Source organism: Cydia amplana, chromosome 13, assembly GCF_948474715.1.
Source record: "Cydia amplana chromosome 13, ilCydAmpl1.1, whole genome shotgun sequence".
NCBI classification, from domain to species: Eukaryota; Metazoa; Arthropoda; class Insecta; order Lepidoptera; family Tortricidae; genus Cydia; species Cydia amplana.
The window spans coordinates 10,731,316-11,308,031 of NC_086081.1; the positions used below are offsets into that span (position 1 = coordinate 10,731,316).

Consider the following 576,716-nt stretch of genomic DNA (forward strand, 5'->3'; position numbering starts at 1 on the left):
AACTAACTGCAACTACTAAATTAAACTAACGTATTACAATTACTTAGAGATGTACATATAAATAAGGTCTCTTAACATTTTACATCATTACAATTATTATTCTGGCTAATGAAAGATAAACCTGCAAAAATGCGGTAACTCAGTAGGTACTTACTTAATATTTTTTCCGGACTTGTACACTTACTGTACGTTTTGCTTACATTGCTATGTAAATTGTAAGGAAAATATGAAATTGCCGCGTTTTTGCAGGTTTATCCGACTGTGGAGTAGAGCCTTTGTGTTTTGTTAGAGTCTGGCTACTGAAATATTACACAAACGTTTGGCGGGAAATTCAAAAAATCTTGGGCTGGTCACACTTTGTGTAGTAGGAAATTATAGTTTTGATACTATAAAACATTTTAGATTTTCTGTGCACACGTAAGGTACCTAAGAATATAAGTAAGTTAAATATACGTTGACGTGCACTCAAAGTCAGCTCACATAATTTCTACCATTATGTAAAGTACAGTCAACGATAAACACATATGTTAACACTTTCTCACCATAGCCATAGGTATACCATTGTGACAATTGTGACATGGCGAAAAATGAAATGTAGTGTAAATAAGACCTAGCTCGATGATACCGCAATATTAATCCATCACCAAAAAATTACATAAGTAGGTGAGGGTGGGGAGGGTCGATCCCTAGGGGACACTTGGTAAACTTCATTTTTAATCAAACCAAACGAGATACATTTTTTTGCACTGGTAACACTCATTCATTCGTTCCTAACTTCACGTTCTGTCATGGCACTGTATCGGAAAAGTCAGTGGTTCAAAAATGGCGGACGGTGAAAGATTTTCTGCGTACTATATTAAATTTTCGGTAAGCTTTAACTGGATTTATTTTATAATATGAGATGGAAATGATGTTAGTGAGTGTGCTTATTTTATTTGTTGTTTATTGAAGTGATGATTAACTTGGATTACATTGATATACGCGAACACACGTTTCGAGTACGGCACGTTTTATAATCTTACTATGTATGGGGAGACTTTGTCTTTTTCTTCAGGGGAGATATGTTTCCGGGATCATGTCACCCCCAAAGCGATCAAGTATATACATTGTAATAAATTTGCTTACAAAATGATTCATAGAGCTATCATAAATATTTTCTTTTCTTTAGTAAATCATTCCGCAAAAGTACGTCCAGAGAAACACTGATTTAAACTTTCAAGGTTTTTGACTGATTATTGTTTATTAAAACGGGATTTAATGGCGTATAATTCAGTTTTTAATTATACAACCGACTCCGAACTCCGAAAACGGAATTATCCCCGTGGCCTTTGAAAAGACTAACTAAAGTTGACATCAACATTTTACGAACTACCCGCACTTGGTCTTGTTTATCAAGTTAAACGTTTTACACACAGGGGATGTTACTCGGTCGACAAACAACACTTATAACGATATTTGGTTTTCAACCGGCGATATTTGTTTTTATGGATGAAATGCTATTTCAATGGCTTTCCGACCTTATGTACTATAGAACCGACGGTCCATAGAAAGGATTTTAGGATTATGTAGCTCAAAACCGTCCTCGAAACGTGAGCAGTAAATTTCTAAACTTATTTATTATAGTAAACAATAACGACCAGAGATGGGTAAAAAAATTAAAATTGCTGTAGGTATCTGACGCTAAAAATACCTTCATAATAACTTTAAAAAATTTAGCTTGTTACAAGAAATTTTATGTTAATAACTTAGATTTTTGTTTTTTTTTTACTTTTTTTTTGGTTCAAAAATTGATTCCCTATTTTATGTTGTTTTATGGATAATACGATTACATTATTTTTTAAAAGTATAAGATTATGGATTAATATGTGTTAGATATCTTCATATATTAATTTTCTGTAGATAAAGTGAATAAATTAATGTAGATACTACCCTCGAAATATGACATTGCCGCTTAAAATCTTTTTACCAAGTGTCCCCAAATCTGGAAGACTTGATCCCTTCGGCTTAGACATCTGATTACCGGAAATACAACTTCAAAGCATGGAAGATGCAATATATATATGTTTGCTGTGTATTTTACAAATTATAGATGCATTGCTAATAGCGATCCTAGTTATATAATCACTGAGAATCTGGTATGGGGAGACATGGTAAAAATCTGTTTACCATGTGTCCCAAGAACCAGGGTCACTTGATCCCCCTAGGATCAAGGCTCCCGACCAGGGGTAAACAAGTCTCCCTTACATAGGGGACACATGGTAAAAGTCAACAGTATGGGTTTTCATTAAATAATGGTCTAATTTATTGCACAAATCTGTTCTAATTCAAACTATTAATGAAGAGATAAATTCTGAATCGTATGGTCTATAAAGTTTTTCAATACTACAAATAGTTAAGAAAATGTATGCTAAAAACAAAAGGGGTGATCAACCCTCCCCAGTTTCCCCTACTATACTTGGTCAAGCAGATCTTGTTAGTAGAAAGAGGCGGCAAATTTGAAAAATGTAGGCGCGAAGCGATATAGTCCCATAGAAAATTTGAGTTTCGCGCCTTTTTTTACTGACAAGATTTGCTTGATCATCTATATGCCAAATTTGCTTAAATGCTAAGTATCAAAATATTTATAAAGCACCAACCTCCTAATTTGTTTACATTTGTTTAGGAATTGTAAACATTGCAGTTTTTCGTTATACAACGCTACACGTCGACTTCGCACATTGTCGTAATTATTTAATAATCGCACATTGTCGTAATAATAGTTGGCGGACCTCACTCAGTATTGACATTATTAATATTATTTAAAATAAACCCCTTATAAACCGCAATTTAAATCACAGACCTAGAATCCGCTCGCGCTTGACAGACAGCTTAAGTGTGCGAAAGGGAAGCCATCACGTATATGAACATCCCATGAGTGCGAAAGAGTCGGACTACCAATGAGAAAACGTAACCACTTTTGAGTTTGACGACGGCCGCTGACGGCCAAGAGCGTATCACGGTAATTTTCAAATTGAAAAATATACACGGATTAGGACGAAAAGTATTAAATAAAGTAATTCAGTGAAGACGGTGTCTTGTAGTGTGCTGGGTTGCAGTGTCACAGGGCCAAATAATCCCAGCAAATACTCATTTCAGAGGATTTATGATATTCCGAGCGAAATTTTCATAACGCTATTTTGTCAAATTAGCAGCGTAAAAAGTGTAAGAAGCCGGTTTATACAGTTCATTATAAGTTTTTCTTCCTTTGTGTGCTAATATTTTATCATATTAGGCTATAATTTAAAATATTTTGTGTAAAAACATAATCTGTTACTTTACGCTAGGGCTTGACAAAATGTTCATATGACGGTATCGATAACTTGTCGGTATATCAATAGCTATGTAATTATTTCTTCACAAGACATCATTAAGATATTAGCTTTTATAACCGACTTGAAATAATAACGAATGTTATACCTTTTTGAAGCTGCTCATGTTTAGCAATAAATTTAAACTTCACTTTCCAACACAGTAAGAGCTACATTAAGATAAATCTGCAAGGATTTTGATAGCACACGCAGTGCAAGTGTTATTTATACGTCTTAATGTCGTAGAATTTTTACGTTTAAAATAACACATTTGAAAAAGTAGTCGATAAAGCAATCAAACATCGACAGATTATTAATATGTTGTAACTTGACATCACTATTTTTGATCTATAGACAATTTACGCACACACTTGCATTTCATTTTTGGTCACACTTTTGAAGATTGACAGTTGTTCTTGTTCATTTAATTCTATGATTTAAATGAATGACATAAATTGACAACTGGAAAGCGCGGGAAACGTGAAACGTGGTGGTTGTGTGTTTTGGTTTCTCGTTCATTTAATTCAATTTATTATAAGATTAAGATCAGTGAATTGGTAATTTGTATATATTTTAGATAGTATTTCATGTAAATATTGTTGTTTTCTGTATATATTGTAACATTCACTCATATTAGGTAAGTCTTTTGTAATTATTTACAATGGGGGAGGATGATCCTCCCGACCCTGGAGGGGAAAACCTCCAGGTTGCTATTAATGTTGAAATTGAATCCAGCATGGACACAGATACATCTGTTGTAAGTAATACGAATGATTTGAAAAGAAAAGTATATAGAAACAAGAGGTGCAAAGAGTGTAAAAAAAAGAGAAAGTGTAATGATGTTGGGGAATATGTTTGCGAGTGTGAAATTGTACAGAAGACCCAACCTCGTTCTATTACAAATCCTGACACAAACACAAATAAAGTAGTTTCTGATATTCAAACACCAAAAGTTGGCAGAAATTTATTTTCATCATCTGATGTTGCACCGTTTACGGTGCATGTTCAATTAAAACATACTGAGCCTAACTCGTCCCTGCACCCGGTGTCTTTTGGTAGGTTCTTAGTAAAAAACGGCTTCAAAAATATAATAAATGGTAGTGTGAAACGTATTGGTAGGACTCGAATTTCTATGGCTTTTGCAAATCATATTGATGCTAATTTGTTTGTGACCAATCCTCAACTTGACAAAGAAAATTTATTAGCATACATACCGTCGTTTACAGTAACGCGCATGGGCTTAGTTCGTGGTATTCCATCGCAGTGGTCCGAGGAGGAAATAGTGTCTAACATTTCCGTGCCCATTGGGTGCGGAAAAGTTCTTAAAGTTCGGCGCTTGAACCATAGAGTTACAGTTAATGGTTCCGTTTCGTGGCAACCCTCTGAAACAGTTGTCCTAACTTTTGATGGTCAAGTTTTACCAAAACGGGTATTTTCTTGCTACAATTCGCTGCCTGTTGAACTGTATATCTTTCCCACAATCCAGTGCTTCAACTGCACTAAGTTTGGTCATACGAAAACTAATTGCAGATCCAGACCCAAGTGCTTTAAGTGTGGTCAATTGCATGCCGGTCATACCTGTTCAGTGGAGGAAGAAGATGCCATTTGCTGCCTTTGCAATGGTTTTCATTTCGCCACGAACAGGGCTTGCCCGGAGCATAAGAGACAGAAGGATATTAAAGTAACTATGGCTAACAATTGTATTTCGTATGGTGAAGCTGTTAAATTACATCCAGCTGTTTCAAAATCATTTGCTGACGTCCTTCTGACACAATCACCTCCACAGTCTCAGTCAAATTTACACCGCAGTGTCCATATTCCAGCCCCAGGTACAACAATGCAGTCACATAGTTATAAAAAGACAACATTTTTGAAACCACGTACAGTAAAAAAACACATAATAGGGTATGATGTAGCAGCTCATAATGCTTTAGTTAAAGAATGTATCATTCCATCTCCTCAAAATGGCTGTGCACTACAGCAGGAGTCTCAAAAAGATAATGTATCAGTAGCTGAGGAAATCCAAGCATTAATTAAGCATTTATCTCAGCCTAATGTAAGAATACCGTCCCACGTTGCCCCCATGCTTGAAGAACTTGTATTAACTATTAAAAATAATGGCCAAAATTATGCAGTGGAACTGCAGAAGTATAATAAATAAAAAACAAGATTTAATTCATTTATTAAATAAATTTCAACCGTTTGTTTTTGCCCTTTCTGAGACATGGCTCAAGCCTGGAGCTCTTCTTAGAGCTACGGGATATTCATGTCTCAGAGAGGACCGTCCTGGCGGATGGGGCGGAGTAGCTCTACTCGTCAGAAATTCCATATCATTTTCACCGTTTCATCTTCCATCTCATAGCGATAATTTTTCAATTGTTGCTGCCATTGTAAATAACATCTGTATCATTTCTGTATATATTCCACATCCATCATCATCCATTTTTGTTGAGCTTGAACAAATAATTTCTTCTCTTCCTCGGCCCGTTTTAATTTTAGGAGATTTTAACTCACATCACCAGGTTTGGGGTAGTTCATTGTCTAATTATAATGGAGATCGTCTCATACAAATCTTAGACGAACACAATCTTTGTGTTTTAAACAATGGATCTCCAACCCGCCGAACAGCTCCAACAGAGTCAATTAGCGCTATTGATTTGTCAATTTGTTCAGTCGATCTGGCGTCTTCTCTCACTTGGCACACTCTGGAGTCGACATATGGGAGTGACCACTACCCTATCATTATTACATTTCCATCTTCTATTCCACCATCTCCAAAACCGAGCCCTAGGCTTAAGTATAATTTAAGTAATGTTGATTGGAAACTTTTCAAAACCCGTGTAGAGGAGAAATTGTTATGTTTACCAACCATAGACGATAGTAATGTAGTTAGTTGCTCAGTTGCTTTAGCCCAGACAATGATTGAAGCAGCTGATGAAATTTTCCCAGTAAAAAACAGTGCATCTGGTAAAATTCCTTCTCCGCCTTGGTGGGATGATGATTGCTCTCAAGCAATCAGAAACCGCAAGGAAGCTGAAAGAAAATATTGTAATTTTATGACAAATGAAAATTTTGAGATGTACATGCAAGTTGCTCGTGAGACTAAAAAATTGTTACGAAAGAAAAAGTTCGAAGGCTGGAAGCGATTTTGTTTGTCTCTAAGTCCTAGCGTAAAACCATCCATAGTATGGAATAATATTAAACGATTTAGACATGCTTTCAATGAGTCCCCTAGACAGATCCTTCCTCCTAACCTTGCTACACAGTTTATGGACAGATTAGCACCTGCATCCGTGCCCGAAGAATATGTATTTCACACTGCTGCCTTTTCATTTGACTCTTGCTGTTATAATACTTTAAATGAGCCTTTTAAAATTGAGGAGTTAAAAGCTGTATTAAGTGGTTTAAAAGATACTTCACCTGGGGAAGATGGAGTCCCTTATTCCTTTTTAGCAAAAGCCAGTGATGGTATTCTTTCTTATTATCTAAATATAATAAATTCTGTTATCCAGTCTGGTAAAATCCCTGATTCTTGGAGATCTCAAATAGTTATTCCTATTTTAAAGCCCTTCAAACCAGTGTCAGATGTTTCTTCATATCGTCCGATTGCCCTTTCCTCAGTATTTGTTAAAGTAGCAGAACATTTAGTTAAAAACAGATTAGAATATTTTGTAGAAAAAAATCAATTACTTTCTCATAGTCAATTTGGATTCCGAAAAGGTAGGTCTACTTATGATAGCTTGGGTATTTTAATTTCAGATATTCGATTGGCATTTTCTAGAAACGAGTCTGTTGTAGCTGCTTTTCTAGACATAAAAGCCGCTTATGATAATGTCTTAGTCTCAGTGTTACAAGCAAAACTTCACAAATTAGCTATACCAATAATGTTAAGCAATTTCATAATAAACCTTTTATCAGAAAGGTCAATTAGCCTTCTCATAGACGACTACAATAAGATTTCCCGTTTAGTGTGGAGAGGGCTTCCACAAGGATCTGTATTAAGTCCCTTGTTATATAATATCTACACATTTGATTTAGAGTCATCCTTAAATAACACTGTTACAGTCTTGCAATATGCTGATGATTTATTATTATATTCCCCAAACCTTTCTATTGAACAGGCCAGTAGATCCGTCACGTGTTCTTTGGGCTTATTGAAGTTATGGTTAGATTCAAATGGTCTGGAACTCTCAGTGCCTAAAAGTGTTGTAGTTTTGTTTACTAGAAAAATGTTTCCTCCTCCAATCAATGTGCAATTTAATAACAGCTCCATTTCCATTAAAGATAAAACCAAGTTCCTGGGTGTTATTTTAGATAATAAATTAACGGGTCTTCCACATTGTGATTACATAGTTTCTAAATGTGAAAAAAATATTAATGTCCTCAGGTGCGTTTCAGGAGTTTGGTGGGGTTCACATCCTTTTTGCATGAAACTAATGTACAATGCCTTGATTAGAAGTATTCTAGACTATGGGACATTTTTGTTAGAGCCAGGATCTGTAGCTGGCTTTCAAAAACTAGATCGTATTCAATCCAAAGCATTGAGATTGATTTGTGGTGCCATGAATTCGAGTCCTATCAATGCTGTTATATATTGACATGTGTGGGTAGATAAGAAGATCTGCGGGTACCCCCAGTTCGGTTCTAGCCAGCAAGCCAGCACACGTACGTAACATTCTGGCGACGGGATTTAATTCGGAAATAGGCTAAAAGTGCATTAAACATAGTGTTTGAATGTTTAAAAGTGTTATTTAGTGTGGTGAATAAAATGGCGGTAAAATTTTGTGAATTTCATATGGACAAAGACAATTGGAAAAATTACGTGAATAGGTTCGACTATTGTTTGCTCGCGAATAGTATTCAGACGGATGAGTTAAAAAAGGCGAATTTCTTTGCAGTTTGTGGTCGTGATTTATATGATCTCGTTGAGTCGTTAATTTCACCGAAAAAGATCACAGACATAACCTATACAACGGTAAAAACCACGTTAGACGATCATTTTAATCCAAAACAAAATGAGATAGTGCAATCGTATAAGTTTCATATGAGGTGTCAATCGAGCAGTGAAAATATAAAAGAGTACGTGGCTAGTTTGCGTAAATTGGCTATAGAGTGCAATTTTACCGATTTGGATCGTACGTTGCGCGACCGGTTAGTATGTGGCATTCGTGATAAAGATATACAAAAGCAACTGTTGCAACAGACAACGTTAACTTTTGATCAAGCGGTAAAATTAGCGTTAACGGCTGAAACGGCGGACGCCGGAGTGATAGTCATGGCGACGCCAGCGACGGCAGCGACCTCTAGCGTGGCGCCTACTAGTACAGGCGGTGACGAGCCAATGGAGGTTAATAAAATTAAAGCTAAACCGTTGGAACCGAGCAAGGATTGTTGGCGGTGTGGCAAAAAGCACGGAAATTTCTGTAGGTTCAGATATAGTAGGTGCTATGTGTGTAAAAGAATGGGACATATTGCAGAGGTATGTTCGGAGACACGAGACAAAAGTAAGTCAAAGGAATCGAGTCGGGTTAATGGATTGTATGAGGATGTCTCGTGTAATTGGGTGTCGAACAAAGTGGCTCCATTCTATGCAAATGTAGAATTAAATGGTCGACTAGTCAATTTGGAAGTCGATTCTGGAGCGGCATTTACCATGTTGAGAGAAAGTACAGCGAGGAAAATTTGGAATGGAAACTTACCAAGGTTAGATGACTCAAGAGTTAGGTTAACAACCTGGACGGAAAATCAGGTGGAGTTGTTAGGAGAAGCCACAGTTGATGTAAGGTTTAAGAACATACATACAAAATTAAACTTGCTGATAGCGAAAGGCAATGGGCCTGATTTGATGGGCCGTGATTGGTTTCCAGAGTTAAAGATTGATATTCATGGAATTTATAACGTGAAATTGGAGGACGGAGGTATAGATACTTTACTGGAAAAATATAAAGAAGTTTTTCAGTCTGGTTTAGGAAAGTACACCGGCCCGGTAGTAACCATACCTTTGAAACCTGATGCGAAACCAAAATTTTTGAAGTGTAGGCCTGTGGCGTTTGCAATTAAAGAGAGAGTTTTACAAGAGATTGATAGATTAGTTGCAGAAGATGTTTTGGAACCGGTGAGTCATTCTGAGTTTGCCAGTCCTATAGTACCTATCATTAAGAAGAATGGGAAAGTCAGACTTTGTGGGGATTACAGGGCCACTGTGAATACGGCTACTGAGACTGATACTTACCCTCTGCCTACGTTAAATGAAGCTTTTGCGGTTTTGCAAGGAGGAATTATTTTCAGTAAGATAGATTTAGAGCAGGCTTACACCCAGGTGGTAGTCGATGAACCGACTTCAAAACTACTTACTTTAAATACTCCTAAAGGATTGTTTCGGTGCAAAAGATTAGCTTTTGGGGTTAAAGCCTGTCCTGGAATTTTTCAGCGCATGATGAGCAACTTATTGGCAGGCGTGTCAGGAGCAGCAGTACTGTTGGATGATATTGTGGTCACTGGACGCACAATACAAGAACACAGTGACAGACTTCAACGCATCTTGCAGGTCCTAAAGGAAGCTGGGTTAAGAGTCAACAAGGAGAAGTGCAAGTTTGGGAAGGCAAGTGTGGAGTTTCTGGGACATGTGATTGATGCCAATGGCCTACATCCTTGTGGAGACAAGATCAAGGCTATAATGGAGACGTCAGCACCAAAAAATGTAAAGGAGTTGCAGGCTTTTCTTGGATTGCTGAATTTTTATGACAGATTTATAGCACAGAAAGCAACGGTAGCTGAACCACTGTACAAGTTGTTATTGAAAGGAGCCAAATGGGTATGGTCACCAAATTGCCAACAAGCTTTTAGTCTCTTGAAAAGAATGTTGACTACAGGGAATACATTAGTACATTATGATTTAAAGAAACCGGTGGTTATCACATGTGATGCTTCGCAGTACGGTCTGGGTGCAGTTCTGGAACACAGGATGGAGGATGGTTCTTTGAGACCAATCATGTTTGCTTCCAGGACTATGAGCTCTCATGAACGAAATTATTCGCAGATTGATAAAGAGGCTGCTGCAATTATTTTTGCAGTACAGAAATTTTACTCATATATTTTTGGCCGTAAGATAGTCATTCAGACAGACCATAAACCACTTTTGGGTATATTTGACCCAAAAAAGCCAATACCTAATGTGATATCACCCAGGATGTTAAGATGGGCTTTATTGTTAAACTCGTACGATTACGAGTTACAATATGTTGAAGGGAAAAAAATTGGGAATGCTGATGCCCTAAGTAGATGGCCCGGTCCTGAAAGCAGTGGAAAAGAAGAAGAGCTGCAAGAGGTGAATGTTTTGTTGCTCAATGAGACACCAGTGGAGTTACAGATGACGGCTAAGGAGGTGGCTAAATTGAGTAAAACCGATGGTATATTAGCAAAGGTGATGTTCTGGATTAGGAATGGTTGGCCAAGTACAGTAGAAGAGAAATATAGAGATTATTATGTAAGAAGGGATGAATTAACAGAATACAATGACTGTATATTGTGGGGAGGTAGAGTAATTGTGCCTCAGAAGCTACGTGAAGGCGTTCTTCAAGAGCTCCATAACAATCATGATGGTATAGTTATCACCAAAGCAATGGCAAGGAGTTATTTCTGGTGGCCTGGTCTCGACAGAGATATAGAGAGCTTGATAAATAATTGCCAAACTTGTAAGGAAGTAAGGAATATGCCAGCCAAAGTGACGCACAGATGGATTACCCCACCAAAGGCTTGGTCTAGGCTGCATATTGATTTTGCAGGGCCTTTCATGGGCAAAGTTTTCTTAATATTAATTGACGCTTACTCAAAATGGCCGGAGGTCAAAATAGTTAGTGACCAAAGTTCAAGTATGGTAATTAATAAGCTAGAGGAGATATTTGCTGAACAAGGGCTGCCAGACACCATAGTGAGCGATAACGGGAAAGCGTTTACGTCAGAAGAGATATGTCAATATTTTAAACAGAATGGTATTAGACATATACTGGTACCTCCATATCATCCTGCGTCTAATGGACAGGCAGAAAGAACGGTCCAGACAATAAAATTGAAGTTAAAAAAGATGTCACATCTCCCATGGTCAACCAGACTGCAAAAGATATTGTATGGGTTGCGGACAACACCCAGTTCTGTCACCGGTAAAACACCCGCGGAACTCCTTAACAATAGACGTTTCCGAACTAAATTTGATAGGCTACACCCTCTTTCGATTCAAGAAAAGGAGACAGAAGATATCCAGGAAAATGAAACAAAACGTGTGAGAGAATTTAGAGTGGGAGAGACAGTCTGTTTCAGGAACTATAGAGCTGGGCCGAGATGGTTAGAAGGGACAATAGTCAAAAGGATTGGAGTGTTAAGATATAAAATTAAACAAGGAAATAAATTATTTATTAGACATGTCAACCAAATGCTTGGTTTTACTAGAAGTGGCACAGAAGAAGAACCACAAGCGGAAATCAAGGCAAGTAATAGTAAAGAAGTTCAACAAGGGGAAGAAGAAAGAGAAGATGAGGGTTTTGGCACATTAAGAATCCCTCCACCAAGTCAGTGGGCAGAGATGATTGGTGTTAAAGGTCCAGAAGAGTGTGTAGTACTGGATTCGGATGATACAGTGCCTAGAAATGAACTGAACAGTAATAAACGACCCCGGTCAAGTGAAAGCCCACCGTCCAGCAGACCATCCTTGAAAAAGATAGCTCTTCAAGGATATGGTAGTACAGACATTGATTCTGATAGTGGAGATGATGAACATTAGAGTGCAGATAGCCAATAGTTAGGTAGTTACTAAATAATAACAAAGACTATGAAAGCATGTTAGGGTATTAGTGAACAATATAGTTTAAGTGTATAAACAGTGTAGTGCAAAACTGACTTTAAATATTGAATTCGAAATATAGTGAAGTGTCATCTATCCAGAGGGAAAGGCATGTTATATATTGACATGTGTGGGTAGATAAGAAGATCTGCGGGTACCCCCAGTTCGGTTCTAGCCAGCAAGCCAGCACACGTACGTAACAAATGCTATGCAAGTTGAGTGTGCTGAGCCTCCTCTTCATTTACGACGCCAATATCTTTGTGATAGGTTTATTTTCCGTTGTTCCCAATTCTCTAATCACCAACTTTGGACTATCTTGTCTAACCTCCTGCTTCAAATAACTACTTCTAACTATTGGAAACACAAGAGTCCTCCTTGCTTTATCAAAAGTTTTCAAAAACTTAAATCTATATCAGCTTCCACTGTTAGTTCTTCGACACTTCCCATTTTCCAATATGAATATGATTCTCTGACTCTTGTTCCACCGGTTCTCCTCGATATTGGTGTCTCCAAGAATGATGTTGAACAAAATCAACAATTCCTGGGATTCATTGGAACAGATGGCCTGGGTGCCGATCATATATACACAGACGCTTCTAAGATGTCAGACAATGGTTGTGTTGGCATTGGTGTTCTCCACACCCAATCTAATATTTATCAAAAAATAAAGTTGCCACCGGAATCCTCTGTGTACAGTGGTGAGTGCTTTGGAATCCTGAAAGCAATAGAGTTCATCATTATAATGCATCTCAAAAAAACAATTATTTTCTCAGATTCCCTAAGTTCACTTCAGGCAATATCTAAATTTCCTTTCAAATCTAAATCTAATAACCCAATTATTTACCAAATCCGTAGCCTACTGTTAAAATGTCACCGCAAAGGTTATTCGGTTTCCATTGCCTGGGTCCCTGGGCACAGAGGGATTAAGGGTAATGAAAGGGTGGATGACATAGCTCGAGATGCCATCAGTTGTGGGGATATGTTTCCGTTTAAGAATGTTGCTGAAAATCTGTTGGCACTGCCTAAATTATACCTACGAAAGGATTGGACGAAATTATGGACATCTGGTGCGGGTGCCGCTGCGTTACATTATCGGAGCATTCAAACATCAATTCCTGCCAAACCTTGGTTTGCTAAAATCTCTTTGCCAAAACCTGCAACTAGTATGTTAATTCGAATGAGATTGGGTCACGTATGTACACCGGAACACCTGAAACTACTAAATCGCGTGACCAGTTCTGCGTGTACTTGTGGAGCTGATCCCGCTGATCTTAATCATATATTCTTTGCATGTACTTGTACTCTATATGACCGTTCTATATTATTACGACAGCTGTCAGATTTGAAAGTTCCGTTTCCCACATCTATTACAACACTCCTGTATATTAATGATTCCTCTCCAGATATATTTAAAATATTATATTCATTCCTTTCACATCATAATATAAAACTATAATTTATTACACGTTACCTTTCCCTGATCCTTTTCCAAAATTCCGACTTACCCGTTATAATATCCTTTAATTCCGTTTCCCCGTTTTACTCGTCTGGCTGAATGCGCCAGGAGCGCGATGCCATATAAAGAAAAAAAAAAAAAAAAAAAAAAATTGACAACTGACTTTTAGACTTCTAGCTAGTCTGAGCGGAAAGAGAAGAGTCGTGGAATGTATGGGACCCAATCATGAAGTTATATTTTTTAAACTGGAGCGAGTTGTCACTTTTTTTGCCATACTAATTTGAACCTTATCACCGAGACAGAAAGTTGTTCGTACCAGACTAGAGAAAACGGTCCACTTGAGATAGAAAAACCCGAGCCCTGTGTCTCACTCGCACATGTTGCCAATGTTAAAAAGATACCATTATGGTAGAAATTATATCAATAAACTACTGAATTTAATTACCTTCTTATACAATTTTAGTGCTATATTCAGACTACAGTTCTGATATCTTTTAAGTAATTTGTAAATAATTATGATGCCAATATTATTAACTGATTAAACCAAGCGCATACACAGCAAAAAAAAAACTAAATTTTAGTATGGTAGAAGTTGTAGTAACTTTAAATATGAATTGGTATCCCCAACTTGATGACATTTCTTCAAAACACGTGAATGCGAAATTTCTTAAAAATTGTGAAGAAATGTTGTGTAAGTTGTGTTAAAGGTTGTTGGAGTGAAATAAATAAATAAATAAATAAATAAATAAATATTATAGGACATTATTACACAAATTGACTAAGCCCCACGGTAAGCTCAAGAAAGCTTGTGTTGTGGGTACTCAGACAACGATATATATAATATACAAATACTTAAATACATAGAAAACAACCATGACTCAGGAACAAATATCTGTGCTCATCACACAAATAAATGCCCTTACTGGGATTCGAACCCAGGACCGCGGCTTCACAGGCAGGGTCACTACCCACTAGGCCAGACCGGTCGTCAAAATAATTGCTAATTGTGGAATATTGTTTCACAAGAAAGCCACAATTATTACATTTTACTATAAAAATACAAGACAACATTGTCAAACTCATTAGGGTGACTATGATGTCGGCACGTTTTGAATCGGTCTCACAGAATTCTTATTAGTTATTATTAACGTAGGTAATGTAAAAGTAAGTTTAACATAATAGGTACCTTATGTCTTTATTTCGGCATGTTTAATTTAAGATTTGTTGTAGAATAATTGAAGGGATGTTTACAAAAACAACATAACTGCTTAGACCGGTTGACACTTTTTTAAGAACATTGTTAATCGTTTCAGGTGTCAACCAGTGTAGTCAGGTATGTTGTTTTTGTAAACATCCCTTCAATTGCCAAAATTTAAAACCAAAGTGCTTAACTCCTTAAACATTACAGACTCTCATTTATACATAATATTTTGTTAGGTGTGTTAAACTGTTTATATATGACATCGACTCTTTATAGGTAGGACACATTTCCGTCAATAGAAAAAAGGCACCAACTTTAAAAAAACGTCATATTTGCTAAACAGATCTTCAATGACGCTTATACTTAAAAAAAACTGAAGTGGACAAAAGGGAAGCCTACCTTTATGAACATACCATGAGTGATTACGAAAGAGGCCGACTACAAATGAAAAAAAAACCTGACCACTTAAAATTTCACTTTATTTAGAAAATGACACACCCTACTGATATATTCCATGTTATCCTAATATCCCACATACAGATGTCTTATGGTCACCCTAATTAGAACGAGATGCAGGGCTCTAGTTTGACTTCTCATGTGGACACACTTTTTGGTCAATGTACTCGATCCAGTTTATTAACTCTAAATCCGTGGACCCAATACATTCCACGAATCTTCTCTTTCCGATCAGACTCTATCTCTCAACAATTTTTGGCTAGCCAGACTCTAGAGAGTGGCGCTGCTCTACTTGTCTCTTTTCTTAATACGTCAAACAAAAGTGACGCAGCAACGCATTGAAAAAACAAACCACGGAGTGAGTATTGTAATGATATTTTATAATCCTAGATTTTTATCAATATAATGTTATTTAATCTCTGTTCTTAATAAATATATGATATTTTATATAATGTATTTTGTATATTATAATATAAAAGATTATTCCACTTTCGCACTTTTTTGCATTTCCAGGGTTTAAAAAAATGCGAAAAACCAAGGCCCCAACATTCTCGGTTCTCAGTACAAAATTTATCCGTCAAGCCGTAGCCATTTTGGTGGTGGGCAAGCTGTGTATGTGTGCGTTAAAATGTGTATGTGTGAGTTTATTGCACGTTTTTAGGGACGTGGATTTGTCGATTTTAATCATGTTATATATCGATACTCTCTACACAGTGGAACGGAATAGCGATTAATTGAAGCTTCGATATATTCACTAAAGATAAACAACCTGGAAATGCTAATGGATAATGAATACTTTATAATATTATAATAAACTCTATTATTTCGAAAAACTATATTTGGTTTTAATGTAACTTTTACGAGGGCTGTTTGATAAGTACCCGTTTATGAAAAAAATTATCAGTTGTTTTTGTTTATATGCATTTATTTTTCTTCATAGTCTCCTTTTAACTCTATACACTTGTTCCACCTATATTCAAGCTTCAATAAACCATCCAAAAAGTATGATTTCGGAAAGTCATTAAAATAGGCCTCTGTGGCGGCAATGACTTCGTCATTTGATCCAAATCGCTTACCACCGAGCCATTTTTTCAGGTTGGGAAACAAAAATAAATCGCATGGGGTCAAATCTGGAGAATACGGGGGGTGAGGCAATAGGGCGTAGCGTAATTGTGTTAATTTAGCCATCACAACTCTAGACGAATGAGCTGGTGCGTTGTCGTGATGAAACAGTACTTTTTTATTTTTTAAATGGGGTCGTTTGTCCTTCAACACAGCGTCAAATTCATCTAATAAATTGGCATAGTACTGCCCTGTTATCGTTTTCCCCTTTTCTAAGAACTCAATATGTATAATACCCTGCGAATCCCAAAAAACGGTCGCCATGACCTTTCCAGCCGATGGAACGATTTTTGCTATCTTTCGCGCAGGTTCACCCGGTAAAATTCACTGCTTCGACTGCCCTTTCATTTCCGGAGGGTAGTGGTGACCCACGTTTCGTTTACGGTCACGAAACGACGCAGAAACTCCTTCGGGTTACGTTTGAACACGGCCAAACACTGCTCCGAAGTAGTCAGTCGGTTCCGTTTTTGCTCCTCCGTGAGTAAACGCGGCACCCACCTCGCCGATACTGTCTTCATACCCAATTTATCTTCTAATATGCTTTGTACCCGCTCGATTGGAACATTTACAGCATCAACGATTTCTCAAAGTTCAATTCGGCGGTCGGCTAAAACGATATTTTCAATTTTCTTAACCATATCGTCTGTAGTCACCTCAATTGGGCGGCCTGGGCGATCCTCATCAAAGACGGTTGTTCTCCCCCGCTTAAACTCGTTAAACCAGTATCTGACGGTTGTCATAGAAGGAGCACATTCATGGTAAACCGCATGCATTCTTACTTTTATTTCATCACATGTTTTTCCTTCCAAAAACAAGAATCTAATTACAGACCGATACTGCTCTTTCTCCATTTTTAACAATTTTAAGTTCACGCTTTCACTAAATCGCTGTCAAATGAGAAAAAAAACAAAAGAATGCTGTTTTTTTTAAAATTTTCCCACCTCTGAAAAATGGCTTAAAACGATTGTATACATATTTTCGGCCCGTGATATTAATACATTTGGAAAACGGGTACTTATCAAACAGCCCTCGTATATATGTGGCGTTCCATGCCTCCTTTAGACAATAATTCAAATAATTATAACAGGGTCATAATTAAGAGAAAATTATAAAGAACTTCTAAATTAATGATTACACGGATAAATTCTATATCTGGTTTAATTTATCGCCCGTATTGTTGTATTTACACACTGTATATAGAGTTATGTTATAATGGTTATCTGTTCATTTTAGGTAGTTTTAAATCCTTTCAAGTAAAATTTAAATTGTAAAAAGGCCGTATAGTTTATCGATATGACTTTATCGTCGTAGCCACATGCCTTTGGTTCCTCATTGTAGATCGTACATAAAATGTGTCTGTGTGCGTGAGGCTACGGTGACAGATGACTTAGGCTTCATCTTTAAAAATAATACATCTATGCGAAAAACAGACTTGTGACATTTATTATGCACTAGCGGCGGTTTTACCGGTAGTTTGAATAGTTTCTGTACAAAAATATTTTTAAAAAGTATACAATTTTTTAGGGATGACAACACTGTCTTTTGCAATGTGTGAAGGGCTCAACTAGGATTTGTTATAAATTTCAGATATTTTCAATAAATATTTTCGTATTTTTTATTTAAATTTGAATACTTTTCTTTATAAAATTGTATTCAAATATATTAAACAGTCTTGGTACTGTCAGTTCGTCTATATTATTGGAGTGATATATACTATACCTACCAAGATGTCGGTGATACTCTTCTGTAATTTTGGCAAGAAAAATATATTTGTATAATCACTGCAGCCTTTCGGAACTTATTTGAAGCTATAAATCGTGTGAATGTGTAAATATCGTAGAATACGTCAATATGAATCAACTCGCTGACGATAACGTGCAGAACGTCAAGAGTAGTCTAATAGCGACGAGCACGAAAAACAAAAATAAAACCGCCAAAGATAACTCACCTTCTAAAACGACTGACGAGGTAAGAATAGTGAACGAAGAGAATTTAAGTGCGGCGTTAGCTAGTACTTTACATGTTAACAACATAAATAGCAACCTAACAAATGGTACAAGTGATCACTCGAAAGAGGACAAGTCAGTCGACAAGGCCAGTGCGGTCGAAGACGTGAGAGATGTAAATAGTATACAATCAATCGACGCTAGCAATGGGGACAGCAGGGAGCCGTGTGGATCGGACGTAGCCAGAAACGCCTTGGGAGCGACCGTGGGGAACCTTGAAAACACGTTCCACCAGCAAGGTCAATCGCCGCAAGGAGACATCGACATCATATCATACGAGTCCGAACTACAAATGCCTGAAATCATGAGAGTCATACAAAAGGATTTATCTGAACCCTACTCAATCTACACTTATAGATATTTTATACATAACTGGCCTAAGCTGTGTTTCTTAGCCACACATGATGGAAAATGTATTGGTGCCATTGTATGTAAGCTAGACATGCATCGGAATGTGGTGAAAAGAGGATACATTGCTATGTTAGCCGTGGATGAAAAATACAGGAATAAGAAAATTGGTTCGAGACTGGTACGAAAAGCAATACAGGTATGGTAATAATTCTGATTGGATTCCCATTGTAGTTCTTAGATTCCCATTGCAAATCTATGTTCAATCAAATTTGTTATGTATGGTATGGTTGGCTAGTTTTGTTACATAAATCAATTGGATCAATGCCATTTACTGTAAATTTGACCTTATGTTACAAATATTTACTGAACTATTTTCTTTACAATAATAAGAAGCCAATTCTTGCATGAGAATTGTGTCTATCAATCCAAGGTTAGGTCAGATGAACCTGAAATTTTAATAGTTTTGATATTACACAATATTGTATTTTATATTACATAATTTCAAAGATTCCGCAAGACTTATTTATGAACTTTTAATACAAGTTAATTCATACTTATAGTTTATTGTATGTGCGCTGGTGGCCTAGCGGTAAGAGTGTGACTTGCAATCCGGAGGTGGCGGGTTCGAACCCCAGCTCGTACCAATGAGTTTTTTGGTACTTATGTTATGTACGAAATATCATTTGATATTTGCCAGTCGCTTTTCAGTGAAGGAAATCATCGTGAGGAAACAGGACTAATCCCAATACGGGGTGGGTAGTTAATTTATGTTCTATCCCTTTCTTATAAATACATATTACCAATAAATAGCTAATAGAGGCTTGTAGCGCATTTATGAACAATGCCATAGGTGTAAAACTCGTTACAATAAAAATGAATTCCTTTCTAACTAACAAATACTTTCATTTTTATTTCAGGCAATGATTAATGATAATGCGGATGAAGTAGTGTTAGAAACGGAAATTACCAACAAACCTGCCCTCATGCTATACGAGAATTTGGGGTTTGTGCGTGACAAGCGTTTATTTAGATATTACCTCAACGGTGTGGACGCATTGCGGTTGAAGCTATGGTTAAGGTGAAAATTGTAGGTAACCAATGGGATGTACTCAATGTTGTGTTTATAATTCTGGAGGCTGCACCTCGGGCATAGCTATGATAAAGTGAAACCCTGCTGCTATAAATGGTAATCTGATTATATGTAATCTGCTATTGAGTCTGCCTGTGGATTTAGCCAAATGTATAGTTTGTTTCAATAATTTTATCATCTTGTGATAAGTTTATAATTTACGAGTAAAAATTGTTAATGAAATGTTTTATCTGTCTTCTTTTATATCTTGCATATAAAGGTTTAAAATGAATGGTTAAATGTCCAAGCTAAAATACACAACTTTGAAGAATTATGGTTAATTGGTATTTATTCATGTTCCCTTACTAAACCTATTCAATATTTTATGTACTCAAAGAAACATTATTGGGGTTGTAACAAACAGATAAATGAATCCATATTTAGTTATTTAATTTCTTTATTTGCCACTTCAGAAAGTAAATGTAGCAGTACTAGTAGAAGCTCCATCATAAATGAAAGTGTTATTAACTGGTTTGTATTGTTTTGTTATAATCTTGATAGCCTCCTGGGCTACACAGCCTCCTATAAAAGCAGACACACTGTGTATTTCTGCTCCACCATAGCGACACATTTCATGGACATGGTCATCTTTGGGAAACGGAGAACATGATACATCTGTAAGCAGTTTTGATACACATGTTTTTAAACTTGCAATATCACCTTCAGGCTCCCACTCTCCTGGAGCTCTGCAGTGCTCCGAGCGAAAAATCTCTGCAGCCCTCAGTAGAATATAGTTCACCATCATTACGTCAGGCTCTTCTAAATGCCTGGCTATGTATGAAGATACAGAGGCACTCATCTGATATTCATTGGCAATGTTTGAGCCTGCAATAAGGTGCAAGTTACGTGAATGCCTGCAGAACAGTTTTACATCAGCTTCACTGATGCATTCACAATGTAATTGATTGACAATTTGTTGTACCTTTCTGTACACAGTCTCTGCTTCAAAAGCAGCTTGTGTTCTATATATATTTTGCAGTTTGACATAATGTTCAGTAGAAGCGGTCATATCAGGTAGCACACCTTTCAGAGGGAGCTTGCCTTTTCCTTCAGCCTCAATAAAAGCCCTGAGGGCAGAGCACATTATCCAAAAAGGTGAACTCTCTTTTGTCAAGTTGGTAGCATTACTGCAATACAATAGCTCTTGAATGTTGACTGGTAAGAATGTAGGATGCAAAGCAGTGTTGATAGCTCTAAGAGCCTCTTCAAAGTTCTCTTCCCTTATTGGAATTTCATTTTCATCCTTTCTGATAAACCCCATAACCACTTCCTTGACTTCATTCTTTTCCTTGCGACTCATAGGCCATCTATTGTCATTCTGTTCTTTTTGCCATTTCATCACAGCTTTATTGAGAATAACTATCCATGGAATGTGGCCATGGTCTTTTAAGTCCAGGGCTTCAATATCTATGCTATCCAAGTACTCGGAGAGTGCAGGGAAAGGAATGTCCAGGCGAAGGTCAGGCTGCTCGTTGTCCGGGTGAGTCTCAATGATGGCATGTTCTTTTGTTTGAATCCTAAATGAGCCTAGGAAGCCTACTGACCGCGCCAAAATAAAAGGGACGTTAATATCCCATAAATGCTGTGATAATTCTTTAATAGTTTTCTCTTCCAGAGCAGTAGCAACCACTACAGTAAAAGACTTGAAGAAGTCTGGGTTTGCTTGCATTAATTGATGAGTTGATTCCTGGACTGCGTGGCCTTGAACAGCGGGATTCAATTCTAAGATAAGACGTAATGTTTCAGATCCTCTATTTAAGCCTTTGCTTGAGGTTTCTAAGAAAAAGTTACTTCCAATGTCCTCTTCACTCACAGTAGAATCGTCGACTATAGTAACTGCGCCCACGCCGGGAAGGACTATAGACTTCAAGACTTCAGTACCTAAGGCAGTAGCATTGATCAGGCAAATATGTCCTTTTTCGAGAGCCGCTTGTCCGTGGTCTCCCCACAAACGAAGTTGCCGGTCATATTGTTTGTTCTTTTCGCTTTGTTCAGGAGATTTCGGTGATGGAGATGCCATTTTTTCTCCAGAGACAATACTGAAAATATAAAATGCACTTCTACCTAAAATATCTTTGTAGGTTTTTAGCGTTATCCGAGTAAATTTTATTTACCTTCAACTCGCAAGTCACAAATTCGCTCGCTTCGCATTCGCAAATCGTTGTCAAAATTATCTGTCAAAGTCAAAAAGACCCGGAATGCATAAAGGTAGCTGTTCACTATGAAGCAAGCTTATTATAGCCGTTTAGACTCGCGCAAGCCACGAGACGCAAGTGTTACACTCGGTTTAGACTCTCGCGCGAGTCACGAGACGAGCCGCGAGCCGTGCCACGAGACGCGAGTCCACCGTTTACACTCGCGTTCGGCTTGTTATTCGGTTATAAACCTTATGCCGTGCCGTTAGTGTTTAAATTATATTAGCTCGACGAGCTTGCGAGCCACGAGACGAGCCGCGAGCCCACCGCTTACACTCTCGTCTCGTGGCTCGGCTCGCGGCTCGTCTCGTGGCTCGCGCGAGAGTCTAAATTGACTATAAGCGGTGGACTCGCGTCACGTGTCGCGGCTCGCGGCTTGTCTCGTGGCTCGGGCGAGAGTCTAAACGACTATAAGTTTCTGACGTCGTTCTTTCAGCGTTTAAAACTACGGCTTAAATAGATTATAGATCTGGGGGGGTCTACCGATAACATAACAGTCGAAATTACTATATCTCTATTTTTGTCACTTTAATATGCTACTACTTTAGAGCGACAGAGATGTAAGAAAACGATCTTTGACTTTCCATGTTTGCGGGTAGCTTCCTCTGTATATTGCGTGAAGGTTTGGAAGGTATGGTGAAGGTGATCCCGAGAGAGAGTGAGAGGAAAAGTAAAAAGTGGAATGGAATAGTGCATCACTGGCAGCGTTGCCAGATGGTCACAAAAGTCACATTTTTCGTGACTTTTCGCCTTCTCGTGTGACACGTGCGTGACTTATGATTTTGAGGCAATTTTTGTGACTTTTTAAGCTAGTCGATCTTTGGACAAGTTTAGTTTTGCAATTCGAATTATTTAGCAATGCTCCCAAGTTTACTATTTGACACTTGCACTTGCCTTCACGTTACATCGACAATCATGTTTATTATCATAGTCATGGCAAAATGAGACTCGTTACCTTGACGTGACGGTGTTATATAGTTTGATAGTAGTAGTTTTTTTTTAGTGTAATGATTTATTTCTTTTTATTTGTATCTATACTACTCATTGTACTGCATCAGTTATTTTGAGATTTTTGAGCGCTCTAAAACCATTAATTTTGTCCGGGGGTAAATTACTTACGTATATAATTTTTTATTTTCTTTTGATTAAAGTATAGTCCAGACGAGACAATTTTTCGTCAATCTGATGAAATTTTCCTATCGAATCAGGCCGTGCGCCAATTTGATTCCCCGATCAAATCAGCAGGTGCGGACACAATAATGGCAATTTTCTAAGTTAGTATCTATGGAACGCAAATTGGTGATTAAATTGTTTACGTGTGGACGCTAGATGAGATTGGCACCAAATATTTTCCTGATGAAATCGGCCGATTTGCCCAGCTCGTCTGGGCTCTACTTAAAGATTCGCAGACCGGGAAATCGACTCCACACTCGCGTTCGCGCTTCCACACCGCAATTCACGCACTCTGGAGGGGGCTTACACAGTAAACTTTTTAAACTTTTCTTTCGCACTGACTGACTGTGACTCGTATCCATGAAGTTATATTTTTTAAACTGGAGCGAGTTGTCACTTTTTTTGCCATACTAATTTGAACCTTATCACCGAGACAGAAAGTTGTTCGTACCAGACTAGAGAAAACGGTCCACTTGAGATAGAAAAACCCGAGCCCTGTGTCTCACTCGCACATGTTGCCAATGTTAAAAAGATACCATTATGGTAGAAATTATATCAATAAACTACTGAATTTAATTACCTTCTTATACAATTTTAGTGCTATATTCAGACTACAGTTCTGATATCTTTTAAGTAATTTGTAAATAATTATGATGCCAATATTATTAACTGATTAAACCAAGCGCATACACAGCAAAAAAAAACTAAATTTTAGTATGGTAGAAGTTGTAGTAACTTTAAATATGAATTGGTATCCCCAACTTGATGACATTTCTTCAAAACACGTGAATGCGAAATTTCTTAAAAATTGTGAAGAAATGTTGTGTAAGTTGTGTTAAAGGTTGTTGGAGTGAAATAAATAAATAAATAAATAAATAAATAAATATTATAGGACATTATTACACAAATTGACTAAGCCCCACGGTAAGCTCAAGAAAGCTTGTGTTGTGGGTACTCAGACAACGATATATATAATATACAAATACTTAAATACATAGAAAACAACCATGACTCAGGAACAAATATCTGTGCTCATCACACAAATAAATGCCCTTACTGGGATTCGAACCCAGGACCGCGGCTTCACAGGCAGGGTCACTACCCACTAGGCCAGACCGGTCGTCAAAATAATTGCTAATTGTGGAATATTGTTTCACAAGAAAGCCACAATTATTACATTTTACTATAAAAATACAAGACAACATTGTCAAACTTATTAGGGTGACTATGATGTCGGCACGTTTTGAATCGGTCTCACAGAATTCTTATTAGTTATTATTAACGTAGGTAATGTAAAAGTAAGTTTAACATAATAGGTACCTTATGTCTTTATTTCGGCATGTTTAATTTAAGATTTGTTGTAGAATAATTGAAGGGATGTTTACAAAAACAACATAACTGCTTAGACCGGTTGACACTTTTTTAAGAACATTGTTAATCGTTTCAGGTGTCAACCAGTGTAGTCAGGTATGTTGTTTTTGTAAACATCCCTTCAATTGCCAAAATTTAAAACCAAAGTGCTTAACTCCTTAAACATTACAGACTCTCATTTATACATAATATTTTGTTAGGTGTGTTAAACTGTTTATATATGACATCGACTCTTTATAGGTAGGACACATTTCCGTCAATAGAAAAAAGGCACCAACTTTAAAAAAACGTCATATTTGCTAAACAGATCTTCAATGACGCTTATACTTAAAAAAAACTGAAGTGGACAAAAGGGAAGCCTACCTTTATGAACATACCATGAGTGATTACGAAAGAGGCCGACTACAAATGAAAAAAAAACCTGACCACTTAAAATTTCACTTTATTTAGAAAATGACACACCCTACTGATATATTCCATGTTATCCTAATATCCCACATACAGATGTCTTATGGTCACCCTAATTAGAACGAGATGCAGGGCTCTAGTTTGACTTCTCATGTGGACACACTTTTTGGTCAATGTACTCGATCCAGTTTATTAACTCTAAATCCGTGCTCGTATCTTCTTAGTATACTTGGTCAACCGGATCTTGACAGTAGAAAAAGGCGGCAAATTTGAAAAATGTAGGCGCGAAGGGATATCGTCCCATAGAAAATTTGAATTTCGCGCCTTTGTTTAACTGACAAGATTTGGTTGACCAGGTATAGTTTGTGGACTCATGTGCTAGATTAAGGCGTGTCCAGACGAAGACAATTGATCAAATCAGGACGTGCGGAGGCAAACACCAATTTGACCAGTTTCATCAATTTTAATTTTATGGTGATATTTGACAGCTGTAAATTAAAAAAATGCCCCTAACTGCGAAAACTAGCGTCACAAATTAGTATTCTTGCGTCTGTACCCCATTGTATTCGTAGTATCGGTCATAAATCATAATCGGCGAGCCAAATTGGCGTCTGTGTCCGCAGGTCCTGATTTGATCGGACAATTTAATCAGTTTGGCGAAAAATTGTCCTCGTCTGGACAGGCCTATACTATAGTATGTCAAGCCATTTCAGTAAGTAGAAAAAAGCGGCAAATTTAAAAAAAGTAGGCGCGAAGGGTCTATCTTCCCATAGAAAAATTTAATTTCGAGCGTTTTTCTACTGACAAAGTTATTTGACTGACTTAACTTATTACTTATCGTATTTTTTTTTCGTTTTCAACAAGAAAAAAATCAAGAAATAAAAAAAGGAACTTACAATTCATGAAATCGATCACAAATAGCATTAAGTATAAAGAAAAATCATATAGCTGGTCAACCAAATCTTGTCAGTAAAAAAAGGCGCGAAATTCAAATTTTCTATGGGACGTTATCCCTTCGCGCCTACATTTTTCATATTTGCCGCCTTTTTCTACTGTCAAGATCAGCTATATTTTCTGAATTTCTTCTAACAAAATCGATTTACCAACCCATACTATAAAAATGTGACTTAGGCAGCAAAAACGTGACTTTTAGGGAAACGAAACGTAACTTATGACTCCAGAGCCCTGGCAACACTGATCACTGGAGCAAAGTCAGCGATGGCTTAAAGGTCTCGTAACCAGGCCATAAAATCCAAAAAAAAAAAAAAACAAAGTCAGCGACTCGACTCGAATGTCGATATTTTTCATGAAAACATAATAATTCGTGCAGTGAAGACATGATAAAGAATTATATCCGGACGAATGTGTACAGAAATGAATTTACAAACGCTATTTCAGGATTTTAATCCTAGGTAAACAATATTTTGGTAATTTTAGATAATCCACTGTGACTTAGTGTTAATTGTTTATTATAATGTTTTCGTTTCAGCAAATTCGTGGTGCACAGTTGCTTACTAGTTTTTACGGCGTTGTTGGCTTTAAAACTTGATGGCGCTATAACATGGTCGTATTGGGCCGTATTTACCCCGATATGGGTTTGGAAATTCCTCGTAGTGCTTGGTGCAACAGTTGGCACCTACGTTTGGTGGCAGTACCCTCACTTCAGGTATTTATTTCAAGCACAATATGAATTTTTAGCTCAAGCTTAAGGCTTTAGTTCCACTTAATGTATGAAAATAGTATAGCAATAACAATATTTTATAAAACCACTGTTTTTGATATATATTCCCTTGCTTTAATATTTCAATAACAAATATTCTAGGTTAGAGGGAGAGGCGTACATTCACTACAAAGCCATGCTGATCAGTCTTGCCATCCACCTGATCCTGCTCATGTTTGAACTGCTTGTCTGTGATCAGCTCTCGGTGAAACGCCATGTGTGGATACTAGTCTTCATACCCTTAATTTTTATAAGCATAGTATCCATTGCCATTTGTATATGGTCTGTACGACATGACCGGAGTTATGAGGTTTGTATATTTAAAATTTATTATTATATATTTTTTTTATTATTTAGACTTTTAAAATGGCTACACAGTAAAATTTTAAAATAAGGCAGTTGAAAAAGGAAAATGTAATGTAATTTGCACTGGGCTGAAATTTGTAATTAAATTAACTAAGTTTTGGTTGCTTCTACTACAGTGAGGAAGACACTTTTTATGTTGCTTGAAAAGAAAGTATCTGTAAAACTAGCAATGACACCAATAACATCACAAGATTCAAAAGGTGGCAGATCTTGGAACTAGACCAGAGAGAATAACCACCCCCTCTCTTCACATAAAAGGAATGGTGGTTAATGGACCACCACCTTGAAAAAAGAAATGTATAGATACATACAATCTGATTATGGCTATGAAAGCCGGTGGCAGATGAAAGTAACATAAAAAAAAAAACTAGCAAGGTCTTCAACGACCTGTTTTGTCTATTTCTCAACCATTTCCTCACAAAATGTGACATTGAAAAGGTACCACATTGTTGGTTGTCGATAAGGTTGATTTCAAATTGAAGCTACATGGAAATAGTGCCTTATTGACAACCAACAATAAGTACCCTCTTGGTTGAAAATGGCACAAATATTAAAGTTTGCAGTGCTTCATTTATCTCTTACCTTTTCCTCATAATTTATCTGTTAAATTTTGCTTTTTGTTAGTTTCATAAAATATTCAACATAAATGATCTTAAAATTTCAGTTGGAGTTGTTTTGCGCCGTGAATATCCTGCAGTTTATCTTCCTGGCACTGAAATTGGACGAGTTCATCAACTGGTCCTGGGAAGTTGTGTTTGTGCCGCTCTGGATTCTGATGTGTCTGAGCCTTGTTGGTGAGTGTACGTTTATTTTTACTTTATTTGCATAAAACAACGGCAATTAAATATAATTTACGAAATCAAACTCAAAAAGCAAGGCTAATACTTAGACTTCAAACTATTATAAAATCAACATTTAAATTTGTTATATTGCATTGCTATGCCAAGAGTAACGCTACTACTACAATGAAACGCCAAATCATAAACACTACACAGACTAGTGACAGACTGTAGAGGGGTAGAGCATAGTGCTCAGGGTCGTCTTAAACTATGCTGGGGCCCCTGGGCACACTTATGTGCAAATTCTTAAATTTGGGGCCCTTTTGGAAAGTAAAGAAAGCTAATTAAACTAACATTTTTCTACTATGATCTATTTATTATGGGTAATCAAATCTACTGTTACAGTTTGTTTCACATACATCATTATAATTTTGGACAGGCCGTCTTAGCGTAACACGGCAGATACACACCGCCAGTCAGCATAAGCAGGGTCGCCATGTGACGATGGGTGTTAAGGGAAGCAAACTACTTGCATTGAAGTGCGAGTATAATCAGACATATTATTATGATGCCTGTTTATAAACTGTGTTGATGATGATGATCCCAGAATGACAGATCAAATTGAGGCAATCAAGGTGCGGTGAGGTGAAAGAGATCGCATTTTAGCTTTTAGCGATAAGACCGCATGTTGTCTACTATAGAATCTATAGGTTAATTTATGTGTTTAGTTTGGTGTAGTTTTTCTTCTGTTGTTATATTTGTATTGTATTGCAGGGGTGCTGTACAGCATCATTTTCGCGGGCATGCTGCTGCGCACGGCGGAGGCTAACGTGCAGCAACGCCGCAGCAGCTTCCACGCCGCGCTCGCGTACACATTCACTGTTATACCCATCCTGGTGTTCCTGGTATGTCTACTAATCGGGTCTCTATTGTTTCCCAAATAGTTTTAAGCCATAATGTATTGTTTGCCCGAATTTTCGTTAGTCATAATTCATTTAATTCAGAAACGCGTCAATTTCAGGATTGCCATAAAACAAACCTAACCTAACCTATCTATAGGATAACCTAGCGAAAATCCTGAAATGTTAACGGTTTCAGTTTTATGACTAATGATAATATGAAAAACAATACATTATGACTTAAAACTTTATGGGAAACAACGGGACCCCCTACTAATCATGTACTTTTGTTTTAGGTGTGTTTCCATTTTGTCCCCACCTTCGTCGCGTGGAGCAGGGACAGATAGAGTCTGTGCGGAAAGAGAAGATTCGTAGATTGTATTGGACCCCATACATTTCACGACTCTTCTCTTTCCGCACAGACTCTTTAATTTATTATTATTATTATTTCATTTTAGACAGGCAGCTGATGCTGGTGCGTCTAAATCATAGTTCACTTAGCACGATTTCACTGTTTTGATAGTTTGTCGAGTCTATTTTTAAATTGATTCACACTTGTAGAGTTCACAACTTCAGAGGGTAATTTGTTCCAAGCATTTACTATACGATTTGCAATAAAGTTTTTCCCGATATTTGTTTTATGCTTTGTTGTTACTATCGGTTCCAATCGGTTCTTGCCTCGTTGGCATGGAGCAGGACTGATGGGAATAGATTTATTTCCACCAGTGACCCGTATTCCCACTTGTCCCTGGCAGATACAAATAAACCTTATATTATATTATATATTCAAAATAATAGTAATTCATATGGAATTACTATTATTTTCTCCGCAGTGCTAATAGATGGACGTACCGGACAGGTGGTCTATTTCTCGATTTCACTCAAAGCTGCTTAGCTTTAACAAATGATTGATAATAGATCAATGACCTTTCGTTGTTTTATGATAGGGTTCTTATGGCCTCGTTCGGTCATGCCCATGAGATCAGATTGATGGTATCATAAAATTGTATTGAAAACGGGGAAGTGGGTTGAATTTAACATAAAAAATACTATGGTATTTGGTTGCAAATAAATATCTCTATATCTAGCCTAAGACAGTTCTTCTAAGACAGTTGGAGCTAGTTAGCAAACATATAAAGTAATTATTTTATGAAATTTCCTGTTCAGCAAGAGTTGTTATCCAATTAGTTAAAAACTTGTAGAACTTATAGCTAACGTTTTCAAATGTTGTCGTTTCACAGGTGCTGCTGACTAACAAGTTGGATGACGGTATGCAGTTGTCGTACACGGTAGTCGCTAGCCCGCTCTTCGTGGGTTTCGCTACGCTGATCGTTATGTCATTTAGCTCGAAGGGTGGTAATAAATGTAAGTCTCCATTATGTATACCTTATGGCTCCTCTACACGATGGGCCAACGCCGGCCACTCCAAGGGACGCATTTATGCATTAGAGGGAGCAAGTGATATTGCTATCTCATTCTACCGCATGGCTGGTCCCTTGGAGTGGCCGGCGTTGGCCCATCGTGTAGAGGAGCCATTAGGCTTAATCACAGACAAGACATCCTCCAGACTGAGCATAGTAGTAGCAGTAGCGCTACCCCCTCTGCCACAAATATACAGTAGTTTTACTCCATTTTCGAGTCAAAGTGTCTTTGTGTGACGTCCGTGTCTTTGAACGGACCAATCACGGCACGGGACTCGCTCACCTCGTCCCCCGCACCCCAGTATTTTGGCAGCATCGGTTTCATGAAATAATTGCTCTAAACCTTAATACACTGTAACAAGACTCAATATCTAAGCGCTAAGTCATGCAACTATAAAACTGGAGGCCATTGGTTCACACCCTGCTTAATAGCAATAGGTTTCTTCGAACTCACGTATGAAATTATTTCCTATTTTATTTACCAGCAGCGGAAAAGATCGGAAGGAAACCCGAGTTCCTGAGTATTCCCCACTAGGCCTAGTTTACAGCATGGATTAGATTAGAAGTTCAGAAGGCAATCGCCGTCGTAAACACTAATAGTGCCTGTACCAACTCTTGCGATTAGGTTGTCAAGTGCACTTTATGACCACGAATGCCCCGGGAATGGGAATGAGAGAAGGAAGACACAAAATCTTTTTTAATTTTGGCGACCACGTGTTTTTAAGTTTAAATTTGCGGTTGAATAAAGTTAGTTTTAATTTATTAGGTATCGAGATTTCTTAAGAATTGTTTTTTCATGGCATTTATCTTCTACATGTATTGTTCTTTTTCCAGGGTGGTTCGGCATCAGGAAAGACTTTTGCCAGTTCCTGCTATCAGTGTTCCCGCTCCTCCAAGAGTACGCCAACATCGCCTACAACAACAACGTGACCCGGGGCTCCAACATAGTCCCCACCGAGCCCCCGGTCACACAGGAACCTTACCGGGACGAAGACACTAAGAAAGTCAAAGAAAATAAAAATCATAAGAATCAAAAGAAGAATGAAGCGATGAAACCTGTAGTGCCTGTGACTAGTATAGATATGCCTGATTGACGCTTTCAATTTTATTAGTGAAGTGAAGTGAAGTGGACATTTGTTGTCTCCCGTTTGGGCTACGGTGTTGCTGTTCAGTTTTCATGGTGCAGAGAAGTAATGTAAGTCTTCTTTTTAAATATATTTTTCATTTTTAGTAATACCACAAAGACAAATCAATTGGGAATTCTTTTGGCGTAATAATTTTAAGAATCGACTGAATATGTATGTTTAGGCAATTTTAACTATTCGGGGCATTCAAGAAGTATTGAAATAGAATCTATGTGTTCCTGTTTCTAAGGGACTATATAAAAATTTAAAAAATCTTAAGAGAACTGAATGAAGACACTTCATCTTAAGTGTTGTACTATAACCAATTTTTAACGTATTGTTAAGTTTGATGTTAATTTAACTTTAAACTTTGTTGTAGGGTATAGTTTAACAAAATGTTCTTTTTTATGTAAAACCTTTACCTTAAATATCAGGACTTGAAGGTCAATCTCTGGTTATTTTGCTGTTACACTGCCACAAATATCATTATAAAGTGATATTTCTATTGCAATATTGTTTATTTCAAAAAGCGCTTACAAGTTTGTGGCCTATACGCGTGTCTCTTATTTCCTGCACATTATTTAAAAATAACTAGCTATCTGTATTCACAGATACTATTATAATATTTCAGTGAGTGAGTGCACCAGAGATCTTAGAGCAGAGAGGTAGTCTACAAATTATATAATATTGTGTGTTATGTAATCGTCACGCACACATATCTAAAACGATAATAACGCTCTGGAAACAATTGTGCGTCCTAATTGTTAATTAAAAATAATAATAAATAACTTGATAAAAACATTGTTGTAGAAATAGTTATAGATGGGAGTAGGATTGTGACTAATTCAATGTTAAAGATAAGTTTAGTTGAAAATGTTGTTGTAGTTATTTAATGGGGCTATGGACAATGTATAATTCGTATCGTCATGACAGTATCTCCTTACCACTAATACCTTAAACACTAATATAAGTTATAGAACGTATTTCAGAATTGATGCTATTTCAGGATATTGTATAGTAAAAACGAATGCTGGTAGTTCTAACTGCCGTTTACCGTTAGGTAAGGGGTCACATTCACTCATACATACATACATACTATTATTTTATACAGCTATATTTACGTACTATAACAATACCACTCATATAAAATATGTGAGCATACCTACCTATTGTTATTTTTAATAAAAATTCGCCCTTAGACGATTATCAATAACGTTCATAAAGTATTGGTGCATATAGGTACCTATTATGACAATGAACCAAACTATAGTTTGGTATCACTACATAGTATAAAACAAAGTCGCCTCCCGCTGTCTGTCTGTCTGTATGTTTAGATCTTTAAAACTACGCAACGGATTTTGATGCGGTTTTTTTTAATAGATAGAGTGATTAAATAGGAAGGTTTATGTATAATTTGTTAACCCGTGCGAAGCCGGGGCGGGTCGCTAGTAACATATAATTTTCAATCACCTCATTCATTCGTGCCTCAATATTGTTGTGACTATATACTTTTACCTCTGTTATCGAATTACTAGTTCTTATTTTAAATAACTAAAGCTAGCTGCTTAATGTGAATTGCTAATTTGTATATTTTAATGTACATAGTTTTCTTTGTTATGCGAAACTCAATAATTCTTATATAAATTATATTCCTTTTACAATTAACACTAAACAGCCTTCAACTTGCGACATGGCGTGACTAAACGCTTATGAAATGTAACATTTTTGAACTGTCTAATGAGAAATATTTATGAACTTTTATAATCAAAATACAGTCAAAGAAAGCATATGTTACCTAAGTTTTGGCTCTCAGCGATATCTCAAATATTTGCGATAATTGCGATGTCACTAATAAAGAAAAAAACTTCTTGAACCTTGCCTCTGCCCCTATGCCGTGACAAGAGGCTATTCGTGACACCGACGCGCCCTAAATGACACCATAAAAACGTCTCGTCTGATTTATGCTTTGGCTGCACGACCCCTTTCTCTCGGTACCTTAGTTGATTATAGAACGCACCAATTTTTCCCCTAAAAAAGGAAACTGGTAGTGAGTTTTTAACTTACACATATCGTAAATCTTAATGTTATATTCTATTAATTAACAAAATACTTGATAGTTTTGAATTAGTGAACTTTTAAACAACTTGCGTTGGGTTGGGTTGCGACGCTATTTTTTAGGAAATTAGGATGAAAGGTTTAGGGTATAGGTAAAGGGTATGTAACCCTTTCATCCTAATTTCCTAAGTAGTTAGTAGGGTAGTAGTTTTAGGAGCAATTTTCGAAAAACAATATCTAAGCGTAAAATACCTATATTTTTATTGGCACCTAAAGCACTGGTCGTTAGCAGCTAGTTTTTGCAGAATTTCCTTCATTATTTGAAATAAGTTAGAATGAACTTGGTATTAAATTTGACAATTTTAGTCAAGTGCACGTCCAAATCTACAACAGGTCAAAGATCCATTTTTATTAAGAAGGTGATAAATATACAACTACTTGTAAGCCCAATCTTAATTATTATAACCTACACTGTATACCTGCCGTTAAATTTAAATATCGATGTTCAAATGACAATATTAGTTATTATGTTTTACTTACTTATAGATAATGTACGTTTAATTATATATTATTTTCTGTGATATACTTCTTCCTTCAAAACTAGATTTGTTCAAGATTTTAAGATTATTTTGTTACTGTCATACAATCAACTATTTTATGTTCATGAGGGTTATAAATAAAATTGTACATGAAATTGTAGTATTTTTATTACGATTGGTTCTCGTAAATCAAAGTTATGGATGTCTGAAGCAAAGGAGATTACGTAAAACTCGATTTGGAAGCTACCTTGTGTGGCGAACCTTGAGTTCTCTTATCTTCGTAGAGAGTTATAGTGCAGCGCGTACATGGGTTAAAATATGAGCAGTTTGCATATTCGATATTACCTAAGGTAATGTTTTTATATTTCGCAAGAGTAAAAATACATTTGAGATTTACGACAAAAAATCTCGGGTTATTCTCACTAGTTACCACCAAATTGTTACCAGTGGTAACTACTGGGAATTTTTTCCCCACCTTTTACCACTGGTAACTACTGGGAAAAATTATTCCCAGTAGTTACCACCAAGTTGGTTTAGTTTTATTTTGTTAAGAGTTAAATACTAATAAAAACAGTATAAAATAGTATAGTATAAATATAGAGTGATTTAATAAACAATTATGAGTCGATTAGTGTTTTAGTAAACTGCCTTAAACGTGACCATGAATGTTGAAACAGTTTAACCGGTACTAGTACAAAAACTATAAAATATGTACAATGCCTCAAGGGCCTATTTTAGATTTAAGCTAGTTTTTAATTTCTTTTAGTAATACACTGTATATATCTTGTTTGTAAAAAAAAAAAATATGTAAGATAAATTTAATAATCCATTTAGATTATTTTTCAAGTGATTTTATTAGGTAATTCAAAATCACTATATATTTATACTATACTATTTTTATACTGTTTTTATTAGTATTTAACTCTAACAAAATTTTGGTGGTAACTACTGGGAATAAAAATTCCCAGTAGATACCACTAAACCGAGTTGGTGGTAACTACTGGGAATAATTTTTCCCAGTAGTTACCAGTGGTAAAAGGTGGGAAAAATATTCCCAGTAGTTACCACTGGTATCAACTTGGTGGTAACTAGTGGGAATAACCCAAAATCTCTAACGCCTAGTGAGTATTACTTTTGTTCTCTAGGCACCCACAAATCAAAAATTGCCAAGATAAATGCAATTCTGATTTTTCAGAATAAAGATTCAAAGCACAGTGGATAGTAATATATAAAAGGCCAAAACCCTTAATAAAGAAGATGAAAAACTAAGTAGCCAAAATAAAACTCGGTTAAACATATAAAACATCACTAAGTTTCACACTGAAAGCATTTATTTTCAGTGTTCTCTAGTATACACTCAGCTTTTCAAACTTAATTGCAATCCTCTAAGAGTCTAAGCATAACCCAAGGTCGGTGTTACAATGTCGAACAACAATTTGAAAGTTGTCCTACAAGGGCTTAAGCGCTACGTCCACGGAGGATGGCACCGACGTCTCCGACCATCGATTAAGTTTCCAACCCCTGCAGTAAACAGTTCCCCAAATGCTCTTCACGAGGCAACATGCTACGGAAGAAATACCATTTGTTTACCAAATTAAAAACTGCTGTTAAAATGAAATAACATAAAAAAACATATACAAGCTATATCTATTTCAAAATGGCAATAACGCCGGCCAATGTCAATAAGAAATGGATAAGCGAAGAGACAAGTGAAGAGGAAGAATTGTTTCACCACTGCAGAGAAATGGAGACGGTGTGTTACGCCATGACAAAAGTGATTATAGGTGCGGACAACAAATGGAAGGGTCCCAAAGGCAGCAGCATTCCGCATTCGCTGTCCAATAGGAGTTATATTACCGGGCTGGTTAATATACAGGCAAGTACACGTACTAAGTAATTGAATGCATTGTTTGGTTTAATACACAGGCGAGTACTAATTGAGTTCATTGCATTTGCTTGATAATTTTGGAAATGGCAAATCTCTATTATTAAAGTTTTCGTGTACCACCCCGCCTATGTATAATATATTCTTATTATAATGGCTTATTGTGGATATTAAACTTTCGTGAGACATATTTTCAAACTGTTTATACGACAACGGTTTCACTCACTTGAATTTTGAGTCGCTAAGGCTTATTGTGCATTGAGCGCTGTGTTTTAAAAATCGACTTTATTATGTTGATGTTAAGGTCGGATATGAAATGGGTCAAATCAGTCTGTTAAATTACTAACTAGAAGTTAACACATTCACGTAATGTTCCTTCATCTCTAATCACGTAAAGAGTAACTTATAGGTATTAATCTGTTTACCTATTTATTCCAGGTACTAGACCAAATTATAGAATACCTCTCAAAAATAGTAAAATCATTCTACAAGCTAAATCCCAAACTTGCTCGTATGAAGAAAGAGAACCCCCTTCTACTAAGCAAGCATGACCACGTGTTCGACAAATTGTGCAGTGTGAGGTTCATAATGATGCAGGCGATGCATGGGCTCATCGTCACTATACTGAGTACTTGCTTGCATAGAGATGACTCGAGGAAGATGATCGAGTCTAGTTTGTGGTACGTTTCTTACTTAAGTAAATTTTTTGTTCCGAGAAATTTTTGGTTATTAGTCCTTAAAACTACATATTTTAAGTAGTAAGCTCCGTAAACGTATTTTTGAATAAGATGTCGCTTCCTTGTGGCCTGTCAGGCTACCGACTTCCAAGTAGAAATTTCTATGCGAAAAAAGCTTCTCCGTTCAGTTTTAAGTTTTTTAAACATTTTACATGTAATTTTAATTTTTAACACGCATAAACGTATGCGAACGATGCTATTGCTGATGCTGCTTAAGATTTTCTGGCTATGGATGAGTTCTTGGTGGCTCAGATGGCAGAGCGCTGGAGTATCGCTCCAGAGGCCGTGAGTTCAAGTCTCACCCAAGACAGTAATTATTCCACTTTAAAATTTTACATGTATTTTAATAGTAGTTTATGCAACAGTGATATAATAAGGGTTCTTAAAATTCAAGGGTCGAAGTTACAAAACGAGACGTAGTCGAGTTTTGTAAAAAAAGACCCGAGAATTTTAAGAACCAATTATGAGCTGTTGCATACATTACTTTTTCTATGACAGCTGCAGCAAAAAAAAAAAAAAAAAGAGTTATTATTAAAAAAAAAGAGTTATTATTTAAAAAAAATTGAGTTATTATTTAAAAAAAAGAGTTATTATTGTAAATGAAAACATACCTCTTTCAATCAAGATGATCGGAACTTGTATCTTTAAAAAAAATAAAGCAGTTGTATTATACTCATAAGATGACTGCTAGCAGTCATCTTATGAGCCTATAGACAAATCATTCAAATGACATTGCTTTAGATATCACTGTCAGTCATTTAATTGACACATTTAAGTGCTGGAGTAGAAAAATGTATGTTTAAGTAGTGTTTGACAACATTTTTAGCCATTGCAAGTTGTAGCAACGACGCCTTTCATAGTTCTTAAAAATGTAAAGCTTACAGTTTAGTAAAATTAAAACTAATTGGTTATGTTGCAGCTTAGTTTCTATATACAACCAAATGATAGGTCTGAGCTACAAAAAGTTCTCATCAAGATTCAGCATCTGCAGCAACACGTACCCGAACACAATAAGTGAAACCAAGGCCATTACGCTCACCAAAATTGTACAAGTAAGTTTGCAATCAATCTGAATACGAGTATATCTACAAAGAGATGGTGTTTCCAGCTTTCCATATAGCAAAGTTCACCCTAATTGAAACTTGCAATTCTTCAGTATTTTTGCCACCCAAATCAGCATTGTGGTTCAGCATTCTGAAGTTGATGATTTCTACTACTACCTACCTACTCTTAAGAGCCCATCAATGCGTCCAAAGTTAAAACGGCCGTTTTTGTTTTGAGTTCATAGATTGACGAATCCAGCAACATAGAAACTAATTTGATGTATTCAAAAGGTACTTTAATACAAGATACAGTACGTAGCGGCCCCCTTTTTTTAAATATCTTTCGTTAAATTGAAATAATCACGATTATTTAGCAGTGGCGCTAGTGTGCACGTTGATGGGCTCTTAAAATTTGACGACCTCGTCCCTACGTTGTACATGGTAATCTAGATAGAGTGAATTAGTAGGTCAAAATACCCGTAGACGTCTTGGAGGATACAACTAAACGGAGTAGCCATTAACAGGCTTTCCCCTCTGTCGAAAATAGGCGGCCAACGGTCATACACAATGTATGGACTGACGTTTATCTGACATGGCTATTTTTATGTTACGCATACATTTGACGTTCCCCTCCCCCGCAAAAATCGGCAGACTGTTTTGTACAGAAAATTACAGACATGGCGTCTCCGTTTGATTATATCCTCCAAGGTAGACGTAGACCACTTATTCGGCTTTCGAATTATTTTGAGCCTTTTTCTAACATTATCTGAAAATTATTATGAATTATGTTATAGGTACTGGCTAAAAGCCGTGTAGAGATCGATTGTCACCGGCTGATCAACTGTCTGGTCAAGATGTACAAGCCAGAAGTCGACTCCGACAATGACTCTGGCGCCAGCACCGCAGAGAGCTTGGAGATATATCAGTAAGGATTATACCAAAATGTACCTTATACCTTACACATAAGATCTAAGCAATGTTTAAATATACTACTTATCAAAGAAAGAATAGATGAAGGAAGTAGAATGTTAACATCTTATGTTATCATCCTCTTTTAATCCCAATTTAATGGACTCGTCTATATAATAGCAAAGATATTAGGAACCGTGCGCGTTGGAGGATCTGCCATCTTGAGGCCTGATTTGGAAACATAAACATGTACATTGCCAAAGCAACTACTGCCATCTACCTTTCTCGTACGTTTTCTTGTGCATAGTAGGTTCTGCCATCTTGTGGGCTACATCGGAAGCATGAACTTCACATTTACGCCTCGCGCCAAAAATCTGACGGCTCCTATAGTTCATGCACGCTCCCTCAAAATGCAATCGTTAGCAGAAAAGTATGCAAGTGGTTAACCAGCAAGACTCCCACCGAGTGGGCCGATTAGATATATATCCTATGCCAGCATTAACCGTCTTTCAGCTTATATGATACTGATAATGTATTACCTCCGTGAGGCAATCCCAATCTGTAGCATCACTCAAGGAGAGGCTTAAAAAATTGTGGCTTTCCGATACATAAGTAGTTCGGTTTTCCTCGATTAGTACTTCTTTAGTTTCCTTTACTTTTCTGGTTCGATCTCATATCTATTTGTTTTATGATATATATTGAGTATTTATTTATTTATTTAATTTAGGTTATATTTATATATGTACGCTTTATTTTTATTTATTTAAGTATTTCTATTTATGTTTATGTATATTATTTGTAACAATGTGTATTCAAAACTTGCATTTCATTAACTTTAGTGATTGTACACTATTGTTTTGTTTGTCATTCATCGTTACTTCTGTTTTGTTTTATTCGTTTCCTCAAAGGTTAACTGGAAGAGATCCCATACAGGGATAAGTTCGCCTTTGTTGTATTTAATTTACTCTGTAACTATGTTTCTCGTGTTTTTATTTCTATGTGCAATAAAGTATATACATACATACATACATACATACCTTTTGTATGGCACAATTTTCCCCTGTCGCTTTCAGTACCCTAACAAAACACATCACCCCACCAACATCGTCCATGTCTCGAGAGCTGACCGTAGACAAACGGCGTGAGTCCTTCATAGAGCACAAGAAATCCAAAATGAAGCAAGCCCAGAGCCTCATAGAACTTAAGAAGGAGCAGAACAAGATGATCACGGAGGTTCTGTCTCAGAACTCGGACTGTGAGATAGCGTATACGTCGTTGTTAACTAACCAGTGTGTTTTGGAGAATATTTTTAATTCTGATGGTGAGAAATTGTTTTTACTTAATACCTCTCGGTCTTCGGGTTGGATGCAGATCCGAACTCCGCCCCGCTGTGTGAGCGAGACAGCATTTGTGTAAGTATATAGCGATGTCCCGCTCGCATACTGGGGTGCGGATCCGCATCAGTGTGATACCGTAAAAGTATAAAACTTTGCACTTTAACATAACTTTGCCCACCGCTCCACAGTTCAGTAAAAGCGAAATAACTTGAAAGTTAAAAGTAGTTACAGATGTCAGATACACTTTCTGAAGAAAGGTAAAGTTTTATACTTTTACGGGAACCGAGTAATATGTATTTATAACCAACCGAGTATAAAAAAAAATAGTCTTTCTTTGCAATAAATGCCCTTACCCACCGGAATTTGAACACGGGACCATCGGCTTCAGGCAGGGTCACGATAGTTCGTTTTTTTAGCATTAGAAAAAAGGTAAACAATCTTGACGTGTCTTTTAATTGAAAAACATGTTTTAAAAATAAGTTACGGTAAATATGTAACAATTATGAATCTAATACGGTCATTTATATTCTTCTGCTTTCATAAGTATAAGTTACTGATTTTTAAAAAGCGTTTTTAATTAAAAGACATGTCAAGATCGCTTACCTTCTTTCTAATGCTAAAAAAACGAACTATACCCACTAGGCCAGACAGGTCGTCATTATCTAGGTACCTACATGGATTTGTATCTCATATGACCTAACATCCTAACATTTTTTGTAATGTTTTCAGAAAATGTAAATAGCATTCTACAGAGTGAAGAAATGTACATAGAAATCCTCTTAGACACGGTTGCAAATATGGCCCCCACATTACTAGGAAATAATGGAGTTAAGAAATTCAAGTCAGGTACTTACAATACTTATGAGCGTTCGCGTCAAGTCGCCATCAGATAGGTACCTCACGGTCAAGATATTTACCCAAAAATATCTGCATTTTAACACATTCAGTGCCGAAAGCCCGACTATCGGGTATTTTATGATTTCGTTCCCAGGCCGGACGACCCGATAGTCGGGAACGTGGTACTACAGCTTTATATGACGAAATTTTTGTGGCCTGGCGCGGATGTTTTGTTTGGCTGGGTGGCAATGAATGTGTAAAAGTCTTGAAAAATAGAGTCCACGTTTATGTACCTTGGCCGCTCGGCTATATTTGATGGTGACTACACTCGACTTCTAGAATCTAGAAATAATCATTCAGTTGCCAGCACAACTAACTATTCGTTAATCTTATTGCATGGATATAACGGCCAATTAAGAGTGTTGCTGTTAATAACTTACTTTCTGCCAAGTAAATAATTTTAGAACCTTGTCGTTTTATAAAAAAAAACTCTGCTTTAAACGATGGGTATTCTTTGGAGTTTTTTACGAAGTAGGTAATCTAATCATCTACTTAATTATTGTAATGACATAATTATTATGTTACAGTTGTTTTCCAGCAGTTTCGTGTAAATCACATTACATGCCTGTTGAAGCTTTGTCACATAACATTGTAATTGTATTATATCACGCTATAGCCTAGAACTATAAATATCACAGCATATTTTCTAGTCTCCTAGCGCAGGCTCTGACCAAGTTATGACTCTTTGTAAATAGGGAGTATTACTGCAATATTTTGCCCGCCAGAGTGCAGCACTAGCACCTTTAGTAAACCATAGAGTAACTTATACTGTACCTTAAACTGTTTTTTTTGACAAGTTTTCACAAACAATCAAATATGACATTGATACAAAGGGCCTCCCGGGAAACGCGAAATCGAAACTCGGCTAACTGCCTGTTTATCGCTCGAATATGCAAGAGTGATAAGGTTAGATAAAAAAATATCGACTCTCTCGTTTGCGGAAGACCCTTAGATTGTGACTTATTGTGGGAGTGGTGCCCCCTACGCAGAGTTTCGCGTAATATTCCCTATTGTACAGAGTTCTATTTAAGTTCGCGAGATTTGATACCCACTCGGTCACTAAATAGTGTACATATGGTTGCAGGTACTCTTAGAACAATGTTTGCGGTTCATTTCAGGTCGCGTACAAGCAAGTAAAAAATCAGCAAAGAAGGTGACAGAGTATTACCAAAATATTTTATGGGCCGATGTCGGTAGCTGTCTAGAACACATTGTATTGTGGTGGTCATCATTCCCCTTAGCTACAAGGTAACATAATAGACCTTCGATTTTATATTGTATCGTGATACAATTTTGATTACTATAATGTAGGTATATACTTCTTACAGATCCCCAAACACAAGTCAAAATCTACGTGAATGGCTTTTCGCTACATTTAAATCTAGTAGTAAGTATGGCATTTAAGTTAACATATACAACACTCCACCAACATCAAATTTGAGAGACCTTTTTGTAGATAGGGGCCTGTGCTCAGCAAGTAGGGCCACAGAATAAATAATAGTACTAAGTACAGAAGACTCACTCTCTAACAAAACGCGTCTGATACGATCAGCACAGATATGGCCGCTAGGTGGCGACAGCGCCACGCGCGGCTTATGGCTTTCCCCAAAATTGGGGCCGAACGGATGTACTTTTAGCTACCTGTAGCAAAGCGACGAAATCGCGGAGTGAGACACGCCTGGTAGGGCGTATATATCTATAACGGTTGCAAAACTTATAATTTTCAGATACTCCCGAGTTAGTATTGGCTGCGTTAAGGATTCTTGCTGACGCATTAGGCTGCCATGTAACCTCTACTTCGTGGGACAAACATTTTAGGTAAATTATGTTTTATTCGGATTAAATGTCCGTGACTGTATTACCTACCTAGTCATACTAAACACGTATCTTTACATTTCAGCGCCACCTTAACGACAGATTTGACTGTAACATCTCTAAAACAATACCCTGATCTCTCCATCAATGTAACAGAAGTAAGTATTATAATAATAGGAAATAAATGTATTATTTTATTGCCTGCCTCGTTACTACTACGGATTCGCTCACCCTCGGCTGTCTATAAAATTTTCGTCGCCGTCTCAGTAGACGAATCAGTATTCCCGAACTCTACTGTGGTACTGCTGATGAATTATTAACTTACACAATTTTGACCAGGTCACTTATCCCTCCCTAATAAGGGCTCAGTTAGACGGCGCGCGAACTTGTATACGATTTTAGTTACATTGCGGACCATTGAGGTTACATCAATTCAGCCGACCGATCAAATGACGCAATGTAATGATCTCGCACCGTCTAAATCAACCATAACGCATGCCAAGTACCTTCCATGCTCGCTAGACTGTACCACTTGAGCAGTGGTAAAACATGTACAGTTGAGTGATATAACATAGAAATATAATATCAATTCAGGTCACAGCATCAGGAGCCAAATTCGCTCTTATGCTACAAGATCTTGTCATATTGAATAACCAGTGCGAAGTGACGTGGGATTACATACTGGGCGCGCCGTTGGAAGACCTGCCGCTTGTGGAGCAAATACCCATTTTGCATAGACTTGGTAAGTGATATTGTATACATAACCTATTACCTGAACTTTACCTAATAAATACATAATAGCAGAGAAGTTTAACGCCTTCCAAACCGGATCTCATAGGTTCGAAAGAGTATTTTGAAGTATATAAATTCGATTTGATATTTTATAAGTTTCCCTTCCGTCAAGGCAACCATATAGTAACAAAACCTACATATGTATGCTGTGAAATGACAAGTTTATCCAGTAGAGTTTTATTTTCTTATACTTATAGGCTTATACTTGTAGGTGTAGACTGTATATAAATATACAATATAACCTATTTCATTGTGTTTAGATCACTCTATCCACACATACCGACTGTGGTGTCTCGCGGAAACGCGTCGCCTCGCCAACCAATGGCAAATGGACGACTTCTTCAGAATAACCCAGAAGGACATGCAGGTGTGCATGGAACAGCTGGTTAATCTACGGTTTGCAGATCATACCGCTACTATAGAGTCAGGTGAGCCACTTGTATTGGCAACCATCTCGAGATAAACAACTTATTCCGATAACTATTAAAATCTTTCCTTATAAAAAGGGCGTACTACATAAAACAGAAAGTCAATCCACGATTCGCTGGTCATCTGGTAAGACACATAACGGGTTGCCTACCATTATTACATTGACGATTTAAAAACAAATAATTCCAGAAATCATTTCTAAAAACCATGTTTTATTACAGGTAAAATCGGCGTGCACGAAAACGTTTGTGCAAAAATGAGAGAAAAACTGGTTTCTGAAGTAAAAGTCAACACACAGAAATTAAAGGTCAGGATTGTGACATTTTCAGATAATGTATCGTATTATCAACTCTTGCAATGCTCTTTCTTTTTTTCCTTTAAACGTTGCGCTTAATACGGCTGCCGAGTTGGTTGTAATTTCAGCAGGTATCTATTTGCTAGTGTGTTTAACATACATTTAACTCTTAATCCAGGAAGCAACTGAGGAAATCACTTCAGTGTTAGCATCAGTTTGTGCGACTACAAGCTTGGCGCATCTCACGATGATCTTCCCAAGCAACGCAGAGTGGCGACGCGTGTCGCACCCACCTACTGCTGAGCGCTCCATCTACGTTCACGAATTATTAGGTAACATATCCACATATCATCGTAGGTGTTATATTTTGCTACTTTTCAACCCATTTAACATCCAAAATTACCAGCTGGCATTTTTTCTGTAGATCTGCACCAACAAATCGGCCGACTTTAGATGGAGTTTCTTCTAGCGCTCTCTACCTGTCTATTAACCGATATTACTTACAATATCTGGGTGACCGAGCTTCGCTCGGAAAACATATAAAAACTCGAAAATGCGCGTTTTCCCAGAGATAAGACCTAGATCGATTTTTCGCCCCCAAAAACCCCCATAATATAGTAAATTTCATCGAAATCGTTAGAGCCGTTTCCGTGATCCCCGAAATATATATATATATATATAAATAAATAAATAAACAAGAATTGCTCGTTTAAAGGTATTAGATAACAGTATCAAAACAAGCCTGTGAATTATGTAGTATAGGTATATGTAGGTAGCTTGGCGGACTAAAGCCGAAAGGCGTCTTGTCTCGCACTCTACACCCCGTAACTATACTCAAACCGGATTCTAAAATGGTTAAAAAAATACGGAATCCCTTTTTTCGTTTCAGATAAAATGATGTTACCGGTGGTCAAGGCGACGGAAGACATTACGACATTGAACATGATTCTACGAATCATGGGCGAGTCGTGGCTTCATCACATTTACATGGCCAAAGTCAAGTTTAGGTAATATACCAACATAATTTTTATTTTTACATATTTTATTTTCAAAGGATCACGAGTATATTATAAGTATACTGACAGGTAGGTATTTCTTCATAAAAATATCTGACACTATCTTCGTTATAGAGCTATCTAATACTTAACCTCTTGGACGCCAATGACCGATATATCCGCACCGTAGGTTCAACGCCAAAGACGGATTAATCGGTCACATAACAGAGCAACATAGACCTACGTGCATATGCATAAAGTTCAATTTCAGTTTTGACACTTTGGTGACGTGGCGTCAGCGTGACAGCTTTTGTGTTTGACACGGCGTCGAAAAGGTTAAATAACATTTCATATATTTTGTTATCTGTCTAACTTTGTTATTGTACTTTTTCAGCAAAGACGCGGCATCGCAACTTTTGGCGGATTTCAACGAAGTCCGCAACTGGTTGACGGAGTGCAAACACCTCACCGCCGCGGCCAGGAAACAGATGTTGCAGAATGAAGTGTTGAGGTATACTCGTTTTCAGCAACACAACTTAAAAATCAGCACTGGGTATCTTAATGCGAGAGAACAAGGAAATAAATGTATGAGAATAAATGAAAAATAAGTTTAAAATAGTAAATTACTGTCGACTGTACTAAAATAAGGACGCTAAGCACAAGGAATTTGGTACATTGACCCGCCGATTGATCTCTATCGCACGCGCGTAATTATATTATATTGGTGTCCCGTCCATGATACCGTAATTTGTATGAACTTGCACAGTTTCAAAACGGTACGGCTATTAGGTATATGTAGGTTAAAATCAACTTGCAAGATTTTGTTACAAGATAAGTTAATATAGACCTTACTGTCTTGTCAATAAAGTCGTATATATAAGTGGTTATAATTGTAATCGCTGTAGGAGGTGCGAAGGCGTGGGTCGCCTGTTGCTACACGCGCCCGGAGACCTCATTTCCATGCAAGACTCCACCATGCAGTCCGCGAGACGACGGAAAGACGGTTAGCTTATGTACCATTCATTCACAGGCACAGACAAGACATCCTCCAGACTGAGCATAGTAGCGCTGCCACAAATATACGGTAGTTTTACTCCATCTTCGAGTCAAAGTGTCTTTATAGTCAATAGTCAAAATATACTTTATTCATGTAGGCCTAGCAACAAGCACTTATGAATCGTAACATACTTATAAATTATCTTAAGCTAATTATCAGAGCAATTTATTGATGTTATTATTCCATAAGAATATTGGATTATTATACAAATCAAATTAAACACAAATTAAATTAAATTAAGAATTTCACAAAAGGATCGTCAAACATGAAAAAAAAATTGTATAAAAAATACTAGTCTAGGATGTTTCTAGAATAAAATCTAAATGTCAAATAAATAAATAAAAAACACAAAAGATGTATGTACATCGGAATATCAATTTCAATTTTAATTTCTTTGTGTGACGTCCGTGTCTTTGAACGGACCAATCACGGCACGGGACTCGCTCACCTCGTCCCCCGCACCCCAGGATTTTTGGCAGCATCGGTTTCATGAAATAATTGCTCTGAACTCCGTCTAGAGGATTCCTAGTTTAATGTCAAAGGTAATATTGACATCAAACAGTCGGTGTCGTGGATTGATAGGAATTTGAACCTTCTACAAAGTAGTTAGGTTTCATATTTAATTGATAGCGCCGCGTCTCAATTGTTGCTCTCATTTAAATATGAAATCTAACTACTATGTAGAAGATTAAATTTCATGTGATGATTTGATTAGACAACGTCACAGAATAAATAATAGTACTAGGTATAGAAGACTCACCCTCTAACAAGTCTAACAAAACGCGTCTGTTACGATCATGACAGATATGGCCGCTAGGTGGCGACAGCGCCACGCGCGGCTTATGGCTAACCACCAAAATTGGTGTGGAACGGATGTACTTTTAGCTACCTGTAGCAAAGCGACGAAATCGCGGAGTGAGACACGCCTGACGACGTGCACAAGACTGATGAGAATTTTACCTACATACATACATACTTTACTTAATTTCTTTGCGTTATTTTTGAGCAAGTCAATGTCAAACGTCTAGCATTCTAGAGTTAAATTTTAACGTGAACTTTTTTTAAGTTGAAGTCAAAAATGTCAAGATCTGTGCGAGAGGATTTGTTTGGCTTGAGAAGTACGAGTAGACTACCGTTTTTCTTACAACTTTTTTTCTTCAGATAACGAAGCCCCAGAGCAGCTGATGCCAGCGGAGATGTACGTGCCGAACCAGAAGCAGTGGCTCACGTTGCGCGCCAACAGGCTCAAAGGCTCGCTCGCCTTTACTTTGTGCTGTGTTGTCTTATCATAAACTATATATGTTAATGTACTAAAACTCAATACAATAATTCCCGCCACTTTGTTCTTTCATTATCAGACTAAAAAATACTTCCTCTCGAGTCCCATGGACGCGATATCGAGTCTGCAATGAGATTTAACCTTTTGGACGCCAATGACCGATATATCCGTACCGTAGGACCTACGGTGCGGATATATCCCACATTGGCTTCCAAAAGGTTAGGACGTTGTTTGGCTGCCAAATTTTAAGCACAAAAAATAAATAAATACCTAACGAACTTTTTGCTCGAAACCAACACACCCGTCACAACTCTATTCCATAGATCCTAACCACCAAACCCACCGACCACCATAACCACCGACGTTGTATTAAAAGAAAAAAAAGCGGCCAAGTGCGAGTCGGACTCGCCCATGAAGGGTTCCGTATTTAGGCGATTTATGACGTATTAAAAAAAAACTACTTACTAGATCTCGTTCAAACCAATTTTCGGTGGAAGTTTACATGGTAATGTACATCATATATTTTTTTTAGTTTTATCATTCTCTTATTTTAGAAGTTACAGGGGGGGGGGGGACACACATTTTACCACTTTGGAAGTGTCTCTCGCGCAAACTATTCAGTTTAGAAAAAAATGATATTAGAAACCTCAATATCATTTTTGAAGACCTATCCATAGATACCCCACACGTATGGGTTTGATGAAAAAAAAATTTTTGAGTTTCAGTTCGAAGTATGGGGAACCCCAAAAATTTATTGTTTTTTTTCTATTTTTGTGTGAAAATCTTAATGCGGTTCACAGAATACATCTACTTACCAAGTTTCAACAGTATAGTTCTTATAGTTTCGGAGAAAAGTGGCTGTGACATACGGACGGACAGACAGACGGACAGACAGACAGACAGACAGACAGACATGACGAATCTATAAGGGTTCCGTTTTTTGCCATTTGGCTACGGAACCCTAAAAATCAGGAAATAAACTTGCCTATTAAAAAGACTAGGGTTGTTTCAATATATTTTATTTCAATTTACACATTTAGCTTTTGCAATCACTTACAATATAATTATTGGAAACGATTTAGCAATCTTATGATTCATAAATTACCGACAGATTTTATGTCAATATCGAAAATGATGATTTAAATTATATTGTACATTATATGAACCGTGTTGGTAGTCAATTAATTGCATCTAGAAAATGACGTCAAACTTAAACAAACATATTTCCTTATTAAATAAACATAATACCTTATAACCTATAGTTTACAATCAGCTAAAAAAATATTTAAGCAACAATTCTTCAAGGACTATCAAATGATTATACAATAATTAGCTTCCTTTCTCAGTCTTTACCATGGTCACACACAACGTGACACAACCATAAAAAAGATTCTCCGACAAAATTAGCGGTTCAAAATAAAGGACCCCTTACATGGTACGATTTTGGCCTAAAAATCATGATATCGCGATACTTGCCAGGCGATTTTAGTGCAAAGCTGTTGACGCATGTACTAAAAAAAACTCGCCTATAAATTATACATTATGGATCCATTCAATCATCGAAGACGAGGCGATTTATGGCCTTTCGTGGTGCAATATCGTGCGTATTCATTATTATATTTTACGAAAATCGTATTCTCAAAGTGAAAAACTCGTACCATGTAATAATCCTATCTAGGTTAAGCTTTGGATTCCTCCGAAAACGGTGCCGTCATATTACGGCCGCTATATAGCGTTGACTGACGTCACTAGAACGTTGTCTATGTAAACAAGATGGCGCGGTTTCCTAGACGGCGTTACGTTACGTTGATTGTCAACGTAACGTAAGATGACGGCCGTCATGACGGAGTCGATAGTTTCGTGAACGTTTTATTAGATAGCGGTGACGCCATTTTGAATAAATGACACGAGATTTGAATAAATGATTCCGTACTACGATTATTTTCCTCTTCTGATGATATTTCATCCTCCAAGTAAATTATAGATGATCAAGCAAATCTTGTCAGTAGGAAAAGGCGCGAAATTCAAATTTTCTATGGGACGTTATCCCATCGCGCCTATATTTTTCAAATTTGCCGCTTTGACCTTGGTGGATGACGGTGTGTTATGACGCCGTGGTACTTTACACATGTCGCCACCGTAAAGACGGCCGTCTTTTGCGGCCGCTATATGACGGCACCGTTTTCAGAGGAATCCAAAGCTTTACCAACGACCCTTTAGGGCAAATATATTTTCCTACTTAACATAAAACATTCACTCTTCATCCGAGTCCGATTGCCGACACTTCTCTTTCAGCTTGTCATATTCATTCCTCCTTATCAAATCCTCTTTAATTTTCTCCATATCACTAACTAAGCTACTAACTTGCACGTTCTCCAACTGACTTGAACGTTCTTGACTGATCGATTCAGCGTCGCTATCGAGCCCGGAGTCATCGTCTGACTTCGGCTCGCTCTTTTCCTCGTCCTCGGAAAGAGAGAGAGCGCTGCTGTCTTCAGATTCGGATTCGGATGGCTTGTCGAGTCTGTAGGCTTTCGGTACGCGATCCTCGAGTCGTTTACGCTTGTGGGACGCGGCACCCTCTTGGGGGCTGTCCGATCTCTTCTTACGTTTCATGCTTTTCGCTATAACTCTCTTCTGATGATCCAGTTGAGGAAAGAGCTCTGAAATTAAACGATTATTATGTAATACCATTGATATTGTGTTTATCTCTGGACTTGAATTCACAGGGGTCTGCCTGTAGTCTAAACAGTGAAATAACTTCATTCCATACGACTGCGCGTACGCTTTTGTAAATTAAATTATAGTAAAATAAACATTGTGGACAGAGCACAAGTCCTTTCTCAATCCAATACTCTAGATGGCAGAAGTAGAGATGACAGAAGAAATAACTCGAAACCAAGATAAATTCCTAATCAAGCCAATCCAGCGAAATACGTTGAATAGGACAGGATTCGAGCTTAGACAACACTTAACAAAGATTTGCGACGGTCTCCATCAAAATGGTACCACTTTTTCTGGTGCGTCTTATAAGAAACCGAAGTGTTACCTTTTGACTGAGAAGACACATTAAATTTAATATGAAGCCTTGCCTATCAACCATTTTGTTAAAGCCGAGACCTGAGAAGTAATTTCAGATGAAAAATTATTGCAAAATATTTTTTTCGGTCATTTAAAACGTTTGATTCTCTCCGCTGCACTTTTTGGCAAGTAAATAAGAAACCATAAGCAAAAATTTTAAAAAACTTGTTCTTCTCTTCTAATCTCTGTTTTATATAAAGACAAAAATTTTATACCAGATACTAAAATAGTAATAAAAATCTGGTTATTTACTAAAATTACCGTTCGTTTGCCTAATTTTGTTGTACTAATATACTAAATATTTGGCATATCAACAAATGTGTGGTGGGTGGTTTGAAAATGTGATGTCTACCCCAAACATTTTCATACACTTTTCGTTGGGTAGTTGCACAAATCTCTGTTTTGACATTTTTCTGCGACATCAGTTAGCCGCGACCATGACCAGTGAAACCTGTGTCGAAACGTCGGTAAATAAAGGTAACTGAATAAATTTCGCGTTAGAGTGTCTATAAATGTGAGTTAATATCAACAAAGCTTACATAATGTCAGAAACACAGGGGAATGAAGCGTTTGTAACCAACAAAAAACAAATAAACCTAATCTCAAAACTTACCATGGGCCTGCGCAAGCGCTTGCTCAGCCGCGTTCATCTCAGCTTCCTGTATGGAGTGTCCGCGCGCCGCCGCCAAGCGGGCGCCGCGGAAATACACGCCCACTGTGTATACGCGCGTGTTGGTCGGCCCGAGGCACTCGATCACCCTGTAACACGAACCAGATAATAATCAAACATTGCAGTATGAAGCGTTGAAGACGATACTATGTGTGTATCAGGATGGCGGGTGTACATCAACAAATGGAGCTGCGGTATACGTCAGGAGTTAGTGCTAGCAATGTGCCAAATGTGCGCCAAAATTGGAGCAATGTGCTCTTTAAACTCCAGAGATATTTAAGAAATAGATGACGCCCGCCATCCTGACGTCAGGTTGGCGGGTGCATTTCCAAATCCAGCCAACGGCTGCCTACTCAAGGGTGAAAGTACTGCCTAAGGTTAGTGCTCGCAATGTGCTTCCACATGTATGAAGCACAATCAAATTCAGAGAGCGGTTAAAGAGAAATATGGAATTGAATAAAAATATATATAGACGCCTGCTCATTTTAAATAGCAATATTACATCTTCATTGCAGGCAGTTCATCAGGCGCACACAAAACATGCAGGCGCTTTACACAAAAAGTTTTTTATTATATTTTTCCAATAGACGTGTTACTTATTGAACTTGTGAGAAACACGCAAAAAACTCGTTTAGGTACCGTAAAAACGAACACTCGGTAAAATATTTATATTACTCTACGACCAACTATTACGTACACACTACACACATTAAGTGTTACTATTGCTTGAAGCTACAACATTTTCTACAAATGCGTCTACGTTAACCCATTCCAAGCCAGCGACTCTGCGTATGTGGGTATTAGTCGAGTGTGCTCAGAGCATAAAAAGGTCAATAGCGCTGGCGGTACACCGCGAAAATCAGTAAAATCCTGCAAATGGTGTTAAAGGTATGAAAATCGGTACGATTGATCTTTAGGACATTTGAAACAACCATCACCATCGCCAAATCAGGTAACATTGCTAGTACATCTTCAGAGTGAGTCTTCTACTACAAGACAAACAGTAAGCCTGTCTGAAGTAGTCTGAACAAGCAAATGCGAATGCCACAACACCATCCCATAATCCTATACCATCGCCATTTTCAGGTTTATCATTCAGCTTCAGTGCTCCTTCCCCTGCATTTTTTACATATTTTCTGTGACTACTGACCTTTCGAAAACTTCTGCTCAATTTTGACAATTCCGGTAAATCGCTACATTTCCAATACAGTGTGAGAGGTTTTGATTGGACTGGCTTCTTTTTAGTCACAATTATAGTTTTAGTTTTTTTGATCGAGTAGCTACTGCAAGGGAAGGAATACTGAAACTGCAGAGTAGGATTAAAGATGATAAACCTGAAAATGGCGATGGTGTAGGATATAGGATTATGGGATGATGTTGGAGCATTTGCTTGTTCAGAGCGGCTTACTGTTTGTCTCGTAGTTGGAGACTCACTCTGAATGTACTAGCAATGTTATCTGATTTGGCGATGGTGGTGGTGGCATGCTGGTCATGGCTAGCAGTGGTCGCTGGGCTGAGGTCGATATCTGTTGTTTCATGATCGCTGTTTGATAACAGGTGTAGGTGCTCTAGAGAAGATGGTAAAGATGAAGGCAACTGCTGCTGTTTATTTCTGATCTGACCCAGGGGTCAGGAACAAGAGCAACCAGATTGCGAGCTCTATTTTGTTGATGTAGCCTTATCTGTAATATTTGTGGCACTTGAGTAATATAGTCAAATACTTTTAATAAATAGAATATCGTAATTTGTCCTAAAATCCTAATAATTTCTTAGTAAGACAGTAAATATTCTGCAACCTCAACCTGGCAGTGTTCCTTTAAAGATACATTTAAAAAAGCATGTTGTTAGTAGAGAAGCTGGCGGTGTGCATTTGTAGATACATACAATAAAACGAGTTCATGCTATCTATAACAATAATGCAATGACTAATAAAAATACGTAATTGTATAGAATATATATTCCGTTTTTATGTAACAATCATAAATAGACCGAAATCTAAAAGGAAAACACTAAAAAGTACCACTTTTCCCATACGATGCGTAGACGCAGCTTTGCGGCCTGCCATTTTGCGTGCTACACTGAAAATCAGTGATGCACGCGACATAAAACAATTTTTTACCAATTAAGTATGGTAGTGCCTTTAAACCAATATTTATGCGGAAATAAAAATACGCGGGGAAATATGTATGGGAGCCCTCAAGACACCAGAAGGGATTTTAAGTGGACTGTATGTTAGGAAATTAAATAAGAAAGTACTTGTTTGACGCCTAGATTTAAGGATTAGGAGAAATGCCTGCGCTGCGCACGTACCTGGTGATCTCGTTGTAGGATTCTTCAGCTGGCCAGCACTTCATAAAACCTTTCCCAAACTTCAGCGTCAGTACACCTGTGTCACTTTCACTCCGTTTTTAACAGTTTTTGCTAATTGCACATTACATTTTGATTTATTTCAATAAGAAGATGCGTTTAGGTCTGCATCGATTCAGGAACTGATTCGCCAAGATGGCGTCTCATAGAACTGCCGTGAAGCGAGACGGCAATACGGCTTTGTGCGCGTTGGCAAAGGATAGGTAGCTTGGAAGGGTATAGAACGTTTCACAAGTACCTGCATTTAATATATTAGGAAAATACTACCTTAAATAAAAATATCAAATTTGAAACTCAACAAAGTATATTATTAAGTCGAAAAATATGCGTCAAAAATTAGTATGAAGCTGTTAACTTTTTGCGTAGATTTTTAAAAAGTGTATCGTGCATAAGAATGCACAGTGTCAAGTTTAGGGTACGAAAGGGCTTTCTGAGCCAATTCTAAAAATATATCACATCATTACATTTCAGTAATTTTTATTTAATTATAATAAAAATAATTTTCAAAACATACCAAGTTTGGGCTTCTCCAGATACAATACCGTTCAATATTTTTTGTAAAATATACCTCAAATTATAGCTAATAGCTAAGATATATTTTTAGAATTGGCTCAGAAAGCCCTTTCGTTTAATACCACACACGATAGGTTTCTAAACATTTTTTTTAAATTCCATACAAAAAAAAGATGACTTCATAACTTCTCTCGTTTTTTTTTTATTTGTTGTTGCTTCGGGTCAAATTGTTTCAAATGTCCTAAAGATCAATCGTACCGTTTTTCATACCTTTAACACCATTTGCAGCGTTTTTTGGTGAACCGCCAGCGCTACAACTACGGCGTTGCGTGAACAAGAGATTTCCTTTGGCAGAATTGGTCCTTAGGACCCAAGGATGGATTTAAAAAGTGGAGCCACCCAGATTTTTGGTGTAAAATTTTAGGGGGAGGGGGGGCTCAAAATGTATCTAGTTATCTATATTATTTAAGCTACTAGGTTTATGATATCATATTTCTACCATTCCGTAGTAAAAACACATAAAATATGAAGAATTTTTATTTAAATTCCTCTTGACGTTTAAACCGCTGAACCAATTTACTTAGTTGAAATTTGGTATAGACATGACTTGAGTCCCAGGGAAGAACAAAGATACTTTTAATCTCAAAAATAATCCCTTAAGGGTGTGAAAAGGGAGGTGGAAATTTGTATGGGGATTCAATAACCGCTGAACCGATTTAGATAAAATTTGGTATAGAGATAGTTTGAGTCTCGTGGAAAAGAATAGAATAGTTTTTATCCCGAAAAAATCCCTTAAAATGGAAGGTAAGGTGTAGGGTTGTATGGGGAATCAATAAACGCTGAACCGATTTGGATGAAATATATGTCTACAACTTTGATTTAGTTGAAAATGATACTAAACTTGACTTAGAACCTAAACTTATTAACCTCAGACGTCGCAGACGCTTAAAACCCCCCCACCCCCCACCTGCATCAAAAATCTGGGTGGCTCCTCTTAAATCCATCATTGGGTCCTAAGGACCAATCCTGCCAAAGGAAATCTCTTGTTCACGCAACGCCGTAGTTGACCTTTTTATGCTTTGAGCACACTTGACTAATACCTACATACGCAGAGTCGCTGGCCTTGAATGGGTTAACGTAGACACATTTGTAGAAAATGTTGTAGCTTCAAGCAATAGTAATACTTAATGTGTGTAATAGTTGGTCGTAGAGTAATATAAATATTCTACAGAGTGTTCGTTTTCACGGTACCAAAACGAGTTTTTTGCGTGTTTCTCGCAAGTTCAATAAGTAACAAGTCTATTAAAAATAATAAACAAAAAAATCGACTTAAGACGCGTCTAGTATCCAGTATCATGTTATTAATCACTTTTTGTGTAAAGCGCCTGCATGATTTGTGTGCGCCTGAACTGCCTGCAATGAAGATGTAATATTGCTATTTAAAATGAGCAGGCGTCTATATATATTTTTATTCAATTCCATATTTCTCTTTAACCGCTCTCTGAATTTGATTGTGCTTCATACATGTGGAAGCACATTGCGAGCACTAACCTTAGGCAGTACTTTCACCCTTGAGTAGGCAGCCGTTGGCTGGATCTGGAAATGCACCCGCCAACCTGACGTCAGGATGGCGGGCGTCATCTATTTCTTAAATATCTCTGGAGTTTAAAGAGCACATTGCTCCAATTTTGGCGCACATTTGGCACATTGCTAGCACTAACTCCTGACGTATACCGCAGCTCCATTTGTTGATGTACACCCGCCATCCTGATACACACGATACTATAGATGGTCAAGCAAATCTTGTCAGTAGAAAAAGGAAAATTCAAATTTTCTATGGGGCGATATCCCTTCGCGCCTACATTTTTCAAATTTGCCGCCTTTTTCTACTGACAAGATCTGATTGACCATCTATAAATTAGAGCGCCTACTACCGCCTAGAACTCTGAGGTGGTCTGTGCAAGAAACGCATCAGACATTGAGTCGTCTGTTTTTATGAGAGGTTTCATATTTTTCTTAAATCACCGATCGAGAAGAAAAACAATCGTCAAGTATTTCTCTGTATCCCCTTCAGCTAGCTAATCAACTTCAGAATGCTGCCATATAGTTCGTTTTATTTAGCATTAGAAAGAAGGTAAGCATCTTGACGTGTCTTTTTATTAAAAAATGTTGAAAAACGCTTTAGTTTATATTACTTATGAAAGTAAAAGAATGTAAAAGATCGTATATCATTTATAATTCTAACATATTTGCTGCGACTTATTTTTCGATGGTGATTTTAACAAAACGACATGTCAAGATAGCTTACCTTCTTTCTAATGCTAAAAAATCGAACTATAGTGAAAGTTTGAAGTTTGCACTACACATTCACGTCGCAGAATATTTCTCAATTCTCAAGGTTAAACCACCTGTAAAATGACAGATAGCTTACCTTCTTTCTAATGCTAAAAAATCGAACTATAGTGAAAGTTTGAAGTTTGCACTACACATTCACGTCGCAGAATGTTTCTCAATTCTCAAGGTTAAACCACCTGTAAAATTACAATAGAGTAATAATTACTTGTATAGTGGTATATCTGGTTCGCCACCCTCCATGGACCGCAGCGTGAGGCAGCACTGCTGCAGTTTGCTTTTGGGGTCGTTCCAGTCCTGGTTAAGGATGAACTCCTGCAGGCGAGGAAACAGGCAGGCGTTGCAGAACGCCTGGCAGTAGTCGAGGTTCTGGGGAATTTAGATGTTATAGCCTGACCAGTAATATACTTGGTCAACCAGATCTTGACAGTAGAAAAAGGCGGCAAATTTGAAAAATGTAGGCGCGAAGGGATATCGTCCCATAGAAAATTTGAATTTCGCGCCTTTTTTTACTGACACGATTTGGTTGACCAGCTATATATGATAATTGTCAAGAGGGCGCTGTTATTCTCATGTATAGGGTGACAATTCAGTGTAGTATGAAAAAATTAGTTCCAGTGAAATTCCGCAACATGGCGCACCCTCAATAGATCCTGGTTCACCTATAATACTAGCGACCCACAGACAAGACATCCTCTAGACTGAGCATAGTAACGCTACCCCCTCTGTCACTATATACGGTAGTTTTACTCCATCTTCGAGTCAAAGTGTCAGAATCCCGTGCCGTGATTGGTCCGTGTCTTTGAACGGACCAATCACGGCACGGGATTCGCTCACCTCGTCCCCCGCACCCCCGTATTTTAGGCAGCATCGGTTTCATTAAATAATTGCTTTAAACTCCGTCTAGAGGATTCCTAGTCTATGTAGCGACCCGCCCCGGCTTCGCACGGGTTAACAAATGATACATAAAGCTTCCTCTTGAATCACTCTATCTATTTAAAAAAACCGGCCAAGTGCGAGTCGGACTCGCGCACGGAGGGTTCCGCACCATCATCAAAAAATAGAGCAAAAAAAAAACAAGCAAAAAAACGGTCACCCATCCAAGTACTGACCCCGCTCGGCGTTGCTTAACTTCGGTCAAAAATCACGTTTGTTGTATGGGAGCCCCACTTAAATCTTTATTTTATTGTTTTTAGTATTTGTTGTTATAGCGGCAACAGAAATACATCTGTGAAAATTTCAACTGTCTAGCTATCGCGGTTCGTGAGATACAGCCTGGTGACAGACGGACGGACGGACGGACAGCGAAGTCTTAGTAATAGGGTCCCGTTTTTTACCCTTTGGGTACGGAACCCTAAAAACCGCAACAAAATCCGTTGCGTAGTTTTAAAGATCTAAGCATACATAGGGATCTGTCTCAGCGGGAAGCGACTTTGATACTATGTAGTGATGCGCAAGGGTTGTTATCAAGTCTTGTAAGGGTAACCTATCGATGTTCTGAAATATTTGTATCGTTTTCCTGAATTTCACTTGTCAGAATGCATTACTATGAACCATTAACAGTGTAGAAGCCGTCAGGTTAGGTTATATTTGTGTACCTTCTGATAATACGTATTACGGATTAAAAGTAGACAGGCATTCTTCGCTCTAAAGTAAAGAGCGATCTCCCTGAGAACCAATTGGGTTGCGAAAAATTGTCCCATAATCTAGACACGCGGTAGCGTGTCAAGCCAAGGTCAATATTTATTATAAGTAATTACTTACTTTATCAATATACAGTGCCCCGAGGAAAGCCTCAAGAAGATCAGCCTTGTGCTTCTTAGTTGTGGGCTTGGCTTTCGGGTTGTTATAGATGGCGTATTCTGACATGTTGAGGTCATCGCATACCATCGCTTGTGTGCGGTTGTTTACTAGCGACGAACGCAGCAACTGAAAGAAAAAAAAATAGTTAGTATTCACTTTTATAAAGAGAAATAACGATCTGACCAGGCTTGCATGCAGATGTTCGTGAAGGTACCGCTCGGCCGATCGCAGTCGACTATTTTAGAGACATTCTTTCACCAGGGCGCCGAGGTTTTCTCGAAGGAGGTTGGAGTTCTTCAAATAAATAGTTTACCTACATATCTTTAACACATTCCCAGGCCGGACGACCCGATAGTCGGGATCGTGGTACTACAGCTTTATATGACGAAATTTTTGTGGACTGGCGCGGATGTCTTGTTTGGGTGGGTGGCAATGAATGTCTTAAATTAAAAGGTCGGCAACGTGCATATGGCAGTCCTGAAGTTGCAAGCGTCCATAAGCGGGCTTACACTTGTGTGACAACACCGACATGGTGTAAAAAAAAATCGATTTGGAACTTTGGTGGAGGAGGGAGGGAGAAAGAGAAGTGTGCACTCACAGACAAGTGGCCCTCGTGGTGGTCGGGGAAGTGCCGGTAGAGCCGGTCGGACACGACCAGCTGCAGCACGGTGTCGCCCAGGAACTCGAGCCGCTGGTTGGAGCCGAGCGTGAGGTGGGTGAAGCCGACGGAGCGGTCGGTGAAGGCGCGAGCTAGGAGACGAGGAGGGAAGTGTGCACTCACAGACAAGTGGCCCTCGTGGTGGTCGGGGAAGTGCCGGTAGAGCCGGTCGGACACGACCAGCTGCAGCACGGTGTCGCCCAGGAACTCGAGCCGCTGGTTGGAGCCGAGCGTGAGGTGGGTGAAGCCGACGGAGCGGTCGGTGAAGGCGCGAGCTAGGAGACGAGGAGGGAAGTGTGCACTCACAGACAAGTGGCCCTCGTGGTGGTCGGGGAAGTGCCGGTAGAGCCGGTCGGACACGACCAGCTGCAGCACGGTGTCGCCCAGGAACTCGAGCCGCTGGTTGGAGCCGAGCGTGAGGTGGGTGAAGCCGACGGAGCGGTCGGTGAAGGCGCGAGCTAGGAGACGAGGAGGGAAGTGTGCACTCACAGACAAGTGGCCCTCGTGGTGGTCGGGGAAGTGCCGGTAGAGCCGGTCGGACACGACCAGCTGCAGCACGGTGTCGCCCAGGAACTCGAGCCGCTGGTTGGAGCCGAGCGTGAGGTGGGTGAAGCCGACGGAGCGGTCGGTGAAGGCGCGAGCTAGGAGACGAGGAGGGAAGTGTGCACTCACAGACAAGTGGCCCTCGTGGTGGTCGGGGAAGTGCCGGTAGAGCCGGTCGGACACGACCAGCTGCAGCACGGTGTCGCCCAGGAACTCGAGCCGCTGGTTGGAGCCGAGCGTGAGGTGGGTGAAGCCGACGGAGCGGTCGGTGAAGGCGCGAGCTAGGAGACGAGGAGGGAAGTGTGCACTCACAGACAAGTGGCCCTCGTGGTGGTCGGGGAAGTGCCGGTAGAGCCGGTCGGACACGACCAGCTGCAGCACGGTGTCGCCCAGGAACTCGAGCCGCTGGTTGGAGCCGAGCGTGAGGTGGGTGAAGCCGACGGAGCGGTCGGTGAAGGCGCGAGCTAGGAGACGAGGAGGGAAGTGTGCACTCACAGACAAGTGGCCCTCGTGGTGGTCGGGGAAGTGCCGGTAGAGCCGGTCGGACACGACCAGCTGCAGCACGGTGTCGCCCAGGAACTCGAGCCGCTGGTTGGAGCCGAGCGTGAGGTGGGTGAAGCCGACGGAGCGGTCGGTGAAGGCGCGAGCTAGGAGACGAGGAGGGAAGTGTGCACTCACAGACAAGTGGCCCTCGTGGTGGTCGGGGAAGTGCCGGTAGAGCCGGTCGGACACGACCAGCTGCAGCACGGTGTCGCCCAGGAACTCGAGCCGCTGGTTGGAGCCGAGCGTGAGGTGGGTGAAGCCGACGGAGCGGTCGGTGAAGGCGCGAGCTAGGAGACGAGGAGGGAAGTGCGCACTCACAGACAAGTGGCCCTCGTGGTGGTCGGGGAAGTGCCGGTAGAGCCGGTCGGACACGACCAGCTGCAGCACGGTGTCGCCCAGGAACTCGAGCCGCTGGTTGGAGCCGAGCGTGAGGTGGGTGAAGCCGACGGAGCGGTCGGTGAAGGCGCGAGCTAGGAGACGAGGAGGGAAGTGTGCACTCACAGACAAGTGGCCCTCGTGGTGGTCGGGGAAGTGCCGGTAGAGCCGGTCGGACACGACCAGCTGCAGCACGGTGTCGCCCAGGAACTCGAGCCGCTGGTTGGAGCCGAGCGTGAGGTGGGTGAAGCCGACGGAGCGGTCGGTGAAGGCGCGAGCTAGGAGACGAGGAGGGAAGTGTGCACTCACAGACAAGTGGCCCTCGTGGTGGTCGGGGAAGTGCCCGTAGAGCCGGTCGGACACGACCAGCTGCAGCACGGTGTCGCCCAGGAACTCGAGCCGCTGGTTGGAGCCGAGCGTGAGGTGGGTGAAGCCGACGGAGCGGTCGGTGAAGGCGCGAGCTAGGAGACGAGGAGGGAAGTGTGCACTCACAGACAAGTGGCCCTCGTGGTGGTCGGGGAAGTGCCGGTAGAGCCGGTCGGACACGACCAGCTGCAGCACGGTGTCGCCCAGGAACTCGAGCCGCTGGTTGGAGCCGAGCGTGAGGTGGGTGAAGCCGACGGAGCGGTCGGTGAAGGCGCGAGCTAGGAGACGAGGAGGGAAGTGTGCACTCACAGACAAGTGGCCCTCGTGGTGGTCGGGGAAGTGCCGGTAGAGCCGGTCGGACACGACCAGCTGCAGCACGGTGTCGCCCAGGAACTCGAGCCGCTGGTTGGAGCCGAGCGTGAGGTGGGTGAAGCCGACGGAGCGGTCGGTGAAGGCGCGAGCTAGGAGACGAGGAGGGAAGTGTGCACTCACAGACAAGTGGCCCTCGTGGTGGTCGGGGAAGTGCCGGTAGAGCCGGTCGGACACGACCAGCTGCAGCACGGTGTCGCCCAGGAACTCGAGCCGCTGGTTGGAGCCGAGCGTGAGGTGGGTGAAGCCGACGGAGCGGTCGGTGAAGGCGCGAGCTAGGAGACGAGGAGGGAAGTGTGCACTCACAGACAAGTGGCCCTCGTGGTGGTCGGGGAAGTGCCGGTAGAGCCGGTCGGACACGACCAGCTGCAGCACGGTGTCGCCCAGGAACTCGAGCCGCTGGTTGGAGCCGAGCGTGAGGTGGGTGAAGCCGACGGAGCGGTCGGTGAAGGCGCGAGCTAGGTGACGAGGAGGGAAGTGTGCACTCACAGACAAGTGGCCCTCGTGGTGGTCGGGGAAGTGCCGGTAGAGCCGGTCGGACACGACCAGCTGCAGCACGGTGTCGCCCAGGAACTCGAGCCGCTGGTTGGAGCCGAGCGTGAGGTGGGTGAAGCCGACGGAGCGGTCGGTGAAGGCGCGAGCTAGGAGACGAGGAGGGAAGTGTGCACTCACAGACAAGTGGCCCTCGTGGTGGTCGGGGAAGTGCCGGTAGAGCCGGTCGGACACGACCAGCTGCAGCACGGTGTCGCCCAGGAACTCGAGCCGCTGGTTGGAGCCGAGCGTGAGGTGGGTGAAGCCGACGGAGCGGTCGGTGAAGGCGCGAGCTAGGAGACGAGGAGGGAAGTGTGCACTCACAGACAAGTGGCCCTCGTGGTGGTCGGGGAAGTGCCGGTAGAGCCGGTCGGACACGACCAGCTGCAGCACGGTGTCGCCCAGGAACTCGAGCCGCTGGTTGGAGCCGAGCGTGAGGTGGGTGAAGCCGACGGAGCGGTCGGTGAAGGCGCGAGCTAGGAGACGAGGAGGGAAGTGTGCACTCACAGACAAGTGGCCCTCGTGGTGGTCGGGGAAGTGCCGGTAGAGCCGGTCGGACACGACCAGCTGCAGCACGGTGTCGCCCAGGAACTCGAGCCGCTGGTTGGAGCCGAGCGTGAGGTGGGTGAAGCCGACGGAGCGGTCGGTGAATGCGCGAGCTAGGAGACGGACGTGCTTGAACTGGACACCTGCATTACACAAAAAAAATTAATCATAAAAAGGTATATGTTACAACAATAAAAAAATATTACAAAGAAAAATCATTGTCTTTGAAACTAATACAATGTGTGACATACACTCGCCACCGCACTCTGCCACCGAGCGGCTTTTTACTGTCAGTCGTAAGGCCCAGATATTAAGGGCGGCCGTCTATATGATGGGTGCTGAGCTGAGAAAGGGGTGGCTAGTACTTACGGGTCTGGGGCCTAACTAGGGCGCCAAGACTCCTAATCCACCACTGGTGTTAAGTAAATCGTTTGCGGATCTGTAAGTGGAGACTGTAGCTCATCGCTACCCTTCTTTTGTCTTTAAAATATATGCCACCCTAGATCATGTTCACGTAATGAACCATAAGAAACTAAATGATTCGCTCTCAGCATACTTTGAAACAGCCTTGTAATCTTACCTATGGAGTCCTCGAACTGTGTGAGCTTCTGCAGGAACTTGAAGTCCCTGATGTACTTGCGGTCGCCGAGCGGCTCTTGCTCCTGCAGCGGGTGCGCGCGTTCCTTATTCCACACTTCTAGTAACTCTGAGTCGTTGTACCACAGCGCTAGAGAGAACACGCGGTCTGCGACCTGATATGGAGATACATATTAATAGCGTTATTCATAAACGGCTGCTATCTTAATCAGTTGATGATCGTCGTTTGTCCCTATCTGGCGTTATGCCATAGAGAGGGACAAACGACGGTCATCAGCTGATTAACTTAGCAGACGTTTATGAATAACGCCGTAAACCGTTATCAAAATAATTTCTAATAATATTTGGATCGGGTGAACGCGAACTAATTTAATTAAAAAACCGGCCAAGTGCGAGTCGGACTCGCGCACGGAGGGTTCCGCACCATCAACAAAAAATAAGTAGAGCAAAACAAAACAAGCAAAAAAAACGGTCACCCATCCAAGTACTGACCCCGCCCGATGTTGCTTAACTTCGGTCAAAAATCACGTTTGTTGTATGGGAGCCCCACTTAAATCTTTATTTTATTCTGTTTTTAGTATTTGTTGTTATAGCGGCAACAGAAATACATCATCTGTGAAAATTTCAACTGTCTAGCTATCACGGTTCGTGAGATACAGCCTGGTGACAGACGGACGGACGGACAGCGGAGTCTTAGTAATAGGGTCCCGTTTTTATCCTTTGGGTACGGAACCCTAAAAACGTACGTTATATCTTCCGCCAGTATTTCCTCAAATTATACCTTATGCGAGTACGAATAAAGTCTAAAATCCTAAATAGTACTATTTCTAACCTGTAGCGCTCCGTCTAAGAAGAGCGCGCCCATGAGCGCCTCGAAACAGTTGGCCATCGCGTGCCGCATCACCACGTCGCGGCACAGGTCCGAGCCGTGCGCGTACAACATGAACTGCTCCAACTCGATATTCTGAACAAAAACACATTATAATGACGAATATGAAACGACGAATATGACGATAATGAATTACATGAACGAAACAATTACGAAATACGAAAGAATAGGGAGTATTACTGCAATGTTCTGCCGCCAGAGCGCAGCTCTAGCGCTCTTCGTAAATCATAGAGTAACTTATACATACTGTGCCTTAAACTGTTTTATGACAAGTTTTCACAGACAATCAAATATGACATTGATACATGATACATCAAGGCGGTTTGTTTACAAAGGACATACCGGGTAATGCGAAATCGAAACTCAGCTATCTGCCTTTTTTATTTATTGGTCGAATATGCAAGAGTGATAGAGACGTTAGATAACAAAATTTCGACTTTCTCGTTTGCGGTAGACCCTTAGATTGTGACGGATTGTGGAAGTGGCGCCCCCTACGCAGAGTTTCGCGTAATATTCCCTATTTAGCGCGATATCGTTTAAATGATTTCTTTCCTTAGCCAACTTGGGAAACACAACTGCACTATAGAAGCTCGATAAGTTGCCAGACCGCCTTGTGCCAAGCCAGGATACATTCTGAACAGATGCATTCGCCTACGTAGTCCCGTCACTCGTTCTCATGTTTAAATCTGATACGGAAAGAACAAAACTATCTTACCTTAGCTAACTTAGCCAAGTGCTGATACTGCACTATAGAAGCTCGATACGTAGCCAGACCGCCCTCTGCTAAGCCAGGGAACATCCGGAACAAGTGTATAGACGATAGAAACTCCACGATGGCATCGCCAAGAAACCCCCTCGCTCGTTCACGTGTTTAAATCAGGTAAGGTCAGAACAAAACTACCTTACCTTAGCTAACAGCCAAGTGCTGATTCTGCACTATAGAAGCTCGATACGTAGCCAGACCGCCCTCTACTAAGCCAGGGAACATTCTGAACAGATGTATAGACGACAGGAACTCCACGACGGCCTCGCCAAGAAGCCCCCTCGCTCGTTCACGTGTTTAAATCAGGTAAGGAAAGAACAAAACTACCTTACCTTAGCTAACTTAGCCAAGTGCTGATTCTGCACTATAGAAGCTCGATACGTAGCCAGACCGCCCTCTGCTAAGCCAGGGAACATCCGGAACAAGTGTATAGACGATAGAAACTCCACGATGGCATCGCCAAGAAGCCCCCTCGCTCGTTCTTGTGTTTAAATCAGGTAAGGAAAGAACAAAACTACCTTACCTTAGCTAACAGCCAAGTGCTGATTCTGCACTATAGAAGCTCGATACGTAGCCAGACCGCCCTCTACTAAGCCAGGGAACATTCTGAATAGATGTATGGACGATAGGAACTCCACGACGGCATCGCCAAGAAACCCCCTCGCTCGTTCACGTGTTTAAATCAGGTAAGGTCAGAACAAAACTACCTTACCTTAGCTAACTTAGCCAAGTGCTGATTCTGCACTATAGAAGCTCGATACGTAGCCAGACCGCCCTCTACTAAGCCAGGGAACATTCTGAATAGATGTATGGACGATAGGAACTCCACGACGGCATCGCCAAGAAACCCCCTCGCTCGTTCACGTGTTTAAATCAGGTAAGGTCAGAACAAAACTACCTTACCTTAGCTAACTTCGCCAAGTGCTGATTCTGCACTATAGAAGCTCGATACGTAGCCAGACCGCCCTCTGCTAAGCCAGGGAACATTCTGAACAGATGTATAGACGATAGGAACTCCACGACGGCATCGCCAAGAAGCCCCCTCGCTCGTTCACGTGTTTAAATCAGGTAAGGTCAGAACAAAACTACCTTACCTTAGCTAACTTCGCCAAGTGCTGATTCTGCACTATCGAAGCTCGATACGTAGCCAGACCGCCCTCTGCTAAGCCAGGGAACATTCTGAATAGATGTATCGACGATAGGAACTCCACGACTGCATCGCCTAAGAACTCTAGTCGCTCGTTGTGTTTTATTTCCGACTCTGTCTCGCTGTGTCTGCCGAAACGGGACATTATGTTGATGAGGGTTACGATACCTGGAAAAGGTAACAAAATTGAATCAATTGAGTTTCTAAAGATGACATTCGCACGTGTAGCGTGTGCTGTGCACATTTAGTAGATCTCGACGCACCAGAAAAGCTAATGTCAATGTCAAGGACTACAAAACTTGACGTAAATAACTTCACGATTGTTTTCTGTGAATTCAGGTTAGAATACCGTAAGGCAAATGCACAGTTATGACGCTAGCCCTAAGGGCCACTCCACACTAGCGTCTCCCGAGCGTTGGCGTCTAGTCAACTCTATGGTTGCTGCTCGACGCAATGCGTCGCGACGTTATTTTCCATAGCGCTGACTAGACGCCGACGCTCAAAAGCCGCTAGTGTAGGGTGGCACTAAGGCATGAGAGAACTTTTAATAATGAATGGCTTAACCTGAAAATAAACAGCTTTGCGATCTTTAACTTCATGATCATGGTCACAGATACACTTATTATAATTATTATAATAATAACAATTATACTGGATCAACCAAATCTTGTCAGTAGTAAAAGGCGGCAAATTTGAAAAATCGCGGGTTAGCAATACTGTGTTCGAATAATTAAAAAATCGCGTGTCATCTGTGGAATGTGGATCGTGAATGACAGCCATCATCTTATTGTTTACATTCTGAATCGTTTCTATTTCAAGAGAAATTTCTGCTGTCACCATTAAATACCAAGATTATGCATGACCTCAAGCAAAGCTAAGGTGCCTACAATGTCATAGTTAAGGTTTTAAGTAACAAAAAAAGGTCGAACCTTTTTTTGCTTGATTAAAGCATGAAACTTGGCACAGTTGTTCCTTATATCAAAATAAGCCGATTAAGATCGGTAGCCCGAGGGACCCCCCGCTTAAGCCCGAGAGGGGGGGGGGGGTCAAGTAGCGCCCCGCCCGGCTTCATTCTAAAAATTCGAACAGGCCCCGTTTAGCTAATAGGTCATATTTGGTATCAATTTCGGATAAATAAATAACGTAGAATTCATTTCTGGTATAAAAAATTGCAATTTGTTGAAAAAAAAATTAAAAAAACACAAAAAATCTAATTTTTCAAGTGTAATTTTTGTTTTTTATTTATTGTCAAAATTAAACTGCTTGGTTTTTCTACATACAAAAAATATGACAATAAAGCCTATTTAATGCAGATTTTAAAAACATAACTTTTACTAACCTTTATGAAAAAGAAATTGCATTAAAAAAACATATATCGTCCCGCGCCGGTGAATATCTTGTTACCGACATAGGCATCGATATAGACAACATCCGAAGTACACACTCTGGAGACCGACTAAATGTGTTGTTTATTATTGTAGATCATATATTAAAGATAGAAAGGCGTACATAATATTTGATTAGAAAAAAAATGTGTCGTTCAGTGAAAAAAGGGACGTTGGAAAAATTTATCATAGAGCCTCTCTTTTGTATAGAAGCATAGTTAATTCCAACTACTCCATGGACTCCATGGTCCCTGTTCTCAATGAATAAGAAGTAAACTGTAAGTATTATTTAATCTACTTACTTATTACATTATAGAATAATTTGCCAGTAACTGGCCGCTTTAATAACTAGCCGCTCTAAACTAAAAATGAATTCTATTCACCTATAAACAGAATTCATTTTAGTATAAGGTTCCAAAAACTGGCCAGCTTTCAATAACTGGCCACTGGCTAGCCTAAAATGATTTTTTGGTTTTGGGTGGCCAGTTACTAAAAGTGGCCAGTTACTGGCGAATTACCCTACCACACTTTAATTTTGCGTCTTGTGTCGTAATACAGTTCCTTCCCCAGACACATAAATGCGTACATTTCATCATTCATGTAGTTGCATCGCGTTTTTTATTCCGGTTTGCATTTACTTCTGGTCAGTTCCAACCATATTCTGACCAAAGCAGGTGTCAGACCAGTGTCGAACCCGTCGTCTGCTTCTTGCTTCCATTCCCAAGAAGTCTGACGGACTGAGCAAGTTTGACGACGAACTAACGTCTGAACTGAACCTAAACATCAACCCCTCGGTACACTGCGCGTAATAGGGCATTTATATGGCTCCCTTTTGTTAGAAGTAGGTATACATTATGGAATTTAATAATAAAATAACTTAGCAGTGACTTAATCTCATAGAACAGGTATACAACTCTTCATTTCAATATCCCGGTGTAACTTGCCTTCTTCAATATTGCACTTATTACCGATCATATAATAACATTTTAGTATTTTAGGGGAATGCTTTTAGCCACTGCTATTGCTCCATCTTGTAAGGGCTTGAATCCTTGTAGTGGTTTGGTTGAACTCTGAACAGATTCCATGCTTCGAATTCACTTTTTCTCCCCTTTCCACTGAATGCTCGAAACAGGGCTAAGACTTCCGCTCTTTTAGGGTAAATAAAAGATAGTTTACTTAGCTTATAGAATAGATAATTTTATTAGCTTAAAATATAATTCCCTGACCTGGATGCAATGGTGTGTCATGTGATATAATTGTGTTTTCCACTGTGTCAACGTGAGCCCACAATTCCTGTAGTTGGGGAAATATTCGTACGCATGAATCTAGTCTAGCTGCTATGACTACGTTCGTGTCTATACTGTGCGTATCAATACCTTGCAATGACTGTTTTACAGCATCTGCAACTAGGGCCATCATATTAAATGAATCGGACTTTTCATGGTTCTTGGACTATTCGGAATCTCACGAGGAACATTACTTGTGACATGTTTCTCAACACAATTTCGCGATGGCATAAATAAGGACTTTTAACTCTTCGAAGTTTTGTCAACACAGTGTCTCAAAATGATTTACCTAGTGGTAAAGAAATGAGTTTCACTAAAAGATCAGTGGTTATAAGTGAAGCTTACCGTCATGGTAAATTAAACTCTAATTTATTTCTATCGGGCCCTGAAAAACCAGGAGTCGTACTCGTATTCCAAGCATTCTCTCGATCGACCTTGTAATACTGTAAGCTCAATAAGACTTGTGATGTGGGTACTACGTGATATATATCATATATATTTGATACATACACTCAAAACATCCATAGGTAATTCAGGAACAAGTATTCACGATAAACAGACAAATAAATGCCTTCTAGAATTTGAACCCGGGTTCCCCATTTAATATAAGGTGTATAAAAGTGAGATCTAAGCATGGACCCTTTTTAGCCTGGCCGATACAAGGATTCAAGCTCCTACAGGATGGAGCAATAGCAGTAAATAAATAGCATTCGCCAAAACTTTATTATACCTTTATATGATGATAGGTGAAATAACCTTGTAAAGCAAAGTAAAGTGATACTTACAGATAAAGCCGTTGCTAAATAATTAAAAAATGCCCGAAATAATTCTTTACATGAATCGACTACTGAAATAGAAGCAGCCTTATCAGGATAGGATTATATGTTTGGGGTCAGACTTTAGTTCCTCTTTAAACTTGCTCCTAGTCCGTCTCCTTGGGAATGAAAGCAAGGAGCAGACGACTGTTTCCAAACTGTTCTGACTACCCTGCTGTGGCCAGAATATGGTTGAAACTGACATATATACGTGAATGACGAAATGTACCCATTCATGTGTCGGGGGAAGGAACTGTATTAATACACAAGACGCAAAATTTAAGTGTGGTATAATGTAATAAGCAAGTATATTAAAGAATACTTACAGTTTACTTCTTATTAATTGAGAACAGGGACCATGGAGTCCATGGAGTGGTTGGCATTAACTAACTACGAGTATGCTTCTATACAAACACGAGGCTGGCTGTGATAATTTTTTTAAGGTCCCTTTTTCACTGAACGACACATTAAAAAAAATTGTACGCTTTTCTATCTTTATAATAGAATCTACAACAATAAACAATACATTTAATCGGTCTCCAGAGTGTGCACTTCGGATGTTGTTTATATCAATGCCGATGTCGGTAAAAAGATATTCACCGGCGCGAGACGATATAAGTTTTTTTTATGCAATTTCCTTTTAATAAAGGTTAGTAAAAGTTATGTTTTTAAAATCTGCATTAAATAGGCTTTATTGTCATATTTTTTGTATGTAGAAAAACTAAGCAGTTTAATTTTGACAATAAATAAAAAACAAAAATTACACTTAAAAAATTAGATATTTTGTGTTTTTTTAATTTTTTTTTCAACAAATTGCAATTTTTTATACCAGAAATGAATTCTACGTTATTTATTTATCCGAAATTGATACCAAATATGACCTATTAGCTAAACGGGGCCTGTTAGAATTTTTAGAATGAAGCCGGGCGGGGCGCTACTTGACCCCCCCCCCCCTCTCGGGCTTAAGCGGGGGGTCCCTCGGGCTACCGATCTTAATCGGCTTATTTTGATATAAGGAACAACTGTGCCAAGTTTCATGCTTTAATCAAGCAAAAAAAGGTCATTTCACTTAACACCCTCACTATCATGCTTGTTGACGGTAAACATTACTAAAACTTGAGGTTATGATAATTCACTCGAACTGACGTATGAAGGGCGGAAAAATAAACACGTTTTGGTTCGATGTACATTGCTGCTTTTCTTAGCGCAATTCTGCTCTTTGAGTGTTACATGGTGTTACCCTACTTTAATTTGCAGTACATTGCTACTGACAAGATTTGCTTGACGCCCTATAGATTCATTATTCAACACCCACCATTGTTCCTAGTATCCTCCGATCCCCATACTCCGGCTGCCTTATACCACAGTTAATAAGGCTGTTTTTCGCATGATCAGGATTGGTCCCGAAGTTTTTCCTATGCAACAGATGGGTGAATTCCTATTGCCTATGCCATAAGGGTCATTATACAACTCACCCTTCTTCCTAGTATAATGTATCTTCCGATCCCCATACTCCGGCTGCCTTATACCACAGTTAATAAGGCTGTTTTTCGCATGATCAGGATTGGTCCCGAAGTTTTTCCTATGCAACAGATGGGTGAATTCCTATTGCCTATGCCATAAGGGTCATTATACAACTCACCCTTCTTCCTAGTATAATGTATCTTCCGATCCCCATACTCCGGCTGCCTTATACCACAGTTAATAAGGCTGTTTTTCGCATGATCAGGATTGGTCCCGAAGTTTTTCCTATGCAACAGATGGGTGAATTCCTACTGCCTATGTCATAAGGGTCATTATACAACTCACCCTTCTTCCTAGTATAATGTATCCTCCGATCCCCATACTCAGGCTGCCGTATACCGCAGTTATTAGTGAGACTATTCCTCGCATGATCAGGATTGGTCCCGAAGTTTTTTCTATGCAATAGATGGGTATATTCCTATTGCCTATGTCATAAGGGTCATTATACAACTCACCCTTCTTCCTAGTATAATGTATCCTCCGATCCCCATACTCAGGCTGCCGTATACCACAGTTAGTGAGACTATTCCTCGCATGATCAGGATTGGTCCCGAAATTTTTTCTATGCAACAGATGGGTGTATTCCTAATGCCTATGTCATAAGGGTCATTATATAACTCACCCTTCTTCCTAGTATAATGTATCCTCCGATCCCCATACTCAGGCTGCCGTATACCACAGTTAGTGAGACTATTCCTCGCATGATCAGGATTGGTCCCAAAGTTTTCCCTATACGATGGATGGGTTAGTGCCGTTTGGAGCAATGCTCGTTGTTTGAACACGTAACCCATTTTCTCTTCGAGACTGTCTAACGATTTGTGGAAACGGAGATGGCGAACTAATACTGGGATCAGCATGGCGTGCTGAAAATGAAAAAATAAATTTAAAAACGCGACTTTATATAACCTCTGACTGGAGGCAATCATAGACAACAAAATAACCTGGCGGCCTAGCCAAGGTGACAATCGCTTAAGCTTCGCCATCGAATCGCTTTGTGTCTCTCTATCACTCTTTCATATTAGTGTGACAGTGACAGTTGCGTTTCGTTCACTACGGAGCGTTAGCGGTTGGTATGTTGTCTATGGGGTCTACCGAAAAGTCGAGTGTGTAATGTAATTTTCTAAGATTTATTCAAGGTCGAAAACATTTTTCTTCAATACTTAAAAAGGACCTTTTACAGTTACGCCACGTCTGTCTTTCTGTCCGGCCGCGGCTTAGAGCTCAATTACGATTAATTTTATATAAATGTATTTGCATGCATTGTACTATGTTTTATCTGCAAATAAACGATTGATTGATTAGAGCTAGAAACCACATTCGGGACCAAACCACTGGATTGAGCTCCATAATCCCAAAGTCCTCTCAACGGAACGTCTTTACTACAGCAGGAAAGTACGTGAAGCAATTGAAATCAGAAAACATCAAAATTTCAATAAGAATGAGGGACAGGGGATTTCGTTGTCGTGGAATCCAGTGATTAGCAAATGTAAGGGTGAAAAAACATCCCATCTCATACCATCGGATGTCGTGAGTATTATATTGTGTGTAGGCAAAGTGACAACCCTAGCGTACACGTGAAGATCAAGTGTGGGTAGGTCGCAAAACCCGCGCAGCAAGAAGATTTTGATACAATTCCTCGCCAGTCTGCCTGTGACCACGAAAGTAACGTCACGTTCGAAACGTATCAGGCCATAAATAAACGTAAGTCTTACGCGATTAAGTCCCGTGGTATACGTAGTTATAAAAGTATGAGTGAGAATCGTGTTAGTTTAAATCAATATAGAGCTAGAAAGTTGTAATTAGGATAATATGTCATGCCGATCAGTTGGTTAGGCAAAATCATCATCTTCCCAGCGTTTCTTTTAACCTTATACAATCAAAGAATCGTTGAGTAGTACATTAAGTACATACTATTTAACTATTCTGGTAATATATAATTCAGTCTTATAATGGTACCTGCACTATATCACACATAAGGCCTGTAGTGTGAAAGCCCTCGGAAGATATAGCGACAGTGACATCTCTCTTCATTTTACTCTGAGTCCTCATTTCCTGGAGCTTGGCCTCCTTGGCGGCGAGTTTTTGGCGCTCCTTGAACGACGGCTTGGCCATGTTGGCGATCAGGTGCCGGTATTTGACGTAGTAACGCCAAGCTTTTTGATATCTGAAACAATGCAGGTGGTTGGAATAGGTAAATTTGAAAATATCGGACAAAATTATAACAACGCCATTTAGCGCCACTTGCACCATACACCATCCCACTGACCCGGGGTTAAGCGGTTAAACCGTTAACCCAGTGTCAAATTGTACTGGTAACCATGGTAACTCGCGGTTTAATCGGTTAACCCTGGGTTAGTGCAAGCGGAGCTAAGTGAGTTAAAACCTCTAAGAACTTCGGATATATAGCTGGTCAACCAAATCTTGACAGTAAAAAAAGGCGCTAAATTCAAATTTTCTATGGCACTATATCCCTTCGCGCCTACATTTTTCAAATTTGCCGCCTTTTTCTACTGTCAAGATCTGGTTGACCAAGTATATATCTTTACCGAGCATGGAAATGACATTTTTAGGGTTCCCTACCCAAAGGGTAAAAACGGGACCCTATTACTAAGATTCCGCTGTCTGTCACCAGGCTGTAACTCATGAACCGTGATAGCTAGGCAGTTGAAACTTTCACAGGTGTATTTCTGTTGCCGCTATAACAACAAATTACTAAAAACAAAAGAAAATAAATATTTAAGTGGGGCTCCCATGCAACAAACGTGATTTTTTGCCGTTTTTTGCGTAATGGTACGAAACCCTTCGTGCGCAAGTCCGACTCGCCCTTGGCTGTTTTTTTTGTTTCTAACACCTAATGTAACATGTTATGACAAAGGATAAGCCGTTCGGGGCTAGCTTCAAGTCTACGGACTATACCTGTATGTATATTTTGATCTAAACTACAACTTACTCCGGGTTGCCAGCGTAGCTGAGCTGCGGCGGTCGTATGCCGAAGTGCACGATCTCGGGGAAGAAGGTCTTGGACTTGGTGTCCTTGGCGCCGACCGGCGGACTGCGATCTAGATGGTCAACTCGCACCGAGCACGGTTTCTTGCCCGGGTACGTCACATTCCTGTGTAATGATACTTTTATCTAAACTACAACTTACTCCGGGTTGCCAGCGTAGCTGAGCTGCGGCGGTCGTATGCCGAAGTGCACGATCTCCGGGAAGAAAGTCTTGGAGTTGGTGTCCTTGGCGCCGACCGGCGGACTGTGATCTAGTTGGTCCACTCGCACCGAGCATGGCTTTTTGCCCGGGTACGTCACATTCCTGTGTAATGATACTTTTATCTAAACTACAACTTACTCCGGGTTGCCAGCGTAGCTGAGCTGCGGCGGTCGTATGCCGAAGTGCACGATCTCGGGGAAAAGGGTATTGGACTTGGTGTCCTTGGCGCCGACCGGCGGACTGCGATCTAGTTGGTCAACTCGCACCGAGCACGGTTTCTTGCCCGGGTACGTCACATTCCTGTGTAATGATACTTTTATCTAAACTACAATTTACTCCGGGTTGCCAGCGTAGCTGAGCTGCGGCGGTCGTATGCCGAAGTGCACGATCTCCGGGAAGAAAGTCTTGGAGTTGGTGTCCTTGGCGCCGACCGGCGGACTGCGATCTAGTTGGTCAACTCGCACCGAGCACGGTTTCTTGCCCGGGTACGTCACTATCATTCCTGTGTACCAGAAATAGGGTTTCAAATAGAAAAAAAACCAAATGTTTTTTTTTTCAAATTTATGAAAAAAAACCTGGCACCATGGGTTTTATCTAAATTAGGTTTTTTTTCAGATGAACAAAAATATGCCACAATAACGGTTTTTCGTGATTTATTTATATAAGTAACTTAAAACTAAGTACATTAAAGTAAGTATGTCAGTACAGTATCCGGAATCCCTGAATTCCCCGATGCGGCGACGAGAGGCGTTGGTGTTGCCAACAGTAAATTACGATAACTACCACTACAGATTTCATTTATGTTGTTATTAATCAAAGTTGTTAAATTAAATTGGTTTAATGGTTAACATAAAGTCTAAAACAAGTAAAACAACCGTATACAAGTATTAACTGCCTTGCAAATTTTCAGTTTTCATAGTTTTGAAAAAAAGAAACGTACTCCAGAAAAAAACGGTTTTTTTTTCAAGTAAAAAAAAACCGTTTTTTTACAACCCTAACCAGAAGACATAATTACAATTTAAACAAAATAAGGAGTTTCTAAGTTAGGATAGTTTGATCCGCTCGTCGTTAATGGTGACCGTGGCGTGGCATTTCTCATTTTGATAACAAAGCCGAGTCAACCCACATCCCAAATCTTGCTTTTTATTTAACCCATTTGCAATTTTAATTCGATCAAATGCTTTTAGTAAAAAATTAGATTTACTTTTCAGCTATAAATTAAGACGATTTTTTTTTGGTGGAATCATTGACGTATATCTCAGCACAGGCCTTACGGGCACTAAAAAATGGCACTAGTTCAGCGGTGTCACTTACGAATCGAGCCAATCGTGCAGTCTAATGCAACTAGTTGCGAACAATCGCGCGCGTGATGCGAACGTATCAAGCAATCGCGTTGTAGCGGTGTCACACCGCTGTACTGGCCCCATTCATGCCACAATCTTATTGCACGTAAGGCCCGTCCTGAGATATACGTCAATGGGTGGAATCAAAACAATATTCATAGGTAAATAATTTTAGTAAACTGTTAAATTCACTGACCTTTAATTCTATCCACGAACTTTTGCCACGTGTAATGATCCATGCTGTGGTAATTCTCCAAATTGTGTGGGGGAATCAGTAGCCCGCTTTGGTCTAGCAGATACTTTAGCACCTCGCACATTGACAACACCTGAAATGATTCAACAATTTTAACAGTATGACAGTAACAGATTAATGTTAAGATGTTTATTGACACAATAAAACAAACTGAAATAGATGTCATATATTAAAGCAAAAGTGACGAAGAAAAAGTGGTGAAGGCCGGATTCGAACTGGCGTCTTTAGCAATCCGGGCTAACGCCTTGAACCCCTTGGCCACCCCGCCACGGTGGAACCCGTCCCAATTTAAACACAACACAATAGGGTATTTGACTACTAGTAGTTTTTTAGATCTGTAAAACGATTTGCTAATATGGAATGTTTGAAACATTAAGCGGCAATTACACTGCGTCGTTCACCTAATGCGGTCGCCGAATTCATTTTAAACTACTTAGGCCAACAAACGTCGTCTTCACATTAGTCTGTCCGCCTACTACGGCGACCGCATGACTCTTGAATGGATTCGTTCAACGAACGTCGTCTTTACACTAGTCTGTCCGCCTAATGCGGTGGCCTAATGCGGTGCACGTCTGACGTTTGTTATTTGTGACAACTTCAAATATAAGTGGCCAATGCCAACGATATAATGAGTACATTTGCATAGAGGTTTTACTTTATCAAATGATCTGCGGTCGCCGCTGTCGGTGACCTAATAAGGCGGACAGATGTCGTATTTACACTGCTTCGGTCACCTTATAAGCGTTGGCAGCTGTCGATCGCCGAATGCGACCGACTAACGTGTTCTTTACAATTTTGCGTTCGCCGCATGCAGCATGCGGCGAACGACGAAGTGTAATTGCCGCTTTACCTACACAATGACGTCACGGTCAACTCGCCTACTTTTTATATTTCTATCAACGTGTGTTTAAAAATAACTGCTATATATGTTTTTGTAATAATTATCTGGTGCTTTATTTCATGCATGGTCGTAAATAATTTATTTTAAATACCCTATTGTCGCGATACGCATGGTAGAAATGTTGTAGAAATGTGAATAGTAAAGATAGTTGTAAGTGTGGAAAAAAATAAATAAAAAAAATAAAAATAAAAATGGTATACCTCGCATCCACCCTCAGGCAGGAACCGTACGAATCTCGGCATGAAATGGAATTGCGAGCACGAGTTCTCAGTCCCTTTGCCCAGGTCCAAGTCCACCAGCTCGAGCAGTTCCATGAACAGGAAGTCCTCTGAAACCCGTATATTCATGTCACCACACCATAGATAATATAATAATTATATATTGTGGCAAAACAGTATGTGGTCAGTATAAACGCGAACTCTTTAATAATTCCGCCCTAAGTATTTCTTTCAAATTTGACGATTTATTTTTCAAATTTGCCGCATTTTTCTAGTGACAATAATCAATTCATTCATTATATAATTTACACGATTGTCCAAAAAAGGAGATTAATTTCACTTGCATTCGATACTGAACCTTATAGCCTTGCACGTCGCTAACCGCACCTCGTACTATAGAGCAAATTCCTTGAAGTTTATTATTGCATAAACTCACCAAACAAATCCAGCTCCCTCATAGTAAAGTTTTGCGATATTGAAACTTATAATCTTGCAGGTGGGTAGCTTCGTCACCTTATATTATAGAACAAAGGCATAAATTCCTCAAGGGCTATTATCGTATAAACTCACCAAACAAATCCAGCTCCCTCACAGAAAAGTTCTGCGGCGCGGGTTCTTCCACATACAATATCGTGTACTCGATATTGAACCTTATAACCTTGCAGGTGGGCAGCTTCGTCACTTTATATTATATAACAAAGACACAAATTCCTCAAAGGCTATTATCGTATAAACTCACCAAACAAATCCAGCTCCCTCACAGTAAAGTTTTGCGGCGCGGGTTCCTCGACATACAATATCGTGTACTCGATATTGAACCTTACAACCTTGCAGGTGGGCAGCTTCGTCACCTCGTATTATAGAACAAAGACATAAATTCCTCAAGGGCTATTATAGTATAAACTCACCAAACAAATCCAGCTCCCTCACAGTAAAGTTCTGCGGCGCGGGTTCCTCGACATACAATATCGTGTACTCGATATTGAACCTTATAATCTTGCAGGTGGGCAGCTTCATCACCTCATATTATAGAACAAAGACAAATTCCTCAAGGGCTATAATCGTATAAACTCACCAAACAAATCCAGCTCCCTCACAGTAAAGTTCTGCGGCGCGGGTTCCTCCACATACAATATCGTGTACTCGATATTGAACCTTATAACCTTGCAGGTGGGCAGCTTCGCCAGCTTGTAGTGCGAGAACATGGAGAACCCGGAGAAGAGGAACTCGTGCTCGTCGTGGCCGATGATGGTGGGGGCCTTGATGAGGAAGTTGGTCGGCGGGGACACGGTTATTCTGTTATCAGAAAAATACATTTTTAGAAATTCACACACTGTTTTTCATAAAAAGTACAGGTTTTTGAAACAACCTCATACCTAGAGCTACAAGCGCCAATATACGGGGTTTGTTTCACACAAACGTTGAAAATTCAGACCTTAATATTTCACGAATGGTGGTACATTTCAGGAGTTTTATTTTATTTAATACGCACTCTGGAGTTGAAAGAGTTGATAGGCAATGGTAGTTACAGATCCATATAGAATTATAGACTATAGAACATGGACGCCAACATCGCCAACCAACAAAACAGAAGAGGTTGCTATGCTCGTTTGCAGTTGTGAACTCTAATACTATAGCAATAGAGTTGAGATTCGCCTGTAATGGTACAGCTTGTCCAGGTTGCTATGGTCCGGCCCACATTTGGGTAAGCTTCTCTCTTCGTGCCGCATACGGTGTTGTAATGTAAGACTTATAGTTACAACAGTAGAGTCGAGACTTGCCTGTAATGGTACAGCTTGTACAGGTTGCTATGGTCCGGACTACATTTGGGTAAGCTGCACTCTTCGCCGCATACGGTGTTGTAATGTGAGATTTATAGTTACAGCAATAGAGTCGAGACTCGCCTGTAATGGTACAGCTTGTCCAGGTTGCTATGGTCCGGCCTACATTTGGGTAAGCTGCACTCTTCGCCGCATACGGTGTTGTAATGTGAGACTTATAGTTACAGCAACAGAGTCGATACTCGCCTGTAATGGTACAGCTTGTCCAGGTTGCTATGGTCCGGACTACATTTGGGTAAGCTGCACTCTTCCCCGCATACGGTGTTGTAATGTGAGACTTATAGTTACAGCAGTAGGGTCGAGACTCGCCTGTAATGGTACAGCTTGTCCAGGTTGCTATGGTCCGGACTACATTTGGGTAAGCTGCACTCTTCGCCGCATACGGTGTTGTAATGTGAGACTTATAGTTACAGCAGTAGAGTCGAGACTCGCCTGTAATGGTACAGCTTGTCCAGGTTGCTATGGTCCGGCCTACATTTGGGTAAGCTGCACTCTTCCCCGCATACGGTGTTGTAATGTGAGACTTATAGTTACAGCAGTAGAGTCGAGACTCGCCTGTAATGGTACAGCTTGTCCAGGTTGCAATGGTCCGGTCCACATTTGGGTAAGCTTCTCTCTTCGTGCCGCATACGGTGTTGTAATGTGAGACTTATAGTTACAGCAATAGAGTCGAGACTCGCCTGTAATGGTACAGCTTGTCCAGGTTGCTATGGTCCGGACTACATTTGGGTAAGCTGCACTCTTCGCCGCATACGGTGTTGTAATGTGAGACTTATAGTTACAGCAACAGAGTCGAGACTCGCCTGTAATGGTACAGCTTGTCCAGGTTGCTATGGTCCGGACTACATTTGGGTAAGCTGCACTCTTCCCCGCATACGGTGTTGTAATGTGAGACTTATAGTTACAGCAGTAGGGTCGAGACTCGCCTGTAATGGTACAGCTTGTCCAGGTTGCTATGGTCCGGCCTACATTTGGGTAAGCTGCACTCTTCCCCGCATACGGTGTTGTAATGTGAGACTTATAGTTACAGCAGTAGAGTCGAGACTCGCCTGTAATGGTACAGCTTGTCCAGGTTGCTATGGTCCGGCCTACATTTCGGGAAGCTCCGCTCGCCCGCATACACTCCGTGCCGCATGCCGTGGCGACGGGCGCGGGCGCTGCAGCGGCAGAGCGGGCCGCCGTTCATCTCGCCGGTATTGTTGAACCTAAAATGTGCTTTATTGTGAATATTATAGAGTTCAACGTGCTTTGTTTAATGTGGGTGTCTTACTTTGTTCGTTGTTTAAATTAACCTGCGCACATTAATGTTGTACAGGAATAGGTAATTAAGGTTTTCTAGAGCATTTGATTTTTCGCTTTTTGACATACGAGTAGAGAGAATACTCGATTTATTAAATGTTAGATACCTACCTAGTACCTACATACTTTTAAAGTTTTTAATTTCGATTGAAATTCCAAAACTTAACAGGGACCATCATTAATTCCATCTGTGTGACAAAACCACTTTAAAAATACCTAAAATAAAGATTAAAAAAAAAACACCACTGTGTTTGGACAGTTTTTATGTAAAAAACTTCGCTAGCAGGCTATTAATAAACTAGAAAATTAAATTAAGAAATAATAATGACAACAAATATGAAATGATGAATGAATCTTTATTTCAAGCAACTAGTAGTAGCCCATACATAAATATGTACCTTAAAACTAGCATACGAGTAATATTATTAGGTAATAATATGTTATGTGATGTGATTTGTTATTTCTGTTCTTTCTGTGTATGTTGTATCTTGTACCTACCTTGTGTTATATTTTTCTTGTAATGAAATATTTTGTAAGCGTTTCTCGGCGCATAGGTGTTTTTACTGTAATGCCGTGTAAACATAATTGTATTAAATAAATAAATAAATTATAAAATACGGAACGCTTAAAATACCATATAACAACACACCACACCACAACAACAACAACAACATACACACACCACAACCACAACACACCACACAACAACAACACACAACAACACACCACAACATACCACATTTCCGGGTGTAGCCTCCTCGGATGGCTCTGTTTCCTCTGCAGCTCCACCATGATCCGGTCCGTATAGCCCTGCAGCCCGTCTTCGTCCAAACTATCTTCACTCTCTGATGATGATGACGATGAACTCTTTTCATCCACTACATGGAAAGATTATAATTAAAGGATTTTTAAATAAAAAAGAAAGTGACTATGCCTCCAGTGGTGACGGGGTAGCCCAGGGCGATAGCTGCGTAAGCTGTAGACGCCTCTTTTCCTTTAGTATTAAGATCAAGATGGTTCATAAATATTAAAAAAATATGTACGTAAAACACCAGAATACCCTATGACGAGTCACTGACAGTGTCAACACCGACATATACGCCAACGTTTACGTAATTTACTTTCAATACGTACTCGCACTAATATGTCAGTACGAGCGAGATGCACAGAAAGTAATTTACGTTCACGCTAGCGTTTATGTCAGTGCCAAACTAGTGGTAGCCACACAATGTTTAAATACTCACATCTATGCTTGCACATTTTAGCTTTTGGCGCTTTCAGGGGAGGCAGCTCATCCACCTCGGGTCTAGCTTTCCTGCCCCTTTCAACCACCTTGGTGAAGAAAGCATCACATATCTTCTCTAGTTTCGGTGTCTGCTTCACACCACCTTCAGTTGGTATATAGTACAGTTCTGCTGGGGAGCTCCTGTACCACATTTTTGGGGTCTGAAATAGTATCAATGATTATAAAATGTATGATATAAACGGGAGGATGGTAATCAAAATCAAAACAAGTCAATATCATAGTTTATAACTTTTTGGGCATTTAATTTTTTTGGTGACCTAGCGGTAAGAACATGCGACTTGCAATCCGGAGGTCGCGGGTTCAAACCCTGGCTCGTACCAATGAGTTTTTCGGAACTTATGTACGAAATATCATTTGATATTTACCAGTCGCTTTTCGCTGAAGGAAAACATCGTGAGGAAACCGGACCAGGGATGTTGCGAATATCCGCATCCGCATCCGCAACCGCGGAACTTCCGCATTATTTTCAACATCCGCATCTGCATCCGCATCCGCATAAAATCGATGCGGATTTAATGCGGATGCGGATGTGAAACAGGTCGGTACAGGAAAGTCTTAGCATCGGCGTAAGTGCTAGACTACTAGGTAATTTAGTCATTAGCCAAAAAAACGTATTAGAAATTAGCAGTCAAGCGTGAGTGGGACTTAATGTACGGAACCCTTGGAACGCGAGTCCGACTCGCACTTGGCCGGTTTTTTGAAATAAAAATTACTAAAATGTAATATTTGACGTTTTTTATGTACCTATCTTGACATCCGCATCCGCATCCGCATCCGCGGATGTGAGCCTTTAAAAATCCGCATCCGCATCCGCATCCGCGGATGTCAAAAAATCGGCATCCGCAACATCCCTGAACCGGACTAATCCCAATAAGGGCCTAGTTTACCCTCTGGGTTGGAAGGTCAGATGGCAGTCGCTTTCGTAAAAACTAGTGCCCACGCCAATTACTGGGATTAGTTGCCAAGCGGACCCCAGGCTCCCATGAGCTGTGGCAAAAATGCCGGGACAACGCGAGGAAGAAGAAGAGTTGTTAAAAAAAAAATAGTTGACTATGGATACTTATGATATCACATGTTCGTTATTCATACAAACTTCATAATGGAGGTAGATAGAGAACCGAGACATTGGAAAGAAGCCTACATTGCCTCTACAGATAATCTGAAACTGGCCTTATTACAAGCCCAAATCATAATAGTCCTACATACAGAAATCCCACCTTTTACAAAAATCAATATTTCAGCAAATCAAATTGTCCCTCTCTAAGGGCTCATTTAGACGGCGCGCGAACTTGTATACGATTTTAGTTACATACATTGCGGACGTCAATTCAGCCGACCGATCAAATGACGCAATGTAAAGCCCCGTCTCCATATCGCGCGGCAAGCTATCGAACATTGGCTCGCGTGGCAGCCGCGCGAGCCAATGTTCGATAGCTTGCCACGCGATATGGAGGCGGGGCTTAATAAAACTCGCTTGCGAGTTCTCCCACCGTCTAAATGACCCCTAACGCATGAGATGCATGATACATTCCTTTTTGCTTAGACTGCGCTATAACAACTGCTCGGCACAGCCTTGATCAGTCAAGCATGCTTGGGTGAACCACCACAGCTTCAAAACCTTAAAAAAAAAATAGACTAAAATGCATTGAAGGTACCTCTTCCTCCTCCTGTTTTTCTTTGGACCATTTCTCAATTTTCTCAATTAGGTCTTCTGAGGTTTGACAGTAATTTTTCCTGAAAAATACAATAAACATAACATAATGAACATAAGCTACTATTATTGAAGCTAACTACTTAAGAGTTTTGTGAAAAAAGTAATTAAGGGTGGTATTCCACCTGTCCAATTTCTTTGTCCAATTTGGTCTGCATAGATTGCTTAAGGGGAAAATATAATTAAATGAAAATTCAAAGCTTACCTGTATTCTTCTAGAATCTTCTCTCTGTCAGTTAGTGGTTTCTTTGGCAAAGCCTCATGCCGGGACCTCGGGGACACATCCCTAGCATGGCTCCGGTATCGTGAATCTCTACTGGGCGACCTGAGACTATGTCTATTGGGCGAACGATGACTGTATCTACTAGGCGACCTATGGCTGTGTCTGCTGGGTGATCTATGACTGTATCTGCTAGGCGACCTATGGCCTGGTCTACTGGGTGACCTATGGCTGTGTCTACTGGGAGACCTGTGGCTGTGCCTGCTGGGTGAGTGGCCACCATGTCTGCTAGGTGACCGGTGGCTGTGTCTAGAAGGTGATCTCCTACTGTGACTGCTTTCCCGGTGATGGGATGGACTGTGCCGCCGTTCATGCTCATACCTCATCCTTTCTCTTTCATATTTTTCTCTATAATATCTTTCTTTTTCCAATCCTCTGTCTCTGTGACTACTTTCTCTATATCTGCTGCTCTCTCTATGTCTGTCTCTTTCCCTGTAGTCATCTCTGTCTCTGTGGCTATGTCTTGAAGGGCTCTGGCTGTGCCTGCTTTGACTGTAGCTCAAGCTACTATGAGTAGGACTTGATTTGCTATGGCTTCCTTCTCTATAATCTCTTTCTCTATCATGACTTTCGTCTCTATGTCTTGAAGGTGAATCATATATTGATCTTGATGATGAATGGCTTTTGGAGTCATAATAAGCCCTGTCACTAACTTTGGATGTTGTGGGAGTGTCTTGTTTTACTGACTTGGATTCATTTGGGTTGACCAATTTATCTTTTAGTGTTGGTGGTGGATTGGAAAAGTCTGGAGAGTGGAATGCAGCCCCTGTAGGCGGTGGAAATGGTGGTGGCACTGCAGGAGGAGGAAACGCCGTCACCGATGGCGGTGGTACGTTTAGTGGAGGTAAGTTAGTGATTGGTAATGGTGGAGGCTTGTCCAATGGGGGTAAAGGAGGCCTAGAATACGGTGGCGGGTGTTGGTAGAGCTGTGGCGGGGGCATAGACAGCTGCCCCAGAGGCGGCACTGACGGTGGAGGCACAGAAAGTGGAGGCGCCGTCGGTGGAGGCACGGATAGCGGGGGGCCCGTCGGTGGTGGCATTGACAGCGGAGGCGCCACTGGGGGAGGTGCCGACGGTGGAGGCACAGACAGTGGAGGCGCCGACGGTGGAGGCATGGACATCGGAGGCACCGCCGGCGGAGGCATGTTCAACCGCGGCGGCGGCACACTATAATTCACGGGGGGTATAGGCATTTTTATAACTTAATACACATCTTTAAACTTAGAGGATAGATAGCTTTGGAATTACAATTCCTTTAGAGCTTAGTGATTTAATATTTTTTACATTCGCTGCATTTATTTTGATTTAGACATTTTTGCTGTCGAACCAAAGTGTGACAGCTGTGACACTGACATTCAGAACAAAATGTTGCCATGCTAAGAGGTCGTAAACCTCGCTAGCATACGCATTAGGACGGTCAGCCGCGCGGTTTACTGGTACATACCCCTGCAGTTATAGTTTGGCAAGTCATTCATCAAATTTAAAAAATACTGGTTTGAAGGTTTGGCTTACCATATAAATTATACAGTAAAATGAAATTGATGTGTGTAGCACAGTAATAAGGTAAGGATGAAATAATAAACACGTCATTATTAACAAAAAATATATAATTTAACTCTAGTATCAATAAATTAAATCATGACAAATATCTTTAATTTTTGCACTACCAAGACATTCACCATCTTTGTAGAGAACACCAAATTGGCCCTCTGTAAGCGCACGTAACTTGTTGTCGAGTAAAATCGTCAAACCCTCTGAGTTCTTCACAACTCTGCAGCTAACCAATGGTTTAGTGTGCTGAAACCTAAAGTAACATTTCAGAACATTGTTATTTGATAATTCTGTAGGCTCTTTATGTATCCAATGTGGTAATCCAGTTATGCATAAATGATTCCAAAGTGCTGGGTGCTTAGTTCCTGGGACCTAAAAAAGTAGAAGATTGACATTTAACCTGTCCTCTCCCACAGGCTCAAATCTGGGACCAAAAGAAAGCGACATATGTACATTATTAAAGCAACTTTCATTGAGTCAATGCTCGTGGGACAGGACAGGTTAATTTTAAGTAATTACTACTGAGTTCATGAATATATTTGTATTATTTACTATATTTTTTTTAGTACAGCGAAATAATGGTACTGAACAGCCTTAATTGTATAGATATAAAACACTTACAACATAGATGTTATTCGTTTTTAAATCCTTTTTAAATATGAAATAGGCATCTTTCCAATTGGCAAGGCAGCATCTTTGTCCAACAGTCCATTTGTGAAGGCCCCCATGTTCACCCACTGTTTGGCCTGTGTCTATGTCTACGAAGAGGCCATCCCTTTTCTGAATATACTGAAAATTAAGTAGTTGTATTAGTCACCATTATAAAAACATAATTATGTTACAAGCCTTTAAGAAATATATTTATAATCATTTTTTATTATTATTTCAAAGACAATTTAAATAACAGAAGCTTTAATTTGTAGACAAACTTATACTGAGACTGTCCGTTAGAGTAACACAAAACACGTAACGTAAAAAAAAGTTCAATTGATGAACTTGAGTCCATACTTGAGCGAAAAACAGATTTTATATATAAGTTACAATCCCTGATTTAAATGAAAAAACAATATGCAGACTCACTTCTTCAATAAAATCCTGAAATCTTCTTTTCCCAATGAAACATATTCCTGTACTGTCCTTCTTATTGGCCACATTCAGCAGTCCCTCTGCTTTGGCTATTTTTCTTACTTCAGTCTTTAGTAAAGGTGCTAATGGAAACATGCATTTCCGTAATGAAAACTGCTTTACTTGTGACAGAAAAAAAGTTTGATCTTTAAACTTGTCTGCTGGTTGTAATAATCTGACACCTAGAAACAGAACAGAGATAAAATAAAAATACTTTGTAAAATGATATAGGCACCAATTGGTACCTATCCAAAATTATACCATAATTAAATATGGAGTAAAATATACCTTCATTTTCATTATATTGTTCTAAGAATGGTCCGAAAGAAGTATTCGCGTAGTGACCAGTAGCAATAGCATCAACTCCTAAATTTTTCCTGCAATGTTCAAAAAAGCTGTCAAATTTAATATATCTGTTGCATAGAATATCAGGGTTAGGAGTCAGTCCCGTCTCATACTCCTTTAGCAATACAGTGAACACTTCGTTCCAATACTCCTTAATGAAATACACTCTATGCAACGGAATATCTAGCTTACGGCATACAAAGGTCGCATCTTCAAAATCTCTTTCATCTGAGCAAAACCCAGCTTCGTAATTGTTGTCCCAGTTACGCATAAACACTCCTTCGATTTGGAAACCTGAACAAAGAGAAACATTCGTGTTTTAATTGTAAATTATGGCCACTGCCGAAATCCGACCTAACCCAACACTTTGTATTTATTTGTAGTCTTACCTGCCCGTTTAAGGAGTAATGCAGCCACTGCGCTGTCTACGCCACCAGACATTCCTATTGCTACTTTTCGGAACATATTTGTAATCTTAGACACGAATTATAGTTTTTCATTTCGAGATTAAATTTTTATAACCTCTAAGTTACCACTACATATGATTCTGACGTTTGTCTACTTTGTCTGACAAATGTTGTCAACTTGGTACAAAACATATTGCATATCGGAAGCACCAACATTACAGCAATCTACCATCTATGACAGCAATGCATGGACGGTCGTTTGCTATAATATAATCTGTGGTAGATGATGAAGTTCGTTTGAGCACTTGATAAAACCGCTTTATAATATTTTGTTTTTATAAATACTGGCAGCACTTCTGATGAACAAGCTAAAATGATTTGACACTTTCAACTACTTCAGATAGGTTATTGTCAAGCGGTTTGAGGATTTTTAGAATTCGATACATTTTCTTATAATTTACTTATTAAAATGTCGAACATTAATTTACAATGTTTAATGGGCATACAGTGCAATGATTTCGTTATGATAGCCGCCGATCAATCGAATAGTCACAGTATTATGGTCATGAAAGATGGTGAGTTTGCGGTTTTAGTTGTCTTGTTTTTACTATAAAACCTTATGCATAAAATTACTGTAAACGTGTAATGTTTCTTTTAGATGAAGACAAGATTCACAGAATATCCGATAAGTTAGTTATGGGCGTAATCGGCGATTCTGGAGACACCACTCAGTTCGCCGAATACATCGCGAAGAACATCCAACTGTATAAGATGCGCAATGGCTACGAGCTTGGGCCCACCGCCGCCGCCAACTTCACTCGCCGTAATCTGGCAGAGTACCTCAGAAGCAGGGTAAATTATAGTTCATTTATAAATGAAGGAATATAAACATTTTGCCCTTAGCCGCAATTGCGGCCAATATTAAAAGGTGTTTTTTTATTTAAATAAATATGTATAATTTTTACCAGTGAAAATAATATAATGTCTTACTATTTCAGACCCCATACTTTGTGAATCTGCTGATGGGAGGTTATGACAAGGAGAATGGTCCGGAGCTCTACTTCATGGATTACCTGGCATCCAGTGTGAAGGTGCCTTTTGCTGCTCACGGCTATGGTGGCTTCCTCAGTGTCAGCATTATGGACCGCTACCACAAACCAGGTAAACTAATTTTAAAAATATCTGTTTTTATTTTAAAACACCACATTGAATTCAGCACAAATTAACATGGAAGAGTTAATAGGGCTTAATGAACCTAAATAAATTCTTTAACTTATGAGCAGCCTCTTTGAAGTAAAGTTGTACCTATTACTTAAATAGAAAAATGTAAGGTAGACTTTTTACTTATGTGTGTTTCATTATTTTACCTCTTCTTACAGTTGTAAGAGCTTATAACTTTATAAGCATTTATACTATGTAGTGATGTGGCATTATGAATTAATTTCAAAAATCTGTTTCAGATGCAACTGAACAAGAAGCTTATGATATCCTGAAGAAGTGTGTTGCAGAGGTCCACAAGCGGTTGTTCGTGAGCCTGCCCAACTTCCAGGTGACCGTGGTCAACAGAGATGGCATCAAGACCCTACCCACTATCAATGCTGCCTCTATGAAGTAATTTTATGTATTCTAAGAATAAAGGTCTTTTTCTCAATTATTTGTTTCCCTTATCCTTGTGTGGTTGATCAGGAAAATTGGTAATATAACATTTTGAGGGTCTACCAGACTACCACAGATGTATCAGAACCACACAACATTACAGAAAACATATTTATGTTGTGTTGTATTGGCAGGTTTCTGCAACTCAACAAATGGCACCTATATTTGTGTGAAATATGTGATATTTTAGGATCTTTTTCTATAATGTTACAAGATAACTCCTGTTATTAAATATGCCATTGATGTTGCTGCAAAACATAGGGAAACAGCATAATTGCTTTCATCATAAGTATCATTCTAAGAAAGTAAAATATTATTTATTAAACTTGTGACAGTTAGCTTATGTATGAGAATGTGTGAAAATTGTGAGGGGTTTTTACTTCCAATACCACTGTTATACGACAATAATATGTGGTATCAAAGAAGTTGGCACCAAGAGTAGAAGCAAATTTATCAAGCCTAAATTAAGGAACAATATTAAAAGTAACTATCATAATTCAAATGAAATTGTAATATGCAGGGTTCTTAGTAATTTATTGATAATATTATAATTACAAATATGTATAACAATAGGAATAATATTCTGTTCTCATGTTTTACTCCTTTCTGGGCTAGAGGGGGGCGGGTTGTCCTGATTCTCTGATTGCGAGTTGTTGGGGTCTTCACCTCCATTGTCACCTTCATTGTCCGATTGGTCTGTAACCAAAGTATTATTTTAGTGTGTTCATTCATTAAAAAAAAAGAATAATGAGCGAGGGCAAACTAAAGCGAAAACAAAAGGTATAAATAAACCACCTGGTTTACGTTGCAAAGCATTGGATTTGTATTTTAGTGCAAAGCATTCTTGGGCTTATGTTAGTCACAGTTAGTAGTCAGTTATTTCCCAGTATTTTGCGCTATATTAAATTCATTTGAATATTTAGGTGGTCTTCAGATCTTAACTAGCTTAGGACCTGAAAACTTTGGATAATTGGTGAATAATATAAATCAAAAAGAAACAGCAGTAGCTACCTTTTTTCTCAGCAGGCATATCTTCAGTCCTGTTAGCCACCTGGAAATGGTACTCCAGCTCATCAAAGTCGAAGACCTGGTCCGTCGGCAGCAGACATGCAAGATATGATGGGAATGTTGGCTTGCATGCTATTACTGGAAACAGAGAAATAGCATAAACTATAAACTGCAATAGATAACATATGGAGGAGTATGGAGTCAGAGGAGTCACAGAGTCAGAGGAAACCGCGAACAAGATGGGAGGATAACTCAATCGTGAGATGAACTGAATCGCTGTGAAGCGGGCCCGAAATGGAGAAGAATGGCCCACAACAGACCCCAATGGAAAGAGCTAGAGGAGGCCTTTGCCAAACGGCACACTGAGCTTAGGCCCACTTGCACCATCCCACTAACCCGGGGTTAAAAGGTTAAACCGTACCAAGTGTCAAATTGTACTGGTAACCATGGTAACTCCAAGTTTAACCGGTTAACCCCGGGTTAGTGGAATGGTGCAAGTGGGCCTTAGAGACATACTCTAACTCATAACAAAAGGGCTTAATAGATAGATAACATACACTACAGAAAATAATAACTCCACCGGTGGCCGAGGTGAAAGTTTAAAGGCAATTTTTAAAAGTAAATGTGTGACTTACATGGAAACACTGTATTATCCTCAGTGTTGAAGAGATTGTGTGTTTCACTAGTTTTTGCCAGGAACTTGGTGAGTGCCTTCTCAATGTCCCGCTTCTGACTCGCTGCTTTTTCTCTGATAGCTTCATATTCAGTCACCGGTTGTTTGTGAGTCTGAAATTACAAAATCTGTTAGTAACAAAACAAATCTTAACAATTTTGTATGTCTTATATAGGTACCTAATTTTTTTAGCATTAGAAAAATACTATGCAATCTAAATAAAAAGTAACAGCAAATATGAAACAATTATAAAGCGGTATCTTTCGTATCATTTAATTGTAAGTCGATTAAACGATCGGCCCAACATGTACGAGATATCTGCAAAACTGTTGATCTCATAGCGCTACAGGAAACTTGGCTATTACAACATGATTTAAATTTCATACATGAAATTCATGACGACTTCGGTTGCTATGCCATTTCCTCTGTAGACTCCTCAGCCGGTGTACTTCATGGGAGGCCGTACGGCGGGCTCGCGCTAATGTGGAGGAAATCGGTTTTCAAAAACGTGTGCGTAGTGGACTGTGGTAGTGACAGAATCATTGCGGTGCGTGTTCAAATCGAGGATAACGCGTTTCTGGCCTTTAGTGTTTACATGCCGTATGACAGTAACAAAATTGAGGACCTAATGAATTTCACGAACTGTCTGGGAATAATTAGTGCGGTTATTAATGACAGTGAAGTGGAGAACGCGTTTATCTTAGGTGATTATAATGCACACCCGAACTCACGGTTTGGTCAAGAACTCGACAATTTTTGTAGGGATGAACAATGGGAATGGGCTGACTTTAAATTCTTAGGTGGTCAACCCGATACATACACGTACTTGTGCGAGGCGAGTGGCGCGCGCCGGTGGCTCGACCACTGCGTGACTACCTCTGCGGCGTGCGAACTGATTAAGTGTGTGCGTGTGGACAACGACGTATGCTGGTCGGATCACTTTCCCCTATATATTGTACTTGACATGACTGTTATGATCACAAAACTTAACCAATACCCTTCTAACGATCTAAGTAAAATACTTTGGAACAACAAGAGCAAAGAGCAGTCATATAAGTATGCGGAAACTTGTTATTATCAATTTAAAAATTTAATTTCTCCTGGTCATTGTATTGCCTGTGATATTAGCATAAGTAATAATTTAAATAATTATAAGTTAATATTAGATGGTAGATATAATGAGATAGTGAGGACTTTACAGAATGCAGCCGTTCGTACCTGCCACCGCCGTTCTCAAACCGGTTCAACAAGGAGAAGTCAGGTAGCCGGGTGGAATCATCATGTCAGGGAATCTCATGAGACTGCTAAAATGCATTATAAATGTTGGGCGGTAGCTGGCAACCCTAGTTCCGGCGTTTATTACGAAAATATGCGAAACAGCCGTAAAGTGTTTAAAAATAAATTAAAATGGTGCCAGAAGAATGAGGAACAAATAAAAATGAATATTTTAACTTTAAATCGCGCGAATAATAATTTCTCAAAATTTTGGAAAGCGACAAAGGCTTTTAATAGTAAACAAGGGTTGCCAGCGTCAGTCAACAATGTTAGTGAACCCAATCTGATAGCGGATATGTTCGCCTCTCATTTCAAGGTTATGCCCTTGAACGTGGAGGGTGTGCCCCCGTCGGGGCTTTCGGGCCCGGTGATCCCGCACGACAATAAGCTCGTCTTTACAATGAGAGATATTGCCAATGTCGTAAAAAATATGAAGCGTGGGAAGTCCCCGGGGCACGATGGACTTAGCGTGGAGCACATCTTCTACGGTAGTGACGAGCTATATCGTGTCCTAGCAGATTTTTTCAATGCATGCCTAGCCCATTGTTATCTTCCTCCTGACATGATGAAAACAATAGTTGTCCCTATTGTTAAGAATAAAACCGGCGACCTGTCTAGTCTTAACAATTACAGGCCTATCTCTTTGGCTACGATAATCGGCAAAGTGCTCGAGAAGCTGTTGCAGCCCGAATTGACCAGGAATCTGAAAATTGATCAGGCGCAGTTTGGTTTTCGCCCAGGACTTTCAACGGATTCTGCAATATTAGGTCTGAAGTACACAGTGAATCACTATGTCAAAAGGGAGACGTCAGTGTACGCGTGCTTTTTAGATCTCAGCCGCGCTTTTGACTCAGTCAACTATGATTTGCTGTGGAAAAAGCTTTTTACGTCTGGAACACCTCCCGAGGTTGTAGGTCTGTTGAGGTTCTGGTACGAGAACCAAACTAACAATGTAAAATGGGGTGACACACTGTCTAACGACTACAGGCTAGACTGTGGAGTGCGCCAAGGTGGGTTGACATCTCCGGACCTATTCAATCTATATGTCAACGACCTTATCGGGGAGCTGAGAGGCTCTAACGTCGGTTGCCATATTGGTAACGTATGTGTTAACAATCTGAGCTACGCAGATGATATGGTGCTTCTCAGCCCCTCGATAAACGGTCTTGTAAAGCTGCTTAAGATCTGCGAACACTATGCCAGTACGCATGGCCTAAAATATAACGTGCTTAAGACGGAAATGCTCGTTTTTAGGTCAGGGAAGGGTCCGGAGGTGATACCTACGGTGTGTATGAGTGGTGCGCCAATTCGGGTTGTAACGAGCTTCAAGTACTTGGGACATATCCTGAACGAGTACTTGAAAGATGACGCCGATATGGAGAGGGAGCGCAGGGCTCTCGCGGTTCGGTGCAACATGTTGGCTCGACGCTTTGCGCGTTGCTCGAGTGAGGTAAAGGTGACCCTGTTCAAAGCCTTTTGCCAATGTTTTTATACTTGTCAGCTTTGGAATAGGTACACCAGGCACTCCTTCAACGCGCTAAGGGTACAGTACAACAACGCCTTTCGTATTTTGTTGAAATTTCCGCGTTTCTGCAGTGCGAAGGGTATGTTTGCCGACGCGAGAGTCCCTGACTTCTTCGCCATTCTGAGAGCCAGGTCGGCTGCCTTCCGAGCGAGACTGCTAGCCTCTGACAATGAAATTCTGTCACTGGTAGCTAAAGACTACAGTGACGAATTTAACAAACATTGGCGAAAACTGCACCGGTCTGAGAACGGCCATCTTTAGTGCAAAAGTTTGTAAATGTTTTATTTCATTGTTTTAGGTCGTAAGTTTTACTATTTTTTACTGTATTTTATATTTACTTTTACCTTTTATTATATTGTATTGTATTTATTTTTTTGGGTTTCTTGCCTGCCAAATAAAGAATTATTATTATTATTATTATTATTTATGTTTTTATTTTGTTTTTCTCTCCTAAGTGGAGGTGATTTTACTTCCATAACCGCGGGCTTTTGGCCAAACGAGAATGGAATTTTTTGGATCCTACTGATCTAAAGATAGGAATTTACGTACTAATCTACAAGTGTTCATGATAACTGCTTTTTGTAGGAGTATGTATGTGAGTGGGTGTGCTTCAAGAGTTTTTAGGCTAGTGTGCAGAGTGCGGGGAATTACACCTGTCGACGAAATTACAATCGGAACAGTTTTAACTGTGCTTACTTTCCATTGGTTTTTGATTTCTATGGTCAAATCGGTATATTTGCTAATTTTCTCGGTATGAGTGGATACAAGGTTGTGAGTATTGGGTACGGCTATGTCAATAAGATATACGGTTTTTGCAGCTTTGTCGTGTAATGTAATATCCGGTCTATTGTAATGAACTGTTTTGTCGGTTATAATAGTTCTGTCCCAGTACAGTTTGTATTCAGTCGATTCTAATACTGTTTGCGGGGTATATTTGTAATAAGGTGTCCTGGTCTTTATGAGTTGGTACTTAACTGCGAGATATTGATGGATGATAGCTGCTACTTGGTCGTGTCGGTGTTTGTAGTCGGTTTGTGTGATGGAACGGCATGCTCCGGTTATGTGCTGGATGGTCTCTGAGGCGGCGTGGCAGCGCCGGCATGAATCTGTAGATAGATTTTGGTCTCGGATAATGTGTTTTCTATAGTTCCTGGTATCTATGATTTGGTCCTGAATGGCTATCATAAACCCTTCAGTCTCGGGAAATAGCTCACCTCTTTTAAGCCACATGTTAGACGCCAGCTTGTCGTGGTTAGGGTTTATAAGATCAAGTCGATGCCTACCGTGTAGTGATTTTTGTATCCATGCTTGAAGGTATTGCTGCGGCTCGGCTATTTCTTCATTTTTTTGTTTTGTGTAGTCTTTCAGGTTCAGTGGGGTAAATTTGTGATCTATATTTACAATTGTCTGGTGTAGTTGAGAACGTGGCGACTGGTCGTGGAAAAATTTTCTAAGGGAACTTACCTGCTTATTGTGGAGGTTCTTAATATCTATCAAACCCCTTCCGCCTTCCGCTTTTGGTAGAATCAATCTCTGGATACAGCTTCGTGGATGATGTTTACGATACTTGGTCATTAATGTATTAATAGTTCTTTGAAGATTGCTGAGATCTGTCTGTGACCACTGTATTATACCAAACGAATAAGTGAGTATTGGAATTGCATATGCGTTTATTGCCTTGATAGTGTTGCGCGAGTTGAGATGGGTATTAAGAATTTTGTGAAGCCTGTCTGAAAATTTCTGTCTGAGTGTTGATTTAATTACTTTATGATGGATTTGCTTTGACTGTTGATAACCAAGATACTTGTAACCAGCTTCTTCGTGTACGGGATCTATTCGTTCTCCACTGTTAAGCGTGTAACTGTTGTGCTCTATTTTACCGGCTCTAATCGACTGGATTTTGCATTTGTCGATGCCAAATTCCATGCGTATACTAGATGAAAAAGTCTGTGTTATGTCTGCGAGATTATGAATGTCAGTCAAATTATTACTGTAGAGCTTGATATCGTCCATGTACATTAAATGCGATAGTATATGCGAGGTATTGTTATATTTTAGTTTAAATCCAGACATACTGTTATTAAGTAAATTTGAGAGTGGATTAAGTGCTAGACAAAACCATAGTGGACTAAGAGCGTCTCCCTGGAAGATACCTCTGCGTATATTAATTGGTTCCGTTACAATATGGTTGGTATTAGTGTTGGAGATTTTGAGAACGGTTGACCAGTGCAACATTGTAGCTTTTAGGAAACTGATGATTGTGTGATGTATTTTATAATGTTTTAGGATATAGATAAGCCAGGTATGCGGGACTGAGTCGAACGCCTTTTTATAATCGATGTACATGGTATAAATGTCCTTTTTATTTTTAAGTGCATGTTTGGAAATAACAGCGTCTATAGTAAGTTGTTCTTTGCAGCCCTGACTATTCGGTCGACATCCTTTCTGCTGCTCTGCTAATATATTGTGTGTATTTATGTGCCTGTATATAAGCTTACTGAGACAAGACGTCATGATTTTATAGATATTCTGCAAACAGGTTATGGGTCTATATTTAGCAGGGTTTTTTCTGTCGGTGATATCTTTAACTAACATATGTGTTGTGCCTTGAGTAATATAATGTGGTAAGGTTTCAGGTGAGTGAATGAATTCGTTAATGTGCTTAAGTAAAATTGGGTGGAAATATGTAAACTTTTTTAGCCAGTAGTTGTGAATATTGTCGGAGCCAGTGGCTTTCCAGTTATGAGTTTTATTTATGACTGATTGTAGGAGATCGAGGCTGATGTGTTCAAAGGCCATGTCAGGTACGTGATTCAGCAGTTCTTTGTCAGCCTCAATCCATTCGGCACTTTGGTGCTCTACTGGTTTGGACCATATGTCAGACCAAAACCGGTGCAGGTGTTCCGCAGTTGGGAGTTCAGAGTCTTCGGTGGAGTTTTGTCCCGGTTCGCTTGTACGATTGTGAGAATTTTGTAAAGTCCTGTAAAATACCTTTTCATTATTCGCAAACTGTTTGTTTTGTGTTTTTCGGAGAGTAGTAAGTTTATATCTTCGTAGTCTGCTAGTGAGTGCGCTAAGTTTTTGTTTTAGGGTGTCAAGAAAATGGGTAAGCTGTGTATTTTCATCTTCGTGTCGGGAGTGAATCTTATACTGTCTTTTGATTAAGTTTATATGTCTCGTCAGTCTAGGGCTATTGTTGCCATTAATGAATTCTGTAAGTCTACCTATTTTAGCTCTTAAATCTGTAATTCTGTCTTGTAGTCTTTTCTGCCAGTTTGGGGGTTGGTTATTGTATTGGGGAAAGTATTGAGAGTCCCTAATCTTAGAGCCGTTTTGAGTGGCTGCTGCAACGGCAGCGCAATAAAGAGTTGTTTCGGTGTTTTCAAAGTTCGAGTCTTGGGGTAAATATTTTGGGAGTATGATATTGTTTATATAATGAACAATAGCTGCAAGTTTTTTAGACGGTTTCTGTTTAGGTATGCTAGGTCTGCTGGTGGGTTCAGAGCTGTCAAACCGTTCCTTAGCGGCTAAGAAGTTTGTTTCAATCTCCTTTTGTATTGTTGAAGGGAGATAATTTGTTAGTGTTTCATTTTCAAATGTATTTACAGTACTAGCATGGATATCAGGACTATTAACAAAATCGTTGTTATCAGTAGCAGGTACGTCGTCGTATGGGTCAGTCTGTTGGGGTTCAGTCATATCTCTAGTGTGGAATATGTTGTCATCTAAGTTTAGTTCACGCGAAACTTCATCTCTAATTTCCTGAAGTCGATGTTCAGTCACATACTTATTACCAATTATAACTCGACGCTGATCTGCTATTCTCTGTTCCGAGACATGAGATAGTTGGGGGTGTTTAGCAATGACTGTTTGATGTAATGGTTTCCTATATGCAGTTGTGTTGGTCTCTAAACGTGTTATTCTGTAATACTCTTTTATTATTGATTCGTTAATCTCGTTTGTCCAGCTCATACGTTGATTATTGTTTTGTGGGACTATTTGTGATGAATGGGAGGGAGGTGTTTCTTTCAAGTCGTTTTCTGCTAGTTTTCTAATTTCTGCAATATCTGATTCGGACAAGAGTTTATTTCCTACTATTGCCCTTCGTTGGTCTCCTAATCGTTGTCTACTTACATTAAACGTCGGGAATTGTTTGCTAAATTCTTCGTGTAACTGTGGTAGGTATTTTCTAGTTTCGGTTTCTAGTGAAGTGATTCTAAAGTATGCGCGCAAGATGAAAATGTTCATATCGCGAGACCACCTCTTACGCACATTTCGACGAGCCGTGGCGGGTGCAGGTTGGTTGGCAGTACTTGCCTCCTGCACAACGTCCTCGGTCGTAAAGATAGAGTTAGATGGCGACGTACACCCCGACGTACTCTCGAGTTCTTGATTATTCATGTAGGAGGCTGGAGACGATGGTAGTGAAGAAAATAAAGAAACTGACGACGAAGGAATTGAGGGACACAACGAAGTTGGCGAAGAAACACGAGGTGGATGAATTTCGGCTGTAATACATTCTTCGATGGAAGCCCGCCTGCTCAGCTCCTCATCGCCGCTGGTTCGCATGCTGTGGCACCCAGCAGCGGCTCCAGGTGCGCCCCGACGATCGCCCTCGGGAAGCGGTCCGCCTGCGGCTGTAACAGATTGTTCGATGGGAGCCCGCCTGCTCAACTCCGCATCGCCGTTGGATCGCATGCTGTGGCATCCAGCAACGGCTCCAGATGCGCCCCGACGTTCACCCTCGGGCAGCGGCCCTAGACGTAAACTTCTCGAACGTAACTGCATGATTCCTACATAGAAGATAGAAGAACAAGGAAAAGGAGGGAAAAGAAGAAAGGATAGAAAAGTTGGGATCTTAGTTTGGGATGGGTAGACATAGTTGATCATGTCACTGATTTTGTATCTCCCGAATTGGGGTACGATCTAGGTGTTTTGATCTCGCATTTTAAGTATCACCAACCCTTAAGCCCGCCCACCACGGCAAGGTGATCCCTTTGGGGGGTTATTATTATTATTATTATACCTCTATATTGTGTAGTCTTTTCTAATGCTAAAAAAAAAAAACGAGGTAGAGCAATATTTACTTTAACAATAAACACTCCTTATTGCAATTTTTATGTATACTTATTAAAATCTATTATTATTAATATCTTTGTAGCATTCTCTGCATTCTGATAAATATGCTAATAAGAAGCTGGGTTTCTTCAGGTGACCTCCTCGTTCTTTTATTTTTGTAAAATTTGCAAGAATGATTCTGTACATGGCGAGAAGAAGAAGTTGATAACTCGCGGGAAAAAATGGAAGAAATTTGAACCTTATGCAATTTCATTTTAAGTTCTTTCTTCAATAAAATATCTCGAGTTATCAACTTCTTCCTGCCGTGTACCGAATTTATGTATGTGGTTTGAATCTTACAGGTGTTCTGATATAAGCATGGGGATCAGGCAGAGGTGGCAGATGGAACGGTATGTGTGGCGCAGGCTTGGCCTTGGAGCCAGCAGATAGCATGGCTGGTGTCCGCGGGGCTGGTGCTTGTTGCGGGGGCTGGATCACATGCCGGTTAGGTCTGGCTGCATATTGCTCTAAGCCTTTAAGGCTAATACCTGAAAAGTAACAGATTTTTTAAATATCTATGATGAAAAACATTATTTAATAAATCTTACAGCTATCTTAACAGTTTCCTGATTAAACTCCGAACATTATTCCTCATTTTTTAGAAAGAAGGGTTTGACTTAAGGTATTTTGACTACAGATTGGTAATAATTAATATTAGACGTTATTTACCCATGTTGATGAGTGCCATGAAAACATCTCCAAGAACTGGTTCAACTCGTCCTGACAGCTCACAATATCCTTTTGCCGAGTTTCCCACCTCAGTAAAAACTGAAACATTGACATTGTGGATGTATGTTATTTTTCTTGAGAGATTGTTGTGTAGAATATTTAAGAAATGTATTACATTTTACTTACAACATTGTAACATCTCCGTAAGGGTCTCTAGCGACATTTTATCAGCTGCATCGAAGCCTGATTCTAGAAGTACTGTGGATACTGCTATGTTAAGTATTCTCCTCCGTGCATCGGAATTGCTTTCCACTTTTTCAGTGGGTTCCGCCATTATGGCAATGCGTGAAGTCAAAGACTAAGACAGGGTCTTATTTCTGTGTTAAACTAATAAGACAAACAACTAAAAATTTGTTAAATTAATCAAGTTTAAACAGAAACAAGTGAACATAAACACCAATAAAATATTTGCCCGAAGTAAAGTTGACGTTTCATTCTGGGTTACCAGTGTAGAATTTGTCACTATTGTCCATTCATTGTCCATCAATTGGATCAAATAGGATTCGTAATTTTCATCGACTTGATGTTTAAGACATCGTTAAATACGTAGGAATATTCAAAACAAAAATTAACAATAGGTCGTGACATTTGACATGAGTTTTGGACTGACGTAAATCAAGTGACGTAAGCGATCTCGCTTGTTCTGTGATTTTGTGTGAATTATGTGGAATTAATGACTACATTATCTAAAATTCAATATTTGCTATGCTCACGTAGAGAAAGTGATTTGATATTATATTTGAACGGCAACCAAATATAGTTTTTGTGATGTAAGGAGCTACCTCTCTTTTTTTTATTAAGATTTCATCATTTGGATTGTCGATTAATTAAGGTTTTAATAAGTTATTTGCCTTACTATATTGTTGTCTTCATTGTTCATTACAGCACGCCATTTGACTCGTGATCAAGGTTAGCAGCTCCCGTCAAAATGGTGAAAGTGTACGGACTTCTAGTTCTGTACAAAGGAGTAAACAGTGCGACAATTTTAAAAGATGCCTACGACTTATCAAGTTTTAGCTACTTCCAAAAAGGGTCAGTACAAGAGTTCATGTCGTTTGTTAGTAAAACTATGGCGGAGAGGACACAGCCAGCTTCAAGACAGTCAGTAAAGGAAGGAGAGTATATGCTGCAAGTGTATGTGAGAGCGGACAACTTAGCAGGCGTACTTATTTCGGACCATGAATACCCCAGCAGAGTTGCGCACACATTGATTACCAAAATATTGGATGAGTTCACAGCAAGAGTACCCGCTAACACTTGGCCAACAGCCAACAACACAACTGTAGACTTCCCTGTGTTGCCACAATATTTAGTCAAGTACCAGAACCCCAGAGAAGCTGATGCTCTTACAAAAATCCAGGAGGATTTAGATGAGACAAAGATCATATTACATGACACAATAAAGGCAGTGCTAGAGAGAGGTGAAAAACTAGATGACCTAGTGGCCAAGTCTGACAGTTTGTCTTACCACAGTAAAGCATTCTACAAGACTGCCCGAAAGACCAATAGTTGCTGTAACTTTTGAAGAACTTTGTGTCATTTGAATGGCCATAGTTGTTTTAGAGCAAAGTATTAATGTTATACCATACATAGACATTATTAATGTAATAAATGTGTATTGTGTGTGATGTGATGTTATAGGCTTTTGCTTAAAACTGGGAAACTCATAATATTCTGCTATTGTTTTACTTGACTATGATTATTTTGGGGTTTTTTAGACGCACTTTGTGTAATCAAATGTATTATTTGACCTGCTAATGCTATAGGTAACCAATGTTAGTAGAATGATTATTCCAATGTATTTAAGGTAATAAGGTCAGATAAACAGCTTTGTTCAAATCATATTGCTAGTTTAGCTGCAATGCTAAGCAATACTGATGATGTCAAAGTAAGTAAATGAATGTGAAAAGTAAGTGAATGTGCACAAGTTTTGTTAGAACTCAATTAATTTGTCCTTTCTAGACTTTTATATTTAGTTTTGTAATTCTCTTTGAACATCACAGACATTTACTGTATAGCAGTTGTCTCGTCTACAATTTTAACAAGGCCTAATTAGTGGTTAAAATATGTATGGATAACAATGTATCTTACTTAACATGTTGAATGGCACACCTATAAGTATGCATACTAAAATTGACATAATTATGTGCCTACTATACCATATTGTATCAAGATGGATTAAAGTTTGTTCAACACTGGGTTTTCACAGTATCTTATGATTTCATAAGTTCAAACCTGTCACCTTATTTATAGTGTGATGTGTGACTCATGTTTTTGTTATTACAAGTAGCTTAAACAGATATTTATGTGTGGAATCATCAGAATTATGTAATCGCTTGTTGGAATTATAACACAAACATGTTATATTCTTTGAATATTTTGTCTATGAAATTAAGGAATATCTAAATAGGTATTTATCTCACTTATTTTTAATTCTGTAATGTATGTTTTATTTACATTCCTTTTTCTACATTACACTAATACTACTTAATAGATAGACTATTGGTCAATAATAGTTCCAACCTGTTTTTTGCCCACCAAAATGTTTATAAACCTCTGGGGTTAGTTGTAACTTCATATACTTATCTAAAATTATTGCAATGTTGTCTAAAAATAGTTTTATTGCATTGTTTAAATTTGGAACGTTGACATTATTTGAGATAATAAATGAATAATAATTGTCAATACAATTTTAGCTTAATGTCTGGACAGTAAGATCTATATTTGAATTATTAGTACCTATGTAAACCAATGAGAAGAAATGCACAATAAATTATTTTTTGATTATGGCTTACAAACGCCCAAGTGAGCCCTAGATGTATAGATGGTCAAGCAAATCTTGTCAGTAGAAAAAGGCGCGAAATTCTAATTTTCTATATGACGATATCCCTTCGCGCCTACATTTTTCAAATTTGCCGCCTTTTTCTACTGACAAGATCTGCTTGACCATCTATAAATATGTATAGTGAATGTCATACCATACCTAATAAACTTTGACAATAGACTACTTCTCATTAGTCTACATACTTGTATTAGATTTAAAAAAATCATCTTTGATGGTATGATTGTTTTTTTTTTGTTACTGACAATAAAGCTGCAATCTAGATTGCGGAAGTTTTAAAGAATGTTTATGGTTATAAAATATTTACTACCCTCATTGCCAATAATTGTGAAGTTAAGCCTTACACATATTAAAATCATAAAATATTAATAATACCGAGAAAGTAACCACATTGGCCGAAAGTCCTACCTAGACTGTTAGAAATGCAGAATGTATGTATATGTCACCGTAAAATTGTAAACACTCGTCATATTATAATCTCGCTAGTTACATTATAAACTGACGGTAGGGAGATTATAATCTAACCTAACCTAACCTACGTTAGATTATAAACTAACGGGTTCACAATCTTACGGTGTCATATATAGGAAAAGTAGACACCATTTTTTGTATAATATGAAATTGGCTAAGTTCTAAAGGTCTTGAACAAATTCGTGGAGGAACAGTATTTTCATATTTGTAAGTTGTATATTTATAATCGTATTAGTGTAATGAAATTACTGGAACACTGGCTTTTGAACAGAATTAGCGAGGAATCAAAAGATGTTTATTAATCACCATAAAAAGTGGTTTACAAAAAGAATACCTAGTAGATTATACGTGTGATGATTATTTTAACGGTAGTTTGAAGACTTAATATTTTTCCCAGTGGTAACAGATAAAAAAAAAAAAACAATTCCAGCGATTACCACTGCTAACAAGTTCGTAATAACTGCTAGGTATACCCAAACCCTATCTAATTAACCTATCTTTCGGACTTCCTTTTTAATAAGTTTATACACATAGGTACCTACTTAATTGTTTTGAAAACATCTCTTCAATTGATAAAGTGCAGTTGGAACGTATTGGAATGTTTTGCATTTTTATCGTAGCTTCGGTGGTATTTCTCTGTGGTTGGTAGTAAGTAATGTACCCTTAGGTACGAGGCATACTTAAGCTACCTACTCATTGTCATGCCTTATCATTTAATTATCAATATAAAGAAAACTGCAAGTGATAATTTGTACATCCTATTGTAAGGATAAGGTATGCAAATGGTAATTTAATTCAATGTTAAAATTATATCGTTGTAGATGAAATATAAGATGGTTTTGACATAGCGAGGCAAAGCAAAGCAATACCGTTTTTTTATTGCAATCCGTATACAATTTCCCACTCTGCCTCGCAACATTCCAGTAGAAAGAAACAAACGGTTAACCTCTGCGTTAAATTATAAAGTAAAAAAATATAAGGTCCAGGAGACTACTTATCTACAAAACCTCTGTGGCATTTTGACTTTCGCGGTAGCCTCCAGGTCCCGAGTAAAGCAATAAATATGTATACACGTAGGTATAATGAAATATGAAAAATGTATTTTTCTTAGACACCAGTTGAATGCTGGAAAAGCAGACGTCCTTTGAGGAGAATAGCAGGCACCTACATTTATAACTCGAATAGCAAATATACCGCTGTTCGTATGTATTATTCTAGACGTTGTTCAATAAATAATCGATATTTACTGTTATGAGTGTCTTAATTATTCATAGTGAGATCCCTACAATCGCTTTGGAAATTCCTACAACAGCTCACTCTCGAAACTCAGCAGCAGACATGCTGAGTTTCGAGAGTGAGCTGTTGTAGGAATTTAGTAGTAGGTATGGGCAGGGCCGGATTAAGCATGTCGGGGCCCCTAGGCAGTGCAATGCTCGGGGCCCCCTTACAGTCAATTCTACATACATAATGTTCAGTTGTTCAGTACAAGGATGTAAGTTTGCGATTTTAATTTCAACCTTCAGGTGTCAGTTGAGCCGATCCGAACATGCTGAGCGATGTCTTTTTCGCTCTTATTGCGTGGACATAAAGCTTTTTTCTATCAGTTTTTGCCGATTCCTTTTTGCGTCAAGTGTGGGGAGAGCCCTTTTTTTTCTCAATAGGAACCTAGTTAAATATTTTGCCAGGCTGAACAGCGATTGTCCGACCATAAGACCATACGCCGAGCCACATGATTAAAATTAACCTAATAATATAGACTTTCCATGTTTATTTAACACATTTTTTAGTGTCATTTGAAACTTCATTCACCAGTCAAGCTAGCATGTAGGTACAGAGTCAACCTGAAAAGCAGCAAAAAACGCGAGCGCAGCGAGCGCGAATTTTTTTGTGAAATAATTGTGAAAGCGTGTTAATAAGGCCGGGCCGGGCCTAAAAATCTGAAGTTCCCCAGTGAGGCGTGCTTTCATGTGAGGTCAAAGCCGTGTTTCAAGATAAGCTCAGCTCAGCTAGAGCACAGACGCCAACCAATGTCCATTGTATTAAAAAGCGAGGCCGCAGGCCGAGCTTGGCGCATCAGCGAGGCCAAAGGCTAAACTAGCTAAGCTAAGAAGAGGAAATTTGGAAGACAAACCAAAAATTGAGGTAAAAAGTGAGGCTGAAGGTCGAGGCTCAGCAATCTCCACATTACTGACTTTCCATTGATGAGGTTTTAGGCCCTCGAGAGCCTGAAATTCGAGCTCGACATTACAGACTTTAAAAGCTATAAAATAACATAATTTAGGTTCATAATCATCTAATGTTTCTGTGTCTGAGAAACTGATATTGGGCATTAGGTATGAGTAGATACCATAAAAATTTTATTTATGAATTTTGGCTATTTGGAACAAATATTTTTTTTACGAGCGCGGGGCCGCCGGGGCCCTCTAGCCGAGGCGGGGCCCATAGGCAATTGCCTACTCTGCCTTAGGGTTAATCCAGCCCTGGGTATGGGTAAGAGAGGTATGTATGGGCACAGAATAAATAATAGTACTAGGTACAGAAGACTCACTCTCTAACAAAACGCGTCTGTTACGATCAGGACAGATATGGCCGCTAGGTGGCGACAGCGCCACGCGCGGCTTATGGCTAGCCACAAAAATTGGTGTGAAACGGATGTACTTTTAGCTACCTGTTGCAAAGCGACGAAATCGCGGAGTGAGCCACGCCTGGTATGGGCACTGTAAATGTCATCTCGCAATGTGTGGTAGAGCCTAGCTTCGAGCAACACCGGCTTCCGGCCTTCCGACATGTCGAAAGGGAGGAGCGCAAGCGATATCGTACCGTACAAATCATTCTGCCATTTTTTGCGGAGGGAAACTTGCACACAGTCGCACTTCTCACTCCCTACATAAACTACATTACATACAAAATTTAATCTGTAATGACGGCACAAATACATTTGTTTGTCAGAAAAGTAATAATAGGTACTATCCGCGGGTATAGTCCTATCAATAAAATCATCACCCTTATTTTATTACCTAGGAAATAGGGCTCCATAAAGCAAAGCAAGTTCGTGGCACTTACCTACATAACAAATAACTATTATAGTTAGGTATTAGGAAGTATTTGGAATTCATGTCCTAGTTCACTGTTGGACCTCTCGCATTTGAGCTATCAAATTCTCGACCACTGTCAGCCCTAGGTAATTTCCTTAAAAATACAAGATATATTTTATGCACAATGCGAAGATAAGAATAAAACACAGGTTGAAATAAAAATACATATATTAATTACATCAATATTAAATTACAGCCAACATAACTATGTAGATTACAATAATAAAAATATACCTATATAATTTTCATTGAAACAAATAAATTAAATAATAAAAACAAGGTATTTTTTTCTTATTAGTAAAACTAATTCTAAAAAAAATCATTGACTATGCAACTCTGATACGGGTAACAAATGGTCTACAAGCAAGGGAGAGTTCTCACTTATAGTAGTTAATTATTATGGAATTTACTTATTTAGTCTAATTAATTAATAATGAGAAGACAATAACGTTATCAGAGTCTGCATACGAAAACTGGGAACAATTTTGTTTCATTTCAAGATTCCTATCTCCCATTAATTCCATTAAACTGAGCAATTTCTTTCGGATTTGGACTTTAAGGCTTCGTCACACAGGCGCGTTGTCCGGGCGCGGCGTGAGCGGGGCGTGAGCATTTTATATGTAAAAGCGGCGCGCCCCGCTCACGCGCCGCCCGAAAAACGCGCCTGTGTGACGAAGACTTTATTGTGAAGTATGTAATCCCAGTTTTATGGAAAAAATGGACGAAGTCCGATATCTGTTCTCAGTTGGCACCTTACGCGCTATAATCTAGCTACGGGCTTCAGTAAAACTACATCACTTAGGTTCAATCAATACGTACAGTATAGAAGAATGGCATACTTTCTTATAGTCGTTATGGTAACAAGGACATGGCGGTTAAACGATTTTGAATCTTATGTGTACGCAAGGAAGGCGTCTTTTAACACATTCAGTGCCGGCGTGAGCTACGCGCTATGAGCGTAGCCTTTAATACGGGAAAGCCCGTATGTAGCGAAAAGCGCCTACAAACAGAGAACCCGCCTAGCGGGTCGCTGGCAGGGAATGTGCTGTTTTAAGACAATGATATTTATCTACAGATGGATGGAATACCAATTTTTTCATAGTTACATTCCATTGCGTATTATCTCTCTTTTAAACAGACTTTAGCAAATTAGAGTCAATGTTTTTTCTTGTAGTTACCGCCATGCCCAAGACATTGGTATAATGTCACGCCAAAAGAAATGTTCAGTGGGGAAGTGGCAGCCTCTGTTAACATTCTTGTAACCTAAGTAGAGGAGATTGGTATTATATTACTGAACAATTATGTTTGCAGCTAATTTTTTGGCATGAAGCAATGAAAAAAAGAAAAATAGACATAGAACTAATGCTTTGGAATAGACCGGCGGTGATGATGTTATGTAACAATTATCATCTTAATTCGAATTATATTCTCCGCCGGTGGAATAATAAATTTTGCGAGGAATAACAAAGGCGTATTTACAAAAACAACATCAACTTAAACGTCAAGGATAGTGGTGTGGCCCTCGAAAGTTGTACCATGAAAAACGGGAAATTTACCTTTTTGTATGCTGTTTTTTTATGGTGTAACTTTAGGTGGCCAGACTCAGCGAAGGAAGTAAGTACCTACAGAAGTTGCAAACGTATAAATGCCCTTTGACGAACTTCCACGCGGGAGTTATAACGTTAAATATACTTTTTTTTTACTTTATGTACTGCGCTACTTAAAAATTATGTCTCTAATGATAAAGAGATTTCACTATTACAGTCGCATATATATCTCTTTTCCACTCAGCGACCGATACACTAACGCTCTAACATTACATTTAAAATATGTTACAATGTTCCCATTTGTTATTTTCATTTTTATGTTTATTACTCGATGAAAAATTGCTCGAAACGAAATTGTAACATTTTTGAATTTCGATTCAATTGACGGCGTGAGACACTCGCCTCGCTCAGTCTTCGTAAAGAAATGGGAGAACCGAAGGTACAGAGAGCCAAAATGCAGTATATAAATCAATTCCTTCCAAGGCAGAGTACTCCACATATATATTTAATAGAAATATCTACTCAATACATGTATATGTTCAAAACTACGACTGATATATTGTATACATAGGTGAAGATACATTCACGCACTCGCTATACTTCGCACACTGAGGGAACAATCGTTCCATTCTTTAGTTTAGGACCTTGTAAATTCCAAAAAAACAGTCCAAAATAGACCTTACGACAAGGCGTTAAGATTCATAATAATGTTATCCGACGCTGTGTCAGCTAAAAATAATCATCAGTGTGCGATGTATGCGTCACAGAGAGTGATCACTACAAGCTTCATTTGTCAGCAATTGATTGTATTACATTAAAAAATCATGATTTTAATTCACATAATAATTCAATAATTCACATTTTAATTCACATAATAATAACATACAATGATTCAAACTCTATCACACAATATTTTTTTCATTAGATAGCTTCATCAAAAATGGTACATATGGTAATGATTTGAACGTGAAGGAACGTAAACAGAAAACTGGGAGATCCTCGGCCGATGGCGGACCAGGCCTTGCACTGATTAAAAATAATATGCTTAACTAAAAGTAATAATTTAATAAAGACTCCACATTGACAACAATGTAACAATAAGGTAATTAAAAGTAATTATAAATGCCTTTTACATCCAGCCTAATCGAAACTTATCGTTAGCCGTAATCCAATCATCTACGAGAAAATAGATTAAATTTTACACTCAAGTTCCTACAGAAATTATACATAAATAGGACGCAGCGCACTCTAAGCAAATTAAAGAAAATACGTCGCTATCACTACACAATTAAACCGTCCGTCACTTACAACCTACTTACACATTATAAAAGGCATCACTTGATACTTCAACGAAACGAAATCAACATAAGTAGCGATACGCCAAATCACGTCACGTAGCAACACAGGGGAACGGCGTATATCGAATAATCATACAAAAATGGCGATACTATTTGCACCGGGAACGTTTTGTACTAGTATTAGGGTCTACTCGGGAGTCCTAAATTAACTTTGGTGTTTTCACGTCGGGTCGGTTACTTGTTGGGGACCTGTATCTTCTTGGAACGGAAGTCGTAGATCTTGCGGCAGAACAGCACGAGCTCGGGGGAGACGGTTGGCGGCAGCTTGGAGTCGTTTGTGGCCACGGCCGGCGTGATGTCCGCCGCCGGCATGGGCGGCACGATAGATGGCGCCACCGTCACGCCCTCCTCGAGGGCTTTTAGCCGCTTCCTGTATCTGAAATTAATAAATGGGACGACGTTAGTTAACCTAGCTAAGTTATACAGGCTGTATCTATTGTGATTGAATAGGAAGGACCGTCTCAATAGGCACCTGAATTAAAATAGCGTACCTAATGTAAAGTGCACCACTTTATTGTGTTTTGCGTCTTTTAGTGTGAAAATCCGATTTTAAAATAGGTACCTAAAGCCCCGTCTCCATATTGCGCGGCAAGCCATCGAATATTGGCTCGCGAGGCAGCCGCGCGCAATCGATACCGGGCTGGCTCGCGAGCCAACTCGATCATTCGCTCGCTCGAACGCGGCTCGCGACGAACCATTCATTGTCGGTGTTTCGGCGCGCGGCAAAGGAATGTTCGCGCGCAGTTGGGACGGATGTGTACATATTTCAGTTGGCTCGCGAGCGCGGCAGCCAACGGCGGCAGCAGACATGGATAATGAAAAGTGTCGTACTTTAATTAAATTATACGGAACTAAACGGTTTCTAGGGAATAGTAAATGTAGTGATTATCGCAACAGATCATTAAGAAGTGATGCATGGAATTAATGCTTTTAAAAGTTCGTAATCTTTTGATGTCATTTTTGTGAAATTTTGTAATGTAACATCAACTTCATATCTCATGTCTTCCATAAGTCTCACACCACCATGTAGTATTCTATTCATAAACATCTTTTTCGTCCACCATCGAACTTTCCGTTTAGGTTTCTTGTGAATAATATGATAAATAATTATAAAAGCGGCTGCTGCACGACGACGTACGTCCATGGTTCCCGAGTACAAACTGGTCGATCGTCGGATTCGTCGGATCGCCTGCCGCGCTATAGTTCAAGATGGCGCCGAACTTGGCTCGCGAGCCAAAATACAGGTTTGCCGCGGTCGAACATTGCTCGCGCGGCCGCCGCGCGATATCGAGACGCGGCTTCTGAAAACCGGCGCAAACCAAAGCGCCCTAAGTCGCGTTACGTCGTAGATGCTTATTCTCCGTTTAGACTTTGCCCAAAGAAACACTTTTGACAACGACTTCGACAGCGGTAGGAGCATCAGTTAAGCGTTTTCACCATTGAGTGTAAACCTGACTCACCGGCAGTACTCGTTGAAGGTGAGCACGTAGCACTTGTCCTCGATGCACGCGACAGAGTTGGCGTCGCGGTGCCGGGACGCGAACACCTCGTCCGGCGCGTCGTCCGGCTGCCGGCCGCCGTGCGTGTGCTCCGGCCGGTAGTACCACACGAGGGACACCATCATTTGAGTGTAAACCTCACTCACCGGCAGTACTCGTTGAAGGTGAGCACGTAGCACTTGTCCTCGATGCACGCGACGGAGTTGGCGTCGCGGTGCCGGGACGCGAACACCTCGTCCAGCGCGTCGTCCGGCTGCCGGCCGCCGTGCGTGTGCTCCGGCCGGTAGTACCACACGAGGGACACCATCATTTGAGTGTAAACCTCACTCACCGGCAGTACTCGTTGAAGGTGAGCACGTAGCACTTGTCCTCGATGCACGCGACGGAGTTGGCGTCGCGGTGCCGGGACGCGAACACCTCGTCCAGCGCGTCGTCCGGCTGCCGGCCGCCGTGCGTGTGCTCCGGCCGGTAGTACCACACGAGAGACACCATCATTTCACCTGCCAAACATACCAAATTAACCTGTCGAATCCCACGATATGACGTCACCATAAGCGTTCTGGCTCATATATGAGCCGTGGGAGCTGACAGATAATAATCAAGTGGAAGATAACATTTAGGGCCATTTGCACCAACTACATTTGACAGACTGATCAACGTCAGCCGGCGCGCCCCGGCGCTTTACTATGAACCTTTCCATGCATAAAAATTTAGCGAACTCTTTAACGATACGAACAGTTTGGTGCAAGTTGCAACCGACGCCTAATCTTTTGCAGGAAGCGAAGCGAAGAATTACTACAAAATACTTTTTTATTGTAGACCTCGAGGAAAGAAAACGGGGCATCACACGGGGCTAGTTCTAAGAGCAATTCATCTAAAGAACGCCTTTTCGTGCCTTCGTCGGGTCGTTGTTGATGTGGGGTAATTGTGAATGTATGTTGATGAAGTTCAAAATTTAAGATAAGACGAGAACTTAAGAGCGTACAATGTGATCAGAAGAAAGTTATTATCATACCTCGCAACCGAGCTAGCAAATCTGTAGCAGTTGTACGTCAGGGTTATCACTACTACGCATAAACTAAAGTACAAAAAATATTTTTTCTTTGTTTTCAAACACACCAATATTTTCAAGCAATGAAAATTCCATGTTAATATTTGAAAGAAATGCAAAAAACCGTAATTTTATAAATAAAATAACAGATACATTGAAACGCATCTAATATTGACATTGACCCGTTAATTTATATTATTTGACAGTAAATTAAACCGGGTTATATTGGAACTATCAGAAGAGGGTCAACAAGGTTCTCGATCAATTTTATTAATCTTACATACAATAAAGTTAAAGCAAAATGGTTCATCATAATCGCCAACCCTGACACAAAACTGTCATATGCTACGGTTTTGCTAGCTCCGTTGCGGGGTATGGTTATTATATTCTCGCCATTACTCATCAGAGTTAATTTTTCTTAGTGTAATTTTTCTAAACGATAATGAGAAGTGACTTTTGGTAACATCTGTTACACATTTTTAACCCCCGACGCAAAAAGAGAGGGGTGTTATAAGTTTAACGTGTCTGTCTATGTATCTGTCTGTGGTATCGTAGCTCCCAAACGGATGAACCAATTTTCGTTTAGTTTTTTTTTGTGATTACTACTGTAGATATTATCATCCCGAGTGTTCTTAGCCATGTTTCATGAAAATCTGTTCAGCTGTTTGAAGATCATCAGCTCTTATAATCTTATAGTCAGTTTTTTAAATTTTAAATTTTGGGTAGGTTAGTTTGTTTTCGTTTGGCGTATATCTCGATTGTTCGAGTGTCATCTTGGCTAGGTGCCCCGGGTTAGGTAATGGCGTCCACTGTCGGTGGAGCCGGCTGTGCTGTAGGGTTTTCCCGAGGGTCTACGATATCGGGTTCTTCAAAAAAGGAGTGTAGAGGTTTTTAAAAAAAGGTCGGCAACGCGCATGCAACACCTCTGGAGTTGCAGGCGTCCATAGGCTACGGTGACTGCTTACCATCAGGCGGCCCGTATGCTTGTTTGCCACCTATGTGGTATTAAAAAAAAATAAGGTACTGACCGTCGTCGGGGTTCTCCCACAGGCGGGCGACGCGCGCCACGAAGGGCTGCGCGCGCGCGGAGGAGGCGCGGAGCAGCACGCAGTCGCCGCGCGCCACGCGGTCGCCGCTCGCGTGCGTCATGCGCGACCAGCAGCGCGCCGTGCGGTCCAGGCGGCTGTCGTTCTGTGTAAACCAAAGGGACCGACAGGTAACGTCCAATCAAAGGTATGTTTGAAGATCAAGTTCCCATCGGGCATTGAATTGGATCCCGATCTCAAATTTTTGAAACGGCCTTACTTAACGATTTTTAGGGTTCCGTAGCCAAATGGCAAAAAACGAAACCCTTATGGATTCGTCATGTCTGTCTGTCTGTCTGTCCGTCCGTATGTCATAGCCAGTTTTTTCCGAAACTAAGGACTATATACTGTTGAAACTTGGTTCACAGAATACATCTACTTGAAGTAGATGTATTCTGTGAACCGCATTAAGATTATATAAAACTATAAAATTAAAAAAGAAATATATGATGTACCATGCAAACTTCCACCGAAAATTGGTTTGAACGAGATCTAGTAAGTAGTTTTTTTAATATGTCATAAATTACGGAACCCTTCATGGGCGAGTCCGACTCGCACTCAGCCGCTTTTTTAACTGCCCAGCAACATAGACGGCTAAAAATGGTTAAGGTAAATCTCCACGGCTCCATCACTCATAACTCATCTGTTACCGAGTAACTACAAAAAATCCCCCGTCGGGCTCCCTACTATATGGAGTTACAGATAATTAGCACCTCAAAAAAAGTATACAACGCAAGGCAACTCACATTGAGGTAGACTTTAGAGATGTGATCCTCGCCGTCCCACGTCCAGCCGTTGCTCCAGCGCGGCGGCGCGCGCGGCTCGGGCGCCCGCTCGGGCGGCGGCGGCGCGGCGCGGCGGCGGCGGGCGCCGGCGCCGGCCAGCGAGCGCCGCCGCCGCGGCCGCCGCGCGCGCCCCGCGCTCGGCGTCGGCGACGCGCACGCGTCCTCCACCAGCAGCGCCGCCTCGTCCGTCTTGATCACGGGCTTCTTCGCGAACAGTTTCACCTGGAACCAGAGAAAATATGATCATGCTGAACTATGGCTGGTTTTAGTGTCACGCGGACCGTCCGTGCGGATCGCTCCGCAGCGGACCAATATGTATTAAGTTCAGGGAGCGTTTTAGAGCACATGCGATCGCACTAGATTGGGCCACTTGCACCATTTCACTAACCCGGGGTTAACCAGTTAAACCTGGAGTTACCATGGTTACCAGTACAATTTGACATTGGGTTAACGGTTTAACCGCTTAACCCCGGGTTAGTGGGATGGTGCAAGTGGCCCTAACTGGCTAGCTGTCTTTACACTATGCTAAATTAGTGCGCTAACTCAGCTAGCGCTCTGCAAATTGTATAATGTAATACCCTCTTAAAGCTGATGACGGATCCGCGCGGACGACCGTCCGCGTGAACAACTTTCTCATACAATTTGACGGTGCGGAGCGATCCGCACGGACGGTCCGCGTGACACTAAAACCAGCCTATTACAAGAGTGATTTGTAGATAGATAGATAAAAACTTTATTCGTTTCCACAACATACATGGTACATAGATGAAAGAAGACATGCAGCTACTGTATGTACCTACTCTATGTCAATAGACTGCAAATATAATAACGCCTCCATTCGTTTAAGATTTGTAAATTTTTACATACATTTTATCAAATATAATTCGTCGTTCATCCCTCACACAGTCCTTCAACTTCTTACTCAGTTTACCTAAATAATTAGTTGAGTCCCAACACTCCCAACAGAAAACAGAAGGTAAAAAGGCTTACCTTTTCTCCCACAGCCTTGTCGACGAGCTTGCACCGCTTCACCGGCTTCGGAACCTCCTTGGCCTCTTCCTTGTCGGTTTCCTTCTCGGCCTCCTTCGGAGCATCCTCTTTAACGGCCTCAGGCTTCTTTGCCGCTTTCTTCACTTCGGGAACTTTATTACTAACACTGACACTATCGTCCTTGACGGACTCACTTTTGTCTTTAACGGCCTCACTTTTGTCCTTCCCGGCCTCTGTTAGAACTGCTTCGCCAGAGACCACGGTACTATTCTTTTCGGTTTCACACTTTGTTGGCACTTTAGCGTCCTCCTCGTAATCCTGTTTCTCGGTGGGTTTTAATACTGATTTTAAATTGTGCGTTATTTTAGAATCGATTTTCTCTATTTTACACGCTTTCTTGGTTACTTTTTTCTCTATCACGGGCGATCCCGTGGACCTAACGCCATTGACGGTACCATTGGTATCCACAATATTATTATTGATATTTAATGTCTTTTTTGTTTGCGCGATATTTTCGTTCGGTGAAAAGAATAGTTCAGCGGGATTGATCTCCTTATCGGAGCCGTATCCTTTCGCGTCCAACCTATCAATACTATTTTTCCTCAACAAATTATCGAGCAGCACGGCACTTTTAGTTTTGGGTTTCATGACGACGGTATCTTCTGGAAGCGCAGCCACGTTCTTAAGTCGCGGGTCGTCGCTGACGGCGGAGTGCTCCACGACCGCTTTCTTTGCCTCTGGTTCCTCCGCGGACTTATCCGACTTCCTCTTCAGAGATTTCCTCTCCGCCGCGGGCGTTTTGGGTGTCCGCCTCGGCTTCTGGGTCTTCCTCTTAGGCTCTCTCGTGACGGTCTCGACGCGCGCCTCGGCCTGTTCACTCGAGACCTTTCTGCGCTTCTGGAGTTTCACATGTTCGCCAATGCCGTTTGTCCGGCAAGGATCTTCTAGTTCCGCGTCTTTCATTTCAATTTCCAGCTTCGGTCTGGAGTATCTCCGCTTGACCGTCTCAGGCGCATCGGGTGCCGCGGCTGCCTCTATCAAGGCCATATTGTGTTCTCGGAGGGCGAGCCCCTCCGCCTTACGCGGCGGGGAATAAGTCGGGCCCTCGTTTTCCTTCTTAACATCGACTAGAGGCGTCGTTCGTTCATCGGAAGAGGATAGATCGATAGGAACACAGAGAGGAGGGGAGATAGCGAGCACGTCGTCGTCGGCGTCGCTGTGTGACGCGGGCGGCGGTTGGAGGAGTAAGCCGGTGTCGTCGCCGGCGAGGGAGCGGCGAGCCATGGCTTTGCCGAGCCGCGCGCGTCGCGGCGCCGACGGGGGCGGCTGCGGTGCGCACGCGCCGGCCGAGCCTCGCGCGGGGGACGGCGGGCCGGGCTCGGGGCCGGGCAGCTCCCGCGGGAGACGCAGCGCGTCGCGCACGTCAAACTCCCGCTTGGGCGAGGCGCCGCCCATGGCCGGTACGGGACACGGGTGCGGAGCGTCCGCTGCTGCCGGCGGCTCCGGTTCTAACGGCGGATCCTGCAACGGATAATAGAAATAATAAAATTCTTGGTCATAAATAGGAAGCCAAATTCGATCTGAGAAAAGATTCGATGTAGCTAACCGTCTAACCAGCGGTAGACTTACCTTTCCGCTGCCGTGGGTGTCAGACACGGCGTCCAGCGCGCACGCCCGCACCTTCGCTCGGAAGGCGCCCCCGGGCGGCGCGAGGGCAGGTGGGACGTCTGCCGGGCCGCCACCGGTTGGGGCTTTACCAGTAGCGGGCCCAATAAGGACGTTTTTTGGACACGCGTTGATTGGGCACGGGCATCCGCGGTATTCTGAAAAACAGTGTTACAATGAGTAATGTAAGGTACTCCTTCCAGGGCTTCCGGCAGAGAGAAGTAAAAACAGTGAGCCATTGTAGTTAGAATAATATAATAATATAATCTACATGTTACTTGCATGAGTTCAGACATGTCCGGACTTTGATAAGGATGGCACATGAATCACTGGTCAAGTGCTAGTGACTCATCCTCTGAATTGCAATCTGATAGTGTAACAATTTATCGCCGATCAGCGATGATGGCAATTTGCCATTTCTAGCGCTCTCAATGCCCAGGATATCCAGGATTCTTAATGCCAGGATGGCGCTACTGCCAACGCGCACGCATTAGCTCTGTAAACTTTGCTATTTTAAAATGCAAAATAAACAAATTCAGTGCCGGAAAATAGCTAAGTCTATTGAGAAACTTCCAAATCTTATGTAACAATGTTATAACTTTGAGTTTATACACAAAGTGCAAAACTACGAATTGAAAAAATGTAACAAATGTTGTGCAAAAATCTGTGTAAAAGTAAACATTAACTGCAGTGTACAAAAAACATAAGGAAACAACTTTTGGAAGTGAAAAAAGTGTAGTGTACTGTACTAACTAGTTTACGGCAAGTAATCAAAGAAAATTATTATTATTATTAATCAAAGAAATAGGTAACTAAAACTCGGATTCAGTGTTAGTGTGTGCTCTTTTTAGGGTTCCGTAGCCAAATGGCAAAAAACGGAACCCTTATAGATTCGTCATGTCTGTCTGTCTGTCTGTCTGTCTGTCCGTCTGTCCGTCTGTCTGTCCGTCCGTATGTCACAGCCACTTTTCTCCGAAACTATAAGAACTATACTGTTGAAACTTGGTAAGTAGATGTATTCTGTGAACCGCATTAAGATTTTCACACAAAAATAGAAAAAAAACAATAAATTTTTGGGGTTCCCCATACTTCGAACTGAAACTCAAAAATTTTTTTTTCATCAAACCCATACGTGTGGGGTATCTATGGATAGGTCTTCAAAAATGATATTGAGGTTTCTAATATCATTTTTTTCTAAACTGAATAGTTTGCGCGAGAGACACTTCCAAAGTGGTAAAATGTGTGTCCCCCCCCCTGTAACTTCTAAAATAAGAGAATGATAAAACTAAAAAAAATATATGATGTAGATTACCATGTAAACTTCCACCGAAAATTGGTTTGAACGAGATCTAGTAAGGAATTTTTTTTTATACGTCATAAATCGCCTAAATACGGAACCCTTCATGGGCGAGTCCGACTCGCACTTGGCCGCTTTTTTTATATTGAGGTTGAACTCTAAAACTTGATTTGTTCAAACCGCTAACGGGTGTGTTTGCTAATAAAACTGGACTAATATAGATCCCATTTACTCTTAGGACATCATACTTACCGATCAACAGTGTATACGAAAGAACACGTTTAAATCATCGGATCTGTAGCTAGGTCCATCCAGTCAGCGGGTAATATGTCCAGCAGGCCTATTGCCATTCTACCGGCCTATATTGACGAAGATCGCAGGAAACCGTCCAACGTTCGTTGAAGCGATACTTTTTCTAAATGTGGACGTCCTTCAGGTGAAATTATTAGACTTACGGATCCGAATCATCACACTATATTGGTACAGTAAAGCCTGTGAGTAAAGCTAAATGCTAAGTACTGACCGACATATGGTATCCTCTGTGGTGAGTGCTGATAGCACGGCGGCTGGCCGTAGTATTGTGGCGGAGGATACGAATCGCCGGCGACTCCCACCATCTGAAACACAAAAAACATGTTGTTTACAGTACAAAGACTGTTATTATTAGTAAAAAGTATTAGGTGGTAAACTACACTAAAAACACAATTAAAAATGTATCCTATTGGTAGGAGTCTGTGGAATCTTAACTAATTGCAGATCAGGCCGCGTAGCTAACATGCCAATCGCTCGAAAGTCGAAACGCAACTGTCACTGTCGCACTAATATGGAAGAGTGATAGAGAGACACAAAGCGTTTCGTTATCGAAGCGATAGCGATTATCACCTTGGCTAGGCCGGCTGAACAGATTGTTTAAAAAAAGGTGACTAGTTCTCGCTCGTTTCACTACGCTTTACATATTTAGTTTCTTTTTTGTCTTCCTTCGACTAAACAGGATTAAGACGAAACAGGAGCTGAGATTTAAATATTTTAGGTAAATATACCCGTCTCGCTAACGAAAGCGGCTCCTAAAACTAGTACGATAAGGACAAGGCGAAAAATCCTGCGTAAAAATCTCAAAAATCGAGGTTTCGTACTCGACTGTTTCCTCCTCCAAAACTTAACCAATCGTAACCAAATCTGGAAATCTAAATGATTATGAAATTATCTGTGTCGGACCGTTTTGCTTTTTTGGCTAATTGATATCAGTTTTGAATACCACGCCTCTCATTGCGGCATAGTCAATTAGGCCAATTTGGCCATTTTTGAAGGGCTCTAGCGCCTTAAAATACAAAAATATCAAAAAAATCAAAACGGTCCGACACAGGTATCGACAATATTAATCTGTGTTGAAAAAATCATTGCTCTAGCTTCAAAACCCACGGAGGAAACAGTCGAGTACGTTTGTATGGAGAAATGACCACTCCTGTTGGCTCTTAAAGAACCCAAAAATAGTCGCATCGATGGAAATTGCTTCAATCGTGCTTCAAGCAGACTTGTACTATCTACGTCTGAATGACAAGCACGCTTGATCGTCTACTTCGTCTAGGGACCACTTTACGCGTGGTTCAGTATATGTGGCATTATCTATGAAAAGGGACCTTATTGTCGATGGCGCTTACGCCGCACAGCGTCGCGCTGCATTGTATTTATATCGGAGCATCGTTAATAATGGCGTAACCGCCATCGACATTAAGGTACCCTTTTCATAGATAACGTCACATATGCTGCGTGCCGCGTGTCCATTCCATTGGGAGCTGAAGGTACCTATTAGCTTAGGGGATTTTAAAAGACATGTCGGATTCTTCTGTTTCACAAATCGATTGATTTGAAACAACCTATTGAAACCTGAATTACAAACTCTCTTAAAAATAAGCACTTAAACTTTTGAAGGATTATCTTATCGGTCTGTTGGTACACTTACCGATGCGTCGGGCTGCGGTGGCGGCAGATGGTAGCGCCCCGGCGGCCTATAGTACTGATAGCAGAGGTCAGCAGATGGGTAGTAAGGTCCATACTGTTGGAGTACCTGTAAAGATAAACTGAAATTAATCTCACATTTAAACAAGGTTACTTATTTTCTCTATTGATATGCTCAGTCAACAAAAATGAGGTTGACTCTACAGTAGGGCTTCCAAATACCGGACTTCTCACAATACCGGTATTAATACCGAAACTGTCTTCTTCAATACCGGGATCCCGGGATCCCGGTATTGGATATGAATAGCTTAAAAATATATAGTTTTATTAAAAAGGGGAATTAGAAAGGCTCACTGGAATACCAGATATTTCCTAAAAGCTATTACAACAATAAACAATCAATGCCGCCATCTGCAATAATTTTATTTCACACTCCAGGTTGGCAATAAATTTATCCAATTTGTTGACTTCACCTCACCAGTCACATTTGTAGTCCAAAGTCCAACTTAACCAACCAGACAACATTTTTTCAAAGGGTCTAGCAGGCTAAGCGAACAAGAAGTGCCCCCAACGACGGATTTTGTCGATATTTCTGGTAGTGTACTGTTAGGTCCTAAGGACCCTCCATGCTTAACATCAGACCTCGATTCTCTTTTGTTTGCGAGTTATTCAGGATAACGTAAAATAATTAGGGTATCATTGAAAGTGTCATATTTTATAAACGATTCAAGTTACATGAACCAAACAAAATTATATTTGATAACAATAAAAAAAACTACAAAATGCATATTTTTTACCAGAATCCTGTCCTTAAACTTCATTGCAAAAAATAAAAATATTTTTTTCCTTCCAATTTTTTTTTTACTTTTCGCGGAGGTACACCTCCAAAAAAATATGCATGAGTAGCCACTAATTCCCACTACATACACATATAAAAATATTTGCACAAATGTTCGTGCTTCATGTCAAAAAAACGATTCTCCGATAAGTAGTCACTGGCATTATATGTACAGATAGAAGTACCAGTGCAGTTTGAAGATTAGTGTGTGACAGATCACCGAACAATTATTTGTCCAGGTTACGTACCGATACTGCATTTACCTGCGTCGCATTGTGACGTCAATGGAAAGCTTGCCTGAATAAGCACTGTGTTACTATTACGATAGGTTCACACGTGACAGACGTCACAGTGGAGCTTATATTGTGTATGCGGTGTGTGTGACGTCACCGCAGTTATGACGTATGACATGAACTTACGACCGCTAATAAATTTCAAGGTCTCAGCTGCATTGCAACGTTACAGTGACCTTTTCAATGGCGTTTTAGTAATGCCTTTTTGCCAATGTTGTAGTTGTAGTTTTCATAACGAGTTTTAAATAACTCCCCGCCGAGGTGTTATCAAGGTATGTTCTGTTCTGTTCAGTATGTTATGCTTGGAAAATAATTCCACAGGGTGGCAGAACCTTTTGTTATCCGCAACTATTGTACAGGTTTTTTAACAATTATGTAATTAGGTACAATAGTCGGATTCGATGGTTGTACTCATGTTACATGTATTAATTAAGCCAGTTATTTCATTCGTGTAATATAAAAGTTCTTACTAATAAAACGACTGGGCACAAGTACGACAAACCGACACTTTAAAGGCATTTAACTTATCAGAGATTATCCTCAGAGCGTGTCTACACAGAATAGATAACGATGCCGCTTTGATCGGCGCGGCTTGTACGACGTACGACGCGTGTAAAGCTTTAATGGTGATGTTTTAAACAAATATATTATACAGAAGCCAAACTAACACATCTACACACAATTATATAAATGTTTGTGGTGTGTTTAAAAAAAAAACATAATTGGTTCCTACAATTGCAATGTTGTTTACGTCTGTTAACTGATATCGTCCAGTTTTTCATTTTGGTAGTTTTGGTACTTCTGGAATATTTCAATACATAAATGAAATCGAAGCTTGTTCGAGATGCTCTACTGTCTGTCCCCTCCATAGCCGTGTGGTGCATACTGCATTGCATTGCAATCAAGTTGGCACCGATGCGCAGGGCTCTCATCAAGTCAAAAAGATCGTTTAGTGCTGTAACTACGAGCTTCAATCTTCATACCAAACAAAAGGTGGCAATCGCTAGGCTTATTAGTTATTTTTTCTACTCCAGCACTTAAATGTGTCAATTAAATGACTGACAGTGATATCTAAAGCAATGTCATTTGAATGATTTGTCTATAGGCTCATAAGATGACTGCTAGCAGTCATCTTATGAGTATAATACAACTGCTTTATTTTTTTTAAAGATACAAGTTCCGATCATCTTGATTGAAAGAGGTATGTTTTCATTTACAATAATAACTCTTTTTTTTTAAATAATAACTCAATTTTTTTTAAATAATAACTCTTTTTTTTTAATAATAACTATTTTTTTTTTTTTTTTTCTGCAGCTGTCATAGAAAAAGTAATGTATGCAACAGCTCATAATAAGGGTTCTTAAAATTCTCGGGTCTTTTTTTACAAAACTCGACTACGTCTCGTTTTGTAACTTCGACCCTTGAATTTTAAGAACCCTTATTATATCACTGTTGCATAAACTACTATAAATGTTCCAAGGCAGTACTGATTGTTTTAATCTCTTTTAACTTACCGGTGGGTGCGGGGCGTGGTAATGCGGCGGGGGGTGGTACCGCGCGAGCGCGCGCTCTGTGTCGCCAGCAGCTTCCTTGATCAGCGGTCCGGCCGGCTGGTAATATCCTGAAGACAAATAGATAAACCCTTTAATTACATGAACAACGTAAGAGAAATCTACATAACTAAACCACTTAATCATTCTACTTAGCTCTATAAGACTCTCTCTTTCTAACAAACATGATGGGTAGGGACAAACGATTCTCAACGGCTTGTTAGATTTGACACATATTTATGGTAGGTAATGCCGTAAATCTTTATGATAATTGTATTGAGATATTTAAAAGAGCGTTCCGCCTAACTCTCCCTTCCCTGGGTTTCGGCACAATGGGAATAGGTAGGTATACAAGTAGGGATAAAATAATAAAATGCAATAAGATATTTGAAAGTATAGGTGCGAACTGATAGTATGACTAGTTCGTCTCGTACATGCATTCATGGCGCATTGGCTAGATCTGGACACACCATAAATTTTTTTTTAAGAGAGTGTCATTTATCATATATGTATTATGTGCCTATATAATTTAAGAGATCGTGTCATTTATCATATATGTATTATGTACCTATATAGTTTAAACACTTTAAAACAGTCCGAAAACACTTTATAATGACTTTGACACTGATAAACTGCTCCCGTCGTAGTTATTGGGTAATCATACGATAAAGGTCAAGTACATACTACATACATAAAGGCAGCGTCAGTCGACCGGATGCGATTAAATCCATTTTAAAATGTCCAAGGAACATTCGATATTAAACCAAAACTGTTCGACCAAGCACATTTCATTTTGTAGAATGATAATGTAATTTTCGTGATAGTTTTTGCTGCCATGTGCCTTCAACATGTATGTTTGTTTTCCACTGATATTTAAGCCTCAATAAGATTTATTTTTCGGAAGACTATTCTGAAGACGACTCAGGCAAAATCGGAAAATATCAGAAAACTATACTGTGTCAAAGGACTGTCTTATTTCAAACATAGACAGAGAGAATCTATTTATCTTTGTCTTACACTAGTATTGGCACCCAAAAGAAAAGGATGAGTATAGTTTTTTTTTTTGTTTCTATTTACTGGCAAATTGGTTTGACCAACTATATTTAAAAGGATTCTGAAATGTATGCAAACTTTAGTTCTATAACTTTGGTTCAATGACGCAAGTAAAGTGTACATTATATGCAAGTAACGCATTTAAACTTAAACTTGGCTATTTTCGTTTTGACTGTGTGCTTTAAAAACTTTAGCATCTTCCTTGAAAATTCTAACAAAGAACGTTCTCGTTTCAAACTTTCCTTCTGTTGGATGCGGTTAGCAATTCTTGTGTTTTTATAATAAACCTAGTTTCAGAGATCGGATAACGGTATTATTTGTATGGGAACGAAAACGGTATTTATTCGTTCTTTGCTAATTATTTCATTTCTAATTGGGCAATCTAATAATACGAATTTGTTACCTAAAAACACAACTGAGTTCTACATTTCGAGTATAAAATAATTCGAAAAAAAAAGGTTATTTCGAAGTTTTTGCAAAAAACCGGTTCCGATCACTCCCTAGTTTTATGTCGCTTCTTATGCACAGATCAATACAACGGTATTCGAACTTAATAACTTGATTGTACCTTTTTCTCATTTTGCTTGTATTGGTGCGATGCGAGTCAACTCTCTTCTTCCTCGCGTTATCCCGGCATTTTGCCACGGCTCATGGGAGCCTGGGGTCCGCTTGACAACTAATCCCATGATTTGACGTAGGCACTACAGACTTTTTACGAAAGCGACTGCCATCTGGCTTCCAACCCAGAGGGGAGACTAGGCCTTATTGGGATTAGTCTGGTTTCCTCACGATGTTTTCCTTCACCGAAAAGCAACTGGTAAATATCAAATGATATTTCGTACATAAAGTTCCGAAAAACTCATTGGTACGAACCGGGGTTTGAACCCGTGACCTCCGGATTGAAAGTCGCACGCTCTTACCGCTAGGCCACCAGCGCTTCCAAGCCGCCGGCAGCGATGTCAACGTGAGATTAAATTAAAGATTCTTTTGTATTGTATTCCCGTGTATCGTGAATCATTTTTACTTTGGCACGAGGAGGCCAAATTTTTATTAACGACAACGTGACATTACTACAGCAGTACAGATGTATGTGAAATCCCGTATGCCATAGTCTTTCTGACTTAAAGCGCCAGTATCAGCAAAAGCTATTCGAAAAGTCATGTATCCAACAGATATTATAAAACTAGTCGGAAGGTTTTATCAGTAGATCGATTTCAGTAGGCACCAGTGGCGGCGCGTCAAACATATCCATATGCAAGCCAATAACAATGTTAATTTGGCTTACATATTTCCTTAACAACTCTGCTCAAGCGACCAAAAACAGGCAAGCCGGTGGGAAGTGGAAATCGGCTTTTATGGACGCGCCACCACTGCTAGGCACTGAATTGAGTTGGGGAAGAAGTTGTGTTTGTCTATAGCCGTGTCTGAGTCAAAACCTCAGTCCCTTTGATTGTAAGTAGTACCGTCACGCCGACAACTGTTGCGCGGATGCGGTGGTTGGCGATACGGTGCCGTGTTCAGTAATAGTCCGCACTAGATAAAAGTTTGCGGTCAGAACCACTTCCGTTCGAAACGAGCTGTTTTCGGTTATTTGACCCGGTTTTTATACGAGTATTGTTACCAACCTAACATTTTCAACTATAACAGTGTGGATACGATACTGGCAAAGAGTTGATTGTAAATAAGAGAGGTAGTCTTAAGAAAAAATGGTGGCCCTGGTTTGACAGTCAAACCAGACGGCGCTGTTTTGTGGGTTAGTGAATTGTTAAACGTCAACTTTTGACAACCAGAGTTGCTCCATAACGTAGCTGTAGGTACAACATCTTCTACATCACCTGTCAAATTCGAGGCCGAATAACCGAATTCGTTTTAAAAAATTTATACAATCAAAGGAGCTTTGGTAATACAGCGTTACTGACACAATATTTAAGCCGGACTTGTTATACACAATTTCGTACACCATTAGATTAGAATACCTACTAGTAATATCTTCTTTGTTTATTATGCATCAGATAGTACGAAGGCAATCAGTAACCATTCATGCATAATGTTAATAGTTATTATTATTCAAATGCAACTAATGTAACAATACAATAAAGTTTATTGTATTGTCATAGACGCTCAATTAAAATACGTACATAATTGATACTAAGTTAAAACGAGTATGTATATATGTGCTCGTGTATGTCTTACACTTAATTGATAATAACAAACATTAATTTTATTAATTGATAATACATATTACTTCAGCGCGAACGCTTCTAAATCCCGGCTTGTAACAATAAGTTTTTCGGAACTTATGCACGATAATGATGGGTACAGTGAGCTGCGAAATTGCATGGAGAAATTATGAATGAATTCATTGATAAAGTCGCCATGCACTTTTGCGGCTGATTGTACCTATATCATTTGATACTGACTATTTGCTTTTCGGTGTAGGAAAACATGAGAAAAGCGGGCTAATCCCAATAAGGCCTAGTTTCCCCATGGCCGTGGCTAAAAGTCGGGACAACGTTAGGAAGATGACAACATATTACTTCAGCGCAGCGAACAAGTTTAATGTAAAATTTTGAAAAAAGGGGCAAATTCCAAGAATGTGATATATTGATACCTATTATTAATCGTCAAAAATCATCTTAATATTAAATATATTCTGGACGTACAAAATAAGTAAAGTAGGTAAGTATTACAACGTTATTTGTACTTTATTATAGGTACAGTACTGAGAAAGAGGAGCCGGCACTCTTGACTCCCACGTCCTGTTTGTTATATAGCTCGTTAGGATTTTTCCTCAGGCTCTATATTTCTCACTACTAACCGTAATTGTTTGTTAAAATGGTTTATTTGTTTCTAAAGTTCAGCTTCTGTAAATATAATGTATTTACGCGTTTTTACGCAGCAAGAAAAAAATATTCAAGCCTCATTTTGTAGTAGGAGTTATTTCATGTAAGACTGGTAAAAGGTCACATTTCTCTTAATAATGTTATCTTAATTTAGATTATGAAAAACATTATGCATAAAAAGCATACCTAATAAAAAGGTACATTTTTTTAAATCTTTTATCACGCAATAAATGAGAATGTAGGGGAGCCCAAGCACATCAACCTCCAAGGGTCCTTAAGTAAGGTAGAATAACTTTAAAACAACACAAAGTAGGACTTCTTATCGTAATCACGACACTCGGGCCTCGGCACAAAGTTCCAACGAAAAAAATTCATCATAATATGGTCACAGGAGCTGGTGACTAAAACGTGTTTAGGTTACTAGAATTAGAATGTAAACTACAAGATTTATAACAATATCAAAGACAACAATTTACATTCCAATCACACATCCGTGCGCCATAAATAACAAATTCGCAATCATTTATTCGTTATTTATCATTTGCATATTAATAAGGTATATCGATTGCGAACAATATACGGTGTATCGTGAAATACCATCTTAATCTCGGGTTTAAATTGTTTAAAGGGCATCGGTAATTGGTTGCCGGTCCCACGTTTTAACTGACAATTATTTTATCCGTTTCCCTTCCTTGAATTTAACTTGATATATAATAAATCTAGCTGCCCGCTTCATAACTCTTGAGCTCCTGTACAGATTTTGTGAGATGTTTAACGATAAAAAGTGATATATTATGGCTACAATAGACGTGATATATTATCATTGGTTGTGAAAGCTTGAGTGAGTTTAATTCTCAGGCGAATCAGAGTAACGTGACTTTGAGATCAAATTAAAGACCACATTAGTCTCACTAGTTCCTGTTCGCCTGGTAAGTGATGTGATGGAATAAATATTCAGCAGCTAAAATAATATATTTTTTCTACTCCAGCACTTAAATGTGTCAATTAAATGACTGACAGTGATATCTAAAGCAATGTCATTTGAATGCTTTGTCTATAGGCTCATAAGATGACTGCTAGCAGTCATCTTATGAGTATAATACAACTGCTTTATTTTTTTTAAAGATACAAGTTCCGATCATCTTGATTGAAAGAGGTATGTTTTCATTTACAATAATAACTCTTTTTTTTTTAATAATAACTTTTTTTTTTTAAATAATAACTCAATTTTTTTTAAATAATAACTCTTTTTTTTTAATAATAACTTTTTTTTAATAATAACTTTTTTTAATAATAACTTTTTTTTTTTTTTTTTTTTTTTTTTTTTTTTTTTTTTTTTTTTTTGCTGCAGCTGTCATAGAAAAAGTAATGTATGCAACAGCTCATAATTGGTTCTTAAAATTCTCGGGTCTTTTTTTACAAAACTCGACTACGTCTCGTTTTGTAACTTCGACCCTTGAATTTTAAGAACCCTTATTATATCACTGTTGCATAAACTACTATAGTATGTTTATGGACCGTATCTTTTACATACCTATTACTTCTATGTTTATCTTTTACATCATTTAAATCAATCATGATAAAGAACATACACTTATTTAATAATTCACTATATTAAAATGATCTTCGCGTCTGGATGTGATAAGTGATAACAATCCACAAGGTAAGCTATAAAATACGCGATATGTAAGAAGAAGAGAGATAGATAGCTTATGCCGAGATGAGCATGATAGACAGTGGTAGCTTATAATCGCAGGTGCATTGATATTCAAAATGATTTCAATGATACAAATCGACTCACAAGCTGTTTCTTCAATTCTAATCAAAACATGAACTGTAATTTGATTTCATTAAGGTTGCTTTTACAAGGATCTTAACATACGAGCTTGATAAAGAAAACAGGTTAAATAAGGGCCGTTAAAAGCGTTCGTTGTTCGAATTTTAAGGGCACTTCATTAATTAAACACTCACGAAATTATCGTGAATGTTGCCCTAATAATTTATGAAGTTACGCTTCGGCCAGTTACTTGTTCACACGAATGTCGCATAACTTTGGTCAATTTACTGTCGTGTAGCTTGGTTTTTCGTGACAGCATATTGTAATCATAAATCCAGTTCTTCGCTTGCTTTTAAATCATTCTAAATTGTGTCATCATATGATGGTTTCCTAAATAATAAAAATCTATTATGACCAATTTCTAAGGAATTATTTGTGTTTTCGCAAATTTAAAATGTCATTCATGTACTCCTATCTGGGAAATAAAAACATAGAATATTAACCCTTTAATGCATAGTGTTGCCAAATGTCTACAAAGCATTAGACAGCTCACAGATTAATGGTTAAACAAATTCTATTTGTTCCTGTATATTATTTCAATAGTAAAACTAATAAACTTTCCGAATTATTACATAAATTTACGCAGTATTTTAATTTATAAAAAATACATTTGTTTTTTTTTTTATACCACATAGGTGGCAAACAAGCATACGGGCCGCCTGATGGTAAGCAGTCACCGTAGCCTATGGACGCCTGCAACTCCAGAGGTGTTACATGCGCGTTGCCGACCTTTTTTTAAAAACCTGTACACTCCTTTTTTGAAGAACCCCATATCGTAGACCCTCGGGAAAACCTCGGAAGGGAGCTCATTCCACAGCCGGAGCGTCCGCGGGAGGAAATTCCTCTTAAACCGCACAGTACGCGACCATTTAGGTTCTAGGGTGTGTGGATGAACACCCTGCCGATGGCGAGCGGTGCGGTGATAGAAAGCTGCCGTTGGCATCATGTCAAACAATTCTTCAGAGCACAGCCCATTGTACAAGCGGTAGAACACACATAAGGAGGCAAGGTCTCTCCTCAGACTTAAAGGTTCAATACCGCTTGTGAGTTTGGGATCATCGACGATTCGTACAGCGCGCCTTTGGATTGAGTCGAAGGGTCCAAGCTGGACCCTTCTTTGGCTGGTTGTTTATAGACGAAATGTCGGAAAACTTAGAAAAACCTGGAAGTTGATGATTTTTAGTATGTGATTTTGGGCAGATTTTTCGGGGTTTGTAATTATTTTATATTTACAAACTTTATCATAGGTATATCACAAATAGTGTACCTTTCTAATGGTAGTAAAAAATTTCATATATCTATTACTGAAAATTACATATTTACATAAATATGATTTAGCCAATTCAACTTCTAACACTGATTTCGCAGTGAAAATCGAAGTTATATTTTTTTTTACTATTTCTCCTAGAATCGGCAAACAATTATGTGATACATATATTAATTTCGGGCCAAAAAAAAGTCATGCATTTAAGGGTTAAAACAATGTTCAAACAAAAGAGCAAACATAAATAACTTACATCCAATAGCGTTTTTCAGGTGACTTTCCTCGCAAAGACAAATGAAGGCTTCGAAATTCGAATCTAGTGATCATTGAAACAGTTGAAACTTTAGACTAGGCCGAGGCCAAGCTTTTTAACAAAGACAGGTAAATAACAAGACTGTTTGTCTACACTGTTTTGTTTAAAATATTGTGTATAAAGATTAAAGAATCCATATATATATATAAAGGTATTACGTTACGTATAGTATACGTTAACGTGTCGTAGTGAATATTGTGCACCTATAGGTAAAACAATGATGAAAAATGTCACTACGTACGGAAACTTTTTAATCGTTCTAAGATGCTGAAGATATCCTCTGATCTTGTTGGCCAGCTGGCTGTCTGGTTATATTGAGCAGATACTATAAGTCTATCATTCAGTTCTCTTCGATTTTGGTAGCAAAATAATAAAAAAAATCTCAATTTGCGTTGCAAACCGTGGCCTAAAGAAGCGGGCGGTTCGCCTTGAGTTGCAGCTGCCTACTGAGGGGGCTATTTCAGAACCGCTTTTTGCACTTATTTATTTATTTACCGGTTCCATTGTAACCGTGGACAGTACAACTTACAAGTGGGAGATTCTGACTGAACGGAATGACTGTTGTAAAAACTTTAAAACTGGCCATTGGTGTAAGTAATAATTATTATCACTTTTAATAAAAATTAAGGTCCGTAAAAATCACGTGAGCAGAGAATGGATTTTGATTTTAAAAAGTAAATCAATTATTGGACAATCAGCGATTGAAATGCTGTGAGATTCAACCAAGTCGTTATCGTCTCCCTTCTATTTGCCCTTGCCACAGCTAAAGGAAGCCTGGGCTCGGTATTAGACGGTAGAACGAATTGCTGCTGAAGCAATTTACCTATATCAAGTGATATTTCGTACATGTTTCAAGAAACTCTTTGATACCAGCCGGTGTTGAACTCACGATCTCCATTTTGGATTCACGCCTTTCCGATAAGCTGCCATCGCTTTTTAACCAAATAAATAAAACTGAGAATCAACCAAGTACCTATTAAAAGTTTTATTCGTGCAAGTGACGAACTGCCCGCGCTGGTGTTCGTTGTTTTCTGTCTGCGATCTTTTAATCTCGCAGTGCTGGCGCGATGACCTCGCCATATTAAATTTTCGGCAGCAAAATGCTTTATTACTGAATGAGTGTGCAATATTGTTTGTGAATCGTTAAACAATTTTATTTCAGTCTGTTTCATCAGGAGCCTATTTGCCTCTGGTTTTGGTAATATGATTTAGATTATGTAAGAATGACGGAGTTGCGGTGATTTGTCGAATATAGCTATTGAATTATATCGGAAAAATGAAGTGGACTAGCGATAAAAAGTTATTGGCACACGTGTCATCCTCCACAATGTCCAGCCAACACTAATTTGGGTTTAGTGGCTAGCGTGGATCTTTAAGTAAAACGTTCCTATGAATAATTCCCTGGCCAACACATTATAGACAATAATGGTGTTTTTACTGCGTTTCAGACATAAACCTGTAACTATTTTACGTTTGCGTTTTGACGGGCAATATGTAAACAGCGGCCGAGGGCCATTTTTTTTTGGGTCGTTCTCTAGAAAAAGAGCCTTATTGCACCTTGCAATAAGACCCTTTTCCCCAGCTTATTACAAGATGCACACGGGTCCTATTTCAGGAGCACATGCTACTACGAAGTTAGTTTTATTTTAATTAAAAATCCAAAGTAATCATATGAAAAGTGTGTGCTACTAAGGTAAGTGTATACCTTAATTATGTGTATATTAACATACTTTTACTTATTAATGTTATTAAAACGTACGCTGTGTTGCTATTAATAACGCATTAACAGCCGTCGTTTCACAGTTCGTAACGTATTTACATACATACCAAACCTAAATTGTACATATTAACACTGTGGTATGTTGATTGACTTTGGCATTTATATTTTTTCGAGTAATAAAGTAAGACGGTTGAAAAAGCCCCTTACACTTAACCGTTGTAGTTGGCCGTATTTGGAGACGTCCAGTGCACTAGTTATCTCACATTAAGCTCTATAAGGATACTGGACGACAATAGACACAGAAAATATTTAATGATATTAACTGTAGGTATGTGAAACCACATAGGTACATTATTATACAATTTGCTTTAGTAGAGTCTGTGCGGAAAGAGAAGAGCCGTGTATTGTATTGGGCCCCATACATTACACGACTCTCGAGTATTGGGCCCCATACTTTACGCACAGACTCTATAAACGTTTCCTCTTCAGGTGGGTATTACATATTAGGTAGGTAACTAACGGGCTAAAGATTAATCCTCTTACTTCAAAAGAAGTGACTCTTCTTTGTGATATGAGATACTTATGTAAATATGTAGTATCTACTTGACCTACTTCCAACTCCTAACTTTTCGGAGTTTTAGAACTTCGATTCTAATCGGTTATTTCTAGCTATAAGTTGAAGTATTTACTGCTAGTTATGTTTCTAGTCTAGTGCCCACTATCCCGGTCTAACCATGGGAAGTCACAAGTCCAATGCTAGATTAATATTCAGCATGCGTTAGAAAAAGCAAACAGACGCAATAAACCGCATAATTGTTCAGCAAACATGCTGACCTACCGATCTAAAGCGTCAATACCACTACAAAATTAACACTAACATACTCTTTTTTGGATCTAGGACATCGGCCTATTATTATAATCGGGTACAGAGCGTTTGTCTTAAGCAGTCCAATATAGCGAGACCTAGAGACTATAACAACGACGCTTAATCAAAAAGTGCACTTTACACTGGTTTTTCGCAGCGATTGGCTCGACAAGAAGTCTATTACCCAGTTGTTAAAAAGAAAAAAGACGCATAACTGCAAAATTGGTCGTGAACATAAGTCCTCTCGCATTACTCGATAAGTAGAGCTAACCGTTCAATTAGCGACACCGAGATCGCAATTAGGCCCGCCGCAAAAAGCGCTCCATCTAGCGGGGGTAATTTAACCGATCCGTTTTAAGAATATTAATAAAACGCTAATGAAAGTCCGATGTCGCCGACGAGTTTTTTTTAAATTAACAGGCGCTGGCAAAAACAGGATCGCCTCGGCTATCGGAATCGAGCCGTAACTCGATGTCTAAGCTATTTAAGTGATCCGTGGCGGGAATATTGATTTATGGTATTCCAATAAGTTCCTAATGTGGCCCTGTGAAAACTGATCTGTATTTTTATTAGCTCTCGAGGCTAATCTGATCTTATCTCGTAAAATTTTCGTGGCAAAATAATTGAGTCTAAGGAAAGACATACTATTATTTTAGACAGGTTATGTTTAAAAAAATAAATAATCCTGATGTCTTTATTAAAAGGATTTTCGACGAAGTAGTCGGAGTTTTAAATAGGATAATGTTCTGAGATCCGTAGCCGTAAGCATAACATGTAAAAACAGAAAAGCTCAGGTTTCTACTGAATCATTCACAATTCCGTATCATACGTGGAAACATACAGATGTTCCTGCATCTCATTTACTCATGCTCCAAGTACCGATGCTTGTTTGTCACCAACGACTTGGTATTTAACTAGGTATGCATGCATGTAATTCTTCTCGATCTCGATTTAAGGTTAAATTATACCAATGAGAAATAAATTATAATCTACAATTATTATAAGGTTGAGTTACTAAACTAAACGTTTGGTTTCAAAGTTGAAACAATCGTTCTTTAAATTAGTTTTCTACAAAACGATCATTAATTAATTAAAATGACGTTTTATTTTGAAGGCAAACGCAATGTTTATTGATGCCTGTCCTCGATCTTCAATCGAAATACCTATCAGTTTGACAGTTGAATATCGGCCTGTTTCGAAACTAAATAATGCATGATTAACGCATAAAAAGGTCCCAATTATAAACACTAGGCCCGTATAATTTGAGCTTTAAGCAAGTTCTGATAAAGTTGGTTTTACCTTAAAATCCTTTACGCAGTTAGGACATATTTTTATTTTCGGTAGCTGTTTTCGGTAACCACCGCGGTTCGCCTGCCTTAGGCGCACTTTTTATTGCAGAACATTTATGGGCATGGTAGATCAGGCCATTGATATAGCCTACATTATTATCATACCAACGTTATAAATAAAATAAATTAATTGGTCGATTGCGAATTTTATTGCAGGTATGACAGGCAATTAATTATGTCAATACGTTACAGCGACATTTATATTATATCTAATAAAAGGTACTTACGGTAACATAATCGGTAGCCCAAATAAAAGCAGAGGCTTAAACGGGCAATTCATGAAGAAATTCGTTAATTTAAAATTGTTACACAGAAATCAGAAAACATTTAGGTAAATGTAGAATATAATAAACATAAAAAACCCCTAGATATTTTGTGTGTAGTGGGGAATCTTGTGATGTATGGGCAAAGCTTTATACAAAACCAAGTGATTTCATGGAGTGTATTGACTTGAAGCGCAAAACACCCACCATTAATGGTCTACGTAGCACAAGTGTTGAAAGTAGGCAAGTAAGCAACGATTTTGCAAAACCACTTATTCACTGTATAGGTACAGGTTCCAGAGAGGCACATGGCTAGGATTCGCTATTAAAAGTTAAATTGGAGAAAATTTAAATATAATATAATATTATGAAAAAATGAGATGGTTTCCTAATATCTCTGTCGCAGTCGGATCGTATAATCCGCCGTATTACATTACTAATACGGCTAATCGTCGAACCGCCGCATTTCAAAACGCCCCTGTTTTTGAAAACGGCTAGCCGTAATGTAATACGGCGGATTATACGATCTGACTACGACATCTCTTTCGTTACGCATATCTTCTTTATTCACGTCAATTAGATATGCTAATCGACATCTTCGTAGTACGTGGACGTGGGTCCTCAACTCAACTCTTCAGTTTCGATAATCTTCCAAGTTCACTATTTAGTCTATCACGTTTTTTTCAAAAATCAGATTAAACTAAACGGAGTAAGGTTTAGATTAAGATAACATTATTAAACTGAAAAGGAGATTGTGTAAATTACTCTCCGAGCCACATTGTGGTAGGCGGCTTTTGTTGGTAGTAATTGTTTTTTTTTGTAACGGTGTCCGAGTGTTCCCACGGGCTTTCGAGCGAGACCGTAAACCTTTCTGCCTAATAATTATTACATAGCATGTTAAATTTGTAAAGTCGGTAGAATTGCTTTGTTCCCTTGTATGCGCAAGGTTTATTTTATTGTTTTCGTGTCTTATATTCGAGAGCTTGAAACGCACTTGTTATTTTGCCAATTTAGTAAATTCATTTGTCATAAAAAAACGATTATATAACATAGATACAACATTTCTTGGTCCTGTTTATGTCTCTTAGTTTATGTTTATATGCCTGTTTATGTAGCTCCTAACCTAATTGTAGATAATCACTGGAAAGACGGAAGCTCAAATGACCAAAGTTTTAGTCTGAACAAACACGCAATTGAGTAAAACCTGAACTTAATTCGCTGACTCAGCGACCCGAAGTGGATCTTAGCCTCCAACACTAGATTTAGCCATTCGTTCCTATATATCCTGTGCGATCAGACGCCATTCAGCCGCTTGGATGTCGCACAGGTATTTCTGAAGCTTTCGCTATATGAAGGCGCGTACTAAATAACAAAACTAATCCAATGGAAACGAAAGGCCATAAAATAATTTTCACGAGTAAACATCATTGAATAATGACGCAAAGTATAGATTCGGTATTTTTCATTCGGGGTAGCGGCGGTCGGTGACCTGCGGGGCAACGGCCACGGCATGATTCTATTAGTGCGAATATTTTACTATCAAAACAGGATATCTTAGAAAAGTTTACTTCAGAGCAGTACCAGAGTTTTATGAGATCTTTAGGCAGTTTGTGGGTGACGAAATTGCGGAAAATTTAGGAAGTTGATTGAATGTCAATGGCGAAAATAACGCGTATTGTTCCGCCCTTTCATTTCAACGATAACCTTTTGCCAGTCCTTAAACATTCGTTAATGTCTGAAAATTGATGAATACCTAATCACTGAAAACGTAGACTACGATGATCTATGTACATATAAGGTAAATCTATCTTCACAAGTGGCTATGAAAGGCAGTGGCCATCGCGGGCTGAAAGGGAAGTTTACCACATTCGTGTCAACCAACGTAAATAGGTATCTATCTGGAACACTTACTGGAACATTATTTTTTTTTATGTGATAACTAATGATAACATAGGGCCTAACAGGAAAATCAAACATCATGTTTCACAGAATCGATTTAAGCTCGTTTCGCGGTTACGATCAACAATATTGACAAAGCTCTTTCCTAGAAGAATAATATTGTTATGGAGTTTGTCAAGCGTTCGTTACATTTAATTTATTGATGTGTTAAGTAAATAGAAGCGGTATTGCTTTGCTCTGATTGTTGTAACATTTTATGTTTATTTTACGCATATGTGACGTTCATAATAATTATATTTTAGGTGTACCTAGTGATAAATATGTACACTGGTGGACTATGACTTGATAAATCTTCGCTGGGTAGATATCGAATCTAAAATTTCATAAATCGAATTCATGCGATACTTACCGAAGTAACACATGCATGCATGTATGTTATGTTATGCATGGTAACTTTAGATTTAACTTAACCTAAGAATATATATACAGTTTGCTCTGTACTCTGTAGGTATAACGCATAAAGTACATACTTATAAACATAATCGAGAGCGCACTATTCGCCAACAAACTGTCTACAGTTTGGCGAAACTTTTGTATACCTAGACATAAGTATTTTTTGAAATAAATAAATAAATAATAATAATAATAAGCAATATCAAAAAAATCCAAAATATAACAGAAATAACACATGACACAAATAACAGATTATTCATTACTATAGACCGGACTGTACCGTACCTTCCTACAGTCAGCTACGATTACTTTTTCCTTAAAAACTCCACAAAGGATAAAAAGCAATAGTAGATTACAAAAGCCGTGCAGGTTAAGAAAACAAAGTCCTAAGACAATTAGGTCACAGCCTGTTTTCTCGGGAACAACGAAAAATGTTCTCTATTTATCCCACATAAGGTCTTTTGGATTCACACGCCAGCGGTAATCAAGGCAAAGGGCGGTACGCTGTTATTCCGGATAGTTACGAAGCTTTTGCCTCGGAAGAACCAATTTTTGTTGATTTACCTATGTACGTCCTAAGTGAGCATTGAAAGCGACGGGTCACGATCAGGTACATACATTTTGCCAACAGTTTTACGCGACCAAGTGACAAAAGACCTGTCATTGTACAAGCAAAGAGTTTAATTTCAGTACCATTTTCGTACCTTGTCACAGTGACTATCAATATAAAAGTCGCTAGGGACCTCATACTCGTATTATTGTCACTGTGACAAGGTACGGAATGGTACTGAAATTAAATTCCTTGACCACGCGTTTGTAATAAAGATGCTAAGGCACCGTTCGGAGTCCGCTGCATTGCAGTCGGCAGTAATGTCGCGCTGCAATACTGCAGCAGTAATGCTTTAGTGCTACGCAAGTGTCTGCCAGTGCCAACAGTGCCAACCTACATAACATATTAACTATACAATACACCACACGTATAGGTGTACATTAATTAACTAGGTATATGTGACGATAACTATGAAAAGAGACCTTATTGTCGATGGCGCTTACGCCATTATTAACGATACTCCGATATAAATACAATGGCGCGCGTCGCTGTGCGGCGTAAGCGCCATAGACAATAAGGTCCCTTTTCATAGATAATGCCCCATAAACCATAAAACAGATCAGCAGATCACACCAACCCTGTTTCCCAAGGCTACGAGCGATCGCGACTCCTGAAAGGGCAGAGTTCAACGGGAGCCTATTCTCAAGCCGTAACGCCGCGGGTCACTGACCCAAGGTTAGTTAGACACGGCGATTCGCGTTCGTGTCGTTTTTATCTCGGCTTTTTGTCGAGAGCGCGTGCGTTACCCCCTGTACAGTACATTCAGGTGTATTGTATTATAGACATTATAGTATTTATAGTCGATGTCGAATGTCGAAGATCTGTTTGACACGTTTGCTTGTAAGAAATCTGGTTTGTCAAAATTAGTTACTGCCTCTAGCTATGTGATTCTCGCTCGTGTTGTTTTTTATGAACATCATTTTTCGCGAGCGCGCACGGTATTCTTTAGGTATAGGTATCTAGGTTGAGTATACTTTTATATTCTTAGTTAGTTCCTTAATCGTCAGTTCTTTGACTTTCTTCTCGCTAAGAAGAGCATAGGTATACTTTACGATCAATATTTGATTCGTTTGAAGGCGATTGCTAATTTTACTAGTTGGCATATAGCTATCAGTATGCACGTTTAGATCTGTGATTATTAAACACATAACTTGCTTTAAGTACGTATAATATATAATGTTAATTTTAAATTAAAATAATAAAGTGATCAGATGAGTAGTATTAGGGTAACATTCCATTTCTGACCGCAGCTGCACTACTGGTACTGAACGCGTCGCTGTTACTGTCAATTTCCATAGTAAAATGAACAGTAGTGCAGCTGCGGTTGGAAATGGACTGTCACCTTTATGCAAAATTACAAAGCTTCAAGCATTTGTAATTTTCAACCTATTCAACCTATTATGTACTATACAAGGAAAATATTAATAAAAATCGTTATGAAACAGGACGTTTTAGAATTCATTCCGTTTTCCTTGTGCGATTAGATCATTCATGCCTAACATCGCGTAAATGTCGACACTCTTTCGCTACAAATATAACTAAATGAGACGACATAAATTATCGAAAGCCACTAAAATCTGAGATTTGGGAATCGCCACCTCCAGGGATACCGTAATATTACTTTGGGTAGTTTAAAATTGAGCTTTACACCAATGAATTAACGTTAAATTTGCAAGTGCACAGCCGTGTGAGATACGCCTACCTTTGAAAGCGTTGACTCGCTAGCTATGTCTAATTCCAAAACATCGTAAGCACATTGGACCGATAGGTGATATGTGACTTTATTGTATTGGAAAACTGTATAGCTCTTGCATCTCACGAATGCGATAATCCTAACACTTATCACAATGACTATAAAGTCTAATTTCGTTGAATCCAACTGTAAGAAGTATAACATGCTTACACGTGCAACGCTAGCCACTCACGCGTTGCCGCGCTCCAGAGGCGGCATTAGTTTGGACTGAAGCGCTGAAATTATGATAAGGTGATTAAGAGGGTTTCTATTATTTCTGGTTCCAAACTGAATGTGTCTAGGATTGTGTGAGTTTGCTCATTAAAATGTTGTCTCTATTTGAGTTGGCTGATTGAAATTTTGTGGTTTGAGAGTTTTGAACTGTCTGTTACTGTAAGTATCTACTACGTTTCATTCATTTGTTAATGGTAATTATCTAAATATTATGTTAATATATTATGAAGTAAGTACACTAAATTGGTAATTGAAAGGAAAGTGGGATACTTGCGATGGTTTCTGAAGATTCATGTGAATTGGAAATAATAAGTAAAAATAGCTAAAACACAGAACCGTTAATCTAGTCTCAACCGACGAGTTACATTACAGTTTCTTTATTCTCTTGATCACAATATTAATTTGACAAAAAAATAACGACTTCCCACACTAAAACCGTGTAAAATGATTTTAAAAGCAAGAAAACAAAAGCTGAAACCCCGTTGAATATCCCAAATCCCTAATCTAGCGTTCCTTAATAGGGAACACTGAAAGCGAACATGGAAAAAGTAAAACTAAACATAAAAGCTCACTGAAATACAAGCCGAATATAAACACGCCGCACAAATTCATTGTTTCGGCACAAGAGCTTCCGCGAAAAACGTGAAAAAGCGGAAAAAGCGGAAAAACAAGGTGGCGCGGAGCGACGGCCAAGCACAAGCAATTCAAGCAAAACCTTGCTTTTTGCAAAGTTTGTTTAGCGCCCGTGGTCGCTAAGCGAGGTTTCACTAACCACAAAGCAGGTGAACTATGAAATCGGTTTATGTTGTTAACTATGCATAGTGAAACAAAATGAACAATCTAGACAATGCGGATGACATTTATTAAACAGTATTGCAATGTGATGAAGATTTCTCAGCTGTGGAAAGAATTTAAAAAGAGCTTATCGTTGGCTAAAAGTTCTAAATCTATTTTTAATTTTATAGTTAATAGGCACAAACGCTGTTTATTCAAAAATGGATGTAAGTAGTACCTGTTTTACGCTCTTAGCCGACATTACCTGCTAAAGAAATACTTTTTAGGGTTCCGTACCCAAAGGGTAAAAACGGGACCCTATTACTAAGACTCCGCTGTCCGTCCGTCCGTCCGTCTATCACCAGGCTGTATCTCACGAACCGTGATAGCTAGACAGTTGAAATTTTCACAGATGATGTATTTCTGTTGCCGCTATAATAAAAAATACTAAAAACAGAATAAAATAAAGATTTAAGTGGGCCTCCCATACAACAAACGTGATTTTTGACCGAAGTTAAGCAACATCGGGCGGGGTCAGTACTTGGATGGGTGACTGTTTTTTTGCTTGTTTTCTCTATTTTTTGTTGATGGTGCGGAACCCTCCGTGCGCGAGTCCGACTCGCACTTGGCCGGTTTTTTTAATTGCTTTAGAAATTAAATCAACAAGTTGAGTCTTATTTGGCTAAAAATAATGATGTGTTTAATTTTAGTCTAATCCATTATTCCTTTGTTCAAGTGGGTAGGTATAGGTATTAACTACTCCAAGTGGTACCTAAGTATTTTATCATTAACTAGCGACCCGCCCAGGCTTCGCACGGGTTAACAAATCCCTTAATTCACTCTATCTATTTAAAAAAAACCGCATCAAAATCCGTTGCGTAGTTTTAAAGATCTGAGCATACATACAGACAGACAGACAGACAGCGGGAAGCGACTTTGTTTTATACTATGTAGTGATAGTGAAGTAGCCGAACCAATTGCCACCAAATAGACGATCACGTGGTAAACAGAGGTAGGTACACACAAAGACATTTCGCGCTCACATTAACACAATTAGAATAGACCTATTCCTATTTATACCCGTACTATTCGTAGTTCAGCCATAGGTGCGGGTTAAAATAGACGATGCATAAATAAAACACAAATCGGATCTCACCCTCCGACCTTGAGCGTGCGCCCCTCGTTGGGGTATTCTGATTGCACAGTTTGGTTGTTTTGATATTGTACGAATAAGTGCAAGCGGGACGTCTAATGGCGCAGTGCATTTCACAGTTAAAAAGTTACAATTACAAATGTGGAGTGCAGTGATATATCAGTATCACTTTCTACTTTAGTAATATGTGACGTTATCTATGAAAAGGGACCTTATTGTCGATGGCGGTTACGCCATTATCAACGTTCCTCCGATATAAATACAATGCCGCGCGACGCTGTGCGGCGTAAGCGCCATCGACAATAAGGTCCCTTTTCATAGATAATGCCCCATATTATTACAAAAAATAATACTAATTCTGAAATATACATGAATGAATATATAACTAGAGGCACAATGCACCCTATAGAGCATCTAAGAGATAAAAAAAATCGAAGCATAATAACATCGTTCGCAGACGTTTCTGCTTGTTAAAATTTAAAACACCTAAGAGATACCTTTTCAAACGATTTAATATGTTTTTTTTTCGCGTATCAAAACGTTTTATATAGTCTAAAATGAGAATACCTCTCTCGGTATAGCTGCATAGGGGTATGGAGTAGTAATTGAAGGATATTGCAGCCGCGTCAGCCGATACGTGTTTTATTATGTTTGATTAAAACGCTCGTTTCGCTTTGAGCGGAATCTCATTTATTAGTTGAAAAAATATTGGTTTTTACTAGAACCTGTAATTGGCATGAGTTTTTTTAATCTATCGATGTAAGAATTTGCAGTTACGTCGTTATTTGTTTCCTAGTGCAGGCAAGGGAGCTGAAACCTCTTTTTCTGAAATACATATTTGTCGTTAAATCCTAAAAAACAATAGGAATGAAAACGGGATGCACATTAATTTTTTAACGTGCGTCAATTAGGGCGTTCGTAAACACGTATTATGTACCTGTGATTGTTATAAAGAACACCGCAGATTTATTAAAAACGACAGCATAATTTGTCTCTTGGTTTGTCATAAAAAAGAGGCAGCTGAACCTAAACTAAAAAGATTAGACAGATTAATGGCACCGATTCGTAACGGCCATGTCGAAAACATAAAAATAATCCAAAACATAATATCACAAAGTCGTTTTTAAACATTAGATATGACGAGATAAGGCTATTTAAATCAGAACGCTCGTTATTTAGTGAGTCATCGTTATACTAAAGTAGGTAGTGATACTAGAGATAAACAATGTGCGGATTGGCCGCATAAAACTAATACTGGCGAGAAATGGTTACAGCGAATGAGATGAATAGGCGACGTGAAAAGGAGAATTAGGCCAACGTTCTGTGATCAGAAATGTAAAGGTTTGCTCACCGTAGGTCCGGACATTTTTCCTGCGCGACTGTATAGCGACTTATTTGATTTATATGTTATATATTTATGAATTTTTACTGATATGTTTTTACAAATTCGTCTATTTCATTATATTCCACTTTCCATTCAAAGAATAGATTAGCTAGGAGGTATTCCTCATAGGTTTAGATATAACTAATTGAAATGTAACCTATACAATAAGTAGTGTTTGGAACTCTTCTAGGTAGGTAGGTAGTCAATTTGTGTAATAATGTCCTATAATATTTATTTATTTATTTATTATTTACTTTTTCGATCATCCGAGTGGATTGGATGTTGTATCCCGATTGTATCGTTGTTTAGTTTAATCGCTGTTAAAATGTATGTAACCGGTCTTATAATCTTGTTCGGAGTAAGTAGTATTTAATATGTTGGTCACAGTTTGTTCTTACCTAAACCGGCCCCAAATGCCATGATAAATATATCAGAACTGCGACTATAGCGCAAAGATTTTAGCGGTTTAAGCGACGCAGATACTTGAATGTCTTTATTCGCGAGAATCGCTTGGGATCTTTGAGCACTTTTCCGGAGCTCAAATTATTTACACACCAAATGTCATCCGAAACATTTATTCTGAAGTATATGAATAGGTAACATAGACCCAGATATTATATATTTAGTATAGGTAGCAGTTATAATCTTAAAATATTGGTATTGATTAAGTTAATAAATTAGTGTGGCAATTCCCTAATTTCCATACACCTGTACCTACGAAAATACCAATAACCTAGTTGTAACATATAGGTACCTACGTGTCCTAGAAACTAATAGGTACCTATGTAAAATAGAATTTCCGACCCGAAAGCATTGATCAACACAACAAACTCCTACCTACAGGCACCTAATACATAATTATAAACAGATTTTACCATACTTTACAACGTGTAAAATTATTTGACGTTCGCTATCGGGATTGTCCTACAGACTACGGACGGTATCTTCCGACTAATATAATGTCTAAAACACTTATTAAAAATCTTTGTATTAACCATTATGATCTCCTTGTCAGTCAAGCGGCTTTGAAGTATTACAGTCTCAAAGTTCACCCCACTATATGTATAAGACATAATACGCCACGAAATTGATATAACTACATCATTTTCCGTAGGTATAGTAAGTTGCACAACTGCAGAAACGTGCATTCATTTCGGAACGAATGTGAGATTTTCGAGATATTTCGTTATAAACATTCCCAGAGATCGAGTTATTTTGAGCCATGATAACGTACTTTAATTCTAGGAATGGCTTAGGACGCTGAACGCAAAGAGCCGTTATATTAGGAAATAGCGTATATATTACAATAGATCAGCGATCGAGATCGCATGTATTATGTAGCGCATAATTCGGTTATCACAAAGCGCGTATCTCCGTAGCCTGGAAAAGACTTACGACTTCGATTTGTATTCCACTGACAATGCGTATGTTACGATGTACTTCTGGGTAACATATGTTGGTGTGGCTTAGAAGGAACACTGTTGTCATTTACAAGGCATTTAGTTAAAAAAATATTACGTCAACTTATATCTTTACTGTATTCATGTACCAAATGCGAGTTTTAAACTTTTTTAAACTGATTGTCACGTCGTTCAAGCACTTATATATTTATTTTTTTATTTATTTATTAGGTTCGCTAACAAGTTACAGGCAAACACGGCATGCTTGTAACAGATGTTGCTTACATATGTTTTTTTATCCTAAGTACTAAACTAGTAGGTACTAAATATAAATCAATGTTGCTGAAATTAGGTAGTAGAATACAGAAAATAAGCTTAGTAACTAATGACCTTGATACTACTTTCCATAGTCTAAATTAATATAAGTTTACAATTTTTGAGTTAGGTTCTCTAGGAAGCAAATGATGGATTCTAAATAATTACATGAGAAAAGTTACACTTAATATGGAATTTACGGTTTTGTCTTGAGTCTATGTAGATATGTTTTGAACTGATTTAGTGTCATCTTTAATATGTCAAGTCTTATATTCTGTTTATATAATAGGTTATGCTCTCTACAAATTCTAGGTATTAAACTATGAGAACCAACATTTGTTCTATAAGTTCTACATAAGAAAGGCCGAAAATTAGCCAGTCGAGAATGCTGTCGCGGAACAGTCCAATATATTTGCTGCAAAAGCTGTGGGCAGTCTAGCGTTCCCGAGACAATTTTGTGTAGTAGCGTTTGGTCAGAAATCCAACGGCGGTCCTCGAGAGAAATCATTTTAAAAAACTTTAATCGTTTACGGTATGAGTTTAGTGAGCGCAGTTTCCCCTGATGAACAGTGAGGAAAAATAAGAATCTCTTTTGTATACGTTCGATTCGTTCTACATGATATTTATAAAACGGATTCCATATATTAGAGCAGTAATCTAACAGACTGCGAACTAGGGCTGAAAAAACAATCTTTAAAGCCGAGATATTTTTGAATTTCTTGCAATTTCTCCAGATAAAGCCGAGCAGTTGGTTAGCCTTTTTTATTATATTATCAAGGTGTGAGTTAAATGATAATTCCTTGTCGAGAGTCACCCCGAGATCTCTTATAAGGGAAACTTCTTCCAAGGGTACATTGTCTATGGCATAGGATGTTTTTAAAGGCAACCGCTTTTTCGTAAATGTTATGTGCTTGCATTTTCCTATATTCAGCGGTAGTTTGTTGTTATTGGACCAATTGGATATACGAGATAAGTCCTCCTGTAGCTGTTGTGAGTCAGATGAGTTGTGGATGATTTTACTTATCTTTAAGTCGTCCGCGAAAAATGAAAACGTAGAATGATGAATTTCTTCAGCAAGATCATTTAGAAAAATTAAAAATAATGTAGGACCTAAGTGCGACCCCTGTGGTACACCGGATGAAGCCTTAAAACTAACAGATTCATGTCCACATATTAGAACTTTCTGAGATCGGGATATCTAACGTATCCTGTAAATCGCAGACATATTCAAGTCATTCAGGAGTCTTAAGCAAGTAGACGCGTAATAAATGGTGAGTACAATAAAATCGCCTGTTTTCCTGTACAATAAACTGCACCATTTTTTAACTTTAATGAAAAGGGTCGTAAAGATTCAATTTGCAGCAATAGTTTTCTATATTTCGAAAACATTTATGCCTTAGCTTAGCGCTTAGAATTTCAGTTAGCTACTAATCGCGATTACTAGGAACGAGCGCACATTCGATATAAAATGTTTTATAAATAAATAGTGGCTAGTGGCTAAAGAGCCGACACAGAGTCGCGACTTGCCGCGGCGGCGGCGGCCCGCCCATCGCCCTACTAACCATAACCACTCTAACCAGACGCGACTGGTCACTTGTCTGGCTCTGGATACGCACTAATAAATTGCTATGTCGCTCCACAAAAACTATGCCAATTTGATGTACCTAGTGTATGTAGGTAACGTCGATCTTGTTAGTTTCTAGATTTCTGATACTATGCGCTACGGTGAAGTTTGGTATTACTTTTAGGTACAAAGATATACATAGTAGATCGGGAATGTATCGCGTAATAATGATAAAGGCTAGACGAAAATAATACATATACAGTGAAACTTGGTTAAGTGGGACCCGGATAAGTGAGAAAACTCTATAACTGAGACACATGCTGCGGTCCCGACACTTTACCACTGAATTACCTCTGTTAGTGAGAAAACAGAGACCTCTGTATCTGAGATTAGTCCTGTCGATTTTTTCGTCAAAATTACCTCTATAACTGAGACAGTGAGTGTTTTTGACCTCTTTTACTGAGACTATGTTTTAAAGACTTTTTGCTAACTTGTTTTTCTTGAATTTTATATTGTATTAACCTCTGTTACTGAGATGCTGTCAACTTCGAACCTCTTTAACTAAGACCTATGTAGGACGCAAATAAATTTCCGTTTCGTTCTTAGTCTACCCGCAAATTTCGGACTTCGGCTTATTGTGCATAATGAGATGAGTCTCGAGTTAGTTTAGTTGAGCTATCATACGGGTGTTTACATATTTGAGATATGCCGAAACGAAGGCTTAAGTCTTTATCCAATACGTGAAAAACAAAAGTTCATATCCATTTTTGAAAGTGGAAAGACACGCGATGAAGTCTGTGTGGAATTGAATGTGCCAAAATCGACTGTATATCGAATAATTAAAAATAAAGACAAAATTCAGTCTCAATTTTCGGACGGACAAGGAAAACTAAAACGTATACGTATATCAGAATATCCTGAACATGAAAAGTGCCTGTTAACATGGATCAAGCAACTTCGTGACAAAAATATTTCGATAAGTGGGCCAATGATTAAAGAGAAGGCACAAGATTTTTCGCAAAGGATCGGCATTGATAATTTTTGTGGCAGTAATGGTTGGTTGGACGGGTTTAAAAAAGAAATTTTTTTGAGTGATTCATTTGTGTGTACAAAATACGAACTTGATTATTTTTGTTGATTATTACCTATATATGTATCTAAAGATTACAACTGTATGTTTAATGTTTACAAACAAGGTTGTTTTATTTAATAATCTCACCTCTGTAACTGAACTAACCTGTATTCTGACCTCTATTACTGAAACCCTTTTTAAGTGAGACAAATATTTTTATCAGCCTCGATATCTGAGAAAACTGTGTAAGTGGGAAACCTGTTTAAGTGAGACTAATTCGCAGGTCCCTTGAGATCTCAGTTATCCAGGTTTCACTGTATTTATACATCTCCTTTTGCCGACACTTCACAAAAAGAATTCAACGATTTACATTAAGATTTAAACTAGTTTTCCCTATATGTTTACTCGTATTGGAATTTTTTACTGGAAACGAGTCTTTTGTAATATAATAATTAAATACCTACAATAAGACTTGTATTATACGAGTTAATTAGTTATTTCAAGGTGCAAATTTAACACAATTTCACATTTACTGCCTTTGTTACGTATCCATACAAATGTATTAATGGAATTTAAATTTAACGATCACACGGGCAATGCGTGTTCGTAACAATACCCGCCATGAATACATTTGGAAATAATTAATTAAACTATCCGACATTCAGGCAGACTGACCCAAAACGACATTCAGACATTCAGATGTGTCTGAGTACATTACAAATAATTTATAAAAATTTCAGTACAAAAATATTTATTGTACGGTCAGCCAAGAAAGTGGCCTACCACTTTTCGACTCTATCAATCAGATGATAGAGTCAAAAAGTGGTAGACCACTTTCTTGGCTGACTGTACTTACACATATTGTATGTAAAATATAAAAGCCACGAAGCCGTTTAAGCAACCTTCGAAACTAAATACAAACATAACATTAGCTAAGTACCTAATTCGTAATTTTATGCAGTCATTTGGACTCCCCATTGTTTGACAATCAAAATGTTAAAATCGTTGATACCAAGGCCACCGCGGCTTTAAAATACACCTGTACAAAACAAACATAGCGAATATGAATGCCAAATTATTTCACCAAGCGGCCTTGAGGGGAAAATTAAAGATTATTTGGGGCATTATCTATGAAAAGGGACTTTATTGTCGATGGCGCTTACGCCGCACAGTGTCGAGCGGCATTGTATATGTCACCGTAAAATTGTAAACACTCGTCATATCATAATCTCGCTAGTTACATTATAAACTGATGGTAGGGAGATTATAATCTAACCTAACCTAACCTACGTTAGATTATAAACTAACGGGATCACAATCTTATTACGGTGTCATATATATCGGAGCATCGTTAACAATGGCGTAAGCGCCATCGACTATAAGGTCCCTTTTCGTTATTTTTTCCTTATGCGCGTAAGTAAAATTTATTATCTTATCAACAATGATATTACTAGTTTATACTGCCTACTGATTTGTAACAATGCAGATGTTTCAATTTTGAGACGTGTTTTAAATTAACATCAAAAGTTTTTAGTTTAATAAAATGTATTCCAGTCAGTTCTTTAATTCTTATCTTATGTAAGTCCTAATCATCTAAGGTAAGGGACGAGTATATCTATTCATTTACACTGCCATCTATAAATAATATACCGCCAACCTTGCTAGAAATTAGTAAATCAACTTCATGTCCGAAAAACCAACATGCCGGGTGAGTGTTTCCCATTTAATTTATTCCATCAGCTATTAACACAATAATATTTGTTTCGGTTTAACAAACATTCGGAGCCATTACCGTGTGTAGCCCGTTAATCCCGTTATGTTAAAGGGACATTAACGAATGTTACACCTACTGTTACAGATAAAATATTGGATAAAATCTAATCTGTTTACCTACAGGGGGCAGGCGTGGCTCACTCCGCGATTTCGTCGCTTTGCTACAGGTAGCTAAAAGTACATCCGTTCCACACCAATTTTGGTGGCAAGCTATAGCCGCGCGTGACGCTGTCGCAACCTAGCGGCCATATCTGTGCTGATCGTAACAGACGCGTTTTGTTAGAGAGTGAGTCTTCTGTGCCTATGTAGCACTATTATTTATTCTGTGGTAGGGGTACGAATACTGGGAAAAATTTCCTAAGTACCTAGGTAGTTGCTTTTCCTTCTCTTAAAACCGCAATAATAGTCAATTATAATCAAGCCGAATACCGGATGTAGAAGTATCAATTTATTCAATGCCTACCGTGTCCAAACCAGCAACACACCCGTGTTCCCATGGTGTACAAATATGGCAGTGAAAGTAAATGTGTATTATTTCAGACGATTATTGCTATAGTGATAGTGAAAGATTATTGGAGTTGGACATTCGATGGCGGTTGACGCGGGGGCGTCGTTCCACTTGTAGATTGGTGTTAGCGGGCCGGTGGGGAGGCGAGCTGTCAAAATGGAACCCACCCAACCCGAGCCCCATTTCATTCATGTTGTTTACCCCTGTATAGTTAGGAAATATTCACAATTTTTCGCATTTTTTTTTTCATTTTATGCGTTCATTTTGTTTTCAATAAACAGCGAGATATAATGTTTGATTGTTTGTGTCGATATATTTTACTCTTTTGCTGAACTACTGCGAAATGAATGTTTTAATCACTTAAAATATTATCATCACAAAGGAAGTTTTTTATAGTAACAAAACTGAAACTTGGCCGAAAAGTTATAAGCGGTTTTGACACTGTTGACATTCTTATAGAATCATTTTCCTTCCACGCCTTTAACTTATAAATTACGACATTTCGCTATAGAGGGATAAAGAAAATGTGTAGATAAAATACCAACATTCAACCATTAAATATTTATAGAAGCTTACAGCAAGTTTCACAAAATTCCGTTTTCCTTCTCAACAGATTATGCCATAAACATGTTATTTTCATGTACCGCATAAGATTTGGAGCCTTTCATTTGTGTTGGCACGCTACGTCCACAAAATCTTGTCACGCACGAGAAAAATAAGTCTGCTCCAGAAAATGTACTTGCCTAATGCGGTGCTCCACAAAAGATGTACTATCATCGATGTACATATCTCGGGACTGACCTGACGGGCAATAAGAATGGAGCATGAATGGGGGCAGTACAGCGGTGTGACACCGCTACAACGCGATTGATTGATGAGTTCGCATCACGCGCGCGATTGGTCGCAACTAGTTGCGTTAGACTGCACGATTGGCTCGAAATGCTCGGATTCGTGAGTGACACCGCTGGAATAGTATCATTTTAGTGCCCGTTAGATGCGTTAGATGTGTAATTGAAGGTTTTAAGCATATTATTATGACTAAAACAAATACCACCGTTTATTTCATTGCTTCGGCTGAACAGTCCTCGATATGTTAGGTATATTACAATGCTGCCGCGATAACGAAAAGAACTTCATAAAAATAACATCTGTCTTGCGTACTTACGAATGATATGAGGAACGAATGAGTGAATATGTTCGTAGCATAGTTTTTCTCGCTGGCCGTTTAACCTCGAATATCTTTTAATGGAGCTGCAGCCTAAAATCCGGGAGACGGGCGCCGGCCGGGATATGGGTAGTGCAATAACAAGATGGTCCTACGCCTACGCTCTCCAGTAGGGCTAAGATGGCCGGCTCTTTATCATTTATCACCATGGCTGTCACGTTCTAACAAATATGTAAGTGCGAAAGTGACGCATGGCATGACAGGTGATAAAAATGCGACCATGATTGGTCGGGGCTCGTATGACCTTTATGGCCCTATTCGAATGCTTATAAGATGTTTCAGCGATACGATACTGATCTGTCAGTGTCAAGCTGGAAACAAATTATCGGACGCGGCTGACGGACGCGGCTGGACGCGGCTCACAGCCGCGACTTATAGGTATCTAGATAATGAATATACCTACACTGAACTGTGCAAACTTTCGGAGGTAAGCCGTGGACGTAACCTTGTGCTGACCTTGAGCCTTCGGACATCCGACAGAAATCTGGCGCGCTGGATGTTCCTGACTGTGCACACTTTTATGTCGCGCGCGTCAGCCGCGTCCGTCAGCCGCGTCCGATAATTTCTTTCCAGCTTCAAAAGTGTCATTTATTCCACATCAAAACTTCACGTTGACACTGACAGAACAGTATCGTATCGCTGTGATATCATATAGGCATTGTTCGAATCGGGCCGTTACGCGGCACGTTCCATCCAATGATTTATAACTCAAGATAGGTTATAGGCGTTCCAAAATTGAAGCGCTGAACTTGTGACAAATTGGACAAGTTTCCTTTAATCGCGGCTGGACAAGCGAGGGATGTGCACGTGCTAACGAGCTCCCGCACACCGAAAGAGAAAGGGTCAACCTTATGTTTAACAACGAGTGTGACAAAGATGGATGGAAAGAGAAAATTTATCAAAAATAACTGATTTCTTCATATTAGGCACAGAAATAAATATGGAAGTATTTTTTGTGCTCCTCAAGTATGAGTATAACCTTATATAATATCATTGGTTCCATCCCCATTCGCGCGGGCGGTCGGTGGCAGCCAAAGTTAGCGCTATTAGATAAAGGAAGAGGTCAGTTGCTTTGTATGGTATGGTCCAGGGAATGTAAGCGCTTAATGCATAATCTGTTGAGAACAAAAGCGGTGTGAAATCTTTCCGCATGCCAATTGCATTTTCGTAATTTAACATTTCTTAAGCCTTTATATGTTAAAAGTTGTAATACGTAGGTAAGTACATCAACTTAATCAGATGTTTTCAGATGTGTTGTGTTTGCTTTTCGTAAATGTAAGATAATTTTGCCCAGTCTAGCATTTATTATTCCATTCTGAAATAATTTACCGAATCAAAATAACATTTTCTCATATCATCTGAACGAATAAAATTTAGAGATCCTCTTTGCAAACTGGAAAATCAAAAGCGATACATCAAAAACAAGACGGAGACTATAAAACGATAATAAATTCCGCGCTCGCGCAGAAGTGCCAAATCCCTGACGACGCGCGCATTTTAAACAACGCCCGGTTATTGATAGTTCGCTACGTGTCGTGTATTCGACATTTGGTTAAACGCGCCACGGCACAAAATAAATAATAGTACTATGTACAGAAGACTCACTCTCTAACAAAACGCGTCTGTTACGATCAGCACAGATATGGCCGCTAGGTGGCGACAGCGCCACGCGCGACTTATGGCTTTCCCCAAAATTGGGGCCGAACGGATGTACTTTTAGCTACCTGTAGCAAAGCGACGCAATGGCGGAGTGAGACACGCCTGGCAAAGCTCAGAACGGTAGAAGAGTGCGCCGTAAAAATGGAATTATTGAAATTGTTGTAATGTTCGTTTATCTAGGGAGAGATCAAGAAATTGAAGTGAATATTAGTAAATCCAAAGGGTTTCATGACAGGCTCAAGCGCCAAGGTTCACGAAACTACTGTTTTCAAGAAAGCTAAAGGAAAATAATATATCTTCGCGTACAATTTTTTAGTTAAGCATTATGAATATTCTCTTTAACTATTAATTACACTAAAGTTCATGTGTAACGCAGGCTAATATTTGTCTACAGAAATCAAGAATTCGAGATTGAATTCGGAGCCGCAGCTGTGTAAACGGTGACGTCACTAGTCACCGATTGAGGCGTTTTTCGAGTCACAACTTGGAATTGGAATGTCAGCACCGAATGTACCAACGAAAATATTGATTTGGACCTTATACGTTTACAATAAGGTTTATGTACTGTCATTTAACAGACGATCACCGAATGTAGGAGGCATTTATGAAGCAGGCGAACATGAACAATAAAACATGGCGTTTGTGAAGTTTACTACCTACCGCGGCGGTTAACACGATGTAAACGCGGCGCCCCTTTCCTTTATAAATTATTAATATTTATTGGTCTAATGTTTAGGGTGCTTGAGCTTTGTTTATATACAATGTCATAGGTACATTATAATCTTAAAACGCTTTTAACGTAGGTACCTGTGTAATATTTTGAATTAGCTAGAGTTACACGCATTTTTTTCAATAAGGATGATTTATCAATGAGCGTCAAAGTAATTAAAACTATCTTTTACACATTTTTACGACATCATTATTCGAATAACATTTAACAACTGTCAATTTACTCCCGGTAATTAATAAAGATACAACTGCACATACTCGTAAACTACAGAATATGGATTTAGCGCAGCGTCACATTCATAAGGTTTTCATTGAGTCTCTATTGTTTTCCATAAAGTGTTAAGTCATAACGTATTGTTTGTCCGCATTTTCGTTAGTCATAATTTGGTTTTTCTCAGAAACGCGTAACTTTTCAGGATTGGCATAAAACAAACCTCACCTAACTATAGGACAACCTTACGAAAAAATGAAAGTTAAAGGTTTCAGAGGGCCTACCGCGAACCACGTTCGACGTGTTGCCTTTTTGTCGCACTTGTAAATTCGTACGTAAGTGTGACAGGGAGGCAACATGTCGAATGTGGTTCGCGGTAGGCCCTCAGAATTATGACTAAAGATAATCTGACAATCATTACATTATGACTTTGAATCATTATGTCAAACAAAGGGATCCGGTTTTTGTCGCGTTTTAATAGGTTTCCGTGGGAAAGGGCATGCACTAATTCCTTCGCGGTTGATCGATGGAACGCTTGGAGGTTACCATCAAGTAGGGCTAATACACGAAGTAGATGGAATTGAATATCGATTGCCTTTTGCACTCACGTTGATTATTTGCTTTACTGTTCTTAACTCAGGTAATTTAGGCTAGGGGCTAATAATCTTTTTCTTGGCAAAATTATAAAAAAAGTGAGCCTCTACTGCAAAAAGAGTAAGAATAAGCATTGAAAAACATTAAAAAAGATGGAATAAAATTATGTATCTTGCCAAGATACAATGCCCAAAAAGGAGAGGGTTAAGTGATCTTTGACCACGCATTGCTATTTTCTTTGTTTGCTATTTGGACAGTTTAAAGTCGGGCTCCAAGGGGCGCTTATTAGGGGGGCTCTTGAGGTCTCATATTTACTCATTCGCATAGGTGGTGATGTGCAATTTGCGTGGCAGAGGAACAAAAAGCGGTTGGTAATAGAGAGTATTACTGCAATGTTTTGCCGCCAGAGCGCAGACTTGCGCCTTTAGTAAACCATAGAGTAACTTATACATACTGTACCTTAAACTGTTTTTGACAAGTTTTCACAGACAATCAAATAAGACATTGATACATCAAGCCGGTTTGTTTACAAAGGGCCTACCGGGAAACGCGAAATCGAAACTCGGCCTCTTTATCGCTCGAATATGCAAGAGTGATAGAGAGGTTAGATAACAAAATTGGGCTTTTTCTAAAATAAATATCGAAAACCTGATTGTTTCAAATCTGGACATTCTTGGGCTCATTCTACTCAGAATCGACAGCACTCTCCATCCTTCCATTAAAAAAAGATGTCCCAAAATTTCCATTCCATTACGTCACGTTTTATTATGAGAAAATATTTCACTTGTATGGACGTGACGTAGTGGAATGTACAATTTTCATACAAATTTTTGGGACATTTTTTTTATCATCAGGATTGAATATGCTAGAGTTGAAAGAACCCAAAAATACCAGGATCCGTGAGAATCGGGTTTTCAATATTAATTTTAGAAAACGCCCAATTTCGACTCTCTCGTTTGCGGTAGACCCTTAGATTGTGACTTATTGTGGGAGTGGCGCCCCCTACGCAGAGTTTCGCGTAATATTCGCTATTGAGTTCGACGTGGCACTTTACAAAATGTGTACTATTTGACATCTGTCATACCTAACTATTACAACCGCCAATAAGCAGTAATAATTGAAGGGATGTTTACAAAAACAATATAACTGCTTAGAGCGGTTGACACTTTTTTAAGAACATTGTTAATCGTTTCAGGTGTCAACCAGTGTAGTGAGTTATGTTGTTTTTGTAAACATCCCTTCAATTATAGGTACGTAAGCACAGACTATGTATATTACAAATGGAACAAGAGCCATGTACCGTCATTGGGGAAGTCGTTCACAGCAATCTCATTAAAGTTTCCATTTCAGAATATTTTGGACCGAACTACATACTCGTTGAATAAATGTCAATGAAGCGCAATACTGGACATGGGTATTGTTAATTATGTATGTGGCGGTACATTTAATAAGCACAACTACTGTGACCTAAAAACAGACTTCCGATTTACATAAAGATAAGCAATAAATGGATATTGGGTAACTCTACTCGTACTTTTAAATTAATGTATTCTTTAGGTGCTTTGTTTTTTATTTGTTGTTGCAATTAAAAAATAAAGTTATTGATAAAAAAAACTAAAAGTCATAATGCCACAAGCTTTATACAATGATGCCTAAAAGCATAGATAAATTTGGGCTTTTTCTAAAATAAATATCGAAAACCCGATTCTTTCAAATCTGGACATTCTTGGGCTCATTCTACTCAGAATCGACAGCACTCTCCATCCTACCATTAAAAAAAGATGTCCCAAAATGTCCATTCCATTACGTCACGTTTTTAGTATCAGAAAATTTTTCACTTGTATGTAACGTGACGTAGTGGAATGTACAATTTTCATACAAAATTTTGGGACAACTTTTTTTATCACCAGGATTGAATATGCTAGTGATTCTGAGTTGAAAGAACCCAAAAACACCAGGATCTGGGAGAATCGGGTTTTCAATATTTATTTTAGAAAACGCCCAAATACAGTAAGCTTAGAGTGCACATTCACACATAAATTATGATATGACCTCGAGTGCTACGTTTTTTGATTTGTAGTCCTAAACGAAGCAAAAAGGCCTTCAAGTTTTCTAAAAGCTACATTTAAATACTTAATTACTTATAACACAGTTCAGGGCCGCTTGGAAAAAGAGAATTGTGAAAGAAGCCTATTTGAAGGTTAAAGAAGAAAAACGTCTGGGATCTTAAAATACGTCAAATACAGACCGTTACGAAACCGGTTTTTCTGTTAAAGAAATCTGCAAGTAAGTTTTACTTTATGCTCGTGATTATGTTCATTTAAAACTTATTAGGTAAGTACCTACGTAATACAAACATTACGTAATTATTTGCCACAAATAAAATAGGCTTATTATAGTTCCAATCTTTCTTTACACACTATTAATAAAATATACACTACATGTTTGTTTACAACTTAAAATGTTATGAAAAATACTTACTGATTTTCACGTAATATATTTGCACCAGCAATAGAAGAAATTGTATGGAAAATATAAAAAAACTACTCACTTGCCAACTGTTTTTTCCACATGTTTGTTTATATACACAGAACAATACTATCACGTAGTATCGGATCCTGCCAGGACCGAAGACATAATAGGAATAAGATAAGACTCAAGATCGAAATACTAGGACGAAAAGCCTAAGCCATTGCCCAGCAATACAAGAAATTCTATGGAAATCTATAAAAAAACTACTCACTTGCAAACTGTTTTTTCCACATGTTTGTTTATATACACAGAACAATACTATCAGGTATATAAGTATCGGATCCTGCCAGGACCGAAGACAGAATAGAAATAAAAATCATGAAGCAGTAAGTGCGCATATCATCATATCACAATGATAAACCCGAGGTCAGCTTGGTTTTCGCGAGGTCTGCGCGCGACCTTCGCAAAAATTAGCGCCATTTACATATTGTAAAACTTATTTACATTATCTTGAGCGCGGATATTGATAAGATGGTTTGAGATAACGCTGCTGAGATCACTCCTAATGTAGCGTGGACATAGACAAATGTGTAGACGTCGCATGGTACTGAACGTTTTTTATATATTTTTTTGCATTCGAACGAACGGTCGCAAAGCTTAAGCTAAAATCTGAGGGCCTGTCGCCAACGTTGAGAAATCGGAAAACGTTATCTGGCTCTAAAGCTCTAGCAAATTCGATCGATAGAGAGGCAGATAAAGAAATGTTGAATTTCGCTTTTTGCGGTAGGTTCTTGAATTTGTGGACACTTCACTGACAAGAGTGTTACCTAAATTATGAGAAGTTTACAACTTCAGAAGAATAAAGACTTGAATTCGACCTAAAGTGTGTGAAATGTGTTTGGTAGAACATCATCTTAGGTGCTCAGATGCATATTATGAGTTGTTTACTTAGATAAATGTCTGTAGAAACACGCAATCAGGAAGCGAATAAGTTTAATAGTCACATAAAATTTTACCTTGCAACACCGAATGTTTAAGTTTCATCAGTCGAGTTTTCAGATTTGGTGATAAGCTCGCTGTGACGCAGCTTCGTTTTATTATCGATATAGCCGATGCAATAAAAATTGTAATAGACTTTTTATACTGGCAGTCGAGTAATAAAATCGAACGATTACTCTTACGCCCAGATTCTAACCTAAACAGAGGTGTTATTCAATAAATTCGAAACTAAACAGAAGGGTTCGTGGTTGGCGATGGCGAGTATACTCTACATATTTTAACTGTGATATAGGTACTTACAGTGAAAAATTTTATACACGGTCACGAAGACCTGTACATTGCTCTTATAAAAACTCCTTCGTCTAATTATATCGACCATCAATCGAGAAAGTGTCGCGACACAAATAGAACCGCGTTGCGGCGAGTGGTTAAGGAGCCTAGTACTTAGGGCATACTGATAATTCCTGGAACTGGCCACTTAGAAAACGAAAATTAAAAAAACAATTATAGGGTTTGAAAAAGGAACTCTCTGGCAGTATATTACTTTTTAATTTGTGAGACTGTCATTTGTTTTTTCATCGTGACGTTGGGTTGAAATTCGTGTGTCGTTGTTGCAATGAAGTTAAGTCGTGAAAATTTTCGAAGCATGATTTTTTACGATTTTTGATGTGGTTTAACTCAGCAAGAAAGTTGTCAAAGACTTCAATTAGCATTTGGCGATGAAGCCCCATCTCGTAGCTCTGTTTATTCGTGGTTTAGTGAGTTTAGACGAGGACGTGACCATCTCCATGACGATGAACGTGAGGGCCGGCCGGCGACAGCGGTTACCGATTGTAATATTGATACTGTACGACAACTAATTGAAACTGACAAAAAAATTACCTGTCAGCAAATTCGTACTACCTTAGGCATCGGAATGAGTCAGGTTCAAAAGATACTGCATTTGCATCTTAAGGTTCGGAAACTTTGTACGCGATGGATACCGCACGATTTGACGGAAGACCAGAAAGGACTGCGTGTAGAGTGGTGCCGTAAAATGATAAAAAAAATTGACGGCGGACAATCATATCGGCTGTATATAATATCGTGACAGGTGACGAAACCTGGGTTTACTGTTTTGAACCAGAAGGGAAAAGTCAATCGGCGGAGTGGGTCTTTCCTTTTGAAGACTTGCCGACGAAAGTTAAAAAAGTCGAAGCACTGGTAAGAAAATGGTTGCTTCTTTTTTCGGAAAATCAGGGCATTACACCACTATACCGCTTGAACACCAAAAGACAGTAACTGCAGATTGGTATGTAAACACGTGCTTGCCCAGAGTGTTTGACAAAGTTCGTGAAAAGCGTCCCCGTAGCAAAATAGTCCTCCACCACGACAACGCGTCGGCACATTCCGCCAAGGTAACGAATGCGTATTTGAAGGCCTCAAATGTGGAATTAATGACTCATCCGCCATATAGCCCCAATCTCGCACCATGTGATTTTTTTTTATTTCCAAAAATTTAAGATAAACTCAGAGGTTTACGATTTACAAGCCCGGAACTGGCAGTGAATGCTTTCCACGAAGCCATCGAAGAGGTCCCTAAGGAAGACTGGACCCACTGCTTTTCACAATGGTTCCAGCGAATGCAAAAGTGTGTAAATAGTGAGGGTATATACTTCGAAAAACAATAAATATGTCATAAGGATAATAAGTCGTTTCATTTATCAGAATCCAGAAACTTTCAGTATGACCCACGTATTCCTCTACGACCTTGGCCGTTTATTGTGATCGTCGTTCGATCAACACTAACTGAGAATAAGCTGATTATTCATTTGACAAATATTATTGGCATTTTATTAGTAACCCACCAAGCCTAAACACCCTGTTCTACACTCTTGTATATATGTATGTACATATATTTATTTTTACTCTGTTCGTTAATACATTATAGGCCCTCACATTTCATAGCTACATGTATTACGTGTGAAACTGATGCCAGCGCGGCGCGGCCCAGACGCCTGTTAATGTTATTAATGCACATGCGGGTGAGACGGGCCGACATTCGCATTATAGCTTATTAATTATTTGATGAAACCAAATGACAAACAGCCCGCTTTAGGGCACTTTTAGGGAGGCAAGCGGCGCGTGATTCCTGGGGTGCCTTTCATTCCAAGCGCGAGCGAAAATTTGCATCGGACTACCATCCAACCTTGGTCTCCTATCAAGCATTCTTGTTACCGATCTTCTAGGTCACGGTTCACTATTTTATGACACGAGCAGTCGGCTTTTGTCGGTAAAAGATGGGAATACGAACGCCATATAAACGAGTTGAACAGCCCGGTCTTAAGTGACGAAATTTAATCGACGACCTATTAGGAAGCGGGGATTATTGGGATTGATGGACTGGTAAATGAATACCGGGCCAGACGGATTGAGGTGTGGGGAAACATGGTGATTGGTAGTTGAGTTGTTCAGACGTGTGACATTCAAACATTTCAAACCGGAGGTCTTTAGTTTGATTTCTGACCTACGTACCCACGTGTTCGGAGTAACATAATACATATTTCTAAACAACAGCTATTTGGTAAAGGATACACTTTTCGCTGAACAAAAAGATAGTGTGGGAACCGGACTAATATACTTGGTCAACCAGATCTTGACAGTAGAAAAAGGCGGCAAATTTGAAAATGTAGGCGCGAAGGCATATCGTCCCATAGAAAATTTGAATTTCGCTCCTTTTTTTACTGACAAGATTTGGTTGACCAGCTATATCAACAAAGTCTAGCTTTCCGTCTTAGTTGGAAGTTCACGTACCTAACAGTTCCTTTCTGAAATGGTGGCTACGCTAATTTTTCGTTCAAATAGAGAAGACTCCTTTAAATGGTAACCCGAACAAGCTTATATTAAAGGGCACAAAGTAAATCCTATCCTTGCTAGGAAAAAGTCAGGTTAATTTGTGTCATAAATAGGAAGTGGAACGGTCGGTAAATTAATACTTCGCCAGACAGATCGAGATGTGTGGAAACATGACACTCATTGCCACTGAAGGCCGCGAGTCCACTGCGCTTGCAACGTGAAAGGATATCATTGATTGTTTAATCACAATGTAGACTACGATTACTTTACAAAATTACATATTTAATTTTAAATGCGATTACGATAAGATATGTGTAGCTCTCGATGACCTTGGCAATTAAGCCCATCGCTCTTCTAATTTTAATGTTTTAATACTTTTAGCCGAAAGAGCTTTATCATTCGAAATAATTAACGATGAGATTTCGTAGAAAAGGTATTCACCGATATCGACGGTAGGTCGGCTACCATACGACCTAACGTAAAAAAAAGTTTTGTCACAAATACGCGCCTTAATGGCATTAGTTAATAAAGGTAAATATTCCGTGAGCCTACACCTACTTTATCCGTTAGAAAAATATCTACTGGACTTTGTAATTTACGATCCAGTTTTAAAAATAAACAGTCGTCTAGACGTACATTTTTGTTTGGCGGTACGACGGCATGATTCGCTCAAATGAATTTCGAATCTAGAGTAGAGGCACCTTTATCAAATGTATACAAACTCCTGGCTCTAGCTACTACTAAGTCACGAGAAATTGGTTACAGGTTGGATTAAATTAAATATTAGGTTGAAATTTTACGTTGATAATATGTATTGTATTATAATTATGGGATTGACAGTTGGGAGCGTGTCCCGGGGCAAGCGATGAAAGTAGGGTAACCAGGTAGAAATTATGTTTTGTTTTAGCACCTATCAAAAATGTATTCATGTCTTGTTTATAATGTAAATAAAAATTCTGGTAAAAATACTAGATTTAAAAAATCACACATGAAAGTAAACTCAACAACAATTTTAGAATGTTATAGAAATGCATTCTAAAGTGGTTTAAATAAACATTCGTCAATCCAGCATATAATCATGTAACTTTGAAGCTAACGTACGTTCCCTTCAAATTAATGTCTATTTTATTCAAACAACGGCTTTGTAGCCTAGTTTATTCCACAGTCAATACAAGTTACGACCGTATCTTGTAGAATAAAGGTTAAAATGTTATGTTATTAATAATATACTATGGGAAACATTCGCGGCGGCGGCGGCAGGCAGTTTTTAGGGCTGTCGGTTTAAATTTTAAAATATCAATATATCAGCAAAAATGGTTGCTGGCTCACGTACCTACCACGGGATAAAATAAACGAATATAAATAATATTTTCACGCATTTTAGCCAAATAAGTTACTTAGGTATATGGGAATGTTTTTAGAATCATTTCACCAGACGATTTAGCCATAGTAGATTGGCGGTAGTTTGGACATAGCAACATGGAAGAATCTCGCTGATTCCTGACAATTTGGTAACCCTACAGGAGTATGCGGGCTCCGAGCCGGGCCGACCCGCTGACCCACTCTCCCACCAGAGTTTTCATTATAATCGCATACCGAGGACGGGCGAGACTATATCACAAACGGACCAGTATATTAGCGTTCTTCGAGATCGTATATTTGTTACGTATCTCAAGATTAAAATATACTGGTTTTGTGGGTTCCGGATTAGCCCGCGCTCACGCTAGTAAGTTTGAATGCACGGTCCTTGATTACCGCAGAGAGGATTCAATTGGACAAATACTGAAAACACGGTTAATAAGATTATACTCGTATTCATGCCGAGAAATGAATGTCAAATGCGCTTCGCTTGCACTCAATTTATATTTATATTAAATTCGTAATGTTAAGCTCAAAATGAAGGGTCTCTTATACATTACCTACTTATAAATACAATAAAATAATAGTTACCTACAAAAAAAACTATGGTTCTACACTGATTTATACTGTGTTTGTAAACTGCGTCCTGTAGGGCTAAGATGGCCAACTTTATATCATTTTTTACCATGGCATGACAGGTGATAAAAATGCGACCATGATAGGTGGTCTGGATCCGATAGGTTAATTAATCAAATATGTAGTCCAGCCCTTGCGTTGTCATCTCTTTTGGATCCCCTCTTAAGCCTTATCTCAATTCACAGGAATATTGTGCATACATAATAGGTGCATAAGATAAGTTCATAATAGAATGAAGCTTACCGTAAGGTGAATAAGGCATGGCGTCGCACAAATTGCACGGGCAGAGCGGCTTACCTGAAAAAGACAAATATTCGTTGAGACACATTTATTTAAAGTTAACTATATTGTAAAAATTGTACAACAATGTACATATGGCAGATATGACAGTTAAAATATGCTCTTTACAACTGTACTGTATTACATTTTATTTAGTTGCTTTTATTTGTATAAAATAATTTGTTTAGGCGAAAACTCTTTAATAATTAAAGTTACCACAGCTTTCATACGACTGGCATTTGTAAAACATTGTAATTAAAACCAAAGACTAGTAAATATTTACCAGCGGGCTCAGCACGGTTCCATTTTTATCGACTAGCATAGTGATAGTCACTTTCGCACTTACATACGCAGGTGATAAACGATAAAAATGCGACCGTGCTACTAGGGCTGAGCTCTGCTAAATATATTGATTTCACATCCCTAACACTAAAATGAGAAAATGTCATTCGGTTGCCCCAATTGGTACAAGTACAAAGTCAGAATTGAATTGAAATTTATAACGACTTGTAACGAATTTAGTACTAAATAACCGTAGAAAAAGGATAACCGTGAAAATTAGAAGATAATAAACCGTGATTTACCATATAACCATAACAATACAGTCGTAAAAATAAAATCGCAGTCGGTTAATGCAAAACGTAGTACTCGTATAGGGCTATTGGTGGGCGCTGTTATTTACGTGACGAAGCCACTGTTACCTTTTAACACCGCTTGGTAGAAAGTGACAAACGCTGTCATTATCACGCCATAACGTGGATAACTGATGCGACCATCATATCCGCACTGCATGAGTTATGATGTCAGTAACACAATTGCGGCCGCGACCGATGACAATACAATAAATAATTCAGAACTGTCAAAGGACCTTTATTTTCGGTAAATAAAAAGTATGTATCACAACATTCACAAAGTTACGCTATTGTGCCTGTTGCCACAACTGTTGCAGAGCTTCGTAATATTAATAAAACTATGAAACACATTACGCTACTTCATTGTTACTTGCTTTTTAATTTTATGGGTTTTATGATCGCGAGGCGCGTTGTAAAATGTTGTTGGCAATTAGCTCTTTGGCAAATTGTTCTTTTTTGTTTACAAATGCATATAATTTTAATTCACTGTAGATATAATCTTTATTGGGGTTCGTAGGTGGCGTATAATTTTATATTATCTCCCTTGTACGCTCGTCGTCTGTAGTTAAAAATGTACATCTTTTGTCCTTGTAACAATGTGATAGGTAAGATACCTATTAAGGAATACGATTGTAGTCGTCATTTCATTACAATGTGTTGTTAAGTAAAAAAACTTGAAATGGAAAAATATTTACACCGTTTTCTACCACAATAATAATAGGTACCTATACAACTTAATAGACACCCGCACGCTAGATGGGCAGACGAAATAACGGCAATAGCAGGCAGAGGTTGGCTTCACAAAGCCAAAGACAGAAACAAGTGGCATACCTTGGAGGAGGCTTTTACCCAAATGGTGTCCATTCAAAAATGAATCTAGATTTAAATTTTAATCATTTCTAATTATTTTGTTAAATTAATTCATCCCAATTATGTTAAATTAATTACTTAGTAAATGTATGTACACAATCATTATAAATTGAAAATTAAGCTAAATTGAATGTTACGTAATTATCTATATCATATTGCAATGTATTTATTTTTCACATGGACAAATAAAGCTTTATTATTATTATTATACAACTTACTAAATCATGCTCGTTTCTTAGCGTAGTTTCTTCAGAAAATTATTTCCCAGTTAAACAAGGATTTAAAGTAGTACTTAACCTTTAGTAGGTATACAAATTATAATGAAACCTAAGCTGGCAATGTGCCGGTGTTTATTATACCTAATTACGACAAGCATAATAAACAAGTGTTAAAAGCTCACATTTATAAAACGGTATAAAACGTAGGAAATAAAGCAGCGGCCGCAGTGCGGGCGGGAAGAATGTTGATTCTTGCGCGTTTTGTTAAAAGAAAGTTGGTACACTTCGGTTTATTTATTAAATTTAATTATTTATCCTTTTATTTTGTTCTGTCTACAGTAGCAGTTCTACTAATGTCGCGTCCGTATCTTGCTGCCAAGTCTCATCGCTCGAATACGCAAAAACGATAGAGAGGCAGATTTATAAAGACATATAGGTACTTATGTATTGTATTTCGTGGTAGAGCCTCTGAATCATAGAAGGTAGAATCCTATAGAAGTGGTATACGCGTGCCTCCGTGAGGGACAAAACATACGCAATGCGACACTATGATTGGTCGAATTTATTTGTTACCCACCATAATCCATACTAATTTACGGTGGGGAATAAAAAAAAAGTGAGACTGTGACAAGGACAAACAATATTTAATAGCGCTTTCGCTGCTAATCCTACTGAAAGATACATAAGACTATCCCGTTCGGTCATTTCCCCTCACTCCTCATGCCCGATCCAGTTAAAATACTAGATTCATGCTCTGAATATGACCTAAAACGGAACAGCGCAATACCACCCCACCTGTGATGTTACCTATTCTACGCGCTAATATAATATATATATACTGCCTAAAACAGAGCAGCAGAGCAGAGAGGGGAGAGCCACTCGGAACCTCGCACGGACGCACCTCACCAGCACCTGCTTATCCGACCGACGATTTTCTGCGAAAATCGAAGCCGGAACGCGCCCGGCCTTGCCGGAGGGGAAGCCCAGCTGCGCCCAGAACCCATCCACCGAAGGTCGCCCTGCCCAGCAGGACCGACTGACGGTGACGCGTCGCGCAGGTCCCGCACCATGAACGAGAAGCCTCCGAAGTCCCCCCCCGTCCCTTCGGGGCGGGTGGGTAGACAAGAAAACGGATTCTACAATCCACCCGCAGCCACAACAGTGAAACTCGCGACCCACCCGGTCCCCTCGGATAGGGTGGGTAGTTCGCAACGCGAGTTTTACCAAGTACCCGACGTCACCAAGACCCCGGAATCCACCTACGGCCCCTCAGAGCCGTGGCAACCTGACTTCGATGGCCTCATCGAAGCCCTCGGACGCCCCTACGCACCACCCCCATGGGTAGCCCCAGACCGGCTTTCTCCTCGCGGGCAACTTGATCGTGTTTGTATCAAGGCTGCCAGCTTGGCGCAAGTCGGTCACATACCTCCACGCCCGGAAGTATGGTCATCAGCCTTCCCCAGGCTGTTGGGGCACGCCCCTGGGGCAGAGGAGCAGTCCCAGGAAGAAGCCCAACCGCAGCGCCACCAGGACGAGCACCCCGTCACTCCGCAACCTTCGGCAGTTGAGGAGAAACCGGAGTGCAGTACGCCCGACAAACAGGACCAGGAAGGATCCTGCAACACCACCCCGCCACCGACGGACCCGCGACCCCGCGCCAGCCCCGGAGCCGCCCCGCAGCCCCAACAAGGCCCCTCAAAAGGCCCCACCAGCCAAGACGCCGCACGTACAGAGGCCCCCAAGCCGGGAGCCACTGTACCTGCCCCCCCGGCCCCCGGGCCGGCATCTACACCCGCAGCCCCTGACATCAACCACGCAACCGCCGCAGCCCCGCAGCTGCGCCTAATAAAAACGCCTGAGCACGCCGAACGCTCGGGCCCCCGCCGCCTACTGGGCATCGCGCCGCTCCATGCGCGCCCCCCGGATAACCGCCGGCAGCGCCAGCGCCCACAGGGCACAGGAGCAAGCCGAAAAAGGAGGAGACACCACCAACCGGGCACCGCGCCGCTCCACGCACGCCCTCCGGACAGCCGCCGACAGAGGGAGACAGCCCACAGCAGCAACGTGGCCCCACAGCCACAAAGCCACTGAGAGGCTACATAGATGAGAGAAAATGCCATGACAGGCCAGTCGGCTAGTTATGGCCGTGAAGCCACCGCCCTAGAAAAGGGCACTGAAAAGACCCGCCCGTAGTTACGGGCGGCGATTTGAAACCGCCAAAAATCCCCATAAGGGATGGGAAGGCATCTCATACCTCCCTTCGGGAGGTATGAAAGAAGCAGACGAGCAGCAGAGCAGAGGAAGATATTTTTTTTTCTTGTTGTGGAATCATGTTTTTTTTTAATCCTTGCCACCAGCCACTTGCCTATGGCCAGGCCTTACGAAGCCGGCGAAGCAGAATGAAGTCATCCACGTAGACGAAGCAAACGAGTCAAACAAAGAAGCGCAGCGACCTTAACGGTTACGCTTCATACCCATGGAGAGCGAGTGAGGTTCACAAATTGTCGAAATGAGGGGAAAAGGGGGACTAGGCCGAGTATGCACCTGTATGACAAAAACAAAAGGTGCTCGCTCTGCACGGATATTAGGATGGTCCCGCTTTTATCGACACTATCCTCGTACTTGTTAGGGCACTGTTAGGGTAACAGTGCCCTATTAATGACGATAGTTTATAACATCTATTTTTTGTAATACTTATATTAATAATTGTTATTTATAAATGAATCCAAACTTTAGGTTATTTAGTTTTTAAGTTAATGTTGTGTGCCCTTACAGGGTGTCATGGTCTGACTTGTATTTTATTGTATAACATCTGGATTTACTTATGTACATGACTTTACAACAAAATAAATGAAATGAATGAAATGAAATGAACATTCCATTTCTGACCGCAGCTGCACTACTGGTACTGAACGCGTCGCTGTTACTGTCAATTTCCATAGTAAAATGAACAGTAGTGCAGCTGCGGTTGGAAATGGACTGTCACCTTTAGTCGCAGCGGCTTTTTGGCGGTGGGTTGGTGAAAAGTAAGATTATATCTATTGGTGATGTGGTGGTGAAGGTGGAAAGTAATATTAATCATTATTTAGTTAGGTATATACAGTGTGTAAGTCCAATACGGGCAATAAATTAAACTAGATATAAGAATTTACCCGTCTAATCATTAATTAAGAAGTTTTTTAAAGTTACACTTAATATGACTCCGTAATGAATTTTTTTCACATGTACCAAGCAGCAATGTACTGCAAACTTTAAGAAACAGAAGATAATAATAAATAAATAAATAATAAATAAATAAATAAATACTATAGGACATTTTTACACAAATTGTACTAAGCCCCACAGTAAGCTCAAGAAGGCTTGTGTTGTGGGTACTCAGACAACGATAGATATAATATACAAATACTTAAATACATAGAAAACAACCATGACTCAGGAACAAATATCTGTGCTCATCACACAAATAAATGCCCTTACTGGGATTCGAACCCAGGACCGCGGCTTCACAGGCAGGGTCACTACCCACTAGGCCAGACCGGTCGGTAGGTCGTCAGATGACATGACATTACGAAATACGAGCTTTTTATTGTAACTGCTAACAAACGTTGACAGTTACTTTAAAAAGCTCGTATCCCGTAACGTGTGGTGTATTACATTGCGGGCCGAATTATTTTGTATGGTTAAAATTTTCATTGCATTTCTAAGTAAAATGTATCTCAATATACTTTTTAGGTCCTATGCTAACCACCGTTTAAATATTCGCCCGTATTGGATTTACACACTGTATAGGTAACTAGAGACCCGCCCCGGCTTTGCACGGGTTAACAAATTATACATAAACCTTCATCTTGAATCACTCTACCTATAAAAAACCGCAGCAAAATCCGTTGCGTACCTAGTTTTAAAGATCTAAGCATACATAGGGACAGACGGCGGGAAGTGACTTTGTTTTATACTATGTAGTGATACTGCTTATTGTTTACCTTTAAACTTTTCTTTATTTTATGTTTTGGAAAAAATTTGGAAATCTTGCATGTAGGTAGAGGCAGCATGTACATGCGTACCTTCTAAACAAACAAGTTTGTTTTGAAGTTTTCAAGCAAATGCCTTAAGAGTTATATAAGAGTATACTGAACTAACGTGAACTAACGATGAACTAACGATATTGATATGCCATTTGCGGGCGCTCGATATGGGGCGGTCAACTTCACGTGAAGCTGACCGCCCCACAAAATTGAAAAAAAAAATACTTAGAATCGGATCCTAACGATTTAATATACTGAACTAACGATTATCTATCGATTCTAATTGATAAAAACCATAAAATCGATTTTTGGGCGGTAGCGTGAAGATGACCTCCCCACTTTTGTTTTAAAAAAAAATCGGTGTTGTAGTCGGATCCTAACGATTTAATATACTGAACTAACGTGAACTAACGATGAACTAACGACTACATATCGATTCCAATTGATAGGAACCATAAATACGGTTTTAGAGTGGAAGACGGTGCTGGCGCTATCCCCTACTTTAAAAAATTCGCACACAAGTTATGCGTCGGATCCTAACGATTTGATATACTGAACTAACGTGAACTAACGATGAACTAACGATATTGATATGCCATTTGCGGGCGCTCGATATGGGGCGGTCAACTTCACGTGAAGCTGACCGCCCCACAAAATTGAAAAAAAAAAATACTTAGAATCGGATCCTAACGATTTAATATACTGAACTAACGTGAACTAACGATTATCTATCGATTCTAATTGATAAAAACCATAAAATCGATTTTGGGGCGGTTGCGTGAAGTTGACCTCCCCACTTTTGTTTTAAAAAAAAATCGATGTTGTAGTCGGATCCTAACGATTTAATATACTGAACTAACGTGAACTAACGATGAACTAACGATATAGATATGCCATTTGCGGGCGCTCGATGTGGGGCGGTCAACTTCACGAACATAGAGTTCTGAACTAACCTAATCTAGAAGGTACCTATATTAGGTACACTGCCGAAGGAACTTCTTAACTTTATTAGGTACATTATAGCTTACTTCTGACCTAAAATGGGGTAGCACGAGTAAACTAACAAAATCACTTGACCTTTAGCGCACAATTTAGTGCTTTCCTAGTATTTTTCCAGCAACTCCGAGTTTATTAAAACCCACTCGTGACCTTTAGCTTTTGTCAGAGACAAGTACATGACAGACTGGAAGTCTCCATATACAGGGTGAATCCTAAGACGTGAACAGAAATATGTGTTTCTTACTGTTTAACTTTAGCTTAAACATGTGGACGTGACAAGATGCAAAAATATGTAAACGGTGTTTGTTTTGTTTTAAATTTACTGAGTCTCATGGTCACCCTAATTGCTACGTTAAACTGTCCATAGACCCATAGCATGTTACTAAGATTAATCGTTTAACCTTTTTGTATTTGCTGGTAAGAACGTTGAAAAAAGATTAAATTGACAATGACACAATCAAAAGTCATAATAAGTCAACATTACGCTACGAATTTAAACTGATAAAATAAAAATTAATATCAATTTGCGTTTAAAATGCCGGCTGCATATCTAGGTTACACTTTTATTGAACGTTTCGATATGGTAAGACCGCGTTCGAACGAATGTACATCAGAGCAAACACGAGAAGGATTTCGAGAACGTTACCCCCGAATCACCATCACGGAACTCCAGCTCATTTTCAACGTGACTTCCGTAATTACTTGGATTATGAACGCTGAACGCTGGATATGCCGAAATGGACCCATACACCACCGCGTAGTCTTGACTTAACTTTTGACGAAGAAAAGTAAAGGCCGACAAATTCGAACTAAGGAGAGTATAGGGTGACCATAAGGTTGGTGTTTTTGCTATTAAAAATTATTATCAATAAAGTTTAATTGTTTGCTTCTAGAGTTAATGCATTGAATTTGCCTTAAAATACTGTGATAGAAACAATATTTCTGTTTACGACTTAGGTTTCACCCTGTATGTTCAATCGCCGCTTCCATTAAAAGTCATTCAAGAATCAAAAACGTTCCGGAAAATGGGAGAGTTAACGATTTGGGTTAATTTTAAAGGCTTCATGATACGGCTTTTAAGAAGTAAAATATTTAACTTATGCCTATTGGCAAGGTGCGAAGTCGGTGGAGGGGGAAGTGGCGCTGATCGTCACAAACACAGGTAATCTTATGGAATGTCCGACATTAGTACTAGCGGCAGCCGCTTGAACTAATTTTACTCCATAAGATTTAACGTAGAAAGTCCGACAAAATGAGGGCAGCACCAGTCGTGCACCTAGCGAATAAGGGTCCAATAAGAAAATTACCTTAGCTTTGAAGTCATACTAAATAATTATGTTTTTGCCCTCGGTCAATTACAAAACTAAAACATCGTTTTTGTGACAAAAAGTAACGTTTATACTTATCAGTTATACTTAAAATATCAATGGCAATTCTGAGCTACATAATAAGTAAACCTTTACTCATTATCATTAAGGTGAGAGTTAAATAACGAATCCTGTAAATAAAATCGTTAATTTATATTCAAAACTAACCCACCAGGCGTTACTTCATAAGAAGTCCCAGTTCCATAAATATATTTCTACAATCATACGTACGGGAGCGGCCGGTGCATTTATTTACGTTTCAAATGAGGGGAGGAAAACAACCGGTTGGAAAGCGTGCTGTAGTATCAAACTTTATGGCGCTTATGACATTTAGTTTAAAATAGTAGTAGGACGGGAGGAAAGTAGACGATTGAAGAACGTCTTATGTAGTATGGAATGTTAGGGCGCTTAAGACATTTAGTTTGAAGTAGTAGGATGGAACTAAAGGGCCGCGCTCCACTGGTTATTGTTTTACTTAACTTTTTATAGCTATCAACCGACGCCCTTGGAGGGCCTGTATTACGACACAACGTTCCTGTGCTTACGTATTTACGTTTAATAGTGCTTCAGGAATTACGTTAGTAATTTTGTTTTTTTTTGGGAATGTTTGTGTACAATAAACTGCAAAATTGCTATGAAAGGAAATATAAAGGGTGTAGACTCAATTTTCTGAGTAGAGTGTTAGTGTGTGTGAGTGTTGACATAGGTACCCTAAGTAATCTCACATCTCGCGCGTCCTTTGACCCTAGCTAATTATGAATACTTACCACTAAACCATGGTATTTCACACATCAGTTTATCGTAATTATAAACACTATAATTACCAGTACCAGTGTCAGTAAAATAATGCACAAAAACAAATTTCGGTTACCAATTTCACACGTTAAAATATATTTAAACTTTAAAAGTCAGTTAAAAAGCGTATAAAGTCATAAAACTAAATCTCAAAAACCATTTACGGTTTACTATAGATTCCATCAACGAAAGAATCGGACATGACAAAGTTCATTGATGTTGAGATAACAATACGGAACATTCTCGTCTGGTACTTCCCAGTTATAGAATTTTCTTTTCATACAATTTTGAACCCTATTGCCTTGATAGTTTTAAAGGACATAATGTGATGTACGTACATAATGTGACATAATGGAACGCGTCGGGCGTTCCATTCTTGGTTAGGATCCCGTTTAGAAAGAACCAGACGGCGGTAGTAAGTTCGAGAAGTGCGTACGTGCTAGCGCGCCCGACCGCAGCGGCGGCCTTAGTTTGGACTCACTGCGGCGCAGTAGATTCGCTTTGTTACTTGATAGAGTGTATTTGTACGCTTGCTTCTGGGCAGAGTGATATTAAATGCTTGTGATAAAAATGTCAAATTCCCGACCCCCAGCTTGCTCCTTACAGGAGTGCTTATTGTTATTACCCTGTAACTTCCCGCTTCCGTGACAAAAAGTATCTTATTTCCAGCTGTAGGAAGTTATCAAGTTTCCAGGCTCTAGGTAGGTAATGAATGATAGGTGTGTGCTGTGTTTCATCCAAGTCCGTTAATCCGTTTTTCTGTGAGGATGAAACTTACTTATGTTCATTCGTAATACAAATTTCGCATTTATAATAAATCAATATTATGATTTAATATTAGTGTAGGGTATAGGTATCTAAGTTATGCATGCATTAGCAATATCCCTCAACTCAAAAGTTGAGCCATTTCACACTCCCTAAACTGATTCACCGCTCCCCCTCGCGACGCGAGATTTCATGACTCATCAGGAGAGCCCGTGACGTCACTCACTAGCTCACTAGTGGACAAAGAGATGTATTATATTATATACCTTGTTGTTGTTACAATCAGCCATTGAGGTCGTGTAGCGCCGACACTTTACTTTGTATACAGTCTACAATCACTTCCTAGGAACTATTAGGAATGTTTACATTGTGTTTTGTTAGAGCTGAACTTTTTAATAAGCAGAATGTACAATTTACCTACATACCTACTGTGTAACATGCAAAAATATGGTATAGCACAGCGCACTGTATCAAATATTTTATAGCACATTGCATGTACATATATGTATGTGTATAGGCACTCAACATAATTATAATTATTCTGTATTACATGGGGTTGGACTCCTGTGGTTTAATATAAGGTCTAAAAATCGTCTGCAATAGACGCAAAGGCCAATGATGATATAGGCATGTCAAATAATTAGGTAAGACATACCTACATATATTAGAAGATTATCTTGTATTAGGTATGACATAAAACAAACAATTCTTAACGGTAAGTAATGGCTCTTTACATAATATTATATTACAGACATTAATTTAAGAAAGTAGGTTAATTATTTACAATAGTAGCCAAACCGAATGCTCATATCTGAATGTATTGTTAGGCATAAAGAAGCCCAGTTCAGGGCTGAATAAATCTAGACTCAGACAATAAGGATCCGGATTCAATAACGGATCTGCGCGAGGCCGACTAATGCGCAGCATAAAATTGGTATAAAACTGCGTAAACCTAATTTATAAGCGTTGTTAAATAATATGTATATTAACATAAAGTTTAATTATGTTCTTATTCTATAAAAATACGGTTCGATTTGACCATGTAAATATTTTGAAGCTAAATATAGTTTTTAATTTATTAAACGCTAGTTGAATTTTTTTAATCATCTTGGCTTCTGTCTATCAAAATCTTTTTTATAACTTTCTGAAGAGATTCAATATTTTTTGTTGTCCGTCCGTAGGTACATTACTTACATAATTGGAAGAAAAAATAAGTATCATGATGTAAAAGAAAAGACTTAAAAATAAATGTAAATGAAACCCTAAAATATAAATTGTAAATACAATCTAAAACATACTTACCTCCTCATCTCATATCATACTTACTTACATATCTAATATCTACCTCCGTACATCGTACACCTTCATTTAGATATAGTCGATTAAAGGTGTTTTTAAACACGTGTCTTGTATATGATTTTCTCGATGATAGTGTACCTACACTTTTATGGCACTCGAACAAGAATGTAATACCTACAATTGTACCCAAGTGTATTGTTACTGGACATATAGGTTTAGTACCTACCTTAGCGAGACGATGACGCAAATCGCGAGATTTGTCACCACTTCATATGTCAGTGCTTTTTGTGTTTTTCATAGTTTTTCACTCCTTATATAAATAATTATTTATTTTATCAGCATGATATAATTGTAACTCTACTTACTTAATTGAAATATTTTCTGGAAATACAAACAGGTGGAAAGTAAATCAAGCAGACGTTATCTAAAGGGCAAGCTAAACCTGTTTGAGCAACATAAAAGTATCATGCAATATAAAAATTATTGTGCAATAAAACATGTAGGTACGTTTTACTTTAGGCGGTACAACTTTTCCGTGCAACGCGGTCGAGTATCTACGAATAGTTCATTGCTAATTACTACGTTGCATTTATGTGCTTCTACCTGACTACTGGTAGTGGTAACATTTCTAGTTCGATGCAGAGACGCGTGTGTGTAACTGTAAAGCAACCATAAACAAACCATACACCGACGTTAGAATCTTGTCTAGATATTTAGTTGACATTCAGTGTTAGGCTTAGGTAAAAAAGCTAGCTAGGTTAGATTGTAAACAGGCAGTTTGTGCACGATACTCACCGACCGCGCGTTCGTGAAGCGTATTCAAGGGATAGTCACCTAGTTTGAGCAGATAGGCTGACAGCAACACGGCATCATGCCTCGGCTCAGGCCGCTCCCTGTGAGCCTGTGGTGGCCGCATCAAGCTCGAAATAGAAAAATCCGTCGGCCGTGCGGGCGCTACCCAACCACTCACACTGCACAATTTACACTCCTCCTTCATGTTAACACTAATAAATATCCGTATATACTATCCGTTTTTTTTGTACTCGGTTTGTACTGGGCACTAGTAAATCACATATAAAAATATCCACTCACATCACAAGTTATCACAGCGGTGTTCGGCGTCAGCCTGAAAAGTAAGTTGGGTGTCAAAACAATCGAAAGTTCTACGACTTTCGACTGTTCAAAAACGGGCGTGTTTAGAAACGTAATTCAATTTGACTTTAGCTTAAAAGTATCATCGCAGAGTGTAGGAGCGTAAAATCATAAAACGGTGCATGATTGTGATAAGTATGATTTTAATACAACTGATATAGCATAGCTCCTCCTAGCCCATTTTTAAACTTGCCCATACCTATAGCCAATTTCTGCAGCAAATGTGCGACCACATCAACTGCAAGTCAGCGCCCCTCCATCATAGTTAATTATATCGCATGGCCGCTTCTGGCCTTTGGCGCTTAGTGTCCAGATAATTAATTGCTTAATTAGATATAAGATTTACACCATAATGCGGTTATTGCATTAACTGCCTCAAACGTCAGTTAACTCAATGTATCCACTGCTAATTTTAGACATAGCCCTATGGTTTATGGCAATTACACTTTATTAGGTAATTTAGGTATACCACTATAGCTAGATCTACATCTAGATAAGTAAAAAGATTCAAAATGCATGTAGGCCTAACAACAAGCATTTATAAATAATCAAATAAATCTTAAGCTAATTATCAGATAATAAAACGCAATTGCGACGCAATCGGTATAATTTTTCACGTTTCTAAATGCGCCTTTACCTCTCACATGTAATCGCCGGTATCTCAATAAAACACTCACGTGCGAATACATTATCTCATTATTATCTTTTCGCGAATCTCTAGGACGGCTATTGATCAATTTGGTACTTAACACGTTTCGACCTATTGCGCTAAAAGGTCGGCAAAATCATAAATTAATATTGCGATAGCTTTCACAATACTTTGTAAGCCATATAGAAGAAACCCTTTGGAGTGGAGTTTTGCTTTAAGCATAGCTTATGCGAAATGTGCCACTTTGTCGGTACAGCAAGTATTGCTATTTCTATCGGTACTATAATGAGCAGAGGAAAAAGGTCTCTTTGAGTTGAATTTCCACTCAAAGTACTACTTTTTATTAACATGAAGTGTAACAACTGTAGTTGAAATCTTCGTCAATAGACTTGTTGACAGCCGACAAAGTAGTATAGGTGAGGCCCGAGATGCACTTGTCCCTACTTACGTTGGTAAAACTTACAAGTGTATCTTGGGCCTATAAGGTAGTACACTAAGTTCAGAATCGGCTTAGAGTTATAATATTATGGTACTATCGGAATAATAATTATAAGCGTTGATACCTAATCTTATGTTTACTTTTGCAATATTCGGATTCGGATTAGTTTGTAACTTTATGTCATATTTAAATATATTCGAACTCAAAACTTGAAACAATCCCATATTTCCAATTAGCCAAAGGGCTTCCAAACAGCCCACCGTATATTTTGGCTAAGAACGCCTTATATTGCGAATTCAAACGTTTAAGTTTAAACAAAGGTCTCATAGAGCGTGTGTTGAGATAGCCGACAATTATGCATGTGGCCGCACGGTGCGGTGTCAGCGCATTGCGGGTACGGGTCAGGGGGCATTGCTGTGCGATTCGGGTTCTTAGCGATGCGCTATTGTTTTATTTGGTGCCTGTTCTTTTCTAACGCGAACTTACAGGCCTATGCAAGTTTGTCTGCCTACAAATTTAGCTGCGACTCTTCTTTATACGGATCGTTATCCTTGTACGTTTTGTCTTGTAACGCAATGCGTTGTATCGGTACCAATTCTTCATATAAGATTAGTTATTCTGTGATATAAGTGTCCATCTAGAAACCAAGTCATCGAAATTGCGTAGAAGACCCACTGTCAAAGATAAGAATTGAAAATAATACACTGAATATGAAAATATTTATATAAATACCCTATTGTTTAAAATTATTTGCAAGAACTACGGCTTTGTGGCTATAAATATATTAGCAGTAAAACGGTCTTATAAGTTTAACATAAATCTTTGCTATCATACAAAACAAGTACCTAACAATACATCGATGTGAATGACGTCAAAACAAGCAAGTAGGTACATCGGTGCCGGTGTAGGTACCTACTACCTACCAATAGCGGCTTCGTTTCAAATTGACAATATTATTTTACAAAAGGTGGATTAATTTTGACTGGAAATAATTATATGCAATGGTCTCGGTCTCAGAGCATATAATACTTCCTTCCTATATCTGTGGTCTCGGTAGATTATCTAGAATTCTAGATTTTATTTTATAACTAAGCTAATTTTACGCATTAAATATTTGTGCGCTGTATTATGGTAAAATAACGAATGATACCTCATGAAAACGTTGTATACCACCGGTTTGTACAATAACCTGCAATTAATAATAGGTATGTTACTCTTCAAATAAGATCATGTCAGATATTTGTGCGGCCTTCGTTGTTCAACATAAAATTGCAGGTGACTTGTACCCTAATAAATATTTCGGTTGATTGATAGAATTTCAGTTCACTGAAGTGAGTTTCATTTAAAAAAAAACACGTTATCTGCATTTTGCGTTGAGGAAAAATCAGCTTCATTTGATCCCGGCTGCGCGGCATGCACGTGACAGTGTTTACCCGCGCTCAAGGCCGCCATATTGCGCCGTTGTTACCGAACAATCGTTAGGTAAATAAATATATAAAAAAATGTTGATACTGATGATAGTGTCCAGAAAATACTTGATGATAAGCCGTCACTACACGTGAAGACGGAGCGCATCTTTGAATGTCGCTCTTAAATTTAAATAGTGAATCGTGATCGTGCGGTTGTTCATCGGCGCTGAACGCGACGTTTGAACCATGTTTCAACAGGTCACAGGATTTTTATACACATATGTTTTGGGATATTTCGTCTGTCTACACAGAGAGCGATATATATTTTGGTATCGTTGTCGTCGTTAGCTATACTCTAAGTCCTCTAAGATATTTGTCTGTATCTTACGGCAGCGGTTCTCAATCTTTTTTTTTGACGGAACCCTTTTGGAAAGCGAAATACTTGATGGAACCCTACAATAAAACAATAGTTTTTAGAAGTGTATTTTTTTATTAAATAAGCATAATTCAAAATTCTTGCGGAACCCCTGCAGGGGTGTCGCGGAACCCTAGGGTTCCGCGGAACACACTTTGAGAATGGCTGTCTTACGGTATATTAATATATAATCGCTCCGTCTGTGACGGGCTTTAACGAAACAATACGAACCATAAAAACTATTGATAGTTTCCAGAAAACACTCAATGATAATCGGTAGGTATCGCCGTTTGATCCCAGCTGCGACTGCATACATGTGACTTGTTTACCCGCGCTCAAGGCCGCCATCCGCCATACTGCGACGAGCACGTTACCGAACAATGCCAGGAGCGAACGATAATACTATAAAAAAAACTGCTGTTCGCTTCCAGAAAACTATTAAGCGATAATCGTGTGTGTGAAGACTTCGTGATTAGTCCTGGAGAATAAGATTTATTTTTTCTAGAAAATACTTACGCAATAATGAAGTGAGAACCAATAATATAATAATATCTTCTTAATCTTACTTGAGAAAAATATATTATCAGCGTGCGTTCAAAAACGAAGTGCGAATCTTTAAGTGATAAGGCATAGATTATGATTATTTACTGATTAGTTAAGGTATTACTGAGAATTTCAACCTACATAGTTTGTTTGAAACGAATGCCCATTTGTAATGGAAATTGTATAACATTAACAATGATTTTATTTCATTGCTAAAGTTATTTATTACGGAATAAGGTTGACCATAAGATTTCACCGCTGACTGTTTAATTCAGTGAGTACTGAACGTATCGAATATTTAAATAGCTTTCTTCCCTCAATAAAAAACCTAACTCGCTTTGAAAAAGTTCGTCGTTATAATGAAAGGTTATGTAAAAGGGCCCGATGACGTAATGAATCCCTTTCTCCTTAAAATACGTTACGTCTTCGATGATAAAAAAGCGGCCAAGTGCGAGTCGGACTCGCCCATGAAGGGTTCCGTATTTAGGCGATTTATGACGTATAAAAAAAAACTACTTACTAGATCTCGTTCAAACCAATTTTCGGTGGAAGTTTACATGGTAATGTACATCATATATTTTTTTTAGTTTTATCATTCTCTTATTTTAGAAGTTACAGGGGGGGGGACACACATTTTACCACTTTGGAAGTGTCTCTCGCGCAAACTATTCAGTTTAGAAAAAAATGATATTAGAAACCTCAATATCATTTTTGAAGACCTATCCATAGATACCCCACACGTATGGGTTTAATGAAAAAAAAAATTTTGAGTTTCAGTTCGAAGTATGGGGAACCCCAAAAATTTATTGTTTTTTTCTATTTTTGTGTGAAAATCTTAATGCGGTTCACAGAATACATCTACTTACCAAGTTTCAACAGTATAGTTCTTATAGTTTCGGAGAAAAGTGGCTGTGACATACGGACGGACAGACAGACGGACAGACGGACAGACAGACAGACAGACATGACGAATCTATAAGGGTTCCGTTTTTTGCCATTTGGCTACGGAACCCTAAAAATGGTTGTTTAATAATAGGTCGGCGTAGGCAGCACGTGCGCCCGCGACGGCAGCTGTCGTGACAGCTGGTGAGGACGGAAGACCCTCCCCCCGCGCCCTGATTAACCCCTCTTACCTGCGCTACCTGACGCGAAACCGGGGCACAGGCCGACATTACGAGGGGTGTTCAAAATATTCTCGGTATGAGAATGAAAACAAACAAGTACGAAAAGATTGATATTTTAATTTTTCAATATACTCCCCCCCTATGTTCATACACTTAAAAGATCGATCAATTATTTTTTTTAATCCTGCATAAAAATATTTTTTATCTTTGGTGTAAAAATGCTCCTCCACTGCCGCCTTCAACGCTTCATCATCGGAAAATTTATTTCCACGCAGATCCTTTTTAAGATTGGGGAACAAAAAGAAGTCGCTGGGGGCTAAGTCCGGACTATACGGTGGGTGAGTAACAGTTTCAAACCCACATTCAACAATAGCTGCCTTGGCAATATGAGCAGTATGGACGGGGGCGTTGTCATGCAGAAGCATAACACCTTTGGTTAACTTTCCTCGCCTCTTTTCTTTGATTGCATCCTTTAATTGACGTAGAATGTTAGCGTAGTACTGTCCTGTGATATTTACACCTTTTTCTTTATAATCGATCAGTAATACTCCTTCACAATCCCAAAATATCGTGGCCATGACCTTGCCAGCTGAAGGGATGACCTTGAACTTCTTGGGATGAGCTGAACCCTTAATGTGCCACTGCATGGACTCCTGTTTACTCTCTGGGTCATAATGATGAACCCAGGTTTCATCTCCAGTAACTATTCTTTGCAGCACCTCATCAGGATTTTCACCGCACAGGTCAATAAAATCGGAACAACAAGCTACACGCATGTCTTTTTGAAGCCGAGTCAGCATTCGCGGAACCCATCTTGCACTTACTTTTGACATATTAAGATGGTCATGGATAATATCATGTACGGTACCAATAGAGAGATTGGTTACTTGTGCTATAGATTTTACCTTCACTCGACCATCTTCCAATATAAGTTTTTCCACTTTATCAATATTTTCTTGTGAAGTAGCTACTACAGGCCGGCCAGGTCTAGGGTCGTCTTCAACACTCTCCCTTCCACGTTTAAACTAGCTTGACCACTTTTGAATGGTAGATAAAGAAGGAGCAGACTCACGGTAAACACAATCCATTTCCTCTTTTATGGTTTTTTGATTTTTACCCTGTTTTGTCAAGAATTTTATCACGCATCGATGTTCTAATTTAGTTAACATTGTCAATTCCCACATGATGTTCATGTTTGTTCAGCAATTGCAGAAAAACAAAAGAACATCTCGCTTCGAATTATACTTTTTTTTAATGTCAATGAATAAACCTTAGCGGCCAGTAACGAAAGAAATTTTAGAAGAGGTTGTAAGATATCAATACCGAGAATATTTTGAACGCCCCTCGTATAATGCCTCATTATTTGATTCTCTACCCCAGCTAATATTGGTAACACTGCTGGGAGGCAATTGACAGATACTCCCACAGCAGAATCGGGAATAGCGAGAGTTTTTGTACCCCCGCGGAAAAGCCTACCTATTTCAATTTTAGCAATGGTAATAGTGGAAAAAGAAGCATCCCTTCACATATTCTCCATGTTCATTGAGCCTAAATGTAACGAGGCATAATAAAATAAAGATAAGCTACGCTACGCCTCCCCTTCCCAATTTGCCTTCAAGTGGCACGCTCAATAATCAAATCTCATTTGTGAACATGATTATTTTAAGCATGCTCGTATGTCATTTCGCACGATTATCTGAGCTTAAACCTCTTACATCCGAACCATTCACATAAACATCACCTCTTTAATTACTCAAACAGTTAATTGCTGTAATTACAGGTCATGATAGTAAATTAAGACGTAACATAATGTAATACGTTTAAACGATAAATTATAAGGATACTTATTAAGCGCTTTAAAGTTCATTTGAATGTTATCACTTATTAGCGTTAAATTATTGGCTGGATTGTCAACAGTGAATACTTTATCACTATTCGGAAGTTCGGCTCGTAACGGGCGGGTATAGCGAAAACGCGGCAAATATTTTGGCAATGTTTTCTGGCGTATACCCAGTTGCAGCGAGTGCATAATGCTGTTGAAATAAATATCAAGTACAGTTTGAATACAGTAAGTTAAGAGCGTAGTCGGGTTTGCTCTTATAAAATATTTGATCTGGTTAGACGTAAATGCACAATGACTTTTCAGCGCTCTTGGCAAGCGTATGCGGTAAACTACTTCAATGGTCATGAATTTGAAATGAATTCAGTTTAATAACTCGCCTTTAGAATGTTCGAATGAGCATTAAATACAGTTTTGAAATCATAAACGGTTAAACTGATAATGAATCGTTTGTAAGGGCTGGTCCCTCCGATGCACTTGGCAAGCCGAGCTGGCGTCGGCCCAATTTGTGCCAGCTCCGTCCCGACTAGACTAACATCGACCTAATAGATAATATTATGATGGATTGTTGGTACTTCTAATAGAAATTTAACATGTTCGTGGCCACGCGAGATGTTAAAGTTGTTGATTTAGCATATCGGATCTTCTTATCAGTGAATTGTAAGCTAATTTAGCTTATAGAGAACAAGAGTTGTCGGGTGAAAATAGTCTTATCGCGGATTAGTTATCAATATCGATTACCATATCGTGACACAGCTATATCAATGGCTCGATAGGTTTTATTTAATCACGTTCCATTTCTCGTTCAGCTTAGATTCCAATTTGAGATTTATTCGGGCACCCAAAGCAAATTTGCAGCGGAAAATGCTTGGGGACAAGTGCAAATGTCATGTAGGTGTGTGTGAAACCACGCCCCTGCACAATGATAGTCGCTAGGTATTTAGAATTCACGACGTTAAAATGTTGTTTGCGGGACGCTGCAACGTCTGATAAACATTGGTCGAGCGAGGCACTATTGACATTTCATTTTCAGACCGTACAGTGCTCTTAGATACTCTGAGAGCTTTTGTGGCTGTCTTTAAAGCACTTCATAAAGTCCTTTATTAAGTATTTGCTGAGTATACAATTTTGCTTGCATAAAATGTCGCAATTCGGCGCAAACGTTGACGATAAGAGAGCTTTATTTTGAATCGATTAACTTTTAATAGCAATTATGTTGAAACATCACGCACTTATTACATATTACAAATTTGTCGATGCCGCCTAAGTAATCCGAGCAACGAAAGCACACGGAGGTTTCGCAAGAACTAACAGCTTACATAACTGCTTGCGCAAACCACTTAGGTGAGCTCGCTTGTAAGTTAGCTTTAAGTTCGTGCGAATAACAAATCAATGGTTTATACCTACACGTTTACTTACTCTTATTTAAGGTGGATCCCCTGGGTTGATTTTCATACAGATGTTTTTGCAGCTTTTTTAATAAATTTTGCCATAACGTTTTCTTCTCAAAAGAAAATATTTTAGGATGTTAATCTTGCATTATTAGTGATAAAATACAAAAATAGGTACTAGCTACACATTGTCATATTATCATTTTATCAACCTCGCAACAATGAAATCGTCAAATATGATAACTTGACGCGACAACTTTTGTATGAAAATTGACCTCAGCATCCCCCTTAAAGTCGACAGTCGACGTATTAGAAAGTCAAGATTATGGTAGTAAATTACTAGGCAATAGAATAAATGGTGGACGAACAAAGCGATCGTGCCGACTGCCGACCTACATGTGTCGTTATGAAAAAAGCTCGGCTGTTGGGCGAGTAACGGGCCCGGCTAATTCGTGCTGATGATGAGCGCGCCATATTTACAACGAACGGAACTGTTCTGTTCTCTGTCGAGCTATTTTATTGGTTTATGTGATGTTTGTTATTCGTGAGCGAATGAGCAAATATATCCGTTATGGCAATGGATACCTACTGGTATGAAATTAGAAGATGGTGTAAGTAATTACATCGAACTAAAGATTTAAAAGTCAATAAGAAAGCAATTCATTAATAAAGTTGGTAGGTATGCACTTTTGCAGCTCGCTGTACATTAAGTTAAGGCTATTTTGTATGTATTGATTGTTCATATTTTAATGTATATTTATTAAAAAAAATGTGTATCAAACTACTCAAATTTGTACCTATTTAAATAGCAAACTTTCCTTTTCGCATGTACCTACAACGTAAGACAACTCCGAGGTCAAAGAGAAACGTAATTGTTCGATGAAAAAGTTATCTGAAAGTTCTAAGGTCTGGTTGAATAGTGCGCAGCTAGCAAGCTAATTTAATAAAAGAGCAAAAGCCTAAAAGTTAATAAAATAATAGATATTGTGAGATTTAGCATTAGAGCAGGTAATATCACCTATAGAGGGCCGCAGGGCGGAGAAAGTATGCCTTTCACTCGCACAAGGCTCAGCGTCTAATTTCAACAATCATACGTAAACCGTACTCCATTGTTGCTCTATTAGTCGACAGAACAGCTTCAAATGAAACAATGTTGCTTTCAGGGTAATCAGTAGAGCATGACGTGCAGAAGCAAATAGGTTAAGGTCAAGTGAGGTAAATGCAACTATGGGGTTATTGCGTCTCTCCGTTCTTTCTCGAATACGAATGGTCGAAACGCCCTCTACTATGCAACGTTTCATGCCTGAGGTACTTGGAAATGAAACGTTGCATAGTAGAGGGCGTTTCGACCAATCGTATTCGAGAAAGAACGAAGAGACGCAATAACCCCATAGTTGCATTTACCTCACTTGACCTTATGTATGATTTTCCTGGTCGTGGTCGTTTAGTTTTCGACGACTCGACGGATTATCAAATATATATTTCATTTTTAATTTACTACTTTTTGCGAAATCTTCATCTTCCTCGCGTTGTCCCGGCATTTTGCCACGGCTCATGGGAGCCTGGGGTCCGCTTGGAAACTAATCCCAGTAATTGGCGTTGGCACTAGTTTTTACGATAGCGACTGCCATCTGACCTTCCAACCCAGAGGGTAAACTAGGGCCGTAATTGGAATTAGTCCGGTTTCCTTCACCGAAAAGCGACTGGTAAATATCAAATGATATTTCGTATATAGTTCCGAAAAACTCATTGGTTCGAGCCGGGGATCGAACTCGCGACCTCCGGATTGCAAGTCGCACGCTCTTACCGCTAGGCCACCAGCGGTTCCTTTTTGCGAAATATCATTGTTATATGTAGACAGATATATTGCTTAGACGCCTTAGACATAAGGATTGAAATCAGTCCAAATTTGTGCAGGAATGTAGGTATATATTCAAATTTCGTCAAGTGGACGTAAACTAGAGCTGGACGAAAACTAGCGCAATGACCCTATAAGTTTATATGAAAGGATATTCGTTAACGTTAAAACTAAATGCTTAACAAAAAAATAATTAAAGGTATATTTTGTAATTGAAATACAGTATTTTAAACACTGTAATTTGTATTTTGTATTTCAAATACCCGTCACCAAAGTAGTTTGTATTTTGTATTTCAAATACTTTTAAAAATGTATTTTGTAATTTGTATTTCAAATACGTGGAAGCCAGTATTTTGCCCAACCCTGTCTATGTTTTTATACTCCAAATACAAAACTGACAGTTCCATTGTCTCAATTGGTCCGACCGATCTGTCATTTTGTACAAAATTGGGAAAAGAGCAGCAGAGCGATTGATATCTGGGTCCCAGTCCACGGGCGCAGCATGGTTCCATTTTTATCGCATGTCACTATGCCCGTCACTTTTGCACTTACGTACTTGTTAGAACGTGACAGGCATGGTGACAAGCGATGAAAATGCTACCGCCGCAGTGCTCATCTTGGACACGACCAGGAAAATCATACATACTTATACTTACCATCATACATACTTATGTATGATTTTCCTGGTCGTGTCCAAGATGAGCACTGCGGCGGTAGCATTTTCATCGCTTGTCACCATGCCTGTCACGTTCTAACAAGTACGTAAGTGCAAAAGTGACGGGCATAGTGACATGCGATAAAAATGGAACCATGCTGCGCCCGTGGACTGGGACCCAGATATCAATCGCTCTGCTGCTCTTTTCCCAATTTTGTACAAAATGACAGATCGGTCGGACCAATTGAGACAATGGAACTGTCAGTTTTGTATTTGGAGTATAAAAACATAGACAGGGTTGGGCAAAATACTGGCTTCCACGTATTTGAAATACAAATTACAAAATACATTTTTAAAAGTATTTGAAATACAAAATACAAACTACTTTGGTGACGGGTATTTGAAATACAAAATACAAATTACAGTGTTTAAAATACTGTATTTCAATTACAAAATATACCTTTAATTATTTTTTTGTTAAGCATTTAGTTTTAACGTTAACGAATATCCTTTCATATAAACTTATAGGGTCATTGCGCTAGTTTTCGTCCAGCTCTAGTTTACGTCCACTTGACGAAATTTGAATATATACCTACATTCCTGCACAAATTTGAACTGATTTCAATCCTTATGTCTAAGGCGTCTAAGCAATATATCTGTCTACATATAACAATGATATTTCGCAAAAAGGAACCGCTGGTGGCCTAGCGGTAAGAGCGTGCGACTTGCAATCCGGAGGTCGCGAGTTCGATCCCCGGCTCGAACCAATGAGTTTTTCGGAACTATATACGAAATATCATTTGATATTTACCAGTCGCTTTTCGGTGAAGGAAACCGGACTAATTCCAATTACGGCCCTAGTTTACCCTCTGGGTTGGAAGGTCAGATGGCAGTCGCTATCGTAAAAACTAGTGCCAACGCCAATTACTGGGATTAGTTTCCAAGCGGACCCCAGGCTCCCATGAGCCGTGGCAAAATGCCGGGACAACGCGAGGAAGATGAAGATTTCGCAAAAAGTAGTAAATTAAAAATGAAATATATATTTGATAATCCGTCAAGTCGTCGAAAACTAGTGCATGGACGGAAACTACTGCAATGACCCTATCCCCTAGATTTAAACGAAAAGTTTCACGCAGAAGTTGACCTAATATAGATCCAGTATCCAGCCAATGAAAATTGTATCTCGGCTGGATCGGAGGTTCGCGGTCGGCTCACAGCTTGTGCGAGAGATTAGACATTTTAGGATTATAGAATTTAATAAAATGTATTTATAGAAATGTATTTTGAAGCTTGAAGTATTTAAAATACAAAATACTAAATACATGTGAGTGCAGTATTTGAAATACCAAATACAAAATACTTTTGAGGTAGTATTTAAAATACAAATACAAAATACTAATTTGTATTTCAAATACGTATTTCAAATACATGTAATTGAAATACTGCCCAACCCTGAACATAGATATGATGTTCTAACCCAGCTGTAAAACTAGGCTAGACCTTGTTGGAATTGGAATAATCTCTGAATATGCTCTCCTACCATAAATTGCAAATCTGATAAAAAGGAACCATATTCAAGTATAAAGTAGGCGTGCTGCGTAGACTTTTATGTATAAAGTAATCGGCTAGTAGATCTAATCAGACAAGCCTGACGCATAGCTAATATCATAAATATAAGCCAAAGCAATCAACATTACTCTGGTAATTAATGCAACACTTTGTTATTCAACATTGGTATTATGGATTGGTAATTATGCAAATTCAAATGATAAAGTGATAACCTAAGAAGTAATGTCTAATAGGTACCTATATAAAATAGAGTTTTCTCCAAAATGTGTACTATATAAATGCGTTCCCTCGCCTGTATGTAACTTTAGCTCCCGCGCATTTTTTGAAATGTTTTGCATATCTGGCGACCGAAGTCGGTTTGCATGCCTCGTATACTAAACGGCCTCATTTACGCCCGCTTTTTAGGGTTCCGTAGCCAAATGGCAAAAAACGGAACCCTTATAGATTCGTCATGTCTGTCTGTCTGTCCGTCTGTCTGTCCGTCCGTATGTCACAGCCACTTTTCTCCGAAACTATAAGAACTATACTGTTGAAACTTGGTAAGTAGATGTATTCTGTGAACCGCATTAAGATTTTCACACAAAAATAGAAAAAAAACAATTAATTTTTGGGGTTCCCCATACTTCGAACTGAAACTCAATTTTTTTTTTTTCATCAAACCCATACGTGTGGGGTATCTATGGATAGGTCTTCAAAAATGATATTGAGGTTCCTAATATCATTTTTTTCTAAACTGAATAGTTTGCGCGAGAGACACTTCCAAAGTGGTAAAATGTGTGTCCCCCCCCCCCCTAACTTCTAAAATAAGAGAATGATAAAACTAAAAAAAATATATGATGTACATTACCATGTAAACTTCCACCGAAAATTGGTTTGAACGAGATCTAGCAAGTAGTTTTTTTTTAATACGTCATAAATCGCCTAAATACGGAACCCTTCATGGGCGAGTCCGACTCGCACTTGGCCGCTTTTTATGTCTCTTTTGGGCGGCAATCCTTTATTTCCCAGGCCTTATAATAATGTACCTCCTATAAGACTTGTTGCTTTAGTTAAAGCGAGCTACGTAGACGATTAGCTGGCAAGTTGGAATTGGGCGCGTGGCAAAGTTAAGACAAAGGTGCAGTGGCGTAGCTAGAGGATATGGCGCCCGGGGCAGGCACCAAATTTGCGCCCCCCCCCCCCCCCCCAAACGAAATGAACTAACGAAAGAGTTACTTTTTACTCTTGGAGGATACAACTAAACGGAGTAGCCATTAACAGGCTTTCCCCTCTGTCGAAAATAGGCGGCCAACGGTCATACACAATGTATGGACTGACGTTTATCTGACATGGCTATTTTTACGTTACGCATACATTTGACGTTCCCCTCCCCCGCAAAAATCGGCAGACTGTTTTGTACAGAAAATTACAGACATGGCGTCTCCGTTTGATTATATCCTCCAAGTTTTTACTTATTAAAGTTTACTTTTGATTTAGACAAATAAGTGTTTTTTTAGTCCATCGGTGGCTAACAAGCTTACGACTCACCTGATGGTAAGCGGTCACCTCATCCTATGGACGTCTACACTCCAGGGGCGTTACATACGCGTTGCCGACCATTTTAAAACTTATACACTTCTTTTTTGGAGATCTCCTTAGACTTGAAGATTCAATATCGCTTGTAAGTTTGGGATCGTAGACTATTCATAGCGCACCTTTGGCCTGATTTGAAGGGACCAAGGTGGCATCTAGGTGCTCCTGCCCAAAGGTGACAGCAGTACTCATTATATGGGATCTGTCCATGGTCGTACGCAGCATTTTTTAAGGGGTGGTTTTAAGGGGGACGTTGTAACAGGGTACGGTTGAAACAGAGATTCTTAGCTTATGGTCAGAGACCTTGCCCCACCGTGGGTACGCCTGTCTGTCTGTCTGTCCGTCTGCCCCAGAGTAAAGTATCGCCTCCCTTTATTGAGCACACAGAGTTTTTCGATACGAGCGCAGCCTACCCAGCAAGGTGGCTAGGAAATTATTGGACGTCACCGATGGAGATGTCAACACCGAGGCTCCCAATACTCCCTGACATGGGAAGGGTTGTGCCACTTGTGCCTTGAAAATGAGGTTTTCTTAGCGGTAAACGCGCAAAATTGCGCCTTGGTGGGATTGAATTGGACTAAATTCTCCCGATCCCACACCGAAACTCTGGATAGAATGCTCTCAATACCTGACACAGGTTTTTCACGGCATTCTAGTATCACAGAACGAGCGATGTTGGCACGGCATGTGTTATACAATACAGGTTGGTCCAAACCTTGCCGTCCAAAATTTTTTTTGAGATTCCTCACGCTGTGGGCTATCAGAATATTATGTATGTTAGCCGACTTTTCGTAGTTTTCGAATTATGATTTTTATTTTTATTACTTTTAACTTTTGTTGAGAAATTCCGGGGTGAAGCAATTATTTATTTAAAAAAACTATTGAACTTTTTTGAATATTTCTTTTTGTAACATAATCCTTTACAAATGGCGCAGTTGCTAAAAAAAATCAGCATCCTCAATTCCTCACTTGGCTAAGTTGGGAAAAAAAGACAAACTTTTACGTTCAAGCATGTCAAGCTTAGATGTTGCCCTTACCTAAATAAATAAAAAATACAAGCGATTTCAAGGACTTTTGGTTATTCTAGAAACTGCTAGACCCTACGTTTTTTAAAAGGTCAAAAAAGTGATACCTACTTAATAGTCATAATTTGTTAAGAGTCGCCGGTCAAAGGAACTGAGGTGGAAACCTTCCAAATTAGTAATTCATTACAAAAATCCTGTTTTGTTATTTCTACTATTATTTTATGGGGTCACTTCCCCATCGCTATTTCATGTTATCAGTGCAAATACCACGAACAATTATTAGAAGGCATAAAAGCAACGCAAAGCTTCACCCCGGAATTTCTTAACAAAAGTTAAAAGTTAAACTGGAAAACTACGAAAAATCGGCTAACATACATGGGGTAGGTATATTCTGATAACCAACGACTAGGATTCTAAAAAAATTTTTTGGACGTCAAGGTTTGGACCATCATGTATACAGGGTGGCTAAAAAATTGCCAGGGAGGTTTTGGGATTATACTGAGCAATTTTTACTATGAGACCAACCCCTAAGTAGCGAAAAAAAAATTTGACTGTTTCCTACATTTTGGCTGGTCCATTTTCTATGGGAGGTCTTTTGCCCATTTTGGCGCCCCCCCTTGGACGGCGCCCGGGGCACGTGCCCCCCCCAGCCCCCCCCTAGTTACGCCACTGCAAAGGTGAAGTTAGGCTGCAGGCTGCAAGAGACCGCACACGGGGTTGATGAATAACAATATGTACCGTACGCGCCAAGAGAGAACAAAAGACGACCTCACCGATTAAAGTTTGCGATAGAATAATAAGAGAATATCAACTAGTTATGCTTCCTTCTCCAATGTGTATTGGACGATTTGGATCAGTCTTAGTGCCAGTTGCACCATCCTCACTTGACAGACTGATCAACGTCACCCAACGCGCCGCGGCGCTTTACTATGAAACTTCCTATACAATAAAATTTTGCGAACTCTTTAACGATGACAAACAGTTTGGTACAACCGACCCTTAGACAAAGGCGCCAAATGTAAAATAATTATGTTGGCGCGAATGGTCTAATTTGTACAGATTTTGAATAATGCGCCTTTTTCTACTGAGAAATTGGTTTGCCAGACCATAAACATATTTACGTTTACGAAATATAAATGTTAGCTTTCCTGCAATCCTAGTCGGGAGCTGAAGTAGTGGGCCATGCCTTTTGTCCGCAACTGGGGCGCCTCGATGGCATTAATTGATAGCATTGACGGCGCGGAGTCCGAGAGGATTTGCCTAGAAGCTTCCGTCTTCAATAAGTATTGGACGAAATTGACGATTTGTGTGTTTAAATCTACCTCTATTATATGGCAAACCCATTTTGTCAGTAGACTTTTTCTACTAAAACACCTAGCCCAATCATATTTACCTATATTCTAGTCGGGAGCTGAAGTAGGCCATGCCTTTCTGAAGTAGTGCCATGCCTTTTGCGGCTTTTGGCTAGGAGCTTCGTTCTCAAATGGTTGCCGTTTCTGAATACGCCCTTAGACTGCAGTTAACTAAAAACTGCATTGATGTCATTAGTCAAAATCTAATTTACCTACGTAGAAAATCACAAGTATCCTTTTGTCAGGTTTTGCAGACGTTGCTGAACAAACAATTAGGGCTTGCAAATATTCGAAACTTTCAGATATTCGAATATTCGACTTTTTCTGACGACGTATTCGAATATTCGAATAATTATTCGAATATTATAAAAAATAAGAAAAGGAACGAGAAATCGGTTTATTATCGTTTTATTCAAAAGCTTTTTTCACATATTGCTAAAACTAAGGATATTTGGCAGAAATCCACTTAATTGACTAGATTTTATCATCCTACTATTTATAAGATGCCCACATTTATAAAAACAAGTAAAACGCCAAAATTAAACGTATTTAATATTTCTAGATAAAACTTATTATAAATGCGTCGTTGCGTGAAATAATATAACTTTAACCATCCAAACACCTAGGTATGTAAGATATTTTTTTTAGTAGGTAATTATTTTCCGATTTAAATTAACTTGTAATCACTCAGAGGCCTGTAAAAAGGCCTTTAATTTCATTGTATTTTGAATCTTTATTGACTTTATTTGTTTTGGCAAGTTATTATTCTTAATGGTCGGCTAATTATATAATATTGGAATATTTAAGGGAAAAAGTTAGTTGAGTACTGGGTGGATTATTCGTCAGCTAAAGGTGCATGGTTAGATTACCAAGTTGGGCAGGTTTGGTATGATTAATTTTGAGAATTGCGATAAATTGCAAGGTTTAGACTTCAAAAATTCGCTTAACGTACGCTTGTACTGAATAAACAGAATGACCCTTTAACTTAAAACTTACGCACCGTAAAAATAACATACTTTTTGATTTCGTTTTCTTTTAAATTGAGTTAGGTTTCACTGTATTCACGAAGTCTATCGAGAGGAATACAGTAAAAATATTATATCCTTCGTATTTGGGTACCTACCGTTCCTCATTCACTGTAAATACCCGTAAACACACAGAAACTGTAACTACAGCGGATGACATAGATTTTTTTATAGTAATAAAAAATATTCGAATATTCGAAACCTGAGCGGCCGAATATTCGAATATCAAAACAGGTCGAATATTCGACAAATTCGAATATTCGAATTGCAAGCCCTACAAACAATAACAAAAAATATATAGGTATTTACTTAAAAGAAATCAGAATGGTCTAATAATATAATTTGTACCTATATTTTTTTAGCCTTTACCATAACAATTATTTTAAAGGTATCTATGACCTATTTTGCGTTGATCGTTAATTCAATTTTATATTTTTAATGTTTACCTATACTATATATGAAGACTCCATTATAGGTAGACCTGTATCGCGTGAAAAATAGGCATTCACTTCACAGTATCCATGAAGCATGACTAGCCGCTGCGGACTTTAGGTCGATCGTAAACTACGAGCTCCATGTTTATCGCAGCGAATCTACTTCAGTTATCTCATAATTAAGGCTACTACTGACCAAATAAATATTTAAACGTCTGACGTTACGCGAATATGGTAATACGACACCCGTAGGTCTCGATTTACGTCATCTGACAATCCCAGTTTGCGATCGCATAGAAAGCCGGCCGGCAGTAGCTGGGTATGTAGATTCGGTAGCTCCTGCTCGGTCATCGCACGGAACCCGTTTCGCACAATACCACAATTTCTTTGCGCTGATCAGCGCGGACACCACACCGGTATACGTGACACTATGACATTTATTTACATGTATAGAGAGTTCTGCACACAATCCACACGTGTTACAGATGGCACAACACGACACTGAGCGCGGCTGAATTCAGGTTATGTCGCGAACGGAAGCGCTGTACGGTTAGTGCGTCGTGTTTACAGTTGGCGCGGCGCTTTGTGCGAGCGTGCGAGACGTCCGTTCGCTACGCGGTTGACAGTCGACTGGCGAAGCGGCACGGAACGAAAGCTGCGTCGTAACCGGCGGGGGTCGGGCACAGGGAGGGGTGCACCTGCGGGACGCTGTAGGGATGCCATTTGTTTGTCTCAAAATACCACGTACTTATTGACAATCGAAGTGGTTTAATTTGTGGAGGGAGAGCACTAAAACTAGCTTTTATGACCATTTATAACATTATTAAACGGTACTTACTAACTATACAGCTTATTCAACACGGTTCTTTTAATCTTTTTGGCAAACGATCGTCTGAAAGGGCAAACATTGGAAATTAAGTTTGCGGAATTCGCACTTTATTATTTTTATGTTTTATTTTGTGTAATCATAATCAATTGAATAACAATGCCCATGGCAAATTGGAAATGAATAAAGGTACCTAAGTACCTATACAAACAAAGGCTAATATGTATGTAGGTATTGGATTGATTATTTATTTATTTATTTAAACTTTATTGCACAAATTTACACAAAAAGAGTACAAATGGCGGACTTAACGCCTTGAGGCATTAAGGATTTATGTACTTGAATTGAATCAAAAACTCTACTTAACACTTGACTTGAGGTATACATAGTTACAAAAAATAATACAATACCTGCTATTTAAATACATGCTAAAACAAAGCTATTTATTATTAATTAACTTACTATTATGCATAACGGGCTTAAAGGCCTTTTTTTATATACTGTACCTAATTATTAAAAATAAACAAACCTGCTATAGTTATTTTCGATACAAGTGCGAAAAAGAGGAAATTCGAAACGAGTGGCGATAAATTAAAACACGACCGAAGGGAGTGTTTTAAATCGACACGAGTTGCGAATTACCTATTCGCACGTGTATCGAACAACGTTTTACAGTACATATGGCACTTTAAAGTTTCGACATATGCACGAAAAGTGCTATTTTACGCATTAGTGCGGAAAAGTAGCCCCATATGTACTGTAAAATACTTATCTCGCATGGCAACCCTTGCATCGGCGTCTTCGGCTACGCAATAAACGCTCAATAAACTTTCTCATTAGGTGCGCCTAACCGTGCGACCGTACAACACTTATTGGGACCCTATAGGGATTCCTAGGGATGTACTTCATAAAATTTTACAGTTGAGAGTCAAATGTGCGAGTGCATTGCACTGAAATTTAAATTAATTTGATATATAATATACTTACTTTACCAATCTGACTGTGCCTCCAGAAGCGATAGGCGCGTTCTGAAACTTTTTAGGGTTCCGTACCTCAAAAGGAAAAAATCGGAACCCTAATAGGATCACTCATGCGTCTGTCTGTCTGTCCGTCCGTCTGTCACAGCCTATTTAAGTTGAAACTTGGCACACGTATGTAAGTTTATGACCCAAAGATGGACGTGTAATGTAAACAAATGAATTTTAAATATGGAGGCCATTTTTGGGGGGTAAATGAGAAAATTAAAAAATAAAGTTTTTCAAACTATATCGTGTTACATATCAAATGAAAGAGCTCACTGTAAGAATCTCAAATATTTTTTTAAATAATTTTAGGGCTAATAGTTTCGCAGTTATTCAAGAAAATAGGCAAAAAATGACCATTCCCCCCCTTATCTCCGAAACTACTGGGTCTAAAATTTTGAAAAAAGTACACAAAATAGTTCTTTACCTATAGATGACAGGAAAACCTATCAGAAATGTGCAGTCAAGCGTGAGTCGAACTTAATGTACGGAACCCTTGAAACGCGAGTCCGACTCGCACTTGGCCGGTTTTTGAATGGTAGGACTGCAACATTTTAGTAGTTTAAAACACTGAAAACAGGACAGCGAAAAGTGTGAAAACGCACGGCAACACTAAAATAGCTTCAGTGACAGTGACAGAAGCTCGCCGTTCTCGTATCTTGCCTGTTTAAACTTGGCCGTATTCGAAATTTCGAACTATGTTTCTAATGGCTCCTCCACACGATGGGCAAGCGCCGGCCACTCCAAGGGACGCATTTATGCGTTAGAGGGAGCAAGTGATATTGCTATCTCATTCTGCCGTATGGCTGCGTCCCTTGGAGTGGCCGGCGCTGGCCCATCGTGTAGAGGAGAGGAGCCATAAGACCTCTGCATCAGTGTCAAAAGTGAAATTTCTTCAATCAAAAACGTAGGATCTTGTAGTAAAGTGGATTATAATTTACTTTACAGCTTTATAAGTCAAAAGAATAAGAATTAAGAGCTTTGATATGAAATATCACACCATAAAAATATCTACGGTTGTTTTATTTTTCGCATGTAGAAACGGCTCCCGCGGGGTGAAAATGAAATGAGAATTGTGATTTCTATTTATGATTAATATTTTGTATCGCTATATAGCATGTTCATAGTTCATCGGGTTCATCCCTAGTTGAACAACGACGCACTGACATGTAGTGCGAGCTTTAAGCTCCCCGTGTGCGTACGCGCCGGTCGATTTATTTTTAATTGCGCGTTTAGTCCCACGCTAGTTGGAAACCGTGTCAACCCTTTATGTATTTAGTAAGGCTTGTAAATCGTGGTATAAAGTAGGGTCTTGTTAGGATTGTTACCTACTTGTTGCTTTAAAACACGACAGAGGTAGAATAGTATATAAGAGCTGTGGTAAAAATAGTAAACATAATATTTCTAAGTAAATTCATGTTACCTTTGAAAAATACATAAGTATACATATAAAATATGACGTTCAAATGTTAATATAACTCTTGCAATCTACAATACAAACTGAAAAATGTTAGTGCTCCTTTTCATACAAACCAAATCAAATGTTTCAAGGGCGAAAATTGGTATCTTAAGTATCTTTTATTAAATGACGTTAAACAATTGTACCTACGAAATAAATTATTCAGAGAAGGTATATTGCCAGGCATGTCTCACTCCGCGATTTCGTCGCTTTGCTACAGGTAGCTAAAAGTACATCCGTTCGGCCCCAATTTTGGGGAAAGCCATAAGCCGCGCGTGGCGCTGTCGCCACCTAGCGACCATATCTGTGCTGATCGTAACAGACGTGTTTTGTTAGAGAGTGAGTCTTCTGTACTTAGTACTATTATTTATTCTGTTATATTGTGTACACCACATTACGCCATATTTCAACATCTAAGTAAATAAAACCATAATCTGAAATCATCCCATTGCACAATAAGGCGCAATTCTCATTAAATCGTAATTTGTAAATTAGGTAGGTAATAAAATATTATGTTGTTTTAGCTTTACTCTTGTGGATTTCATTCGACAACTAAGGTGAGTTCGACTAAGATCGGACACCGGGTAAGATCGTATGATTCAAATTTCTGCCTGTTGCGGGGCTTTTTTTTAATGCTGGCAAGGTGATGCAATGCCCGGGACAAAACAGCGCATTGCATCACCTTGCCAGCATTAAAAAAAAGCCCCGCAACAGGCAGAAATTTGAATCATACGATCTTACCCGGTGTCCGATCTTAGTCGAACTCACTAGTGATCGATGGGTTTTGAGATTTATTTATTTATTTAATCTTTATTGCACAAAAGAAAAACCTTATAGTACAAAAGGCGGACTTAATGCCATAAGGCATTCTCTACCATTGCATTGATTAAACAAGGATATAAATAAATCTTAAGAAATATTGAATTTGCCTGTGGGATTAACACTCTTTACTTTAGGTAGGTATCTATAGGTAGATATATATGTATAGCGGTAGGTCTCGAGCCTCGCGAGTGATTAAGTATATAAGTTATCATAATAACCTCTATTACGACTGTAATGTATGACTATACATAACAAAACACATTATGTAAAATAGGTTGGTAAAGTACCTATACATTTGTATATGAATATTATCATATATGATATCGGAAACGGGGTAATTTCTCAAAGCTTGACAGTAGGTACACTGGTAACATTATAAAGTAACTTCTCAAAGAAGTGGGCTTCTATAGGAACAACCTCTAGCCGCCCTTAGGCCTATAATAAGACCTTCCATTCATTGACAAATCAAAACTGCATTTGTCTTGGCAAGGGCCGCTATAGGACAAAACAAATGAACGTCAAAACAAACCAATTAGAATCAGTGACAGACAAATAGCGACCTAAACAAATTGGTGATAGAAAAACATCCATCCTTATCTAATATGCAACTATTTTCCTAAGCATGAACTTGTGACCTTTAAGTGAGCGATTGTGACTCGATTTCCAGTCGAATCAGGGGTCATTACGACCACTTACCGAGTTGATTACTCAGGATAACCAGTATAAGTGCTCTAACGACTAAGCATAGATCTGGAGCTCACGTTTATCTGGTTAGCTTGAGAACTTAACACCCGTAGCCAATGGGAAGCCAGTGCTCGTTACATTACCCGAGAGGCTTGATAAATTGGCTAAAGGAGAAACGAGAGTAGTTACAGTTTTACTCGGTCTAGCTTCTAAGATATCTAGTCTTGAACTAAAACTAACTAGAAACGAAAACGTTCATAATACGCCTCGCATTTTAAGAGGTGAAAGAAACGATGATGATTGAATGGAAATATACACGCAAGCAAAAAAAAATCATATTAATCAATCTATAAAAATATGCTTGTCGTAGAAGTGGCACTTAAATTACAATATAAAAACAAATAACTGTAAATTTTCTTTTAATTAAAAGCTCATTTCGAGCGCGTTTTTCATTAAAGCTTTCGTAAGTTTCATGCGATTTGTTATTCGCGCATCTGTGCCGCTGCGGTCGCGGTAATGTCGAACACAAAACTACGACTTTGTAAAGTTGTAACTACGAAAAGGTTAAACAAACTTTAATAATATTTTTGCATTGAAATGAATTAAACTAAACATAACTGTAGTTTTTGATCATTTTTAAAGGTAAGTACTTAAGTACAGGTTCTTTGAATAAAAAATCTACGTACTTATAACGGCTATTCTGAAAGATTTCTTTAGTTGTGCGTAATTACACACTAAGTATGCAGTGTACGGCAATCGTCCCATCTATTTCTATGGAATATGTTAGAATAAGAGCGAGTTCAGAATGTTCTGAAAATGGCCGTATAATGTCGGCGCGGCGCTTCTAAATAATTTGTCCTTGAGTGTTCAACGTTTTATCTCTTTATCAATCTACCTCTAGCGTCGGAACCGGGGTCCCGTTGTTTCCCATAAAGTTTTAAGTCATAATGTATTGTTTGTCATATTATCATTAGTCATAAAACTGAAACCGTTAACATTTCAGGATTTTCGTTAGTATCCTATAGATAGGTTAGGTTAGGTTTGTTTTATGGCAGTCCTGAAAAGTGACGCGTTTCTGAACTAAATGAATTTATGATTAACAAAAACGCGGGCAAACAATACATTATGTCTTAAAACTATTTGGGAAACAATTGAGACCCGTCGAAACCGGTAGATGAGGACAGCACCGGGACAATTGTTGCAGAGGGCCAGGAGGAAGCGAGGGGGCGTAATAATGGACGTCTTTCAGATAAGATGATAAAGATTACCTATACCTAAAAGGCTAAAACGCAAAGGACAAAACAAAAGTTTTTAAGATAAAATGTCTACGAGTTATCTTTTTGTCAATCACGCAAAGATATTATGCCATAATTTCGTAGATTTTCATTTAAATTCTGAAGCATTACTAAGAATACTAAGAGATGGACCTGAAGTAGCGCCGCGCCCAAAAGTTCGCATGCGTGTCTGAAAAGGTCACAACCTTGGTAACCTTGGAGTTGTCTCGTAGTTAGAAGCAATGTCATGCGAAATAGCCGAGGTTATGCACAAAGGCCTGTGTTACGTCATTTTAAAATTTTGCATTTGACAAGGTTTTACGTACATTGCCTATATTTACATAGGTTACGTACATTTACCAGGTACATTTAATACATTAATGTATAAGCAAGCGGCAGCCGGAGCCGATTTTCCACTTATTACGATTCAGTTTTAATTGCCTAAATGATCAAGACTTTTAGGACATAGGATACAGCCGAAAAGGTCCCCACAAGGTGTGCCAATAATCTGGATAATATCGCAGGTATCCGCGCCTCGATCAATCGAAAAATGTATTCTTTTCTTCAGACGATTAGAAACAATCGATTTATTTCATATAGTATTTATTTTAATGGCAGCCAGATAGGATAATCGACTCAGTAGTTCACTTTCGATTCGCGTTCCCATCTCTAACGATGGGTCGTGGTTGTAAAGTTCCTACGCCCAGTACAGAGGGCCTACCGCGAACCACGTTCGTCGTGTTGCCTCTCTGGCGCACTTGTGAATTCGTACTTAAGTGTGACAGGGTGTTAACACGTCGTCCGTCCGACGTACGTCCACTACGTGGGCGTATTTCGGCAGATTTTATGATCGTAAATATTTTAATTGCGTTAAGATAGAAATTCAAACGATATGAAATCATTCGTCTCCAGATAATTATAGTGTCCGCCATTTTAAATAGTTAGTACCTATTAGGAAACAGTGGCGTTGATGGAAACGGTCGTAAAACATCACGCTGTGCTACACGTGGGCCATCGCGTATCGCGTCACGTGGTGCGGTGCATACAGATCTCACCCACTAGTTGGAGCATTTAACGCAGCTCGTGATCAACTCGTGGCTGCGGCTTACAAAAGGCGTCTGTGAAAGTCACGTTTTCATTTGTATTCCAAGGAGCACAACATATAAATGGAAGAATTAATGCTTAAATTAATGCTAAACATAATTAATACAATTATCAACAAAAATCGAATTCGAGGGATTAACGGATAACGCTAATAAGCAGGGAAGTGCAGCTCGCCGCGGCGCGGGTAGTAGTAACAGGGTAGGGTAGGGTAGTCACTTTACTCCAGGACTTCAGAATCAAAACATCTTACTGCTAAATATGTGATTATTTTTACGTATATTTACGCGTCAACATAACTACTTACTCTACTTAGCATACAATAGCTCAGATCCTTGCAATTTCACTATCGCTTATATTTATAGCAGTTATTAATCACCTACTGAGACACCATTTTATTTACAAAAAATATGAAAATCCTGAAATTAAATAAACTGAATTCACTGTCGTATTATTTCTATGAAAGAATAAACAAACACTGAAAATTATCTAGTTGAAAAGCATACATATGTACATATATATAACCTATGAAAATTCTCCAGCCTTAACTGCTAACTGGAAGCACTTTGTTAACTTTAACGCGCCGTTAATTTTTTATAGTGCCGGGTCAGGGAGCGACCTCGACTCATTACCATGTGACCCGGTAAACCACGTCTTTTGTCCTACTCCCTCGAACCAAGTTAGCCAATGGAGCGACAAGGGTAGAGCACACGTATCATGTATGGTTTAACAAGGTTCTCCCAGTTCGAGGAAGTAAAATGTAAAGCTAATTGCATTTGTATTTTATCGTTTTCAGTTTGAGGGTAGTTTTCTGGGAATTCTTATCGGTTTAATTATCGTGACTGGAAATAGTCGGCTTGTTTAGATCTAGCATAAAGGATGACTCACGCTAGACCGGGTCGTGGCCGGACCGGGGCGGGCCGGAGCGTGCCGACACAGGGGCTCTCAGGAGCGCCACCGTCACCGGGCCGTTCCGGGGCCCCAGTGATGACGTAATGCTTTCCATAGAAAACGAAGCTCCGGAAGCTCCGGCCCGGCCACGGCCCGGTCTAGCGTGAGTCATTCTTTAAGGTGGTATTCGGATTACGACGGCGGCAATGTTACGTGCTACGCGGGCGATGTCACTGTCAATTTCCTTGATAAAATGAGTGACGGAATCAATATTCTAATAGCGGCAGTAATCTGGAAATTTAAAGTTACATCGTCCGCATCAACGTTGCAGCAGTAAAGGTGACGTTCCGATGTCGACGGCATGGCAGCTGCATTATATGAATGTTACAAGTTTAATTCGAATACATTTTTGTTACATTATTTATACAAATAACAATAACAATATTTTTATTGACAAAAAAAAAGTTTAACAGGTATGTTACAGTGAACCCTGCACTAGGCATGGCCTGTATCGCGGGGGTCATGATCATCACGAGTTACCAGTCTTGGAGGATACAACTAAACGGAGTAGCCATTAACAGGCTTTCCCCTCTGTCGAAAATAGGCGGCCAACGGTCATACACAATGTATGGACTGACGTTTATCTGACATGGCTATTTTTACGTTACGCATACATTTGACGTTCCCCTCCCCCGCAAAAATCGGCAGACTGTTTTGTACAGAAAATTACAGACATGGCGTCTCCGTTTGATTATATCCTCCAAGTTACCAGTAATAAAAATTATAATTATACTAAACATAAGAATAGAAATTATTTAGGAAAGAAAGAGGAGTGTGTACTTGTATGCGTGTAAGCTTGTTGTGAGGAGGGAGTGAAAAGTGTGTGAATGAAATCTAAGAATGTAATGAGTGTAAAAGTTTGTTAGATTTAAGTGTGTTCGAGCGTAAATAAAATATGAATTATGAACGTACGAGTATAGTAGCACGGAGCCTTCTAAAAATAGCCTCACGGACACTGTAAGCAGTCTTCGCTTGAAAGTCCTTCAACTATGTCCCAGATCTGTTGCGGTCGAATTTAATGATGTAGATACGATACACGTACAGAAAACTGTGAGGTGCTTTCATGTTGTAGAATAATAAGAACTTATATTATATTTGACATATATTTATAGCGTAAGGCTCGCTTAAAGGTACTGTTCGGATATATACTTCACCAGCATTACTGCTGCAGTATTGCAGAGCGCAATTACTGCCGATTACATTATAAATAATGGTTTATAACGTAGTTGCCTATATAATTATATTTGATTTTATTTAAATAAATAATGGGACAAATGTCATGTCTTACCATTACCGCTTATAACTGCTAACTAGAACGTTCGGGAACTTACACAAGCAAAAACCTGAAAAACAAAAATGTATTGTATGTATGATGACGCTTCCTGAAAATAACCCCGTGGTTATTTAATTGTGCCCGTGACATAAGGCGTTTGAAAGTCCTTCAATTAACTTTGTCCCACATCGTTTGAAAGTCCTTCAACCTTGTCCCACATCGTTTGAAAGTCCTTCAACTTTATCCCACATCGTTTCAAAGGCCTTCGACTTTGTTCCACATCGTTTGAAAGTCCTTCAACTTTGTTCCACATTCGCGGAGGATAGAACGGTCTATACAAACGATATACCTGATATGTACTTCAATAGCCAAAACATCACTACTGTAAATTACTTAATTGGAAAATTGTTAGTCACACATAGAAAGTGCAATCTACATATTACGCTTTTCTAATCGAATTGAAAAGAGGGTTCTTAATTTGTCGGGTACTTTGTTTTTTTATGGAATTTTGGTGGGTTTTATTTACACAAGCAAAATTATAATTGATACTCATTGTCAACACGTCAGAATCTGATGAGATCTTGGATTATTCTAGGGTGTTCTTGGAATATATACCGCACATCTATAGAACCTAAATCTGCGATAACTGAAGAACACTGTAATGTACACCATCCTAATATTAGAAAATAAACAAAGAATCATTTTATTAAATTTCAAATCCGACGTCTGATGTGATGGCAAACGTATTGAACTGTTGACCCAGTTTGGCCATCCTCCAACACACAGATCACTCACTGTTAGATGTAGCGAAGCGAACAAGGTCACCACGCATTAATCAACCCGTACTGATAGAGCTCACCCGCTCATGTCAGTTACACGTCAGTCCACGTGTTTCGAGTTTTAAGGTAGGTAAGTAAGCATATTACGGGGGTATTTATTGATCGGGACGTGAAAACAGGATTAGCGCAGGATTGATGAAATGGCGAGAGGTCAAGGGAACCATTTGCGACGCCCGGATACCTCTTCAATTGAATTGGATAAACATTATTCGATGTAAACAATAGATGTTAATATTAAACTTTATCGACATCAGTATTTTAAGTGCCTATGTGAGGTGACAACAAGTCTACGCATGTGAATTAGTTCACGGGAGGCAGTCTACAGTGATTCACCAGCATTACGTTGGCTATGCAACTTCAATCGGGCTGAATAAGTTACATTATTTATTGCACTTCACATTCACACCTACGAGTGTGACGTACTCGTAGAAGTAGTTCTATATTAGGTTTAAGTAGAGACTACTGAATGATTAAGACTGCTAAATAAAAAGGCGTGTCTGGTCAAATGTGTTAACAAGTTCTAGTGAGCTATTAGAAAAAGTGTTTTTTTTTAATTTATTGGTTTTATTTAACAGAATGTTTACGCTTTAATACGATGTCCCTTTATTTACATTAATATTAAAATCACTAGCCGAACAGAAGCCTATAAAAAGGTCTTCCGTTTCGCTATAGGTATTTTGTTTCACAAATAAGCATTTTTATGCATAAGTTCTGGTTCGTAGGCGGCTAGAGGTTTAGAGTAAGAAGTTATTGAGTCTATTAATAAGTATGCCAATGGGTAGAGACGGAGTCTTTGCTAATTCTTTATAATGCGAAATCCATGGGAGGTAATCTTCATTGATTCTCCAGCATTACCGCTGACTATGCAACTTCTCAAGATATTTGCTCGGATATTCCCAGTTCTCACGTCTGGCAATCGGGCTGAATAAGTTACAGTCTTTATTGCACTTCTAACACGAGTCACACCTACGAGTAGCTTAATATTACGTTTAGGCACAGACTAGTGAATAACTAAGACTGCTAATCTAATTAAACTGGCGCGTCTAATCATTGTTAGGTATGTCACCGGCCATTTTTACCACGATCTGAGATTGCATTATGCTGTGATACGAGTATGTCCTGGTAGTGAGCTATCCTAGACAGTTAGTATTACCTATATGGTGAAACAGAGGCTCAGGTTTCAAGAGCTTTACTTGAACGAAGGTACACTACGTCTCTTTTACATTTACACCTCTTGAAATCCAAAATAAAGAATTGAATAAAAACATCTGTCTGCAGGCATAATTTGTCTAATATCTTCCTATAAGCAGAGGTAGAGCTATAAACGCCATATTGTGACGGTATTACAAAGTTGCGTAATGAACAGTGATCGGAATAGGTAGTGCCATTTCACGGGACTTCGGTTCGTAAGCTTAGTATGGATATACCTTTTCACCCCGGGTTTTCATATTACCTACTTCAATAGGGATGATGACACATGTTGAATTTTATAACAAAATCTAGTAAAATAAATAGCAAATGAGAAATTTATCATAATAATGTGGATATTAAAATAAAATACGGAAATGTTACAAAAATACAGGACCTGAAAGTTTCAAAATTTAAGTTTTTTTTAACTTCCTAAAACGATAAAAGTAAGGGTACCATAGTACCATTCGATTCCTTACATTTTATCCAAAAAAATATTGTATAGCAACTATATACGTAAACGCAATATTTCACGAACAACAACGCAATTTTCTTGTTTTGTCTATACTTCAAGATGGGATCTCAATGACCTTGACGTCACATTCACTTATCCTTTTGTGAGGGGCGTTTCGCAAGTGAAGTGCGATTGTCGGACTTTGACTATAATTTCTGACTTTTGTGTTACTTTAATGCAATGGGTCCCATATAGACATTTGATCCTAAAAACAAACCCGATCGATTGATACCATAAATGAAATTTAGTCATGTAGCCTATTAAAGACATGCGAAGAAATATTTTCGTGAAAAAATAAGAGTCTTGGAATCCCGAGTCTTATCCATGTTAAGTACAATGTTTGAGGTCATTGACCCCAAATGGCACTACCTATTCCGATCATTGGTAATGAATTAGTTGGAATTACCAATCCTTATTATGTAATCGTCTCTGGTTGAAGTGACACACGTGTCAGCTTATGGCTTCATACGAACGGGAATCGTAGTCTAGTTCTAAAATTAGAATCATTGAAACTGGAGATAGATAATTAATGTTAATATAAATTCTGTGAACCTATTCGAATGAAGAGATATTGAATTCTATTCTTATAAATTCTACGAACCGATTTTGAAATCAGAACACCCATGATAACGACTTATAGAGAATCAGGAGGCGGTTTCTATATCCTCCTGAGACCCAGAAGCATTTGTTTTGTTTTTGAATTTGGAACCCTTACTTACTCAATGAAAGTTCAAAATGTTTCTGGAATATGTACAAAAGATTGTACGCAGGGTCTTAGGAGGCTATTTTAGGAAAAGCCGGGTAATAAGTATCTCCAAGTACCTATTGGAAATGCGACTGACGCTACGGTTTAATATTAAACTATGTTTTTTATCAAGCAGACTATACGTCTGCGAGCGATAATACATTTTTTTTTATAATAAAGGAAAAATGGAAAATACAACTCTTCGGGTAAGACTCGAACTTGCAACCATTCGGAACACACCGGTATGATCGGTCTTAACTCTTAACCAACTGAGCTACTGAAGCTTACCAGAAGCTTGCGAATCTTTCCATTCCTTTGTTTTGCATGCCATTTACGCGGTCTAATATTGTTAAAGCCGGTTGTATAATTATACCAACCACCAGTAACTGCAGTTATATTTTGTAATATAAAATGTCACTACATTGGTGGATATTTCCGGAAAACCCGAGTAATATCCTCACTTCAACGTTTGCTAAAGGAAAAACAAATAACAATAAAAGTTATTTTAGTACATAATACTTACCACTATAGTTACGCTTCTCAGTTGAATAATCCCCCATGAATACGGCAACAAATATTATGCTTGTTTATTTTTTTTACTATTCTTACCTGAAACAATAAAGGCAAAAGATACATTAGAACATTGATTAACGAATACCGTTGTTTTTATTTAAAAATAAAATATTTGTTATGATCGGCAGATACTTTTAGGTGTGTGGTGTCACAATCACAATATTATATCGTGATATGTATCATGTAGCTCATATTAAACTTGGGCGTTTTTACCCAAACACTGATTTAAAATATCACGATTTTCACTTAAACTTACTTTAACTTTTAAATTAGCTCCGACGTTTCGAGAACGGCTTTATCCGTGTAGCCTCGGAAAATAGACAAATGTGTTTATCCTGTTCCATAAACAATAATAACGAAACCTAATCACCAAAATGTACCCCTAAAACAATATTTTCAAGAGTTCTGGGCTGCTCACTTTTAGTGATTCGTGAAAAAACCGATAATTATTGCATCACCGGTTATATGGGGCATTATCTATGAAAAGGGACCTTGCCGCGCGGCATTGTAATTATATCAGAGCATCGTTAATAATGGCGTAAGCGCCATCGACAATAAGGTCCTTTTTCATGGATAACGTCACATATCCAGTGTTGTTGTCAGTAAATAAAACTATATACCTACATATTAATAAACAACTAGTTCGCTGGCTCAGCCTTGCCTGCCCAACTATGTAAATATAATAAATAATTATAAGACTTAGCATTAAGCACTGTATGTACCTGACGTGTAAAATTATATTTTTATCAATAAAGAATTGAAATTGAAATTGAATTGTTATTTGAGAGCGCGCCCGGGTTTTACCCCGTACACAAATTACACAAACAACCATTTCTATTGGTCATTTCCGCAAACGATTCCAAGAAATCTTAATTCATTCAATTGGATTAATTTAACGTTCACACTTAAATACTGTGACAATTTTGTTTAGAAAATTGGAAGCTTGGGATTTGTAAACTAAATTAAATAATGTATTTCAACGGGTGGTTAGGTTAGGTTAGTGCGATTGGTGCGATTGGTTGGTTGGTTTATCGACGTAATCTGTTTTTTTTTATTAGAATGACAGTTGGACTGTGGTTGGACTGAATGGTAGTAAATTGGCCAGGTGAACTTTAAAATAATATAGTCATGGGATATAAACTCAGTTAAATACCTATCTGGATATAAATTATTGCATAAATTATAAAAGTTTATTTAACGTGTAAATAACGTGTAACGTTCCGTTAATAAAAACGGAATTATCTTATAGTGCCGAGGAAATCCATCAGCTTTTTGCCGGTGACGCGACGCATCGCGCGTGGAATGTCTCGCCCTAGGCCATAAGAGATGCCACTTAATGTGTTCATTATCTACGATCTAGGAGGGGCGGAGTCGTCAGACGAGATAATTTGAGGGATGATGGGGCTTTATTGATTTTAATTGACTCTAAGTGTATAACGAGGGACGTAAAATTAAAGGTCGATTTTTACATCAAATTGACTATCGGTAGACCGCTTGAATGTTAATTGTTTGTTAACTGTTAGATTTGTATTCTGCATTGCTTTAGGTAAGTTCAGAAATTAAAGTAAATAATAAGTAGGTAAGCTCGTAGGTAAATTCAGAATGTTGAGAAGGGTTCTATAGGTTAAGTACTGACCCTGGGTAACATAATTTGAAACTATTCTCAATATAATTATATACACTCGGCAAGAACCCATAAGCATATCAAAATGACAATAATCGGTAGGTAAATGGTTTTAATTTCAACTGGATACCTCCACGCGTTCCCATCACGGCAATTAGATTGCTTGCGAATGATTCAGTTTATAGTCTGACACAGTTCATACCAGATTACATTGCTAACTGTACGTACAGACAATGCTAATTAGGATTAATCGTCATTTCCAATCGTTATTACCACAAATAACAGGGCGCACGGCGGCAGTCGCAGACGCATATAATTTAACGGCATTATAAATCGACGCGTTTGCTTCATTAACATTTTGCGTTCCCTTTACGGTTTCCCTTTATCCGAGTGAAACCGCGCGAAACGAACTCCTTTTTGTCTGAGAAAAAGAACAAAAACACAAAAGTTCCAGCCAGCTGCGCGTGAGCATCCTGTCAACGTCACTACACCTTTTTGCATTCATTGATCACGGCGACATACTTCCATCCTTTCCGCTCCTCGTTTAATTTCCCGCGCGCGAAAGAGATGACAGTAAAAAGTAGCTGTTTCTTTAATATCCATAATAGTGGTTAAGTGCAGCAGTCTTCCGCAAAGCGCCGTGTTCTTTGATAATGCGTTTTGTAGTAAGGACGCGCTTGTTTATTTATTTTTTAGTTGTATGAGCGGGCTCTTAGGGCGCCCGGTTGTCGATAAATTGTCATTGTTGTGACACAATAAGTTAACGCTTGGGTTTCCCAAACGGTTATCTTACGACTTAATACGGAGAAACACCCTGAATACACTGCCATATTCTACGCGTGAATGTGCAATTAGCTTCACATCATTTGTTGCAAAAGAATAAGCATTCACAACAGATTTTAAATAGTAAAACAGGCAACGAACGCATGGCTTACCATGTTGCGCTGTTTTATCATGACTACATTTTTCATAAAGCTTTTCAGAATTATGTCAAATTATGACCATTTTATTGAAAATCATACAAGAATAATTTTTAAGAAAAAAAAACCGACTTCTATGCGGCCCGGTGAAAGATTATTGTAGATGGTGCGCTATGTAGAAAAGGAAGCATTTCGTTTCTGTAAGGCTCGCAGTTCTAACCTAACCTAACCCACTTTTGTTCGGTTCTGTGAGGATAGCAGTTCAAACCTAACCTAACCCACTTAACGGCGCATGCGGTGCGGTGTACGGGGGTTTGAGCGGGAGGAGTTTGGCCTCATCATACTTTATACCTACATTTTATGGTAGGTAATCATAGTGGTTTATTTAGTTTAGGTATCATAGTGGTTTTCCGGGTCAAGGTCCGGGTCTGTGTCCGAGTCCGGGTCCGAGTCCGGGTCTAGTCCAGGTCCGAGTCCGAGTCCAGGTCCGGGTCCGGGTCCGAACCGGATCCGGGTACGAGTCCGGATCTGGATCCGAGTCCGGGTCCCAGTCCAAGTCAAAGTCGAAATTCGAAATCACCAAACATGTACTATGCGTCGTTGAAGAGTTCTGTTCTGATCATCATCAGCAGTTCCAGTTCATCAAATGCGACAGTTTTTAATGTTAATGTTTTATTTTGTGATGAAAATACAGAAAATTCTATACGTGTGCCTTTAAGATTTGAGGAGTTCCCTCGATTTCTCATGGATCCCATGTTCAGAACTTGAGCTTGACATAAATATGGCTTAAAAACCTAACTTGCTTAACAAACATAACGAAAAGAAAAAATCGCCAAACGAGAGCTATGCGTCGTTAAAGAGTTTCGTTCTGGTCATCATCAGCAGTTACACTTCCTCAAATGTTACTTTTTAAATGTATATGCTTGATTTGTTGATTAAAACACAACAATCACTATATGTATGCCTTTAAGATTTGAGGAGTTCCCTCGATACCTTATGGATCTCATCATCAGAACTCGAGCTTAACAGAAATGTGGCTTAAAAACTAAACTTGCTTAACAAACATAACGAAGAGGACAAATCGCCAAACGTGAACTATGGGTCGTTGAAGAGTTCTGTTCTGATATCATCAGCAGTTCTACTTCATCAAATGCGACAGTTTTTAATAAAAATGCTTGATTTTCTGATGAAAATACAAAAATCTCTATACGCACACCTTTAAGATTTGAGGAGTTCCCTCGATTCCTTATGGATCTCATCATCAGAACTCGAGCTTGACAGAAATGTGGCTTAAAAACTAAACTTGCTTAACAAACATAACGAAGAGGACAAATCGCCAAACGTGAACTATGGGTCGTTGAAGAGTTCTGTTCTGATATCATCAGCAGTTCTACTTCATCAAATGCGACAGTTTTTAATAAAAATGCTTGATTTTCTGATGAAAATACAAAAATCTCTATACGCACACCTTTAAGATTTGAGGAGTTCCCTCGATTCCTCATGGATCCCATCATCAGAACTCGAGCTTGACAAAAATGTGACTTAAAAACTTAACTTGCTTAACAAACATAACGAAGAGGACAAATCGCCAAACGTGAACTATGCGTCGTTGAAGAGTTCTGTTCTGATCATCATCAGCAGTTCCACTTCATCAAATGTCACGTTTCTGAATGTATATGCTTGATTTGTTGATAAAAACACAAAAATCACTATATGTATGCCTTTAAGATTTGAGGAGTTCCCTCGATTCCTCATGGATCCCATCATCAGAACTGGGTTTTGACAAAAACGGGACCAATCTGTATGCATATACATACAATCAAAAAAAGAATTTTCAAAATCGGTCCAGTAATGACGGAGATATATAGTAACAAACATAAAAAAAAAAAAAAAATAATAAAAAAAAACAACCGAATTGATAACCTCCTTCTTTGAGATTTGGAAGTCGGTTAAAAATATGAAATTCAGTAAGGAACGATAAACTCCAAGTAGTTATGACTCAAATTGTACATATTGTATATCTCCCCAAGATTCCACTCAAAACGTACTTGGAAGCGATTCCTTACGGAGATAAGTTTGCGTCGATGTCTGAATTTTCACACGTATTGAATAAATAAATGAAGAAGTTGTAAATTAAGATTATGATAATACAGTTAAGGACCGACCACACCGGAACTTACACACACGGGAACACGGTGTGTCAATGTCTTGTCGAAATTTCATTATCTGCCTCTTTATCGCTCTTGCATATTCAAGCGATAGAGAGGCAAATAAAGAAATTTACATTTTTGTTTTTCACGGTAGGCCCTCTGACACGCCGCTGATTCTTTATTAGATTGTTTAAAAATCACGAAACTTATCCAGTCTTATTTCAGTTTATCTTAACGCCGAGCAAAGTGGGTCGTCTCCATATCCACTCCAACTATCAACAGTAGTCGGCTAGAGTGATATAATTATACAGATAGATAGTGTGAAGCGGTTAAGGTCAGTCGTTATCAGTTGTCATTCCAATCGCCCGTGCGAGTTGATCTCAGGCAAGCCAGTATAAGAAGAATCTGGTAAAATAAGTAGTATAATTGGATATCCAAATCGATTAGCTATGAACGGAGTGCGTGCGGGAAAATAAGAGCTACAATCGCGCTCGACGGCGAAAAATTGAACTTTCGTGGGCTCATCCGAGGTATTTGACATTTGTCAACTATGTAGGGCTGTAGGTAACTATGTCTCCCATTAGGCTTCAAGTGGGTACCCCAGTTGCGCAAATCTTCCACCCCAAATTAGATCACATTTAGAAATAAAGACTTCAGGATGCAGCGAAAATGGAAAGAATATTGTCGCTTGCCATAAGGACGGTCTGACTGGTTCTTCGTATACAGATACAAGCAAATTTCGTCCTTTAGGTAAGCGACCACGTGGTATCTTTTGCTTGAAAATATCTATGTATGTAAATAAAATGTGAACATTGATTTATGGACATGTGTCTGAAACAAAGTTTTTCAATTTTCAACATCTGGACCTGCAGTCGCGTAGCCAATCAGAATACAAGCACGAGCGAGACGTATGGCCGGAGGAATCCGATGGACCGATTCCGGAACGGAGATATATCCGGAAACATAACAGCCTTGTTCCGAGATCAAGTGGCTATAACGTATAGCGATTAGGTTTCCGGTTATATTATAATAAATGATTAAACATAGGTCATAAAGATTTATGTTATTGCTTCACCTTATCCTAGATTGGTACCTAATTACATATCTTTGCTTCGGTCCAGAGGTTGTTAAGCTTTTTTAAAGAGCCACGGATTTTAATTTTAATATGCATAAATGTTATATTTCATTGTAAACTGAAAAAAATACAAAAGTTCTTCAAGCGTAAGTCGTGAACCAGGTTTTCATCGATTTTTGTCAAGTTTTGAATCGTATCTCCTACTTTTACACTACAGATAGAATTATAAGACAAACGGCTATCAGTTATGCGCTTATCAACATGAATTTTACTTTCGCACTGTTTTATTTGCAATTTTTTTGGCCAATGCACGACTCCACTTTGTAAAGAGATAAAATCAGAAACACAGAACTCCTAATGTATTTTTTATCTCACAAAACAAATTAATTGGCACCTGTACCGTTATCATCGTGCTGTATTTTTTCGCGAAAATATTCTTGTATTCATTTAACTGATGCTGATCAGGAATTATTGTTCCATTAATATAATTTTTACGAAACACCTTCAGTGCTTTTGGGTTAACCTTTTATTAATATAAATGAACGATAAAAAAGATTTTTAAATTATGTTAAATCTTGATATTCGCTTTAAGTCATTTTATTAATTTAATCTAAATATGTTCAAATATAGTGTGTCAAAGGACTGTCTCGTTTCAAACATAGGCAGAGAGAATCATACTATCTTTGTCTTACACTAGTACTAGCACCCAAAAGAAAAGGATGAGTATAGTTTTTTTTGTTCCTATTTACTGACAAATTGGATTGACCAACTATATCTGATATTTTCTAATGTATCTTTAATGATCAGGGGCCCGTTTCTCAAAAGCTTGTAACTTGTAATACAAGCGGATGTCACCTTTTGACAGCTTTTGTTAGAAAGGGACTTCCACTTGTATTACAATTAATTAAGTTAATGAAATACAATTAATTAAGTTACAAGCTTTTGAGAAACGGGCCCCATTAAATTATTTCTTTTAGTAAGTGACATATGTAATTGTTTTATCTTTTTGGATTAAGTATATAGTAGTACTCGTACTCGTAGTCGCTATAGAACGCAATTAACGTTAAATACATACCTACATTAATGAAGCTAGAGAGTTCTTTAAAGTAATAACTGGAGTACCTATTAAATAATTATAAGCCAAGCTTTAATTGTTTTGCTTATTTAAGTAAAACAATTAAAGGGCTTCCGAATAAGTATAAAGTGAAATAAAATTGGAGAACATCTTTTATGGTCTAAGAGCTAGCCACGTAAATAGGTATGCAATTTATAGAGCAACCAAACCCCTCTAGTTATTATGCCATACTATCATTATTAATTAATCCGGGCGCCTGGCAGCTGTCTAGCGGTAGGTGCGGGAGTGGTTGGGCAAGAAAGGGGTTGTCAAATCAATCGAAGGTGTGCAATTTATAGAGCTCTGATTTTGGTGTGATATAATAGCTTATTATGTATTTAATTCAAATATAAAAATGCCAGGCGTTTTAATTGGGGGAAAAGTAGTGCCAGGTGACTTACAAGATTTCGCGAAATAGTACCAAAATAGGTTTGCAATGTATAGAGCAACGAAATCTTTCTAGTTAGTGTGCCATACTATCATTATTAATGAATCCGGGCGCCTGGCAGCTGTTTAGCGGTGGGTGCGGGAGTGAATGGGCAACAAAGTGGTTGTAAAATCAATTGAAGGTGTGCAATTTATAGAGCTCCGATTTTGGTGTGATATAATAGCTTATTATATATTTAATACAAATATAAAAATGCCAGGCGTTTTAATTGGGGGAAAAGTAGTGCCAGGTGACTTACAAGATTTCGCGAAAAAGTACCAAAATAGGTTTCCATATATAGAGCAACGAAATCTTTCTAGTTAGTGTGCCATACTATCATTATTAATTAATCCGGGCGCCTGGCAGCTGTTTAGCGGTGGGTGTGGGAGTGGATGGGCAAGAAAGTGGTTGTAAAATCAATTGAAGGTGTGCAATTTATAGAGCTCTGATTTTGGTGTGCAATAATAGCTAATTATGTATTTAATTCAAGTACAAAAATAAAAGTAGTGCCAGGTGACTTACAAGATTTCGCGAAAAAGTACCAAAATAGGTTTGCATATATAGAGCAACGAAATATTTCTAGTTAGTGTGCCATACTATCATTATTTATTAATCGGGGCGCCTGGCAGCTATTTAGCGGTGGGTGTGGGAGTGGATGGGCAACAAAGGGGTTGCAAAATCAATTGAAGGTGTGCAATTTATAGAGCTCTGATTTTGGTGTGATATTATAGCTTATTATGTATTAAATTCAAATATAAAAATGCCAGGCGTTTTAATCGGGGGAAAAGTAGTGCCAGGTGACTTACAAGGTGCGGTAAAAAGTGCCAAAGTTGTCTCATTTATAGAGGTCTGGGCCTTTACCTTTTCATTAGAGTGGACCTTCAAAATCGTGTGTGCAAAAATACAGGCGCAAATATTCCCGCACCCACCGCTAGACAGCTGCCAGGCGCCCGGATTAATTAATAATGATAGTATGGCACACTAACTAGAAAGATTTCGTTGCTTTATATATTGCAAACCTATTTTGGTACTTTTTCGCGAAATCTTGTAAGTCACCTGGCACTACTTTTCCCCCAATTAAAACGCCTGGCATTTTTATATTTGAATTGAATACATAATAAGCTATTATATCACACCAAAATCAGAGCTCTATAAATTGCACACCTTCGATTGATTTTACAACCCCTTTGTTGCCCAACCACTCCCGCACCCACCGCTAGACAGCTGCCAGGCGCCCGGATTAATTAATAATGATAGTATGGCATAATAACTAGAGGGGTTTCGTTGCTCTATAAATTGCATACCTATTTACGTGGCTAGCTCTCCGGCTATTACCTACGCTTAAAGGAATTGTACGAAAAAGGTACCAAGCCGGAGGTTTTTTGATACTTACGTACCTATCGTAAATTGTTTTTACACGAAATCAATCCCGAATCGTGTCGACAGGTGTGAGTGTGACCCAGTAGTGGTTGTAAGGAAATAAACCTTCATTCGGCGACGCGAGACGTCCAGTAACTATAGCTCCTTGTCGAGCGATTTCGCAGTTAACGGTCCATACTGCGACCGTTAAACTGGTTCCGTACAACGACATTAATATGTATGCATTTCTGTACTTTATTCCCCGGAGATAAGGTTCTAAAGTGCATAGATATGTCGCTGAATGTGCATATCGCAGTATAAAACCATTTGTACCGAGATACCGCCAGTGACTATTCGGCTTCCTGCTTTGGATCTTATTTGTCATCGTTATCTTGTTATTACGAGCTTTTATTTTGATTGCAGTGTTCAGGTGAAAGGAAACTGTTTGTTGACACTGAAAATTCAACTAAAGCTTTTAAAAATGTTGCAAGTTATAGCTGTAAGTTATTTGCATTCCTCTTTAGATTCCTCGGCTTTTGTTGGTAACAATTAAATGGAAATTTTGAAATGAAATGCATTTAAATTGTTAAATATGTTATATGTAACGGCGTGAGATGCTTTTGTTCCCATTTACTACCTACACCCCCGCACTCCCCGCAGCACGCCTCCGATGAAAAACTATGTGAGAGGACACGTACGAAAGAAGACAAGGAAGTACTATTTTGGTACAAGAAATGAAAGAGATCTTAATCCAGATCAATTTATGTTTCTGTGAATCTAATATTAAAGTAAGATTATGGATTGCAAACCACTTAAATGTATTCACTGAAAGCAGTGGCGGATTTGCAGTCTTTGCCGCCCTAGGCTCAGACCCTGTAGCCGCCCCTTTCTCAGTATCAGCACCCATCATACTGACTGCATTTAGGTCAGGCAACGAAAAGGTATAGAGGGAAATGCTTGGACACATTTTTTACTAAGTAACTTTGTTTGGACTCGTTAGGAGGTGAAAATATCAAAAGTCGCCGGCCGTAGCCCTTGAGCGGGGGTGGGGGGGTTTGATTTAAAGGTCCCATTTTTCGGTTTTTTGCTTATAATATCTTAGAAACTATGCGTCCTTGTGACATGATCATTATACAAAATGAAAGCTGATTAAATTTGCTACAAGTTTTATACAGTCGAGTTTTTCGATAGGTATCTTGTTTAGTTTTTGAGAAAGCCGCTCTTGAATGTCTATAATTTTGCATTAAATTTCCATCAATAATATTCACAGTGCTCACGAGGAAAGGAACCCGAAAGATTTTAACAGTGTAGCAGATCTGCGAGATTGACTCCACACTCGCGTTCGCGGCTTCGTGCACGAGTGTGGAGGGCCCTATACAAGCCCCCCTTCAGACTATTGCGCGTGAATCGCGGCTCGACTTCGCGGAGCGAATATATCGCGACGTTGACGTATGACTCCACACTCGCAAAGTTCTCGGTGATTTCGCAGTTTAGTTCGCGCCAAGATGGCTGAAAAGCATCAGCTGATCGACTTAACTGTAATTTATCTACGGCAATGATTGCTGATGCTTATGATATCGAAAAGTTTTTCGAAAAGTTTAGTACATATGTACTAAATAAAACTTGTAGCAAATTTAATCAGCTTTCATTTTGTACAATGATCAGTCATTAGCAGGGGTCGGACAAAAAGTGCCGATGACGTAAAAATGACGTAATCTTGCACACAGGATGATGTTTGAGTTTGTATTTAAACTTCCGTGTGACATGTAGTAACAAAGTAGTATTAATGAAGTAACAAAATAATCGTAAATAAATCCATGGAATTAATAATACAGGTGGTAGGGTGATGTAGTGAATAAAATAAATTTCTTCGTTGGTATATCTTGATTACAGCAAGAGCAGTATACGTGTTTGTCACGTACCTCCAAAAACGGAAAATTGCCACAATATTCGAGTACAGATGACATTTTAGAGCGTTTTCTTATACATTAGTAAATATACATTTTAGCTAAATATAATCGTGAAGATACAATAGCTAAACAATAACGAAGTCAATTTATTGTTCATCTGATTGACAATGTGTCAGTCAAAAACGTACTTACACATTTCAAGTGGCGATATCGTTTAATAAAGAGGTTGATAAATGATAAGTGATAATTGTTTATGAAAATCAAAAATACTATTTGAAATCATCCTATAAGTGGTTTGACGTCATCCGCACTTTTTGTCCGACCCCTGGTCATTAGAACGCATAGTTTCCGAGATAAGTATAAGCGAAAAACCGAAAAATGGGACCTTCAAATCTCCCTCTTTCCCCGGCTCATTAGCTACGGCCGGGGACTTTTGATATGTTCACCTCCTAAGTAGTTCAAACAAAGTTACGAAGTCAAAAATTGTGTTCCAAGCATTTCTCTCTATACCTTTTTTTGAGAATTCGTTGCCTATATATGAATAATTTTGTGTTATTTCTTGTTATCATCAGCGATTTTTTGCCACAATTTGCCGCCCCTAATATCTCGCCGCCCTAGGCTCGAGCCTACTGTGCCTTATGGGAAATCCGCCACTGACTGAAAGCTAGAGCAGGAAAGGATCTTTATACATGTCGTGACATATAAAACAGATCTTAGAATTCATCATTTCATGGTGTCGCAGTCAGTTCACGAAATGTTCGGTTGGCCACATCATGACAAAGCCAAACCCAACTAACCATATCATGAAGTGAACAATTCTAAATAAAATGGTATTTCATGAAATTACCAAATTCTATGATCATCTCCTACTATTTTAAGAGTATGGCAGGTATTAGGGCTCATTTAGACGGTGCGAGAACTCGCATGCGAGTTTCATTACATTGCGTCATTTAATCGGTCGGCTGAATTGTTGTAACCTCAATGGTCCGCAATGTAACTAAAATCGTATACGAGTTTGCGCGCCGTCTAAATGAGCCTGATAGGCTAAAAGTAAGAAATTCTAAAAGTAGGAAACTTGTCATTAGGATCAATTTAGACGGACCATCTGGTCGGGTAGTGTGCGTGACTCAGCCATAGCCAGGGAGGGACGGAGGGATGTTTTTGTTCCTCATTGTGGCGCACAAAGAGGCAACAATCGGGCATTCACTCACTATGGCGTATGCTAGGGTTGGCACGTTGATATTTAAAAAATCTTAACCATAAAGGATCACCAAAGTCTAGTTTTTTGAGTCATGCTGTATGCTGCATTTGAGTGTATGCTGTGATATCATATTATTTTATTCAGACGAATTTATTTGGCTATTGGGACCGTGCACGATGGCAGCGCCGCCTATTAGCGTTCGCAACGTGGTCGGCGCTGTCAAATAACGAGCGCAACAAAATAAAGATTATTTCTTAAAATTATTTACTATAATGTACTTAACAATGTGCGGAATCTATTCCTATTTCATGTTAAATACACTTGGGTTTTGCTTTAGTGAAAACAGTAAGAATTATCTGTGTATTTTATATTATTCGGTCAATTTTCTTCAATCTTCTTCTTCAATTCAATGAAAAAATGTATGTTTCGTTATGTTTTGATGACTTACTTAGTGATCCTCATCCTGGGAATACGTACGATGCTTGCAATTATAAAAACTTTGACCTTTTTCACTGGTTTTAATCAACATAGTTTGTGTTAAAAATTTATGTTCACCCGCTTTAGGCACAATGTCTGTTGTGACACTTGTGACAGACGACAGATAACCCTACGTGCCAAAAGTGTGCTTTTGACGGGCTTTCTATAACTAATATTACATTCACTTAATGTTGGTACACTGTATTACCCATACTATTTTATTAACATACAAGAAAAACTCTGTGTGTCAATAGACTAGATAAAATGTTTAGCCATTACGTTGTTAAGCCTGGAATAGTACTATATGATATAAAAGGCTAATATCTAGCTCGGCGTTGAAAATATATAAAATTTAATATTACTGTTTCGTCCAGTATTATTGCAGTTTACCACACAATAGCTATCGTGACCCATTTTTATCGTAAGTGTGATTATAAAGCTAAAATAACTGAGAAGTATGGGAATTGACAGAAACAAAGTTACCAAACTTGTCAGTATTGGCCACATCAAGCGCTGCGATCGTTTCGGCTTCCCCTACCAGAGGGCCTACCGCGAACCACGTTCGACGTGTTACCTCCCTGTCACACTTACGTACGAATTTACAAGTGCGACAGAGAGGTAACACGTCGAACGTGGTTCGCGGTAGGCCCTCAGGTGCTTTGCACGGAGCGAATATTATTGGAACGTTATTCCTACAATCGACGTTATAGTACAGTGTGACATAGTGCGTTGTTACGATTATATCTATCTAATACCTTTAAACGAGCAATTCTTGTATATATATTTATTTATCTCGGAAACGGCTCTAACGATTTCAATGAATTTGTTATATGGGGATTTTTGGGGGCGAAAAATCGATCTAGCTAGGTGTCATGATCAGGCAATAGAATGAATGTTAGTTAGGCTGATTCGACAATTATGTTGACTACGAAATGATAGTTTTACAAGGTACCTACGTTGCATTATGCAACTTTTAACAATTACAGGACGCGATTTTTTATTATAGGCATTTAGCATCCATTTGGGCTTTGATAAAAAAACAATCTTTAGATTGCATATAAAGACTAGGTATTACTTTTTAATATCGTCGCTGCAGCCCTACGCTCTCCATAGCTGCCAGTAAAGCACACAGACAGTTACAAAGCCGAGCCGGATATCCTAACGCTGCGACCACTGAAGTTAAAAAATACGCTCCATCGTGCAATTATTAAAATTGAAACGATTCCGTCGAGGAGTTTGCAAAGGTCTAAGTAAGTCATGATTTCAAACATTACTTTATATATAGGTACTTACCTACAACGTAGGTACCTACATGTATACAGTGAAATCGTACTAGTCATCCATTTACATTTTATGATGTTTAGGCACTGATCTCCATTACATGTCTAATCATGGTTAGGTATAAGCGAAAATAAAAATGTGCTGGTTAAATTTATACCTATAGGTAATAGGTAATTTAACTAGTTTACTAGGTATATAATATATATAATTAGAATTGTATTATACTATAAGGTTTAGTATTTTGCTTAAGAGTTGCGTATTTACTACTTATAAATCTTATAATATATACCTGCAATAATAATAATATTATGTCGGCTTGACATACATAGTTACAACTTTAATTTTGACGGACCTTTCCAACCTCTTAGGTTGCATAATCGCTCAATTGCAATAACAACCTTGCCCCGCGTAGGATAAAGTTCAAATTGCGTAACAAGACTTGAAAGAGATATCGGTTTAAAAACAAAAACAATGGACCTGATACGGTCACTACTCAACTCACTACTCACTACATAGGCGTTTTTATACTAGTAGGTAAATGGAGAATTATCTATGAAAAGGGACCTTATTGTCGATGGCGCTTACGCCGCTCAGCATCGCGCGGCATTGTATTTATATCGGAGCATCGTTAATAATGACGTAACCGCCATCGACAATAAGGTCCCTTTTCATAGATAACGTCACAAATTACCTAAAAAAATTCATTCTACATTTTACTAGCACAGCCCCTATTTTTCCTTCAACTCAAATTGTGTTGATTGAAGACTACACACGCACAGGTCGTAAATTCTGACGCTACAAGTGCTATAACTAATACAATAAAATGGGCAATATAACCCTCTCATACTAGATTGATGGGCGCTGGTGATTCTGTCCCAAAGTTGACGGCTCCGAACCACGTAACAAAAACTGCCAAATTCAGGACCCAGCTCTTATCCGTCTTAAAAAGGGGGCATAAACTATTATTGGTAACGCTCAGATTCCCTAGTAGTTTCAGGGCCCACTCAAAATTCGCTCGGGAGGACCCATCTTAGTCATCAATGTCATCATCCATGCGTCGCCCATAGTTTGGGAAATACTGATCTAGTGGGAGAGTGGTGTGTTCAGAAACTGTGCTTATAATTAATTTAATTCTGACAGATGTTAGCTCAAGTCAATACACGAGCAAGTTTGTACCTAATTAATATTTTATAGTAACATTAAACATCAGATTAAACCGAATTAAGATAACCGAGCTCAAATTACTAATTTGTGTCATAAAACGCTTGGTATTTTGTTGTAAACAAAACAGGTATTTCCCCGAAAGCAACTTTAGAGGTATTTTGCGGTGCGTTCCAATAAAATCTTCAATTTTAACCCGGCTAAGATTATAATTACTCAATTCAACAATTCTTGACGAAATGTCTATTTATCTGTTGGGCTTTGGGATTTAGATTCGATGGTTAGGTACATTTTGTTTATGTTATGAAACAGAAAATATGAATAAGTAAATGTGTGTAACGTAGATATATTATAACTTTGAATGCAGACAAACATATGCAACACCTGCGTATAATTATGTTTTTTCTAGCATCTAGCACAGTGGTTCCTAACCTGGGGGTAATTACCCCCGTGGGGGTAAAACTGGTATTTTACGGGGGTAATAAGCTAACCTAATTTAACAATACAACAAACGTACACGTTTTATTTTTTATTACCATTGGGAGGAGGGGTAAAATCCGGTTCCCTAGTTAGTCATAGGGGTGACCGGACTGAAAAGGTTAGGAACCACTGATCTAGCAATTCTAGCATCAGCATCGCATCGATGGTAAGTAGTGCATGTAGCATCAGTATAACGCACGCACGTGCTACTTACCTGCAAAAAAGGGTCTTAATTATTCTATTTGGCACCTGAGCGCGGGCTAGTCCAACGCTCAAAAAACCAGTGTAGGTGCGTTCTCCGATAACGCGCCTTTGTTACGCATCTCGATAACACATTTTAGACTGGTTCTGTAGCGTTCGACTCGCCGGCACTCAGTAACCGAAGTACTGACCACACACATCGTACTTAACAAAATATTTATCCATTAGTTCATTTTGAATGTTATTGCAATTTCCATAGGAGTTGTAATTCAATTACCTGGGTAAAGTGAACGAGCGATTTTTTATGCAGGTGGTTATGGCACGTGGCACGAGCGGTTTTACTTAACAATAGATAATAGGATTCTGGATGAGATTGGCTCAGGACCGGTATAAGTGGCGTACTCGAAGAGAGGCCTATGCTCAGCAGTGGGCGATAAAAGGCTGATATTATGATGATGATATGATGAATAGGATTAGCCGTCGGGCTCTATTAGAAAGCTACAAACTATTATTGCCGAGATTTGTCGGTGAATGCGATGTTAAGCGATGCCACGGGCATCATACAACTAATTAAGATTGGATACTCTCGCCGATCAAGGTATGATTCCCTTTATTATTAGGTCTTTTGTTAAAGAAGCAATTAAATATTAATTGTAACCTAATTATCGTTTGTTATTTTATTCTTTTTGACATCTTACATCCCATTCCGTGTCGTTGTTTTTTATTTATACAACGAATGCTTAACACTAAAGGCGTAACAAGCATATTTTATTCAAGGGCCACACGAACGTAATTCCTCTGATAAGTAAACATACTCGTACATATATCATACTTATCCATATTAGGAGAACACACTATCTTGTGGAAATGCATAAAAAGTTCATATACATAAAAGTAAAAATATGTACATATATGTCGCAGTCGGATCGTATAATCCGCCGTATTACATTACGGCTAGCCGTTATCAAAAACAGGGGCGTTTTGAAATGCGGCGGTTCGACGATTAGCCGGATTGAATGCGGCTGAATGAAAATCCGCCGGAATGTATTCGTCGCCATACGTTCTTCAACACGGCTAGCCGTAATGTAATACGGCGAGTCATTAGCCGCCGCTTTGACAGTTTTTAGTTCCCATTTTTAACACCCGTGGCGCTGCCTAATATAACAACAAACTATGAAAAACGCTGGGGTGTCCATCAAATCTGGAGTTCGTCGGACTGTTTCTTTTCAAAAAACATTTCCTTCGCAACTTAACTAGAGGCGGGGCTCCTATTTCTGAGCGGTTTGCCCTTCGGGCATCTGAAGCTACCTAACGAACCTAACCTACCTACCTATTGATTTAGTGAGACGTCCGTGAAAACATTACACTTTGGGAAAAAAAGCGTAGGTAGGTAAGTAGGTTAGGTTCGTTAGGTAGCTTCAGATGCCCGAAGGGCAAAACGCCCAGAAATAGGAGCCCCGCAAAGCGGGGCTCCGTCTATTTAAGTTGTGAAGGAAATGTTTTGGAAAAGAAACACATGTAGTGCGGTGGGAACATGGTAAAAATAAATTAAATTGCAAACATTGTCAAACTCCGGTTACGTTAGTTACGTTACGTTACGTTAGGCGACCGAAAGAACTGGTCACTCTACAATCTAAATAGTAGATACGATGCGGTTAAACGTAGGCCGCCTTATTGAAGAACGTATCGCAATGACAATCCGGCTAATCGTCGAACCGCCGCATTTTAAAACGCCCCTGTTTTTGAAAACGGCTAGCCGTAATGTAATACGGTGGATTATACGATCCGACTACGACATATATAAGTAGATTAAGAAGCCACTTGCCATTCCTAGTGGAAAAGTTCGCGAAACACTGAGCACCCATGAGTATAAAATTTACTTGATTATTACCTAAGTAGGTATATATTCTTACCTGAAACAGACAGAAAATATAAATTAAAATTGTATTCTGTTAAAGAAAAGAACTGAAACCATTTATATTATTGATACACTTAAAAATGCAAATAATAGGGTTTTCCTATGATTTGATTAGGTACTAAACAGGTTAACAGTGTAACACTGTGGTCAGATTTTATTGACACTGAACGCGATTAAGCTTATTTTAAGATAGTGTCTAGATAGTACAGTCGCCATCAGATATATCTGAGCGCCCGAGGCGCTCACTAATATCTAAACACGCCTCTATTGTTAAGGCGTTAGAGTGCGAGGTCAGATATTTTTGAGCAACTTGGCCGCTCCGATATATCTGATGGCGATTCCGATTATATATGAAATGTACTCCTGTATTTTCCTCAATACATTAACGTATATGTCGGAGCGAGACACCAGAAGGACATAGTGCAGCGTTACAGTTCATAGTTAGACGCCTGTATAAAGTCGATTAGCAATGTTTGGCAACGTATTATTTGCTTGTAACGAAATAATAAAGTTGCGTAGAGAGTATAACGCCATCTATTGGCGTATTGTTCAACTAAAATGATAGGTAGAAGGCTTTGGAACGTCAAGAGGTGTATCTTGAGTGAACGTAGGCACGAGTGGGCATTTTTGTAGTTATGTTGGTAGACTGGTCAGGCAGGTTTGCCAACTTGATTTGGAGGCGGGAGCGGTTGGCTCCGCCGCTGGGGTTTGGCTTCCTTCCTCTTGATCGGACCGCGCTAGAGATCGGACGTTAGCCAAGCTCGTGCCTAATTCACTACGTTCCTGAAGGCTTATACCTGAAGGATTATTCTGAAACCTTATAGATTCTCACGTTCTTTAACCGTTTATCTTAGTGTTTTATTCCAAGTGTTATTTTGATTTCTTATGTGCCATTAGAAGCTTACTTTTGTAAAATAAAGAAACTATGTGTTGTTTTGAAAAGATGTGTCCCGCCGAGTTTGTTGCCGGGTTAAATCTTCTCGGGTCAGAGGTGTAGGGTTGGAGCCGGTGTAGTTTGACTTAAATAAAGATTTGAACGATTTCATTTTATCTTTTTATTTTAATTGGATCCGATTCCATCGTAAGATCGTTTAGTTATTTTGATTATTTAGTACTGAAATATAGTAGGCACTAGTATGGTTAACTAGTCCGAATGTTTATTTCATGCGTTGGTAGCATACCTACTATTTTGGCTGTGAAGTAATACATCGAGGTACCATGCCCACCCGCTATCAATAGCCCCACACATTTAGCCCCCCTCTCCCTCTTCGACATATATGTATTTAGAATATGTCACAATACTGACAATAGGTACGTACACGAACGCTGTGGTCACTAAACACTAAGTGAAGTTAAGTATTTAGGTACCTGAGCCCGTACCATGAGTTACTGACAGTGTCAAAACTGACATATACGCTATCGAGAACGTAATTTACTTTCTATACATCTCGCTCGCACTAATATGCGAGTACGAGCGAGATGTATAGATAGTAAATTACGTTCTCGATAGCGTTTATGTCAGTGCCAAACTGATGATGGTAGCCGTACTACTCGTACTACACTACCAACGTTACATATACTGAGCGCCTACTAATTTACTGATTTGAAAACTTCAAACTTAATACAAGTACCCGTAATTCCGGAAATTTTCGTGGTTTTTCCTCCCAACTTCGTAATTAGCTGGTTAGGCTGCTTAGTACTTGACAGAGGTGCACATTCAAAATAGTTATACGAAAAACACTTTAGGCACAGCGGCCGTGACTTTTATAGGAGCAAATTCCAATTTTTATAATGTGATCTTGCTTTGTAATTGATTTGATATTACCAGTGCATTTCCCCGTATTTATAATATATACCTATTGTTATATTAATGTGCCGGCGAAAAAATTCCAAAATTCCGCCACATTAAAGAGTTTCTCAAGCTTTAGATACATAAACAAAACTATTGCTCCAAGGCGTTTCGTTAATTAAATACCTAATTAGGACCTCTAAATGGAAAGATTAATTATAGCAGTGTTCCTTGACAACAACATTGCGACAACACTAGAATAATATTATTATTATTATATGGAATTGTTTGGAAAAGCAAGTATGTACTTTTCTTTTCTCTGAACACTATAATTTCGTTATAAATCCAAAATAAGAGGATGTTTTAAGTTTTGTTTGTTGAAAAATAATACCAAGTGCCTTGATTACAAGTATAATTAGTGACAAGTTACGAGTTCGCTGTTTGCGTCTCTTTCCAACAATGATATTTGTAACTTATAGCTTTATAAAATGGAACGCAGGTTTCCTAAATAAAGTTTTTATCTTTTTCTATTATATTTCATGAAAGTCTTAACCAAGTTATATAAGTTAAGTTATATTATATTTGGCCACTCGAAAAGACTAAGTGATCACATAAATGAAACGGAGCAGTATTCAATAATTTCATACCTACGGCTTCGAATGAATTACGTCCAGTAAAGAAATGATGATGATAGATTTGCTTACATTACAACCGTTAGTATTGCCGTAGCCTTCACGCCAGTTAGACAGCCAATTTACACCTCAATTCACCTAGGTACATCTAGGGTTACATTGATGTGAGGTAATAAATAGTTCTAAGAAATATGGTAATAAAATATGATTATTCAATTAGCCCAGCGGGCTCAGCACGGTTCCATTTTTATCCACTATCACTAAGCCCGTCACTTTCGCACTTACATACTTGTTAGAACGTGACAGGCATGGTGATAAATGATAAAACTGCGACCGTGCTACTAGGGCTGGTGTCTTTTCGCCAGCCTTTAAATGTGGTAGAGATTTTCGATTCGAAATTGTACTACCTATTCATAAAATTATGAATAGTATTAAATATAATATACACCCACATACCTAGTACTATAAAACTAATTTTCTGTGATCTTGAGACGGTACAACTACAATATTTTATAAAATCTGTAAAAATAAACTAGTACTCGCCCAGAAAACAGTACGGAAAAGCGCTAAGCAGTCACCTGTACAAAAATATTTATTGTATTTTCGAAGCGCCTTAGATGCCGGAACACCGGGATACCTGTCGCGGCAACCCGGCCGAATGCGATCGGACCGAGATTCCTAGATAACACGCCTTGCAAATGTACTCCTTATCTGAGCCGTGTAATAACCAACGACGCGGTACCAGCGTTCCTGGGAAATTCCTTAATTTGACGGCTCTGTATTCTACAAGAGCGTCGTAAAAACATTTTGTTTCGATGTGGGTTAACAGATTTATCAGGTCTCATTTTCAGTGCTCGGAAATACGAGGCTAATTTTCTTAGGCGGGAGATTATTTGGTAACAAAATAACGTATAATGGAGCTATAAAAGAAACACTAGGCAAACATTTTACTGCGAAAAATGAATATGGCGGAATGGGTACTCATTTGTTACCTCTCGTAACTAATGCCCTAATATTTTCTATAGTACCTAATATAATATATCTAGTAGTTTTATTTCTTTGTATTTCATTTTCCTGTACCTAATTGTTACATTAAATATCAATAATTAACATCTTCATCTCCCCTGCATGAAATAATTTTTTAAAACATATTACACCTATGTACCTACTCTAAATGCATGACGCGTAGAACTTTTATATACATATTACATAACAATATTTTTATTAAAAAATCGCAAACACATGGTTGCACAAATTTAAACTTACCTACTTATACTGTAAGGTTCGAAAAAGAATGAAACATTGTTAAATTAGGCTCTTCTTATACTACGTACCTGTATTGTTGTTGTGTCTTGCCATTTTCATCATAATATTATATAAAATGAGGTCTTGCACACACACATTCGGAACCACCCTTGTCACTCACAATTAACGAAACTAACACTCAACCGTCACTTGTTTTCCATAAAGTGCAAATTTGAAACGAATAAATTTCACAAAACTTTGTTCACGGAAGACTTATTTATTTAGTTTATCGAAGCGCGAGTGTTTTGTTTTGTTGTATACTCCCGTCGCCTCTAGCGCAGCGGGCTCAGCACGGATCCATTTTTATCCACTATCACTAAGCCCGTCACTTTCGCACTTACATACTTGTTAGAACGTGACAGGCATGGTGATAAATGATAAAAAGGCGACCGTGCTACTAGGGCTGGAATCAGGATCTTAACTGACAAAATGATTCACGCATAATGAAAAAAAAAAAAACATTTTTGTACCATGTCGTCTCTTTCTGGCTTGACGTAGATATGATACGTATTTGTAAAGTGTACCTACTGTCGAGATAAAGTCCGCATTACTTCCGAGAATTTTACTGGATTCGTCGGCATTCATTATAAATTCAGCCAGTGTAGGTAGGTACCTACTTACGAGTAAGTATACTTGCGAATAACCTAATTAGCAAACAACAAAAACTACATTTTTAGTTGTTTGCTAATTTATTTCTTTTTGGTTTACTTTTACTTTAAAGCTAAATATTTAGTGTTTGCACTCTTTTCATACAGCTAAATCTAACCATGTATAATGATTAAAGGTCGCTCCGCTCGCTTAGTTTTTAATTAGGAGGAAAACTGACATTTTATCACGCCAGATGGCGCATTGCAAAACCATGCTTTGCTTTACTATAATGACAGTTATTATGACATTTATTTCAAGACCGGGAATCGGGATACGTGGAAAGGGAGGAGGGAGGCATTTGCCCAGCAGTGGGACACTCTAGGCTCATATAAAATATAGGTAAATAGATTATTTACCTATATTTTTACTGTATTTTTACTATTTTTACTATTTACCTTTATTAGGTAAATAATTTATTTACCTATATTTTATATGAGCCTAGAGTGTCCCACTGCTGGGCAAATGCCTCCCTCCTCCCTTTCCACGTGTCCCGATTCCCGGTCTTGACCCGTCTCCCTCCAGTTCCTGTCAAATATGACATATACCTATCTACATTTTATCGAAGAAATTATAAACATTCTATTTTTCTCAAAAATACCTCAATGTTGTGCGACAAATTGTGGAAACATAAGAGCTCACTGATTTTCCAAGAACCCGATATCCAGAAATCGGTAGGAAAAAGCTTTGCGGATTAAATGTCTCTTCGATTACAAAGGCTGCATTTAAAAGAAAAAATGTATTTCGGATAGAGTAAATACACAGATGAGCAAAGTTTTAATGAAGTAGTATTTTTATTAGATTTAGCATTTTATTTTTATTTTTATTAGAAATAGGTAAGCATTTGACCACAATCTCACCTGATGGTAAGTGCCGATGTAGTCTAGGACGGAACATGCTTACCTAAAAGATGTCTATTCACTCTCGATTTAAAAAGATACAAGTTATAATGGATAATAGATTTGCAGGAAGTGAACATAATTTAAAGCTTGGCTTGGCCACACATGATGTACTCCATACGCATTATAACTCTGATAGTTAGTCTCATAGGGCGGACAGGCATGTGAACTGTCCTCTTGTACCTACATCCTACATCCAAGAACCTATACCTACGCGAAAGTTTTGTTTTCGATCAAACACTTACAATCTAATCTCTCGAAGCTTTGCTTGAAGTTCACAGTACAGTAGGTAATAAATGATTACATTTTACGTTAACAAGCAAGGATAACAAATACATGACACAAATGTAAATAAAGCGACATCTGCCCGTCGTTATCCTTTAAATTTCTTCAATCCAAAACCGGCAAGTAGAGTGATGGCTCGATCAGTTCACCGTCTGTTCATTGATATTAATATTAAGTGATATGAGGCTCTGTCTTCGAAACATTTTACATATCCAAATTTTTATTTTTAACTTATATTATACAATATTCCAAATTATAAAACAAAACAGGAGGCTATAATAATATTCTGTGTGTTTAGTAGGAATGAGCAAAGCCATCCTCGCTTACATTACTTACAGTTACGCTTACACGCATTATCTTGTTAGCGGCAACAATGGGCAATTTACCGCAGCGTGGCGCATCTAGTGATTCATACGCTCTATATGGATCGCTTCGTCGCGCGTTTGTATAATTATGTCACCGTAAAATTGTAAACACTCGTCAGTTTATAATCTTGCTAGTTAACTGACTGATTTTGACGACCGGTCTGGCCTAGTGGGTAGTGACCCTGCCTGTGAAGCCGCGGTCCTGGGTTCGAATCCCAGTAAGGGCATTTATTTGTGTGATGAGCACAGATATTTGTTCCTGAGTCATGGTTGTTTTCTATGTATTTAAGTATTTGTATATTATATACATATATCGTTGTCTGAGTACCTACAGCACAAGCTTTCTTGAGCTTACCGTGGGGCTTAGTCAATTTGTGTAAAAATGTCCTATAATATTTATTTATTTAAACTAACGGTAGGGAAATTACTAACTAACCTAATGTAAATTAACGGGTTCACAATCTTACGGTGTCATACCTAAGTATGTCATAGGCCTATTCGAAGTTTAAAATCTCGACTTGATTTGCTAGTGATATTCGACATGTCAACTTCGTATTGTGTAAATAGTTGAAATGTATCCATAATTTAGCCGTAATTTACTACGCGTTGACAAAGCTCAACTTATTCTGGTTTCAATAATGTTATACTTAGAGGTTTATAAAATTACAATCTAAAATTAAAAACTAAACTGAAAAATAAACTGAGTACTTATAATAAAATTAAAAACTAAACTAATTTCAATTAAATTTAGGTTTATTAGATTATTTTGTACGTGCAAATATTGTACATCTAAAGGAATAGGTATAAAGATTGCTGCTTACTTTTATTACCTACTTAACTTTAAATTGCAGGCTTCAACCAAAAGAAAACACCCAAATTTTGCTGGGAAACTCCAGCAAGATACTTTTATTTGTGCAGTTACCTCCACAAAGGTACTGCATGTTTACATTTTTGAAATAGGAAGGTAAAATTATCCGAGGCAGTAACGTTTATAATAATTTAGACTACTGATGTGCCCACGTTTACGAAATTGTGAAATTTTCACATTGAAAGATGTCCTTGTCAATTTTTTGTATTATGGGGGTTGAAATTTCAAAGTCATTTTAGAAACGAAACGTGTCTGATACAGGAAATTTTCATAAGCAAGTTTCCTTAATTTCCTACGAAAATTCCTGAAATATCCTAGATCTTTTTTAACTTTTTGAAAATTTCCATAAGTTGCACACTGTAATTTAAACTATTTAAGCGAATCCAGATACATAACTAGTGGTGAGTCAAGATGTAGATGCAAGACAAGTTTTGACCTAAATATTTCCTGTTATGCGTCATTTTAGATCTTATTCTTACTGATACCTACAAAGGAAACCTAAATCGATTCTAGAGTTGTGTAGTTAAATCATGTAAGCCATAAATAGTAGATTAGTCAGAGAAGCCAAGAAGCTTGATCATCTCATATAGGTCCTTCGCCGAGTTATTTGGGCAAACATATCTTTCATAAGTTAGCTGACATAAGTATTAAGTAGATAGGTAAGTAGTTTATAATTATACATATTTATATAACATATTATTATCAAAAACTGTTTTTATCAATAGGCTTACAATAAAATTTACCAAAGCCATGTGGTAAAATCCTAAATCCCTTAAGAACATGTTTAGTATAAGCAACATACATGTATTGAAAACTAAACATTCCACACGGCCCGCCGTAACCCCGCATCCCATCAAATGTGTCAGCCGTGATCTATCGGTCATAAAATCCTCTTGCGTCATACAACGAGACTACCTCAAGGACTATTACTACATATTTTAGAGCTGCCTGTCGCATCATACAACTGTTTTTGTATTAAAAAAAAAGTCAGACATAACATTTACTTGTCTGTGTCTGTACCGCGCTGTCAGCGGGTTGAATTTTGTGTTTCTAATTTCTATTATATATGTCGCAGTCGGATTGTATAATCCGCCGTATTACATTACGGCTAGCCGTTTTACAAAACAGGGGCGTTTTGAAATGCGGCGGTTTGACGATTAGCCGGATTGAATGCGGCTGAATGAAAATCCGCCGGAATGTATTCGGCGCCATACGTTCTTCAACACGGCTAGCTGTAATGTAATACAGCGAGTCATTAGCCGCCGCTTTGACAGTTTTTAGTTCCCATTTTTAACACTCGTGGCGCTGCCTGACATAACAACAACAAACTATGAAAAATGCTGGGGTGTCCATCAAATCTGGAGTTCGTCGGACTGTTTCTTTTCAAAAAACATTTCCTTCGCAACTTAACTAGACGGAGCCCCGCGAACGGGGCTCCTATTTCTGAGCGGTTTGCCCTTCGGGCATCTGAAGCTACCTAACAAACCTAACCTACCTACCTATTGATTTAGTGAGACGTCCGTGAAAACATTACACTTTGGGGAAAAAAGCGTAGGTAGGTAAGTAGGTTAGGTTCGTTAGGTAGCTTCAGATGCCCGAAGGGCAAACCGCCCAGAAATAGGAGCCCCGCTTGCGGGGCTCCGTCTATTTAAGTTGTGAAGGAAATGTTTTGGAAAAGAAACACATGTAGTGTGGTGGGACAATGGTAAAAATAAATTAAATTGCAAACATTGACAAACTCCGGTTACGTAGGCGACCGAAAGAACTGGTCACTCTACAATCTAAATAGTAGATACGATGCGGCTAAACGTAGGCCGCCTTATTGAAGAACGTATCGCAATGACAATCCGGCTAATCGTCGAACCGCCGCATTTCAAAACGCCCCTGTTTTGTAAAACTGCTAGCCGTAATGTAATACGGCGGATTATACGATCTGACTACGACATATATATTGCACCTACGACAAAAGTGACTGAGGTAAAGAGAACCAAGTAATTTTTTGGCCTTTCTGTTGTTATGTGAATGGTCCGACACACACATGGCCGGGTTTTTATTTGCGTTGGTATACGTATTTATATTATTATTACTTCTTAAAACTCCTCTCTCGGAATTAGCCTTTAATATTTAGAGCGTCCATAATTTAAATATTAAAGTACTAACAATAAAAACATAATAAAGCACCGACATAAACGTTTTCGTTATTTTCCACGTAAAAAAAATATTTAGGTAAATGTATGTTTAATTTTCAGAAACGGATCCTTGATGTTGAAGTTTCCCGGATAACAAGTCAGAACTCTTTCTCTTTTTTATTTTATTAAATGACTTGTGAACTGAGTTTTAAGCGATGAAACGTTAGTAGATTGGTTTACTCTAGTTTGTAAAGGATTCTTTGAGACGCTTATCAAGTAGATTTCTACTGCAGCGAAATTAAAAACAAACTTTGTTGAACGTAGTACGCTACTGCATATTCATACCGCTTAGGAACTTAGTAATACCTAGAAACTAGGGAAGACTGGGGTGGATCAAACTGCTTTTGAAATAATCGCTTGTAATTCTCGATCCAACGCTAATAAGCTAGAAGGTAGATATTATTGATATTTAATAGATACGCACCAAAGACTTTATCAATTTTGCTTTTATCAATTTCGAATGCTACTATGGTCAAGCAATGGTTAATTGTATAAGACGTTTCGAAGTGAATAATTAAACCCCAAAGTATTAATTGAAGAGTTGTGATACTATGAATAATGGATAAAAGGAATGACAATATACTCCTATTCATGACATATATATACTGATAGTGTCTGATCCACATTTTAAGTGCGTATAGGAAGAGATACGCAAAAATCTCACCTGAATTATATAGTTGCTATGCGGTCGCGTTTGCCGCCCCTGCATTGGCTTAAGTAGGTAACACAGCCATTAAAAACTTCTCTCACACACTGTTTGCATATACGAGTAGTCTGTAATATACTCGAAGGCCATTCATAATGAGTGACAAAACCATAAATGTATGAAGCTATCATGATTCAAGCGTCTACAGTCTACCTACAGTAAAGTTGATTGTCAAGATATGAATGCAAAGGTAAGTATTTAGAAAAGAATTTAACTTTGTTTCAATACACACCAGCCTCCCGTAATTAAATGTGTCAATTCAAACCATCGTCATATTTGCAAGACTATAGAGTATGTAATATGCTTGGAAGGCCATTGATCGTGAGTAACAAAACCAAATATGTGTGAAGCGATCGTGATTAGACAGTCTACACTTGTACAGTTGTCAAGATATAGATATGTTTAAAAGTAAGTAGGCAAGTAACTTTATTTCAATCGGTCCCAACCTCCCCTATTTAATTAAATTGGTCAATTCAAACCACCGTGATACTCATAACTCGTTTAAGATACAATCGTGGTCAAATAAAAATCTATAACCCTTTGTCTACTGTTTACATTCAAATGAAACTTGACAAAGAAATAGAGTAATAAAAAGCCTCTGTGTATCCGACGTGGGGTCCCACTGGAGCACAAAGGTATTTTAATTGGAACGCAGAGTGGCCTCCGTTGAAGGAAATAAGGTCTGTTTTTCAAACCACCCGGTACGCGGGAAGCGAACGGCGCAGACAAATGGACGGATAAATAACCAATTTATAAGGATTTTGTAACGAGTGGACTGGAAAAAGTGACAGTTCTTGACTAGAATTGGAAGCAGCCTTTTGAAGCTACTTACTTGTTGTTACGTTGAGAAGTCTTAATCGATTTTTATTAGTAACGAATTGGCTGGAGATTTTTTTTGAAGTAAGTAGGTATGAGCTGACCACTATAGCTATTAACCAAAGGACTGCATTTTGTACCAATGCCAACTATTTTATATTTAGTTACAGAGATATAACTAAACTACTACTACTTGAATAAACTATCTTTTATCTTTATCTTATCTTATCTTAAATATAAACAATTGGTGCAGACTGCAGAAAAAAAAAACATTAAATGAATTTAAAAAGCTGGTTTTTAGTGCAAACTATACGTTCACGTTATCTTTTATCCTAGTAATTTGACATGTTGTTCTCTTGAAAGGCCATAATACTTAGGAAACGTAATTTCTCCTCATACAAATACAGAATTAAGTAGGTACATACAATATTTCAATATTTCCTTAACTTTGCGACTAGAAATTAATTTTATGTTAGTTTATTTATTGTTTTATATGTGTTTATAATAGTAAAATGAATAAATAAACCTTATTTCATTATTATCTCGGTGAGGTTCTAAACGGTTTTATACTCTTAAAGAATATTCGGTCTTCAAAAAGTTAGTCGGGGAAAACCCTCGTCTTAGTCAAGTGTCCAATTTATAATCTAAGTTCAGTTAATTTGCTAAATATTAGCATGATTTATTGCGAACTTCATCGCCTAAATAAATATACCTTAAGATGTATGTATGTGATGTAACTTTTCTATTATATAAATACTGTATTTACTAGTAATTTTCTAACCCCCGACGCAAAAAAAGGGGTGTACTCATAATATGTTTGACAGCCGTGTGTGTGTGTATGAGCGTGCGTGCGTGCATACTTGCGTGTGTGTGTGCACACGTTGAAACACCATAAACTTAGAAGCAATAAACACAACCCAATCCGCGTCAATTTCTAGGGTGGCCTACAATCTTTCAAATAATACTTACAATCGTGAGCTTTTCTACAAGAAATTCGCCAAAACAAACATAAAGTACGATGATTAGATAACGTCTGCACAGCATGTTCGTGGTGTAAAACGAGTAGTAAATTTTAGCAAGGTGTTTTGAAGGAGAGAAAGCAAAAGTACGTCGGTGCGAGCGTGCCTTATCGCCAAGTCGGCTGCCTTTTCCCTTGTGGATGTGTATTGTACGGTATTCGGCTGTGTAGGCAAAGATAAAGGATAAATATGACTAATTAATTTTAATATATGCCTTAGTGTCGCGATGCGTTCATCGCTTACGCGTTATCGGGTCAGTTATAACAATAGATTTTCAATTGAAGAAAATTTTACTTCCTCGATAACTGTAGGATAAAATTAGCAAGCTTTTGCAATTTCACTTCTTTGTTACACCACAAAGTTTGCAACTGTTTAAACAAATGAGAAACGACTCCACTGTCCTCAAAAGCGCAAAACGAAAGTCTCGCCCCAGTTGTGGACATGATTGATTCCAATGGGTTTCTATACACACACGTGGGAATCTTACGCAAGTGCCAGGTGACCCCGGGTCGCGAGTGACGTGACAAACAAGCATCCGTCGCCTTCGAGTGAATGGCGATGCGTACCGTGTGCATTGAGGTTGACTACTATTGTTCCATTTATTATGTGTATCGTGTTTTAACAGGATACCTACCTACTACTTATTGTAGATACTGTAGTGGTGTTCCGTAGGTACTTAAGTTGAGTAATGTTACAATGAGGGTGAAACTAAACATAAGCTTTCAGTCACTTTATAAAGTTAGGATAGTTGGAGGAAAAGTTAGGTACTTATCCAAATATTGTAGGTATGAATATTTTAATAGACACCTAAATAAGTTAGGTTCCATAAGAAAGTTTAGGTACTTACCGTAACTTACCTCAAGGTATAAGTAGGATTAGTTTGTTAGTGTTCAGATCTGTTAAATATGGAAATAATAGTTTCTACACAGACGAAGTAGTAATTGAAGCGTATAAACAAATTAGGTAAATATATACTCAGCACCTACGTACTAATTCACAAGTTTTCTCTAATTAAGTAAAATAAAGTTGAAACTGTATTTCTCATTCGAGGCGAGCACTAAATGTATATTTCCCCACGCTTCGTGCTACGCCCTATTATCCTTTTAGCGCATTAACCTATTCCCGAGTTAAAAGAATCAACATTTTGCTGGAAAACTGGCTGTTGATGTTTCAGTGGTGTTTTTATACTCGTTGTAAACGAGAAAATGGTCAAAGCGAGCGAGTGATTTTTGCATTTGCTATTTGTGTTCTGCAAACAATTTTTTCGTAACTCTCTATGTACCTACCTACTTATAGGTACAATTACTGCACCATTTGATTTAAATTTCCGTGTTAAATATTGAGGTCGGAAGGCACGGAGAATATTTACAAATCAGCAAATTGCGCCAAAAAGTGAAAAGGTACGACATTTTTACACTCAATTTTACTATATATATTGTATTTTCATTCTGTAATTCTGTCTTGAAGCAATAAGTGGCGGTCGTGGGTTCAAATACTGGCTTGCATCCATGAAATTTGGGAAATTATGTAGCTTTGTAAAAAGGGAAATATATTGAATATAATTCAATGGTCCTTTCGTGAAAGCAGACCAGAAGGAGCGGAAAATCTTCTGATGATAAAACGAAGGAGCTCTTGGTATTTACTTCCAAGAATCATACCAGTTTCATTTGTTAATAAATTGTTAGGTACCTACTTTGAATAAATTATGCGATTGCAAACATTAGATTCGAGACCAAGTTTTCCATAAAAACAGATAAAAGAACTCGTGCAGCGTCGTTGTAAAAGATCCGGTACCTAGCGTAGTACGGAACCCCGAGATTCCGGAGAGAAGTGCTGGAATGCATTAGGGAAAGTTAGAAAAATTGAATTGAGCTTCTCGCTCCATTCCGAATGTGACTTTGGTTAATCTTAGTTTATCTGAAACTAATCGAGGTAAAACTAACTTTCATGAAGTTTGACTGTGACTACTTTGGACCTATTTATACGCTTACAGAGCTAAAGTTATTTTATATCAAAGAACCGTTTCATTTCTGAATCAATTGTAAATCAGTTGCCATATTGTAGGCCTTCTACATTTTTTGACGATTTTAGTGTCATTTTCTATGCGTTACAGTCGTTACACTATCTAATAAAATAGAGCTTTAAATTGCTAAAATTATAGCTCAAAAACTTAAGAAGTTCCAGTATAATATGCGCGAAGGGATATCGTCCCATAGAAAATTTGAATTTCGCGCCTTTTTTTACTGACAAGATTTGGTTGACCAGCTTTATTTTAGTATATATATTTATAACGAAAAAAGATTCGACAACAAAATAAAAAAAATCAGCCGGTATGCGGTATGAAACTGAATTGTGATTGGATACTTTTTGTAACATAGCTGAGCTTGTAGTTGACTGGTAGACTGCTAAGCAGAGGCTTTAGTTAAATGAAAAGCCAGTGGTCGCGGGCGTCGGGCTCGGCCGCTGCATTTGTCCCAATTCGAATGTAGCTTCGTTTCAAAATAAACTATTCGTTTTTACGTTTCGGAGAAGGACATTTTTAAGCGGGAGGGTGATAATTCTAGAGTCCGTCTAACTTTGCACCGATTTGAATATAAAATAGCGAGGGAGTGTCATTAGGTATAATCCTCATATTTTTATAGAAATTTGGCATTAATCATGACATGGCCACACCTTGTCATTGCAAATGGCCGACTTGGTCGGACTAATAAACGCTTACGTTAGCGTTTGCATCATGAAGATAGCTCGAAACGTGTTTAGTTTTATTAACAATATCAAATAATTAATCCGTTATATCCAACTAGCGACTAATATTAAATCAAGATCGTATAAAAGTTGGAATGCGCCTTCTGGAACTAAAGCTAAAGCTTTTGTCAAATGAAAGCCAGATGGTCACGGGCATCGGATGTCGGTCGCTACATTTTGAATCCTACCTAGGTACTTTGTTTTTAAAAATAAAACATTGCTGTTTACGTTTTAATGGGGGATTTATTACATGTGTGACGTGTTTAAGTAGGATAGCTAACCGTTCCTTTTCTATTTTATGCGACAATAAATGACTTTTTAACTCCAAATACCTCAATTGTCAGGAATTCCGAATTCGTCACACCGTGGTCACACTGAAACGTTCTTGATGATATTACCTGCAAAAAGGAAAATTACACGGTGACGGTGAGTAACAATTCTATAGTAGTAAAAATAGTTCGTATTTGACCTTTATTTAAATTGATCAACATAAAATCAACGACAACTTTGTAGATCTTACGTACATATTTACAAATTGTAAGTTTTGCGGCGTATTTTTTCTCACAAAACTGACACCTAAAATTTGTATTGTAAACTGGGGAAACTTTATTTCTAGTCCTTGTGGTTCTGAGTCGAAGTAGCCCAAAAGCTGTTTGCCTTTTTCTGCAAATGCACTGTTATCCTTTTTTTACCGATATATACTTCAGTAATCCTATAAATCGAGAGTTACATATTTGTATCCAAGTACAAGTAAAGTAAAGCGTTCCTACTTCTTTTTTGCTAGTTCAAAAAAGCTAACGATTCCAACAATTAATCGCTGCGGACATGATAGCTAACTAGATACGTTTTTTTTTATGAAAATGACCTTTAATGAATGGGTAAAAAAACTATTATAGTCGTATAAGGAACTTGTTCATGTAGCTTATGATCGGGAGTTAGCAAATAGATACACCGTATCTATTTTGTATTGAAGTCGAGCAACAAATTAGCGCGTATCAACTATCAACTTGCTGTAGTGCTTTGCTTCTTTTATTTGCCAGCCATCGTTTCGTGTTCATTTGATTCACGATAGTTGATGGGGGTTTCGTACGAGACTTTTTGCAGCTCAGCACGGCTAGCACATGATGGGCGCGACAGTCGACAGGCGAGAAAATGCCGCGACATAGAGCTCTCTCGCGAATCGGTAGCATAAGAGCCGCGCGACAACCCGCTGTCTCGCGGACAAATGTCAAAGCGACATAATTTTGTCGTTTGACAGTTCCACGCGGGATACTCTCGAAAATCTTAGCACGAGTGTACTATGGGAGACAAAATGTCCCGCGTTTGAACGTCAAAATGAGAGAAATTGTCTTCGAGGCTAGAGGGTCGCGACTAGGGTTTGCTCCCGGTACTGAGTTTGGCGACAAGCGCATTTGGTCGAAGTTTTGTTGACTTTTGTTCTAAAAGAAAGATAATTTTCCATATTTTATATTTATTTCATACTACAACACTTTTTTGTTTAAGTATAATTTGAATCTTGAGTTTCATGATCATGCCATTAATATCAAAATTATTATATTTTTTCACAATGACTTGTTTGTTCTCTTAAGTTAAACGAAAATCCGACAGAAAAAAATTTAAGCCTAAGATTGTACGATCACGACCACATCAACAAAGCAAACCTTTGGTGCCGAATTGACTGGGGGATAATTAATAGAAACATAAATAATTGATACAAAAATATTACATTGCTAATCCGGGAAACAATTACGTGCTATCAATCAGTGCTAACCCGTTATATTTACACGCGTATTTTTACATGCAATTATTGTTGACAACCTGTATTATGTCGCTCCTTAGGTGTTTCCATTCATTGTGGGATATAAACAACACAATCCCGACCTGAATATTGCGATCAACCTCACTTATAATAAGTAAATGCAAAAGTAAATCTGTACCTATGTACAGTCAGCAGCAATAGTTGCTAAGCGGGCGAGGTGTTCAAAATGATCTTGACGCGACTTTATTGTTAAGAGAATAAGAGCGCGTCAAGGTAATTTTGAACACCTCGCCCGCTTAGCAACTATTGCTGCTGACTATATGTTACCTCTTGACGCTTAATCCGCCGAACCGATTTAGACGAAATTTTGTGAAAAAACATTCCACAAAGAATGCAAATAATGAATCTGGCAGCTCAACTCAAACTCCACCTCACAGAAGACCACAGCCGTAATACTTACTTTGTAGTGTACGAGTTGGTACTAGCCTAATCCTTAAGTTACGATTCCCACCGACCGGCTGGAGTTGGGCCGCGCCGGAATGCTTTTTCAGTGTACCTATCTACATAATGTGTGGCAGAAGCGATAGAATCCGTCCGGAGCCATCCGATCCGCAAGCAGCCGACCGGCTTTGGGCATACAAATGTGAAATGCGCTCCGACTCCGACGAATCGTACTTAAATCTGAGTACCTATCTCAAAAAGGTCAAAGTAAATAAAATCATTTAAAGTTTTTGGTAGTATTTATTTAAAAGTCACATTATTTGAGAAGTGTTATCAACACTCGACTGTCCTTGCACGGAGTAGGTTCCCAACTTGAGCCCTTCTATGTCCTCCGTGATGGCAGGAGGGCTGCGGTTAGCAGCAGCATGCTTAGGTGTAGAGAATACCTCCGTGTTTGATGATAGGCTTGTGCATGATTGTCATTCAATCTATCTTCGAAGCCAGCAATGCAGCGGCTAGCCAGCCATAAGGGAGATATGTCGGGGATTAATTAGCATAAGATATTTAGTCTGTAAATAAGATTTAAAAGGAATGTAATTTTTTTGCAAAAGACAACGGAAAAGAGCTTTATGAAGATTGAATTGTGTACGTAAGTACTTACAACTTGACTTCTTCGTAAAGATGGTATTTTGTTAGCCAAAACTTTTAACAAAACGCCAATTATTCGTAAGGAGTTGTATTTTAATGATTAGGTAGGTAATCTTTAGATAATTATAATAATATATTCCAACTTGTAACGACAAAGCGAATCAAATTTTGATTGACAGTATTGACACTGACATTTTCGACTTAAAAATAATATTTGCTATTTCTTATTCTTCATACTGCGAGAAAGAGACAAAGTTATCGTGACTAGGGACGCTCCGTTTCTAAGGCTGACTATTCATTACTTATCCGATTATTATTTTACCGATTCAGTGTTGCCACGAATGAAAAGTTTGTTCCATGTATAAATGGCCACATTGGCTAAGTCGCGCGCGGGATGGCTCTCTCTCGTGGAACTCTTTTCTCGATGTGCGAACTCATGCTGCCAAAATCGAGGAATTGACAGATAGAGATAGAAATTTGTGACGGGCGACTGCCGTCTCTCGCGGCGCGAGCTATCCCGCGGGTAATCATGTGCTAGCCGTGCTGACGTCATCAATTCTTATACCTATATATAAATCAACATACACAGGTATATACTTACGTATGACTGTATGTATGTCTGTTGATACTCGAATTAGCAACTTAAAAACGTACCTAGGTATAATGGTCATTATTTCCGACACAACTTCCTAGTTCTTTTGATTCAAATAAGATTATCTTAGATTATTAAGACAATTAAAATCTGTGTTAATTCCTACATTCAATCATTAATTAAATTCAATGTACGCAGAATATTTAAAAAGCTACGCAGAAAATGAGACGAGACATTTATTGCCAACAGATTACGAACGCTTCGGCAAATCTCATTTGAAGTACCGCTTTTCGTTTATGTTTTTCTTTGAACTTCTAATACGTTTAATCAGATCTCCGCCAATCCGGCGAAAAGTCGGATTGATAAGGTCGAATTTAATCTATCAACCCTCTTGAAATAAACACAATGTTTGTGTTAATTAGAAAGTTTCGTGAATCGTTTGAAAGTTCGCTACTTTGTGGTCGCGAACCCGGGATTCAACGAGTTTTCTAAACAACATAGTGGACCATTAACTCTCGTTGTCGTAGCTATAGGAAACTGGGAGGTATTAGGTTTAAACTGAATTTGTTTAAACTGAATTTGTTTAAACTTATAGTAGATACGATCACGATTATCACGATTGTCTTTGTTTATGTTACTGTACATTTATTGTAAACTACGAGTTTGGTGAGGTGTACAATAAGGAGTATTGTATTGTATTATTAATACAATTTCCCGCGTAATATGCCATTTTAGACTAATCCGGACCTGCTACATGTAGTCATATTTTTTTTCTGTTTATACGCTTTTCCTCTGAAGATGCGTTTTTCATGATCCTTTCAGAATCTTCTATAGCGGGTTTTACTCTACCTACATTAGTTAGTTGTAATTAGGTTTAAGATCAACTAGTTTTCGCATGGACGTTCTGATTTTTCGTATGAGTCTAACAGTTGTTTACCTATTACCATCTTGTCCTATATGTAGGTACATAAGTAATAAAATATCAGGCAGTATTGTCGGTCTGTAGCTAAATACACTGACTTTATTTCAAACTCACATAGTTTCGCCCTCCGTTTTGTCGCTTTAACATTCCCGTCTATCCATGTCCATAGTTGTTTATAGTCGTAGCCACGTAGCCATGAGTGTTCAATTGCAGGCAGGCTCGACCGGTTGAAAATAAAAGAGCCGCGAACAAACATACAGACATCAGGTGAAATGAGCGCGTTCCTTTGCCGGCGCAATCGCAACGCGCGGGTGCTTTTTAATTTAGCCTTCTCTTTATTATTAAAAGCTACAACTTTTACTGCTTGCTTTTGAACAATAATAGATATTTTCTTACGTAAGGCCAAGAAATTAAACAGAGTAGTATCGTGAATATTGTAAATGAGCCGTTCATTTTAGAAACAGTCGGGTGAAATTTCGTTTGAATCTCTTTCAATTACTGCTGCTATTTTTGCAACTGAATATTAATAGATACAAAGTACGTTATGCTTTGTTGCTTAGTTTTCACGATCAATTGTGTATGTAGTACTTTTTCCATGCCACGGGCATTATCACCGTTTTTACAGGAATAAAAATACATAATGTCATTGAAAGAGTGTAAAAAAAGTGCTTGTATTTATTCTTTGTTTGTTTTCATGTAGTAGTACTTACCAATTTTTTTATAAGATTTCCTACCTCTCCTACCTCTACCACCTCCTCCTCCCTCTACCTCTACATCTACCTCTGACATCGTAAAAGTGCCACGAAAACCTTATTTGATTTTGTGACTGATTTCTACCGTCGTTGGTTTACACAGTGCGCACGCGCCATGTTTAGAGTTTAGTTACCGCATCAAACCGGATGCACCAGAACATAATACTGCGTTGGCGGAAGCCGATTAGTCCTCTTATCAAAACTATTTGTCACAATTACTCAAATCCGTGTATCGTCGTCACTGACACCGTTACTATCCGAATTATAAATTGTATCGGGTACCTACTTTGTTATCGAACTTATGTAACGTATGTCTAATATTGCCATTGATAGATATAAAGAAAGGAAGCATTGTTTCAGATAAAATTACATTAATAATAAAATGTATGCAAGTAAGGTACTATAAAATGTTGCGACGTTAGAATGAAAAACAATACTTAGTGTTAAAATGGTTTCCGACGTTGCATTTTCAATAGCTTGATTCTTTTATCAGCGAATCTGTATTTGCTATAAGAGTGTTGCAAAAAAGAATAACCATTACCTACATAGATTCAACGACATGCAAAACATATTACCTATTTCTAACAAGTGTCATTAATAACAGCTTGCAGAAATAACACTCGTAAGCCATCTTAATAAACCTTCTTTTATGCAGAACGTGAACCGACTCTGAAAATAAATATAACTTTCAACGCGGCTTCAACGGCACTTTCTTAAGATACCAGTCATGGAGATGTAGTTGATTAGAGTAGACAGATAAATTGTCTTACCTACGGAACATTCGCTTGAGGCAACATCTTAATATTCAACCTCTTAACTCACTAAAGCGCGCAATGTAAAAGACACCTTGGGTCATATATAACAGAGTTCACTTTCTAAACCAAGAAATTGCAAGAGATACGTGGTAATGAGATATACGAGATGATCTGAACACTTTCTCTGCGAGGGCGTGTATATTGTTGCAAGGCGGAGTGACAGGCGGTGCTATTGTTCTTGACAGAAGGATACGGTTCTGTGTACACTATATAATCAAAAGCCATACAAATACCTATTTTGATACTTGGCCTATTAATCTATTAAACGCTTACAATGGCCAACAAACAAGTAGGGCGACGGCAAACAGATACGTATCTAACATACTTATATTCAAGGCACAGTTTAATTATAGAACTACCGCTGAATTAAGATGATAGAGATCCCAAAGAAGTTATAATGGCCGATATGCTGAGTTTGTGCTTTCCTGTGTGATCGGTAAGTTGAAACGTATTTTTTACCTATCACATGGCATTTGACATTTGGATTCAAAGCATATGGTTCTCATAGTTCTCATTGTAGCCCCGATTTTTAGGAATGTCTCGAAATTTTAATCGGTTTTAACGCGAACCTAACCTTGATCTTAATCTGGCTATAATTATTCTTCGACAAACACTGAGAAACACCCTCTTGCGACTAAGCACTTTTAATTTTGAAAAATAAAATCCAAATGCTTTGTCGAATGCTTCGGCCATCCGAAACCACAACAAATCGAGAATAAGTAAACAACACTGAAATCGGGATGTAGAAGGAATTAGGGAATAATTTATCGTCCAATTAGCAAAGCTCCCAGGGAAAAGGAATCGAGTCTTTACAGGACCGATAATTGCTTATTTAGGGCCTCGCGGTGGGACGTGAGGCGTTTAAAGGCTGTACTGTTTATTCCGAAATCATAGTAGCAATCTTAGTTCAGAAAATGTATTTGATTGAGCTCACATAATTGCTAGGTTAAGTAATTAGTTCAACAGGGTTGCCATTGCCAGATATCAGGATTATTCCAGTATCAATCTGGAATTTCGAACGATCAAGCCCAACTGGAATATGGAATGTTATTATTTTTTATTTTACGTTGTCTATTTGGTAAATATTCGATTTGCAATTTCAAAAAAGAAAAGAACAACCAAGATCCCAGCCTGTCACATAAAATAAGTCAAACTATACTTACAATAAATTTACTATATTTTTGACGTTGTATACATGTCGTAGTCAGATTGTATAATCCGCCGTATTACATTACGGCTAGCCGTTTTACAAAACAGGGGCGTTTTGAAATGCGGCGGTTCGACGATTAGCCGGATTGTCATTAAGATACGTTCTTCAATAAGGCGGCCTACGTTTAGCCGCATCGTATCTAGTATTTAGATTGTAGAGTGACCAGTTCTTTCGGTCGTCTACGTAACCGGAGTTTGACAATGTTTGCAATTTAATTTATTTTTACCATGGTTCCACCGCACTACATGTGTTTCTTTTCCAAAACATTTCCTTCACAACTTAAATAGACGGAGCCCCGCAAGCGGGGCTCCTATTTCTGGGCGGTTTGCCCTTCGGGCATCTGAAGCTACCTAACGAGCCTAACCTACTTACCTACCTACGCTTTTTTCCCCAAAGTGTATTGTTTTCACGGACATCTCACTAAATCAATAGGTAGGTAGGTTAGGTTCGTTAGGTAGCTTCAGATGCCCGAAGGGCAAACCGCTCAGAAATAGGAGCCCCGCGAGGCGGGGCTCCGTCTAGTTAAGTTGCGAAGGAAATGTTTTTTGAAAAGAAACAGTCCGACGAACTCCAGATTTGATGGACACCCCAGCGTTTTTCATAGTTTGTTGTTGTTATGTCAGGCAGCGCCACGAGTGTTAAAAATGGGAACTAAAAACTGTCAAAGCGGCGGCTAATGACTCGCTGTATTACATTACGGCTAGCCGTGTTGAAGAACGTATGGTGCCGAATACATTCCGGCGGATTGCCATTCAGCCGCATTCAATCCGGCTAATCGTCGAACCGCCGCATTTCAAAACGCCCCTGTTTTGTAAAACGGCTAGCCGTAATGTAATACGGCGGATTATACGATCCGACTGCGACATACATACCTCATTTTAGTCATAATCGATAGCGGAGAGCAAACAAATCTCACTATCGACAGCATAATAGCCACAATACTAGACAGCTGTGGGCAGATAACTTATCTTATCATGAGCTTAACACAAAGGCTCGGCAGACCTTGCATGCTATACATAGATTACCCCACGCAGACTTCCCATGATAAATGGTCACCTATTGCCCGCGTAGGACTACTTTACACCTTAATTTTAATTCTAGTTTAAAAATGAGATAATTGTGTACGTTGACATCCATTTTAATTGAACTTTATTTACCTATATTAAGTTTAATTACGTAAATGTTATAATTAAATACATGACGTTCCTAATTGGGAGAGACAATTTTTTTTATTACATGGACGATCTTGATGGGAACAGATAAGCCTATCTTTTTATTCTCCTCGCGATCATAAATGTAAATTTTAATATTTTTAAATGACATGTACTCAGTAAAGGTCTTCAATTAACGCTCGTGTTAGTATTAGTAAGCCATATAAACTTATTGTCTAAGACTGTGCTTCATCTAGGGGTAGGTGATCTATGCAATATAATGACCATTATATTTATGTTGATTATGTGCATTTTTAACATACCCGTTAATAATATTGAGTGAAAGAGATAAAGATAATAAGGATTATAAATCAAGGAAGGGATCTTTTTAACCCTCGATTAGGGCTTCCAATACCGGGATCCCGGGATCCCCTCTTTTTATACGCCTTTTTCAATACCGGTATTTTTAAAGATAATACCGGGATTCCGGTATTTTAAAAAACCGGCCAAGTGCGAGTTGGACTCGCGCACGGAGGGTTCCGCACCATCAACAAAAAATAGAGCAAAACAAGCAAAAAAACGGTCACCCATCCAAGTACTGACCCCGCCCGACGTTGCTTAACTTCGGTCAAAAATCACGTTTGTTGTATGGGAGCCCCACTTAAATCTTTATTTTATACTGTTTTTAATTCCCTTTTTAATTCCCCTTTTTAATAAAACTATATTTTTTAAGCGATTCATCGGTATCCCGGTATTGATGACGAAAGTTTCGGTATTAATACCGGTATTGTGAGAAGTCCGGTATTTGGAAGCCCTACCCTCGATGCAAGGGAGTGTTATAATTGGATAACTTTAAGTTACATTGATAACTTTGTGACATTTAAGTATTGTGTCGTGTAACTTGTGTATCTGCGAGTGTGCCGTATCACAGCTCCCAAAAAGTGAGCCTTTTTTAACTCGGTTTTCTTTTACTTTAAGGTGACTTGAAAAGAGATTAATTTCACGTGTTTGGAGAATAGCCGTAGTATATAAGTAGTTGTTTTTGTTTGAGTATTTACAATAATAGTTCAATACAATAATCTAACTAGTCAACTCTATCATAGGCCAGCTGTCTTATTGCCCTAATGACAACGATGGCGGTTTAGTTATAACATATGTGACATCCACACTTATGTCCAACAGAATTATTGTCAGGGCATATTCTTGGTAATTTATTAGCAATTATTGCCTGAATGCGAGTCCTTTAAGCCAAACAATACTCATTATACTAGCCTTCGCCTGCGACTTATCTGTGTAGGACCCGTTAAGAACTTTCGAGCTTATTTTCATCTAATAACCAATAAACAAACAACTTATTCGTGAGTTGATCCAACTATTATAGGTACCAGGTCATTGACCTAAAGTTCATACTGAGCTTCCCGAAGTTTTAGTCGAAATCATACTTAGTTATTCAGCATAATAAAGCAAAGTTGCAAACACACAGACATGAAATCGATACGTGGAATTAATGATAGAGTCGTGCGATGCGAAGGTTTAGTAAAGTAGGTAGGTAATTAAAACCGTACTGATACCGAGATTTAGAAAGAGTCGACTGACAGTAGCGGGCGTATATTTGATCAAATGATCGCGTCATGTTACCAATTTTATCGTTTTTATGATTTAAAATAACTTACTTTTATTTTCATGTTTTTACAACATTCGTATAATTTATCTATTTAGAAAAAAAAACCAGAATTATAAAATATAATTATATTCAAAACAGCTATCAATTTACTCTTAACAATTACTTCCTGGATATCACTGTAACAACTGGGTGTAACAATTTAAATTTAAATGTAACACAGCTAAACAGTGGAATGAACTGTCGCCTGCGGTATTTCCGGACCGATACGACCTTCAAACCTTCAAGAAAAGAGCGTACTCCCATCTTAAAGGCCAGCAACACACTTACAATGCCTCTGGTGTTGCGGGTGTCCATGGGCGGCGGTAATCGCTTACCATCAGGTGATCCGTCTGCTCGTTTGCCTCCTATATCATTAAAAAAAAATACACTTGCCTGCTAAAAAGAAGTAAGAAGCTACGTTACACTTATTTCAGATTAAATATCAAATTATACGATACCTGTAGACAAAACAACTTAACCTAAAGAAAGCCGTGGTGGTTGCTTTGGTTACGATGAGAGATATTTCCATCGCACAAATAAATATTCGAACCCAGATTCTGATCCGGTGCCGAGCTGTTAAATGTGCGACAGCCATAATCTTGTTCGATGTCAGAAATTGCGTGAAAAGATCGTCAGAAAAAAACTGTACTTATGTTATTTATAAAACAAAGACCCACAAATGTGTCACCACTGGGGCTGCATTTCATTTCTCACATCAATTCCGCCGTCTGACGGGTTGTTAGCTGTTTACGCAGACTGACTCATACAGACTCTGCATTAGGAGTTTTGGCCGAGGGCAGGCGTGTTTCACTCCGCGATTTCGTCGCTTTGCTACAGGTACATCCGTTCGGCCCCAATTTTGGGGAAAGCCATAAACCGCGCGTGGCGCTGTCGCCACCTAGCGGCCATATCTGTGCTGACCGTAACAGACGCGTTTTGTTAGAGAGTGAGTCTTCTGTAATTAGTACTATTATTTATTCTGTGCCGAGGGGTGTCAAGCTCCGGCGCAGTAGTTCCGCGTCCGGCTAACTAGCACTGCGGGATGGGATAATGTATCGTAGCCATAACGTGTTTTGTAGTTTTAAGACATATATATGTATTTTTTATAATATGTATGAAAGTTTTAAGGTAAGTATTTATTTATAAGCCACTAGTTGCCTGAAGTGATTTTTTTTCACTTCATTTCATTATGATGTTGACGAAGATTCGTTTTATACTTTGTGAACTACGTGCCGCGATCCGCATCACTCAATAGTACATACCCTATTTACAACAGTCCATGTAGACTGATGCATGAATTCAAGTTTTTTACACAAGTACAGGGGCCTATGATGGTGGTGCTTTTGTCGTCTGTCATCGTGGCTGGCACTTTATAACGTAACGTATATAACACGATACTATGCGATAAAAGCACAACCATCATATTCCTCCGTCGTAAACATGGAGCATTCTGTACGGTTACCATCAGTTTGTCACTAACATAAACGCCGTCGAGAACGTAATTTACTTTCTATACATCCCGTTTGCACGAATATGCGAGTGCGAGCGAGATGTATAGAAAGTAAATTACGTTCTCGACGGCGTTTATGTCAGTGACAAACTGATGGTAACCGTACTGGTCGCATTCTCATACAAAATTATTATGGTAGCGTCAGCGTCAACTTGGTGAGACTATTGCCAGCACAACTTAAAATCACATATTTGAAAATTATGAATTGACTTTGATTTCATAGGTTAATATGGATTGATTTATATTAAAATACTTATGACGTTAAGGCTATCAGTTAAAAGCTTCATGTAGATTACTTAAAAAAATCCACTGAAGTGAGTATTTTGTCTATTTGCAAGTGATCTTGAACTGTTTATGAATCAGTCTTTGTCCTGGCAACCATTTGTCATTGACTCGTTATCGGCAATAGTTTGCTGAAACGACCGATACCGGCGGAACCATAAACATTATTATGCATTTTTTCCCTTTATTTCTTGGTTATAATTATTAGATTCCTAAGGTTATTTTGGGTTAGTGTCACTATGACTGAATTTTTTTTGCAATAAATCATTCTGTTTCAGTGAAAGTTCAGGTTTTTAGAATCACTATTTATTTATTATTTAAAAAAAAAGCGGCCAAGTGCGAGTCGGACTCGCCCATGAAGGGTTCCGTATTTAGGCGATTTATGACGTATAAAAAAAAACTACTTACTAGATCTCGTTCAAACCAATTTTCGGTGAAAGTTTACATGGTAATGTACATCATATATTTTTTTTTGTTTTATCATTCTCTTATTTTAGAAGTTACAAGGGGGGGGGGGACACACATTTTACCACTTTGGAAGTGTCTCTCGCGCAAACTATTCAGTTTAGAAAAAAATGATATTAGAAACCTCAATATCATTTTTGAAGACCTATCCATAGATACCCCACACGTATGGGTTTGATGAAAAAAAATTTTTTGAGTTTCAGTTCGAAGTATGGGGAACCCCAAAAATTTATTGTTTTTTTTCTATTTTTGTGTGAAAATCTTAATGCGGTTCACAGAATACATCTACTTACCAAGTTTCAACAGTATAGTTCTTATAGTTTCGGAGAAAAGTGGCTGTGACATACGGACGGACAGACAGACGGACAGACAGACAGACAGACAGACATGACGAATCTATAAGTGTTCCGTTTTTTGCCATTTGGCTACGGAACCCTAAAAATGTGTATTTTTCACCCAAAAGGTACTTATTGTCGGTTGTCAATAAGGCGCTATTTCCATATTAGCTTTTGTCTTTTAGTTTTTGGATTTTTTCAAAATGGCGGAGGCATACATTTATACAGTTTTAAGTTAAGCTCGCGAGTTGTACAGCCCACAGAGCCACTAATAATAGTGTGGATGATGGTCATAATAGGCTACATGACTAATTTTCATTTATTTATGGTATCAATCGATCGGGTTTGTTTTTAGGATCAAATGTCTATATGGGACCCATTGCATTAAAGTAACACAAAAGTCAGAAATTGTAGTCAAAGGCCGACAGTCGCACTTCACTCGCGAAACACCCTATACAAAACGACCAAGGGCCGTGACGTCATCGCCCATCTTGTAGTACTAGTATGGACAAAACAAGAAAATTGCGTTTTTGTCGGTGAAATATTGCGTTTATGTATATAGTTGCTATACAATATTTTTTTGGGTGAAATGTAAGGAATCGAATGGTACCCTTACTTTTATCGTTTTTGGAAGTTAAAAAAAAAAAAATTTTGAAACTTTCAGATCCTGTATTTTTGTAATTTTTCAATATTTTAGTTTAATATCCACATTATTGTGATAAATTGCTCGTTTGCTATCTATTTTACTAGATTTTGTTATAAAATTCAACATGTGTCATCATCCCTATTGTCATAAGCTATAAATATAAGAAGAAAGATGGTAAGTACACTTGGTCATCACACCTGTCATGCTGTCACCGCGAAGCCGCCTGAATGAGTAATCATCGCCATCGCAAATTATCGTTTCAACACTTTAAACGAAACAATAGCCGCTTTGTTCAATCAATTAATTATCATTAACCACTACTATTTGTGATACTATTAATTACGAGTTTAGTTAACTAAATGAAAGGGAAACTTGTAAGCTTGTAACAATTAACAACAATGCCAACCAGAATTAATACATTACCATTACCTATGTATCTTGATTTATATAATTATTTAATATGTAATTGCTTATATCATTAACCAAAATATTAACCTTATTTTCTTAAGAGCTACGAATTTGTATGATTCCATGTACATATGTATATTTTTTAAATCAAATTTCTATTACACCTTATGTGCGTAATTGCATGAACCCTACAGTAATTTAAATTGTATTTTTTTCCTTATTTTCTCGTAATGCATGTTAATTATAAGATGTAATTTTTTTTAAGATGTGTCCCGCCGAGTTTGTTGCCGGTCCCATATTGGGATACCCTCCTCCAATTGAGGGGGGATTTAAATCTTCTCGGGGCAGGGGTGTACGGTTGGAGCCGGTGTAACTTTATTTGACGTTCATAAGCGCATTGTAATTATGCCTACTTGAATAAACTATCTTTTATCTTTATCTTATCTTATCTTATTGGTTTGTAGCACAAAAACACCTAAGCTTGTTTGAAATGCAGTGATGAAATAAACTTCACATAATATTTGTTTTCAAGTTAGCAAAATAAGTAGCAAAATAAAATAAAGAATTGATATTTAATTAAATGTACCCACTGCCCACATATAGGTCTTATCTTAATCGACGACCTAGACAACGTAAATGCGGTGACAACTCCATATCGGAGACAAGTATACAGTAGACACCCAATTGCCAATACTAAAGTAGCTGCGTCTTCATCTTTGTCATATATGGCAGTGGCACCGTTTAATAGCGAAGTCTCATGCTGATGATTTACATGCTATTTTGAGTTTAACTTAATACTGTAGCGCAACTGACGCCATCTTGTAAATAGCACGAGAAACTGATTAAAGTTGATGCAACTTATGGTTTAATTTTTACGGTTAAAAAAGTTTATTAGGTTAAACATATACAGTTTGAAAACATTTGATTTGGATCCATCTTTTAAGTAAAAATATACCGATATCAGGAATATCCGCCTTCCTTATGTACAAAATATTCATTAAACCTAAAGCTACCTATTAAAAGGCGGTATCGTAATTTAGCGGTCTTCACATCACTACAATAACCTCTGCGACAGCACTATGACGTCTGTCATCTAGAAGATCGGTTTTTGCGCCTAAACGGCGTCGCGTATTACCTGTTGTAGGTAGTTCAATAACAAGTATATCTACCCGTTATTATTTTAATAAACCAGTTGTCATCTGAGCTCGGTGTTTGATTTACTACATGGTGGCAGCGGTGAAAAAATAAATAGGTTTTGTACAGTTATCGGTGGCTATTAGTGAAAATATTAAAAGTTATTGTGTTGGTGTTAAAGTGTGATTAAAATGGAACACGCGAGACCGCCTCCCGAGCTCAACACCGACGGGAGCCCCGTCAGCCGGGCTGACGCGTGGCAAAGTTGGAAGATACAATTCAATTTATTTCTTAAGGCATCCGGAGTGGTTAAAGAAGACGCTGCGACTCAGGCTAGTTTACTTATCAACTTAATTGGACCCGAGGGGTTCAATGCATATCAAACATTCGAGTTCGACAAAGAGACGGATCGCGACGATATAAAAATCCTTCAAACAAAGTTCGATGGATATTTTGGTCTGAAACCGAACATAACTTTAGCGAGATACAAGTTTTTTACTCGCAGCCAAGAAGATGGAGAAACTATAAGCCAATACGTAACCGCACTTAGGTTATTAACAAAAAACTGTGCATTTTCCTCATTAGAACAGGATTTGATTCGCGACCGTATCGTCTGCGGCATAAGGAGCACTATCGTGAGAGACCGGCTGCTTCGTACGGACGATTTGACACTCGATAAGGCGATAAAAATTTGCCAAGCGGATGAGGTGTCGAGTGACGGTTCCCGGAGTCTGGACGCGTTCAAAATAAGCGCGGGTCCCTCGCAAGTGGACGCCGTGCAGCTCCGTGGCGGCAGGGCCGGCCGCGGGGCCCGCGGCGGCGCCGGCGGGCGCTGGAGGCCGAGTCGCGGCGCCCGGGGCGCCCGGCCCGGGGGCGGCGGCGCGGCGTCGCCGGCCCACCAGCGCGCGCCGTGTCCGGGGTGCGGCCAGACCTGTGACCCCGGCAAATGTCCGGCTAATGGAGTGCAGTGTTTTATGTGTCAGGGCTATGGGCATTTTGCGCGAATGTGTGTGAGTAAATCGGTAAATAATAAAAAGGTGTACGACATTGCGGTTTGTGACGACGAATCGGGTGATGAGTGCGAGTCGTTTTTTGTACCGGTGATTGCTAATGTTTCGTCGGTGAGCTCGTCGGCGAAGGACTGGTATGAGACACTAAGAAGTGAGTATGGCGAGGAAAATTTTAAACTTGACAGTGGTGCCGATATAAATATGATATCTTATCAAAGATATTTGCGATTAGGCTGTGACTTAAAAAATATTGTATATGAGCCGAGCACGAGATTGTTTTCTTATTCCCGCGATGTTATTCCTATTAAAGGTATTGCTATGATGGATTGGTATTATAAAAACCGAGTGTATAAATTAAAATTTGCAATAGCTGATGACGAGCATGCTGAAAGCGTACTGGGGCGTGACAGTTGTACCGAGCTAGGGTTAATTAGACGTATCCATTCTGTAGACGTATCTAAATACAGCAATTTATTTGAAGGGCTAGGATGTCTTCCAGGGCGATACCACATAGTGGTGGATGAGACTATTCAGCCGGTTATTAGTGCGACACGGAAAGTACCGATAGGTTTACATGATAAATTGCGGCAAGAGCTGGATAGAATGGTACAGTTAGGAGTTATACGTAAAGTGAGTCATCCCACGCGATGGGTAAATGCGTTAGTTATCGTGGCTAAGAAAAATGGGTCACTTCGTATCTGCCTTGATCCCCGCCCGCTCAACTGCGCCGTGCAACGTGCTCACTTCCAATTGCCGACTATTAACGAAATAGCTGCTAAACTTCACGGTGCCCGGTACTTTTCAGTTTTAGATGCCAGTTCGGGGTTTTGGGCTGTACAGTTGGATGAAGAGAGCGCGGACTTATGCACGTTTGGCACGCCATTTGGCAGATACCAGTACCTTCGTTTGCCATATGGAATAAATTGTGCTTCGGAAGTATTTCATGCTAAGATTAAACAGCTGTTAGAAAATTTAGATGGGGTTGACTCGTTTATTGACGATATTATTTGTTGGGGCCGCACGAAGGAAGAACATGACGAAAGGCTTAATAAATTATTAAAAAGAGCAACGGAAATAAATTTAAAATTTAATAAGGATAAGTGTAAGTTACGTGTAGAGGAAGTAACGTACTTAGGCCACGTATTCAATAAAAACGGTATGAGACCCGATCCCGAGAAGATTAGGGCCATAAAAGATATGCCTGCGCCTCAGGATAAAAAATCACTTGAACGTTTTTTAGGAGCAATTAATTTTTTGTCTAAATTTATCCCCAATTATTCGGAACATACTTTTCCATTAACCAGATTGCTTAAAAAAGAATCCGTATGGTGTTGGGACTCCGTGCACGACGCGGCGTTTGTTAAATTAAAAGATTTAGTGTGTAATGCACCGGTGTTGACGCTGTTCGACGCGTCGCAGCCCGTGGTGGTGTCTGTAGACGCGAGCTCGGTGGCGCTGGGCGCCACGGTCCTCCAGGGCGGGCGGCCGGTCGAGTACGCGTCGCGCACGCTCACCGACACACAAAGGAGGTATGCGCAAATAGAAAAAGAGATGCTTGCTATTGTGTTCGCGTGTGAGAAGTACCATCAGTACATTTATGGTCAAAAGAATGTTGTTGTAGAAACTGACCATAAACCACTAGAAAGTATTTTTAAGAAAACATTAGACACTATCCCAGTACGCTTACAGCGAATGTTGTTACGTTTGCAGGGGTACGACTTAAAAGTTAGCTATAAACCTGGTAAATATATGTATATACCCGATACCTTATCGCGCGCGCCTCTTCCAGATTTATATGATGACTCAATAAGTAGATGTGTTGTCTACCAAGTGAATCAATTACTAGACAGCATACAGATGTCACAATCTAAACTTAAACTCATAAGGGATGAAACTGAAAAAGATGAGACTTTGTGTCAGTTAAAAGAGTATATAAATAAGGGTTGGCCACAGAACAAACGTGATGTTATTGAAAAATTAAAATGCTATTGGTCATATAAAGACGAGTTACAAATAATTACAGATATTATTTTTAAAAACAAGCTTGTTCTCATCCCTGCCGCGTTAAGAGAACAAATGCTAAAAATCATTCATGACGGTCATCAGGGCATTGACCGCTGCAAGAGCCGCGCGCGAGAGGTATTGTTCTGGCCGGGCATCACGCGCGACATTGAGTTGTATGTGCGGCGCTGTGAGGCCTGCCAGGAGTGTCAGAATGCTCCCGCTAGGGAACCTATGTTACCAGTACCTATTCCAGAATTGCCGTGGTGTAAAGTAGGAATGGATATATTTGAGTATAGAAAGCAATACTTTCTAATTATGGTTGATTATTTCTCGGGCTACATTGAGGTGGCTCAGTTGAAAAACATGACATCGTTATCTGTAATTGCTGTTATGAAAGAGAATTTTGCTAGATATGGGATACCGCAAACAATAATCACAGATAACGCTACTACATTTACAAGTCGTGATTTTAATCGTTTCAAAGGTCAATGGGGATTTGAGCACATAACATCTTCACCCCACTACGCTCAATCCAACGGGAAGAGCGAAAGAGCCGTTCAAAGTATAAAAAAGATTCTAACAAAATCAATAAATAGTGGTACAGATTTTTATCTAGATTTGTTAAGTTACAGAAACACGCCGCGTGGAAACATAGGTTCTCCCGCGCAATTGTTAATGGGTCGAAGGTTAAATTGCAGGCTGCCCGTTCATCATAGTTTGTTAGAACCGGTAAATATGAACCTGCGGTGTCATAAGGCACTAATTAAGCAACAAAATAAAACAAAAACAAACTATGACAAACGTTGTAGGCATCTTGCAAAATTGAATGTAGGCGATGACGTAATAATAATGGACCACACTAGTGTGACTAATAAAATGAGAGGGAAAATTGTAAAAACATGTAGTACTCCTCGGTCATACTTAATAAAAAATCGGAGAGGTATGGAATACCGTCGTAATCGCAGACATTTAATTAAGTGCGAGCCGGTTGGGCCACCGCCACCACCGACCACGCAGCCGCCGGGACAGGGTTCGAGTCCGCTCGATGTAAAGTGTGCACCTGCGGTCGAGCAGGCTCCGAACCCGTGTACCAGCGCTACTACCTAGGCTACTCAGCCAAACGAGCCTACACTGACTCGTAACAGAGCTCGTAAAATGGGTATTGATATCAATAGTTTGTTTTAGGTATACCAATTTACTTGTACTCATTTAAATAGCTTAAATAAGTATATAGTCATAGGTATTATCTACGCTTCTTTTATTTATTCTCTCTTCTCTTTTGTTTTTTTTTTTTTTCTTTTCTCTTTTGAAACAGAGAGGAGAGGAATGAGTGTGTTGTTCTACTTAAGTTTAGTTATATATACATAAGTTTAGTTTGCATGCTTATTATTTTTAAGGGAAAGATGTTGTAGGTAGTTCAATAACAAGTATATCTACCCGTTATTATTTTAATAAACCAGTTGTCATCTGAGCTCGGTGTTTGATTTACTAAGTCCCTAACTCTCATATATTGTGATTCTCTAATAAATATTGTTATAAATGGTGCTCTGGTGTTTTTACCCTTACAGCTTCAGAAGTGCGATAGTGGATTCCCGCCTACTACGATATAATTTGTCGAAATTGACATTACGAAATTTACCGCGCGTAGTCCTTCCTTGTTTCATTGTTCTGATCGTTAATCTGATTGTAATGAGTAAATGCACCAACACCACTCATCAGTTAGGGACTTAAATATACAAAGTCCAAGATTGGTGTCAAAATCATACCTACAAGAATAGCCTACAAAACTAACCTGTGCCGGCTATTGGCTGGCGTATCGTACCTTTGCCGTGTGTTTTGTGTGTTTTGTGTTTGATTTCAGATACCTATTTCAGTTTATGTACACCAATGATCATGACTGTCAAAAATAAAACATATTGACAGTGCAATAAAGCTGCTGGCATGTATGTATTACAATATTCACAGCAAAAGATTACAAGACATAAGCTGACAGATACCATTAGGTACAATTGAATTTTGATATTGGTATGAATAAAATAAATCCTTGGGATTACAGAGTAACTCAGGTAAAAGTTAACTCAGGTAAGAAGTCTGTTGATCCAACACCTAACAGTGCTCCGGGACCATAGTGGTAAATATTCACTGCCTCACTTATATGTTGTGTTATTTTTGTAATCTATGTGCTTTCAGATACATAACATAATGTGATTAAGTATGTCTACATGACATGTTAACAAAATGCTATGAACATTTTCTAAAGTCTGTGTCGTGGTGAAATTTACATTTAAGTAAAAAGCATATAAAACAAGTTTGGTAATGTAGCCTTGATTGATGCTATATGTATGGTGGTAATATGCTTTCATGATTAACAATGAGTGCTATTTAATACTTTATCCTTTATGACAAATTAAAATAGATTTCATGGTTTCAAAAACACTGGAATACTGGTTACAATGACAATGAGGAGAAATTACTTGTTGTTTCATATGTGTGTGTGTGTGTGTGTGATATTACACATGCTTATTGCAACTGAAATAATGCTTTGTTGGTATGTTTTTGGTTTGTGTAATTTCCAGAAATTTGACAGCAATGATTCTTGAATTGAACAACCATACCGTTGAACGCACTAGAGTGACTATCGGGTCAGGCCTCTATAATGAACCCAAATGGACATGGGTAATATTTCAAAGTTAATTGGTTATGGATGCCAGGTATATTAGTCCTAGTGCTCATAATTCATATATGGAGAAAATATGTTGATAAGTGGCTAATCTCCGATGTCATGGAAAATGAGGTATTTATTTAGAAATAAAATGTTTGTTCATGTTGTACATGTATACTAACGGTCAGTATGTGTTACATTGACTGTGTGTGGTTGGTAAAATGTGCTTTGTGAATAAGCGAAAGGCGGACCGTTGCATGTGAGCTTAGATTATCCTTAATAGGCTAATTTTGTTACTGGTATATCTGCAGTGCAGGCCTTAAGCGGCGGACCATTGCATGTGATATAAGACTATCCTTAAGAGGATGGTTGTTTACTGGTATTTGCAGTGTAGGCTTTAAGAGGCGGACCATTGCATGTCATATAAGACTTTCCTTAAGAGGATGGTTGTTACTGGTATTTGCAGTGTAGGCCTTAAGAGGTGGACCATTGCATGTGATATAAGACTATCCTTAAGAGGATGGTTGTTACTGGTATTTGCTGCAATGCAGGCCTTAAAAGGCGGACCGTTGCATGTGAGCTTAGATTATCCTTAATAGGCTAATTTTGTTACTGGTATTTGCAGTGTAGGCCTTAAGAGGTGGACTATTGCATGTGATATAAGACTATCCTTAAGAGGATGGTTGTTACGGGTATTTGCTGCAATGCAGGCCTTAAAAGGCGGACCGTTGCATGTGAGCTTAGATTATCCTTAATAGGCTAATTTTGTTACTGGTATATCTGCAGTGCAGGCCTTAAGAGGCGGACCATTGCATGTGATACAAGACTATCTTTAACAGGCTAGTTTGTTCCTGGTATCTGCAGTGCAGGCTTTAAGAGGCGGACCATTGCATGTGATATGATATTATCCTTAAGAGGACCATTATTTCTACTACCGATGAATGTTTTATCTATATCGTATCGTACTATTTGTTGTTGACCTTGAGAGGTTGGCTTGAGACCTTGTTTACAAAAGGATATTTTAATGACCTTAAGACTGATGATCTCAAGGTTACCTTGAAAGGGTTGCTTGCACTTATACCTTCTAGGGATCGCTGGCGAAGTACCGGATCCAGTAGAGTTGGAGGGAGTGCCTGTTCGAAATACCCAGTTGGAGCGAGTGCGTGCACCGGGCTCCGTGACAACCTTATCGTGAAGGGCCGACTTCTACGGTCGTTGCGCCTACAAGGGCAGTGGTGTCCTAGCCTAGGCAGCTCCGCACATGCATGAGACGTGTCCCATGTTAGCCTCTCACGAGTTGTACGCATTTTTGTGCGTGCATGCGAGGGAGTCTTACATCCTACAACGGAGAAGCCAATTGTGAGTTTGTTCCAAGTCTTTGCTTTTAAAACGACACAAATAGTCATTGTTACGTTAAGCGGTCAGTATGAACGCACCGCTCAATGGAAGGTTTGGGCTAGCTGCATGGGTATACATGCTAGAAATTTATCAAAATCTAATAAATCCTTGAAAGTTATATGACGTTATTCACAAGAAAATAATTTATGTTAGATGGTGTTACAAAAAAGGGGGTGGTTTATCTACCTGCCGCTAGATGTCACGCTCATCGCAATATTTTATTATTTTGCATAATTAATTGGTATTTATATCCTCTTGGTGTCATATGCACGTGAATTAAGCCTTTTGTGTATTTCAAGCAAGTGCTGAGCAGACTTGCATATCCTAACACCTCTCATACCACGGATTATTTGGTACCTAGCCTGGTCATGCTTTCTTACATTTGGTTCAGTCGGCTTAAGCCCTTACTCCAATTCGACTGAAATAGAACTAAATATCTTGGTGTAAGTTGACAATAACGAAATAGACCGTTTCAACGGAACTCGAGTCGAATTACTCAAAAGGACCAAGGCTTGTATATCGGCTGAGCGTAAAAGGTGCTTGTTCAATTCGCAGAATATTGAACTGGTGGAGGCTACATCCACCTGGTGAAGACCCAGCTTGCTGCGACTGCGTTGGCTGTGGCAGACTTCAGTGGCTGCACTGATGACAGTGACCTGCGGGGCGCTGGTCGGGTCAGGCGATGGCCGAGCTAAAAGGCGGTATCGTAATTTAGCGGTCTTCACATCACTACAATAACCTCTGCGACAGCACTATGACGTCTGTCATCTAGAAGATCGGTTTTTGCGCCTAAACGGCGTCGCGTATTACCTAAGTCCCTAACTCTCATATATTGTGATTCTCTAATAAATATTGTTATAAATGGTGCTCTGGTGTTTTTACCCTTACACTATTCAAATTAAACATAGACATAGCATAGACATATCCCATCAAAAACATTACATGTAAAAAGGTGCAAGTCTCGCAACGCTTTTCCTACAAAAAAGTTTTGAGATGTAATGTGAAACCAAGTCGGTTATTTTAATCAGTGCCAGGGGGTGTTGAAACCGTATAAATAAGATATCTTTAATTTGTAATACGTATAATGACTTTAATATGGATGGCGCGCTTTAATATGGAGACTGCCAGTCTAAATTATTTACCCATCTCTATGTATACTTACAAATTCTTAGCATTACGCCCACTAAACTTTCTCAATGTCTATATGATCGGGCAAAATTATTATGTGCCTAGATTTCGCTATGATCATTACCATACAATGATAGTCGACACCAGTAGGATTTGCAAACACATATATAATTCGTATTAACATTGAGGCCACTGTTCGTCTTAGTGTTGAGTCGCTCACTCGCGAGGCACCTCTTTTTTACCGCTCATTATGTTAAATTGTCGCAGTACTTCACACCGCAAAAATGTCTTACTTCACTCCTCCATTCATTTAACTCATTTACTCGCGCGCATCACATACACCTCTTGCCACACAAATCATTCACACACTTCAAATTTCAAAAAACTCTCATCCTTTCAAATTCACTCGCGGGCCTCATAGCTTACACGCCCTTCACAACCAACTCTCGCACGAGGCGCGAGCCGCTAGGTGCTCGCCGGCTCACTGACACTCAAATTAAGAAACGAGTAACCGTCCACACGGTCAACTGCCGAACTACAAACCTTATTGCAATGGCAAAAGGTCCACCGAGAAATGCGTTGAGTTTGTACCATTCACCGCGTCACTGTGACATTGACATGAACACTTCAAATTCTTCAAAAATCCTTTCAAAATGAAACACAATGAATTAGAAATACCAAAAGAGGGAGTGAGACAGACACTTCAATATCACTACCGAAAATACGTTAAAAATTAAACACGAAAGACAACAAGCGTAAGTGCTAATAAGTGCTGCACGCTTTCATACATCTTACGCCTTTTTAATCCTAACTCACTTGTCAAAATGGCCGAATGGCGCGGGAAATCTAAGTCATCAGAACGAAGTTCGACGTGTTGCTTCTCTGTCGCACTTGTAAATTCGTACGTAAGTGTGACAGGGCGGCAAAACGTCGAACGTGGTTCGCCTCTGACTGAGCATGTGACGTGAGCATTTACGAAGCATGCTTAGAAACAGTAGAGGATTACTGAACAAAATATTATTTAAATTATTGCAATATAATACGGTGAATACGGTCGGTGGTTTACACAAAATGTGACAATTTACGTCAGTATAGTAATTAAATAGTAAGTATAATTTACTAAGTGTAATAAACATGTACTTTACGTAATGATTTGAATTTGTATTACTTTTTGTTACCGTTCTTCGTAAACAACGTTGAAATAAGTGGTATCCAGACACGACAATTTTTCGCCAATCTGATGAAATTCTCCGATCGAATCAGCAGGTGCGGACACATAAATGCCAATTTTCATAGACTGTTTTATAGTAATTATCTATGGAATGCAAATTTCCTGTTATTCTATTTCTTCACTCGACAATTTCAACAATCAACATGATAAAAGTAAGACTGAATTCGCAAGAAATAGTGCGAAATGAAACGCAATTCATAGGCAGCTGACACTGACAGTAGTGACAGTGACGGAACAAAGAAAAGTATGAGTTTGGAGTTATGGCGCGAATGTTAATGTGCTTTTATTTAGTATCACATTACTGTTAAATGATCTGAAGTGGTAAGTTAGTTATTTTTATCTATAATGATATCTAATTAGAAGAAAATATGGAATTTGTTCTCCTTACTTTGGTAAAAAACAGTCGTGTAGTTTTAAGGCTACTATTCTTATTGAAATATATTATTATTCAACTGTAAATAATATCAAGTAGCAAGGATTGAAATTGAATTGAACAATCCATAAAACAGCTAAATTAGAACAAGTTTCATAAAAGCATCAAAGTTTCTATGTAGGATGTGGGTCACTAGGTCCTTGGTTTGATTCTTAGTTCTTAAATTGATCTGTCTTCTGTTGTTCAAGTTCTTTTCTTCACCTCGAGAATTGCATTCAAATTAAATATTTATGTGTAAAGGATAATAGGAGTATAATTATATTATATAGTTTGGCCCAGGACTGTCTCATACCAAACAGAGAGAATCATATATATCATACTGTCTATAACTCTATCTTTTCTAGTACTAGCACCCAAAAGAATGGGATGAGTATAACTTTCCTGGTTCTTACTGACTGACAAGTTGTGTTTGACTAAAAATTCGGTTTAACTAGTTTTTGTTGCCGATAACTCCGATAAGCTCTGAACTTATCGGAGAAAATAGCCGATGCTGATGCTGAAAATATGAAAATATGCCAGTACCTCACCTCATTTGAAGTAAGACATTGTAACACCTCATTTTTGAAAAAGAGGTACTCATACAAACTCATTTTAAATTGATGTCCTGCCCATCACTAGTTCGTCTACTGAAGAAGGTCAACGGAGAGTTATACCAGTTTTTTTGAAGTGAAAACTTCTTTAGCGGCGCTGTGCACTTTTTGAGGAGGGGAAAAAATGTTAAACTCGAGACAGCGTAAGACGATCACGTGACCGTAAGATTTAGATGGCCACTCATTTAGATGGCATTTAAATCAATAAAGAAAAACTCAATGACATTACATGAAAAACTGTTACATGTAATGTCATTGAGTTTTTCTTTATTGATTTAAATACGATCTAGTGAGTTTCGCTCTAACTGGTATTAATATAACTCGAGTACTAACAGTGATGTGCTTAGGGGTTTCAAGTAATTAACGCTAACGCTAGATGGCGTTAACCTCAATTATACATAGTGCATTTTGCACTAGTCATTGAGTTTTTACTTCTGCCGGCACTCCCTGAGTGCAACCCGTTGTTTTTTTTTAATAGTCGTAGGTCTTAAGGCCCTTGCCTCTGAGGTCTTTTATGACTTGACGGAAGGGCATCCATCGGTCCGAAGCGAATGGTCCTGGGCTAATCCCGGTAAAGCATGTAATTATGCGATGTGCGTGGATAACTTGATTCATGTTATGTTTTTATATCGGCATAATATAAGTATGTATTTATATTTAAGCACTGCCGATGCAGTAGGAAATTTTATTAGTAATAGCGTAGAAAATAATGCCCAAAACCAGCACTAAGCAATCACTTTTAACACCAATTACGTTTAACTTAATATAGGGACCGTGTTTTCACAACACAAGGCGGATGCTCGCAGAAATCATCATGGTAGGCCATTGACTTTACATTACGTCAATATACGATAAATGTTACATCATCATTACTAGACATAAACCTATCTACACAACGATTACGTTTAGTTTGGTTATAATCCTTTTTGATTTAGTAAACACTATACTAGGCATTTATGCAAATGACTTTAGTAGTAGTATAAGCATGGGCAATTACGCCACTGTCTTCCAAGCTGAGACATTCGCTATAATTGCCTGTGTGCATGAGAATATAGTTAGGCAAACCCAAGGGAAGAATATCTATATACTCAGCGACAGTCAGGCAGCACTCAAAGCGCTTGAATCGCACAGAGTGGACTCTAGACTGGTATATAATGGCGTCCAAGCTCTTAACCAGCTTGGAAGGCAAAACAGAGTGCAACTGGTATGGATCCCAGGGCACGAGGGATTCATAGGCAATGAAAATGCAGATGAACTTGCCAGAACCGGATCTGAAAGCAACCTTATAGGTCCGGAACCATTCGTGGGGCTCTCACAGGGAACCATCACAACGGCTATTAAAGACCATGCCAAGACCAAACATCAGGAAGAATGGAACAGTCTGACGGGTCTAAAGCATGCAAAGCTCTTCATGCAAGGAGTAGACTCCGGCTGGAGCAAAAAGCTTTGGAAACTTACAAAAGACAACTCCAAATCATAACCGGGGTGTTCACTGGCCATTACGGGGTCAAAGGAATTCTGGCCAAGATGGGACACTCTGACAACACCGATTGTCGTATGTGTGGCGAAGAGGAAGAGACAGTGAAACACTTAATGTGTGAATGTCACGCCCTAGCCAGACAAAGAATGAAGGACTTTGGAGCAGGATATCTGGAACCAAAGGACTTTAAAACGCTACCCATGAGCTCCATCATCCGACACATGGATATGGTGGGAAAAGCTCTTGAGTAGCTGACGGATCTTCTCCAGGGGGTAATTGCACAAAAGATCCCTATGGGTCGAAGTGTATCCATAAGGGCCCCCGAAAATAATAAGATAAGATAAACACTATACTGTACTTCGACCACATAAAAGTTGGTAAAATACCTCCACTCCTATCCCCCTTACTTACTTTTACTTACTAGGTACCTAGGCTTACTAGGTACTTTTGTAGGTACAACTTTCAATGTATACCCTGTCTCAGTCCCATAGGGATTAAATTGTATTGGATTTAGTTAAAATCTGTTACGCAATTTCTGCGTGTTTAAGTAACAACTATCCAGTCATTTAAATATCAAAACAAGAATCATATATCTTTAATATTAAATCAATCCTTAATACCACGTCTTAAAACATTTTTATTTCTGTCTTATGGGGCAATTATAATGTGTCGAATGTCGCTTACGCTACTCGTGTTGTAGGTATATACTTATATTCGATGACCGCATTTCATGCACCCTTATGCATTGCTCGAAAGCTGACAAAAATATGAGGCAACATATAAACTAAACACATAAATAAACTCGTAGGCAATAAGTTGCTTATCCAGCTTAGCTGGGTAAGTTAAATTTGATCACACGTTATAATCAGTTGTAGAGGCAATGAGGACCCAAGTTATGCTAGCCGAGCTCAGGCTGGGGGCCAAATAACTTCCACGACAACTTTAGCTTAAACTTATCCAAGTGATTTGGCAGACTCTAACGGAACTCTTTTGGGCGAAAATACTACAATACATATTATGCAGTAAGCGCTCATGATTGTGATTTGTTTAAAATTGGTAAAAAGCTTACCTAATTGTTTCGGTTTGCAGAAAAATAGTATGCACAACGCGAACTGACGCGGACGCGACGGATTTTACCTACTTAAGTATTTAGTACCGCGCGCTTGCAGAGGGCCTACCGCGAACCACGTTCGACGTGTTGCCTTTCTGTCGCACTTGTAAATTTGTACGTAAGTGAGACAGGGAGGCAACACGTCGAACGCGGTTCGCGGTAGGCCCTCAGGCTCCTTGTACCCGCGACAGCTAGCGGACGCCCTAAGGCGCACTTGCACCATCCTACTAACCCGGGGTTAAGCGGTTAAACCGTAAACCTAGTGTCAAATTATACTGTTAACCATGGTGACTCCATGTTTAACCAGTTAACCCTGGGTTAGTGGAATGGTGCAAGTGGGCCTAAGCGTTCTGAACCTAAGTATGTACTAAATAAAGTGGGCGTTATTAATTTTCTTAACTATTTTTGTTTTGACGCATGTACATAGTTTCAATCTTTGATCGAGCCTTGAAATATCGAAACTAAAAACTTAATGTTACAACAGACTCAAGGAAAAGTAAAGCTTTACAAAATGCCTGCAATAGGAGAAAAGCGAGGCAGGTATCCAATAAACTGCTATTAGGTAAATATATTAACTAGCACTACAATAAGGCTAACTGCAAAGTTTCACCGATGCAGTTGGGGAAGTTATTCTCAGTACGGGAGTTTAAGCGAAGCATAACTATTGATGGTTGAATAATATTAATGTATTTAGTACACATGTACAAAATGGACTGTGTATTTATTTTCTCAATATTAATTAACCTGTTTAGTGTGTAATACGTAGACGGTGTTAATTTTATTTGTTAGTGTTGATTACTGAATTATATACACTTAGAACGTATAATTCGCCTCGATATCGGCATTTGTCTCTGTTTAACAGACTTAACTCTGTTTAACTTATTTAATTTATGTATCTTCTGATATATGTCTGTTGGTTGATGGTTCGAACTACGATGCCCATAATCTGCTAATTTTATATGCACGTGAGTTGCTTAGTTACCTACATTTAAGTTTCTTGAAATGTATCTTCCCGTAGTTTCATATTTTCTCCCAACTTTTAAATAAAGAATCAAGACGATACCTATACGTTAGCAAACAGTATCAAACTCTAAGTAACATGTCTCTATACTTTCTGGCAATACGCTCGTATTATCTCAGGTGTAATTAATGGTTACACGCGGCTTGTTTTAATTACACCACTAGCACGTCCGATTTCGACGCATCAAAATGCATGCAGCCTCAAAATTTCATGCCCTAATTACGTTAAATCGTTTGCCGATACTGAAAACGCGTTCAAATCTCGAAAACCAATTCATACGTTAAGATATTGCCGTCCTTTACTAACGTTGGCAACGCAGCAGCGACAAAACGTGTCGACGGTTGAAATTGTGATCATATCCAAATGGATAGGACGCGATGTGCTGACGTGTTCAGTTGAGATTAACTCTGAAATAGCGCCGGATTGCGCTCGAAATTCTAAAACAGATTACCTACATATCCGGCAAGCAAATAAATTATTGCCATAGCAAACATGGGAAGCTCGACGCTTATTCCCATCAGAACACCTGTGATATTGGTTATCCCTGGAACTTTTACTGAATCCGTGACGCGTGATCGCCATTTGGTCATCCGATTTATTTCAGCGAGCTATAACAATGTGAACGGTTTTTGAACGCGCTTGTTTTCATTTGCGGTTTTTCCGTTATTTCATTCAATTCGCCGTATTTTTTTTTTGATATTGCATTTGTCGAATTAGATTGATACCTACTGCAAAATCGTTGTATAATGGATCTGTAAATGGATAAAAGTATAAAACAAAGCTCTTCACTACGTCTTGTATTTGTACATATACGCCAGTATAGGTATAGGTTTCATATTAGTTTCTTTGGATATTAAAACTTCAAGCTCGAATGATAAAGAACATCAATAAGGCGTATAATTAGTTACCGTACAACAACCGAAGATCACAGAAAGCTCTACGATAGCGTAACCGTTTACATTTGCTATTAATTGACACGTGACGCGGCTCATTCCATCTATAGCAATTATGCTCATAATTATATGATATTAAAGTCTACATTTGCTATGTATCTAAGGCGGGGGCATAAGATGCTATCGGTCAATAGAACAAGATCGGTTGTTCTCACGCTCTATTTGTAGATTTCAAAGCTCGGTTGTCGTCAAACAAGGCTCCAGTGAGCATTAGACGTTTTGATATAGCTACTCCCATGGTTGGTCGCTAAAGAAGAAAAGTATTATGGCAATAGTTTCTTTTGCGACTTTAAGCCTTTATTCTGTTGAAGGTAGGTTGGTCCGAAACGATCGGTCGTTGCTTATGCCCGTTTACGTAAACTTCGCAGAATTTGTGCGGACCAATCTGGTTAGCAACGTTTCCATATTTTAGTTTAAAGTAGATTTTAAACATATAAGGCGGTTTGCCCCATCCTAACCTCTCTTTAATTTAGATTTGGCAGGTAATATATCCGGGTGTACTAGCTATAGATTATTGAAAATTTAAACGAAGTATTAATCTACTAGTTTTAAAGGTACAATTTAAGATCAATGATAACGGCTCCTAATATAGTTTTTATTTATTTAAAGTATTTGTATACTTACTGTAATACTTCCTATTATCTTAGGCAAATCTCTTCATTAACAGTTTTGAATGATTCACGGTTCATATCGTGGGCGATATAAGTATAGTAAAACTCTTCATTACCTAACATATTGCATTACAAGTGTAAATTGTACAAATGACGTGCTAAAGCCAAAGTAAATACCCGCCGTACACGGTGTTCGAGCTACAATACCTACTCCAAGTACTCCATGTTACCGTTTAATTGCCTCTGTTTATACGGCCGTATTACGCTGTATGCATAACTAATTGAGATTATTATAAAGATATTAACTGCCGGTGAACACTGAAGTTGCCCTTCACTAAACATATTGAGATTGGAGAATATTAAGTAGGAATATCTGGAATAAAGCCTCAGATCGAAGTTTAATTATAAGAAAGATGTCCACTTATCTATTCTGCTGAGTATGCTAGGCATATTTTTGAATACGATAGTATCCTTTCCTCGGTATAATGTGCTAAATTCATCAATTGTGCGTGCTTGCGCGCCGTTCGCTAGATATCATCCGTACAAAAGTAGCGATTTCTATTGAAGCCATGGAATGTGTTTAACAAACCTTAAATAAATACATAAATGTTTATTTCAAATAAGAAAAAACAGAATATGTACCTTAGATAAAAAAATGTGTAAAATATTGCAAATACTTGTAAAAACATTTAAAAAACAAATCTTTCAACGTTATCGAGTTTTTAATTTGTAAAATTGCGGCCAGCAAGAAATTATTTTTGCCGGTTCGTTGGTTCCCAGCAGTTATAGCACTCGCATGTCGACTTAAAGTTTTTATAGCTTATTTACAAGGGTTATATCAGCGCTTTAATTAGCATCGAATATATTATGTTTACACTCACTCGCATTTGTTTTTAAAATTTACAGCAACGAATACAAAATAAAGAAATTATTTTCTAGAAGTTAACTGTACATTTTATGGTCCATAGAATGACCCTTTAAAGGACATTATTATTAGCTAGCTAGATAGCTACATAAATATGTATATGCAGTAGTTTATTACGCAGGTCAGGAAAATCCATTAAGAGGATATTATACCTACTTGAATGCTTAAATATAAAATTAAAATTATAGTTTGTATACAGTATGTATACAGTATGTATGTATGTATGTATTTGTTTGTATAAGTGCATCTAAGACTTATACGTAGTTTTGTATACGTTCTTACAATTATCTGCAATAACTATGCTCAAACGGTGCCTTACGTTATTTTGTATCCATATTTTCATATTCCCAGATTTCCCGGCCCCCTTTGTTCCGCTGCATGCGAAGGGAGGGAAACAAATGAACCAGCTTTCGCATCCGTAAATATTACTGTGATTTAGGAAGTGCAGTTAGATTGTTGGACTGCCGGAAGGAATGACATTTACATTTTAACTTGATATATACATTTGTATGTATTTGCTAACGTTTGAGAGCTATAATTAAAAAAAAAGCTTTTTATTAAAAAAATAAGTTTCATCAATTATACTTATTCGCATTTGCTACGAGTATTTTAATCAAAAACCATACCTACATGTCCAATTTGTCCATACCCAATTGTAAAACATGTTAGGTATGTAAAATTAAACTCTGAAATTCTGTGGGGATTTATATGGTGGGGATAAAAGTACGTAGGTAAGTTGTTTATATTTAATTAGATTAAACATTGCATCTTTAGGTTCATTAGGATTCTGGGTGACTTTGTAACAATATTTTAAGAAGTAACTTAGGTTATTCATTTTTTTTATTCTGGTTTTCACAAGTAACCTACTCGTAAAATCAAACATTTACCCAGGCACTTGGCAGTAACAAAATAAAGGGAGCATAATCACGCAACCGGGCATAAGATGAAAAGCATATCATTACCCTGACCGGATGTCGTCCATTCCGGCCGCGGCCGACGTCTGCCAACCCTAGCGTGTAGGGATGTGCCGTGCCGAGATATTCCTCGGTCGGGATATTCCCGGTAAAGAACCCAGCAAGTAAAATTTACTACTGAAATACATAGAGGTCAAATACTACTTAAAGAAAAAAGTGACCGAAGCCCTTAAGTTGCTGAGGTCAGAAACTGGAGGGCTTGGTCATTGTTTCTTTCTGTAATGTGATTTCTAAAAAAGCACAAAACAAACCATTTAATAAAAATAACTTGGTTAGATCTATAGTAGTAATAAATAATAAATAAATAAATAAATATTAATGGACATTTTTACACAAATTGACTAAGCCCCACGGTAAGCTCAAGAAGGCTTGTGTTGTGGATGCTCAGGCAACGATAGATATAATATACAAATACTTAAATACATAGAAAACAACCATGACTCAGGAACAAATATCTGTGCTCATCACACAAATAAATGCCCTTACTGGGAGTAATATGTGCCTAAATACTTCAAATAAATGTATCATGCACTTACACGTATATTGAAGGAACAAGCCGAAATGTTTGCTTATTACGATAATATTTAATGAAAGTTAACTTTTTTCTGGAAATTTTCCTTGAGACATTGCCTTTTTCAAACCGCGACGTTGGAAAAACAAGCGTGCTCCCCGCTTAGTGCAGTGCAGTGCGTCCAACTGTAGTGTGGTTGTAAGTACACCAGTATTGCTGACACAGTTACTATATGGCAACTTTACAAATTCAGTTTGTTTTCAGCGTAGCTGTACGTTTAGCACGGTGTTTACGAAGTTTCTTTCAAAGACTTGTCGCAATGTCAGTAACGGATTCATTTCGAGTTAAATTCAATGTTTCCTTGATTAAGGATCATTCCGGTAAAGAGGGATATATATTCCTGAGTACATGAGAAAATTACCAGCAATATGCACCCGGGGAATCGACCGTACCACCTCACTAAAGTAGCAGAGCTCGTTCAGGAACAGAGTTACGTGAAAAGTGATTTCCTTCATAGTCGGGTTGGCGTCTAATGGCGCGGCTAAAGAATTGTCGTCCGTATTTCCACTACTTCCTTCTGCAACCTCATATCTTAACATAACGTTCCTGAAATCTGAACTTTATTTTCTGAACGGAACGCTCCATTTTCCGATCGCATAATTTTGTAATATGCGCTTGAGGAAATGAACAGTCGATTTCGTACTGCTTGTATCGAGTTCACGTTCGCTCTCTCCAAATAAATTACCGTTCAGATTGACCTAGAAAGCTACGTTGATGTTTGTCGAGAATCATAGACCAGTTTTATTTGTTTTTTATTGTTCCGTCTCGGATCCGGTAGAAATGGAAAACTAAGAGGCCTACAGGGCGACTCGTAGCTTTATAAGTTATATAATAACGGCAGTGCAGCGTGCAGCAAACTAGACCTATAATTAAATCTGTCTGCTTAATTGAATGGTAGTGAAGATATCCTGGTCTATTACGTCACATATTTACCCATCGAATAAGTAGAATTTGTTTCATACGATTGACGCGACCCAGACACAGATTGCCGCGAAAGAAATGACGCGCAAAAAACTCTAAACTACAAACAGACAACCCGTTTGGCCCTTATCGCCGTCTGTTAAGCATAAGCAATTGGCAATTTTAACCCCGTTGCACTTTAACTAAACCTCTTTTAGATAAAGTACCTAGTTGAAAAATGTTTTACGCGCGTTCTATAACATTTTTTCACCGAGGGCGGAAAATGCCCTCTTTTTCGGCACTTCATAAGCCCACGCAGGAATGAAGGTTGGTAATTGAGGGTAACAAATTGCCTGGGACGAAAATTAATTTGCAGATAAAACATAGTACAATGCATGCAAATATGTACATTTATATAAAACATTAGGTACACCACCGGCCGGCCGGGTGGCATTACCGACTTTAAAATTAAAGATTTTTTCTCCTAACACCCCTGTACTTACATATTTATTTAAGACGAAATGGAGTGATTTTTTCGCTAATGGACCTCTTATTATAATAGAAAAATCGATAAAAGTCAAACAAAAGGAATATTAGCTAGCTATGGGTAATGTTTCTACAATAAATTGTGTAACACTATTTTACGTAATGTCAATACCCAGGAAGGAAAATGGGGTCTACGTTTGTATGGCTAAGCGGTCCTTCACTATCGTCCTAAACGTATAAATACTTTATTATCCTAAATATGAAAGGTAACCTACTAGTGTTGTTTCAACAAATTTAACACTTTATTATTATTGAGTTAGGTGTTATTTTTAGATAACCGAAAATAAACTGCGTAGTTTAGTTTATTCCCACAACCGCTTTGATATTTTGATTCAAGGAAAATATTTGCCTGTTACTATTATTAGGTTTATGAATAACGTTGTTGATATTAAGGGCGAGGAACAGGAAATAAAAAGGCATTTTAGTAACCTGATTACGAGTATGTTGTAAATACGTCAATATAATAATACATTCCATTCATACATTTTACATGTACTTATATCAAAATTAATTTATTAATTGTTTTAGAAATTAAGCGATAAAAATGAGGAGACCAAGGAAATTATAAATATAAATATGTCTAATAAATTGCTGACTTGATGTTGTCAACAACATTTTAATTACTTAACTTATTTTCCTTTTTACTTAAGTATATTTTTTACTGAAACTCGTATTGTGCGTATTTTTGTATACTTCAGTAAATTATTGAAAAGGATGTCAAAAAAAAACTATTAATTTTAACGAAGCGGCGCGTGAAGGAAGCATTCATCACTTTAACGATTAATAAATTGTCTTTAATAAACAATTATTTAAATTGATCGGTCAATAAACACGCCATGAATAATGTATAGAATACGAGTATAAGTCGCCCGCCTCGTTGAGTTAATATTTAATATACGAGTAAGTAATACAAACATTACACAACACGTGTCGTATCGCTTTCATAAGGTAAATAATGCCGATACCGTCTACGTATCACACGAGTGTCGGCGGGTGACACACAAAATAAACTTATATGATTTATAGCTTATTATTATTTAAATAAGTAATATTTTATACGAGTATTGTCTTCGGTTACAGCGATTCATAAGATAAAACGGATTAAATCGCGTACAATGAATTTAAAATAATCCTGAAGTTTCGATTTTTCGAACCCTTGACAACACTCGTGGTCAACGGGAAGTTATATTTTTGGAAAGCGTCAACTTTCGGCCCGTTGCGCTAAACGAAGTTCCGCTTTCCGACCCGTCGGCCAGAAAAATAGTATAGTACAGTACACCTCGGCCAGTAAATAAGAAAATTAAATTAAATTTGATTTGTATAATAATCCAATATTATTGTGGAATAATAACATCAATAAATTGCTCTGATAATTAGCTTAAGATAATATATAAGGGCCACTTGGACCATCCTACTAATCCGGGGTTAACCGGTTAACCTTGAGTTACCATGGTTACCAGTACAATTTGACACTGGGTTAACGGTTCAACCGCTTAACCCCGGGTTAGTAAGATGGTGCAAGTGCCCCTAAATATGTTACGATTCATAAGTGCTTGTTGCTAGGCCTACATGAATAAAGTATATTTTGACTTGACTTGAAAAACCTCAGATCACACATTACATGTGTTCTCTGACATTTCTTACTTTACTGCCTATATAAGCTACATATTTATTACATAATATTTGTACTATTGCTTATTAATAATTATTTTTTTCGTGTGGTAGTCCTTATTACCTGTATGCCGAACTTGCAGGTTTTCTTGCCAAATGGTTTTAAACTTACCTGAAACAAGAAAACATACATATAAATAAATAAAAATGTTATTTATTACTTAATTAAGTTCAAGTTCAAAAAGTGAAATAATGTTGAGACTGTCTTGAATATGAAAACTTTACACAAGTGTAAAGTTTTACAAATAAAACGAACATGAGTACCTACTTATTAATAAGTCCGAATATTATATATTTCCGTAAAATAAATAAACATATGAATTTGCATAATAAAATACCAAATAACATACGCAAATATCGTATACAATCAAAAAGGCTCCAGGTTTTCATCCCCGATGATATGGGGCATTATCTATGAAAAGGGACCTTATTGTCGATGGCGCTTACGCCGCACAGCGTCATGCGGCATTGTATTTATATGGGAGCATCGTTAATAATGGCGTAAGCACCATCGACAATAAGGTCCCTTTTCATAGAAAACGTTACATGTATGTACATAACGGCGGACAATAAACAAAGGGATGACGTCATCATTACGTCATCGTTTCGAGAGAAGCAGGCCAAGTACATATTCCCATTGATAGAAGATTTCAGTTCTCGAGCGGACCAGTGTAATATGACCTCACACTTAGTGTAATCGAGGAGCACGTTCATACTAACTGAACCCTCATTTCATTCAAATTCTGTAAGCTATTGAAATTAATTGGAAGGCAAAAAAAACAACGGGTTGCACTCAGGGAGTGCCGGCAGAAGTGAAAACTCAATCACTATTGCAAAATGTCTGCAGCACCATGTATAATTGAGGTTAACGCCATCTAGCATTATTTTGTCGTATTACTTGAAACCCGCTGATGATGTGCTTAGACATCACTGTTAGTACTCGAGTTATATTAATACCAGTTAGAGGGAAATTCACTAGATGGCATTTAAATCAATAAAGAAAAACTCAATGACATTGAAGTAACAGTTTTTCGATCAGGTCACGTGTCCGTCTTACGAAGCGTCTTACGTCTTACGCTCTCGCGAGTTTAACATTTTTTCCCCATCACAAAAAGTGCACAGCGACGCTAAAGAAGTTTTCACTAGAGATGCCCCGAATAGTGGTTTTGGCCGAATACCGAATAATCGGCCCCTCGCTCGGCCGAATACCGAATATTCGGCATGACATGCCAACATTTTGAGTCACAATTATTATGAAAACTGATCGCTAACAAAGCTCAACGTTAGATGACGTTAGCTGAGATATATTTTTTCTCAAAAATGGACGGCAAAGTCGACGTTGCCGGTTAAAAAATAGGTCGCGAAGTGCGTAGTTTATGGTCATTCAAAAAATTAAAAAGTTAAAAACATTGCAGTCTCGATTTCGGGACTGCATTATTTAACGAGTTCCAAACTTTTTAAAACTTTAAATGGCCATATCAAATGAAGGCATAGGTCCATTAAACAGCCAAACAGATGATCAGCACTTATTATTATAATGTTGGTACCGCGACTATTTAGGTGTCTCAAATACGTTAGCATATTTTCAGCAGAAAAATAAACTCTTTTTTTCAAGGCGTCAAGCAAATCTTTTTAATGGTTTTACTTTTTTCTGTGAAAATTAGAACGTTGCTTCTGTAAAATATTTCTATTTCTTGCACCATTTTTGAGAAAAGCACTATATATGACTCGGCTGGAAGGCTACTTGCTGGCTTCGGATTCAATTAAACGGACTCCCAAGGTCGTCCGTTTAAAACGAATCCTCAGCCTGCAAGTAGCTACTTCCGAACTTCGACAATAATGTTAGTCCTATTGTTGAACAGCATTAATGAATAGAGTCAAACAAAACAGACTCATGATAAAAATAAAATGTTTTTTAATCAACAAATGCATTGCAATGCATCGTATTTAACAACTTTTCAAGAACATTCTAAATATACCTACATAGTTTTTGGTTATTTTTATTGTGCAATTTTTCTTTTTAAGTAGGTGCAACAGATATTTTGTATTCGGCAGAATAGTAGGCAACATTCGGCCGAATACCGAATATTCGGCAAAGTGGCCGAATAGGCCGAATACCGAATAGTTGCCGAATATTCGTGGCATCTCTAGTTTTCACTTCAAAAATTCTAACGGAATACGTTCGAAACTGATAGAGCTACATTTGATTTTCACACATTTGGTAGTCGCCGTCGACGCTGCCTGTGACAGGCAGCCTGTATCAGCGAATTCGCCGGGAGCATTTTTTCGGGGTTCACAGGTAAGAATATTATTTCCAATGCTTAGCTAACAAAAGATTGGTTGGCTTGTGAACCAATTTAAGAATGACCTCTGATTTCGCACGGCAATTAAGGGTCTTTGATTGCATCAAACCGGTCTGTAAATTACAGGCGGCATTCTATCCGAGTAACTGATTACAGGTGTAATAGCTATGTACCTATATGAAACAAAATAACGCCAAACAATATTACGAGTACTAATGTTTCGATGAATCGTTGTCGATGAAATAATATTCGATGAAAAGTTTGTCGACAAAACAAGGGTACACCCCTCGTAAGACTCAGTGTGGTACCGCCGAACCGGCTAATTCTGGCTTGCGGATTGCTACACCGAGTAAGGCGCTGTACGTATCGCGCTTGCATTACACCGCCACGGCTGCTGCAGTGGTGGAGTATGTACACCAGAAGACCGGTTACACGCTGAGGGTGTTGCGGCTTCGATCGCGCCACTACGTGCACACTTCAACTCTTTTGTTATGCGCGTGCCGCGACTGCTGCAGGGGACCATCGAGTGCGCCGACTTCTGGCCGAAGGGTGTCGTATTTCGGAGGTTCCGGGGCAAACTGCCGAATCCGACACAGGAGCAGCCGATGCAACGGAGCCACGCCGTTTTATCGACTAAATAACTAGTGTTTAGTTTCAAATTTATGAAATACATATGTATGTTAGTCTGTAAGGTATTTGTAATTGCCTTGTCTGTAAGGGCCTTGTTGCCTGAATTAAATTTCTAAATAAATAAATAAATAAATATTAACGAAATTTGCTGAATAAATTTACTTATCTGTACCTATTATAAAATAAATAAATCTATTTATGTTTAGGAAACCACCTACCTTTTATAGACATGTCAGGACTCGAACCCACGACTCCGACTTCAATTTGGACGACTATACAGTGGTATTAAGCGAGTGCGCTTATACAGCTTGCATAAACCAAACTAAAGTTGCATATACTACTTGTATACACTATCGCTGGAGCCCGGAGGGCGGGCGGGCATGACGTCCGCCCGCCCACCGCTGCATCGGAATCGAATTGAGTTTTAATATGTATCTTCATTTATATACACGGTGTATGTAAGCGTTCTTGGTAATTTCATTTCCTTATACAAGTTTATGATGCTATTGAGGAAATTGATTTGGGTTTGCGAACGAGTTTCATGAAAAGTTATTGTCTGTTTTGTATTTATATAGATAACACGCAGTAATCAGTTGAGGTTTAGGCCTTAATCTGAGTAAGTACGACTCTAAGGTTTCCATCGCATTAGTAACAAGCGGTATTATTTTAGACAAAATAGTAAAGTAGGTATTTAGTGCTTACCTATGTGTTCAAAACAAGGATTTTTTAACTTATTAAACCAACTTAAACTATCCTAAAATATCTGTAGCCATCCAAACGAGCGGTTAAAGCATAAACCCTTAATGTGTAAATGCCGCGTGGGTTGTGAAAACTTTCAAATTGTCACGTCAGCACGGTGTTACGTGGTGTTACGCCTACATATTATGGCTCCTCTACACGATGGGCCAACGCCGGCCACTCCAAGGGACGCAGCCATGCGGTAGAATGAGATAGCAATATCACTTGCTCCCTCTAACGCCGTCCATTGGAGTGGCCGGCGTTGGCCCATCGTGTAGAGGAGCCATTAATGAGATAAAAAATTACGCCAACGCCGATTAAGCGTCCGTTTTATAACGTTTTTAAAAACGTGTTTTAAGGGTTGTTCATTTGTATCACTTCACGGGAAAAGTCACAATTTTAAATTTATTTGCTAAATAAAAATATTTGCAAGCAAAGGATTCCATTGAAAGTGTACCGTACCTATTAAAATATCTATGTCGTAGTCAGATCGTATAATCCGCCGTATTACATTACGGCTAGCCGTTTTACAAAACAGGGGCGTTTTGAAATGCGGCGGTTCGACGATTAGCCGGATTGTCATTGCGATACGTTCTTCAATAAGGCGGCCTACGTTTAGCCGCATCGTATCTACTATTTAGATTGTAGAGTGACCAGTTCTTTCGGTCGTCTACGTAACCGGAGTTTGACAATGTTTGCAATTTAATTTATTTTTACCATGGTCCCACCGCAGTGACATGTGTTTCTTTTCCAAAACGTTTCCTTCACAACTTGAATAGACGGAGCCCCGCAAGCGGGGCTCCTATTTCTGGGCGGTTTGCCCTTCGGGCATCTGAAGCTACCTAACGAACCTAACCTACTTACCCACCTACGCTTTTTTCCCCAAAGTGTAATGTTTTCACGGACTTCTCACTAAATCAATAGGTAGGTAGGTTAGGTTCGTTAAGTAGCTTCAGATGCCCGAAGAGCAAACCGCTCAGAAATAGGAGCCCCGCGAAGCGGGGCTCCGTCTAGTTAAGTTGCGAAGGAAATGTTTTTTAAAAAGAAACAGTCCGACGAACTCGAGACTTGATGGACACCCCAGAGTTTGTTGTTGTTATGTCAGGCAGCGCCACGAGTGTTAAAAATGGGAACTAAAAACTGTCAAAGCGGCGGCTAATGACTCGCTGTATTACATTACGGCTAGCCGTGTTGAAGAACGTATGGCGCCGAATACATTCCGGCGAATTTTCATTCAGCCGCATTCAATCCGGCTAATCGTCGAACCGCCGCATTTCAAAACGCCCCTGTTCTGTAAAACGGCTAGCCGTAATGTAATACGGCGGATTATACAATCCGACTGCGACATCTATACCGCGTTTCATGCAAGAAGTTATCGATTTTGTGGTTTATTTTAATTATGATAATAATAATATTGCATATATTAAATTAAACATGCTTTAATTTGATAGTGGGTTTTATCCAGTGTAGTTAAAACTTACACTGGATAAAACCCATGGCAAGGCGATAAAAATGTACCTATACCTACATAATACGTAAGAGGAAAGAGGAAGTACTTACTTCGAAAACTAATAGAAATCTTATTCATTTATGGACACTTACCTATTCACTTTTGCAGAGTGCATTAGGTATATAGGTGTGTAAGCAGAATGCGGGTTAACGGGATCTCGAACACCGCAGTTTTGTCTATTTGTCTCTATTTTAAAATGCATAAAAATGAACAATTACTTACTGTTCCCTTTGCACCATTTTTACGTCTCTGTTTAGCCTCATGGTTGACTGGTAGAGAATGCCGTTAGGCATCCTACGTCCGCAATTTGTAGGTACATTTATTGTAGGTACTTATTTTGTGCAATAATATTTAAAAAAAAATTACAAATTATCGCAGACGTATTTTTTTTAAATCTCCGTCTAACCTTATCCGCCGCACGTTTCAGTTCACTCGAACAAAGAATTCGTACATTTCCCCTGTGCCCTCGTTGCACGTTTGCTTTTACTTAACATCCTAGTTGAACGTCCAACAATCGGCAATTAATCATGATAACCATTCCCTTTCACTACGCTATTGTTTTCATAACTTGATGTGAAATAGTTTATCGGCTCGCGCTCGTTGACATTTCACGACGATGGGCGTTTGTTACGTTAGTTATATAATGTTATGTATATCTGAGACTAATGAATGGAAAAAACTGTCAGTTGATATAAATTCAGCACACTCGACGAGACACGTACTATTAGTTGGGTGGAATAACTTTTTTGTTTGTCCTTGCTATTGTATATGAAGTCGCTTGGGTCGCTAGTTAACTAAAAGTGACATAAGTACTATACATTTTTTGATAGTCGGTTCACTCAATAATATCGGCTAATTTACCTAATATGCATGCTACTTAGGAAATGTTACGATTTTATGGGTGAAGGGACAGAATACAAAACAATACAAAAACGGATCAATCAACAGTAACAAAATGAAACAACAAGCAACGCGACATTACATTGTGTTTGGTAGTCTTTATTATTTATTTGTGTCTGGTTAAATATAATAAGATTCGCAGTATTTTTATCATAAATTATTCGGCAGCTTATATTAAGGTAAACTGAGTAAAGACCTATTTTGTTCAGTTATTCCTTTTATGTGAGTAGTTTAGCGTGTGTGATGAAATTTTTTGTTAGCCGGGACTTACTTATACGAAAATTGGCGTTGATTTATTATTAGATTTGGTTGAATCGGATAACCAATTTCAACAATTCTAGACTAACCAATTGCTATTTTTAGAGATATCTTTCTTCGTCTCCACGTGACAGGCATGCCAATTTTTTTTTAAGTACATAAAATGATGTTAAATAAGTATTCTAAAATATTGAACTATCCTTTATAAGAAGCTCCTACCACCCAAAACTATCATCCTATTGCGTGAAGAGCACACATGGAAACAGTAAAAGATTATCTAATGACTAATACGTTTCCTCGAGCTAAAAAGCTTTTACTTGGCGCGTGTTAAGTGGCTTCTTCTGTTGATGTATTCGATTCGATTACGTAAATACAGGCGATCTATTTAACGTCTATCGATACTTAATGTTAATTAGCACTTGAATGATGTTGTTTTATAATAATCAGTAGTCTACTCATGTATTACAGGCGACAGATGCATAGGTTAGAGGCATGCTATTGTATACTACCTTTTTTCTCGATGTCGCTTCGAGAAAAGTCAAACGAAGGAGCAATAGCTATGGTTAATATACATCAAATTGTGTAAAAGTATTTTTTATTTGCCTCTCTGGATAATGTCAATATCCAGAGAGGAAAATGGAAATCAGCGGCGGACCGTATGTCTTTGCAATAAGATTTACGGACTGCGTGTTAACAGTATGGACGATGGTCGATCAGTGGCTTGTATTTCGCATCAGGCTCACGCCTGCAGGGGTTTTTCACTGCCCGACAAAACACATCGATCATAGCTGCTGCAAATGCTAACAAGAGACAGTCAAATGTTTCTTTGCTTATATAATACCCATTGTTATTGTTATACTCGACTTTTAGGATTTAAGATCTTCTCACATGACTGGCAATGAGAAGACAAAGTCTGATAACTGTCTTAAGTTTTAAGTAGCTAAAGAAGTGGAAAAGTTACTTTCTTAATCGATTGCTTAGACAAGAAACTTACGGTCTAAAAGACTTACAACTTCAATCTATGTATTTAATTTTGTAGCTACTTTTGGGTTACAATTTACTTTAACCGAAAGTTTTGTTACCTAATATTTTCCATAATGTCCATATCCAGAGAGGAAAGAGATAATATGATCGCCTAGTAGACTAATATGCTCGCACATCACATAACGCACTCAATAACTGCATTAGATTTATATTTGGTCTTCGTAAATACGATCATGTCTCCTTTTACCGCCGGCAGCTCAACTGGCTTTCCATCCGTCGTCGTAGGTCCTTCCGGATCCTTTGTGTCCTATTTTCGATCCTGTTTGAGCCTTGTGCTCCAGGATATCTCAAAAGTAAATTCGTGTTCGACACTCCGCGCCCAGGATGTGAGCTGCGTACCTCCCGCATTCTCAAACTGGCCATACCTTCTCACCGTACTGGTTTCATGACTCATTCTTTCGCCGTCCAGGCTAGCCGTCTTTGGAATTCACTCCCTCTAAATATTAGACAAGCTACTAGTAAGTTTTCTTTCAAGCGGATGTTACGTAAGCATTTGCTAAAGCAAGAGTTCGAATAATATCCATCATTATTATATTTATAGTATGTATTTTATAAATATGTGGTAGTTTATATATATTTTATTTATTTATGTAATTTATAAGTATAGTTTGCTTTTTTTAACTCACTCAATATATTTTCTCTCTCTGCACCAATTGAAGGCATCTCTGTTTGGCCCTATGGTTGACTGGTAGAGAATGCCATTTGGCATTAAGTCCGCCATTTGTACATTGTTGTATATATTTTGTGCAATAAAGTTTAAATAAATAAATAAATAAATAACGTATACAATATATGTATAGTGTAAATTTATAAAAAAACTGTCTTTATCTATACATTTTCCAAACCTATCCAGCAGTGTAGTTGCTCTGCTTTTCTTCATGGTCGAGCCTTATGTAACCATAAGGGTAACATTCCATTTCTGACCGCAGCTGCACTACTGGTACTGAACGCGTCGCTGTTACTGTCAATTTCCATAGTAAAATGAACAGTAGTGCAGCTGAAGTTGGAAATGGACTGTCACCTTATTTCTATTATAAAATAAACAAGCCTATTAGTGGCAGTCACTTCATTATCGGTTCACAAATGCTCGCTGGTATTTCCCACCAGTCGATAGTCGATGTGCAAAACAGCAGCTGGGGTTTCAATCGCGGTTTGACCTTTGCTATTATGCGGTTTTCCTATCGACCTTTAACTTTTCATAGGACACAATAAGATATTATAAGGAAAAAATGCCACCCTATAACATAATTTCTCCTTTTTTTTCTAAGCAGATTTTTTTAGAGCTTGAATTAAGGATTTCTGTGGTCCGTTAAAAGGTCAAATATTAAAAGTACAATATTTCAAGCTAACAAGAGCATCATTCAAAATATTTGAAGTATATTTAAACTTCGGTTGATATTTGTTTCAGAATGGGCTGTTTCTCAAAAGCGAAACATTCAAATAACAAAAACAGAAATTCAAACGACATAAGAATTTCGATAAATGAGTAATTTCATCCAAATGAAATTTACTTAGATGAAAGTCGAAATCTGCACTTTCTCGGTTTCACGATTCAAATTGTAAGACTCAATTACATGACAACAAAGCAAAATCTTATAACACAAAGGCAGAAACTCCCCACAAAACTCCTTTTCTCCCGCACACGAGCATAAAGAGTGGAACTATTCAAGCCAATACGATCGCCTGCAAACTAAATACCATTCCAAATAGCATGTATCTGCAACGAAACATTTCAATTTCCTGGGAAGTTATCGGCTCGCGTAGCTTTTATTTTGGTTTGCAATTCCAACTTTAAGTACTTACTGTATGTCTTAGGTATGTAACTTATACATGCTTTGATACTTTATGCATTTTATACTTTATTTGACCAGTAGATACAAATACACTTGACTCGGTAAGGACAATGACAATGTTACACAGTTGGAAAACGACAGACCATCAGGCTTATGACCAGAGTAGCCAAATGGCCTCACCTTCTGGTATTTTACTCCTACGTAAAGTACCGAAAACAATTGTATAGGTACACTATATTTAAAGCAAATAGATAAAATTTCTTGTAAATAATTTTGTCTGTTTAAATTCTAAAGTAAATTTTAGTCTTGGCTAATGAATCCTAATTACCTTACTAATGAAGACGTTTAGCAATGTCAACTTTATCATTAAATAATTAAAAATGAATAATAAGGCCAGATATTGACGGACTCTAATAGCAAAGTACGAGTATGATAAAAAAACCCTTAATCGATTTTTCTAAATACCTAAATACTTTAGGCATTGAGTCAGATTCATTGATCGGTTAACCTAATTGGTAAGAAAATACATGAAAAAAAAACAACGGTTTGCACTCAGGGAGTGCCGGCAGAAGTGAAAACTCTATGACTAGTCCAAAATGCACTATGTAATGTATAATTGAGGTTAACGCCATCTAGCGTTAGCGTTAATTACTTGAAACACCTAAGCACATCACTGTTAGTACTCGAGTTATATTAATACCAGTTAGAGGGAAACTCACTAGATGGCATTTAAATCAATAAAGAAAAACTCAATGACATTGAAGTAACAGTTTTTCGATCAGGTCACGTGTCCGTCTTACGTCTTACGGTCACGTGACACCTGTTACGAGTTTAACATTTTTTCCCCATCACAAAAAGTGCACAGCGGCGCTAACGAAGTTTTCACTTCAAAAAACTAAATAGATTTAGCTTAATTGGAAAACTGGCGATGCACGCTACGCAAATGTGTAAATTTCCTCTCAAATTGCGCTTTGTACTACGCAGCAGTCTGGTAGGTACCTACGTCGAAATGTTTGCACTCGGGCGGCTAGAGGTCACTCTAACCTGTCTGACCTTTAGCTATCTTTTTCTCGCATTAAAGAGGAGTTAGCTTTCATTGACGATACTAAAGTAGGCTAGCGTGTATTAGATCAGCGGTGGAGTAAGCGGGAAAGCAGCAAAAGTTGCGAAGATTGAACGAATTCGAATAGTTGCATTTTCAGTGTCTAGTAAAGTTAAGACTTATAGATATTTTACGTGCACTACTGCACGTAAGACAGATAAGACTGCTATTGCTGCTGCTATATTACAGGGGGTGGAACTTTCTTGTGATTCGACCAGTTAATTCTTTTGAAGGCCGTTCCAATTTGTTTCTGTCTGTTGGTGTAGAGCGTTTCTTCAAGTCTATGAGATAATGTTTTGATCTGATATCGGATGGGTCCATCGCGCTAGAGTAATTCATCAAGGTCATACATTTATACGTTACGTAGTCAAAGAAGCGAAAATGTATTAATAACATTACGACCTTTTTAAAACTTTAATTTGAAGGCAAATTCTTAAGACATAGGTACCTACTTTGTAAACTTTGGTAAGTACCTAACATAAACTAAAGTTTTGATAGACATGTTTAATTAGAGTTGTGATGACAGGTAACATGTTTTTATTTACCCTTGAATGTATTTACCATCATGTTTTAAATCTATATCTTATTTAAAACAATTTAAGTAAAATTGCGTTGTACGCATATTGAAAAAAATATTTTACGCATTTGTTTAAATTGCCTATCAATTATTACAATGCGACAAACATGACACGAAAGATAATTCCGAAGCTAACCTCTACAATCCGTAATATTTCGTGTTTAGTAGTTTAACAAATTTATGAGTGGGCGTCTAAGACGATATAAATAGACGGTGAATCAACATCAAGCTCCGATAAACGCGCATCAGACACAAGGGCTTTGGCATTATCTTGTAAACTTTCGACGTTTTGCAGAGTATTGTGAACTTTTTCTTTGTGACTTATTGCCAGATGTGACAACGCATTAATGATAGGCATCAAGGTGGCATTAGGATATCAACTGCAGCTGCATTACTGCCGAGGCTTTGACGCAGGCGCTGTCACTGTTAATTGCTTAGATAAAATGAGTGACGAAACGACTAATTGATAATAAATGGAAACTTATTTTAAATTCATTGAATAATTTTACGGTTTAGACTCACGCGAGTGATTTAAAACAAATGAGTCAGCACGGCTAGCACATGATGGGCGCGACAGTCGACAGGCGAGAAAATGCCGCGACATAGAGCTCTCTCGCGAATCGGTAGCATAAGAGCCGCGCGACAACCCGCTGTCTCGCGGACAAATGTCAAAGCGACATAATTTTGTCGTTTGACAGTTCCACGCGGGATACTCTCGAAAATCGTAGCACGAGTGTACTATGGGAGACAAAATGTCCCGCGTTTGAACGTCAAAATGAGAGAAATTGTCTTCGAGGCTAGAGGGTCGCGACAAGCGCATTTGGTCGAAGTTTTGTTGACTTTTGTTCTAAAAGAAAGATAATTTTCCATATTTTATATTTATTTCATACTACAACACTTTTTTGTTTAAGTATAATTTGAATCTTGAGTTTCATGATCATGCCATTAATATCAAAATGATTATATTTTTTCACAATGACTTGTTTGTTCTCTTAAGTTAAACGGAAATCCGATAGAAAAAAATCTAAGCCTAAGATTGTACGATCACGACCTCATCAACAAAGCAAACCGTTGGTGGCGAATTGACTGGGGGATAATTAATAGAAACATAAATAATTGATACAAAAATATTACATTGCTAATCCGCGAAACAATTACGTGCTATCAATCAGTGCTAACTCGTTATATTTACTTACACGCGTATTTTTACATGCAATTATTGTTGACAACCTATATTATGTCGCTCCTTAGGTGTTTCCATTCATTGTGGGATATAAACAACACAATCCCGACCTGAATATTGCATCAACCTTATTTCTAATAAGTAAATGAAAAAGTGAATCTGTACCTATGTACAGTCAGCAGCAATAGTTGCTAAGCGGGCGAGGTGTTCAAAATGATCTTGACGCGACTTTATTGTTAAGAGAATAAGAGCGCGTCAAGGTAATTTTGAACACCTCGCCCGCTTAGCAACTATTGCTGCTGACTATATGTTACCTCTTGACGCTTAATCCGCCGAAACATCATTCCACAAAGTATGCAAATAATGAATCTGGCAGCTCAACTCAACCTCCACCTCACAGAAGACCACAGCCGTAATACTTACTTTGTAGTGTACGAGTTGGTACTAGCCTAATCCTTAAGTTACGATTCCCACCGACCGGCTGGAGTTGGGCCGCGCCGGAGTGCTTTTTCAGTGTACCTATTTACATAATGTGTGGCAGAAGCGATAGAATCCGTCCGGAGCCATCCGATCCGCAAGCAGCCGACCGGCTTTGGGCATACAAATGTGAAATGCGCTCCGACTCCGACGAATCGTACTTAAATCTGAGTACCTATCTCAAAAAGGTCAAAGTAAATAAAATCATTTAAAGTTTTTGGTAGTATTTATTTAAAAGTCACATTATTTGAGAAGTGTTGTCAACACTCGACTGTCCTTGCACGGAGTAGGTTCCCAACTTGAGCCCTTCTATGTCCTCCGTGATGGCAGGAGGGCTGCGGTTAGCAGCAGCATGCTTAGGTGTAGAGAATACCTCCGTGTTTGATGATAGGCTTGTGCATGATTGTCATTCAATCTATCTTCGAAGCCAGCAATGCAGTGGCTAGCCAGCCATAACGGAGATATGTCGGGGATTAGCATAAGATATTTAGTCTGTAAATAAGATTTAAAAGGAATGTATTTTTTTTGCAAAAGACAACGGAAAAGAGCTTTATGAAGATTGAATTGTGTACTACTTACAACTTGACTTCTTCGTAAAGATGGTATTTTGTTAGCCAAAACTTTTAACAAAACGCCAATTATTCGTAAGGAGTTGTATTTTAATGAATAGGTAGGTAATCTTTAGATAATAATAATAATATATTCCAACTTGTAACGACAAAGCGAATCAAATTTTGATTGACATTATTGACACTGACATTTTCGACTTAAAAATAATATTTGCTATTTCTTACTCTTCATACTGCGAGAAAGAGACAAAGTTATCGTGACTAGGGACGCTCCGTTTCTAAGGCTGACTATTCATTATTTATCCGATTATTATTTTACCGATTCAGTGTTGCCACGAATGAAAAGTTTGTTCCATGTATAAATGGCCACATTGGCTAAGTCGCGCGCGGGATGGCTCTCTCTCGTGGAACTCTTTTCTCGATGTGCGAACTCATGCTGCCAAAATCGAGGAATTGACAGATAGAGATAGAAATTTGTGACGGGCGACTGCCGTCTCTCGCGGCGCGAGCTATCCCGCGGGTAATCATGTGCTAGCCGTGCTGAACCGTAAAATTATTCAATGTTAGTATGTCTCACAACAGTTTAAGATTATTTTAAATTCATTATTACTGCTAGCGGTTGCGGCGTTCAGTCAAAATTCTACCGTAAATCAGCTTTTGTCACACTAAGAAAAACAAAACTACGAAACAAATACCGCCCTAAATGCATTAACAAAGATAATATTTTATTAAGAGTAGGTAATCGGAGAAATCAGGGTTCTCTAAGTGTGAGCTGGCTTGTATTGTATAACGCAACCGGTTAATCGGTTGTCAATAAAAATAAAGATGAATTCTAATTTTATCTTTATACCTACCAATCGCGCTTTATTTACAACCGACCTAAAGGGTCGATTTTGTCTAAAATATCACAAATGTGTAATTCATTTATCGGCAACAAATGAGAAGTCGACAATGTAAACAATAAGCAAAGGGTAACGCAACAAGTCGCGAGCGCGATCGCTACCTCTTCCGCTCTTTATGAGCTTGCGGCCTCATAAACCCTCCCTCTTACGTGATTCCTTAACCCTGATTATAATACATTGTTCCTTGTTTGTGGAATAAACTTGCAACCGACCAACATTTCAACATGACCTATGAAGGTCAAACCTGCCCAAAAACATTGCACAACCATGTTTACTAAACCCACGTCATCACTTACTACGTCATAAGGCATACAAACAAATACAATAAGTATTGTACCATGGGCGTAGGCGAGCGCGTCCGCTGCGCTCTGCTGCGGGTAAAGCTGGTCGGTCAGCGGTGGCAGATCGGCGATCATGTTGTGGGTGCTGGATGTAGTTGTACTGCACCCTGCGACTCGACGCGGCGCCGAGCGGTGCGCAGTTGCGACTGGCGCGATAATCGCAGCGGAGGGATGGGGAGGCCGGACGCATGCGCCCAGAAAACGCGGGAAGGATTTTCTAGAAGCGACTTCCGCACACATATTATGCGAGCTCTTTAGGCGTTAGGCGTCTCCCAGCCGTTCTAGACTTCGTGCGTTCTAAGTCTGTGGGACTTTGCAATATTGAGAAAGTTGACGCGCAATAATAACCTACTGCGTAGCGTAGTTAAGATTTACGTTATTACGTTGTAAACTGTAGGTGGATGGTTTTATACGATAATTTGTCAGAATTATGTTATCCCGGGGTGCAATTCCATACTGGTTTTTAGAGTTTGTAAAATTGTAAATATTTTTCTTTTTATGTTAAGAGGATAGTGGATGACCAATTTCTCCATACAAACGTTGTTCCTATTTTCCTCCCTGGTTATTGACATTATGGATAATATTTTACACAATTTATTAAGTACTATATATTTTAAAATTATAATACACTAGTATACCTAGGTATGTAAAGAAACTCAATTTTTGTTGTTAGAAATTAATTAAAAATCCGGTAACACAAAAGGTCTTTAAAATGAATGCTTTATAGTGTATTGACTATTATACTAAATATTCTGATACACGATATTGCGTTAATTTAATAGCTCAATTATAAACGCTAAACACACATTCAGAATGTTTATAAGCTGTGGCCAATATTCGGCGCGTTCGCGGCCACAATTAACTGTTGATTATCATGTCAATGATACTATTTATTAGACTTCGCATTAAATAAACATTTCAATTAACAAACAGATTTAATTTGATCCTAATTATACGTACATTTCTGCATTAAATATTTTTAGCGAGAACTCTATTCATCATTGAAATTCCAATTAAGTTTATGGCCTTTTAAAGCGCAAACGTCATTATGAAGATGGCAACTATAACTGCCGTATTCGAACTTCAAGATATTCACAAGAGACGACACGTACTAGATCCATTCTAGATACGTTATAGTTTAGATTTCAACTAGTTCTCTTTTGCAGCCCAATTCGGGCAACCAATGTCACTTTTACGTTAGATAGAGTTAGATATCTATTAGATATGAATTGGATCTCTAAGTCATATCTAGTGGAAATCGTTCAAGAGTATCTCCAGAATCGTGGACATGTCAAAATTGACAGGTTAGATCCTAAAAATATATCTTGGTGATGTCTAAAAGATAATTATCTTATAGATATCTATTTCAAAATCCGAATCGGGCCCTAAATGGAATGCCCAATGCCTAACTAGTCACGTCACGACCTGCCATTTTTAAGAAGAAGAGCCGTATAAGTCCTGTTCAGGTCGGAAAGTCGTGTAGGTACTTACATATATTCCTTCAGACGGAACTGTTAAAATTATCAACTAATGTCAAAAAATTAAGTGATCATCTTCAAGACAATGGCGGTCGATCGAACCCCTTTCCGTTGCTCCATAACTTTTATACATCCCCGTCCCGGATAAAGGTCACATCAGCGACCCTAGCTTCTCACCTTCTATAAACAACGACAGACTGTCAGCAAATCTCAGCCTTACGATCTTAAAGAATTACTGATAAGAACTGAATTAAGAGTCAACTCGACCCGAGGGCTGTCTGTAGGGATCCCTAGGCGATAAGGATTTCGGCAACTTCCTCCATCTATCTGCAGCTTAGCTCCGAGTCTCAGTATTACCATTTACCAAGTTTTTTTATATGTAGGAAAGGAATACATGTCGCAAACGAGGCCCGTTTTATGATAGCTCGTAACTCTTAGAACACGGAAGTCTCTGTAAAAAAGGAGTTAAAAGAGGCTCCCATGTACAATTACAGGCTTTCATAAAGCTCGCATTAGGTCATAAAACGGCTAATGCTGACTACTTACGTACAAATTAGTTCCTCTGGCTAGATGTACAAAACTTTGTTGAAAATTATATATTGAAAACTTCTAAGAGTATACCTATAAGGGTCATAAAGTAGGATATCTTTTTTCAACTAGCGGGATTCTGTCGATGCCAGCAGTTCGATATACACCAACGAGTACAACGTCAGCACCTCCGACCTACGCTCTAAACGAATTACACCCAGATAACATCTGAATTAAGGCTCAACTCGAGGGCTGTTTTTATCCCTATGATGGCTCGGCTCTTATAGGTCGTTTTGAATGACCAAGATCACTGATATGGCCCTAATATAAATGTAGTGGCTCTTTCACGAGCACTCAACGGCCCGGCTTCGGAGATAATTTGACGTGTGATAAAATCGCTAGGTCCTTGGTTTGTGCGCAATGTGTTTATAAAACAGTGGTGTTAAACGTTGATGTGAAATTGCGAAAGGTATGGAAAATATGAAAATGTTTAAAGTGACATGATATGATATATTTCTAGTTAACTACCAAACGTAGTCTGGAAAAGATGGCTAATTATAGATATTTACACGTGTTTAGTGTACTGTACCCGCGTACAGTCTCGTCTTTCTTTCTTTATTAGTTATTGTTGTTATACCTATGTATTTGAGGTATGCAATATTAGGTATATAGTGGGTATGGTAATTAGTAAAGCGTCATTCTATGGAACTTGCTAACTATGTAAACAAAAGTAACTAGTAAATTGACATTCAGAGACAATTTTAATATGGCTGTTTGTTTACATAGATAGCAAGTTCCATAGAATGACGACACTTTAATGTAAATATCTGGGTGACCGAGCTTCGCTCGGAAAACATAAAAAACTCGAAAATGCGCGTTTTCCCAGAGATAAGACCTATAGCTAGATCGATTTTTCGCCCCCAAAAACCCCCATATAGCAAATTTCATCGAAATCGTTAGAGCCGTTTCCGAGATCCCCGAAATATATATATTATATATATAAATAAATAAACAAGAATTGCTCGTTTAAAGGTATTAGATAACCTTAACTATATCATCTAGCCGCCCAGACGTCAAACCTTGCCAATAAAAATTCAATTCTGATTTGTCAAAATAAAGATTCAAATTAGAATGGAACGGGAGACCTTTTTATAGGTCTCTAGAGGCGGCTAGAGGATAAAATACACGTTTCGGTCGCATCAATGAAATTTTAAAAATAAAATTTGTTCTAATTAATTACTATAGCGTTCGATGATCAAAGGAAATAATCCGTCAAAAGTGACAGTCACTGGAATGCTAGAATAAACCTGTCATTAGAATATTTACCTAATATTCATACACATTTAAAATTTTCATGTATTCTCAGTTCTGACCATTAAACATTGATTCTATGAGATTGATGCTACGATTTCTAGCATTTAAGATGAGTTAAAGTATAATTACGCTTTTGTGAGAGCTTTTGCTAAAAGCAGATTCCAAACTTTGCTTTTGCATAAATAGTAAAGGATGACTCACGTTAGACCAGGCCGTAACCGGGCCGGAGCTTCCAGCGCTTACTTTTCTATGACAGATGATCACGTGACGCTTACCATAGAAAACGAAGCTCCGGAAGCTCCGGCCCGGACACGGCCCGGTCTAACGTGAGTCATCTTTAATGCGTACAAGATATGCAATGTATTAATTAACCGTAACATCAATTTTTAGATAGTAGCTTATCGATAATGCAATGATAAAATCTCTGATTGTGCAATTTCCTGCCTATTAGCGCTACAATACCTCTAGAACCAGAAGCCTCAATATTCAGGTTAACATCATCGGCCCAATTCAAGCAAATTTGGCCAATCGGGTCTAATCACAGCTGCCCTGACATTTACGCGACAGCAGTCATGATTCAATTGGCACTGAATAGACTGCGGCACTACATAGTCCTAATCATTACTTTACTTGTGTTCCATGATAGAGAAATAAAGCCTAGAGTGATCAGCTAGACCCCGGATTCTTGTCGCGATCACGTGACAAAAGGGTGATTTGGGGAGTAAATGGAATGGTAGAACAAGATAATACTTAAATTATAAGATAACATAAAAAAGTACGTCATATTTTTTTGGTATACAATTATTTCGTCCCACTGTTCCATTCAGGAAATGGTATATATAATATGTGTATATATTAGAATTAACTATTATCAATGATAATAGTTATCTTATAATTTAAGTATTATCTTGTTCTACCATTCCATTTACTCCCCAAATCACCCTTTTGTCACGTGATCGCGACAAGAATCCGGGGTCTCTGATCACTGTGATCAGTGATCATTCCATAATTTATTTATCGTATGGCGGTTACACAATGGTTAAAAAATATATATTACAGAAAGTCTATAATTAAAAATTTAGATAAAAACCAATTTACATAAATAATAAGTTTAAGTGTAAGGCCTGAGTGGACGCTCGAAGCGGAGCGTTCGGCGGGGCGTGCAGCGTGGCGTCGTCGGGCTCACAAGTGATTTGAGCAGCGTGCACTAAGGCCGCTCCTATACGCTTGCATTTGTTTAACATGCACGCCGCACGCCCCGCCCCGCTGCACGCCCAACACGAGCGTCCACTCAGGCCTTACACTAAGCGAGCTTTGCAAAAGAAATTAATATTAATAAGGTTTAAGCTTAATTAAGTTCTAAGCAAGGTAAAAAGTTCTTAATACATAGTACGTTTTATACCTATATAATATTTTTGTTATTGTTAAGTATAGGTAAGGGCTGCCAATGTTGCCATGTATAGAGTGAGCACTCCAAGTTTACGTATTTCTTTATAATTCCGTAAATAAACCACTCCGAGGGAAAATTCATTTATGTATATTAAACGTAATAAAGACTCGTTTTTAGTTCCTCTCGAACAAACATTTAAGAAAATCCAGTAACTACGAGCAGTTCTGTAATGTCGGACCAAGAAAAGTCTGCAGCGGATTTGATAGCCCACGCAGTGCAAGTGCCATTTATATGTCATAATTTCATAGAAGTTTGACGTTTAAAATAACAAGTGCACTGCGTGGGCTATCAAATCCGCTGCAGACTTTTATTGGTCCGACTCTAGGTATTTTATCAATGACTGAGTGATAAATTTTTTAAAGGTTTCATTCCAATTGCGACGACATTGCTGTCGGCTGCCTTAATGCGGTAAATATCAGTTGCCCCAGATACATACATCTAGGAAATCGACATTGACATGACAAAGTAATTTTTTTATTGACATTTGGGCTGATATAATGATAATGATTACTAGATTCACTAAGTAATCACTAACCTACCTCAACAAACCTTCCTCGATGTTTAAATTCAAAACGGCATGCGATTTAAACTGTTTTCATAACAAATAATTATGAACCACTGTCAATGAAATACTCTGCAACACAATGCTTTATAAACCATTGTGGAGTTAAAGCGATATTTTAAGCAGTGACCCAACGAAGTGGGACGAGGCTTTATCGTCTATGCTGCAATATAATATTAAGGGACGGACCGGAACTTGGATTTTTGTCAATATCCTGTATGTCCTCGTAACGCCGAAAGGCATATCAAGGTCTTCTATATGTTATCAGAAATTAATCTTTTTGATATTGTAACTGAATCCATATAAACGGCACAAGAACAATGTTAATAAATAATAAGTTACAATATATGTTACCTTAATATACATTTAAACGTATATTAAAAGAAAATTTACATGGTCATCATCATCATATCAGTCCATTATCGCCCACTGCTTCTCTAGTAAAGTCTACAGAAAATATATTTGTTTATTTATTAATGATTTTTAGGGTTCCCTACCCAAAGTGTAAAAAACGGGACCCTATTACTAAGACTTCGCTGTCCGTCCGTCCGTCCGTCCGTCTGTCACCAGGCTGTATCTCATGAACCGCGATAGCTAGACAGTTGAAATTTTCACAAATGATGTATCTCTGTTGCCGCTATAACAAAAAATACTAAAAATAAAATAAATATTTAAGGGGGGCTCCCATACAATGAACACGATTTTTTTGCTCTATTTTTTGTTGATGGTGCGGAACCCTCCGTGCGCGAGTCCGACTCGCACTTGGCCGGTTTTTTTTATTGAAGTCAATTGTACTTTGTTGTTTGTCCTTAATTTGTTAAAGACCACTTAAATACCGACAGGATTAAGTTGAGAAATGGATATTAATTTCCCAGAGGCTAAAGTTAGTGGGTCTGTTTGTTTGTTGCCACGGAGATAGTAATCCCTGCTTGGGAAACTCAGTTATTTCAAGTAGTGAAACGGGGACTACAACAATTTGTAGAAACGGGGCCAATGATATCGCAGTAAATTATTTTGTGTAAGTAATTAATTGAAGAAGTTAAATCTGAACATCTACCTTCTTGACCAGTCTTGGGTTATTATGATGTAGCTTTTGATTCTTATGGTAGGTTTTGTATATGATGAACAGTTAATCCCCAATCAAGCTTTTTTGAGGTTCATTTATTTACATTCTAACTTTTGTTTTAATGGGTATTTTTTAATGCTTCCTAAGAGTTACATGAACATACACAAAGGATACTTACCTATAGCTGTAAAAACTTTTAGCAACGAAAACGAATACCAGACTTACGGCCATATTCGAACTTTAAAATATGTCAAATACTAGAGATTGAAACGATATGGAATGGATATGTCAGTGTCAAACAAGTGTCAAAAGTGACGTTTCTTCAAACAAACGCGTCACTTTTGACACTTGTTTGACACTGACATATCCAACGCATATGGTTTCAATCACTAGTATTTGACGTATCTTAAAGTTCGAATATGGCTGATAGGGCCGTATTCCGATTTTGAACTAGATATCTATTAGATATCCATTAGACATCATCAATATATGTCAGTGTTAAACAAGTGTCAAAATTGACGTTTTTATTTGAAGAAACGTCACTTTTGACACTTGTTTGACACTGACATATCCTGGTGATGTCTAATAATATTATTTGACGTATCTTAAAGTTGGAATACGGCTGATAGATACATAGATATGTTTAATTTTAGGTACCTATTGGTAATTTAAGCATGTCGTTTTAAAATGAGAACGTAACTTCAATTGTATGATAGCGGCTTTTTGGTGTCGGGTTCATGTGACTCTTAATTTTTCTCTCAGTCATTTGTTATTAGAAGTAACCGTTTACAATACTAACGTCACCCGCTACGCGCGGAGAAAATCTCACTTCCTGGCCAAGGCAAGACGTAAAACTTTAGACAAACCACGGGCACCTGCGATCTGCAGCATTCACGAATTCACCTCCCTAGGTATGTAATGTACTATAACATTCTACACGTATGTAATACAAAACAAAATTTGAACTCCATAATTCGCTTTAAACGCACACATGATAAATGTACGCAATGCAAAACAGCCAGAGTTCTAACAAATTACTTACTAAATGCAAACGGGTGCGGCCGGCGATAAAATCTGCCTTACCTGTAAAGAACAAACATATGTAACCATTTAACAAAATCTTAGCGGAGGTAACGAACTATGGTGGAGAATTTACATAAAAGCAAATGTTTGTACAAAACAACGGACTGTATATTCTCTATGGTTGCGCGAGTGCGCGCGAGTCTAGGTACCTACTCATCATCAGGCGCCAGTACACAGTGCCAGGAGTCAGGTAATAACTAGTAATATACGGCGCGATTCGGGAAATGAATTAGAGATTTACTAGATATGAAATAGTAAAGATATGTGACGTTCCACGACAAAAAGTACCTTATGGCGGCTGGCGCTTACGCTATTATTAACGCCGCTCCAATATTCAGCTGGGGCAATGGTACCTTTTGTAGTGGAACGTCACATATCTTTACTATTTCATATCTAGTGATTATCTAAATCATTTCCCGAATCCCGCCGATAGTCGTTCAACCTGCACGGCTAGCACATGATGGGCGCGACAGTCGACAGGCGAGAAAATGCCGCGACATAGAGCTCTCTCGCGAATCGGTAGCATAAGCGCTGCGCGACAACCCGCTGTCTCGCGGACAAATGTCAAAGCGACTTAATTTTGTCGTTTGACAGTTCCACGCGGGATACTCTCGAAAATCGTAGCACGAGTGTACTATGGGAGACAAAATGTCCCGCGTTTGAACGTCAAAATGAGAGAAATTGTCTTCGAGGCTAGAGGGTCGCGACAAGTGCATTTGGTCGAAGTTTTGTTGACTTTTGTTCTAAAAGAAAGATAGTTTTCCATATTTTATATTTATTTCATACCTACTACAACACTTTTTTGTTTAAGTATAATTTGAATCTTGAGTTTCATGATCATGCCATTAATATCAAAATGATTATATTTTTTCACAATGACTTGTTTGTTCTCTTAAGTTAAACGAAAATCCGACAGAAAAAAATCTAAGCCTAAGATTGTACGATCACGACCTCATCAACAAAGCAAACCTTTGGTGGCGAATTGACTGGGGGATAATTAATAGAAACATAAATAAATGATACAAAAATATTACATTGCTAATCCGCGAAACAATTACGTGCTATCAATCAGTGCTAACCCGTTATATTTACTTACACTCGTATTTTTACATGCAATTATTGTTGACAACCTATATTATGTCGCTCCTTAGGTGTTTCTATTCATTGTGGGATATAAATAAACAAAACAATCCCGACCTGAATATTGCGATCAACCTTACTTATAATAATTAAATGCAAAAGTAAATCTGTACCTATGTACAGTCAGCAGCAATAGTTGCTAAGCGGGCGAGGTGTTCAAAATGATCTTGACGCGACTTTATTGTTAAGAGAATAAGAGCGCGTCAAGGTAATTTTGAACACCTCGCCCGCTTAGCAACTATTGCTGCTGACTATATGTTACCTCTTGACGCTTAATCCGCCGAACCGATTTAGACGAAATTTTGTGAAACATCATTCCACAAAGAATGCAAATAATGAATCTGGCAACTCAACTCAACCTCCACCTCACAGAAGACCACAGCCGTAATACTTACTTTGTAGTGTACGAGTTGGTACTAGCCTAATCCTTAAGTTACGATTCCCACCGACCGGCTGGAGTTGGGCCGCGCCGGAGTGCTTTTTCAGTGTACCTATTTACATAATGTGTGGCAGAAGCGATAGAATCCGTCCAGAGCCATCCGATCCGCAAGCAGCCGACCGGCTTTGGGCATACAAATGTGAAATGCGCTCTGAATCCGACGAATCGTACTTAAATCTGAGTACCTATCTCAAAAAAGTCAAAGTAAATAAAATCATTTAAAGTTTTTGGTAATATTTATTTAAAAGTCACATTATTTGAGAAGTGTTATCAACACTCGACTGTCCTTGCACGGAGTAGGTTCCCAACTTGAGCCCTTCTATGTCCTCCGTGATGGCAGGAGGGCTGCGGTTAGCAGCAGCATGCTTAGGTGTAGAGAATACCTCCGTGTTTGATGATAGGCTTGTGCATGATTGTCATTCAATCTATCTTCGAAGCCAGCAATGCAGCGGCTAGCCAGCCATAAGGGAGATATGTCGGGGATTAGCATAAGATATTTAGTCTGTAAATAAGATTTAAAAGGAATGTAATTTTTTTGCAAAAGACAACGGAAAAGAGCTTTATGAAGATTGAATTGTGTACGTACTTACAACTTGACTTCTTCGTAAAGATGGTATTTTGTTAGCCAAAACTTTTAACAAAACGCCAATTATTCGTAAGGAGTTGTATTTTAATGATTAGGTAGGTAATCTTTAGATAATTATAATAATATATTTCAACTTGTAACGACAAAGCGAATCAAATTTTGATTGACAGTATTGACACTGACATTTTCGAATTAAAAATAATATTTGCTATTTCTTATTCTTCATACTGCGAGAAAGAGACCAAGTTATCGTGACTAGGGACGCTCCGTTTCTAAGGCTGACTATTCATTACTTATCCGATTATTATTTTACCGATTCAGTGTTGCCACGAATGAAAAGTTTGTTCCATGTATAAATGGCCACATTGGCTAAGTCGCGCGCGGGATGGCTCTCTCTCGTGGAACTCTTTTCTCGATGTGCGAACTCATGCTGCCAAAATCGAGGAATTGACAGATAGAGATAGAAATTTGTGACGGGCGACTGCCGTCTCTCGCGGCGCGAGCTATCCCGCGGGTAATCATGTGCTAGCCGTGGCCCTTACGGCTAACTCTTTGTTTGTCTACCTATTGTAAGTAAAACCGCACGTGCTTACTATTTGAAAAAAATGGTTCGTTATAACTACATACACTCATGTGTAATGTGACTTCTAAATCCGTAAAAGTAACTTTCAGATTGAGACTGCAGACTATCTTTTATTTATTTATTATTTATAAACAGTGACTGACATTTCCTGCAGCAATGCAGCTACGCTCTGAAACATTGATTTGTCTAAATCGTATTGTATTGTATTTATTTATTGCAATTCACATGTACATTACAGGTTTTCCAAGTACTTAAGAGTATAGGTAGGTACACAAATGACACATGAAACCCTGATGGGCGCAGCAATCAGGTAGATATGTAAACAATACTAGTCGTTTCGAGCATAATTTTATCAATTGCAGGGTGGTTGAATAGTAAATATTCTAGAATTATACAAATAAGTAGGTATGTAAATTTTTCTTTCGCACCGAGACCGTGGTACACAACAAGTACGATTATGTAAAATGGATCAGCTATATTTACTCGCAAGTAGGTATTTAGAAGTTAGACCAGCGTACCTAATATTTATTTGCTGTTTACTCATTTTCATTAAAATACTCCTGTAAGCTGTAATGACATTTTTTGATTAAGTATTGTTTTAAAGTTTTATTAAATATTTTTTCCAATTCGATGTCTTTTATTTCGTTAGGTAAATTGTTATAAATTTTTATGGCCATATTTTGTGGGCTTGTGCTATGTAGTTTCAGATTTGAGTTTGTTGTCTGTATAAGGTTATTTTTATATCTCGATTCGTATCGTCTAGGTTGGTCAGCAATTTTTTTAAATAGAGCGGGGTATTTACGTACAAATTTGCAAATTTCAAAAATATAAATTGAAGTTAAGGTTAAGAGTTTAAATTTTATGAAGTAGGGTTGGCAACTGTCAGGGCAATAGATATTTGCTAATATTCTTACGCATGTTTTTTGGAGAATAAACAACTCGTTTGCATCTGTGCTATTCCCCCATAGGATGATAGAATATTTTAACCATGAATAGGCGTACGCGTAGTAAGCTGCAAGGGCAGATTTTAGGTCAGTGGTTTTTTTTAGTTCTCTTAATGCATAGGTGAATTTAGACATTTTATTTGCAATCTTTTTTACGTGCGCTTTCCAATTTATATTGGAGTCGATATCCAAGCCAAGAAGTGTAAAGCTATCAACGCATTCTAGTTTTATGTTATTGTATGAGAAGTCTATTTGTAACGGGGTTTTTTGGTAGGGCCTAAATTGCATTAACTTAGTTTTTGAAAAATTTATTTCTAAGTTATGATCGTTCATCCAGTGAGTTATATTTGTCAATATGTTTTTTAGATTTTCGTTAAGATTTTGGTCATTTAGGCATGATGTGAGCACGGAAATATCGTCAGCGAATAGTACGCAATTTTGATTTATTATTTTTGGGAGGTCGTTTATATAAATCAAAAATAGCAAACATCCGACGACACTTCCTTGAGGGATGGAATTCTGTACGTGTTGCACATCAGATTTGACGTAATTTATACTACCGGTTTTGTAATCGATACTTTGTAGTTCTACGTATTGTATTCGATTTTCTAGATAAGAGGTAAACCATTTATGGGTTATTCCTCTCACGCCGATCCCGTATAATTTTTGTAGAAGTATTCGATATTGAACTTTGTCATAGGCTTTGGACATGTCTAATAGAATTCCAATGGCATAATGTTTACTATTAAGTGTATCTAGTACTTTCTGCATATATGTATAGACGGCTAAGGTGGTCGAACGGTTTTTCCGGAATCCATTTTGGTTGTCATCGAAAATCAGATATTTTTCACAAAAAGAATAAAGGCGCTTGCAGATGGCTCTTTCGAATATCTTTGATGATGTTGGGAGTAGTGAAATGGGTCGATAGTTACTGGGGTTAGTTCGGTCTCCTTTCTTTTTGTATATAGGTTTTATTAGGGCGGTCTTTAAAAGGTCCGGGAATGTCCCCTCAGCGAACGATTGGTTAATGAGCATATAGTAAGGGATAGTAAGTTCGTCGGCACATTTTTTTATCAAAGCAGGTGATAGTTCGTCGATTCCAAAGCTATGTTTATTTTTTAGAGATTTTATTATGTAATTTACTTCTTTTAACTCCACCGGGCGCAGATACATGGTATTGGTGGTTGAGTTGAGCACAGGACGGCCGCGCGGAGGGGCCGTGCCTGTATCCCCGCCAGCCGTCCCCATCCCCACCGATATGTAATAACTGTTCAAAGCATTTGCAACCTGTTTCGAATCCGACGTAAGTTTATTACGGATCGACAACTCGATATTATGATTGTATCTTTTTTCATTTTTGTTTGTGCGTTCTCTAATAATTCGCCACATAGATTTCGTTACGTTTTCTGATTGTTTTATTTCATTTATATATTGATGTTTTTTAGACTTGGCAACTACTATTTTTAATATTTTTTCGTAGTCTTTATAATGTTTTGTAAGTATAGGATTTTTGGTGTATGTTGCGAGAATCCGGAGTAGCCTTTTATTTTTACACGATATTTTGATGCCTTTTGTGAGCCATTTTTTTCGCGGTTTGTTTGATATTTTAACTTTTTTTATTGGTATACAGCTGTCTAAAATACGTTTTAATGTTTCATTAAACATGTTATAGTTATAATTAAGAGTTTGTTTTTTTAATATAATTTTTTCCCAGTCAATTTTTTGAAGTGCTAATTTAAATGATCTTATATTCTCTGTATTATATAGCCTTTTGTTTATCGTCCATGTGGTGTAATAATTTTGTGGTTCTAGTATACATATACTAGTTGCTTTGTGGTCCGAGAATCCTAAATTTTGTACATTTGTTTTTACATTTTCTGTCGAAAAATTCGTAAAAATGAGGTCTAGGCAGGTTGAACTAGTCTGGGTTATACGAGTAGGTTCACTTATTTGTTGTGAAAAGTTATATTGTAGCATTAAGTTATTGAGTGTTGTCGAGTGTTTGTTATTTTCTAGTATGTTTACATTAAAGTCGCCCCCGATAATGATTTTTTGTTTATTATATTTTTTTACTAAAAGTTCTAAAAGCAGTTTTATTTGTCTATAAAATATATCGGTCTCTCTGGTGTTCCAGTAAATTACTATTATTATTACATTTAACTTATATAATTCTACTGCAGCTATTTCTATCACATATTCAATTGACATGTCCATAATATCCGTTCGTTGCATGTATTCCAATTCTTCCCGTAACAATATGCAAACGCCGCCGCCTGCGTAGTTAGTACGGCTGTATGATGCCGCGAGGACGTACTTATCTATATGCACTAATTCCAATTTTTTTTGTGTCAACCATGTTTCTGATACGCCTATTGCATGATATTGGTTACGATTTGTTTCCAGGTAGGCTTCAAGGTCCGGTAGCTTATTAAAAATGCTTTGCATATTCTGGAAGAGTATTTTTAGTGTGTTATCTTTATTAACGAAAATTAGACGGCCTTGTTACGTTTGCATAGGACTGTGAGTGTGTAGTGCTTGTGTTAACGTCGCTTTCCGTGGTATTATCTCTGGTGTTATTGCAGTCTTGTTCCTTATAGTGTAGGGTAGGGTTCATCTGTGAGTTAGTGATCTTTCCGTTGATGATAAGTTTGTTGTTGCGTATGACGGCATGATTGCCGTTTTGCCTTGCTAGCCGAAGATTTTCTTGTAACAATTTCCTTTCTTTTAGTATCGATTCATCACATATGTACTCAGCGATTGATAGGCCTGTGCCTTTAAAGAACCTGGAGTTTTCTAAAATATACTTTTTCATTTTTTTACTTAGAAATTCGACGACAAGGGGCCTCTTTATACCTCTTAAATTTTTCCCTAGGCGAGTGTGGTCCTCTATGTAGCCAGTGAGATTAATGTTTAGAATATCTTGAAATAAGTAGATAAGGCGATCGTGCAAGTCGTAACTGTTTTCTCCTTGGTATTCTGTGAGACCATAGAGGACAATTTTTTTACTATTGTCTTCTGCTTGCTTTGTTTTTGTGTTGTTTATTTGTTTGTGTAGTTCATGTAATTCCGTTTTTAGTTTGATATTTTCATTCTGTAGGTGTTCAATTTTGTTGTAAATTTCTGAGACGTCAGATTTAATTTGTTTTTGATCCGAGGTTAGTTCTTCTATGTTTTTTGTTAGGTTTTTATTTAGATCAGTTATTGCTTTTTTTATTTCACATTGGATAGTGTTTCTGAACTCTATGATAATATCCTCTTTATTTTGCCTTAGCTTTTGGTCTACATAGTAGTGCACTGAAGCTCTCAAAAGTGAGGGAGTTATTTGGTATGTTTTGTGTCTGTACTATGTTTTCTGGTGTGCGAGGTGATTTGTGGAGCCTATTGTTTTCTTCGCTTAAGGTTGAAGAATTATGGAAGTCTATTGACATATTTGTTTCTTCCAATTGTACTGAGGCCAGTTTTCGCACTGGTGTATTATCATGTCTTATACGGCGGGTCACGTTTTGGCATGACGGGCATAGCCAGGACTGGTCTAGTTCGTGTTTATGGGCTTTGTAGAATTCTGAGGTCATGCCTAGGCAACCATAGTGGTAGTGTCCTGTGCAGGTAGTACAACTTACTCGCTCGCTGTGGCATTTAATAGCCTCGTCACAACCCAGGCAATTCATTTTCGTCGATTTCAGTTGGTATATTCCTTATGAAAGTTTGAGTGTAGAAGTCTGTCTCGAATCCGAATGTCTTAGCAAGTATTTGGTTTCCTAATAAACAGTAAGTAAATATGTGCATTTATACAATGATTTAAAAAGAGTACGAGTCGTCGAAAAGCGCATTTATACTGGTCTACTAGAGACACCGTCTTGCTCATGCTCGGTGAGCGTTTGGAATGCACTTCTGATAGCTATCATGAAATGGAACCGGGTTTCGAAATAAAGGATACAGCAGTTCACTAATAGGGATAATGACACATGTTGAATTTTATAACAAAATCTAGTAAAAAAGATAGCAAATGAGCAATTTATCACAATAATGTGGATATTAAACAAATATAGGAAATAATACAAAATTACAGCACCTGAAAGTTTCAAAATTTAAGTTTTTCTTTAACTTCCAAAAACGAAATAAGTAAGGATACCATTCGATTCCTTACATTTTATCCAAAAAAGATTGTACAGCAACTATATACATAAACGCAATATTTCACCGACAAAAATGCAATTTTCTTGTTTTTTTCCATACTTCAAGATGGGATCTCAGTGACCTTGACGTCACGTTCACATATCAATTTGTTAGGAGCGTCTCGCGAGTGAAGTACGACTCGTCGTCGGACTTTGACTATCATTTCTGACTATTAAAGCAATATTTAATGCAATGGGTCCCATATAGACATTTGATCCTAAAAACAATCCTGATCGATTGATAACCATAAATGAAACTTTGTCATCTAGCCTATTGTGTTAGGTGCTGACAGTCGCCATCCGAACATCAAAGTTCAAGTTGTCGCATCAGGTCGTTTCTTAGTTTTGAGTCTATTTAGGACTATGTTTTGCATCCGAAATGTTGTACATTCGGATGTCAAGTCATAATTTTCATTATAACTCATTACTTTACATTTGCCAAAAAAACATCGTTATATTCATCATATGAGCAATGACTATCATATAGTGTTGGTAGGAACTCCAGTCTCAGAGTCTCAATTTGAAGAACTCGACTCGTTTTTACGAGATACAGCGTTTAAAAACCTTCCAACTGTTTTAAGCCCTGAGTTGAGTTAATGAGCTTCCGAAAAAAAGATATCATTAACAATTTTGTAGGTTTTATTTAAATGACAATAAAGAAAGGAGGCGTTATTGCATGATTTTTGTACCTAACCCATGTAAATACAATTTTTTTAATTTTTTTTTATAAATATAATATGAGTTCTTTGAAGAGGACTCAGGTCTATACAATAGAATCGGGTCTCTAACAAGTTGAAAAGAACTCGAATTCTGACTGAATTAAATATTATTAGGGTCTGAAAAATCGATCCGAGTTTTAGCCAACACTATCGTTAATGTCAATAGCAAATAAGTGAAGCTACAGACTCACTAGTCCGGAAATAAAAGTATTTATTCGGAATTTTTTTTTTTTTTTTTTTAATTTATTTCAAATTATTTATATGAAACCATATAAATTAAATATCGGAAATGAATTTAGCATCCTTGAGTTACACGAAAATGATACCAGACTTGACCTAATAGCAAAACTTTATTTTTCACAAATTTCGGGGGGCACCCCCCCTGAAGTCAAAATTTTGCATCAAAAATTCGATTGGCTCCCCTTCCTAAATCAATCTGTGAGTCAAAAGGAGCAACTCTGCAAAAGGAAATTCCATCATCATCATTTGCCGTATAATTAAGTCTGCGCCAGGGACTACTCAAGTACTCATGTCACTAACTATCAAAGTTGCTCTAGTTAGGAAGGTATTTGTGACATGATAATGTACCACGCGACTCATAGTCATGTTAATTAGATAGCCATAACTATAACTATAGTTAAGTAGACACATGTTTGTCCATTCAATACACCTATTTGTCTGTAAAATACTAGGTTTATGTGATAAACATTGATCGGAAACACATGAAATGTAGATACAATAATAATGACAGAAAGTTACTGTGAAAAATAATCTTAAACGTATTTTTTATGTAATAGGAGGCAAACGTGCAGACGAATCGCCTGATGGTAAGCTATTACCGTCGCCCATGGACACCCGCAACTCCAGAGGAATTGTAAGTGCGTGCGTAAACGCGTTCTTAACAATAAAATTGGCTCTGGGTACCTTTTTACCACATCATATTGCATACATATCACACAGACATATTATCAATTAGCGTTGATGGTCCAGCCAAATAAAAACTTGTAAAAAAAGTACGTACGTTTTAGTTATAAGCTAAGCTTGCAGTATATATACATATTGAAATGAGAATATATGTTAATCATTACCTTCTCGCTTTCGGCAACCGTTAATAAAGAGCGAAATGTTGTAAAATTCCGTATTTTTCGCCTCTCGTCGCCGTGTTGTTCAAACTTCGTAGTCGGGCTTGTTCCAAAATAATTAAATTTAGGTACTTGAAGCCTTTTCGCCTTGATTAAATTAGAATTAATGATTACGACGAAAGAGTTGCGAATGTTCTCAATTTTGTGAACATTTTTTTTTGATCATTAAGCTTTTATTTGGAAAATACGTTTATTAGGAGTTAGATAATTCCGTATCGCCATATTCTGAGTATTTTAGAAGCAGACTTATCGCGAGTAAATTTTGTGGATCGAATTCTATTACCTATAGAGTTAGTTTTAAGTAAGTTTGTCTTAACTGACAAAATCCGGTAAAAGTGGTAAAACACTCAAATAGGTACTACAGATGACAACATCATTCGTTAAAAAAAAATCAGTTACCTACTCGTACATATTATTGTACTTAGTAGTACAACATACATATTACTTATTTAATAACATCCGTTTTACTCATTCATTAGTATGCAGCATCTGTCTTCATTTCACGGCTAGATCCTTAAAAGTGCTACATTTTTATCCTTATGTTACGTAAATAAGAGAAGTAGCGACTAAAAGTTTATGTGGCTGTTTCTTAACATTGTGAATGCAATGTTTTCAGAATAACATTGTCTACATTGCGGTGATACTGCAAAGTAAATAGCCCTGTTTTAAATAGCTAATTGGGCCTTCCTTACTCGGCAGCGGGTAAAACATCTATTATGTCCCAGACGAAAGTCATTAGGCAGCCCGTTCCGTAAATGACTGTGGTCGCAAAAAGAGAACTAAGTATTTTTCCGGCTCTCAGCAATATGAAACAGATTAGAAATCTAGAGGCCAATTCGAACGAACACTTTGGTTACTTTGATATCACAATGATACTCTTTATTGCACACCTCAATAGAAGAAGACAATACAAATAAAACAGAAATACAAACAGAGGTAAACAACAGGCGGTCTTATTGATTTTTTGACTCATGATTCAGAAGTTTTAGGTATAGATTTATAAGGCACAGATGGAGTGTTCGTACATACCATGTGAAGCCATTTCAAGTGCGACGTCTCGTCGCACTCGTGTCACCGTATTCGAACCGCCCTGGCAGTTCTCAAGGTCAAATTGGTTAGTGTACACCTCCCGTTTAAAAATCAAAAACACAGGAAAGATGATTGTTTGTGCAGTGAATGGGTGTCACAACGCATCATATCATAAAAACAAACAGACTGACATTACATTTCACGCGTAAGTATCGAGTTTAATGTGATATTTTTACGTAATCGTAAATACAAAAATCCTAAGTTTTTTCAGCCGCCATTTCTTATAAATGTTGCCAGTGTAGTGATTTTTATTACCTGAAAATGAGACATGACGTTTACATTCTAAAATAAATACGCTTAATTGTTTAATGTGATATTTTTACGTAATCGTAAATACAAAAATCCTAAGTTTTTCAGCCGCCATTTCTTATAAATGTTGCCAGTGTAGTGATTTTTATTTCCTGAAAATGAGACATGACGTTTACATTCTAAAATAAATACGCTTAATTGAAGTTCCTTGTATAATTGCATAAAAATTATATATTTTTAAGTATTTCATTATTTTATTTCAATTTATGTATTATTTATATTATTTTATGAATATTTTAAATAAAAAATAGTCAAAATGTATCCGTTTTTTTATTGAAAACTTATTTCACAAAGTACAGAAATGCAAAAAATCCTTAAAAGGAACATAAAAAGCTTTTGCTACAAAATCAAATCTACACACATACAAATTATTAATAACCAAGTGTTAAGGATGTGGTTAAAATACCCCACTTTGAGAGAAATATCTATATACTGGCAACACGTTTTTGTGTATATGTGTGTGTTGCTGAGCGTAAACCACGAGCCTCGCACGCACACATCGATCGAGTTTCGGCTTCACTTTTGACAGGTCAGCCTTATGGGGACTATTATTATCATGCCGCGATCAGAAAGGGATTAGAAATAACAGATTTCCATACACTTACGTCAAAATCAATATGGATTGACAGCTATCTCAATCCCTTTCTAATCGCGATTCAGTAATATGTCTATGCGTTATTCGTTTAAGGTTTTAGGCACTTTAAACCGATTAGAAATCTAGTGATCCACATTAAATTTGTAGGGGCGCCGTGAACCTGGGTTTCCAATTCCGTTCGCGTCAAACTTCGTAACAGTCCGCATAACTTCTTAACGGACTTCCAATTCGGTAAAAACTTTTTAACTATGTGTCCCAACTACCTTTCACGTTAATTCAAGTTTTCATCCCCATAAAATCTTCAGTTGATATTCTATTGTTAAACTTCCTTTAACCTTTTAACCGCCAGCAATTTTTGATCGAGCGTGCTCGTGTCGCCACCGACAGTAATTGTACCACGCAGAGTAAGGTTGGCATAGTTACGGGAGTTATAAATGTGCTGTAAAAACCAAATCAGATCTTTGTCTTATTTATCAGACTGTGGCGAAATGAGCTGGATATGTAATATCTTATATATATCAGACTCTGGCGGTTAAAGGGTTAAATTAAAATGAGCTTTATCCGTTTATGTCGTTTTGGCGTTATAAAAAAGTCGACTGGATTTAACTTAATCACGTATTTTTCTCTCATGAAAAGCCGTTATTGTTTTCCAATAAATATATGTATCGCTGGAATTCGGTGAGCCATACCGAATTGTTTATGTTCTTAACAGATTTATATTCTTACGTGTGAATACAATATGGGGATATAAAGTTGATCATTTCGGTTATAAAGGACAATTTTGTGGCATTCAAACCGGTTTATTATTTCACAAAAAATCCTCATACGGAAATTGTCAATTTATGAACCTAGTCGGGTCATTAAATATTTATTACTTAATCTACTTCTTCATATACAGGCCGATATATTTCAACGATATTTTTCGCTACTTGTGATTTCATGATGTCAGCCGAAAAACCTTATCTATCCTCATCGAATGGCTTGACCATATATCTTCCATCCATCTTTTAGACTATATTTGCATTTGGGCATTTCTCAGGAGGGCCATTTTTACGTGTCCGGGGCAAAAAGTTATTGAATTTACTGTTTAATAAATCTGAATTAATTCAGGCATGATCTTCAGCATATATTCTGTCTGGAACACTATCAAACTAATTATTTGTTATTTATATAATACATGAAAAAAATATCCAAATGCGAAAAATGATGTTCGGTGGGCGTGTCCCGCGCCCAGATTTTTTGAAACAAAAAATTATTACTCAAGATGGGGAATTATATCGAAGTTATTATCGGTATTCACGCATAAGGTATTAGTTAACTGATGATATTCTATAAATCAAAATAATGTGTTAGCTCAACACATTGAATAAAACCAAATTTACGATGTGTCCCGGGCTACTGACTGATTTCGGTGTAATTTACAAACACATGGTACACTTACAAAGTTGTAGACCAGGAACTCAGTGGCTCAAACAAAGTATGCTTTAGTTGTGCCTTAACCGTTGAATAAAGTAGAGGTGCAGTCACAGTATACTAAGGTAGTTTTTTAAATGTTTCTCTGTCATTCGGTGGGTTTGGTTCTATGTTTTTTTGAGATCGGTGGTGCAATTTTCTCCCACAGTTTTAGTGTCTTTATCGTTACGCAAGTGATTAAGAAATCCTCGAAAGTACGTAAACCCATCATTATTACATCTCCTCTGTATCATTCATACTATTTCTGTAATTGCTAAAAAGTGATTAATTTTGACATCACTGGTGTTGATTTCCTTGGTTTCAGTGGATTTTTTGACCACCGATATCAAGAAAGTGATCACCGAATTCAAACCCTGCTTTGTAAACTAGTTTGTTGTACTTTATTTTCCAACTTATCACACCTAAAAAGTACAAGATATGTTTTATAAACGTAAAACTATGTACTTAAATTAAATCATAGTATAGGTAAACAAAATCACTAGTTTACAATGAGTAGTTTTTTTTTCACAAGACGTATCGTATGTTGAAAATCGTAGACCCAATGTCTCTTTCTCTCTATCCGCTGTTGTCTTAATTTCTCTTCAAACCAATGGAGTATATTATGTGAATTTGTCCTCTGTATCACTTGTGGCCCTCCTACACCACGATACCTTGAACTTGAGCCAATTTAAATAAATGTAGTTAATTAGATCCCACTTCGTTTAAAATAACTTGTGTAGTTACATACTATGCAAGGTGCACCCACAAAACAAGGGATTAAAAATAAAGTCGCCTTCGAATGTCGAGATCGCTTCAAAGGCACTGAACGTAGGTAGGTACTGATCAATATTTCTAAAGCATAGCCATGAACACAAATTCAACATAGCCAATGTTTTAACAATCTTCAATGTCTGATGTATTTATGTCTAAATATCGGAGTTACAATTTAGCTCAAGTGTTTGACGGTGCAGGAGATCATAATGAATAGGTGATTAGATCTTTAAGCATTAGTCAACAACTTTAAATAGTTTTAAATTGAGGGAATACACGCTTTAAAACTCTGTCATTCAAAAATACTACATATTTTTAAGTCTAGCAAAATATTTGTTTTCCGTATTGTTTACATTGTTTTATAAGTGCATTAAAAATTTTTGAGCATTGAACACCACTCAAAAGTATCTTGTTTATCGGGTGTAGGTAACATAAGTTTCTTTTTGATGAGTGTGCCGTTGGATTGTGTGAAACAAACATTTTCTTTTTCATGGCACTTAAGTATGTGCGAATTTGTGGTCGACATGTCTAAAACTCGTTTCGGGACCATACGTACTTCGCCCTATTGTATGAGGTTAGTCAATTAGTGTGGGATATCTTCTAGAGATGTTGTTTCATAAGCCGCAACTTGGTTATTTTAAAATCTCGAGTAAACAAAGGTACTATCTATTAAATTTATGTAAGCTATGCGATATCATTAGCCTCGCTACATTTTTTTTATACCACATAGGTGGCAAACAAGCATACGGGCCGCCTGATGGTAAGCAGTCACCGTAGCCTATGGACGCCTGCATCTCCAGAGGTGTTACATGCGCGTTGCCGACCTTTTTTTAAAAACCTGTACACTCCTTTTTTGAAGAACCCCATACATCACTTATCATCAAATAATAATGAAAAATATGAATAGATTATAATATAATTTAGATATAATATTGAAGTGTGATTTCTGTGTAAGCGTTTTTGAATTCGGTGAGGCAAATTGATTTCAGTGCCTGCACATGATTTCGGTGTTTTTTAAATCTCAAACATCAAAAAAACTATAAGGTTCTAATGGAGGCCTCCACTACCAATATTTTTTATATTAAGGCTAGATTTTAGGAAATGAAGTCGTGTATCAAATAAGTAAAAAATAAAATTCGGCACCGAAGTCAGGCACCGAACGTCATCTCTGAGAATCGCCCATTTAATAATGACGGGTGTTTTTAATATTCCATTCTATAGACATAGAACACATAGACATTCTATAAACGAACAGACGTTCGTTTACCTTCTAACTATATGATAAATAAATCTATACGCTAAAACCGCCTTAAACATTTATTTTTCCTTCGAAAACCCATCGTTTAGCTATCATTGGCCCGCAATCAATACAAATTTACCCAAACGGTTCCGCGGCTTAGCCATTGTTCTTGGCAAGTTATAAGTCGGGATCAGAGGCCAGGAAGCGTCCCATATCGATTATGTTTGCTCAGGGAGCAGCCAACTTAAACCATATTTCAAACGAGATATCGATGCTGTTTCAGCATGTTCGACGCTCGGTAGTGTTTTATGGGTTTTATAATAAGGGCGATGGTGAAATGTCCATTGTCATGCGGGTATGAGTAGGGAAATTAGCACAGGAGCTTAAGGTTACACAAAGACTTTCGGCAATCGTTCACTCTCGTATCCTTCGCTGCTTCGGTCATGTTACGCGCAGGGAAGACGACGCCATGGAAAGGCTTGTTGTTCAGGCCAGAGTGGGTGGCACAAGACCCAGATTGCGGCCCTCAATGCGATGGACCGACCAAGTTTTAAAGCTCTCACCGGGTCACCTTTAAATCTGTGCGTGCGGAATGCAGGAAATAGAGAAGCATGGCGGGAAATAACGAAAAAAGCCCTACAACGACCCCAATGACCACGACTGCTCTGACAAGAGTATCCGACTGAGAAGAAGAAGACATATAAATGTACTGGACAAAGGATTTCTATCGCCATCTGAATCTTAAGACCCCGCGGTAGTACTAATCTAAAATTCCATTAATATGTTTATCTATTTCTACACCTAGGTGCCTCACTTGCGCACTAAAATAAATGAATTTAATAAATTAATATTGAGCGTCGAAATTGCCGAAATGTAAACAATAATTTGAATAAATAGAACCGTATTTTCCCAGAGCCTCTTTGCGATATTTATTGAACATGAAATGCCAAACAATTCAGCTAATGGGGCACGTAAATACGAATGCGACCGACAGACGGCCAATTACAAAATCATTAATAAACACCCAAAAATATGAGGTGGCGAAATAATGAAGCCGCCGTGGCCACGCAAATTGGTGGCCAGATTCCACTGCACAAAGAGCATGGGTGAATGGGACACTTAATAGGAGAACCAGTTTATAGGGGACCCGATTAATTGCGATTGTCAATGTAACGTGTTCAAGTTAATCAGAATATGGATGATAATTTCATATTAAAAAATGTGTACGATTATGTCAGTTTCTTTCAGATCCGATTAGTTTCAATTTTGAAATTCTAGAAGATACGAGTAAACAATTAACTATTGTATATTTATGGAAATCGATTTAATTTTTATTAAATCTTCAATAATGTAGCGGCAAATATGTTATTTATAAATAATGCGTAATTTTCACTCACTAAATAATGAAAAACTTGACAATTAAAATTGATCTTACCACTAAGCGGTAATAACTTTTACAGTACATATGGGGCTACTTTTCCGCACTAGTGCGTAAAATAGCACTTTTCGTGCGTATGTCGAAACTTTAAAGTGCCATATGTACTGTAAAACGTTGTTCGATACACGTGCGAATAGGTAATTCGCAACTCGTGTCGATTTAAAACACTCCCTTCGGTCGTGTTTTAATTTATCGCCACTCGTTTCGAATTTCCTCTTTTTCGCACTTGTATCGAAAATAACTATTTTTGGTGGTTTGCTGACGAAGTAACTAACATAATATTTCGTAAAATAACATAACCAAAGCGTTTGGAGCAACACAACTGGCCATCTGGGACGATTTATTCATACATTTGTAGCAGTTTTTCAGGCACGCGTGCCCGATGTCGATTCCCGACGACTTTCGGTTATTTGTGTCTTTTATTTTGTTTGACAACAAAATGTAGACTACAGATGGCGAGCGAGTGACGTGCGTAAATGAGTGGGATGTGGTGATAAACCAAGAAATTTCAATACGTCTGCCGCATGCCTCTCTGCAACTAACTGTAACGTCATATGAGCATGTTGGAAATGGTTTTTCAGTTATATATCGACCGGCATCTCGACTTGGGTAAAATGTAGATTGTAGACATCATTTATTTAATCTTTGTCGATTTGTTTCCAACAATAATAACCAGGAATATTTGGACCCTTTATGATTATTACAATAATTAGTTGTATAAGTAACAAAGGGTTTAAAATTTGCACCATAATGCGATAATACCTGGGTAAATATTCAGCCATTGAAATATAATAGTCATGTTTACAGTCCGTCACAAACATTAGGCAGAAAACAAAAAGCAATGGCCTAATATTTTATTTAAATACCAACATTATCATATTTTTAAAACATAGGTGTCAGTTTGTTTTGACAAAACACCTTCTGACATTATTTTCTTTTATCTTTTCAGCAGTGACTTATTGAATTATTTTCAGGCCTCAAGGGGCTCTCGGCTATCTTATTAATTTTCTCTCTTGTCCGTCTATCTATTCGCCATTCACAGTCCCGGCGAATGCAATTTATCACCTATCGAAGAAAATTTATTGGTTTGTTTCTTCTAAGATTGCCGTGTCGGCAGAATACAGGTAAAATATTGTTTGTAAAATATAAATTGACTTACGACTAAGTAAATATACGTCTCACAGTAGTGGTAATATAGGTAAAATATGGATGATATAAAATATGCCAATATTTAACACCGGTTGCACTTGTATACAAATAATATGTACAATGCAAATAGACATAACAACTAATTTATGGATGGAAGATGCGCTAGGTATTTTGCGGAAGTCTAGTAAATATGTATTAAAATAATATTATTCTAAATATTTACAGGGCAAAACAGCATTAGCAGTATTACAGCATTTTGATATAAAAACGTAAACGGAACCCTACCTAAAAAAAATACCGATATTTTTCACTCATATAAGTGGCTTTAAAAATATCGTGTAACACTAAATGTCGTCGTAAATGATAGAGGGCCTCTCCGTCACCGACAAGTCATAAAAACGTATTTCATGTCTGTAGCGACGCGACTCTTAGACGATAAGGTGGTATTGGTATTTCTGAGTATTGGGGGTTTTAAGAAATGATAATGACAAATGACATTTCTTCAAAAGTAGTAGGTAATTAAATGCAGTTCATTCATGTCCAATGCTGCCCTCCTAAGGTAAAATGCCGTATTTTCATATAATGTTCTTTGAAAATACGACCTTTTACCTTAGGAGGGCAGAATGTTAGCTAACGGTAGTTCAAACTTCTTTACAAATGTATTTTTATGTAGGTAGACACTGTAGACATGACTACTAGACAAAGATATATAAGTATGTAATATGTAAATATAAACCAAAATTATGACTGTAATTATGTATTAGTAGATATGATGCAAATTGTTGTAAAAAATCAAAATTATCAGGAATAAACAGCTTTTTAACTGAAGCCAAAGTGCTAGTTAAGTTACTAAATGAAATACAATAAAATAGGTAGGTACCTACATCAAAGAAAAAAAATATGTTTATTTTCCTTAATGCACAAAAAATAAAACTTATAAGTAGGTCCTTTGCATAAACTTACGCTTTTGTCCTGTCAAAAATTGCATCAGATAAAATGGACTGTTTTATTATCTTGATGTACAATCTACATACTTTTTTCTACTCCAGCACTTAAATGTGTCAATTAAATGACTGACAGTGATATCTAAAGCAATGTCATTTGAATGATTTGTCTATAGGCTCATAAGATGACTGCTTTTAAAGATTCAACTTCCGATCATCTTGATTGAAAGAGGTGTTTTCATTTACAATAATTTTTTTATGGCTGTGTGCATAATAATTCATACAAAGTAACCCATTTTCTTAGTCTCAACTGTTTTGTGTCGGGTGCAGCTGTCATAGAAAAAGTAATGTATGCAACAGCTCATAATTGGTTCTTAAAATTTTCGGGTCTTTTTTTACAAAACTCGACTACGTCTCGTTTTGTAACTTCGACCCTTGAATTTTAAGAACCCTTATTATATCACTGTTGCATAAACTACTATTATTTCATAGAGTATAAAGGTTAGGTTTAGGTAAGCAGTATTAAAGCTCCCAGTTAGCTGATGAATTATTCAAGTAATGTTGAGTTTCCTTTTCGTGACAAAAGCTTCTTTCGACACTTATCTTAAAGCTCATTATTTAATTAATTCATCAACATTTTTTCTTTTATCCGACTAAAACTTTACTAACATTATAATCTTGATGAATCTTTAGACAAAACACAGGATTAATAAAACAATAAATTAATTAAAATAAGACAAAACACAGGATTAAATAGACAAAACAATAAATAAATTAAAATTAAAGCTAAAGCTATTTTAAAACCGAGGATTGATTAAATGGTAACGTAAAGAAGTGTTAATCCGAAAAAAAAAAAATTAAAATAAATAATCGGATTTCTAGAAGTTGTTCGTTTGAGATTCGATCGGACGCAAGATGATCAATCGCGATTGTCAATCTTACATGATTGATTGATTGTCAAACGCGATTGACTGTTTATAATCTCGAATCGTAATATTGTGATTGACGGCGATTGACCGAAATTTTCGTAATTTCACCTACTAATCGTTTTTTCCTACACATTATTTAGCAGCATTGAAGAAGAAGATTAACCATACTGGAGCAGTCGTACTTTAATTGGAATGTATCTAAATATCTATGTGAATCAACATTTTTACAGCGTTATATTACGGCAAAACTTATTACCACTTAAATTAAATAGCTACAATGTTGATTTAGTATCTTCAATATTTTTATAAACAACATAGCATACACATAAAACGTAAGAAAACTCTGTTTTTACTTGCAAAATGGCTGCAGGTGTGTACTCATTGAGTCTCAAATCAATTTCCATTACAGACAACGTTGCCGATTTATGGTAATAAGTTTCTGTTTTACGACTTTTCTTAAGATTCTCATAGCTTTGCGAGTATTTTATTCAGGCAAACCAGTATAAGGGGGAAGAGTGGACGACCGCTTTTCCATCCAAACGTAATCCCCATTTACCTATATGGATATTAAAACAAAAAACAACATTTTTTTACACAATTTAATCTACGGCCACAGCTATGGATTTTGCTTGACGTTTTTCGATCTTTTAATTATTAAAGATAAGATAAAGATAAGATAAGATAAAAGATAGTTTATTCAAGTAGGCATAATTACAATGCGCTTATGAACGTCAAATAAAGCTAGGTAGACCGGCTCCAACCCTACACCTCTGCCCCGAGAAGATTTAAATCCCCCCTCAATTGGAGGAGGGTATCCCATTATGGGACCGGCAACAAACTCGGCGGGACACATCTTTTCAAAAATAATTACATCTTATAATTAACATGCATTACAAGAAAATAAGGAAAAAAAAATACAATTTAAATTACTATAGAATTCATGCAATTATACACATAAGGTGTAATAGAAATTTGATTTAGAAAATATACATATGGTAGAGTCCGGTTAGTACGACTTCGCATATAACAACCAACCGCTTATAGCGACGTAAGTGTAGGCACTTGTTTGGTTTTAGTATGAGCTACTATGAAAGTACAACCGTTTATTACGACTCCGCTTTTAACGACCGACCGCTTGTCAAGTCCGGTTACAACGACGAGCGACGTAGTTTTTACAAATAAATTGTTGGTAAGAAGCTTACTCCGTCCCGCGCACCCAACTCCCCTCCCCCTTTTCTATGCCTATACGCAGCAAGATGAAATAGTCATGTGACTTTTCGTAATCTTGCAAACTAAATAAAACCCAATTCCCATTATTCAATTGAGCTTAAACTTCACATACATAATTATGTAAGTTGGGTGAGAATGCAATATTTTGGTACCTTCGAGCTGATCTGTTGATGGACACAGGAGATGGCCATCGGAACTGTGTGATAATGATAAAACAACGCATCCTAATTGAGTTTGGGTTTGTAAGAAATCATACTTTTATACTTTTGTAAGAATTGTCTCAATTGAGTATAAATAAGTTGCTTGTTGAAACGAAAGTAAACAGTCCGCGATAAAAACAGTTTGACAAATTACTTATTTATTTTTTGATTGTCGATGTACGATTGTCATCTTGATTAGATCCCTAAGAATTACGACTTTTTATTTTACGGGATTTGAGTAATTTGCGGATGATGAGTGAGTACGCGTACCTACAAAAGTGGCTTCTTCTAAACACACAAGTCTCTGGATTTAAGACAAAGTGTTGTAATACTAACGTAAATAAATATTTTAATTGTAATGTTTTTTTTTCTTTGATTGTCGTATAAGTATTAATAAATACAAACTGGTGTATTTATTTTGATTAAAAAATAAATTTAAATTGGCAGTTCGTTTAATACAACGTCCGGTTAGTACGACGTAATATCAGCGGTCCCTTGGGCGTCGTTATAACCGGACTCTACTGTACATGGAATCATACAAATTCGTAGCTCTTTCAGAAAACATATCAAATTCTTGCAAAAGCAAAATTATTACAGAAGTTAGGAGTTTCCAAAACTTTGTATGATTTTTTTCGCTCCTTACACTTATTATAATTATTTAAAAAAGTTCAGAGAGAAACATGGGGACCATGTAAACTATGTTTGTATGGATCAATATACTCTTAAATGTGAAAGAAATTCTCCCTTACACACAGTGCGAAAATAAAATAAATCCATCCTACAATTGTATCGCTAATGTCTAATATCTTGAAGGCGCCAATCGACGTAAATTGGATAGCGTAAGTACATTCGTTTGAGTGGCAATTATTAGACATGATTGGATTTCACGAAATGTTTCTCCTTTTTGGTTTAGTTCTTTGAAAGTTCTATTATTAACTTTTACCAGAACAAGATTCAGTAATAATATTAGAATATTAGAACATAATGAAAGTTTTTTAACAGATAATATTGAATACTGGCCAGAGGAAACACCAATTCGGGAGTCCTGGAAATCAAGGGGAGAGGCAAATATTGAATAGGAAAAAGTTAAAACTTCCATTATTTATTTATTTAAAGTTTATTGCAGAAAATATAAAAAAATATCCAAATGGAGGAGTTCATTATTGGGCCTTATTTAATATCACTCCGTTCATATTTTTTACTTATTTTGTTTATAATAATCATGGATAATAGTTTCATTAGCAGATTTTTTGTATTAAAATAAAATCACAAATACCTATACGAGTATTGCAATACTTGAAAGCTGAGTGGAATATGCTATCAATATTTCTAGTCTATCCGGTACGCAATTGTTCGCTTGTCCCTATATTAAACAGAATTTATAAACTGTATTTTGTTCATGGAATATGAAGTCTTAATATTTAATCCAGCCTTGATATAAAAGCCAGGTCTTAAATATTAATAAAATAATACGCTCATTAACTACAAGTAAAGAAATATATCATTTAAGCAAAGGAAAACCCGAAGCAAAAATTACGAGTCACGAAAAGCCTCAAATTAAATTCCAAATTACTAAACGAATAACATCAACAAGCTCATTTCACAGAGAAGGGCGGAGAGTTCCAGATAATGCTCACTAACTATGTAAGAAGAGACCGAAAAAAGCATTTCATTTTCTCATTCAAAGTGACGAGACGAAAACAAGGAAGGAAAAATAAATAATGGAGTCCAATTAGGTAAGAAAAGAGGGAGCCGATGGCATACAGAGACTGAAAGAGACAATTGCGGACAATAGTGGTTTAATAATGTGAGGGTTGAGGCCGTGTCGTGAGTGATGTGTCGGTTGGTCGGCATATTAATTGCGATTGGTAATTATAATTAGATTTGAACAAGTAATTATTGTATTGGAAAAACGAAATCTATCAATAACGGAAAAACGGAATATATCGAAAAAAAAACTATCAACGAATCACCGTTGATTATACGTCTTAAAAGGAAAATGGAGTAGAACCAGAGTAATACGTAGGTAAGTACCTAAGGAAGCACGTACGTAGTAAGGAAGTATAAGTGTAAGGCCTGAGTGGACGCTCGAGTTGGGCGTGCAGCGGGGCGGGGCGTGCGGCGTGCATGTTAAACAAATGCAAGCGTATAGGAGCGGCCTTAGTGCACGCCGCTCAAATTACTCTTGACGCCGACGCCACGCTGCACGCCCCGCCGAACGCTCCGCTTCGAGCGTCCACTCAGGCCTTACACTAAGTAGTAATTGGTTATATTAAGAACAAACCCACTTATGACATTTAACTGAAATTTGAAAATTTGGAGCGAAAATGTTGATTAATGCTCAGTGAAGTTTCCGTAGCTGCTACTACAAAGGACACTAGCCGCCTTTTATATAAGCAGAGCCTCCTGGTTTCTTGTTGTGTGGCTGACTACGGAATCCTAAAAGGATAATAATCCCGGAAATGCGCCGCAGTTATGGGGATCGCGGTCGGGGGCCTGTGGGATACTAAATGCGTTTGTACTGAGTGATTGGTGGTCACGTTTTGTTTATTCTGTAATTATCTTTGTTTATTGATAGTTTTTGATGAACAAATTAATCCTTTAACGGACCAGATTTAAATACTTCTTCATTTCAAGCCTCATTGCCACTTTATGTCCTAAACATTCTGCTTAAGGTAAAAAGACAAAAAGAGGAGGAGGAGGAAATTTTTCCCTTACAATATCCTCATTGTGCCCTATTTATATTATAGGACACAATAAGGTATTACGACACGACGTTATAATCATTAACCCTTGCGTTTATTACTGCAATTTTCTATATTTTAAAAGATAAATCAACCCTCCCCCTATAGGCAATTCTCCCCGTGTCTACTTGTATGTCAACTGTAAATAAAAGGTCAAAGTAATATAATTAATTTAATTAACAATAGGAATGTTTAACAAGTATGACTTAACTTCCATATTCCTGTTCTCCAGCTCAGTTAATATTATATTATTTCAGTTTTTCTGTAGTTATCATTAACATCGGAATGGCAAAGCTTTTAAGTTTAGTCGATATCGTGTATAAAAACACTTTGTTTAATAAACATCATTATCGAATTATTTTAAAATCATTGAATAATTATTTCAATTGAATATGGTTAAACTTTCCCGCAAAATGGGCAATTCTTTCGGGCTTCCCCTACTCTCTGTTTTTCCTAAGGTTGAAAACTTTGACCAGTAGAGAATGCTATTTGGCATTAAGTCCGCCATTTGTACCTACATTGTTGTATTTTTTCTGCAATAAAGTTGAAATAAACAAATAGTGGATTTATATATTGTATTTTTTGAAAAGGTCAAACAATTTTTTTTATCAACAAAGAATCAAAGTAAATAAAAATCTATACCTACCCAAAGTTTTTCGCTTATCAATTTTGAATATTTCTCCATGAATATTAATTGTATCCATAGCGGTTGTTTGCGTGTGTATTTTATTCGTGTTTGTTCCATTCCAAATACGAGTATGTGGGTTTGTTTGTAGCGGTTCGTGTTTCTGCACGAACTAAACTGACCGTTTAATAATTCAAATGGAAATTGGAGAGATCTATTGCAATTATTTTAACTTCGTCACGTTTTTTATGTTCAAATTAACTATTTTACAATCTAAATACAAAGCTATCCTGAAATAAAAGTTACCTAAGGGCTTGTTTAGACGGCGCGCGAACTCGTATTACGATTTTAGTTACATTGCGGATCATTGAGGTTACATAAATTCAGCCGAACGATCAAATGACGCATTGTAATCAGACTCGAGTTCTCGCACCGTCTAAATGAGCCGTAAATCTCAAATAATGGTGGGTTTTCAATTAACTTTTTTGCCCTAAATGAGCTAAGTTAAATTGTGATGATATTCCGGTTGTTTAGTAGAGGTCCGATATTCAGCGGGCTCAGCACGGTTCCATTTTTATCGACTATCACTATGCCCGTCACTTTCGCACTTGCATACTTGTTAGAACGTGACAGGCATGGTAATAAACGATAAAAATGCGACCGTGCTATAGTACGGCTCTTCTGAGGTGAACTTTTCGCTTCGAACCTTAATCTTTCAAACAAAGGCCATTGCCTCTATTATCGCGAAACCGCTTGCTCCCGACTTAGCACGTGCCAGTACAACATTCATATTGAAAAACAACCGGTATCGTCATAGTATTAAGGTTCAAATTTAATGTCACTGATATTCTAGATATTACGTTTTGGTAGTGTAGGACGATAAACCGCCCCGAAGCGATACGGCGCTCATATTATTTTGATACTTAGTGTGGTGTTAAAAATGAAACGTGGTTATTTATTATATTGTTTTATTTAAATTATTAGCTTGCGGTGGTAAATGTAATAATTTACAAAGGTGCAGCTGCAAGCATTGTTATTTTTTCTTATCTTTAAAATAACGATACTGTGAAATTAGCACCTCTGATGTGATGCCGACGCATAGTGACAACAAATATACAACGCTTTGTCATAAATAACCGTGTTTCATTTTTAACACCACACTAAGTATCAAAATAATATGAGTGCCGTATCGCTTCGGGGCGGTCTTATACTAGGGCAGACATTATTGCTACAGGTCTATTATGTTTGTTAAGCAAATAAAAAACATAAATTCTTAAAATGGTTTCACAGAATCATTATCTGTGGAAGATTATTCCCAAATATTTATTTATTTATCTATTTATTATAATATTTAATTTTAATCATTATATTTATACCTATGGGACCTGACAACACCAGGGATCGGAAGCGGTTTTTTGCAAAAACTTAGAAATAACCATATTTTTCGAATTATTTTATACTCGAAATGTAGGACTCAATTGTGTTTTTAGGTTACGACTTCATATTATTAGATTGCCCAATTAGAAATGAAGTAATTAGCAAAGATCGAAAAATACCATTTCCGTTCCCATACAAAAGATACCGGTATCCGATCCCTGCCTGACACTAATAAAGTTTAAGCGCTTCTAGTACAAAGACATCAGTGGAGTATCCATTTCGAGCCAACAAATTTTGTTTACGCTGTCCGGGACGGCCGCTTTAATTTGTAGTGCGGATTATATCGAGTTGCAAACACTTCATCAATTGCATTCCAAATGCAACACCATTTCCACATTAGGGTGCCTATTTTACTAGCCCAGAACTGGTTAAGGGATAAGTTCGCTTTAGTATCAATGTGTTGTATTTATTTATGTTTACTGTGTAGAGTCAGCTGTAGTATGTAGTTGACCACCCTGCATTAGACTGTTTGTGGCGTGGCGATGGAGGTTATATCTTTTTAGTACACCTACTTATTATTACATTTAAGGTTTAACTGCTATCTACCTATACTAATGTTATAACTGTTATTAAGAGACGTGAAAATAAACTGTAAGTAATTGAATAATAGAGTCGCGGCAGGCAGGAAAACTAAATGCTGTTAATACTAGCTATTTTCATCTATAAGCTTCTCAAACCAACAACGGTATTTGTTGCGCTTAAAAATCGGTCCGCGAAACAATATAATTTGAATAATGTGTAGTAAAATTGTAAATAGTTACCCATTTCCAACCGATCTAAAATATTCGATTCCGCCCTTAAGCGAAAAGTGTATTTTTTCATTTTATCGTTTCATTTTAAATCATTTTAGTTTCGGTTGAATCACCAATATTATTTATTTAATTCAGATTTGATACTAATTTTATTACAAAGTGGAACTACTGGAATAACTCAAAAGCGCTCCTTGCACAGCCGGCTCTGTCAGGGGTCTCCATTACTGGCCGACAAATTTTGTTTACGCTCTCGAAATGGCCGGTCTAATTTGTCGCGAGTGGGATTATATCGTGCTGCAAACGGACACTTTATCATTTGTTGCAGCATGCAGCTTTATAGGCGGGATTATGCAGAGAAGCAGCTTCTTTTAATACGGTTTAAACAGGTCTTGGATATCGATCTCATGAATTTTTCTAGCATGAAGGAAGAAAAGATTTATAGTGCGAAATTAAATTAAATGGAATGGAACGAATATAAATAAATCCATACTAAATTGTTGCCATGTTTAAGCATTTTACGTCAAAAATGTGATAGTCACGTTAGGAAGTGGCGCCCTCAATAATTTTCTACAATTTCTTGTCGGACTATAAGTAATTGATCGTTGTAAGCGGATTACTTATTGCAGATTCGATCTAATATTTTTTTCTTCAATTACGGCTCAGTTGAAAGTTGAAATACATAGATAAATTCGCGATAGAATTTGGAAGAATGTCGCTAATTATGTCGTCATCATAGTTCAACTGGAAAAATCTCCCGATTTTAAAAAGCCCAACACCAAAAAAGTAAAATTCGCCTTGTCATATTGCATAACGTATTTAGGTAGTACATATATTTGGAGCTGTATCCATCTTATATTTTTTCCGTAACGAGCCTATTCATCAAGTTAATTTACAATTCTATTGTCTTTGCATTCTTAATGAACTTTTGAGTTCCTTCAATTACATTGTGTTGTGTAAGTATAATATAAGTTATACTTACTTATTACAGGAACACGTTATTTTACGAGCAAATGTACGCACATTTTCTTTGAGTAATTACGGCATAAATTATCCGTTTAGCGAAACAAAACAACTCATTCACAAAGTTGAACACAACACTCTGAATAAGCCTCTACATCTAATAAGTAATAACCTAATACAGCAAAAATGGAGACGCAACAAAATCATTTACCACATTGGCAATAAAGAGAAAACAAAGCTTTTCTATTAGGGTCTAATCTGGAGAACGGGCCGAATGGGGCCCCAGCCATAATTCCGTCCAATAATCCTTTACGATGAAGAGTTGAATAAGCGTCTGGCGCGTTATGGCATATTCTGAACGTCGTTTCCTTAATAATTTGTCTCCGACGAAAGCCTACGGCGTTACCGCGGGTTTTCGTCCGGAAATAGATCTCATATTATGGAATGTTATACAGGGTCATTTTTGGACCGTTAGCCATATTGTGCGAGGTGATTAGGTATATAGGCTATACAGAACGACTTTTTCTATGGGACCAACTCCGAAATCACAAAATTTTTTTGGCCGTTTCATACTTTTTGGGATTTTGGGGTTGGTCCCATAGAAAAAGTTGTTCAGTATGACCTTATGGCGTTCCACAAGGCAGTGTACTTGGGCCTACGCTGTTCTTGATTTACATTAATGATCTGACTAACATGCTTGTAAAAGATGGACACGTGTTTTCATATGCAGATGATACGGTTTTGGTGTTTAAAGGAAACTCTTGGGATAAAGTCTACAATAACGCTGAAACTGGCCTTAACAAAGTATCAAATTGGCTTAAATGTAATCTTCTAACTCTAAACACATCAAAAACAACCTATACCTGCTTTACGAAAACCATAATTTCTCAACCATCTAATAGCTACACTCTAAAAATACACACGTGTGATCTTACTAATATGCCCGATTGTAATTGCACGCAAATAGAAAAAGTTAGCTCTACTAAATACCTTGGCATTATAATTGACCAACGCCTATCATGGTACTCACATATTGAATACGTAAATAATAGAATTAGGAAACTGAACTGGATTTTTAAAACTCTAAGACATGTAGCTTCTAGACCTTTACTCAACCAACTATATACTGCTCTAGCCCAATCTATAATGTGCTACTGTATTGCTGTTTGGGGAGGGGCAGCAAAAACAAAATTCCTTGAAGTGGAGAGAGGACAGAGAAGCATAATTAAAGTCATGTATTTTAAACCTTATAGATACCCTACAAATGAGCTTTACAAAATTTCCGAATTACTTTCAATAAGAAAGCTGTTCGTCTTGCAATCAATTTTAAAATTACATAAGACCTTACCGTACAACCCTAATCTCATAACTACAGGGAGACGTAAACAAAATATTGCACCGATACCTCCTACCAAATCACGATTTGCCAAGATACAGTTCAATAAGATTTCAGCTCACCTGTATAACAAAATTAATAAAAAAGTAGATATCTATCCTCTGCTGCTATTTAAATGTAAAAAAGTTGTGACAGAATGGTTAAAATCACAAAGCTATGATGAAATTGAGACTCTCTTATTATAATACAAACTATTTACCCACACACCAAATATAGAATAGACGTACATGTACTCACACTCTTTCTCTCTCTCTCTCTCTCTCTCTCTCACACACACACACACACACACACATATTTTAGGAAATTTGTATTAGATTAAAATTTATTCCAATCAAATCAAAACAAATAAAATTGTATTAGTAAAAGCTAAGTAATTAGTTAATATTCCCAATATTAAGTTTATATTATTTTCTTCTTAGACAACAATATTGTTGTTACTTATATTAAATTTGTAAATTAAGTTCTAAGCCTTAGATAATATGGAAGAGCGGTGTCTTCTGTTACAAGTATTTTATACTTACTAGAAGACTCCAACCTTTACAACTGTACCCTCTTTGTTAACAAATAAACATTTTTTCATTTTTCATTTTCATTTTTTCATGACCTACCTAATCACCTCGCACAATATGGCTAACGGTCCAAAAATGACCCTGTATAAATTAATTATAAAATCATTAGGTAAGCAAACATGAAAATACTACGGCTATGGTTACACCACATAAAGTAAATGACTTTCTTTAATGATGCTTTTTCTTGGACACACGTTTTTGAAAGTCATTCTACTACTACCATCAGTAAGTCACCAGAATATTACTTAAATATATTTTTTGCACATATGAATGTAAAATTATCCGTGGTAATAGTAATTGATATTGATATTTATTCAGGGGTAATTTTACAGCATTACAACATGCGCTGTAAAATTAAATATGTTGTAGTAAAGCTAAAGTAATAAAATTATATGGTTAATATGACAACAATTAAGCTATAGTGATAATGACTATGTTGATTCACACAAACGTAAAAAAATCTATAGGCACTTCTATATGTATGTACCGAATGTACGTGCTTTTTCAACCATAAAGATTTTCGTTAAATTCTCAATGTTTTGAAATAGGCTGTCATTCTGTCAATCATTCAGTGATGGAGAAGCTGCCTTTGTAAACAAACGAAAAGATTTCTGTTTCCGAGACACGGCCCCGCTCCCGCTACCCGAACCGGGTCAATGCCGAGTAGCATTGTCAACCACAATGCGTAAATCAATATTCTGTTATCTGCGTAAATATATGTTAATGCTTATCTGTTAAATAATAAGATTTAATTATTTTCCTGTTGATCGGTTCCGCAAAAACCATTTTTAATCATTTCAAAAGGGCTTCATTCCAAATTTGTATATGTATTTACAAAACTGTCGGATTCAGTTTTAAACTATTGGTTATCCTGTATTATATTTAATATGCTTCCTAAAATAATAAATAAATATCTTTAAACGAAAATTCTTGTTTATTTATTTATTTATTTATTTTATCACGGAAACGGCTCTAACGATTTAGATGAAATTTGCTATATCTGTTCTCAGGGGCGAAAAATCGATCTAGCTAGGTCTTATCTCTGGGAAATCGTAAATTTTTGAGTTTTTATATGTTTTCCGAGCAAAGCTGGGTCCTCCAGATATTATTAGTAAATTAAAAATATTGGTGGTGGTGGGGTATTGTTAATTTTTTTTTAAAGAAACAAGGAACCAGAAAAAAAACCATTACGCCCTGTAAAATAATTCATAAGGGTTTTGTTTACATCGCTTTGTGTAAATCGAGAAACACTGTTAGGAGAACGAGGAGAGAAAAGGGCTGCGCCCCCTCCAGGGGGGTAGGGGGGTTCCGTACCGGGTCAAGGGTCACTGGATCCACGCCACCTAGATATACATACAGATAACGATAATGGCCCATTTCAACCTTATTACCTCCCGATATTAGATCAATTATTGCAGAGACATATGTTGTTCGCGGAATACAATTATTCAATTTCATTGCAAGGCAGTGTAGTTATTCCGTCGTAATTGTTTAGCGATGAAGGATGAAAATTAGTAAGAAATTATGTGGTTAGGTTATTGTGACCATAGTAATAAGACTAATATGTCTATGGTATATAGGTACCTAATATGATTCTGTAATAAGTACATATAGCTTGAATGAATGTATATATCTATGTATGATAATGTTGAGCATCTTAATTAATTTATATATTTAATATGAATAAAAATTCTACGTTATCAATACCTACCCAATTTGATGAATATAAACAAAAATTTATTCTTGGAATAAACTTTGTTCTTTTGATCGAATTACAATCACTGAGTAAGTATGGAAATTAGACGAATATTTATTCTTTTGATTTCTTTATTTCAATCGTTTATTTCAAAAGTAGGTTACGACCGAGACCTCTTTATTTGATTAACATCACATTTAGAAATAACAGTAACGCCGCTTGAAACAAATATCACTGACAACAACATTTATATATTATGCGTCAATCATTTCATAAAGGCGTGAGTAATACGAAGTTTAAACGGTCATGGATATAAAGCAACCAACACACGTGATAAAGTAAAATTGTGGTTGCCGTGCACGGTGCTTGATATCAAATATTTATTGGAGTGCGCGGAAAGCCGCTCTTGGCTCGAAGCGTATAATAAAACGCTACTCTGCAACAAAATAACACGTTTAGTGGGAAACAAACCGATAATAATTTACGCTTAGTATTATCCAATTCACAAAGCGATTTCGGGATTAAATATCGACTAAGATAATTGTCCCAATTATTGGCCCCTAATTCCAATAATTTGTCTTTCTATTGCTATAAATTAAGATTAAATGTGCCACTTAAAGGAAAAGTGTCTGACAATAAGACATTTATTTTATTTTTAAAGCTAATCTGCAGGTTATTTGCACAAATGTAGAAACATTTGCTTTATCAAAAGGAACAGCTTAGCCAAATAATAGCTGTAATAAAAAGAAAGAAGACACTGCTATTCCTCGAGCGTTAAACACGGAATTATCTACCATTCGGAATGTAGGTCACTCCCGAGCAAGAATCAAGGCCGAAGAGCAACTCAATAGCGACGAATAACTACTCAACTCAGCAAATAAAATTACCTTTGTTGTTTGTTTACTCAAATACCTGCGGATAGAACCAATAAGATAAAGGAAATCCTCTGAGGAAATCGATACCTTTCTAAACAATGCTCTTGATGACATTCCATAATTTACATCAGTGAATAAAATTGTATTCAGTTACAAGAATCGGATCGGAATAACTTTCATGATCCGTTCAGATCAGTTCAGCCCGAATACATTTTGCAAGAAAAGATTTTACACATAATATCGAAAAATGTTGCCAGCTTTTCAGTCTACCTGTTGTCAGCCGTTTAAAGGATAATCCAAGTCACTGTCTGACTCAAAACGGTATTATAAGTGAAAACTGTATTTTTCGAGGAATTTTATATGCTTCGTGTAGGGCCATTTCGTTTTACCAATAATTTTAGAGGGAAAATTTGCTTGCCAAGTATATGTTAGCTCGTACAAAGTAAATAACTGTACCTAACGTTGTGGATAATTTAACGTTTACCGTTTAACGTTTTTAACGTTTTAGACAAAGCGCTATCTTATCAAAATAAATATAACATCAATTGAAAAAAAGACTGTATTAAAAAAAAAAATAATAATAATGTGAGCCTATATAACGTCCCACTGCTGGGCACAGGCCTCATCTCATGCGCGAGAGGGATTGGGCTATGGTCCCCACGCTAGCCCAATGCGGATTGGGGACTTCACATACACCTTTGAATTTCTTCGCAGATGTATGCAGGTTTCCTCACGATGTTTTCCTTCACCGAAAAGCTTGCGGTTAATATCAAATGATATTTCGTACATAAGTTCCGAAAAACTCATTGGTACGAGCCAGGATTTGAACCCGCGACCTCCAGATTGAAAGTCGGACGTCATATCCATTCGGCCACCACCGCTTCAAAAAAAATATATTAAAAATATATTTATGTAGTTCTATAAAATAAGTCTGTCTTACTGTCTGTTACCAAACCGCCGGAAATAGTCACAGTATAGATGGATATAGGATATTAGGTGTTTATCACGGAAATCATAATTTAATTTAGACGATGTCGTGACCAGAAGGGACGGGTTGTATGCTTGTTTACCATGTGGAGGACGGTATATTAAAAATACTACCCTGAAAAAAAGAATGTGTTAATAAGCCCTGTACGTACCTAATTACGCGCTAATGTGATTCCGGTCACGCGGCACAACACAGCCTTTACAATAAGCCTCTTCTGGATAGTCTCGCTACCTATTCCCCCCACGTCTGCGGTTCCTCTTATTTTCACGCAAATTGCTAATAGCATATCGGTTTGTATTGTATTGTAGTACGGGCGATTTTCCGCAACTCGACGTCCTGCGCCTATTTTGCGTGATACATATCGGTTTTCTACCTTAAATATTGATAGTCGTCTTGTTTTTGAAGTAAAGCGTAAATAATCAATATATTTTAATACTGCCCGAGTATATGGTTGCAATCAAGAGTTTTATGGATAGAATGGAAAACGCGACACCGTAAGCATTAAGTAGGCGCTTTCATATCAAGAGGTAGGTACGACCTACACTAACGGCACTAACATAACACTTCATAGCTACAGACGGTGTAAGAGCGTTATTGTGGAATCAACTGAGGTAGACAGTTGGGCTCCAGAATTAAATCACAATGGTGACATAATTTCATTGTTTACTCTGTCCTTAGGTAGTAACTCACTGAAATTACCCTTTAAATAGGTACTCTATTTGCTTTTAAATCATGTAGGTACCCAATGGATACACATATCTACTACATCTAGTATGTTAATATCGAAAAACAAAAGCCTGTCATAGGACGCCTCGCATTACCCTCTTGAGAAAACAGCACACACTTTTACAAACTTCGCAAAAATATAGATAGCGAAACTCTCAACTAGTCTAAAGAACTTTAAAAATTTAACTAACTCCACAGTCTCAGTCTAAAGTTCCACTTATTTCCAAGATCTTATGTTACAAGCAGCTAATTCAGCGTTCGCCCGGGAACAAGAATTGCAGTAAAGTCTCAGTTTTAGCGTTTCCGAGTGAAAACAGGTCTGAACTTGTTTTCAGGACCTCACGGGGCGGTTTTATTGCAAATGAGAGCTCTGCAAGGGGGTGTGGTTTAGGAGATAGTGATTTAAGTATTGTCGTGTGGGATTTGAAACCATTTGCAACTACGGAGGATCAAAAGCTTTAAGCCCAAGTTTTAAGACCGAATTATTATATGTACTTACCTAATATATTAGCGTTATTATTTGCAATAGTTAGGTATTGTAAATTGTTATAAAACATTTGTTAAAATTACAAAAATGGTTTATTTATTTATTTATTTTATTTAAACTTTATTGCACAAAATATATACAACAATGTACAAATGGCGGACTTAATGCCAAATGGCATTCTCTACCAGTCAACCATAAAGGTAAGTAAGATTATCATTAGACGGTAGAGTAGTTATATTTAAGTGTTTATAGACATATCGCTGGAATGAATGAAAACTCTTTATAAACCTAAATAAAAAAAAATAAAGGACAAAGATAGAACGACATGGAATCACTAAAACTTCATAGCTAATTCCTGTGTTATTTCTCCAATAAGTAATTAATGGATTTGGTAGATGCAAAAAGAATAGGTACTACAAATGCATGGTAACTGCCGTACACCTATTTTTTGTTTCTTTTTTTGTTTTAAGGAGTACCAACAGCTACAAAAACATTATACAGATTTAGGTAACAATACAAAGCCAATTACAGGTACTCACAGATAGAAATGGAATAAACAATATATCAAACTTTGCGCGCAATTTCACACAATGCTATAACGTTTTATATATTTCAAAAAAAAAAAAACCAAAAGAACAATAATAATTGTATACAACTCAAAACTTATCATTACCAAGGATATAGAACTGCTAACAACACTGACAGTAAAATAAAGGGTACGTAAATACTTAAGCACTCGGACAAATCGCAAACCTATTACTTGTGAAAACAAAACAATCGGGATCAAAGTGTTTGTAATGTTTCTAAAAATGTTTAACGAGAATGGGAATAATGTAAAAAAAGCAAGTAAATAGGAAATAAAACAGAGTAAACAGCAGCTTTGATTGCAAAGTCTGTTAGTCTGGCTACCCATTTCACGCTGCTGTGCAAAGGATTAAAGCAAATTAAAAGTTTATTGCGGGTTCATCCCGATTTTCAGCATTAAGTAAGACACGCTTGCCATTTGGACTAAGTTTAGTGTTAACCACATAATACAGCCATATTCGAACTTTAAGATACGTCACTTATTAGATATCGAAACTATATGGATCGGATATGTCAGTGTCAAACAAGTGTCAAAAATGACGTTCTTCAAACAAAAACGTCACTTTTGGCACTTGTTTGACAATGACATATCCGATCCATATCGTTTAGGTATCTAATATTTGACATATCTTAAAGTTCGAATATGGCTATCGTCGGTGTTATGTTCACATTTTTTTTTTTAAAATCTAATATCTCTTGGGTTATCTAATTATAATTAAAACAATTTGTTATTGCACCATACAGTGCACTCATAATCAGATTTGGGCAAAATTTATTCGAAAGACGTATAACGAATAAGAATAACAAAATTCATCGCGAATGACTAATAAAATTGTCGGATGATTATTCTTATTTGAATAAATTATTCGCGAATAAATCATCCGCGAATAATTCAATCACGAATAAACCATTCGTGAATAAAAAACATGTAAATTATTGTTTATTCAAATAATTATTCCGATAAAAAATTATTCGAATAATGCCCATCTCTGCTCGTAACACAGCCGGCGCCATGACAACAGACGAGTGTTGCCAGCGCATCTGTTCATTTATTTGGACACCACAGGACTATGGACTAGGTTACGCCAAAATCTTTTCAACTGACTGTCCTAAGTAATTTACTTACATATTACTTATATGTATATTGTTGGATAATCCACTTTATTCAGTAAACGAGTATATGACTTTGACATTTGAAATTGTAAATTGAATCGTGTAAATTTGACATGTTCTCATTTATTGATATTCAACGTAATGTATACCTAGGATTTATTGTATTTAGAACATGACGATCATTAAGAGATACTCGTACTTAGTTATTCCCGTATTTTGTTTTGACATGTATTGATAAAATTGTTGACGGAAGATTGATTATTTTTAAGACATTTTTAATTTGTATCTAATAAATAATATCATGTTAATGTTAATGACGATCATAATATAAATTCATGTACATTAGTTTAGCATAATTTATAATGTAATTTCATATTATGAGAATAAATATCTAAATCTAAATCTATACACACATCACGAGCCCATAATACTTATATTATACTCAAACGATTTCCGTAAAATGGCGTGTCCGCCTCGTGACTAACGCGGGAAACAACCATAAACATTGCTCAAGTAGGTAAACAATGAAAAAAAAAATGTCTACCTATTACTTAAAAAAAGTAATGGCAACACATGGCCGTTTTGTCCATATTTACATGCTAAGACTCTTCAAAGTCATGCACCTTGATCTCTCTCAGTTAAGCAACATGTTGTTCTTCTATTTCATGTTGCTACGCTTGCCGTGTTTAGTCACAGAATAAGTAATAGTATTATCATACAGAACGGACACGCACCGCCCCGCCCCGATTCGGATTACCTCGCCCGCGACAGGCCGCGACATGAATGTGTGCGTAAGTCGCTCTACTGAGAGCATGTCAGGATTCCGTCAGAAACTAAATGACGCGTGTACAGACGTGCCGCGCCCACATATAAACGCAAATCATTTTTGATGCATGGCGTGTCCGCCCTGTGGTTTAGTTTAGAAACAAATGAAGAGAAGTAAGGCAATCGCAATATTCGCAATACCTTACGCGCCAAAGAACGATTACATCAAGCTTGTTACAAAATCTTGTAAATAAAAATAATGAGAATGTTATATTCATTCAATTAATTTGCAAGGCCGAAGTGATCCCATGCATAAGTGTTCCGTGAACAAAGTTTTGTGCGGAATACTAAAAACCGCATAAGGCTCAGCTCAGGCTATTTGCAATCGCAGCATTAAGCTGAATGCGAATCCCATACGACTTACCTACTACTAAACTAATAGATGTTTTTACCTGCACTTCTTTAGTTAAAAACTTTTTCACGTGGGCATTGACAAAAGACCCAAAGCTGTAGGCTACGCGCATTTAAAACTAGTTAGCCGATTAATCTTTTATGAAATAGTCACAAGTTCAGTTCAAGTTTAGTTTTATACTGCCAAAATACGACCTAGATCGTTGTGAAGTTCTTTAGTTTTGTATTCCAAATACAGCGCGGCCAAAGTCTACGAATAGTTTACGCTATTCTACGCTATAAGCTTCTGGGAGGTAGTCGTATAATTGCGAATAAAATTGAATGGACTTATGTTTATCTGCTTCTCAACTACAATGGTCAACTGCGCGTAAGTTAAAGGGCGTATATTTGTTTGATATTCAAGGCGCTTAGGCTCTTCTTCAGCTGTGATCAAACATTGCCGTCAACTCTGTAAGTAATTAATTCTTTTGCCGGCCCGTTTGAATAAATCACTCCGCATAATAATGTGCCAGTTACTTGTTCAGTTTTAATTCACTTACATAATTTAATAAAATGGGATTGTAGGATAGTGGGGAAGTTGAATGAAGATGTTTTACAGTGTTTAACTTGCCACTGTCTAACGAGTTTTGAAAATTAATTTCACTCCAAGCCTCCGCTTTATTAAATTCACAGGTCGCTCTTCAGCTTTTTCCTGTTAATAAGACAATTCTGGTTTTTATTGCTATTATAACAACATAATTTTGAGGCATTGGATATCTTTCGTGTTGTACAAAGTAGTAATAGTAGCTAGTAAAACACTGTATTGTTCAAAAAAGCTAAACAAAGCAGGAAAAAACCCATCGTTAGTTCAAAGGCGAACATATCCATATAAGGGATTTCTTCCAGTTAACCTTACGGGGTCTCTCTATTTTGCGTGGATGTAATTTGGGCCCGATTCGGATTTTGAACTAGACATCACCAAGATATGTTAGTGTGAAACAAGTGTCAAAAGTGACGTTTTTGTTTGAAGAAACGTCACTTTTGACACTTGTTTGACACTGATATATATTGGTGATGTCTAATAGATATCTAATATTTGACGTATCTTAACGTTCGAATATGGCTGTAGGTATGTACTTGGATGGTTTTCCCTTCTTTAGTTGTGTATGAAAACTGACCTGGTTCGTGATGAGCAGCCGGCGAGGGCGCGGAGAACGCGCTGCAACCCGCAGCTCGGCGCGCCAGCCCTCCAAGCTCCGTCACTGTAAATAAACATACTTTAGGGCCTGGCCACGACATTGCGCGACTTGCGACAGCGGCAGCGACAACCATAGATGGGAACGAAAGATCCGATCGCTGTGTCTCGCTCCAACCTATGGTTGTCGCCTTAGCCGAAGCCAGTCGCTCAATGTCGTGGCCGAGCCGTTAGGAGAGGGCGTATAAAAGGGACAAAAGATATGGCTCGCCGCGCGAAACTTGCGACGAAATAAATGGCTGAAAATGTACTTGTTTCAAATATAAAACCACATGCACTATCAGCATTACAGGAATCTAACTAAGGCGTTAACTTTACTAATACACAATAGCAATTAATTGAGAACGATTCTCGTAGTATGAATTAAACGTACAATTATTAAGCCAAAGACAATAAATTACAATTACAATAAATTACAAATTTTACACCTCGTAATTGAATCTGTACGGATATGATGGTCGTTCTTGTCTACGTGACAGCGTGATAAAACGGTGTCCGTCACTTTCTATCCCACGGTGTTAAACAGTGACAGTTATTTTATCACGTGGATAAAGATGGATAAAGCTATCCATAATAGGCTGGCAGGAGTATAATAAAATTATAGAATGGCGCAATTGTGGATTAAACTCAGGCTTTACCAGACAAACAGCTAAAATCAAGAGTATTTTCCTTACATCCTTCTTAACATAATCACAGAAAAAATCTCGCTCTTTAAAAACTCCGTCAAGTAATACAAAGGAGAAACGTGGAAATTATATTTTAAATGTATCTTGGATTTATCAAGATTTGTGAAATGTGTTGAAAGACAGTAGCTTTAACATTTTCCTGCCTCAATATAAATATAATGGTAATACTACTAAATAAATAATGGTATTACTAGAAATTAGAGCGACTAGGCGTTTTGTGTGTAAAAATTATACTTCTATATACATTGGGATTGACATTGTAGTAGCGTTACTGCTGCTGCATTGCTTCAAGAAACGTCAAATTTAATAGGTACATATTAAAGTCTTGATAAAAAAAAATAGGGACGATCGTATATTTCTTTGATTTTCAATCGTAGGAAAAAAACCATTTGCTTTTGATTGCTGAAACTAAAAGCAATCGCTGCTTTGTCGATGAATTTATCAATTACGAGAAAAACGCTAATGGACGGAATAGCGCCTATGACGGAATTAGCCATATTGACCTTAATGGTTTCCCTGAGTTGGATTCACCCGCCTCAGGTATGAAATAGGAATACAGGGCAAGCTGAGAAACGTTGAACGAGTTTTCCCAGCAAGATAACAAATAGGCCACGGCCGCTTAGTCACTAATAAACGGCTATTACTGAAATGGGATTCCGCTAAGCTATGAAAATTAAATGCTCTGCTCTCAAATTCAAATTATCCTGAGATGAAAATTAAATAAACCGGAGCGGCCTGTAAATTTAAACCGAGAGAAGTTTTCTGTACCTATATTTTACTAAATTTCCCCGGTGGCCAAGCGGATTGTACACAAATCTATTTTATAGGTAGCATTTTGCCATTTGAACACACGTTAACGCCGCCAAAATGTACGCCGAAATAATTATAGTGGCCAATAAAATGTTGTACATGATTCAACCCAAAACCGAGCAAAATAATCTGCTTTCTTTTAATATTTGCTTAAAGCATGGCTGTATTTTCCTTCAAATATACCCACCGGTTCGTTTAACAAAGAGAGAATGACTTTCATTTGCCAGAAAATATTTTTCTTTAAGCGTTCAGACGTAATAAGAGTACGAGCGTTTTATATTATTTTTCTCTAAATTTCTTACACATAGTGAGCCCCAAAAATCAGTATAATAATATAACTACCTAATGTTAAAACAACTAAGTTACCAATTTTGTCGTTTATTTGAACCAAAAACGCTGGCTTGAAGTTTTAGTAAGTCCTGCTTCATAATATCAATGTCATTTAAATATATAATTAGAATTATTATATATTTGTCGAAATATTTATTTATAAGTTCCTATTTAATTTAAAAAAATACAATCGGTAGTTATCTTTGCATTTTTGACCTAATATATGTTATGTTATAGGAACACGTTTTGGCACACAATCCTATGGTCAAAGCTTGTTAGTTTACCGGGCACACGGTATATAAACCTAAAGTCAAATGGCTCCTCTACACGATGGGCCAACGCCGGCCACTCCAAGGGACGCAGCCATACGGTAGAATGAGATAGCAATATCACTTGCTCCCTCTAACGCATAAATGCGTCCCTTGGAGTGGCCGGCGTTGGCCTATCGTGTAGAGGAGCCAAAACGCCGGATACGTTGGCGCTGAGCCAGCGTGTCGATGCAGGATCTTGCCCCAAAGTGGCACTTCCACGTGGAAATTATAACCGCCATTAACATAATCTCATCTTACGCGCATCGGATAATGTATGCGTTTAGCGTGCGTGTGATAAACAATGTAATCTTGACGCCGCAATTGTAAATAATACGATTAATGAGCGTGTACCGATGTTGTTTTTTGAAATAATCTAAATGGTTATTAGATAAATACAAGAGCATTCTCTTGCAAGTAGGTACATGACCTAGAAATACTTGTAGTTATGTTTTAATAGTACAAAGAAGTTTTAAAAGTACGCTATTCCCAAAACTATTTATATTAAGATTCCAAAAATGAAACGTAAACAAAAGGTTGGATGTGAATTTAATTACCTCTTTAACATAAATTATTTAAAAAGTCTGTATAATATCATAATATGTTTTCTTTTATTATATTTACCGTTTTGCAAATAAGAGATATTTGCGTGCACTGTTATTTACACCAAATAGCAATATTGATATTACTAACAATATTATCTATTATCTACTATTAAAATAAATACTATATACGTTTGTTACGGCAACCTGCATAAAAACTATAACATTACCGTAGTAGATTAGTATTTCCAGTTCTTCTCCGCAGCAAAACCGGCAATGCAGTAAGATGTATTTTTATAGCCACAAGTCATGAGCGAAGGTGACGTCTGCCCGGCGTATTCCTTTGTCTCTCGGTTATAATTATACACTGTTTGTCAAGTACACGATGTATTGTATTAAATAGTGTTCAAAGCAATACGTCCACTGCAATCGATTTAGGGCCCGATTCGGATTTTGTAATAGACATCTATTAGATATCTTTTAGACATCGCCAAGATACGATAACGATATGTTTAAGATCTAACCTGTCAAATTTGACATTTCCGCGATTCTGGAGATACTTTTGAAAGATTTCCACAAGATATTACTTAGAGATCTAATTCACATATATAGATATCTAACACGATCTATAGTAAAAGTGACATTGGTTGCCCGAATTGCGCTGCAAAAGAGAACTAGTGGAAATCTAAACTATAACGTATCTAGAATGGATCTAGTACGTGTCGTCTCTTGTGAATATCTTGAAGTTCGAATACGGCAGTTAGTTCCGTCTTTACGTAAGTGCACGTGTAATAAAACCAGTAATGTGTTCGAGTAAATACGTAGTCTTTATGTTTTAGAATCATTGTTGAGCGTACGTTAAGGTTGTAAAATTAAATGTTAAGGTTGTTTTTATTTAATTTGTTATACTTATGTCTTAAACGGTCATCGGTTTCAACATAAAACGGAAGATTCGAGGTAGATTAAAGGTAATTTCCACTTTAAATTTTACTTTCACCTAAACGAATGTGAGAAGTGTATAGGGATGATGACACATGTTGAATTTTATAACAAAATCTAGTAAAATAGATAGCAAACGAGCAATTAATCACAATAATGTGGATATTAAAATAAAATATTGAAAAATTACAAAAATACAGGACCTGAAAGTCTCAAAATTAAAGTTTTTTTAACTTCCAAAAACGATAAAAGTAAGGGTACCATTCGATTCCTTACATTTCATCCAAAAAAATATTGTATAGCAACTATATACATAAACGCAATATTTCACCGACAAAAATGCAATTTTCTTGTTTTGTCCATACTACAAGATGGGCGATGACGTCACGGCCCTTGGACGTTTTGTATAGGGCGTTTGGCGAGTGAAGTGCGACTGTCGGCCTTTGACTACAATTTCTGACTTTTGTGTTACTTTAATGCAATGGGTCCCATATAGACATTTGATCCTAAAAACAAACCCGATCGATTAATACCATAAAAAAAATTAGTCATGTAGCCTATTAGCTGCCTTACTTACCTGTTACAGAATCGGTTTATTTTCAGTAATTTTTTCAATCACACAACAAGTTCGGCTATTAGTTATCAGTTTCAGTGTAGGTAGCCAATTCCCGCCTATCATGGCTGCAGTCACATTCGCACATACATACTTCTTAGAACGTGACAAGTATAGTGACAAATGATAAAGAGCCGGCCATCTTAGCCCTTCTGGACTTGAATAGATTATAGAACAAATCGAGGGAGTGTTTATAAAATTCATCATATATATTATGTTCATAGAAATTGACATTAATGATGGCATTGCCATACTTTGTCATTGCAAATGCCGTGCAGCTTGGTCTGACTCTAGTTGCATCGCTCCGCTGTCAGACGTGTCAGCTAATTGAATACTAAAATATTAATTTAACTAGCTCCCCATACATAGATTAGATTAGATTAGATGATTTATTTCATGAAAGACAATTACATAATAAGTTTGCATTGATCTCAAAAATATAAGAATTTCTATCATGATCGTCAAAATAAAATGAAAATAATAAATAACAATACTAATGAAATAAAATTATAGCTCCATTAAGGATTGTCAACACAATTAGAATAAGAGTAAGTAGGTAAATACTTACAAATCCAAAATATAAATTTACAATGTCAAAAGTCAAAACTTACGAGAATACAAGAACAGAAAAAATAAAAAAAATAATAAATAAATAATAAATAAATAATGAATAATAACAAGCTCGTCATATTATTATGTCCATGTCCGGTATTAGAATACCCATTCAGATAAGTTGATATAATGTCGTTAAGCACGCCCGCCCCTGTAAGTTGCACCCCGAGACGGAATGGCACGGTTCCAAGTGCTGCCCGACGTTATTAAATAGCCGCCCCTTATCTAAGCAACCGTCCAACCAGATTCCAAATCAGCGTTATCGGCCTTGTTTGATATTCCATCCTGTTTGCTATTACATGATTTTATCCAATTAATATCAAATCCTACTACTTATTACTGCGAAATTAACTATATCTGTTACCTCTTCACGCTTAAACCGCTGAATTGATATAAAGTTGGTCAAACCAATTTGTCAGTAAATAGGAACAAAATATAACTATACTCATCCTTTTCTTTTGGGTGCTAGTACTAGTGTAAGACAAACATAGTATGATTCTCTCTGTATATGTTTGAAATGAGACAGTCCTTTGACACACTATAGATGAAAGCATGGAGATAGTTTGAGCCCGGGGGAAGGGCATAGGGTAAGTAGTTTTTATCAGGCATTTTTTTTTAAAATTAAAAATGGGCTTACTCATGGCCACAGACTAGCCGAGGCGAAGACGTGGCCTACGATGGAGCGAGTCTGCCCAGAGGGTGCCTGTTCACCCTTGATTTGATCATAAATTCCACGCAGACGAAGACGCAGGCAGCAGCTAGTTCTATTTGACATTTAAAAAGTTTTGAACACCTATTAAATCATAATTTAAGCTGGACTACCGCGAATTCATTTTGTTAATCTTTATTTCCGATGCTTCGACGCAGCAGGTAGCACTGGTCTTGTTCACTGATAACTGATGTCACAGCAAACAAAGATTTGTGCAACTACCTGAAAAAAAGTCTATTGACGTGTTTGTTTTAGTGTTTTTATGTCTACCCCCAACTTTTCCATAAATTATTCGACAAGTGTAACCTACTACGTCGAAACGTTGTCAACAAATAACAAGTTCAAGTCGGACTCGCGTTCCAAGGGTTCCGTACATTAATTGTACGGAACCCTTGGATTGAATTGAATTAAGTCCGACTCACGCTTGACTGCATTTCTAATAGGTTTTCCTGTCATCTATAGGTAAAGAACTATTTTGTGTATTTTTTTCAAAAATGTAGACCCAGTAGTTTCAGAGATAAGGGGGGGGGGGGGTGGGTAAGTGGTCATTTTTTGCCTATTTTCTTGAATAACTGCTAAACTATTAATCCTAAAATTATAAAAAATATATACTTGAAATTCTTACAATGAGCTCTTTCATTTGATATGTAACATGATATAGTTTGAAAAACTTTATTTTTTAATTTTCTCATTTACCCCCAAAAATGGCCTATGGTTAAATTCATTTATTTACGTTACACGTCCATCTTTGGGTCACAAACTTACATATGTGTGCCAAATTTCAACTTATTTGGTCCTGTAGTTTCGGAGAAAATAGGCTGTGACAGACGGACGGACAGACAGACGCACGAGTGATCCTATTAGGGTTCCGTTTTTTTTCTTTTGAGGTACGGAACCCTAAAGACAAAAAAAATAGCGATAGACTCGCTAAAATTTATGATTTAATAATATCAAATCTTACTAATTTTTTATTGTAAGATTGAACAAGGAAGATTTCCGGTGGTTTTCAAAGTTGTGAACTGAAAACGGTGAGGTAAATTGGATAACTTTGTTAAAATGAAACTCCCGCGAAAGAGCATTGTGTTGTAAATTTGAACCTTTCTATTAAGTTTGGGTGGGATCTAATCTACGGCTTATTGAAAATTCACAAATTCACAGTCATTCCCAACTAATTATCCAAGCTTAATTCAGTTGATTAATCGTCTTCATTGTACCTTTATCGTAAGTTAATTTATGTAATTACAATTGCCTTATGTAAACAATATCCGAGTTTACATTATTAGGGATACGCGTGAAATGAGCAGTGTTTGGTTAACTTGGTTAGGGTGATTTTTAATTAAAATTTGTAAGGAATAGTGTCTCAATTTACAAACAATAAACAATTTAGATAAAATCATTACCTAATTCAGGAAAATGTGTCGATGAAAAATGTTGAAGCAAGAAACTTTTTTTATTGGTGTAAAATAGGTAGACTCCTGTTAGACTGTAACCAAGAGAATCCTTTCCACTTAATTTTTGATAAGACTGTTTCATTTATTAGCTAGAGTTTTTATAGAGATACAAACTCTAAGAGTAGCGCAGGAGCAGAGGCTCATGGCGATGTGTATCTGATACGATCAGAGTTTGAAATAGAGTTGTCCGGTAGCTTGGACAAATGGCTGGAGCGATCCATCATCGCGCCGCCGCCGTTGCATCACTCCGTTAATAGGTCAATGTTTCGACAGAGCGGCCTCGACTTTATCACAGTACACTAAGAACAGTAGTGAATCTAAGGCCGCTCGGCAAGTTATTTACCTACTCTTGCGTGCCAACGCAAGCTTAGGGTTGTCACTTTTATTTTTAGTTAAACATGATTTGCGTATTATGAGTAGCACTAGGTTTCTATTTATATAATATAATGAAATGTTCTATCAATTCATAAATGAGGTATAAATTAAGGCCGGTAAGAGCAGGCAAATGCGAGCGAAATCGAATGCGCGCGATCACAGTCGCGGTACGGCCCACACTGCCGCCACCGTATTCCCCAGTGTTGCCAGAGCGCTTCCAGCTTATGTACAGTCGTACGTCAAAAAAGGTACGATTTTGATAAAAAAGGTACGGTTTTTTTATTAGTAAAATTTTCTTACAGAAACAATATTTCTATGTGGGTGGGGGGTATGGTGGGTGGATGAGTATAGTTTTCCTGATTGTTACTGACTGACAAATTGGTTTGACCAACTATAAGTGTAGTGTACACGTCATAGTTAACCAATTTTGTTTGCATTGATATAGGTACATGACAAATAAAATTTGTCAAGCCATTTCCGTCAGTTGAAAAAAGCGGCAAATCTAAAAAAAATGGTGCGAAGGGTTATGATCCAATAGAACACTTAAATTTCGCGCCATTTTATACTGACTAAGTTGTTTGACCGGCTATAAATGGCTGGCTGAATTTTGACTACCTGAGTTTTGTAATCTGGATAATAATGCCAAATAAAACTAAATACACTCAGATGACTATAGCTGGTCAAGCAAATCTTGTCAGTAAAAAAAGGCGCGCAATTCAAATTTTCTATGAGACGATATCCATTCGCGCCTACATTTTTCAAATTTGCCGCCTTTTTCTACTGACAAGATCTGCTTGACCAAGTATAAGTAACTTTCTACTGGATATGCAAATGTACATAAGTATATAAATTAAAAAGAAATGCATTTGAATAAGATTGGTAAGATAAACAAGTTGGCAGATAAGTAACAATAATTATGTAACTTCCCTTTTTAATAATAAAAGTAGGATTTAGGTACCTGACAGCCCGAGAACAAATTCTTTATCATTTTTTTAACTTCTTTTAGCTTTTTTATTATTCCTCGAGCAACTGCATTAGAAGCAATCACAAAGCAATATGAATAATATTACACATAAATTATTTAATGTAGTTTTATGGATAATTGCCAATAACCTATCAGGGTGCCATGTCATCTTTTTCCATTGTAACATCTATTCTATTGTACCATGGTTTGCAATAAACGATATTACTATTACTATTAGCAAAGCACAGGTAAGAAAGACACAACTGCCGACTGCAACTAAAGAAACGTGTATTTTATATAGTACATGGTACTTTTTTATGGTGGCTATTGTTGTCAGATTAGATATTTTGCCCTGAACAAACCATCCTGAACCAATATAACGAAAAAAAAAGTTGATAAACAATTGTACATCAAAAGGTACGGTTTTAGTACGATGTACGCTGCGTACAAAAAAGGTACGCAAGGTCAAAAAATAGTACGTAAAACCGTACTAAAAGGTACGATCTGGCAACACTGGTATTCCCCCGTATATTATGCGAATGTGTGCGTGGCAGCGCGTGCGTACACGGCGCCCGGCGCGCACGCACACATTCAAGCCGGCAGCGGCACATTTCTATGAAGATTCACTACTGTTCTTGTACTGTGACTTTATGCTGCGTTCACACATCTGCGCTCGCCTTCGTTTCCGATCATTTTATACGACGATCTATTCTCCATACAAACGTAGTCCTCATTTTCCTCCCTGGATATTGACATTATGGAAAATGTTTTTACAGAATTTTATATATTATCGTTATATTTTCTGCATGACAGTTTGATTTTTTTGTCTTTTTTCATTATTACAAAAGTTAGGAGCGAAAAACAGATTTTTTATAATTTAATTATGGTTTTTCTATAAAGGTTACGGAACCTTAACTCCTGTACCGTACCTTAGTACCGAGGTGAATGGCAATGATAGCCAAATACATAAACACTCATAATTTTGTAAACAGTTCGCGCGCGACTCGCGCGGATGTGTAAACGCGATATCACTTTTCTAGCTATCTAAAGTCTATTTTTTTATTCGGTAGACTGAAATGACAGTTAATAGTATGAAATGACATTTCATGTTCATACTATTAACTGTCATTTCAGTCTACGGAATAAAAAAATAGACTTTATTTACAAAACAATCTGTATCAACTATTAGCGTTATTCATAAACGCCTGTCAAGTCTAACAAGCCTTTGTAGTCGTTTGTCTTTATTTGTCATTTTGAGATTTGTGTTCATTAAAAAGGTTATACCGTCAGTTAATAAACTGATTTGACATGAAATTTATGCGGTAATGTTCGGTAGCGTCCACCTGTTTGCCGCATTGATTAAAAATTTCAAAAGGCAACCTTGTCAAAACTATTACCCGACAAGATCCGTGGTAATATCAGAATTGTTGATACATGTATACCTACAATACTTTACAAAGCTGTAGACAAGGTTACAATGATTAGAGACGTGCGAATTGAACAGCGTCCGTAGCCGGCAGTTAAACAGCCAAGAGTTTTTATTTTAACACAAGCATTTGTGTTAAGAGCTCATAGGAAATATCTCACTCAGAAGTTACCGATAAAAACAGAGTTAAGAATTCTGTTTAAGTAAAACTTTGAAAGGAATGTTTAGCGGACTTATTAATTCTCGACGTAATGTTACGTTGAATGAATAGAGAGCTTTCATTCAAAAATTGATGAATAAAGCGACTTTCAGTAACGTAACGAAATGAATGGCTGTTGGTAGGTATTAGGTATCTGATAAAATAAGAAGTAGAATCATTATCGACAGCCGATTCTATTACTCTCTGTCTCTCTTTTTATACACCATTGGGTACAATCCCTAGTCACTCTCATCCAGCTGTTTCCTTCCGATCATCTTAGCCATTCTTATCCCTAGTTCGAGAATGTTTCTAAGTCTACTTGAGTAAATATGTATCTTAAATAAATCTATATCAGAGCGTTTTTGTCCAACTCTTTTTTAAATCGATATTTTGATGATATTTTCGCCGTCTGTTAGACGTCCCTGGCTATTACCAAGCCACCCGATATAACATTAAATGCATACACATCGTCAAAAATATGTCCAAAGGAATTGGGCAATTGAAAGTATTGAAACGCGATATTTACTCAAATACGACTCGCCTATTGCCACTTCGGCTTGGAAATCCGATGGGTTACGTCTATGAATAAGAGCTTAGTACCTACATCAAGTTGAATGAATTTGAATGAAGGGTAAATAAATAGAATGTTTTGAATGTTACCTGGATGCGGATGAGTGTGGACGTGCTCGGCCGGAGGCTGCATGGACGACAGGGCTGAGAGGGGCGTGTAGCGGGACCCATCTTCACGGGAACAGCCCTCCTGGAATATCATACAGGATAAGAAAAATGTCATACATCAACATCACAAAACGGACTTATGTATATATTTTTTAAACAATGTGGGCAAAAAAATGGGACTTTTATTCGACCGATAATATAATAGCACAGAAAGTACATATGGAACTTAAATTCAACCATCCATGGTAATTGTTTGTATCTGGGGGCAAAATTAAAGATATCTTATTGATACGGTTTTAACACCCCCTGGCACTGATTAAAATAACCGACTTGGTTTCACATTACACCTCAAAACTGTTTTGTATTAAAAGCGTTGCGAGACTTGCATGAGACCTTTTTACATGTAATGTTTTTGATGGGATCTTTTGTTTTACGAGAAGCTAGTCAGAGTCATGCGATATACCTACTTAGTTTATGTAAACATACCTACGTTGATGCATACAAATTCGTAGGAACGAAGTAGCATTCGCTTAAAAAGCGTTTTTAAATTAGGTACACGAAATAGTAAAAAGGCTTTACACAAACAGTTTGGAAAACAGCGCTGTCAATAGAATAGTTATGCTGAGTTCTTCCTTCCCAGGCATGTTATATGCCTCAAGAATTTTCTCATCGTCCCGCCGCAAACGGAAGTACGAGTAAAACGTAAATCGTTGTGTAATGTGGCAGTTAAGACGGAACGCTGTATTTTGCCCCGAGCCGCTAAAAGCGTCAATGTTAAGACTGTTAAGCAGCTATTTTCCACAACTTCATCCGCTCGGCAATTTGTTCGGTGGTCCCGTCAAGCACTTTTCGTTAATCCAGTATGTTCAAGACAAGTCTGAACATAGCTTATAAAATATTGTATGTTTAACTTTAGCACAGAATAAATAATAGTACTAAGTACAGAAGACTCACTCTCTAACAAAACGCGTCTGTTACGATGCACAGATAGGGCCGCTAGGTGGCGACAGCGCCACGCGGCTTATGGCTTTCCCCAAAATTGGGGCCGAACGGATGTACTTTTAGCTATAGTTTGTAGCTTTCTAATAGAGCCCGATGGGTAATCCTATTGTCTATTGTTAAGTAAAACCACTCGTGCCACGTGCCACAACCACCTGCATAAAAAATCGCTCGTTCACTTTACCCAGGTGATTGAATTACAACTCCTATGGAAATTGCAATAAGATTCAAAATGAACTAATGGATAAATATTTTGTTACGATGTGTGCGGTCAGACTTCGGTTACTGAGTGCCGGCGAGTCGAACGCTACAGAACCAGTTTAAAATGTGTCATCGAGATGCGTAACAAAGGCGCGTTATCGGAGAGCGCACCTACACTGGTTTTTTGAGCGTTGGACTAGCCCGCGCTCAGGTGCCAAGTAGAATAATGAAGACCTTTTTTTGCAGGTAAGTAGCACGTGCGGTTTTACTGAACAATAGACAATAGGAGAAGCCTTCGGGCTCTACTAGAAAGCTACAAACTATACCTGTAGCAAAGCAACGAAATCGCGGAGTGAGACACGCCTGACTTTAGTGTTAATAGGTATTTGTTGCTTGCAACATTTTAGAATAAGTTTGTCTATGGCGCCCTGTCAGCGCTCTCTTCATTCTGTGCACAGACTTGTCATTTTCGCGCTCGCGCTTGACAGACAGCTGAAGTGTGCGAAAGGGAAGCCATCACGTATATGAACATCGCATGAGTGCGAAAGAGTCAGACTACAAATGAGAAAACGTGACCATTTTTGAGTTTGACGACGGCCGCGGACGGCCAAGAGCGTATCGCCGTAATTTTCAATTTGAAAAATATACACAAATTCGGAAGAAAACTATTTGATAAAGTAATACAATGAAGATAGTGTCTTGTAGTGTACCGGATTTCAGTGTCACGGGGCCAAATAAACCTAGCAAATACTTATTTCAGAGGAATAATGATATTCCGAGCGAAATTTTGTTAACGATATTTTGTCAAATTAACAGCATAAAAAGTGTAAGAATACAGTTGATTATAAGTTTTTCTTCCTTTGTGTGCTAATATTTTATCATATTACTCAATAATTTAAAATATTTTGTGTAAAAACATAAACTGTTACTTTACGCTAGGGCTTGACAAAATGTTCAGATGACAGTATCGATAACTTGTCGGTATATTAATAGCTATGTAATCATTTCTTCACAAGACATAATTAAGATATTAACCTTTATAACCGACTTCAAATAATAACGATTGTTATACCTTTTTGAAGGTGCAGATGTTTAGCAGTAAATTTAAACTTCACTTTCCAACACAGTAAGAGTTAGACCAGCCATTCTCAAAGTGTGTTCCGCGGAACCCTAGGGTTCCGCGACACCCCTGCAGGGGTTCCGCAAGAATTTAGAATAATAAAATAAGCATAATTATTGTGCTTATTAATAAAAAAATACACTTCTAAAAACTATTGTTATATTGTAGGGTTCCATCAAGTATTTCGCTTTCCAAAAGGGTTCCGTCAAAAAAAAAGATTGAGAACCGCTGAGTTAGACTAAGATAAGGCTGTAACGATTTTGATAGCACACGCAGTGCATGTGTTATTTTATACATCATAATGTCGTAGAATTTTAACGTTTAAAATAACACATTTGAAAAAGTAGTCGATAAAGCAATCAAACACCGACAGATTATTAATATGTTGTAACATGACATCACTATTTTTGATCTCACATAGACAATTTACGCACACACTTGCATTTCATGTTTGGTCGCACTTTTGAAGATTGACAGTTGTTCTTGTCTATTCTAATTCTATGATTCTGTGCCATAACTGATGTAGTAGCTTTTATAATCAACTTTTATTGAAAGCTAATTTTAAAAGTTACTACATCAGATATGGCACAGAATGAAGAGAGCGCTGACAGGGCGCCATTAGACAAACTTATCCTAAAATGTTGCAAGCAACAAATACCTATTAACACTAAAGTTAAACATACAATATTTTATAAGCTATGTTCAGACTTGTCCTGAACACAGTAAATAGTACTATAAATTACAATTAAATCTAATAATTTTGATTAATGTTTGCTTTCATTTGTCTAACTTTTAATCTTTAACGGTAACTTGTTGCGTTGTAAAGAAAAAAAACACGCGTTAGGTCGTATAAAAGTACTATCAGTAGTACTAGTAGTAAAGATTAATTAAAACGCTTGGATTGAAAATTAATTGCATAACGGCAGTTAACTAAGAAGCTAAATTTATCAGTGAGGATCCTTGACGCTCTTGAGTGTTTAACATTACGTTAATAAGGTTTAACGCGTCGAACGATATAATCTGCGTCGAGGGTAGAAATACGGTTGCTCCTTTCACGCGTAAATTTCACTTCAATTGATTACGTCTTTCCACTCGAAATTCATCGTTTACAGGATACACAAAAGGTTTACTTTCCCGCGTACACTGGGTGCGTAAGCGATGACGGATATGGTGTATAGGGATGAGGTCCCGAGGCGTGTTAACATAGAACTTATTTCATTACCGGGTATTAATGAGAGCCGAGGCGCCCGCGGGCGAGCTATCCTTATTTACATGCTCCGATTTCCTGACTTTTAGCCGATAGTTGATCTTTATTTGCATTCTGATGGCAAGCCAAGACCAACTATACAAGCGGGTTGGAAGTTTGGTGAAAGTTTTAACTACATATTTCGCTTACCTTGTCGCAATTTGCAGTTGCCGTTGTCTGGGTGTGACTGGTTGAGGATATACGATATTGCATCCCAGAAACGGTACAGAAGCCTTCGTGATGGTGTGTCGAATAAACTCCGGTGATTGTGACGTCAGTATCTTGGTTCACAATCACTTCGACCTTTTGCTTCCTATCCTTTGTTGTTATATCATCTTTTTCCTTTTTAGTTTCTTCGTTTTTTGCTTCCGGCTTAACGCCGGAACTTACCCCGTTTTTTGGCTTCTGAGAAAAAGACTCATCGCTACAAGAATCCGACGTTGTGTCGTCCTTGCTAGATTTAGGTGATCGTTTTTCGTAACTGGCTGCCAGTATAGCGGTTGCATTTAGACTCGCCATTCTTTTTTGTACAACCATATCTTTTAGATCCATCACGACTTCGTTTCGGTTTCGTTTCTTTTTTACAGGCACTCCAGCAGTTTTCTTCATTTTGGCCGGAGGTTTATCTGTATCAGATTTGCTTGGTGAAGCTTTAGGAGTGGATTTCTTCTTGTCAACATTGACAGTTTTCTTTTTAGATTCCAATTCACTGTCTTCGCTTGAAGAGGTTGACGATTTGGGATCCCAATATTTTCCAGCGCTTCTTATTCCAGGCACTCCCCGTAAAGATCGTTGGACTGGTGGATTATCATCGGAGCTCTCTGAACTATCTTCCTTTTTATTGTCTTTCTTACTGTCGTAATCAGATTCAGATGTGGTCTCTCCCTGATTCATCTCTTTTGGTTTCGTTTCTTTCTTTTTGCTTGTTGTGGCTTTAGATGTACTAGGTAGCACAGGCCTGTCAATTGTTTTCATAAGACCTAACTCCATATGTGTTCTGCTTTCATTTTCGTAGAGACAGTGTACTTTAGCAATGGCGTTAAGTGAAGCCATTCTGTGCTTTTTAGGCCCCGACCACATAGATAATAGTTTTAGTCTCCTTTTACTTGGTTTTTCGCCTCCATGTAAAATGGAGTCATCTTTTAGATCAATGAGAGAATCTTTCGAAAGTTCTTTTAATTCCTTGGAAGTATTTTTCTTAGCCCCGTCAGTGATGCGTTTATATTTCTTAGCTTTAGTTTTCTTGCTTTTAGGTGAATCCGAACCAGAGGAGTCTTTTGAGTCATGATCATCGTTTGATTCGCTGTGACTTTCATCCGATGATGTATAATGGAATGATTTTGTGTTAAGAGCAAATTTAGATGTATCTATATCTTCATCTGATAGGCTACTTTTCTTATTTGACTTTTTCACTTTAGAAGTTGTTTTCTTAGTTGGTGGGGATGTTTTAGGAGCTTTTTCTTTGTCACTCTTATTAGTTACAGGCTCCTGATCAAGAAATTTAATTGGACTGAATGGTTTTCCTGTGATACTGGATTTACGTGCCACCATTTTGTAAGACTTACTGACTATTGGTTTTTCCTCTATTTCTTTGTCTATACTATCAACTGTAGATACAGTTAAGCTTGAGGTTGCATCAATTTGAACAGAATTTAGCTCTTCAGTACCTTTCTTGGCCTTCAACTGTTTGACAACTTCTTCGATAGGGCGATGGGGCGAGTACTTCTTTTTCTCTAATTCTTTTTTATCAATAATAGTTCCTTTTACTCTAGCAATCGGACGAACTCGACCTACGTTCTTATTTACAGGACTTCGGAAGCCTGACAATATACTTTTCGGGGAATCAACTTTTTCGGTAAATGTATAGACATCAATTTCGGGACCTGGCGTCACCAAAGTATTTAAGACGCTCTTTTCCTTAGTGTTATCGTCTGTCTTTGTTTCGCACTTCATTGACAAAAATCTTTCAGAAACGCTAAGGCTGCCTTTAGAGTTTTTAAAGCATTTGACATCAATATCAACCGTTCGTGGCGGTCGACTGGAAGTGAAAAATTTAGGGGGCCTTTCGACTTCAATTTTAGGTGATGTTTCAGTCGAATTCAACGCAGAGGGTTTCGGAAAAGTACTCGCTAAGCCACTATTATTGAAACATTCTTTATCCTCAGGTTTTTCATCGTAGGGGTTATCAACCTCATTTTTAGAATCGGAAATAATCTCCTGACTGTTTTCCCCATATTCCTTACTTTTAGTTTCTTGAGATATCATTTCGTGCTTTTTATCATCCTTATCTGAACTTTCGAGTTTAGTTGCAGGTGGAGTTTTCTTTTTTTGTATTCCACTAGATTTCTTTAAAAGCACTTTTGCTTTAGCAACTTTCGATGTTAGCTTTTTGGGTAAAGTAGAATTAATTTTGTACTTAATATTATCATTGTCATCCCCCTGTGTTGTCGTTATCAATTTTGATTTTGGTGGGGATTTGGATTTTTTAGGACATTTTTTTGCCAAAATTTTCTTTATAGTAGCTGTCCCTTTTGGCGACTCCTTTTTATCCTTGGAATCCTTTTTTGTCTTTTTAGTGGGCGAATCACTACGCGATGAAGTAGCTTTTGATGTTCCCGCTTTTGCTGAATCAGAGCTATCACTTTTATCTGAATTAGAAGATTCATCCTCATCTTTCTGGTGGATAGCATCTTGTAATGTCTTTTTAGCGTTTCTCGAAATGGTTTTATTCGCCAAATTTTTTCCCTTTTTGGGTATCACGAGTTTTTTCTTGACTTGTTTAGTATTGGATCGTGCCTTGAAAGCTGTTTTGCTCACAACCCCCTTCTTCAAAGTTTTTGATGCCTGTGACCGCATTTTCCGATGGGGTCAGATAATTTTTGTCGTCATTGACGGCCCGATGATGAAGTTCACATCCTAGAACAAAAGAAAACCCAGATAAGTAAAATATAAATATTTAACAGTTAAATTACATATGAAGATTCAATTTGATGGTATTATTCCACACCCGCTGAGCTGGAGAAATATATTCTATTAACTGAGCGTCTATCAAAGGCTGCAATCGTCATTAGGGTAAAAAAACCTTTTGTTGTCGATTTTGCCCCACGACAGATGTTTGGAGGTATCAAAGGTGTTCTTAAACCCGTAGTTACAGTTACGCAAGCGTGAATAGCAATTCTGTTACAATGCCGCCGTATCCGCATAAAAAAAGGCAAGGATAATTTTTATATTAAGACAAAGATGAGAGGTAAAGGTACTTTGAATTAAAACGTAATAACATTTGGTTATATATAAGTATTTACATGTTTAATTTAAAGTCAATTTTATTGCAATAACAAAAGTAACGGATACGTTCTACCTTCAAAGAGATGTGGACGAGACTAAAAACTTTCTAGTAAGTACAACTAAAGTTTTTAAGCTAAAGAAAGACACCTGATGAGATGACTGAATTGGCTAATCGTAACATATATACGCACTGATGCAATAAATAACGCTAACAAGCGCACGCCACAAAAAAGATAAATGGGCTACGACCGAAATAATTCTTCTAAAAACAAACATCTGCCGATAAACATGTGCGCTCGATCATATCAAAATGTTCACCACACACGAACAACCGTTTTTGTGTGTCCGACAGACGGATTACACACTGAAATAAGACAAGGGTGTATCTGCCATTGAAATCTTAACAACCTTACACCCTTGTAGTCGGTGCGGCAGAATTATACCTGCCACGCGCTATAGTCATTAGCTGCAAAAAAATGTATCTTATCATCTGCCATGTGCTTACAAATTTAGGACCATTAGACACAAGTTAGGTGCTTTAGTCACGCCTAAACATGCATTTCTGCATCTGATATGTTTGTACATAAATTTGAGTGAATTTCGTGGTCTTAAAAACTGGATTTAATGCCTTTTTTTAGCTGTTCTTAATAACTATTACAAAGCCATGGAAATCGCCGCGAGCGCGGACTTCTGCCCGAATATAAATGATAATTGATTTCTAATAGTTTATGTACTTCAAATAATACTATAATTGTAACAGGACTGTGTTTTTTACTTATTAGTAAAATAACATGCAGAATTGAACAATGTATTTTTTACCACATACGAGTGAGTACACGTTGCTCTTTCTCATCATAATGGCCTTATGTTTGCTACCGTAACTGGTTACATGGACCAAGCAATAAAACGTCAAACCTCATTGTTTACGCAACAGTATTAATAAGATGAAGATGTCTAGAAGGAAATAAAAAGGAAGACCATAAAAAAGCAATACCCAGTTTGGATACCAACGCAGCGCAGGTCCGCAAGCGATGCCCGAACTATTCCAATAAAAGTTTTAAACGCTTCCCCGGCCTTTTCACGGATGTTTAATATTTGTTCATGTAATACAAACAAATACAAATTATGACAGAGTTTGTAACCCACCTTGAAATAGCTGCAGTACTCCCACGGGGATAATTAGATAATTATAATCACCCCCCGGTTCGGAACAAATGGACTGTCACAAGTGGTTCCTAAGTTAGACCATAGATAGACCAATTAAGTTAAGTCCCCGTGTACTTGTACCTACAAGTATCGGTACAAATTAAATTCGAGTTTTCAAAATCTAATAAAAGATAGCTCCAAATTAGAAAGCGCAAAACTTGCCCTTGGAAAATAGAGAGACGCGACGTATCCAGTGACGTTACAAAATATAGGTATGATGAAATTGATGACTCCATCACCTTCACTGAGCTGAAAGCCCACAAAGATTCTTGTTTTTCCGTACATATCATTGCATGACTTTGACTACTGTAAACCAATTTAATTTATAACTAGTCTTTTGAGTACCTAGTTAAACATTCATTTACCTACTGTTCGATGTACTCCTCAATTAAGCTCTTCTGATGAACAATGAAGGAACTTCAGGATAGTACTAATCTTCTTTTATTTTCTTAACAACTAGATATACATGTAATCGTTTAGGTTTTTTGGAAAATCTATACAAGATATGTGCAGCCGCTTCGGCTGTACGGTGCAGTCTGAATGTAGATACGCGGAACGGGGAGCCGTGACGTATGTGTGTGACGTCATGTGTCGTCAACTGGTCTTCGGCCGAGTAGGTACTTATGTTGCGCCAACACCTACTACAAACATTTACGATACCATCGTGCAGCTTTATTGCACGTTCCATTCAACTTAACTCGGCAATTGCTTAACTTACTACTACTACTAGGTAGTACTACTAATATTATTTTAACCATTGCAATCCTATTGAATTTCAAAGTCCGTTTGTATTAATAGATTCATTAGGCATGTAGCAAGTTTATACCGGTAGCAGTTGTTTGCTCAAAATATGAACATTGCATCGGACTGCGCTGCGCTCAAATTCGGCCGCACTTTAATTAAATGCAACTGATTTAATTGTGCTCAAGCGAAAATGAATTCAAAGTTATACGTCGAAAATAACACTTGACGACGATAATTGTCCCAGCTGCTGTATCGTAAATAAAAGAGGAAACACTATAAATTATTTAATGAAAGGTTAAATGAAAGAAGATTAAAGCGAGCGCTTTATTGCAAAAAACTGAAGCAACTAACGTGATACTTTCAGTTTCGAGATTAAAATTTAGCGAGGCGCCAACTTAACGATTAAAAATACGAGTAGTTGCCTCGGCAAAAAGTTGGAGAATAATGAGCAATCCTAAGTAATGAAACGATGAGACCGGCTTTTGCAGAGTTAATCTAATAAAGGAGTAAGCAAGCGGTGGTATTGTTTGTGGGACCTTTATTGCGGGCTGGAGTGAACTGCCGGTGCCGTGCCGCCGAGCTTCTGTTGATTGTTTAGTTTTTTGCTACAAAGTTAAGTAGGTAGTAGGTAGTAGATAGTTGAGAATAATGAGGATAATTGACTAGGCACTAAAGAGGTCTAATAAAAATCATTATTTTATGTATTGTGGGAGTTTCTTATAAGAATGATTATCTAATAAGTTTATTTGTATAAATATGTCAACAATAGAAATTAACAAATACGTTACGGAAGGCACTTTGCAAAAATATAAATGGAACAGTAAGAGAAAACGAATGTAATAAGATAGTTACGCACATGACGTGTCAGTCCAATAGAAAAATTAAAATAGCAAATCATTAAAGTTTCATCGCTGCGTTTTCTAACGCATTATAATAACGAAGTGTGTATTGTTTTAAAAATCACGAGGACGGTATTCGAGAGAAAATACTTATAAACGGTGATGAAACTTTAATTATTTGCTATTTAAAATTTTCTATTTATTTAACTTACATTCACGGCTCAAACTTACCTGAGAATTAGAGAACCTAAGCAGCTACAAATTCGCTGCATAAGTTAGTAAACCTCGAAGAAAACTTCGAATATTTCGTCCAAAATATTTCGGGTTCAAAAACGGAGCATCAAATCCGACCCGATAGCCCTTTAATAGTGTGCGAGATGATTTACAATGTCATCAGCATACTGAAGCGCTCAGAATACATTTTCGCGCCTTCGCGGAGATCGCGGCGGGGCGCGGCGCCGGGGGCGGGGGCTATCGATCCGCCGAGCCGGAGCCTCAGACCTCAGATTCACTTTTACGCCACTTGCGCGTCAATTACGGTAATTCTGATAAGAACTGCCAAGTGCCGGTGCACTAATGTAGCTAAAATAAATATTATGGCGTTTTATCGATCTGAGGCGTGTTTGCTAATAGTAGTTTATGCAACAGTGATATAATAAGGGTTCTTAAAATTCAAGGGTCGAAGTTACAAAACGAGACGTAGTCGAGTTTTGTAAAAAAAGACCCGAGAATTTTAAGAACCAATTATGAGCTGTTGCATACATTACTTTTTCTATGACAGCTGCAGCAAAAAAAAAAAAAAGAGTTATTATTAAAAAAAAGAGTTATTATTAAAAAAAAGAGTTATTATTTAAAAAAAATTGAGTTATTATTTAAAAAAAAAAAGAGTTATTATTGTAAATGAAAACATACCTCTTTCAATCAAGATGATCGGAACTTGTATCTTTAAAAAAAATAAAGCAGTTGTATTATACTCATAAGATGACTGCTAGCAGTCATCTTATGAGCCTATAGACAAATCATTCAAATGACATTGCTTTAGATATCACTGTCAGTCATTGAATTGACACATTTCAGTGCTGGAGTAGAAAAAAGTATTTTATCGGTTATGTTTTGTTTTATTGGCGTCTGTACGCAGTTTCTCTTTGTCATTATTATGTTTGTTATTTCTTGTTTCGCAAGTCTTTCATTGTTTTAGCATATCGTTAGTTGATCTACCCAAAAAACTACATGTACGCATGTATGTATGATTTGATTGCTCATAGGTACTTATGTTTTAATGGCACTACCTATAAATTGTACAATCTCAATATATATTTAAAGATAACTTTGCCTCTATCGTTCGAATATGCAAGAGCGATAGAGAGGCAGATAGCAAAATTTCGATGTTCGCGGTTGACCTTCAGCACAGACAAGAGTCCTCTAGAGTCTAGACTGAGCATAGTAGCGCTACCCCCTCTGCCACAAATATACATTACGGTACCTAGTTTTACTCCATCTTCGAGTCAAAGTGTCTTTGTGTGACGTCCGTGTCTTTGAACGGACTAATCACGGCACGGGACTCGCTCACCTCGTCCCCCGCACCCTATATTTTTGGCAGCATCGGTTTCATGAAATAATTGCTCTAAACTCCGTCTAGAGGATTCCTAGTCTATGGCCTTCAGGCACCGTGGCTACGGTCTAAGATCAAGTTGCACTGGTCCAAACCAATGGAAAACTACTCTCAGGGCTAGATTATATTGACCCTGCACTTTATGATCACGGCTCGAGAATATAATGGTATAATTTCGCGAAATATTCCGGAACTTTGCCCCTGGTTGGCTGGTGGAAAAACTGGAAAAGACCAGTTTTGTTAGTTGGATTTAATGATATGCCCGTCAAAAACATCAAAACCTTAAAATAATATCTTGATCATTAAAAAAAATATACAGGGTGCTTCCTGTAACAGGAGCAATAAATTAAACTAAAGGCTGTACTCCTCAAACTGACCAACATTTGTTCAGCAACTTTTAAAAATTATGAATCCTTTAGACTTCCACTTTTTCATACAAAATAAATATTGCCTTCAATGTACGCTGACATCAGTGTGTTTGGTTTGACGTTGCTTGTCACGCTTTAAACAAAAAAATTTGCAATACATTGCGTCTTAGAATAAACCTTAAAGTGTAATAAAAATCAAAACATGAGTTATTTTCAAAAGTTGCTGAACAAATGTTGGTCAGTTTGAGGAGCCTACAGTTTAATTTATTGCTCCTGTTACAGGAAGCACCCTGTATAAAGAAGAAAATTAGTGAGCCCTTGTTGTTCGAATTGAATGTTTAACTACCGCATGTATTATTGTTACTAAGTACTGAATAATAAAGAAAGTATATAACGAGTTTAGATTTTTGTTTGCTTTTAAAAAGGATTGTGATGATATGCATCACTCGTATTTTACTTTTGCAAAAACAAAAAGAGAATTCTGTCTCCATTGTTATCCACCTGACAACGAGAAAAGCTTTCACGTGAAAAGTCATTAAGCTATGAAGATAAGGTTCAATTTCGCCTGTATCTGCTACTATAGTGCTAATTGGATGAGAATTAGCCCGCTCCCGCTGGTACGGCTAACTGACTTAACGTCCAGAAGATTCGCATCCGGATAATCTAATGTTAAATAAAATAATCATTTATTTACAAACAAGATATATACAGTGGTATTAATAAAATAAATTAAAAACTGGCCAAGTACGAGTCGGGCTTGCGCACGGAGGGTTCCGCACCATCAACAAAAAATAGAGCAAAACAAGCATAAAAACCCACCCATCTAAGTACTGAACCCCGCCCGACGTTGCTTAACTTCGGTCAAAAATCACGTTTGTTGTAAGGGAGCCCCACTTAAATCTTTATTTTATTCTGTTTTTAGTATTTGTTGTTATAGCGGCAACCGAAATACATCATCTGTGAAAATTTCAACTGTCTAGCTATCACGGCTCGTGTGAGACACAGCCTGGTGACAGACGGACGGACGGACGGACAGCGGAGTCTTAGTAATAGGGTCCCGTTTTTACCCTTTGGGTACGGAACCCTAAAAACTAGCTTAAATCTAAAATAGGCCCTTGAGACATTGTACCAAGGATGCTGGCGACATTTCCTCGCTGTATCGCAATGCTGATACGTTGTGCGAGGTAGCCGCCAGCTCTTCGGTCACCAGTTAATGTTAAATTGTATATGGGATTTTTTCTGGTACATGTAATGTACGCAATGCCTATCGAGCATGGGTTGGGTAAAGGTAATTATTTATGAGTGTAGTTCACACTGAATCAAATATTTATCAGTGGCCGCTTTTGTTTACAGAATTGTTCTCAATTACCTACATCCTCAATAGGTACCTATGTAGTAAATTCCACTAACGCAGAAGTTACTTACATGTGCTTTTTCGTTGATATTATTTATTTACGTCGTGTGTAGGTCACTGTTAGCGATATATGTACAAGTACATTATATGTCCGTCAGGTCTGACTGACCAGACGCAGCTATAGGTACCTTATATTATAAGGTATAAGGCTTATACCCGCGATGCATTGCCACAGACGCAGCTATAGGTACCTTCTATTATAAGGTATAAGATAAGATAAGGTATAAGGCTTATACCCGCAATGCATTGTCAGGTGTGTCCGCCAGACGAGACGGTCTCATTACTCTCATTTGTGCATATCCTTATAATGGCCAACACAACGTTAAAAGAGGCCGGTATAAATCCCTCCGGTCTGTCTTTTATGTAAATTAATTAATTCGTTGGTAATGTTACAGTTTATATTTTCCATCGATAATTTACCTAAGTATCTGTCTTAATCCGTTATTACTGCCTGACGTGTGTTGATGAGTCCGTATCCGTACCGGCTATTATTAATATCAATGGCATTATTGAAGGTGTAGTAGTTGTTTGTAATGATTGTTTTTATTTTAGAAGATATATTGGCGCTATTTTTTAAAATTAATAGCAGAGTTGTCCACCTTGCCCGCACTAACTCGAATTTTCTGAAGATTTATAGGTATAGGAGTTTTTTCCTTCACAATGGATGTAAAAAATGTTGAGCAAAATTAAATTATCATCGACTTGAAACGTTGAAAGATGTAGATAATATACGAAATATAATGCGTTTGTCCGGAACAGCTCATGGAATGCCCCTGAAGAGAAAAATTGCAACTACTTAGCGGTATTATTTGTTTACAAACGCCAATATTATGCTTAAGTGTCCGACTGTTGATCCGGTATCACGGACTGACGTGTATTAATGAATCCGCGCCGCCGATTATAAATATCGGTGTAACGGCGATAAAATATTATATCGGCGATTTGACGCCGATAACGGTGATTGGTGAGAATGGTTCAACGTCGTGTTTGTCAACGACACCGGATGGTTGAGCTTTTTAATCCGGAGGTAATTATATTGAGTTTATAGGTATTCGCGGGCTTGGTTTCCGCAACTCGACGTCATATTATTGCGCCTATTTTGCGTGATGGGTTGGCGGCCTATTCCTGCCAACCCAGCTCTACCAGGAAGCCTAGCAGACCCTTGACGTTGCCGACGACTTCTGGGAGCGACCCCGGTGAGCCGAGGTGTTGTGCCCGGTATTCTGCCACCCCTGGGCATTCGAGAATGACGTGGGCGGCTGTCTCCTCTGCCTCCATGCACGCCCTGCAGAGGGGGCTATCTGTAACACGTAGGGTTAGTAGGTGTTTGTTAAATGAGGCGTGGCCGGTTATGGCCCCAGCTATAAGCCGGAGCTGTGGTCTCTTCAGCTGTCGCAGCCTCCGTGACAGATTGGGGTTGAGTGTCGGGAGGGCTTCCTTCGCCTGCCTGCAGGTGCCTAGGTTAGACCAGTATTGTTGGTGTTTTACCTTGGTGTTATGACGCAGCATGTTCCGGAGCCAGGCAAATGGCAGAGGTATAATTGGCTCAGGTCCTGCCACCTTCAGTTCCGAGCCACCTCTCGCCAGGATGTCGGCTGCATCGTTACCTCGTGAGTTGCTGTGTCCTTTGATCCACTGCAGAGTTACGCCATTGGTGGTACATACCTCTGACAGAGCTTTGTGGCATTCGTAAATTAGCCCTGAAGTGAGAGTATAACTTTGTAGAGCTTGCAGTACTGATCGACTATCAGAGAGTATGCGGATGGGGTAGTCCAATACTTCCCTTGAGACGATTGCGTGTGCTGCCATTATGATGCCCATACATTCCGCCTGGAAGACTGTGTTATGGGCACCAAGTGGTGTTGAGATGTGTATGTTTAGGTCCTCTGAGAAAACCCCAGCGCCAGTGCCTGACCTTGTCTTTGATCCGTCCGTGAAGATTCTCAGCTCCCTTGGGTTGAGTCCTTCATGGGGTTCTTCATGTAATTGTATTTTGTATTTCTTGTCGAAGACGAACTGCTTGGGTATCCTGTCAGTCACCGCTTCTATGAGCGGTTCCTTACCTATGGCCTCGTAGAGGATTTCGGTGTGTGGCACCCTAGGCGGTCTCCAGAGATTAGATTTTTTAAGACGTACCGCCGCAGCTAGCGCTTCCTGTTGTATAAAGAGGTGCAGGCCCAGTAAGGCTTCCAGGGCCGCGGTTGGTGTTGTCCTCATGCAGCCCGTTGTCGCCATACAGGCCAGCCTCTGGAGTCGTTGTAGTTTAGCCTCAACTGTGGATAGTTTGGTGCGTGGCCACCATACTATCGCTCCGTAGCTTATTATTGGTCTTATAACTGCCTGGTAAAGCCATAGAGTTAGCCTGGGAGTTAATCCCCAGGTTCTACCCACCATTCTACGACATTGCCAGAACGCGACTGTAGCTTTTTCAATTTTGCCATTTAAGTGATTACTCCAATTTAGCTTGTTGTCAAGTATTACCCCTAAATACTTTACCTCTGCAGATAGTTGGAGTTCTGTATTGAACAGTTTGGGAAGGCGGTAGTTTCCCAAATTGCGTTTGTTGGTGAACATTACCAGCTCCGTCTTGTGGGGATTGACTGTGAGTTCGTTGTTGATGCACCAGCGCTCCACGATGGCTAGTGCAGAGCGAGTAACGTCGCATACCGTACCTGTGTGGTTGCCGCTCGTTAGTATCACTATATCGTCAGCATAGCCGATTGTGTAGTAGTGATTGTTGTTTAGTGCCGTGATTAGGTCGTTCACTACTAGGTTCCATAGAAGTGGCGATAGAACGCCCCCTTGGGGGCATCCCTTTGCCACTGATGCCTGCTGTGTCTCGCCTGTCCCAAGTTTTATGACCCTCTGGCTCAACATGTTGTTTATCCACTGGGTCATAACTGTATTCGCTCCATGTCTTACCAGTGCTGCTGCAATGCTGCTGAACCTAGTCCTGTCGAAGGCCTCTTCTATATCTATAAAGGTTCCTAAGCACATGGACCTGCTTTTAATCGCCACCTCAATTTTGCTTACCACTGCATGTAGTGCCGATTCTGTAGACTTGCCAGGGCTGTAGGCATGTTGGTTGGGATGTAGGGGCACGTTACTCAGCACCCTCTCCCTCAGATACCTGTCGCACAACCTCTCCAAGGTTTTAAGCATGAAGGAGGTCAGGCTGATGGGCCTGAAGGATTTGGGATCCGAGTAGTCGCTTTTACCTGGTTTCGGTATGAAGATGACTTTGACCTCTCTCCACCGCTTTGGCACGTACCTGTGAGCCAGACAGGCGCGCAGAACGGTGGTCAGCTTCAGAGTGAGATGCCTACCGCCCCATTTTAGAAGCGCAGGGAAGATCCCATCCATTCCTGGAGATTTGAAGGAGTCAAAGCTGTTTATGGCCCATTGCGTGCGCTGTGGGCTTATATTGAGTTTAAAGTGTTATGTGAATTGAAAAAAATCTTAAATACCTATGAATTAAATTATGTAAGACAGTTTTTTAGTTTTGAATTATTTGCAGGCGCTACTTAATTATTTATTAAGATTCCGAAGCAAAATACAGAATAGGTACTTTTAAGTTTAATAATATACCCCCGTTATTTTATTAGTTTATACCTAATTATACCTCCGTAAATTTGACCGCTCCACAAATTAGTTCCTTCGCTCCACATAGGTATAAAAAAAAATAAAAAAAAAATTTGTTTATTTCAGACCATGGGATCCATATTTTTGTTTATTTTTGGTATACGTGTATCTCCGAGGCAGGCAAATATGCTTCGATCTTAAGTCACAAATAGCACGAGATACCATCAATATTTAAACGTCGGTAAATAAAGGTAATTGAATAAATTTCGCATTAGACCCGTCTATAAATGTGAGTTAATAATTTATAGTTAGTTACATATTACTTACATTTTATTTCATGTATATACATTTAAGAAGAAGAAGAAGAAATACATTTATTTTAACGCCACAACATAGTACATGAAAAAAAGAAAACCATGCAGACATTTCGAAAACTAAAGTCACATCTAAGGCGAACAACAACCTACAACATGCATTAACATACATCTCAATTCACACATCGTGTGAATGAATGAAGGTCTAATAACTGTATTCAATTTATAACACATCAAAATATGAGCTAACTTACTTTCAAATTTGCCGTAAATTTGTTATTTGCAATCAAGAACTCAGCGGGTAGTAGCGTAATCAGCATCAAGCATCAATCAGATTCCAAGGGCTTCATTCTTAAATAAGAATTTGCAACACGCTCTGAAACTTTACTAATAATTTGGGAAATAGGTACCTAGTTCATAATATTATGGAATTTATGCACAAATGAATAATTGATACCTGAATGAATAACATTTTTATTTATTATTTATTTATTACGCGTCATAAGTCAAAATATCTGGGAGACCGAGCTTTGCTCGGAAAACGTATAAAAACTCAAAAATGAGCGTTTTCTTAGAGATAAGAATAGCTAGATCGATTTTTCACCCCCGAAAACCTCCATAGGTATAGCAAATTTCATCGAAATCGTTAGAGCCGTTTCCGAGATCCCCGAAATGTGTATAAATAAATAAATAAATAAACAATAATTGCTCATTTAAAGATTAAGTTTACTTTACTGGAAATGTGACTTAATATTGTATTGATATCTACGTATTGAATTTTATTTTCTGAATACGTTCTCTGTATTGAATAAAGAAATCAAGTGTCAAAATTACAAGACGCAGGCGCACCTCAGGCATTTCATGACGGTTTATTATACGCCCGCTCATTTTCACTTTGATCGCGGGACTCGTCTCTTGGCAATCTTTCTCCTTTGTTGGCAGCGCTAAGAACCCACTAGATATGAATAAAAGTTCTCAAAGGATCACCTTTGAAGGAAACGGTAGCTAGTTATAGGTAGGTATACAAGGTATTGGTTTATAAGGGGGAATAATAATCATTTATTTACAAACAAGATATATACAGTGTATGACTAAAAGAAATTAAAAACTAGCTTAAATCTAAAATAGACCGTTTTTTTTCGGCCGTTTATAAGGTAATAATAATAAAAATAATGTCATTCTTTTTGTCACGTGTATTGACAAGGTCAACGCGATTTAGAATTTATTATATAATACTTATCTTTTTCTTTAATATTTTAAATGGGTGTGAAATATAATTCATTATATTTTCTTCAAAATAAAAGTCGCTAGAAATGAAGTTAAATATTTCCAAGAAAAGATTTATAAAGGTGCCAAATAGGACTTACAAATTGCCCTAAATTTACACTAAATAACGGCAAAAATATTAATTATTCAGCCCAAAATATGTCGATATATACCTAGAACTTGTAGATTGCTACAAATAGCCTACACGAAACAGCACTCTCAATCTGAAATTTAATCGACACCGAAATTTTACGGTTAAAAATATGCCGGTTCATTAAATTTACCCAATATACATACGGTCGAAAAATCCGCAAAAATAAAAATCTGTAGATGGAGTGCTCTGTAATTTTAACCTTAATAAAACCTTATATTTACTTATCGAATTTGTTGTAATAAATGAGCCTTATTCTTTATAAAACAAAGTCGAATTTACAAAATGGCAGGATGATATGAATTTTATACCGCCCGTGGGCAGAGGACGCGCCGTGAATGTCAAGCAGGCTCACATAAGCCGCTATTATTGTGTGTGACACAAATTTGGAAGACGACAATTGGCTTATTTATTATTGGAAACCATATTTACTGAATCCTGCTCTACGCTCCGTGAATAATTCCACGATCCGTTTGTTTTTGGTTATATTTGTCATTTTGGAAATACGTAATTTGTCATGTGATAGGTACTTAACTTGCCATCGGAATGTTTATGCGTTTTTACGGCGCTTTGCGGTTTTTAATAAAACAGAGTGGAGTTTTGTTCTTGATAACACTAATATTAAGCATGGTATTAAAATAATAACCAATAAACTATATGGTTACCTACAGTACTTAAGCCTATTTACATTAACATTATTTACGTCAACGAATAATTACCTATCAGTCACTGTGTTAGCTTACATTAAAAAAAAACAGCAAAGTTCTCGTTGGGCGATGTTTGTTTTGTTTTGTTTGATAAGTGGAACAGTTGGACGACAGTCGAGTCTCTCAAGTAATTGTACTTTACGAATTCACGAGACTTCTGGACGCTTTCAGCGGTTATGTGAGGCGGAAACGAAACAACGGAAGTTAAGTTAAGAAAGTGTATCTGGGGGCACGGTAGTGCCCCCGCCAAGACGAGCAAAGCGAAGCGCAAGGGCACTACCTACCTTTTCTCGAAGCGCTTCGTCGTTTTTTTGAACCCTCATAACTTGGGTTTGAATTATATCAGATAAACAAAACTCTCGGAATATGATGTCAATAGTAAACTTATTAAGCATAAAAATTTTCAATTGCATAGCTCTTATACTTTAGATTTTATTCATGTCTAAAAAACCCCGATTTCGTCACTGACTCACTCACTCACTGTTGATCATCAAAACCTCTAGGGTACTTCCTGAAGTCCTAGGAAGCTGAAATTTGGTATGTAAGATAGTTTTAGTCCACAAACAACAAAAAAATTCAAAAATTTGAAATTTTTAGCCCCTAAGGGGGTGAAAAGGAGGGTGGAATTATGTATGGGAAATCAATAACCGCTGAACCGATTTAGTTGAAATTTGGTATGTAGATAGTTATTGTTATGGGGAAGGATATAGAATAAGTTTTCTACCCCAAAATCACCCCGTAAGGGTGAAAAGGGGTGAAAAAAGGCATTAGGGGAAAAAGGGGGTTGAAGTTTGTATGGGGAATCCAGTAAAAAGCAGATTGTATAAAAGATGCCCCCAGGTACGTATTTCAGGATTTTTAGTAGTAAATCACCCGCAACCCTTTAAATTAGGAGATGGAAGATTGTCATAAGCAACTTACAAAAAGATGTGAAATCCCACCAAAAACATTTTCATGTAAAATGTTGCCAAGACGAAACCATAAGGCTCGCACTGACAAAAAGTTATCAGATCTCTTGTAGAGCCAAGCTTCTAACTCTACAAGCCCTAACTTCACAGACTCTACACCTTAGTCAAAATATGTGGCTTGGCCGTTTCGTTACCACAAGAACTATTTTATAATAAAAAATAATGAATAGTGAATACATTTTTCACCTCACGCCCATGGGACGAAACGGTCAAGCCACATATTTTGACTAAGGTGTAGAGTCTGTGAAGTTAGGGCTTGTAGAGTTGGAAGCTTGGCTCTACAAGAGATCTGATAACTTTTTGTCAGTGCGAGCCTTATGGTTTCGTCTTGGCAACATTTTACATGAAAATGTTTTTGGTGGGATACCTATTTTTATATTTAATTGTGTATCTTTCCATTAAATTACTGTCCTTTTAGAATATTAGTTAACAGTTTTCAGATATTATAAGTTTCTTCTATGGCAAGTATATTGACGAGCAGAGTCGGGTGAGGAGTTAGTGGAAGTCAAACACCTTATGTGTGCTAGTATAAGAACATTCTGAACGTTTATTCTCTAAATGCCTATTGTTTTATACACGTTAGGTTGCGCTGACACAAGCAATATGCGTTTATGTCGCAGTAAACCAAAGCGTTACTGCTAAACACGGAAAGTGGACATTTGCCACATTACACCTCCCCCGAAAGTTCCTCTCATCGCCGGGGTGGCAGAAGAAAAAATTTAAACGCATGTTACTTGTTTACAATTTTTTCTGAAATTTAATAAAAAAAATATGTTAATAAATTGTATAGGTAGGTATAATAAAACAGTCTTTATTCAGCTTGGTCATTATGTGTCGTATTAATGTCGTAGTCCTTGTAAAAAAATATCGTTATCTTTTAATAAGAAAATATTATCTTCACTTAAAATCTCTCAAACGTTAAATATATTAATTTACTTCCTTTTCTCATAAAATATGAATCTCCTTCTTTAAAAACATTTACCTACTCTTCATCTTTAAAACATTTACTATTCAACTTTAAAACATTTAAAAACATTTGGTATTCAACTTTAAAATATTCACTCTCGCTGTTTATAGTTACGGTATCTCCCATAATTCTGATAATAAAATAAACTAATGCCGTATTAAATGTTAAGCCTTTCACGGACACCTATAAGGTCGACTATGATCAAGGACATAACTGGGTTGCGCCTCTGTGCGCACCCTTCACCTATCAATGCTATCCATAGCAATTCTTCAATAAACACCTAGGGCATGGTCACCCTTTATCAACTCTATAAAATGGCATATCAGGCCAGGCTGTATGGCTCTGCCTGTACCTAGAGACACAAATACATTAAGACAATAAGTCTCCTACAACTTTCACGGAGGATATGTATATCACACTATGATCAAGTACGAAGGACTAGTGCTCTCTAGCTATGAGGTCACATTTTATAAATAAATGTGCCTAAACTCGTTAAAACTTTCAAACTTGTACCGTACTGTAAGCTTTCTATAAAATAAACATTATTATTTAACTTCCAAAATTAAAAAAAAAATTATGTAATAAATCAAACTTTCGCTGTATATCAGGTGATCAGTCCGACACGTAGCTAAAGTATCAATCATTACTAAGAAACAATAAAATAATTTTATTGAATTGAGTTGTTAATTATTTAATCGTTATGCGATGTATCAAATTTCATTCATCGCTTATTAAAATATTCTAACTCGCGGCAAAGTCTCGCGGCCTAGTTAAGTTTTCTGTCGACGTGCGCACAACGCGTGGCACGCGCTGCAAATTGCAACATACATGATTGAGGACACTATTCGACACTTTTATATTTAATATTATATTATGACTTCTTATGAAAAAATTTTATGCTCGAAACGAAATTGAGTTTAGCGACAACCTTTAATAATTATGAACGATTTAAATATGACTGCTACTGAATTGGAAAAAAATGCTGGCTTTTAGAGAAAATTAATTAAAATCATAAATTACATGTAGGATTTACATCCTATTGCTGCGTGGCTGGCCGTCCTCGGCTTCGTCTTCGTCCGGTCCGGTGCGAGTTCGCGTACGGCATTCTTGCTGCTGCTGGCGTGGCCTGGCGAGCTGGCATTTCCATGTGGCACTCGCTTGACGCTTCATATGGCTGGCTGGCTCTGCTTCCGATGATTATGATGGTGGGCCGGGATAACCCTGGACTCCTCTTGAAATGGGCCGGGATAACCCTGGACACCTCTTGATTTGCGAGCCGGGATAACCCTGGACAACGCTCTTCTTTCTTCCTTCTTCGTCTCTTCTTAATTTCTTTTCTTAACGCGGTTTCCGCTTTTTGATGTTGGTTGGTTCTTCTCAGGTTGTTTCTTGATTCTTGATAAGCTGGTTGGTTCTGACTGCGTGGATTGGTGTTGAAAAAGTGGTTCTTCTTTTTTTTCCTTTCTTGCTTGATTTTTCCTTCTTTCTTTAGTGTTAGTTCCTTGTTGGTTCACTGGTCTGGATCGCCATCAGATATTATAGGTTTCTGATTTTGGTAAGTATATTGACGAGCAGAGTCGGGTGAGGAGTTAGTGGTAGTCAAACACCTTATGTGTGCTAGTATAAGAACATTCTGAACGTTTATTCTCTAAATGCCTATTGTTTTATACACGTTAGGTTGCGCTGACACAAGCAATATGCGTTTATGTCGCAGTAAACCAAAGCGTTACTGCTAAACACGGAAAGTGGACATTTGCCACATTACAGTTTATTATTCTATATTGCTTGATTTATCAACGTACATATAAGTATGTAGTCCTAATTTAAGTTCACCTTTAAAAAAATGTAAGGTATTGGACCCTGGCCAAAGGATTATAGTTCGTTTTTATTAGCATAAGAAAAAAGGTAAACAATCTTGATGTGTCTTTTAATTGAAAAACATGTTTTAAAAATAAATCACGGCTAATATGTAACAATTATGAATTTAATACGATAATTTATATTCTTCTGCTTTCATAAGCATAATTATACTTATGAAAGTTAGAAACTTAAGTTACTGATTTTTAAAAAGCGTTTTTCAATTAATTGATGTAATTTTTTTTTAAAGATGTGTCCCGCCGAGTTTGTTGCCGGTCCCATATTGGGATACCGTCCTCCAATTGAGGGGGGATTTAAATCTTCTCGGGGCAGAGGTGTAGGGTTGGAGCCGGTCTACCTAGCTTTATTTGACGTTCATAAGCGCAATGTAATTATGCCTACTTGAATAAACTATCTTTTATCTTATCTTTATCTAAAAGACATGTCAAGATCGCTTACCTTCTTTCTAATGCTATAACATACATACATTCTTAGTAGGTGTATTAGCATTATTTCCAAATGCAATGTTTCATGCGCATTATCTGCTTAGTGACAGTAAATAAACGCAGAAAAGATAGATTCCAAGCACCGCATGATATGCGCCCTACAAATGCCTTCATCTAAATTAGGTACTTTCCCAGTCCTTGATCACATAATTCATTTTGACGAAATATGAGCTTTAGTAAAAACACAATAGGGTCGTATTTCGTATAATATACTAGAATAAGATACGAGGTTGAAAACAACACTCGGTATTCCCCTTACCGCAAAATCTGACAAGGGTCATCAGTTTTCCATTCCCAGTGTCCCAGCTCAAATGCTAGACAAATACTTAGGGGGTTAAACAAATTAGGATTTACATATCGATACTGCGCTTTATCATGAGTTTAAAAGCTGTGAACATAAGATAAAAGGAATGATGAAAAAGAGTTACTCGATAAGAATTTACTTCGTGGCACTATTCTTTATTTGTTATCACTGTTTTCATTGTTAAGTAAGCTGTTTTTATTTGTCATCTAATACCTAATTCATTCTTATTTATTTAGACGACGCAATACCTATTGGGTAGGGATATTTTTGAGTTAGTTCGTTTTGAGAAAATAAAAACGTTTGCTTAAAACTATTAAGACAATAGTAGTATAAATACAATTGATTATTATTAAAAAACTGATAGGTACTCATTAAAATGTCGATATATTATTATTTTGCAACGGTAAACATATAATTTATATTAGCATCACGTTCTATTTATCCTATCCTCAGATAATTAACGGCTTGGCAATATCAATTATCAGTTTAAATGCTAATACAGGGATATTTATTTAACCGCACATGTTCGCTTGTTATTAGCTCTGAACTTAACGTTTTATGGAGCAGTGTACCTACATACATGTGTGCGTACTGCGTATACGCATACAAACCAGGCGAAACGCTAACAAGTAAGGTAAATGTATCTAACCAGCCAGTTTTCAGCAACGCCTGGTTTCCATGAAATAAAAACTGGATTTATTTTTATAAAGTGTTGATTTTATTTCACAATTCTTACCTCGAATTAGATTTTATGTAAAAACCAGCCCAAAAATAAAATTCGCTTCACCGTACTACCCAATTTATCCGGAAACGGCGCCGATGGACATTTAACTCCTTACTAAGTCACTCGCGTCCATATAGGGGTGCGATGTGCGATCGGTTATACGACAGTAATGACGTCATATCCGGCCTATGTCCCCTAAACGTCATGTCAACCGGCCGTTGGCGGCGACAATACGATGCGATATTGTTTTTGTTGTGGGCTTAATCAATCGACGGCCGGCAATAGACATGATAGGGTATTTATGGCGGTTACGAGTGGTGAAAATACTTGCAGCAAAAAATAAATGCCATGTAAGCCAGGAACGAGTTGGGCGTTGTGGGTTTTTATTCTTTTTTACGATGATGTTACACGCATGTAAGTTACGTAACTACATAATTGATTTCAACTATCCATTAACAAATTAAGCGATAGGTATGTTATGTTTAATAATTTTAGCTACAACCGGCGGCGGCGTATATACACGAATAGAACCTTCAATGGGCAATCCTACGAGTGTCGGCCCAATTCGAACAATGCTTCTAGAGATCACTGTAGTACGATACCGATCTGTCAGTATTAAACGTCAGTACGTTTTTGGTTGAAGAAATGTCACTTTTGACACTGACAGATCGTTATCGTACAGCAGTGATTAGAAGCATTGTTCGAATACGGCCGTAAGACAGTTTAATGCTTATTATGAAACTGTTGGGTAGCATTGGATATCAGTGGCATAGATAAGTTTCAATGACTTACTTTAATCCGTTTAATTTGAGATCATTCATTTCATTTATACCATTTATAAACCAGTAAATTTACATGTTTAGTTACCACAAAACTTTCTTTAAAGCAACGAATACTTTCACAATAATTAAACAATTCCTTAATGGGCAACGAAAGTGCTTAGCTCTATCCGGCGTTCGCTTTCTACCGCTTCCCGCCATTGATCGCGTCTCGCATTTGTCAGTGTAAGTGGCCCTTTGGAGTGTGGTCACATAGTACAGGTAGGGACATTAGTTTGGGGAGCTAAGTAAGCAGGAAAAACACATTGGTTTTCGTGCTAGTTGCAGAGGATATAGGCTAAACGACTATTTATGCGAGGCTTATGTTCTTTCAGTGTTTGTACCTATTTTGCACTTAGTTAAACTATATTTTACATACAATAAGAAATATTAACGGTGAAAATAACATTTAATATAAAGTTTTGTTTTATTCTAAATATTATATGCATGTTAGATTAGTTCAATATCAATAGGTAAGTACGTTCCGAACAAGGAAAAAGCGAAAATTTAAAGTTAACAAGTATACCTAACTCACGAACGTATAAGTCGATATTTAACCGAAATGATATAAAAAGAATAAAACGTAAAAGAAAAAACAGACACGTATATTAATAATGCGTTCGATTTAGCGGCTCAGCGTCCGAGCGCATAATCTTATCAAGTTACTCGCGCCGTCTTAGTGCGGCGAATAATGTAACGTTTGATACAAAAGCAAATTTCCTCTCCAAATCACAATTCGCAGGCCCGTTTGATTCGTCGCAACGGTTAAAGATTAGGGGACAAAGCCAGTGTAGGAGGAAATTCCGATTTCCGCCAATTGTTAAGGTCTTTTCGAAAATGGAATCACTTGTAAGGTTCGCCGAAACAGAATCACTTTTGCGGCGCTCAAGACCCGATATCCCTTGATGTGACTACAGTCAGCGATTTCGTGCCGATTGTGCCCCGTTTTAGTTACAATATGAGCCAATCTGTAGGCGGTGAAGTTGCTCTATATTCATAGGGGTTACGGTAACATGATGTCTTTGTCTTTAGTCAAATTCAGAGGGTACGGGAGTACCCTCGGTTACACGGTTGTATTGGATTGAATCTTGTATTTTGACCAATCGACAACTCGGCGCGCCACGCGGACCCGTACCGTATATTTTTACAAATAGGTCTACAGAAGTAAGTAGTGGTTTTTTTATGTATATGTAATTGTAGTCGCTGCGGAAAGCAACACGATGCATGATAATGGCTCATAATTTGTTTCAAGTGGATGTACGCGTCTACAAAAGACATTAATGCTCCTGTGTAGTGGTACATTGTCACGTGTCGCTGAAGTTCGACAACGGCACACAACGGCCTCAAACATTTAGGTAATATCGAATAATTGATCGAATATAACCCGGATACAAAGGCGGTGCTATATAACTTTTTCTTTTCTGTGCCGTAGTTTCCAAAGCGAAACTTTGTGTTGTTCGTTATTGGGTAAATATTAGTACAGAAATAATAATTAACCTTCTTATCGAAGCCTAACAAAGTTTCATACCTAACTATAATTTGATGTAATTGTAAACAGTCAATTATTCGGCTTAGTTAATTGTTTGTGAGTAGTTAGATATGATAGGTCTTTATTGTGCAATAGGCATAATCAGGCACCAGGAAATTGTGGCGCTTACAAATTAGTACTTTACTTCGACTTTAGTGTATACACAAATAAGATCATCTCTAACACATTTACGATGTCTAAGTAGGTATTTATCTAAATTTAATATTACAATTTGTAAGTAGGTATATAAAGTGCAATTGCTTGACTTATCGGGGAGCACTTCCTTGCCCCAGATTATACAAAATAATTAATACGTGGGTACCAAGATGAAACGTTACTTCAAGTATTACTTTCCTTAAAGAATCCTACATATTGGCGCGACAAAGCTCACAAAGTCTTGAACGCTTTTTAAGTAAAACGACAAGTACTTACAGCTGACGAACTCGCGGAAGATGCTGCATTATAAATTGCACGTTCAGTTGGCAGAATGTCAAAATGGCGGAACAATTACGTTGAGTCCATAAGGCTTACACGTCGGCACGACACATTTCATGTCGGTTCCACGTCGAGATGACAAGATGGCTCGTCATTTTATAGGGCTGTCTCATTCTGTCACGTGCTTCAAGTCAAAAGTTTGAAACAAAAGGTTGGGGGCGCGGGTTTTTATCCAAAGGAAATGATCAGGCGCTTTGGGACTGTGTCAGCACAAAAAGGCTGAATAAATGAGACCAAGATGTCAAATAAACTGTCAGCTATCACGTATGTATTTTAGGGTCTGTGCAGAAAGAGAAGAGTCGTAGAATGTATGGGCTCCCCTACATTTCATCATTCATTACATTTCATTGTTTTTCGTTTAGATTTACTTAGTTATTAATAATGTAATGTTGTGTGTTTTATTGTATGTTTTACTTGTAATATGTTTTTGTGTATATTAAACGACAAACAAATATACTATATATCGAGAATTTGACGTTTCAAAAAACTTAATGTTTCAACACATTGAGAACAGCCCGTTTCTCCAAAGCTTATAAGTCTTATAACTTTTAATACAAGCGGTATGTCACTTTTTGACAGCTTTGTTAGGAAGGGACTTCCACTTGTATTACAACTTACAAGCTTTTGAGAAACTGGCCCCAGAAGTGGTTATTATTTCGATGTTAAAATATTTTATTGCGCTAGTGAACTATTTCATATGCAACAAGTTTTCATTTAGATCTCGCCTATGAAAGGCAAAATTAATATACCAGATATTAGGCGCTAAAAGTGAGACATCGCACGGCGTGCCGGATTGAACCGAAGTGGGCAGATTGCACACGCGTTTGTAGTTCCGAATTCAGTGACAGATTGCATCAAAAGCATATTTCTTTTCCAATTTTTGACGGGATTTTTCCAATTCCGGATAAAAGTGGACGACTGGCAGGTGCCACACTAAATGGACAGCGAAGAGTATGAAGCGATTTAAAAGAGCAGTAATATACAGTTTATCCCACTGTCAACCAAATGCCGGTTAGTATTTTGGACAATATTATTTTTAGGAATGAAAACTTGTATTTCATGCTCTTAATATCTTCTTCTACTGATATAACACAAACCCTCTAAGGTATGTTTAACATTTTTCTGTTATCATTTTCTCTGAGGTTTTTAATAGTAGTTTATGTGTCTGTTACGTAATGAAAGGCGTTACCTACACTCTAACTGTTTTATCTACACATACAATAATAAGGCCTATAAGATGTGTTCAGGGACCGCATGTTACCATGGCATTGCGGCATCAGGCGAAAGTAGGTGGTTGATACGGAATAATTTTTGCATCCCAAGGTTCCTGAAAAAGTGTTTAGTACCTAAATAAGACTGTAATTTTTATTAACGTTATTTTTTTAACAGAAACGATTATTATTGGTTTTTGATTGTTCACCCCAAATACGTCTCCTCCCACTTTCTTCTAGTCATATTCCTGTTGCGGAATTATTTAGAAATACATGTTTAATTCGCTTGTGGTATGACGTTGCATAGGTACTCTTCGCAGTTCAACTTTGCATAAGCGTGTTAAGAATATAATCGGTAATTGTGGCCATTATTAAGATTTTAAGCAACCAAGCGATAATATTTCGAATAATTTCTAGGATTCATTTACACGTAGGTCCAATGTATCGTGACGATAAATTCATAACAGCCAATCGCCAAAGCACAGATTGTTTGAGCGTAATTTGAACCTTATTAGCACCTAAACAGGATTAACATTCCTTCTAAATTTTTATTGCACTAAAGACCTTTTCACTTTGAGATTTCTAGGGAATCCCAGTCAGTGTATAGTGTATGCACACTCCAGGCGCGCTGTTCAAACTGCATATCAAACTCAAGTGAATATAATACTGAGACCCCCACACTAGCGTCTCCCGAGCGTCGGCGTCTAGTCAACTCTATGGCTAATCAACGCAACGTTGGCGCAACGACACCATTGTGATATCTTTGTGTTCTTCACGAAGTGTGATATCTTTCAGTTATAGTGGTTACTCTCCAAGTTCAATACACGAGGAGCCAAGAAGCGTCACTTTCGTCACTCAAATCCATATTAGTATCAGAACAAGAAATCAGAATCAGGCTCCTGCGCCATGTAGGCGATTGCAACAACGTAACGCATGGCCTTCGGTCACCGCATTTCGAATCACACCGCGACCGCGTCTATTCGACCTGGTGCAAATTATTCCACCCATTCAATCAATACTCACCGGCCATCCTAGCCAATTATTCGAAATGTCAGCTCATATAGCCAGTAGTCACATAATGTCATGCAATGTCGACGAGTTAATTACATTTTATCAAATATACTTGTCGGAGCGAGACACCAGAAAGACGTATTGCAGCATTACAGTTCATAGTTAGACGCCTGTATAAAGTCGATTAGCAATGTTTGGCGACGTATTATTTGCTTGTAACGAAATAATAAAGTTGCGTAGTGAATAACGCCACCATCTATTGGCGTATTGTTGAACTAAGCCGACAGGTAGAAAGCTTTGGAACGTCAAGAAGTGTATCTTGAATGAACAACTGGCACGAACTGGCATTTTTGTCGTTATGTTGGTAGACTGGTCAGGCAGGTTTACCAACTTGAATTGGAGGCGGGAGCAGTTGGCTCCGCCGCTGGAACTGGCTTCCTTCTTCTTGATCGGACCGCGCTAGAGATCGGACGTTAGCCAAGCTCGTGCTATGGTTAACGAATCTGAATGTTTATTTCATGCGTTGGTAGCATACCTACTATTTTGGCTGTGAAGTAATACATCGAGGTACCATGCCCACCACCCGCTATCAATACCCCACACATTTAGCCCTCTCCCTCTTCGACATACTTATGTACAACGAGAAGTTAACATTTGCAAAAACCACAACATTTAGACTTTGCTTCCTTAATTATAACTAAGCGCTGGTGTAGCGGTAAGAGCGTGCGTCTTTTAATTCGGAGGTCGCGGATCAAATCCCGTCTCGTATTAATGAGTTTTTCGCATGTACCCACAATATATCATTTTATATTTTACCAGTCGCTTTTTGTGAAGGAAAACATCGTGAGGAAACCGGACTAATCCCAATAAGGCCTAGTTTCCCTTCTGGATTAGAAGGTCAGATGCTGGCAGATGCTTTCATTAAAGGCTTCGTCACACAGCGGGGCGTGAGCGTTTTATATGTAAAAGCGGCGGGCCCCGCTCACGCGCCGCCCGGAAAACGCGCCCGTGCTAAAACTAGTACCTATGTACGCCTATTCCTGGGATTAGTTGCCAAGCGTAAACCAGGCTCCCATGAGCCGTAACGAAACGCCTGGACAAACGCGAGGAAGATGATGATGTTTCCTTAAATATATAACTGTGTTGCTTGTCTATGCATTGAAATTAAAAGATAGTTCATAAAGTGTGTTTAAACCAAATGAGAGAACGTCTCGTTTTATTTTATTAAAATATGTACTTTAAAGAGCATTCAAGCGCAACCGTGAAACTTTATAAAAATAAAAATAAGTTAAGTTATTCTTATCGCCATGGGTAACTAACTTATTGGCCATGTAAACAATGGGTACAAAAGTATACATTTTGTATACCGTATATGGATTTTTTTTGTTCCCAGTCCACAATTCATTAATATAACTAATAGCAATTTTATAAAGAACACATTAATAAAATCTCAGAGCGGCGAAAAGTAAACAACAAAACACATTTTGGGTAAGCTGTTAAGCGCTGAATAAACTTTACAGCTTCGCAAATTATTCAAAGCCTTTAAAAATAAAATTATAATTAACCACAAGGCTAGTTCCTGTTTAACTGGCAACCGCGATACAATTTACATAAAGATGTTAACAATAAAAAACAAAAAGGGGTGTCATCCCAGTCGCTTGCCGAGATAGGGCGCGTGAAATCGGGCAAACGATCTATTCAATTTCAATTAGAGAAATAAAATTGTGCAATATTGCTATTCTTTCTTCGACTCACTATGTTGGTGCATATTAAAAGGAAATTATATAATATCATCTTTATTAGAGAATTATATTTATTTACTCTAACAATATTCGAAAAAGTTCACTAGTAAATATGATAGTAGCCTCATAGAGAAAAACAAATAGGTAGGTACTTTCTTCGCAGATTTCAATATTTGTTTAGGTTCCACCCAAAGGGCACTTGTAGGAAATAATGAAATCCGTGTTCCAATATCCTAAAGCGGAAATCTACCACAAATGTATTCTACGATATTGGTAATATTGGTATGGCATCAGCGGCAGGCAGAAAAGATAACAGCGGGACGGTTTAGAATTTTGTTCTTTTTATGCATACCTACTGAGTCATAAAATCACTTTTTAATGCAAAATCGAGTAATCGGTATAACAATCTCACACAACTCGGATAAAATCTGTGTTCTATCGGCGTTTCTTTATGCGTTTTTAATCAGTGTGGTTCTGTAAACATAAATTGAATTAATGGAGTGTCTACTATATTTAATTCAATTCTTGTAAATTAAATTGTTACCAACTTCCTAGTGCGTTAAAAACTACTTCCATAATATACTGAATATACAGTGTGTGGCCTATAACGCGGGCGAAAAATTAAAACGTAGATTCTACTCCTCAAACTAGACAATGTTTGTTCATCGACTTTCAAAAATAACTTGTGGTTTGTATTTTAAAACACTTTAAAATTTAATCGAACACGCAATGTATTACGAAATTGATTATGCCTGTACGGTGACAAGACTGACGGGCAATGTCAATTAGACGGGATTTAAAGTACATTGAAAATATTATTTAGTTTGTTTGAAAAGGGGACAATTTTAAGACTACATAATTTCAAAACGTTGTTGAATAAAAGTTTTATTGTTTGAGGAGTAGAATCTACGTTTTAATTATTCGCCTGCGTTATGATAGGCCACACACTGTAGATGACGATTAACTATGTTATCGTGGAACCAATCTGATGATGCAATCGGAAGATTGCGAAAGGAATTCCATGACCAAAAATCGCAACCATATTTTTAGGGTTCCGTACCCAAAGAGTAAAAAACAGGACCCTATTACTAAGACTTCGCTGTCCGTCCGTCCGTCCGTCCGTCTGTCACCAGGCAGTATCTCATGAACCGCGATAGCTAGTCAGTTGAAATTTTCACAAATGATGTATCTCTGTTGCCGCTATAACAACAAATACTAAAAATAAAATAAAATAAATATTTAAGGGGGTTCCCATACAACAAACACGATTTTTTTGCTCTATTTTTTGTTGATGGTGCGGAACCCTCCGTGCGCGAGTCCGACTCGCACTTGGCCGGTTTTTTTTTTACACATTAGAGGTCACATCCAGACAAAATAAAAGTGTAGGTCTAGGTATATCAAAAAATTGTTTCGGCAGTTGGTAATTTCTTTAACATTGTTTTGTCTTTCCATGTCCTTTTGCGAAAGCTAAGATGTGTACTTCCTCGGCTTACTTAGGTCTTTCGAGCAAGTTGCTAATCTGATGTGGCCGCACTTAGTTTGTAATCTGAGTAATAAAGTATTAGGCGTAACTTATTACTAACTTTATAGCGCCGATGTGGATCTTGGTAAAGTTTTTTTAGCTTTGGCGACTTTAAAAAATATATTAATTTTTAATAATGAGACTATACGAGTACGTGTAGTCTGAGCATGAGCTCTGTGCATTTTTAAGTTGAGGAAGTGGGTAAATGTTAGCCGGTTCTTTAAAAAAAAACGAATTCTGTGCCGAAATATGTACTGATCAGGAAATATACCTATTTCATTTCAATAAGTACAAATACATCAATAATACATCATACTTAATCAACCGATATCGTTGGTTTGTACATTGCAAATATCGTAATACAACCTTGTCATAAAATGTAATGTTCACGGAACAAGCAATGAATGTCAGCGTAAATCTACCGCGTGCGGCGACAAGGTTCCAAAGCAGTCCACAAATCAAATTGGCTCCTCGCGTCAACACGTCTAAAAGCCATTCGATACCTGTTAAACAAGTGTAATTAATTCCAGATTAATTTGTCATCTCATCGACGTACTCACATTGATGACGGTGAAGCCAAAGTGGTATCATTTTACGTTCATATTCATTGTAATTGTTGGTATAAGGATGTGTTTTTAATAGTTGCCATAACAATAGCTTTTTCCTCAATCGTAACGGGAAAGGACGATAGGAAATGACGTCCTTAAAGTCCTTATCTTCATAGTAACAGAACTGAGCAACATCGTGTTTCGGGCGGTTGCAAAAGATTTGGCGGCCTAGCCAAGTTAACAATCATTTGCAGAAAACGAATGAAACGCTGAGTAAGATTAACATAAATAATGTATGTAAATGATATTTCGTTTCGTTTTCTGCAAACGATCGTCATCTTGGCTAGGTCCCCTGGCGATTTGATGCAACATTGCCGGTCTAGGCTAGCAAAGTGCGTGTTACTTGACACGTTACGCTTCATGTATAATTGAGTATGAGTATATAATGTAGGTCCTTTTTCTGAGATCGTTTGTTTATACGTTTGTCATCGCCATCTTGTTATGTAAATATTGAATATGTGAATGTCGACAATATTGCGCTGGTGCAATGTGCACAATTGATGTCAATGAATTATGTAATTAAATAAAACTGACATTTGCAATACCCGCTAATTTCATTAATAATTTCCAGCATAGACTATTCAACACAGTCTCGTTAGCTTTGAATAAATGTCATATACTAAGAAAAAGTGACATGACATTTATTCAAAGTTTATAATTTATAGTAGTGTGTCTACTTGAAATAAAAACAAATTAAAATATTTTCTGAAAATAATTTAATTTGTTCTAATACAGTCTCGTTAGGTTTGTTAAAATTTGTAACATCGAAGTACCTAATGATATTCCTATTTATCACACTAAGTGCCAGTTGCACCAACCGCACTTGACAGACTGATTAACGCCACCCGGCGCGCCGCGGCGGTTTACTATGAAACTTTCCATACAATAAAATTTAGCGAACTCTTTAACGATGACAAACCGTTTGGTGCAACCGACCCTAAGGGGCACTTGCATCATTCACTCTTCTTCATCTTCTTTTTAGCCCTTTTCAATCTTTAAGATGTAGGCCTCCTTATTGCCATTCTGTTCTATTTTGTGCTCTTTGTACCCATTTTGATCCAGCCGTTCTTTTGATGTCGTCATACCAACGCATTTTTGGTTTTCCTGCTGGGCGTGACTCTCCCCACGGTCTCCACTCTACCAGCCTCTTACACCACGAGCCGTCTTTACGGGCCACATGTCCAGCCCACTCCCACTTCAGTTTCGCCATTCGTCTGGTCATATCAGTGACTTTGCTATGTTCCCGAAGCCACTTGTTTGTTTTCCTGTCCCTAAGTGAGATTCCTACCATTCTTCTTTCTATCGCTCTTTGGGTTACTTGTAATCTAACCCGCCCGCACCATTCACTAACCCGGGGTTAATCGGTTAAACCTAGAGTTACCATGGTTACCAGTACAATTTGACACTGGGGTACCTAACGGGTAGTGCAAGTGGGCCTGATAAACCCATTCGTAAGAATCGTAAGTATGTACCATGTAAGCGCTTTGGTTGTTATTTACTGTACCTAAGCTCATATGTGAAATAATTAACGACATTGGAATTTAAATTTTTGAAATAATAATACTTTTATAAAATCGCTCCTGACATTTAGATACTGTAAATTCACGATATTTACGTAAATCCGGTGTGAAAAAATTAAATTACTATATCCTTGCAGCCAGATAATGTACTTTTACTTTAATGCCTACGCATTTCACAGCATTTACGGTATCTCTGAAAATTGAGCGAAACTCTCATCAGATGACACAGTTTGAGGAAAATTAAATACTGCAGTTTAATAAATACGAATATGAATATTTTATGCGACCGCAGCAATCAATGGCGGAGTTCACTTGTGGAAAAATATGAGAATGTAAGCATAACATATTTGATTGAATGATCACTTTGGAAAAGGATAATCAAATATTTCGGTGACGGTATAATGGATCGGTTTAGACATGATTTATTTAATTATTTTTATTACACAGTAAAACATCATGTAAATATATTTTTATATTATGTAAATATATTTATATATTTTTATATTATAGTAATTTTAATTTTATATGGACTTATTGTCTGAAATAAAGTGATTTTATTTTATTTTTTATTTATTTAAATTAATTCTAGTATCACAGTAAATAGGTAGGTATAATTAGCAAAAAGCTTTGTCTACAGATTGCAACTTGCTACTCGTACTGCTACCAAACCACATTATCGGAATATGTAAAATTATGTGCAATCTTTGTGAATCACGCAGAAATGAAAACAGGTGATTTATATCCGTCTCATTCTAACTGGAATGAGTCAAGAATGCGCTTGCGTTGTTCATTCACAATTTTCACAAAATAGTAGCTATGCGTAGGTCATAGAGGTGCGTACTACCACAGAATAAGTAATAGTATTATCATACAGCACCAGTGAACGCATATAAACCATGGAAGTATTCTGTCCGCTCAATTATGACCCAACGTAAAGTATTCGATTGTAGGCGGTGCTTACAGACTGTTCGATTGGCAACTTCAGTGCGGCCGAGATGACAGTCAGTGACGGATGGCTAAATTGGTTTATAAAAACTACGTTTTTTTGTAATTAAAAATGTCTTCATGTATCGTGAAGTCGTGCAGAAGTTGTTTTAGTTCATATCAAGGACAGTGGAATCACTTTTCACTTGTAGTAAACAGATAACTTCAGTAAAATTTGGAATAAACATGACGACATTTTTTCAATACTACCGTGCTAAGCTAAAACGTAACAACTGCATACGACTTTCGTAACAACATACGACTTTTTAAATTGCGAGGATAATAGGGATGGTTTTATGCCAAATGAAGTAGACTATTTTATCCCACCAAAAACATTTTCATGTAAAATGTTGCCAAGACGAAACCATAAGGCTCGCACTGACAAAAAGTTATCAGATCTCTTGTAGAGCCAAGCTTCTAACTCTACAAGCCCTAACTTCACAAACTCTACACCTTAGTCAAAATATGTGGCTTGGCCGTTTCGCTACTGTCACATGGACGTAAGGTGAAAAATGTATTCATTATTCATTATTTTTTATAATACAATAGTTCTTGGAGTAACCAAACGGCCAAGCCACATATATTTTGACTAAGATGTAGAGTTTGTGAAGTTAGGGCTTGTAGAGTTAGAAGCTTGGCTCTACAAGAGATCTGATAACTTTTTGTCAGTGCGAGCCTTATGGTTTCGTCTTGGCAACATTTTACATGAAAATGTTTTTGGTGGGATTTCACTTCTTTTTGTAAGTTGCTTCCATCCCCTAATTTAAAGGGTTGCGCATGTGATTTAAATACCTACTATTAAAAAACCTGAAATACGTACCTGGTGGCATCTTTTATACAATCTGCTTTTTACTGATTCCCCATACAAACTTCAACCCTCTTTTTCCCCTAACGCCTTTTTCCACCCCCTTTTCACCCTTACGGGACGATTTTGGGGTTGAAAACTATTCTATGCCATTTCCCATTACAAAAACTATCTACATACCAAATTTCAACTAAATCGGTTCAGCGGTTATTGATTTCCCATACAAAAGTCCACCCCCCTTTTCCCCCCCTTAGGGGCAAAAAATTTCAAGTTTTTGAATTTTTTTGTTGTTTGTGTACTAATACTATCTTACATACCAAATTTCAGCGTTCTAGGACTTCAGGAAGTACCCTAGAGGTTTTGATGATCAACAGTGAGTGAGTGAGTCAGTGACGAAATCGGGGTTTTTTAGATATGAATAAAATCTAAAGTATAAGAGCTATGCAATTGAAATTTTTTATGTTTAATAAGTCCACTATTGACATCATATCCCGAGAATTTTGTTTATCTGGTATAATCCAAACCCAAGTTATGAGGGTTAAAAAAAACGACGAAGCGCTTCGAGAAAAGGTAGGTAGTGCCCTTGCGCTTCGCTTTGCTCGTATGGCGGGGGCACTACCGTGCCCCCAGATTAACTTATGATTGGTTTAGGTATTTTCTATATACAGTAGAATCCGCTTATAATGACATTGAAGGGAAGTAACAAACATGTCATACTAAGCGGATGTCATATAAAGCATAGTTGATAAACTTTTTATTTTATTTTTTCCAAATTAATCTCAAACTATTTTGTGAGAGATGAGTTTTATTAACCTTATACCAATTATCAACTTTCACCGAGAGTCAAAACTAAAACAATTTAAACGCCACAGACGTCCTCGCAGGGAAAGATGTGGGGCCGGCCACGAAAACCAGCGAATTTGTCAGTATAACCGGACATAATTCCATAAAAATAGTATTTATAGGTCGAAGTTATCTTATCCGACTTTGTCACAAAGAATTTCATATGAAAACCAAACTTCGCACAGTAATTGGGTCATAGTAAGCGGTTGGTCAGTATAAACGTAGTCATAATAAACGGATTCCACTGTAATTATAAAAGTAGTAATAAATTCCTTCTTACAGATTTGTATTTTCCTTTTTTATTTCATGAGATGGAACTATAAAAAAACTACCTAGTTATTTCAAATTAATAATCAAATTTGGTATTGTCATTTTACATTACTTTCAATCCAGATTCCCACAAGATGCTATTCGCAGAGAACTATGGAAAAAAGCTGTCCAATTAGAGAGACATGAAATTGAGTGGATGCCTGGCAAGATATATAATGTTCTATTCATGATATAAACCGTGAGATAATCATACCCGGTCTCCTATATGTAGATACATTTTTTTCTATCACGCTTTCACTGAATTAATTTAACAAATACACACATTATCTCAAAATGTTGATCATTTTAATCCACCCTCTACTGTCACATATATGTAGGTTCTCTCTCAAGCCATTTCCGTCAGTAGAAAAGAGCGGCGAATTTAGAAAATGTAAGCGCGTGAACGGTTATGGTCCCATACAAAATTGTAATTATGCGCCTTTTTCTACTGACAAACTTGCTTGACCGGCTATATACATATAAAATATTTCCATTGGAACTGAAAGTGGGGATTTATTGTGACTCCGCCTATTCAAATGTTTTTGACCCGATTCGTGTACCTACCCATGTAAATTTTGCAGGCTGTATAGCTTGTCCGATTTCTAAGATCAAGTTCGCCATACATTTACTATGGCGTACTTGATCGTAGAAAAACGGACAGACTATACCAGTACGGCTACCATCAGTTTGGCACTGACAAACGCCGTCGAGAACGTAATTTACTTTCTATACATCTCGCTCGTACTCGCATATTAGTGCAAACGAGATGTATAGAAAGTAAATTACGTTCTCGATAGCGTAAATGTCAGTTTTGACACTGTCAGTGACTCATGGTACGGGCTCTGAACGTGACTTCGCACTGCCATACAGATTGATAATAAAATATACAAAATACTTATTATAGCGGAATACATTTATACCTACAACAATGAATATTTAATTATGTTGAGTTAGTCTGTCATTTAATTTCATAACAACATTTTAACTAGTTATCTTTTAATCTGCATTAAATTATTATACGTGAATTATTTGACTGGTTCTTCAATGTATGGCATAAACCTATCCCTGTCCAAGTCATATTCTAATCAAATATGAACCGCGAACTCTCAGCGGCCAGTACGTACAGCAAGAAGGTTATTAGCGGATTAATGTCGCTGATTGGTAGTTATTGACATTATATGCATTTCATCTACACTTAGCTGTGTACGTTAGTGTAATTGAGACAGGCTCTGTAAACGTATCGTCTTATTTCAATGTAGGCGTAATTGTGTATGTGTGCTAATTTGGCCCGAGAATTTGAACGGTAATGTTCCCAAAGGCGGTTTCCAGTTATATGCTTTCACTGTACAGAACGGACACGCACCGCCCCGCCCCGATTCGGATTACCTCGCCCGCGACAGGCCGCGACATGAATGTGTGCGTAAGTCGCTCTACTGAGAGCATGTCAGGATTCCGTCAGAAACTCAATGACGCGTGTACAGACGTGCCGCGCACACATATAAACGCATATCATTTTTGATGTATGGCGTGTCCGCCCTGTGGTACTACATATATTGCTGCTGCGACAATATTATATCAATAAGAAATATCAATGAGTACTTTTAAGGTCGTGGCAGCCCAGTTTGAATCAACATTTTATCAATGTATTTAACAAAATCAGCACGCGTCGCGTTAAGTTCTCACATTTTTGAAAATAATAGACCGCGCCTCATTGAGAAAATAGGCCTATTTTAAATCTGATTAGAACTTTCCTTGCTACAAGGTTTGTTTAAAAAACGGCACATAATTTATCAATTGAGCAGCTATAGGTGGCTCTAAAGCCCCAAGCCCAACGATGGCCCAAACCAATCTCGACTACAAATTGTTCCGCGCTAATATATTCGTACAGAACAAGTTAACACAATCCGATTCCGTAAGCCCTGACAAGGACGCTCGCCTACTGACCCATTTCCTTGTACACCGGCCGCAAATTGCCCTTCCGTACACCGCCACTGTCCCACAACGGATTTAGGGAATAAATTGTAGACCGATGCTTACGCGAATATTTGTCGGATGAAATGAATTCGGAAATGCAGCAGCAAATGCATCTTTCTCACTAGAGTGCATTCATATGTGTATAATACTGGAAATAACAAAAAGTAAAACAGAGTTTTTTTTACCGTGAAAAACTCTCTCTTGCATAATTAAAACGATAGAGACTGCCTCTCAAGAAATTTCGATTTTCATCTTTTGCAGTAGGCCCATAGAGTAAGGCTATATTCCAATATTATTTATAGTAACAGTTTAACCATGAATCAGTTGTTGATAGACATGGTTCCTTATACTCAAAACCTTAATGACATGATGATATTTTATGTTCGGTACTTGATGCACATTTCTGCAGACTGAAAGGCAAAACTTTTCTTTTACATTTACGCTTCATAACGAGGGTTCAACCTCGCGAGATGTTCCGCGTCGCCGCTGTTGCCAATAAGCTACACGTAAATGCTGTTATTTTGTAACGGTTATAAATAGGTATAACTGATTATATAGAGTATAAATAGACAATATGTACCGATAACAATCAAGTTGTAGTCAGTTACAGAATGGGTTCACTCATCGTGTTAAACTCGTTGCCAGTGGGAGTTAATTAGTGTAATGCGAGCGCCTTCCAATAACATTAGCGCGTTATCAAACCGTAATTTAAATTTTATCTAGACTAACCAAATAACTAAACGACGGCCTTGATTGGGTACGAAAAACTTGACCATGCAGATAATTGTTTTGACTGATAATGACAATATAATCTTATCTTTATCGATTCTATGCTGTTTGTTGAATAATTTAAGTACCGCACTCTTTTTGTACCGACTACTGATATATGTATACGAGGGGCGAATAAATATTTTCCGTGTTCCATTAGTATCAATTTGGTCACAGGTTAGTAAAAATATCATGAAGTTAAAGAGTGTTTAAAGAAAAATAGTAAAAAACCGACGGGAATCGACGATATTACACACGAAATGTAAATGTGTCGTACACGCAAGGGTTCTCAGCTATAACAAACATCAATTAATAAGACACTCTTAACCTCTTTACTGAAAACTTCTAAACAAAAGCCAGTATCTAGTGACCGCAAATCCGACATCTATTAAAAATCCAGTTTGTAAAACCATTTCCCAAACAGAGTGCCCTTTGCAGCCGTTATGTGGGACTGTCGAGTATTTATTTAACAACTACATCGGAAAGCCCCGGTGTCAATCCAAACGTTCCTCGACTCAAGAACAAGTATAAGAGCGCTCTCTGATTACTAACAGTTGCTATGTATTTGGAGACCACGTTACGCTGGTTACCCAACCAATGAGAATATACGGTTTTGCGCCGTCCGACAGCTATCGCAGTGAGCTTGCAATCGGGAAATCGGAAAATATTTTTAAACCAGGAATTGGCTGTGAGTTTCCGAGAGGTGTGATTTGTTGTTTATGGTTTGTTGGACCATTGGAGTTTGTCGTTTCCGGTGATATGACTACATATGTTTTGTAAAAAATATTCGCGCGGTCATCTCCTTAACACATTTTTGTATACATTCGTGGTAAATGAAATCGAAACCAACTAAACAATTTCCCGAATCAAATTCCAATAAGAAATTCATATTACAATGACCTATTATCACAACTTGTAATATTTTAATTTCTATGAAATTATACCTTTCAGCCTGCGTTAAGTGATCTAAAAACATTTTCTAGTTAGGTACAATAATAAAGTAGAGTTTATTACGACGACTCTCGTGATGGTCACCGGGCAGTTTTTATGTCAATTGGCTCAGGTCATTAAATGAGAATAAAAACATAAAATTAGCCTAGCTTGTGTCACCTTCCCGGAAGCATTAATCATTGCAAGCATTAATCATCGACGATATTGTGAACCGTGCTTATAAAAATCTGGGTTTCGTGTTACGCGTCTGTGGTGACTTTGAAGATGTCGGATGCATCAAAGTAGTATACTATGCCTATGTCCGTAGCGTCCTTGAATACGCTAGCTGCGTTTGGTCTCCCCAGTATATTATCCATAAAGAAAAAATAGAAAAAATTCAGCGCTCCTTCTTGCGCCACCTGGGCTTCCGTATCAGACAATGGGATTCCGATTACGAGTCCAGATGTATTCGTCACCGCTTACTAAGTATCCAGGACAGAAGAGTTTTATTAGACATTTCTGTATTGTACGATATACTCTCGGGGCGCATTGACAGTTCTCCTTTGCTATCGGAGATCAAATTATCAGTGCCGTCAATCAGAACGCGGAATGCAGAGCGTTGCCTGTTTAGTCTACCCAGAACTCATACCAATTATGCTCAAAATTCGTCTATCAATCGTATCCTTAAACTATATAATAAACAATTTAGTAGCATCGACTTGTTCGACTGCACAAAATCAACCTTAAAAAATCGTGTTCGATCACTGTTACTGAAATCAAAAAGAGCGACAACTTGAATAAATATAACTAGGTAAGTAAATCATACACCTCATTCGTCTCACATCATACACACTATCACAGACACATACACACATACACAAACACAATCACAGAAAGTAAACACACACACACACACACACACACACGTTACGCAAGCCCACACCTTCTTTGTATATTTTTTTTTTTCTCTCCCTTCATTTTTCCTAAAGATGTTTATATTATTGCCACTTGTTATTGCATGTTAGCTGTATTATTGTGGACATCTGTTACTGGCTTTGTTTTCTGTTAATTGTGCTATGTATCATGTACTTTTTGTATTGCTGTTGATGCCCCAAATAAATAAAATAAAAAAAAAAAAAAAAAAAAAATTGAGTCACATAACTCACGTACAAGGACCTCCTACTGAGCACCCTTCTTATAACGATTATGATGTCAAAACACGGCAAAGTATCGGTTTCCTTGCTGTGGGGAAATTAATGTTTTCCCTAGTAAACTTCATTTAGTCGGCGGCGGTAAACGGCTCATAATTTTAAAATTACTCTTATTAATTAAGTATGCGAGCTGACTTTATGTAGGAACTGTAAAATTGTAGGCTAACATTTATGTCGCGTTCTTTACTTTATTTTCGTGGCTGAATATTTGATACGCTTGTTTGGTTTCAATAAAAGTAATTTAATTATGAATTACTTTATTACAGTTAGGTAGATTAGAAAGTTTGTGATGGAAATCCAATCAATAATATTCATCATATAGACAAGTTAGAAATATTTTTCAATACGGAATCATATTCCAATCAGAAATTTGGAAAAAAAACTCGCATACAGATCAAATGTGGCTTTAGCTTTAGAGGTTGTGCAATGAAACAATATTTGTAAGGACGTAGAACTTGAATTAGTTTAAAGATTTTTGAACCTGTTGTTTCTAGGAACACCTTGTTGCTTTTAATTCTGAGTTTGGAAGTAGGTAAGAGTTCAAGCAACCAACATGTAACGAACTAACTGCAACGCAAGTCAGACAAAACTAAGTTAGGCTCGGTAACAGATAAAATTGTAAACCTCTTGATTTAATTAAACGACACAAGCAACATACCCGTAGTAACACGAGCAACAGGTGGCAGAGTACGGACAAACTCCTCTATCTTGAGTTACATCAACTCAGAGTTAGCGAGAGATACGCGCTAACTGCCTCCGAGTAGTTTACAACTACGCTTTATACCAGTAGACTAGACTGTAGATGTCTAGATAATTCTTGGGTAAACATTGGGGTAACTTCGACAATAGGTTAATTTTTAAATTCGCTTATATCAATAATCTAGGTATGTAGAAGCACTTCATTATTTGGCAACACTGCTACAGCAAAGCTTACCGAGGCATCTTGCTTATCGTTGCTACAGTAGAAAGTGCATCTAGTTTAGGATGATGTTACCCCAAAGCACCTTAAATATTTTATTTAACTCATACATACAAACATGTAACAAAGAGATGAATAAAAGAAAAAAACATGTCGGGACATATTTTACGACACAGCGACTTCAAAAATACTATTATGGGTAGAAAAATATAAGCAAGTGGAAAATGAAGAAAGTTACGAAAAACTTACATTGACTTGACTGAACTTTTATAGAGATCCATGGAAATTGATGCCCCGACAAGAGACCACCTTTTAAAAAAGCGGCCAAGTGCGAGTCGGACTCGCCCATGAAGGGTTCCTTATTTAGGCGATTTATGACGTATTAAAAAAAACTACTTGCTAGATCTCGTTCAAACCAATTTTCGGTGGAAGTTTACATGGTAATGTACATCATATATTTTTTTTAGTTTTATCATTCTCTTATTTTAGAAGTTAGGGGGGGGGGGGGGGGGGACACACATTTTACCACTTTGGAAGTGTCTCTCGCGCAAACTATTCAGTTTAGAAAAAAATGATATTAGAAACCTCAATATCATTTTTGAAGACCTATCCATAGATACCCCACACGTATGGGTTCGATGAAAAAAAAAATTTTGAGTTTCAGTTCGAAGTATGGGGAACCCCAAAAATTTATTGTTTTTTTTCTATTTTTGTGTGAAAATCTTAATGCGGTTCACAGAATACATCTACTTACCAAGTTTCAACAGTATAGTTCTTATAGTTTCGGAGAAAAGTGGCTGTGACATACGGACGGACAGACAGACGGACAGACAGACGGACAGATAGACGGACAGACAGACATGACGAATCTATAAGGGTTCCGTTTTTTGCCATTTGGCTACGGAACCCTAAAAAAACAGAGGGGCTACCGTGAAAACCGAATTTCATTTGCGGGCATTTTTCTCTGTCACTCTAATTACGCCTTCATTTGAGTAAAAGAGAAAGATTCAGAAAATCATGAGTTTCTCCGAGGAGCCACAGTTATTGTACGCGAGCTCTTGTAAAAAACTTGCAATAGGTATTTACATAAAAGCTTCTCCGGAAACCTTATACTTGGATCTAACAAAAGAAGATTGTATACTGAAAGTCGGGAAATTTTGCCTTTGATACTGTTAAACTTTAAAAAATAAGCTTAGTGCTCGGAATAGGCAGAATAGGAGTTTCTTTCTATGGTCGGAGGTCAAGCTCCTTTAAGGATAACTCCACCGGCGTAGTTTACTAGTAATTGTTATAGTAGGGCGTTTTTTTTTTGTTTTCCTCTACACTTTTTTTCAAATTTGGGATTTTTTATGTTATTTCTACTCAGAATCACGAGCTCTTTCTATCCTAATAGGAGAAAAAAAGTGTCCCAAAATTTCCAATTTACATTTTTCGATCTTTCCATTCCGCGACCGCCATACAAAGTCTATGAAAAATGGTGACGTAATGGAAATAAAAACCTTATGACACTTTTTTTCTCCTATTAGGAATAGGTAGAAATAACATAAAAAATCCCAAATTTGAAAAAAAGTGTAGGGGACAACAAAAAAAAACGCCCAATAGTTATCATGATATCATTAAGGTCAAGAAGAATACATTTAGATTACTACGGTTATACTTTCTACATAATTCGTATAACCTCCTGAGGTTTCAAAATTTGCCAGCTTAAATTTAATAGTCAAATTGACAAAGAGTCAAAAGTTAATTGGGGCCAGTTAAATAGCCAATGCGGCTATTAGCCGTCACGTAGGCGCCACTATCTCGCACATAACCAATACTTAAGACGAAACAGGAGCTGAGATTTAAATATTTTAGGTAAATATACCCGTCTCGCTAACGGAAGCGGCTCCTAAAACTAGTGCGATAAGGACAAGGCGAAAAATCCTGCGTAAAAATCTCAAAAATCGAATGATTATGAAATTATCTGTGTCGGACCGTTTTGCTTTTTTGGCTAATTGATATCAGTTTTGAATACCACGCCTCTCATTGCGGCATAGTCTAAGGCCATTTTTGAAGGGCTCTAGCGCCTTAAAAAACAAAAATATCAAAAAAAGTAAAACGATCCGAAACAGATATTGACAATATTAATCTGTGTTGAAAAAAATCATTGCTCTAGCTTCAAAACCCACGGAGGAAACAGTCGAGTACGTTTGTATGGAGAAATGACCACTCCTGTTGGCTCTTAACATTTGCCGCCTCGGCATCTCACAGAAACATCTCCGCGACAATAAAGATCCACTAATGTATGCAAATGGTTTTATTATTGAATTGGAATGGAATTCATCCTTGATGTGGTGGTCGGCAAGGGCGGGGTATTTATAGAGTCGCGCCACGTGGTCGAAGCTAATTAGATACTTCGTGTTACTAACAGTTTCTCAATGGAAACAATGTAGATGTCAATTTGAACATGTAGAATAACGTTAAAGCAAAACCGCCACCCTCGGAAAAAATGGGCTAAACTTTTTTACGCGAGGTCACTGGCGGCCCAAACACCAATGATATGTAGTTAAAAACTATTACTAATTTTACGTGTGTTGATAATATAAAATAGAATCATTATATTTACATAAAACATAATATTAGTTTATTCATCTCAGAAGCAATAAAGGGATAAATACGAGTATATGGGTACAACTAAGGTACAATACAATTATTTACAAGTAAACACGAAACATATAGCTTGGTCAATTAATCAATGTTTTTACCGTTAATTACTTACTGTTATTAAAGTACAATATGTATGTATCTCAATTACAAAATGAATTAGATACGAACAAAACAAAGAATAAGCAATAATGTTGGATAGGGACAGACACAAATAGAAAACGATTTTATCATGTCGGTTTAATTATATACGCTTGTACTAACAGTAGTACAATATTTATTAATCAATAAGATGTTAATCATAACAATATGTCATGTCATGCCGTTTTAACTAAAGAGTGTATTGTGTATTCAACTTTCAATTCTCTTTGCATCACGCGCGTTCCATAGCGACTCACTCACTGTTACATAATATAACAATATACGCTATGTCCTTTGAGGAAAGTGTTTAAAAAGGACGTATGTCACACAAGAAAAAAATATTAAGATAAGATAAGATAAAAGATAGTTTATTAGTGCTTTTAATCCCACAAAAATGGAGCTTCTGCACGTCTAATTCATATATGCCCATTTATCGCAAAAAACAAACGTTCTAAAGTATGATTCAATATTTTAATTAATTATTTTAAAAAATTGTAGATACCTAAAGATTGTACGTAAAATGTTTAGTACCAACCCCATGAAATCGGCTTGTAAAAATAAGATATTTCTGTAAACATTTTAACGAGCGGGAAGCCACAGACACTCAAGCACGCGCCTCAAACTTGTGAACACAGCTTTCATACTTTTCGTCGCTAAAAATAGGTTTTGTAAAATTAACCAAAATTCTACAAAAACAGCTTATTTTCTTCGTCTAAACGATCACTCAAGAATTCAACCTCTCAGTTTCAGAGGAAAAATGTTATCCAGTAATTTACGCCTAATCGCTCGTCGTCGCAAAAACAGGGCTCTCGTCATCTGCCGATGTTTCCGCGTCCCGCCAGCGACACTTAATTAATAGGTAACAAGTCGAGATCTTCAGTCACGGCCACAGTAATTTACTTATATTTAGAAATCCATGATCTAATCTCGGACGCAACAACTGCAGAACCCTAGAAATTCAGGATATCTATGTTCTTGGGGTGTGTATGATGTTTGATGTGTATCGTCACTTTTGTTTTTGCGAGCGGGAGTACTTTTACTAGTATTCTTCATCGAAGATGGACTAAGTGTGTACATACACTAAAGTAAGTATGCTAAGCGCGAAGAATTCGTACATTGACCCACTAAGATAGAAAATAGTATAATATATCCTTAAAACTTTTTATTAGACAACAAAGATACCATAATCTTTATTTGATGCAAAGCAACCTATAAACTGCTGAATCACGACGTGCCTTTAGAAAGGCAAGGCAGTAGGCAAGTATAATAATATTTCTGGGCAACCCCTTGGTAATGGAAATATAGGGCAAGTTTCTATGGTATACCTATCACAACATAATTAAGTACTTAAACAAGAGCACTTTCACTTCAAACCTAAAACTTGACTCGTTAAATTACTAGAGGTTTGTTTGTCAATATAGTTAATGTCTAGTGGCTTTGTAATTAGCTCCCTTTTACGACATTTTCCAGCATTCTCGTCTCATTCGGACAGGAAAGTCCCTAAGTACAGTTTTCGCGACTTTTGATTGGGGACCCCGGGGACAGATATCGGAGTTTTACAATGAAATTAAGGAAATCCGTTTCGTTTTATACGATGTTCAAATACAAAACGACTTTATTATTGCTAATGGACTGATCTGCGGTAAACGTGTTGTGCGGTTGTTAATGGGTTTATTTTCAACAAAACATAAGCGGAAATATCATTATTAGGTGTGCTATAAAACAATCGAATTGATACAAAACATCTGCCCGAAGTGACCCGTTTTCATTGCTTTGATGGTGAACATTAATCAAAATTCATGTAATTAAGCAAACAAGTCGGCAATGGATTTACATGAAACATGGTTACATACAGACAATGTAGGTAATCTTACCGTGTACTATATTCCACACGGTATATTTAATTATTTTTTGGGGCCATGCCTCCCTCGTATTTACTAAACTACCTTACTCACTCTCACTCGTCTACGATATAAGTTAATACTCAATACCTACTTAATGGGCTAAAAAGTAAACATACAAATAAGGGCCAGCACAAATTACTTAACTAAGTAAGACAGAAAATAAGTTGAAGTAAGTAATAAAACACTTTTTACCTACTCATTCTTCAACACTTTTTGCGTAGAAACATATTATTACATAGTATTTTACAACTTACAAGTCAATAAAATGTGACAAAGGGGAACTAAGGAATATATTACATCAGGAAGTGGCAGTAAAAACTGTTATGAATTCATATATGTTCCTATGGAAGCTCTTTATATTCCAGTAGGAGTCGGTCAATCGATCTCGCCACGTGCTAGGGGTAAGTGGCAATAAATTTGCCCAGTTAATGTTAGACAAGAGTAACGATTCTGGCGAGCCAGTGTGACAAACTAGCGCTTGAGAGATTTACTCTCACGCTCGGAAATGGTAGTCTGTTTTATCAAAAGATTGGCTGCTGGGAAAAATTGTCGTTTAGCCGGCCGTTCACAATTTACACACCTTTTGAACGTATGTGTTATTGTATTTTTTTATCTTACATTTTACATTATAATTAGGTTTTTTTTTTCAGGTAATATTCGGACTGGTTTGGCGGAAAGCTTGAGAAATAATATTTACGCCGATCAAAAATATTAATTAGCAGTATGAGGAGGTTTCAGAAATTGTAAATGCTACTGGAACATTAAACAAACCAAGGTGATTTTTCAAATTATTCTAACGCAATTATATTTATGTTCAATTGGGGTCTATTAATGTCTTAACAACTTATCATATCCGCTGTATACTCGTATTTAGTTTAATATCACCTGTGTCACTTATTTTCATTTTAACTTAACTCAGATATACCTAAAAATAGATCCAAGGTTACATTTTCTTGACCTTATTATCACGTATAAATTCAGTTCGTCCTTAATTCGACCGACTCTATACAACACAATGTAGCAGACAAAGTAAATTATCTATCTTCAGATAGGTCTAACTCTGAAGGACAGGTCGAATGCTTTGTTGAATATCTAGATAGATCTTCTGCCTGAAATTGGTTCTATTTATCAGATAACCTCTATAGAGTCTAAGAGTAATATTTCCACACAATAATACATCGTCGACTCGTCGTATATTAATGTCATGGGTTGATAAAAGGTTCGGTCATGGGTAAAGTGGTATTCGCACTAATACCCTTCGGATTGATTGCCTTAATAATAGTGCCCTGTACGGATATGATGGTCGTTCTTGTCTACGTGACAGCGTGATAAAACGGTGTCCGTCACTTTCTTTCCCACGGTGTTAAACAGTGACAGTTATTTTATCACGTGGATAAAGATGGATAAAGCTATCCATAATAGGCTGGCTGTAGATGTATAATACTGGTTCGAATCCTGGCTTAATGTAAAGCTTGTTTGGAAATCTTTGATCCTATAATCTGTTAGCGGCATTTCGAACGTAGCCCTAACTGACAGCGCAGCTAGCTGTCATCGGGGCATTCTGTCAAGATGGCTTCCCGCGAAAACCATGGAAGCGTCGGTCGAAGGCATTGTCGTGTATCCAGTTAAAAATAAATCCTTTAATCAAGACCTAGTGCGTTTTGCTGTTATTAGTTCAGAAGTGGGATTTTAAATATTCATGCTCACATAATATTTCGGTCAAATAAGTTGATTCTCGTACGAAATCGTAGTGATGGAAGTAGCATCATTACGCTGAAAAAAGACGCGTACCTATTTTGGTAAAATGCACTAAGTTTTGGGTCGCAAAGTGTTTAAATTCCACAAATGCCTATTTAATAAATGTGTGAATTGTTAGAAGTCATATAAATGAGGAAAGTGCGTAAGTACAATATTATCGACTGCCGGTAAGTTATGCACTCGAGACGAGTCAACAAGACTCGATCAGGACTGCCAGTGGTAAATGAAACATTATTGGTATTTGTAAACTATTTGGAAATGGTTTTTGCCATTCCTGATGCAGGTATGTTGAATTGCTACACCAACTGAACGTTTTGTGTGAGTAAAAGTGAGTAAAGTGCGTAATACCACTTTATAACCTAACACGTAAAATGATATTGGAATTTGGTCTTTAATGTTTGGACATTAAGTACAGTAAATGAATACATAACACGAATGTGCATTGTATATCATTTGGTATGGTGTTGACTGCCTTGGTGTGTTATTTGTATAGAACTTATACTTTTATTATTACATGAATGCATGCACGACATGCATTGTTATTTTAATACCATACTAGGCTTAGTGTGGCTGTGGTGTGCTTGTGTTTAATTTGCAGAACAGAAATGATCACTCCAACTCCAAGGAATGTGGGTATTTAATGATACAACAAGTATGAAGTTAATGTGGAACGGAATATAGTCTGTTTGCTACGGCAGCGGCAGGCCCATATGAAACAAAGTGAACATCTCTAACACCGGTTACCGGTATACCTTTGGATGCAATAAACAATATGACTGACATCCCTTTCCAACATGATGTTGGCCTACTACACAATACAGCAAAGTGGTTTGTCGATGATAGCAAAACAGGTAATAAAATACCTACTGTGAATCAAATTGAGAAGTGTAAGTATATTTGAATATGTTGTAGTGAATGTTTACCTAAAACCTGCAAAGTGTACTATTGGATTGTTTGAGATTAGGCACATAGTCTAGTTTGTGCTGTTGAGAAAGTATATCATTGATGAAAATTGTATTACATGACATTCATTTCAAGTCAAGTTCCGGGTCTTGGCGGTTTCAAACCTGAAATGTACTTGGTATCGTGAAGAAATGCTGAAGTCAATATTAATTATGATGAAGACAAGCAATCATTTGTATTGAATTAATTTTAATAGTCAATGAGGTAATGTAAGTGCAATATTGCTAAAGCTGACCTGGCTTCACCGGGGTAATATCAGCTGAGTGATCAACTTTATTCTCCTAACAATTTGTTTAAAGCAAAGAGTTTGGTAGTTACTGGACACAGTGATGTTGCTGTTGTACCAACTGGTACCTTTACCCTAGATTGTATGTTGAACTGTAATTGTGTCATGATCCATGATGATGATGATGATGAAGGGAATAGTGTACAGTAAGTAAAGTCTTAAATTGTGTTCATGTGATTTTAAATGTAGTCAATGTGTGTCTATGTGTGCTAACAGTATTGTCACAGATATTAATTATGATGGAATGTTGACCTGTGCAACTAATACAAGTGTGATGCTAATATTTCTTATAGCTGGTTGGTTCACACAAGACAAATTAACTGCTAACTGATCTAAAATGAGTTTTACAAGCCGAAAAGAATAATGAGATGTAGAAGGGTTTTATTGATAGGTATACAATAATTGCAACGGGGTATGTAAAGTTGTGGAGATGAAATATTTTCTAAGTATTATTGTTGTGTAGTGTGTGTGCTTACATTATGTTCACAAATAGTAAATGTGATGGAATATTGACCTGCACAACTAATACAAGTGTGATGCAAATATTTCTTATAGTTGGTTGGTTTACACAAGAGGAAGTAAGGACAAAATTGACCACTATCTGGTCAAGTGTTGTTAACACATCTCAAATGACTTTTACTAGCAGCGAGGAATGATGATGTGCATAAGGGTTTTATTCATGCACAGTTTTAGTACAGTATGGTGATTTACTGTATCAGAGTATTATTTTTGTGTATGTGTGTGTGTTCTTACATTATGTTCACAGATAGTATTTGTGATGGAAAATTGGCCTATACACTAACACAAGCATGGTGTTGGCTGGTGGGTGTTGTGTACAGTTCACACAAGATAATCTAAGGACAAAGTTGGCAACTGCACTTGACTTTGTAAACACATTTCAAATAAGTTTGACTAATAGAAAATAATGGTGAGATGTATGACCTAAGGGTTTTAGTCATGTACAATTAAATCAGGTGAGTGCTCATTAGCCTGATTTTGACAAATGATTTACGAATCATGGTGGTTGTAAAGTTTAATGTTTACCGGATTGATGAGTAAGGGAGGATAATGTTCATAATTTATGGAAGTAATTAATGGTGCTAATAAAACTGCAATGTTTTACATCATGGGTGGTACCACACACCTACTAAAATGAAAAAAATACTATCTGCTATTTGTATTTTTCACAAGTAAATATCAAAATTGTGTGTGTGTTTATTGAGTGTTCTAGCCCTGAGATTATGTGGTTAGAGTAATCCTGAGTTTATGATTGAAATGTTAGTCCAGTAGAACAATTTGTATGCAAAATTAAACTGAGTAAAATAATTGAATTGAAGTATGAATAAATGCTTTCGTACTTTGGAAATTGTTGGTTACTTGGTTGAGTGGTATGAAACAACAAAGCTGCATAAAACTACTGGTGCTACACGATTGCATGAACCAATTACTGCCTTTAGTATGTTTCCAGAAGAACATATGCAAGTATGTCATGTGTTTGGCGAGTTCCTGCCAGCGAGCGGGTGCGATGCGGCATGATGTTAAGTGAGGCTACTCGGTGGCCTGAGCGCGAACACATGATTGCGGTTGGCAATGGGATGAGCTGAACAGTAAGCCGTCTACACGTGAAACTCGCAAGAGGATGAAGTAGTAGTCACGACGCCGTTGGGCGGTGATGCCTGTAGTCACGACGCTCCTTGCGGTGACGTATGTTTTCACACGCTATTGGGCGGTGATGCCTGTAGTCACGACGCTCCTTGCGGTGACGTATGTTTTCACTCGCCGTTGGGCGGTGATGTTTAGTCACGACGCTCCTTGCGGTGACGTATGTTTTCACACGCCTTTGGGCGGTGATGCCTGTAGTCACGACGCTTCTTGCGGTGACGTATGTTTTCACACGCCGTTGGGCGGTGATGCCTGTAGTCACGACGTTCCTTGCGGTGACGTATGTTTTCACACGCCGTTGGGCGGTGATGCCTGTAGTCACAATGCTCCTTGCGGTGACGTATGTTTTCACTCGCCGTTGGGCGGTGATGCCTGTAGTCACAATGCTCCTTGCGGTGACGTATGTTTTCACTCGCCGTTGGGCGGTGATGTCTAGTCAAGACGCTCCTTGCGGTGACGTATGTTTTCACTCGCTGTTGGGCGGTGATGCCTGTTGTCACGACGCGCCTTGCGGTGACGTATGTTTTCACGACGCCTGTGTGCGGTGATGCCTGTTGTCACGACGCTCCTTGCGGTGACGTATGTTTTCACGACGCCTATGTGCGGTGGTGTCTGTTTTCACGACGCCTATGTGCGGTGATGTCTGTTTTCACGACGCCTATGGGCGGTGATGTCTCCAGTCAAGACGCCTATGTGCGGAACCTGTGTCTATGGTTGCTGCGCATTCGGGCGGAGGTGTTCGGTGTCTACACTGTCTACTCTGCGTGCAAGTCTTGAGCAACGTGGATAACGGTGCTTTTCGCACTCGTTGACGAAGTGACCAGGGAATGCTGCAATTGTGTGGTGATGATGTCTGGGAACTCCCTCATGCCTGTGGCTTGGCTTGAGATAAACATCGAGGAATGGTAACAAAGTCGATGTTGGTAAGGCAAAATATAATATAAAGTATAAGTAAAGTTAGATGACCCATAATCATGTTTGAGTAATAATTAGCAAGGCTAATGACTTAATTTGAGTTGTGATTATTACAAAATTGATATTAGTAGAAAATCAGATCACTGGGTTGTTTATGTGCAATGTTTAAATGTCTTGCAGCCTGCTAAGAAGGTGCAAATGTCGAAATTGTAATACCTAATAGTTTACCGTTTAGGTTGAACTACAAACGACATGGTTTGTTTTTGAAGGCTAGTGTTCCTTGTTGTAAAACGGAACGTTTTAAGCACTAATACGTATTACAGAATTGGAGAGGCTGCGATATCAGGTTTTTATCATGTGCTGCATTGGAGGCGGCCATGAACGATGGACCTGTGCGCTTGTTGTTGGGCCGGTGCTCGGCGAGCCGAGCGAGCGCAACGTCTCCTGTGCTGGTCCTGCGTGGAGCACGCATCATCTACAACACTGACGTCATATGTGAGCCCGTTCCTTATTTTCGTTAATATAGCAGTGTGGTGCATACTGCATACCTATTCTGTTTTGTGGTCCGTTGATCACGCAAGTCATGCATCATTTCAGAAGCATCTAAATTTAATGATATGATAAATTCGTTTGACTATAAATAGTCCCCTAATATATGACATTTATTATTCAAAGTCTTGAATTTGAATAAGGGAAGTTTCTAAAAGCATGTAAACAAAGCATGTAAAGTGAATTGTGGAAGTCTGTTTTTATTATGATAAAGTAGACATCTAGAGTTTATCTCACGTGAACATTAATTTATTTGGTCACCTATTAGAGTCTCTTGGACAAAACAAAGTTCGCGTGGAAAGTTGGTGGAAAGACTTTTGAAACTAGAACGTAATGTACGAGCTACGCTTTCAAATTGATTTGATCGGTTCACAGAGTTGGCGAACTAGTGCGCTAACTACCGCTGATGAGCTGAGCTGCGAAGAGTGTCGTGGTGAAGTTCAGCAAGGCACAGGTGGAAGGAACCTTCGTGGGCGAAGGTTATGGTCAGGAGGCCGAATCTGTTAGCGGCATTTCGAACGTAGCCCTAACTGACAGCGCAGCTAGCTGTCATCGGGGCATTCTGTCAAGATGGCTTCCCGCGAAAACCATGGAAGCGTCGGTCGAAGGCATTGTCGTGTATCCAGTTAAAAATAAATCCTTTAATCAAGACCTAGTGCGTTTTGCTGTTATTACTTCAAAATCGGCCTCGTAGTTTAAAAAAAAGCAAAAAAGCCTTAGTGTTGCGAACGCAACCTTTATATTTGTATAAAATCTCAATACCTATATTCCTAATGCAGTAGATAAACGCGGCCGTCGGGCTCGGCTAGTATTCGGAAGCTTTTTCTTAAGCACCAATAGGAGCGCTCCACATACTTTGTATCGCGGCCAATTAGAGACACCTTAATTAAAACCACCTTTTGTACTGAGCAAATATTGCAAATCACTCTCTCATCAGCCTCCATACAATAACTACACCACTTCTACATTTAACCGTTTTGGCAAGAACCCTTTGTAACCAGTATCTTTGGAAGATTACATCAGTTTACTTTAAATCGAAGCTTTTTATTTGAGTCGCACAGATCCTGACCTGCACGGCGGCTACACTTAGCCTATACAGGATGGTCCAAACCTTGACGTCCAAAAATTTTTTTTAGATTCCTCACGTTGTGGGCTATCAGAATATACCCCATGTCACCGATGCCGATGTTAGCCGATTTTTCGTAGTTTTCGAGTTATGATTTTTTTAACTTTTAACTTTTGTTATGAAATTCCGGGGTTCCCATACAGGGTGGCTAAAAAATAACTGCATTCCCATTGCCATTGGTTTTGGGATTATACTGAGCAAATTTTACTATGGGAACAACCCCGAAATCGCGAAAAAAAATTTACCCTTCCATAGAAAATGGACCACAGCCAAATTGTATGAAAGCCAAATTTTTTTTTTCGCGATTTCGGGGTTGGTCCCATAGTAAAATTTGCTCAGTATAATCTTAAAACCTCCCTGGCAACGGGAATGCAGTTATTTTTTAGCCCCCCTGTATGGGAACCCCGGAATTTCGTAACAGAAGTTAAAAGTTAAAAAAAATCGTAACTCGAAAACTACGAAAAATCGGCTAACATACATGGGGTATATTCTGATAGCCCACGACGTGAGGAATCTAAAAAAAATTTTTGGACGTCAAGGTTTGGACCACCCTGTATAGTTAGTATATGTATTACCTAAGCTTTGTATTTAACAACGACACAATATAATATGAGTAGCAGAGCTCAACTGAAATGAATAAAGCCACAAACCGTACAAAGCCGAAAGACACGCAGCAAATGCCAAGATAATAATGTTCTTTCTGTATTAAATCGCAATGAAGCGAACAACGGGAAACGTGGGCACATATAAAACTCCAGCCCCACTTAATGAGAAGTTAACTCGGAAACTTACTAGAAACCCTCGACACGTTTTATTCATGGCCGTAAAGCATTTTAAGTTAAATTTGCAAGGTTCTTGTAAATTTATGAGGTGTCATTGAGCAAGTTTAGTCGTTGATCAAACTTTTGCCGTTTAGTAGTCTGGTGTTTCAATTGGCATGTCATCACTAAGTTTTATGACTAAATATTTAAAATAATTACCTAACTACTTAAGTCTTATGTTTGGTTTACCTTTTTATAGGCACATGTCTGTTTAAGTCCTGAAAATTTTCATTCGTTTTTTATGAGTTGAGGGCGCGTGAAAAAATAGAATTGTATTGTAAACCAATAAAAATTTAGCCATAATTGCCATAAAATGTTATAAACATATGTAGTTATTATTGCAAGCCTTACTAAACTAATAAAAACAACAATTAAAACATCTGCAAGCAGTCTTATCGCCTAAAGCAATCTCTTACGGACAGGCCCCATATCCGCTGTGTAAACCGATTAGTGCCTAGGGCAAATCATGCGAATCGCCAAGCCGCGAAGCCCCACTAGTGATCAATTGCTGTTAAACATAATCATACCGGCACCGTTGTGGTAAAGTGCATCAAACTAATCAACTGTGCCTAACTTACCTTTTGTTCTAACTGATACGATACGATATATACTACGCGACAGCGATGCTATTGTTTTATTTTATGCTATCGCGGTTACACACTCAACTTGGTCGTATAACATATAAATCGTATTGGCCATGTGCGATGTGCGTGAGAGAAAATAAAATACAAGCGATGAAAACGCAAAGCCAGGGACAAGGAAATTGATAGTGACATCGCGCAAGTCAACGCTGCAGCAGAAACGTCGCAATCCGAATGTCGCCTTTAGACACCCGCTTTTTACTACACTGTTTAGTGTTTACTATACTGAAGTCAAGACCTTACATAAATCATAATTATACTCCCCATACCTATTCATAATTTAAGGCGCTTAGCACACTGGATACGAAACTTAAACACAAATCTAAAAACATTCTGCATGACAGCTACTCCATATAAAAAACAATCTTAGGGACCATCATTCGACGCAAGAGGTAAAATGACCAAATTTCCTTAGAAAAATTTCTGATGTCTGGTAACCCTAGTTCATCTAGTTGGGACAATCGAACAGACAACCGAGGCAAGCCTCGCACGCAGCTACCGTAATCTGCCGGACTAACTCTCGAAGGTGACTCTAACTGAGCATCGGCATTTACCAGAGTCTGCATTCATCTACCACTTCCATGCATCAACTCAGTGTAATATTTGGTTCAATTACGTTAAATCATACTTCCCAATCTAGTTACACTAGACAATAACGGTACCAAGAAATAAAAGAATGTCAATAGATTGTATCGCGTAATTCGCGTATATTCCATTAACATTTAAAATAGGTACATCCCGATCTGGTGTTGCAGGTGACGTTTGCCTCCTATATCATTCGATTTATCCATTTACATAATTTTATTTCATGAGTAACTGTCAATATAATAACGGCAGATTTTTTTGACATAATCTCCATACTAAGTTTTAAATAACGTACCTATTAACTATACTAAAATACGTTAACCCTTAAAACGTTTATGTCCCTTTTTTAGTACAGGTACAAAATGCGGCACCAAGTTTAAACACTATGTGTGGGCTAGAAAAGGAAGTACGTTGAAGAAAGTGCAAGAATTGTACTTTTTTTTCTAGCTTATGGCAATATCAGGCAACATTCGGTTTATGCGCAAGCGGCAATTGAAATATGAAATTTGCTGAATTTGCGACGGAGTGTGTTCCTGACGTCATAGAATATAAAGTAACAAGCTAAAGTGCTTTCTTTGTCTTGATATTGTTACTAGGTGAATTAAACATTGTTATTACATATAAAGTTCATTAAATCATAGATTAATTATAAGTCAAAAATTGTGAAATAAATCTTGTCCCATTTTTGTGACATTGTCGATAGTACTGGTCACCAAGTACCATGCATGCACGTCCTAAAAAACGGACCGTGCCGCCTTGTGCGCAGACACGATTGTGACAGAAAACGGACATTGCCATACTTAGGTTATATACTTTTTTAAATTTATTGTCATTTTATAGGCTGGCGTTGCGTTGGGATTGTGTGATACATAAGTATATGGATACATTTTATTGTATTTTAGTTTCAGGTGGTTCCACCATCTGACTCAGAGGAGTGAGATAATAAAAAAACGACGATGACGAAATTTTACTACTAGAGACAGCTTGTACGTACCTTGCCCCAATCCGACTCTCTTTCAGCCAAGTTACTTTCTCCGGAGATGTCAGATATGATGGACAAATATATATCGGTTCATTTACGAAGACGCGTACTATTATTCTTATTGCCATGCTATTAAAGTTTAGTGCACCACAACGTGAATCTGTACTTATAGATGATTTCGAAGTCAAAGGTCCTTGTGTGAAAAACGTTGTTAATAATATAATGACTCGACCTGAACACGACCTGTCCTCTAGTACTCCATCTACAAAACTTAATTCCATGTCAGCAAACGCATAATTCGCTTCAGTATCCAAATGATTGGCACGTCTGGAAATGTGCTACGGTTAAAACCTATTTCAAGTCGATGAAGAAGATGTTACAATTCCTGAGGCCTGTAAAATCTAATCCCTACAAAATTCAGGACAGTAAATGCCTAAATTTGAAGAGTTATATGTGGGGAAGACGTAGTAAAGGATGGGAAGGAGACGAAAGCATTTCTACTTGGGTACAGGAACATATATGTCAAGGACCGCCAACCAAAGTCTGCAGTCTGGGAGAATGACATGCATAAGCCTCTGATTCTTGCCAAGGAGGAGCGATATAATCCCAGAATGTTTCGAGATGCCATTGAGACTGAAAAACATCTAAACTTTAACAGGAACGACAGCTTTTCTCTACCACCAGCTTAGGTTCCAGATAGTCCGTGTGATAAGGAAACAAGCAAGACATAGAACTGTGAGATCATAGTGTTAAATGATGTGGTCATTTTAGTACAGCAATGTTACTTAAAATAATTGTAATGTGTAACTAGTTTTATGAACCTGTTTTGCATGTATAAGTAGCCTTGAAATTTATAGTTTTGGTTTAATATTTCGGTATGTGGGTCATTCTATACATTAACACTGGAAGTAAATATAGTATTATTATGTTTCACATAAGTTTTTCTATTTGATATTGTAATTAAACGTTTTTTCAAAACATTTACTAGTGTGTTAGTTAAAGAATTTACAATTTTCTTGCCCTGTAATACTTTATTCATTTTAATTTTCTGAAACTGTATGACAGCGTTGTCCGTTTTTTAGGACAACCTTGGGAGCAATCAATCTATAAGGTTCATGGCAATGTCCGTTTTAACGGACGTCCTAAAAACCTTACTTTCAGAATTTTTTTTTTTTTTTTTCGTAAATTATAGTACTTTTTAACTCATTACTATCCCTAAAAACATTCCATGAGATAGGTGGACACATTATTTCATGTCTTGCCGTGTTAAGGGTTAAATTAAAACTCATGGTATTTAGAGACAAGACACTAAACATTGAGGAGAAGGAATAAGAGTTCCAACGTCATCCACATTTAAAAAAAGCGGCCAAGTGCGAGTCGGACTCGCCCATGAAGGGTTCCGTATTTAGGCGATTTATGACGTATTAAAAAAAAACTACTTGCTAGATCTCGTTCAAACCAATTTTCGGTGGAAGTTTACATGGTAATGTACATCATATATTTTTTTTAGTTTTATCATTCTCTTATTTTAGAAGTTAGGGGGGGGGGGGGGGGGGACACACATTTTACCACTTTGGAAGTGTCTCTCGCGCAAACTGTTCAGTTTAGAAAAAAATGATATTAGGAACCTCAATATCATTTTTGAAGACCTATCCATAGATACCCCACACGTATGGGTTTGATGAAAAAAAAAATTTTGAGTTTCAGTTCGAAGTATGGGGAACCCCAAAAATTAATTGTTTTTTTTCTATTCTTGTGTGAAAATCTTAATGCGGTTCACAGAATACATCTACTTACCAAGTTTCAACAGTATAGTTCTTATAGTTTCGGAGAAAAGTGGCTGTGACATACGGACGGACAGACAGACGGACAGACAGACGGACAGACAGACGGACAGACAGACATGACGAATCTATAAGGGTTCCGTTTTTTGCCATTTGGCTACGGATTTAGGGTTCCGTAGCCAAATGGCAAAAAACGGAACCCTTATAGATTCGTCATGTCTGTCTGTCTGTCCGTCTGTCCGTCTGTCTGTCCGTCCGTATGTCACAGCCACTTTTCTCCGAAACTATAAGAACTATACTGTTGAAACTTGGTAAGTAGATGTATTCTGTGAACCGCATTAAGATTTTCACACAAAAATAGAAAAAAAACAAAAAATTTTTGGGGTTCCCCATACTTCGAACTGAAACTCAAAAATTTTTTTTTCATCAAACCCATACGTGTGGGGTATCTATGGATAGGTCTTCAAAAATGATATTGAGGTTTCTAATATCATTTTTTTCTAAACTGAATAGTTTGCGCGAGAGACACTTCCAAAGTGGTAAAATGTGTGTCCCCCCCCCCCCCTGTAACTTCTAAAATAAGAGAATGATAAAACTAAAAAAAATATATGATGTACATTACCATGTAAACTTCCACCGAAAATTGGTTTGAACGAGATCTAGTAAGTAGTTTTTTTTTTATACGTCATAAATCGCCTAAATACGGAACCCTTCATGGGCGAGTCCGACTCGTACTTGGCCGCTTTTTTTTATGAAATAACATAATTTAAATAAATTCCGCCTTAAGGATGCTAAAGAACAAATTTTCCAAGTTAAGCCCTTTAATGGAACACAGTAAGGAATTAGCGGAAAGATGGAAACTCCGTCAGTGGAAATGAATGCAAATGTTATGAAGCGACGTGTGAGCAACGGGCTCATTCCAACCGCTTGCCGAGAGCGGACGAGTTGAACTTAAATATGTTATCAAGATTACAAAAGTACGTCGACAAACGTTAAACGATTTGTATCGAGATGACAGATACTACGAAAAGTCAGGTAACTATTTCGATTATTGGCGTTTTCTACAATGATTGTCATCTTAAACCCCTCGTTACTTATAGCAGTGGCAAAACTTCCATAGAATTAGATTATGGATTGTTTTCTATTGGGCTCAAATTACCCACATCTTTTAAATACAAAATAAAGCAAATCTACAGCCCCCTAAACGCTTATAAGACATGATTTTGGCGCCGCCACTTTCTGAAAAAAAATGTTTCAGTCTTCGTGACTTCAATCGCTTGCTGTTTCATTAAACCCCTATAATAGGAGTCGCGAGATGCCGCGAGCCTTAGTAGACAGAAATGCAATACCTATAGGCTACAAACAGCGTAGTGGTTACAAGAAACAGGTTAGAAAACAGTGTATTAAGTAAGTAAGTGTTATCGTCTCATTACTTCTCTCATTTACCTACCCCAAGTTATCTTACTTTTGGCGAGATCCACGCCAGAAGTCATATCAAAACAAGCTCAAAGTTAAGGTCAATAAGTAATGTTCAAATGCCTCTTATTGTTACGGATCAGTTCACCATTAATTGGTTCACACAGGCCCTAGACTTGCGCGCGTTCGCGCACCCAATGAGAATTCTCGGCCATTCCCCGCCGGTTATTACGCACTTCCCTTGCGTTATAGGCTGATTATGCAAGTGCATTTATTTACAAGCCACGAATACCTAACATGCGCATTTATTATTGATTTCAATTTCAAACCTTCACGTTTGTCACGCGTTCCTTAACCAGACAGAATTTCACACTAACTTAACTGCACATCTAGAAATTGTTTAGTTGCTTTGCTTCGCTTTAGTGAACCTATGTTCCAAAGTATTATCGATAAACTATCCATACGCACAAGTTCCACGGGATAGTTTATAATAATATATAATTTATAATATATAATTTATCTATTTTGACTAAACCACAACAGCGCCATCTAGTGAGTTAAACATACCTCGAAACGATCACTGATGGTTATTGAGCGTTTTCCAAAGAAAATGTACCTACATTTCATTCATGTCTTCAAAATATTGACTTTTTGGGCTCATTTTACTCAGAATCATTTCTACATTCAAGCCTCATACATGAAAAAATGTGTCCCAAAATTTTGTATGAAAAAATATTTTTCCCGTGCGTCACGTTCATACAAATAAAAAAATTATTCATACATAAATGTGACGATCTGGAAAGGAAATCATTGGACATATTTTTTCATGTATGAGGCGTGAATGTACAAATGATTCTGAGTAAAATGAGCCCAAGAAGTCAATATTTCGAAGACATGAATGAAATGTATTTTTTTTTTTAAAAACGCTCTATTACGATTTTTTTACAAAAAATCGCAACAAACACGATGTATTTGGAGACACCTACTCGTAATTCCTCATTCTCAACTAACTCAGAAACACATAAACAACCATAAATGCACCTCCGCAAATCAGTGTAAAATTGGATGATGTTCCCGGCTATTTTATCTCATAATTCATTAGAATTATTTTTATAATTGATCTTAAGAAGTGTACTTAGGCTTTTGGCGCCCAATGAACAGGAAAATAAGCAGAGACAAGCGAAAAAATTGCTCGCCCTCGCCTTTTCCTATCTTTAATATTCAAACATCTTACTCCAGACTTTTCCCTTTCAGTGACTTAAATAATAATAAGATCAAGGTTTTAGTTGAAGTTAGCCGGTTTCGGATAAAAATATATAAATTATCTTGTTTGTACCGTAATGTCGTCCATCTTTATAATACTTAAGAGATATATTATACATAGATAAGTATTGAGAGCAATATATACCAGTGATAGGAAATACCTAGATATATAAGTAGGTATAATGGGATATTGATAAAGATTCCCGATCTAGAACGCGAAAGAGTTGACTAAACAAATTGACATCGTTTTCGTACGGGCAATGTAGGACGTGTTCAGTCGCCATCAGATATATCGGAGCGGTCTAGGCGCTCACAAGTATCTGAACACGCCTCTATTGTCAAGGCGTTAGAGTGCGTGTTCAGATATTGTGAACACCTTTGCCGCTCCGATATACATTACATATCTGATGGCGACTGTTTATAGCGTTCTGAAAACTGCAAAACAACCATGCAAAAATAGGCTATTTCCTGGTAAATGGAATTCTTAAGAACATTCACAAAAATTTCGGTAGCTTTTTGCGACATTTTGCGGAAGTTAGAGCGTTACAAATCGGCGTAAGAAAGGCTATTGTAATTTTAATTTGATCACGATTTTACATTACTCGCAGAACATCTCGCTCGCACCAATATGCAAGTACGACCGAGATGCGCTACGAATGATGTCAAAATGAGATAAATTTGAGAAGTTCGAATAGAACTAGGCTCGAATTCGTTTCGGACGTGTTATGACAATCGTGTATTGTGCGGCATACTAAGTGAACAGCAGACCACCTACGTAGCAAACTTAATGAAAGTTCTTACTGGTGCGCCATACTGGATAACCCAAAAACAATTATGAAGCAATTTATTTTGAGATAGGTATGTACATACTTTCATAATTTAATTTTGACAGATGAAACTCCCTTATTAATTTCAATATCAAACCATTTTTAAGTAAGTGCTACCAATGATACGAACGCAGCTCTCAACATACAGTTGAATTGTTGGTACCTTCTTCACATTTCAACGCAAATTATACTGATCTCAGTCTTGGAGATTCCTTTCATAAAACTTATATTTTATTTATAGATAAATAAAATATTGTATCGAATACGACGAATGCAACCTGTGATACTCGGTTTATATTCAAACGATAAACAATGTAACTGGGTGGGATATTCATATGAAAGATTTATTCCTATTGCTACATTTTTTTCTTGGTTTCCAAACAAACCGTGTATCAGAATTTGTTCTTTGTTTTTTGGATCATGTAATATTTGCAGTAGTAAGTAGTTACTTGATACTTTCTTAGGTAAGTGTTTCTTTGCAAATATAGCACAATAGATAAGTATAAGGAATATATTAGGCACTTAGTAAGGTGCTCTTCCATCTTGGCCTTTTGATGAAGATAAAATTCGTTTCGACGACTTTCGGTTTGTTTTTGACACCGAATCTTTTCTATAGTTTCGCCGCGTGAACGTGATTAGTAAGCACAAGTAGTCAATTTCGGTTTTATTGTCTGTGCTTTCGCATATATAAATAATCTATTATTTTATTACCTTAGGATGTGCCGTCGGGCACTTCTTAACTTTAATCGTTATTTATGTTTATTACGTACTATTAGGCTGTAATTTAAATTTAATTATTTAAGCAATTAATTAATCCGTAATTAATGTTTTAACCACTTTTAAACCTAAAGTTGCGTGACTAATTATTTAAATTAGGGTAGTCTAGAATGAGATAGCAATATCACCTGCTAATGCGTCCCTTGAAGTGGCCGGCGCTGGCCCATCGTGTAGAGGAGCCATTATATTTACACACGCTGATCGTTCAGTGTGGCATCTCGCGACACATTAGGTTAATTTAAAAGCGATTGTAATTTAGTAGCCACATAAATCACCTGCGTATGCATGAAAGTGACCAGGCGTTATTGCAACTCAACTGATAAATTATGTATCAAAACACGTGACAACATTGTAATATTTAAGTAGGTAAGTACAATATGTATGGATATTGGCATAATTTCGTACCTACCTAAAAAAAGCCACCGAAATGTGCTTGTGTTATTTTTGTAACTAACGAATATCATACAATACCTACACAACGATGTGTAGGTATTGTATGATAAAGAAACATGATTAAGTACCTAATTTATTATTATTTATTATTATTAAATCTGTTTATTTCAAATAATAATAGAATTACAATTTCTAAAACCTAGTTACAATCTTTAATATTTAAGATTTTATTAACTAGGTAGAGCGGGGACTTATTCCCTAGTCTTAAGTTCTAATAATATTTATTATAATTATGTATTTATATATGTTTATGTGTATATGTATTATATCTATGTGCTTACTTATTTATTAATTATTCTTGTACTATGGAATTCAGTTCTTTTTTTATTATATATTTAATCTTATTAGGTTTATTACTTATATCTAGTAATACTCTATTAGGAAAGTTGTTTAGAATAGTAGGTAAGTATGCATTCCAGACTCTATTGCCATATTCATTATTTGTTTTAGGGACTTTAAACTGAGGTTCATTGGGTAATCGCCGGAGGTTGGCCGGTCTATTGTATCTATCCAGCTTTCCTAATAAGTCTTTGTATTCAAGAATCATAGCCAGTTTTACTTTATTAAATATGCTAAGTACTCTACAATATTGAAATAGTTTATCATAGTTATTCTTATATTTTTGCTTTATTTTTAATGGAACTATGGTTTTTAGTATTCTTATTTGTATATTATAAATTCTGTGTAGGTATGTGTTGTATGTTCGTCCGTAGCTAGATATTCCGTAGTTAATTACCGAATCTGCTAGGGCCATATATAGCAAGCGGAGTGTGTTGTATGGCATTTTGTGTTTGAGTATGCTTAAATTGCTAAGTATTGCCCTAAGTTTATTACACACTTAATGAATTATTTGTTTAAGTTATCTAAGTGAACTTAAAGTTATGAGTTTGAGTATGAGTTGGCTGGTCTTATGTCAGCGAGTTAAGAACTATGGAACATATTTTTGAGTAAGTTGTGCTGGGAGAAAAATCTCCACAACAGCCGAGTCGGGTATGCTACTGGATATCGGGCCGACTGTATAAAAAAAAACACCCATATTTTTACACCTGACTGTACTATGCACGGTATGTTAATAAATTAAAAAAAAAACAGGAAATCTCACTACAATGGACGGGGAAAAATAGGTCAATATTTAATTTATTCAATGATCTAACACTTTCAGCGTGACTTTACAAAGTTACGACCTTGTTCTCAAAACTGACGGAAAAAACTATAACATTCCTTTACGTTTTTCTGACTACTTTTTTTTCAGTGTACTTGTCTAGGGCAATGCGCAACGTTATGAAAGCTAGCAAAGACTCTATCTGTAATAATTATTCGGATTGCTTCGGACATACCAAATCGCGTAAAAATCAATCACATTGCGTCGTTCCGTCGCTCAATTAGGACCACAGATTAAGAAATAATTTTCAACTAGGTACCTACTTATGGAAACATTTCTGAACTGTCTTCTTCGGTGCATACATGTGCATGGCATAAAGATTTAGTAGGCTATTTTTAACCGATTATGAGACGGCCTCGATGTTGTGAGCTTGATATTCTCCTACAGTTTTTAAATGTATGAAGCTCACAGCAAAGCGTCAGCGTAACTATTTCACTACAGCGTACTGAATAAAAAAGGCAGTTTAAATTTTAATTACATATTGGTAATATAATGCATTAGATAGGTATCCTTATATCGATAGTCGAATCCAATGGACTGCGTCGACTGCATCCCACCTGATAAAAATATAGCAATAAGCGTACCTTCCGTTTCCACATACATACTTTGAATTAAAAGGTAATGTTGGCTCATATGGATGTCTTCAATTAACGTAGATTCACTTCAAAATCCTTTATTGTAACAGTTTACTACTGTATGCATAGTAGGTATTTATATTACAGTCCATCAGATGATTTCTAGTGGAAAACTGTCTTTGTCGTGTCAACAGACCTTTCAACACAATGAGTAACCCACAGCCAGTGTCCATTGAAACTACGTATAAAATGGAAGATAGATAGCTCTCAGCTTGACAAGGGTTTGTGTTGGAAATTGTCTGTGTAGTCTATGCCGTACATTAGGTGTCAAATATTTTGTATCTGTGATCTTTCTCTTTCTCGCTGCCCTCAGCTCATGCAGCCGTAAGATTGTGTCGTCCCATTTATTTTAATTATTTTACTTTTACAACTTATACAAATCTTTATTTTATCTCAATGTTTCTAATGATATAAAACTAGATATAGTGCTGTGTTAATTTGGTGTATTAATACAGACTGATATCATAACTTCGCGTTATTCTTTTACCGTGATCTCGGCTAGTCCTTCGCCTGCTTCCCTGTGCCCGTGTTCCTTATATATCTCTAACAGGTTCAGGGCCTAGGTACAAAAGCTGCAGAAAAGCTAAAAGGCGTTGAGATATTCCCAGATTACCCGAGTTACGGCAATGGCGCAACCAGGGACAACCACGTGCCACATAACCTCCATGTCCAGCCTAGAAAAACTGAAAGGCTTGGAAAATTGGATTAATTGGAAGTTCGCTGTGAGAATGGTGCTTACCCTTGACGGTTTATGGGGCTGCGTCGAAGGCACAGACGCGGACACTACCAAGGATGGACGGGCTTTAGCGAAAATTTGCCTGTCATGCGAACCACACCTCTACCAAATCGTGCGGAATGCGACGACCGCTAAGGACGCTTGGAAAGCGTTGTCCGATACATTTGAAGACAAAGGACTGTACAGGCGAGTACTTTTATTACGTAAACTACATCGAATTGAATATGGTCACTTTGCGGGCATGTCGGAATACATTGAAGGTGTCCTTAAGCTCGTCACGCAACTAGCTGATATTGGAAAGGTTATCGAAGATGCAGAGACGGCTGAAATTCTGCTCTCAGGCTTACCGGAGGAGTTCAACATACTAGTGTCCAGCCTTGAAGCGGCTAACCTCAGCGGCACCTTATCAAGTGAGGTGGTCCGAACCAGACTACTTCAAGAAGATCACAGGCGAAGCCAATGTAACACTACAGACAACTTAGCCCTTATGGCTAACAGGAAGAAGAGGACCAACAATAACTTATGTACTTATTGTCAGAGAAAAGGCCACTCCGCAAACCGCTGCTTTAAGAAGAAGCGAGAAGAAGCAAAGAAAACTGGACAGGAACACACTATGTTTGCTTCAGCTTACTCGGCAACACATTCCAAGGAATATGTGCTCGACAGCGGGGCATCGGCTCACATGGCTGGTGACTTATCTCTACTTCATGATGTCAAGGACAAGAAATGTGTGATCACAGTAGCCAATGGACATCAATTAAATAGTGAAGTTGTTGGTAAGACTCTTATATCACCTGAATTGACTCTAAATAATGTGTTATATGTACCTAATTTAGCGAAAAATTTAATGTCTGTTAGTGAAATTACAAAAAATGGTTATGTTGTAGTGTTCTCTAATAATTATTGCAATATCTATAGCTCTTGTCAAATCACAGGCAATAAGGTTTTAACTATTAATAAGCAAGATGGGCTCTATAAGTTGAAAGTGGATGAGCAAACTCGACCTGACCCCCAATTAGGCAACTCTATGTCCCTGCATGGGCAAGGATCCATGAGTGCCAATGCTGCTGACGCTGCTGTGCCTTACTCTATTATGCATAAGCGTCTTGGTCATTTGAACCAGCAAGGTATGTCGGTATTAGGTGGAGGGAATAAGTGTAGTGTCGTATTTCAGGCTGAAGACGACAGTCATGCACAGTGCATCGCCTGCCTTACCGGGAAGATGTGTGAAACATCGTTTCCGCGGTCAAGTGCGGGGCGTGCTGCTAACCTTCTGGACCTGGTGCATAGTGACATCGCCGGACCGGTTCATGTACCCAGCTGGGGCGGAGCTCGGTATTTGCTGACATTCACCGACGACAAGTCAAGACGTACCTTTGGATATCTTCTGAAGAACAAGTCTGAGGTGAGTTCTCATTTTGTTAATTTTAAAACTTTAGTTGAAAATCAAACTGGATTGCGTATTAAAGTATTACGTACTGACCAGGGTACTGAATATTGCAATAAAACTTTGTCCGATTACCTTAAAAAGGCAGGAATAATTCACCAAACTACTTGTCCTTATTCTCCTTCTCAAAATGGTGTCAGTGAGAGAGCGAATCGTACGATTTTTGAAAAAGCTCGAGCTATGTTACAGGATTCTCAGTTACCTGATCGCTACTGGGGCGAGGCTGTTATGACGGCCATTTATTTAAAAAATAGGTCGCCTACCAGTGCATTATCAGGTGGAATTCCTGAATGCGAATGGACTGGATCTGATAGGTTAGATCTTAGTCATCTACGCGTGTTTGGCTGTGTAGCATACTCTCATGTGCCTAATCAGAAGAGACGTAAGCTGGATGCTAAAGCAAAACAGCATATTTTTGTAGGATATGGTGAAACATGCAAGGGATATCGCTTAATAGATCCAGTTAATCCTAAAAGGGTTATTTATTCTAGAAGTGTTGTGTTCCTTGAGGACAAATTTATAGGAAACAATCTATTACATGCAAATGCTGAGGCGAAGAGAGCAAATTTTATTATTTTTGATAATTTTATTAATGATAATTTTAAAAATGATAATAGAGGGAATAATACTTGCTGCAATAATATTTTAAACAATAACTGTGATATTAGTATAGGTAATAATGATTGTGATAATAATCTTAACCCTCCAAACAGCCATGATAATCATGTAAATTATAATTCACCTAATCAGGACTCTGTAACTGTTTCAGAGGAGGCGGCAAGCACACCAGTGCAATCACCTCTGTCTGAGCTGTATCGCACAACTGAAGACGCCACTGAGGATAGCGGCGAGGCTGTGGTGCTGTCTAGCCCCGTCACCTCACCACTGCAACCCTCTGCATCTTCAGATTACGAGCCGATGTTGGCGGTAGCAGAAGAGTCTGCTGTTCCGACCAACTCTCGCCCAGTGCGGAGTACTCGAGGTATATTTCCTGAAAGGTATAATGATTTCCATATTGATTCTCTGATGGCTACAGCAAGTTCATCGCAAGAGCCACTTACTTTCCGCGACGCCATGAATTCAGATGAAAAAGACGAGTGGTATGGTGCCATGGAGGTTGAGTTGGGCTCGATGGTCAAAAATGATGTGTGGGAGTTGGTAGACCGTCCAAAGAATGTTAACGTTGTGAAAAACAAATGGGTTTTTAAGAAAAAATACGACTCCACAGGTAATTTAAATAGGTATAAAGCAAGACTTGTTGCATGTGGGTATAGTCAAAAAGAAGGAATAGATTACTCTGATACTTATTCGCCTGTGGTTAGGCATTCAACACTAAGAATTTTATTTGCAATTGCAAATCAGTTGGATCTGTGTATGGACCATATTGACGTCACCACAGCTTTTCTAAATGGTGATTTAGCTGAAAAAATCTACATGGAGCAGCCAACTGGTTTCCAATCTAATAATAAAGTATGTTTGCTTAAAAAATGTATATATGGCTTGAAACAAGCTAGCCGGATGTGGAACATTAAAATACACACATTGCTTGCTAAAAACGGATTCATGCAAAGCAAATGCGAGCCATGCGTGTATGTTAAGAAAAATAAGACTGAGTACATAATTATAGCCTTATTTGTAGATGATTTTTATGTTTTTCACAATAATTGTATCGAAACAGTTACATCATTGCTAAAACAGCACTTTGAAATACGCCATCTTGGTACTTTAAAAAATTGTTTAGGCATGAATGTTACTAAGTACAATAATGTAACTGTTCTAGATCAGCATGATTATATTAAGAGGCTGCTTGAGCGCTACAACATGTCTGAGTGTAAACCAGTGTCAACTCCATTACCTGTAAATTATAAATTAGAAAAGTCCAACAAACATTTAGATGACAATGTTTATCAGTATAGGCAACTATTAGGCTCGCTTATGTTTTTGTCCGTCTGTACTCGCCCAGACATTTCATACGCGTGTAGCCAATTAAGTCAATTTAGTACATGTTTTGATGAAAGCCATTGGCGGATTGCAAAGCGGGTATTAAGGTACTTAGCCGGTACTATCAATTATGGCCTTTATTTCGAAAAAGATAAGAACTTTGAAATAAACGCTTTTGCAGACGCTGATTGGGCTAATGACATAACTGACCGCAAGTCTTATACTGGATTTGTAGTTAAACTTGGTAACTGTGTCATCAACTGGGAAGCCAGAAAACAGCGATGTGTCGCTCTTTCTAGTACAGAAAGTGAGTTTCTTTGTATTTCTGATGTTTGCAAGGACATATGTTTTATCAAGAATTTCTTGTCGGAAATTATTGATAAACAATTTAATGTCAATGTATTCAACGACAATCAAAGTGCGCAGAAATTGTTGTTAGTCAAGGAGTATTCCCATAGAAAAACTAAACATATAGACTTGCGGTACCATTTTGTTAAAGATTTAATACATGAAGGCAATATTAGTGTTAAATACTTGTGTACTGATGAAATGATAGCCGATGTGCTTACAAAACCAGTGTGTGTGCAAAAGCACTTAAAATTTGTAAAAGGTCTGAAACTAAAATGCATAACTGAAAACTTGCATCCATAGCCGTTGCTACTTGTTATGTTTTAGAGTCACCGTATTAGTTAGTTTCTATTTCATGTTGTTCAGTATACTTGTTAAATATTCTATCATGTTGTAAGATTATCCAATGTACAGCATAAGGAGGCGTGTTGGAAATTGTCTGTGTAGTCTATGCCGTACATTAGGTGTCAAATATTTTGTATCTGTGATCTTTCTCTTTCTCGCTGCCCTCAGCTCATGCAGCCGTAAGATTGTGTCGTCCCATTTATTTTAATTATTTTACTTTTACAACTTATACAAATCTTTATTTTATCTCAATGTTTCTAATGATATAAAACTAGATATAGTGCTGTGTTAATTTGGTGTATTAATACAGACTGATATCATAACTTCGCGTTATTCTTTTACCGTGATCTCGGCTAGTCCTTCGCCTGCTTCCCTGTGCCCGTGTTCCTTATATATCTCTAACAGTTTGTGATCTTTGGTTGTGTGTTCGTGTCTCGTCACGTAAACACCAACATTTCGACTTTTTGTATCTAGCATCGACATATAATACACGGCTATTTTGGAAGTTGGAGAATAATCGAAGGCTCATAAGACACACGAGTGATTTTTTGTAAGGCATTACTCGTGAGTGACATGAGAGAGAAGAACGAATTATGACGCAGATGTAAAGACAGAACGCTAGCGTAAAATAATCTACATAGAACAGCTCACCTACCAACAAGTACAATTTTGATTTAAATTTTTGTTACGGTTTTGATCTTGTTTTGATACGACCTTTATTACGACGCTCACGCTGATTGGTGCACACAAAATTCAATGAAACTCGTACGTGAGATTTGCACCAATCAAGAAGATCGTCAAGCTCGTATCAAAACCATTAAGGTAAACGTACTAGTGCTCGACATTCTAATGCCCAATAGATGACACTCTGCTGTCACCTCTATTGACAATGACTTAAGTTTCAAGATGACATGTACTGCGTCGAGCACCAGTAGGTACGTTTATCTTACCAATTGTTAAATTAGATTCAGCCTCAGTATCACGTATGCTTTTTTTTTAAGGAGCTTCGCTTCTTACTCTTTTCTCAATACTTGCCCGCGATGCAGTTTAAAAACGCGATCTACACATGGCCAATATGCCAATCTAATATCAAGGGAATTCTATAGCCAATCAATCAAAATGCCAAACACTTAAGATCACTGCAATGCGGCAGGTGACCGGTGAACCGGCAAACTTGGGCCCGCATTTCTTCTTGCATTGCAAACGTTGGTTCTGTTTAGTGTCGGCGGCAAACCGCCGGTCAGAATTTCCGGTTTCAAGCTCATTTAGCTTTTCTTTGTCACTGCGTTGTTGTTAGTCTATTGTTCTAAGAAGTTTTATGGAAAAATGAGGAGGAAATCAGGCGCTTCACTTGCCAATATTTGTATTGTATACTGTATAAGTTACCCCATTTAACTAAAAACTATAAGGTACATTGGTACCACAACAAGAACTAAATATAACACATGATAATTGCTTTCTATCCACTGATTCCAATTGTTACGTTAGAAGTCTAGCTTCACTTACTAAAAAAGAATAAAAGAAAAAAAGAATTACCTTAAAGAATTTACTTTTTTAGGGTTCCGTACCCAAAGGGTAAAAACGGGACCCTATTACTAAGACTCCGCTGTCCGTCCGTCCGTCCGTCCGTCCGTCCGTCTGTCACCAGGCTGTATCTCACGAACCGTGATAGCTAGACAGTTGAAATTTTCACAGTTGATGTATTTCTGTTGCCGCTATAACAACAAATACTAAAAACAGAATAAAATAAAGATTTAAGTGGGGCTCCCATACAACAAACGTGATTTTTGACCGAAGTTAAGCAACGTCGGGCGGGGTCAGTACTTGGATGGGTGACCGTTTTTTTCCTTGTTTTGCTCTATTTTTTGTTGATGGTGCGGAACCCTCCGTGCGCGAGTCCGACTCGCACTTAGCCGGTTTTTTTTTCAGAAACCCGTCTCGATTTTATGTAATAATAATAATCTTAGCTTTAAGTAATGTTTTAAGCTGCTTCCTCATTGCTAATTAAGTTAAAAGACATTCATATCTCAATTTGTATTTAAGTAATGAATTTTCGCAAAGCCTTTACGTGAACACGAAGTTTTATACACGCTCTTAAGATTTAAAAAGCTACTTATTTCAAAGTCTGAAATATATGTGCATTTCGTGCACGTAGATATTTCTTAATATTTTAACAGATCACGAAGTCGTTTTATATGAAGTCAAAGAAGACTAATTGCTGCCTATATAAACTGAAACAGAAATAACGTTGATAAGAGGCATAATCATATATTTCACTACACTACAAATTACAAGTATGTACGTCTATACGTACCTACACTACTCCGCCCTTTGTTAAGTAAATTTTCATACATATACCTACCACAAATCAATGTCAAATTTAATATGAATATTTACAACGTTATTTTATCGATACTATTTGTTCCCCACAGGTTTCATTTTCGGATATTAACGCCCTTATAGCTTGACTGTTTCCGAAGCCAATTTTGTGCAAACAATTTACGAGGCCGATTCACGCATATTGAGCTCGGTGACGAATTAATGAAACAGGCATGTAATTGTTATGATCCCGCATAGTGAACGTAAACAATAGCGTGCGACGTCATGTGTCGGTTTACTTTTGTCATTAGACTTTCGTTCGCTAAATCTGCTTTACCGACTTTACCGTTCGGCCTTGTTCTGCCGAGCGCTGTCAAATGTATACGTTAAGCTCGCGTTTTTCATGCACTTTGCAATGGGTATAGCATTAAAACATTTAAAACGTTAAGACAAGAAAACTGCCACCGCAATACTTTACTTATAGACTTGAACATTTTTAATAATCGCTCGTTAGCACGATTGTTGGTAACAACATTAACTTAGATTTTATGATTTGATATTTCAGGATTTAAAAAAAGTTAAAACCTTTAATTCTATAAAAAAAGCATAAAAATAATTAAACCGTTAAACGCCTGAGAACTGACTGTTCTATTTACAAAATATATGTCTGAAGAGAAAGAAAACCTATTAATTTCCGAAATGACTGCGGGTGCGGAAGTTTATAAGATAAGGAAACGTGATCAATAACTATTATGTTCCGCTACTCAATCTCTAAATAGTTTCAAAGAGAGCGTGGCAAAGCTCCAGTCATCCCGTTCACTGATAAGCGTAATCTGTTAATACCATCGGGTTCTAAATCGATTATTATGAGGCAGGTTGTGAAGCACGCAACGCAATCAACAGCGGGCTTAGTGTAAGGCCTGAGTGGACGCTCGAAGCGGAGCGTTCGGCGGGGCGTGCAGCGTGGCGTCGGGCTCACAAGTAATTTGAGCAGCGTGCACTAAGGCCGCTCCTATACGCTTGCATTCGTTTAACATGCACGCCGCACGCCTCGCCCCGCTGCACGCCCAACTCGAGCGTCCACTCAGGCCTTACACTTACACTTACGGGTGTCGGGTAACAGGCGCTGTCGAGAGGCTAGCCGATACCTATTCAAGATAATATTTCTGAGGCTGCGTTTGTTTATTAAGTACTTAAACTGTACCGGTCAGTTATTGATATGTTATTTTATGGGTGTGTTAATACTTTCTAAAATATTTTTATAATATCTGGCATACGGCGAGTAACATTCTCTACAACTCTACGTGGTTATTTTACCACGCGATACTTTTAACTGGGTCAAAAACTTTATTAGTAAGTTTAGTGTGAGTTAAGGTTTTGCGACTTTCTTGTGGACATCAGAAAATAAATTAGACATATGTACATATTTCTTAAAACCTATACGGTGAAAGCCGTTAAGTACTAATAGTAGAATATACCCAAATCGTTAACTTTCATAATTTCCCCGCCCGTTTTCCGAACTTTTTTGACTAACTCTTTGAACCGATTTGTTATCCAGTGCCTTTTTAGTGAACTACATACCTAAATAATACAAAATTGTCTTAAGAAACGATCATCATGGACATTGATTAAGCGCTGACATAACGACTTAACTTAATAACGATATTACACTATCTCAAAAAATAATGAAAGATCCCTTATTATTATTACCACAATTATTACCACCCAGATCGGCCGTCGTATTAATTTTAATAACCGGGCGTTTTTTTTTGTTGTCCCCTACACTTTTTTTTTCAAATTTGGTATTTTTTATGTTATTTCTACTCAGAATCACGAGCTTTTTCTATCCTAATAGGAGAAAAAAAGTGTCCTAAGGTTTTTATTTTCATTACGTCACCATTTTTCATAGACTTTGTATTATATATGGCGGTCGCGGAATGGAAAGATCGAAAAATGTATGGAAATTTTGGGACACTTTTTTTCTCCTATTAGGATAGACAGAGCTCATGATTCTGAGTAGAAATAACAGAAAAAATCCCAAATTTGAAAAAAAAAAGTGTAGGGGACAACAAAAAAAAACGCCCACCTGCCATAGATAGAGGTAGAGGTACATATTTGAATTAAAATCGGAATATACATCGTCTCTATTTATTTCGGTTACCACTCTGACATACCTAATGTATTTGTTAGATAGGCAAATGGCAATTTTAGTTTATAGAAGCATGAATTAAGGGGGATGTATATTAAAATATCATATGCTTATAACAATATCGCTGAACAAATGATATTGACATGCCATTTGCGGGCAAAGCAAATTATGTGAGGCGGTTAATAACTCGTCGAGGGTGTCATTTATCGTGTGGAGGAATATAATTGGTTTATAAAGTCATAATTCACCCTCGTAAATACAGAAAAACGATCATATGTGGATATTTCTTGTTAAATAACTGTTGGAAATGATTAATTCGTTCGTACGCTTGGAATTGAAGTTATTATATTCTGTACTACTATGACTTAAACACCTAATTTAGATATTTTGACTGACGGAGTTAATTTAAGCGCGACTTAAACTAATTGACAACCTAGGCTACTTTTAGTTTTTATCCTAAACATCTTCCCCTAAGGGAGTAAAAGGAGGAAGTTAGGAGAATGACTTGTAAATATACCTACTCTAATCTAATACTATATTCTTTATGGGTACCTACACTACATATGACTGCGCTTTCTTTAACAAAGTTAATCTATAGCTACTGCAATAATCAAACCTATGCGCCATGTTCAACGATAGTTCAATCTAATATTTAGGCCAATTTGAACGTACACTAACATCAAAATATTTGAATCATGTTATTTAGTTATCTTACATTTCGCTCGCACTTGTCTGTAAATATACCAATATATTATATATACAATAGACAAGCGCGGGCGAGACACACGAGACATACCATTTTGATGTCAGTATACGTCCGAATTGGCCTATAAGTAGGAAAGGAATTTGAAGTGGAGCATATCACCGAACGGTGGCGATTTCGTCGATACCGCCACGAATACCGATCCCGTCGTTGCCGACGGATACCGTCGTTGAGGGGTTCATATCGCCATCGAATCGCTGTCTCTATCACTCTTCCATATTAGTGTGACAGTGACAGTAGCGTCAGCGATTGGCATGTTGTCTACGGGGGCCTGAAACTCGCGACACCTTTGCTTTTGATCTGCAGACGTGAAGTGGGCGGAGTAAAATGCTTTGATACGGCAATCCCTGCACAAGATGCTTTGCCGGTAACTTGTTTAATTAAATAAGATACTCTAGATATATTATGTACCTACTGTCTTTTTGTCTATTCATAGTTTAAACTCACTTTCTCCCACATGTTAGTTTGGTTTTGTTTATTTTCATTGTGTTTTCCCTGGTTGCCCTGAAAACCAGCGCCATGGCTATCTTAGACATCGGCATATGCTGAGTGGCATCCATTTTGGTGATAAAATATATTAGAATAAGATGTATTATAGGTTAAGTTTTATGTTTTACACCAAATAAAGTTTTTCTATTTCTATTCTATTTTCTAGAATATTACTTTATAATGTAAATTTGTAAAGTGTTACAGTGTTTTCTTGAGCTTTGTACGCAGTCGTTATAAAAATATCGTATTATTTAATTACATTGCAGAATTCAAATAAGTAGTACAGCAGCGGTATTAACGCCACTAAATTAAATGTCATCTAAAAAAATTTAGTACTGAGTACAAACCTCGGGTGTACTCTATAGAGCAGATAAAATCGGTCTCGAAAAAATTGCAAACGGATGACGCTACATTCGGTCATCTAAAAACGTTTAAAATCCTTACTTTAAAATAGTAAAATATTTCTATAGACCTGGATATGAACCGTGATTGGGCTTTTTCTAAAATAAATATCGAAAACCCGATTCTTTCAAATCTGGACATTCTTGGGCTCATTCTACTCAGAATCGACAGCACTCTCCATCCTACCATTAAAAAAAGATGTCCCAAAATGTCCATTCCATTACGTCACGTTTTTAGTATGAGAAAAATTTTCACTTGTATGTAACGTGACGTAGTGGAATGTACAATTTTCATACAAAATTTTGGGACAATTTTTTTTATCATCAGGATTGAATATGCTAGTGATTCTGAGTTGAAAGGACCCAAAAACACCAGGATCTGGGAGAATCGGGTTTTCAATATTTATTTTAGAAAACGCCCGATTACCTTTAGTAAAATATATGTCGAATTTTCAACAGTGATACGAGGTAAATTCGGATTTCAGAGTATCGGATAACACACACGAGCCACTTTGTCTCAAAGCTAGTCACACCCGCAAACAATTCTCTTTGTAAATGCACGGACTATTTTCATGGGAAATTCATTTCACTGGCAGGACTTTTCAAATAAAAATAGATACACATCGCGGGTACACCGACACTCGTTGTAAGCTTAAATAAAAGCTTCACGAAGGATTTGTCACCGATATGTATACGAGTTCCGATTCCGAATGCATATAGGTATGTTCTCGTTTAGTCAGAGAATTTTCTGAGGTTGTCCCATTTGTACAAAAATAATGTTTTAGATAAATAAAAAAAAACAATTATTTAAGAGTAAGTAATACTAATGTAAACTACATTAGTATTAGATTTAGATCTATATGGTTATGTTTTACAATAACAAAATTTCGATAATAATAATAACATCCTAACATTTTACCCGCTACGTCTCTTCGCGTTCTACCAAGGTTCACAATGACCTTGTTTGAAACCAGGGATGTTGCGAACATCCGCATCCGCATCCGCAACCGCGGAACTTCCGCATTATTTTCAACATCCGCATCTGCATCCGCATCCGCATAAAAAGATGCGGAGCTTATGCGGATGCGGATGTCGAACAAGTGGGTACAGACAGGAACGTCTTAGCGGCGGCGTAAGTGCTAGGTAATTTTGTCATTAATACCTATAACGAAATCGTCTAGATCCAGAAAAGTCGGCCAAGTCACTGTTTATTAAATATAACGCACCTATATCCTTGCTCAAATACTAAACGATTCGTTTTTTTTTACCAAAAAAATACTACAAATGTAATATTTGACGTTTTCTAAGTACCTAATCTTGACATCCGCATCCGCGGATGTGAGCCTTAAAATATCCGAATCCGCGTCCGCGGATGTCAAAAAATATGCATCCGCAACATCCCTGTTTGAAACTACAGAAATCTAAATCGTACAATCATAAAAATAGCATAGTTTTCATCCTAATTTTTATTTAACTCCAATTTTATACCTAAAACGAGTTCATGAATATAAATCCGCCGGAATATGTATTAGAACGTGGATTTGACCCAATTCCGCCGCTCGTAAAACCCCGCCGCTCTTACAAAAGTTTAATCGCTCGTCTTTGCCTATCAACGAATACTGTGTCCTGCCTGAAATATAATCGGGTAAAATTATTCATGTACCTCGTTATAGTCGTCATTTGCATAATGAAGTTTAGAAGCTACAATAACATTGTACTTATAGGGGGCATTCGCAGTTTTGCACAGGGGTTTCAGTCGTTAGTATATGCGGACAAAATTATTTTGTTATGATTTTTCTTGTCAAGTAATTTATAACATAAAAAACGGTTCTATGGACAGGTAAATAAAGAAATAACTATGCATGGACTTTCTATTTACTGATATATTACTTACCTGAATAAGTTATTTAATTAATAAGATATTTAATGTTTTGCAGCACAAACTAAAAGGATTTTTAATACTTTTTAAGTCAAGTATTAGTTTACCCGATATTTATTTCTGTAGGCAAAAATTAACTACAATTAGCAGCGTAAATAATAGGTAAGATAACTTTACAGAAGCATACCATAATAATTTACCTTAAGTAATTGTCGCCGACACGACAGTTTACTCTATCCTAATTATCTCCGGGTTACTCAATTAACCCAATCACAATGCCGTGATACAGTCAAAACGGAACACGATCGCTAAGCGCAACTTACTATAATTATTAAATTTCCAGGGTGTCCATTAATCAAGTCACATTCAATCAAAGTTAAACACAGGGTTCGCGGGAAATTGGTGGGAGTAAAGAAGATGGGTCGCCACGTGCGTCGCGGGCGGGCCCGCCGACTGACTGCGCCGAAAGATGCGCAGTTACCCCAATATGCCCTCTTATTACCATGTATCCCACCTCTTAGACAAAGGACCTTCGATCAATTAGGGCTAAAGCGGCAGAACCTGAACGCGCGGCAATTTAAACAACAAGCAACCTCGACTGAACATTGCGATCTATGCTCATGCCTCAACATCGAGCATATGACGCGGCAAAAGAAGAAAAACGCGCAATACGAGGCAGAAAGGGACGCAAATATACAGATTAGTGGGACGTTCGAATGGGACGGCTTCAAACATTTTGTAAGCTGATAACCAGCAAACTGGGAGCGAGGGGAACCATATTCTCGCACCGCTCCGCATGAATGTAATGAATTAAGTTTCAATGGTACAAGAAAGACTTTGTGCGTGCGTGTGAATGACTTTAATCATTAAAGCTCGGCATGGCAGTGTTATTGTAGAAATTAATTTATTAAATTACGCCATGTGAAAATAAAAATAAGCGCTAACCATTTACTACTACCATTCTTATTAGACTAATTGTTACTGTTACTGTTAACATTGCTGATTTTATGTCGATAATCTTTGAAATAAAATAAAACAACGTGGTCGCACACAAAAGATTAATAAAAAAAAACTCGACGAGTGATAAAATAATTTCAAGGCCTAATCAGCATCAATCACTACACTTAATAAGGAAACACAACTTAAAACGCACACGTGATCCGTTTGCTTAAAGAAAAACATAAACCATATTGATTAAAGGATACCTATATCCTTGCACTAAAATACATGCGCTACGATATACAAAGAGGCCAGTTTAACACAAAGCGTCTCATATCACGGCCTAAAACGAGTAGCCGAATGCTCGTAACCAACTGTGGGCCGTGACATATATATACAAACACAGACATAATTAACGTGCAATTTTTACCTATACATCCATGAAAATGAAATCCATCATTGGATCCTTGCAACTCCACTGCCGCTGCACACACACACACCGAAATCACGCACACTACCGCGAAGTCCCTCCTCACGCGAAGGGAAAATCTTCACACACGGACGGCACAGATAAACATGTCAACTGCTAGACATTGTTACCCTAAAGTCCTTTCACGTTTTTCACCACAAATACACCATTAAGCACAAATAATAACACAAACCGCATAAATGAACACAGAAACACTAGATTATTTCGCAATATCACCCGCGTCGAGTCAAGAAGACGTCGCTTTCATCGAAAATACGCGTAAGTATTGTAGTGTCGATTCGGCGACTGTTCTCCCCGCCCTGTGCCAGACTCGAATGGCGCCGCCATATTGAATCTCACTTCACGAACGCACAGTGGAGCATCTAGCGGCACCACTCTGAACAAAATTGTCAATGACCTTACAATACGTAGAGTTCAATTTATAAAATATCTTCAACAACACAACTAACTTTAATTAAGTGCTTATAAACCAAATTATATTACAAATAAGATTGAAGTTTTCAGTCACTGTTTTGTAAAATGATGTATTTTAACAAGTTACTGGCACCGTATTATAATTGCGCTGTTGAACTCGCGTCGTAATACTACCATACGCCGTTAGATAGCGCTGAAATCAAACCATGGCAGCTTGTGTAAATGTATGCTTAACTTTAACTACGTATACATTACAAACTTTGTGTTTATATACAGCGCTTACGTACTAATAACACGTTCAATGCCACGAAGCTTTACGCTACTTTATCTAATTACCAAGGGTAATTTACGGTTTTCATGAACATGTATTGTCCGGTAAGTACCAAATTAATAGAAGCAATAACAATTAAGCATGGGCAGCATGGCACTTAAATACTTACATAAATTTATGAATTATTTTATCTACTCAGGTTCAAAAGAAGTAAAATGTTTGTTAGATATCCGGTACTTTAATGTTTTGTTACATAATATTTAGGTATTTAATTTCATTACTGTGAGCAGTAACAGCAGTAGGTACCATATATTATTAAAAATATCTGGGTGACCGAGCTTTGCTCGGAAAACATATCACATCTCAAAAATTAGCGTTTTCCCAGAGATAACATCTAACTAGATCGATTTTTCGCCCCCTAAAACCCCCATATACCAAATTTCATCGAAATCGTTAGAGCCGTTTCCGAGATCCCCGAAATATATATATATATAAATAAATAAATATGCAACAATTGCTCGTTTAAAAGTATATAATATCTGGGAGACCGAGCTTTGCTCGGAAAACATACCTAATTATAAAAACTCAAAAATGCGCGTTTTTCCAGATATAAAACCTAGCTAGATCGATTTTTCGCGCCCGAAAATCGCCATATAGCAAATTTCATCGAAATCGTTAGAGCCGTTCCCGAGATCCTCGAAATATATATACATATAAATAAATAAATATACAAGAATTGCTCGTTCAAAGGTATTAGATTATTACAGTTCAAAGGTATTCGATACATTATAGATAATTATTAATGTATGCATAAAATAAATGAAATGAAATGTCTTATAGAAATAAAAATAAATATGTCATCCTTTTAACAGCTTTAATGGCCTCAGATAAAACATAATTATTTAAGTCTAAGACAAAGGTAAATTATTTAATAAAAACTGCGATATTGGTTCAATTTCTGTTACTACTAGGTACACCATCTATCTAGGCAATAGATTTTTTAGTTGTCTATTTATTTATCTGAACCTTATTGATTTGTACAATATTTAAAATAAAGTACAAATTACGGACTTAAGGCCTAATGACATTCTCTGCCAGCCAACCATCAGTCCAAACAGAAACAGATGCGGGCATTAAAAAAAAAGGTAACAAAAACAAACAAAATAGCGTTAAATGTTACTTACATTACAAACCACACACATTCATGTTAATAATATTATGAACATTCATGCTTAAGTAACATTCGGACATCTTAAAAAAATCGAACTATGTACATATATATACGAGTATGTACATATATAATAATAATAATAATATATTTTATTAGTCAAGCAACATGGCTCAAAAGGCTGTGAAACATAAAAATTAAAATTACAACTAAAATTAAAAATTAAAAATACAGAATAGATTACAATCTGTCAGCTCCCACGGCTCATATATGAGCCAGAACGCTTATGGTGACGTCATATCGTGGGATTCGACAGGTTAAGATATTACCTACTAAAATATAATTAATTGATTTAAGGGAAACATGTCATAAAAATAAAATAATAACAGTTAAGATATAATTAAACAATGATTTAATTAATAATAATTAAAGTAAAGTAAATAATGTCACGAAGTATAATCACATGTCTCCTAATAAATCAACCAACAATACTTATTATTTATCCCATTTATACTTATTATATATCAGCTTGTGTAGAGTTGTCGTCAAATATATTGGCCAAGGTGCTGACAAATATCTGATCACCAATGATCGGAATAGGTAGTGCCATTTGGGGTGAATGACCTCAAACATTGTACTTAACATGGATAAGACTCGGGATTCCAAGACTCTTATTTTTTCACGAAAATATTTCTTGGCATGTCTTTAATAGGCTACATGACTAATTTTCATTTATGGTATCAATCGATCGGATTTGTTTTTAGGATCAAATGTCTATATGGGACCCATTGCATTAAAGCAACACAAAAGTCAGAAATTATAGTCAAAGTCCGACAGTCGCACTTCACTCGCGAAACGCCCCTCACAAAAGGATAAGTGAACGTGACGTCAAGGTCATTGAGATCCCATCTTGAAGTATGGGCAAAACAAGAAAATTGCGTTTTTGTCAGTGAAATATTGCGTTTATATGTATATAGTTACTATACAATATTTTTTGGATAAAATGTAAGGAATCGACTGGTACCCTTACTTTTATCGTTTTTGGTAGTTAAAAAAAACTTAAATTTCGAAACTTTCAGATCCTGTATTTTTGGAACATTTCCGTATTTTATTTTAATATCCACATTATTATTTTAAATTGCTCATTTGCTATCTATTTTACTAGATTTTTTTATAAAATTCAAGATGTGTCATCATCCCTATTGAAGTAGGTAATATGAAAACCCGGGGTGAAAAGGTATATCCATACTAAGCTTACGCACCAAAGTCCCGTGAAATGGCACTACCAATTCCGATCACTGCTGATCACGCCTAGAGTGTGTGTTCAGATATTTTTAAGCACCTCGGCTGCTCCAATATATCTGATGGCAAATTGGCGACTGTACATAAAATTTATTTCCTTTACGTAAATGGTAACGCCGTTATTGGAGTTGGAGTATTGTATTTTTTATTTATTTATAAGTACCTACATATAGCAATAAGAGATTGACCTATGGCTGAAGTCAATACATTAATAAATCTGTTTAAACCTAACGCAATTTATCTAAAAGTTAATATCTCTTGCCGTGTGTTGTTTTATTTCTTAAAACTTTGTATTCCGAGTCGATGTTGGAACCATTTGGGGCGATGCAGGCGACGCTGCGGGAATCATAAGTGGGTGGCCATAAATTGCTTCCGCTTTGCCGACGTATGAGGTATAAGGTGGCTGATTCAGTTGTGTGCATCTGCTGCTACGCCAATAGATTAAGTTTAGGAGGAAAATTTGAAAATTTATCAGAAAAAATTGGTATATTACCTACGTACTTTGCTCAGACATAGAAAGGAAGAGTTTCGCTCCTTCTCTACCGACTTTCTATAAATGAAGTGTGTAAAGCGCGCAAAGAGTTAAAAGCGACGAGAGAGCTGGTAGACGATCTTACATACCTGAGAGGCGGTCTTCGTCACATTGAGCTTGATTTTATTTTTTTATTAAACTAAAAGCCTCGTTAAACCAGAGTGGCTTGTCTCGATAATCCGTTTCTTAAGCAGTTGATTACTAATTGCTACCTATTTACTCCATATTTACACTATTTATAGCAACAACAGAAAGACATTGTGTAAAAATTGCAACAGTCTGCCAATGTTTATGAAATACAGCCCGCTGATGGACAGACAAATAAAGGAAATGATCAAAAATCTTACAATTTAATTAGCGTGGAAGCTTCTACTAATAAAATAAAACTTATATTTTCTGCACGAAGCATGCACGAAGCTATTACATAATATAAGTGGAACACAGCCAACAACAACATGTTACTTCAAGACAATCCTGTCCTTCCTTTTGAGAACTTATCAACGTTAAACTACCGTGTCGATTTTACGAGCGATCTTAAACACAGTGATTGCGGGAAGTCCGAGTTTTAGCACTGAGTTATTATTCCAACTTTCAAGCACGAGAGAGAAAATAATATTGAGCGAGTTTAAGAGATCGTTTTTAGGGTCGTAGAATTAATAGGTACCGATTTCGAAGTCACGTTTAAAAGGCTCCACTTACCTTACAAAAATCGCATGCAATTTCCATTACATTACGGGTTTTCATCGATGCATTGAATTTTTGCACCCACCTAATCGGCAACGTATCGCAAATAGCATGCATTTGTTTCAAGGTCTGCGTACCTCTTTACTCTGGTTCTCCCGAGATCTCGATTACTACTTGTTCGCGATTGAGAATGTCTTGCTCATAAACTGTGTTACGATGCACATGTGTGGACCAATCAATGTGATTCGATAAATTACTTCCTTTGCTCAAACTAAGTAGATATTCGAAGCCTATAATATGTATTTTAAAATATTAATCAGATAATTAAATTGATATTGAAAATAATCCCAATTTAAAAAATGATTTACTTTTTTCATTAGTATTGCTCGTTCGTGCTACTGCTAAACTATCGAATGTTTGAAGCAGTAGCGAAAGCCAAGACACCAGCATTGGTATCTATTACTGGCAGTAGTTATCAATTTAAAAAAAGCGGCCAAGTGCGAGTCGGACTCGCCGATGAAGGGTTCCGTGTTTAGGGGATTTATGACGTATTAAAAAAAACTACTTACTAGATCTCGTTCAAACCAATTTTCGGTGAAAGTTTGCATGGTAATGTACATCATCATCATATTTTTTTTAGTTTTATCATTCTCTTATTTTAGAAGTTACAGGGGGGGGGACACACATTTTACCACTTTGGAAGTGTCTCTCGCGCAAACTATTCAGTTTAGAAAAAAATGATATTAGAAACCTCAATATCATTTTTGAAGACCTATCCATAGATAACCCACACGTATGGGTTTGATGAAAAAAAATTTTTGAGTTTCAGTTTTAAGTATGGGGAACCCCCAAAATTTATTGTTTTTTTTTCTATTTTTGTGTGAAAATCTTAATGCGGTTCATAGAATACATCTACTTACCAAGTTTCAACAGTATAGTTCTTATAGTTTCGGAAAAAAGTGGCTGTGACATACGGACGGACAGACGGACAGACAGACAGACAGACATGACGAATCCATAAGGGTTCCGTTTTTTGCTATTTGGCTACGGAATCTTAAAAAATAGATCTATGTACATATAAGCTTACTAAAGTATACATACATATACATATTTGAATTATTTGATCATTTACAAAACTTTAACAAAATCTCGGGTTGTGATTTGGTCCCGGCGATTCTGCAAAGCATTGCTTGCAAGAACATGTACTAGCCTAGTTTTCTCGCAAGCCAGTATTACGTGACCTTGAGATCCGCAACAACCTATGCGTAATCGAAGGGCACTGGTTCGCCTGCACTCTGACAACGTTTACTTAGAATGATACCTCAGAGGCACAGTGGGCTAACGACGTCATAATCCCAACAAGGCCCGACAGTTAGACGACATCGTTTCTGAGTTAATTGGAGTCATGCCACCTCATTACATCAGCGCCGATAAGGACGAGACCTAACTAATGAGGAGACCTAAATAAACTTGTACGCCGAAACTAAAGCTCGTTTGGCTTTATTATCACAAATCTTCCATAGTGCGTCTGTGCTTTTAATCTACACAAATCAACTTTATAATGCGGCAATTCTATAAAGTTAGTCTTAGTTATTCCTATATCTCAAGAAATTCTCGTCTATAGTTGTTGACTTCAATATGAATTATGAAGAAGTTTTTAAAATGATCAATTTGACTTCCTAAAATTTCATTATTCTATAAAACATTACTATTAAATTAATATATTGGATTTCTTTTTCTTTGTTCTTATTCAAGACAAAATAATAAAAATTGTGGCCGTTGTGATTATTTTGTCCATTTCGTACTTGAACAAAATGGACCACAGTGTTACCAACATATTTTGTGTGTATTTTTAAACAACTCTAAACTCTGTACAATAAAGTGTTTACATACATACATACATATATTAAATAATAAAAAAAACTCACTAGATCTATCTTATATCTATTGGTTCGATCTATAGAGAATGAATTAATGTTTTAGACTTGGGTTAATTAGTACTTTTGTTATCGTAAAAACGTTCGCTATTTATTTGTTGTACATGGAAAGTTTGATAGTTTCAGTAGTTTGATTGAGATTGATGTAACCTTAGTGCAAATGTCCACGTCACAGCTGGCTACACATCCACAATTCCACATACATCGTGTAAAAAGCTCTCGCAGCCCTAATTGCCTCCATCCGAAGGCCGAGCCCTTGATCCGTTTAGCGGCGGGCTTGCGCACAAACGACGTTCGTTCTATTTGTCGGCTTATCTATTATAGGGAAATTACTGAATATGTTGATTATTACATGTATCAAAGTACTTACACAATGACGATACATGAATGAATGAAGTTAAGTGTATTTATCTTTAATTTAATGTAAACAAGCACTTCTCGAAGACATTATCACACTTTTCTCTGGAATTACTCAATAATCGTCACGTCAATTGTTGTTGTATAAAGTATTGAAATCAACCAAAGAACCACTGAAAAATATAATTTCTAATAAGTTTAAAAAAAATCGCAGTAACGAACTAATCACCTCAAAAACATTTGACATTACGATGTCTACATTTTCTATGGATTTGACGTTTGTTTGTTTACATGATAAGACACGTAATAAGGATGAATACACTTTAGAACATTTTTACACGATACCACAGAATAAGCAATAGTACCTACTAGATACTATGCATAATTATGTAGAAAATAGAAAAGAGGTCAAGGATGTAGCATAATGCTTAGGTAGGTACCTAAAACTTCTAAACTCGAACATATCAGTGTAGGTATACAATATATCTTACAATTATGATGAAATATCAGCATTAATCTGCCGGCAGTATTAGTCGTTTCTAGTCGCGTATCCAGTCCCAGGAAATAAATAGCGAACCGACAGGAGGCGTTTGACGGAAGACTCGCACCGTTCATTTCACGTGATTACCAGTTTGGTTTTACCAGCCAGTATGAGTACCGTGGTATACCACCTACCTACCTAATAACTAGTACATTATAGGTATGTGTACCTAACACTAGCCACAGACAAGACATCCTCTAGACTGAGCATAGTAGCGCTACCCCCTCTGCCACAAATATACGGTAGTTTTACTCCATTTTCGAGTCAAAGTGTCTTTGTGTGACGTCCGTGTCTTTGAACGGACCAATCACGGCACGGGACTCGCTCACCTCGTCCCCCGCACCCCAGTATTTTTGGCAGCATCGGTTTCATGAAATAATTGCTCTAAACTCCATCTAGAGGATTCCTAGTCTATGACACTAGCACACGGCAGCATTATTAGGTTCGCGTCTCTCTTGTAGAGATATACCTAAAGATAAGGGCTATAACGCTTCTTCTTAATTGAACTCTTATTTATCCGCATGAAATAGACACTCCTTTTCTATAAAATTGTGTGATTAAATTATTACATAATTGCACACAAGCTGTTAATAACCATTGTCCACAAGAGTGAGAACTTTTAATGAATAAAATCTGTGCATTACCAAACCACTCAGTTCACCTAACATATAAAGTCTTTGTAGAGAGAACGGAAATAGAAACGAAAATTGTGGGAACAATTATGATTCTAAGCAATTTATGACCCTTTATAAACCGATTTCTTAATATGGCCACATGGCAGTCACCTACTTATTACACATGGAAATTAAAACCTCAACAAAAAATACTAAACCCATTTTTCCCATCAATCGAAATCGATTTATAGCTAGTATAATGGTTCTTCGAAACCATGTTGCTCTAGCGCAGTGTCCAAAATCGTCGTATAAATGTTCCTGTGTCTGTTACACATACGTCCTTTTAAAACTATGCGGTATGGGCGTACAAATCTTACTCCTTACGTACTCTTATGAAAAGTCTTATAAATGTTCCTGGGTATCGGGGCATACGTCCTTTTAGAACTGTGAGTTGTGCGTGTACGCATCGCGACGCGTCACACTCCAGTACCGTAAAATGGGGTGAGTAGGGTCAAAACTGAAATTCAAACCTCGATAACATTTTATTTTTACATATGAAAACTGAATAGTGTATATAATAAGTGTTCCGGACGTTTGTATTTTAGTTTTTATTTTATTTTTGACGATAAAGAGGAAAACCCACCTCACCCCGTAGTGCTTCGTATTTGGGGTGAGAGGGGTTTTCTTACAAAGGTGATTTTGGAAGATTGTTGGATCGATTTTTTGTTATTATGCGTATTACTATAGCTCCATTTTAAATTGAAATACATTATTTTTGTAGCAGTAGCCTTAAAATCCCTTCTCACCCCCCTCTCAAACCTTCTCTCCCCATTCATAACCCACCTCTCCCCGCGAAACCTACTCACCCCGTTTTACGGTACGGAAGAAAATCGATGGACACCGACACTGAGGATCTGTGAGTGCGATTTTCATTGATATTGGCATGTGCGAAGTGCGTGGAAAGGAAAATCAAAGTGGCAAATGTTCATGGCGTGACAAATACGTACTTAGATTACCTACTGACAGGTCCCTTCTGCTGTGGCGCGACTACCCGAAATGGAGCTTGGACTCCGACACCAAGGACTACCATGCTTCTCTGTCCAAAGCATTTTCTGTCCACTTGACGGTGCCGAGTTCGCACTTCATCTCTCCAGCAGTCCCTAGGTACGTGCGCAATATCATAAAACAATATACAGCCAGCTGCAGAGAAAAATGACCCCTCCTGCATAGAAGTTTGTATGCAAAGGTGCTAAGCAAATAGTATTATATTATACGTATCAATGGCAACTGCGCTTTAGCATAAGAATCTTAGTTTAACCAACTGCGTCATCTCGAAAGTAGATTAATGTTCATAAAGGAAACGCCGAAACTTCAATCACGAAAACAAAAATAAGCTCCAAAAATGAGAGCTCTTTTAATCGCTCAAAAACTGGGTCGAGCTGTTTTCCGTACCTTTTGTTTCCATGCACAGTTAATAAAAGATGCATTTTGATGCCTCTATTGAAACCGCCTGAAATACGCTTACGGCTTCCATAAGGTATTTGATACTTTATACTAAATAGATAAGGTTGATTTTCGCTTGTAAGTTCCTCCCTTTGTTTAGGGTGCACTGATATAACGTGATAAATCCCTTGACAGATTACTGAACGTGGGAGAGTTCCTTATGATATCGTGTGGGGAGCTCGTGAGGTAAGTTAGTAGTAAATGGGTCTTATGAAGACTGAAAAGCAAAACTGCCTGTTCATTGCTAAATGTTGTGTTTGCATCATTACGAGTAGGTACCTAAACCTGTAGATAATTGAATTATACTGTACAAGGATGAACTTAGAAAATGTGTCGTTCTGGAGCAATCATCATCTTGCTAGGCCTTGTGCCCATTTACATTTTTTCTTGGTGAGCCTTCCTTGTCCTTTTCTTCCAATCTGTGTCTTTCTGGAACAAATATTTAAAAATTACATGCCATTTTTTTGTGACTAAGGAGTGGGGTTCATTGAAAAGGATTGTATTCTACAGGTTCTCAAAGAGTTTGTAGCCGCGTACCAAACTTACATACGCGTACAAACGGATACTTGTATTGAATGCCACTAAAAACGATAAAAAAATGGAATTTTGAAATAAAGTTATTTTCTTCCGACGACTCAAGTCTCCGGACAATCTCCACTTGACGCTATTACTAGTCTATTATCTTGTCGGCACATATCGCCACCAACAATTAGAAAGCTTATAAACCATACGTTAAGTGACTCGGACACCAGAATTATAACAAACGCTTGATTGACATTGGCATTAGCATGAATATCGCCTTTCCCTGCGGCGGACGGTAAAAACTAGCAGGAACACAGTTTGGAAAGCCGAGCATTGTCATTGCGTGTGAGCCAATGAAAAAGAAACAGCGTTGTTGTATTGAGATTGCATCTATAATATGTAAGTACTTCCGAATTATTGTTTTACTGAATCTAGATATGTTTATATTGATTTGAATTTTTATGATGTTCGCAGATTGCTTTAAAGTAATGGAACTTAATCTCCTAAACTTTTTTCTAACAATCGTTACGCCTGTGGAAAGAAGTAATTAAAGAGGCCTAAGCAAAGTTCCCGGAAAAACAGAAAGTGTAAAAGCAGACGATCATCGTTTAGTTAGAGTTTTAGACAAATCGACAAGACGAACAAATCGAAACTATATTCGTCGTAAATTTAAAACGAAAAAGTAAATATTTTTTAACCCATTCAGCGCTAATCACGACACGTTGTCGTTATGCCTCTACGACGAAATCCAAAAGAGAGGGCTTTCAGACCTTTGCGAAGCAAAATACTAAAAAGGGCCGTTAAAATCGCAATGTCTCATGCCATGGGGCGGCGCCGGGGGTCATGCTTCATTTGTCAAATTATGCGCGAGCGACTTGCATGCAGCTCGGTGCTTGCCATATAGACTAGGAATCCTCTAGACGGAGTTTAGAGCAATTATTTCATGAAACCGATGCTGCCAAAAATACGGGGGTGCGGGGGACGAGGTGAGCAAATCCCGTGCCGTGATTGGTCCGTTCAAAGACACGGACCAATCACGGCACGGGATTCTGACACTTTGACTCGAAGATTTTTTTTTTGTTGATGAAGATGGAGTAAAACTACCGTATATAGTGGCAGAGGGGGTATTAGCGTTACTATACTCAGTCTAGAGGATGTCTTGTCTGTGGTGCTTGCTAACGACATCGATGTAACGGGGGCATTACAGTTACAGAGTGAGCCAAATCAGTAACAACAATACACACATAAGTTACAGTCAATCCAAGTTCTCAATCTCTATTTAGTACTCGTAAGGGATAAGTTCTCTTCCGTATGTCTAATGTCTTCTGAGTATATGAATTTTCTGAAGTTAACTTGCATACAAACTTATTATCTATTCATATGTAAAGTTAACAGAACACACATAAGTACTGTATTAAATTAATCAACTGGCCACCAGAACTTAAGTGACAGGTTAAGTACTTCTGGTACCTACCGTAGCGATAACGTAGTCCGGAAAAGGAGGTTTCTAAAAGTGGTGCCAACATACGACATGGTAAAAATGTGAACTATAGTGTGACTGAGTTCATTCCACCACCGAAGGCACGAAGCGGTGCCATAGCATATTTAGCCACGGTAGATCAGTGCCTAATATTTAGTAAGAGCAGTGCAGTAAGTCAGTAATATGTTTCTGTAGTTTCGTTTTTGCCATACATTTTGCTGCGTAACCACTACGTTTATACGTCTTCCAAGCACCGGCAAGTGATCGACCCTTTACCACCTTTAGGTTACTTAATTTAACGCTTTCGTTAGAAGTGTTCTACTTTGCATGGAATTACGACGCTTTATGCAAATTACTAGGTAATTAAATTATTTTATTAGAATTATTCTGTTTAAAAGTTACATAATGACTTAAATGTGTTGGATGAAAGTAATACTTAATTTAAAATATCATTACGCCATAATTGAAATAAAACTATTTACATGTTACATGATTAATTCGTTAACAATTAACAATGGTGATATAAGAACGGTCTTACTAATTAATTTAAACCTCTCTCTTAGAGAGTTGAAAAAAATTAAAATAAAAAGCAATTAATGAATAATCACCCAGTTATTTTTTATGAATCATGTACAAAAATAAAAACTCCATAAGTCATAACATAAGACTAAATACAAAACACAAATGGGCATTGACGTATAATATCTAAGGACGGGCTAATGGGGCACTAAAAATGGTACTAGTTCAGCGGTGTTACTCACGAATTCCAGCCAATCGTGCAGTCTAACGCAACTAGTTGCGACCAATAGCGCGCGTAATGCGAACTCGTCAACCAATCGCGCGCGTGATGCGAACTCATCAACCAATCGCGTTGTAGCGATTTCACACCGCTGTACTGGCCCCTGTCATGCCTCATTAATCTCATTATTATTGCCCGTAAAGCCAGTCCAGTCAATGCAAATGGGTCACACAAGGTTGCCGAAAGTAGATAAGGATAACAAACGGCAACGGTTGTCGATGATCATAATATAGGCATATAATCCCGTTTAAATATAGGGTCAGTTGTCGAACATTGAAACAATCGTACACAGTGAAACTTTGCGATATCTCGGAAACTAGGTGTTATCAGCTAGTGCCGTCTGTCAAGCAAGGGCAGGCTCAAGGACCCCCAGCACCTCCCCAATACGCGAGCGCGCCTCGGAGAAGGAGCACGTTGCTACGAGCGTTATTGTGAATTCGTGTGACAAAAGTAATATTTTTCATTTATGTTTCGCAATTTTTACCAAGATATAGTGTCTAGTTTGGCGTTCTTTAATTTTTTGTTGTGTTCTATGTGTATTAAAGTTACTTTGGAGCTAAATATTTTTAAATTTCTTTCACTCTTTGGTGCAGTTTTTTTTAATTGTTTCAAAAAACACCCCCTAGTCTCACAATGAAACATATTTATGTAGTAAACAATGAAACATGATGTTCACTGAACACCAGTATTAGTACACAATGAAACAAACTCATTATTTTTTTTAATTAATTAAAGACTATGTGCGAAATTTGTGAAACTAAAATACCATGAAAATTGATAATAATTTGTCTATCATATGACAAAATATAAGATACTTAACTTTAGAAATGGCTGAGATAGGATAGTTTATATGTTGAATGTTTCATTGATGGCAAGGTTAAGGTCGCATGTCTAACATTGAAACAGTCGTTTATAATCACTATGTTGCAAGAAAGTGTATGATATCAAGCATGGAGATGCTTAAAACCCTCCCGCGTCCACCTAGTTGGCAATCATGCTCCGTGGACATAAAAGGCGCCTTTCTCGCAGCATGCCGTAAGTGCCGACCAGATTTTCGATTCACAATGAAACTTAGGTGTGCGTACAATGAAACAAGTCTTTCGCTTTGAGATATTTCAGCAATCTTATAACGATTCCATATTTTGGAAACCTTTTAAATAACAAATTTCAGCCTACCACTATTTTCTCCTTTCCTTTCTCATTAATTGATTGAAATTTTATTAATTGATTATTTATTACATTGTTTCAATGTTTATTAAGGATGTTTCATGGTAGACTATATATATTACATCTGTTTCACTGTAAAAATTAGAGTGTTTCATTGAAAACATGCACAAGTACACAATGAAACAAAACTCATTTTTCAAAAAAAGCTTTATAATCCAGAAACTGTTAAAAATAAGTAGAAACCAAGAACGCCACATGATAGCCAAATAAATTGTTTATCTTCATACGAAATATCACACTCATAACTTTAAAAACACCAGAGATAGGAAGGCTTAAACTTTTAGTGTTTCATTGATCAACAACTAACCCTATATGAAAATAAGAGCTGCAAATTCAACTTACACTAGAGTGGCAGAAATATTAGAATGAGTCAGTAACTCAGTAAGGGGTAAAATGTAGAATGAATAATATTGTATGCACTCTCGGCTTTTTAATGAAAGTAACTTTTCCGCCTAGACGCTTTTAATAAATAGGTTTGCTGTCCTCGTGTTAAAAATGTTTTTTTATACGGAGTGAAACGATGTCGTGAAAAAAAACACACAACACCTTAATTATCGCAGTAGTACCTACAGTCACCTGCAATAATATGTTACTCTTCTCTACGATCTTATTTGTAGAGCGATAAGAGCGTGTCACATATTTTTGCGGCCTTCTAAGAGTAACATATATTGCAGGTGACTGTACGAAGAAATTACGTTTAGGTTTTTTTACGCTGACTTATCTCAGCGTAACGTAAATTTTTTCGTAGACCTAAGTTTTGTATGATTTTGGCGCATATCAAACACATCTATATTAAAGGAATGTTAATCGCCCCGCCCTGCCTAACTTTGAAGGCTCGACGTACACCTTGACCCACGGCTGAGGGCAGTAACTTTCATTCATGTTTCGATGTTGTCAGATCGACAATTTTACGGTGTAATTAAAATTAACAAGTGCAAGTATAGTCGAGGCCATAGTGATGTAGAAATATGATAAGTGGATTGGATTCCGTTTTTCTTAAGGATAGTGCCCAGAATGCTTACGATATATTAGAATGGCATTGTTTTCTGATATCAAAACAGGCCCTATAATTAATTGCTTTAAATATAAAATAAAAACAAAATGGGAAATGTAGTAAATAAGTCATACTAGATTAGATGTTCCTTATATAGTTTCTATTGTCTAGGAGAGGACACTGACTTCTGTAACACAGGTCTTTACCTAGCTCAGAAGTCAGGGACTTCAAAACCCACTTAGTAACTTGTTTTTTGTCAATAAAAAAAAAAATATTTTAAAAAATATTTTTTATATATATAATGGTCGTATGAATACACCCTTACTTATTCAAAAAACTTTACATGCCTCAATTTTTTCATTTATATTTTATCCCTTTCTTACTAATACATAAGTCAAAATGACAGATTAAGACACACGATTAATAGCTAATTGACGCTTGTATAAATTGTTTATGAATAACGCCATTAGATTTAGTAGGTATACAATTTATTAACTAAAAATTATACCTAGTAAAATATTGATTGAACTTGCCCAATCATAGTTTAATTACTGCTGTGTTTAATAGGTCAATTATAATTATGTATGTCATTCATCAAGCGATTAAAAAAATGTGTGATAATGTTGACGTGACGTTAATAAATTAATCAAACTCATGCAGTAATTAAATAAATTGTGTATATTCTGTAGGCATGCCTTATGTAAAATTAAGTTCTGTATTTTTCTTCTATTTGTGTGTCCCAAATTAAGTTTTTATCTCTATTTAACATTTTTTTCTTTTTTCCTTCCTATTCACATACAAAACCTAACCTAACTACACACATAACGAAGTTTCATAAAATACTTCTGTTGCCTTTGCTACTTTACAAACCCACCAAGTAGTCCCTGGTGCACACGACAAAAAAGTGCGATTTACGGCAAATGATGATGATGGAATTTCCTTTTGCAGAGTTGCTCCTTTTGACTCACAGATTGATTTAGGAAGGGGAGCCAATCGAATTTTTGATGCAAATTTTTGACTTCAAGGGGGGTGCCCCCCGAAATTTGTAAAAAATAAAGTTTTGCAATTTGGTCAAGTTTGGTATCATTTTCGTGTAACTCAAGGATGCTTAATTTTTTTTACCTATATGGTTTCATATAAATAATTTGAAAAAAATTAAAAATTAAAATTTCCTATTTTATTTTTTTCCGAATAAATGCCAAAATTTTTCTTATTTTAATATATACACAAAAAATAAAAATTTCATGAAATAGCCTTACTATTCCTCGTTATAAAAAGTATACATATGGTATATTTATTTCTAAAAAATGTGAAGAAAAAAAATAAAATGTAGACCTACTTTCGACCACAAGCTCACCGAATAGTATACAACGATGTGTGTTACAGCTATTAGAATTACGGCGTTAGATGATGATGAGATACCTTTTAGCATAATGAGTCCTTAGAACCCTTAGATCATTTTAGGAAGGAGAGCCACCTTGATTTTTGGTGCGGTATGGATGAAAGGGTGGGGTGTGATTTGTCCCATACAATCATAAAGTTATGAAAGCACCTGTTTAGGTTTCTGCATAAAGTTTGGTGTCATTATCGAGAAAATTAAAAGAAAAAAAAGGGAAATGGACTAATAATTACATTATTTCGTATTTTAAAGATTTTACTACCTATATATTTGTTTACACTCTTTAACATTGCTTATGCTCGGTGCACAACCTAATCCGATTTAAGGGACGTAGCTATACTGAGGAAAATAATGTAAATATTAGTCAATATTTACATTATTTTGTATTTTGAAGATTTAATCACCTAAATGATTTCTTCCTTTTGATTTACTCTCAAGAATGTCACCAAACTTATTGCAGAAACCTAAACAGGTGCTTGCATAAATTTATGATTGTATGGGACAAATCACCCAAACCTTTTCATCACGAATCAAGGTGGCTCTCCTTCCTAAAATGATCTAAGGCTTCTAAGGACTCATTATGCTAAAAGGTATCTCATCGTCATCAAACGCCGTAACTCTAATAGCTGTAACATACATCGTTGTATACTATTCGTCGAGCTTGTGGTCGAAAGTAGGTCTATATTTTATTTTTTTTCTTCACATTTTTTTGAAATAAATATGCCATGTGTATACTTTTTATAACGAGGAACAGTAGGGCTATTTCATAAAATTTATATTTTTTGTATATGTATTAAAATAAGGAATATTTTGCCATTTATTCTGAAAAAAATAAAATAGCAAATTTTTATTTTTCATTTTTTTTAAATTATTTATATGAAACCATATAAATTAAATATCAGAAATGAATTCAGCATCCTTGAGTTACACGAAAATGATACCAAACTTGACCAAATAGCAAAACTCTATTTTTTACAAATTTCGGGGGGCACCCCCCCAGAAGTCAAAATTTGGCATCCTAAAATTCGATTGGCTCCCCTTCCTAAATCAATCTGTGAGTCAAAAGGAGCAACTCTGCAAAAGGAAATTCCATCATCATTATTTGCCGTATAATTAAGTCTGCACCAGGGACTAAAGCTTCGTAAAAATCAGAAAGTTGGTAAGAGTAAGTTAGTAAAGTGTGTGAAAATTAAATAAATTACTTGCGTACCAATAAAGTAATAACAAAATTAATATTACTTACAAATTTAAAGGTCAAATCTCAAACTGCGGTCGATTTCCCGGCCGTAATAGCCTATTAATAATAATAAGTAGGTAGTAAAAAATCGTGTAAAGCAAGAACTAGTTGAGAATGTAATTGAATGCTGTACGGCTACCATGAGTTTGGCACTGACATAAAGGCCATCGAGAACGTAATTTACTTTCTATGCATCTCGCTCGTACTCGCGATATTAGTGCGAACGAGATGTATAGAAAGTAAATTACGTTCTCGATAGCGTATATGCCAGTTTTGACACTGTCAGTGACTCATGGTACGGGCTCTGGAGCTACAATCAAGTGTTGAGAAACATGCATTTAATGAGCGCTGCCATCGACATGGTGCATATGGACCATATATGGACTAAGTATTACATTAAGTAAGTAAAAGGCAATTCAGAAAGTGTAGAGCCTGCAGAATCCCAAAAATGTTACACAATTTGAACAGACAACTAATTGAAAATGCATGTGAACTGGTAATACCTACAAAATACCTATAAAATTCAATTCAAATGATTATTTTAAGGCTTAGTAAAAGTTTTTGATGAAATATTAGATTAAAATTGTTTTTTAATGTTTATGTTTTTCTTTAGAAGTGTGTTTAGGAGTGTAACTTCATATATACAAACTGAAAATATACTAAACCTTTTTGGATCAGAAGGAACTGAACGATATAACCACTTTTCCTGCAACTAGACATACATTGAATTGCCTTAATACTTAGAGTCTGTTCGGAAAGAGAAGAGTCGTGGAATGTATTGGGCCCATACATTCCACGACTTTTCTCTTTCCGCATAAACTCTAAATGCGTAGAAGCGCAAAAGTCTATAAAGTCGACAAAAAAGACCGAACAAAAAGTATATCTGCGTGTCTGTATATTTTTGTTAGTCAATGGCTCCAAATTACAGTGATTGGGTGTGGGCTCGCGGTTTCGGCAAATTGGAGCACATAGTGTGGTCTCGCCTTAGTTTTTGTGACACATTTGTTATTCATATTATGTTACTATGTGCACTTTTACTATATTTGTCATTGAAAATATGGATAGACGCCTACACGTAACCTAACCTTATATTTTTATTTTTTTGGTTTTGCCCAAGTACATATAGGTACTTAACTGAAGGTGTACTGAAGAAATACACACGTACAAATGTAAGCTCGATAAAACTTTAACGAGCTTACATTTGTACGTGTGTATTTCTTCAGTACACCCTTTCCGCCGCCGCCGGTCTATACGGACTGCAACCCGACTGCAACTTGTATGACGTTGCATTTGGCGTGCAGTTCCTATATAAATTGCAGTCGGGTTGCAGTCCGTCTGTACCGCCCCTAAGTTTGCATTTTAGATAAGTATCTGCATTTCCAATCAAAGTCTGGCGGTTATCATTCGGCCATGGCAAAATGAGACGGATGTTTGAAAAATGAAACTCGCCGAGCTTTGAGCCTACATGGAGATGCGGCCTTAGCCCTAAATATTAAGAAAATATTATAATATCTGCATCAGCGTAATATTATGCGATAAACTTAGAATTTGTGTATGACCCCCTAGTCTAGAGAATCAATACCAAAGTGTTACGTTCGTCGTAAAATATTTGTTTGTCTCTTATTATCGAGTTGACAGGTGTGAAAGGGAGGAATGATTTGTGGTTTTCCATCAGAGAAGGATCCTTATGTTTCATGTGTAATATATTATAAGGACCGTTCTATTGGAATTTCAGACAAAAAGGTCCTTATTGAATTTAAAGCATAGGAACCCTTCTTTGATGGAAAGCCACTTTTATAATACGTTGTGCTAATGAAGTTGGCCACAGTCACAGTATAACAAAGAATATGCTTTCATTGATTGATACCTAAAAAAGGTAAAAATAGATAGGTAAAGCCTAGAAGCTACGTGACCAGTACGAATGTTCCTTTGTGAAACATTTCCAAGTATTTGCTAATAGTTTTATGCAATTTACTGTATTGTTGCATAGGATTGTTTTCGCATTGGGATTACGATGGCGGAAATTATTTCATCGTTACGTTTTTATACGGCGAATACATTTGCATACCTACTGGCTACTTAAATACCTGTGTTTAGCTTAGGATGGGTTTTGTAAGCTACAATGATAGATAACAGGCGTATTCGATAATAACTTAACATAAAAGATATTTGTAGTTACAATCTTTTTTTGTTAAGTTATTATATATATATTTCAATAGCTTATTTTCCTGATACGTTTTCAAACCATTCGAATAGTTTGGATAACTTTTCTTATTATCTGTAATGTAATGTAAATTGTTCAAAAAATATGTTGGCACTGTTTTGGTCGCAGTTCACCTAACACACTCCTCGCTTCGCTCGTCGTCGTACCTAACTAGGCTCTGTCAAATGACACTCTTTAGTTAAAACAAATGAAATATAGCGGGAAATTATGCGAATGGTTATAAATCCTGTTAGGGAAATAATCTATTGAAAAATAAATATACCTATAGGAGACTATGCGAATTGGTTAGAGATGCTATCGGCAAAGGAACCTATTGAGAAATTAAAAAGTGGTAAAATTTGCGAATGGCAGAAATCGCAACTAGGAAAAATCGATTTTTGGAAAATAGTAGCAGCACTCGTAAATATATTGCCAACTGAATTTAAATAAAAATCCATGGTGCAATAAACGATATAATGATTATGTGAAAAAGGGGTATGTGGCATAAAATACACTGATTCTGATGATGAAACGAAGTTTAATTATACATAGAACCACTATCTAGAAACTGACACGCAAATTGCCTGCTATCATCATATATCAGAAGTTATACGCGCGCAATTACTGATGCGCATCCACTATGATGTCTATGATCGATCGTAGACTCACACGCATCTCTTGAAATATGTAGGTTTTTACACATTCGAGCGAGAAAAATTTAGGACGAACTAAATAACATTATAAACTGAAATAGATATCATACACTAAAGAAAAACCGGCCAAGTGCGAGTCGGACTCGCGCACGGAGGGTTCCGCACCATCAACAAAAAATAGAGCAAAACAAGCAAAAAAACGGTCACCCATCCAAGTACTGACCCCGCCCGACGTTGCTTAACTTCCGTCAAAAATCACGTTTGTTGTATGGGAGCCCCACTTAAATCTTTATTTTATTCTGTTTTTAGTATTTGTTGTTATAGCGGCAACAGAAATACATCATCTGTGAAAATTTCAACTGTCTAGCTATCACGGTTCGTGAGATACAGCCTGGTGACAGACGGACGGACGGACGGACGGACGGACGGACAGCGGAGTCTTAGTAATAGGGTCCCGTTTTTACCCTTTGGGTACGGAACCCTAAAAAGTGACCAAGTCCACCGGTGCGGTGGCCGGGGTGGGAATCGAACCCGCCGCGTCTTCAGATTACGCGGCTAACGTCCTGACCACTACACCACCCGGCCACGTAAACATAAATAATATAAATATTTCATAAAATAATTTGCCTAGTTGACTACTTATTACATTTTATTTATATTCGATTTGGTCTGGCCACTGCGCTATATATTATACTACTCTTTGCACTGCGCTCACGCGGTAAGCGTGATAGATGTCAACCTTTCTCTGTATTACATACAAAAATATTGAATATTTTAACTGAACAATCTGTTTTTTACTTTTTATTGTACACCGATTTTACTTTTTTCCTGTTTTATTTTTTTGCTTCCTTTACTTAGGTATTTTATTCTCAATTGCGTTGATTCTTCAATTTCGAAAATACATAATACTATTATCTATTTTAAGGTCAGGGAGTTACTAATTTAGCAGTAAGTTTTCTACCTGATAGATGCGTACTTTTTATAATAATAATGCGCATTAAGCAAAATTGTATGTGAATTCGGAGATGCAAAGTTACACAACGCGCAGTAAGTAAAATCTAATTTGAGCTAATCGTTAGCTATAATTTTAATTACTTCCTCTTGTGCACTCGGCGTGGAAATGTATCGGTTTCCTCATACGCATTTCCTTTAACAACTGCTAATTATTTATGCTAAATATACCTACACTTAGCACATAATTAGCAGATATATTCGGTATTTCATATTTTGACAAGTACAATTACGTAGGTATTTGTGGTATGCCTAAACTTTCTAAAGTCAAGTGTAAAAAAATATATGTACGGTTAGTAAACATCTATACGCGAAACGTGTAAAATCTAGTTGTTATATTGAAAGAGCTACGTCTACGTATCACGCGATCATTAGATAAATTGTGTGTTTATTGTAACTGTATGAACTATGTTTAAAACTGTAAGTTGTGCAAGAAATTGGAACAGTTGACGCTGCTGAAAATACTTCTGTTGTCAAGTTTTACCTTATTTATCAGTGAAATAAAAAGGATAGCTAATGAAGCTACTAACGACGATAGATTCAGGCGGTAATATACTCGGATACAAACTTATACTCAAACTCCAAAAAATAAAAATATTTGCTTGTAAGTACAGTCAGTCATTAATTGTTTAGCATAGTAATCCAGTTTTATGTACAGCTATGGTGACGCTGGTACTCAAATTGGGGCACTCACTGTACGCTAAATAATTAATTGCTAAGATTTATTTATGAATACATATAAGTTTTAACTATAGTAATCATTACGATTCGTTAACTGCTTCGTATTTAAAAAATATGGGCAGTTACGTTAATGTGTGTTACAGCCAATATTACCTCATATGGATCGTTATTTGCTTACTAAATGGAAGTGGCTAATTTCATTTGCTTAGTGTTCAAGGACGATACAATCCGAATTATCTAAACATGCTTTAAGTGAGAGCATCAAAGAGAGAAATGTAGGATTTTTATTTCGATTTATAAAAGTGATGTCGAAAAGTGGAATCTTGAGCGTCGCGATGGTTTCAAGGTACGAGGCTAAGAAATACTACTAACCTTTTTTTATTACACCAATGCAATGAAAATACTATTCTGTAAAATATGTGAAATCAAATTCCAACGAAAGCTATTAAATATTTATCATTACAAATCATCACTTATATAACATTAATTATACCAGCCCACATGAGGAAACAACTCAAAATTTGTGTCTAAATACTTTTTAGCCTTTACGAGCGGTGTGGCGAAAATAATAATAAAACAATTCCGCGCCATTGTTCTAACCCCAAATTAGCTAACTATACACACCTTTGTGACATAGTATCAGTATCTATCTCACTGCACAATTACTAATTAATTACGCCAATTCAATTTCATGAGCTCATTCAGCCAACTAAATCCTTGAGGTTCGTTTAAAGTGGGTTACAGGTTTCAATAAGACGTAATTAATTCGGCATTACTTTGTCCCTAAAACTCATTGAAGACAAATGTTTCATCTACAATAGTTATTTGTACAACAAGAGATCAAAGTTTGATATTGCTTCGAGTGCTTATTTTGAGTCCCTTGCAAGCGAAATATTCTATACAAGAATCTAATTTAGAATCTTGAGCGTAGTAAGGGACTCAAAAGCGCACGAGATGTAGGTAAATAACTTTGATCTCGTGTAATTCACAAAACTTTTCACCTCAGCAGTGAGAACATATTAGAGAACCCGAAAAACGTATTCCTTCTTCATCACTTACCTCTATTCACTCATGTTTTCTTAAGATATACCAACAATTAAGTTTTCACCTCAGAAGCTCGAACAAGGGTACTTTGCTACTTAAAAACAGTGAGCAAAATCGCATTATGCTCATTTTGTCTCACTCAGTGTGCAAAATGCGATTTTGCTCACTGTTTTTAAGTAGCAAAGTACCCTTGTTCAAGCTGCTGAGGTGAAAAATAGATTCCACCTGTTCAATAAACGATATTCTATTCGCAAACTCTACAGTGTATTATATGTATTAACTGGATAATCTTGTTGTCCAAATTAATCACGTCAAGGTAAGCAAAGCGTTAAGTGCGAAGCTTCTACAGTTAGGACTTAGGCTAATAGCTCAGAGCTTAAACATAATTATGTCGGGTGTTAGCTGTCATAGTCAGAATCAACATCAACTATGGCATTGGTTGATACAGTACCTACAGCATTAGTTAATACAGGTTAGTAAACAGAGGGCGTTCGACGTGTTACCTCCCTGTCACACTTACGTACGAATTTACAAGTGCGGCAGGGAGGCGAGAACGTGGTTCGCTGTAGGCACTCAGGTAGCGGTAAATAAGTATAAAATAAAAAAATAAATAAATATTATAGGACATTATTACACAAATTGACTAAGCCCCACGGTAAGCTCAAGAAAGCTTGTGTTGTGGATACTCAGCAACGATATATATAATGTACAAATACGAGTACTTAAATATATAGAAAACAACCATGACTCAGGAACAAATATCTGTGCTCATCACACGAATAAATGCCCTTACTGGGATTCGAACCCAGGACCGCGGCTTCACAGGCAGGGTCACTACCCACTAGGCCAGACCGGTCGGTCATAAAAAGTATAAATAGTAGCATCGGTAAATAAATACTTATTTTCTAAACGTATGCACATTGTAAACTCTGAAGACAAATACGGAGGGAGGGCGCACCTCCCAGTTTGCACTCGAGCTCCATGCATTTTGGGATGATGAAGTGGACGTGGAATAAACCTATCTATTAAGAACCATAGCTATCACGCATACTTTACAGAAAACCGCAACTAAGCTCCATTTTCGAACATTCATTCATTCATTCGTGTACACAAAGACACAAACAAGGAACCTCTCATCTCACTCTAAATGCAAAGAATATATCTGCTCTATATGTTCCGTTGAGTATATTTTTTGATAGCTGTATTAAATGAAAATATCTGGGAGACCGAGCAACGCTCGGAAAACATATTAAAACTCGAAAATTCGCGTTTTCCCAGGGATAAGACCTAGCTAGATCGATTTTTCCCCCCGAAAACCCCCATATAGCAAATTTCATCCAGATCGTTAGAGCCGTTTCCGAGATCCCCGAAATATATATATATATATATATATAAATAAATAAATAAGCAAGAATTGCTCGTTTAAAGGTATAAGATATTCCGTCGTTTTCTTTATTTTTAGGGTTCCGTAGCCAAATGGCAAAAAACGGAACCCTTATAGATTCGTCATGTCTGTCTGTCTGTCCGTCTGTCTGTCCGTCTGTCTGTCCGTCCGTATGTCACAGCCACTTTTCTCCGAAACTATAAGAACTATACTGTTGAAACTTGGTAAGTAGATGTATTCTGTGAACCGCATTAAGATTTTCACACAAAAATAGAAAAAAAACAATAAATTTTTGGGGTTCCCCATACTTCGAACTGAAACTCAAAATTTTTTTTTCATCAAACCCATACGTGTGGGGTATCTATGGATAGGTCTTCAAAAATGATATTGAGGTTTCTAATATCATTTTTTTCTAAACTGAATAGTTTGCGCGAGAGACACTTCCAAAGTGGTAAAATGTATGTCCCCCCCCCCCCCCCCCTAACTTCTAAAATAAGAGAATGATAAAACTAAAAAAAATATATGATGTACATTACCATGTAAACTTCCACCGAAAATTGGTTTGAACGAGATCTAGCAAGTAGTTTTTTTTTAATACGTCATAAATCGCCTAAATACGGAACCCTTCATGGGCGAGTCCGACTCGCACTTGGCCGCTTTTTTATTGCTCTATTATTTGAAACTCAGTAACTTCGGCTTTACAGAATGAGAATAAGAATGTTAATTTTAAAATCTATTAACCAAGTCAACAGCCTCGTGCCTAGGGTTACCAGATGACAGGAATTTTCCTGACATGTCAGGAATTTTGGCCTTTTGTCAGGAATGGGGACGGAACACGAAAATGTCAGGAATTTTCTGAATTGATAGACTTCTTTTTAAAGTACCTTTTTATTTACTTAAATCAATACAAATAATAAATTTAATAAAATTTAAATTAATAAAACGCTGTTATCGGCTCAATCGGGTGTCCATCGTTAACGGTCCCCCCCCCCCCCCCCCCCGTCGTCGTCAAAAATATGAATGTCAGGAAAAATATTCGAAAATCAGGAATTTTGTCAGGAAATTCTAAATTTGTAGTATCTGGTAACCCTACTCGTGCCGTATATTAAGTGATTAAAAATAATTAATTGAAAACCAGTTTTACTTTACTTGGAGAAGATAAAGGAATGTTACTCCAATTAATTATTAAATACATTATTTATTTATATTGTGCAATAATAATAGGCTATTTTATTACCTTAATATCTGGGAGACCGAGCTTTGCTCGGTAAATATATAAAAACTCAAAAATGAGCGTTATCCCAGAGATAAGACCTAGCTAGATCGATTTTTTGCCCCCGAAAACCCCCATATACCAAATTTTATCGAAATCGTTAGAGCCGTTTCTGAGATCGCCGAAATATATATATAAATAAATAAATAAATAAACAAACAAGAATTGCTCGTTTAATAAAGGTATATATTACTTTATTAGGTGTACTACATATTAATAAACCTTCATCATCAGTTACCTTAAGAGCCCATCAACGTGCACACTAGCGCCACTGCTAAATAATCGTGATTATTTAAATTTATCGAATGATTTAAAAAAGGGGGCCGCTACGTACTGTATCTTGTATTAAAGTACCTCTTGAATACATCGAACTAGTTTCTATGTTGCTGGATTCGTCAATCTATGCGTCCAAAGTTAAAACGGCCGTTTTTGTCTTGAGTTCATAGATTGACGAATCCAGCAACATAGAAACTAGTTCGATGTATTCAAGAGGTACTTTAATACAAGATACAGTACGTAGCGGCCCCCTTTTTTAAATATCTTTCGTTAAATTTAAATAATCACGATTATTTAGCAGTGGCGCTAGCGTGCACGTTGATGGGCTCTTAATTAAAAAGTTCAGTTGCCTTAAAACAAGTATTTATATGTATTGTATATCAACAACGACTTTAACCTCATACGGTCATACCTACCTATGCCATTTTATTTAATGTAAAGCGGCAGGTGTTGAGCCTTCCGCTGTCTTGGTCTGTATAATTTACAACTTGCATCCTAAAATCTCTGCATATCCGTTTCCGTCTTTTGTTTGACTCGTTCGAATGTATCATAAATATAACTTACTATGTTGATCTCTTCATCGCTGGTCCGGTTTCTTGAGTAGCAAAAATGGAAACAGCTTCTGCAAAGCACAACAAAATTTAAGCGACTTGTTCTTCAGGAATTAAGAATGCGACTAAGAAAAAGAGTATATATAGATAATGTAAACATGTATGTAGGTAGATTTCAAGACAAGCATTCCTGATATAAAGAGGACAAGCGGTTCCAGGTTGCACTGCAGCATTCCTTGCAAGGCAGAGGCCGTCCGTTGCTTCGGCAAATCTCGACTCAGTTCGAAAGTAGACTCGCGCTTGCTCGGACGCGCGCGCGCACTCGGTGCTTCTGTATTCAAATTTGAAATTCGTCCGTTACCGAAATATTGTTTTTAAAGAATTTTGAATAGTGGCCAGTGCTGTGATTTTATAAGCTGAACTGATTGGATCTTGAAGGATTGTGCGTACTATTCTTAAATTGGATACCTATACCGCTTAGGTGCGGCTGGATTGTTATTTTTGTGTAAGTATACCTATGTTTGATTTACTAATTAAGTATTTGATCAGCTGTTTTAACAACGGGTTACCGAATGTTGACCTCAAAAGTTTATGTTTACATAGCCAAGCTTACCGTATATTGAAGCTGGTTTAAGTAATTTTCAACATAGAGTAACATATATATTTCAACTGTCAAATAAATTTTTAAGTTGAATAATATTGTGAGTATTTACTATTTTTATTTTGTTTATCTGTAATTATAAATTACCTACAACTTTCTCTCATACCACACTAATTAACTACCTACAATCATATATTTTTATATGTGTAGAGAAATATACATATGTTTATGCAACTAACATAGCTACATTAGGTGTTGGTTTCCGGCTCGTTATACCTAGTTAAATATGAGCTAGGAGGCTATAGTAATTAGACTTAAAAATACGCCACCTATGTAAATAAATACCAAACAATTTAGCTCTACGGAAGCTAAAATTCGACTCTACATCGATGAAGTCGCTGGCGCAAACTACAGGGCAAGGCACTTTTATAAACCCTAGATTATAAAGTTGATAGCTCAAGCGATTAAAGGGCACTTTCTAATGAGAGCAGACCTAAGAATGAATTTAAAGCTTTTAAGGTGTTGGGTTACAGAACAACGCAAAAAAGATCTTCTTGCCAAATCTAAGGTTAGTACTTCTCACGTAAAAGGGCATTTCTATTTAAAGTTGTACCAAATTTTTTTGTGTTAGAATTGGGATTTTTTATATTATTTACATAGACCTATACATAGAAATTTTTTATTTAACACCACATTGAAAAATGTTTACAGGCAATGCTACAAAACATTACAAGCCTTAGAATTAAACTTAAATAGGCACAAATTAATTTGTTTACATGTAGATATAAGTTTTTTTAAATTATGATGCTAAAAAGGAGCGAACCTCAGCATGTGTTGCAGCAGGCTTACCTACTACAACGCTGGTTTTCAGGCCGACCCTTCGTACAATACGAATTTGCTTGCTGTTTGTCGGAAACTGTACGGCTAAGACTATTTTAGTTTGTGTAGAAAATAATATAGGTATGTATATATATATATATGTTTATGTTTGTGGATGTATTTATAAGATTATACTGTATGATACTATGACATATGTGAAGATAGGTTTAATGTTTAGGCTAAATAAATACGTTGAGTAATAAAGTATATATTGAGGAAATAAATAACATGAATGTAATAATTTTACTATAAGTAGGTATACTGAGATTAACAAAGTTGAACGGCGCATAAGTACGATTTCAACCACTACAGATACGACGGTTTTACTCTAGTACCAGGAGGTAGCGTGCTTTGAAATTCTAGAAGTTGTTGTTTGAGTTTTAATTTAAAAGTACCAATTGTATTTGAGTTTTTGATAGGAGGCGGTATGTTATTCCAGCATTTTGTTGCTGAGTATTTAAAGCTACCTTTGAAAACGGCAAAGTGACAACGAGACAGTAAGAAATCTTTGCAAACCGATCTGATTCCATACAAGCTTGACCTGCTACCGCGAAATGTAAACTTATTAAACTATTTCTACTCAAAATCACGAGCTTTTTCCATTTTTACTGAGAAAAAACGTGTCCCCAAAATTTTTGGTCCGTTTGGTTACGGTTTTCATACAACCGTAACCAAACGGACCAAAAAAAATTCTATGAAATTTTGGCGACACTTTTTTTCTTGTATTAGGATCGAAAGAGCTCGTGATTCTGAGTAGAAATAATATAAAAATTCCATAATCAAAAATGCCAATACCACTTAAAAAGAAACTTATGGACTCATGCATCCTACTAACATTGACATACGCCTGCCAGACGTGGAATTTAACTAAAAAAAACGCTCAAAAAATTTCGGTTTGTCAAAGAGCGATGGAGAGAAGCCTACTCAATATCAAGATTAAAGATAAGATCAAAAATAAGAACATTCGGGAAAGAACGAAAGTAATTGATGCATTACAGTATGTCAAGAAAATGAAGTGGAGATGGGCAGGACACATTGCACGCTACGATAGCTCGAGATGGGCGAAACGAGTGACAGAGTGGAGAGGACCGGGGAGTGGGGATAGACACGTAGGACACCCGCTCAAGCGCTGGGTGGATGATATAAAGAAAATTGCTGGCATGGGGTGGCCACATGTGGCACAAGACCGAGATAGGTGGCAAAAGCTGGAGGAGGCCTTCACCCAAGAGGGGATCCCAAAATAATATTATTTTAGTTGACTGTTATAACATGGTTACAACTGTTCAAAGGGATCACAAATAAAAGGCTTTTTATTATTATTTTATTTATAATCTAAAATGCAAGTTGGGGGTACAACTTTAAATAGAAATGCCCAAAAACCATCAACCCGTTTGGGCGGTAGGGCGGGCGACCCAAAGAAACAGAACATGCCCCCACTTGAGTATAGGCGGACTATACAGTAAACGAAAAAAAATAACGTCCCTCATTCGTGTTGCCGTAGAGCAGGTAAAAAACTCTTTAGTCGCTCAGGTTTGTTTAACTTTAAATAAAATAGTCCAGCCTACATACAAACCTACCTACATAATAATGTAGCACAAAAATAAATTCAGTGTTGTCACGTTTCACACGCCTGTCAGTAGGTACATTTTCTCTCGCAAATTTGCATTGGCATCACATCTGAGGGCCTACTGAGAACCACGTTCGACGTGTTGCCTCCCTGTCACACTTACGTACGAATTTATAAGTGCGACAGAGAGACAACACGTCGAACGTGGTTCGCGGTAGGCCCTCTGTTTGAGATCTCTCGGCCGCCGTCTGCGCAAGTCATTTCATTGATAGAGTTTAACTTAAACATAAACTCCATTCAATTTAAAAGCAGGTCGTTATATTACTATCGCACATAAACATGTTGAAAAGAGAAAATAACGAAATATATATTTTTTCATAAAGGCCAAACTTGTTCCAATAAGGAATTTCTTCTAGCTTAACCTTATATATGGGAAAAGTAAACGCGCGTTAACATATAGGTAGCACAAAAAGTCAAGCTCAAGTCAAATCAACTTAATCAACAATATCAACATGCACAAGATGCCAACATTTTTAGATTCTATCTTTTTCTATGTGTTTTAATAATATTATTATAGTTTTTTTTATGTAATTCGACATTAAAAGACCTTATACATCTCTAAGTAATTGTAATACGTTACATTGATTTGGTATTTGGTAGTTGCAGTCAGTTGTATTTTATAATTGTTGGTGTATTTTTTTTTTGTTTGTATGTAAATTCAATGTTGACGTGTAAAAGTGCCCTTGTGGCCTATTTGCTGAATAAATGTTGAAGTTTAACAGAAACCATCAAATGCACAAGTATTAAGCAAGCTTCAGAGCGAGCGTAGTGTATAAGGTACCGCGTATCCATAGTTTATCAATCCAAATTCTGCAATAGAAACATACTTAAGTATTTATCTCTCAACAATTTGCATTTAGCACCAAAATCTGCTTGAGATTTCTCATCCGACGCGCCTACGCAAGTATGTATAATTACTGCAACCATTTTAATGATGGTTACGAATATTGCCTTCTGACCCATTTGGAATGTGGTAGTTATGTTGTCAACATTAGCACACTGTTTTGTTTCAGTTTCTAGGTTAGCCGTTGCATTAAAAATTGCATGTTAGGATTAGGTATGTAATGTAACTTGCCTTCCAAATTCGTTGAGCGTTTACAAATTGTGGGCAATTTTATTGTACCATGTATTACGTATTTAGTTAAAAAAAAAATAGGTACCTAACCATTTTTGTTGGTAAAGTAAGTTAAGCTTATATCTAGTAAATTGCCTATAAAATTTATCATCATTTATCATTTAATCATTTATTTGCGTTACAAAAGGTTATATACAAGTTCTTTCTTTAAAATATACATTTTCAACTCCCATCTTTCTTAACTGACTATGTAGCATGCAAATTAACAAAATTAAAAATAAAGTAAAAATAAAAATACACTGTCACTACTGTCAGTCATGAAAATAATAATATATCACATATCTCAAAAAAAAACTACTTTAATTGTCATAAATAGATTGTTGATTAACTAGGTATTAATTAATAGAATAAAATGTCGAATCCAGCAGCCATTGAAAAAGTCCTCTTTTAAATATACTATAAGTCAGTTCTCTTATGTTGTTCGGTAGCTTATTAAATAGATTTACACACATCGCATAACAATTATAACAGCTGTTTCAACAATCTGGTGGCAAAATCAGCTTGTGTTAATATCAAGATATAGCATCCGAACTCAAAATATTATTTAAAAAAATTTAAAACTTGTAAAAAATGCAGTCACAATTAAACAAGTTAAGTAATTTTGCGGTATCGCAAACTGTCAAATGACATTACGGATTTACACACCCGCTTAGGTCCAATTAATCAGATCAATTCAAGCGATAAATTGAACATGCACCTAATTTTGGCGCATTGTAACAAGCCTAAACACTATATTACATGACGTAACAAAATAAAAAACCGGCCAAGTGCGAGTCGGACTCGCGCACGGAGGGTTCCGCACCATCAACAAAAAATAGAGCAAAACAAGCAAAAAAAACGGTCACCCATCCAAGTACTGACCCCGCCCGACGTTGCTTAACTTCGGTCAAAAATCACGTTTGTTGTATGGGAGCCCCACTTTAATCTTTATTTTATTCTATTTGTTGTTATAGCGGTAACAGAAATACATCATCTGTGAAAATTTCAACTATCTAGCTATCACGGTTCGTGAGATACAGCCTGGTGACAGACGGACGGACGGACGGACGGAAGGACGGACAGCGGAGTCTTAGTAATAGGGTCCCGTTTTTACCCTTATGGTACGGAACCCTAAAAATCACTTGATCATTACATTAATTACAGTTATTTCAGTTACATCATGTACCGCTGCTGACGGCTCGGCTCTTCAAGCGCCATTTGTTGGTTTCGCGCTTCATTGCTTGTAGCACGATCTATTAGACAGTCTTTTGTTTTTAGATATTTCATCGACCCTTTTAACAGTATATATAGTAGGTTGCTTAAATAAAGCAACGAAAACCCTATCCAGCACAAACTTCACAGTAATATGTAAGAAAAAACAACAGATAGGTATCAACACAACGCAGCACACTTTTTTATCATCGTAAGGGCACAGAATAAGTAATAGTATTATCATACAGAACGGACACGCACCGCCCCGCCCCGATTCGGATTACCTCGCCCGCGACAGGCCGCGACATGAATGTGTGCGTAAGTCGCTCTACTGAGAACATGTCAGGATTCCGTCAGAAACTCAATGACGCGTGTACAGACGTGCCGTGCACACATATAAACGCAAATCATTTTTGATGTATGGCGTGTCCGCCCTGTGGTAAAGGCTGAACTCGGTTTAGACGGCCAGTGTTGGCCGTAATGTGTAATTCTAATTAACAATTAATCATTTCCATTACCCATTAAATCCGCAATTAGTCAATTGCATTACGCATCAATTTAAATTAAGTTAATTAGAATTGAATTTTGAGACGTTTAATTACATTGACTGTCAATCTAAATTAACGTTTAATGCAATTAAATCAATTTTTTCATAAACTAATAATTAATGTTACTATTGCTTAGAAACTTGGAGCTAGGTATTAAAATTAAAAATAAGCATATGAATACAAGCTTCAGTGAATTATCAGGTCGTGATATTTTAAAATGAGACAACAAAATGACCCTGAAACCTGGCAGTAGGTACCTACTGGAACTCAGGTTTGGTGCAACATAGACACACGCCGTTTAGGCTATTCGACTCGTCACAATGAGCACTTGGGAGAGCAGTACCCAAGATGGAGCTGATGCTGAACCCTGGCAGTACCTAATGGAACTCAGGTTTGGTGCAACATAGACAAACGCCGTTTTGGTCATCCGACTCGTCTTGATGAGCACTTGGGAGAGCAGTACCCAAGATAGAGCTGATGCTGAACCCTGGCAGTACCTAATGGAACTCAGGTTTGGTACAACATAGACAAACGCCGTTTTGGTCATCCGACTCGTCTTGATGAGAACTTGGGAGAGCAGTACCCAAGATAGAGCTGATGCTGAACCCTGGCAGTACCTAATGGAACTCAGGTTTGGTGCAACATAGACAAACGCCGGTTTGGTCATCCGACTCGTCTTGATGAGCACTTGGGAGAGCAGTACCCAAGATAGAGCTGATGCTGAACCCTGGCAGTACCTAATGGAACTCAGGTTTGGTGCAACATAGACAAACGCCGGTTTGGTCATCCGACTCGTCTTGATGAGCACTTGGGAGAGCAGTACCCAAGATAGAGCTGATGCTGAACCCTGGCTGTACCTAGTGGAACTCAGGTTTGGTGCAACATAGACACACGCCGTTTTGGTCATCCGACTCGTCTTGATGAGCGCTTGGGAGAGCAGTACCCAAGATAGAGCTGATGCTGAACCCTGGCAGTACCTAATGGAACTCAGGTTTGGTGCAACATAGACAAACGCCGGTTTGGTCATCCGACTCGTCTTGATGAGCACTTGGGAGAGCAGTACCCAAGATAGAGCTGATGCTGAACCCTGGCAGTACCTAATGGAACTCAGGTTTGGTGCAACATAGACAAACGCCGGTTTGGTCATCCGACTCGTCTTGATGAGCACTTGGGAGAGCAGTACCCAAGATAGAGCTGATGCTGAACCCTGGCAGTACCTAATGGAACTCAGGTTTGGTGCAACATAGACAAACGCCGTTTTGGTCATCCGACTCGTCTTGATGAGCACTTGGGAGAGCAGTACCCAAGATAGAGCTGATGCTGAACCCTGGCAGTACCTAATGGAACTCAGGTTTGGTGCAACATAGACAAACGCCGTTTTGGTCATCCGACTCGTCTTGATGAGCACTTGGGAGAGCAGTACCCAAGATAGAGCTGATGCTGAACCCTGGCAGTACCTAGTGGAACTCAGGTTTGGTGCAACATAGACACACGCCGTTTAGGTCATCCGACTCGTCTTGATGAGCACTTGGGAGAGCAGTACCCAAGATAGAGCTGATGCTGAACCCTGGCAGTACCTAATGGAACTCAGGTTTGGTGCAACATAGACAAACGCCGTTTTGGTCATCCGACTCGTCTTGATGAGCACTTGGGAGAGCAGTGCCCAAGATAGAGCTGATGCTAAACCCTGGCAGTACCTAATGGAACTCAGGTCTGGTGCAACATAGACAAACGCCGTTTTAGTCATCCGACTCGTCTTGATGAGCACTTGGGAGAGCAGTACCCAAGATAGAGCTGATGCTGAACCCTGGCAGTACCTAGTGGAACTCAGGTTTGATGCAACATAGACACACGCCGTTTTGGTCATCCTACTCGTCTTGATGAGCACTTGGGAGAGCAGTACCCAAGATAGAGCTGATGCTGAACCCTGGCAGTACCTAATGGAACTCAGGTTTGGTGCAACATAGACAAGCGCCGTTTTGGTCATCCGTCACATCTTGACGAGCACTTGGGAGAGCAGTACCCAAGATAGAGCTGATGCTGAACCCTGGCAGTACCTGCAGGTTCAAGATGTGACGGATGACCTAAATAGCGTGAGCCTATGTTGCACCAAACCTGAGTTCCACTAGGTATAGCCAGGGTTCAGCATCAGCTCTATCTTGGGTACTGCTCTCCCAAGTGCTCATCAAGACGAGTCGGATGACCAAAACGGCGTTTGTCTATGTTGCACCAAACCTGAGGTCCATTAGGTACTGCCAGGGTTCAGCATCAGCTCTATCTTGGGTACTGCTCTCCCAAGTGCTCATCAAGACGAGTAGGATGACCAAAACGGCGTGTGTCTATGTTGCACCAAACCTGAGTTCCACTAGGTACTGCCAGGGTTCAGCATCAGCTCTATCTTGGGTACTGCTCTCCCAAGTGCTCATCAAGACGAGTCGGATGACTAAAACGGCGTTTGTCTATGTGGCACCAGACCTGAGTTCCATTAGGTACTGCCAGGGTTTAGCATCAGCTCTATCTTGGGCACTGCTCTCCCAAGTGCTCATCAAGACGAGTCGGATGACCAAAACGGCGTTTGTCTATGTTGCACCAAACCTGAGTTCCATTAGGTACTGCCAGGGTTCAGCATCAGCTCTATCTTGGGTACTGCTCTCCCAAGTGCTCATCAAGACGAGTCGGATAACCAAAACGGCGTGTGTCTATGTTGCACCAAACCTGAGTTCCACTAGGTACTGCCAGGGTTCAGCATTAGCTCTATCTTAGGTACTGCTCTCCAAGTTCTCATCAAGACGAGTCGGATGACCAAAACGGCGTTTGTCTATGTTGCACCAAACCTGAGTTCCACTAGGTACAGCCAGGGTTCAGCATCAGCTCTATCTTGGGTACTGCTCTCCCAAGTGCTCATCAAGACGAGTCGGATGACCAAAACGGCGTGTGTCTATGTTGCACCAAACCTGAGTTCCACTAAGTACAGCCAGGGTTCAGCATCAGCTCTAACATGGGTACTGCTCTCCCAAGTGCTCATCAAGACGAGTCGGATGACCAAAACGGCGTTTGTCTATGTTGCACCACACCTGAGTTCCATTAGGTACTGCCAGGGTTCAGCATCAGCTCTATCTTGGGTACTGCTCTCCCAAGTGCTCATCAGGACGAGTCGGATGACCAAAACGGCGTGTGTCTATGTTGCACCAAACCTGAGTTCCACTAGGTACTGCCAGGGTTCAGCATTAGCTCTATCTTAGGTACTGCTCTCCAAGTTCTCATCAAGACGAGTCGGATGACCAAAACGGCGTTTGTCTATGTTGCACCAAACCTGAGTTCCATTAGGTACTGCCAGGGTTCAGCATCAGCTCTATCTTGGGTACTGCTCTCCCAAGTGCTCACCAAGACGAGTCGGATGACCAAAACGGCGTTTGTCTATGTTGCACCAAACCTGAGTTCCACTAGGTACAGCCAAGGTTCAGCATCAGCTCCCTCTTGGGTACTGCTCTCCCAAGTGCTCATTGTGACGAGTCGAATAGCCTAAACGGCGTGTGTCTATGTTGCACCAAACCTGAGTTCCACTAGGTACAGCCAGGGTTCAGCATCAGCTCTATCTTGGGTACTGCTCTCCTAAGTGCTCACCAAGACGAGTCGGATGACCAAAACGGCGTTTGTCTATGTTGCACCAAACCTGAGTTCCATTAGGTACTGCCAGGGTTCAGCATCAGCTCTACCTTGGGTACTGCTCTCCAAGTGCTCATCAAGACGAGTCGGATGACCAAAACGGCGTTTGTCTATGTTGCACCAAACCTGAGTTCCATTAGGTACTGCCAGGGTTCAGCATGAGCTCTATCTTGGGTACTGCTCTCCCAAGTGCTCACCAAGACGAGTCGGATGACCAAAACGGCGTTTGTCTATGTTGCACCAAACCTGAGTTCCACTAGGTACAGCCAAGGTTTAGCATCAGCTCCATCTTGGGTACTGCTCTCCCAAGTGCTCATTGTGACGAGTCGAATAGCCTAAACGGCGTGTGTCTAAGTTGCACCACACCTGAGTTCCACTAGGTACAGCCAGGGTTCAGCATCAGCTCCATCTTGGGTACTGCTCTCCCAAGTGCTCATTGTGACGAGTCGAATAGCCTAAACGGCGTATGTGTATGTTGCACCAAACCTGAATTCCACTAGGTACACCCAGGGTTCAGCATCAGCTCTATCTTGGGTACTGGTCTCCCAAGTGCTCATCAAGACGAGTCGGATGACCAAACGGCGTGTTTCTATGTTGCACCAAACCTGAGGTCCACTAGCTAGATAAAAATTACGGGCGCCTTTATAAAATTACGATATATTTTTGTTAATTGATAATTATCAATAATATTTTTAATTGTCATTAAAAATTGATTTAATTTTTAATGGTTTGTGAAGCATTAACCATTAATTCTTTTTAATTTTTAATGGTTCGAAATAAATTAATATTAATGCAAATTGATGTTAATGCGAATTGACAATTAATTTTCCTTCAATGGTTAATGGTTAATTCGAATTAACCTTTTCAATGGTTAATTTTTAATGGTAATTGGGATTAACGTTCGGCCAACACTGTAGACGGCGCGAGAACTCGTATATGATTTCAGTTACATTGCGGACTGTTGGTTACGTCCAATTCAACCGACCGATCAAAACCCGCAATCTAATGAAACTCGCATGCGAGTTCTCGCATCGTCTAAATGGTCCCTTAGGCTACAACACATGGGTCCTATATCCTTACAACTCGCGATATCGCCAAATTGCTGTATAGGATGATCGGTGGTCACGTGGTACTTTCCATAGAAAACGAAGGGCACGGAAGCTCCACTCGGCCCTGGCCCGGTCTAGCGTGAGCGTGAGCCTTTATTCTCTAATTTCCTAGGAGAATGTATCGGACTTTTCTATCTGGCTATCTATTCATAATCAAAAACGAAGACATGAACTTTCTCTTTACACATCACATTTTGTTTACGTTGCAGCTAATGCAAGTTCCCACAAATATAAGTACATAGGTATGTTATGGACAATTGGACACTTTTCTTGGATGTTTAAAGAAAATGAAATTAGATACCTACTTGAAATCAGACCGATCAAGCAATGTAAATCAAAGCGTATATATTTTATATAATATATATAAAGTATATATTTTTAATGCTCTTCTTAACTGTTTTCACATTGAGATGATTCAAAAATAAAAGTGTACGATATTGTCAGATAGGTGACAGGATTAGTGACAGGTTATTGGCTGATATTTATTTATTTTATTTAATATTTAAGGACAATTGAAAAAGTACTATTCTACACACATACCTACACCACCATTGTATTGGATAAAGTAGAAAATATTGAAGAATATATGTTTTGATATATTTACCATAAAAGGATATCTTGAAAAGAAAAGAAAGTCCAGGGACTGGTAGAACGGGTCTGGTGGACGGGACTTTACCGTGTCTATACCTAAGAGAAATATGTAAATTTGTCAGATCACATCACTCGTACTTTAAAACACGTGGCGAAGTCCTTGAAAGGCGAACCAGGGTAAACGTTATGAAACTTATGAACCGTTTATATCACCCTCGTAGTCGCAAGATGATATACAAGAAAAATGTTTCTAATATGTGCATCATTGTATATAATAATCTCCCGGAGGAACTAAAGCTGCTAGAGGGAAACGCTTTTAAACGCAGTTTGACAAACTGGCTCTCAGAACGTTGTTTTTACAGCGTAAAGTCGTATCTCGAATACCAGCAATATTTAAATTAGTGATCTTTAGTTATTAATTGTATTGTGATATGCCTATTATGTAAATTTTTTTCAATTATTTCAATTTGACATTTTATATTTATTTAAACTTATGATTATAATGATGAATTTGCACGCTTGCATGCAAGCTAGGTACATGATAGAATTGATAGACTATAATTATATTGTAACATAACATCCCCATACTGTATCAATGCAAATAAATAATTTCTGATTTCTGAAAACCAGCTAAATGTATAAAAGCAAATAAATAATAGGCTCTAAGTTTCCGACCTAAGGCATTCGGGAAATAATCAAGACTACAGTTGTTAATGTTTGCGGTGACAGCAATTTACACCAAAACCCTAAGTAGTACAGAACTAGTTCTACAGTACCGTTAGGGCACTGGTTACTTGATTAGATTACTTATACATAGTATGTTTATTTGATTATAGTTTATCGCCATTTCAAACAAATTACCTAAAAGCCGTAGTCAGAAATATAAAAACAATTTTGATTATTTGATAAGGTCAGAAAAAGTATTGAATTGAATTATTGTTAAGCTCAATTAAAAACTGTACGTACTCTTACCACACCCGTACAAAAGTTGTGCAAATAGGTACTTGGTAAAAATAATACGGATAGCAACACAACAAATAATAAAAATCTATCATACGTTCATTTAAGATTAATCATAGCAGTATATTTATAATCGTCGCGCTTATCGCATAAAATGTCATAACATAGCGCTCGTCTTTTTCACCGTGTCAGAATGTGACAAGTCTCTACTAAATCCTATTAAAAACAGGTACCTAGCTGCAGCATACTTAATAAACGCTTTACGTAAACGTTTGTGACCGGTCTGAGACAGGAAACGATCAAAACATCATGTTCCTCAGTGACAGTATCAACTATCAAGTCGCCGTAGAAGCGTAGCGTCAGCACCGTTAGACATCATACATGATTGCACGGAACCGTGGATTCACATTACTGCGCGAGCGTTAAAGAGTCGAATTTTTGGAGGAACCAGAGTCGTGACCTCCAGTTCCATAATAAAATAGTTATTCCCATCCGTTACCACGATATTTTTTACTGGACACACTAATGGAACAAATCTCAGTAGCTCATTCCTGGGTAGGTTTCCGAGTGGAGATGCTCCCGTTACTCCCGTAGACGTGGCAATGACGTGACGCGGGTTAACTACTGCGATGATTTGCTATCAGTTACCAGTAGTAACAACTGGGAAATCATATTATTTTATGATAACAGTAATCTAAAGTTTAACTACCACTGAAATCAAATGCGAAAAATGCCAGCTGTAACCATTGACAACATTAGGGAAAATTCCTATCAATCGAATTTATTATCGAAGATCACATAAACTGGTTCCCCTGGGTTCTCGACTCATCCGTGCACTGTGGACGATAATAATAAAGCAGAACACGGCGGTCTAATTGCGCTGGCCCACATTTTAATACTCGCAACTCGCGGTACCGTTGCGGTTAAACGCTGACACGGAATCATCTTTATATTCTTCCTACACATCTCATTTACACAAGTGATTGTAGCAAGACTTATAATGTTCTTAGTCACTTTACTTGTAATTTATATCCCATCAAAAACATTACATGTAAAAAGATGCAAGTCTCGCAACGCAATTCTTCTACTACAAAAAAGTTTTGAGATGTAATGTGAAACCAAGTCGGTTATTTTAGTCAGTGCCAGGGGGTGTTAAAACCGTATCAATAAGATATCTTTAATTGTTAATACGTATAATGATTTGGCAATCGCACGTAATGCTTTACTCGTACCGTGATTAGCGCTAGCGTTATGTTCAACAGTGATTTTATAGAGAAGTCAGTCAACAAGTCATCATCAAATGAAAATAGTTAGAATATAGGAACTAGGTTTGAATATTATTAGAAAGAAAAGCTTCTTTCTAATAATCTTAAATCCTAATATGTATTGCCTTCCGCATTCAATTTAGCAAGGCAACAACATCCGTATACTTAGAAATCTGTCGCGTAATCTGGCTATGGATGTCCTTTTAAACGTATACGTAAAGACACTTCCCGTACAAGCGAGTTTAAATGCATGGCACGGCTCCAAGACCGTGGCTCAAGCCACACTTCCTTCCAACAGTTCCAACCAACTTTATCAACCGATTTATTAAGGACTTTTTCTCGAGGCTTAAACCACATTTAACAATTAAAAACGCATCATTTATAAATCCGGCTATGCATGTAAATACAAATAATTGTTTGTACGAATATAAACTCATATTGTATTTTTTTAACTACAAAACTCCCGTCTGACGGGTGTTGTTAAAAAATTAAGAAATGGCTGTAATGGCGGCAGCTTCAGGTAATTGATTAATAGTAATTGATCGAAAAATGTTGAGCTAAATTAGACCAAAATTATTTTTAAATATGATAACCGCGTCTTTCATCTTCTCGTCCCCTGCTGCATCCCCGGTTGCGTCCTAAAAAAGAGATCCCTAGATTTTAGAAGGATAAGTTCACTGATATTCTCTCATCGCATAATAATTCAAGAATATTTTCACAGAATTTCAACTCAAGGTGAGCCATGGCCGATGCAATTTATGATTTGATTTTCTATCTAGCGAATACAGCTATAACACTAGTGTAAGATCGAACCGAAAATATCGGCATTTGACACGTCATTATCAGTTCACCTCTCTTTAAAAAAAAGGGTGGTTTCTATGAAATGCTATCTTCTTTTATAAGCACCGCTTACCATATCGACATAGTTCTGCGCTATGCGTTGCAACACGCACAAGATTGCATGATAGATATGGAATCCCAAAGTTATACTAGCAATCAGAAGTTAGCTCACAGTTATCATAATTTGGTAATTACAGTATTATTTATGTTCAACGCGTTGCACGTGTTTCACGGATTATACACAGAAGAATGCACGCTGAATTGGAATTTTGGTATTACTCAGTAAAATAACGTTTAGCAGGAAGACATTGTTCAGTAAAATACCGTAACATTTTTACGTTTTTTATGTTTTACCAATTTGTGGCTTCGCTTTTTACAGCAACTACAACGTGTAACAATCGTTGGAAAACTTCAACACAACAGATTTACTTTTAAATATAGGTAGGTATTACTTAAATCTGAAGAAATGTGTATATTTTTTTCTCAATTATTATTCTACTTTATTTGTTCTGTATTAACTTCCAAACAGACTGTGTGGCGCCACAGTCGTTTTGTTATGTGACAATTTATATTCGAAAAATGCGCTAAATATATCTCGCGCTCACTAAATATTTGGTTGCACTTTGTATTAAGCACTTAAAATTAATAATTCCAAGCGATTATCGGCGTCTTTTTTGCCTTGTATGCAATATTTATATCGCTTGACGATGCAAAATTAGCTTTCGCGAAAATATGGCTCGATCAATTTAAAATTATAGGACGATTATCTTTTCTTTCCGTGTCATATTAATTTGCGGTTAATTAGCCTAAACACGCTGTAAATATTTGTTGGCGGGCGCGCGGGTTGTGAGCAGATTTCTAGAGAATTTCTAATGAAGTTATGCGGAACGTGAAGAAGACGGGCGTCTCATCGCAAATGTGATCATATCGCTGTAATGTATAATATAAAATATCATTCGAGTTATGCTGCGATAGCAGAGTGGATTAACCGGGAGAGTAAGTTGGTTTGGACCCTGGCTTGTACCGCTGGTTTTTCAGAATTTATGCTGAAGGAAAACTCTGTATGGAAATTAAATAAATACATCCTTTACACGACGTAAATACATGTAGACATAAATTGCGGACTAAATGTCTAAACGCATGCTCTACCAATAAACATTGACTACACTACATTTATCTAGGCTATGGTAGTCCAAAAACTGACCAAACAATGCGCCCTGCCCAAGCCAAACCGTTCTAATTAGAGCTCCCGATACACGTGTTACACGCTGACACGGGTACCCGTGTTCTTAAGCCCGGCGGTACTAAGAACCCGAACTACACGAACCCGCCCGGATCCAGAAACGTTTACACGGGTACCCGTGTACCCGTGTACACGCGTACACGGGTACACGAAAGAACGGATCTTATTTACCCGCGGGTTCAACCGTTCATTTTCGTGTAGCAGAGATTCGTGCTATGAAGAGATACGGTGGAATATAAGAGAGATTAGGAAAGTTCGATTACTTTGCAGTTTAACGTGGTATTGATTGGTGATATCAATAATAAAGTAGACTTTGTTTCAATAATTCATATGTTTTGTTTTACTCCAATTAAATTAAAATTAACAATAACTTAGGTACCGTTGAGTTCATTTATATAATTTTCTTCGTTGATGTAGTTTTTTGATAATGAAAGTAAACCTATTCTTTATTGTATTGTCATCTATAGTCATGCTCATTATACATCAGCTGTTATAATTTGAGGATGGTAGGTACATATATGACACCCTGTTAGGGCACTCCATATTTGTTAAGTCTAGGTAGGTACATACATGCATTTTATACGTATAGCAATGAAATCTATATTTATAATTGAATATTTAACGACCTAAATGATTATCTAACTAAGACAAAAGTAGATAGTTATGCTTACTGAAACTACCACGAACGGGGTACTAACAAAATGAGATTAAGTATTTTAAATTGCCATATCGTGTGAAAAACAAAATACATGACATAGATAATAAACAAAGTGCAGAAGTTTCATTCAATAGAACGTGTTGTTTTTACAACGTGCGTTGGTGCTTTTGGTCTTATCTCTTTGTGATAAGCTAGACACATCTGCAAAAAAATACAACAACTAATCTTTCAGGTAGGATTATTCTATTGTTTTGTTGCCGCGCGGCTCTTAAAAGCATTTTAATAGTGACAGAGACAGCAAACAATGAATAATATCTATGCCTAAGATTTAAAAAGTATCTCAGAACTTTAGTTAGACTCCAGTTCACCTATTGGTCAGTTGGATACTAAAGTCTATCTACGTTAATCGTACCGGTTTGTTGTTTTATTAATAGTTTTTGTTTTGTTGTTTACTGTTAATTAAATGAGAAGAAGTTGGGTGTGGAACTTTGCCAGATCCGGTGACAAAGCCTATTGCTCTTTGTGCAATGACCGGGCAAATAACGAGTTTTCGTGCCATGGTGGTTCAACAGGAGCCATAGGAAGACATTTGTTATCAATACATCAAAAATCACCCACCATGACGACCCCTAAGTAAGTACATTTCTTCCTACTTCGTATAGTGAAACCAAAAACTGCGTTAAAATGAATGCGATTTTTTTACATTTATAAGTTATCTGCTTCGATGCAAGGCCAGCGGCCATCTGACTCGAAGAAGAATTTTGAGTGATGTCGTCAATGTATGGAAATTGTACGAAAGTTTACATTTGGGTATAACAGTTATAATTTATTCGAATGTTTAGTATATTTAAATAAACAGTTCTGTAGTATATTTGTAAAGGGTCAGAATGGGAATGAGGATGGGATTTAAAACTACCGTTCTTATTATTGTGTGGTATATGATATATAATGAAGTTTTTATCAATCAATCAATAAATCAACTAATGAAATCTTCACATTTTACTTGTAGATATTTTAAGTTTAAAGTAATCAATTCACAAAATATTATGCACCATAAACAGTCACTACATATTACAAATAATTTTGTGATTAATGGGTATTTTCTATATGGAAACAAGCATTTTACCATTTGTGACAATTTGTAGAAAAACAATTTTTTATATCTTTGAAAATTACTGTTTAATTTAAAATAAGTTTTTGGCAAAATTTCATTTTTGTTACACGCTTTTATCGCTGACTGTACTTTTCTTACGACAGACAACTAATACTCATCGAGACAATTCTAAAAACCCCTAACACAATTAGGTTGCGTTGTTTCATCACAGAGTTCCTATGGCCACCTCCTGTCTCCATCATCAGATCAGCTCGATGGTACCATAATATTGCATTGTCACACGATGTATGCAAAATTTCAGCTCAATCGGAAACCGGGAAGTGGATCAAATTTAACTTGCAAGATTCCATTACAATTTAGTTACATACAGGTCGACATAATAAAAGCGTGTTAAAAATGACAACCGTTGTAAAGCATTTCACAGCCTGTGTCGAACAATAATAGCATTTATGTTTCTTTTTATAATACAATTTGATATTTTTAACTAGGTACTACGCAAAAATAAATATTTTCATTTCTGTTCACTCTACCAATAACGGTGTCGTTTTTAGCAATTATTTGAAAGCGATATTAAGCGATTAAATAAGCAAGTCCTGGACTATTCAAATAAAGAATAAATAAGTTTTTGGCAAAACTTTCATTTTTGGTACAAGATTTTATCGCTGACTGTACTTTTCTTTCCACGAGTATATTCTAAAAACCCCAAACAATTCGGTTGTTATATCACAGAGTTCATATGGCCTTCTCCTGTCTCCATCATCAGTTCAGCTCCATTAATATTGCATTGTCACCCGACTTACACACGTATGGAAATTTTCAGTTTCATCGGAAGTGGGTCAAATATAACTTGCAAGTCCGAATTTGAAAATCCGATAAAACTGGTAAACAATCGGGGCTCCTGACCCTGAATCTGTGTTTTATTTAAAGCTATACATAACTTTAATCTCCGCTACACGTCAAGAACGGGTTAGACCCGCGTGTATTTAAGATCCGTTTCGCCGTGTACACGGGTACACGGGTACACGGATACACGGATCTTAATTACACGTGTACCCGTGTACACGTGTAGAACGGGTCAGAAAACCGTGTACGTGTAGTACGGAAACGGGTACCGAACACGTGTACACGAAACCCGGACACGACCGCGAGCCCTAGTTCTAATATAAAATTAAGAGCCAACAGGAGTGGTCATTTCTCCATACAAACGTACTCGACTGTTTCCTCCGTGGGTTTTGAAGCTAGAGCAATGATTTTTTCAACACAGATTAATATTATCAATATCTGTGTCGGACCGTTTTGGTTTTTTTGATATTTTTGTTTTTTAAGGCGCTAGAGCCCTTCAAAAATAGCCAAAATGGCCTAATTGACTATGCCGCAATGAGAGGCGTGCTATTCAAAACTGACAGCAATTAGTCAAAAAAGCAAAACGGTCCGACACAGATAATGTCATAATCATTTAGATTTCCAAATTTGGTTACGATTGGTTAAGTTTTGGAGGAGGACAGTCGAGTACGAAACCTCGATTTTTGATATTTTTACGCAGGATTTTTCGCCTTGTCCTTACCGCACTAGTTTTAGGAGCCGCTTCCGTTAGCGAGACGGGTATATTTACCTAAAATATTTTAATCTTAGCTCCTGTTGGCTCTTAATTTCAAAAATGACTCAAACAAGTGTAATACAATACACAATCCAAGACATAATGAAAAGTGATTTTATTGTCCGCCATAGCCAAACTGCGACAAAAAGAGTCATTAGGACTTTAATTGCTACATGCGGAATGTTAACACAAGCTCTCGATTGTTCATCCAAACGCTTACAAAACGCTCTACTCAAAGAACGACCATTCGCTTGCCCTCGCCTTTTCTCATTTTATACTTCTCTGTCACACGACATCTCATTCACATCCTTTTTCAAAACAGTTCGCACACAACGCAACCACCATGTCTTTGGTTTTCCTTTCTTGTTGCATACCTAACCTCCACATCCACTGTCTATCAAAGATCATCCCTTGACTCAAATAACCGTTGTATGTAAGTACTAATATAATTCGTGATCACGCTAATACTGGTTCGTGTGAAAATTATGTGAAGCGAATGCTTCTAAACCTGTGGGAAGAACAGCTCATAGCTGTGTAATCGTTTTTATCTCCTCGCCACACAGAGTAATCACAATTTATAAGATGACCCACTGATATTTTGTTAAAATTACGAATGTATATTCAGCAGGTTTACCAACCTTAGGTCACCAAGTCTGGATATGTAAATATTAGGGCAAGAAATGTGCAATATTCGGTTCTCACTTGTTATGTTACTTTGTCAACATTATGCACAAATCACATCTGTAAACAAGAGGAAGGCAGACCACAAACAAAAACATAAAAATTAGCAGTACTCGCAAAAAGCAAGCCATCCGTGCAATACCTGTAGATAATATTAACGAAATAAGATGGTGTGCTCTAAATTTTTTTGCGTGGTTATTTAAATCCTATTGAAGTTTGAAGTTAATTGCATTTCATTTCTTTTCTTGGCATGTCAAAGGATTAGTGACACACGTATTGAATATATTTATAATAGAAATTATTTATACCTATTTTGGTGGACAACAACATTAAAAATTATTTGTGTTCATGCACTCATTACCTACTTTTGAGCACATTTGGGCATTTCGCATAAAAGGCGGACTCCAATAAAGGAAATGCCATACTTGCAGATCCGTTAACGGATTTTATCCGGTGAAAACATTAAGTTCGGTGAACTTTGTCGCGTATAATGGTCACAGCTTCTATAATGGAACTTTCGAGTGTGTAGGCCGTTACACGATATAGCTGGTCCAAAATATATCGGCAAGTGTTGTGTGATTTTTGAAGCCATTACAATATTATGTTCTATAATAATAATAACAAAATTGCCAAAATACTTTTACTTTAAAATCTATTTCGTTATAAAATTACATATATTTCTATACGTGTCTTATTAGCGATGGTTGCGGCAATAATTGTGTACTAATATATCTTTTCACCGATTTGCTATTACTCGTATAATTTTTTTCGATAACCCGTACTAGGTACGAGCTTCATCTTATTCGTGTGAATGGCGACTTGCAAACCACCTCTGTAGGCATACGTTAGCATGACATAACTTATATTATGAAATAAGGCACCCACTGGTTGTTTTTAAATGGCGAATTATGAGCCCGACCTCGTGCGTGCCAGCAACCGCCGCAAGCAAAAATCTGCGTGTAAATAATTAAAGGCTCCAACCCGGTAATCGTATTAATTTGGCTATACTTAACTTTTTAGTTTTGACTAGGGAAACAATCAAGTTATTTTATTATTTTTTATTTTTATTACATACATGGAAAACCAACACCTATAAATATTTCTAAAAACTACAATAGATTTACAGAGCCAATTACACGTTCATGTTAAGTTATTTAAATATTTTTTGATTTGTGTTGTTAAGGTTGGTCACCGATATTTCTGATGAGGTTCTGGACCCTCATTTGAAGATGATCCATATGACTTGTTCATGATTTTTGATATGTTCATTTTGAAAATCAGTTAGTCAAAATTATTTAGTTAATAATTGGGCAGGGATCTTTGAACGAGTTTGTTTTTGAAAAATCATAAATAGACAATAGCCGTTCAGTTGTTTACTTAGGACCCCGAGCTCGCTAGTTTATAAATATTTTATGGAATGTGCCTTGTGTTGTGCACGAATGACATCACTGTTCTAGTTTACCCACCTCTGTTAATGACCGTGCTAATACTAACCATTACCATAGAGAAAAAAATACATAGATTGCTCACTCCATACATCAGTTTTAGTACTAAAAAGACTATTAGCATCTAGCATCGAGTAGCGGAACTATATCAGTACTGCTACTTGACAATAGATGTAGCACCATGACATTACCATTTGAGATGATTATTAGTTGCGTTCAGAGTTTGTTGTTCAGGGGGCCGATTTTTGAATTTCGATCGCTCGATTTCGTCACTCGAAAATCGGTGGAAAACGGCGAAATGCTAATTTTTGAAATACGAGCGATCGAAATTTGGAATCTATTGGTATTGACCACTCGATTTCAATTCTATTAGTAGAATTTAAATGCCTAGTAGTGGAGATATTAATTAACGAAATATACGAAATCGAGTGGTCGAAATTCAAAAATCGGCCCCCTGTCATCATTTTTTTTCATCATTCTTAAAATTGATTTATCGCCGATAGGGTCTAGCTAGAGATTCTTAAAAAAACTGACAGTGTTAGATAAATCAAGAAATCTGTCATTTTGTTCACCAAAAATATTAATAGGTACATATTTACAAAAACATCTTTCTTTGTTTACTCTGTCTATTCTACATTCATGACTGCTTCTAAAATAAAAACTTTTAAACTTTCATATATGAGCCAGAAAAGATATACATAAAGGCGTATATATTTTTTTGAAACAATGCAATCTATTTTATTCTCAGGCCATTACTAAAGCAGGATGAACACAAACGCAAGTGACGCAAATTTATTACACACATTGTAACTTTTGCAGCTTGCATCCCGTCTTATCATTGTAACTACTATGTCGGACCTAATATTGCACCTTTGGCCGACAAAGGGTCCTTTGTACATGTCTGTTAGGGCATAATATAATGCAATGCAATGCATTTAACCGTCCTTTAGTGAAAGTAGTTTTGCATATGTTTTAAAATTATGACATGTGAACTTTGTGATGTTATTACGAATGATTGAATATCTAATATATCTATATGTTTTGGTGCGAGTTCTATTTCTAATTATGCAGTTCTTGTAACATGGGAGAAAAACCCATACATAACCAAAATGCACATGGTTTTGATTTGTAATTGATACTTAATGAACTTGTGGATCGCAATGGTTAGAAATAAAGGAAAAGTAGACACACTCCCTGTCTCACTGGTATCGTGGTATCTTTTGCAGACGTTTATGCTTAATACATTTTTTTTGTGGATCATCGTTGTAGGTATAATTGGGACTAAGGTTAAGTAATTTTACAGTACTACTTAACTGGACTATTTAACATCATATTATAATTCTAGTATCGAGTGAATGTGAGATATCCATCTAGTGGTAACGCATCCCTGCCCGCTTAGCCAAGTACGCTACCATCGCTTACGCAACCAATGTAACTCTTTCTGCCACTATTTACGCGTCTTTATATAACGCAATTTCTACATGTTAGATACCAACTAGTTTATAACTATTTATGAGTGTACTTAAAGTAAAAGTTAGTAGAAATTGTAGATATAAAATTTATTGACGGATATATAGGTAAGTAACTTGTACACATTTTCATAAGATACATACAGCTAGATTTAATTGCAGCAGAACGACATAGCTCAATTAACGACTCAATCCTATTATACAGTGTGTAAGTCTAATACGGGCAATAAATTAAACCAGATATAGAATTTACCCGTCTTATCATTAATTAAAATGTTTTTTAAGTTACACTTAATTATGACCCCGTGATTAATTTTTTCCACATGTACCGAGCAGCAATGTACTGCAAACATTAAGAAACAGAAGATGACATGACATTACTAGATACGAGCTTTTTATAGTAACTGCCAACAAGCGTTGACAGTTACTTTAAAAAGCTCGTATCCCGTAACTTGTGTGGTGTATTACATTGCGGGCCGAATTATTTTGTATGGTTAAAATTTTCAATGCATTTCTAAGTAAAATCTATCTCAATATACTTTTTAGGTCCTATGCTAACCACCGTTTAAATATTCGCCCGTATTGGATTTACACACTGTATGAAGTTATACTGTTCTTTCATTTTATACATCTAAAAGAGAAGAGTCGTAGAACGTATAGGATCCCTTACATTTCACGACTCTTCTGTTTCCGCACAGACTCTAATGACAAGGGAAAATAAACGCCAAAGAAATAAGCTTCCGAGTCAGATTTTTGCCTAAAAGACAGCTGCAACCTGAAATAGGTATCATAGCATGCAATGATAATTTTGCTTATTTATATAACCTTTAGCAACCTTATTATCAATAAGGTTGCTAAACTCGTTCTATGTAGGTATCTATGTGACTTCTATGACCTCACGTTCCCTGTCCGTATAAAAACCTTTGGCGAACACGTCTACATTCTATTTCGGCTACGTCACCCACTCCGGTCTCTGGGCCCTTAGTTTCAACTTTATCAAGTTTGCCGCTGAGTATCCATTCAAATCCAACCTCTGAGAACGCATAACCCTTACCCCCTTGGACAAACCTCTTATAAATTTTGCTATTTGTAACAAACAGAAATGTCAAAATTACGGCTAGGAACAAACGGTTATCATCGTTTTTTTAGATTTGACAGGCTTTTATAAATAACACCATTATGGCACCGTATAAAATGCTAGAAATAACTTTTGAGACTTATTTTTTTCCTTCCCAGAATCATTAGGATTGTACTATTGAGTGTCAAGGCGGCTACGTTCCCCTTTTTCTGCCGAATCAAGAAATACATATCCCCAGATTAGGTTATACTAAAGAGGAGTAAGACATTTGTGAATGGAAAAGCTGTTATCCGTGTTCTGTTCATTTTCGGCTAATCGGTGTTACATTGCGGCCACACCGAAACAAAACTCTTGGCCTCAATGAGTTGTTGAACTCCGGGCCTCTTAGTCAGTGAAACGAAAAAACTACTTTGTAATACGGTTTACGTGTAGTCTCAGTCTGTAACAGTCGACGATGGTACATTATATGTACTGTTAGGTATTGGAAATTAGACAGCTGTGCCCTACCGTGAAAATCGAAATGTCTTTATCGCTCTTGCATAGTGCACTAAATGATAGAAAGATTGATAACAAAATTTCGATTTTTGTAGTATACTTGGTCAAGCAGATTTTGTCAGTAGAAAAAGGCGGCAAACTTGAAAAATGTAGGCGCGAAGGGAATCCTGCCGTGCAATACTTAAACAACTTCGACGACCGGTCTGGCCTAGTGGGTAGTGACCCTGCCTGCTAAGCCGATGGTCCTGGGTTCGAATCCCGGTAAGGGCATTTATTTGTGTGATGAACACTAATATTTGTTCGACCACTTAAATTATAGTGAGGAATATTATTACCGCATTTTAATTAGTAATTATGCTGAAAATACAATAACATTTCAAACACAGTACAAATATTTTAGAACATTTATATTGTACTGCATTTTAAACAGTTTTTGGCGTAAGTAGGTATTAACTTCCCTTTACTAGTTAATTTAGGATTGACGTGAGACCTTTACTGTACTTTAATCAGTGAAGTCTCAAAATTCACAGCCGACAATTTTATTACTGCAGTTTAGTTAGTTTTACGTCAATAATTTACCAAATTCTTCTGATTTACTGTACATGGATGATTCGATTTTTATATGATCCCATTGTCATAATCGCACGTGGACTATATACATGTGTGCGTCTTGACATGGTGGTCCAAGATCAAGAAAAAACAAAAAATCGCAAAAGTAGCACTTACTGTTGTTTAAGTACTGCACGGCAATATCGACCCATAGAAAATTTGAATTTCGCGCCTTTTTTTACTGACAAGATTTGCTTGACCAGCTATGGCACCTTTTTTTTAACGAGTAATACTAAAGTTAAGTAAGTACCTACATTGAATAGGGAGACTTTTTTTAAAGTCAGGATAGTATCATTTATTTACATAAATCATAATATCTGGGTGACAACATAAAACATAAAAAAACTCGAAAATGCGCGTTTTCCCAGAGATAAGACTTAGCTAGATCGATTTTTCGCCCCCGAAAACCCCCATATAGCAAATTTCATCGAAATCGTTAGAGCCGTTTCCGAGATCCCTGAAATATATATATATATATATATATATATATATATATATATATATATATAAATAAATAAATAAACAAGAATTGCTCGTTTAAAGGTATTAGATAGATGAGATAGATAGATAGATATACAGTGGTACTACTACACTAAATTAGTAACTAGCTTAAATCTAAAATAGGCCTTAAGTCAATAGATTTTTTATAAGCAATTTTCGATTGTAACTTGTAGTTTTCGTTCTAAGTACATATCACTGCTAGCAGCAGCTGATTAAACAAGTTTACAAAACTTTCACATCGAAGCTCGAATACGGCTAATGATACAACTTGCAAGTATTCTAATAGATCCTATGTTTATTTTGAATTTTTGCCAGCTGTACCCCGGCCAAGACTAGCCATCATAGCCTTTATTACATTTTAACTTTAACTATTAAGAGAAGCGTACCTACTTCAATAAAAAAAGCTGCTGAGATTTTGCAGTTTGAGAAACAAAAGCAAGCTAAGAAAATAAATAAATGAATAAGTGAATATTATAAAGTAAACTCAATGAGGCATAAATCATAAAATTCATAACTTTGTCTACTTGGTTCAAAAAGTCAGGGATTTGGGTACATTAAAATGTAATGTATAATAGTAAAATTACTAATTCTTAATCAAATAGCCTTTAGAAATAGCTAATTGGAATGTGCAAAGGTTCCGGTGAGAAAATTTGGATTTCAATTTCGTTTATTATATGATGTCCACAGGAAAGTCGCATTTTTTGACCCACTTCCTAAAGTAAGTACCAAACTTATCTAACCCTTCTCTTTCAAATGGTCAGGTTCAGGGATGTTGCGGATGCAGATTTTTTGACATCCGCGGATGCGGATATTTAAAGGCTCACATCCGCGGATGCGGATGCGGATGTCAAGATTAGGTACTTAGAAAACGTCAAATGTATATCTAAATTGTATGAACAACAAATACATGAACTACAAATGTACCTAAATTAGTATTTTTTTTATTAAAAAAAACAAAACGTTTAGTATTTGAGCAAGAATATAAGTAGGTACGTTATATTTAATAAACAGTAACTTCGCCGACTTTTCTGGATCTAGCTAGACGATTTCATTATAGGTAATGACGAAATTACCTAGCACTTACGCCGCCGCTAAGACGTTCCTGTACCGACTTATGTTCGACATCCGCATCCGCATAAGCTCCGCATCGATTTTATGCGGATGCAGATGCAGATGCGGATGTTGAAAATAATGCGGAAGTTCCGCGGTTGCGGATGCGGATACGGATGTTCGCAACATCCCTGGTCAGGTTATCATTACCGTAACTATTACTCTCTCTTTTGCCTCCAGCATTTCTTAGGCACTCTACAAACCTGATACAAAAGAAAATGACGAAGGCACTAATTGTTTATTAAGTACCTCTGTTTACACCTGCCATTTGTCCCCTTTACCTCGATTCAAGTCTCGGGAGAGCCTCAGTGTCACGATCACGATGCCTGCTTTGATGCTACAGATCACTTGGCCAATAGACGCAACAAACTAGGCAACTCGCTTGACAACGCATTGGCGTATGCTACAACTCCCGTAGGCATGATATTTAAAAATATGAGCAAATTTGAGATTTGGGGAAAAATGGGTTGGGAGTATAAATAAATTAAATAGCGTAATTACCTTAAGAGTACAGGTCGTGGCGTCATAGATACTAAGGTTTCTAGAGTGCTTTTGCTTTTGACTGAGTCTTGCTTATACAGGGTAATCCAAACCTCGACGTCCAAAAATTTTTTTTAGATTCCTCACATCGTGGGCTATCAGAATATATCCCATATATGTTACCCGATTTTTCGTAGTTTTCGAGTTATGATTTTTTTTTACTTTTAACTTTTGTTAAGAAATTCCGGGACGAACCAATTAATTTATTTAAAAAAACTTTTGTACTTTTTTGAATGTTTCTTTTTGTAACATAATCCTTTACAAACGGCGCAGATGCTAAAAAAATCTGCATCCCTGTGTATAAGCCTCATGGTCAGCTTCACTACGCCTTTTATTATCACTTACTTAAGACGAAGATTCGCTATGTGAAGCTCTGTTATCTGGAGAAGACTTTTTGATGGGTTTGGCTAGTCGAAGTATTTTACAGATGGCGCCAGCATAGGTTTCACCCGTCAATCCTACGAATAGTGTCAAATTCTATATATTTTTAAGGTTCCGTACCCAAAGGGTAAAAACGCGACCATATACTAAGACTCCGCTGTCCGTCCGTCCGTCCGTCCGTCCGTCTGTCACCAGGCTGTATCTCACGAACCGTGATAGCTAGACAGTTGAAATTTTCACAGATGATGTATTTCTGTTGCCGCTATAACAACAAATACTAAAAACAGAATAAAATAAAGATTTAAGTGGGGCTCCCATACAACAAACGTGATTTTTGACCGAAGTTAAGCAACGTCGGGCGGGGTCAGTACTTGGATGGGTGACCGTTTTTTTGCTTGTTTTGCTCTATTTTTTGTTGATGGTGCGGAACCCTCCGTGCGCGAGTCCGACTCGCACTTGGCCGGTTTTTTATTTTATGGCCAGGACCTCATAGAACAAAACTACAGATAGGTAATGCCTATACTGTCGCCATCTATGAGAACCTTTGACAGTTGCCGACCCCATTGACGGAGTGGTGTCATAATGCGGTCCATTTGGGGCAGTCTGCTCGATGCCTATCGCCTCGCGTTGTCACGTACTGATCGTAATTGCGTCACGTTCGCAAACCACGCCAAATGCTTCCGATAACTCGGCAGAAACGCCGACTTTTCCGCTTTCTTGCAAGGCACTCGTTTGTTTTTAAAAACGGGGGTAAAAAAGTGTTGCGCGTGTTCCAAGAACCAATCTAACTGGCCACCAATCGTGTATACGAGTAGACAACCGCATTCTACTGACAGCATACAATTTTCTAGTGTTTTTATTCCACTACGCTGGCAATCAAACCCGATGATTCCGCCGATGATGTGTGATGGTAAGAGGCTACCGCTGCCTATGGACGCTTGCAACTCGAGCGGTGTCGCAAGCGCATTGCCGATTTACTGTGTTGACTGTAGTGTGAGTCAGTATATAAAGTTAGGTCACAATAAGTAGCGAAAAGTAAAAAGTCTTTCATCGTCTGTCAAAAACATTTTTGCATCACTGAGCAAAATTACGTTCAGTGACACTTGTTTCCGCTATGACCACAGCTTTTGTTCTTACCTAATATTCAATTTCGTCGTAACCAGCGGTCAAGAGAGCAGTAAAACTGGCCGGCAATATAGCGACATTGTTTCATGTTCGGTATCGTGTAAGACATCTTAATGGTTGTTTCGCGGCCTGATGAGCCCGCGGCGTCTTTGTAGTTCGCTCACATTACGTTTGGGCGTGTGTGATCTTAGATCATGACCTGGGGTGACCCTGGCCTTAGCTACTGCTCTGAGAAGCCGTTTTGATAATGAGACTGTAGCTTTCGAAAGTACACGATCTAAGATTAACTATGCCTCGTTGTTTTTCATTCATATAGTCGTTTTTTTTTCTACTTCATTTTCCACTTATACAGTTGTGTGCAAAAAACAGTAATGTACATACTATTTCAGACATTTTACAATTAATATTTTCCCAATCTTTTCTGTTCTTCATAAACTTTTATTTCGGACATCGCTGTACATTTTTGATATTGCAAGTTAATTGAAAAAATTGGAAAAAATTGTTTCCGAAACTCACACAGTAATAGTATACGTGACTATCGCGCTATGACAATCATGTTACCAATACAAACAACGTTAGACGGTCAAGGCAACACGATGCATTTCCTGATAATAAAAAGTCTAGTTGAGTAATGGGTCGGGCGATTGATACAGCAGAATTTCAAGGACCCGTGTTGGAATGTATTAAATACAGGTGTTTGCATATTTTTCCATAGTAATAATTCAGATATTCTGAAATTTTGGACTTCAAATGCTAGATGAAACGGAATACTCAATAAAAAAAATATTCTTGCCAAACTGTTAGTTTAAAGTTCACACAGCAATCGACACGGTGTAATTTTTATAATCAAGCAAAAAATAATAACTAACCGGTTTTCCATTCAATATTACGAGGTGTTTTATAGAGTTTTACCAAATTTAAATTTACCGTGACCGCGTCTCCAAACTTCAGGTGCTTGCTAATCTTATTACGCAAAAAGCATACCCGATATACTTCATTATTAATTTTCCATGGTCGTAGGTAATAAATGGGTTGAGTCACTTGTGATAAATATCAGGTCATTGACATATCGTGAGGCATCTGTATCGGTATGGCTATTTATCGCAGCGACAGTCATTAATCAACTAGTCAAAATGGGCTACATGACAATAGCTATGAACATTTCATCTCTAGCTACAATAGTTATGGGGCGAGGGCTGTAACTGCTGTAAGGGTATTTGTTTCACATGCTTAAATATTTACTATACCTATCAGGAGTTTGTCATACAACGTAAAGCGATTTTTTTTGTATCTAAATAAATACATGACAATAAGTAACCTGTTCTTGATTTTTGACAAAAAGTATTACGTGATTACCTACTGGTGTATAATTTGAAGTTTGTGGCAACCAGTTTTCTATCGGCGTACGCAACAAAATTGGTATTTTACTGACGAACATTGTTAGATATATTATATGTGTCTAACATAAAATAAATGTTATGAAAAATTATATTGAGACATGTTACTGTCTAGTCAACTCTAGTCCTTTGTTTTTAACACTACTTTTTTATTTATCAACAAAATTTATTTATTTGCACGAATTTCTTTTTGCAACAATTGGGTGATTGGGTGGGTTTGGGCTAAGTACATAAAAAAATGTAGAATATGTGTCTCTACTAAAATTTTCTTTGTAGACTTATCTTATTTTCAGCCCAATTGGCTGTTGAACGTCTATGTTATCTCTAATATCTCTATCCCCATCTTGTAAAGGCACAGTTAACACTATAGCAAATATTTCGGCCAACTATTGGCCTTGCAAACTGCAGACTTATTTGGAAACGGTATTATAAGTCGGTATTAAGTGGAGTTATATCCACTTAATACCGACTTGGGGCAGTTGGGGCATAGTTTTGTCAGAGATTTTAGAGTTGGGGATTTCTCCGCAACCGTTCTATTATCCTTTTATAGATAAACTTTATCGATCCATTCAGTAATAGTTATCATTTAAGTATGTCTAGCCTAACTAGGCCAGTTTGGACGCAACGAAAAACTTGGAAGGAGGGGCGTTTGTGATTAAGTTTTCCTTGATTGAGCTGTGAGGACTGAGGACAATTTACCGCCAATCTTATCATCTGAATCATCAGCTACTGTTTCGGAGGCCGGGACCTACTATATTTTTTGCGATAACCAAGATTAATGCTAAGATAGGGAGTGCTTAGTAGGTATTAAAAAGCATTTCGCCAAAGATTCAGATAGGTAGGTATTCAAATTCAACTACCGCAATGATATTTAGGCAAGTGAGTAAGCTGCGTGGTATCTATTAAATAACCAGCTACTGACCTTGATGTCCACGTTATTATATTAAAATACAGTATTAAAGGAGCCAATACCTATACTTCTGGCCTTCGGAGCGTAACGGGCCCGTCAAGGTGAAGTCGCGAGTGCACCGAATCCCATTGATATTATTCGGGACCATTGTAACGTGACCTCATGGTACGTAATAACTATGAGACAGAGATCATAAGAGTACACTGGTTTAAGTGTTTACACTCTCCTGTTGAATGGTATCCAGGATGACGGCATAGCGTGTCCTCGGCTCTAGTCGTTATCTGATCTGAGGCGGTAATTAGGAATACATATTAGGATTAGGTGAGAATGTAGTTGTAGCTTTAAGTTTACAGAACAGTAGCACATAAGTACCTAACGAAGTAGATAAATATTCCTTGAGATGCATTTGTTATGTATTTTACAGTTTAAAAACTTCTCGAAGAACCCCATGTCGTAGCGCAAAGGAAACCTCAGGAGGTAATAACTCATTCCGAATTCTTCAGGTTCTAGGAAGAAATGAGCGAGATGCCCGCTTATTCTTGATGATGTGCCAGTGCCATCTATATACGAAGTGCGAATGAGCTTTAAAATGTTTATATTTTGATAAAGTACCTAATTAATTACCTATACAAAAAGTTTAAAGATAATGATTAATGAACCTGTAACATTTTTCCTGGCATCCAATTAATTATGTAATCGATTTATCACTTTTACGTCGACTTACTCGTAAAGTGTTTAACTTAGCAAAAAATTAAATTTGATAACGTCTCCATCTTGGTCATTGTAATTAGTACGATAAACATACAAAAAAGTTGGCCAGAAATACTATAGTATGTAAGGCACACGAAGTGTGAGTGTGGCTAGTGTAGCTTTCGACGAAAAAAGTTTATAAGAACATGACAAGTTCTGCTTCAGATTTAAGACCATTTGTGCAGTATTAATAAAAAATAAAAACAACGGCTTGCACTCACGGAGTGCCGGCAGAAGTGAAAACTCAATGACTACTGCAAAATGCACTATGTATAATTGAGGTTAACGCCATCTAGCGTTAGCGTTAATTACTTGAAACCCCTAAGCACATCACTGTTAGTACTCGAGTTATATTAATACCAGTTAGAGCGAAACTCACTATCTCACTAAATCAATAAAGAATCAATCAATCAATCAATTGCGATTAAATGATTATGATTATGATTATGAAAAACTCAATGACATTACATGTAACAGTTTTTCATGTAATGTCATTGAGTTTTTCTTTATTGATTTAAATGCCATCTTGCCATCTAAATTAGTGGCCATCTAAATCTTACGGTCACGTGATCGTCTTACGCTGTCTCGAATTTAACATTTTTTCCCCACCTCAAAAAGTGCACAGCGCCGCTAAAGAAGTTTTCACTTCAATAAAACTTTATCTTTATTCCTTTGATGTGGTTATAAATCGATATACTTACAGTTTATATTATGGTATAATATCTTACTGAGGTTACCTTCCCTCCTCATAAGTAGGCTTGGAGGATACAACTAAACGGAGTAGCCATTAACAGGCTTTCCCCTCTGTCGAAAATAGGCGGCCAACGGTCATACACAATGTATGGACTGACGTTTATCTGACATGGCTATTTTTACGTTACGCATACATTTGACGTTCCCCTCCCCCGCAAAAATCGGCAGACTGTTTTGTACAGAAAATGACAGACATGGCGTCTCCGTTTGATTATATCCTCCAAGTAAGTAGGTATACGTAGTACATATTAATTAAAGGCTGAATTGCGTAAGTACGCTACTGAGTTCATAATTACAGCTACGCGTTATTGTCCGACGGATGCAATACGAGCATGAATCTAATTGCCAGCATAATCTAACGCCTCCGATTTACGAAATCCTGCGAAACGCGATTTTTAGAAACTTCATACGATATAACTTTGCGCCAAAATAAGGGGGGTATAAAAGATTATTTTGACCTTTTTGCAATTGAAACCTTGATTTATTTTTTGTTACAGGCATCTCCTAAGACTTTAAGAAACAATACATATAATTATGTTAAATAACAATACAACAACAACACGGTTATTATTGGTTGTTTTTTTTTTCCATCCAATAAATTAAAAAATAGTTTATGTAGGTAGGTACACAATAAACTTTTAATCTAAACATAATGTGTAAGTATAAGCATTATTCACATAATATGTATTTAATATTGTAACCTTCATTAATCGTATACTTATAAATCAAACCATTAATTGCTAGAATTATGAAACCGTTCATATAATTAATTATTATTATCTCTACGTAGATTGCTAATATTACACTAATTTTTTTTTTTTTTAATATTTAGAAATTTAATTCAGGCAACAAGGCCCATATTACAAATACCTTACAGACTAACATACATATGTATTTATAAACTTAAAACTAAACACTAGTTATTTAGTCGATAAAACGGCGTGGCTCCGTTGCATCGGCTGTTCCTGTGTCGGATTCGGCAGTTTGCCCCGGAACCTCCGAAACACGACACCCTTCGGCCAAATTAAGCAAACGAATCAGAATTATAATAATTAAATAACCTAAATAATAAAACATATTACTTAATATTGGAAACAGGAAATCATAAATTCATTTTTCCGAACAATGAACAGGCTCATTTATTTAGTTATTTAATGTAAAACTGCAGCACCTTACATGCAGAGTATCGTATCATATAGGTATCGTATCGTATCATTGCAGTATCTCGTCCGGAGTATCGTAGTCACTCACTCGTGAACAGGTTATACTTGGCAGTAATTAGGTATATCGAAACCTATCTTAACATGATCTTGAATGGATATTACATCGAAGTTTTCTTAAGGACTACCTACATTACCTACTTATGCTGTTCTTAATGTTATTATTTAAATGGCGGTTTAGTACGCGCGGTGATAGCCCCGGAAGTTGCAAGCATCTATACAAAGAGTATTAAATCACTACGTTTTAAGAGTCGGCACTCTCGAACAAGCCTTAAACCGAATTAAGAACGTACATTGTGCCAACACACCAAATACATGTCAATACTGCCAACACAAAAAAAAACAACGCTAGGGCTCGACACTTCCGGTACCTACTGTTTATCGATATCGATAAATGTGCGATACGTGCTGTTGTACTGTACTACTGTAAAAGTAAATATTGAAAATCAGGTGGATTAATAAAATAAATGCAAAATATAAAAATAATTTTATTTTACATAATAAAGATAAGATACAGATAGTTTTATATTTACGTATACGCATATTACAATACGCTTATGAACGTAACTAAAGCTACAATCTACTTTTAGAGCACTCCTGCAAACACTGAGTCTTGCCTGTGAAGGCTGTGAACTCCAACTTCCCACAAAGGGAAAAAGCTGTCAGGCTCATTCACTTGTAGATATTCAGAGGTTGGAGTTTCATTCAGCCTTTGTATAGGTAAATATTCCAAATCCTCATTACCTGTTACCTTTACCCATAGTCGATATCTGAAATAAAGGGATTATCGATAAGTTGTTCGCACACTATTCGTGTCTTAGGTTACCTAGTTTTTACAAGAAGAATCTATTCACAGAATGTTTTCGTTTTAATCAAGGATGGTAAACGATAAAAACTACTCCAAACTAATTAAATTAGTATCTGGGAACGACTCAAAATGAAAATATCGCACAAAAACATCAGTTTACCGACCTGTTCGAATCAAGAGGAAATCTTGCTAAAAATATATCAGAAGTAAGTTTCCTTACACGCCTGACCCCACAAACTTCACATTTTCTTAAAGATTTGCCCCCCATTTAAATAAAAGCTAAAGTTATTTGGTCTAAACACAAAAATAAACACGTAACATAACCGCTTTCACCACAATTTAGAATGACGGTAGACGTTTTACCGATCATACCAACCTAAAGAAAAGTAGGTATAATACGTCTATGTTTGAAAGCAAGTATGGTATGTGTTACCAAAATGCAACAGCAGTCATTTTAATTCGATAAGATTATTTACTATGCCTCAACGTTGGTAACAAGTACGTTCCTAAGTTATCATAGTATGGGGTGTCGATGGGCTGCATCTATAGATGTAGAGAGTTGGCTTACCATCAAGCAGGCTGAATGCCATCGACGTGTTTTTTTTTTGAAAGAGCTGGATAAAGTGAGCGAGTATTTTGCGCCATTGCATAAAGTGGTAAGGGCATAAAATTTTAACAGAAACAAAATAGGAAAGCAACTACCCTGTTTTGTTTCTGCACAGGCCTTGTCTGAACTAACAATACCTTCACCCTAGAGACATTGTCTAACTCTTTATTCCCTGTGTAGCTTGCAAATACGCAGCTTTAAAACCATATACCTACTGCTATTTTTCATCCCGCCATGTAGCACCTCAGAAGGTTGTTACAGATTTTAAACATATGTCTGTTTATTAATATCCTAAACCACTTCCGATGCCTCCGATGTACGACTTTTTGGTAAAATCTTTCCAAGACACAAACTAAAAAGTTTAACAACTCCAAAAACACCTCGCTAGCTAAAATCGTGAATATTGTTTTAGTAAAGTATCACATACAATGACTGAATCCACTTGTTTAGTTTGTAAACACCACACGTCCGTCAATAGAATTTGACCCACTTATGAACAACTTCTACTGGCAGTCTTACTACAACTACTATCGCAACCCAACATTGTTACGTATGGCCTAAGAAATAGAGATGTGTTTGCAAATGGCTACGGTATTGCCAACCGCAAATGTAAGGTAAGGTGTGAGAGTTGAAGTTATTATCATGCAGTTTGTGTAAATTGATAGTTTCTGAACTCAAGTCGTGAGTCGAGAGGTTAAATTAGTGTCATCCTGTCTTAGTTTATGCTTAGATTGTGATCACAGGGAAAATTGGGGAAAACCCCAGGAAAGCGAAGCATGGTCCCAACGAGTTAATAGCAACCATGGGGCTAATGAACCTTCTGTAAGAATGTAGGTAAGTACATGTAATGGGACATTTTACTTATGCCAATAAAAAAGTGTGCTATTAGTAAAGATTAGAACGAACGGGAGAAGATGACGTCTGTATAATTGTATTGACAATTGTATTGTCGGGAATCGTGGGCGTATCATACTATCAGGAGTACGTCAGGACCTTCAATCGTGGATAACGAGGATTTTCAATGAAATACCTTATTCAACTCACAGTCTTTACTAGACAAGACTGATTACAAATCATAGCACACGTTATATTTTTTATCCTAAGCAAACCCACTGGTTTGGTGTGTGCTAGGAGATGACGTCTGTGGCAGTTCCTGGGTCTAATCCACTGATTAGACCCAGGAACTGCCACAGACGTCATCTCCTCCCGTTCATTCTCATCTGAAGATTGATTGACAGCGTAACTTCAATTGTTCTGGATTTCATTTGTTTTGACAGCTCTATGACGCCTTGGCGGAACTGCGTCGAACGCCACTCTCGTGCACGTAACATTAGATTAGATACCTATTCCTTAAAGCTACTCATATTTATAGAATAGATACATTTTGTTATATTGTCCCAGCTGTCCCAAGTGATCATACCATAGATAATGTTAATTTCTCCATTATGTTTTCAAAACTATATGGCGCATTACTAGTCAATTATTTAAAATGCAGAAAATTCTGTGCTTTCGTAGTATTATTTACATAACAACTACACAATCATATTTACCGTCAACCTTAAAAGAATGCGAATACGCGTCCAATACCAAACAAATTACGGCCATTGTGCCAGTGGCCTATTCTAAAGCCATAGACAGCGATGTCGGGCGATAAGATGGTTCACACGGACCGGAGATAGTTTACAAGACCGGTGACATTTGGAATAATGAATGGAGTCGACTGTAGATCGTTTTGCCGAATCGGGTGGAACTATCAAACTAGGTATCTAGTATCTGCTATTGTTCAATAAATGCCTGCTGTGCTGCTGCAAATGGTTGTAAGGCTTGGCTAGTTTTTTAGACTGCAAGTACCCAGTAAGTAAGTGTAAGCTTATGAGTCTTAAATTTGTGTGAGACTTAAGTCGTTTGTAAATACATACACGAATAATTTTAAAACATTATAAGACTTGAAAAATAAATCGTATTAAGACTCAAAAGTTTCAGAAGTTTTTTTAAGCACAGAGTCTCGTAAAACGAAATTCAGTTCTCCAAACGTGCAATTACAGAAAGTTTTCCGAAAGTTGGAAAAGTTGCCGAAAATTTAGGGAAAATTTCACATGAAGTTATGTATAAAACGAGAAAAAATGCCGTAATTAAAAGAAGTATTAAAAAGTCACTATTTCGTAGCCAGTAATTTAGACTGATTCAAATTCTAGCCAACTTATAATCAGGTCTACGGACCTAGAATCGCCCCCATAGCTATATGGGGCAATTAACCGCAACGTGACTAGACTTGCGTCTGTCGTAATGTTGTGGAATGCATTGATGAATTTGAGAGATGAATTATTCATTCATTAGCCGTGTTATAATACCAGTTTCAACGCCATACTGTTTTGACTCGGGAATCAGGACAGATTAGCCTTTAACACGATATGTTGAAATTTACTGAAAGAAACTGAAGCCCGATTCGGATCACAATATTCACAACGTCGGAGGTAAATCTTAAAAACTTAGATACGCGATTAAGTCCCGTTGTACAATTTAATAATGTGTAAAAATAGTGAAAGTTTAAATCAGTGTGATTTCCACAATGTCTAAAACGTCTCGTTATGTATTTTTAGATCATAAAACGATTTTGAAACGATCTTCTTAAGTCTTAATACCTGCTGCTGGCTGTAACCTCTTTTCTAATTGATATGCATCGTTAGGCGTGCACTCCGCAATTTAATGATACTTTTGGATGTGTGAAGTTAACTTATTTAACATAATATTTACATGAATGTTTTAGAAATTTGGAGACAGTGTTTAAAGGCAAATATTAATTATGTGTCCCAAAAAACTTATTTTATCAGCACACTGGGTAATTGTTTAGTAACTGTTTTACTGCCACTTATAAACTAAGGCGTGTAATATCTGTCAAATCGAATATTAATATAAATAGCGGTATAAGGCTTCTAAGCGGAGGTAGTGGATTCAAACATAAATTTGTATATCTAAAGAAATTAAAAAGTTTGTTTAAAATCCCCAATCCACACGGGACACTATTAAGGTAAATGTAAACTTTGTAAATAAACGCCAAATGTCCATCATATAATATACTTTATTATTATTATACTTTCATAAATGCGGCTGAAAGCCGTAATTTCGTTAATGGCGACGGCGACTACATCACGCGAACTTCATGTCTCTATTCAATTCAACGGTTTTTGTTCGCGTGCCCACAGAACAGTTGCTCGTTCTTCCTCGATTGTTGTTTCGAGACGCTTTTACACACAAAATGTTAATGCAAAACGCTATTAAAGTGGTAAAGTGTGTGACAAAAGACATTAAATCTTATCGTCGTATTTGAATTTAATATTTATTTGTGTATGTGTGTTGAATTTCGTAAGGTATTTAAAGAACATTATCATCATGTTTTAGTTTGAAGCCGACTGCAGAGTTTGCCTGCCTAAGTATATCTATCACTTATTCAAAATTTCTTAAGACTTTCTTTATAGACTCGAGTGATTTCCATATATTTTTTAAGTTCGTCGTTCATCGCACATTTTTTAAGTCCCGTAGTTATCGTCAAAGAAATTCATTATCATTGCATGGCTTTACTTCCTGAAAGGGACATAATACAAGTTAAGTCCGAAGAATTTTACACGCAGTCTCTTAAAACTGAGTCGAGACCATAGAATATAAATTTGAAGAATACAATTGCAACTAACACTGGGTTAAACTGGTCAGTGTATGATGAAGGCAACGGCCTTGCTGCTGAGTTTACGATCGCACGTAATGCGTCCGAGTTCAGGGTGTTACGGCATCGGCCGAGAATATTGATGATGATGAACATAAGTTATTCTTATCGTAAGCACTTTATGAAGCTATGGCAGATATTGTTATGAAGGCGTAATTTTGCTCATCTTTTATTTACAAAAAGCAAGGTACGAGCTTGACGCTTAATAGTCCTATGATAAGGAAAATATTGCAATGGCATACATTATTACGGGAAATCACTTCTCTTATACTCGTACAGCTTAGCTTAGCTTAATATGATTTCATGAAAGAAGAAAAAAATAAGAAAAGTTCGTAGTATAAGTACTTTTTGGAAGTATTAAGTAGTTTGTCACGAATACCGTGACGGTTTGAACATCACTAGAAAGAAAGAATTTGCAAATATCAATTTTCCGTTACATTTGTGAAATTAAAATAGATATACATGCTCACAAAATATCGCAGGTTGGTACCTACCTACGTGTGTTTCATAAACGGCGCACCCCTAATAGAATTATCGCCGCCATCCACAAAAGCCAAAGCAAAGGGAATTCAATCGACATCTCTGGAATGTTCGCTCACAAAGGCCCATGAGGTTACCTTACCTCAACCAAAACACACAGCATAGAGAAAATGTACAGTAAACTAGCTCCGATCGTGTAGTAAAATTATTGAACAAGAAACATTAAGAGCCAACAGGAGCTAAGATTTAAATATTTTAGGTAAATATACCCGTCTCGCTAACGGAAGCGGCTCCTAAAACTAGTGCGATAAGGACAAGGCGAAAAATCCTGCGTAAAAATCTCAAAAATCGAGGTTTCGTACTCGACTGTTTCCTCCTCCAAAACTTAACCAATCGTAACCAAATTTGGAAATCTAAATGATTATGATATTATCTGTGTCGGACCGTTTTGCTTTTTTGACTAATTGATGTCAGTTTTGAATAGCACGCCTCTCATTGCGGCATAGTCAATTAGGCCATTTTGGCCATTTTTGAAGGGCTCTAGCGCCTTAAAAAACAAAAATATCAAAAAAAGCAAAACGGTCCGACACAGATATTGACAATATTAATCTGTGTTGAAAAAATCATTGCTCTAGCTTCAAAACCCACGGAGGAAACAGTCGAGTATGTTTGTATGGAGAAATGACCACTCCTGTTGGCTCTTAAAGACAAAGCACTACGTACGAAAAATGTAAATTGTATATTCGCATTCTTTTATAATGTTTGAATGGCATATATCACCAGACCATAGTCGCGTCGCGTCGCCAATAGTCTACGCATTTACCTTTGAAAATAGAGTAGATGGACTATTACTATACTATTTTAAATGTAATTACTCTGTATGGCAACCTCCGCAACCTCATTCGAGCCTTGTGGATCGAAAACATCGCATATAAATGAAGCTGTGATGGGACTGGCTTGTCAAGTGGCATTTGATATCATAGGCAAGTTGGTATTCAGCATTGACAGCCTATATTGGAGGATGTAAACGCGTCGTGCAGGTTTAATTTGTGTACATTTACATTATAAGTTTATCGCTAACTGATTTGTAAATGGATGCCAGGGTCTATTTACAACATTGTGATTTATTTATTAGTAAAAAACATGTTCTACAATTCACGAGCACGTACTTTTGTTTATCCTGAGCAAAAAACTTGTCAACCTGTTACATTAAAAATGAACGTTTCGAGAGTACACATTGTCAGTTCAGTACTAATTTTAGCTTACATTATCATAAGCAGGTACATTAGTATTCTAACGCGTATGCACTTTACCTTATTTGTGTCCCTATGGCCAGACATGACAATTCATACCAACTAAATGTTTCGAAATCAAACGTGTGAATATAGTTTGTCGTTCGTCACATGAGCTAAATTCGCTCATGTGCGATGTTAATCCTGGAATTAGAAATATACCGACGTATAATCTCTTCCTTTATAAAATACATAACATGGATAAGTACATCCAATAGGCACTTTTTCTGCAAAGATTCCAACTCAAGATTCCCAATGACGTGTGAGACGTTCATTCATACACAACAAATGATTAATAGGTAACAACTAGGATGTAAAAACAATTAATCTTCATTTCAAATGCAATCTGTTAAGACAAAAACCTGCCCTTTCAACACCGATAAATTCAAACATGAGAATACATTTTTTCCCGCAAATATTATCATCCAACCTAGTTAGTCTAGTAATTTAAACCTTTTTCCATCACAATAAGGGCCTCTTTGGCTTATCTTCGTTTGTACATCGTTTACTGTAAAATAGGTTCCTCATTTCTTTTTCTTAACGATGATTAAGATAGATTAATTGGCGTAAACTGGCCGTTCTCGCACAGAATAACAAGTACTTAATTACTTGCCGGTCGTGTGTGTTAGCAAGTGGGTGGGCGAGTGGCAAGGGACTCGTTGTGAGTAAAGGCGTGATTACACGCTTTCCGGCACTCAGGAGGCATGTAATCGGTGGTGATAGCCTGATTGGTATGGTGAATGGTACGATTGACCGCGCATCAGTACATGTATTAAGTGCAGTTGTTTGAGGTCATATGGGAAACCGGTTAAGTTGGATCTAAACGGCTATTCTAGGGTGATGCCCAAACATGGCTAAAAAGCCAATATGAAAAGTCCGGTTTTATTATGTAGTTGATAAACCTGCCCAGCCAGCCTATTATGGATAGCTTTATCCATCTTTATCCACGTGATAAAATAACTGTCACTGTTTAACACCGTGGGAAAGAAAGTGACGGACACCGTTTTATCACGCTGTCACGTAGACAAGAACGACCATCATATCCGTACTGCTCACGATGATATTGATATTCCATTAAACGTAAACAATGAATTTCTTACGATATCCACGTAAAAAGTAAGTTTTGTAATTGTTACATAATGGAATAAATGAAATAGTAGACGAGTTTTTACGCGTACTACATATATGTTAGAAAAAAATGTTGTACTGCAACATGTATAAGTACGTTTTTTTATACGCCTAATTTGAATACTTAAGTTGAATCTCGGTCTCATTTTTCCTACTACATACCTACCTACTACTAACCTACCTACCCCTACTCACGTGAAGATTATATTATCCGCGGATATATATGTAACAATCAATATTCGTATCACCATTTGTGATGATCTTAGTACCAGAGCTAACAGTGACTAATTCCCTATTTTAAACAGCGTTCGGCTGACCGCCTGGATGCCGATACGTTTACGGTTGTTACCATCTCATTATTTCCAGCAAATCCAACTAACGCACATCATTGCTTCTAAAAATAAAACGCTTCGCATCTAAAATTATTAGCCATGCCAAATTCAATCTTGATTACTCGCAATTGTGACTAAAATTGTGCTCTTAGTTAGTGACGTATGCTGTTTTGTTTGTGAATAGGTATTTATTTATGGTTAATTGCCATCGCTTGTTTGATTCCGTTCGTCTCTATCAAGGTGTAAATAATTACGGTATCATAGTAATTAGCTTAGACAATTAGTACTTTTACGGATCTATATCTGAATCCCTATCCTTCCTCCTCCTCCTTCTTCCTTCCTTCGTCTTTTCTCCTATCTTTGCATTCCTTAATATTATTTGTCATAATGATCAGTTGTCCTAACACTAAAAAACCTAATTTTGGTTCCCCTAATTATTGATTAGTTATCCTAATGTTATTAAGCATATTTTCTTTTTTGCGGGGGTTGCAGTTCTAACCCTAACCTAACCCACTTTTGTGGCAGCAAGTTCCAAAACCTAATCATTTTTCAGAACCTTACATTATGGAAAATAATCGTTATGACAATTGATCGTTAGGGCATGTGCCCATTAGGACAAACCAGTTAGGGCAAGTGACTTTAGGACATACGTTGTTAGGGATTCAGAATGACACCCTACTTTTACTATTCGTTAGATTAGTTTTGCTAGTGCCGGGTTACAATTTCTGAATGGATGTAAATCTTAATATCTTTGTAACTACTTGATCCATAGCTGTAGAATTAATTAGATACAATATTACTTCACAAATGTAGGTCGCTTCAGTTTATTATATCCGTTTAAACGGGCCTGCTTTACGCAATATTCGTCAATTTTAAGACATTCGCTGTTGTTTCACGATGTTTAAATAAAAGAGTAGCCTAATGGCCGGCACTAAAATAAAAACAGTGGTTATTCTTACATTTATTACGAAGCTACATGCATGTCGTGAGCGGACACTTACACAAATCGACACTTTACTAGTTTAACTATCGTATTTTGTTTCTTCTGTATTTGAAAAACAACTTTAGGGGATTATTAATAAGGTGCATATTTTAGGATAACGTGTATTAGAGATATGTCGTCGAAGACGCTAAGTTTAGTTGTTAGCATAGCGTTGCTTGTTCGCCACTCCCATACATTCCGAGGCCTGAGGCCTGACACACATATTCCGATCGTAGATACTTATATGGCCTTTGAAATTAATTTATATCACTATTTGCTATATTTAGGAATAAGGTTCCCTTCCAAATAAGACTATGTTACTTTTATCATCGACGTTATGCTTAGCTATTAAGATTCATAATTGAGCAAATTTAAAGCTGTGTATGTGAATGGGAGCCTGAAGCTATTACTCCAGATAGCCTTTTGCTAGAGTTGATCTAGTTCATTGGGTCATATACAGAATGTAACAAAAATAGTGTGGACACGTTTAAGGGTATATTCGGTATCGAGTTCTGATTAAGAAAAAGTAGGTTTTTTTTCTATGGGGCAGAGGGCCGTTGTTTTAAAAATTTCGTGCTCTCGATTTTGTGTGGCTCCCTTTAATACTATTTCAACTATTAATAGGCATTTAAATTCTACTCATATAATTCACAACCAGTGGCCAATACCACTAGATTCCCAATTTCTATCGCTCATATTTCAAAAAATTGCAACCGTTTTTCACACACGAAATCGAGCGCTCGAAATTCTAAAATTGGCCCTCTAGGAGGCGCTCGCCTTTTTAACAAGCTTTTATTAGGTCGACCTGTATGAAACTATGTAATGGAATCTCGCAAGTTAAATTTGATCCACTTCCCGGTTTCCGATTGAGCTGAAATTTTGCATACACATGTAAGTCAGGTGACAATGCAATATTATGGTACCATCGAGCTGATCTGATGATGGAGACAGGAGGTGGCCATAGGAACTCTGTGATGAAACCACGCAACCTAATTGTGTTAGGGGTTTTTAGAATTGTCTCGATAAGTATAGTAACGGCACCAGTCATGGGACATTTAAGAGGAAATCTGGAGTATTTGTGATATTTCCCTGATACATGTAAAAGTACTACCGCTTAGCTTGTTAAAAGATGAATATCCTATCCTTCTTTCATGTTTAAGGCGTGTTGTATCAAAGATACTGCAATTAGTTTCCACATAATTAATAAATTAAAAGTATGTTTTTTTTCTCCAATCATGGACAGCAAAGCTCCAGTAATGGGCCCCCCATAATGGACATACCCGATCAGTATAAGATATTGGAAAAGGGAATAAGTTTTTGGCAAAAAACTAGTTATTAGTCATTTTTGGTATAAGCTTTTATGTAAGAATGTATTTTTCTTTCGACAGCCAACTAATACTCATCGAGACAATTCTAACAAACCCAAACACAATTAGGTTGCGTTTATCACAGAGTTCCTATGGCCACCTCCTGTCTCCATCATAAGATCTGGAACGAGGAGACCTCCTGACATAGTTCGTAACTGCATTATACTTCTGTATTGTTTAAACATGAAATTACGCCATGGCAAGCATCATTATGTAAATTGTCCCATCATAGGAGGTATGCAGTTTTACAGCTCCTATAATGGGATTGGGCAAAATACCACTATTTTTTATACATATCTAGAGTCACAAGATAGTGTGTTGTATACCTTATCTCATGGTAAATGCAATTAACAAAACACATTCTAGTTTACACCAAGTAATATTTAATTACAATTTAATATATGAACTCACCTCTCTTAGCGAAGTTGTTAAGAATTCTTACTGGTTATTTTTTCAGTGACACGGCAACTTTTGGGTTGGCGCCAATTTCTTAAAAAGTAACCGAAATTCATAAAAAGTCAAACTTAAACAGCTCTAATATGACTCTTATTTATGGTTAAATATTGCCAGTGTTTATAAACTACTTTTACATACTTATTTTAGAGGATTTGTGGTTTTATGTCCCATTACCGGTTCCACGTCCATTATAGGGTCCATTACTATATTAGTTATCTGTCGTAAGAAAAGTACAGTCAGCGATAAAAGCTTGTACCAAAAATGAAATTTTTGCCTAAAACTTATTATCTTGAAATACCAATACCCGCTCTACCGGTGGAGCAACCGGAACATACAACTGGAAACAGGAATATTTTCAACCAGAAACATTAAATTCCTCACCACTCACTTTCTTAAAAAAAATCTACGCTAGAGTCTGTTCGGAAAGAGAAGAGTCATGGGATGTATTGAGCCCCATACATTTCACAACTCTTCTCTTTCCGCACCAACTCTAATAATACCCTAACTTCTCAACTCATAAACACTGCGTAACCAGTTTGAGCTTAACTTTGACCTCCATAAACACCCAGTACAGTACATCGTCCTACATAACATTCTTCTCATTATTATATTATTATGTGTCTGTTCTCGCATACATCATCTCACACTCAGTGTAATTCTTTACAATGTGTGTAGCCATAGACAAACGAAACAGATAGACAAGTGTTTTTGAACGAGGAATCTATTAGGTTGAGAGCTACAAAGATAAATTCATACACATTCATTCATTCACACATTGACGAGCGTAAATACTGTTAGTTTTAAAAAGAACGGACCCTTAGTTAGGAATATAAAGTACGTTAGGAATACACGGTACGACTATAATTTATGCAACAATGTTTCATGGTTTATAAAAGGTCAAACTTAATATGCATAAAATTATTTATGTAAATACAGTCATTTTGTGCTCACAAATCTCAGCCCGAGATGTCCAAGAGAACTCAGTCAAAAAGCTTTTTGAATCGCAAAATAAACATGTTTCCCTGACGTTTATCCCATCAGTTGGATCTCCAGCTTTTAGCCCAAGATTCTCTATAGGTTTGAACACCTTGTCCATAACAAAAGATATCGTTGGTAACATCCGGCCAAACAATGCACACGCCTACTGTATCCCAAAGAACAGCCTCCTACATGCCTCAATAGCATCGGTATTTATTACAGAGACGCTCCCTTGAATAACTCAGGCTGATTGATATTCTAATGACTCTTGAAAAAGTTTTGATTAAATGTTGACATTGATATAAGTGAAATGAGTCATCGTGGAGTCATCACGTATTTTTAAAGATTTTTTGTTTTTATCGTCATGTTTTGTAATGTTGTCATAGTAATGGAAATGATAAGATCGTAAAATGAATAAAACGTGAAAGTTTTGTATTTAATTCTAATATTGGGCGTTGAACTTGGAGTTTGCGATTTGCGAACCACGTCGCGGGCAATATTTGGCTACTCACATTTACGCCTACTTTAACTCAAACTTTATTTTTTCGGCAAACTAAATGAACGAACTCAACACATACTGCCGTATTCGAACTTCAAGATATTCACAAGAGACGACACGTACTAGATCCATTCTAGATACGTTATAGTTTAGATTTCAACTAGTTCTCTTTTGCAGCGCAATTCGGGCAACCAATGTCACTTTTACCATAGATCGTGTTAGATATCTATTAGATGTGAATTAGATCTCTAAGTAATATCTTGTGGAAATCGTTCAAAAGTATCTTCAGAATCGCGGATATGTCAAATTTGAAAGGTTAGATCTTAAACATATCGTTATCGTATCTTGGCGATGTCTAATAGATATCTATTACAAAATCCGAATCGGGCCCATGATCACGAAAAACAAATTTTGATTTTCATTAAAAATTCAAAGCATAAAGTGCCTTGAAAAGATTTAGAAGTTTTCAAAGCCTTTTCATACCGGTTGGTTACACACTAGAAGCCCTCGCCGGTGCTCTCATTTACTTTCATTCTTCGCTACGCCCACTTCGGCGGACGATCACCTTTGTCGCCAAGGTCATTGTCCTCTCCTACATACATGCTATGTAAATAATACATATGTGGAGATAGTATTATGTGTTTAGTTCAATCAAGATTTCATTGTTATGATATAGAAAGGACCACCGCGTATCTAGGCGGTTGGTTCAGAAGTTACGCGATGATTTTCTAGTAAAGGTAGCTGAGTTTTGAGACAAAAACAGCATAAGAATTTATTGTGGTCAGCTACGGTCAGATTGAGGGCTTGGCTCTGGACCTCTAGGCTAGCCTAAGATGGCATATACTTACTCGAGAAATTGGGGTACCGCCGTGACGGGGTAGCGTAGAAGTTGTGGGCGTTTTTTACAAATTTCGGAGGGTCCCCTTAGGTCAAAATTTTGCATCAAAAATTCGATTGGCTCCCTTTTCTAAATCAATCTGTGAGTCAAAAGGACTATAACCTCGTAAGCTGAAGACGCCGGTTCGAATCAAGTCTCCGCCACTAGAGGGCTTTGTCACTTTTTCTATATATCGCTTCTATTTAAGTTTGTAATTTATACATATATGTCACCGTAAAATTGTAAACACTCGTCATATTATAATCTCGCTAGTTACATTATAAACTGACGGTAGGGAGATTATAATCTAACCTAACCTAACCTACGTTAGATTATAAACTAACGGGTTCACAATTTTACGGTGTCATATATAAGTTATAGTAAATACAAAATATTTAAGATTTGTTCCCAAAAGTTGTAACTGATGTCTAATTAAATATTTCAAATATTACTTTAGACTTTCTCTATATAGTGTCATTAAAATCCCAATTAAATAGTTATTTCGTGTAATCGTTATTCCTTAAGTGTTAATAAACATTTTCCCTTTTATTTCATTTTCTGTGCTTAACACAGATCCACTAAAACTTTGTTAGTAACATTATGTTTATGATGCATACATTTCTTTTAACTTTCTCAAATGCTCTGAGTTTTGTCTTTTAGTATAGTGAAAGTCATTACATAAATAGATGATAATATTATTCTGAAATAAATTGTTATAAAATCATATTGGGAAGATGATTATTGGCTGATCTACCTACGCTTTGTCTTTCGACCTCCTAAAATGGTCCATCGAGATTCTAGAAAGTATTAATATGTACGTATTTCCGTACCTATACGTTCTACATTTACTTTTGCTATACCAATAAGCTGTTAAATATGCATTTGAACTTATACTATAGATTTAGAAGAAAAGTTAATCTGCTATAGGTAAATGTCAAATGAAATGGATAGTTACGTTAAGCCTATCCATTTCTATAAATTTAAAAATCCTTGATAAAATATAACATCACCATCTAGCGGGTTCCCTTAGAACTATTTACTGGTGTATCACTTACCCTTCACCCAAAATAGAAACCAAATCGACCAAACAGTTTTGGAGATAATTATTAGGAACGTTCATTTGTATGGACTAATAGAGCGACTCTCACCCCCCCCCCCCCCCCCCCCCCCAATGCATAAAAAAATTATACCATATACCTACGTAGCGACTGAGGAAAGAACTAAAAACCCTTTATGACAATAATACTGCATTTCTTTAGGATACTTGTAATATACCTACATATATACTTAATAGCTTACTATCAAACTGTTCTTAGTTGTATTTAGTTGGAACAACAAGTATTAGGCAAGACATTAAAAACATTAAAGAGCCTCTCTGTAGAGATAGTCTCTTCTCTGCAAGCTACAGAAATATAATAGGTAGTTTGGAAATAGTTATTGACAGCCTCAGGCGGTAAACGGCATTTTCATACTTATACGGCATATCATACCATCGTCCACACTGTTAACTGACTATTCATATTTAAACCTAAAAGGCATAAAGACCACATGTGTTCTGTTAAGTGTTGCTGTTAGTACAGTACAATTCACTATAATCGCTTTGATACGTGGATGCTTCGTAAATTGGCCTGTGAAGGTTTTTGATTAAATTGCTGCCTTCGAGAATAACTGCAGTTATTTACAAACGATGGTACATAAAATTGTATTTTGTTGACACCAATTCTTTTTCTTTTTGGTGACATGAGGAATATTTTCGTTCTTAGCATATTGAATCAACAACAGTTATAAATTAAATTAACTCGCATGTGAAGAGTAAAATAACAGCAAATTTTCTGTTTGGGCACATTTATGTGAATGATTGAAAAGGCATGATGGTGCCACAAAAGTAACTTTAATAAAGAATAAGGTGAATAATGAAGTCATCAGGTAAAATAGGAATGCACTCGCATACTCGCAAATGTAACTTTGTAATTTAAAATTCTGAATAAGTGATTAGAACTAAAAATAATGTGTCCTACGAGTGTACTGCATTTTACGACGCTTAAATAGCTCATCAAGGTAAACGACACCCTACTGTCACGTCTAATGAAAACGACTTAAGTTTCAAAATGACGTGACAAGCACTCGGACCTATCTTATAAATGCTAAGTACTCACGTATGAGAAGCCGTGTGAAACATCGAACCCATACCTATTAGTGGGTGCTATCAATAGTCCGGCAGTCGCGGGTCCTTCACTTTCGCGACTTTCACCGTGAGTTGCGCACCTAGCCTCCTAGCAACGTATACGCCATCAAAGGTTTATACAAGTATGCCGTTTCGGCACTAGGCTGGGTATCGACAACTAACATAATAGAAAATCTGTTACGACATAAACATTTGTGTGTGTGTTTGGGTTGCAATGATGCGCTACTATACTAAAGTAACGGCAAAATATTAATAATATGATCTTTTAATAGCTTTAATAATAAAATGCATAGTAGTGGCACCGCCATTCCGAAGGGCGCTTTCTCCGATAAATTTTGTTTGGCATAAATAATACCTATCGTAAAATTTTAAATTTATAAACGTGGCCCAAAAATTCTAGCCCGTGGCATAGAAGCTTACACAAGTTAGTAGATTCAATTACAACACGAACTTCAATGCAAGCATTCAGTTTATGTAGCTACTGTTAACGTTTGACAGCAAAATGCATGTTTTCGACACATTTGTGTTGTTAAACACAGTCATTGCTCGAAAACCATCATTTACTTTTGGTCTAATTAATTCTCCGCCTCACGGCTACTGAGCAGTGCAGCACTGCCGCTCGCACATATTGTGCAATTGGATAATAAAATTGACCGCCGTTCACTCAAATAGAATAGTGTTTGTTGTTTATTGTTTCTAATTCTTAAATATCTATCCGCTTTTCAACCGTATTTCAATGGAATAAGGAGAAAAAATGTTGACATATTTGTGAAACTGGGAATGGACTGGACGTGCACTTCACACCTGTTGTGGCCAGCTGTGAGAAGGTATTTAAGGTTGTGCGTGATACGAAATTATTATGCAAATGCTATTGCAATAATAATTGTTATAGTGTGATGTTAAAGCAAACCCGCAAGTAAACTGTATTTTTGGGAGATAGTGATATAAATTGTAATAGGTAACAGATTTATTAGAAGTTATTGAGCTAAATCTTGATAAACAATTGAAGACGACTTTTATTGCTAATAATCTTTTATTTATATCCCATTAGGTACAATTTTAAATTTGACTAATTACGCCATTAGGATTTATCTAGGCCATATACTTACCATAAATTCCATCCATCAGTTGATAAATAAATATTAAAAAGCGACATAAATAAATAAATAAGCATGCGCATTAATGCACATATTGCAAATGGAATTTCAAACGCAATGTCAGGCAAAAAATTTATTCAATCAGTATATTTTTCGTTCTCATCCTTGTTAAGTGCGTGACTGATGCTTTAATACCGCATTTTGATACAAGTATACATCCATTTATCAGCCCGACAACCTTACAATCAAGGAAGCTCTAATTGCTTCGCTGCAACGTTTGCATTCACAAGCGAAAAGGAACTGTTAGCGAGAGTTACGCACGTCAAAATGCAACTCATTTACGTAACGTAACTTAGAATGGTATTGTCCGCTTTATTATGAGCATTATTGTAAATGAGTTATACAATGTAAAGTGTGTGGAGATGATAAGTGTAATTGCTAGATTAAATCTCTCGGACTTGGCGGTATCCCGCTGTGCTTCCGTCTTTCATTTGGTTCCTCTCTGTTGTAAATATAAACTGTTCATTTTATGAGATCAGTAGGTACATTTATTGATGACTAAAATGTTTTCCATCAAAGTAGAAAATTATATTGTTCTTGGTTTTTTAAAGAAGCACAAAAAATAAGACCTAATAAAAATAAAAGCTTCAATGTTGTTAAAAAAAGGAAATATTAGAAGGAATGTCTCAAAGATTTATACTTTTAGAATACTAATCTTAGATTCTTTTTTATTCGTCTTTCGTTCGCAATAATATATTCTACAAAAGGTAAATCTTATGTGACCTCTGCACAGGTCAATAAATACTACTTTTAGTTTCAACAGTCTGCAAGGTGACTCTTCTGACCCATGCACTACCAGAAAAAGTTTAGAGTTATGTAACATCTCATTCCTCTTTTATGATTTGTGATCTATAGTGTGACGCAACGATAGGAAAGGTTGATTTTAAACTCTACCCCCTAGGCCATCTTAGTATGGAGATGATAATCAGAACGATTATTGGTTCGAATAAACCAACTATGTAGTTGGTTTATTTGAGATTTTGAAAGTTAGACTAAAAATGTGGTAGATATATTTGTTAAAGGTAAGTCTACCATCTTTACTAAACTGAAGTAAGCACTTAACTTTTCCGTTATTTTCCAAACTCCATAATAAACACCATCGATCGCTAGTCCATACGCGTTTTATAATAACCGCCTTTTCTGACCAGTATGCCAGGTCGATCTAGGACGCCTATTCAAGTCATATAGTCCACTGCCTTCAAGCATCACACGCATGGTTGATGCGCAAATTGAATCCATGACTTGCGTTACACATTCAATTACAGAACCTTTCCAGGAAGCGTGGGGCATACGACTATAAAGGTGCGTCACATATGTTATACGTAGGACAGTACACGCACACAAACAACGCACCAAAAGTATCAGCCACTGGAATACTTCTCCAAATCTCTGCAGTTCGCGTTTAAAAGTATCTGTCACAGTCTAATAATTGCTCTACATATTTATAGAAACATTTTCCTTTTTGGTAAGCTATTAAAGACACTTCCTCTTGTGTGTTTAATATATCATTGATAAATCTATAAGCTCCTTTCCCACGCCAGGCTTTAGATTAAGCTTCAAAAGTTGTTAAATTACACAATTTTAGTTGCCAAGTCGGTAACACTGCAGTCTATTGTTAGCAAGGGCTGGTAATAAGCCGTAATGAAATTCGATCGGGTGTCATACATGTACTCGTAGGTCAGTGGTTGCGAAACACATTTTGATACATGGTTGCCGTGCGTTTAGTCGTGTGGCTGCACATGGAATATCAATAACTGACATGTTGATTGTGGGTTGGTGGAAGTTACTAGCGGTCAACCAATTTTCAAACAGATTCATTGCTCAACCCATGTTAAGAAACCTGTTAAGGGGTGCATACAAAAAAAGCGCTAACAGGGTCCTATCAGAGGGGCTACCGCGAAAACCGAATTTCGCAAATTGCGGGGATCTTTATCTCTTTTACTCCAATGAAGGCGTAATTAGACTGACAGAGAAACATTCCCGCAATTTGCGAAATTCGGTTTTCGCGGTAGCCCCTCAGGAAGCAATATGCCGTTTATTATTTTCATAAATAAACATTTTGGGAATGTTATGAAACCAAGGCCTTTTCATGGTGGATAGTTAAATACTCAGTTGTGGAAATTTTCAACACGCTGTTCGCTCTTACCCTATCCTCATATCCAACGATCAATTGGAACAGCCGTATTGAGCAATGATAAAGTGGCTAACATCGCGCGCTACGCTCGACTGCCCGCCGCTAAATAATGCTTGCACGACTCGCGTAGTTTCTCTACGCACTGCATTCGCGAGGAATAACTGTATTTGTGGCTTTAGAGCCACCCCACACCAGCGTCTTTTGAGCTATTATTAATAATTGTGATATACCTATTTTTATTGTGACGTGTAAAATTATTATTTTATAAATAAATAAACTGAAACTGAAACTGAGCGTCGGTGTCTAGCCAGCGCTATGGAAAATGACGTCGCTGCGCAGTTGCGTCAACGTTGGATCGAGCAGTAGCCATAGAGTTGAGGAGACGCCGACGCTCGAGATACGCTAGTGTGGGGGGCCTTAAGTGTATAAGTATTTAAGGTTCTGAAACAAGAACGCTAAGAACGGAAAACTTACAGTTTCGTCATGTCTGTCTGTATTTCACAGCCGTTTCTCTCGGAATATATGAAATCTCTCTATAACGAAATCTAGGTATTTTGTCATTTTTTACGTCTACTGGAAAACTGGTTGCTCTAAATATGTTAGGTATCTCATACTCGCGTCAATTGAGTATCATGCCTGTAAGATTATTTTTGAATATTGAGTCACTTTCCGAGTCCTTTATCGTAGACGGCAATAAATTATAAAGTTTGTCCGATTACACTATAGGAGTGTTTTAGTTTCCGTAGTAATATTTAGTAAAAGGGCTTTTACAGTTATATGCGATTCCCATGGACTATTTTATTTGGTATGTATTTCGTGAAATAAAATTGCCACGGATAATCAAGTTGTGGTTGACGGTTATTATAAAACATCACATTAGTCTTCAGTCACGATTGTAGCCGCTAGACGGCTAGATAGAACGCCTGTAGTTCCTGTACTACCTAGTTATTTGTCTGATTGGCAGTCTTAGTTGAGTGCGTGGCGTACTTGTAAGGTTCAGTGTACGAGACTCTAGCTATTAGTAAGTGCTTGCCTTATGCCTAGGCTGTCGGACCTAACGGAATACAGCTATGGATCTAGTATTTATAGCTATTTATCTGTTAATTCATTTATTTACTTAGCTTCGGCATCATTCTTTCGAATCCTAATAAAATGCTATAATCAGGCTCATTCAACCTCTCTAATCTCTAATAATGTCTACTAATAGGGCATGCACTTTTGCAGCTCACTGTATATGCAACTCTAACATAAGTGCAGTTTCCCGTAAGTGACTGACAAAAGTTTTCTAACGACTAACAAATCAGCAACTCCAATCGATTCCAACCTCACTCTCAGCACCCGCGACACTTTCTACCAGTAATTGATCATGCTGCCGCCAACACAGCGGTTATGTCATGAGCATCGTCATCGCGGACAATACCGTCTATTGTTTATTTATTATCGCTCTGAATGAGCCGTTCAGAGAGATGTAGTTTTCAAAATGTTGCTGCTTATATAAGATTGTTTCCTTACACTTGCGAATGTCGAATGGAATGTTTCGAGCCGAATCATCAGTGGACAATAGGACGTGTATTGTTTGTGTATATGAAGAAACAGCACACGGTGTGTGCAATAGACATAATGCATCCGTCTTGTCTTACGAGTAGATTAAGCCCTCAAAATGTAACTACAGGTCCACCTTAGAGAGTCCTACCACAGAATAAGTAATAGTACTACCGTACAGACCTACAAAACCGAAGTTTCACAGCGATTCAGAGTCGAATTATGATATACCTTTCTAACTTATAGCACTATCCCTTTCGGCTATTTAGGGTCGTCAAAATTCAAGTGAATATCTTATCTGTGGTCATGCACGCAAAGGGACGTTAATAGTAGAAGGTAGCTTAGTTTAAGACTAAGTTATTTTCGCTTACCGAATTTTATATCTGTCGCACGCAGCTAAACACTCAAATTTAACGTAATTAACAATATAATATCTGGGTGACCGAGCATCGCTCGGATAACATATAAAAACTCGAAAATGCGCGTTTTCCCAGAGATAAGACCTAGCTAGATCGATTTTTCGCCCCCGAAAACCCCCATATAGCAAATTTCATCGAAATCGTTAGAGCCGTTTCCGAGATCCCCGAAATATATATATAAATAAACAAGAATTGCTCGTTTAAAGGTATTAGATAGATAGATAGATAGATTGAACCGTCTAAGTTATGTAAGTAATAAACCAATAATTATTTATTATTATAGTATTCTGTTCCAATGTTGGGCATGGACCACCCTCTTCTTCGACTCGTTCCGGTATTGAGCTACATCTGGCCAGTCTCTCAAAAAGGAGTCCCAGTTATCCCGCCATTGCCGACGAGGTCTGCCGGATCCCCAGTTTAACTCAAGGAGGCGACTCTCCGTGGTTCATTTAAATTTCGAATTTATACCTTTATGTACAGACAGTAGAAGAAGCTATGCAGAAATGGTACAATCTGCAATATACCCAACTCTATCGTACATCGTACATACTTGTGCCGCTGACCGAACAAGCATTAACTCATAGGATAGCATTTCCTTACTATCTTTGCCGAGCGGACGATGAACTTCTTACTTTATAGCTCTCTTAAATAGCAATGCAGATGCACAGATTATGTACCAACTAGCAAAAGCATTAGAAACAGCATACCGAGGGCATATCAAAACCGTATAATCCGTATATATTACCGCTTACAATTCAGAGCTTTATTTCATACCAGATACGGTTACTTTTGCTTTGAAAGAGTAGTTGTGATACGATTTTGATATAAGTTAAGGACATGTGGCATGTATCGTGTGCATGCTAATTTTATTGTCATACCACTGTTGGCCATACCATACCGCTGTCCATTTTATTGGTCGCCATTTCCTCATATTTGCACTATTAAGCGATATGCCTGGAGTATTATCTTGGTCATAAATATAATCATTATCCTTTTAGACGTTCATTACGTAAGATGTTATGCATAATTTGCACATTATCATACGAAATACCGGAATAAGAATATGCATTCAAAAATTACTCATAGCAATTTCCTTTTGTTCTATAGATACAATATTTGCAGAAACATTAAGAGAATTATTCCTACAAATCTCGAAATAAAGACCGAACTACACTAGATGAGATCATAGGAACACCGTGGTTGTTACGTAAAATATTGAAAAAAAAAATGTCGAAAATGTGTCTTATAGTCGATTAGTTTAATAATGTAACTTATGAATTTCTGATGTTTTATACTCTCATCAACCCTGCATAATATTTGAATATTACGAAACTCGATTAAAAACTAAATCGTTATCAAATCAACGAGAACAAAACTGATAAGACTCACTTATCTCATTACATTATCGACTGTCACACATCGGTAATCACTGTCATCACGTTCCTTTAACCCTGATCTTGATATCTCGACAACAATACGATTCTCCCACGTTTTTGTGGACGTGCCGCGTCGTCATACAACGTAATGATAATAGTCCACATAAGTGATAATTATCTTGTGATCGTAATGGTTACGGGCCCGTTAAGCAACTGTGGCAAAATTGACTGTCTTTATTACAACATTTACAACACTGTTTAAGCTACATAATTTCGAAATTTAAGTTTCAATGTATGCGAAATCGCGTGCAAGATTAAGTTGAGTAGGTACATACCTACAAGCCGAAAATGTTAGAAGTAGTAAAACAATTTTATTACTTACAGCAATTTACATAGTTCAAGGGGCGAATTTAGAAACAATAAAGAGGCATATTCAAACTTTTAAATTATGTAATATGTACCCATGTGATTTTATTTTTAGCATCATCTCAGTGCATCACGGTCACACAAATGTTAAGTTGGAAACAAGATTTTAATAAATCTCAATACCTATGTTTAGTTTATAATGTAACTAGCGAGATTATAATATGACGAGTGTTTACAATTTTACGGTGACATATATATTCTTATGCATCGCGAATATGGCGAAAGGAACCATCCGCCTGATTAGGAAGCTGTTACAGTTGAAGCTTGGAACTTTATCACTCATTTATTGAAGAACCCTACACTACGTATAACATTATACATAAATTATATTAGATTATATCAAAGCGTTTCTAAATACGACTCCGAAGAGTCCGAAGTTTGAACATGCAATGCAACTCGCATGGAACGTTAGTCGTCGTTATTTACGAGTTGGTATGTCTCCGACCAGATATGAGCAAATAAACAGCTGTTGTTCACTTGTTCCATCCTCGACACATTTAAATGCCCATTCGTAAACCTTAATGCAACGAGATAAGGTATATATATATATAGTCGATTAATTGTGTATCTGTTAAGTTTGGCTCGAGTCGCAGTAACAAAACGAATGGCGCGATTTACTCACACTTCGCGTGTTTAAGCACTTACTAGAGTTTACAAGGCGTATTTCACGGTAGATAAGTTGGACTTTAAAATGGTTTTAGCATTGAAATTAAAATTCGCTAGGTACAGAGAAAAAACTGATTAATTTCTAAAGTCTAAAACAAACGAGATAGGTATACATATTATGTATCATTTGTCAAGAAAAGTAATACTTATTACTTACTAAGGTAACTATTAACTACCTGTCAATTGCAATAAAAATTCTATAACCCGGAAAGAAATTGTAATAATCGGTTAATAGGCGCCCAAAATTCATCAAGCCATGACCATAATCATAGCTGCAGAGCGTGCTAATGCTAAAGAAAAACAAATTAACATAAAATATCTGAGTGACCGTAAAAAAGTGAAATACCCTTTTTTTCTTGTTTATTTATTTTGCTCTTTTATTGTCGATGTGCTCAAAATAAATATAATGATGCTTAATATAGGAAAAACAAATTCGACGAAACTTTACACAACTATCTTCGTAGTCCAACGCCTTCATTGCATGTTACATGCATGTACAAAATTATTTATATATCAGCCATCGCGGGAAATGCATTATACGGTATAATGTTATTCGATTTATCTCAACTAACGATCACGTCGGTCCATTAAAAAGACAATCGAGTAGAGAAGGACTTTCATCGTCTAATGACTTCCACATCGCGGTATAGAGAAATCGCCGCGCACTACTTCAGTGGTAAATTAGGTAGAACATTGAAAATATTGCTCTGCCAATGTATTTTTTACACAACATGAAAAGTCAGGCATCGTTACACTGATTTCTATCCAATCATCAAAACGACTAGACGCGGGTGTTCTCAATTTCTCGTGGATTTATCATCACTCGGTCCAATTTGAAGCCACCTGGTGGCTTCATAATTACCTATTAATTACAAATGGTACCTAATTGACTTTATATGTTATCAAACGAGGATTATTTGTGTTAATTGTCGCGTTCGCGAACGCTCTAATTCCGGTAAAAAGAGGCGTACGATGACAATATATTATAGTTAATAATGGACTCTATATGGATTATTATTTTTTGCTACTGCTTTGCGGGTTTGCTGGATAACGATGATAAGCATAGTGCTCGATATACATACCTACTTACAAACACGTTTACAAATATATTATCTAGGTAGTTTGTAGTTTTAGGTTGTTTAGTTGCCACGCTCGTATGTAATTAATCAGTTTTTCTTGTTTTATACTTATGTACCTAACTATGTTTGTAAGATTACGCTATAGGGACTTGGATTGCGTTCAGATTACACATATGAAGTTTATTACAAGGAACACATACCTAACACCTATCTTGCGTGGAATCAAAGCCATATTCAAATGCAAATGCAGTGAACGTAGCCACGGGCTTTGTTAGCCTTAATCGTGCCATTAGGAGTTGAATAAACAATGACACAGTAGGGTCGTTTCTCAAAAAGTTGGCACCGCCAGGTTAAAATTTATGTTTTTCAAAAATTATGCATTTTTGCATTTTTTTTAATTGAAATCGTTAAAAGGCAACTTAAACTATTAGAAAATGTGGAAGGGAAGCAATTCCTTCAATTAGTTTAGAAGATATAGGCGTTTGAAAATTCAGGTGAATGACATCAAGGACAGGTGAAAGATATTTTGTCCCCAGGTTATCGATAGTAGAAGCAGGTTAATAGACAAATAAGTACAAATTCCACTGAAAATATTGACAGGTTATCGAGAGGCTCCATTAACCTGTGTCCGTTACACTGATTTAAACTGTGTCCGTTGCCGTTAACCTGGCTTCTTGTCATCATTCACCTGAAATGAGTGTCATTCACCTGTCCATCACATAATTTTCAATGCCTTCTAAAAATAATTGAAAAATGTGTCATTTTCTACAAAAAGAGACCTTATTGTCCACTACGATGTTGTTTTGGTCATCCAACTCGTCTTGATGAGCACTTGGGAGAGCAGTACCCAAGATAGCACTGATGCTGGACCATCGCAGTACCTAGTGGAATTCAGGTTTGGTGCAACTTAGGCACACGCTGTTTTGGTCATCCAACACGTCTTGATGAGCACTTGGAAGAGCAGTACCCAAGATAGAGCTGATGCTGAACCCTCGCAGTAGCTAGTGGAACTCAGGTTTGGTGCAACATAGACACACGCTGTTTTGGTCATCCAACACGTCTTAATGAGCACTTGGAAGAGCAGTACCCAAGATAGAGCTGATGATGAACCCTCGCAGTGCCTAGTGGAACTCAGGTTTGGTGCAACATAGACACACGCTGTTTTGGTCATTCGACACGTCTTGATGAGCACTTGGGAGAGCAGTATCCAAGATAGAGCTGATGCTGAACCCTCGCAGTACCTACTGGAACTCAGGTTTGATGCAACATAGACACACGCTGTTTTGGTCATTCGACACGTCTTGATGAGCACTTGGGAGAGCAGTACCCAAGATAGAGCTGATGCTGAACCCTCGCAGTACCTAGTGGAACTTAGGTTTGGTGCAACATAGGCACACGCTGTTTTGGTCATCCGACACGTCTTGATGAGCACTTGGGAGAGGAGAACCCAAGATAGAGCTGATGCTGAACCCTCGTAGTACAAGTGAAATAGACTTGATGCATCATAGGCATACGCTGTTTTGGTCATCCAACACGTCCTGGGAGAGCAGTAGGTCTGGGTCCGAGTCCAAGTCCGGGACCGAGTCCGGGCCCAGGTCTGGGTCCGGGTCCCAGCCCCAGTCCCAGTCCAAGTCGAAATCGAAATCGCCAAACGTGTACTATGCGTAGTTGAAGAGTTCTGTTCTGATCATCATCAGCAGTTCCACTTCATCAAATGCGACAGTTTTTAATGAAAATGCTTGATTTTCGGATGAAAATCCAAAAGTCTCTATACGCATGCCTTTAAGATTTGAGGAGTTCCCTCGATTCCTCATAGATCCCATCATCAGAACTCAAGCTTGAAAAAAATGTGGCTTACAAACTTAACTTGCTTAACAAACATGACGAAGAGGACAAATCGCCAAACGTGAACTATGCGTCGTTGAAGAGTTCCGTTCTGATCTTTATCAGCAGTTCCACTTCATCAAATGTCACTTTTTTGAATGTATATGCTTGATTTGTAAATAAAAACACAAAAATCACTATATGTATGCCTTTAAGATTTGAGGAGTTCCCTCGATTCTTCATGGATCCCATTATCAGAACTAGGGTTTGCTCCCGGGAAATACCGGTACCGAAAGTACCGGGAATTCCCGGGATTTAGAGCCAAGCAAAGAACCGGGATTTCAAAATTAAAATCCCGGTACTCCCGGGATTTTCGGGACAAAAATTTCCGGTACAATATTTGACTGTTTTCTGTTACTTAGCATGAAATATCATGTTTATAAAGAAAATAAATATATTTTGTCAATCTAAGGCCGATGGTAATACTTTTACGGCTGATCACTACATTAAAATAAATTTAAAAAAAGTCAATGGGTTTGACAATGCCGACAATATAAAATTGCGTAATTTGATACTTTAAGGGCATAAATGTTTGTACGATAAATCATTTTATACGAACAATTAGTTATTTCATATTAGTATACTAACTAGAAGCAAAAATAGAGACAATTTTGTAATTAATAAAATACTACTTTTAATTCAAATTCAAACACGGTATAAGAAATTCACACTATGATAATGATATTAAAAAAAAATTAAATGAATTAATAATTCTGGCTGAATAATTTCTTAATTTGTCGTATTGATAGTTATTATATGTTCGAAGGTCCACAGCCCATTTTGAACGCATGCGAAAATTATCATTTTGTTTATCCTTTTTCACAAAACGTCTTCAGCCACGAGCCACAATTCAGTTTTTGCCAATCAAATCAACAAAGATAGTAAAAATATCATGTAAACTGTCATTAAATAGAACTTGCTAACTATGTAAACAAACCGCCATTCTAAAATTGACACTGAATGTCAATTCACTATTAACTTTTGTTTACATAGTTGGCAAGTTCTATTGAATGACACTTTAGTTTAGGAAAAAAAAAACAAATTATATTAATGATTGTGTGACTTAAAGACACATATTATGGTACAAAAGAATTGTGTACATTCACTGTGCTACTTTTTTATTGTTTTAAGAAAGATTCGTGGTCGTTTTACGCTTTTTATTACTGAAAATTGATGTGAAAACTGATTTTTGAAGGCAGTCCCGAAAGTACCGAAAATACCGGGAAATCCCGGTTCCATTTTTGCCCGGTACCGAAAATCCCGGTTCTTTTAAACAGTACCGGTTCTGCAATCCCTAATCAGAACTGACCTCTCTCTCTCGCCCGTCATCTCATCACACAATAAAAGAATTGAGCATGTTTTCACCTTTTTACAAAATATTTGAATATGTCTAAAACTAAAAACCCTCATACCTTTTCCCATGGGACGTCACAAATCTACTTAATCACTGTTTGAGTATATGTAACGTGGATTTAAAATAGTTATCGTTCACCTGTCATATGGCAAGTGAATGACGCTTCATTCACCTGCTATTGCATCATTCACCTGACTTTTTTGGACAGGTTAACGAGATGTAAGACAAAAGTAAACAAATTTGAATAATATGCAGCTTTAACAGACAGGATAGTTTTTATTCCTAAATTAACACACAAAAGCGATATAACCGCTATACAATTATATAGTTACGAGTATTAGTTGTGGTATCAGTGACATTAACCTGCCGCAAAATCTCATCCACCTGGCAGTTTTAGCCAGGTGGACGATATGCAGGTGATGGGGAAAATGGCAGTTATATCGCGAATACACAAAGTGTATTAGCTTGATGAACTCCATACTTAGGCATATAAAACTAAACTATTGATTACGTTACATATCTTAATATTAATGCGATAGGTTACCCAATTAGCAAGATATCCACGCCAGGATAAAGAGTACTTACCCATTACAAACTCCAATTTCCGATACTTTGTCGTTTGTGTTTTATTTGCCGAGCACAATAACCACGTCTTCGTCCTACCAGGTGATAGCTGATGACTGACGGCTTCGGCTCGTGCGGAGTGAGACGGGAAAGGTGCGGTGGAGGTTATACAATCGTCGTGAACGTGACGCGACAGGTGAATGTCAAGAATTGCCTTGGACAAACTTTGAAGCCGAATTACTTAAAATATAAGCATAATATTGTTATGCAATAGTAATAATTTAAAAGTTAAGGATATATGTTAATAAAATACGGCAATGACGTTAAATTAAGTCAATAATTTATGTGGTTTTCATAGCTCGGAACATCAGTACCTCGCGTTGGGACACGACAGGTTAGCGGATAAACGTAGTTACAATATTTTTTTTTTGTAATCAATATTTATTAAATCTTTTTCAAAGTATTAGGCCTCTGTGTAAAAAGTCTCTCTAAATATGTGTTAAAATTTTATATATAAAAATTATACATAATGAAAAAAAAGTTCTAACATAAACCTATTGACAGGTGGCGGTGCCAACTTTTTGAGAAACGACCGTAGACATTACCTATGAGCGATGGATGCAAAAACCGTGTGTGTAAACGGCCTTTAATGATACTCGTACTTACACTATGACATCTGCAGTTGGTGAATACGCAATACGCATCGCATTTTCCTGTAATATAAAAATGTATAGTATTTTCAATATAACTTTAGGACTCCAGCGCCGTTAAAATAGAATATTTTTACAGAAGATGTCACTATGCGCCTCCCTTCCCTAGATTATTAAATCGGTTAATCTAGGCAACCATGGACCGTGGACTGGACCAACTTTTTAATAAGGCAACCTATTACAGTTAGATTAGGTATATATAAAATAAGCTTTCATTTGGTATAATATATGTACCTACCTAGTCCTATGATTAAATAACAAACAAAAAAGTATATATTTTTTACTGTCCGTTCGCAATTTAACTAAGCTACCTATTTGTATAGCTGGTAGTTAAAACTTCACCGGCTAAACTGTTGACTTATAAATACCAATCCATAATAGTTCTCTAACTATATCCACATAGCTAGACCATAACATGAGACAAGACACCGTCAGGTTTTGAGAACGCCGTCTGAAACAATGCAACAACAACGGATTTCAGCTCCATTGTAATCATTGTTTACTAAACTGCATCCGTGCCATTTCTTATGTAAACAGACCGTTCGATCGTTTAGAATTTTAGATCGCCGGTTTATAAACTGAGCGCATCGACGCCAAGGAAGGCGCGAAAAGACAATCCACGAAAGATAAGGTGCAAATACGAGGGCTGTTTGATAAGTACCCGTTTATGAAAAAAATAATCAGTTGTTTTTGTTTATATGCATTTATTTTTCTTCATAGTCTCCTACACTTGTTCCACCTATATTCAAGCTTCAATAAACCATCCAAAAAGTATGATTTCGGAAAGTCATTAAAATAGGCCTCTGTGGCGGCAATGACTTCGTCATTTGATCCAAATCGCTTACCACCGAGCCATTTTTTCAGGTTGGGAAACAAAAATAAATCGCATGGGGTCAAATCTGGAGAATACGGGGGGTAAGGCAATAGGGCGTAGCGTAATTGTGTTAATTTAGCCATCACAACTCTAGACGAATGAGCTGGTGCGTTGTCGTGATGAGACAGTACTTTTTTATTTTTTAAATGGGGTCGTTTGTCCTTCAACCCAGCGTCAAATTCATCCAATAAATTGGCATAGTACTGCCCTGTTATCGTTTTCCCCTTTTCTAAGAACTCAATATGTATAATACCCTGCGAATCCCAAAAAACGGTCGCCATGACCTTTCCAGCCGATGGAACGATTTTTGCTATCTTTCGCGCAGGTTCACCCGGTAAAATCCACTGCTTCGACTGCCCTTTCATTTCCGGGAGGTAGTGGTGACCCACGTTTCGTCTACGGTCACGAAACGACGCAGAAACTCCTTCGGGTTACGTTTGAACACGGCCAAACACTGCTCCGAAGTAGTCAGTCGGTTCCGTTTTTGCTCCTCCGTGAGTAAACGCGGCACCCACCTCGCCGATACTGTCTTCATACCCAATTTTTCTTCTAATATGTTTTGTACCCGCTCGATTGGAACATTTACAGCATCAACGATTTCTCGAAGTTCAATTCGGCGGTCGACTAAAACGATATTTTCAATTTTCTTAACCATATCGTCTGTAGTCACCTCAATTGGGCGGCCTGGGCGATCCTCATCAAAGACGGTTGTTCTCCCCCGCTTAAACTCGTTAAACCAGTATCTGACGGTTGTCATAGAAGGAGCACATTCATGGTAAACCGCTTGCATTCTTACTTTTATTTCATCACATGTTTTTCCTTCCAAAAACAAGAATCTAATTACAGACCGATACTGCTCTTTCTCCATTTTCACAATTTTAAGTTCACGCTTTCACTGAATCGCTGTCAAATGAGAAAAAAACAAAAGAATGCTGTTTTTTTTTAAATTTTCCCACCTCTGAAAAATGGCTTAAAACGATTGTATACATATTTTCGGCCCGTGATATTAATACATTTGGAAAACGGGTACTTACCAACAGCCCTCGTACAGAGTAAAAAAGTTGAGATATACTGAATAGCAGCGAAAATAACACCATTACATTCTCTGTACCTGCAGCAATGCTACCAAACTAGTGGCTTAGAGAGCACTGAGGAAGAGTGTCAACAGTCGTCACCTTCTTTCATGAGGATACGATACGACCAAGAAATAAATAAATTAAATTAAAATTAAATTCACTTAAGAAGAAGACCTCTAAAGTTGCCTGAATTTGTTGGTGGTAGATGTCCACTTAACATCACGCAGCCCGTATACTTTTTAATAACAAGTTGTTAATCATTAACGCGTAGATTTTGTGTAGGAGGTTCCCACACCCGTACAACTAAACGAGCGTACCTATGTGATAATTATACTCTCGTAAAAACTGGAGGTTCGTCCGCTTTGTTTGTTTTCCGACAACTACTACGATCATATTCTTGCGCCGAAGAACAGGCTATGAAACGTATATTTATAGATGCAACAATAGTCCGATATTGTCCATTAACTTCCACAAACACTTGTGATTGTGTACTTACACAATCACAATTTGAACTATAAATGCGTTCATTAGATTGCTGGATGGCAGGACAAGGGTATCGACGTCGGTGGACGGCGATTAACAAATCTCCGCTTCGCTGACGACATAGTTTTGTTTTCGCCTTCAGCTACGGAGAGAGACTTTGGTTCTTTAATTAACAATTCATTTAATTTGTTACAGGTAACACGAATAATGTCCCTGTGAGCGATGGACACGCTAACATGGTTATCGTTGGGTCTGCAGTTGGCGGCGCTGTGCTCGATCGTGGGCGCCCTGCTGTTGTACCTGCTGCGGAAGGTCCGCGTGGGCGAGGTGCTGCCCGCGGACAGCGCCAAGACTGTGCTCGTCACGAGCGTGGACACCGCGCTGGGCTTGCAGGTGAGTCCCGTGACACGCTGACTTGTCTGTGCGGCTGCAGTTGGCGGCGCTGTGCTCGATCGTGGGCGCCCTGCTGTTGTACCTGCTGCGCAAGGTCCGCGTGGGCGAGGTGCTGCCCGCGGACAGCGCTAAGACTGTGCTCGTCACGAGCGTGGACACCGCGCTGGGCTTGCAGGTGAGTCCCGTGACACGCTAACTTGTCTGAGCGGCTGCAGCTGGTGGTGCTGTGATCGGCTTTGGCTGGCTTTAACATGTCCTGAGGCGACTAGAAGATTGCTAAGTTGGCAAATAAGCGGTCACTAAGTTACTTGAAAACGTGCAAATTCAGAATCACAATCAGAATTGTTTATTGCACTATTCATGATTACTATGAAGAATCTTCTTTCAAACATTACAGACCAGTCTTTTTATAAGCTTCTTGGTTATTAGGTTAAAAAACTTCGTCATTTTCCCACTAGCTGCTGACTGACATATAAATTTAATTACCTTTTACTAAATCAGTAGTAATGAGTACTATCCAACTATTAGGCGTTAATTATGCAACTTAGCGTAGGTAAGTGGCCGCTCGAACCATACGTGTAGCTATGCAAGGATTTCAATTAAGGAAATGAGCAGGAAATTGTAAGGCGACCGTTGTTACGACATTATCAGAGACCAGTAAATAAGAAAGACGTCCGTATTAAGTTTCGTTAACCTGATCATTTAATATTGACGACGGCGGCGTTTCCTCGAGCTAATAAAGGAATTAAGGGCCAGTTGCACTAATCACACTTAACAGACTGATCAACGTCACGCAGCAGAGACCTATGAAACTTCCCATACAATAAAATTTAGCGAACGCTTTAACGGTTTGTTGCAACTTACCCTTAATTCGCCAAACCTATACTATAAATGCCCCGCGGCTTTGGCCCACGTGGGAATCGGTCTGTGTAATTTTTCCCGCCTCCCGCCACGCCAGGAGGTGGATTTACAACAAAAATAAAATCACCTCAATCGCAACCTCAGAGCTTAAGAGTTCTATAGGTTCTTCGTCTGTTTTTTGTTTTTATAATATTCGTATGAATTTGGTTAGTTAACAGCGCTACGCTATCTATTTTCAATATAACTTAAACGGGGTTCAAGTACAAAATATGTATAAAGATTGACAGTCTACATTTTCTCTTTTTCTTCGGGCATGTTAACGATGTCGAGGTGCTACAAAGGCGCTGAAATTAGGCTCGTAACATTTACAAGGCTAGAGTAAACGCCTGTTCAAGTGCTGTAGTAGGTACCTATGTAGTACCTATAGTACCTAGAAAGTGTTTTAGTAAAATATTAGGTATGTTAGAAGATATTGTTAACCGGTGTGTAGCGACTAGCGACTTTAGGGCTCATTTAGACGATGCGAGAACTCGCATGCGAGTTTCATTACATTGCGGGTTTTGATCGGTCGGTTGAATTGGACGTACCCAACAGTCCGCAATGTAACTAAATCGCATGCGAGTTCGCGCGCCGTCTAAATAAGTCCTAAGTCGCTTTTAGGTTTACAATTTCTTCTACTTTGTATTTGTTTTATGCATGCTTAGACATTTGGGAGAGCACCACATGGCAATTGGCAATGAATGCAACATGCTAACTCAAGTTACTTTTTAGCACTAGGTGTACGACTAGATACAGTACATGTATTCGTTAGATAAGTCATGCTATATATGTGTAGGTAACATTCTAGTATTAAGGTGTATTTATTACTTATAATAGAATTACCTACCTACCTTACCTACGGATCTAATTGAGCATTCCACTCATACATTAAACCATATTAAACTAACCTACTCTTCCCGATTCCCTATTTTTAGCCAGCTTCATAAATTTTTCATGTTATACCCTTTAGTTTTGTTGATTCAGTGCACTTTAAAATTGTAATGATTGGAAAATCATGTTGGTGTTTCATGATTCATATTTGAATGGGACTAATAAATAGGATCGCGATCAGTAGGTGTACCCAGCTATTGAGTGTACCTACTCAATATAAGTATTATATGGAATTATAAACTGAAATATATGTCATATAATCAAGAAAAAGTGACGAAGCCCTCCAGTGGTGAAGGCCGGATTCGAACCGGCGTCTTTAGCAATCCGGTTAACGCCTTGAACCCCTAGGCCACCCCGCCACGAAGAAGTGTGACTACTTAAGAACACAGAAATCAAAATATTTAATAAAATAATTTGATTTGTTCCCAAAGTTATGTATTAATGAAACTTATTGTCAATATTACAGATCGCAACTTACCTCAGCGGCCGCGGCTGGCGCGTGATCGCAGGCTGCCGGCAAGGCGGCCTCGGGGCCAGGCTGGCAGGATCCTGGTTGCAGGCCCACGTGGCCTCAACTTCCGAGGACCAGCCGCCACCGCGCTTAGCCACTGTAGAGCTAGATGTCGCCAGGGAAGACTTGTTGGAGGAAGCCGCGAGAGCTACAGCGCAGCATTTACCAGCCGGAGAACATGGTAAGAATTTATTTACCTCAGCGGCCGCGGCTGGCGCGTGATCGCAGGCTGCCGGCAAGGCGGCCTCGGGGCCAGGCTCGCAGAATCCTGGTTGCAGGCCCACGTGGCCTCAACTCCCGAGGACCAGCCGCCACCGCGCTTAGCGACTGTAGAGCTGGATGTCGCCAGGGAGGACTTGTTAGAGGAAGCGGCGAGAGCTACAGCGCAGCATTTACCGGCCGGAGAACATGGTATATACATACCTCAGTGGCGTGCACTTCATAAAGGCAAAAAGGCACTGCCTACCCTACTATAATTCCGATATCTATCCTTTTAAACTACTTAATTTAATTTATACTTGATCGTATCTGTAATCAATAAAACATTCTAAAATTTAATTAGCGCTCCATCTACCGGTGTCCGTTGTCGTCATCTATAATTCTACGCGACGAAGTTTACACCACGCGGGCCACGCGGCACTAGCGCCGCTGTGCGCCTGCCGCCTTGCACGGCAAAGACAGAAAACATTTCGGTCTAAACCTTTCTATGTGTGCATGTCCGTGAGTCGTAGTTACGCGGTAACAGTTTAGTGGGCTTTCCTATAAATACGAGCACACAATGATACAAGTAACGCACACATTTAGACGCTGATAGGCAGCGCCTATCGTTCGAATCCTTAACGATGACGGCCGAAGGTTTCCGAATACTTCCGAATACTTCCGATGCGATGCATGATTACGTGACTATTTTAAAAAGTAGCATTTGTTATGGTAACTTAGTACAAAGACGAGACTACTTTTTTATTCGTTTAGTTTATTTAAGTAAGTTTATTTATTTACATTTTTCAGTTACCGGCAATTAGAATAATTGTGATTAGTGAAAATATGGATATTTTGAATTGTGAACGTTGTACGGTGTGTGTGTGTGTGTGTGTGTGTACCGAATATTAATAATTATGCATATTCAAAGCTTTCTTTTAGCAAAAAAAAGTGATTGAAAAGGGCCGGTGAACATCGGAATTGCAGTTAACACAAACAAGTGGTTAAGTAAAATCAATCACTTTTCGTATATTTGCCGTGGTTAATTACATAATTACGTACGTCATTATTAACCGACTTGACAAGGATGTGAAACCATGACGGATTTTTGTTGGTAAGCTAGTAAGACTGTTAGAAAGGGTTCCGTACCCAAAGGGTAAAAACGGGACCCTATTACTAAGACTCCGCTGTCCGTTCGTCCGTCTGTCTGTCACCAGGCTCTATCTTATGAACCGTGATAGCTAGGCAGTTGAAATTTTCACAGATGATGTATTTATGTTGCCGCTATAACAACAAATACTAAAAACAGAATATAATAAATATTTAAGTGGTGTTCACATACAACAAACGTGATTTTTTTTGCCGTTTTTGCGTAATGGTACGGGACGCTTCGTGCGCGAGTCCGACTCGCACTTGGCCGGTTTTTTTTGCCTACCCAGTCTCAAATCTCTGTGGGTCAATTTCTGAACACGATTTTTTTTCTGTCCGTGATGAAAATCGCGGGTTAGCATCAGACAATACTTACCAATTTTTTTTTACATAAAGAAGTCACACTTTCACACCGAGTTCCATATGAATTCACTGATTAGTTGGTTTTTAGAGTACACATAAAAATACCTAAAGGCTCAAATTACTACTCCCGTGCCCTGTCCGGAATCTACTTTTGAGCATAATGAAAAATCCTACGAAAAATTCTACATTAGTATCACTAATTTAGTGTCAAATACTTAAACTAGATGATATTTACTATCACTGAGCACATATACTATTAACTTCATTGTGGTAAATAACTCGTGATCGATGTTTAAATTTTGTCCGAGCGCGCGAGTAAAATTTCGTCGGCAAAACTCAAAGGGCTCTGACAGCCGACGTTTGTATTTGAACCGCCTCGTATCCCGCCTCACCTGTACTGGCAGTATTCGGCTGTCTCTCAAAGCAAGCGGATGTAAGTCAAGCCGCGGCGTGTTCGAGCAAATCGCGTAAGTATTTCGGAATCCGGGTGGGCGACAATTTTTTTCTAATTTCGATGCCCCTTATAAATTTTATTTTCCACATAGCTTTTCAATAGCAATTGTCATATTTAGGAGCCCTTTATGTATCTTTATGTAAGCGATAACATAACAGTTTGGTCAAACACGATTTAAATTTTTGGCGAATTTTTTTATTACGAATTCTAATTTCCGTGCCCTAATTCCCATAACAAATTTACCTAAAACAGCTGATTAAGTGGCACGGGAATTAGAAAGTATTACATATATTGTCAACAAATCTTTTATTGGGGGCACTGTAAGTTAATTGGCAATGTTTACGTCATATTATTATTACTTATATATATTGGCATTGAATATATGTTATATGTAATAATAATACGACGTATATCTTTCTATTTTACATTTAAGGAAATCTTAAAGAATGCACAAAAATCTGTGAATAGTTTTTTAGTATAAGTACTATAGTACTTACATACAGGATCGACCCGAATAACCCGGGCAATTTTAATACGTAAGGTAAGGTGGGGTAAGACGACACCGGGGTAAGACTATCACTTGTATGGAATCCTTGTACTGTTAGTCTTGCCCCACCTTACCTTATTCATTGATCATATTATAACATTAAAATATTATATAAACATAAAATTTATTTAATAATTTCTGGAATTATTACATATTATAATACCTGTACCTAAGGTTACATGAAACAAAATGAATCACATTTGCAATGTTTTGTTTTTGTAAATTTGACAGCTGACAGCGTATGCCGTATAAAGTTTAAATATCTGGGAGACCGAGCTTTGCTTGGAAAACATATAGGTACCTACCTACCTAAAAACTCAAAAATCTTGGAGGATACAACTAAACGGAGTAGCCATTAACAGGCTTTCCCCTCTGTCGAAAATAGGCGGCCAACGGTCATACACAATGTATGGACTGACATTTATCTGACATGGCTATTTTTACGTTACGCATACATTTGACGTTCCCCTCCCCCGCAAAAATCGGCAGACTGTTTTGTACAGAAAATTACAGACATGGCGTCTCCGTTTGATTATATCCTCCAAGTCAAAAATGCGCGTTTTTCCAGAGATAACACCTACCTAGATAGATTTTTCACCCCAGAAAACCCTCATATATGATAAAATTTCATCGAAATCGTTAGAGCCGTTTCCGAGATCCCCGAAATATATACAAGAATTGCTCGTTTAATAGATTAGTTGTTATAAATTAGCTTTTCTAATACAAGAAAAATTAAATATATCCTATTTTTACTATATTATAAATGCGAAAGTATCTCTGTCTGTCTGTCTGTTATCTCGTCACGCTTAAACCGCTGAACCAATATCATGTTGATGATATTTGGCATGGAGATAGTTTGAGGCCCGGGGAAGGACAAAGGATCTGGGGACACGGCAGTGCCGCCGCCAAGTCGAGCAAAACAAAGTGGCACGGTCAAAATAACATTTAATTTGAACATGTAATCTAAGAATTAATGCACTTTAAAATCCCTTAGTTTTGTCACTGACACAATCACTCACGATCATCATTATTCTAAGGTACTTCTAGCATACCCACAAGTTCCAAATTTGAAACGTAATTAGGTTTAAGCTTTTTAAGCCAATAAAAATCTAATAATACTGCAATATTAGTCACGTTCTAAAGATCTAATAACTGCATAAATAAGTTTGTAATCCTATAGAAATATATGCGATAACAAATTTACCTTTTAGTTCTTACAATTAGTAGGGAAAGTAAAGGTATACTACGATGTACGATGTGAGTATGAATAAAGATGTATATAGTTATGATATGTGTATACATAGTATCAGTATGGTATGGGTATGATTACCTGAAAAGAAGGACAGCCTACAAAAAGAGATGGGATCCTATCAAAAACATTACATGTAAAAAGATGCAAGTCTCGCAACGCAGTTCTTCTACTACAAAAAAAGTTTTGAGATGTAATGTGAAACCAAGTCGGTTATTTTAGACAATGCCAGGGGGGTATTAAAACCGTAATACTATTAGATACCTTATTAGGGTTCCGTAGCCAAATGGCAAAAAACGGAACCCTTATGGATTCGTCATGTCTGTCTGTCTGTGATAGTCTTACCCCACCTTACCTCATATGTGGTTAAACAATTGTTTGTGTTATGAATTTATGAAGGCAGCATATTCGATTTCTTCAGATTAACTTACACAATAACTTCTTCTCTCTGTGCCCCTATTTATTTCTTAGTATCATTTCCTATACGGCCATAAAGCAGATCATACACCTTGTACCTATCTACATGCAGATACATATTGACACTTTTTAGGGTTCCGTAGCCAAATGGCAAAAAACGGAACCCTTATAGATTCGTCATGTCTGTCTGTCTGTCCGTCTGTCCGTCTGTCCGTCTGTCCGTCCGTATGTCACAGCCACTTTTCTCCGAAACTATAAGAACTATACTGTTGAAACTTGGTAAGTAGATGTATTCTGTGAACCGCATTAAGATTTTCACACAAAAATAGAAAAAAAACAATAAATTTTTGGGGTTCCCCATACTTCGAACTGAAACTCAAAATTTTTTTTTTCATCAAACCCATACGTGTGGGGTATCTATGGATAGGTCTTCAAAAATGATATTGAGGTTTCTAATATCATTTTTTTCTAAACTGAATAGTTTGCGCGAGAGACACTTCCAAAGTGGTAAAATGTGTGTCCCCCCCCCTGTAACTTCTAAAATAAGAGAATGATAAAACTAAAAAAAATATATGATGTACATTACCATGTAAACTTCCACCGAAAATTGGTTTGAACGAGATCTAGTAAGTAGTTTTTTTTTATACGTCTTAAATCGCCTAAATACGGAACCCTTCATGGGCGAGTCCGACTCGCACTTGGCCGCTTTTTTAATGAATAGTTTTGTATGTAAGGCGGACATGTTTACGCAACTACTCAAAGTATTGTTTTGAAATATATATATTTTACTAAGAAAGAGAGATTAGTTGCCATTAAAATCAAGGAAACTATTAGTCAAATACGTAGTTTTTAGTGTATCATACTTTCGTAGATTTGTCGTCCGAAACTAAAATTAAAGTAGATAAATATGTTCGATGCCGCTTCAGTATGGTTGAAGTATATTATTGTAGATTAAAATATACATAAATAATAGTTTTAACTACCAAAATAAGCTAAGAAAACAATTCCTGTGCCATGTTCTAATTTCCGTGCTAGTAAAATCTAATTCCCATGGACACACTAATTCCCGTGCCCTGACCAAAATTTTAAATTGAAATAACTTTTATAGTTTTATGAATATTTTTACCCCATAAGAAAATTAATGTTTATTATATTTTTTATCAAATTATCAGCATATTTTTTTTGTGTAATGTTGGTATTTCAAAATTCCATGGGAATTAGACAAAAATGCTCGTTTGGTGAAATTGACCCCTGTGCACGCCACTGACATACCTAGGCCACCTAGGGAGGTGAATTCGTCGCAGGTGCGATAAATATGCGATCTGGGGCTTTACGAATTACCGCCCGTGGTTTGTCTAAAAGTTTTACGTCTTGCCTTGGCCAGGAAGTGAGATTTTCTCCTTTCTTTTAGTAACTAGTAGAATGCTAGCTAGCTGAGTCCTCATGAGACCTCGACTCCTGAAGACCTATCGTTACTACTCTACGTGCCATATCTTAAATAGTTCTGCACTATGGCGGCAAAACATTGCAGTAATACTCCCTGTATTACTGCAATGTTTTGCCGCCATAGTGCAGCACTAGCGACTTAAGTTTACCATAGAGTAACTTATACATACTGTCCCTTAAACTGTTTTTTGACAAGTTTTCACAGACAGTCAAATATGATATTGATACATCAAGGCGGTTTGTTTACAAAGGGCCTACCGGGAAACGCGAAATCGAAACTCAGCTATCTGCCAGAATCTGCCTCTTTATCGCTCGAGTATGCAGAAATTTCGACTCTCTCGTTTGCGGTAGACCCTTAGATTGTGACTTATTGTGGGAGTGGCGCCCCCTACGCAGAGTTTCGCGTAATATTCCGTATTGACAAAGTAAGTAATTTAGAAAACAAAAACGAACCTTTTTGAACATCCTTATTGCTTAGAATTTAGGCCTTTAGGCTGGCCGCAACCACAGACGCACGGAATGACATGTGCAAGCGAGACAGCGCTATGCACGTGAAGAGCGACGTCCCGTTCCCACCAGTCATTCGGTCATTCCGTACGGAAACCGAATGAAAATTCCGCGCGTCTGCGGTTGGGTTTTTAGAGTTCGAGTAGAAAAAAATTATAAAATTAACAATTGTTTTACCATTAATTATCTCAATATTAACAAAAAACTAGTTAAAACAGCTAGAATCCGAAATAGGTAATAGGTAGTAACTTAACGGCGGGTACCTACATAACATAACACATAACGTAAGTGGCGCAATATACCGCGTTAAGTTACGAAAAACTATCGCACGATTACTCGCGGTTTCAGTTATTGAATGATCCAATTCAATGCTCTGGTAATTTATCTACAAATTCTACAAGAAAACAACAGTCCAGTCACTTCGGCCATAGAGAAAAAAATACATAGATTGCTCACTCCATACATCAGTTTTAGTACCAAAAATACTATTAGCATATATTATGCTGTTGAGATAAGACTTTCCGGTCGGAGCACCATGTAGCAACATCTATTGTCAAGTAGCAGTACTTATAGTTCCGCTACTCGATGCTAGATGAAGACACTGAAATTAATAGTCTAACTGATGTATGGAGTGAGCACTATTTGTCTATGCTTCGTCATATTACATTTTCAATATCTGGGTGACCGAGCTTCGCTCGGAAAACATAAAAAAACTCGAAAATGCGCGTTTTCCCAGAGATAAGACCTAGCTAGATCGATTTTTCGCCCCCAAAAACCCCCATATAGCAAATTTCATCGAAATCGTTAGAGCCGTTTCCGAGATCCCCGAAATATATATATATATATAGGTATATAAACAAGAATTGCTCGTTTAAAGGTATTAGATTAGATAGATAGATTAGAAAACGAAATTGTATTGTATTGTAACAAAACACAAAATCAAATAGCAAACAAAAAGAGTGCACTGCCCGGGAATCGAACCCGGGTCGCAAGAATGGGAATCTTGCATGATACCACTACACCAGCAGTGCTTGTTTGTCAAGGACGAAAATTAGCTTCACTTTGATCTATTATATCAAAAACTGGCCAAATTTTAATAATATATAATAACTGAACTACTTTAATACTGTTTTTAGGATCATTGTATGTATAAAAAGTGAAAAATATTGAAAAAAATACACTATACTTACAAAGTTACAATGATATGGACACAAACATGTGACGCCATCTGTTGACGTAGCTAGTACTGCGATAAGTGATTGACAGCAGCAACCGGTTGAAGTTGCGCAGCAAGTTATCGCTACCCTAGCGAGCGTTCCATTCGGCTAGCAAAATAATTAGCTTGCGTATAGATGGCGCGCAAGTTAACCCATAAAAAAAACATGGAATCACGGAATCTTACTTTTTACTTGAGCTTGAAGATAGACTTTTCTACTGGGTACTGGACTGGAGTACTATGCTTTCTCGTACGTGGTTGTACTGCCTAACCTAACCCAACCTTTCCAAGGCCTGACCAATTTATTTGCTCGGATGGCCGAAAATAGAACAGTTCAGTTCACCTTAATTTTATAAGACTAAGTAATATTAAAACCTAAATAATGATGTGTGACTCTTATTATTATATTATTATTCATCTAATGAACTGCATCCAAGTTGATACGGCTAGTTTTGTAAATTTCTAATGTCTAATAATGGCTGATATTGGCAAGGTGCGCATTCGGTGGAGGGGGAAGTGGCGCTCTGATCGTCACACAGGTAATCTTATGGAATGTCTGACATTAGTACTAGCGGCAGCCGCTTGAACTAATTTTACTCCATAAGATTTAACGTAGAAAGTCTGCCAAAATGAGGGCAGCACCACCTAGCGAATAGGATATAATAGTAATGGCTAATGTAAATGGCAATTTGCTGGTTTTGTTCTTTACCAAACTTTAATCTCTTCCAAACTCTTTAAAATAATAAATGCAAAATGCATGCATATTTTTTTTTAAATAACAATTTATATTTAAATGTATCGTTCGTCAATTCCAGGAATATGGGCAGTGATCAACACGGCGGGCAGCAGCGGACGCGGCGGTTCCTCGTGCTGGGAGAGCGCACTGCGAACGAACGTGCTCGGCGCGCTGCGCGTTGCGCGAACTTTCGCGCCCCTGCTCGCTGCTGCAGCGGTCGACCACCCGCACGCTGGCCGCTTGTTCTACATTGGTAAGTGGAGGGCACACTACGGGCGAACGTGCTCGGTGAGCGGTGCGACGGACGAACATTCGCGCCAGCACGCCACTGCCCGCTGCTGCGGCGGTCAACATCGGTTGATAAATATGTTCTACATCGGTTGGTCTATCCAACAATCTGATGACTCGGTATTGTGCCTATTAGCTCACAACCTAGATCTAATCATTGATTGGAAAAAAAGATTAGGTATGTTCTTTAACTTGACTGACTAACAAAATTGATTACTGATTTGGCGTTTATGAATCATCATGTTTTTGCTGTCTGTAAGTACGATAAAATGATGACCGTTTCCAGGCCTGACATCGGACACGGACTGCGAGAGCCTGTCGCGCGGCGACGACGGCGGCGCGGGCGCGGCCGCCGCCCGCTGGGGCGTGTGGGGCGCCGCGCGCGCCCTCAGAGCTTCGCTGAAGGCCCAGGCGCTCCATGTGGTGCTCCTGCACGCACCGGACTTGTCCGCTGCGGAGATATATTCGCCGCCGGCGCAGCTGACTGTTCCGAGCCAGCCGGCTAGGTATAAAATGTTTCCTACTTAACCTACTTTGATGCCTGATTTGCTAATAAGAAGCAATGGCAACGTCGCCATGTAATGTGACAATTATGTGTGTCACATATAGCGCTCAGTACAGTATAAATTATGATAAATATAATAGGTATACGTATTATTATCTTACTAAATATGGGCCTATAAGTACAGGTATTTTGGTTTAGTACTCGTACCTATCTTCAAAGGCTGTTATATTTTTTTAAGCCGGCCAGACACTCCGAATTCGGACGTGAGCTCGTCCACCACCTGCGCGGTCACCATGCCGGGCGAGGCCACCGAGTACAGCGCCAAGGTGCTCCCCACCAGCGCCCTCAAGCTGCTCGAGGAGGCCCTCACCACGCCCGCGCCCAGAGACGCCTACTACCTGAAGATGAAGCACGACTCCTGGTTCACTAGGATGCCGTCTTTGAGAGTCACGCATTAGCTTTTCTCTTAGTCTTGGTCTATCAATACCAATTGGGTTTTAAGTCATAGGTATCATAGACAGATTTAAGTTGTACCTAAATTCTTTGCGGACATTATGCCGTGCCGAGTGTTCTATAGATACCAAAAGCGCTGTGTAACGTCAAAAAAATGGCGGCAACAGGCAAAAATGTAGCTTTGTCATTTTCAAGATAGACGTGTTTGTTTTTATTTATTTAATCAGTCTGAATATGACCCAAATTATCAAGAAATGTCAGAATATGATGAGGATTCGTTCTAATCTCACCGTAATGGGCATTACTTAATTTTCAGTTGTAAAGTTAGGTTTTACACAAGGGATAACTAACATTAAATTAATTTATGATAAGCATTAATCTGATTTAACAATTATATTTACAATTGTTGTACCTAATCTTAATTTTAATGGTGTGTTCCATAATGAATAACGAAGTATAATGACGCTAATGACGCGTAAAAATACCTATCAACCGTTTGAACTTAAAAAACTGTTTTCCCTTAACTAAATTGAGGTGAAGGTGCCAAATCAAATGTTTTCCAATAATCTGTTTTCAGTTTATATACTCACTTAACTATAAGCGTCAAGATACGTACATTTATTTGTATCTTTCGTTAGTTTTTAATTTAATTTATCGACCTCCTTATCCCACATCGAAGGCACGGGATAGAGATGGAAAGTGCCAAACTCATCTGAAAGGACTGACTTAATTTTGATGGCGTTTCGACTTGAAATCAGATTACATTTGGACTGTATGGGATGGTCAGTCCCTTCAAACTAATACGATGCTGACTGAACAAAGTCTGTCATACACGAACACATGCTGAACGGTGTAAATAGCACTTAGACAGCTTTTATATTAAGTAACATTTTCATACAACAATACAATACACTAGAGTAAGTAATTATCTAATCCATCACGAACATTTTGCTATGTGCGCTATGGTAAAAGAAAAGCCCCCTTTTGGTAACAGAAAAACAAGAACATGGAAAATCGTTAGTTTATAATATAAAAGCCGTCATATTAAATTGTGAATTGTAAATAGCTCAAGCTCACTGTGCTATATGATTGAATTCTTCGGGTTTTGAATGAGTGCAGTACTATTTTATGTTATCCAGTGAAATGAATGTATTGAATGAGAATATACGGAGTCTTTAGTCTCGTAAATTATAAAGTTTTTGTTCTGAATTGTACCTACTCACTCAATCATGCTATCTAATCGTTAGTGCTACTGATGGTTAATGTAAATAATGTTTGTATATTAAAAAAATCTTCTATTAAAAGGACTTTAATTTATAATATAAACATTAGAACACACTGTAGGTAACATTATAATATACCCTCGTACCCACTTTTAACCTCTAAAAGTATAGTACCTATAAGTATTATTAAGTATATATACCTACTGTGTTCGAATAGAAGGAAAACGGCACAACACAGCGAATTAATACTCGTACCTACTAGCACCTACTAGGTACCTTTTTAGAGAGGACGATAATGCCTGATAAGTTTAATCGCTAATCGCAAGAGGGCTCGGCAAGCTTCAAGTTATCAAACGCCACCCATAAATTAAAATTCTGCAAACACAACAATAAGCCCCCTTCTCCCGTAACATCCTCCTTATCCACCAGGCTGGTGCACACCCAGAACTGCCGCGGACCCTTGCCTCTTTGCTGATAGTGTGCTGCCGTGCTGACGGCGAACCAAGTGTGGTCGGTGCTGTTCGTCGGCACGTAGTTGACAGGGCCCGAAGGCCCGTTGACACCTTCGTATTTAAAGCTGATTGAGTCAATGTTGCGGACGCTGAAAGAAGCGCAAAGTTGTAGTCTACGAATGAATGTATTAAAATTCAAATGGCGATCTTTAGTTGTATCTTAGAAAACATATAATAATAATGTGAGCCCATATGCGTCCCACTGCTGGGCACAGGCCTCCTCTCATGCGCGAGAGGGCTTGGGCTATAGTCCCACGCTAGCCCAATGCGGATTGGGGACTTCACATACACCTTTGAATTTCTTCGCAGATGTATGCAGGTTTCCTCACGATGTTTTCCTTCACCGAAAAGCTAGTGGTAAATATCAAATGATATTTCGTACATAAGTTCCGAAAAACTCATTGGTACGAGCCGGGATTTGAACCCGCGACCTCCGGATTGAAAGTTGGACGTCATATCCTCTCGGCCACCACCGCCTTAGAAAACATAAAGTAAGTAAATAGCAAAGACTTACCCAAAGCTCTGACTACACGTCGTAGTCAGAAACGTGCTTCGCGAATGTCCATACACATTCAGCATGACTAGTTGCCGCGCCGCAAATGTAGAGTAGATACAACTCTTCACTCCCGGCGGCCTGGCTACCAACACCGCTTCTACAGGACCACTGTTGCTATCGTAGAACGGAGACTCTAAAGGCAGAGGGATCTCTCCCGTACTAGTTATATTCACTGGTATAAGAGAATATATAGATGGCCGTAGCCTGAATGGAGAAAGAGTCGGCAAAGGTCTGTTGAAGTCCCATTCCGGTAGTAGATGAGCCAGCGTTTCGGGCATGTATGAGTATGTGATGTTGGGTGCGACCTCTTTTATGGCTCGAGCGACCTTGTTCAGAGCGCCAAAATCCAGAGAGATGCAAGCTAGTAAGTGTCCGCTTTCCAGCTCCTCGATTGGGAAGGGAAGAGATCCTGCAATCAAACGAAGATTTTTCGACATGAAGGGCATTGTGTGTTTTATTTTCTTTTACTCTGCAGTGAATTGAAGGGGAATTACAGAAATCGATAATATGTACTACGTTGTATCATTTTTAACAATAGAACTGGGTGAAATAAGAAGTTAGGTATCTGTGTAGGCACGTCCAGATTTGACGAACGTTGTAACACGTTTTTGGTCCACCATTTTCCGGAAGAACTTATTAATTAGCTCCGTCTATTTCGTAGTAGGCATAATCTATTAGTACCTGGATTTCTGAGGAAACTTGAATAGCTACGTATATGGTCATCTGCCGGCTGTATGAACAAGATGGAAAAATCACAGAATGATATGAGGGCAGGAACTTCGACTGGTTGTTGTGGTCTTTCGGCTATGATATGCAAACTTACTCAATTTCTGCGGAAACCCGGGCACGGTATGCGTCAGCAGAAACCCGCCATTCTCATCTGCCATCACGACCCCGCGCGCCGAAGACCCGGGCACGCCGTGACGAGACTCGAATATGATCGTCGCCCTGCTACCGCGGTCCATGAATGAACGCTGCTGTACATTACATAGACAACATTAACAATAATTAATCAGGTATAAACTCACTACCGTCGAGACAAACGGACACGAGTACCTAAAGTCTAAGTTAGATTAGGTAGGTTATTGTATATCCTTCCACGCCACCTGCGATGCATAGGTTCCTAAATAAGCCAGCTTGTGGCATAAATTGAATAAATTGAAAGAATGAACTCCCTTGCGTTAGAGCAGCGGTCGGCAACCTTTTAGCAGCCAAGGGCCACATAGTAGTTAACGAAGTTGACGCGGGCCGTACTTTGTTAATATTCATGACTTTATCAGACATTGTCGTTTGTCAATATTACATACAAAATAGCCAGGGAGGCTCGCGGGGCGCAAGTGACAGGTTCACGGGCCGCAAGTTGCCGACCGCTGCGTTAGAGGGTCTGCCACACAGACAATCCAACCTCTAGACCAGGGATGTTGCGAACATCCGCATCCGCAACCGCGGAACTTCCGCATTATTTTCAACATCCGCATCTGCATCCGCATCCGCATCAAATCGATGCGGAGCTTATGCGGATGCGGATGTCGAACAAGCCGGTACAGGAAGGTCTTAGCATGGGCGTAAGTGCTAGACTGCTAGGTAATTTAGTCATTAGCCAAAAAAACCTATTGGAAATTAGCAATCAAGCGTGAGTTGGACTTAATGTACGGAACCCTTGGAACGCGAGTCCGACTCGCACTTGGCCGGTTTTTTGAAATAAAAATTACTAAAATGTAATATTTGACGTTTTTTATGTACCTATCTTGACATCCGCATCCGCGGATGTGAGCCTTTAAAAATCCGCATCCGCGGATGTCAAAAAATCGGCATCCGCAACATCCCTGCTATAGACATAGCATAGTCGCGCTACCCCCTCTGCCACACATACGGTAGCGTTACTCCATCTTCGAGTCAATCCCGTGCCGTGATTGGTCCGTGTCTTTGAACGGACCAATCACGGCACGGGATTCGCTCACCTCGTCCCCCCGCACCCCCGTATTTTTGGCAGCATATGTTTCATGAAAGAATTGGCCTAGGCTCAGTCTAAAGGTTGGATTGTCAGTGGTCTGCCATCTTGTAGTCTACCTAAATAGAAACTTAAAAGTGATATTATTACTATGGGGCTTTCGCGGCAAATAACGGTCACCGTACTGCCCTCTACAGTCCACACACACTCCCTATTACGCGTCTTTGTCCTTTGTCTAAGCCAGCGGTCGGCAACCTTTTAGCAGCCAAGGGCCACATAGTAGGTAACGAAGTTGACGCGGGTCGCACTTTGTTAATATTTATGACTGGACTAGACATTGTCGTTTGTCAATATTACATACAAAATAGCCAGGGAGGCTCGCGGGCCGCAAGTGACAGGTTCACGGGCCGTATGCGGGTTGCCGACCGCTGGTCTAAGCTATAGTTTGTCAAGAGTCGATTGACAGTGTAGATATCATACTATATTTTTCTTAAGCTACCATAAATCCCCAAAGGGATGTAGGTACGAGTATAGTTATTTTTCAGTAGAGTCATAGAGAAATATAGTAAGACAAGAGTGCTCACTCCATACATCAACAACATAAGACTTTCCGGTCGGTGCTACATCTATTGTCAATTAGCAGTACTGATAGTTCCGCTACTCGATGCTAGATGTAGACACTGAAATTAATAGTATTTTTGATACCAAAACAGATGTATGGAGTGAGCAATCTATGTATTTATTTCTCTATGGTAGAGTAGAGCCACTAATTAATTTCTTTCTATTTTACCTTGTAGTCGGGCATCAAAGTATTACTCAGCATATCGGCCTCAGTGATGCCGTAAAGCGACTGTATCCACCGGCCCTCCGTGTCGGGCGTTAAGAAGCTGAAGTTCTGTCCGCTTGGGTGGACCACGCCCGTTGGAGGCTTGTATATGTACCACCTAATGCACGAAACCACACGAAAGCGATTTTATTTAAAATAGGTATATATCTCAGTGCCCGACGTCTCGATAACACATTCGATCTTACTTGAATGTCAAACACTTAAAACGGTCACCCATCCAAGTACTGACTCCGCCCGACGTTGCTTGACTTCGGTCAAAAATCACGTTTTTGAACCCTAAAATAATAGGGTCCCGTGTTTACCCTTTGGGTACGGAACCCTAAAAAAATAGATCGATAAGGTAAAAGGGTCATCAATCATCATTAGAGGTAAACTATGAGCACTTGCCTTAGACTTATGCAACTAAGCGTCCAGTGATAAACCTGACTGACCTGATCACAGGTACCTCTATAACTCGTATAAGTACCTAGATTTAATAGGCCACTGCATAACTATAACTGCTCTTGCAATCCACTGCATTTCCAATTTCTATACGGTGGTTCGATTGACACGACACTGCTTTTATGGAGCTTGTACAGTCAGCAGCAGAAGTCGCTAAGCGGGCGAGGTGTTCAAAATTACCTTGACGCGCTCTTATTCTCTAACAATAAAGTCGCGTCAAGATCATTTTGAACACCTCGCCCGCTTAGCAACTATTGCTGCTGACTGTACATAATATGCTGCTGTATGCTTACGTTGTACAATCTCCTAATTTATTTCTTACCAAGCCACAGGCTTGTATCCATCGCGACAATGTTGACCTACGTAGCCGTTCTCAGTCCTAAATCCGTAGCACTCCAATAAACTTCCGAGTAAATAAATTAATATAAAATTCATCTTGCAAAATGCAATTTTACATATAGTCCAGAAACATGGGCATATTGAAATTTCTACTTTATAGAGGAATAAAACAATAACCTGAATCACATGCAATAAAAACTTATCGAAAAGCATTTGAATGATCGCACTACATAATATATACCTACGTAGATTTGTCGTTGCAATGGCTGGTAGTAAATCCAGTACCAATATCGAATTTTACGTATTTCGAATTCGTAAATTAGGCATTTTATTCTACCCATATACAGTGTGTAAATCCAATACGGGCGAATATTTAAACGGTGGTTAGCATAGGACCTAAAAAGTATATTTAGATAGATTTTACTTAGAAATGCATTGAAAATTTTTACCATACAAAATAATTCGGCCCGCAATGTAATACACCACACACGTTACCGGATACGAGCTTTTTAAAGTAACTGTCAACGCTTGTTGGCAGTTACTATGAAAAGCTCGTATCTCGTAATGTCATTATCATCTTCTGTTTCTTAATGTTTACAGTACATTGCTGCTCGGTACATGTGGAAAAAATTTATCACGGGGTCATAAATTCATAATTAAGTGTAACTTAAAAAAACATCTTAATTAATGATAAGACGGGTAAATTCTATATCTGGTTTAATTTATTGCCCGTATTTGACTTACACACTGTATATGGCAACATGAATAAAAAGGTAAAAAAAAACGAAGATATTATTTAAAAAAAATATATTTCTATGTACAAAATTTTATTATCTATGTGATATTTTAAATTAACCATTAGACTTATTGACTAATACATAAATACATACAGTGTAAAGGCGTCGTCAATAGACTTTTTAAGTAGGTACTGTGTAAAAAAAAATGCGTAATAAAAGGTTACTTAACAATTACTTACTTAAGTATTGTTGGAGTATTTACAAGAGTAAAGTCTATTTTTTTATTCGGTGACTAAAATGACATTTCATAGTATGAAATGACACATGATGTTCATACTATGAAATGTCATTTTAGTCTACCGAATAAAAAATAAACTTTAGATGATCGGTTGCAAATCCTTAAAATAAAAGCATATAATTATATGCTTTGCATTGCATATATACCTACTAACTCACAACGTTGATCAAGAAGATCTAAAATTCAAAATGGCTCGAAGGAGCCTTGTCGAGAAATAATAACGATTGAACTAGTACATATTTGGAATACCTAAGGTACATAATTTAACAAAAGAACTATGTACAATAGACGTACAATACAATACTTATCTCGCGGTGACAAGATTGTCAAATCAATGTCAAATTGGCAAGTTAGAACAAAACATACTTACAGCGAGCGCAGTCTAGCTGTAAAAAACGATAAATAAATCCACAATACACATGTAATACTAGAACTGACTGAAATATTAAGAACACACATCTTTTTAGCGCAAAGTAATGTTTCGAATAATTTTACCTTAAAACTCTTAATTGTAATTGAACTTATTCCGTTTGCATAGTAATGTCATGTCAATATGATCATATTAAGAGTTTTAATTGTACTCTATGTTGAGACAAAAACACATGGTAACTTCAAAAGCACACATTAACATGATTTACACAGAGTTATTTTGTGGGTGACATAAAGAAAAGAATTCAATTCATTACCTAACTAATGGCTGAATTAGACGGCGCGCGAACTCGCATGCGATTTTAGTTACGTTCAATTCAACCAAACGATCAAAACCCGCAATGTAATGAAACTCGCATACGAGTTGTCGCATCGTCTAAATGAGCCCTAATAGATTAGAATCAACATGATTGGACCGACTCAATTAAATGAGCGAAGTTTCCCCATAAAATGGGTCCCGATGTACAAACGGTCCCGCCGCCCCGGGATTCTTGTGGTAACTGAAAATGAATAAAGATGAAAATAAAATGGATGGAGATCAATGCACACAACATAGAACACTCGGACACGGGAGCAAATGGAATGAAACATCTCGCCTAAGGGACCCGCCCGAGTGGACGCTCGAGTTGAGCGTGCAGCGGGGCGGGGCGTGCGGCGTGCATGTTAAACAAATGCAAGCGTATAGGAGCGGCCTTAGTGCACGCTGCTCAAATCACTTGTGAGCCCGACGCCACGCTGCACGCCCCGCCGAACGCTCCGCTCCGAGCGTCCACTCAGGCCTTACACTGACGGTAAAGCGAGTGAGTTTCGAACCCCAACTCGTATCATAGAAAAATAAGCAAGCTTATAGAGTACCTACTTGCTCTATTCATCAATTTCCTTACCTAATAACAAAGAGGATTGATTGTAATAGAGCGGTAAAGTCTAAGAAAAAATGTGCCCCTTAGTTTGACATCGAAAACAGTTGGCGCTGTACTGCGCCATGTTTTGCTTTGCGGTCACTGAATTGTCAAACGTCAAATTTTGACAATCAGAGTTACCGCAAAATGTATGGAGCTGTACAGCGCCATCTCGTTTACCTGTCAAATTCGAAGCACCAAATTGTCTTAGTGTAAGGCCTGAGTGGACACTCGAAGCGGAGCGTTCGGCGGGGCGTGCAGCGTGGCGTCGGGCTCACAAGTGATGTGAGCAGCGTGCACTAAGGCCGCTCCTATACGTTTGCATTTGTTTAACATGCACTCCGCACGCCCCGCCCCGCTGCACGCCCAACTCGAGCGTCCACTCAGGCCTTACACTTACGATTTTAAAACATCTTACTCAATCAATGTGTCTTTGCTTAAGAATAATATAAGAAGTAGTATGAGTAAATTAGTGTCCACTTACCGCCCTATTGATGTCTCCAACGCAGACCCAGTAATCAGCCACCTTGGTGTCTTGGCTGTTGTGCATCTTGTGAGCGACGGCGACCGTCCATTTCGAGTGGTCGTGGTGAGATGTGAAGGACATACGAGCCAGGGGGAACTTTAGGCGGTCTATGTTCCGCACTCTGAAATTGGATATGGACATTTTTATTTGATATTTAAATGCTATATCACTATAAAAATACGATAGCGATATACGAAGCGCTGGTGGCCTAGCGGTAAGAGCGTGTGACTTTCAATCTGGAGGTCGCGGGTTCAAACCCCGGCTCGTACCGATGAGTTTTTCGGAACTTATGTACCAAATCTCATTTGATATTTACCAGTCGCTTTTTGGTAAAGGAAAACATCGTGAGGAAACCGAACTAATCCCAATAAGGCCTAGTTTTCCCATCTGGGTTGGAAGGTCAGATGGAAGTCGCTTTCGTAAAAACTAGTGCCTACTTCAATTCTTGGGATTAGTTGTCAAAGCGGACCCCGGGATAACGCGAGGAAGAAGAACCGAACATTCGGCCACGGAGTGACAAAGTGAATCAAAACATGTACACGCAGCCCCAATATTAGTCACTATTATTATTGCTTGATCTCTAAAATAGCCCATTCCAAAAACTTTCAGTGTGATCTTTACGTACTGAAAGTTCCTATTGCACTCCGAGTCCAAGGTGCCAGGCCCATTAGTCCAGGACTCCACCAGCAGGTCTGACTGCAGAACCTCGGCCACTAACCCACTGTACAAGTCGTCGTTGAACATGGCACTCTTCGCGAACGAGAGGAACTTGCGTCCAGCTAGGGTTTCGAAACTCTCTATGTGGTACCTGGGGAAATATAGCCAGGGTTATGTGGAGGAAACAGTACTAGTAAACCGGGGTGACTGAAAATCAGGGGCGACTTTGAAATTTAATTTTTAAATTACATAATTTTTGATGTGCTTTTTTTTGTTTTTTTTTTCATGTTGACGAGTAAAGGTGCCCTATACGGCTACCATCAGTTTGGCACTGACATAAACGCCGTCGAGAACGTAATTTACTTTCTATACATCTCGCTCGTACATATTAGTGCAAACGAGATGTATAGAAAGTAAATTACTTTCTCGATAGCGTAAGTCAGTTTTGACACTGTCAGTGACTCATGGTACGGGCTCTTGTGGCCTATTTGCTGAATAAATGTTAAAGTTTGTAGTTTAAGGGGTTTTGTAGTAGATAAACAATTCATAAAAACAATTTTGTTATACGAACAGTTCAAGAAAATAATGAATAATGTTTATTTAGTGGCAGTTTTGAAACTATCAAAGTAACACCAAAATTTCCTAGTGACTCAATTTTACAGTCACCTGTCTCTGATCAATAATCGTGAATCTAAGTTAATTACTTGTGATACTTCGCTAAGCACCCCGTATTTTATTTATTTACTCATTGTATCGATATGTTATGTAGGTACATGCCGACGTTTATTGTGTGTTGTTTGTTCAATACACATGTACATTTTATATTATTTACTAATACTATTCAGTCAAAGAATAACAAATACCGAACATTGCATCCAAATACGACACGAGTTGTGAGTATTGTTCACACTATGACTAATCATAAGAACGGAAAAGGAAATCAGAGTATTACGCATAATATGCATAGTATTTTCAGATCGTATTAGTAGCACAACACAAACAAAAAACAAGGCCTACATTTTGTATGAAGCAAAATTTTTAGCTAAATACCCATAACTTCATATGCAACTCATGTCACTCACTATAGTCGGCTGTCGCCATCCTTATTAACACATTCAGTGCAGAAAACCCGACTATCGGGTATTTTATGATTTCTTTCCCAGGCCGGACGATAGTCGGGATCGTGGTACTACAGCTTTATATGTCAATTTTTCTGATGTCTTGTTTGGCTGGGTGGCAATGAATGTGTTAGGGCTGATTTAGACGGCGCGCGAACTCGCATGCGATTTTAGTTACATTGCGGACTGTTGGTTACGTCCAATTCAACCGACCGATCAAAATCCGCAATGTACCTAATGAAACTCGCATGCGAGTTCCCGCATCGTCTAAATGAGCCCTTAAAGTATCAAGCCGGTGTGTGGAGTTGCAAGCGTCCATAACTTAGGACTGATGCCTACAGTGCCCACCATCTTGCGAGCTGTGTAATAGGTAGGTACGTCTGAGAAAGGTTTGCAACTTGTAACCTATAATCGCTGTTTGCCTTTCTAACAAACACGGTTGTATGGGTATACAATACATACATGTTACGCGACCTTGTTCGTCATAATTAAGGTGACAAGAATATCCAAGGAACCGATTCATTGAAGCTACTAGATTTGTAATATCTAGTCTTAAACAAATTCGTGCTTCGAATTTGGCAGCTAATGTAGATGGCGCTGCGCGCTGCAGGGATCCGTGTGTGTTGACACTGTTGACGTTTATAATGTGGTTCCGTACAGCCATCTTTTTCAGCTGTGACGATATTTGTAAGTCTCAGACACTTGCTTTACGTCAACAAATCTTATACAATCAGTGAATCTTTGTTGGCAACTTACCAAGGGGAAGCATCGACAGTCTTATTGTTGACCACCTCAACCAACATCGGCAGCTCATTCTCGTATTCCGTAGGTATTTGGCTGTAAACCACCAGCGGCTCGTTGTATTTCAGCTGCGTGGCTATCTGGTTCACGGTGGCGGTTTGCACCGACATGCAGAGCATCGACTGTCCATACTTCATACCGGTTTGTGGGTAGCTGTAGCTGGTCAGGTTCATGCCGCGACCTGAAGTCAAAACATAAATATGTATGGAAATAAAAAAATGCAACAATGGTATGAAGTCTCCCAAGGTTTACATGGCGCTGTACGGCTTCGTATTTAGCCATGAATCTAGTATTAAACTGGATCGGGCATGAGTGGTGGGGATAACTGACAGAACGGGATAGCCTTATGTATCTTTCAGTAGGAGTAGCAGCGAAAGCGCTATTATTGTTTGTCCTTGTCACAGTCTCACATTTTTCTTTATTCCCCACCATAAATTAGTATGGATTGGTCTAATTTATATGTTTTGTTCCTCACGGAGGCACGCGTAGACCACTTCTATTGCTACCTTCTATGTATTTAGCAGTAACTTTGGTTGCCAAAAGTTGACATTTCATCCACCACAAAGACATACATAAATATAATCACGCCTATTTCCCGGAGGAGTATGCAGAGACCACGGATAAAATCATAGATGTTAGGATCCTAATAGATGCGGTATAAGGTGTGTACCTTACGCACGTGTGTGCGTCCGTGAGGAACAAAACATAGGCAATGCCAATGCGACAATATGATGGGTCGAATTCATTTGTTGCCCACCATAATCCATACTAATTTATGGTGGGGAATAAAAAAAATTTAGACTGTGACAAGGACAAACAATAATAGCGCTTTCGCTGCTACTCCTACTGAAAGATACATAAGACTATCCCGTTCAGTCATTTTCCCAGTCATGCCTGATCCATGGATAAAATAAAGTAAAGCGCCATTCACTTCAGCTGTCAGAGTCTTTTAACACTTTACAGATGTTCTACCATCAAATACGCCTTGGTTACTATAGCCTGACCAGTAATATATGATAATTGTCAAGAGGGCGCTGTTATTCTCATGTATAGGGTGACAATTCAGTGTAGTATGAAAAAATTAGTTCCAGTGAAATTCCGCAACATGGCGCACCCTCAATAGATCCTGGTTCACCTATACACTCTTTGTTTGCAAACGAATGGTATACTTAACATGTATTAATGTAATACTCACCATCAGGTACCGGTGGGAACCTCGGCACAGAATGCACCAGCCACAGCGAGGTGAACTTGTCCCCCATAATCACGCCCTTTGTGTGGCCTTTCTCGACCCTATTCTTCAGGAATTTAGTGTGCATTTTGCACATCTCGGCCAAGTCGTAGTCGTCATAATACTTGTCGCCTAGCTTAAACTTCTTGTACTTCTTTACTGAAGGTTCCGTGAACTTCATTTGCCCTGCGTACAATTATGAGACTATTATAGACTGTAACTTAAAACTCCCGGGCAAACTCAAAAACTTCTTATTCCATGAGAAAGGTCTAATTTTGTTAAAATAAGTACTTTGGTTTAATTAAACCAAGTCTGTGATTAAACCTCTCTTTCCTGTAGGCCTAGCACATGATTGGCGCGACAGTATCTCGCGGCGCGATAGACTACCTACCCGTCTTTTTATAACTATGTTAATAAAATAGGGACGGGTAGTCTATCTCGCCGCAAGATACTGTCGCGCCAACCATGTGCTAGCCCGGCTGTTTTTAATATATTTTTATAATTATTACCTTTTTTACGTTTTGAATACATTTCAGCTACATTTTGCAGAATATCTGGCGCATTCTCATTAGCTGGTGGCTGGTCATTGTACAACACGGTCATAGTATTCTTTGACTGCAATAACAATTACACAACATATGATTTTTATATGAATGGGTTAGTGTTACAACTAGATATTGCTTGTAAGAAGTGAATGGCCTATATACGCCCTAGTGATAACGAATGACAATAGCCAGCAATGCAATAGCTAGCATTGATAAAATTGTATTACAATATGAACACTGAAGGAATTACGTACTTACCTAACACAATATAATGTGTAATTAAGGTCAAAAATGTATATACTGGTTAACCAGGGTGACTTTGAAATGCAGGGGCGACTCTAATATTTCAGTTTTTCAGCCGTAACAAATTTTTATTCGCAGAGATGTGACTTATTTGAAATACTTGTATTTAAAATGCAAATACAAAATGCAAAATACCTATTTTGTATTTTGTATTTAAATACCTTTTGAAGAAAACTATTTTGTATTTTATTTGAAATAGTTTTTAGGACCTATTTTCTATTTTCAAAATACAAAATACTTTATAGTAGCTAATTTAGGTAGGAGTTACAATCTCTTCTGATGTTACAATCCTGGCAAAACTCTCATTCTTTTAACATGGAACTGTTGAATATGTTTAGTAACGTCGCACATGACAACAAAATTAGCGAGTGGTTAAAAAAGAAGAATGTTGAGTGTTGTGAGGGTTTCAAGGCATGAGAGGAGAACAAACTTTTCTGCCCTGGTGAAACACAAACGTGACGTTTTCATTACACTAACGAGAGGTATTACCTATACTAGCTGTAAAACATTACATATCTAAATTAATGCTTTTAAAAATTGGCCGTTAAAAACCATCATCCATCATCCATCCTTCCGGTTAATATGAGCAAACAACTAGAAATTTGCACTTTAGATAGAGGACTGATTGACACACTGTTTTCAAAGAATAAAGAGAGTCTTTTCAACTCGGAAATTCCGAGTAATACTTTTTAATTCAGACTAGGTATTCACTATTCAGAGTACCTTTTATCGCAAAGTATTTGTATTTAAAAAAAGTATTTTGAAAATACCTATTTCGTATTTTGTATTTTAAATATAAATTCAAAAACTATTTTGCATTTGAAATAGTATATCAAGGAAATATTTGCATTTTGTATTTAAATACTTTTTAAAGTATTTTTCACATCTCTGTTTATTCGCAATTTTTAATAGTAGGTAATCACGAATGTATAATAATCTAACTTGTTACATGAACAGTTAGTGAAAATAACGAATAATGCTAATTTAGTGGCAGTTTTAAAACTATCAAAGTATCCCCAAAATTTCCTAGTCACTCCGTTTTACGGTACTAGAGGAACTTAATTCTATTGAAGTGGGTTATTAAATTAATTATGACTGTAAAATGTATTAATGTTGACTGTGGTAGGTAATTTTTTAATAGTAGGAAAGGATGACTAAATACTAAACTAAGAGGAGTAGGTTCTTAACTACTTGTGGACATTATTACAAATAATTAGGTAGGTACCTACTTATTTATTCTACTTGAGCTCAGGCTCAGAAACAGTTGTTTTGTATTTGGAACTCTTAGTTAGATACTCTATAAAAGTTCATAATAGATTGCCGTATAACAATTTGTATGAAAGGTCTCAAGAGGCTATAATCCATTCAGTTACCTAATCCCAGTGAATAAATTAAGTACTAGTATTTGTAGCAACCATAATCAGACCATACAACCCTAATGAATAATGGACATAAATCTAATTTTTATAAAGATATGTTCTAATCTAAGGAACTGTTACCAGGTACATGGGCTGCAGTGTCCTGCCCAACATGGAGTTGGGATTGGCAATGGACAAGTCGGACATGATCCAACCTTGGCGCAGTTTTGACGGAGTCAGGTACATGTAGGCTACCCCTTTCCGGACCAGGGGATTTAAATGATTCTTTTCTTTAGGTAACTTGTATATGTAAAACCTATGAACAAAAGCAAGTCATTGATTTTATTAACGCAGATAACCATATCCTCTAGCAGTTCAGAGACCTATAAAAAGGCCTTCCATTCCATTTTGAATTTTTATTTAATTAAATTAAAATAGCATTTGTCTTGGCAAAATTTGATTCATGGGTGACTAGACAATGTAATATTGTAGCTATTGTAAGTGACTCAACATTTATTTCTTTTGTGACAAACATCTAATTTTATTGTAATTACTTACTTAATTTAATATTTGTTTTAAGTTAAGCATGCTTTATATAAATACAGAGCACAGTAAGTATAAAAAATTCCCTCAGCTTATAGGACATATTTACATGTTTTTTATTTCAATAAATAGTAATCCAGTGAAAATAGTCATAGGATTTCAATGAATTTCATTTAATAAATAGAGGTACTTACCAGTCAACTGGTTCACCCCTATCATTCCTACATTGTTGAGCTGAACCATCACAATCAGACACAAATAAAAGAACCACGATAAAACATAAGCGGTACATCGTGAGGCGTGTTTATTTCGCGAAATCCAAGCTCGAAGTAACAGAAAGGTCAGAAGGATGTTTTTACAATCGGTGTGTCATTTACAGTTCGAGCGACATGTTGCAAATAAAACTATTAAACAATGCATTTATTTACACAACAATTTATAAACAAGTCATGGATTTCCTTTCCGATTGAGGGTTCAACAATTTGAATTCAAAATAAAAATTTCGGTTGTTGTTGTTTTCTTTGTGTCGCGAAGTGACGCATACGCAGTACGCACGGGAGCCACTAATACACAACCAAATAATGCTCAACCCAAGAATGTACAGCCCAATAATTGGCGTCCATGATGGACGCGGATTATTGGGCTGTACATTCCTGGGTTGAGCATTCTCGGTCCGCGCAAGTTTGGTCCGGGGCGATAATACGAAGCCACTATTTTCACAGGGCAATAATGTACGACCCCATAATTCGCGTCCACTAATTTGAGTCCCTTGGCTTTCAATTATTGGGCTGAACATTATTGGTACAGGTCGAGAAAGCCCGACCCAATAATGTACGACCCAATAATTGGAAGCCAAAAACCAGAGACATTCTTTTTTTTAAGGGAGCTGTCAAAATTAGTAGTGACGTTCTGACATGAGCTCTTGACAGCTCAAAAATAATCGGTTTTTCCAGTGACATCTATCAGTGACATTGACAGTATTGACACTTGTTGCTTAAGTTGCTTTACAATTTCTGTATCAATTTTTATTTTTCATGTATTTTTGCGAGGAATACAGAAGTGCGGACGTGACTCGAACGAAGACGGCTAAGTGTAGACGTGGCCCATTTACTTGCTGAGCGAAATCAGAATAACCAATGGCGTCTGGACTGGAAGAATCACATAACCCACGGCAAGCTTCAATCATATCAGTACAGATGCAAGAACCCTGTTCTGAGTCTCTGATCCATAAGTGTGGCCTGCTTAGGCCTTAGGCCACGTGTCGGCATCCTCGATAACATCAATCAATCCCACAGTGACTTGTTACCTGATACGACTGTTACCTGATACGACTTGCAGGTAGTTTTTGGCATTTGAAAAGATGGTAACTTTGGGAATTTTGTGGGACTGATATGTTCAGCCTATACTTGGGACAAACCATGTAAAAAATATGTGTCAATGAAATTCAAATATTGTGAAGAACATTACAAGTTGCTCAAGTTGTCGTGTCGGCAGTACCACTTCTACGACCGAGCAGTCTTGATACGCCGTGTCTACGAAGAAAGACTCAGAAAACTTCAAGACGCATCAATCACATGCAAGTTAGAAGAGCCACAATTAGAGCCCAAGTACATCGCAGACCTGCAGGATTTGAAGGCGCAAATAGAAGAACGCTTACACTACATGCAGATCACCCAACCAGCACCAGCAGATGACGTCGCAGAATTGGCCAGGGTGGAGTTAGCAATGAGAAAACATTACACACAGAGATTCTGCATTACTAAAGACAACAATCATGACATGTGGGAAGACCACTTGAAAAACATTATAACAAAAAGTGAAGTGAGAAACAAAGACAATGATCGTGAGTTATTAGAACAGTATGCTAAAGAACAGTGGTTATTAGAATTAAGAGCCATAGTCCATGATTATTCACCAGACTTGACATCACCGACTACTCACTTAACAACTAATCAAAATTAGGATTAGAAGTAAATTTAGAAAAAATTAAGGATACACCGATAGTTAATAAGCTAAACTTAATGTTGTGTTTGCCAATTGGCGATAAGTATAATACATTTTTAGAAACGTATGTAGATTTTAGTAAGACTAGCATTAATGAAATGTATTATAATTATCACTATGGCTACCCCATATTCAACTATGTGCCGTCCCAGGAAACATGGGCATAGATCGAATATTATAGCCAATAGAATTTATTCGTATGATGTTGTAGAATATAGCCAATAGAATTGTAATTCGATATTGTAGAATATACTTGTTATTAGGATTTACTTGTTATTAGCCTATGTACTTATTAATTTACTTGTTTTTAGGCTATGTACTTATCAATTTATTTGTTTTTAGGCTATGCACTTATTAATTTACTTTTTACATATTAGGTTATGCACTTATTAATTTACTTGTTATTCACTTATAAACGGTGGTGGCCGAGTGGATATGACGCCCGAATTTCAATCCGGAGGTCGCGGGTTCAAATCCTGGCTCGTACCAATGAGTTTTTCGGAACTTATGTACGAAATATCAATTTACCACTAGCTTTTCGGTGAAGGAAAACATGCAATACATCTGCGAAGAAATTCAAAGGTGTATGTGAAGTCCCCAATCCGCTTTGGGCTAGCGTGGGGACTACAGTTTTGGTATGGGAACCAGATCAATCATGTCAGATGGGGGGACAGTATTTCGGAGGGGTACAGGTTGGAGTGTGGCGTGAGACAAGGGGGGCTGAGCTCGCCCACACTCTTCAACCTGTACGTTAACGATCTGATTGAGGTGCTCAGCAGCCGTCATGTCGGTTGTCACATTGACGGGGTATGCTTCAACAATATTAGCTACGCAGACGACATGGCGTTGCTGAGTGCATCTGTTGGAGGTCTCCGCGAACTCATTAGTCTCTTATAGCAGTTTGCCAGTAGTCACGGCCTTAAATATAACGCTAAGAAGAGCGAGCTAATGATTTTCAGAGCGGGGACTAAATGTCCGTCCGAGGTACCTCCTGTACGTCTCAGCGGGGTCCCCTTGAAGCGTGTTCACCGGTTCAAATATCTAGGCCATGTGTTAACGGACGACCTTAAGGATGACGAAGATATTGAACGGGAGCGGAGAGCGTTGTCAGTCCGAGCCAATATGATAGCCCGCAGGTTTGCTCGTTGTTCTTTTAACGTCAAAACTACACTGTTTCGTGCATACTGTACCACTTTTTACACGAGCAGCCTGTGGGTTAAATACACACAGAAGGCATACAACGCTCTCCGTGTTCAATATAATAACGCGTTAAGGGCGCTGCTGCATTTACCGAGGTTTTGCAGTGCCTCGGGAATGTTCGCGGAGGCGCGTGTGGATTGCTTTTACGCCACCATGCGCAAGAGAGCAACCTCAGCAGCGCGGCGTGTGCGCGCCAGCGGCAGCGCCCTGCTGGCAGTCGTCGCCGACAGGCTTGACGGACCATTTATGAGACACTGGTTGTCATTGCATGCACCAGTGTCCCATAACTGGACCAAATGATGTACCTACCTAGTTAAGTTAGATTATATAATTTATTTGTCGACATTTTCATTTTTATTTTCATTATTTTGTATTGTTCTGTTAGTATATATATGGTTTGTTATTGTGTCGTTTAAGTACTTGTGTTATGTATTGTGTGATTTGTCTCTGTGTTGTATGGGTGAAAAGCCTGAAATAAATGATATTTTATTTTTATTTTTTTATAATATTGCATTGTCACCCGACTTACGCCATTTAAATTATGAGTGGCCACCATAAATTACGGGGCTTACGGTCACGTGATCGCCTTACGCCCCTTACGGTCACGTAATCGCCTTACGCTGTCTCGAGTTTATCATTTTTTTTCCCACCTCAAAAAGTGCCCACCGCCGCTAAAGAAGTTTTCACTTCAAAAATAAGTTCAAAAACTAAAACCCGACTACTGAAAAATTGCGCTCTTCAAAGTATGAAACAAGAAAAAAATTCATCTCGAAATCGCATTTAGAAAATATTTTATATTTATTATCTTTAAATTATAGATATTCAGAGGATAGCCGTGGTCGTATGCCACGATTCTTTAAACTTTAAAGCTTATGTTAGCTTAGTTATTTACTGCATTGTGTTGTTAAATGGGTAAGTGGCAAGTTTGATGCCACGAATATTCGGCAACTATTCGGCCTATTCGGCCACTTTGCCGAATATTCGGTATTCGACCGAATGTTGCCTACTATTCGCCCGAATACCGAATATCTGTTGCATCTACTTAAAAAGAAAAATTGCAGAATAAAAATAATCAAAAACTATGTAGGTAAGGTATATTTAGAATGTGTTCTTGGAAAGTTGTTAAATACGAAGACCCTTTTTTGAGCATTTGTTGATTAAAAAATATTTGTGTCATGCCGAATATTCGGTATTCGGCCAAAACCACTATTCGGGGCATCTCTAGTATTAATATTAATGTCTTTCCTATCACGAAACAATGATGTTCCGGACCTGTGGGAGGCGTTTGCCGAGCCGAAGACAATATATTGCCTTTTGACATTTTAATGCCTGTAGGGGCTACACCGAGTGGATGCTGCCCTTGCCCGTCATGGGACGCACGTGGAAGCAGCACCCGCCAAGGTGTATAAAGACTGAGATGCCACGAATATTCGGCAACTATTCGGTATTCGGCCTACTCGGCCTTTTTGCCGAATATTCGGTATTCGGCCAAATGTTGTCTACTATTCGGCCGAATACCGAATATCTCTTGCCTCTAACTAAAAAGAAAAATTACACAAAAAATACCAAATTTAGGTATAAGTATTTAATATTTAAAAAGTATTATTGGAAAGTTGTTAAATAGGAAGACCCTTTATTTAAGTATTTGTTGATTATGAAATATCTTATTTTTATCATGGGTCTGATTTCATTGACTCTAACCCTACATTCATTAGTCCTGTTTTACAAAAAATATATATCTTAGAACGAAACGTTGTGCTTTGTTGGCGAACAGTTTTCATAATATTGTGACTCACAATGTTCGCATCTCATGCCGAATATTCGGTCGCCGAATATTCGGTATTCGGCCGAGAGAGTGGCCGAATATTCGGTATTCGGCCAAAACCATTATTCGGGGCATCTCTAATAAAGACTATTGAGAGTTGATGGAATCTAAAATGGACTAGGCTAGGCTATTGGGTCAAAGCCATGGACTTACTGGGCCTACTGGGCTACCGCTATGCTATGGCATTGTAAACCAGACGCCTGCCTAATAAAATGGTATAGGTAATACAATTTTATTTCGGGCAGATGGTGACTTGCCCCCACGTACAAGGTGAGCCCCCACATTAAGCTACATCTAAGTTGACTCAAGCGCAACACCGGTGCGAGGGCTGAGGGTAGAGAACTAGAGAGGTGTCACTGGACTTTAAACATACCTGTAGCCAACTTGCCACTTATGTTTTCACATCTACCCTCGAGAACGTAGATTTCACGACTCCACTCTGGACAGCCGGCTAAGGCAAGCCGGAGGCAGACAATCCTATTCTGTTATGTTGTGCTATTATAATTTAACCCTTTTTTTAAATACTGTAAAGATTGGGGGTGTCATTCTGAATCCCTAACAACGTTTGTCCTAAAGTCACTTGCCCTAACTGGTTTGTCCTAATGGGCACATGCCATAACGATCAATTGTCATAACGATTATTTTCTATAATGTAAGGTTCTGAAAAATGGTTAGGTATTAGAACTTGCTGCCACAAAAGTGGGTTAGGTTAGGGTTCAACTGCGACCCTCGCAAAAAAGAAAATATGCATTATAACATTAAGATAAATAATCAATATTAGGATAACCAAAATTAGGGTTTATAGTGTTAGGACAACTGATCATTATGACAAACAATATTAGGGAATGCATCGATAGGAGAAAAGACTTTAGGGATTTAGATATAGATCCAAGATTGGATTCCAGCGATAAAAAGTTTCTACTATAACTATTGCATACTGTTTAACAGTTGGAAAAGGTGAAAAAATATTTTATATTAACAAAAAATAATTTTCTCCAAATTAAATGTTATCTGGGGGCACGGCAGTGCCCCCGCCAAGTCGAGCAAAACAAAGAGGCACGGCCGTACCATCCTTCTCGAAGCGATTCAGGATTTCAGGCCATTTTCGACGTCCTGTAATTTTGTGCTGGCTGAATGGCTGAAGCTAGAACCCTGAATTTTCAGTAATCTATAGGGCTTAACATGCTTAAGATATATTCTCAAAAACATTCAATTTGAATTTGTAGTTTAAGAATTATTGTATGTGTCCCTTAATTTCGACACTGATTCACTCACTCACGATCATCATAATTCTAAGGTACTTCTAGCATACCCACAAGCTTCACATTTTAAACATAAGTAGTTTTCAGCTTATCAAGCCATAGAAAACCTAAAAATATTGCCATATCAGTCACGTTTTAAAGATCTAAGAGTTGCATAAGTAAGTTTGTAATCCCATATAAATATATGCTATTACAAAATTACTGTTGCAGTTCCTACAAATAGTAGGTAAAGTAAAGGTACACTACGATGTACGATGTGAGTATGAATGAAGATGTGTTTAGTTATGATATGTGTATACATAGTATGGGTATGAGTACCCGAAAAGAAGGACTGCCTACAAAAAGAGATGAGATCTCATCAAAAACATTACATGTAAAAAAGGTGCAAGTCTCGCAACGCTTCTATACTACAAAAAAGTTTAAGATGTAAAATGTGAAACCAAGTCGGTTATTTTAATCAGTGCCAGGGGGTGTTAAAACCGTATCAATAAGATATCTTTAATTTGTAATACATAGAATGACTTGGCGATCGCACATAATGCTTTACTCGTACCGTATACTCACCGTACCGTACACTAAATATGTGTAATGCTCAAACTGCAATTAGCGCTAGCGTTATGTTCAATTAGAATTATTTTTAATAGGCGACGATGATCCTTATGTCATTATGCAGCCGTGCGATGGCCAAGTCATTATACGTATTACAAATTAAAGATATCTTATTGATACGGTTTTAACACCCCCTGGCACTGATTAAAATAACCGACTTGGTTTCACATTACATCTTAAACTTTTTTGTAGTAGAAGCGTTGCGAGACTTGCACCTTTTTACATGTAATGTTTTTGATGATTTGTTTGTTTGTAGGTAATTGTATTGTATTCGTTCACAAAATAATATATCATCAAAATGGAGGCCTGAAAGTTAAATTGATTACCTCAATATTGACTTAGTCCATAGTTTCCCAAAGTGGTCAATACCGCCCCCCAGTGGACGCTGAAGAGTTTCAGGGGGGCGGTAAGGGCCGCGGAAGCGATTGGGGGGCGTTCATGCTGCCCAGGGGGGCGCTTCCGCAAGTGAAAAAAAAAGCGGCCAAGTGCGAGTCAGACTCGCCCATGAAGGGTTCCGTATTTAGGCGATTTAAGACGTATAAAAAAAAACTACTTACTAGATCTCGTTCAAACCAATTTTCGGTGGAAGTTTACATGGTAATGTACATCATATATTTTTTTTTGTTTTATCATTCTCTTATTTTAGAAATTACAGGGGGGAGGACACACATTTTACCACTTTGGAAGTGTCTCTCGCGCAAACTATTCAGTTTAGAAAAAAATGATATTAGAAACCTCAATATCATTTTTGAAGACCTATCCATAGATACCCCACACGTATGGGTTTGATGAAAAAAAATTTTTTGAGTTTCAGTTCGAAGTATGGGGAACCCCAAAAATTTATTGTTTTTTTTCTATTTTTGTGTGAAAATCTTAATGCGGTTCACAGAATACATCTACTTACCAAGTTTCAAAAGTTCTTATAGTTTCGGAGAAAAGTGGCTGTGACATACGGACGGACAGACAGACGGACAGACGGACGGACAGACAGACAGACAGACATGACGAATCTATAAGGGTTCCGTTTTTTGCCATTTGGCTACGGAACCCTAAAAAACTAAAATATTAGATACTTAATACAAATAGATTTATAGCTGAGTAGGTTCTAAAACAGCATTTTGAGGAATTAATTCTCAACAAGCTGGAAATCGTTTTAATACCTTTAGACCGCGAGCCACGAACAGGTTTCCATGACCAATCGCCTCCCAGGCGATAACTCCTATAATGGTTAACGGCTACGTATGATGAATCCTCGTGGACGTCAGCTGCCGCTCCGTTGGTGGGTTGGGGAATGGCAGCAACCGAAACACGTAAAAAAAAAAATATTTTCAGTCATCGCCTCCCGTTTGATACTTTGCCAGATGATAGTTTAGGTGCTATTGTTAATAAAAAAAATCGTCAGCCGGTTGTATCGCGGTGGAAACACCGTCAGCTGGTCACATGAACATGTAAAAAAAAATTTTTTTTTCAGTCATCGCCTCCCGCTTGATACTTTGTCAGATGATAGTTTAGGTGCTATTGTTAATAAAAAACATCGTCAGCCGGTTGTATCGCGGTGGAATCACCGTCAGCTGGTCACATGAACATGTAAAAAAAAATTTTTTTTTCAGTCATCGCCTCCCGCTTGATACTTTGTCAGATGATAGTTTAGGTGCTATTATTAATAAAAAGAATCGTCAGCCGGTTGTATCGCGGTGGAATCACCGTCAGCTGGTCACATGAACATGTAAAAAAAAAAATATTTTTTCAGTCATCGCCTCCCGCTTGATACTTTGTCAGATGATAGTTTAGGTGCTATTGTTAATAAAAAACATCGTCAGCCGGTTGTATCGCGGTGGAATCACCGTCAGCTGGTCACATGAACATGTAAAAAAAATAATCGTCAGCCGGTTGTATCGCGGTGGAATCATCGTCAGCTGGTCACATGATTCCACCGCGATACAACCGGCTGACGATGTTTTTTATTAACAATAGCACCTAAACTATCATCCGACAAAGTATCAAGCGGGAGGCGATGACTGAAAAAATATATTTTTTTTACATGTTCATGTGACCAGCTGACGGTGATTCCACCGCGATACAACCGGCTGACGATTCTTTTTATTAATAATAGCACCTAAACTATCATCTGACAAAGTATCAAGCGGGAGGCGATGACTGAAAAAATATTTTTTTTTTACATGTTCATGTGACCAGCTGACGGTGATTCCACCGCGATACAACCGGCTGACGATTTGTTTTATTAACAATAGCACCTAAACTATCATCTGACAAAATATCAAGCGGGAGGCGATGACTGAAAAAAAAAATTTTTTTTACATGTTCATGTGACCAGCTGACGGTGATTCCACCGCGATACAACCGGCTGACGATTTGTTTTATTAACAATAGCACCTAAACTATCATCTGACAAAGTATCAAGCGGGAGGCGATGACTGAAAAAAATTTTTTTTTTACATGTTCATGTGTACAGCTGACGGTGATTCCACCGCGATACAACCGGCTGACGATTGTTTTTATTAACAATAGCACCTAAACTTTCATCTGACTAAGTATCAAACGGGAGGCGATGACTGAAAAAATTTTTTTTTTTTACGTGTTTCGGTGGCTGCCATTCCTCAACCCACCAACGTAGCGGCAGCTGACGTCCACGAGGGTTCATCATATATGGCCGTTAACCAGTATACGAGTTTTCACCCGGGAGGCGATGACTGACGAAATTTGCGCCTGGCTCGTGGACCACTTCATTTGGTCCTAAAATAAATGCGTGTAATCAGAGTTTGCTCAATTCCAGGAGGTGTGCATAAATTTTGTGAACCTTGGAAGTTCAATTTTTCCTTGGATTTCCAAACCGCTCGATGTAGAAGGAATCATCAATTGGGATCAGATACTGGCGAAAAATTATTTCGGATTTTAACACAATTATGCCAAAAAAAAACCAACAACGGGTTGCACTCCGGGAGTGCCGACAGAAGTGAAAACTCAATGACTAGTCCAAAATGTCTGCAGCACTATGTATAATTGACCCATCCTGCATCCTCCTTTCTATTGAAAAACTTTAGTTCCGAAATTGCTGGTCAGTGAGCTTGTTTAAAATTCGAAATACAAATTTGTAGCGTTAATTGTTTAAAATTCGAATAGAAATTGTAAAGTTACCTTGCAGACCTCGCATCTAAATATATTTGGTCATGATATTTTGAGTTTTATTCACCAGTACTAGAGTTCATTTTATTAGCGATTTCATCGAGATGTACCTAGCTTTATTGATGTCGGGAACCCAGTGCACAAACCACGGGTCAAGCCTGATGACGTCACCTAATCTCAAGTGCTGTGCCAGCGCCGGCGCGCGGGCGGTGCCACGGGACAGTTCCTATCGACCCTTGACACGTGTAGACGCATTGATCTCCGATTATTAATTGTGATTACCTAATTAGTGATTCTGATTAGAGATTTGGCAATACAAGGATGTTGTATGTTGTTTATTGACTTTCGTGCAATTTATAGTGTGTCTCAGTTGAATCTAGACTGTTTTACTATCTCGAGGAACCCTAGGACTAATTAGTCATTAGGATGTCCACAAATAGACAATAATCTGATGATCCAGGCCATTCTGCGACATATTTGAGTGATATAAAGTTAGAATGTAACTGTGAGATACTCGTATTTCAGCCCGTACAAGATTAGAACCTTTTCCATGTAATGTCATTGAGTTTTTCTTTATTGATTTAAATGCCATCTAAATGTGGCCATCTAAATCTTACGGTCACGTGATCGCCTTACGCTGTCTCGAGTTTATCATTTTTTCCCCACCTCAAAAAGTGCCCAGCGTCGCTAAAGAAGTTTTCACTTCAAAAATTGTGACACACTTTTATTTCTGACTGTACTTATTCTTATTTGCATGACTATCTAGCGAGTACTTCTTGCTTGAGACCTTTCTAATGAGCCTAACTCGTTGTGTTTGTGTTTTTCCATCGAGGAGTTCCTTTGGCTGCCTACGGACCAGGCATGTTGCGGATGTAGATTTTTGACATCCGCGGATGCGGATGCGGATATTTAAAGGCTCACATCCGCGGATGCGGATGCGGATGCGAATGTCAAGATTAGGTACTTAGAAAACGTCAAATATTAAATTTTGAGTATTTTTTTTATTTAAAAAAAAACGAAACGTTTAGTATTTGAGCAAGAATATAGGTGCGTTATATTTAATAAACAGTAACTTGGCCGACTTTTCTGGATCTAGACGATTTCGTTATAGGTAATGACGAAATTACCCAGCACTTACGCCGCCGCTAAGACGTTCCTGTACCAACTTGTTCGACATCCGCATCCGCATAAGCTCCGCATCGATTTTATGCGGATGCGGATGCAGATGCGGATGTCGAAAATAATGCGGAAGTTCCGCGGTTGCGGATGCGGATGCGGATGTTCGCAATATCCCTGCTACGGACTGCATCATCAGATCACCACCCTGCTAGCATATTATTGCATTGGCACCGGAATTACAATAGTACTCCAAATTTCAACTGAATCAGATATACTGGGAAGTTGTTCAAATTTTAGTTACAAGATCTAAAATTACAAATAAAAATAAAAATTATAAATTAAAAAAAAGACAAAACGCTTCAAGTCGTTCCTGGTGCAAAGGTGCCCATGATGCTCGCAGCATTACCACGCTGGATGGATCACCACGGACTAGGGTTACCAGATCGAAAGGCGCTATTATCGGGAAAAAATAAAAAAAAACGGAATTTTGAGACTTAAGTCGGGAAAAAGAAAACATTCAAATTAAAGTACCTAATTGTATTAAAAACAACGATATTTTACATTATTGGCACTACGTAAACTGCTCTGCCCATTGACGTTTTTATAACGCTGATGCGCTCGACACGGGTCGCTCGCTCGCTCGACGACAGTTCGGAATTTGAAATTATTGTTTTATAACGTGCAGCTGTTTTTCGGGACATTCATTTCCACTTTGTCGGGAATCGGGAACACAGGCTAAAAATCGGGAGAATCCCGCCAAATCCCGACCATCTGGCAACCCTACCACGGACCTTTGCACGAGGAACGAGAACGACTCGGGGCCTTCCCCTTTCCGTCTGAGTCGATGTCCGAAGTCGCGTGTGAAGCGCTCCGCATCGGCTCCCCCAGCTACCCGCCGTTTCAACTGCGAAAGGGACAATTATGTAGGCAGGGGAGAGAGGATCATATTTTCGACGCTTCACATGCGCTTGTGTTTCCGCTGCCGCTCCGGCCACGCGTGAGGTACGGCTGACATGGGAGGCGGCGAAGGTACTGACGCACGTAGCGTCCCATACCAAACACCGCCCCCTTTCCCATGGTACCAAAGTCAGGCCAACAGGCCGTTTACCGTCAGTACGAGTGTATATGGCAATTGTCCAGAATAAAAAAAAAACTTGAAAATAAACATACAGCAATACATATATAGCTGGTCAAGCAGATCTTGTCAATAGAAAAAGGCGACAAATTTGAAAAATGTAGGCGCGAAGGAATATCGTCCCATAGAAAATTTGAATTTCGCGCTTTTTTTTTACTGTCAAGATTTGCTTGACCAGCTATACTACAAAACGTCAAAAAGAAAACAGATTATTATAATATTATACAAAGAAATTATATCACTGACTTAATATAAAAGAAATAGACACACAAAGCAGAACAAAAACGTCAAGAAATGTGGATCCCAATGACGTTTCGCACCATTTGCATTGATGATAAAAACGCTTACGTAAATTTTGAGTCAAGATAAATGTTTCGCACAGAAAAGAGCTTAATGTCGTAAGCATTAAGTGTCAAATTTGCAAACATAAGTACCAACACTGTTAAAAAATTTAGTCCGATGGCACTAAACGTAACGTATTTACGTCAAACAACGTCAAACGAGAATAATGAACGAATGGAGTCACTTTGGTACACTTTAATATGTATTACTGTACAGGAAAACCAATTGAAGTAATAAATAAAACAAATTTAATTTAATCGGGAGCTCAAATAAAATTAATTCGTGGTTCAAATTCAAACAAATTAAATTTTTAATTCGTAAGTATACGTCTTTAAATACTAATTTCCTTGAAATAAATTCTACTTATTAAATAACTGTGTATTTAAGATCTACATTTACTCATAGCACGGGTGCACGGGGACATTTAGATACTGATTGGATTTTTTTTTATGAAGTCTACCTATACTTTATAAAAAAATCCGGTGGTTGTCACTGTGTTCCAACAGGTTTAGCATTTACAGTTAGTCGATATAAGCCCTTATTGGTAGTGTATATGTCGGAAACAGGGAAATGGGCCGAACACACAAGTGCCGTTTTGCCTTGTTTAAAACTGCATCACCCCTATCTCTTGCTAAAATTAAATAGCAGTCCACTTTGCACGTCGCATAGGTTTTCTTGGAAATCTTGAATTTAAACATAATATTATTTCTTATGAATTCCATATAAAAATATAAAAAAAATTGACCTCACATCGACTCATTAGATTTTTGTTCCTTGACATCCCTTCTTTGGTACTAACAAATTAATTTATTCAAAACCATGGTATAATAATATACTCCGCCTGGTACTCTCTTCCGAGATTCGCGAATGACCTAACTGGCACTTGCCTACGTCATCATGCTGTTTACAGGTTCTCAAACTTTAAAATGTGGGAGAATTTTAACCAACAGTGAAAATTATTTTAACGGCATTAATTTTAAGTTATTCATGTAGAAACATAGTAAAATAAAACAAATCTATACTGCACTTTTCACTCCTACTCTTACAGTTCCGAATAGAGCAGCCAACCATTTTCGTAACAAAACATTAATTACGAAGCTTACGACGTGAAAAGTTTAGAAAACACTGCGACTGCTGACACTGAGCGAGAAGGAAATAACAATTAACACGCGTTCGACAAGGACGGTCGGTCAGGGACAAAATGGCGGATTGTCAAATGTGACAGCGCTATCCTGTGTTGCCAGTAGTGTAAACAGAATTACCCGAACGTCTGAAATTTCTTTCGTGAATCGGAAGATATTGCTAACGAATAATTAAAAATGACGTGTTATTGTAAAATTTAAGATAAAATACATATAAATGAAAATTATTAAATTATAAAGAAATAAATTAACTTATTAACCATAGATATAATGTACCCATGTAACATGTTATGTTGAAATAAAGTGGCAATGTTATTGTGACGTAGGCAAGTGACACTCTGGGAAGAGAAGACCATGTTTTATTAGACCATGTTCAAAACCATAAAATTACCACCAGATTACATAAATTATGTAATGCTATCCAAAGAACTAACCGAAAGAAATACATTCCATCCTTTTTCCTTGTTTTATCATTGTTATTTTTACATATTTTAACGGCACATTTCGTAATTGTTGACAACTTCACATTTGAGCGTTTCAAACAAGACTAAACGAAAAAGTAATGCATGATCTGTTTTGACATCACTTTTGTGGGGCCATTTTTGGCGGCTGATTGGGTATCCAATGAATTATATATATAAAGTTTGATTTTTAAACCAATGGTCGTACTTACTTCTTGTAACTTGTGTGCAAAATTATAATTTGATACTACCAATTGCTTTTCGGTGAAGTAAAATATCAGCCATGAGGAAGACGGAGTAGCCACAATGAGCAATTTTTTTCTGCTCTGGGTTAGATGCCAGTGAAACAGGGAGCGATAGTGAAGAATGCGGCAAAATAAACATTTATAGTTAGTAGTTATTAATAGACTACTTTTTTATTTGACGCAACAGCAATCTCATAGCCCCCTATGAGCAAATCTGTTAGGTGCAGGCTTAAGGGCTAATCCAGGGGGAAGCTGAGCGCAGGCGACTAGGTTGCATCTGCTTATCAACCTATTCTCACTTTTACTTCAGGTCCTTTGATTCTCTTCTTCTTCCGGCCTTGTCCCATTTCTAATTGGGGTCGGCTCTCCTAATCCTCCTTCTCCAGAGATATCGTTTCTGGGTCGTCACTGGATCAAAATTGTTATTGGAGAGATCCTTTTTAGGGTTCCGTAGCCAAATGGCAAAAAACGGAACCCTTATAGATTCGTCATGTCTGTCTGTCTGTCTGTCTGTCCGTCTGTCTGTCCGTCTGTCTGTCCGTCCGTATGTCACAGCCACTTTTCTCCGAAACTATAAGAATTATACTGTTGAAACTTGGTAAGTAGATGTATTCTGTGAACCGCATTAAGATTTTCACACAAAAATAGAAAAAAAACAATAAATTTTTGGGGTTCCCCATACTTCGAACTGAAACTCAAAAATTTTTTTTTCATCAAACCCATACGTCTGGGGTATCTATGGATAGGTCTTCAAAAATGATATTGAGGTTTCTAATATCATTTTTTTCTAAACTGAATAGTTTGCGCGAGAGACACTTCCAAAGTGGTAAAATGTGTGTCCCCCCCCCTGTAACTTCTAAAATAAGAGAATGATAAAACTAAAAAAAATATATGATGTACATTACCATGTAAACTTCCACCGAAAATTGGTTTGAACGAGATCTAGTAAGTAGTTTTTTTTTATACGTCATAAATCGCCTAAATACGGAACCCTTCATGGGCGAGTCCGACTCGCACTTGGCCGCTTTTAATAACTGCATGACATCCATGTATTAGTAAGGAGTCTGCCACGTGGATTTGATCCCGATATGAGGCCCGATAGGTCTTCTCATGACATGCCGTACCAGCGCAGGCGCGATTCTGTGACTGTCTTGTATTGGCCTGATCTTATAGCTTCCGCAGATGTAGACATTAGGCACTTTATCTCTGTTCACCAGCTCAGGTCCTTTGATTAATAAAAAAGCGGCCAAGTGCGAGTCGGACTCGCCCATGAAGGGTTCCGTATTTAGGCGATTTATGACGTATTAAAAAAAAACTACTCACTAGATCTCGTTCAAACCAATTTTCGGTGGAAGTTTACATGGTAATGTACATCATATATTTTTTTTAGTTTTACCATTCCCTTATTTTAGAAGTTACAGGGGAGGGGACACACATTTTACCACTTTGGAAGTGTCTCTCGCGCAAACTATTCAGGATAGAAAAAAATGATATTAGAAACCTCAATATCATTTTTGAAGACCTATCATAGATACCCCACACGTATGGGTTTGATGAAAAAAAAATTTTTGAGTTTCAGTTCGAAGTATGGGGAACCCCAAAAATGTATTGTTTTTTTTCTATTTTTGTCTGAAAATCTTAATGCGGTTCACAGAATACATCTACTTACCAAGTTTCAACAATATAGTTCTTATAGTTTTGGAGAAAAGTGGCTGTGACATACGGACGGACAGACAGACGGACAGACGGACAGACAGACAGACATGACGAATCTATAAGGGTTCCGTTTTTTGCCATTTGGCTACGGAACCCTAAAAATGTGACGTCCCACGGGTAAAGGTACCTTATGGCCGTTGGCGCTTACGCTATTATTAACGCCGCTCCGCCGCCGCGCGCTATTATTATTGCGGCGCTATGCGACGTAAGCGCCAGGTGCCATAAGGTACCTTTTGCCGTGGAACGTCACAAATAATAAATTACGGTAATATCGTAAGAACTAGTGCCTGTGCCATACGCTAAATTGGCCGCTATGCCTGCCTACTTAGTTGTTATTAATGTTGAATTTTTAATAGCATATAAGACATCAGCGGGCGGTGTATATTAAAATAATAATAATAATATGATTAAAAACACCGCGACCATGGGTGTGTTGTGACCTGTGTTGACATTTGTCATACTTCACTGGCAAAACCACGACAATAAGAAATGATAACGAGGAGTCGAACAAAAGCGGCAACAACAAGCGCACGCCCACCACCCCCGCCCGCCTCGTCCAGTTCCTCGTCCACACCGTCGTCAGGTGACGAATTCGCAACGGCGCCTGACACAGACGGGTCCAGTGACGAGAGCGGGCCGCCGCCGCCGCCGCCACGACCACCTGCGCGACGAGGGCGGCCACCGCTGCCGGCACGCTTGGGGCCTGCGGGACATCCTGCCCCGCCCACGGCTCCCGCTGCCGGTGGTATAGTGCGACGCATGAGATGGACTCGGCAAATGAACGAGAATGTCATGCGCGCCTATTATGGGGCTACAGAGGGGGGAACACAACTATCCGCCTATCGTTCAAGAATACTGCCTCTGTTTCAGGCTCTTGAACCCACCATCACCGTGTCGGAGCAACGATTATCGGATCAGGTGCGCGTCATTCAGCGGCTAAAGCGGTTGGATGACTCGACACTTGATCGGCTTCGCCTGGAGGCTCTCTCTGCTCGCGCGGCCTCCACCTCGGCGCGGGACCCGCCCGCGACGTTGCCGGATTCGGTGCCCGCACCCGACCAGGCACCGGGGGTACCGCGGGTGGATCTCAACGCCGACGAGGAGGAGATCGCGCAGAGTGTGAGTAGTACAGCCAATGAGCATCTGAGGAGGACTCTGGATGAGGCGATTACGCAGTATCGCTCCACTCCCAACACTAGGCCACGATTACCATGTTTGCCTATGAATAGACGCAATCTAGCGCTAATGGGAGCCCTAAATGCTTTACTAGAGCCATATCTACGGACTAGTAAAGATTTAGATGATACGCACGCGATCATGTATTGCGGAGCCATCGCGGCGTGCCGTGTTGCACGAGTCAAGTTTCCGGACTCTGAACGTGCACCTAGGACCGCCGGAGGTGCCCCCGCATGGCAAATACGGATCGAGCGACGTATCAGCTCCTTTAGGACTCTTATCGCAAAGCTGATTTGCTTCAGGGGGGGCAACAATCGCCCCCGAGTAATGCGCTTTGTAAACCAGGCGTTTGCGGGGACGGATATCAGGCCCCGCGACTACATGGCCAACGTTATGGAGCGCATCGACTTTCTAAAGCAGAAAGTCTATGCATGGGCAAACCGTATTCGCCGCTACAGAGAGCGTGTGGATCGATTCCAACAGAATCGTCTTTTCCAGAGTGACCAAAGGAAGGTGTACCGAAAGTGGGAGGAAACCAACCTTCGTGAGTCCGACACGCGGCCGCCGGATCCTACTGTCATGACTGACTTCTGGCGTAGCATCTGGTCGGTGCCTGTCGGACACACCGAGGGGGGTTGGATGAATGTTGTCGAGCGTGAGTGCGAGTCCATCGAACCTATGGGGGTAGTCACTATCACCCCCGATGACGTAAGTTGTGCCATCCGCACGGCCCAGAACTGGAAAAGTCCTGGGCCGGATGGATTGCACAACTTCTGGCTAAAATGGTTCCGATGCTCACACCCGTGCTTGGCAGCACAATTTCAACAAGCCCTCGAGCTTGGTTCTCTCCCACCTTCCTTAACAACTGGTGTCACCTTCCTGCTCTATAAGTCCGGTAGTACCACGGAAGCGAAGAATTACAGGCCCATCACGTGCTTACCTACACTTTATAAGCTCCTTACATCCATTTTGAGGACAAAAATCAACGCGCACATTGTCGCTAACAATATTTTGGCCCCTGCTCAAAATGGATGTAGGGTTGGGTCCCGTGGTACTAAAGAGCTCCTCCTCATAGACATGACCATTTGCCAACAAATCCGGCGGAACAAGGAGGCCCTCTCAGCCGCTTGGATTGACTACAAGAAGGCCTATGATTCGGTGCCTCATTCATGGCTGGGGAGGGTCTTAGAGCTGTATAAAGTTGATGCAGCTTTGAGAGCCTTTCTAAGCGCGTGTATGAGACAGTGGACCACAGTCCTTCGTCAACCAGGAGGCGGGGATAACCGCCCTGGCCCGCAGGATTTCATAAGGATTGAGCGAGGAATATTTCAGGGTGATAGTCTGAGTCCCCTATGGTTCTGCCTAGCTCTGAATCCCCTCAGCACCCTGCTGAAGGATTTGGGACTAGGTTGCCGGCTTCGGAGAGAGGGTGAAGTCATTTCTCACCTTCTGTACATGGATGACCTCAAATTATTTGCACCAAATAACCAAGACTTGACGGAGCTACTGAAAACCACCGAAGTCTTCAGTAGTGCCATCAACATGGAGTTTGGTGCCGATAAATGTGCGGTTATGCATGTACAGCGGGGGAGGGTTGTAAATTCAACAAATTTACAACCTTCTGAGACAATGTCTTTCAGATCTATCTCTGAATCAGAAACCTATAAATACCTTGGCATGTCACAGTCGTTGGGTATTGAGGACGAGGGTATTAGACGGTCGGTGAAGGAGCGCTTTTTCAGTCGGCTCACAAAAGTTCTTAACAGTCTTTTGTCAGGAGGCAACAAAGTGCGCGCCTTCAACGCCTGGGTAATGCCCCTACTCACATACTCCTTTGGCATACTAAGGTGGACTCAGACCGAGCTGGACGCCCTGGATCGGAGGGTCCGATCACTGCTCACCGCGCATCGCATGCTACACCCACGCTCGTCAGTTACGAGATTGTACATCCCACGGAAATGTGGAGGCCGAGGCTTCCTAAACACCAAGGATCTCCACAACCGCGAGGTGTACAATCTCAGGAATTATTTCCTTAACAACCAGTGTGGGATGCATCGTGATGTGGTGGCAGTAGACAGGAACCTCACGCCGCTCTCCTTGGCAAACGAGAACTGGCGCAAACCTGTGGTACTAAGTACTGCGGATCGCAAGACGGCATGGGAGAGTAAGGTGCTACACGGGCGGTTCTACAAGGCCCTCACGGGACCCGATGTGGACCTGCTCGCGTCGGTGAACTGGTTACGATTCGGGGATCTCTTCGGAGAAACCGAGGGTTTTGCCTGTGCAATTGCGGACGAAGTAATGATGACGAACAACTATCGGAAATATATCCTGAAGGACGGTACGGTCGACATTTGTCGGGCATGCCGCCGGCCCGGAGAGTCACTCAGGCATATCATTTCCGGTTGTTCTCATCTTGCTAACGGCGAGTACTTGCACAGACATAATCTCGTAGCCAGGATTATTCACCAGCAGCTTGCTCTTCTATACGGTCTTGTGGACCGCGAAGTACCGTACTACAAGTATTCACCTGTGCCAGTTCTCGAGAATGGTCGTGCCACGCTCTATTGGGATCGATCTATTATCACTGACAGGACTATTGTAGCCAATAAGCCTGACATTGTGATAATAGATCGAGCGCAACGCCGGGCCGTGCTCGTTGACATCACCATCCCCCATAATGAGAATCTCGTGAAAGCCGAGAAGGACAAGTCCAGTAAGTACCTAGACTTGGCTCACGAGATAACCGCCATGTGGGATGTTGATTCGACGATCATTGTCCCGATAGTTGTTTCAGCGAACGGTCTAATAGCGAAGAGTCTCGACCAACATCTTGAGAGACTCTCGCTAGGTGGTTGGATCAAGGGCCGGATGCAGAAGGCGGTGATCTTGGACACGGCGCGGATAGTCCGCCGGTTCCTCTCTCTGCGGCCCTGACCACCGGTAGCTTGGGCCCTGCCCCGCTGCCGGCGGCATTCTAGGTTAGGTTTTTTATAATGTGTTTATATGTTTTTTTTTTTTATTGTTTTTTAAGTGTTTTTATATTTTACTTTTATATTCATATTATAAAAACCCTAACTTAAGAGAAAAGATAAATAAAGAGATAATAATAATTTCAGCCTATAAACGTCCCACTGCTGGGCACAGGCCTCCTCTCATACGCGAGAGGGCTTGGGCTGTAGGCCCCACGCTAGCCCCATGCGGATTGGGGACTTCACATACACCTTTGAATTTCTTCGCAGATGTATGCAGGTTTCTTCACACTAGGGTTGCCCGATGGTCGGGATTTGGCGGGATTCTCCCGATTTTTAGCATGTGTTCCCGATTCCCGACAAAGTGGAAATTAATGTCCCGAAAAATAGCTGCACGTTATAAAACAATAATTTCAAGTTCCGAACTGTCGTCGAGCGCGTCAGCGTTATAAAAACGTCTATGGGCAGAGCAGTTTACGTAGTGCCAATAATGTAAAATATCGTTGTTTTTAATACAATTAGGTACTTTAATTTGAATGTTTTCTTTTTCCCGGCTTAAGTCTCAAAATCCCGAAAAATTTATATTTTTTCCCGATAATAGCGCCTTTCGATCTGGCAACCCTAGCTGCACGCCTCTAAAGCCCCCTCGACACTCGCGTTCGTGGCTTCGCATCGCGATTCACGCACATAGTCTGGATGGGGCTTAAAACAACCAAAATGGGAACCACATTCATGCATACGCCGACGACATCCTCCTAAATTGCACCACCACATCCAGGAGCTCCGAAACAAGACCATATCCTTCATAGACATGCTTGGAGGATATAATCAAACGGAGACGCCATGTCTGTAATTTTCTGTACAAAACAGTCTGCCGATTTTTGCGGGGGAGGGGAACGTCAAATGTATGCGTAACGTAAAAATAGCCATGTCAGATAAACGTCAGTCCATACATTGTGTATGACCGTTGGCCGCCTATTTTCGACAGAGGGGAAAGCCTGTTAATGGCTACTCCGTTTAGTTGTATCCTCCAAGTAGACATGTATCCATTTGTGTCATTAAAACGCTTTTTTAACGCGCGTTGTAAAAGCGCTCATGAGTATGGGGCCTTAGCCCCCATTCGCACGGCAGCTTTTTCAACGCGCGTTAAAAAAGCGCTTGAATCTGTCCGCACTCTAAATTCGATTTAACAACCAAGGCATAAAGTTTAAAATCCAATAACGCTAGATAAAAAGCGCCACCGCTGTCGTGTCAATAAATACACATGTATCCATTTGTGTCATTCAAACGCTTTTTAACGCGCGTTGAAAAAGCTGCCGTGCGAATAGAGACAAACCAAAGAAAGTCTGCAGCGCAATAATTTGACATCGAATTAAAAAACTACATATGGCAATGTTTTTTAAGCAGTCAGTAAACGTCATGCACTATGGTTTGTGTTTGTCAAAATCGTTTAAATATTCATTGTGTTTTGTGATGAACGGAATAAACATGGTGAAACCTTACAAAACCGGCGTGCGGGAGTTACTTTTCCGCATGACGAATAATTTTACACTTGTAAAAAGTCAGCACGAGGCGATTCAAGCTGAAAAACGACAATGTTTACAAAATTTGGAGTTGATGACGGGTAAGTGGAATGAAACATCTTAATACTTCACCATATGTACCTACTTAGATAATATAATTTTGGTTTAGACAAAGGTTTCACAGCAAATTGAACACACCTAATAGGTATAGGCATACTTATGAACTTCCTCTAACATTTCGAGAAACTCATTGGTACTAGCCGGGTTTTGAGCTCGAACCCACAACCTCCATGCTTATGCTCACGGCATGGGTACCTACCAGTTAAAGCTAAAATTAATTTTTAATATATGTTTATTGTTTTAATGGTTTATTTCGTTTTTCCGAAAACTTTAGTTCGCAAATTGCGGGCAATTTCTCTGTCAATCTAATTACGCCTTAATGGGAGTAAAAGAGAAAGATGCTCGCATATTGAGAACTTCGGTGTTCGCGGTAGGCCCTCTGTACCTATTTACCGCCGTCGCGGATATTACAAAAGCTTATTAATTTTGATGAAGCCAAATGTCACATTCTCCCAATATTATTTATCAATATTAGTATATGTCTACATATTAATAGTGACATCTATTGTTGGAATGAAATTTATTTTACCATAAAAATTAAGCTGTGCATACAGCTTAATTTTTTCATAGACGGTAAATATGGTAGAAATTTCACAAGTATCAAGACTACTTAATCCATTTTCTGTGGGGTTGTCGCATACTGATTTTTAAAAACTACTTTTAATCTAGCGCTGCAGACTTTCTTTGGTTTGTCTCTACCTGCTATGGCCCCAGTACACAATGGGCCATCGCCGGCCACTCCAAGGGACGCATTTATGCGTTAGAGGGAGCAAGTGATATTGCTATCTCATTCTACCGCATGGCTGCGTCCCTTGGAGTGGCCGGCGATGGCCCATTGTGTACTGGGGCCTTAAAATCTGGACCGCCTCTAAAGCCCCCTCCACACTCCCGTTCGCGTTTTCCCGCCGCGATTCACGCACATTGTCTGGAGGGGGCTTAAAACAACCAAAATGGCAACCACAATCATGCAATACGCCGACGACATCCTCCTAAATTGCACCACCACATCCAGGAGCTCCGTAACAAGACCATAATATCCTTCCACCAACTTCCACCTTAGGCCCCCTACACACTGCGAAATCGACTCCGCACTCGCGTTCGCGGCTTCGCGCCTCGATTCGCGCATGAGTGTAGAGGGGGCTTATGACAAAGAAATATATAGTTGGTCAAACCAAATTGTAAGTACATAAAAGTGATAACACACTATCGCACCGCACCGCAACGCGACGTTGGTGCGTCGCACCCATAAATAAGAGCGAGAGACAGATATCTCTTTCTCGCTCTCACTTATGGGTGCCACGCACCAAGGTCGCGGGCGGTGCGATAGTGTGTTACCACAAAAAAATACTCATCCTATAAACTATACTCATCCTTTTCTTTTGGGTGCTAGTACTAGTGTAAGACAAAGACAGTATGATTCTCTCTGTCTATGTTTGAAATGAGACAGTCCTTTGACAAACTATAATTTATATACTTGGTCAACCAGATCTTGACAGTAGAAAAAGGCGGCAAATTTGAAAAATGTAGGCGCGAAGGGATAACGTCCCATAGAAAATTTGAATTTCGCGCCTTTTTTACTGACAAGATTTGGTTGACAAGCTATAATACATCATAATACCAGTACAGTATTTGCTTTATTTTTTGCGCATGACAACATTATTGAATCGTAAACTTAAAAATCGTCGTCTCAGCCCTAGAATATCACTCTATGTGTCAAATATTTATAGTCTGTGGTTTGCAGCGAAAAGTGGACGCCAATTATTGGGCTGTACATTCCTGGGTTGAGCAATCCCAGGTCGAGCATTATCGGTACGGGCCAATAATATGCGACCAATATTCGGCGTTCACTAAATGGATTCGTATTATTGGGTCGTGTATTATTGGGTTGAGCGTTATCAGGGTGTACAAGCTTGGTCCGTGCCAATAATATGAAGCCACTGTTTGGACAGGGCAATAATGTACAACCCAATAATTCGCGTCCATAAAAGTGGACGCCAATTATTGGGCTGTACATTCCTGGGTTGAGCATTAACCGGACTCGTACGCACGACGATACGGGGTGACCAGTTAAAAAATAAATAACTAAGTTAGTTATTTTTGGTGGCACAATAAAATAACTATAGCTGGTCAACCAAATCTTGTCAGTAAAAAAAGGCGCGAAATTCAAATTTTCTATGGGACGATATCCTTTCGCGCCTACATTTTTCAAATTTGCCGCCTTTTTCTACTGTCAAGATCTGGTTGACCAAGTATATAAGTATAGATTGTCTGTGCGGAAAGAGAAGAGTCGTGGAATGTATTGGGTCCCATACATTTCACGACTCTTCTATTTCCGCACAGACTATAGCTGGTCAAGCAAATCTTGTCAGTAAAAAAAGCGCGAAATTCAAATTTTCTATGTTACGATATCCCTTCGCGCCTACATTTTTCAAATTTGCCACCTTTTTCTACTGATAAGATCTGCTTGACCAGCTATAGTATAATAAAATACATAAATGCGAATGACGTATAAATTAAAAGGCAATTGGATGATTGTTAAGTGGTATCCAGACGAGACAATTTTTCGCCAATCTGATGAAATACTCCGATCGAATCAGCAGGTGCGGACACATTAAATGCCCATTTTCATCGATTTTCATAGTAATTATCTATATGGAATACAAATTGGCCAATTATTTTCCTGGTCAAATCGACTGATTTGATCAGTCCCGTCTGGATACCACTTTAGGGTCTTTCATACCCAAATATACGGTCAACGATCTTGACAGTAGAAAAAGGCGGCAAATTTGAAAAATGTAGGCGCGAAGGGATATCGTCCCATAGAAAATTTGAATTTCGCGCCTTTTTTTACTGACAAGATTTGGTTGACCAGCTATAAATTGTTGGGCCACCAATATCAGCGACTAGAAATTCCCGCGTTTTTTTTGTGACACGACTCACTGGTCGGACTCTAGACTTACTTTCTACAAGTGAGAGGGAGATAAATGCATGACTATCAACTACAAATTCAGCATTAAATTTTACGAACTAGATTGTTTATTGTTAGGGGTGTATTCCCATTTGTCCCCGCCGGGCACAGATGGGAATAGTTGCGTGAGGCCGAGACTAACGGGGATACACCACTTTAGGCCCCATGTCTCAAAATGCAATCAAGCCCCGAAGGCACTATTTGTTGCGAAAGTGCGAAGACTGTGTCTTGTCACTAATTTAAACCAGCGGTGTATCTACGAAGGCACGACTACTTGCATGTGCTATCTAACAATGTAGAAAAAAGAAACAAGATAGTATTAAAAATATATATTTATAAATTAGCAAAAAATAGGTGCCAATATGAGTAACAAGTGAAAACAACTAGCTTAGAGTTCGGCAAATGGCGGACTGTGGTCCAAATATGAGTATATTTCTTTATTACTTATTTATACTTTATGATATATTGTACTCTTATTAGAAACATTTCACAATCCATTTGCTACTGAACCTTTGCTAATAAAATATATACACATTCTAATATGGAAGACAATGAACAACAGCAGTAAATGCCAACGATTTCTCCTTACATCTAAAATTACATACAAAAATAAATAGGCAATTTTCCCGAAACAAAATACTTCGAAAACTGTTTACTATTGAGTACTACATAATTCATTTAGACTTATTTACTGTTGAGTAGGCATCGATACGGCGGCTTTAGTGTGCGACACGTCGCTTTGTCTCCAGTAAGAAACGACCGTTTTGAGTTCAGTGTAGAAGTCAAGTCCTTGCTTGCCGCAGAAGTGGTTCGTTCCGAGGAAGCTGCCGCGACTGCCGGAGAAAGAGAACATAGACAGTGGGACAGGGATGGGGACATTGACGCCGACTTGTCCAACGTCGATTTCTGAGGAGAACTTGCGGGCGGTCGCTCCGTTGGTGGTGAACACCGCTGTGCCGTTGCCATAGGGGTTTTTGTTGATCATCTGGATGGCTTCATCGAGGGTGTCTACGAATAGGCAGATGAGGACAGGGCCGAAGATCTCTTCCTTGTAGCATTCCATGCTTGGGGTTACGCCGGTGAGGATGGTGGGTCCGACGAAGTTGCCATTCTCGAAACCGGGAACCTTGACGTTGCGTCCGTCGAGTACCAGCTTGGCGCCTTCCTTCACTCCTGTTATCAAAATAGTTAACATTATGATTGGTAGGCATTCGTTTGAACAAAAACAAAAACTTATCAATAAAAAAAATTGGGGACTTGGTAAAATTTAGAGGTATAAAGATTACAAAAAGAATCTAGACTCCTTCACTAAGAATTCTGATGTCCATAACTTTAACACTAGAAATAAAAATAAGCTTGCTATCAGAAAGTTTCGTGTCCGTAAGGTACAAAAGCCATTCGTTGGGCAATGCATTCATTTTTATAACAAGTTACCTGAGGATGCTTTAAAATTACCCTTTCCAGCTCTTAAGAATTACTTAAAAAAGTCATTGATGTTAAAAGCTTATTACAGAGTCGAGGACTACTTGACAGACAAACATGCATGGTCCAAACGAGAAACTAATAAAAAGTAGTAGCAATTAAAAACATTGTATTATGTATAGAGTTATAGGTGACACAGCTCAGGTAAGCAGGAAAGCACATCAAATATTATATGTTGGTAATTCATAATAATCAATCAGATTTATATAATATGTTTTCCTATTTCTTTTAATAACTTTATTTTCTTTTCCTTTTGTCAGAATTTGATATGTTTTCTGAAAGAGCTACGAATTTGTATGATTCCATGTACATATGTATATTTTCTAAATCAAATTTCTATTACACCTTATGTGTATAATTGCATGAATTCTATAGTAATTTAAATTGTATTTTTTTTCCTTATTTTCTCGTAATGCATGTTAATTATAAGATGTAATTATTTTTGAAAAGATGTGTCCCGCCGAGTTTGTTGCCGGTCCCATAATGGGATACCCTCCTCCAATTGAGGGGGGATTTAAATCTTCTCGGGGCAGTGTAGGGTTGGAGCCGGTCTACCTAGCTTTATTTGACGTTCATAAGCGCATTGTAATTATGCCTACTTGAATAAACTATCTTTTATCTTTTTATCTTTTATCTTATCTTTAATAATAAATAGTACTAAAGATCGGTTTTACTAGGATAGCGGTGCCGTCATAAAGCGGCCGTCTCCATACTAAATAATACGGTTAAATATGGATGTCGTAGTATTTGTATGGAGACGGCCGCTATATGACGGCACCGCTATCGGAGGAAACCAAAGCTTAAAGTCAAAATTATTATCTAATGGTATTATTTTCTAAGTTCCTTAAAAATATTAAAATTTTCGCATGCATAAAGCAATGGGGTTAACTTGGATCATAGTTGGAGAATTAGAATTACAATTGGAAGATTACCCCAAGCAACATTTCGAATAGTTGAGATTTGACTAATAAATTAATCATCCTACAATAGTGTTCCAAACCCGGCACTAAAGCTTTGGTTTCCTCCGAAAGCTGTGCCGTCATATAGCGGCCGTCTCCATACAAATACTACGACATCCGTATTTAGCCGTATTATTTAGTATGGAGACGGCCGCTATATGACGGCACCGCTATCCTAGGAAAACCGATCTTTACCAGACTCGACCAGCCGAAAGATCCTGTCCTTAGCGCGCGGGGAGATGACGGGTCCGACATCGGTCCCGGGCACATGACCAGCATTCACTTTCAAGGCCTTCGCACGGGCCACTAGATCTGGGATCCATTCCTTCGCCTCACCTGAAACAAGTCAGTTCTAAATAAGTATAAAAGTCCCAAAAGCCGAAAAACGTCAAGCAGAGCCGGTATTACAAAGCTAAGTTTCAATTTTACAGGTAAACCAGCAATATTGAGACACATTCTTTGACCAATGACGTTAGCCTTTTGACCAGTATTGCCTTCCGCTTGTAACTGTAACTACTAACTAATAGTAGCTTTATAAAATAGGGTTCCGTTGACAACTTGTGACAATGGGTGTATGTTGACTTATTGTGACTAAAAATAAACTATGGACCTTGGACATAGTCTAGCTTTGTAGTCACCTTAAAACAATTGACAATTTATTCCTCCTTAATTCTTCATAAAGGACGAAGAATCATAAAACTCCACTGTTACGGCCTGTATAATTGCATCCTGATATATGTAGCCAACATCATAGAGAAAAAAGTACATAGATTGCTCACTCCATACATCAGTTTTAGTAACAAAAAGACTATTAGCATCTAGCATCGAGTAGCGGAACTATCAGTACTGCTACTTGACAATAGATGTAGCACCGACCGGAAAGTCTTATGCTGTTGTGATAAGCAGTACTGATAGTTCCGCTACTCGATGCTAGATGTAGACACTGAAATTAATAGTCTAACTGATGTATGGAGTGAGCACTCTTGTCTTACTATATTTCTCTATGCCATTTACGGGGAAGTGCACCTGCACTTATGTAGCGCGTGTACAGTATACAAACGGTTTACAAAATGGCACTTGCCAGATATAGTTGTATAGTCGCACCTTTAACCCTTTGAACGCCACGCATATCGCGCGTCTATGTGAACCTTGTCGGGATGCGGATGTTGATATTGAAGTGTTTGGTGGTCAAAGGGTTGCCCCAGGGTACTCACCCACGAGCTGGCGAGGTTGCGGAAGAGTACTTCGGCGTTCCTGGGACCTCGCCTTATAGCAGCGAGGCGGCAACAGAGGGGTTTTAGTGGGTAAACCCCCAGGTTGTGAGACCCCAGTCTCATTAGCCCACAACAGGGAGTCCCACATAACCATCCCGGCCCGTCCCCGCGCCGGGTGGTATGCGTAAAGCATTTCCCCTCAAAAAAAATAAAAAAAAATACTGACCTACGAAGACGGCGGTGCTGAGCGCCATGCAGCGCTGACCGGCGGCGCCGGCGAGCTGGTTGAGCGTGTGCTCCTTGTTAGCGTCCGGCATGATCACGCCGTGGTTCTTGGCTCCCATGTTGATATTGAAGTGTTTGGTGGTCAAAGGGTTGCCCCAGGCACAAAATAGATATAGTACAGAAAATCAACCTACATACAAAGTGCGCTCGATCAACGCACACATAGACACTGCTCACGGACACGATATCTCGGACCGGTTGGGACCAGTGCGAGCGCGAGTGCCATCCGCTTGAGACACGCGTCTGTGAACTTTTTTGTGCAATAATGGAGAAACAAAAAAAAGTTATTATAACTGTTCAGTGGACGGTTGTTTGAATTCAACATAAAACGATGAATTGTCGTTTTTTAAGCTACCAGTGGTTTCAGAGAGGTAAGTAAGTATCTGCTTGTATTTCGATGGTTCGTTTTAACGTTAAACAGAACAGTTAGGTAGGTAGGTACCTATGCACCCCGCCCCGGCCACTACTAGATACGAGTGCCACTATCACGTTACTACGATAGTTTTTTGTGCATAAATCATAGTTGACAATCCTAGAGCGACCGCCGAGCGTAGGTATGAAAAGTGAAGTACATACATGTGATTGACTTCTGTACTGTATCTATTTTGTGCCCCAGGGTACTGACCGACGAAGACGGCGGTGCTGAGCGCCATGCAGCGCTGCCCGGCGGCGCCGAAGGCCGCGCCGGCGAGCTGGTTGAGCGTGTGCTCCTTGTTAGCGTCCGGCATGATCACGCCGTGGTTCTTAGCTCCCATGTTGCTCTGCACTCGCTTGCCTGTTGACATACATTTTTACCATGTAAATTTTAAAAAGTTCTGGCACGTTGATTTCTTTTTTATTGCGAGTTGAACTCCTTCTATTAACAATAATAGAAGGTAGCATCCTATAGTGGTTTACGCGTGCCTCCGTGAGGGACAAAACATACGCAATGCGACACTATGATTGGTCGAATTTATTTTCACCTCAGCAGCTCGAACAAGGGTACTTTGCTACTTAAAAACAGTGAGCAAAATCGCATTTTGCTCACTGAGTGACACAAAATGAGCAAAATGCGATTTTGCTCACTGTTTTTAAGTAGCAAAGTATAGTACGGCACTTCTGAGGTGAACTTTTCGCTTCAAACCGTAATCTTTCAAACAAAGGCCATTGTCTCTATTATCGCAAAAGCGCTTGCTCCCGACTTGGCACGTGCCAGTAGTGCCAGTACAACATTCATATTGAAAAACAACCGGTATCGTCATAGTATTAAGGTTCAAATTTAATGTCACTGATATTCTATATATTACGTTTTGGTAGTGTAGGACGGTAGACCGCCCCGAAGCGATACGGCACTCATATTATTTTGATACTTAGTGTGGTGTTAAAAATGAAACACGGTTACTTATGATAAAGCGTTGTATATTTGTTATGTAACAAAATCTAAATTTAAGATTAATAAGTTTAACATAGTTATAATCAAAATTTTTCCGTGTAGGTATATAAACAGTTATACGTACTACTAGATAAAATCGTGTCATACAAAATCAGATATAATCAATTTCTTTCTTATATTATAACCGACCTTTCTTCTGACCGTTGACACGTGACGTTTTGTTAGAAAAGCTGTACGCTTCAAAGCTCCATGTTTGCCTTATCAGTGTTTTTATTGTTACTATGCGTCGGCATCACATCAGAGGTGCTAATTTCACAGTATCGTTATTTTAAAGATAAGAAAAAATAACAATGCTTGCAGCTGCACCTTTGTAAATTATTACATTTACCACCGCAAGCTAATAATTTAAATAAAACAATATAATAAATAACCGCGTTTCATTTTTAACACCACACTAAGTATCAAAATAATATGAGCGCCGTATCGCTTCGGGGCGGTTTATCGTCCTACACTACCAAAACGTAATATCTAGAATATCAGTGACATTAAATTTGAACCTTAATACTATGACGATACCGGTTGTTTTTCAATATGAATGTTCTACTGGCACGTGCCAAGTCGGGAGCAAGCGCTTTTGCGATAATAGAGACAATGGCCTTTGTTTGAAAGATTACGGTTTGAAGCGAAAAGTTCACCTCAGAAGAGCCGTACTATACCCTTGTTCGAGCTGCTGAGGTGAAAAATTAATTGTTGGTATATCTTCAGAAAACATGAGTGAATAGAGGTAAGTGATGAAGAAGGAATACATTTTTCGGGTTCTCTAATATGTTCTCACTGCTGAGGTGAAAAGTTTTGTGAACTACACGAGATCAAAGTTATTTACATCTCGTGCGCTTTTGAGCACTCGCTACGCTCGTGAATCTAGTATAGAATCTTTCGCTTGCACGGGACTCAAAATAAGCACTCGAAGAAATATCAAATTTTGATCTCTTGTTGTACAAATAACTATTGTTGCCCACCATAATCCATACTAAATCAACGGTGGGGAACAAAAAATATATGAGACTGTGACAAGGACAAACAATAATAGCGCTTTCGCTGCTACTCCTGCTGAAAGATACATGACTATCCCGTTCTGTCAGTTATCCCCACTACTCATGCCCAATCCAGTTTTATACTAGATTCATGTTTACAAAAGATTTTTTTTTTGTTATGCGGCCAAAAAGTCCCACCTGTTACAACTGGGACGAAAAGATTCCCACTTGTCAATTTCCACAATTGAAGAGTTAACTTTTATAGTTTGCTTTTCGCCTGATATGAGACAAGTTTTACAGTCAGCCGCAGAAGTTGCTAAACTAAGTGTTCAAAATGATCTTGACGCGATTTTGTTAAGAGAATAAGAGCGTGTCAAGGTAATTTTGAACACCTCGCCCGCTTAGCAACATTTGCTGCTGATTGTACAAATTAGGTATATAGGTAGGTAGCAGGGATGTTGCGGATGCAGATTTTTTGACATCCGCGGATGCGGATATTTAAAGGCTCACATCCGCGGATGCGGATGTCAAGATTAGGTACTTAGAAAACGTCAAATATTACATTTTTAGTATTTTTTTATTAAAAAAAAACGATACGTTTAGTATTTGAGCAAGAATATAGGTGCTTTATATTTAATAAACAGTAACTTCGCCGACTTTTCTGGATCTAGACGATTTTGTTATAGGTAATGACGTAATTACCTAGCACTTACGCCGCCGCTAAGACGTTCCTGTACCGACTTATGCGACATCCGCATAAGCTCCGCATCGATTTTATGCGGATGCGGATGTTGAAAAGAATGCGGAAGTTCCGCGGTTGCGGATGCGGATGCGGATGTTCGCAACATCCCTGGTAGGTATCATACCAGCAGCAGAAGCCCTGGAGTAGATGTGTTTGCCCGCAGCGTCCCCACCGACGAAAGACACGGCCTTAATGTCGGGGTGGTCGCAGAAGAAGTTGACAGTGTCGTGCGTGCCGTGGACAACCTGGCGACAACAAAAATAAAAAAAAACCGGCCAAGTGCGAGTCGGACTCGCGCACGGAGGGTTCCGCACCATCAGCAAAAAATAGAGCAAAACAAGCAAAAAAACGGTCACCCATCCAAGTACTGACCCCGCCCGACGTTGCTTAACTTCGGTCAAAAATCACGTTTGTTGTATGGGAGCCCCACTTAAATCTTTATTTTATTCTGTTTTTAGTATTTGTTGTTATAGCGGCAACAGAAATACATCATCTGTGAAAATTTCAACTGTCTAGTTATCACGGTTCGTGAGATACAGCCTGGTGACAGACGGACGGACGGACGGACGGACGGTCGGACGGAGTCTTAGTAATGGGTCCCGTTTTTACCCTTTGGGTACGGAACCCTAAAAACATACAACCGAATTGATAACCTCCTTCTTTGAGATTTGGAAGTCGGTTAAAAATGGGGGCTTTTAATACATTCAGTGCCGAAAACCCGACTATCGGGTATTTTATGATTTCGTTCCCAGGCCGGACGACCCGATAGTCGGGATCGTGGTAAGTACCTACAGCTTTATATGACGAAATTTTTATGGCCTGGCGCGGATGTCTTGTTTGGCTAGGTGGCAATGAATGTGTTAAAGGATTATCATGACTTATCAATCTCCTGATCGACTAGCATGAGTTGCGTTCACGTGCGCGAGTCCATTCTTGAAGCCGAGCTAGATGTATGGATTCGCGCGCGAGAAACTCATGCTAGCAGGTCTGGTATTGCTAGTGTCCAAAGGCTACGGTATCTGCAAACTATTAGAACGGCTGAATGCTTGCTGTTTTTGTATGTAGGTATACATTTACGTGGCAACTAACAAACCAGGTACAGTCAGCAGCAAAAGTTCCTAAGCGGGCGAGATGTTCAAAATTACCTTGACGCGCTCTTATTCTCTTAACAATAAAGTCGCGTCAAGATAATTTTGAACACCTAGCCCGCTTAGCAACTATTGCTGCTGACTGTACGTATAGGTATGTATGAGAAATAAATAAGAATTATTCTGTGAGTATTAAGAATTTTTCAAATTTCCCATCTTCATTATTGCATTTGGTAGGATGAAAAACATTTACAGATTAGTATAAGTACTTATCACGCCTAAAAGCGGGGCCAGGTATCTATAATAAACTACCCGACAACATTAAAAATATTGAAAATGACCTGACATTCTACTCTCAATTAAAAAATGGCTGACTAGAAATGCCTTTTATGACATGTCAGAATATAATAATAACGATTTAATTGTAATTTAATTTTTTAATTTATTTTATTTATTCCAATTGTGTTGATTATTATAATACTGTTTTATTTTACTTTAACTGATGAATATTATATTAATGAATTGTAATTGACTAATTATAAGTATTAATTTTCGACATGTAAAGTTTCTAATTTTATCAATAAAGGAATATGAATATAAATAAAACGTCATTTAGACATAAGTATACAACATTTTACAACGGACACATGCTAGTACCCTAACCTAAAAAGTTAAAGGATATTTTTCAATTCTTAAAACAAATTAATTCGACAATAATTATACAATTCTTTCTTCTTTGTAATATGAAACATACATTGACTACGCCAGGTGGTGCTCCAGCCTCGGTGAGCAGGTCCATCATAGCGAGAGTGGCTCCGGGGTCCTGCTCCGAAGGCTTGATCAGGCAAGTGTTGCCGGTCACAAGGGCAGCCGGGAACATCCATAGAGGGATCATCACGGGGAAGTTGAAGGCAGCCACTCCTGTGAGCAAACAATATACAGGGTGTCCCAAGAAGTAGTGATATACTGAAGCTGGGAGGTAGAGGACCTAGAGGGCTATCTGAATCACCCCCATGTATGTTCCGCGATTTTTCGTATTTTCGGAGTTATGATTTTTTTTAATTTTTCACCTATCGCCGAGTACGATGAGATTTTTATTTATGGTGACGTGAATGATTGCGGTAGATGCTTGATTTTTTTTGTGTGCTACGCTGATAGATAGGCCAATTCAGTATGGTAACATTTACTATCGTTAGATCTTTGAATGTAATTAAAAAAAAAAAATGCCAAGAAAGATAAAATTACCCAGTATGTTCACAACTTCAAGGGCGCTTAGAAAAATGAAACATACTGGGTAATTTTATCTTTCTTGGCATTAAATTTTTTTTTAATTCCATTCAGAGATCTAACGATAGTAAATGTTACCATACTGAATTGGCCTATCTATCAGCTTAGCACACAAAAAAATCAAGCATCTACCGCAATAATTCACGTCACCATAAATAAAAATCTCATCGTACTCGGCGATAGGTGAAAAATTAAAAAAAATCATAACTCCGAAAATACGAAAAATCGCGGAACATACATGGGGGTGATTCAGATAGCCCTCTAGGTCCTCTACCTCCCAGCTTCAGTATATCACTACTTCTTGGGACACCCTGTAGATATTATATTACAAATTTCAATTCAATTCAATTCAATTATTTATTTATTTCAAATCCATACGATCCATAATTGTTAGTACAACAACAAACAAACAAACAAATCTTAAAATTAATTAAGGTTAGTGATAATTAAAATACAAAATAATAATAATAAATCCAATAATAAATCTACAAGTAAGTACTGACAATAAATATAACTATATAACTAGGCAACCTAAATGCACCACTTCTCAGCATCTGTGGCTGCCACATGCAGTCCATTCCAGTGCATGAGCAGTAGTGCATCTACCTTACCTGCCAACGTTTTCATATTTAATATTGATAAAAAATATAATTAAACTTTTTAAAGATTGAATGTGTCCTAGTACAAATGCGAATTTTATGAATATTATGACTATAAGACACAATGGTGAAATGTTTAGTTGAAGCTTTCTTTCTAAATAGGCACTTATGTGGAACTATGATGCTTCAGGCAAATAATTACTCTGTGGACAGATACACATAAAGGAGATATAAATGCTTTTATTTTTATCTTTTCATTCGATAAATGTGACAGTTAAAGCTTATTTAATAAACTCAAGGGGAAACGGACCGCGCTGGTCATTTTATTTTAAGAACCGGGCCCCTGAAGAAACTAATTGGTGACCCCTGCTCTAGATGGTGTATTACAGGTGTATAAAAAGCGGCCAAGTGCGAGTCGGACTCGCCCATGAAGGGTTCCGTATTTAGGGGATTTTGACGTATTAAAAAAAAACTACTTACTAGATTTCGTTCAAACCAATTTTCGGTGGAAGTTTACATGGTAATGTACATCATATACTTTTTTTAGTTTTATCATTCTGTTATTTTAGAAGTTACAGGGGGGGGGGACACACATTTTACCACTTTGGAAGCGTCTCTCGCGCAAACTATTCAGTTTAGAAAAAAATGATATTAGAAACCTCAATATCATTTTTGAAGACCTATCCATAGATACCCCACACGTATGGGTTTGATGAAAAAAAAAATTTTGAGTTTCAGTTCTAAGTATGGGGAACCCCAAAAATTTATTGTTTTTTTTTTTATTTTTGTATGAGAATCTTAATGCGGTTCACAGAATACATCTACTTACCAAGTTTCAACAGTATAGTTCTTACAGTTTCGGAGAAAAGTGACTGTGACATACGGACGGACAGACAGCCGGACAGACGGACAGACGGACAGACAGACAG

General features: G+C 38.1%; 16 protein-coding genes and 1 non-coding gene across 19 annotated transcripts in view; 6 read left to right on the forward strand and 11 right to left on the reverse strand.

Moving 5' to 3' along the window:
• Positions 1-17,954: 17,954 nt before the first annotated feature.
• Positions 17,955-20,179, forward strand: LOC134653497 (N-alpha-acetyltransferase 30). Its single transcript, XM_063508864.1, has 2 exons — positions 17,955-18,971; positions 19,693-20,179. The coding sequence occupies exons 1-2, from the start codon at positions 18,270-18,272 to the stop codon at positions 19,855-19,857; spliced, it is 867 nt and encodes a 288-aa protein (XP_063364934.1). The 5' UTR covers positions 17,955-18,269; the 3' UTR covers positions 19,858-20,179.
• Positions 20,180-20,255: 76 nt separating this feature from the next.
• On the reverse strand, positions 20,256-22,059 carry LOC134653498 (NEDD8-activating enzyme E1 regulatory subunit). Its single transcript, XM_063508866.1, has one exon. It carries the CDS (start codon positions 21,922-21,924, stop codon positions 20,314-20,316), a length of 1,611 nt encoding a protein of 536 aa, XP_063364936.1. The 5' UTR covers positions 21,925-22,059; the 3' UTR covers positions 20,256-20,313.
• A 4,280-nt stretch (positions 22,060-26,339) lies between these two features.
• Positions 26,340-31,774, forward strand: LOC134653283 (transmembrane protein 185B). 2 transcript variants are annotated; one of them, XM_063508608.1, is made up of 7 exons: positions 26,340-26,463; positions 26,541-26,717; positions 26,874-27,081; positions 27,802-27,937; positions 28,691-28,821; positions 30,057-30,180; positions 31,071-31,774. In XM_063508608.1, exons 1-7 carry the CDS (start codon positions 26,414-26,416, stop codon positions 31,328-31,330), a joined length of 1,086 nt encoding a protein of 361 aa, XP_063364678.1. In that variant the 5' UTR covers positions 26,340-26,413; the 3' UTR covers positions 31,331-31,774. The 2 variants fall into 2 exon arrangements, with proteins under 2 accessions (XP_063364678.1, XP_063364679.1); XM_063508609.1 differs by having other exon boundaries at positions 26,356-26,463; positions 27,802-27,931.
• A 3,667-nt stretch (positions 31,775-35,441) lies between these two features.
• Positions 35,442-47,445, forward strand: LOC134653546 (uncharacterized). Its single transcript, XM_063508926.1, has 18 exons — positions 35,442-35,830; positions 36,278-36,519; positions 37,496-37,628; positions 38,414-38,544; positions 39,602-39,849; positions 40,595-40,711; positions 41,881-42,010; positions 42,091-42,149; positions 42,490-42,580; positions 42,663-42,735; positions 43,172-43,319; positions 43,630-43,797; positions 44,020-44,105; positions 44,272-44,425; positions 44,983-45,100; positions 45,483-45,599; positions 45,994-46,091; positions 47,307-47,445. Exons 1-18 carry the CDS (start codon positions 35,612-35,614, stop codon positions 47,435-47,437), a joined length of 2,463 nt encoding a protein of 820 aa, XP_063364996.1. The 5' UTR covers positions 35,442-35,611; the 3' UTR covers positions 47,438-47,445.
• A 2,187-nt stretch (positions 47,446-49,632) lies between these two features.
• On the reverse strand, positions 49,633-84,224 carry LOC134653599 (ribonuclease 3). Its single transcript, XM_063508997.1, has 19 exons — positions 82,833-84,224; positions 82,572-82,650; positions 80,855-81,056; positions 80,347-80,488; positions 79,361-79,516; positions 77,546-77,766; positions 76,453-76,580; positions 75,295-75,424; positions 74,092-74,257; positions 72,504-72,711; positions 71,170-71,410; positions 65,485-65,705; positions 63,571-63,702; positions 62,722-62,893; positions 62,103-62,284; positions 58,172-58,336; positions 56,616-56,776; positions 51,119-51,264; positions 49,633-50,087 (listed from the first exon to the last, which is right to left on the reverse strand). The coding sequence occupies exons 1-19, from the start codon at positions 84,098-84,100 to the stop codon at positions 49,678-49,680; spliced, it is 4,530 nt and encodes a 1,509-aa protein (XP_063365067.1). The 5' UTR covers positions 84,101-84,224; the 3' UTR covers positions 49,633-49,677.
• Positions 84,225-84,497: 273 nt separating this feature from the next.
• Positions 84,498-86,457, reverse strand: LOC134653284 (mitochondrial tRNA-specific 2-thiouridylase 1). Its single transcript, XM_063508610.1, has 5 exons — positions 86,318-86,457; positions 85,872-86,222; positions 85,539-85,765; positions 85,080-85,247; positions 84,498-84,830 (listed from the first exon to the last, which is right to left on the reverse strand). Exons 1-5 carry the CDS (start codon positions 86,391-86,393, stop codon positions 84,531-84,533), a joined length of 1,122 nt encoding a protein of 373 aa, XP_063364680.1. The 5' UTR covers positions 86,394-86,457; the 3' UTR covers positions 84,498-84,530.
• Positions 86,458-86,711: 254 nt separating this feature from the next.
• Positions 86,712-87,986, forward strand: LOC134653499 (proteasome subunit beta type-2). The gene is made up of 4 exons (XM_063508867.1): positions 86,712-86,910; positions 86,994-87,187; positions 87,334-87,496; positions 87,796-87,986. The coding sequence occupies exons 1-4, from the start codon at positions 86,805-86,807 to the stop codon at positions 87,948-87,950; spliced, it is 618 nt and encodes a 205-aa protein (XP_063364937.1). The 5' UTR covers positions 86,712-86,804; the 3' UTR covers positions 87,951-87,986.
• A 529-nt stretch (positions 87,987-88,515) lies between these two features.
• LOC134653285 (transcription initiation factor TFIID subunit 8) lies at positions 88,516-98,667 on the reverse strand. The gene is made up of 6 exons (XM_063508611.1): positions 98,446-98,667; positions 98,260-98,358; positions 97,891-98,078; positions 89,635-89,785; positions 89,003-89,137; positions 88,516-88,687 (listed from the first exon to the last, which is right to left on the reverse strand). Exons 1-6 carry the CDS (start codon positions 98,591-98,593, stop codon positions 88,581-88,583), a joined length of 828 nt encoding a protein of 275 aa, XP_063364681.1. The 5' UTR covers positions 98,594-98,667; the 3' UTR covers positions 88,516-88,580.
• Positions 98,668-99,212: 545 nt separating this feature from the next.
• Positions 99,213-99,950, forward strand: LOC134653589 (synaptobrevin homolog YKT6). The gene has a single exon (XM_063508986.1). It carries the CDS (start codon positions 99,248-99,250, stop codon positions 99,842-99,844), a length of 597 nt encoding a protein of 198 aa, XP_063365056.1. The 5' UTR covers positions 99,213-99,247; the 3' UTR covers positions 99,845-99,950.
• A 7,201-nt stretch (positions 99,951-107,151) lies between these two features.
• LOC134653500 (bromo adjacent homology domain-containing 1 protein-like) lies at positions 107,152-109,438 on the reverse strand. Its single transcript, XM_063508868.1, has 2 exons — positions 109,278-109,438; positions 107,152-108,008 (listed from the first exon to the last, which is right to left on the reverse strand). The coding sequence occupies exons 1-2, from the start codon at positions 109,436-109,438 to the stop codon at positions 107,807-107,809; spliced, it is 363 nt and encodes a 120-aa protein (XP_063364938.1). The 3' UTR covers positions 107,152-107,806.
• Positions 109,439-109,456: 18 nt separating this feature from the next.
• On the reverse strand, positions 109,457-422,469 carry LOC134653715 (uncharacterized). The gene is made up of 13 exons (XM_063509108.1): positions 422,168-422,469; positions 344,827-347,592; positions 341,093-341,192; positions 330,392-330,475; positions 120,606-120,712; positions 117,965-118,069; positions 116,528-116,621; positions 114,672-114,865; positions 113,043-114,563; positions 112,163-112,274; positions 112,014-112,126; positions 111,211-111,373; positions 109,457-109,631 (listed from the first exon to the last, which is right to left on the reverse strand). Exons 2-13 carry the CDS (start codon positions 347,530-347,532, stop codon positions 109,459-109,461), a joined length of 5,472 nt encoding a protein of 1,823 aa, XP_063365178.1. The 5' UTR covers positions 347,533-347,592; positions 422,168-422,469; the 3' UTR covers positions 109,457-109,458.
• Positions 422,470-448,546: 26,077 nt separating this feature from the next.
• Positions 448,547-525,518, forward strand: LOC134653610 (uncharacterized). The gene is made up of 6 exons (XM_063509009.1): positions 448,547-448,789; positions 513,421-513,618; positions 515,876-516,101; positions 524,282-524,455; positions 524,777-524,996; positions 525,234-525,518. Exons 2-6 carry the CDS (start codon positions 513,448-513,450, stop codon positions 525,451-525,453), a joined length of 1,011 nt encoding a protein of 336 aa, XP_063365079.1. The 5' UTR covers positions 448,547-448,789; positions 513,421-513,447; the 3' UTR covers positions 525,454-525,518.
• Trnag-ccc (transfer RNA glycine (anticodon CCC)) lies at positions 523,211-523,281 on the reverse strand. Its single transcript has one exon. It is a non-coding gene; the product is annotated as a tRNA-Gly (tRNA).
• Positions 525,519-526,981: 1,463 nt separating the features above from the next.
• On the reverse strand, positions 526,982-528,185 carry LOC134653716 (uncharacterized). Its single transcript, XM_063509109.1, has 2 exons — positions 527,698-528,185; positions 526,982-527,272 (listed from the first exon to the last, which is right to left on the reverse strand). Exons 1-2 carry the CDS (start codon positions 528,183-528,185, stop codon positions 526,987-526,989), a joined length of 774 nt encoding a protein of 257 aa, XP_063365179.1. The 3' UTR covers positions 526,982-526,986.
• A 306-nt stretch (positions 528,186-528,491) lies between these two features.
• Positions 528,492-531,534, reverse strand: LOC134653717 (deoxyribonuclease-2-alpha-like). Its single transcript, XM_063509111.1, has 3 exons — positions 531,301-531,534; positions 530,481-530,634; positions 528,492-528,716 (listed from the first exon to the last, which is right to left on the reverse strand). Exons 1-3 carry the CDS (start codon positions 531,528-531,530, stop codon positions 528,492-528,494), a joined length of 609 nt encoding a protein of 202 aa, XP_063365181.1. The 5' UTR covers positions 531,531-531,534.
• Positions 531,535-533,172: 1,638 nt separating this feature from the next.
• LOC134653570 (deoxyribonuclease-2-alpha) lies at positions 533,173-541,303 on the reverse strand. The gene is made up of 8 exons (XM_063508960.1): positions 540,957-541,303; positions 540,361-540,535; positions 538,523-538,628; positions 537,978-538,199; positions 536,738-536,963; positions 534,832-535,014; positions 534,165-534,327; positions 533,173-533,281 (listed from the first exon to the last, which is right to left on the reverse strand). Exons 1-8 carry the CDS (start codon positions 541,052-541,054, stop codon positions 533,183-533,185), a joined length of 1,272 nt encoding a protein of 423 aa, XP_063365030.1. The 5' UTR covers positions 541,055-541,303; the 3' UTR covers positions 533,173-533,182.
• A 24,919-nt stretch (positions 541,304-566,222) lies between these two features.
• Positions 566,223-576,716, reverse strand: part of LOC134653501 (probable methylmalonate-semialdehyde/malonate-semialdehyde dehydrogenase [acylating], mitochondrial) — a 16,757-nt gene continuing 6,263 nt past the window's right edge. Inside the window, exons 6-10 of one of the 2 annotated variants that reach the window (XM_063508870.1) lie at positions 574,656-574,822; positions 572,938-573,058; positions 570,291-570,440; positions 568,362-568,502; positions 566,223-566,898 (exon numbers count right to left, since the gene is read on the reverse strand). In XM_063508870.1, coding sequence (XP_063364940.1) covers positions 566,414-566,898; positions 568,362-568,502; positions 570,291-570,440; positions 572,938-573,058; positions 574,656-574,822 — 1,064 coding nt within the window. In that variant the 3' untranslated portion in view covers positions 566,223-566,413. The remainder of the gene's footprint in view (positions 566,899-568,361; positions 568,503-570,290; positions 570,441-572,937; positions 573,059-574,655; positions 574,823-576,716) is intronic. The other variant, XM_063508869.1, reaches the window with a different exon arrangement.

What these genes read in the sequence shown, in the direction of transcription:
- LOC134653715 (XM_063509108.1), bottom strand. Translation starts at nt 347,532, where the DNA reads ATGCGGTCACAGGCATCAAAAACTTTGAAGAAGGGGGTTGTGAGCAAA. An exon ending in ACAGAGGATACCATATGTCG is followed by an intron (nt 114,866 to 116,527) that starts GTCAGTACTTAG and finishes ACTGTTTTTCAG; the next exon opens with AATACCGCGGATGCCCGTGC. An exon ending in ACACCCACGGCAGCGGAAAG is followed by an intron (nt 114,564 to 114,671) that starts GTAAGTCTACCG and finishes TATCCGTTGCAG; the next exon opens with GATCCGCCGTTAGAACCGGA.
- LOC134653497 (XM_063508864.1), top strand. Translation starts at nt 18,270, where the DNA reads ATGAATCAACTCGCTGACGATAACGTGCAGAACGTCAAGAGTAGTCTA. An exon ending in TGGTACGAAAAGCAATACAG is followed by an intron (nt 18,972 to 19,692) that starts GTATGGTAATAA and finishes TTTTTATTTCAG; the next exon opens with GCAATGATTAATGATAATGC.
- LOC134653500 (XM_063508868.1), bottom strand. Translation starts at nt 109,438, where the DNA reads ATGGTGTCCCTCGTGTGGTACTACCGGCCGGAGCACACGCACGGCGGC. An exon ending in ACCTTCAACGAGTACTGCCG is followed by an intron (nt 108,009 to 109,277) that starts GTGAGTGAGGTT and finishes TATTAATTTCAG; the next exon opens with ATACAGGAAGCGGCTAAAAG.
- LOC134653717 (XM_063509111.1), bottom strand. Translation starts at nt 531,530, where the DNA reads ATGCTTTTCGATAAGTTTTTATTGCATGTGATTCAGGTTATTGTTTTA. An exon ending in GGATACAAGCCTGTGGCTTG is followed by an intron (nt 530,635 to 531,300) that starts GTAAGAAATAAA and finishes TTCGTGCATTAG; the next exon opens with GTGGTACATATACAAGCCTC. An exon ending in CTTTGATGCCCGACTACAAG is followed by an intron (nt 528,717 to 530,480) that starts GTAAAATAGAAA and finishes TGTAATGTACAG; the next exon opens with CAGCGTTCATTCATGGACCG.
- LOC134653570 (XM_063508960.1), bottom strand. Translation starts at nt 541,054, where the DNA reads ATGTACCGCTTATGTTTTATCGTGGTTCTTTTATTTGTGTCTGATTGT. An exon ending in CACTGCAGCCCATGTACCTG is followed by an intron (nt 538,629 to 540,360) that starts GTAACAGTTCCT and finishes TTGTTATTGCAG; the next exon opens with TCAAAGAATACTATGACCGT. An exon ending in ACTGTCGATGCTTCCCCTTG is followed by an intron (nt 535,015 to 536,737) that starts GTAAGTTGCCAA and finishes ATATTTCCCCAG; the next exon opens with GTACCACATAGAGAGTTTCG.
- LOC134653610 (XM_063509009.1), top strand. Translation starts at nt 513,448, where the DNA reads ATGGACACGCTAACATGGTTATCGTTGGGTCTGCAGTTGGCGGCGCTG. An exon ending in TGGCCGCTTGTTCTACATTG is followed by an intron (nt 524,456 to 524,776) that starts GTAAGTGGAGGG and finishes GACCGTTTCCAG; the next exon opens with GCCTGACATCGGACACGGAC. An exon ending in GTTCCGAGCCAGCCGGCTAG is followed by an intron (nt 524,997 to 525,233) that starts GTATAAAATGTT and finishes TATTTTTTTAAG; the next exon opens with CCGGCCAGACACTCCGAATT.
- LOC134653283 (XM_063508608.1), top strand. Translation starts at nt 26,414, where the DNA reads ATGTGTACAGAAATGAATTTACAAACGCTATTTCAGGATTTTAATCCT. An exon ending in GACATGACCGGAGTTATGAG is followed by an intron (nt 27,082 to 27,801) that starts GTTTGTATATTT and finishes TTAAAATTTCAG; the next exon opens with TTGGAGTTGTTTTGCGCCGT. An exon ending in TACCCATCCTGGTGTTCCTG is followed by an intron (nt 28,822 to 30,056) that starts GTATGTCTACTA and finishes GTCGTTTCACAG; the next exon opens with GTGCTGCTGACTAACAAGTT.
- LOC134653498 (XM_063508866.1), bottom strand. Translation starts at nt 21,924, where the DNA reads ATGGCATCTCCATCACCGAAATCTCCTGAACAAAGCGAAAAGAACAAA.
- LOC134653589 (XM_063508986.1), top strand. Translation starts at nt 99,248, where the DNA reads ATGGTGAAAGTGTACGGACTTCTAGTTCTGTACAAAGGAGTAAACAGT.
- LOC134653716 (XM_063509109.1), bottom strand. Translation starts at nt 528,185, where the DNA reads ATGCCCTTCATGTCGAAAAATCTTCGTTTGATTGCAGGATCTCTTCCC. An exon ending in ACGTGTAGTCAGAGCTTTGG is followed by an intron (nt 527,273 to 527,697) that starts GTAAGTCTTTGC and finishes CGCTTCTTTCAG; the next exon opens with CGTCCGCAACATTGACTCAA.
- LOC134653285 (XM_063508611.1), bottom strand. Translation starts at nt 98,593, where the DNA reads ATGGCGGAACCCACTGAAAAAGTGGAAAGCAATTCCGATGCACGGAGG. An exon ending in ATGCTTATATCAGAACACCT is followed by an intron (nt 89,786 to 97,890) that starts GTAAGATTCAAA and finishes TTGTAATTTCAG; the next exon opens with ACTCACAAACAACCGGTGAC. An exon ending in GGATAATACAGTGTTTCCAT is followed by an intron (nt 89,138 to 89,634) that starts GTAAGTCACACA and finishes CTCTGTTTCCAG; the next exon opens with TAATAGCATGCAAGCCAACA.
- LOC134653284 (XM_063508610.1), bottom strand. Translation starts at nt 86,393, where the DNA reads ATGTTCCGAAAAGTAGCAATAGGAATGTCTGGTGGCGTAGACAGCGCA. An exon ending in ATTACTCCTTAAACGGGCAG is followed by an intron (nt 86,223 to 86,317) that starts GTAAGACTACAA and finishes CTCTTTGTTCAG; the next exon opens with GTTTCCAAATCGAAGGAGTG. An exon ending in ACAATATAATGAAAATGAAG is followed by an intron (nt 85,766 to 85,871) that starts GTATATTTTACT and finishes TTCTGTTTCTAG; the next exon opens with GTGTCAGATTATTACAACCA.
- LOC134653546 (XM_063508926.1), top strand. Translation starts at nt 35,612, where the DNA reads ATGGCAATAACGCCGGCCAATGTCAATAAGAAATGGATAAGCGAAGAG. An exon ending in AGTTAAGAAATTCAAGTCAG is followed by an intron (nt 40,712 to 41,880) that starts GTACTTACAATA and finishes GGTTCATTTCAG; the next exon opens with GTCGCGTACAAGCAAGTAAA. An exon ending in ACCCATTTTGCATAGACTTG is followed by an intron (nt 43,320 to 43,629) that starts GTAAGTGATATT and finishes CATTGTGTTTAG; the next exon opens with ATCACTCTATCCACACATAC.
- LOC134653599 (XM_063508997.1), bottom strand. Translation starts at nt 84,100, where the DNA reads ATGCCTATACCCCCCGTGAATTATAGTGTGCCGCCGCCGCGGTTGAAC. An exon ending in GACAAGCTGTACCATTACAG is followed by an intron (nt 77,767 to 79,360) that starts GCGAGTCTCGAC and finishes TTCTGATAACAG; the next exon opens with AATAACCGTGTCCCCGCCGA. An exon ending in AGCGCTTGCGCAGGCCCATG is followed by an intron (nt 50,088 to 51,118) that starts GTAAGTTTTGAG and finishes GTTTAATTTCAG; the next exon opens with AGCTCTTTCCTCAACTGGAT.
- LOC134653499 (XM_063508867.1), top strand. Translation starts at nt 86,805, where the DNA reads ATGTCGAACATTAATTTACAATGTTTAATGGGCATACAGTGCAATGAT. An exon ending in TATTATGGTCATGAAAGATG is followed by an intron (nt 86,911 to 86,993) that starts GTGAGTTTGCGG and finishes TGTTTCTTTTAG; the next exon opens with ATGAAGACAAGATTCACAGA. An exon ending in CAGAGTACCTCAGAAGCAGG is followed by an intron (nt 87,188 to 87,333) that starts GTAAATTATAGT and finishes TTACTATTTCAG; the next exon opens with ACCCCATACTTTGTGAATCT.